Source organism: Vulpes vulpes, chromosome 7 (assembly GCF_048418805.1).
Source record: "Vulpes vulpes isolate BD-2025 chromosome 7, VulVul3, whole genome shotgun sequence".
Taxonomy (NCBI): Eukaryota; Metazoa; Chordata; class Mammalia; order Carnivora; family Canidae; genus Vulpes; species Vulpes vulpes.
In genome coordinates this window covers 20,335,359-20,907,885 of record NC_132786.1, presented here as the reverse complement: position 1 = coordinate 20,907,885, position 572,527 = coordinate 20,335,359, and the positions used below count along the sequence as shown (strand labels likewise).

General features: G+C 40.1%; 5 protein-coding genes and 1 non-coding gene across 41 annotated transcripts; 2 read left to right on the top strand and 4 right to left on the bottom strand.

Moving 5' to 3' along the window:
• Positions 1 to 146,311: 146,311 nt before the first annotated feature.
• CCT8L2 (chaperonin containing TCP1 subunit 8 like 2) lies at positions 146,312 to 148,321 on the bottom strand. The gene has a single exon (XM_025993753.2). The coding sequence runs from the start codon at positions 148,025 to 148,027 to the stop codon at positions 146,360 to 146,362; it is 1,668 nt and encodes a 555-aa protein (XP_025849538.1). The 5' UTR covers positions 148,028 to 148,321; the 3' UTR covers positions 146,312 to 146,359.
• Positions 148,322 to 156,928: 8,607 nt separating this feature from the next.
• On the top strand, positions 156,929 to 441,755 carry KMT2C (lysine methyltransferase 2C). Of its 28 annotated transcripts, none has more exons than XM_025993760.2 (61): positions 156,954 to 157,312; positions 240,909 to 240,997; positions 270,680 to 270,821; positions 277,523 to 277,723; positions 280,954 to 281,102; positions 282,438 to 282,547; positions 316,040 to 316,202; positions 324,058 to 324,229; positions 326,142 to 326,256; positions 335,502 to 335,671; positions 336,127 to 336,278; positions 337,100 to 337,213; positions 338,114 to 338,191; positions 340,320 to 341,029; positions 351,000 to 351,119; positions 353,384 to 353,500; positions 360,361 to 360,462; positions 360,642 to 360,746; positions 365,713 to 365,894; positions 366,156 to 366,320; positions 367,302 to 367,411; positions 368,114 to 368,179; positions 369,147 to 369,359; positions 372,226 to 372,354; positions 374,268 to 374,387; positions 377,351 to 377,481; positions 380,721 to 380,901; positions 384,487 to 384,591; positions 384,927 to 384,974; positions 385,938 to 386,075; positions 386,255 to 386,287; positions 386,393 to 386,500; positions 391,915 to 392,047; positions 392,297 to 392,511; positions 394,262 to 394,335; positions 395,461 to 395,643; positions 396,225 to 398,108; positions 398,578 to 398,870; positions 400,184 to 402,009; positions 403,132 to 403,243; positions 406,342 to 406,420; positions 407,965 to 408,028; positions 409,921 to 410,153; positions 412,688 to 414,397; positions 418,823 to 419,035; positions 419,736 to 419,900; positions 421,369 to 421,510; positions 421,661 to 421,808; positions 423,255 to 423,433; positions 423,570 to 423,706; positions 424,587 to 424,836; positions 425,900 to 426,039; positions 426,901 to 427,008; positions 429,008 to 430,127; positions 431,051 to 431,187; positions 432,406 to 432,548; positions 432,819 to 432,987; positions 437,284 to 437,400; positions 437,758 to 437,831; positions 438,081 to 438,189; positions 439,818 to 441,755. In XM_025993760.2, the coding sequence occupies exons 1-61, from the start codon at positions 157,152 to 157,154 to the stop codon at positions 439,908 to 439,910; spliced, it is 14,949 nt and encodes a 4,982-aa protein (XP_025849545.2). In that variant the 5' UTR covers positions 156,954 to 157,151; the 3' UTR covers positions 439,911 to 441,755. The 28 variants fall into 28 exon arrangements, with proteins under 28 accessions (XP_072619310.1, XP_072619304.1, XP_072619306.1 ...); XM_072763197.1 differs by having other exon boundaries at positions 386,393 to 386,524; positions 419,739 to 419,900; positions 421,441 to 421,510; positions 432,406 to 432,536; XM_072763192.1 differs by having other exon boundaries at positions 386,393 to 386,524; positions 419,739 to 419,900; positions 421,372 to 421,510; positions 432,406 to 432,536.
• On the top strand, positions 441,169 to 459,075 carry LOC140599532 (uncharacterized). The gene is made up of 6 exons (XM_072762687.1): positions 441,169 to 441,238; positions 442,959 to 443,652; positions 448,085 to 448,140; positions 450,134 to 450,240; positions 457,671 to 457,795; positions 458,798 to 459,075. Exons 1-4 carry the CDS (start codon positions 441,169 to 441,171, stop codon positions 450,151 to 450,153), a joined length of 840 nt encoding a protein of 279 aa, XP_072618788.1. The 3' UTR covers positions 450,154 to 450,240; positions 457,671 to 457,795; positions 458,798 to 459,075.
• GALNT11 (polypeptide N-acetylgalactosaminyltransferase 11) lies at positions 453,093 to 503,804 on the bottom strand. 9 transcript variants are annotated; one of them, XM_072763211.1, is made up of 13 exons: positions 503,572 to 503,797; positions 486,259 to 486,375; positions 482,676 to 483,008; positions 475,505 to 475,628; positions 474,001 to 474,167; positions 471,650 to 471,775; positions 467,721 to 467,970; positions 462,437 to 462,554; positions 460,759 to 460,911; positions 457,867 to 458,085; positions 456,003 to 456,107; positions 454,068 to 454,205; positions 453,093 to 453,831 (listed from the first exon to the last, which is right to left on the bottom strand). In XM_072763211.1, the coding sequence occupies exons 3-13, from the start codon at positions 482,968 to 482,970 to the stop codon at positions 453,700 to 453,702; spliced, it is 1,827 nt and encodes a 608-aa protein (XP_072619312.1). In that variant the 5' UTR covers positions 482,971 to 483,008; positions 486,259 to 486,375; positions 503,572 to 503,797; the 3' UTR covers positions 453,093 to 453,699. The 9 variants fall into 9 exon arrangements, 7 of the variants coding, with proteins under 7 accessions (XP_072619312.1, XP_072619314.1, XP_025849550.1 ...); XM_072763213.1 differs by lacking the exon at positions 503,572 to 503,797 and adding an exon at positions 503,248 to 503,481; XR_012002528.1 differs by lacking the exon at positions 486,259 to 486,375 and having other exon boundaries at positions 467,721 to 469,145.
• Positions 479,117 to 479,235, bottom strand: LOC112916336 (small nucleolar RNA SNORA15). The gene has a single exon (XR_003234284.2). It is a non-coding gene; the product is annotated as a small nucleolar RNA SNORA15 (small nucleolar RNA).
• Positions 503,805 to 506,905: 3,101 nt separating the features above from the next.
• GALNTL5 (polypeptide N-acetylgalactosaminyltransferase like 5) lies at positions 506,906 to 555,096 on the bottom strand. The gene is made up of 8 exons (XM_025993898.2): positions 554,838 to 555,096; positions 548,799 to 548,919; positions 541,242 to 541,408; positions 538,119 to 538,241; positions 526,821 to 527,070; positions 522,105 to 522,222; positions 511,071 to 511,220; positions 506,906 to 507,120 (listed from the first exon to the last, which is right to left on the bottom strand). Exons 1-8 carry the CDS (start codon positions 555,094 to 555,096, stop codon positions 506,965 to 506,967), a joined length of 1,344 nt encoding a protein of 447 aa, XP_025849683.1. The 3' UTR covers positions 506,906 to 506,964.
• Between the last annotated feature and the right edge of the window lie 17,431 nt (positions 555,097 to 572,527).

The window sequence follows — 572,527 nt, the reverse complement described above, 5'->3', positions numbered from 1 at the left end:
CTCCCTCTCCCCTGCCTCCCACCTCCCACCCACCACTCATCCCCACCCCCCCACCCCCTGTCACCCATGTGCACCTGCACCACACACTTACTCTCAAATAAATAAAATCTTTTAAAAATAGTAAGATTGAACATCTCTTGGTCTACTCTAGGTTATGTCTCTTTTCAGCTGTTGAAAAATGAAAATTCCACCACCTTCCCTGCCTAGCTTGTGTGTTACATGCATATAGGAGAAACTTACTAACTCTTAGCAGAATTCTATCCTTGTTTCCATTTCTCCTCTATATAAATGAAGTATTAACTTAATGGACTGTTATTCACAGATTTATAACTTATTCTTCAGGAACATGATTAAAAAATAATGAACTTTTATATTAACTTAAATTATCAATTATATATTAATGTGTCAGACCAAAGACTTAGTTATCTTAAAAAGATTTGTTATCTGACATGTTGGAAGGAATTAAGAGTCCTGGTTAATAAAAAATTCTTTTAAACTAAAAGTTATACCAATGGGATTTCTTGAACACTACAGAAAATTTAATGCTTATAAAAAAGAATGAAGCTTACAGGGAAAGAAAAGTAGCAAGCATATCTTAGGTTATGCGGAAAGCATATACAGGGGTGCTGGTTAGAACCAGAAGAATAATGAAGTGAGGGGTTACACATTCTAGAGTGTTCCATTTACCTGTAAAGAAGGGGGGAGGGGGGAGCTGCTTTGCGATCCTCCTGAGAACCTAGTGAAAGAAAATTGCATATGAAGGATATTCCAGACATTCATATGGTAAATGCAATACAAAATTAAGATACCACTTACCTACTGCTTCCTTTATATAGAGTTTTCAGCCTTCAACTATCAAATACTGTGTTATTTATACCATTCCAAGCAATTTTGATGTAGATACTCTGCTTTATAGATTATCTAAGAATGAGGGTGAAAGACATTTTTAGATCAACAAAAACTTAGAATTTACCACCAAAATTGCCTCACTGAAGGAACTTCTAAAAGATAAACTTGAAAGAGGAGGAATATTATCACAGAAGGGTGTAAGGAGTAGCAGTGAGTAAAGAAAATAATAAGTACTTGAATAAATCTAAAGAACTATTGATAGTGTAAACAATGTCAAATTTGTAGGAAAAGACGATATAAAGTAAAAAGTCTAAGTATCCTGTTGTTTTTTAAGCCTAATGTATATGAAGTAGATAATTGAAATTATCAATCTAAATATCTTGTATTATTATTTTTTAAGATTTTATTTTTTTATCCATGAGAGAGAGAGAGAGGCAGAGACACAGGCAGAGGGAGAAGCAGGCCCCATGCAGGGAGCTTGACTTGGGACTCATCCAGGGTCTCCAGGATCACGCCCTGGGCCAAAGGTGGTGCTAAACCGCTGAGCCACCTGGCCTGCCCCTCTTGTATTATTTTGAAGGAAAGTAAAGATGTGGACCTACTTTAGACTTAGGTATGAACTTGACAAAGTGAAGAGCTGCCCCTAGAAGAAACAAATCAATACATGCTCCACTGGTACCTGTTGAGGAGGCAAAGGAAGGTGAGAAAAACAAGAAGCAAACAAAATACACACAGGAGGAAAAGTGGATAGGACAAATAAGTGCCAAATAATTGGTAAGATAAATCCAATGGTAAATGGATTGAGCACTTCTTCAAGAAATCTTGGTCATTAGTTTTTTAACAGTCTGCAATGTGCTTTTAAAAGAAATGCATCTAGGGCAGTCCCGGTGGCCCAGCAGTTAGTGCCACTTTCGGCCCAGGGCGTGATCCTGAAGACCCGGGATCAAGTCCCATGTGAGGCTCCCTGCACGGAGCCTGCTTCTCCCTCTGTGTCTCTGCCTCTCTCTCTCTCTCTATCTCTCTCTCTCGTAAATAAATAAAAAATCTTAAAAAAATAAAAGAAATGCATCTAAAACAAAGATACTGAAATGCTGAGAGCCAAAAGATTGAAAAAAAAAAAAAAAGACCAAAGAAAGATAAAAGAAAGCTCTGTAGCTGTATAAATAGACTCTAACTATGGTAACATTTTGTTTTAATGAGGATCACTACATAAAGACAGAAGGTTTGATTTATCCCCTAAGTTTATATGTCTTCAGTAAGATAACTTCCAAAACTATATAGCAAAGAGAAATTGTCAAAGTCACCGTCATGGTAGATGTTTTAATATACCTAGGAGATCAAGCAATTAAAAAAATCAGTTGAAGGGGCACCTAGGTGGTTCATTCAGTTAAGCATCTGCCTTTAGCTCAGATCATGATCTCAGGGTCTTGGGATTGAGCCCCATGTTGGGCTCCCTCTGCCACACCCCTCTGCTTGTGCTCTCTCCTTGCTCTCAAATAAATAAAATCTTTTCTAAAAAATTGGTTGAAGATAGAATATGGACACAAAATCAAACCTGATATAGTGAACATATGTAGAACTCTGCATACTAAATCATATGTACTTTAAACAAAAAAGGGAAATTTATGTAAAGTGATCTTGTGCTATGAAAAGATACTAAATTTCAAAGAATCCATATCATGGAGATCATTTTTCTTGATTATAATGGAACTGTCAGAAGTCAGCAACAAAAGAATGACTGGGGGATCCCTGGGTGGCGCAGCGGTTTGGCGCCTGCCTTTGGCCCAGAGCGCGATCCTGGAGACCCGGGATCGAATCCCACGTCAGGCTCCCAGTGCATGAAGCCTGCTTCTCCCTCTGCCTGTGTCTCTGCCTCTCTCTCTCTCTCTGTGACTATCATAAATAAATAAAAAATTTTTAAAAAAATAAAAAAATAAAAAAATAAAACAAAAGAATGACTGGAAGTCTCCAAATAGAAGGAAAAAATGTTCAAATTTCTAAATCTCTAGGTCAAATACTATAATCATTACAAGACCTGGACTCTCCCAGTCAGTGTTACTTCCAGTAATAGCAGAATGTGTCAAAGTTAAACAAAACTGGATAAAATACACGTTTATATTTAAGGTATCAAAGAGCTAACCAGTTAATGAGGAATTATCAGATGAAGACTCAGAAGAGGAAGGACCAGGACCCTGTAGCCCTAGGATTAAGGGTGAAATTGAGGTAGACCAGCCTTGCACAGGCCACATCTTGGCCTCTCATCATCTGGATGGCTCAAAAAAATCACAAGCCTTAAAAAATAATTTTTCAAAATATATTTTACAAATTTGAAGTAGGCGGTATAACAGAAACAAGAATGGCACAGTGTTCATGACTTAAATCTGGGTGAAGGGTGGTAAGGTGGTTTCAGACTTTTGGTGTACCCATGTCCCTATCAAAACACAAGTTCTCTCTGGAGAAGGATACCATCCTGGGCTTCAAATTATTTCTAAAAGTGAATTCTCAAGAGCACTGTTCAAGACAGGCAAGCACACATACATAACTCATACAGACCTAGACGCTTAGGAAGAGCAACACGGGGTGTGGGAGTAGGGGTCAGTTGAGTTGGTGTTCAGTCAGACTCTGGAAGAAGGAAAGGGATCAGTTAACATGCAGCGATAAAGAGGATGCATCTTATGATTTCTAGAATAACCACTCAGTAGAAAAAAGGGGAATAGTGTTATAATGAATAGAGCACAAATGATGATTTTTAAAATCTAAAGAGAAAAGGAACAATACAGGAGGACAAATTGAAAAGACATAACATAATACATCTAAATCCATGTATAGGGATCCCTGGGTGGCACAGCGGTTTAGCGCCTGCCTTTGGCCCAGGGCGCGATCCTGGAGACCCGGGATCGAATCCCACGTCGGGCTCCCAGTGCATGGAGCCTGCTTCTTCCTCTGCCTGTGTCTTTGCCTCTCTCTCTCTCTCTCTCTGTGACTATCATAAATAAATAAAAATTTAAAAAAATAAAAAATAAAAATAAATAAATCCATGTATAGCAATAATTATATTTAAATGGACTAAGTAGTTTGGTTTAACATGCATTTTCAGACTGGATTTTAAAAATACATATTTGCTGTTTTAAAGAGACCTTTAGACATAAGAATTCAGGAAACTTGATATTAAGGGAATAGAAAAAAAGATTCTCTATTAAACGCAAGTCAAGGGAAGACTGATCTATGTATATTGATGGCAGACAAAAAATATTAAGCTGGAAGGTGTCTTTACTAAAGGTAAAGATTAATAACAAAATTGATAAAACTCTTGGTTCACCAGGATAATATGAAGTTTATAGAAGTGTAAAGGAATCCATTCAGAATCATGGATAGAGATTTTAACGCCTGAGTGGTGCAAGGAGCAAACAAAATCAGAAAACATACTGAAACCTGAACAGCACAGTCAATAAACTCACCAAGTGCAGAATACGTTATTTTCTAGCATGCTTATAACATTTTTTTAGTGACTCTATACTGGGCCATAAATCTGTCAACAGAGTTCACAGGATTGAAATCACAGAGTAAGTTCTCCAGTGACAATATTTAGGGGGAAATTTACAGCCTTAAACTCTTATATTAGAAAGTCTTAAAAAAGTGAGTTAAATAAGCATTTACTTGAAGGAAATGAGCAAATTAAATCCCCTTCCCTGTGTAGAAGAAATGTAATAATAAAAGTAGGAATTAATAAAATGGGGAGGGGGAATGTAATAAAGGATCAACCAAGCCAATTGTTATTTCTTTGAAAAGGCTAATAAAATTGATAACCCCCTGGCTAGGCACAAATAACCAATATCAGAAATGAAAAAGGGGACACCCCTGCAGATTCTACTGACCTTCAAAAGATGAGTTATTAGTAATTATTTCATGTTCAAGATTTCTGATAAATGGTAAGATGAGCAAATTATTTTTTTTTAATTTTATTTATTTATGATAGTCATACAGAGAGAAAGAGAGAGAGGCAGAGACACAGGCAGAGGGAGAAGCAGGCTCCATGCACCGGGAGCCCGATGTGGGATTCGACCCCGGGTCTCCAGGATCGTGCCCTGGGCCAAAGGCAGGCGCCAAACCGCTGCGCCACCCAGGGATCCCAAGATGAGCAAATTAATAGAAAAATACAGCTTATTAGAGTCTGCACAGACGACATTTTAAAAGTCTGTATAGTCTATAACTATTAAATTGGATCTGAAATTTAGGACCTAAGGAAACTCCAGGCTTTGGTGGTTTCTCCACTGAGTTTTATCAAGCATTTGAAGGGAGAATGTTATCAATTTTATGTGAACTCTTTCAGAGAAAAGAAAAAGAGGGTCAGGGTCAGATTCCAATTAATTTGTTTTTTGAAGACTTTATTTATTTGACAGAGAGAGTGTGCACAAGCAGGAGAAGTGGCAGGGAGAGGGGGAAGCAGAGTCCCTGCTTGGGAGCCTGATGTGGGGCCTGACCCCAGGTCCTTGGGGTGATGACTTGAGCCAAAGGCAGGCACTTAACCGACTGAACCACCCAGGCGCCCCAGATTCCAATTCATTTAATCAGGCTCCGAACACTGATGCCAAAACTGGACAGAGACATGAGGAGGAAATTATAAGCCCTTCTTTCTGAAGGGCATATATGCAATAATAACACAATCAACAAACAATTAACTACATCATGACCAAGTTGGATTTATCCCAGGAACATAGATTGGTTTAGCATTTGAAAACCAATCAATATAATGTACGACATAAACTGGATTAAAGGGAAAAACAATATCTGAAACAATGTAGAACAAGTATTTGATAGGACTCAGGATCTTCATGATAATACAATGTAGGGCACCTGAGTGGCTTAGTCAATTGAGTAACTCTTAGTTTCAGCTCAGCTCATGATCTTAAGGTTATGAGATCAAGCCCCATGTGGGGCTCAACACTGGGCAAGGAACCTGCTCAGGATTTTCTTTCTCCCTTTCCTCCTACCCCCTGCCATTGAGCTTGCACACTCTCAAAAACAAACAACAAAGAAAACCCTGAGTTCTAGCAGCAGAATTAGAAAAAGTTTTAAAATATATAATTTCAGCCGTAACTAGAAATATGAGATCCCTAGAAATCTCACAAAAATTAGCAAGACTCTGGGAAAATTAAAATACCGTGTTGAAAGAAGTTTTATTTATTTTTTTTTAAAGAATTTTATTTTATTTATGATAGTCACAGAGAGAGAGAGAGAGGCAGAGACACAGGCAGAGGGAGGAGAAGCAGGCTCCATGCACCGGGAGCCCAACATGGGATTCGATCCCGGGTCTCCAGGATCACGCCCTGGGCCAAAGGAAGGCGCCAAACCGCTGCGCCACCCAGGGACCCCTGAAAGAAGTTTTAAAGAAAACCTAAATAAGTGGAGAGAGATACCGTGTTCATAGATAGACTCCTTATTTTGAAGACGTCAGTTCTGCAGTGGATAAATCCAGTGTGATTCCTATAAAATCACAACAAAGTATTTTTGTTTTTGTGTTCATTTTGGAAACCAGAAATCTGATTCTTAAATTTAACAGAGCAAGGCACCAAAAATAGCCAAGACCCTTGTATCATTTTGGGTCTTCCAAGAGACAGTGGTCAAAATGTGGTTACAAGTGTAAAATGTGAAAGATAAAGAGGAAAGAGCAGGATTAGGCAGGGAAAGCCTTCAGGCTGAGATGCAGGTCTGACTCTGATGGGCAGATGGAGGAAGGAAGAAGGATTGGCAGGAGGAACCTCAGACTGGCCACACAGCTCTGAGAAAATCTTGGCTTGATCAACAGGGAGCTCCAGCACAGAGATTGTAGAGGAGCCCCACATCGTGCAGAAATGCCAGGCTTTAGTTGTCTGGGAAGAACATTAGTTCAGTTCAGATGCTGCAGCAGATCCAGAAGGTGCTTCAGATGGAGGCTGTCAACTAACTCCAGTGGTCGCATATCCCTTCTCAGGGAGGTCTGAGCAGTGCCCTTCGAAGCCTACTCTGTAGACTGAGGTAGGGAGGCTTACCCTATTATATGGAAATAGAAGTTATGTTTTTGGTACAGGAGTAAACAAGTAGACCAGAAAGAGCTCCAGAACAAACCCACCCATGAATGGGCTTGATATACTTCAAAAGGAGCAAATCATTGTGGAAAAGATGGACTATTCAAATTGTAACAAGAAGATAAGATACATATGGGGAGCAAAAAAAGAAACTGGATCCTTATAATATTTTTAAAAATCTATTTCAGTAGTTAAAGACATAAATGTAAAGGCAGAAGATTAAAAACCACAGGAGACAGAATATATTTGTAATACTCTAGGGAAGTAGTTCAGACAGACGCAAACAAAAGAATTGTTAATGGAAAAGAAGTAAATTTGACATGAACACTTTTTTTATCCATCAGAGGGTAAAATAAAGTAACATACTACAAACTGAAAGTATTTGCAATCCATGTGAACATAGTATCCAAAATAAATTGTTAGATATGTATCATATGACTATAAACATATACACTGTATATATTTTTTCTGTTAACTTTTTTTTAAAGATTTTATTTATTCATGAGAGACCAGAGAGGCAGAGACACAGGCAGAAGGAAAAGCAGGCTCCCTGAGGAAGAGCCCGATGTGGGACTCGATCCTGGACCCCGGGATCACGCCCTGAGCCGAAGGCAGACGCTCAACAACTGAGCCACCCAGGCATTCCTATCCATTAACTTTTCTAATTTGTTTTATACGTATATGATACTGTATGAACATACAGTATACACACACAATGATAAGGAAAAATTAATGAAGAGAAAAATGGGCAAAACCTATTTGAAGGCATTTCACAGAAGAAATGGGAATGATCAAAAAACATAAAATAAGGTTCAGTCTCATTGGTCATTTGGAGTACAAATTAAGATATCAGTAAGATGCCATTTCATCCACAATTGGAGGACAGAAGCTTAAGGGCCAACAGTACTCAGCAGTGAAGGTGTGTAAACGGAGGGCAGTGCTGGTGGGAACGGAGAACCGTGGCAGTGCAGCACACGAAGAAACTAATTTGTCATTATTCTATCCTGTTAAACACAGTCTTTACTCTGGTATATGTACTTGAAAAGTTCTTGTTTATATGCATCGGGAAAGGTGTATAAATATCTTAGCATTGTTTTTAAGAGCAAAAGCTGAAATCCACTAAAATATCCCTTCACTATAGTATGGGTAAACTTGATAGTATATTCATACCATGAAGCACTCAGCAGCATTAAAATTGAAAGCACTACAGTGTAGTGCATAAACATTAGGGTAAACCTTCATTTTTTTCATAAGATTTATTTTGGTGAGACACACACATACACACACACACTCCCACATGTGAGTGGGAGGAGGGGCTAGGGGAGAGAGACTTTAAGCAGACTCCCCGCTGAATATTGAGCCCGATGGAGGGCTCAATCCCTCGACCATGAGATGACAACCTGAGCTGAAACCAAGAATTGGCCACTCAGTGGACTGAGCCACCCAGCCACCCCTACATAAAAATCTTTAAACATACTGTTGAATTTTCTTAAAATACTGCCAAAGAACACATTCAATATAATGCCGATTTTTGATAGCTTTATTGAAATATGTTTCATGTACCATGAAGTTCACCCATTTAAAGAATATACTTTGGTGGTTTTTGCATATTCAGAGTTGCACAGCTATTTAATTTTAGACAATTTTCATCACCCCCCCCCAAAAAAAAACCGCCATACCCCTCTCTCCTCAGCCCCTAGCAACCACTAATCTTACTGTCTCTATGCTTTTCCCTATACTGAGCATCTCATATAAATAGAATCGCACAATACGTGGTCTTTTGTGAGGCTTCTTTCATTAAGCATCATGTTTTCAAGATTCATCCATGTTACAGCATGTATCAGTACTTTGTTACTTTGTATCACTGTGTAATATTCCATTGTGCAAATATACCACTTTTAAAAAATCCATTTATCAGACATGTGGGTTGCTTCCAATTTGGGGAAATTATGATTGATGCTGCTGTGAACACTCCTAAGTTTTAATGTGGACATTCTTTTTAAAATAAGGTTCAAAGACAAGCACAACTAAACAGTATATGCTACAATTAGGAAAGGAAGGAAACATTGAGATTTGTCAATGTTCTAGTAAGTTCATTAAGGTTCATTTTCAATATGCCTTAGGTCGTTATCATACATTATAGTAATCATAACATGTACTCAAAAATGCATTTGGAGTGGGCACTCTGTCCTGCACGTTTTGTGAAAGTAGCGGTCCAATTCTTTCCTTCACATAAATAAAGAGATACTGCTTGGTTAAAGAATGTTTACTTTTTTGAGTTCTTAGTATATTAATATGTACTGCTGAAGGTTGTGGAAAACACTAAAGCCAATAATAAAGGTGAGGCTTTGGCGGTGTCATCTGGCTTCTTCCATTATTCAGTTCTTGGACTTCTAACTTGTGTGAACTAATGAATTTACATTTTGCCTAGTATGGCAAGATTTGTTATGACATTTCAAACTCTTGCTAAGCTAAAGAGGAAGGCACTCGACCATACCTATATTAGTATTTAAGTAACACAGTTCAGATCTCAACTGTGATGAGGATAGCAAAATGCTGTGCTTCTTGTGAGTGCTAACAAATGACTCAAAATTAAAAAGTTTGCATCTGTTTTGTATTGATATGTCTAAATTAAGAGTATGGGTTAATATTTAGAGTATCCTTAGCCTGATATATTATATTACATTGCATCTAAAGTCTTGAATTGATATGAATTAACCTACACATCTTTAAATATTTGCAAAATTATATTTGATATGAGCCTGTAATAAATGACCATATTACAGTTCAGAAGCTGGAAAGTGTAGTGAGAGTTACCATGGGAACCTTAATGTGATAGCCCCTTGCTTCCATTTAAATTTCATTTTTAATATTGCATTAACATTTTTGCATTTAATGGATAGATATTTGAATTAATATTGAAGTGCTCACTAATATAAATAAAATATAAGAAATGAAAATGTGATTTTTCTTCCAATGAACAAATGAATGTATAATCCAAGATCTTGTAGAAATAACAGCACTTGAGTTTTAAATTATTAGATTCCATTAATTTATTTTGAAGTTTCTTAAAGGATCTCTTTTTAAAGATTAAGAAATATTTATGAATAGTCACATAATTCATGTCTTTACATTTCAAATATGGCCCAGAATTTCCTGAAATCTGTTTGGGGGCAGTTTTCACTGTGATTTAGTGTATTCTTTTGTCTTTTTCTGACCACTTGACCTCTGAGGTCTCTCCTACTTCTGTGAGTCCATATTAGTGTACTAATTAATTATAGGATGATATGACTCATCTCACTTAAAATTCTAACTATATTACCAAATACAAGTTTGTTCAAGTTCATTGTATAAAAAATCTAACATCCCAGGGGATCCCTGGGTGGCTCAGCGGTTTGGCGCCTGCCTTTGGCCCAGGGCACAATCCTGGAGTCCCGGGATCAAGTCCTGCGTCGGGCTCCCAGCATGGAGCCTGCTTCTTCCTCCTCCTGTGTCTCTGCATATCTCTCTCTCTCTCTCTCTCTCTCTCTCTCTACGTCTATCATAAATAATAAATAAATAAATAAATAAATAAATAAATAAATAAATCTTTAAAAAACAAAAAAATCTAACATCCCAGAGATACAGGTATTTTTTCTTAAAGAGGATTCCTGACTGTACAAGAATATTCATACCTAGGATTACATGTGAATAGTGTGTTTAGACAGTAGAATCTGTGATTGGAAGTAGCCCTTAGGTGTCAGGAGTCTTAGAATCTTTCTGATGCCCCACAGTCATGTAGATCTGTGACTGTGTGCAAATCATTTAATCTCTTATATATAAAACAGAAAGACCAAATTAGGGTCACTGGGCTTCTTTGCTACTCATGTACTCCCTACATGTAATTTGGGGATTTTTGTATCGCCTTGCACCTTTCGAATTGACATTCAAAACTTTAATTCATAAGTTTAGGTATCAGCAAAAGATTTGATTTTTGACGTTAATATTTTAAAATAAAATATGAATTCTATCCAGTGAAATCTGTATCATAGCAATTTGATATTACCTATATTTTAGAATGCAAAAGTAAAGTTGATATCAATACTGTAGGATTCCACTTATGGGGGGCTGTGTATCATAGTCAAATTTGCAAAGACGGAAAGTAGGAATTGCCTGGGCTGGAGGGAGGGAAGGATGGGGAGCTGCTGAGTGGGTACAGTTTCACTTTTAGAAGATGAAGATTTTTGTAGGTTAGTTGCACAGTAGTGTGAATGCACTTAACACTACTAAGCTGCACACTTCAAATGTAACTGTTATCTTATATGTATTTTGCCATAATTTCCTAAAATTAAAAACAGATTTTAAAAGGTAAAACTTCTATTGAATAGTCAGAATCTTTACATTGTTAATAGTTTCCTGAATTTGTATTTTCATTCCCTTCCCTTACTGAATTTTAATCTCATCTCATCTGCTTTATATTTGAAAGTCCTTTACTGACATTGTTGGCCTGATCACATGCATCTGCAACAAAAATATGAGTGTAAATTTAAGTTAGAAAGAATTTTCTCCTGTAACTTTGAAACTCTACATATTAAGTAATTGAGTAATTATTACAAAGTTATTAGAATATGATTGGTCAAAACAACCTAAGAATTTCAAATATTGGTAAATAACCCAAAGTAAAATGTGTTGGAGAACGATTTCTTAGTAAAATCTGTTAGTAAAGTCAAAATAAGTACATACTGAGACTGAATAAATGAACAGAATTAGTTGATCAATAATATCAGGAAGGAAACTTGCCTGTGTTTAAAAATAAGTATGGATTTTCAAACGCAACAAGTTAAAAATGAGTGAAACTATAAAACTGTCACTTACCTTGAATATAGTTTCTTTCATTTGAAGTGGTAAGGTTCATCGGGTCAGAAGTAAACATGAAAATTTCCATTCCTCTTCCTTGGAAATCATGCAAAATGCAACTGAGACACATTGTGTGGCCATATTAACTATGTTTTTCCCCGTTATCTGAAAATGCAGAGAAAATGCATTTTGTAACAGATTGGCATTTCCCAAAATGATATTTACAAATCTTGAATATTTTAATTATTGGATGGATAGACAGGTAGATAAATTCACTAATCTGTGCCATTTTATTGCCCAAATGAAGTAAACTTCCACTGCCTTCCGTGTTTTTTTTTAAATAAGTATTTTTTTTTTTATTTATTTACTCAGAGAGAGAGAGAGAGAGAGAGAGAGAGAGACTGAGAGGCAGAGACACAGGCAGAGGGAGAAGCAGGCTCCATGCAGGGAGCCTGACACAGGACTCGATCTTGGGTCTCCAGGATCAGTCCCCGGGCTGCAGGCAGCACTAAACCGCTGCGCCACCGGGGGTGCCCTGCCTTCCATGTTTTGAACTGATACTTCTTAACTCACATGATACTCTCCTTCAGAAGTGATACATTCTTCCAAATAATCAGAGGTGTTAGGTTCCTAAGAGAGCAGTCTTTTCTCCACTGACCCACTTTGTGAGATATCCCACCCTTAACAAATAAGAGAGGGGTAAACATGGAGCTTTAGGGTTCTTTGATTAAAGAAATCCTCACAGACACTAGGATTTATAATTGATCACCACCCCTTGCTCACACAATCTAGTTTTATGTGATTATAATTTTTAATGCCACATGATACTTCATAGGTCCGTAATTTGACCGATTTTCAATTGTTGGACGTTTCTTCCTTTGCTTTGTCCTTTTAAAGATGATTTCAGTGTTTTGAGGACATTCATATAAATGCAGTCCTCTCTCTGCTATCTATTTTTATTTTCAGATGATAGGTTCTTCAGAATGGAAATTCATTTCTAAAGGAAATGTTCATTTGACTAGTAACAGTATATAAGAGCACTCGTTCTTCACGCACTTGCTGATGCAGAGTATTATCCTCTCTCTCTAATCTTTGCTATGCTGCTGTGTACAAAATGGCATCTCATTTACTTTGCATTCCTGTTATTAACAGGATAAAATAAAGTTTCGGATGTTCATTGGCCATTTGTTTGTTTTGTGAATTGTTCACAACATGGTTTTGATTTTCTTAATATTTTTATTTCAATTTGTCACTTGCCTTTGTTTATAGTATCACATGTATTTTTCTATATATTTGGAGTAATTTTAAGAAAAAAACATTAGAGCAACTTTTCATCTATTCATAGTCATTCCTTTAGGGGATTTTCCAGTCAAATGAATGTTGAATCCCTCAAGGACCAGCTCAGATGTTGCCTTCTCCATGAAGCCCTCCCTGACTTGCAGTGACTTAGGTCCTTTCCTGGGTGCTCCCACATGTTTGCAGAGATACCTCGCCCATTATAAGTTTTTTGAAAGCTGGAACAATACCTTATTCTGTTAACTCACCTCAGCCAAATAACATATCCTACACTTTGTGTATATTCAATACAAGAGGTTGCATTGATTTCTTCTCTTTAAATAGCAATGCTTTTACATTTAGGAATATTTTTCATAGAAGTATTTTTGAATAGTATATTTGCATACTTTCTTGAGCAGAGTTTATTAAAGAACAGTTTAAGATTTTTCATGATTGACATTTATATAAATATGATTTATTGGACTTTGCTATGAGACACTAATGCCTTCAGAGGTTCCTAGTTCTGTATTCTACAACTGAATGGCCCTATGTGCTTATAGATTATGTATTCCTCTCTGATGGTGTGTCTCTGCCAATGTATGACAGCACCCAGCATTTTCCAGATGAGCAAGAGTGTGTTAGAATTTAATTTAATATTAGACTTAAGTACCCTTTAAACTTGTACCCAGATGGCACTCATCTGGGCTCCAGATCATTGAAGCTACCATGTAGATGATCTCTGTGCTCATGGCTGTTCACTGGAACTTTTTTTGTGTGCCTAACTTCCCAGAGTTTTATTGTTACTTAACTCTTATTTCCTCAAACTGTGCAGAATGAATACCTACTCTTACCAGTGTTCTTTTATAATTGGTCCAATGTCATCTGCATTGTAAAAATCTGTGTACTATTCTATTATGATGTTGGGCCTTTGCCATTACCTTTTGAGAGCCTCTCCTGAGTGTCAGAAGCATTATTCAGAATGTGCAACAGACGCAAGAGGTGTCTCTACCAGTGCACTGCTGGGCTTCCCACCTTTGACTGTCTATTAACTAGGTTACTGGACAGACAACTCTGTAGAGTCAGAGGTTAACTTATAGATTCCTGTCCTGCTAAAAGATGCAAATAATTTTTGTCCAGTGGGAAAGATAACTCCGAGGTTGTGGCTTATGGCCCTGTGGGACATTAATTAGTTTTAAATATAACCTAGTAATATTATCCTAACATTCCTGCATTAAATTGTTATCAATACGTAGCTCCTCACATTCTCATTTGAACCCAGTCTTGCCATTTTCCGCATTAACTAATGAGTTGAATAAAATCTTTGGGCATGTGTTCCTTTCACATTTGTATGAGATTGTATTTTTAACCTTTTGAAAATTATTTTTTGGCATAGTTTTAGAGGCCTCTGCCTTTTTTTTTTTTTTTTTTTTTTTTTTTGAGGCCTCCGCTTTTTTACTCTGGCCTCCAAGTAGGTTAGGTTGATTGATAAACAAAAACGTATATTACTGGTAATAAAAATAACCCAACTGGTACTCAAATCCCCTCCTTCCTTCCTTCTTCGTTCACTGTCAAGTACTTTCTCTGCCTGTAACCTAGAAAAGATGAGCTACAGAGAATTGTTCTGTTAGCTAATCCATCTGCCAACAACATTTTTAAAGCCCCGTTTGTTAAGAGTGTGTCTCTGGAGGGCACAGTGAACAGACAGTAAAAGGGGGGATGTTGCTGCATGGTTTCATGTTACTGTTTGCAGCTGCAATTCTGCTAGTCTGAAACAGGAGGGAAAAATTTGCGACGATAACGAAATGAAGCTATAATATACATTAGCATCTTGCCAGATAAACAGACAAAGCCCCATGTAGCTTAGCCAAGTAATCATCCAGAAATGATCATTTTCCTTATTGGATGGTGAGTAAGGCTAACCTAGCGAGACTAACAGATTTGGACCTTAGAATCAGATACCTGATACGAAAAAGGCCCAAGAAAATGTGTCTTTTGGGAGAAGCACCTGCGAACTGTGGGTGAAGGAGAATCTTCTACTCATCACAGTAATTGTTTCTGTCATTTTGTTAAACTTATTTTGGGCTTCAACACCCAGCTCAAATCTTACCTGCCCTGAAGTTCCCCTGATCCTTTACACCAGAGTTAATTTCTGCATGCTTGTGTGAGCCCCTGTTTGAGACGTCTGCACTATCTTGGCCATTACTCTTACCTGCATCTCTTTTTCTATGGGTCTGGATTGTAAGTCCTAGAGAAAAAATTTCGTAGCCTCTACTTTCATGTCTCAGTGTTGGTTACATAGTGGCCATTCAGTAATCAGTAACTGTTGGTTGGTTCACAGGAGAGCAGATTACTCTTGGCCTATAGAGGTAGAAGAGGTACTACAGCCTGACTCTTTTTAAAGATGATCAAGCTCATTGGCACTTGATAGAATTTACTTCTCTGGATGATCTGCAGCAGTGACTACAGCTTCTGTGTGGCATTTTTTCAGCTATCTACACCCATTATTGTTTTCCTCATACAACCCAATGCCTAAAATTTGAAGTTGTACTTATGTAGCAGAAAGCTTCTGAAACTACTCTTGAATTTTCAATGTGGCATTTAAATTTGATTCATCTAATGAAGAGCAAGATGTGCACAAGGAAAGAACAAATCTAATTCCATATAATCACATGTGTTTTACATTTGGTTGAATGAAACATTTATTAAAGCAATATGCCTATGTTTCATGACAGCTAGTTGGAGTCTAAAAAAGTCTGTAGAGTATTTGAGTCTAACAGGATGCCATTGGGATTGTTTCCTATTCCTATCTCCCTATATCTTCCGTAATACAAGTCTTGGTACCTTGCTCATAGGAGTTTATTAAATATTCCTTGACTGAATCATTAGGGTAAGCTGTGAACTAAAAAAGGACCAGCATAAATGACCACCTTATCCTGTGTGATCATGAGCCCTATTCCAAGTACTTCTAAGTACAAATACACTTTAGGGTGACCCTAATATAAGACTCCTAAATAAAGCAGGACTATTGTGGCATAGAAGAATAAAACTCTGTTTCCCAGTGCTTCTCAAACATTTATTTGCATACAAATGACTAGGAGGTGTGTGGGTTTTTTAAAAGATTTTATATATTTATTAGAAAGAGCAAGAGCACAAGCTTGTGGGTGGGACGGGCAGAGGGAGAGAGAATCTCAAGCAGACTTCCCATGGAACGTGGCACCCAATGCAGATGGGGCCAATCCTAAGACCCTGAGATCACCACTTGAGCCGAACCAAGAGTTGGATGCTCAACCGACTGAGCCACCCAGGCGCCCCAGGAGATTTTTTTTTAAATGAATGTTTGGATTCTACGAATCTGGGGTAAGGTCTTAGATGCGTATTTGTGCTTGTATTTCTAACAAGTTCCCAGGTAGTGCTTTCAATGTTGGTCTGGGATTACACTTTGATAATTGTTACCTTAGAGAATTTGGGGTTTTCAGACTATTTTGTGCTGCCCTAAAATCTGCCCTATTCCTGAAACTTTTCTTCTTCATGTTCTGTCCATTGAGCCATTGGGCCTTCTCTCTACCAGGTATCCCTGCTACTTCAACACAAAATAAGACTCAGCCCCCTTGCCTCCCAGTAATAAGCTATTTGTGGTGCAAAAAATGGACAAGACTAGCAAGTGAAGTATCAGATGCTCTCAGACATGAATTCACTGCATTTGAGATTATTCAAACCAGAAAATGTTGGATCTTTTACATTAGAGGCAAGGATTTACCTATAACCCATAGTGGAATTTAATAGCAGTTAGAGAGAGATGAAACACCAAGGCAAAATTCTATCCCATAATAAGGTTGAATTCATATGGAAAAAATGAATCCTTGGAGAATGGTAACCAGAGGACGATTTATCTGCTGATTTTTATTTCAAAAATAATTCCCAACGATACTACAAAAACATACAAGTGGAAAACCTGCCCTTTAAAATTCTGGCTCCAAATGTAAATTTCAAATATGCTTTAATGTGACATAGTGAAGAAAAACAAAAGGAGTTTTCAGCTAAATACTCTCTAGCACAGTTACAGGTTGAATTTAATGCCTCTTTATGAGCTGCTCTGGTTACCTAAGACGTAGAAAGCTTGGTGAGTAGTTTGCACTGTGCAAAGGAGTTTGCACTTCCTTTGTCTTTATTCAGGGAACAAATAAAAGGCTAATAAGAGTATACTTGTACTGACATGAGGAATAATGCATCTGAATAAGAGTTGGAAATCTCCCCTAGAAAGCCCCTTACTTGACCTCTGACTTCTTTGGTTTCCACTATTACTGTGGAACTACTAGACATGATACTGCCATACTAAACAAAATGCCCCAAAAATGCTAGTTGATAAAAGGAAATCTTTCAGCTTTGCGGGTCTTTTGGAAGGTATTCAAGTAATCATTTATCTACGTCAACTGATCCATTTATCTATTTACATCTACCCATCTGTACTGAAAATAATAGTTTCATACACTGAATCCCTCAGATCTCATTTAGATGTTTGCATTTAATTTAGGCCAGTTTTAAGAGAGATATTGGGGAAAAAGTGACTAGGTTGTTTACAAGTTCAGAAACTTCCTCATTTAAAGAAAGCTTGAAGGTTAACTACTTAAAAAGAAAAAAGTTAGGGAAGATTTGATGCTTGGCCTCAAATATTTGAAGAACTGTGTAATACAAGAAGGATTAGAGAATTTAGATGCTTTCAAAATATTACCAATTACAGGCATATTTTAGGTCCAGCAGCAAACCAGTTGCCTATGTAGGAAGTCATGAATAGGTTGTCACCAAGCAAAGATTAAAGGACTGTGAATTGAGCAGCCCTGGTGGCTCAGTGGTTTAGCACCGCCTTCAGCCCGGGGCCTGATCCTGGAGATCTGGGATCGAGTCCCATGTTAGGCACCCTGCATGGAGCCTGCTTCTCCCTCTGCCTGTGTCTCTGCCTCTCTCTGTGTGTCTCTCATGAATAAATAAATAAAATCTGAAAGAAGAAAGAAAAAAAAGAAAGAAAAGAAAGAAAAAGAAAGGACTGTGAATCAGGGATGCCTAGATATGTCTTCATTAATTGGAAATTGACCTTAGTAATATTAAGAGTCCCTTCCAAGTTTTAAGATAGAATTTGTCTTAAATAGAATATGAGATTTTTTTTAATCTAAAAATAAATAAATAAAATAAATAAAAATAAAAATCTAATCCATTGAGGTGACTTCTGGAATAGTGGTGTAGGGAATTCTGCAGATTTTCCCCTTTGTGAATTCACTGTAACTGGTAAACATGGCTTTAAAAAAAAAAAAAAAAAACTGACTAAAGTCTGGAAGTGTGTTCAAGGCATACAGCAAATGAAGAAACATTGATTCAGGAAAATCTTCTAAATCTCTTTGAGAGAATAGGGAATGTCTAAAGAAAGCATGAGCTGCTTTCTTTCCCTCCTCCTCAGCCCAGCTCAGAATGATGAAACTCTGCCCGGGGCCGACCCAGAAAAGAACATAGGGCTTTCTCTCTCCAGCTTCCCATTGTGGGATATAGTATCTTTCCAGGAAGAACAAACTACCAGCATTTCTCATTTCCTCCCAAATAGACATTGAGGAAGCTTGAGAGATCTGGGTCTTCATCACTACCCAGTACCCACTCAGGATGGAAATTCAACAAACACAACCAGCCAAGAACACAGGCCTCAAAAGCCCTCAACCCAGCTCATTTGTAGTGCAGAGGATTTATGCCAGGAGAGGAAAGCAGAGGTTACTGTCCCCACACAGCACCATGCTTTAAAAAACAGGGTGTCCCTCCAGGAGAAGCTGGCACTGCCACACTGAGAGAAACTCCAGAGCAATAGGAGAGAGGCAAGCTATAAGAATAGAGAGCTCCAAAGAGATCCGACATTATTTGGAGCAGAATAGGAGGAAGTTCAGGCTTAAAGGTGCTCCCCAAAATAATGGAAAGTTTGATGGTAAGCAATTAGGAAGAGGGTGGAGATCAGGAGAGGTGACTGTGTGCCTAGGGCTGTGCCTTCTGGTGAGCACTTTGGGAGTCTGCATGCTGCAGAGGGTAATGGATTTTAGTAACACAATACAGCCAAACCACCAAGAAAATAAGCAGAAACAACAGGCCTTGAGGGGTGGGGGAGGGGAAGCCAGCACTAGAGTTACTGTTATTGAGAATATCACTATGCAAAGAAAATTTACCAGTTATGCAAAGAAACTGGAAAATGTGACCCATACACATGAAAAAGCACAGGCAGCAGAAACTGCCTCTGAAAGGAGCCAGATGTTGGATGAGTAGGCAAAAGTCAATTACAAATATATTCAAAGAACTGAGAAAATGCTTGAAGAATTAAGGAAGTTTTAGTGACACTGTCTAATCAAATGGAGACTATTAATAAGGAAATAGAAATCATAAGAAAGTAGCCAGATTTTTAAAAAATAACCAAGTGGTTCTTTTTTTTTTTTTTTTTTTTTTTTTAAGATTTTATTTATTCATGACAGAGAGAGAGGCAGAGGGAGAAGCAGGCTCCATGTCGGGAGCCCGACTTGGGACCTGATCCCTGGTCTCCAGGATCACACCCCGGGCCAAAGGCAGCGCTAAACCGCTGGGCCCCTGGGGCTGCCCAGAAAATTGCTTTTCTTTTCTTTTCTTTTTTTTTTAATGTATTTATTCATGAGAGACACACAGAGAGAGAGAGGCAGACACAGGCACAGGGAGAAGCAGGCTCCATGCAGGGAGCCCAACGTGGGACTTGACATCAGGTCTCTAGGATCACACCCTGGGCCAAAGTATCTGTCTTTTTCAAATAATAAAATCTTTGTAAAAAAAAAAAAAAAAAAAAAGTATAGGTCAGTATCCCTGATGAAAATACATGCAAAAGTCCTCAACAAAATATTAGCAAACTGAATTTGCCATGTGTTAAAAGAATCACAAAAAAAAAAAAAAAAAAAAAAAAAGGATCACACAGCATGATCCAGTGGGGTTTGATCCAGAGATGTAAGGGTGGCCATCTGCAAATCAATCACTGTGATATCTATGCCCCATTAACAAGATGAAAGATGAAAATCATGCAGTTATCTCAACAGATACATGCAAAGCATTTGACAATATTCAACATCCATTTATAATAAACACTCTTGACAAAGCAGGTATAGAGGGAACATGCGTCAACATAATCAAGGCCACGGGATTAGCCCACAGGTAGTCTCCTCAGTGGTGAAAAGCTGAAAGCTTTTCCTCCAAGATCAGGACCGAGACCACTCTACAAAGCTGTTAAAATGTAAATAAATAAAATGTGTATGCATTTTTTAAAAAAAGATTTATTTATGTACTTATTTGAGAGAGAAGGAGTACATAAGCCTGGGGAGGGGTGGAGGTGGGGTAAAGTTTCTAATGTTTCTCCAAGGCCTCCTCACACCACAGTTTCTAGGCAGTCCAGCAACTCCTGAGAACAGGAAAAGCATGCAATTGAAAAGGGTAGAACTCAAGTAGAGAGAAGAAACGAAAAGCATCTAACCAAGAAAAGGAATAAGAAGGAAATAAAAGAAAATGAAGAATAAAGAGACTACTTTGGGGGAAAAAATAGCAAAGTCAAAGGAATGGTGGAGGGTGAACATCAGATTAGAAATTGGGGAATCCAGTTCCAGGATCCAGGACCAGCTCTGCTCTGTAAATCACAAACATCGGGCAGGTCACATTCTTTCCCTGCTCCTGCTTCCCTGGCCTTCTTCTGGGACAAAGGACAAAGTATGACTTCTGAGCTTAAAACAATGAGATTTGTTTTCCTTTTAGTTTGTAAAGCCAGTCTCTTGACTCTATCATTGGGCTTCTTACACCCTGAAACACCCTGAAAGAAAAAAAAAAAAAAAAACAAGGCAAATACCTTAAAAGAAGTGAGTTTGCCAGTGACGAGTTCTTGTCTCACGATGACTTTCTGAGTCAGGTCACTCAAATTCATCTGTCACTTTCAGGGTGACCTCATCCCAGTTCAGCAACACAGAAGAATAGTAAGGGATCCCTGGGTGGCGCAGCGGTTTGGCGCCTGCCTTTGGCCCAAGGCGTGATCCTAGAGACCCGGGATCGAATCCCATGTTGGGCTCCAGGGGCATGGAGCCTGCTTCTCCCTCTGCCTCTCTCTCTCTCTCCCTCTCTCTCTGTGTGTGACTATCATAAATAAATAAAAATTTAAAAAAAAATTTTTTTTTTTAAAAAGAATAGTAAGAATTTACCAGTCACAAGGGGACGAAGCTGTGCAGCACAATCCCAACCATCCCCACCAAGGTCTCTTCTAGTCTCTTCTGTAGCTCTCACCTGAGAGCGAGGATCTCTCTGCAATGTGATCATTCAAAGTCATCCTAAGTCTAAACAGCACTATGGTAGTACTTTGGGAAAAACTGAATCTTAGAATATTTTGACAGAAACACAGTTTAATGATTACTTTCATACATAAAATGCAGTGACTTTAATGAGCTACTGATACCTGACTTTCTTTAATAAATGGATTATTTGTCATGAAACTTGATTTTAAAGCAAATGAATGCTCTTAAGCACTTTAAAAAGTTGCTCTAGATCACGTTTGAGGAAAATACCAAGTTTGGAACACATTATTGTGGATTTTATTTTTCTATTTACAGTAGTTTTACTTTGATATCTTTCAAACTTCTTACACTTTAGTGCAAGAGGGACCAGAATATGCCCCTGTACAGAGTTACAGATAATGGTTTGGTTCTTCTCTTGTTTTCAGATGCATGTTATTTCTGGAAGAAACAAGTTCACAGGTTGAATTTAATCTAGCCGTTGTATAATCTATGGAGGTACTTTTACTTGATGTGACCCATGTCTTACTTGTGAAATTTACCTCAAGAGAGCTCACAGGGGTGCTTGGCCAGTTCAGTTGGCGGAGCTTGCAACTCTTGATCTCAGCGTTGTGAGTTCAAGACCCACATTGGATGGAGAGATTAGTTTAAACAAAATCTAAAAAAAAAAATAAAGAAAGTAAGCTCACAATGTATTCTCTCAAATAATACAATCTATACTTGATTATCAGACCGTTGAATTCCAAAATAGGTTAAAAGTGAAAACTCTGTGTGTGTGTGTGTGTGTGTGTGTGTGTGTTTCAGTCTAATGAGAAATTCAACAAAATGAGAAACGTTAATTTGGTGGTGGGAGTAGAAATCCTCCCCCTTCTGCTGTGTAAGCACTTCCAGAGGTCTTTCTGTATTCTCTTTCTGGTTTTGAATTTGCAGTGGGCCATAGGACTTCCTGAGGTAGGGACCAGGTCCTCCACATGTTTGTACACTCAGAACCTAGCATGGTTGGTTGATACGGCTCCCGTGAAAACTGCCCTCCCGTCTGCTGTCCAGTCACAAATTTCAAACTGATTTCAAGGATCTGACATTTTTTCAGTGGCTGCCAGAGAGTCTCTGAACTGAGTCTACTTAATACAGAACAAACTGCCCAAAGTCAGAAGCACAGCTGAAATCCCACACCTACACAAAGCCCATCCTGGGCTTCCCAGGCACACGTGTCCTGGCCACACTCTCATGAACCTTGTTTATAGCTCAGAGAAACCATTGTCATCATGCCATTCTTGGCAGAAACAGGCATCTTTCAGTTGTAGGCCAAAATGAGGGTCAAGAGGAAACCATAAGAGAGTTTCACGGTGTAATTTTTCCAGTAACACTGGCAAGGTGGGGTGCATCTGGGGCACTCAGGTAGGAGCAGTGAACATGTCTGCATATCCATGCACAGGCAGACTGACCAGAAGGCAGCCTCTCCCTGCCCGGCCTTTCCCTAATGGATTTCCTTTTCTATCGATTGGGGACTTAGATGCCGGCTAGCAATTAGTCCTAATCAGGCAGCAGGAGTTTCCTAAGGGGACTGCCAGCTAGCCTAATTGCTGGCAGCTGTGGGGCCCCCTGCTCTGCTGCCAGGGACAGGCTGTTAACCCATGGTGTCCCCGGCTCCACAAAGACACCTGACCTAGCAAAATTCCTGCCCCCTCCTCTAGATAGATGGTTTGTCTTTATTTTGGAAAACTGCTGAGAGGCTTGGGTCAACTCTGCCTAACTCTGTAGCAGGAAAGACTTCATAGAGGAAAAACGGAAGCAGGATTTTTTTTTTTTTTAAGTTCTATCATGGAAATTCTCAAAAATTCACAAAGGTAGGAGAATAGTATCATAAACCGCCATTACGTCCATCAACTTGTTCTCTCCATTCTGCTGTCATTTTTGATCTATCTCATACCTCCAATTCTTTTTTTTAGTGGGCAACAACTCTCAGACGTCATTTCACCTTACAGTTTTAACAGACATTAACAACCATTGCCTAGGATGATTTTCTCTTTAGGGGTTCCTAAATGGTGGTATTCTAATGCTTTCATTCTTTCGACATGTATTAGCCACGATTCTTAGAGGAGAATTTCCTCTCATGTTTGGAAAGGCAGGATAAATGCTGGAATCCTTCCCTTTACTAGATTAATGAATTGATTCCCTAAAGCCACCTCTAATGTGACTGTGAAAAAAATGTTTTCAGTATCAGTATGAATTCGTGGATTTTTGTATGTTTGCTGTGTTTTAATGCATTGCAGTTCTAGTTTTTTTGGTGTGAAAATTTTCCCCAAATCTAATCAGCAGTGCTTTTTCAGACTTGTTCTGTGCCATTTTGACTAGTCTTCATTAGTCTGAAATTTTCCTGCGTCATGCCCTTGGAATAAGAGTTTTCAAGGAGCTCTAGTTCCTTTTAGTAGAACCAGGCATACCTTGCTAATAGATTATCATGGCTTTGAGGTCAACACATCATGTTTACTTTTTTTTATAAAGATATTTTTTATTTAGTTATTCATAGAGATGCAGGGAGAGAAAGAGAGGCAGAGAAACAGGCAGAGGGAGAAGCAGGCTCCACACAGAGAGCCTGATGTGGGACTTGATCCTGGGTCTCCAGGATCACGCCGTGGGCTGCAGACGGCGCTAAACCGCTGCGCCACCGGGGCTGCCCAACACATCATGTTTAAAGAGACAAAATGAACCCGTATTGGTTCATGAACTTGATGTCGGTATCGTGCAGGTGTATATACACCTGTACTTATCTTAAACTTCTTCCTTCCTGTCCTGAAGGAACACGTATCCAAAATTGGCTTTTGAAATCCCCACTTCCAGAACAAGCTCTGTCACTTCCCTGATCATACTTGTCCATCTTTGTCCCTTCCCTGTACCCTTCCTTCTCTCTCAAGCTAGATTGAAAGCTTTTTGAGGGAAAGAATGTTTTCTACTCGCTTTGAGCCCTCCACACTGAGCACAGAGGAGGTTTTCAGTAAACTCTTACCCTAAATTGTCACAGTATGTGACACTTGCCCAATTTGTGTCACATACTCAGTGGTGACATTCTTTTTGCTGCTCTATATCAATCTCTCATCCAGGGACTTTTTTTCAACAACAAAGAAGCATCATCCCACAGCCAATTTGTAGAGATGGAATAAAATAAAACTCTTTAATTGATTGTATTCCAAAGAAGCCATGCATTAAGGAAGAAAAATCGTGCCTCCAATTCCTGTCAGCTTCATTACAGACTGTGCAGCCAGCCACCTGGGAGGGCAGGCAGAGACCTTGCAGTAAAGAGCCAGTTAATGACCCACGCCCCATCTGTAACACACTTATAGCCCCACACCTCCATGATTGTCACAGAAGCCAAGAAGGGGGGGAATCTTTACTCAGTTCTTCAGTATTTCAGAAACAATAAACCATTAATGATTTCTCATCTTTTCTAAGTACACATTGAAGGAATATTACCTCTTAAATTCATAGAGCCAAACAAGAAGTCCATATAATAAGGCAGAAATGATCCCACAATAAACTGTCTGTACTTCTAGCTGGACATTAACTATGGATGGGATGTCCTTAACTATGTAGCTCTTAGCACTGGGGAGTCCTCAGGAGGAACTGATAAAAATTGTGTGTGGTCCTCCACCAGAGAGGCTTGGCCTCGCCAGGTAAGAGTCCTAGAATTAACCCCCACTATTACTTCTTCATAGAGTTTCTAATGACATGCTTTGTCCATTGTACTACTGATTTGTCTTTTTTTCGCCTTAAGTAGTAGATGGGGTCTTTATATACTGTGGATATTGTATTCTACAGGTCAGATAACCCATCCACATTAGCTTGAGATGGAATTTACTGACTGCCATAATTCAGGCACAAGTGGATTGAGGGACCCAAACCATTAGGTCAAGACCTTTCTCCATTTACCTTTCGCCTCTGCTAATCTATTCTATGATTCCATCAGTTAAAGTTTACTTTGTTTAGACAGAAACATTGACGGCCACCGGAAACTTTATTTTTCCACCGGAAACTTTAAATCACATCCTTCAAGCTTTCTAGACCCAAAGGTCCATTCTCCTCTAGCACAAAGCCAAAAAGATTCTAGCTGACTTTGTTCACACATCCAAGGAGTGATGGGGCCAGAGAATGGATGTCTTGAACAATGCAAAGCAACAAATGCCAACGACAAATATTAACCCAGGCAGTATATATTTGACCTTTCAAAGCCTCGGTTTTCCCATCTCTAAAACAGAATAATAGTAGTAATAATAACACTTATCACTTGTAATTAAATAATTTATGTAAAATGCTTAGCATAATTCCTGACAGATTATAACACCTATATTAATGTCGGCTCTTATTATTTTTATTGTTATATGTATTTTCTAGACGGTCATTTTTAAATTTTATTTATGGTATCTCCCATTGAACAGAAGCTTACATTTTTGTCCATAGCTAAATCAAAAACCTTTTATGCGTTCTGGGTGGTGTCTTGCAAGAGAGAAGCCTTCCTCATAGAAGTAAATTACAAAAATTATAAAAATATCCTCTTAGACTTCCTTCTAGTGTTTTTGCAGTTTAATTAATTAATTTATTTAGTGTTTAAACCTTTCCTTCATGATACTAATAGGTCAATTATACCTCAACTAAAAAAAGAGCAGAGAAAAAATCTTTATTTTGCCTTCGTTTCCCCACTAATTTGAAATTTAATCTTTATCAAATGCACTATGAACCGACTTTTTCGGATTTATTCTGTTTGATTCTTTATTTCTTCCTATGCCATATTTAATTATTGTACTTTTATTATAGTAAATGTTGATATTTCAGAGGGCAGGTTTCCCCTGCCATCATTCTTCTATTAGGAAATGTATTCGGCTCAGTTGGTTAGGCATCCAGCTCTTGATCTCAACACAGGTCTTGATCTCAAGGTTGTGAGTTCAAACCCCATTTTGGGAGCCTACTTTAAAAAAACAAAAGCAAAATATTAGGGGCACCAGTGTGGCTTAGTTGGTTAAGTGGCTGACTGACCCTTGATTTGGGCTCTGGTCATGATCTCAGCGCCCTGGGATGGAGCCCCAAGTGGGGTTCCGTGCTTAATAGGGGTTCTGCTTGAGATTCTCTCTTTCTCCCTCCTTTTACCCTCTCCCCATGCACACATGTTGTCTCTCTCTCCCCCAAATAAATAAATCTTTTTAAAGAAATTATATATAAGGGTGTCTGGGTGGCTCAGTAGGCTAAGTATCTGCCTTCTGCTCAGGTCATTATCTTAGGGTCCTGGGATCAAACCCCGTGTCAGGCTTCCTGCCTAGGAAGCCTGCTTTTCCCTCTCTCCCTTAACCTTTCCCATGCTCATGCTTTCTTTGTATCTCAAATAAATAAAATCTTTAAGAATAAATAAATATTTTACATATATTTCACTGATAATAGATTTCATCATTTTATGTCTCCCTGTATACTAGACTTTTTAATTGCTTGCTGGATTTGATTTGTTCATGCATTGTTTGGCATTTTTGCATCTATGTTTACAGTTTCCTTTCTATGTCTTTGCCCAATTTGGTGATCTAGCCTTCTAGAATGAATTGAAATTCTTTCTTTTTTTTCCCCCTATACTATCTGGAACAGATGAATAACAAAAAAAAAAAAGAAGAAGAAGAAGAAGAAGAAGAAGAAGAAGAAGAAGAAGAAGAAGAAGAAGAAGAAAAAAGAATTATAGTATCCATAACTTTTGGGAAGATTTGATAAAATTTACCTATTGTGACCTGAAACTGGCTTGGAGTATTTGGGGGAGATAAATCTGTGACTACATTTTCTTTCTTTCTTTTCTCCCTATACTTACTAGTTTATTCAGATTTTCTAAAAAGACATTTTCAATCATGCTTATGTTTCCAAATTTGTTGGTATGAAGTTGCAGTAAATTCCTTTTCCTTATATACTTGATCTTTTAATTTCTTAAAATATTTAAAGTCTTTGTCAATTGCCTTATCAAATTTTAGTATTTCTTCCTTTTTTTTAAAGATTTTATCTTAAACTAATCTCTAAACTCAACATGGGGCTTAACCTCATAACCCTGAGATCAAGAGTCACATGCTCTACTGACTGAGCCAGCCAGGGGCCCCTCAAATTTTAATATTTCTAACAATATTTGCTTTACAATTTTAAATCTATGTTGCTCAGTTCACAAAGAATCATCATTATTATATCCTCTTAATGACTGTCTTATATTCATATAAATATCTGTTTCAATTCCATTAATGCTTTTTTGGCTTGCTTTTTTTTTTTTTTTTTTTTTTTTTTTGGCTTGCAAGTCTTGCTTTTTTATTTTTCATCATCTATATCCATCCCTGTGTTTTCAGCTCTCCTATGGAATTTTGTTTTGGATATACTTCTTGTAAAAAGCGTATAACTTTTCTAAATGCAATCTAAGATTCTTTGTATCTTAATAGGATTTAGTCCATTTAATTTTTTTATTTAGCTTATTTAAATTTTTAATGATCCTTAATATGGCTGGTCTGGTTTTTAATATCTTCATGTTTTCTGTTTAGATGTACATCTTATAAAAAGCTTGTAACGTTTTAAGTGAGATCTGAGATTCTTTGTATTTTAATAGAATTTAATCTATTAAAATTTTTAATGATCCTTGATATGGCTGGTCTGATTTTTAATATCTTCGTGTTTTCTATTTATCTTGCTTTTTATAGTTTTGCTTTTTTCCCTTCTGTGTTGCTGTATCGATCTAATCTTCATCATTTTCTTGCCTCCTCAATTCAGTTATTCCATTTCATTTTGCTCTCCTCCTGACTAATACTGCTTTGGCTTGTGTTTTGTAGTGAAACAGAAGAACACTATATACCAATACATGCTTAACAAATTCTCTTGAGTGAAATGAGGACTACAAAAGCAATAACAAAATGATATAAATCTAAATCCACTTCACTTCTCTGGCATCTTCTAAATGTAGAATTAAAAACTGAGCTCCTAACTTTAAAGTTCTTCAAATGGACTTTCTCCTGGTTCTCTCTCTGCCCACTCACTTGAACTCCACAGCCTCGCTTGATGCCTCTTTCCATTCATGGCCCATGATGCTGCACATTTGGGTCCTGCACTTTGAAATGAAACTCTCTCATCTACCTTATCATCTAGTCACTCCACTGCTGATACAGTCTCTATTCATGCAGACTTAAAAGTGGAAAGCATAAGTAGCTTCAAAAATGCACTCATTCAGCTAATAGTGAACTTAGTGAGCATATGATATGGCCAGATGCTGTTGTAGAAGTGTATGTACAACAGTGAACAAGTTGGGGAGGGGGGCAGTACACAGATAATAACAAATACATAAATATATAATATGAAGTCAGATGGTGAAAAGTGCTATGAAGAAAAATAAAGGAGAAGAGATAGGAATGAGGGAAGGCATCTCTGTGGAGGTGACATTTTTGCAGAGTCCAAACTGCAGTGGAGGAGAGTCTTGCAAATATCTGAGGAAAGAACATTCTAAGGAGGGGAAGTAGCAAGTGCAGAGGCCCTTCATTAGGCCATGAGCTGGCACATGAAGAACAGCAGGAGGAGTCAAGGTTAGGGCATGGAAGGTCTTGCAGGCCATCGTATGGACATTGGATTTTTTTTTTTTAAGATTTTATTTATTAGAGAGAATAAGCAAGAGAGGGAGAAGCAGACTCCCCACTGAGCAGGGACCCTGATGTGGGGCTCCATCCCAGGACTCCGGGATCATGACCTGAGCAGAAGGCAGATGCTTAGCTGACTGAGCCACCTAGGCGCCCCTAGATGTTGGATTTTATGTTAACTATCATCAGAAGTCACGGGAGAGTTTTGTTCTGGGCAATGACATGATCTGATTCACTTTTTAGAAGGTCAAGTCCAGCTTCTGAGTATATAATTGACTGCCAGAGGCATGAGTGGACATAGGAACAGTTGGGAAGCATAGTCAATAGAAAAGAGGAGTAGTGGTGGTGGCTTAGATAGGTGGTTGCAGGGGAGAAAATGAGAAGCATTATCATCCAGCAGATATAGAGCACATGCGTACAACATTTGGATATAGAATGAGGGAGAAAAAGTCAGAGATGACTCCAAAATTTTTTTTACCTGAGCAAAATGATGATGGTGTTTATTTCAGAAAAGAAGTGGTAAGAAAAAGCTGCATGAAAACCAAGTTATGATTATGGTATGCATCTGCCCAAGGAGGATAATGAAAAGAATAACAAGGAAAGGAAGCAAGAAGCATCATACATTTCCGTTAGGTACACAACTTGTAAAAGTAGGCTTAAGCCAGGTACCTGTGGAAAAGAAAGAAGAACCTGCCCGAGCCAACTCTTAATACTTCCTGAGAGAAGGGGAAGGAAGGAAGGGGGGAAGGGAGGAGGGAATGGGGGAGGGAAAGGAGGGGGAAGGGGGGAGGGAAGGGAAGAGGGAAAGGGGGAGGGAAGGGAGGAGGGAACGGGGAGGGAAGGGGGGAGGGAAGGAAGGAGGAAGGGGGGAGGGAAGGAAGGAGGAAGGGGGGAAGGAAAGGAAGGAGGAAGGGGGGAAGGAAAGGAAGGAGGAAGGGGGAAGGAAGGAGGAAGGGGGGAAGGAAAGGAGGGAAAGGAAGGAAAGGAAAGGAAGGAGGGAAGGAAGGAAAGAAAGAAGGAAAGGAAGAAAGGAAGGAAGGAAAGGAAGGAAGGAAGAAAGGAAGGAAGAAAGAAAAGAAAAAAAAGAAAAGAAGGAAGGAAAAGAAAGAAAGAAAGGAAGAAAGGAAGGAAGGAAGGAAGGAAGGAAGGAAGGAAGAAAAAGAAAGGAAGAAAGAAAGGAAGGAAGAAAGAAAAGAAGAAAAGAAAAGAAAAGAGAAAAGAAAAGAAAGAAAACCTTCCTGAGAGCTGATCAGTAAAAGGAGGTACCCATACTCAGGGCTAAGTTTGTGGTTTATCATATAGACTCTTAAAAGTTCAGCTTTAGATCTGTCGACCTTGAAAATAAAGTTTCTGGTTATTTTACCAGCAAAGTGGGTTTATTTAGGAATAGCAGAGGAATTGCAATGCAGAACAAGCAAGCCATGGTGAACCGTGGGCAGGTGTCGAGAACAAAGGAGAGGAGTTTGCTTGTATGGAGGAAAGGGCCCCATGGGAGGGCTGCTGTGGACCAGAGTCCTAGCGAGAAGACCAGGAGTGCTGGCCTCTCATTTGCTGAGTAGTGATTGTTGGGCCCAAGATCGCGAATCCCAGAAGCCGACACCAGTGCAAACACACGAGGGTTTGTTTACAAGCTCGAGCCTGGGTCCAAGTATACCCGACCCAGCGGAGCAGGGACTTGGACCCCAAGACCAAGTGGCTTAGCAACTTTATAGGGGCCAGTGGCCAATGGGATACGCAGAAAGTTGCACTGTCGTGCTGGTCCGCTGAGCCAGATTTCCGGTTAGGGTGTGCCCTGATCTTTGACTAGGGCGGGGCAGAGCCCTAAGTAATAAGCAGGTCAGCACAAGGCGGGTGCAGCCCAAAATAGAGTCAGTCCTGCTCTCCTTGTCCAGGGGTAGGGGATTTTGTTAAATTTCCTGGGTCCCACAGTGATGACTCCTCATTGGTTGCTGCTGTTGCTGAACCAGGAGAAAATCTTCTTTCTTCCTGCTGGGGTCATGAAGTGAGCTTCTTCCTCTTGGAAAATACAAGGTGTACCTCCTCCTCTTAGGTCTGCAGAGGGCTGCAACTAATGGTTCCATGTGAGAGCTCCTCCACTGGCCCCCTGATGCCATTTTTTAAATTATTAATTATTTTTAAAATTTTGTATTGAAGTATAACTGACATACAATGTTGTATTAGTTTCAGGTATACAACAGTGATTGGACAATTCTGTGCATTACTCAGTGGTCACCCTGGTGAGTGTGGTTACCATCCACATAATTACAGTATTACTGACTATATTCCCTATGCTGTACTTCTCAACTATGTGAATTATGTATTTTATAATTCAAAGTTTGTATCTCGTAATCCCCTTTACCTATTTTGCCCATACCCTTACCCCCTTCAACTCCATTTTATTTTTTTTTTAAGATTTTATTTATTTGAGAGAGAGAGCAAGCACCCATGAGCAAGGGTGGGTGGGTGGGAGGGGCAGCTCCCCTCAAACAGGGAGCTGGACATGGGGCTTGATCTTGGGACTCTGGGATAATGACCTGAGCCAAAGGCATTGCTTCAACGACAGCCACCCAGATGCCCTCAAGTCCACTTTAAATGAATTTCTTTTTTATTCAGTTCCACAAATCCTTGGAATCATTGCCTGAACAATGCATTATTCCTTCCGTTCTAAAAGTCATCTCTTTATAATCAAGATTTTTCATGAAAATTAGCACCTTCACTTATAACAAACACATCCTGTAATAAATCCGGCCTATCTCCTGCTAGAGACATTTAGGTTATTTTCAAGGGTTGTTTGTTTTCCATTTTATTTATTTTTTATTTTTTATTTTTTCCATTTTAAACAATACCGAATTTACGTGATCATTCAGTTGCCTGTTAAAGACCAAGAGACAGGGATCCCTAGGTGGCGCAGCGGTTTGGTGCCTGCCTTTGGCCCAGGGCGCGATCCTGGGGACCCGAGATCGAATCCCACGTCAGGCTCCTGGTGCATGGAACCTGCTTCTCCCTCTGCCTGTGTCTCTGCCTCTCTCTCTCTCTCTCTGTGTGTGACTATCATAAATAAATAAATAAAATAAAAAAAATAAAAAGACCAAGAGACATCTTGAAAGCAGATCCTGATCTCAGGGTGAGCCAGTGCCACCAGCTCGAGGAGAGCCCCAGCCCTACGGCCCCTGCAGGCCTGCAAGAGCATTCATTGTCACCATCATGGTCACCTCCCAGGACTTTGTGTTCTGGAGGAGATATTCATATATGCTCCCACTTGACGTCTCCACAAACACCGTTTATGTACAAATACCATCATTCACACTCTGATCACTCATAGTGTTCAGTCCAAGCTCTTACTTGCCCGACTTTTTGGTGGTTTATCACAAACCCCCCAAAAATGCCCTGTTGATGTCAAATCTGACAAAATCAAATCTACAGTATCTTTGAGACTCTCCTTTTTCAAAGGCAGCAAATCACTTACAATTCCATGGTCTAAATAAAAATAGATTTGTTATATCACTGTGTAGAAAATAAATGTATTTTATTGATTCCTTTAGATTTAACATATCAAGCCATGCAAGTGGGACACATTTTAAATAAATTATAACTTGAGTTATTCATGCTGTTTGAAATACATTCTTGTTACACACAATCTGCATGAGGTCTCTGTGCATGCACAATGTGCTAGGATTTTACTTTGGGATTAGCAGTAGAGCTCTTCGGGATAAAGCCGTGGTCATTTGCAATGAATGAGCCAAATGGTTTCCAAAGACCAGTGGGCAGGTTGGGCAGTGTGCAATAGCACAAACTGCCCTAGTTAAGACTTTATATAAATTAATAGGAAAAATAGGGGCACCTGGCTGGCCCAGTTGGTAGAGCATGTGACTCTTGATATTGGGTCTTGAGTTTAAGCTCTACATTGAGTATACAGATTTCTTAAATAAATAATCTTTTAAAAAAATTAATAGAAAAAACACTAAAACTTATGAGGAAGATGGGCCCAAATATAAACATGTAGTTCTCAGAAAGTACACAAATAACCTTAAAAAATCATTAAAAATTGTGAGTCTAACTGGTAATCAAGAAATGCAAATTAAAACAATATAAAGGAGGGCACCTGGGTGGCTCAGTGGTTGAGCATCTGCCTTTGGCTCAGGATGTGATCCTGGGGTCCTGGGATCAAGGTTCACATTGGGCTCCCTGCAGGGAGCTCTTCTTCCTCTGTCTGTGTCTCTGCTGTTCTCTGTGTCTCAAATGAATGAATGAATGAATGAATGAATGAATGAATAAATAAATAAATAAATAAATAAATAAAACAAATCAATATGAAGGGGACCCTGGGTGGCACAGTTGGTTAAGCATCTGCCTTCAGCTCAGGTCATGATCCCAGGATCCTGGGATTGAGCCCTGAGTCAGGATCCTTGCTCAGCAGGGGGGTCTGCTTCTCCCTCTTCCTCTGCCTCATGTGCTCACTCACTCCCTCTCTCTCTCTCACAAATAAATCTTAAAAACAATATAAAACATTATTTTTGGCCAATTAAAGATAATATTGAGGAGAATGGAATTAAATTTTTATGCACTGCAGAGGAGAAGTCAATGCAAACATTGTGGAAAGCACTTTGGAAATCCATATCAAGGTCCTTAAAATCCATGCCCTTTGATCTAGAAATTCCTCTTCTAGGAGTCTATCTCAGGAATCTATCTCGAGGGGAGTATTTTAAATTACAGAAAATTTTATGTTAAAATGATCATTAGGTTATTACTTGTAATAGCAGATATAACTGAAAACAACTTTACAATTTAAGAATAAGAAGTCGGATGAATAAGTCATAATACATCTGTATAACCAAGCATTACACAGCCATTCAAAATGATGTCTTTATTAAGCTGTTTTGCTTTTGAGAGTTCCGCTGGTTTCTGCCATCTGCCTAATAGCTGGACCCCCCTCTTCCAAATGTACCGTAATAAATCCAGCCTATCTCTTGTTGGCGACATTTAGGTTATTTTCAAGGGTTGTTTGTTTTCCATTTTAAATAATACTGAAGCAAGAATTTATGTGATCAGATGCCTGTTAAAGACCAAGAGACATCTTGAAAGCAGACACCCCGAGATCAGGGGTGTCCCTGAGCCATGCCACCAGCTCAAGGAGAGCCCAGCCCTATGGCCCCTGCAGGCCTGCAAGAGCACTCATTGTCACCGTCATGGTCACCTCCCAGGACTTCGTGTTCTGGAGGAGATGTTCTTGTGTGCCCCCACTGATGTCTCAACAAACAGGTCCGGCAACAGGGACACGCTTGCTTGCTCAGGGGAAGAGAAGTAAATCCCTGTGAGGTATTTGTGGGCAGCCATGTGGCAGGAGACTAGAAAACACTGACTTTTTTTTTTTTTATACCCGGAAACACTGACTCTTTGCCTTGGAACTGAGGCATGCCCCCATGTGGTTCAAGACGCAAAGGAGAACAGACAGGCAGATATGATTACCTGAGGTGGGCCCTGGGCAAGATACTATATGAATGCCCTCAGACTCCTTTATGTGGCTTTTGGTTGGTTTATTCCTTAGGACAGCCAGTGGTTCTGCCCTAGCCTCTCCTGCTGTTGCTAATCCAAAGTAGGAGGACGAGGGAAAGGGTTGGGAAGTTGAAGCTATGAGGTAGCAGGGTTTGTTGTGTTGTGTTTTGACAGAAGAACCAGAGTTACAGCAGGAGCCTGATGTGGCAGCTACATTGTTTAGGACCCCAGGTGCAAGTAATAAAAACCAGCTCCACATAGGGCTGGGCTAGAGTCTACGTACTTAGCGACCTAGAGGCAAGAATGGGGTGAGGGTCTAGCATGAGGAGGACTAACTTTCTATGGTCTGTTACAGGGTCTTCCTGCTGTATCAACGGAGAAGAGGGTGGCTTCTGTGGTGGGCTGGGGTCTCACACACAGTCTGGGCATCCAGATCTCCCCACCAGACCCCATCCCAAGTCACAGGAGCCTCCTCTTCCCCAACTCGAATCCTAACGCTCAGTGGTAGCTGTGCTTGGCTCATCATAGCCCGTGAATGATGGGATGAGGGCTGGGGCCTGTTCCGTGGCAGCTCCGAGCTGTATTGTTGACGGTTGACAGAACAATCAGAAATACCCGCTTCGTTGAAAATTCCTTAAACTAGGGGACACCTGGGTGGCTCAGCGGTTGAGCGCACCTTCAGCCCAGGGCGTGATCCTGGAGTCCAGGATCAAGTCCCACGTCGGGCTCCCTGCATGGAGCCTGCTTCTCCCTCTGCCTGTGTCTCTGCCTCTCTCTCTCTGTGTGTCTCTCATGAATAAATAAAATCTTAAAAAAAAAATCCTTAAACTAAAATTTAAGATTTGTTATTTACAATCTTCCTTTTTAAAAAAATCTACAGTCTATTTAAAAGCAACCATACGACCCCACAGAGTTTGACCTGCTCATCCCTATCATGTCATTCCGTGGGTGTGGCCACTCAGACCCCCCCCCCCCTGCACCCCACGCTTTGCCTTCAATGCATGCATGTGTCATTCCTGTTAACCAGAGTGATCCCTGGCTTAACAGTTTTGCCATTGATGCCGGGGGCTGCCCAAGCCCCACCTTTTACCAGTAAGTGTGTTCTCACTGTGTTCACACTCACTGGGATCAGAGACCAAACCTAAGATCCTTATTTTCTTAAAGGTCCATGAGCTGGCATTACTTGTGGTACCAATACTGTATGGGTCAGGGTTTTAATTACCAAAATAGAAAAATAAAACAGAATCCACGGTGGCAGGAAAGGATTTACTAGAAATGCTAGCTAACAGACTGGTTCAATGGCCAGAGGAACAGATTTGAGGCTGAGCCTCCAGAAGCAGCTCTTAAAGCCAGTCCAGAGCCACAACTTCCACTGGGAACCGAATGGTGGAAACTTGACCTTCCTTTCCCGAGTATAATTGCTTCTAGCATGGTGCCACTTCTGCATCTGGGACTCACTATCACCACCACCGCTGCCGAAGAAGCCACAAGTTGCTGCTGGCACCAGCATCAGCACAATGGAACATCCACACAGAGCCCATTTCATCAAATGGTCACTGTCAAGTCAAAGTCTAACACGGGGGCCCCTGGTGGGAGCAGCCTAGGATTAGGTCCGCATTTCCCGACATGGTGGCTAGGGATTTTAAGTCTGACTCTGGGTAGGAGAGGTAGATTTCATAGTGTAGGAATTTATCCAACTGTAGAAAGACAAAGTGTGATAAGAAGCCCCAAATATGCAAATGTCCACTGTCACGACAGAACTAGAATAGACCAGGTCGGTACTATTGGGCTCCAGGTGTGCCCAGGTCATGTTGTTCTTTAGAAGACAGTGTACTAGGGACACCTGGGTGGCTCCATCAGTTATGTATCTGCTTTTGGCTCAGGTTATGATCTCAGGGTCCTGGGATTGAGCCCCATGTTCAGCTCCCTGCTCAGTGGGGCAGCTGCTTCTTCTACTCTCTGATCGTGCTTGCTCTCCCACTCTCTCTCTTTCAAAGAGAGAAATTTTTAGAAAAAAATCTTTATACAGATGCAGTGAAATGGCAGGACACCTGCACCCCGATGTTTATAGCAGCAATGTCCACAATAGCCAAACCATGGAAGGAGCCTCGGTGTCCATTGGAAGATGAATGGATAAAGAAGATGTGGTCTATGTATACAATGGAATATTACTCAGCCATTAGAAACGACAAACACCCACCATTTGCTTTGATGTGGATGAAACTGGAGGGTATTATGCTGAGTGAAGTAAGTCAATCGGAGAAGGACAAACATTATATGGTTTCACTCATATAGGGAATATAAAAAATAGTGAAAGGGATTAAAGGAGAAAGGAGAGAAAATGAGTGGGAAAAATCAGAGAGGGTGACAGAACTTGAGAGACTCCTAACTCTGGGAAATAAACAAGGGGTAATGGAAGGGGAGGTGGGCGGGGGATGGGTGACTGGGTGATGGGCACTGAGTGGGGCAGTTGACAGGATGAGCAGTGGGGGTTATACTATATGTTGGCAAATTGAACTCCAATAAAAAAAATATGCAAAAAAAATCTTTAAGTTTCTCTCACTCTAAACACACACACACACACACACAAACCACACACATTTTATTTATTTATTTATTTATTTATTTATTTATTTATAGATTTTATTTATTTATAGATTTTATTTATTCATGAGAGACACAGAAAGAGAGGTAGAGACATAAGCAGAGAGAGAAGCAGGCTCCATGCAGGAAGCCTGATGTGAGACTCGATCCTGGAACTCCAGGATCTTGCCCTGGGCCGAAGGCAGAGGCTTAACTGCTGAGCCACCCAGGCATCCCTAAACACACACATTTTATTTTATTTTATTTTTTATTTTTTTTATTTTTTTAAATTTTTATTTATGATAGTCATACACAGAGAGAGAGAGAGAGGCAGAGACACAGGCAGAGGGAGAAGCAGGCTCCATGCACCGGGAGCCCGACGTGGGATTCGATCCTGGGTCTCCAGGATCATGCCCTGGGCCAAAGGCAGGCGCTAAACTGCTGCGCCACCCAGGGATCCCAACACACACATTTTAAAAGACAGTGTGCTGGTGGGAAGTAGCTTGGGTTCTCCTTCTCACCCAGAGTGCACTATAAGGCAGATATTTGACCTCTCTGTACATAAGAAATCTGAATTAGAGCATCTCCACAATACCAAAGCTCTTACAATGTATATGTCTTTTAATATAAACCCATGATACAGTAACTGAATGGAGGGAGAACAAAGCCTTTATTTACACTTGTCACTGTCCTTGGAACTGCAGTTCGACACAGACATGGGCCTTTCTCTCTAGAAGTTTATATTAAAGGATCAACAATATGGAACACTTGGGAAACGCATCGTGCAAAGATGTGAGGAAATAGACCAGTGCACCATTACCATCACCTTAATAGAGCATTTAGTGATTGGGAGTTGCATGTAGAGGGGAAATAAATGCTGCTTTTATTTTCCAGTTAATGGAGCATCATAAGTCATGTTAATAATGGAGGAACAATCTAGAACACTGAGCCAGGGATTTTCCTGGAGACGTCACAGCTAGAATTCTAGCTGCAGGTATGTGACAAATGCATCAAAGTAACATTACATTTTCTGGAAAGCACCAAAGGGGTTAGGAAGATGGATGCAAGAACATGCAGAGGTAAGGAGAGTTGCAGGTCAAAGGTCAGGGTCACAGAGCAGAATACTAAGGACCCTTTACCTGAAAGGTGGTGGGAAACTCTCATCTCCAAATACCAGTCAAAGCAGCATACCCTAAAATTGCCCTGGGCTATTTCAGTACACTTACAGATTACCAATGACACGAACGTTAATATTTTATGGCTCTAACTTACACTTTAAAAGTTCTAATTAATCTCACTAGATAAAAACTGGCATGCATGCTGGTACAAATGAGAATCACAGCCTCATTGCAATGTCTGTGTGCCAACTCATCTGGGATCCTGCAATGATTTGCCCTCACTGTCTCAGCACCATAAAGAGGCCAGTAATTAGCATTTGGAGGCTAAGCCACACTTCTTCACTGGATGCTGTTTGCTGATTATTAATTAATTAATTAATTGAGTAGCAGTTCCTCTAGCATTGACTAATATAGGCCTTAAGGCACTCTCCCCTTACTCCCCTTACCCGTTACACTCCCCTGGTGGGAGAAGGATTTTCATAACCTCCTTGAAAGTAGAGTTACATCCTAGTTTTGGGGGGTTTTTTTGGTAGTGTACATAGTGCCCTGCACACAGAAGATACCTGTAGCATAAATAAATTGATGGATTTTATGAATGAATGCATAGAGAGGCACATAGAAATATAAGATACAGGGGCACCTGGGTGACTCAGTGTTTGAGCATCTTCCTTCGGCTCAGGTTGTGATCTCAGAGTCCTGGGATCGAGTCTCACATTGCCTCCCTACAGGGAGCCTGCTTTTCCCTTTCCCTGTGTTTCTGCCTCTCTCTGTATGTCTCTCATGAATAAATAAAATCATTTTTAAAAGAATTATAGGCTATATTTCCTATTTTTCTTTCATATCATACAAGTTTGTTTTTTTTATGTTTAGATTGGAAGAGAACTTAATATCACTCAATTTAATTTTATCTTAAGTGTAAGAAAACAAGACAATATATACATGACCTCAGGTATTAAGAACATAAACTAGACCATAAATTCATTGTTTTATACTGGAGAAAAGTACAGAGTCTACCTATGCTGGGGCCCTGCACACTTGGATCCTGTGCCTTCCCAAGCTGGATATACCAACACCCCTAAAGGAGGTGATTGAAAACAGGCTGGAAAAAAAAAAAAAAAGAAAACAGGCTGGAATAAGGAAGGAGCTTCAGAGTATAGGAAGACCATTCTCAAGGAGTATCCTGGCTCATAGGCAGCACTGGCCATGAGGAAATGTGAGACATACAGCTTTTTGAAGAATTCTATGAACCTTTTAATTACAGCATAGAAATGAAAATGGCTCCTTCTCAGCACTGTCCATGCAACTGCCCCAGTATTTGAGAGCAGCCCTGGAGGCATTTGATGTATTTCAGAATGTCTAGTTTCAGAATTTAATATCATTCTAGATTATTTAAAGCCCATGATGAAATTAATTTAAGATGATGACTCTTCTTCAATGAAAAAAAAAAAGTTTAAGTTCAAATCAGCTCATTCAGGTTTCCTAGAAGATTACAAAGATTTCAAATTTTAAACAATTGGCCAAAATGAGAGAATGAGGCTTGGGATCATTTATCTTTGCTTTTTGTGAAGAACAGATAATAACCCTCTAGATTTATACTGCACTTTCAACATTTCAAATCTATTATCTCGTGTGATTATCTGAGATGGGTACAGAAAGTGTCACTATTCCATTTTAACAGATAATGAAACTGAACTCTGCAAATCGAAGTAAGTTCATCATGAAATCGCCAAGTCAGAGTTGGACAGTTAGAATGAGAGAGGACTTTAGAAATTATCCATCTCAATACCTCTTTTTAGAGATGAGGAAACAAACGCCAATCCTCTCATCTTAAAACAACTCTTCTCTGGAGCTCATCACCTTAGCAGGTAACCAACCTGGTAATACTTGGATTTAACAAAGCCCGTACCATGAATTCTCATCATTCCTGTCAAAAGATAATGTTAAAGGTAAAATTACTATTCTTGTGCAAGTATAAAATGAACACATGTCAAAGATTTTATTTAACTCATTAACTAATGAGGGAACCATTAGATGTTACAGCTGGTTCAAAAGATAATTCAAAGAGTATGCAATGACGTGAAATTATTTCACAGTATATGCAAAATAGGTTTGTTTTCAGGGCAATAATAAATTGCCTTTGACCAGATACAATTAACCTACATTTTTATGGACAAGACTCTTTTGCATTATTATCAGTATTCAGTTTACAGAGTTGTACACAGTTCAAAGACAAAGAAAGACTGAGATAACCTAGAAGCATGACCTAGACAAGATACACCTAGTCATCTTTTGGGTCCATTTCAGCCTTTCACAACTTTTTTTCCTACCCTTGTAAGAATTCACACTTGAATACCACCCAATATTGAGGAATACGTAATAGTAATTTTACAAAAACTCTTCCAGAGAATCCAAAAAGAACACTTCCCAATTCATCCTATAAGCCAGCATTACTGGCATTAAAATCAAAGACATACAGAAGAAAAAGTATTGACCAATATTCCTCATGAACACAGATGCAAAAATTTTAACTAGTCAAATGTACCGATATAAAAGAAAGATAATATATTGTGACCAAGTGTGGTTTATCCCTTGACTACAAGGTTGGTTTAACATTCAAGAATTGATCAGTGTAATTTACCATATTAACAGACTCAAGAAAAATAATATCACTTCAATAGATGGAGAAGCAGTTGAGAAAATTCATCATCCATTCCTAATAGAAACTCACCAAACTAGATTAGAAGGGTGCTTCTCCAGCCTGAAAAAGGGCATCTATGCAAAACAAACAACTAACATCATACTTAATGGTGAGGGATGGAATGCTTTCCCTTCTAAGCTCAGGAAGAAGGTAAGGATGTCTACTCTCATCACTTCAGCTAAGCCAGTAAGGCCCCAAAAATAAATAACATAAGATAAAGGAAGTGGTAAAGGAAAGGAAAAATAAGACTTTCTTTATAGATGTCACGATCATCTATACAGAAAAGTTGATGGGATCTACAAAAATGCTAATAGGGGATTCCTGGGTGGCTCAGTGGTTTAGTGCCTGCCTTCAGCCCAGGGCATGACCCTGGAGACCCGGGATCGAGTCCCACATTAGGCTCCCTGCATGGAGCCTGCTTCTCCCTCTGCCTATGTCTCTGCCTCTCTCTCTCTCTCTCTCTCTCTCTCTCTCTCTCTCTGTGTGTGTGTGTCTCTAATGAATAAATGAATAAAATCTTTTTTAAAAAATGCTAATAGAACTAATAAGAATTTAGCAATGGGGCGCCTAGGTTGCTCAGTCAGTTAAGCATCTGACACTTGGTTTCAGCTCAGGTCATGATCTCAGGGTGGTGGGACTGAGCCCTGCATCAGGCTCTCCATACTCTGTGCAGAGTCTGTTTACTCCTCTCCCTCCCCTGCTGCTTCTCCCCCCTCCCCAGTGGTGGTTGTGCGCTCTCTCTCAAATCAATCAATCAATGAATCTTTAAAGAAAAGGAAAAAAAGAAACACTGCTGAGAAAAATTAAAGAAGGCCCAAAAAATGAGGGGCTGGCTCAATCAGTGAAGCATGTGATTCTTGACCATAGGGTTGTGAGTTTGAGCTCCACATTAGGTGTAGATATTACTTAAAAAAAATAAAATCTTAAAAAAAAAAAGACCTAAAGAATAAAGAAATATATTTATCAGTTGGAAGACTTAATATTGTTAAAGTTAACATAATCCCAATCAAAATCACAGCAGGCTTTTTTTGTAGAAGTTGACAAGCTAATTTTAAAATTCATAGGTAAATGCAAAGGACCTAGAACAGCTGAAACAACTTCAAAAGAAGTAGTTTGAGGAATTGCATTATCTGACTCCAATACTTATTATAATGCTTCTATAATCAAGGTAATGTACATTGGCATAAAAACAGATAAAACAAAACAGAATGAAAGTCCAGAAATAGACCGTCCCCCACACACACACACATCAATGACATCAATTGATTTTCAACACACATGCAAAGGCAACTTAGAGAAAAGCTAGTCTTTTTAACACATGGTGCTAGAGCATTTGGATATCCACATGTAAAAACAATAATTAAACCCTTACCTCACACCATACAAAGATTAACTGTAAAGGTAATACCAGGGGGCACCGGGGTGGCTCAGTCAGTTGGGCACCCAACTGTTGGTTTCAGCTCAGGTCATGATCTCAAGGTCATGGGATCAAGTCCCATATCCAGCTCCAGATTCAGCAGTGAGACTGATTGCGATTCTCTCTCTCTCTTTCTGCCCTGCTTCCCTCTCTAAAACAGATAGATAAATCATAAATAAATAAATAAATAAATAAATAAATAAATAAATAAATAAAATACTGGAACTATAAAACTTCTAAAAAAAAACATAGAAAATCTACTGGCCTTGACTTAAGGATTTCTTAGAAGAAACAATCCATAATTAAGAAAAATTTCTAAATTGGACTTCATCAAAATTAATAATTTCTGTCCTTCTAAAGATATATTAAGAGAATGAAAAACCACAGACGTGAGAAAATATTTGTAAATCATATATTTAGAAAAGGACTTAAGTCCAGAAAATATGTGTGTGTATATATACAGAGCAGGGAGTCTGCTTGTCTGTCTCCTTCGCCCTCCCCCTCACCCACCCCCAGCTGTGCTTACTTGCTGTCTCTCTCTCTCTCAATAAATAAATCTTTAAAAAAAAAGAGAGAAAAGATGTTCAAATCATTAGCCATTAGGGAAATGCAAAGTAAAATCACAATGAGATACCACTGCATGCTGATTAGAATGGCTGTACCAAGTACTAGGGAAGATATGAAGAAACTAGAACTCTTATACCCTGTGTAGGAAGGTAAAATGGTGCCACTGCTTTGGAAATCCATGTGGTGGCTTTTTAAAAAGTTAAACACCCATTGACTCTATGCCATTCACTCCCCTCCTTACTCATCGACCCAAGAGAAATGAAAGTGTATGCCCATACAGAGAGTTGTACACAAAAATCATAGCCACTCTCTTCAAAATGGCAAAAATTTAGAAATAACCTAAATGTCTTTCAACAGATGACGGATATAAACTAGCACATCTGTACGAGGAAATCCAGGCAATAGCATCGATGAATCTCAGAATAATTATGTTGTGAAAGAACCCAGATATAAGAATCCATACTTGGTATGGATTACATTCATATAAATTTCTAGAAAACACAAATGTATAGGAACAGTCAGATTACCTTGAGACATGACCCAGGAATGTGTTGTAGGGTAAAGAGTGGGGAGAGGCAGGAGGGATAGGTTATAAAAGAATATACAGACACTTTCAAGGTGATGAATATGTTCATTTTCTTGATTGTGTTGACAGTTTCGTGAATGTATACATATGTCCAAACATCAAATTGTACTCTTTTGTACGTATAGTCTATTGTATGTCAATTATACCTTAATAAAGCTATTTTAAAATAAAACCTACCCTTGAAACAACAAAGCAAAAAAGCTGCCATTCCAGCCCATGGTAGTTTGGGAAACTTGCTTTGGAATTTTAACCTGAATTAAGTTCATAGCCCTATTCCCAAATCCCTATGCCATGTCCATTTACTTATCTTTTTTTTTTTTTTTAATCTTTCAGGGTTTTGTTTAGAGCAAGGCAGAGACACAGGCAGAGGGAGAAGCAGGCTCCCTGCGGGGAGCCCAATGTGGGACTCGATCCCAAGACTCTGGGATCACAACCTGAGCCAAAGGCAGATACTCAACCAGCGGGCCACCCAGGCATCCCTCCATTTCCTTATCTTTGAGACTAGATCCATGCTGCTGGACCCACCACCACCACCACCATCACCAAAAGCATGAGTATTTGGAGTCATTATCTAGGACAGCGAGTTCTTTGGCCTGAGGACGAAATCTGTTCCCACTTTGTTCTCTGGGGTATATTTAGCTGCTCTAGCTGCTGGGGCAGTGACTTCTCATAGGCACTTATATGAAGGGAACAAGCTTGCAAGACTTCCTGTACTTCCTATGCCTTTGGAAGTTAGGCAGTGGCTAATGGTACCCATTGGCAAGGCACAGGAATGAGCTCAGCTGAATATTTGTTTCTTAAACTTGAGTCTCTTTCATATCAGTTCGTAATATTTGTACCATTACCAAGATAAAAGGGTGATACCAGCCCTAGTTCCTTTACATTTACCTGTCAGGCTAAATCGCTCTGTTTAAATTGTGTCCTTTCATTTACGTTTTAGCCATGTTTCGTTAGAGAGAATCTCTAACGAAAAGTTTGGAAAATTATGTGATAATAACCATACCATCTACCCCCAAAGTTACATTTCTCCTTCTTCCCCAGTCCTCTCTTCCATTCGTGAAGGATTTGGGAAGTCAGGCAGAGTAGCCTAATCATTTGTCTGGAACCCTTCCATTTGTCTGGAACATTCATGAACAGGAACACACACATAACATATATCCAAGTACCTAAGTTGAGATTTTAAAGAAATCAGCAAGGATAAATTTCAATGTCCAAATGCTGTAAAAATGAAGAAAGAAAGTATTGTCGCTTAAGACTGAGAAATGACATCACCGGAAAAAGTGAGATTAGACTGTCAAAAAAACACTTTCCTCTTATTAGCAGCTAGTCAGTGTAAGTTCAGGCAGCTGCTTCCCAACAGGTACAGGTGCATCATGAAGCCACTGGGACCAGGGTTCTGCTAGTAGCTCCACCCAGGAATGGAGAACTTTGGGGATCTGGCCAGCTGGCTCCCACAGCAAGCAGGCTTCATATCCCAGCGATGACCAGGGTCCCTTCTATAAAACTGCAAACCCCCATGTCCAGTGCATCTCTAACCGGGGGAAAAGTCATGACACAATTGCTAGCACAGTGGATAATAAAAGGTAGCATTTACTCAGCGCTTCCTGCTTGCCAGCCATTATGATAAATGCTCCACATGCATTCTTTTATCTAATATCAACCCCCCTCCCCGTGGAGTGAGTATGGAAAGGCCGTCGCCAGCTCTTTCTACATGGAAAACAAAAAACACAAGAAGGACTGAGATCGGTTTTATAATTCCAATCCCAGAGAAGAACCTGGCCTGGGCATACAGTAATACCTTTTTTTTTTTTTTTTTTTAAAGAGATCGTCACAGGCACTTCAAAAGCAAACAAGCATCTTCTGACCCGGGACACAGTAAAGCCCAGTGAAATGAGAAGCTGGTCAATGCTGGGCTGTTTCGGCTTTTTGACCCGCTTGCTCTCTAAAATCTGTTTCTCTGCTTACCTCAATACAGAAGTGTTTACTTTGCCTTCTCTTCTCCAAACCAAAAGCCCACATAACCACAGACGTGTAATGTACACACCCCAAATTTATTCAGTCACCCAACACATATGGAAGGCCTGCTTGAATTCAAACCCTGCACCTGGCACGGACTTACAAACACAGGTAAGCATAGCTCCCTGGACTTTCAGTGACTGGAGAAGATGCAGAAGCCAGCAAAGAATCATGAAGCCATGGGTGAGTAAGCGAGGCAGGTGGGTAGAGGGAGGAGCTTTCTGAAGGTCCAGGGATCCGAGAGTGAAGATGCCTTAGCCAGGTCCTTCTTGTTTTTTAGGGGCCGGGTGGGGGATGGTGTTCAATCTCTCGAGAGAGGGGTGGTTGGGGTCAAGAGTGGAAGCAGCATTCCAGTTCTGGAGAATGACTAACGAGGGTGTTAGGAGGGGAACCTAAGACCCACTCCTGGCAAATCTTCTGGGCCTGTGAAGAGGTTCTTTATCCTTGAGGCCTGGGGAAGCTGTAAGAACTTCAAGGAACAGCCTTTGGCAGATCTTCAATTTAAAATGATCACTCAAAAAAAATAAATAAATAAATAAATAAATAAAATGATCACTCTGTGTAGAAAATTCACATGGGAAAGTCAAACTGGCAGGACCACCGGATGACACCTCAGTCCCAGGGCAGGCACCAGGCCACTGGCAGACATGTCTCATCCACATACACCCTCCACCCCCCAGGCGCATAACATGGAAGGCCTCCCTGCTTCCCCCTCTGGTTCTCCAGCAGTACGACGAAACACATGGTAAACACTCTGAAATGCTTTTGAACAGCTCGGTGAATGGAATAATTAATTGATTAATCACTCTGCTGAGTAAATTGCAACTGAACCTAAGTACTTTTTTCCCCTTTCTGCCAGAGTGGAGTGGTGCAGGGAGAGGCAGGGAGCCTGTTTCAGGTGGTAGTGACAGATCAAACATTTATGGGGTTCTCTGTGGTTGCAGAAAGAGGGTTGCCCTGGGGCTGGGCGTAGGCGGGACAGGGATTTACTCTCTGTCATCTGGAACCAGATAAACTCTCGCTTGGGGCAGCCTGTCAAGCCCCCAGAGCCAGTGAGCCCAAGCCCGAGTTTGAACCCTCCAGGACAGAGGTGAGCCTTAGCCCTAGGACTGTCCTTGGCTAAGGGTGGTGAGTAAGCATCTTAGACTGATTTGCTATTTGGCCTCAGGTTAATCACATAAGCACTGGATTTTAGATCCTCTGATAGTGTGACTCTGTTTTTGTTCTTGCTTTTTTACAGATGGGGGAAATGAGGCCCAGAGGTGGATTAGGCCCCAGGTCCCAAAGCTAGTTTAATAGTGAATGAAGCCCAGACCCCAGATTCAGCATTGCCTAAACTGATGCTAGGCCAAGCTTTCTGTATCATGAGAGCTGCTCTGGGTGATAAAAGGAGGGAGGACTTGTGTGAATTTTATTCTTTGAATCATGCAAAACCCACAACACTCTGCATTTGCAGGGAGGCAGCAAAGCCAAGACTGGGGGACTCTGAGCATAGCTGTCTCTGGGGTAGACTATCTCAGTGTTCCATGTCATTCCTGTTGGAATAGAATGTACCCTAGCTCTTGTTTCCACTGTGTAATGGGCAATCTGGACAATATGTGGAAGGATTGTACCTGATGGACAAAGTAGACCTCTTCACATCCAGAGGTGACTGGTGTTAGCATCTCAGTGTTTTTTCTCTGGCTTTTAGGTCTATGAAAGCCTGAGATAACCAGGCCGAACCCTCCACTTAGGAGCAAGGAAACTAAGGCCTAAATGAGTGAGTGACATGGCCGTGGTCCAGTTGCCACAAAGTGGCCAGCCAGGACCAACATCACAGCCTTGGAGTCAGGAGAGACCTCAGATTGGCCTCTTCCCTTGATGCAGGGATGCCCCATGATGGCAAGGACCTAGCTGGCTGCTTTTCTAGTGAGCACTGGCCGAGCAGTGCCTGTGTCAGCCGGAGCCCCAGGCAGAGGTGTCCGCATGCATCCCATCAGGGAGAACCGTCATGTTCACCCTACACGAAGGCAAAATCTTAAAATGTAAAAGATAACCCCACCCACACACCCACACACACACCAAGAAAACACCCTAAAATAGGCCCTAGCATTTATTCTCATCATAATTTTTCATCATAGTTCTTCAAAGTCTTCCTAACTATTAGCACTGGCTAATCAATACATTATTGGGAAGAGCATTTCCTGATGGAGAAAATTTCTGGGTGGAGTCATATCATAGCAAACTTACACACACTTCCTCATCCCTTCATTCAGCAGGAAGGAGACTTACAGCAAATATACTCATGGTGTGAGGTTCTCTTGACAAACCACATGCAAAGCAGCACTAAACAACTGTATGGAGAATCAGCAAAGATTTTAGTACACATACTTGGGGGGGGGAGCATTGTTTTCTTACAAGCTCTTCACTAAAATTTCCTTGGACAGACGCTAGAGTTTTTAGCAAGCAGCAGGTGGTAAAGAGAAATTGTACATTAGCCATTAGTAATTCATGATGTGAAAAATGTCACTAATATTGTCTTTTTTTTAACATGCTCTCTTTTTTAAGCTTTCCTTTTATATATTTATTTTTGGCATATAGGTGAAGTATTGAACACAGTGTTATATTAGTTTCAGGTGTGCAACATGGTGATTTGACAAGTCTACATCCTATGCTGTGCCCACCAGAAGTGTATCTCCCATCTATCACCACACAACTCTTTTGCAATCCCATCGACGATATTCCCTATGCTGTGCCTTCCATCCCTGTGATCGTTCATTCCATAAATGGAAGCCTAGATCTCTCATTCCCCACCATCTATTTTGCCCATCCCTCCAGCCTATCCCCCAAGCAAGTTTGTCCTCTGTACGTAATGAGTCTCTTTCGGCATTTATTTCTTTGTTCATTTGCTTAGTTTTTTAGACTTCACTAATCCCCGCTAGCTCCATCCATGTTGTTGCACATGATGTCATTCTTTTTTTTTTTTATGTCGTTCTTTTTTATGGCTTAGTAATATTTCACTGTATATAGACACCACATCTTTAGTCATCCATCTTGCGATGGACACTTGTGTTGCTTCCATATCTTGGCTATTATAAGTAATGCTGCAATAAAGGTGGATGTATCTTTTCAAATTAGTAGTTTTATTTTCTTTGGGCATCCAGTCATGGAATTACTGGATTGTATGGTATTTCTATTTTTAATTTTTTGAGGAACTATCATACTGTTTTCCAGAGTGGCTGCACCAGTTTGCATTCCCACCAGCAGTGTAAGAGGGTTCACCTTTCTCCACATCCTTGCCAAACTCTGTTGGTTCTTTCCTGTGTTGTTGATATTAGCCATTCTGAGAGGTGTGAGGTGCTATCTCACTGTGGTTATGATCTGCGTTTCCCTGATGATGAGTGATGTTGAGCATCTTCTCATGAGTCTCTCCGCCATCTGGATGCCCTCTTTGGAAAATTGTCTATCCTCTGACCATTTTTTATTGGATTATTTGGGTTTTTTTGGTGCTGACTTGTGTAAGCTCTTTATATATTTTGGATATCAAAATACATGTTTTTGTATATTTTGTATATAGATACATTATTTGCAAGTATCTCTTCCCATTCCATAAGTTGTCTTTTAGTTTTATTGATGGTTTCCTTCATGGTGCAGAAGCTTATTTTGGTGTGGTTTGTGCTTTTGTTACCCTTGCCTCAGGAGACATATCCAGAAGAATGTGGCTAAGGCTGATGTCAAGATTACTGCCTATGTTTTCTTCTAGGAGTTATATGGTTTCGGGTCTCACATTTAGGTCTTTAATCCATTTTGCGGTGGTTTTTGTGTATGATGTAAGAAAGTTGTCCAATTTCATTCTTTTGCATGTAGGTGTCCAGTTTTCCCAACACCATTTGTTGAAGAGACTGGTTTTTTTTTTTTCACTATATATTCTTCTCTCCTTTGTCATGATACTCTCTTTATTTAAAATACTTCCTTTGGGATCCCTGGGTGGCGCAGCGGTTTGGCGCCTGCCTTTGGCCCAGGGCGCGATCCTGGAGACCCGGGATCGAATCCCACATCGGGCTCCCGGTGCATGGAGCCTGCTTCTCCCTCTGCCTGTGTCTCTGCCTCTCTCTCTCTCTCTGTGACTATAATACATAAATAATAAATAAAAAAAAAATTAAAAAAAAAATAAAATAAAATAAAATGCTTCCAAAAAAAAAAAAATAAAAATAAAATGCTTCCTTTAAGGGCACCTGTATGGCTCATTTTGGGAAGCCTCTGCTCAGGTCATGATCCTGGGGTCCTGGGATCGAGCTCCGTGTTGGGCTCCCTGCTCAGCGGGTAGCCTATGTTTCCCTCTGCCTCTGCCCCTGCTTGTACTCTCTCTGTTTTTTTCTCTCAAGTAAGTAAATAAAATATTTTTAGAAATGCTTCCTTTTAAAAAAAAATGCTTCCTTTAATGTTTCATATTAATGAGGGTAGAAGATAGTCATAGGTTTTATATAGGTTCCTGCAAAGTGTACATCCCCCCTCCTTACTTTTGCTCCAGAGTCTAATGTTCTTGCCTGCAGGTTATAGGATCAGTAGAAGGGATGTTCTGGGTGAAATAAAGACAATTGACAGAAAAATCGCAAGTATCAGAGGGAGTTTGAACATTATCCTTTGCCTGCAGGCAACTGGGAGTATTTTAAGTAGGCAGGGAAGGGGGTAAAGCAGTAACCAGGAAGAGGTCATCTTCCTAGTCCACCAGTGGATTAAATGAGGGAAGGTACAAGACCAGATGCAGGAGCAGGATCTAGAGGCACGCATGAGTGAGGTTTATCAAGCAGACAACAGATTGTAAGGGTGAAGAGGACAGGCTTTAGAACCAAATAAGGCCTGGTCAAATCCAGTTTGTTCCCCCTCGCTAATCATGTGACCTTGAATAAACTACCTAGCCTCTGGCTTTGGCTTCCTCATTCATAAATATAGAAAATAAAACCCCAGATCTCTCCCAGACTTGCTGTGAGAACAGCATCACGTACACTAAAAGCCTGAGAGTTGTACGCAGATCGTTGTACACGTTCAGATAAACCGGAGCTTTTCATTATTGCTAGTGTGCCGCTTGTGGGATTAGGGGAAACCTTAGCAATGTTCTTAATACTGCTGACAGTAGTAAAAATATTCCTCAAACGCACCTACCTATGATCTGTGTTTTCCTGTCAGCTCCCAATCAGAAAGGAGCATGTACAGATTTGTGCTGGTCTGGTCATGGTTACTGCTAACACAGCTTCCTCTGAGGAAGCATGGACCCTTCTACTACCAATGGCTCAGTCCTCTTGACTTAGTAAATTTGTCCCAGAAGACATGGAAACAGCAGACAGAGCAGCCCCTTCGTGAAAAACAGGAGCCCAAAGCAGACCCTGGCCCTCAGCCTCCCAGGAGAAGCCTTGTGCCGTCATGCGGCTAGAAAACTCAGACAGAGACTTCTGGTTTCCAAGTCTGGGACAGAAGGATAAAAATCATTGGTTTCACTGATATTTGGGGTTTGCATGTCCATTCAGAGACAGGGATGGGGCCTTTTTTTTTTTTTTTTTTTTTTTTTTTTTCTGAAAGTAATGTGCTGGCTCTCTCAAGTAATCATTGGTGGATGCCAGGCATTTTTGGGGATGTGCCTGCAAACCAAAGCTGTGAGATCAAACCAAGCATTCTTCACTCAGCCATGGTTTATGTAGTAAACACTGTCCTTGGGAGGGGCCCAGAGGCCCCAGAGAGGGGCCCAGAGCCCTGGAGCGCACCGGTTACCATCTTCTCTCCTTCCCACGACAGTCTGTGAAAGCGGAACAGAGGGTCAGTGACAGGAGGGGTTCCCGCTCCAGTCTCGGAATTGCAGATCAGAAGCCAGGTTCCCTCTCCAGTCCCCACCCCCACCCCCTTTTATAAGCTCTGTGGTTGAACTCTTTGAGCTTCAGGTGCTTCATCTGTGAAAATGGCCATGTTACAGTAAACATTGAAATGTGTCTCAGATACGGTGGGCTCTCAAGAAATTGTGCCTGTCATCTGTGGCTTACAGTGATTCTTATGACTGTAGAGCGGCAGAGGAGGCCCTGTAGAGGGGCAGAGGAGGCCCTGTAGAGGAAGGCGTGCCTGCAGGGCCCAGAAAGGCTTAGTGGAGAAGATGACAGGTGAACTGACTCTCAGGTAAGATTTTTCAGTCTCGGGATCCCTGGGTGGCGCAGCGGTTTGGCGCCTGCCTTTGGCCCAGGGCGCGATCCTGGAGACCCGGGATCGAATCCCACATCAGGCTCCCGGTGCATGGAGCCTGCTTCTCCCTCCGCCTGTGTCTCTGCCTCTCTCTCTCTCTCTGACTATCATAAATAAATAAAAATTAAAAAAAGTAAAGATTTTTCAGTCTCAAGTTCATGGGCCCCCAGGGAGTTCAGGTTATATAGGCCTGAGAGAGGATGTGAAGCCTCTGAAATCCTATTCCACACTTTATGTCATGTGCACATGTAGTTTTGGAAGGACGAGATTTAAATAAAATCTTTAAAAAAATTATTTATTCATGAGAGACACAGAGAGAGGCAGAGACATAGGCAGAGAGAGAAGCAGGCTCCACACAGGGAGTCCGACACAGGATTCAATCCCAGGACCCGGGGATCACGCCCTGAGCCAAAGGCAAACACTCAACTGCTGAGCCACCCAGGCGTCCCTCAATTCTGGTCTTAATCTCCGGAACATGAGTTCAAGGTTCAAGCCACGTGTTAGGCTTCCCACATGGAGCCTAGTTAAAATAAATAAAATTTTGAAAACTAGAAAAAAGGCTTACTCTAGGGACTTATAGAAGATGAATTGGGGGGGTGGTTAACAATTGTAGAGTGAGGTCAATGAGGCAGCTGCCATCGTGGTCTGGGTAGGATATAGGGAGGTTTGAATAAAACAGTAACCATGGAAAAGAGGAGAGATGGGTCAGGATGTGGAGCAGTCGGACCAGAGGCCATGGGTGTGGGCCTGAGGAGGCCAGCGTGACCTTTCCAGACCCAGCTGAGGAGGAGCAGTTTGAAAGAAAGAGAATTGAATCCATTTGGGACCATGTTGGGTTATGTGTAGGTGTTCTAGGCCAGGCCATGTACTAGATAGGTGATGTTTAAGGAACAGCTGGGAGGGAGATCCAAGATGAAGATAGACAGCTTTGACTTCTGAGCAGCAGTGAGGCGCTGGCTGTGGAGAGCACTGCTCATAGAGATCCTGAGGTGTGAGAATCTAGGGACAGAGGCCAGAACACTGATAACACCAGGGGAGGTAAAGAAAGAGGCGGCCAGAGAACCTGCCAGGAAGCAACAGACTGAGGGGCTTTAGGCACGCCAGTTGTGCATGGGGTTGTGGCCGTGAGAGGAGAGAGCAGCCTACTGGTCAGAGCTGAAATGAGGTGAAGCCACAAGAAAGCACCATGGGGCCAGTTATGAGGTGGTTGCTGGCAATCATTAGCAAGCAAACGAGGCCTCAGAAATGCAACCAAGACCCAGAGAGGCAGATTCCTCTTTCAGGAGACCTGGCAGAGGGAGCCAGGGTGTGTGTGGTGAATGCTCCCTAGGAAAAGGCACAGTCCCAGGAAGTGTTGGTCACTTGATTTCAGAGAAACTTGGGTCAAGTTGAAGGAAGAAGGAAGTCAAAGAGGTAGCACCTGCAGAGGAGGATATGGGGAGGTGACACCTGCAGAGGAGAAGGTGAGGGGTGGCACCTGCAGAGGGGAAGGTAGGGGGTGGCACCTGCAGAGGTGGGGGAGGGGAGTGGCACCGCGGAGGGGGGCGTGGCACCTGCAGAGGAGAGAGAGTGTGTCACAGCCCTGAGGTGCCAGCAGGAGGAGAGTCCTAGAGTGAGAAGGAAGAGATGAGCTGCTTCTTCTGAGCCCAAAATAGGAAGTTAAAATGTGGACAAGTTTTGGGGCCGTAGGTGACAAGAGATCACTCAGTGTGGCTCCTTCTGCCGGGAGCTGCATGGGAGCCTGCAGGACAGAGTCAGCACAGTGAGCTTTAAGGACGATCCAGCTGAGAAAGTCCTCAGCAGGGACAAGGGCAACAGTGGTCACGCTCGCGGAGGACTTGGTAGAAATTGGAAATAATCCCATGATTTCCTTCAGGAGCACTCAGCAGCCTTTCTGTATCATGTGTCCCTGACACATTGAACTCAGCAGTGGCACCGTGTAAAGTTCTTACAAGCATGTACATTCAGGTATCTCTTGTGTACTGAAAGTGAACAAATGAACAGGCATGGCAGCGGGAAAACTGGGAAAACACTGCAGCCAAAATATGGTGAATCACAGAATTTTAGAATTGGAAAGACTTTCAGGCTCGTGTAGCAATGGCCTCAAAAAATTGACTGAAAACAGAGTCTCGTCCGGAAGGGTAGAATGACGTGGTCCATTCACACTGTCAGTGACAGGCCTGGTCAGATCTTCTGTCTTGCTTTTGAACTCTCGGACACTCAAAAGTTGTCTTAGAAATTAGAGGAGACACTCGGGATGTCTCTCCACTCTTTCTAAAAGATTACAGTGATCGCTTTCTGGGAAATAATGGGTGGAGTTTGCCCTGCCCTTGGCCTTATTCATCAGAGGAATGTGAGTGGGTGACTGCTTATTTTGTGCCTTACATCACAGAGCTTCTCGTCATCTGAATTAGATGGTATTTAAGTGCAGACTCTCTAGGTTCCAGGTAATTATTTCTCTAGGAAGGTTCAAGTTCAGAGTGTCAGAACTAAGGGTAGTGAGGAGATAACTGCTGCAGACTTTTGATTTATTGTGTTTTCTTTTCATGAGGCAAGAAGTAAGGGCGGCAGCCAAGGAGCTGTCTGCCTCATGTGGAATCTGGACCTGATCTAGAACACAGAGAAAGAACGTCCCAGCAGGCACCCTGCAGACAGGAAGTGTGTGCTCCCCAGACACAGGGCTGTCCTCTCCTACGCTTGCTGAGCAGCACATTATTTGTTCAGAGGTTCTTGGCCTCGGGCCTAAGGGCAGAGCTGTCAGCAGAGGCATTTTTCCCAGAAGCCCTTGGAAGGAGCACAATCCAAACTTGTCTCTAGAACAGTCAGGCAGCAAGCCCTCCCTGGCTGCCTGCATCCCATCTTATGGCTGGGGTGACCTCAGTAGGCTCATGGAGGTGCCCCATCTCACTCCATGAAGATGTTGACATTCTGGAGGGCCACAGACTGAGAGAACTGTTCATTGATCCATTCATTCATTCCTGCTGCAAGCAATCATGAAGCACCTCTGTGCCCGGCCCTGTGTGTACACTGGGGGATGGGGTCCACAGATACGTGGTTAGAAATTGGACACTGAGCCAAAGGCAGACACCCCACTGACTGAGCCACCCAGGCACCTCGTTATCTTTTGAATAACAGCTTTTAAAATAGCTTACTGTTGGGGTGCCTGTGTGGCTCCGTGAAGTGGTCGACTCTTGATTTCAGCTCAGGTAGTGGTCTCAGGGTCCTGGGTTCCAGCTCCGCATTGGGCTGTGTGCTCAGCAGGGAGTCAGCTTGAGATTCTCTCCTGCCCCTCCCCCACAACTTGTGCTCTCTCTCTCTCTCTCAAATAAATATTTAATTTAATTAATTAATTAACTTACTGTTTTTGTTTATTGGATGTGATTCCACCCTTTCACGTACTGACAGTGTTCAATGTCCTAGTTCTAAAGTCCACTTCCTACCTGTTAGCTCTGTCCCAGAACTCAAAGTCTTCTACTTATTGTGTTTATTGTTTCCCTTTCATAGTGTTGATGTCCCTCAGGAGTTTGGTGACGGTGAGGGGCCCCTTGTGTGGCAGCAGTCCTCCCACCACCTGCACCCCTGGGCATGTCCCACTGAAGCCCCCAGCAGCCTCTCCCCCTCAGCCTGGGACTGTGGCCTCCTGTCTCCTTTCCTTTTTGTAGCCACTATCAGAGTTTTCCATCACAAAATAGTCCCTTCTCTTCAAGATCAACTCTGTAACATAACCATTTTTCTCTTTTCCATCATTTCTCTGTCTCGAAGCAGATAGAAGAATGTGTGTTCACTCTACCTTTTTGAAACAAAGTCCATCAGAGTTTTTCATCGAAGAATCTTAAGCTGAGGAGGGACTAATCTGTGTTTTGAGAGAACTATCCAGCTGGTGTTGATGACAGACTCAAGATAGGCCTGAAGCCCTCAAATCGGGTTGTGAGGGTGGCCTCACTGGAGCAGGACAGTGGCCTGCACCAAGGCTGTGCTGGGGGCGCTGCACAGGAGGGAACAGACTGCAGAAATGCCAGAACTGGGAGCCTGGCTGGGAAGGCAGGGGGATCGTAGGACAAACGTCAGCTTTCAGACTTGTCCAGAAAGACAAATGGCGATGCCATTCTTTGAGAAAGATGTCAAAGCAAAAGCACTGTTGAGAGCCGAGGTCAGTTTGCAACTTACTGAGTCTGAGGTACCTGTAGGGTATCCATCTGTAGAGTTCTAACTGGCATTTGGAACTAAAGGTCTGAGCAACGTTAGGAATTTAGAAACCACTGGTACCTGGGTAGTAATCAGAGTTCTCACTATGGAGCCAGTCAACCATGGAGTCAGCAGTAAGAGACTAATGAGCAGTCAGCCCCAACTTTCACTCTCTCTGTGCAGGAGAGGCAGGGCCTCCTTGCTTCCCGTGATCTCTCCCAACCACTTCCCCTCCCTCCTTCAAAAACCTCAGCTCTTCCAAAGTTCTTTCTTTCCTCCTGTTGGATGAGATAGCCATTCCTGTTCCCAGCAAAGGTCAGCCTCTCCACTGCTGTTCCTCACTGCCGTGCAATCACTTCCTGGGGGATCACCACTCATTGCCATGGCACTAAAACAATCCAGATGTTCATGGTCATCACATCCCACTTGAGCCCTCACTGTTCCCTCATCCTCTAGACTCAACCTTTTTGCTGTCCCTCCATATGAATGTGTGGTAAATAGTCCAAACATAATATAGGCAAAACAGAATTTTTTATCTCACCCATAACCTGTTTATCCCCTGGTCATGATCCCTCACTTTCCTTCTTCCCCACATTCAGTCCATCTACAAATCCTTTTAGTGCAAGTTGAGGACATATTATTCCAAATGACCTAATCTCCATGTCTTCTAACATGTCCTTGGGCTAAGCCCTCGTCTCTTGTCTAGACTATGACAATAGTGCCCTAACTCCTCTGGACTTCCTCTCTGACCTTTCTACAACCCATGGGTCACACAGCAATAACTCACCTTGTAAAGTATGAATCAGGGGCGTCTGAGTGGCTTAGTCAGTTAAGCATCTGCCTTTGGCTCAGGTCATGATCCCAGGGTCCTGGGATCGAGTCCCACATCGGGCTCTCTGCTCTGTGGGGAGCCTGCCTCTCTCTCTCTGCCTCTCTCTCTCTTTCTCTCTCTCTCTCTCTCTGTTTAATATATGAATCAGGGGAGCCTGGTTGACTCAGTTCCTTAAGCGTCTGACTCTTGATCTCAGCTCAAGTCTTGATCTCAGGGTTGTGAGTTCAAGCCCTGCATTGGGCTCCATAATTGGCATGAAGCCTACTTAGTAAATAAATAAGTAAAGTATGAATCAAAGTTTGTCACAACCCTACTTAAAATATTCCAGTGGCCTCTTCCAGCCCAACTTGGAATAAAATCTAGACTTCGTACCTTGGATTACAAAACAACATGGCCTAGTGCCTGCCTACTTTTCCAGACTTAATCCTTACTGTTTCTCCTTACCACTCCACCTAGAATGCTCTTCCCCTGAACTATGAAGAAGCAGACCTTTTGTTCATTCAGAACTCAGATTACACATTACCTTCTCCTGGAGGCCTTTTGAGACCACCTGAGGTCAAATAGCCGCCCATCACTCTTTTTGATTATCTTCCATTATCAACTTTTTAAAAGTGTGTGTTTGCCCGTTTGCAGTCTGGCAACAGCGTCCAACAAGAATGGAAGCTTCCTAAGATCAGAAACTTTAGCCTGATGCATTACGGTAGCCATGGCCTCTGAAGCTGAATCTGGGACATCGTAGATACTTCCTAGATATTCGCTGAATGAAAAGGTCAGCTGTTTAGAGCGAGTCTGGGGGAAGGGATAGAAAAGCAGAGAAACATGAGGAGGATTTGGTTAGCATTTGAAGGTGGTCAAGGTGGGCAGTGAGCAAAGAGGGAGGTTCAAAGGAGTGAAATCATCCGGGCAGCGCTGAGGGCCCAGCTGAAGTCGGCCCTCAACTTGGCAGTGACGTCCACCTGCTTTGCAGTGTGGTTGTCTTTCACAACGCTCAGGCGTCCCAGAGTAAGAAAGAGTGAGAAAGCAGATGGTTCCTATTTCTTCGTTTGTAAAATGCAAGTGTGAAAGTAGATAACCTTCAAGGTCCCTCCAGCTTTCAGAATCTGTGACAATTCCAATATCGTCAAGAAGCTAGGCATTAAAAATATATATCTTGTTACATGAATTATCAGTAATTCCCAATGTACTGCCTTGAGGTTTTGAGTTTTACACATTTGGTTTTCTTGATGGAATATCCCTTTATGGGATGCCTGGGTGGCTCAGGGGTTGAGCATCTGCCTTTGGCTCAGGTTGTGATCATGGGGTCCTGGAATCAAGTCCTGCATTGGGCTCCCCGCAGGGAGCCTGCTTCTCCCTCTGCCTATGTCTCTGTCTCTCTCTGTGTGTCTCTCATGAATAAATAAATCAAAATTAAAAAAGAATATCCCTTTATGCTTGTGGGTACATTTTTCTCCCCAGCTTTAATGAGGTATAATTGACAATTAAAAATAGTACGCCTTTGAGATGTGCAACATGATAATTTCATGCATACATTGTAAAATAGCCACCACAAGTAAAGCTAATTAGCAAATTTTAAGCATGCAATGCAATATTTCAAACTATAGTCACATGGTTGTACATGGGTGCACATGGTTGCACATGGGGGGGTGTGGTTGCACGTAGGTGCACATAGGTGCATGTGGTTGTGCATGGGTGTGCATGGTTGCACATGGGTGTATGTGCTTGTATGTGGCTGTACATTGGTGATATGGTTGCACATGGGTGTACTTTTTAAGTGTTTTCAAAGGCATTCTAAGCATATGTAGATTATTTGTCTCTCCATGTTTTCACTTTGATTTACCATGGATACACCTTATTTTTCCCTGTATGATGTAAATTCCTGAAGGGCATAGTCTGTGTTTGAACTGTTTTCATCCACATTCCCCAAGATCACAAGAATAATGCCACTCTGATGACTGATACTCAGTGAAGAGATTGATACTCAGTTGATTATGCCAGAGTCCATTAGCAGAAGGAGTGGTAGAAGGGCCGGGGCCCAAGGGGACGCTGGGTTATACAAATGGAGGGTATCTCAAGCCAGAAGCCTTGGCACAAGAGAAGCTTAAGGTTGCAGATTAAGAGACAGTGTTTTAATGGAGCTGCTGGAGAGCAGCCTGGACCGTGCTCCAGATGCAGAGAGAGCAAGTATTCATGGCAGCAGGCAAATGGATATTATACAATTATGCAGAACTGTTCTATTTTTCAGTGTTCCTGTACATGTAGGTATGTGTGTGTGTATCATACAAAATGTACATAATACAGTCTTGTATCTTTCATTGATTCATTCACTAAATATTTATGAAATGTCTGTAATATGTAAGACACCTTGGTAAGGGCTGAGGAGAATACAAAAGAAAGAAATACAGATCCTGGGATCCCTGGGTGGCACAGCGGTTTGGCACCTGCCTTTGGCCCAGGGCGCGATCCTGGAGACCCAGGATCGAATCCCACGTCAGGCTTCCGGTGCATGGAGCCTGCTTCTCCCTCTGCCTGTGTCTCTGCCTCTCTCTCTCTGTGTGTGTGACTATCATAAATAAATAAAAATTAAAAAAAAAAAAAAAAGAAATACAGATCCTGCTTTCAAACAGCAAAAACTGACAGAGGAAGAAAGATGTACAGCCATGAGCAGAGTATGCAGCGGAATGTGATACGCTTCAGAGGTTCAAGCCAAGGGGAGTCCACCTTCGGTCAGGAAAGGACACCAGGAACTACTTCCTGGAGGCGAGGTGTTTGTGCTGAGCCCCCAAGGGTGGCACCCGGAGGACAAGGGTAGAGAGGTGGAAAAGCACTCCTGGGGCCTCAGGGGACAAAACACTTGCACAGAGGAGGGCTTGGACTCCTCATGAGCATCATCCTAGAGGGTAAAACTGGCACCCGCGATGAAAAAATGTTAAATTTCACTCTAATGCCAAACTTTTTTGGCAAATGAATATCGAGCCGTTTGTGGACCAGAAGTGCTTCTGCAGCGGATGAGACTGAACCCAACCAGACTCTCAGAGACAGGGGAGCCTCTTGCTTACAGTCCATGCAGGTCAGTTTCCCGGGACGAGGAACAGAGTGGAGAGGAGGGTGAGGGGCAAGCGGAAGCCCCCCCTGCCGCTGGTACTGTGACACATACGCCAGTCCTAATATTGTGTAGTAACACTCATTTTGAAGGTGATCATCTGATGCTTTAGAAAATCTTATTGCTTTTCTTTTCTTTTCTTTTTTTTTTTTTTTAAGATTTTATTTATTTATTCATGAGAGACACAGAAAGAGAGAGAGGCAGAGACACAAGCAGAGGGAGAAGCAGGCTCCATGCAAGGAGCCCGACACGGGACTCGATCCCAGAATCCAGGATCACGCCCTGAGCCAAAGGCAGACATTCAACCGCTGAGCCACCCAGGCGTCCCTCCTATTGCTTTTCAAAACAAAACAAAACAAAATTATAAAATTCTAATGGAGTGTTTTCAAACTCCCAGGAACATAGCCACATTCCTCCAGGAGCTTAGAGACTGTATGCGTCAAAGCTCCAAGTGCAATCCCTTGTAATTTGATCCCTTGTATCTTTCATTGTAATTTGTAAGATTCTTGGGATATCCTAGAATGTAAACTCAGTGGGAATTAGGAACAATGTCTGTTTTATTCCTCACCATATATCCACCATATTCCATGAGCTTTCAAACAAAGTCCAGCTCCTCTGGTTTTCTCAAAGGCCCATCAAATCTGGCCACTGCTTACCCCTCCTCCTTCACATAGAGCCTCTCTCCATGGCCACTTGCCCACAGCATTCTTATATACCTCTTCTTTCATTTCCCCCTAAAGGCTAACTCTTCCTTCAAATATAGCACTTCCTCTGCACAAACACTTCCTGCCTCCATTCCCACCGGGGCCAACCGAACTCCACATGATGGACCCTCCTCATATGTTAGGTCTTGACTTAAACGTCACTTCTTTATGAAGGCCATTCTCAACCGACCTTCCCAGGTAGGTGCCCCATCGCCTGCCTCAGCCATCACTCCATGTTCGCTGCCTAGCCAACCCAGAGTACAATGCGGTAGAGAATGAGAAAGAGTGGAGGGAGCCAAGTGCTAGACATTGTGGGGCAAGAGCATGGAGAACACACATAAAGGAGTGGCCATGAGCAAGAGAAGAGAGAACGGGGCAGCCTGAGTGGCTCAGCGGTTTAGCGCTGCCTTCAGCCAGGGGTGTGATCCTGGAGACCCGGGATGGAGTCCTATGTCAGGCTCCCTGCATGGAGCCTGCTTCTCCCTCTACCTGTGTCTCTGCCTCTCTCTTTCTCTCTCTCTCTGTGTGTGTGTGTGTGTGTGTGTCATGAATAAATAAATAAAATCTTAAAAAAAAAAAAAAAGGAGAGAAAGAGAAGAGAGAACAGGTGGAGATGCATGGAACTTGAGGTAGAGGAAATGTGCATAGCCCACACAAGAGTGGAGTTTGTCTACTGAGAATGACAAGGATGGAGATAAATTTGAACTCTGGAAAATTTTGTATTTTTTATTTGTTTTTAAAGATTGTATTTATTTATTCATGAGAGACACACAGAGAGAAGCAGAGACACAGGCAGAGGGAGAAGCAGGCTCCTTGTGGGGAGCCTGACGTGGGACTCTATTCTAGGACCCCAGGATCACAACCTGAGCCAAAGGCAGACACTCAAATGCTGAGCCACCCGGGCGCCCCTGGAAAATGTTTTAAAATACCAAAAAGCCATGTGCAAGCCTGCTGCTTATCTCCCCAAATTCTTTCTGTCCTCATCGAACCCCTGGTGGCTCCATAGGGCCCAGTTAGCAGAACTGGATAACTACAATCCTCAGCCTCCTTAACAGCCTGGGGTGGATGTGGACTGAGTCTTGGCTACTGACATGGAAGCAGAAATACTGTGGCTTACTCCAGGAGTCCCAACAGGGTCATGCCTACCCTCCCCCCATCTCCTCAACTCCGGTTATCTACTGCTACATAACACAGCACCCCAGAGCTTAGTGGCTTAAAAACCATATATATTATTTGTCCTGTTCTGTGGCAGGACGTCCAGGATGACCTGCTCACACAGCTGGTGAGTAGTGCTTGACTCCGCAAGGGATGTTTGCTACAGTGCTTACCTGTCACCTCTTCTCGGGGTTGAGCTTTTGACGACATGGAGATCCAACAGGGTGTATCACAAGAAGAAAGTCTTTTTCTTGGGCTCCCAAGATGAGTGTGGTAGCTCCTCCAAACCACTACAGACAAGTACAATGAGGAGGAGCACCTGCCATAATTCCAAACATCAGCAAAGCACTCCTGGTGTCTCACTGGCTTTAAGGAGTCGTGTGCCTGTCCCCGAAGCAAGCACTGTGCTGGAGCAATGGGAAGCTGTCATTGGCAGACATTGGGCCACATGACCCTCCTGGACCCCGGTGTAGAGTCAGTTCCAAATAGAGCAACATAATGTCCCACCTTGCCTGGGATGAGCCTGACTTATACCTTTGGACCTGGCAGAGTCATGAATAGAGCCCCCCTTTTATTCTTAAGTGTCCAGTTTGAGTAATGAGGTTTCTGTGGTCACCCTAGTAGTAGGATCCAAATAGGCTGAGAGCAGAGAAGTGGAGGATTCCCACATGCCAGAATCTACCATTGTACCTGGCACGTGGATACATGGATTTAAGGTAGTAAGGAAAGAGCAGATGTCAGCCACCCTGAGTGAATTCCACATCAGGTTCACAACAACTCAGCTAGGTTGTGTGTGGGGGCAGGCTGTGGCCAGAGCACAGAGAAATGACAAAGATGGGCAGTTCTGCATTCTCCACCCACTATACTCCAGGTCTCGTTTTCGTGTCCAGCTTAGTGTGAGGGGCTTTGCCAAGTAAGAGGGCAGGTGACCAGGGACCATTCTTGCACCTGGGGACTCATGCAGGGGTAGCGGCCCTAACCTCCATGAGACAACTGTGACAACATTAAGTAGGAGAATAAATATAGCTTGAAATACACGGCAAGCTTTGCAGGTCAGAGAAAGAAGTCCTGTGGGCTGGAGTATTCGGGAGAACCTCAAGGGAAATTCGGACTGGAATCTGGAACGCGGTCAGATTTCAACAGAAGGGACACCGTGTATGCACAGGGAGATTACATTGCACGTGGCCCGTGTCCAGAGCCATGAGATGATGATGACGGGGGCTGCTTAAGAGGATTGGTTGGGGAAAAGTTAGGGATACATGTCTGGCCAGTAGGTGGTGGAAGTACTTGAGGTTGACAGGTCAGTGTTAATATATTCAATCTCAAAACGTAGAGTGGATACATCAGGCATCTGTGTCCTACCACACAGCCAGCTGTGCCCTTGGCAATGCAAGGACGAGTGGGAGCAGGAGATGCAGGCAAGGGCTCCTCCAGTCATTCAGTGCTATTCATTGAGCACACCTACTGCATGCCAGGCAGTCCCAGACTCTGCTCCTTGAAATGAGCTGACGTCTTTGTTGAGAGACACAGAGAAAAAACTAACAAAGAAGTGAGAAAACAACCAGGAATGCTAAGTGCTTGTCAGAGAAATCAAGCGGGGTAATGTATAGAGAACTGGGCTATTGCAGACTGAGTGGTCATGGAGGACTTCATGGAGGAGATGGCAGCCACGCCTAATTCAGGGGGTGGGAACAGCTCTGACAAGCCTGCCTGTGTTGGGATTGGGGGTCTTTTCACATGCCCCTCTCATCCTGCGCCCCGGCCACCCCCACCAACCGTGCTTGCTTGGGTTGACGCGCTTCAGCTTCTCAGTCTAATCTGGTCTTGTGGTTCCAGGATGGTTTCTTTGGTTTCCTCTGCCCCCCTTGGCAGCTCTACACATGTTCTACCTTGAGCTCTGTCAGCCATCCACCTTCTTTCATGCTGGCCAGCCTTGTTCTTGTCTCGGGGTTCTGTTGGCCACACACTCAGCCTTGCACAGTGTCCTGCCATAGTGAGACAAATATATGTAAGCTACAAAACACATTATTTTGGCTCATTTTAAATGATGCTGTCAGATTTTGATTTATTTCCTCCTGCCGTTCACCAGTTATTACTTTATCTTCCTCAATTACTCATCTGTTTGCAAGACGGCTCTCCTTACCACCTATTTTATAATTATAGGAAGTCTCTTGCTGCCGGACACGCTACTCTGGTTAAAGACAAACTCTCTCTCATTCCAAAGATGAACTTGAGGCAGTTTCTTTGTTTTCTAAGTGGGCCCTTAAACTGATACTCTATAGGTGGATAAAACACAAGAAGAAAGCCTAAACCAGGGCAATGTCAGAGAAGGTGATGTGTCCCAAGGATGTTGGAAGCATTGTCATTGCAATGGAGGTTGGGGTGTTGAGAAGTGAGGCCAAGTCTCTAGTTTGAGGAACTGTGTGGATGATGATACCCACAGTGGAGATGGAGCATAAGTAAGGGAAACAGGACCACACCAGATGGTGAGAGGAGCAGTGGGGCACCCCAAAACCCAGGTCTCTTTCTTCTCGTGCTTATGGCAAGTCCAAACAAGAAAACCATTCATGTAATCTGCCAACAGGACAATATAGTCTACAGATTTGAGTTTCCTTCCTTGGGATATTCAGGTAATATTGATAGTCACCTGAGACTCGTAAAAAGATCGCGTCCTTTTGAAGAATACTATTGAATTACCATATTTGGGCTTAAACACATCTCTCTCTCTCTCTCTCTCTCTCTCTGTAATCTGGACTGGAATCTGGAACGTGGTCAGATTTCAACAGAAGGGAAGGGAAAACGGGGAGCACCACAGTGTTGAGGACACCGTGTACGCACAGGGAGATTACATTGCACATGGCCCGTGTCCAGAGCCACGAGATGATGATGGGGGCTGCTTAAGAGGATTGGTTAGGGGAAAAGTTAGGGATACGTGTCTCTCTCTCTAATTCTTCTCTCTCTCTCTAATTTTGATGCCCCAGGGAGGAAAAAGGAGGATGCCTAGGCAGAAAGGAGAGGGTTTAGAGCTCTGGAGAGGAGCACAACCATGGTGTGGACCCTCCAAGCCCCACAGGAAACAGATCTTTCTTCTCTGGCCAGGGAGAAAGAGCACTCCTCCCAGCAGGCCTCAGCAAAGACCTGAGTCCTGTTGCCTCAAGCTGCCCAGAACGCTGCCATCAGCGCTTCATGTTTGCTGGCAATGCCCAAGGTACACCCTGACCTGTATGTGTGTCACTGAGAGCCACTCACACCCTTAAGGCACAGAGGGTTTAGGGGATATCTGATAAAGAAAGACAACATCCCATTACAAAGTGCACTTTGCCTGGAGACCCTCAGTCCCCATGATGGGGGCTGTCCTAGGGGCGACAGGGACGTCTTAAGCTCTTGAGAAATGTTGGCTGAGACAAATAAACACATCCTTGCCCTTCTCAAGGGACTTCATACTCAGGTATGAAACTCTCCTGGACACATTTAAGGGAGAAGAAAAACTAATTCTACTTGTGATTCCCTCACCAACAGCTCTCTCCTTTACGAGAAAATTACCACGTCCTGATGGGATTTTTGTTTTAATGGCGAGACGAAACTATAATCACCATTTTTCAGAGACCCCCTATGGACATTGACATGGTACCATGGAGGATAGGAGGTCCCCATAGGATTCTTCATTCTGGAATATTCTGCTTATTCTTGTTTTCCCATTTTTAATTAAAAATAACTTATTTGCCCATTATTTTATTCTATTATTAGATTTTTATGTGTTCAACTTAGAAAGAAATGTAAATACAATAGATTCAAAGAAGAGAATTAAAATCGCCTTTACTTACAAGATAATCGTGATTTACAACCTGGCATATATCTTTACACTCATTTCTCACAGCGTATGTAAACATTCGTTTCGTGTACCAAAAAGGAGAAAATAGCAGCTTATTCTTACATGGAAACCTAGGGGTTTTTTCACTTACACCATATATAGATTGCCATGTATTAACAGTTCTTCTGCACATTTTTCTATTGGTGGCCTGGTGTCCTCCATGAACATGTCCTGCCAGGTTTAATCAGTTTTTTAGGGTTGAAAATTAGTATTTTCTCTAACTTGTCTATGTCACAGTGACTCCACCAGCACCACCCTGAATACCTTTGCAACTAGACCTTTGTATACATTCTTCTTCATTTCTTCAGGATAACTCCTTATAAATGGCCCTTCTGAATTAAAAGACACACACATCTTGGTGTGCCTGATACTAATATTTCTCTTCAGAAAGGCTGAAAACCACCAGCAGCACAGACAAGTGCTTATTTCTCTGTGGCTTTGCAAATACCAGATGTTTTAGGTCAAAGGTTCTAAGTAGATGGTATCTCAGTGCCTCACTCCACATGCCCCTAACTGCTGATGGGGCGTCTCTTTTTTCCTTATCAGCTTCTCTTCTCTTGCTACATCACTGTTCACAAGAGGCAACAGCGTGCAGTGGTCAGGGACCGCCTGGGCTCCACTTGTGTCTCACTCATCAGCTGTTTGATCTCAAGCAAGTAATTACACCTCAGTTTTTGCATCTGTAAAATGGGATAACATGTAACTCCTAGAGTCACCGTAAGAATTCAGTGAGTTTATACGTGCAAATCAACCTAGCTCATGAAGATAACTTCAGTTAGCTGTTGTTTGCCCACTAGATAAATAGATGTATAAGAGCATACTATGTAAATAGTATATCTTTGGGGGGCCTGGCTGGCTCAGTCAGTAGAGAGTGTGACTGTCGATCTCAGGGTCATGAGTTCAAGCCCCATGTCCGGCCTAGAGCCTACTTAAAAAATAATAATAATAATAATACACCTTTACCATATATTTTGCAAATACTTTTTCCTTGTCTTCCTTTTTTTTTTTTATAACTTTTCATAATCTTTACTTGAGAGGTTTGACAGGAATAAGGAAGAAAGTCTTCAAAAATGACACTATTTTCTCCAAACGTTATCACTGTTAGTTTAATATTTGTGTCTCCTAACAGATTTGGTCTGGAAAATTACTTCAGGATTTACATTTGGAATTTTTTTTCCTAGTTGAGAGTGATGGGGATGCTCCTAACCCGGAGCAGACTTGGTCAGCACTTACTTGTTTCCTATGACATACCTTTCATCTGAGCAGAGAATATTTATAGGGACTAGTGTCTATCTTCAACTCCTGGAGAGACAATGGTGTAGAAGGAAGAAGGAAGTTGACTCTTAGCACAGGGGTTAGGGGCCACCCTCCCAACCCCGCAGTCGAAAATCCATGTATAACTTTTGACTCCCCCAAAATGGAACTACTAATAGCTTACTGTTGGCTGAAAGCCTTACTGATAACATAAAGCATAAATATTTTTTATGTTATTTGTATTACGTGCTGTATTCTTACAATAAAATAAGCTAAGGGAAAAGATATTACTAAGAAAATCCTAAGGAAGAGAAAGTACAGTTCTAGCCCTGTACTTCATTTATTTATTTATTTATTTATTTATTTATTTTTAAGATTTTATTTATTTATTCATGAGAGACACAGAGAGAGAGAGAGGCAGAGACACAGGCAGAGGGAGAAGCAGGCTCCCTGCAAGGAGTCTGATGTGGGACTCGATCCTGGGTCTCCAGGATCACGTCCTGGGCTGAAGGCGGCGCTAAACCTCTGAGCCACCTGTGCTGCCCTCGTACTGTATTTATCAAAGAAAACAATCTGCACATATATAAGGTGCCCCATGCAGTTCAAACCCTTGTTCACAGTTAATTGTACTTGCTTCTATTATTCCGAAGGGTAAAAATTACTGGGATGTAAGTCTAGGCCTAATCTAAGAAGGAACTCTTTAACCACCAACATGAGCTGCCTGGAAGGCAGTGACCCCTACCAAATAGATGCATTCAAGCACGGATTGAAACCGGAGCAGAGATTACTGCATCGAGCAGATCCCTGGGTTAGATGAAAACGATGCCTCCTCATAATTTAAGATCTATTTTCCCCTAAATTCAATCTGTGTGCTAATATTCCTGGCTCTTATGATGCCTGATCAAAAGCTGTATCGGCCCTAACTGGCCTTCCCCTCTTCCTTTCACCAGACCACCAGACTCCTCACCAACTCCTCCGGCAGCGGGATTCCCAAGAGAAGAGGAGAGGGATGCATCTAGCATCCCTCTAGCCAGTTGTACCTGCCCACATTGAGCCAAGTCTGGTCTGCCTAAGCCAAAGATTTCCCCAGTATTCTAAAGAGCTTAATTCCTACCTTTGTTGAAATTCAATGATTTCAAGATTTGCCTGAAAAAAAAAAAAAAAAAAGGTCAGAAATAACAAGCCGAGTAACTTATTTCCAGAAATATTCAGAAAGATTAGTTGGAGTAGTTCCATTCTGTATAGGTATACATAGTTACATTCTATGTAGGTATTGATAAAAATCCCAGACCCTGTGGTATTCTGTATGTATCTCGAATTAGGATAACCTGAGAGTAAATGCGGAGTCACTCTGAAACCTCACCTCACTGTTGTGAGTTCCAGGGGAGGTTGTGTTACACTGTAACCCACCCTGACTTTCAGAGCATACAGGATGATGGCCGTAGCTCACTATTTCCTATATTATTTAAAGTCCCTAAAAATGAGAGCACGTGGCTGGCTCCGTCAGGTGAGCATGTGACTCTGGATCTGGGGGTTATAAGTTCGAGCCCCATGTTGGGTTCTAGAGATTACATTTAAAAAAAAAGTCTAATTTTTTTTTAAAAACTTACAAAAATTAAACCCCTAACAATGGATGCCATCTCGAGGAATGAATTGCCTTAAGTCAAGTGCTGGGATGAGTTTTTGACAGAGCTGTCCCTACTTAAGAAATGGGTGACTGAAAAAAAAAAAAAAAGAAATGGGTGACTGGATTGGAGCCCACCGTGAAGCATTCAAAGGCGAACTGGAAAGGAGCCTGTGGACAAAGAGGTGGTGGGAAATACTTGGCCCTCGTGTGCCTCCCACACATAGCCACCAAAAGGTCCTGGCCAGGCAGCCTTTCCTCCCTCTCACAGTCATATTGTCAAGGCCCTTCTGTAAGTTTCTTTTTCCTTCATTTTAATCTGATCATCTAACATTAAAATGTAGTTAGGAAGGGAGGAAGCAAACATCACTCCTCCCAGAGCTCTGGGTCCTCAAGGGAGTGCCCTACAAATGTAAATTGTCATCCTCTTAACCGCAATCAGCACTGTGGCCCAGAACCCCCAGTCCCCTAGCCAGCCCTTCCTCTGGTAAACAAGAGGATGGAAACCCAGAAACATTTCTTGACTAATCAGAAACACTCACAGAAAACAATCTCTTGGAAACGTCCACCCTCAGCCAGTGGCCTCCAGGCCTGGCCTCAGCTCCTCCTCTGCTGGCCTGTCTGTGTCACTCACACCCCCAGGTGGCCATCTTGCCAGTTGAGAATAATTAGCCTTTGATTAGTGCTGGTTGTGTTTTCATCGGCTCCATTTCCAAATTCCTGTAATTTCCATTTCATCCAATTAGTATATTTTGGCCCATTCTCTTCCAGCAGACTGAGAACAGAGACATCACCCACAGAAGTAACAGCTTTATTTCTAATAAATCAGATGATACAGCTCTTTATGGGGAGCTCCAGCCGCTTTTTTCCCCGAAGACCTTAAAAATGTAGTTCACCTGAAATGAAAGCCATCTCAAGACAGAGATTACTGTAAATCAAGTTTCTGGGAAGAATATTGTGATAGAGCTATAATAGTCTAATTCTAGTTGAGATGTTGAGCGATACATGCTTGGATAGCCTTCTGTTTTACAAGCCCCCCACCTCACCCACCAACATGCTTCCACCCTTGCTGGGGAGACAGAGGGACCTTCAGTACTTCATCGAAGTATGCACCGCGCAACACATGTCCTATGAGCTCTTCCCCCAAAACAAGGTCCCCATGGCAAGAAATTCTGCAAACCATGAGTTGTATCACATGTTAATGAGCCTGAGAAGCCTCAGTTACATTTAATCCAATATTTCCCAAACTGACTTGATGGTGGAACCTTTTCTGAAGGCAGCAGGCACAGAGTAGGCCCCCGGTAAACAAAATGTCAAATGAATAAATGAACTTTCCAAAGAATAAACACCGAGAGATGTTGCTTTAAACCAAAGGATAATGTAGTATGGGAATATTAAATTTAAAATTCAATGACCTATTTTTGAACCCTTATTATTTGCAACCATAGTCAATCCTGCATTGATACAGGCCCAATTCCAAAAGCAGGTCAACTCCTTAAGGGAAGAAATTGTGTCTTTTCATCCATTTATCCATTTCCAGCATGGAACAGAATGCCTGGTGCCCAGTGTGTGCTCTTAATACATAAATACTTGAAAGGATTAATAATTAATTAATGCTTCGGGGATGAATGAATTAACAAATAAATATCACCATTAGTATGTGACTCTTCCAGCTAAAGGAAAAGTTCTTCTAAGAAATTCTTAGAAGTCATCTTGTCCAGAGGCACCCTGGTGGATCAGTAGTTGAGTATCTGCCTTTGGCTCAGGGTGTGATCCCAAGGTCCTGTGATCCAGTCCCACATCGGGCTCCCCACAGGGAACCTGCTTCTCCCTCTGCCTGTGTCTCTGCCTCTATCTCTGTGTGTCTCTCATGAATAAGTAAATAAAATTTTTAAGAAAAAAATAGAGAATTGAATGATTTGCCTGTATTAGTCATAAATGGACGTTATGACTACTTTTTTGTGTATAATACCTAATTCTGGGGATCCCTGGGTGGCTCAGCGGTTTAGCTCCTGCCTTTGGCCCAGGGCACGATCCTGGGGTCCCGGGATGGAGTCCCGCGTCGGGCTCCCGGCATGGAGACTGCTTCTCCTTCCTCCTGTGTCTCTGCCTCTCTCTCTCTCTCTCTCTCTCTCTATGTCTATCATAAAATAAATAAATCTTTATTAAAAAAAATACCTAATGCTGTGACACTAACTCAGTCAGCTTGTGTTGTTTTAAACTATGCTGATACTACACTCCTTCTTGTAAACCAGCTTCTTCAATTAAGCAAACACTACACGCATTGTTAAATTATAATGAAAATATCAACAATTATATTACAAATATGTTTAATATTATTAGCTCCAAGAACAGAAAGGTTCAAATATCTGAGAGATTTTTAACTTTGGCACAATCACTTTAACAATCAGATTATCCAGGGAATTTTTCCCTTCAATATTTCTTACATTTTATAGAAGCTTTTCTTTTCTTTTCTTTTCTTTTTTAACTCCCCATTAAGTTCTTTGAAAGCTCAGAAGAACTCACAGCCATTCCCTTCTGTAATGGACTTATTCTCCTGGGAATGGTGGGAGGTTTGTTTTGCTAGCAGAAGGATGAATGATCCTTGACAAAGTTCTGGCCTTTTCCTGGTAAAAGCTGAAGAGGGATAATTGCTTTGGCCAGTGGAGTATTGAATTGGTCTACAGAAGGCCTAAGGGACTCTCTCTAACCTGTCCATTCCAATTTTCTTACCTTCACACTTGCCAAATCCAAATAAATAAGAGATCAAGTGATGTGATTTTAGGAGCTACAAATTGGCACTTATGTCCAAAAATATTTCCTCACTCTTTCCCTCAGTTACTAAACTCTGCAATAGGATTTTAATAATTTGGATGAAAGCTTTGGCCACGCCTTCCAGTCCATAAAATATCACGGTGTGTGGAAGCTTATAGTAGTGGTAAAGACCACAAGCTCTGAGCCAGACAGTTAAGACTTGTTACTCCAGCTTTGCCACTTATTAGGTGCAGAAGTATAGACAGATCATGTCAACCTTTATTTCGTAACTTGTAAGGAACAGGATACAATATCTATCTCAAATAAATGCCGTGAAGATTAAAATAATGCATGTAAAATGATTAACATGTGTCTGGCTGCATAAGTAGTGGCTACTATAATCCTAATCATTATCTCTTTCTGTCACCTTATTTTGCCAAATTGAGAAAGAGAAAAAGCATTCAAAACTCCCGACTCCATCCAGGACACATTATGTTCCAGACGCTTGAGTGGTCTTCCACCTTCCCGTTGAATTCATTTGTCATAGTTGCCAACCTTGAGGACAAGCAGAGAACCAGACCTTTTGATAAGGACTAAAATGTGGACAGAGTATGCAGGGTGCCTGGCTTAGTGAGAGGACCACAGAAAGCAGAGGTGGGAAGCTCTTGAGATTTCAAAAATGAAAGATAGACATCACCAACTCTGCAATTGTGCTGAGGGTCTGCCTGGGGTGCTTCTACATATGATTATTTTCTAATCACTTGAGCCTATCAAGAGTCAGTAAAAACAACATATAACTCATTATTAAAGCAAAGAATCAATAGATATATATGGCATTGAGTTTATGCCTATAGAGATTGCTTATCTTTCAGATTTCTTCAATTACTATTGATTAAACAGGACTAGACTAGAGCACATTTCCTGTATCCGCTGTGTGCCGGGCACTGTGTTGTGTTCTGGGAATACCAAATGAACAATCTGTGACCCTGCCCTCAAGGAGGATGAGACAGACTCGCCAACGAGTCACTGCAGTGTGACGGGGTGTGCCCTGTAAGGGGGGCAGGAGCAAAGAAGTGCACTGAGAGGGAAAAAGAGAAGTCCTAGCTTTTTCCCTGAGCACCTGCAGGAGACAGATGACCCCTGAGAGCATCTAGGTGACCCAGAAGCTTGTCCCGATGCAGACAGAGGAAAGCCATTATTGGAAGAGAAGGGAAAAGAGGGATCCCTGGGTGGCGCAACGGTTTGGCGCCTGCCTGCCTTTGGCCCAGGGCGCGATCCTGGAGACCCGGGATCGAATCCCACATCAGGCTCCCGGTGCATGGAGCCTGCTTATTCCTCAGCCTGTGTCTCTGCCTCTCTCTCTCTCTCTCTGTGACTATCATAAATAATAATAAAAAAAAAAAAAAAAAAAAAAAAAGAGAAGGGAAAAGAGCCATCAGCATAGGCTGGGTAGCCATGGTGAAGACCCAGACTCTGGCACCAGATTGCTTCTCTATGACCCTAACTAGTGCTATGACCTTAGGCAGATTACTTAGTGTCATCAGCCTCAGTTTCTTCATCTGCAAAATGGGAACAACAAAGTGTCTACTTCATGGGGTATTATGAGATGTAAAGTGCTCGGAATAGGGCCTCATTAAGGAAGATGCTTACAAATATAAGCCGTTATCATTTGCAAGTAAGCACATGATGCAATCTGAATTCAGTGCAGTTTAGTTTGAACAAGTCAAAGTAACAAAGTTAAATAAATAGAACAAAAAACAACTTTATTTACTTATCTAAGTAGTTTGTAAGTCTTGCTTAACCAGTCAGCACCCAACATTTGTTTTTCTTTGTTTAGGTTTTTTTTTTTTTTCAGTTTTTATTTTAATTCCAGTTAGTTAAAATAGAGTGTAATATTAGTTTCAGGTGTACAGTATAGTGATTCAACACTTCCATACATCACTCAGTGCTCATCACAAGTGCCCTCCTTAATCCCCATCACCTGTTTCAGGCATTCCCCCTCCCCCCCATCTACCTCCCCTGGGTAACCATGATTGTGTTCTCCATAGTTAAGAATCTGTTTCTTGATTTCTCTCTCTCTCTTATTTTTCCCCTTTGCTTGTTTGGGGTTTTTTTTTTTTTTCTTAAATTCCACATATGACTGGAATCATATGGTATTTGTCTTGCCCTGACTGACTTCTTTCACTTAGCATTATACTCCCTAGCTCGATCCATATCATTGCAAATGGCAAGCTTTCATTCTTTTTTATGGCTGAGTAATATTCCATTGTGTGTATGTTTGTGTGTGTGTGTACACACATATTCCTCATCCATTCATCAACCAATGGACACTTGGGCTGTTTCCATATCTTGTCTATTGTAAATAATGCTGCTATAAACATAGGGGTGCACGTATCCCTTTGAGTTAGTGTTCTTGTCATTTTTTTCTTGTTTTTTTTTTTAAGATTTTATTTATATGAGAGAGACAGAGACAGCCAGAGAGAGCACAAGCAGGGAGGAGAGGGAAAAGCAGAGCAGGGAGCCCAATGCAGGGCTCAATACCAGGACCTTGGGATCATGACCTGAGCTGAGGGCAGACACTTGACCGACTGAGCCACCCAGGTGCCTGTGTTCTTGTATTCTTTGGGTAAATACTCAGTAGTGCAATTGATAGGTCATAAGGTAGTTCTATTTTTAAACTTTTGGGAAACCTCCATACTGTTTTCCACCAGTGGCTGTACCAGTTTGCATTCCCACCAACAGAACACTAGTGTTCCTTGGTCTCCACATCCTGGGCAACACTGTTGTTTATTGTGTTTTTTATTTTAGCCATTCTGACAGGTGCGAGGTCATATCTCACTGCGGTTTCCGTTTCCGTGATGATAAGGGATGATGAGCATCTTTTTCATACATCTGCTGGCCATTTGGATGTTTTCTTTATTTATTTTTTTAAGATTTTATTTATCTTTAGATAAAGATTAGATAAAGATTTAAAGATTTTAAAATCTTCATTTAAGATTTTGACACAGAGAGAGAGAGAGAGAGAGAGAGAGAGAGCATGCACAAGCAGGGAGAGAAGCAGGCAGAGGGAGAGGGAGAAGCAAGCTCCCTGCTAACCAGGGGGTCGATCCCAAGACCCTGGGATCATGACCTGAGCCAAAGGCAGACACCCAACTGAGCCACCCAGGCACCCCATGGATGTTTTCTTTAGGGAAATGTCTGTTCATGTCTTCTGCCCATTTTTTAATTGGATTATTTAAAAATAATAGAGGGTGTAGAATTGTATAAGTTCTTTATATATGTTGAATACTAAGCCTCTATCAGATATGCGTCTGCAAATACCTTCTCCCATTCCATAAGTTGCCTTTTAGTTTTGTGGATTGTTTCCTTCATTAGCACCCAGTAACACTTAAATAATAGGTACTTATATTCAAAAACAACCTTACATTTTGTTTTGTAGTGTTGCCCATAAACGCAGTCATTCTTCTATAAGACTTAGTGTAAATGACTTCAGGAAAATTCATTTCACTTCTGTAGGTCTGTTTCTTCATCTGTAAAAATGAGAAATTTGTGCTATTTTATCTTGAATTATTTTTCGACTCTTTTTATGCTTCTATTATTACTGGCTATATCATGACTACAGAGGTAAGTTAACCCCCAAATTTATGGATTAGAGATATAATATATATCCTAAAAGAAAATAGAGAAGGAAAAAAAAAAGAAGAGAAAAAATAAATTCGGGAATGGTAAATTACTCCTTTATTTCTAAGACTTTACACACATAAGTGAACATGATACTTTCTCCATTGAGGTTTTTTTTTTTTAAGTTTATTTTTCTAGTAATCTCAACACCCGATGTGGGGCTCAAACCCATGACCCCAAGATCAAAAGTCTTATGCTCTTCTGACTGAGCCAGCCAAGTAGCTCTGGGGGATTCCCTTTAACATTGAAGGATTCAGACTAAAATTTAGGAAGTTATAATGTGATATGGTAGGTCTTTTGATTCAACTTCACAAATAACATTTCGGGGGACACCTCGGCAACTCAGTGGTTGAGTGCCTGCCTTTGGCCCAGGCCATGATCCTGGAATCCTGGGATCGAACCCCACATCAGGCTCCCTGAAGGGAGCCTGCTTCTCTCTGTGCCTGTGTCTCTACCTCTCTCTGTGTGTCTCTCATGAATAATAAATAAAATGTTTAAAAAAAAAAACAAATAACATTTTGGTTATACAGAGGATCATGTAACCCAAACCTGGGGAATTAGGCAAGTCTTCCTTAAAGAAACAACATTAAACTGAGTTCTAAAGGATAAACAGCAGTTGGTCAGACAAAAAGTCTGGCTTGGTGGGAACAATTGGAGAAGCTGGGACAGAGGTTTGGCAGAAGAGTGTCCCAGTGTTCTAGATAACTACAAATTTTAAAGGTGAGAGGCACACATTCTAAGAATCATAAATATAAAACTAATAAAAGAGACCCAAACCCTATAATTAAGTAAATAATTCAACAGAATTATCTTAGGAGATTCTGCACATCCCTCTTCAGTAATTATTAGGATTAGAAAAAAAATCAGCAAGAATGTATCTAATTTGAATGACAAGATTAGGAAACTGACCAAAGGGATATAAATAGACCACTCCGCCCCTAAATTGCAGAATATACAAACTTTTTTCAAGTGCACAGGGAATATTTACATACAGTTAATCATATTCTGCCTCATGAAGGAAGTCTCAATAATTGTCAGATGAATCAAAGTAAACAATACCTTCCCTGGCCAAAATGCAGTTATGCTAGAAATCATTAATAGAAATTTTAAATCTGTATATTGATTGAAAGTAAGAAACATAATTCTAAATAACAAATGGAGTAACAAAAAGAAAGCAGTAGAAATTATAAAATATTTCAAATAGAATGTACGTAATAAAATATTATGTACAGGGGCAGCCCAGGTGGCTCAGCAGTTTAGTGCCACCTTCAGCCCAGGGCCTGATCCTGGAGACCCGGGATTGAGTCCCACCTCAGGCTCCCTGCATGGAGCCTGCTTCTCCCTCTGCCTGTGTCTCTGCCATTCTCTCTCTCTCTCTCACTCTCTCTCTCTCTCATGAATAAATAAATAAAATCTTTTTAAAAATATATTATATACAAACCTAATGGGATGCAGGTAAAGCATTATTTAGGGGAGAAGTCTGTAGCCTTAAATGCTGTGTCAACAAAGAAGGCTGAGGGGTACCTGGCTACCTGGCTGGCTCAGTCAGTGGGGGCAGGCAACTCTTTTTTTTTTTTTTAATTTAAATTAAATTAATTAACATATAATGTATTATTGGTTTCAGAGGTAGAGGTCAGTGATTCATCAGTCTTTTTTTTTTTTTTTTTTTTTTTTTTATTTATTATAGTCAGAGAAAGAGAGAGAGAGAGAGGCAGAGGGCAGAGACACAGGCAGAGGGAGAAGCAGGCTCCATGCACCGGGAGCCCAACATGGGATTTGATCCTGGGTCTCCAGGATCACGCCCTGGGCCAAAGGCAGGCGCCAAACCGCTGCGCCACCCAGGGATCCCTCATCAGTCTTATATAACACCCAGTGCTCATTACATCAGGTGTGCTCCTCAATGTCCATAACCCCAGTTACCTGATCCCTCAACCCCCCTCCTCTCCAGCAACCTTCAGTTTGTTTCCTATGATTAAGAGGCTCTTACAGTTTGTCTCCCTCTCTGATTTTTGTCTTGTTTTATTTTTCCCTCTCTTCCCCTCTATTCCTCTGCTTTGCTTCTTAAACTCCACATATGAATGAGATCATGTGAAAATTGTCTTTCTCTAATCGACTTATTTCACTTAGTGTAATACCCTCTAGTTCCATCTATGTCATTGCAAATGGCAAGATTTCATTTTCGATAGCTGAATAATATTCCATTTTATATAATAACACATCTTCTTTATCCATTCACCTGTCAATGGACATCTAGGCTCTTTCCATGGTTTGGCTATCATGGACATTGCTACTGTAAACATTGGGGTGCAGGTGCCCCTTCAGATCACTACATTTGTATATTTGAGGGGCATGCAACTCTTGATCTTGGAGTTGTGAGTTTGATTCCACATTGGGTGTAGAGATTACTTAAAAATAGAAATATTTTTAAAACAACACAAAGATGATGTGCTTGGATGGCTCAGTTAAGTATCCAACTCTTGGATTTCAGCTCAGATAATGATCTCACAGCTGTGAGGTCTGGCCCACATCAGGCTCTGAGCTTGGTTCAGAGTGTGCTTCAGCTTCTCTCTCTCTCTCCCTCTCACACTCTCTCTCTCTCAAACAAATAAAATCTTTTTAAAAAACAACAGAGGGCTGAAAGTTAACTAGTTAACAACCATCTATCTCAAAAGTTAGAACTGAAATAGCAGGGGATCCCTGGGTGGCTCAGTGGTTTAGCACCTGCTTTTGGTCCAGGGCATGATCCTGAAGTCCCAGGATCAAGTCCCGCATCAGGCTCCCTCCATGGAGTCTGCTTCTCCCTCTGCCTGTATCTCTGCTTCTCTCTTTCTCTCTGTGTCTCTCATGAATAAATAAATAAAATCTTAAAAAAATAATTTGATGTTTTCTCCTATTTCATTTTTTTTTAAGATTTTATTTATTTATTCATGATAGACAGAGAGAGAAAGAGAGAAGTAGAGATACAGGCACAGGGAGAAGCAGGCTCCATGCAGGGAGCCTGATGCAGGACTCAATCCCAGGACTCCAGGATCACATCCTGGGCTGAAGGCAGGCACTAAACCACTGAGCCACCTAGGGATCCCCAGAAAACATCAAATTAAAAGTAGAAAGAAGAAAATAAAATAGATAAGAATATACATTAATGGAATAGAAAACTAACATAAAATACAAAAATCAATAAAGCCAAAAATTGGCTCTCCTAAAAGATTTGTTAAATTGATTAATCTCAGATAAGACTGATAAAGGGAAAAAGAGAAAAGGAAACACAAAGTAAATTTGGAATGAAAAGGGCCATCACTATAGAATTTATAGATATTCAAAAGATAATAAGAATATGGTATAAATAAGTATGTAAAAATTTGAAAATTTTGAATGAAAAACTGACACAAAAAGAAATAGAAAGTCTGGATAGTCCTATAAAATAAAGACATTGAATCTGTAATTTTAAAGCTTCCCCCAAAGAAAACTCCAAGCCCAGATGGCTTTTCCTGTGAACTCTATCAACATGTAAGAAAGAATTCAAACCAATCTCTCACAAATGTTCCCAGATACATGAAAAAGAGAGGATGTTCCTCAACTCATTATACAAGGCTATCATAACTATGTATCAAAACCTGTCAAGGATATTACATGAAACAAATTAAATTTTTCAGGCTAATATAATTTATAAACATAAATACAAAAATACCAAATATTTCCAAACTAATTCAGAAAATGTATAAAAATCTAAGGCATCATGACTAATTTGAGTATATAACATGAATGTAAAACTGTTTCACTAAAATAGACTGTAATTTAGCACACTCACTAAAAAAGGAGAAAAATCATTGTAAAGGTACATTAAAATGTTTTATAAAATTCACTGATGCAAGTATACTTAATAGAGAAATGTTGAAAGATTTCCCTTTGAAATTCAGAATGAAGATGCCTGCTCTTACCGTTTGTGTTTAACATTGCATTGGAGGCGAGTAATGATGTAAAGAAACTGGAAAGACAAGAAGTTAGAGTTTGAGAATGTTATTTCTGACAAGGGTCTGTAGCTCTAGAGATGACAAGGTTTGAGTGCACCACTGTAATAAATGGCTGAAAGAGAAAAGAAGGAGGAGACTGTGGGAGTGGGAAGTGAAGGAATGCTGGGCTGGGTTTGTTTATTTATTTGAGAGAGTGTGAGCATCTGAGGTGAGTGGCCAGAGGGAAGGAATCTCAAGCAGTTTCCCCACTGAGCATGGAGCCTGATGCATGGCTCAATCTCACAACCCTGATATCTGACCTGAGCTGAAATCAAGAGTCAGTTGCTTAACCAACTGAGCCACCCAGGCTGGTTTTATATGGATTGTCCAAATGGCCACTGAAAGCACTCGGAACATTAGGATGGAAGATTAAACCTGTGTGATAGCCTTCAGTGAGCATGAAAACATGGTCAGGATTTGAGTAGATACAACAGAGGAGGAGGGGTAAAAAAATAATACTATCAAATGGCGAATCCCCAAAGAGAATGTGGAGTTTTATACGAGGGTAGCAATGTAATGATTTGGAAATGCTGGTGGGTAACTGAGAACCAAGAGAATATTGATCTCAAGTCCTTGATACATGGGGTTTGCATGAACACACCATATCCACCTACCAAAGATTTTCCATCAGTTAAAGCAAAAAGCAACCCCCCACCCCCCACACACCCCCACACACACAGCCTGGCACATAGGAGATGGTCAGTAAGGGTTAACTCCGAGGCACCATGGAAGGGGAGGTCAAGATGCAAATGTGCAAAGGATGAGGGGGCCCTCACCAGTAGGAGAATGAGAATACAGCTGAATGGAGGCATACACGCCCTGGGTGGTAAGGAAGTCAGGGATGTGAAGCACCATGGAATTACCTTCCTAGCAGGTCCAAACTCTTCTGGGATCATGTCTGGAAAAGTGACAGTGGGATCAGAGCCCGTCTCTCTCAAGACCTCTTAAAGATGTTTAGTTGGTTGATAGGTTCTCTAGTGTCTACTTATCTCTTATACCCATTTTTTTTCCTTACTTCCATTAAGAACATCGTGATTCAGGCTCCCATGCTTCTGTCCTGGCAACAGAGTCTTTAACGTGTTTTTTCTGCCTTTGTGTCATTTCATTTTTTTTTTAAGATTTAACTTATTTATTCATGAGAGACACACACAGAGAGGCAGAGACATAGGCAGAGGGAGAAGCAGGCTCCATGCAGGGAGCCCGATGTGGAACTTGATCCCAGGACTCCAGGATCACGCCCTGGGCCAAAGGCAGATGCCTAACCACTGAGCCACCCAGGCATCCCTATTTCTTGAAAGCTAATACTCCATCACTTCCCTGCTCAAAAATCTTTGGTGCATTCCAACTAAATAAAGGTAAATCTCCTCATTTAAAAGTCAAGACCTTCTACAATATCTTTTTTTTTAAGATTTTATTTATTATTTATTTGACAGAGAGAAAGAGCAGGGGGAGGGGCAGAGGGAGAAGGAGAAGCAGACTCCCCACTGAGCAGGGAGCTTCATGAGAGACTCAATCCCAGGACCCCAGGATCATGACCTGAGCTGAAGGAAGATGCTTACCCGACTGAGCAACCCAAGTGCCCAAGACCTTCTACAATATCCTAATAACATTTTTATCCTTGTCTCCTACCGCTTGCCAGTTCCCACTTCCTGTTTTTCAAATCAGTGCCTTATTTTGTTTCTTCCCCCATTCTCATTCCTGCTGTTCTTCCTTCCTGGGATACCCTCCCTCTGATTTGCTGGTCAAAAATCTCATTCTTCTTGTCAGGGTCACTTCATACACCAGCAAGCTTATGAAGTCCCTTATGCCTCGCACACCCAGGGGTGATACTGAATGTATTTAACCACCACCACATCACAGGCACCATCTAATCACAAGGTCATAGGTAGAGGAGGGCCTCTAGTCCCTGACATAATAGGCATTGACCTTTTGTTGCTGGATTGGGGGAGGCCAGGGAGGGAGCCAAAGTGCGGGAGTGTGGGGAGTGCGGGAGTGTGCTCAGAGCAGAGGCACATCAATATTTTAACAGTGGACACAGTAGCGTATACCAGCTAAGCATGGGCTCCTTGTTCTCCCTCATGCAGCCCCTCTGCTTTGGCCACTTCCAGCATCCCTGAGCTTCCGCAGCATCTAGCCCGTTCTGCTTTGTGCACAAGCGATGCGCATTTGTCCATCCCTTCACCCCACCTGCACCAAGATTATAAATCCAGTCCTCACTGTGCTCCTCTGCTGCAGCTTTGCACATGGTGGATACTCAGCGACCTTTGAAATAAAGAAAAGGGAAATCGTTAACTTTCAAATGTCAACTAAGCAAGGTTCCTAAGGAGAAGGGAGAGAGAAACAATTTTGAATGAATGCCTGCTTTGTAAACATTATATCATTTGAATCTCCCCATCAAAGGGACAGGCTGGTCTTCCCACCCCATTTTATAAATGAATAAATCAAGGCTCAGACTTGGTCTGCTCAAGGTCACCCAGCCGGGAGTGGCAGAAATGAGGCTATCTTTCTGATGTCTCGCTCCCAGCTGTTTGTGGTCTTTCCAGAGTTTGTATGTCACAGCTGAAGGGGAATCGCTTTGTGTGTTGTATAGTTCAAATCAGAGATTATATGGAGTTTATATTATTAATGCAGTGGCTCTTTTCAAAACATGCTCACCTCAGGGGTATATTTATCCTCTTGAAGATAAGTGGCTGAGAGCATTTCTGATGTTGGACCATAACCTAAATGACACTTGATGACAGATTCAGTGCAAAGATGCCTTTTAGTTAGTGTTTTTAATTCTTTCTCCTGCCATTTTCTCTTGGACCAACTGTTCTATTTGATAGGGTAAAGAAAGAGATCTCTTTCTGAATTTTTGCAAAAGGAAAAATCTCAGCACAGCCAAAAAGTATAAAGGGAAACCATTTTAATTTTTTAATTCATGTCGTTATTAGCTGCCCTTGTATCAGCTTCTTCTAATTATGCAGAAGTGCATACATCTGACAGAGTGCCTGGCCCTGACTCATGACTTACTAATGAGATCATATTTTTCATTACAATTCCAAAATCCCATCAATCTTTTCTTAATTATTTTTAAGTGAATTTGCTGCTTTAGAAAGGAAAGGGCGTATGTGGCACTAGCAGGAACTAGGAAAGTTTCATGTGATTTCAATTTCAGAAAGTTTGTTGGCAAGATGGCCTGTAACTGTTGCCAATGTTAATAAATCAAATTTCGATGTCTAGGAACGGGTTTAATGCCATGGGCCCCCCCGCACCATGTACCAGAACTCACTCTCAGATTCAGTGAATCAGACCTTCAAGCATTGCCACAGCCAAGCTCCTTCCAGATATCTCTGCCAACACATATTATAGTCATCCGTATAGCCAGGGGTAATACTCGAAATGTTTGACAAGGGATACTAGCTCTAACACTGAAACAGGGTCCTGGCCGCCAGCTATAATGGACTTAACCCTTTAGCAGCTGGATTTTAAGAAGCTTCAGGAGGCGCTTGGGGGGGTGGTGGTGCTGGAGTAGATGGCTTTAGGGGGAGGTCTTGGGGAGCAGGGAAACAGCATCTCTTTACTGCCTGTAGAGATGCATTTGAGTGATTTATTTATTTATTTATTTATTTATTTATTTATTTATTTATATTGGAGTTCAACATAGAGCATAACACCCAGTGCTCATCCCACCAAGTGCCCCCCTCAGTGCCCATCCCCAGTCACCCCAACCCCCCACCTCCCTTTCGCATTTGAGTGTTTTATTTTTTTCTTAAGATTTTATTTATTTATGCATGAGAGACACAGAGAGAGAGGCAGAGACACAGGCAGAGGGAGAAGCAGGCTCCATGCAGGGAGCCAGACGCGGGACTCGATCCCGGGATTCCAGGATCATGCCCTGGGCCAAAGGCAGGTGCTAAACCGCTGAGCCACCCGGGGATCCCCGCAGTTGAGTGTTTTAAATGTGTAATATGGTGCAGGCATTTAGCAGCACTGCCCCTGTCTATAGCAGCCTGGGCATCTCAGCAGGTGTTGTCTGTCCCCTAATCCCAGACCAGAGTCTCCTTTCCATCAAACTTAGTTATATCCAAAACTCTGGACAGATTTCATGAACAGTATCACACCTAAAAATTTGCCCCCAGTTATCCTCCACCCCTTTACATTTTGTCAGCTGCAATATGAGTTGGGCATCTACCCCAAGTCCTCGTGCAGTACACACACAGGTAGTCACCTATCTGAGGTTGGTATAAATGATGGGGAAAACCAAGGTGGCCAAGGACCCGGGCTGAACTTTGTTCTCCCTACTAACTTTTATATTTTCCCACATGAAGCATGTGCATGTGACCTCAAAAGTGAAACTTCAGTTGTATGATCATAAGAATTAGAAGAGTTTGAGTTAAAAAGTTACTTAAATGTAAAGCAGATTATTTAATGTCAGTGTCATGTTGTGTGGGTCATAGACATTCTAGTAACCCTCTGAAACTGATTGAAGGAGGAAGTCAAATCTATGAGCAGGAACAGGGGCACGCCTGGGTGGCTCAGTGGTTGAGTGTCTGCCTTTGGCTCAGGGTGTGATCCCAGGTCTGGGGATCGAGTCCCACATTGGGCTTCCTGTGAGGAGCCTGCTTCTCCCTCTGCCTCTCTCTCTGCCTCTCTCTTTGTGTCTCTCATGATTAAGTGTGTCGACCTACCTTATACCTCATCTGGAGCTGGCAGGGAGGGCCTCACTCACCCCCCACTTCATACTCAGTACTCTCCAGAGATGTCCTAGGCCAGTGGAGGCCAGAGCCCCAACAGGGAAGCCATAACTGAGAGTCATGCCCTGACTCTGGAAGGTGGGTGCATGTGATGCACCACCCCCCAGTGAAGTCACAGCAGGGCTGAGGAGCCCCACTCCCACTCAGACTTTGGAGCCAGGCCCGCCCTCCAGGGTCTTTCGTCCCCTGCCATCCATGTACTGTAATAACTAAGTCAACTGGAAACGAAATAGTGAAGAAAGACTAAGGAAAACCACGCACAGGGCAGCCTGGCCAGGAAGGAGAGCACACAGCGAGGCATAAAGGAGCTTTGTGCCGGGTTCCTTGGCTGCAGGGTACTTGGCACCCTCAGCCCACGATGATCTGCTTTCTCTGGAGAGGGATCCTTGGGTCCCTGCTGAATAAAGAGCAGTGTGGAGGAGGGCAGAAAAAGTCCATGAAAAAGAGAGGTGGGCAGGGCTGGAGGGAAGACTGCAAATGCAGCCCCTCCTCTGTTTATTGCCCCCCACCACCCACAGTCACCCAGGTCCTACCCTCCTGACAGCTGTCTGCAGGAAGAGGGATTGCCAGATGGCTGGTCAACCAGCGCTAAACATGTGCTCTTGCAGGAAGGTGGAGAGTAGGGAAGAAGCTTGGACTCCATCTCTGTAATGTCCATCTCGGGGCCCTGATGCTTTGGCTTCACATTCCTTGTGTGAGACTGTGTGCAAGGCTGTGCTCTTGCAGAGGCTCACATGAGGAGTGGGGGAAGAGGACAGAAGGACGAAGGAGGGATTTCAGGTGTAGGGCTTTATTTACACCTTGAATAACAGCCACTCCTTTCAACTTCCTGGTTTGAGTGCCTGCTCCCTATCTTCCGCTCATTTCTGGGGAAGGCAGAATGGAGCCAGGAACTGACCTCTGAAAGTAATAGTATTTGTTCAGAGTGAAACTTACAGAGGGAGTGAAGAGAATCTCAGTGGGCTTTGAACCTGAGCCCCCCTGGCTTGTAATGGCTCCTTAGTCTCTCACCTCAGAGAGTAGTCAGCCTCCCTTCTAGGAGAAAACCCAATTCATTCTAGACCAATAGTTTGCCCCAAGAACAAGTTGAGGGTGGGGGAGACGAGATTAGCCAAGAAAAAGTGTTAAGAGGAGGAAAGAGCTGGCATTGCTAAATGGAGAAAGGTTCCAGCAGCTTAATCCATCTTGAACAGAATCATTAATCAGGTGCAAAACTCCTAAAAGGAGCAAAACCAGGACCAGCTCCTTCCAAGGGCAGCCTGCCAGTTTCCCCCACTTGCATGTTCATTTCCAAATCCTTAGTGTCTTTGTATCAGGATTGATCCAAGCCAGCCTCGGCAGGAACCACCTGTTCATGTCCCCTCCCACCTCCCTGACCTCAGAAGGGAGAGGGGAGATGATGGGAAACCCAGACAGCTGCTGCGACCCCCTCTCCCTCCCCCATGAAACAAGCTACCCAATTCTAGGAATTGGGCCAGACCCTGGCAAACGAGCTACTCTCTGTGAGAAATGCTTTTGTAAGCACATTAACTCTTTCATTCACCGACTGACTCTCTCATTTAATAAAAGATAAAGTCAGGCCCGGGAGGAGCCTCATAGATTAAGCATAGCCCTCCCCTCATTGTTCCAGCCCAGAGAGCTCTGGTGACCTGCCCAAGGTTATGATACAGACTGCTAGCACAGCCGTGGCAGCCAGCCTCCATGCTGGTCCCCAGTGACTCCCACCTCCCAGTATCCACAGCCTTAGAGTCCCCTCCCACAGTGGATAGGACTAGCCTGTGAAATACTGCAGACATGGCTGTGTATAACTTCTAGGGTAGGTCATAAAAGATAGTGCAATTCCCACCTTGCTCTCATGTCACAAGGACATTCAAACAGCGCTACTGCTTGAATGAGGTTCACAGGGTGAAAGCTGAGGGCTCCCACCCGCAGCCAGCACCTACTTGTCAGCCATGTGAGGGAGCCCCCTTGAAAGACCCTGCAGCCCCAGTCAAGCCTTCAGATGAGTGCTGCCCCTGTCTGCATCTTGAGAAACCTTGAACCAGAGCAACCCAGCTGAGGCTCTCCTGAATTCCTGGCCCTCAGAAATGGTATGAGTTAATAGGAGTTTATTGCAATGTCAGAGGGTAATAGAGCCAACCAAGATGGATTTTATTCAGACTACTGCAGTTGGGGAGAAAGATGTCAGCATAAATGGGGCTCAGCTCTAATCTGTGCAGAGAGACTGGGCTTTTCAAGGGAAAAAAGAGAGAAGGGAGGAGGAACCACTGGAGGCCCTGAGCAGAGTCAGAGACACAGAAAATGATACAGAGCAGGCTGGGGCTATTTAATGAGAACTGTTAGGCTAAGGCAGGTGTTGGGTCAGGGCAAATCTCAAACAGAAAATTCTTTGGGCAGCTTGAGCTGCCCTGGGCAGGAACTCAGAGGGGGCTGGGTCACGCCAGGGACACAAACAGTTTTATCCACCCCTCCCACCAGGAGACTTGAACAATCACTAGCTTGTTTCTGGAAGCTCAAGGGGGTGGATAAAACTGTCTGTGCCAAGATTTTGCAGGTCTCCTGGGCCAAGATTGAGACCTCATTGAGAAGAGGGCTCAGAGGAGTCTAAAGTTTGGTCAAGGAGTCTTGTCAGTAGTTTAAAGCTACTAAGGTTTGGTATAATTTGTTTTGCAGCAGTGGATAACTATATCCAGAAAAGATGTAAACGCAGATTTCCAAAGTCTGTGTCTTATGCTTTTTCTACCATCCTACTTGGCCCTCCTTCAGGAGACAAGCCAAGGATGGACTGCTTTTGGGTTGATGCCAGCATCTCATATATTACAGTAATTATAGAGCTTCAGCCAAAAATGCAAAATAGCTAGAGATCATCACCTATCCATATACTCACTCCCATGATCACTCAGGGCCAACAATCAAATATATTTCTAGACTTAACAGGCATGTCAAAGTCCTTCCTTGCAGTAAATATTTCCCCAGATGAAACCTCTCCAACTGTGTATGTAATCCATTGAATGTGGGTATCAGGCATCAAAGCCTCCTATAACCAACTTGCTGAGCACTTCCCATGTGTCAGGCCATGTCAAGGATACAGGAATGAGTGTGTTCATCTCTTCCTCCAGGAGCAGAGTTCTGGAACCCAGTGAAAACTTCTTTACGTGAACAGATATTTCTCCAAAGAAGACCTACTCGTGGCCAACAAGCATATGAAAAAATGCTCCACATCACTTATCATCACAGAAATACAAATCAAAACCACAATGAGATACCACAGCACACCAGTAAGAATGGCTAAAATTAACAAAACAGGAAACAACAATGGTGGAGAGGATGTGGAGAAAGGAGAACTCTTATACAGTTGGTTGGAATGCAAGCTGGTACAGCTACTCTGGAAAACAGTGTGGAGGTTCCTCAAGAAGTTAAAAATAGAGCTACCCTATGATCCTGCTATTGCACTACTGGGCATTTACCCCAAATATACATATGTAATGAAACAGCAGGAGCCCTGCACCCCAATGTTCACAGCAGCAATGTCCACAAAAGCCAAACTGTGGAAGGAGCCACAGTGTCCTTCAACAGACATATGGATAAAGAAGATGTGGTCTATATATGCAATGGAATATTACTCAGCCATCAGAAGAGATGAATACCCACCATTTGCATCAACATGGATGGAACTGGAGGGTATTATGCTGAGTGAAATAAGTCAATCAGAGAAGGACAATCATATGGTTTCACTCATACGTGGAATAGAAGAAATAGTGAAAGAGACCATAGGGAAAGCAGGGAAACTGAGTGGGGGGAAAATTAGAGAGGGAGACAAACCATGAGAGACTCCTAACTCTTGGAAACAAACAAAGTGCTGCAGAAGGTGAGGTGGGTGAGGAGATGGGGTAACTGGGTGATGGGCACTGAAGAGGGCACTTGAGGGGATGAGCACTGGGTATTAGCAAATTGAATCTAAATTAAAAATTTTTTTATTTAGATTAGGTTTTAGAGTAAGAGTCAAGGTTTGTCAAAATCAGCATGAATTCTTTTAGCCCTTGTTCAAACTGTTTTGTTGCAGCAGAGCTGAGGGACCCTCTGGAGGGCACTGATCACTGGAAACTTTATTTATTTATTTATTTGTTTGTTTGTTTATTTATTTATTGAATTTAGCTGTGGAGCAAAGGACAGGTGGGCACCATCTTGGTCCTGCATAGTTAAGGCAATGAGATATCCACGATACAGCCTCCTGAATGGATTTTATCCTCTTTCTCTTGAGATGTGGCAGACAGGTGTGTGCCTGCCCTTCAGGATGGACTGGACAACTGATCGACATCATCAGAACAGTAGTCTACACCGGGGTGGCCATATTTCTTCCTGTGGGATCCTAGGCCCCGCTCTAGATACCTGTTACTGTAGACTATCTAATACCCATAAACATCCTTAAACCTCCACATTCAGCTTAAAGTGACAGTGGTGGCTCCCAAGCAGCTGAGAAACCAGGGCCTCCAGTAAGACTCAGTGCAAGTACCTCTTGGAAGCTTCTCCTAGCCAATCTGAGCAGAATCCAGTGTCCATGCCTCTGAGCCCTGACATCTTGTCATACTCCTCTTGCCACATGGCTGTAACTACTGATCTCCATTACACTGAACCTCTCATTTCAGGGATGCTGTTGTCCACCTGTGGCCCTGGTGCCTAGATAGGGCTGGAAAGTGGTAAGCCCTGAACAAGTTGTATAGGAGGGAAGAGGGAAGGAAGGAAGGAAGGAAGGAAGGAAGGAAGGAAGGAAGGAAGGAAGGAAAAAAACATACAGGTGGAAGCCACAGATAGTAAAAGGGCAGTTCACAAACTGTCAGTGAGGATTTTTTTTTTTTTTCAGTGAGGATTTAAAATTTAAGTCTAGGGATCCCTGGGTGGCGCAGCAGTTTGGCGCCTGACTTTGGCCCAGGGCGCGATCCTGGAGACCCGGGATTGAATCCCACGTCGGGCTCCCGGTGCATGGAGCCTGCTTCTCCCTCTGCCTATGTCTCTGCCTCTCTCTCTGTGTGTGTGTGACTATCATAAATAAATTTTAAAAAATAATAAAAATAAAAATAAAAAAAAATAAAATTTAAGTCTAAGACCATTCTCTAAATGTGGACTGTATTTTCCCAAAGAAACAATGTAGTTAAAACGTGGAAAACAATGTTCAACCCACCCTTTCTGCTAACCCACATGTACCTTGAGAGTGTGTGCACTATTACAGCAACACATAAGCACTATTTTTAGCCCAGATTCCAAACAACAGGCTGACAAATGGACTTCATTCATCTCTTAATTAATTTAGGGGGAGGAAAAGAATGTATCAATTATTAATAAGAAACACCATTGTTTGCCTGGGATGAGTGCTAGATGGTAGAGACACAGGTGAAAAACAGAGTCTACGCCGAGGACACCCACAGTCTACTGGGGAGAAGACAAATCAGTATCAAGTGTAGCGTGCCAGGTGTGCAGGAAGTGGCTTGAGCAGAAAGGGGCACCTGGAGCTAAGTTAGGGAAAGTGTCCTTGGAGGAGACATTTGAAGCTTAAGAAAAGCAGGTAAAGGACACAACAGCTGAAAAGGCAGAGAAGTGGGGATCCCTGGGTGGCTCAGCGGTTTGGCGCCTGCCTTTGGCCCAGGGTGCGATCCTGGAGTCCCGGAATCGAGTCCTGTCGGGCTCCTGGCATGGAGCCTGCTTCTGCCTCCTCCTGTGTCTCTGCCTCTCTCTCTCTCTCTCTGTCTATCATAAGATAAATAAAATAAATCTTTAAAAAATAAATAAATAAATAAAAAGGCAGAGAAGTGAAAGAGAGCTCTGTAATTTATTTATTTATTTACTTTTTTATTTTATTTTATTTTATTTATTTTTTATTTTATTTATTTATTTTTTTTGAGAGCTCTGTAATTTAGAACAAAGCTTTAGAATCAGAGGCAGGCTCGGGGACGCCTCTCTGTGTCCGAGTTGTGCAGGCTGTGGCTCTCACGGCTCAGACGTTATGTACCCTCCTCAGATTTCTTTTCCTACCCTACAAGGGGAAACTGCAGCGTCATGGGGCTTGTGTGAGCACAAGATGACAGAGTACATGTACAATGCTTGCCCCTGTGCTGGACACGGGGTCGGCGTTTGATCCGCGGAGTGTGCGGGGCGGGGCGGGGAGTGGGGGGTGTCAGGGACAAGCACAAGGGATGTGCCCTGGGAAAATGATTGCCCCTCCAGGTAAGAATCAGGGTGGGTGTGGACCAAGGAGGTGCCCAGTGGGGTCAATATCAGGAGGAGAAAGGAGCACAGGCAAAGCGGTGAGACGGCCAACAGGAAAGGAGAGGTGGAAATTCAGCTGGAGGAACCCGGAATGCTACTGGTGAAAATAAGCAAGCGTTGCACCCAACGCCTGGGAAAGGAGTCTGGGCAAACCCAGGAGGGTTCTGTGAATTTTAGTCCAAAATCTTAACAGAAAAAAAACAAAAAAACAAAAACAAAAACAAAAACAAAACCAAGGAATTGCTATTCTAGCTGCTTCTAATTTCAACTTTCCTGCACCTTTATTTTAGGTGCAAATTACCCACATGATTGGCAGTTTTCTCACAGCCATAGATAATATGCCAGAAGTGGAGGAATTAAGCCTCAAAGACAAAAGACTTAATTAATTTTTTAAGATCCCCAAATGGGCTCTTAAAACTGAAATGGCTCAAAAATACATTTAAATCAAAGTCAGATTTCCAAAGTAATTGAATTGTGGAAGGTAACAGAGGGTACTTTTATAAGTCTGAGGCTCGCCATTTGGAGTTGGACTTAGCCTGACCATCCCAAAATGAGAAATTCATCCTTAACTGTTTTGGTCACTTTCTTAAGAATAAAAATGTCCAATTTCATTGAGGAAAAACATATACACAGGCACATATGCAGAATTTATATTAGTTAGCATCATCGAGTCACCAACGTTTCACATGTGTAAAAAGGATTCCTTCTACACAGTTGTGAAGATTAAAATATGCCTGGCATATAATAAACGCGCAGCAACTATTAGCAATAATTACAATAACATAACTAAGGACTGTCAGTATTGCCTCCTAAATATCTTCTTAACCATCACTTCTCACAGGCTGTTCAGGTCTCTTGCAGGAATGGGGTGGAGGGGGTCCCGCGTCCTTTTAGGATATCCATTGCCCCAGACTCATTACATTTAAGATGTTATTTGCCCTTTCTGTTCCCAACTGGCCCCCAAGAGCCTTCCAGAGGCTACATGGCACGAGATACTAGAACAGTTTACATGCAGAAGCAGATACAAGCCAGACCTTTACAAAATTTGGAAAAATGTAAAACAATGTCACTTGTCTCAATAGATTTTGTTTTGTTTGGGAAAACAGTTACTTCTCAAAAAAAAAATTTATCTTACTCTGTAATGGGTTTATTATTTTTCATATAATGTCAATTAATAAAGATTTTAAGATTTTCTCCACTTTAATTTATAATATGGTAAATCTTTTTTTTTTTTAATTTTTATTTATTTATGATAGTCACAGAGAGAGAGAGAGGCAGAGACACAGGCAGAGGGAGAAGCAGGCTCCATGCACCAGGAGCCTGATATGGGATTCGATCCCGGGTCTCCAGGATCGCGCCCTGGGCCAAAGGCAGGCGCCAAACCGCTGCGCCACCCAGGGATCCCTATAATATGGTAAATCTTGATAGCTATCATGCACATAAAGAAAGGTCACTGAGGTTCTCAGTAACAAAGAGTGAAAAGCATCTCAGAGCTTAAATGTTTTGAGGAAGCCTGCTTAGTTCTACTCCTCTCTGCTCTGTACCGTCAGCTACAACTGCATCAGTGTCCTTCCTGCTGGGCCTCCCTGGGTACCCACCCCGACCCCCACCACCCACTCTCTGTGCAGAAATGTACAATCAGCCACTTTGCAGCAGATACTGTAAGAGGCAAAGAAGAGCCAAGGCCGTCATGGCTCTTTCCATCAAGGGAGCTTACCTGAGGACAATTAAAAACAGGCAACATGGGACACTTGAGTGGCTCAATGATTGACTGTCTGCCTTTGGCTCAGTGCATGATCCCGGGATCCTGGAATTGAGTCCTGCATCAGGCTCCCTGCAGGGAGCCTGCTTCTCCCTCTGCTTGTGTTTCTGCCTCTCTCTCATGAATAAATAAAATCCTAAAAAAAAAACAAAAAACAGGCAACAAGTCAAGTAAATCAAATTATTGCAGTTTGTAATAAGCCCAGGGAGGAAAAGACTACAGAGGTAAGAGAATGTAGAAGAGGTGTCATCGAAGGGTGTGGCCAGGCAGGCCTCTGGGAAGAGATGGCTTTCCGGGTCAGACCTAAGGCCACCCTCCTCTGCCTTCAGCAAGTGGGGAAGAGCATCACAGGCAGAGGGACCAGCCTGGGCAGAGGTCCCAGGTGGGAAAGGGCTTGCAGGGGTAAGGCCTGCTCCTGCAACCCAGTGAGAGCATGGCCCCTGGCCTCGGCCTTGCACCCAGCCTGAGAGCCCAGCACTCAGCCTGAGAGCCCTTTCATTTGCTTACATCACATTGACTGACATCTTCACTGGCTCCCAATTGTTCTTAAAATGAAGAGAAAAATCCTTAAGTGGCCATCAGGGCCCCAGAGGTAGGATTCCTGCCTCCCTGACCTCTCACTGCCCACTGCCCGCCCCTTCTGCCCATCATGCCCTGGGAGCTCACTCTGTCACCTTCTTCCAGTTCCCAGGGTCCAAACTCTTCTCACCACAAGGACTTTGCACATGCTGTTCCCTGTACCTTGCAACTTCCCTCACATCTTCTCCCCAAGCTGCCTAATTAAAGCTTCACCCAACCTTTGGTAAGGCCAGGTGCCTTAACACCCCACACTTTTCTTTAAGAGCACTTGCCATATATTGTAATTATAATTTGTATAATCATGTCATCAGTATGTCTCTTCCACTAAACCACAAGCTTCCGGAGGAACAGATCCTATGTCTGTTTTGCTTACCATCATATTCCTGGTACCTACGTGCCTGGCACATAATCAGTGCTTAATACATATTTATTGCATGAATAAGTGAACGAAAGCCTCTTAATGCTGTCTGTAGAGATACTTTTGCAATAAATTCACTCTTGAAAGCATTTAATCAATTGAATTGTGCAGCCCACCAAGATAAGGACAATCTATTTATCTTTCGATCACCAGAGTCTAAAACTGTGCCTGGCACATAATATTCAATAAATATTTATTGAATGAATGAAACACTTTTAAATGTTTGCATAGTGCTGAGTGGAGGGTGGTGGGCACAAAGAAGTTTAAGCCACATTCAAGGTCCTCAGGGAGGGACATCTGGGTGGCTAAGCAGTTGAGCATCTGCCTTCAGCCCAGGGCATGATCCTGGAGTCCCGGGATTGAGTCCTGCATCGGGTGCCCTCCTTCTCCCTCTGCCTGTGTCTCTGCCTCTCTCTGTGTGTGTCTCATGAATAAATAAATAACATCTTTTAAAAAAAAAATGTTCTCAAGCAGATTACAGTACAGATCAGAGGAAGTATTGTGGGAAAAAAGGCCTGACAATGTAGAGAATATGCTTAAGTGTCAAGTTCACAGCGTTGGTAGTTCTGCCCTTTGGGAAATGAAGGGGAAGAATGGAGGTGATTCCATGAAGGAGGGTTCCCCATCAAGTGGTGAGCACTAGGCAAGCAGCCGCAGGTGCCGGGAGAGAACCCAGGGCCATGTTAACAGAAGGAAGACCATGCTCAGTGAAAATGCTGTGAGTGATGGGAGGGAAGAAGAGGCAGGAGCACAGTGCCACACAAACCTGGTGAAGATGCAAATTCTCACCCCGCCCCCCACCATTGATTCTGGCTCTGTGCAACCAGGGTTGGGCTCAGGAATCTGCATTTTTTATTTTTTGGTGATTTTTTTAAAATGATTTTATTTATGTATTTATTTGAGAGAGAGAGAGAGAGTAGGGGGAGGAGCAGAGGGAGAGGGACAAGCAAACTGCACTGAGCACAGAGCCCAAGGTGGGGCTTGATGTCACCACCCTGAGATCAGGACCTGAGCTGAAATCAAGGGCCAGACGCTCAACCAACTGAGCCACCCAGGCACCCCTTTTACTTGTTATTTTTATTTTAAATAGTCTCCACATCCAGTGTGGTGCTTCAACTCATGACCCTGCTATCAAGAGCCACACATTCTACTAACTGAGCCAGCCAGGAGTCCCAGGAATGTGCATTTTAAACAAGTATTCTGGTGCTTGTGAAGCAGGTCACACTCTGGGATGCATGCATAGTTTCACATCAGGCCCTCTTGGCTGAGCGAGTGGCCCAGCCCGTGAACCCCCATCCTTAGAGCCCCCACCCCATACACTGAGATGGGGATGTCAGTGCCTGTGATGCACGGAGAGCCTGTCAGGAGGGAGGGCAGGAAAGGCCAGTGGCCAGGCAGGGGCAGCATTTCTGGAAGTCTAGCTTGAGGCAAAGGGGCAGCACTTTGTACCTGGGCACCAGTCAGTGGTCCTTGGCTAGGGGTTACCCTTGGGTGGGGGGCTGCGAGACAGCAGACACTCTGGCCAACTGGCCCCCCTCCACCAAGACAACATCTCAGAAGAAGGGACAGCACCTTTGTCAGAGCAGCTGGGGCAGGTGCAGTGCCCAGGAATGGGGATGCTGCTGGGGTGCCCCAGCTTCTAGCTCACGGGCGGGGAGAATAAACTCCTAGTGAAATACGACTGGGGAATTCTGAGGACAGAGTGTGGCTAATGAATTCACACAGAGGAGGGGGTGCATAGTGCAAGGGCTCTAAACCCTTTGCTGGGCTTGAGAGTGAGGCGGAGCCTGGGTTCCCCCCAACCTCATCCAGGGCAGCACTTCTCAGGTAATTTGCATCCCCAGCCGCCTCTCTCCCTCCCAGCACCTTCAGTCTCCCAGCTGAAGCGTGGCTCTCTATCGTGCGTGGGAACTTTGTCTCTCGGAGACACGGCCACATGCCCTGTCTCTCGGACTCACAGGCCACCCCTGCTTCTTCCGTCCTCCCCAGCCTCTCTTCTCAAGGCCTGTTTCCCATCCTCGAGAGTCTGCCTCTGATTCTCTAGCCCGTGCAGGTTCTGGGCCTCCTGGTGGGATCTGAAGTCTGGAGTTAATGGGGGGCAAATCTGTGAAGCCAAAGGGGACAGGGAGCAGGAGGCGGAGGGGGCTGGGTGAGCCTCCAGAGCAGAATGCAGGTCTGACCCCTGTGGGCAGAGGAAGGTTAGGAGTCTATCCCCTGTGTCCTCCCTCCGTCCCTCTGGTAGGCAGTGAACTCTGAGTCTACCAGGTTGTTCAACCTCGCGTACATGACTTGCTCTGATCCTTACTACGACCTAGTGATGCAGGTGTAGACTCCCCCAGAGGTTCTTGGAGGTGAAGTCATCTCCCCAGGATCACAGAGCTCAGCTGGCCCCAGCGTGGGATCCAAAGCCCCGGATCCCCAGCTCAGTGTTTATTTCTGTCTTTTGTGTTCATCTGTGGATGCCCTTGCCTCTGAGCATGGTCAATAAATTCTTTGGGTTTTTAACTACAAAAAGTGGTCTACACTGTTCTTCACCCATAGCTAGTTCAACACGACCGTGTAGGAGAGAGTGGAAGGAATGAAGACTCCTGTCCTGATTAATGAATAAATCCTCGTTTTCCTGTTTAGTTTTGCTCCACCTCTGTCAGCAGTCTCTTTGCTCTGACCTATTTTCTATTCCTTGGTCCCAACAACCACCCCAACTCAGAGCACCCCAGCTTCTCTGGTGTCTTGACCTTCTATAATTGCTTTCCAAGGCAGGCTAGCCCCCTCATCTAGGGGCAGTTGCACTAAAATACAGAAAATAAGCATTCAAAAAAAGCAGTTGGCTGCATGTATGAGGAGAAATTGTGAAGGGCGTCCCGGGTGTGTACGGGGAGCTCAGAGGAAAGCTGATGGTGCTGGACCAGCATCCCTGGGGCAATGCCCACTCTCCACCGCAGAGATGTGCTTGCTGGATAGATGGGTGTGTCTATTTGGCTTTACAACTTTGGCGGAGTGGTTAGGTGGTTAGGTATCCTGCGTGAGGTTGAATCCCAGCTCCATCCTTTTCAAGCTATGTGACCTTGGCCTTAACCTCTCCTTGCTTCCACTTCTCATCTACAAAATGGAAATAACTGTAGACTCTTCCTAACTGGGTTGTTAAAGTTACATGAGTTAATAAAAGTAAAATTATTTAAGACATTGCCTGCTGTACAGTGGTGGCAACTTATTCTTAGTCATTATTATTAGAAAAATGTCCTCCCCAAACACAAAATTCTACAAGCACAGATATGTGTTTGTCTCTGAGCTCTATCCTACCTAAAACTGTAATCTGTTTATGCTTACTGGACAGATAGTCGTACGTTGGTTGTTTTCTTCAGCTCCTATCATTTCCTTTCGTGTATGTTTTAAATTTCTTTCCTTTTTATTTTGCCTTGAGTGTAGATATGTAATTATTCAAAATAGAAATAGAAAGGAGCTCTTCAAAATTTCTGATGCCCCTTATTCATGTCATTTGCTATTATATATATATATATATATGTATATATATAATGTATGCTCTGTAATTCAAGGCTTTTTTTGTTTTGGTTTAGAATTTTTAAAAATTATTTTTCTTAAGATTTATTTTTTTTATTTATTCATGAGAGACACAGGCAGAAACATAGGCAGAGGGAAAAGCGGGCTCCCTTTGGGGAGCCCGATGCCAGACTCAATCCCAGGACCCCAGGATCATGACCTGAGCTGAAGGCAATCAACCACTGAGCCACCCAGGTGCTCTTGGTTTGGATTTTTTAAATTAAAAATAATATGAATCCACACATTCTTATTATAGAAGATTCAAATATAACACAAGGCTCCAGAAAAAAATGTGACCGTCCCCTCTGCTGCCTGTGGCACTTGCACTGTCCCCACCCCCAGAGCTAATCACATTCCACACTGCAATCTCTCACAATCTACTTCCTATGCCCTGGCATGTATATACCTTCGTTTTTTGTTTTTTTTTCCTATACGTAAAACTGTATACTGATTTTTCAATTTGATTTTTTTCTACATTCTCTATCATGTACTGACTTCCATATCAGGATGTATCAATCAACACATTGAACGATTGATCAATAGATACTTCACCCTTTTTAGCAATCACTGCTTTAACCACCCTTCAATTCATAGACATTTGTTTCCAATTGTTGCTTTTGTGAACGATGCTGCAATAAACATCCTTGTGCATACATATTTGCATCATGTTTTAAATTTTATTTATTTATACCCTGCTTACTACTAAAAAGGATTTTAAGAAGCTAAAAATTATTTTCTAAGTTGAATCCAAATCTAAAAGATGCCAGTTGTAACTTTAGATAACAAGAGTGGGGGGGAATCAAGCGAATGTCAGAAAATTCATAAGTGAATTAAGCTAAAATGCTAATTTGGAGAGGGTAAAACAGATGGGGCTTTGTAATATGGGATCCAAAGGTTTCTGGAGACACTTATGTTTGAATTAGAAGATACAGCATGAGTTTTCTTGGCAGCAGAAATTGAAAGCAAAGTGATGTTAAATTGATTTTTTTTTTTTACTAAACAATTACTCCCACCAAATCATCCTTCATCATTCTATTTTTAAGTAGTAACAGAAATGTTGTACACATTTAAAATCAGTGCATGTTACTTAATGAAGTTTTTATTTATGTACATTTTATTTTTTTCATAATTTTCTATCTTTTCATTTCTAATGTGAGTAAGCTTCCTGACATTAGAAGTGTCATGAGAACTTTGCCCTGTCCCACATACTAGCCAATTTAGAAAAGGGAATGGAGTCTACCATCTGAGAGTATTCTCCAGAGGGGTAGACACAGATGAAATGTGTCCCTTTCACCCACTCCTGAACTCTAGAAAGAGATCTTTGATAGAGATGTTGCCTGATGGGACCTCCTCCCAAGAGTAAGGCCAAGGCTCTTTCATTAAACTGTGTCCTCTGTGGATGTACACAGCAGATGCTCGTAAGGATGAAGAAAGACAGTGGCAATGATGCTGAGGATGGTGGGTGATGGGAGGTAGATGCGAGAAATCCAGGTCAGCCGTCAGACAGGATTTAATACAAAGAAGGGACAAGTATGTTATTATACTTTTTCTATGACTCAATTAAATCATTTCAGTCACTTGGTTCTTTTTTACCATCCTTTCCACAGTCACTTCCCTGGACCATGCTCAGAGATGCCTGCAAGCTGTACCTGCTTCGGGAATTCCCAGCACTGCCCAAATCACCACGTAGGCATCCAGTCACTACTGTGCCTTGTTCCCAAACTCCTTCCTTCCTAAAAGACTGTGGCCCGGGACACCTGGGTGGCTCAGCGGTTGAGCGTCTGCCTCTGGCTCACGGCGTGATCCTGGGGTCCTGGGATTGAGTCCCACATCAGGCTTCCTGCATGGAGCCTGCTTCTCCCTCTGCTTGTGTCTCTGCCTCTCTCTCTCTCTCTTTGTCTCTCATGAATGAATAAATAAAATCTTAAAAAAAAAAAAAAAAGACTGTAGCCCACAGGGTGGCAAGTCTCAGTCATCTCCAAGCCACACCATCTAGCACAATTGTGGCTGGACACCATCAGTATCATTCTTGTCTGAAGTCTGGATCTTTGCTGAGAGCCCTGCAGCAAAATGTTCAAGGCTGGGATCGTCATTTGTTCAACCATAGAATAGCTATTACTATACTGTAGGTCCTTCTCCTTGTCCCCCAGGCACTGTGACATTAGGACACTCACATAGAGACTTTAGGATACCTGCTGGAGCTGGACAAGCCTGCAAGAGGAGGTGGTTCAAATTTTGGGTATTTTGCGAGCAGGTGGACAGGTGGATATCACACTGGTAGCTTCAACTTCCCCATCTGTAAGACGGAGATGACAGGAATACTTAGTTTTATAGGCTTGTGGTTGTAAGGATTAAAGAAGTAAATCCTACAAAAGGCTGGCTGCAGGGACATAGTTAGGGCAGTGACCCGGCCCCGTGTCCAAAAGGACCCAGCTCAGGACTGAATGCTCTGGAGCCATTGCCTTGCCATTCTTAATTTTACATTTTGAATTTCTAGTTTGTAAATCGAGTCCCAAGGGACTGGAGCAAGGGAGCATGAGCCAGGCTGGAAGGCTGCTCTCAGGAGTGGTCCCGCCTCCTGCCGCCCCAGAGCCGGTTCCAGGCAGCCGGGTCCCCAGCCCTGCCCTCACCTGGCTGCCCCGCCCTGTCCCCACCGCCTCCCTCCTGGCCAGGTGTGCGCGCCCCCCACCCTCCTCCACTCCCAAGGATCGGGGTCCGTGTGTACGCCTAGGCGGCCTCTCAGAGGGGGCCTGGCAGCGTGTGCCCTCCTGAGCTGGCCGTGCCCACCCGGATCTGGGCACCCAGCATGTCCCGGTGCAGAGGTAGCAATGCCCTTGGGGCCACGGGTCTGCCGCAGAGGGGGTGGTAGGCTTCCCCGCCCCCGCCATGGGGTTTGGTGGCTGGGGGGGTGGGGAATGGGGGGAGTACAGCAGCTGGGAGGCGGGAGTGTGAACAGTGACGGCCCTTGGCAGGATCTGCACTCCTCCAGGAGTGTCCCTGTGCCCTAGGGAGAGTGACATTAAATAGAAAATAAAAACACCAGGAGGAGCCCAGAGATAGACAGCAGAAGAAAGGAAAATATTTGATATTTTAGTCCTTTGAACAGCAGTTTCTCCCTGCTTTTTCATCAAGGGGCCCCATATGTTCATTTGCATTGGGCTCTGCAAATTCCGTAAGCAGTCCTGCTGGGAACAGCACATAATAGAAGCACAGCAAACGTCAGCGATCATAATTATTATATAACACATGTGGACCGCATGGAGTCATGGTTCTCACAGGCCTTTTCCACATCTTGCCATGTAGAGGTGAGAGGCCATATCTGTTTCGGGTCCTACAAGGCCTTAGGAGGCTCTCTCCTGCTTAACAGGGGCCCCCACAGATTGAATCCATATCAGAGATAACTTATCATTCTAAGGGGTTAAACTACCACTTTCTGCCAAGTAGCCAGGCACTAATTCTTTATCCAGTTTGTAAGGGCAGGGGGAGCAGACTGCCTGCATCTGGAAGGGCTTTGAACCCTTTGAAAGGAAGCTTGGTTCCAGGTGAGATGCTATGACATCCCCCACCCCGCGGGGTGGGAGTCCAGAGGTGGGAGACATCGCCATGGCCCCAGAGCTGACACTAGCTGGCTGGGGTGTGCACCTGGAGCCCCCCAAACACCAACTGCTGGGCCTATAAGCAGTTTCTGCCTGGGCCAGGGATGGGGGGACACCTGACAAGTCCCCAGTCTGATGGGATGTTGCTGCTCCTGCTCCTCCCTCTTTGAGAGATACTGGTTTAAACTGGAGCAACCTGGAAGGCTTCCCTGGAGAGAACATTGAGACAGTGAGATAACTGGGAAAGAAAGCAGTTGCAGATAGAAGGAATGACATGACCAAAGACACCAAACCAGAATGAGAGTGTGGTGTGTGTTTGCAGGAAGGTTTCAGAGAGACCAAGGGTGATGTGCCTCCTGCTAAGATCTTCCCTTCTGATGTATTAGAGCAAGTAAATTTGTAAGTTTTACTGTTTCCAAAGCCTGTCCTAAAAGGTGGGATATTGCACTGGATCCTCTGTAGAGCTGTATGTGTGGCTCCTTTTCCTGTGTCTCAGAGCAGGTCTGAGCCGGACCACAGAGAGTAAACACCCAAAGATCAGCCTCCTGGGATGCCCTTGTATTTTATATTATGCTGATACACAAAACACAGCTTTAAAATAATAGAATTTCTACATAGATAAAATAAATATTCCACTAATACCTAATGTTATTAAAATGCAGGGGAGAAAAACACTCCCTTCTACTCTCTTAGGATCTGTGGCTGGCCAAAGAATTAAGCTGATGTGAAGCAGATGAACAGGCTATCCTGTTCGGATCCCTTCAAAAGGCAAAAGAAGAAACTTCAGGTGGGATTCAGCATAATCTTGTGGATTAGGAAATAACAGTGAAGTTTTCCATTTCTCCCTAGCAAATACCATGCTGCAGGAATGGCAAACAAGAAGTGCTTGTAGGGCCCCTTCTTTTTTTTTTTTTAATATTTTATTTATTTATTCATGAGAGACACACAGAGAGAGGCAGAGACGTAGGCAGAGGGAAAAGCAGGCTCCTTTTGAGGAGCCCGATGCGGTACTTGATCCTAGGACTCGGGATCACAACCTGAGCCAAAGGCAGATGCTCCACCACTGAGCCACCCAGGTTGTAGGGCCCCTTCTCTAGACACCACTCATCACAGCACTCCCCAGACAAACCTTCAGCGCCCCCTCAGCCCAGCACTCTGCCTGGGGTCAGAGCTGTTGCACAAGATGAAGCTCACTCGCACTCTGTGCTCTTCAGCCTCAAAGGAGCCTCTGCATTCTTACGAGGGTTAATAACTGCAGATCGCACCATTAGGATAGGCGGTTTGACTTCCAGTGTAGAACCAGTCACATTGTAAGCCGCAGAAGTAAATGTTGTTTTTCCCCAATTCTCATCACTAAACTGTGCACATGAAGGGGAGGGCTGGGCTAAATCGAAGGTCACAAAGGACAAAAACACTCTAGAAATTATTCGAAGTGCTTTCTTCTGCATTCTCCGATTTAAAAAAAAATATTGTTTATGTCACTATTCCAATGTAAATATTCCCATTAAAAGCCCTGAGTCTTTAGATGTCCTTAAATATTTATTTATCTGAGCTTTAGTTAAAGCTCTTAGTGGCTATGGATATTTTGATTTTGTATCCTTTGCAAATCCTTTAATAGCATAGCTGCCATTTTTCTAAACATGAATGATAAGAGGTGTAATTTACTGAAAATAACAAGGGTTTTAGGGAAAGACAGGCTTGGTTCAAATCCAAGTTTTGCCACATATTAGGGACTTGCTTGATGTCTCAGGAGAAGTAGAGGTAATGACACCTATATGTGGTAGTGGGGGTTAGGTTCAGCTGCAAGGGAGCAGGTGCCCCAGACTATGGCTTAAGGAGATAAAAGTTGAGATGAAGTCTCAGGTAAGTGATTCCAGGCAGGCACAGTGCTCTGTGGTGTTGGGAACACTGACTCTTTCTACCAGGTTCTCCCCAAGCGTTCCCAAGTTGGCCTCAAGGGTTCAAGACACCTGCTTCCTGCTTTCTCATTTGCGTGTTGGCCGAAAGAAAGGATCAAAAAGGCCAGTTTCCAGAAGTTGCACATACTAGCTGTGAGGGGGCCGGAGCTTTATAAATTCACAGCCACATGGCTAGCAAAAAATCAGGGATTCTGTTGGTAGAAAAGAGGCACAGAGGGATGCCTGGGTGGCTCAGTGGTTGGGCATCTGCCTTCGGCTCAGGGTGTGATCCTGGGATCTGGGATTGAGTCCCACATTGGTCTCCCTGTGAGGAGCTTGCTCTCCCTCTGCCTCTCTCTCTCTGTGTTTCTGATGAATAAATAAATACAATCTTTAAAAAAAAAATTTAAAAAGAAAGAAAAGAGACACAGATACTGGGGGAGAACTCATTTAGATTAGATCTGTAAAATACTGGCTATGTGCAAAGACAGTTGCAAAGCACCAATGATTTTCATTACTCTCTCTCTATATATATATATATATATAGATAGATAGATAGATAGATAGATAGATATTGCCCTTGAAAGAATCACTGCCTAATTATTTTCCATAAGCAAAATGTTCTCCTAAATGATTGACAGAAAATGTATCATTTCTTTCCTCCTGTGCAATAGGGACAAAGAAATAAAATAAATAAATAAAATAGGTATTCTACATAATTTACCAGATTATATGCCAGAGATATATAAAATATTATTCCACCAGTTAGGATACTTTCTGCTCTTAGAAATAGAAAATCTAGCTTAAAAAAATGGTGCTCACAACTCATCATCTCATATACCAACTGTTTGACAAGAAGGCAGCTGTCATTTTTGTTCCTTTGGATAGACAGTATCATTGTCTTTCACAGCTTATACGATTGTTCTAACACTAGTTTTATGTATTATTATTATTTTTATTATAATGTGCACCAGCGTAGGGTTTTTTGGTTGTTTTGCTTGCATTTTATTGAGCTTCATGGGTCTGTGGATTTACAGTTTTCATCAAATTTAGAAAAATTTGGCCATTATTTCTTCAAATATATTTGTCCCCAACCGCCTCCCAACTTCTCCAGGGACTCCCAATTCGAAGTATATACTGGCCACTTACAGTTGCCCAGTTACTGATGTTCTTTGCATTTCTTTAAGGCTTTTTTCCCTCTGTGCTTCATTTTGGAGAGTTTCTATTGCTATGTCTTCAAGTTCACTCACCTTTTCTTCTGTAGCATCTAGTTTATTTATCCATCTAGCATGTGTTTCTTCTCAGATATTGCAGTTTTTTTCACTCTACATGTGACTCAAGTCTTTTATTCCTTTCATGTCTCTCCCTAACACACTTTTTTCTCAACCTCCTTGAACATGTAGAATACTGTTACAGGGGCACCTGAGTGTGCAGATGGTTAAGCATCTGACTTGAGCTTAGGTCATGATCCCAGGATTGTGGGATCAAGACCCACACTGGGCTCCCTGCTCAGCGAGGAGTCTGCTTCTCCCTCTCCCCCTCCTGCTCCCCCTGCTTGTGCTCTCTCTCCATCAAATAAATAAATAAAATCTTTTCTTTCTAAAAAAAGAATACTGTTACAGTAATTGTTTGAATGTGCTTGTCTAGCACAGCTGTGTCATCATTAGCAGTAAGATCACCCTATGGGCCATTTATTGTATTCTTTATATGCTTATTAATTCTTTATTACATGCTAAATATTGTGGATTTTACCTTCTTGGTGCTAGATATTTTTAAAAATATTCTTGGGGCACCTGGCTGACTCAATCATAGAGCATGTGACTCTTTATCTCAGGGTTGTGAGTTCAAGCCTCATGTTGGGCATGGAGTATAGTTAATTTTAAAAAAGTTTTATATATATATATATATATATATATATATATATATATATATATTCTTTCAGTGTCTGAGTGGCTCAGTCAGTTAAGTGTCCAACTCAATTTTATCAAACCCTGTGTCTGGCTCTGCACTGGGTGGGTAGAGTCTGCTAAGATTCTCTCTCTCACTCTCCCTCTGCTCCTCCATCCCTCTAAAAATGTATATATTCTTGAGTTTTGTTTTGGGACACAGGTAGATTATTTGGGAACAGTTTGATCCTTCTGAGGCTTTTCAGATAGAAACAGAGTAGTCTTTAGCCTTGGGCTGATTTCTCCTTTACTGAGGTAATTTCTTGGTTCTCTACCTGATTCCCCTTATATTGTGATGTTTTTATCACCGGCTGATGGGAATAACACCTCTTACCAGCCCTATGTGAGCTTGGATCTTCCTTCCTGCTCATTTCAAGTGGTTCTTCCCCAGCCATAGTTAAGTGTCTCACCTACACAACTGGTCAGCTGAGTAGACTCTCTGAGGATCCCTGGAGGTCTTACTCTGTGCAGTAATCTCCTCTTTGACACTCTGTGTTGAAGCTTTATTTTGGCTTTCTGGAATTCCAAATTTATCTTCTCAGTTCAGGGAGACCTCTGAATACTCCAGCTCCTGGTTCCAACAGCACTCATAGGAGGCTGTCTGCCCATCACACCCCCTCTGGACACCTGCCTAGGCAGCCTCAGCTGGCCTGCATCCTGGCCCTCTCCTGACATGACGCCAGGCACTCCAGGCTTCATGCTAACAGCAGCACCCGGATTCCCCATGCGTGCCCACCTGTGCACTCACCCACCAGCAGTGGCTTACCTGTGCCCCCTAGAGTTTCTTTTGCTTGTATGAGACCATGACCAGCTCTGGCTCAGGCTTCCAGGAATTCTTTGCCATCCAGTGGGCTACAACCCACCTCCTCAACAAGGTCTGAGGTCCCCTTCCAAGGTGGTTCCTTAGGATGCCCTTTAGAGTTCTCTTTCTGTCTTTCCAGTTTACTCTCCTATGATAGCTCAGTTATCCTTTACATCAAACTTTCTCTGCTTAAGTCACTATGTGGTTTCTATCTCCTGGTTGCACCTAGAATGATATAAATGCTAATACTTTTTATAAGTCGATCTTGAACCTGGCATCATTGCTGTATTTCTCATTAGTTCCAGTAGATTGTTGATTTTGTTGGCTTTTTAATAGATCTGACTCTATCGGCTTTGATACTCCTCTGCCTATTCTATTTTTTTTTAAGATTTTATTTATTTATTTGAGAGAGAGAGTGAGCATGAGAGAGAGAGAGTGAGCGTGAGCAGAAGGGGAAGGGCAGACAGAGAGGGAGAAGCAGTCCCCTGCCGAGTGGGACTTACTTGGGACTTGATCCCAGGACCTGAGCCGAAGGCAGACACCCAACCAACTGAGCCACCCAGGTGCCCCTATTCTGCCTATTCTTATATCCTTTCTGTCTAGCTCCTCTCTGTGACATCAGCCAGGGTCTCTGGTGCTGTGCCCAGCATTGGAGCTAGTGGACAACTTAGGCCCTCATTATATTCCCTTTCTTAAAGGATTTCATCTAAAATTTCTGCTACTATATCTGCTATAAATTTCTGGTGTCAGGTTTAAAAAGGTCTCTCTTTCTTCTTTCCTTTCTTTCTTTTTTTTTTTTTTTTTTAATTTAAGATTTTATGGGATCCCTGGGTGGCACAGCGGTTTGGCGCCTGCCTTTGGCCCGGGGCGCGATCCTGGAGACCCGGGATCGAATCCCACGTCGGGCTCCCGGTGCATGGAGCCTGCTTCTCCCTCTGCCTATGTCTCTGCTTCTCTCTCTCTCACTGTGTGCCTATCATAAATAAAATAAATTAAAAAAAAATTTAAAAAAAAATTAAAAAAAAAAAGATTTTATGTATTTATTAGTGAGAGACACAGAGAAAGAAGGAAGAGACACAGGCACAGCGAGAAGCAACTCCCCACGGGGAACCTGATACAAGACTTGATCCCAGGATCCCAGGATCATGACCTGAGCTAAAGGTAGACACCTCAACCACTGAGCCACCCAAGTGCCCCAAGGAAGTTCTTTCTATTCCTAATTGTCTAACAGGTTTTTTTTTTTTTTAAAGATTGTATTTATTCATGAGAGAAACACAGAGAGAAGCAGAGTCACAGGCAGAGGGAGAAGCAGGCACCACGCAGGGAGCCTGATGTGGGACTCAATCCTGGGACTCTGGGATCACACCCTGAGCCGAAGGTGGACGCTCAACTGCTGAGCCACCCAGGTGTCACTGTCTAATAGTTTTTTATTATCAATAGGTGTTTAACTTTTCCACATACCTTTTCTGAAGTTTTTGAGATAATCCTGAGGTTTTTCTCCTTTAGACTATCTTAGATTTATTGATAGAGATCCTCTAAGCAGGAGAAGTACAAGGAGTACAATAAGCTAAGGAGGAGATTATAGTTAATATTTTAAAATATTGTCTGATAATTCATAGCTGTAGAATCTACAAAGTGTTAGCCTACTCCAAGAAGAAAGAGTGTCTGCCTCATTTAGAGTCTGTACCAGCTTTACGCTCTGATTCTTGGTTGTAAAATATCAGCTGGCAATAGTTTTTATTTCATAAAAGTCTCTACCATAACAGTATAGAATAATGGCTAATGTTTTGAAGTTAAGATTATTTTTTCAAGATACTGAACAATGGGGAAATTTTTCTCTTTTAATTAAAAAGTCTTAATTACAAAAGCAAAGCATGCTTACTGCATAAAAGTAAGGCCGTTTTCAAGGTGCAAAGTAAAAATGGAAAGTCTTTAAGCTCCTCTTGCTTTCTGTTCCTGCCACTGAATGGGGTGGATTATGATCTAGAGCTTGGGAAAACATTTTCTACTCTCCCACTTTGACAATACTATCCACGTTTCTAAAAATTGAATAGGTATTTTTTTTTAAAGATCTTATTTACTTGTGCATGAGAGACATAGAGAGACAGAGGCACAGGCAGAGGGAGAAACAGGCTCCATGCAGGGAGCCCGACATGGGACCCGACATGGGACCTGATCCCGGGTCTCCAGGATCCCACCTCGGGCCGAAGGCAGCACTAAACCGCTGAGCCACCGGGGCTGCCCTGAATAGGTATTTTAGCAAAGAATGTATATCTGAAAAAAAGGTGAGGAAAGCTCCACATAGTAATCCTTTAAAAAAAAAAATCTAAAGTATGATCCTCTGTAACTGAATTCTTATTTTATGTGATAGCAGTAGCCCAGAAGAGAGAGAAGTTGGAGATTTCCTCCTCTTGAAAAAAATTCTTAATTATCTTTTTCAGCCCCAGGGATACCTGAAAGAAAGTGATTTTCAGACACACAGAGAGAGAGAGAGAAGCAGAGACACAGGCAGAGGGAGATGCAGGCTCCATGCAGGGAGCCCGACGTGGGACTCCATCCCGGGTCTCCAGGATCACGCCCTGGGCTGAAAGCAGCGCTAAACTGCTGAGCCACCTGGGCTGCCCAATACCCTCTAGCTCTATCCACATCGTTGCAAATGGCAATATTTCATTCTTTTTGACATGTATATATATATATATATACACACACATACACACCACATCTTTATCCATTCATCAGTCAATGGACACTTGGGCTCTTTCCATAGTTTGGCTATTGTGGAAATTACAACTATAAATGTTGGGGTGAAAGTGCCCCTTCAGATCACTACATCTGTATCTTTGGGGTAAGTAGTAGTGGAATTGCTGGGTCATAGGTCATTTTCAACTTTTTGAGGAATCTCCATAGTTCTCCAGAGTGGCTCCCCCAACTTGCATTCCCACCAGCAGTGTACAAGGCTTCATCTTTCTCTGCACACTTGCCAACATCTATTGTTTCCTGACTTGTTAATTTTAGCCATTCTGACCAGGAGCAAAGAGGTAAATTTGGAGAAATTCAGCAGTACTCAAAGTCCTCCTGTATTAGTTCATTATTTTATTTGAAGTATTATGATGCCCTCAAACTTTGGACAGACCCAAAATCTTGTGTAATGACAAAAAAGACAAGTCAACAAGAAATCATTGTAAGGTTAACTGACACTTTGAGTTTACTCATGCTGCTGTAAACACTATAAGATAGAAGACAAGATTTGTCAGCCAGGATTCTGAATGGTATCAACTCCATGGTACACACTAAAATAAATGTGAAACTATAGCAGCTGCTACAAACGGCAGCCCAAGGGCCTTTGCTCCATAGCCTTAGTAATGATAGTAGCTGCAAGAAGGAGCCGAGGAGGCAAAAGGTTTAGAAAACATGCTTTGTTTTGCCATTGGTCTCCATTATCCAGTTCTTGTCACGTTCAAAAAGAGGATAGCAAGGACACCTGGGTGGCTTAGCAGTTGAGCGTCTGCCTTCAGCCCAGGGCATGATCCCAGAGTTCCAGGATCAAGTCCCACATTGGGCTCCCTGTGAGGAGCCTGCTTATCCCTCTCTCTATGTCTTTGTCCTCTCTCTATGTCTCTCATGAATAAACAAAATCTTTGGGAAAAAAAAAAAAGGATAGAGGGGCACCTGGATGACTCAGTGGTTGAGCGTCTGCCCTTGGCTCAGGTCATGATCCTGGGGTCCTGAGATCCAGTCCCTCATTGGGTTCCTCACAGGGGGCCTGCTTCTCCCTCTGCCTATGTCTCTGCCTCTCTCTGCGTGTCTCTCATGAATAAATAAAATCTTTAAAAAAGAGAGAGAGAGAGAGAATAGAAAAATACTGGGAAGGGAAGCCAAAAATATAGGAGCATATTTAAAAGATTCCCAAATTGTAATGGGGAGCCACAAGATTAGTTTTAATTCCTGATGTAGTTTTTTACTAATCAGATGATCTTAAACAGGTCAGACAGTACCTCTCTCAGCCTTGGTAAAATTGGAGTGAAAATTCTTGAGTAGATCACCAAGTTGTGGTGAGATAATCAAAGAGATAATGCTTGAATATGAAGATGTTTGTAATATATAAAATGCAGTACAATTGTCGGGTAGTGTTAATAAATCATGCTGATACCTTTCTAAATAGTGCATTCCTTAAACTTGCCTCAAATTGCTCTTTCAGTGCACTGTGTTTTTCCCACCAGGACCCTGATCCACGCACAGTCTGTGTTAAAAGTTTTATTTTTATCCTAAACACAATGGGGAGCCATTGAACTGTTTAAAGTAGGGGGAATTGGTCACATTTGCATTTAGAAGAGATCATTCTGAAAAAAAAAAAATAGAAGAGATCATTCTGACTGCAGTTCAGAGAAGAGATTAGAAGAATAAATGGGGGAGGCTCATAGCAGTCAAAGGAAGAACTAGTAGCTGGGACTTTAGGGTGCAGAATATTATATTTTCCAAAGATGAGCTCAATAGTATCTTCCATCCTGTATATTCTGGTGTGTTTGTTTGGTTGGTTTTTGCTTTAAAGATTTTATTTATTTATTCATGAGAGATACAGAGAGAGAGAGACACAGGCAGAGGGAGAAGGAGGTTCCCTGTGAGGAGCCTGATGTGGGACTTGATCCCAGGACCCTGGGATCATGACCTGAGCCAAAGGCAGACACTAAACCACTGAGCCACCTAGGTGCCCCTGTTTGTTTTTTAACTGAAGTAGGGCTGCTATAAAATGTTATATTATTTTCAGGTATACAACATAATGAATTGACAATGCTACACGTTGTGTAATGCTCACCATGGTAAGTATAGCATCCTATATGTTCTTCTGTACTGTTCATTTGTCTTTATATCTCCACTCTCTTGAACCTAGATGGGCAGCGGGATTGCTTTGACCAATATGATATGGCAAGAGGGACATTGTGTCCATTAGGGGCAAAAACGTTGGCCTGGCAACTTCCACTACCTGCCTTTTAGAATACTTGTTCTTGGAACTCTGCCGCCTTACTGTAAAAAGCCCAAGTCCCACAGAGAGACAAGGGTGGGGACTCAAACCAACAGCTCCCCGCCCCCAGCCATGGGAGGGTGCCATCTTAGACCAACCCAGCCAAGCCTTCAGATAACTGTAGCCCAAGCTGCTGTGTGCTTACAACTGCATGACCAATACCAAGCAACTACTCCCCTCCTAAGCCCAGGCTATCTATGGGCCATGAGAGGTAATAATTGTATTAGTTTCCAAGGGCTGCCATCACTAACTAACAAACTTGGAGACCTATATATCAGAAATTAATTTTCTTAACAGTTCTGGGGACTGGGAATCAGAAAACAAGATGTCAGCAGGGTTGACTCCTTCTTAGGGTCACAAGGAGTCTGTTCTAGGCTTTTCTCCTGTGTAGTAGTCAGCTATCTTCTCCATTCCTCATATCATCTTCCTTCTATGCATGTCTCTGTGTCCAAATTTCCCCTTTTTAATAAGACATCATCATATTGGATTAAGGCTCACCCTAATGACCTCAGCTTAACTTACTTACATCTATTAAGATCTTATTTCCAAGGGTGCCTGGTGGCTCAGTTGGTTAAGCATCTGCCTTTGGCTCAGGTTGTGATCTCAGAGTCCTGAGATCAAGCCCTGTATTGGGCTCCCTGCTCCATCCCTGCCTCTCATTCTCTCTCTCTCTCTCTCTCTCTCTCTCTCAGGATAAATTAAATTAAATTAAATTAAATTAAAAAAACCTTATTTCCAAATAAGGTCACATTCTCAGGTACTGGTGGGTTAGGACTTCCACATATGAATTTGCAGGGGACACAACTGAACCAATAATAAGAAATAGCTACCAAGTTTTGTGGTGGTTGGTTATATTTCAAGATACCCACAACAGGTGGTAATGGAGATGGAAAGAAGTACACATCTCAGGTGACATTAATATTCCCTAAAACAGGGGCGCCTGGGTGGCTCAGTTGGTTGAGCTGGTCTGCCTTCAGCTCAGGTCATGATTCCATGACTCTGGGATTGGGCTCCCAGCTTACTGGGGAAGTCCGATTCTCCCTCTCACCCTCTGCCCCTCCCCCTGCTCGTGCTCTCTCTCTCTCTCTCTCTCTCTCTCTCAAATAAATAATCTTTAAAATAAATGGGCAGCCCAGGTGGCTCAGCGGTTTAGTGCCACCTTCAGCCCAGGGTGTGATCCTGGAGACCTGGGATCAAGTCCCACGTCAGGCTCCCTGCATGGAGCCTGCTTCTCCCTCTGCCTGTGTCTCTGCCTCTCTCTGTGTGTGTCTCTCGTGAATAAATAAATAAAATCTTAAAAAAAAAAAAAAAAAAAGCAAAAGGGACGTGAAGAGACAGTGATCCTTTTTCTTCCTCCAGAGAAGGAGTTCAAGATTTGATAGCTGGAGGAGCCAGGCCAGAAGACACCGAGGAACAATGGCATGTCCAGGTTCTCAGCATTGTTGAGTCACCGCACGGACCCCCTGCAGTCACTCTAGCTCATAGTTTCTTGTTTTAAAATTCTGGTTATTGGTTAAGCTCTTTTGATTTGTTATGTCTAGTTTATATTTGTCTGCCAAATAAATAGTTGACTATTCAGAAGCTCAGAAGAAGTTTGAGATGGAAGTAGAAGTTTTCTGGTCATTTAAATGTAAATGGATATGGGTGCTTACAGTACAGTAACTAGAAACTCCTAAGCTCCAAACATTATTGAAGAGGTACCAAGTATTACATATTTATACTCACTTAATAACTTGGCTAAAATGTGAGCCCTTGACAGTGTCTCACACTGGCGGCAGTGTGGTGAGACGGGCACTTTCATGCGCAGCTGGTGGCACTGTAGCCTCATGCAATCTTACTGAAGATCAATTGTGCAACACTCATCAGAATTCCACCAGGAATGGGGGCGCCTGGGTGGCTCAGTCCGTTAACTGTCAGACTTCGCTGGGGTCATGATCTTGGTGTCCTAGAATCAAGCCCTGAGTCAGGCTCCACCGAGCTTGGCAGAGAGTATCCTTGTCCCTCTTCCTTTCCCTCTGCCCCTCCCCCCCTCATACTTTGTCTCTCTCAAATAAATGAATAAAATCTTAAAAAAAAAAAAAGGAACTCCACCAGAATATTTACTGTAACAATAAAACCCTGGACACGCTTCTCTCTCTGCCTGTGTCTCTCTGCCTCTCTTTCTCTCTATGTCTCTCATGAATAAACAAATAAAATCTTTAAAAAGTGGGGGGGGGGGGGGGAATCCCTGGGTGGCTCAGCAGTTTAGCCCTTACCTTTGGCCCGGGGCGTGATCCTGGAGTTTGGGGGATTGAGTCCCACATTGGGCTCCCTGCATGGAGCCTGCTTCCCAACCCCCCCTCTCTCTGAGTCTCTCATGAATAAATAAATAAAATCTTTAAAAAAAAAACAAACTGGATACTAGCAAGTATCCATCAATATGGCCCCAGTTAGATAATAATTTATGTATGGTTCTGCTATACGATAAAGTGGATCTGTACGTGTTAGTTTGTTTTTTGTATATGCCAATTTGGAAATGTTTAAAGATATATTATTAAATGAATAGCACAAACTACAGAACAGTATTCTTAGCATGATATTTTCTTATTTTTGTTTTTTACTGTTTCTTTTTTTTTTTTTTTTTTAGTTTCAGAGGTAGAGCTAGTGACTCATTAGTTGCATATAACACCAGGTGCTCATTACCTCAAGTGCCCTCCTTCTTGCCCATCCCCCATTTACCCCATCCCTCTCCCCTCCATCAACCATCACTTTGTTTCCTAGAGCTAAGAGTCTCCCTCTCTCTCTTTATCTTATTTATTTTATATTTCCTTCTCTTCCCCTATGTTCATCTGTCTTGTTTCCTTTTTTTTTTTTTTAATTTTATTTATTTATTCTTGAGAGACAGAGAAAGAGAGAGGCAGATACATAGGCAGAGGGAGAAGCAGGCTCCCTGCAGGAGTCTGATGTGGGACTCAATCCTGAGACCCTGGGATCACACCCTGAGTCAAAGGCAGACACTCAACTGCTGAGCCACCCAGGTGTCCCTGTCTTGTTTCCACATGAGAAAAATTATATGATAATTGTCTTTCTCTGATTGACTTATATCGCTTAGCATAATACTCTCTTGTTCCATCCATGTCATTACAAATGGTCAGATTTGGGATACACACACATATATATATAAGAGCATGATCTCTTTTGTATAACAGTTTTTGAAACATCATAGAAATTCATATGTAATACTGTTTTTCTTTTTTTTTAATTTTTATTTATTTATGATAGTCACACAGAGAGAGAGAGAGGCAGAGACACAGGCAGAGGGAGATGCAGGCTCCATGCACCGGGAGCCCGACGCAGGACTCGATCCTGGGTCTCCAGGATCACGCCCTGGGCCAAAGGCAGGCGCTAAACCGCTGCGCCACCCAGGGATCCCAATACTGTTTTTCTTAAAGTTGTTTGGGTTTTTTTCCTAGAAGGAATCCTAATAAAATGTTATTAGTGTTTAGTCTTTAGGGAATCACATCAATTTGCTTTGTTTTCTTAATTGTAGCAGACACTGTGATTTGGTTCTCTGGTGTCATTGTAATCCTCACCCATTGTCTTCCTCTCCAGTGGAGGTAAGAAAGCAGAAAAGCTTAGGTCTTTAGAATCCCCTGCAAGTAGGTTGGCCTTGTGGTTATGGAAATGTTCTATCCTAGGACAGTCAGGAAAAGTCTCTGGGCAAGCTGTTTAGAAGGGACTCACTTGACCTCAGTGCAGGCACTCTCCTGCCTTCTCCAATTAGCCTATTTTCGAAGGGGCTGGCCCTTTGCTCCCATAGTGACTCCCCACACTAATCTGGATCACAACCACATCAGAACATCTAGGGAAGAGTGAAAAGGTGATTGGATTCTCCACTGCTACAGAGCCCATGACTCCTAGCTTTGATGGTCAGCCACAGTGGCCACCAGTGAATTTAACAGCATTTGTTCACAGAACATTGGCATGAAGATTGTGCTATGGTTTATGTGCAAGGAAACCAGCATCTCCAGGGAGACATCATTGTCACCACTAGTCATCCTTGCAAGGAAGCAAACGCTCCATTGGGTGAGGCCACTAGCCTGCTCCCCACTCCTTTCCATGAAGATTCTGAGCTTCAGAAAACCCCATGTCTACAGAACAGAGTTGAATTTTTTGAGAAAATTGGTAAAGTATTATGAAATGAGATTCCCAGCTGGGGAGTCACATTTTTTTAACAAGTCATGTATACCAGAGAGGACAGAAGGTGGTTGATCTTTCCAGGTTTTTCGGTGTGAGGGACATTTCTGGACTGCATTACCTGAAGATGGGCTCAACAAATATCCATCCAAACTGAGAGGGGTGGGATCCCTGGGTGGCGCAGCGGTTTGGCGCCTGTCTTTGGCTCAGGGCGTGATCCTGGAGACCCAGGGTCGAATCCCACGTCGGGCTCCCGGTGCATGGAGCCTGCTTCTCCCTCTGCCTGTGTCTCTGCCTCTCTCTCTCTCTCTATCATAAATAAATAAATAAATAAATAAATAAATAAATAAATAAATAAATAAAACAAAAACAAAAACAAACTGAGAGGGGTGATGGTTGCCTGCACCTGAAGCCTTTGCCCCTTGTTGCTGCCCTTCACCCTTTCTCTGCCTTGAAACATGGATGCACCGCTGTGAGGTCCAGCAGCCCAGTTACAGTCCTGAAGACGAAAGCCCATTGCTGAAGATGGCAGAGCAGGAGGGTAAAGCAGTTTGGAATTTGGTGACATCCTGAACAACCTGCACTGGACCCAGACTGCTCACCCCCAGAATCTTTCATTGCTCGAGAAATGTAGACGTCTCTCTGCTTAAGACATGTTGGTCTGGTTTTCTGTTGCTTGCAGCCAAACATGTTCTTAATAATACAAGGTCTTAAAATAATAATAATAATAATAATAATAATAATAATAATAATAATACAAGGTCTTTTCTATTTGCCTCTCCAGGTCCACGTTCCATCCTTCTCAACTGCTCAGAGCCCCAAGAGGCTGGCTTGTCTGAACTGTTTCAACAGGCTTGCCTGCCCTCTCTGGCTTCTGGTTGGACTTGGCCCAGACACTCTACTCCTATGAGCTTACAGTGTTATATATTTGCAAAAATACAGCAAGAAGCATTTACAAGGATGGTTACTGCAGTATCGTTTATAAAGGCCAAATCCTGAAAACAGCCCAAATGTCCATCAATCAAGGGGCAAACTAAATAAAATATGGTGTAGTATACATTGGAATGCCTTGAAAAAATAAAAAAGGAGTAGCTCTAGAGGTGCTGACATTATGTATATAAAAACTTTTATATATATGTATAATTTTATATACATATATACATAATTTTATATATATAAGTGTATATACTTTCAGGAAGGATAAGCAAACCTTTTTTTTTAACATTTATGAAGAACATTTTCTTACTGTGTTTGTGTTACTTTATTTTTTATTATTTTGTTATTGAAATATCAACATTTTGTTTAAGTCTTGTTTCACCCTGGGTTCCCCAGAGAGTAGAGCCTAAAGCAAAGGCTTATAGGCTCCAGCTTTAGCAGGGAATACAAGCCCAGGAAAGCAGGGGCAAGGGACAAAGGAAGGGATGGGGAAGGAAGGGAACCACTATCAATGTGTGTTATCACACTGACTGTTAAGAGTGATGGATTGTTCCATCTCACAGAACATTCTCATAAAAGCTGTATAATCTACATTTCAGGAAGATCTTTCCCTGTCAGAAAGAGGGAAGAATTTATTCATTGAGTCCCGTATTCCATTATTCAAAGGTTGGTCCTAAGAGACAGTAACTCTCCCTGCCTGGGGGCTATGTGTGCACCTGGTGGTGAGCAGGGCTACTTGGCAGCATTGACAAGGAGCCCCAAGGGCTGAAACTGGGAGGTACCTGGTGAGGGCATGCAGCTGATTGGGGCCCCCACAGACCGGGCTGCAGAAATGGAGGAGGATTCGAGGTAGTGCACAAGTGTCTACTGTACCTTCGAGAGTCTTCTTCAGTCATCTCCTCCATCCATACATGTGTTTCCTCAGGCTGCAGTAATAAATTACCACAAACCCAGTGACTTTGTTCTCTCACCATCCAGGAGGCTGGATGCCCATGATCGGGGTGTCAGCAGGGTTGGGTCCTTGTTGGGAGCTGAGAAAGAGAGTCTGTTCTGGGCCATTCTCCTAGCTTCGAGAGGCTGCCAGCACTCCGTGCCCTTCCTGAGCTCACAGTGGCACCTCTCCAACCTGTGTTCTTTTATCAGATGTCCATCCTCTGCATCTGTGCTCACGTGACTTTCTCCTCTTTGTGTGTGTCTGTCTCCAGTTCTCTCCATTTTCTATAAGGGCCTACCCTCTGAGGTTCTGGCAAGGTCATAAGTTTGGAGGTGGGGAGCACTATTTCACACAATACAGTATGTTTTTGTATGTCAAGAACTAATCAGTATTATTGTAAAACTGAAATGAAAAGAATGTTACAGAAACCCAAATTTCCCAGAAGAAAATTCTTGCTGGACATGAGTGTGATTTGATTGCATGACCTGATGCCCTAAGGCTTACCCAGACAGCTTTGATCCATCTGAAGGGAAAGAAACTTCCCCCTTCACTCACTGTACCATTTATAACCCCCATTGTCAAGGACCTATGGGTGATAGAGACTCCTACTAAAACGTCTGCTATACGTGTGTTTCTGACTAATGTTTCAGACAAGTTAGTTTACTTGATGGAGTTGGCAGAAAAATTTAGGAAAAAACTCCTGGAAACAATAACCTTGATCAGTGGCCCTCACAGGATGGGCTCTGAACCCATAATTTGAGCACCACCTGGGAATTTGTAAGAAAGGTAGAAACCCTCAGACCCACCCAAATCTAATGAATGGGGAACTCATCCTGGAACGAGTCCCCCAGCTGATTCTAACTTAGGCTCCAAGTTGAGAACAACTGGTCTAGATCAGCCATGTACCATTTAAGGATTTTATTTATTCACGAGAAACACACTCAGAGAGAGAGGCAGACACAGGCAGAGGGAGAAGCAAGCTCCCTGTGGGGAACCTGATGTGGGACTTGATCCTGGGAGCCCGGGATCATGACCTGAGCTGAAGGCAGATGTTCAACTGCTAAGCCACCCAAGCACCCCTTCATTTTACAATTTTGATTTCTTTCCATCCTATATGAAAAACATTTGCAGTTTGGTGTGTGTTTCTAATGGAGCAAAAAGTTCTCAACGACATTTTCAAGTTTTTTGGTTTCAGGTCACTTTTATGCCCTTCTAAAATTACTAAGAGCCCCAAGGAGCTCTGATGAGATAGGTTAGATTTATCAATATTTGCCATATTAGAAATTAAGGTTATGGCAACTTTAAAACATTTGCTTATTAATTCATGGGAAAAGAACAACTAACAAACCTATTGTATGCTAATTTAAGTAACACTTTATGAAAAATAATTATATTTTCTGAAATAGAAGCATTGAGAAGAGTGGTATTGTTTTATGGTTTTATAACTCTCTTTGCTATCTGGCTTAATAGAAGACAGCTGGATTCTCATATCTGCGTTCAATCTACTGCAGCATGATGTTTGGGGTTGAATTATATGAAGACAATCTGGCTTCATGCATAACCGTAGCAAGAAAGGGTCTCCAGGATTCCCGGGCTCCTCAGACCGACCACACATGGAGAACCACTGGGCTGAAGCAGGGCACATCTTAATAAAGGCCGCCATGTGGCACCTGGGTGGCTCAGTTCATTAAGCGTCTGACTCTTGGTTTCAACTCAGCTCATGATCTCAGGGCCAATCCCCCGAGTCTGGCTCCATGCTCAGCAGGGAGTCTCCTTGAGATTCTCTTCCTTTCCCCTTCTGCCCTTCTGTCCACCTCTCAAATAAATAAATAAATATTTAAAGATAAAAAATAAAATAAAGACAGCCATGATGGGGAATGAAAAGATTTACTCGTAGAACTTTGCATTAATGTGAACTAACTGTTCCACCGAGGCATAAAAGTATAAGTTAAATATCTCAAATAGGGCAGCCCCAGTGGCCCAGCGGTTTAGCACCAACTTTGGCCTGGGGTGTGATCCTGAAGACCGGGAATTGAGTCCCACTTTGGGCTCCCTGCATGGAGCCTGCTTCTCCCTCTGCCTGTGTCTCTGCCTCTCTGTCATGAATAAATAAATAAAATCTTAAAAAAAAAAAACTCAATAAAGCACAATAAAGGGCTAAATTTGTAATTTAAAATATAGTTGTTGGTCTTTTTTTTTTAAGATTTTATTTATTTATTCATAGAGACACACAGAGAGAGGGAGAGAGACAGAGGCAGAGAGAGTCAGAGAGCACCAGCAGAGGGAGAAACAGGCTCCATGCAGGGAGCCCCACATGGGACTCGATCTCGAGTCTCCAGGACCACACCCTGGACCAGAGGTGGCGCTAAACCGCTGAGTCACCGGGGCTGCCCAGTTGTTGGTCTTTAATAGAGAAAGAAACTAATTATCTCCCTGAGTATTAAAACTATGAATAAATGTACATATATATTTTTCCAGTCTCTAAATTGGTAGGTAAGGCTTATTCAGACACTTAAAAACTGTGATTCACAGTTTAAACATTTATTTTTAAAGTCTATGAATTGAGTCATAAAAATAATAAAATTATGGAACTAAACAAGATCTTAAAAATCAAATAGGGCAGCTATTTTTTAGCAGATAAGGAAACTACCTCAGCAAGGTTCAAGTACTTGATCAAATTAATCTACAAACTAGTTGAAACTCAGCTAACTTAAAAAAACTTCAGCTTGATGAGTACTGGGTGTTATACTATCTGTTGGCAAATTGAATTTAAATAAGATAAATAAATTTTTTTAAAAACCCTTGGCTTTATAAAATATCTTCTCATTGTGTGATGGTTGAGGCAGATAAAGCCAATGGGGAGAGTCTGAAGTGAGAATTTTATGAGGTTGATCTTGAACTCAGTAACAATCACAGCTAATAGTGGTGCCAGGAGTCTTCCATATAGAATATTATCCAGTTTCCATAAGAACCCAGTCACTGAGTCTTCATCAGTTCATGCTGCCGTGACAGAGTGCCCCAGCATGGGCAGTTTAGATGGTTCTGGAAGATGGAAGTCTGAGATCAGGGTGCCAGCATCAGGCTGGGGGATTCTTGTGACGGTCTTCTCCCAGGTTGTGGTCCAGAGTCTTCCAGTTGTGTCCACACTTGGCAGAAAGACCAGGCTCTCTGGGGTCCCCCTGGTAAAGGTACTGATCCCATTCACGAAGGCTCCACCCTCATGACCTAATCACCTCCCAGGGCCTCACCTCTAGTGCCCTCACATTGGAGCTAAGGTTTTCAACATATTTGCAGGGGAGTGGGGTACAAACATTCAATCCATAACCATATAGGTATATTTACATACATCTTACGCTTTGCAGATCAGAAAGGTACATTTAAATAAATTTAATATTATATAAGTTGTAGAATTCACTTAACTTTCCTGGATCTCGGTTCTTGCTTCTGTAAAGTAAGAGAGTATACCCATTTCTAAATAAATTAGTGATTTATGAAATCCAAAAATGGCCTTGTCTCTTAATGTCTATGGATTGCATTTGTCAATTAACATATGAGAAAATATTGCATGTCACTCTTGCAGCCATAATAATAATAATAATAATAATAATAAAACAAAGTATTTGCTTCTATTTATACTTCAGTTATTATTAAACTGTTGGTTTAAGTCAGGGTTGCAAAGGCTCTATGTACTGTATCAAACCTCACAGTGTTTTAAAAAAACATAATCTGGAAATATCACATCAACATCTGGATTTCTAGCTTTCTGGGAAAAATGGAAAGATCAGGCATTATTTGTTCCCCATTCTGAAATGGAAAAAAAAGGACCCAGAGGTAAAGAGCAGGGACCCTCCCTGGTCCATCATAGCTCCTGCCACTTCCTGAGACCCCGACCAGGGCACTCATTTACCCAATCTGCCCATTCTTAGAGTCATGTGAGTTTTCAATTTCTGGTGTAAAAAGAACTGTATACAGCTCTTAGGAATGTTAACAATATGCTACTATAGGCTGCCCTTGGATTTATATTACAGAATTTCAACATGTCGGTGTAGTCAGGGCTCCAACTAACATGAGCTACAAAGAACCTCCTAGCTCAGGATTTCTCAAAGTACAGCCACAGGAGCACCATTTGGAAAACACTTGCAGGGTGGTGTGTTTCTGGTCAAGCATTAGTTCTCAAATTTGAGAATCTCTGCAAAAAAGAAAAAAAAAAAGAATCTCTGGAAATTAGCCCAGGAATACGCATTTTAAACAAGTTCCCCAGATAATCCTTAGGTATACCCAATTTTGAGCACCATTGTCCTAGTTAAAGCAAATAATTAGTTTTGACGATGAAAGTAAAAGCAGAAAAAGAATTCATTAATATGTAAACTGTTTTCCCTGCGGTGGTTCTCCAACAGAACATAGAAGTTCAGAGACTATTCAGAGGAGAAAGATGTTACTCCTGGGCTGGAGAGATGAGGGGAGGCTCTTGAATACCTGGGATGGAGATATAAGCAGAATGGTAGAAAGGGAGTGGAAGCTGCGCGAGCAAAGGCACAGAGGCAGGAAACGTGGGGGCCTGTACTGGGAAGAGCAAGCTGTTTGGGTTGTCATAAGTTCTCCTAAAGGGAGTGGTAGGTGTAAGCCTGGCAGAGGGCTGTCACCGTACCCTAGGCGTGCAGTACCAGGACAGAGGCATGTGGCAGCAGGAAGGGTTTTGAAATGAGGGCTAATATGATCAGAACCATAGGTCGGGGAGAAAACAAGAGGCCAACAGGTGCTTTAATGATCGTTAAGCTAAAGGGAGAACTTTGGGGCCAGAAGGGAGGACAGAGATCCCTGAGAGACTACAGGGGTAAGTCATAGCCTGGACCTCTGAGGTGTGGCCCATGTATTTTGGGGTGAGATTTCCCCCCATGCCATTCCAGGGTGCAGCTGAGCTGAGACCCAGCTACCAAGAGCCGAGGTGGCCAGAGAGTTCACAGTCTAGGCATGGAAAGAAATAGGGCACACAAGAGAAGTTAGTTTGTGAGGAAACAGGAGGTTCTTCTGGGCCCACTGAGTCCAAGGAGTTGGTGGTACTTCCAGATGGCTGTGCGCAGGAAATAATGGAAATAGAGACTAGGAACTGTTGAGAAGGTTGAATTAGAAATGTAGATTGAAGAATTCAGCACGTAGAGGTGACAACTGAAAATGGGTGCTCTGGGGGCACCTCAGTGGCTCAGTCGGTGATGCGTTTGCCTTCAGCTCAGGTCATGATCTCAGGGTCCTGGGATGGAGCCTCTCATTAGGCTCCCTGCTCAGAGAGGAGTCTGCTTCTCCCTCTCTCTCTGTACTCTCTCTTTCTCTTGCTCTCTCTCAAATAAATAAATAATCTTTTAAAAAAAAAAAAAAGTGGGCCATTTTAACGCTTTTTGTTTTTTTCTTTTCCTTTTTCTTTTTTTTTTTTTTTTTTCATTTTAACGTTTAACACTTGAACTTCCTTAATTCTCTCTCATTTTGAGGATTTGTATATGTATGTTAGGAAAGGTAGAAAATCGGAAGTAGTCAGTTATGCACTTACATAATTAAATTCCCAGCTTGGACCTCTTTGGCCTCTATCCTGGGTTTGCTTTACCAAAACGCTATACCATCCCTTAGAAAATACTCTTTTCTGCAGAAAATGTATGGAGATTGCCAGGTAAATTGACCAGGAAAGGCTAGGACAGCTGGAATTAATTAACCTCTCAGCAAAATAGCAAAAAGAAATGCAACAGGTTCTTAGGTTTGACCCTGAAGATCAGAATCCACTTCTATTTGAGAAGACACTGGCCTATGAGTTGTCTGTTAGCTATGCAGTGGGTTCACTAGCCGCTAGCTGAATGAGCCTCCACCTGGCTCTTCTCTGAGGACTTTCCCATTGCTGTGTGGCAGGATGTGGCCAGACTTGGCTGTCATTACTCTTCCAAAGTGATTTCTTCGTGTGCAAACACCTTTATTAATTTTCTGGTAGGGGAATTTCTGAAGAGAGGAGGTTCTGGAGGGAGGTGCTGTCTTTGGCTAGGGAACAGAAGGCCTCCTTGCTACCTCTTCACCCTCCAAGGGGGTGGAGAGGCACCTCTGGCACATTGATGTACTAAGAGCCAACTCTGCCCATGTAATGATTGTGAGTGAAGCTGATCATGGCTGATGAAAGACAGGTCAGTTTTGCCAAAGGCTGACCTGGGTGCAACCATGAAAAGCACCATGAAAAATGCCAGTATCTCATCCACTTCTGTCATCCAAAGAGACATCTATGTCCTTTCTCTGGGACCCAGATCACAAAGTCAAGATTTCAGCGGTGGCCCACATTGACATAGATTTTTAATCCATCTGAATTAAAATTGTTTTGAGATATGTGTCAATTATAATAAAAAAATATTGTTGTTAAAGTGTAGATCTCATGGTAAATATTTTCAACATATACCCATGGGGAGGCACAAGGAAATTTTGGAGGTGATGGATGCCTTGATTGCGGTGATGGTTTCACAGGTGTATGCATGTGTCCAAACTCAAATATGTATGACATTTTGTATATCACATGTACCTCTTTAAATCTGTTTTTTGTTTTTTATTGTTATGAGATTTTAAAACTCTATTGTCTTGTTTTAGCATACCCAACACCACCTGAGAGAAGCGTGTAGGGCAGGCACCTTTCCAGGAGAAAATCAAAGTGTGGAGAGCGATAAGTGATTAGCCAAGGGCATGCTACTGGTTATACTAAAATCCACATTGGAGAATACATTTTCTAAATCCAAGCTCTGAACCTTTTCACAGTGAAATTGTCATACATGCAGCTTGTTTACCATCATCAGCTATTCACAAGTGGAACCTGTGACCAGACTTTGAGCAGATTCTCTTTTCTATCCAGTTTGAGCCTGTTTCTAATGAAAAAGAACCAATCCAAATTTCAAATTCGAGCCAAATCACAGTGGTATAGCCTTGGTTCCTGAATTAATAGGTCGGCAGCCCGGGTGGCTCAGAGGGTTAGCGCCACCTTCAGCCCAGGGCATGATCCTGGAGACCCGGGATCAAGTCCCACATCGGGCTCCCTGCATGGAGCCTGCTTCTCCCTCTGCCTGTGTCTCTGCCTCTCTCTGTGTGTCTAAATAAATAAATAAATAAATAGATAAATAAAATTAATAGGTTAATCGCCTAATCTATGTTACAAATACTTGTTATTGTCCTCAATAATGTCCTTCACTGTGACTAGGGAAGCAAAAAAAAAGTCCTCAGGCCCTTTTGCTCATCAACATGGACACAGCTGTAGGGAAACCACATTTACCTGTCATGCCCACCGTGTGCCAGGCTCCTGCTTTGCAATGAGGAAGTGACAGATCTGACGGCAAGGGTGTCCCTCTGTCATGCATATGTCATTCTAGTGCAAAGAAAGACCACCAAGTAGGAGCATCTGGGTGGCTCAGGGGGTTAAGCATCTGACTCTTGATTTCGACTCAGGTCATGACCTCAGGATCATAGGGTCCAGGCCTGCCTCAGGGTCCATGCTCGGCAGAGAATCTGCTTGAGATTCTCTCCTCCTTCTGCCCCTCCCCTTGATCTCTCTCTCTCTCTCTCTCTCTCTCTCTCTCTTAAATAAATAAATAAATCTTAAAAAAAAAAGTGCTCTGACACACAGAGGAGATTATTGTAGTCTGGAGGAGCTGGGTGTAATTTCTTCAGAAAATAAGATGATCAGAGGTAATGAAGACCCAGAGGATAAAAGGAGACAGGTGCTCAGAAAGGTCATTGGAACCAGTCAGTTTGGTCTCCATACCAGACATGGGGTGGCTTGAACATCAGGCATTTTCCCACATCTGGGGATCTAAGATGGAAGTGCCAGCTGATGAGGTGTCAGGCAACAGTTCACCTCCTGGCTTTCAGAGGTTGGCTGCCTTCTTGTGTCCACACGTGGCAGGGGGAGAATAGGCTGTCTTGTATCTCTTACAAAGCAGGCTAACTCTACAGGTTCAGGGCTCCACTCTATGACCTCATTCAACATTAGTTATGTCCCAAAGGCCCCAGCTCCAGACACAGTCTCATTGGAGGTTAGGCTTCAACCTATGGATTTTGGGAGGAGTGGGTACATAATTCAGTCCATAGCATCCTTGAGGCTTTCTGTATCTCAGGGCTTCTCCAAAAAAAATTCCCATGGTACCTAAGTAAAAAGAAGTACAGCGGGAAAGAATGTAAAGTTTGACTCAACGTCACTTGTTCATGCTGATTGATTTCCTTTGTGTTTATACTAACCCATATGGATGCCAAGCGGTTTTTTTATTTTTAAAGGTTTGCTTTAGTCCAACTAAGCAATTTAATATTGAAACAAGGAAGAGATTGTTGCTTGCACATGCAGGTTTTTTCTACTGAAGCAAAATATGATGATATTATTTATTCATCTTATATACCCTCACCTTCTCCAAAAGGAACTGGAGCCTGCTACAAAATGAAATAGAGTTTTCTGGCTCAAATTCAGAATTCTCCTACTGCAGAAAAAGCCAAGGGAGGTTGAGATTTGTGTTGTCGTTGTTGTTTGGTATCACTATACTTATCCCAATTTTTTATTTCACCTTCCCAAGACTACTCCACCTTCCAAAGAGATAATACAAGAAATGTCCGAGGGTGCACACTGTTTCTTTATGTTCAGGCATATGGACATTGGTTCTTCAAATGCAATTGTTGGGGCATCTGGGTGGCTCAGTGGTTAAGCATCTGCTTTTGGCTCAAGTCGTGATCCCAGGGTCCTGGGATCCAGTCACACATCAGGCTCCCCAAAGGAATCCTGCTTCTCCCTCTGCCTGTGTCTCTGCCTTTCTCTCTGTGTCTCTCATGAATAAATAAATAAAACCCTAAAAAGAAAAAGAAAAAAAAAAAAACAGAAAAATCAAACGCAATTGTTGGTGGGTAATATAAATTTCCTTTCTTATAGATCCTCTCAGGCAGGCCAGCATCAGGTAATTCATATATTAAATAAAAGAAAGTATCAAATCTCATTTAGGATATTCAACAGATCTGCTAATCTCATAATCTCCAATTCTAATAATACTTTAGGTAAATTGTCATGACACTGCTGGAAAGTCCTATCTAAAGGTAAGCCTTAAGATGGCTTCCTTTATTTTTTTATTTTTTAAATATTCTATTTATTCTTGAGAGACACAGAGAGAGAGGCAGAGACACAAGCAGAAGGAGAAGCAGGCTCCATGCAGGGAGCCGAACTCGGGACTCAATCCCAAGACTCCAGGATCAAGCTCTCAATCAAAGGCAGATGCTAACTGCTGAGTCACCCAGGTGCCCCAACACGGTTTTCTTTAATCGTGCAAAATGTAAATAGAGCCACCTAGCCAAAAGTTTCTGAAAACATAGCAAACTACATCTTTACTAGTTCTACTGTACCCAAGCCTTTGCTTCCTCCTCTTGAAAGCTGTCTGTCGGGATCCCTGGGTGGTGCAGCGGTTTGGCACCTGCCTTTAGCCCAGGGCGCGATCCTGAAGACCCGGGATCGAATCCCACATCCGGCTCCCGGTGCATGGAGCCTGCTTCTCCCTCTGCCTGTGTCTCTGCCTCTCTCTCTGTGACTATCATAAATAAATAAAGATTTAAAAAAAAAAGATCTTATTTATTTATTCATGAGAGACACAGAGAGAGAGAAAGAGGCAGAGGGAGAAGCAGGCTCCTGCAGGGAGCCGGATGTGGGACTTGATCCCAAGTCTCCAGGATCAGGCCCTGGGCTGAAGGCGGCACTAAACCGCTGAGCCACGTGGACTGCCCTCAGCCACTGGAATTTTGAGAATATAAGTTTTTGTTATTTCAGCCACTCAATCTGTGGTACTTTGTTTTGGCAGCCCTGGGAAACTAATATACCTTCTTAGATGCTCTGGATCAGATACTTATCCTTCCTCAGTGCCTGTGGGGGACTGATATGCTCTAAGTGCTACATGAGGGGAAAATAGTATATGCTATACTCCTTTGCTCAAAGTGAATATCACAGATGTGGCATCAGCATGACATGTATTCTGAGTTACTTTTCTAGCACTGGGAGTAGGTTCTGCTCAGCCATCTGTCCTCTCTTGCTCAGTCCCCTTGAGATAGTTGAAAAACATTTTTGAATCTGGAGACTGTAACATCTGTAGCTATAGTATAATTTTTTCCTTCCTTTCATAGAACGAAGACTCAGTATGTAGAGTCCCAGCTTGATTTTTAGTTTTCCCCCTGGTTCTTAATTATTTTATCTTCTTTTAATTATATAAGTACTTTATGATTAATAGAAAAATTTTGGAAATCCAGAAACACCACCATTTTGTCATATTTTCTTCTAGGCTTTTAAATATATTCATATAATGCTATATTAATTTTTTTAAGATTTTATTATTTGGGAGACAGACTGAGAGGGAGAGCACAAGCTAGGGGGCAGGCAGAGGGAGAGAGCTGGAGAGGGAGAAGCGACTCCCCACTGAGCAGGGATCCCAATGCAGGGCTTGATCCTGGGACTCTGAGATCACAACCTGAGCCGAAGGCAGATGCTTAACTGACTAAACCACCTGGGTGCCCCTCATACTTTAATCAATTAAAAACTAAAAAATATTTTAACTCCTAAATATTTTTATATTCTTTATTCTTTTTTGTTTTTTCTTCTTCTAATATGGTATTGAACCATCTTATCTTTTTTTAAGATTTTATTTATTTATTTGACAGAGCACAAGCAGGGGAAAGGGCAGAGGGAGAGGGAGAAGCAGGCTCCTCCTGGAGCAGGGAACCCAATGTGGGGCTCAATCCCAAGACCCTGGGATCATACTTGAGCCAAAGGCAGACACTTAACAGACTGAGCCACCAGGCACCACCCAGGTGCCCCTTGAGCCGTCTTACTAAAACTCTCATAGAGGCACCTGGGTTGCTTAGTCAGTTGAGTGTCTGACTCTTGGTTTCAGCTCAGGTCATAATCTTAGGATCATGAGATCAAGCCCTGCATCGGGCTCTGAACTCAGCAGGGAATCTACTTGAGATACTCTCTCCCTCAGGAAAAAATAAAACAAGACAAAACCAGAGAGGGAGACAAACCATAAGAGATTCTTTTTTTTTTTTTTTAAGATTTTATTTATTTATCTATGAGAGACAGAGAGACACAGAGACAGAGGCAGAGGGAGAAGCAGGCTCCCTGTGGGGAGCCTGATGTGGGACTCCATTCCAGGATCCTAGGATCACGACCTGAGCCAAAGGCAGATGTTCAACCACTGAGCCACCCAGGCATCCCACCATAAGAGATTCTTAATCATAGGAAACAAACGAAGCAGGGTTGGAGGGAAGGGAGGTAGGGGGACAGGGTAACTGGGTGATGGGCATTTAGGAGGGCATGTGATGTAATAATCACTAGGTATGAGACTGATGAATCAGTGACCTCCACCTCTGAAACTAATAATACACTATATGTTAATTAATGGAATCTAAAGAAAAAAGAAATTGAAAATAAGTAACAACAAAGTGTACAGTTAAAACTATTTGTGGGCTATCAATGTTTTAAATACCAGGAAAATGTATAGGGCCTATCCTCGAGGACCTTATACTTTTATCAAGCTAAAAGTTTTTGTATGAATGAATTAAAAAGTAAAATAAATGAAAAAAAAAAGAGGGAGGAAAATCCTAAGAGACTATTAACTATAGAGAACAAACTGAGCATAGCTGGAGGGGAGATGGGAAGAGGGATGGGTTAAATGAGTGATGGGCATTAAGGAAGGTACTTGTGATGAGTACTGGGTGTTGCATGTGAGTGATGAATCACTAAATTCTATTTTTTTTTAATTTTTATTTATTTATGATAGGCACACAGTGAGAGAGAGAGAGAGAGGCAGAGACACAGGCAGAGGGAGAAGCAGGCTCCATGCACTTCGATCCCGGGTCTCCAGGATTGCGCCCTGGGCCAAAGGCAGGCGCCAAACCACTGCGCCACCCAGGGATCCCACTAAATTCTATTTTTAAAACCACTATCAAACTATGTGTTAATAACTAGAATTTAAGCAAAAGTTGAAACAAAGTAAAATAAATAACATGTGATTTAGTGTCCAAATGTTCATTACCGGGCAGTCTTATCCAATGTAAGCCATATATGTAATTTTTAATTTTCCTGTAGCTACATTTTTTTTATTTTTTTTTATTTTTTTAAAGATTTTATTTATTTATTCATGAGACACACACACACACACACACACACACACACAGGCAGACACAGGCAGAGGGAAAAGCAGGCTCCATGCAGGGAGCCCGATGTGGGACTCGATCCCGGGTCTCGGGATCACACCCTGGGCTGAAGGTGGCGCTAAACCACTGAGCCATCTGGGCTGCCCATTTTTTAATTTTTAAAAAAGATTTTATTTATTTATTCATGAGAGACACAGAGGCAGAGGGAGACGCAGGCTTCCCACAGGGAGCCCTACATAAGACTCAATCCCCGAACCAAGATCACGCCCTGAGCCAAAGGCATACACCCAACTGCTGAGCCACCTAAGCACCCCCTTGTAGCTACATTTTAAAAATTAAAAAGAAACATACTAAAAAAAAAAAAAAAAAAAAAAAGCTTCTCTCTCCCTCTCCTTCTGTCTCACACACACACACTCTCTGTCAAATAAATAAATCTTAAAAAAAAAAAAAACCCTCTCATAAACACCTATTGTATGAAGGTACACATTTTATTTAAACTTCCCTCATAGATGTATGTGGAGTCCACCTGAATGTAACTGCAGAGTTGGTCTACTTCACACTCTGAAAAATCATCAAACACATAATCCATCTGGACACAAACTTGGAAACTTTTCTAGTGTGCAGCTGTTCTCATTGGGCTTTGCTGTAGATTTTGATGATGCAGTGGATAGGGAGAAGAGGGTGGGGAGGACAAGAGGTGGCTGTCTCTATGTCCATTTCCATTTCCCTGTCCTCAGTGCTACCAATCTTATTCCTCACTCTCTTTCATCTCTTTTTCTTCCTACCACATTCATTGCCTCAGTCTTGGTTGATTCTTTCTATTCTTTGCCCAGGGTTATATCTTGCTGAGGTGAGAGTTCTGATGCCAGTAGGAAGAATCACATGGACTGTGACAGGAAGAGGCCTAAGAGAGGACAAGCTTAGGGTACAGTCAGGGAAAGGCTGCAAAAAAAGAACATCCAGACACTCAGAACCAGTAGACACCAAAGGTGAGTGCCATTCTAGCAAATTACAGCACCCCTCCCTCATGCCTGAGTTTTAAAGGGTTCAAGGTAGATGCAAAAAGAAAAGTGGAATAGTAGCAAATCGTAAAGTAAAATATAACCTCAAGACATAGTTTAGATAAGGCAATTGTAACAATGTCCAGCACACAGTTATCACTCATTAATGTCAAGACACGGTCATCATCATCATTATCATCATCATCATCATCATCACCATTACTCTGTAGCCTTTTGGGCAAACGCTTCTTCTTGCACAATCTTTCACAGTTGACTACTATTCCTAGGTTCCATTAGCTAAGATTTCCAGTGATCTTAAATCACTGGATCTTGAATCAAAGCAGTGCCTTTCCCAAGTGGAAAGTACAGCGCAAAAACATTATTTCCTTTTTTAAAAAAAGTTTTTTTAGGATTTTATTTATTTATTCATGAGAGATACAGAGAGAGAGAGAGAGAGAGAGAGAGAGAGAGAGATAGGCAGAGGGAGAAGCAGGCTCTTCCCGGGGAGCCCCATGTGGGACACAATCCTGGGACCCCGGGATCAGGACCTGAGCTGAAGGCAGACACTCAACCACTGAGCCACCCAGGCGTCCCTAAAAACTTTTTTTCTCTTTGATACAATCTTACCTTGTGCCAGGAACTGATAAGAGAAGTAATGGGATATATCCATTTGCCATATATAATTCCATTTCTGAGCTCGTATTTACTTAGAAACTTAGGATCATCTCTTCTTTCTAAGCCTACCTTCTCTCTGTGATGTCTTTCACAATTTTATATAGCCGCAAGCAGGTATCTCAAACACAGATTCCTCCAGTGGTTAGATGGCTAAAATAAAGGATTCCATTGAGCCACGTATACAGAGTGTACACCCTGTCTAAAGGGGGCAGCAGCTAGTCAGCTATAGCAGCACGTAACCAGCAAGAAATGAGCCTTATCTGTCTATTTTCAAAAAAAAGCTACAATTCTGTATTTTTATCTGAAGTCTCCCATTTTTTAAATCTTGGAAACTAATTTAAAAATTTCTAAACATAGTGAGAGGCAAACACACACCCCTGCAGACCAGTGGTTTGCAACCTCTAACTCAAGGCATATTTATTTCCCATTCACAGAATTTTTTACCCCTTTTGGTCCAAGCTGAACTTCCAATTACATAACCCAGGCTGAGCTGCCATGAGGATGTCTTTATCCTCGGATAAAGCCACTCTCCCTCATCCCCCAAAGAAGTAAAGAGGTTGCCTGCTCTTTTCTTCTAGTCCAGGAAATGCAATACCATCTGAGAAATAAAAATGTGCTGAGACATTTTGGTAGAGAATTAGAAAAATCCTCCTGTAAGGAATTATACATGAAGTGTTTAGAAAAAACAGTAACTCCATTTATAAAGCTAATTAATTTCCCAAATCTATTGCAAGAGAATTTGCTAGCAAAGGATACAGCAAAAGAAATAATTAAGGCAAAATGTTTCTAATTTTCGTGTTTGAAGAGAGAAATGGCAGGAGCTAGGTTTTTTATGAGCTCAGAAGTTAAAAAAAGATGTGAAACATCATATCAAAACGCTCATTTTAAGAAACAGTTCTAAACCCTTTGTTAGAATGAAAATATACCCCAAAGTAGCAAAATGATAGTTTTAGTATTGCACTTTCTTTAAATTTTAAAATCTCCATTTTTACTTATTAATGTAATATATATATGGCTAAATTCCAACTTGCAATTTTTGTGTAAGGATATGCAATTCAATCTTATGTTTTGAGTGTTGATTTTGTGTTATTAACAGTCTTGTGGTTTATTTGTTGAAGAAAAACACTTGTGGTTTTATTGCCTTTTTAGTGAGTATTAATTGGCATTAAAAGGTAAAAAAAATATCTTTCAGTGGGAATTGATAACAAAACTTTTGCAGTTAGAAAAGATAATACTTTTTTTTATATCCCCAATAGGGGCTAAGAGCTTCTAATACTGTTGGGTTGCTAACTGGTCAAAATAGAGAACTACTCAATTTGGAAAATTGGCAGTAAGGAATTCACTACAACAAAACACATAAAAGGTCTTTTGTTGTTTTGTTCAATTTCAATTTATATAAAAAGGATGGACATCTATTCCAACCTTTTATTGATAATACTATATTAAAGCTAATTAACGAGTAAGCTCTTGTTTATGTTGAACTTGAAGAACATTTTACTTTATCCAGTTTTTTCTTGATGACCATGTTTCTCGTAAATGTAAAAAGGTTTTTATCTGTATATTCTATACGGAGATGATCTAGTATATTGTTTTCTTCTCCAAGCGGTGAGTATAATGCATTTAATTAAAAGCTAGACTTTAAAAGGAAGTAAAATTTTTTTAAAGTCAAATTATTTTATTGATGAAATATGCATTTGGCAAAGTAATAAAAATGTTTGAGCACAATGCTTTCCATATAGACACATGCAAATGTTTAAGCACAATGCTTGCATATATTTAAGAAATGCTGTACTTGTTTAAAGAAATATTTGAATGAAAATGAAATATTTTTATTCCATTTCACTGCATTACAAACACTTCAAGTAATTACTACGTCATTTAAATTTTGCATTTACATTTTAGCGTTTTTAATTTACCATTTACCCTTAGATCTCTTTGTTTTTACCATCTGGGAGTAAAAGAGGAGTTGGTCATTGTTACTTAAAACAATGCATCACCTAGTTCTGGGGGGGAAATTAACATAATATGAATGGCTAAATCGTAAAAAAAAAAAAAAAACTAAAGTATTATAGTTACTGTCCATTCAATGCAAAAGTTCTAGGCAAATGTGCATTGAGAAATAATGAAGAACAGAATCGACTCATTAACTAAGTCTCGCTAATTAGGGGCTGAGCACCAACATCCATTTTGAAGCCCTCAGGAAGGCGGATACAGCTCTATTAGGATCCATATTGAAGAGGCACGGACGTGTGGTCCAGGCAGAAGTGCAAGGGCATGAATCCCACAGGGTGACGGGGGAGCAAATTTATAATCCCCGGGACTTGCATAGTGCTGACTTCTAATTGAGGCTTTTATTTCATCTCGTTCGCCCGGAAACAATTCGAGAACTGCGTGCCGGAGCTCGAGCAGGGAGGTGTGTGAACAAGGGCCGGACAGAGGGCGAGCTTCCCCCTTCCACCCGCTTCGGCCGACACACAAAGCGCCGCCCCCGCCGCCCCGGGCCCGCTCGCCGCCTGCGGGTGCCCCCGGGGGCAGGTGACAGGCGGGCGGCGGGGGCGGCGGGGGCGGCCGGGCGTCCTGCGCGCACCTCGCCGCGGGGCCCGGGCTCCGGCTCCCGCTCCCGCTCCGGCCGCGTCCTCCCCGCCCCCCGCCGCCCCCAGGACGGCTCGGCCTGCGGCACGGGATCCCTCCGCCGCCCGCGGCTCCTTCCGCGCCAAGTAGTGCGCCGGCCGCCGGCTTCCGCAAACGCGGGCCCGCGGGGACGGACCTCGCCACTGTGCCCCGCGAGCGAGCGGCGCGGTGGGGAGTCGTCAACTCCGGGGGGCCGCTCGGCGGGCCCCGTGTGCAGCCGCGAAGCCGCGGCGGGCCCGGCTGCCTAGGGAGAGCCCGCGCGGACGAGCGCCTGGGCGCTGCGGCAGGACGAGCGGACGCTGCAGGGCCCGGGAGGCAGGTGTCCCAGCGGCCGCCCCGCCCCCACCGCGGGCAGGAAGAGGAAGCAGCCGGGCCGGGCCCGCGGGCCACCCGCCGGGCCTCGCAGGGCGGGGGCGCCCTGGCTCGGGGAGGCGCGTGACCTAGTTCGCCCCAAAGTGGATTTGACAGGTTGTCAGCCCGGCTCCCCGCCCCCACCGCCTTCCGGGTCCCTCTCCCCAGGCGTCGGTTCGGACGGCCGGCGTCCCCGGTTCAGCCTTCCATTGGCCCTCTCGCCGCCTGGCGCCCCACCCCCGCCGCATCTCGTGTTTCCATTGGCCTAGAGGCGTCCGACGCCCCGCCCCGCCTCTACTTCCCCCCAATTGGCCTCGAGCCCCCTAGCGCCCCGCCCCTACATCTGACTCCACCCACCATTGGCCTCAAGCCGCCTGGCGCCCCGCCCCACCCCTATCCGCCCCCCCATTGGCTTCGAGCCGCCCGACGCCCCGCCCTGTCCCGGCTCGCCCTCCCATTGGCCTCCCGCCCGGCGCCCCACCCCCTCTCGGCGGCCACTCCTGATGCGCTTGGCCAGGCCGTGGCGCGCGGTCCGTACGGGGTGCCCTGTGGCCGCCCTTCGCCGTCCCCCCGAGTCCTGCTCCGCGCCTCTTCCCCACTCCCAGGATTCCTCGCCTCCCCTCCGCCGCCCGGGAGCCGAGCCCGCGGCGCCTGCTCCCCTGCTCCGCCTCCTCGGGGCTCCGCGCCCCTCGCCGCCCGCTCGCTCGCCTCCTGCCCCTTCCTCCCGGAGCAGGAGGCCGAGGAGCCTTCCCCAGGTTCCCTCCCGGTGTCCATCTGGCGGGCCCGGGCCTTGGCGCGGGTCCCACCCCACCCAACTCCCCGCCGCCCCCGCCTCCGCACTCGGCCGGGGGCACGACCGCGCGGCCTTGCGGGCAGGAGGGAGGAAGGGAGGGAGCAGATGCGGTGGACGCCGGTACGAAGGTACTTAGTGCTTTGAGTTGTGCAAACGGAAAATGAGCTGGACTCCAGACCCACACAGACCCGGGATGGAGATTGAGTTCCTCTGAAGGCCCGAGTGAGGCTGCAGTGACAGCGTTCTTTATCCCGACTTTATAATCCCCTTTTCCCCGGGGAGGGGGCGTACCGCCCATGGATTGTTCTTGCTGTATTCTGCTAACAATTAGATTTTGTTGTGTGCTAGTTTTGTAAATGTCTGCTTTTTCATCTAAGGATGAGTTGATGCTGAGGTTGGGAGATAATCCCCACACAAGTCTCTTGGCTTCAAACCCTTGACTATTCAAATGGGGAAACTCAAGTAGCTTTCCCAAGGTCACCGAAGTGGGAGATCTCAAACTTCAGTCCAGGTCAGACACCCGAGATCCAGGGGGAGACTCCATAATGGCTCATTCCTATAGGCAGAAGAGTACCAGACTGGTGTTTCCAGCTGCACTGGAACCATACAAAGCCCCCACCATGTCCTCCAAGCTCACTACACTCTAGGCACACTAACCGCATTCTGCCGAGCGCTTTTTGCCACGGGGCCTTTGTACTTGCTGTTTCTTGACTTGTCTAGATCAGCTTTTCTTCAGACTCACATGGCTTAGCTCAGGTGTCATTCTAAGGCATTGCTGACAGTATCTAAAATACGACCCCTCCCACTGCGGACCCTATCATCGGGTTGTTTCCTTCAGAGCGCAAGCACAGTCTGAAATCATCTTGTTTATTTGTTTGTTTCATTTTGTTTATTTACTTGTTACGGTATGTTCCCTTTCACCTCTCCTCCACCATTAGGATGTGAACCCCTCTCTAGGACATAGGTAGGCACTTAAATTCTTGATGAATAAATGAATGCTGTGTTTTCTGGGATCAAATGGACTAACCAAACTGTCCATGTCTCCTTCTGTCAAAATTGTGCAGACAACACTTGTAAGTGTTAGAAAAATAGCTATTATGTTTGTAAATGTTTTGAGTTTTTTTTAATTTGTGTGCTTTATTTCTGGCTATTCTTTGACAAGGAGAGAGAGAGAAACAAGGCCTTCAGCCCTCTCTTTTCTATCTGTTCATAGCATGTCCTCACTGCCTTGCCCTCACCCTGACCCCAGGTAGGCAGATACTTGGCCGGCAACGCCTTCTTCCTTTGGGGCAGTCTGAGAGGCTCTTTAATTGACAGAAGGCTCGGGTGGGGGAAGGGAAAGCTTTCTGGTTCAGTGTTACCATCATGCTCAGCTGGGGCCCTGTCATCTATCTCAGGCAGGAAAACAGAATAGGAGGAAGCCTCTTCTCATTCCCCCTTCCTCTTCAATCCTAATTCTCTGGTCTGTTCAGCACCTAGAACTCTGATTTTTCTCAAGAATCTCTGCACTGGGGTGCGTTCATTCTCCACTTGCTGAGACGAGTAGAACCCTGGGTCTGTTGATGGAGAGTTGAAACCTAATCCTCATCTCCCCAAACAGGCAGTGGGAGCCTGCCAAAGTCTGGTAACTCTCTGGGTCTTAATTACCTCATCTGTCTTTGCCTATGTTGATTGTTCAGTTTTAGGGATATAGACATGTCATAGATTTTAGCTGCTAAAGACTACTGGCCCAAACAAGAATCCTGTGGCTTCCCCTTGGGGCCATAGAGAAGCTGCCAGGAGCAATAGAGACAATGCTTCCTTATTTATATCCGGTAGGAGAGAGTATACCTCCTTTCTTGCATCCAGGCCAGAATCCACCAGTTCACCCTGGTTGGACCTTTTGGGACTGGACCCAGCCCAAGGCCGGTGGCAGTCACCTGGAGAACAAAAAACGTTGATCAGTTTAAACCAACAGGAGCATATTCTTAGAGCAGGTGTGGTGTCAGCTCCTGATAAGTGTGTATGGAACTGAAATTTAAATACTTTTAGATGGGGGACCCCTGGGTGGCTCAGTGGCTGAGCCTTTGCCTTTGACTCAAGGTGTGATCCCTGGTCCCGCAGGGAGCCTGCTTCTCCTTCTGCCTGTGTCTCTGCCTCCTTCTCTGTGTCTCTCATGAATAAATAAATAAAATCTTTAAAAACAAAATATTTTTTTAAAAATAAATGCTTTTAGATGGGGAGGAGGAGGAGGATGGTGGGCAGGTATTCAACAGTGCCACTATAAGTCATTAGCACAGGGCATGGCAGGTGAGGACAGCTAATAAATGTTAGTCCTGTTCTCAGTAAAGAGAACATGGTGTGAGAGAATTAGCCCGGCACCGAAAGGCATTCATCTCATCTCCCTAACCTACCACTACACACTAGCTTTGCAATTTCAGAAAAAATATGAAAATACCATTTTCGAAGTCGAAGAGGACTCAGAGGTCATAGGATTGGACTCTTCATTGGATAGACTTGGAAATTGACACCCACAGAAATTAGTCTATGTCTCAGTCTCTTCCTCTGTGAAGTGGAGTTGATGCTACTGGTCCTATCTACAGTCACAGTTACCATGTGGAGCAAACAAGGTAATGTTTACTAGAAAAGATCTGGGAAAGTAACAGAAATGCTATTCTTATGCAAGGCATTTATTTTCATTATTATTCATTTAGTAATAAAGCCTTACTAAAAGGAGAAAGGTCTTTAGGATAAGCTTCCTTGGGGCAGCCCAGGTGGCTCAGCAGTTTGGCCACCTTCAGCCTAGGGTGTGATCCTGGAGACCGGGGATCGAATTCAGCGTCGGGCTCCCTGTACGGAGCCTGCTTCTCCCTCTGCCTGTGTGTCTGCCTCTCTCTCTCTCATGAATAAATAAATAAAATCTTAAAAAAAAAAAAAGGATAACCTTCCTTGACTCCTGGAAATGAATGACGACACTTGGAAAGAGGAAAATGTGTGTCTGCGCGCGCACTCAGGCAGACACAGTTCTTTGGTAGTTGGGAAGGTGTCAGCCTGCAGTTCAGGTGTGGCCGGAGCTATGCCAATTAGGGAGTAGTGTGGGGAGCGGCTCTTAGGTGGAGGTAGGGTGTGGTAGCTGGTTATAAATTGGAGTTCTCTCGCCTTGAGTGACTTTTGAGAAGAGGAGAGCCACTCACTTGGAAGGACAAAGCTAATGTAAGGAAGAGGCAGCGGTCTCAGAGTAATCTTGTAGTTATGTCTTACCGTCCTGTATTACTTCAGATCTTCTGCAAAGTAGATGCCATGATAGGATTGTCATGCAGGGCAACCTGGGTGGCTCAGCCTTCAGCCCAGGATGTGATCCTGGAGACCTGGGATTGAGCCCCACGTCCGGCTCCCTGCATGGAGCCTGCTTCACCTTCTGCCTCTCTCTGTGTGTCTCTCATGAATAAATAAATAAAATCTAAAAAAATAAAAAAAAGGATTGTCATGCAGGAGATTTATAGGAGGAAATATCTATAGGGGAGAATTTTGGAGAAGGCAGGGAGATCTGAGCCCTGGGGAGGGTAGGCAGGGGGTGGGCAAGGGAGTAGAAAGGTCCCTGACTGTGGTGTAGCTGGGAGATGGTTTGGGCCAGGCTGACTAGAGTGCTGGAGCCCATGTTCCCTTCCCCAGAGGGCAGTACTGGGTTCAGGACCAGCAGCTGAGGGGCTCCACCAGTTACCCTCCCTGCAGCAGGAGCTCTGAGGGGTGTTTTTACAGCCCTACACTAGCCAGGTTTGCCTGATCGAGATTCCTTGCCTGTTGACCTCACTGGAATCTTGTTTCTGGGTAGTTGTTTTTTTTTAGGCTGTGTGGTTAATGTCTTCATCCAATGTGGGGCTTGATCTTACAACCCCAAGATCAAGAGTCACATGCTCCTCTGACGCAGCCAGGTCCTCCTGGGTCATTCTCAGTACCAGGTTCGTGTTTAATAAATGTTCATATTGCAATAGTAAGTCCAACTGTGCCCCGCCAGGACCTGAAATAGTTAATTTCCTTCCAGAACTCGCCACTGTCTACTATGCACAAAGAGAAATGTTTAACCAGCAGCACTTCTAGAAACCCACTTCGGGGTGAGTCCAAAATACAAGTTTGTAATGGTTCAGCATGTAAGACAAAAGCTGGAGTCAGCTGTAGGGGGGCAGGGGGAATGAAAGGGGAGAAATGGAAATTAGTGAAAAGGAAGTCCAGATCTTGGGGACAAAATAGTGAATTAGCTTCCCGAAATGGCCGGGGGGGATAAAAAATCAATGTATCCACGACGGAAAAGAGTGACATTGAGCGGGAATTCCCAGGAGCCACAGCCGGCCAGCCACGGCGGAGCAGCAGGGCCAAGATGGCGCCCGCCACTTCCGGCGTCAGCTCCCACTCTGCGCCGTGTGGAACTGCGCGTGCGCGAGGCCGTCGGAGCGTCGGCACTTCCGCCTCCCCTTAGCGAGGCTGCTGGGAAGAGGACCCAGGACCTCGGGGTTTGAGGCCTGCCTTGTGCCGTCGGCCAGGGAGAGGACGCCTGGGCCGCGGGGCCTGGGCCGGTGAGCAGACTCTCACCGCACCCTCGAGGCCTGCCCTCCCGGGGACCCGAGGAGCTGATCCCCTCCCGTGCGCGGCCTGCGCCAGCCGGAGCCGGTCGGTTAAGGAGATGAGTGAAGGAGGGCGCGGAGCCTCAGCGGGGCCGCAGGGCTGGGTGGGCCGCATCCCGCCCACACACCCCGCCCGGGGGGGCTTGTAGGTGGGCCCTGTGTGGGTTTTCCTCACCCAGGAAAAGCAGCGGCCCTAGTTGGAATAGAAGGCAAAGAGGATGAATTACTCACTGTAATGAAAACCAATAGATGTTTTTGGAAGAGTAGAAACCACAGGCATAGAAATAAAGAAATGGGTGAGAAGTACAGGAAGTGAACCGGAAGAAAAAGCACACAAAATGGGAGGGTGGGGGGCAGGGGAGCAAAGCAAGTCTACCTAATGAATTTGTAATATAATAGAAAGTTAAGTATATTGTAACTAAAAGGAAATAGGAATATTTTCTCCGACTAAATACTTGTTACATTAAGATTTCTATATTTAAGTCATTAACAGTGTTCCCATTCTCTACTACATAGTGCTGGGGCACCTGGGCGGCTCGGTTGGTTAAGCCTAGGGCTCTTGGTTTCAGCTCAGGATCTTGGATCCTCCGTGTTGGGCTCTACTTGGGCTCTGTGCTCAGTGTGGGGTCTACTGCAGATTCTCTCCCTTCTGCTCTCTCTCTCAAAAAAAAAAAAAAAAAAATCTACATAGTGCCTAGCATATCACAGGACAAAATAAAAAATGTGTCCAAAAATCAGAAAGTTCAGCTTGTGATGCCAGCTCTAGCACATAGACCTCTATGGATGGTAACTTTATGCCGCGATGCTGGATGTCTGAATCAAGACTTTAAATTTCAGTAAGGAAGTCCTAGAACTCAATGGCCCCCAGAAAATATGTCCTATTAAAAAATAAATAGGTCTGAATAGGCATTTCTTCAAAGACATACAGATGGCCGTCAGACACTTGAAGAGATGCTTAACATCACTCATCATCAGGGAAATGCAAATCAGAGCCACAAAGACTTAGCCCCTCGCACTTATTGGAATGACTGTGATCAAAAAGACAGTTAGCAAGTGTTGACGAGGTTGTGGAAAAAAGAGAACCCTTGTGCATGTTGGCATAGCCACTATAGAAAACAGTGTGGAGGGGGCTCAAAAAAATAAAAATAAAATAAAGTAAAATAAAAATAAAAATAGAACTACCCTATGATCCTGCAATTCAATTTCTGGGTATTTATGCAAAGAAAATGAAATCACTATTGTGAAAAGCTGTCTATACCCTCATATTCACTGCAGCATTATTTATAATAGCCAAGATATGAAAACAACTTAGGCCCATTGATGGATGAATACATAAAATGTAATAACATATATAGTTATAAATAGCAATATAAGTATATAAAATGGGACACTATTCAGCCATAAAAAAGAAAATTCTACCATTTGCAACAACACTGATGTACCTTGAGAGCATTACTAAGTGAAGTAAGTCAAATACTGTATGATCTTATATATAGAATATTAAAAAAAAAAGTCATACATAGAACAGATTGGTGGTTGTCAGAGGATGGAAGGGTGGGTGAAATGGGTGAAATTGGCCAAAAGGTACAAACTTCCAGTTATAAATAAGTCCTGGGGATGTCATGTACAGCATGGTAACTACAGTTAGTAAAGCTGTATTATGTTTTTGAAAGTTGCTAAGAGAGTAATTACTTTAAAAAAGTAAGAGAGTAGATTAAAAGTTCTAGTCTAGTCATAAGAAAAAAATTGTAACTGTGAGGTGATGGATGTTAACTTATTAGGATAAACATTTCTAGCCTATGTAGATAGATATAGATTTATAATATTACGTTGTATACCTAAAATGAGTACAATGTTGTATGTCAACTACATCTCCATTAAAAAAAAACAAACCCTAAATTCCAACAACATCTAGGTATATTTTGAAATGTTTTTTTATTTAGTTTCAAGAATTTAGGCATTTGCAGATTCTTCTTAAAATCTAATGTAAAAAAAAATCACAAACATTTTTGGAAACTATTTTTTTCATGAAACAATATCGCAATAGATTATTATACCTTTTATAAACAAATCACATTAATTAAAACAGGTTTTTTTTTTTCTCAAGATTTTATTTATTCATGAGAGACACAGAGAGAGAGAGAAAGACAGAGGCATAGGCAGAGAGAGATGCAGGCTCCATGCAGGGAGCCCAAAGTGGAACTAGATCCCAGGTCTCTAGGATCACACCCTGGGCTGAAGGTGGCACTAAACCCACTGAGCCACCAGGGCTGCCCTAAAGTAGGTTTTTAATCAAAATAAATGCAGGGAAAGAAAAATGCTGGAATGAGTGGCATCTGGGTGGTTTAGTAGGTTGAGTGTCTGACTCTTGGTTTCAACTCAGGTCATGATCTCAGGGTTATGAAATCGAGCCCTGCACTGGGCTGTGCTCAGCCTGGAGTTGGCTTGAGATTCTCTCCTCTCTCTGTCCCTCCCCTCTGTGAGTGCCTGCATGTACCCTCTCAAGCTCTCATGCTCACTCAATTAAAAAAATATTTTTTTAAATATAGGAATGAAATGTGAAGCACATAACATTTTGCATCTACTCAAAAAAGACTGAGATACTGAGATTGGCTGACAGGTCTCATCTTTTCTGGAGGGGAAAACTTGTCCAGAGCTTGGTTGCCTCCCAAGAGAGTAAGTGCTGGTAAGTGCCCAGAGTAGGGCCTCTGTGAAGTTGGGTGCAGGAGTCAGAATACACAGGTGTTAAGATGTTTAAAAAGACTAATGATGGTCTGGATAGGAAAACATTTTTCACTGTGAGTTCAGTAAAGTTTAGAAAGGCTGTCTTCCCTAAACTCACTGGGATCCATTTTTCATTTCTGATGCCTTCAGTGAGTTAAAAGAGAACTTCTAGAGGGTCATTTTTTAAAAACCTGTATAATGAATAAAACTGCATCTTGAATATGTACTGTGTTATAGAAAGATAACCATTGTTTTGCTAACCAGCATCTAGTCTCCCTCACTTAGCTCTGCAGTAACCTGCATCCAGCTCCCTTGGTGATGCCTGCAGGACAGTGTCTGAATTCCTTATTCAGTCTTTATCTTTGTAGAGAGTTTGAATTTTTTCAAGCCCTGAACTCAATATATAGAAAGTATGTAAAAAAAAAAAAAAAAAAAAGTATGTGTAGATGTCTTCTTTCTATAATTAAATGATTTCAGTACTTCTTTTCCAGCTCGCTTTCTACCTAACAGTAGAATGACTAATCTAGTTAATTACAGGTAAATTTAGTCCCTTCACATTTCTTCTTGGTCAGTCCAGACCTCAACCAAGTCAGCTCTTGATTTCCCCCTTCTTGGGGCACAGGGAAACCTGACTGCTCTCAGATTCTCCTGCCCTTTCTTCCTATCACCCGCTACCTTTCTGCTCCATCCCATTGGCACATGGAACAACTCTGGGGCTCCAGGGGTTCCTGGTTAGAAGCAGAGAATCTCCTCTGTTCTCAGAACCCCCAAACTGTCCTGGAGATTCTATTGTCCTGTCTCTCATTTCAGTCCTTAGAACCCATTGGGAAGTGAGCCCTTAGACACCTTGCCAGCATTTCCCTCATTCCCACCTAGCGTCTTCCTCTCCCTCTCCAGTTAGGAAGAGGGTCTGTAGTGTGTGAAGAGGAGTTGATGTTGTGGGAGAAAAGTTAGCTATCTGTGGAATTACAGACATTCTGAGATCTGTGCCTACTGCATGTTGTGGCATTTTAGTGCTACAGGGACAGTTTTCCCTGGAGTAGTGACCTTAATCAAGTAACTGGGTATGAGGAGCACCCCCCCCCCAAGACTGCCCCATTATCACAGCAGGGAGTAGGCCATCAACTCTTTTTTTTTTTTTTTTAAGACTGTATTTGTTTATTTGACACAAAACAAAAACAGGGAGAGTGGGAGAGGGAAAAGCAGGCTTCCCACCGAGCAGGGAGCCCAATGCAGGGCTCGATCCCAGGACCCTGAGATCATGACCTGAGCTGAAGGTGGGTGCCTAACCAACAGAGCCACCCCAGGTCCCTCCTCCCCCCATCAGCTAATTCTTAACAGTGTCACTCAAAATCCTCATGTTCGTGGTGAAGCATCAACAATAGTTGGTCCATGTTTCAGAAAGGCTCAAGCAGGAATGGAATCTTCTAGGGGTGTGAACATGTGTAATTTACATCAGTCAATTTATGGTTCAAGCAAATCTCCTTAAAACTAGCTTTGCTTAGGAGCACCTCAGCGGCGCAGTCGGTCAGGCATCTGGCTCTTGGTTTTGGTTCCGGTCATGATCTTGGGGCACTGGGATTGAGCCCAAACTGGGCTCCATCCTCAGCATGGAGTCTGCTTGGGATTCTCTCACCCTCTCGCTCTGCCCCTCTCACTCATGCTCTCTCTCTCTTTTTCTCAAATGAGTAAATAAACCTTAAAAAAAAAAAAAAACTCGTTTTGAGGACAGCCCAGGTGGCTCAGTGGTTTAGCACTGTCTTCAGCCCAGGGTGTGATCCTGGTGACCTGGGATTGAGTCCTGTGTCTGGCCCCTTGCATGGAGCCCGCTTCTCCCTCTGCCTGCGTCTCTGACTCTCTCTCTCTCTCTCTCTCTCTCTCTCTCTGTCAGTCTCTCATGAATAGATAAAATCTTAATAAAAAAAAGAAACTAGTTTTGCTTACTTACAGATGAAATTATTGGGTCCTTGAGCCTCCATATTCTCCTTTCTTCCCTTCAGATGTCCCAGTTTTGGACTTTGTGGGTTTTTCTCTTTAATTTTACTTTTCTCTCTCTCCCAGCTTCTGCAGTAAAACCACCTCAGACTTGTATTCCAAGAAGGTAGGTTTCCTGTCATAAGGGGCTCTCTTCAGAAGGGATTCTTGGGCAGAGGTTCATACAGACAAAGGATTTTTTTTTAAAGATTATTTATTTATCCAGGAGTGACAGAGAGAGAAGCAGAGACACAGGCAGAGGGAGAAGCAGGCTCCCTGCAGGAGCTGGACACAAACACAGGACTCAATCCCGGGTCCCCAGGATCATGCCCTGGGCTGAAGGCAAGCTAAACTGCTGAGCCACCTAGACTGCAGACAAAGGATTAAAACAAACTGTGGACAACACTTTCCTGTTGTTTTTTGATCTTCTTTTCACAGTTTGGAATCAATGACTTTTTTTTTTTTTCTTTAGGAACCCAGTAGTTTTGTTAGGTCCCAGTCTTGGGTCTGTGCTCTCTAGTGCCCAAAAGGATGGAACATTTCTCACGACTCAGCCCCCTAGCCTCCACCACCTGAGCCAGGCACTCATGTTCCTTATTTCCCAGGACTCAGAAGTTCTCATTTTCCTTTCCTGTTTTCTCTGGATCTTGTTTCTTTGCTGCTGTTTGCCAGGTCCACCCAGAGTCCTAGAAAACAATGTTGCTAAACTGAAAGGGATTGAGAGTGGAGGAAAAGACAAGTCCACCAGCAGCAAGCTCCATAAAGAATGTGCTTCCTGAAGTGTTGTTTCTGAGATTCAGCTGCTCCTGAAGTTGAAGAAAAGCACATCTGGGAGGAGAAATATGTCACCAACTCTGTGGTCCTTTGGAGAACTTGAGACCCTTGAGTCTGTAACCTTGGAAGCAAGATTGGGATCCAGTAAAACTGAAGTCAAGTGCTGGTAAACTTCATCATCAGTAGAAAAGAAACAACTTGCTGAGTCATATATTTTAACCCTTAAACAGAACACTTAATGATATTAAGAGGATACTCTAAGCATAATCAAGCTAGAGCTAGTCGGAGTTCTTGCCTAAATCAGTGTTTCCCAGACTTTAATATGCACCCGATCATTTGGGGACCGTGTTACACTGCAGATTCTGACGTAGTAGGTCTGTGGAGTGGGGGGTAGGGCTGAGATTCCACACTAGTGATCTGCCCTGAATCACCTGAATGGCTGTGGTGCTTCAAGGTCAGGGATCATGCTTTGAGCAGCAAGAACCTAGGGGGCAAGCTGGAGAGGAGAGGTCCTCAGCTGAAGCTAAGAGGGACTCCATACCCGAGCACTTTGAGCTTATAGTGACCACCCTCCTCCTGCTCCTCTTCCCTAAGTCTGGGCTGCTAGCTGCCCCCGCGGTCACCTTCACTGTCCCATGGTGTTTCCTTCCTTTTCGGACCTGCTAATACTTTTTCAAGTACAAGGAGGCAAAGGCAGCGCTGGCTTACTCAAGGGGATGGATCTTAAGGATGCCTGGCAGTTCACAGAATTGAAAAGCTGACCAACCAGTGTTGGCGTAGGTGGGACCCAAGGCGGTTCAGGGGCCCCAGCAGCCCAAACTCCAGGACCCCTGGGCACCTCCTGAAGATGCCCAAATTTTTTCTGTCTCCTCGGGTTTCAGGTTTGGGTCAGGGGTTTTTACCTTCAAAGTTCCCAGCATATGCTAGTTCAGTTTGTGTCTGCTCTATCTTTCCTTGTCCCTTGTAAGACTATCCTATCCTCAATCATTTTAACTTGTATCTACATATATACAATTGTGTGTGTGTGTAATGTGTCTGTCTGCCTGTCTGTCCAGGGGCAAAGGAGATGTTAATGCTGCAATGATTTCTCCCCTAGATAAATCATCAAAAAAATATCCTGTATATCAAACTTAGGACTTTTAAAATACATGATCTTACATTGTCTGGACTACATATGTCTTGCATATATAACTAAAATATTCTCTGTGAGCAGAAGCCGATCATATATAATATATATATATATATAAATATATATATACACATACATACATACACACACAAGGCTTTTTGTCTGATTAAAAAAACACATTGGAGAATTTTCAAAAGGCCTTTTGAGACATACTTTCTTTGTAATCCTAGGGGTTGTATCTGTGAAAACATCACAATAGAGGAATGTATGATTGGGGCGATAAAACAACAAATAGGAGAATGGATTTTCCTCTTCTATTTACCGTATAACTTTGGCCAGTTACTTTTTTCTGAAGCTCATTTGTGTCTCCTGCAACTGAGAGTTAATCAAGCTCCTTTCTCAGGAGATGGTTTTGATGATTAAATAAAATTTATATACAGTTTGCTTAAACTTTTTAAAAAATTAGCTATTTCTAAAAAAAATTAGCTATTTCTATCATCACCTCTTATGGAATTTGAGACTATGAGAATATGGAACTTGAGGGCAGGGGAGAAATATGAAAGCACTTAGTTACATTCACTAAAATAGAATGATGGAGCCCCAACAAGGAAGGACACAACAAGGATGTCTTTTGCATCTCACATGAGAAATGAGTCTAGTTCTTTACATTCCCATTTTACATCTTTTGTTCACTAACAGCTTTTCAGGATTTTACTTCTTCCAAGTTTCAAAGGAATCTTTGCACATTTTGTTTTGTTTTGTATGCCCAGTAGAAGACATTTCTTTCTTTCTTTCTTTCTTTCTTTCTTTCTTTCTTTCTTTCTTTCTTTCTTTCTTTCTTTCTTTTCTTTCTTTCTTCTTTCTTTCTTTTTCTTTTTCTTTCTTTTTTTTTCTTTTTCTTTTTCAAGACATTTGTTTCTTGAGTCTGGATCTCTTTCCAGATGCTTACAGCACTTTTTTTAAATGATTGTAAGAGATTGCAGCTTCCATTGCCTAGATTTTGTCCCTAGGTTCTGCTTTTTTCCCAGGGGCAGAATAACTTGAATGGTTAAGGTGGAAAAGGCTGTGGGTAATGTACGCTGCTCTGCTCCCAGCTCTGCTCGAACTCCCTCTTCAATGCCCAGGGGTATCCAACCCTAATCGCAGCCCTACTGGGATACCCTGAAGCCAGATGCTCCCCAATTCTCCTCACCTACACAACAACCTTCATGCAGTTCTAAGGTGTGTGTTTTTTCATTATCTATGCCAAGAGTTTATTTTATTCTGCCTGCCGGTTCATTTCCCTTTCTCCTCCTTCTCCTCCTCCTTTTCTCCTCCCTCTTTCCCTTAAAGTAACATTTCCCTTCTTTTCCCAAAGAATCACAACAGGAATGTGCAGCCGCTCCTGTGAACTTACACTGATGTTCTCAGATTGCTAATGTGACATCTAGACAGAAATTCACATATATTAGGATATCAGGTGGGGATAACTCAAACAGTTGGGAAGAGATTCCTGTACTATTTCCTTCCTTCCTTTCCTTCCCTTCCCTTCCCTTCCTCCCTTCTTCCTTCCTCCCTCCCTCCCTCCCTTCCTTCCTTCCTTCCTTCCTTCCTCCCTCCCTCCCTCCCTGAAGCCCAGGGACTCAATTTAAAAATCTTTTATAGATGGGCAGCCCCAGTGGCTCAGCAGTTTAGCACCACCTTCAGCCCAGGGCCTGATCCTGGGGCCCGGGGAACACATAAGGGCTCCCTGCATGGAGCCTGCTTCTCCCTCTGCCTGTGTCTCTGCCTCTCTCTCTCTCTCTCTCTCTGTGTCTCTCATAAAAAAATAAAATCTTAAAAAAAAAAAAACGTTTTATAGAATTGAATCCTGCTCTTTTGAGGAAAGGAACCAAATATGATGGAGAGAAACAGGAGATGAAAAAAAAAAAAAAAGCCAGGAATCTGAAAGGAAATAAATCAAGGAAAAGGACTTTTATCTTGTGGTTCTTTTGGTTGTTTTCATCTAAAGAGACTGACTCTAATAGTATGAAACATGGAGGGAATAAATACAGCAAGCATTCGTTCTGAAGCGTTTGTGCCTTTCTGGGCAATCCCCATTTTATTGCAGATATTGCTACTTAATTGTTCCAAGGATTTGACTTTTTCACAGGAGATAGGCATTCCTTTGCCTTCTTAGGAACAGGATTCGAGTCCTGTTGACACATGGGACTTTTCTTGGCCACTACAATTTCATCTACATTCACAAGCTGTAGGGCCACATCAGCTACGGCTCGAAGTCCTTGGGCTTTGGCTACCAGGGTGTCCCACACTCCTTCCTGGGTCACGTTGATGATCCCCTCAACCCCAACGCCTACCAGCAAGTTCCCAGCTTGGTGAGCCCCCTTCATCTCTGCCATGACCTCTGAGACCACTAGGCCTGCATTCTCGGCTAAGGTTTCGGGGAGAGACTGAAGGGCCTGTGCAAATGCGAGGAAGGCAGGCCCATTAAGCCCTTCCAACCTGCTTCCTTTTTCTGAGAGTATTTTTGCCAGAGCCATCTCTGTGGCCCCAGCTCCTGGGAGCAGTCTGGGATCCTGACACAACTGGAAGTAGGCATCGATGCCGTGGTAGGCAGCCTGCTCTGCACTCTTCAGCCCCTCTGCGGTGGCCCCCCTGAGGGCTATGGTGAGGGCAGGGGTGCCCGGGCATTCCCACTCAAAGACAACGGCCACACCTTCCCCAAGGTCCTGCTGATACACCCTCTGGCACTTCCCTGGCTTCAGGGGAGGAATCAGATAAGGCATCAGAGGTGTACCCAACACCTCACTCAGGTAAACCATGTCCCTCCGGGACCTGGCCTGAATCACCATGATGCCATACTTATCGGCCAGCGTCAGCGTATTCTCATCGATGTTCCCCCACACCACCGCCACGTTAATACATGCAGTTACCAGTTGGGCCACCTGCTTTTCTATCAGCTGTTCACTGCCTTTCCTAAATTTAGTTAGGTCAGCAGAGCTCGAGAGGCGGGCCGTAGCAGGTGCATTTGGGCTGGCGGGCCCGAAGGCGCAAACGAAGAGAGCTACCCTGGCCCCGTGCAGCACGCTGATCACCTGGCCGCAGGGCTTCGCGGACAGGGCCATCCCCGGGAGCAGGCATGAGTCCTCGAGCCTGCCCCCTCGCAGGGTGCACACCCCCACACGCTCGCGGTGGAAGCTGCCGTCCAGCTCCTTGATGGCCCAGCAAGCGTGTGCCACCAGCTTGGTCAGGTAGTCCATCTGGGATGCGGAGTGGGTGTTCATCACCGAATAGAGGGCCCAGAAGGGATCTTCCAGCGGCCCCAGCGAGCGGATGGACAGGGAGGGCAGCAGGGCCAGGACCTCGGCGGTGGCCGCGGCGTAGGCCTCGCGCAGCTGGGAGCGGGGCAGGCCGGCGCGCAGCAGGTGCTCGGCCTGCTGCAGCAGGGCTTCCGCCAGCAGAACCACGAAGGCCGCGCCGTCGCCGCAGCTCTCTGCCTGCGTGTGGGCCGCCTCGCGCAGCAACCGCGCGGCGGGGTGCTCCAGCTCCAGCGCCCGGAGGATGGCCGCCGCGGAGCCCGTGAACACGGTGGTTCCTCTGGCGGTGACCAGGAGCTTCTGCCGGCCGTGGGGCCCGTAGCAAGGCCGGATGACCCTGGCCAAGGTCTGCGCCGCCGGCACGCTGCAAAGCAGGTGCTCCTCCTGCGCCCCCGGGCCCCTGGCGCGCCGTCTCGGCCCCGGCCCCAGGCGCTCGGGCAGAGGCGGCGCCGCTGTGGCTCCGCCGGCCATCGCCTCTGGAAGCGGGGGCGGGGGCGCCCGGAAGCCGACTTTGGGCGCTTCTTAGAGGGGGGTCGGCGAAGAAAGGTGCCCAAAGCCCAGCAGCTGATGTCTGGAGAAGGGGGCGCTCCCGGATGGGGCAGGGATGATGTGCCTGCAGAGAGCTCAGCCCTCAACCACTCCCCAGACTGGTCTGTAAGGAGCGGGTCTTGGGGGCCTCTGGAGCCTGGTAGCTGCACCGGGATTCCCGTGATGAAGTCACAGAGTGGCACATGGAACCAGGGGCAGGGAATGAGGTCACAGAAGGATGCTGCAAGTTTGGGAGGCCCTGCGGGCAGGCAGGGGCGGGGGGGCAGGTCTGGGCCACTGGCCCATGAGGGACCCACTCCTATGCACCAGGCCCAAGAGTTACATTTATTTTATATATTTATATATAATATACATATTTATATATATATATTATATATTAATATATTTTATATATATACATAAAATCCCGGGTCTCCAGGATCACACCCTGGGCTGAAGGTGGCACTAAACGACTGAGCCACCGGGCTGCCCCCAGAGTTTCATTTAAACCTTGGAGACGGGGGATCCCTGGGTGGCTCAGTGGTTTGGCCCAGGGAGTGATCCTGGAGTCCCGGGATCGAGTCCCACATCGGGCTCCCGGCATGGAGCCTGCTTTGCCCTCCTCCTCTGTCTCTCTCTCTCTCCTTCTCACTGTGTCTATCATAAATAAATAAATAGATCTTTTTTTTTTTTTAAATAAATAGATCTTTTAAAAATAAATAAATAAACTTTGGAGACACCGGGATCAAGTCCCATGTCAGGCTCCCTGAATAGAGCCTGCTTCTCCCTCTGCCTGTGTCTCTGCCTGTCTCTCTCTCTGTGTGTGTCTGTCATGAATAAATAAATTAAAAATAAATAAATAAATAAACTTTGGAGACAGTGGAGAGGAGAGCCAGTGGAAATACCCACCCATGTCACGTTCCCAATGAAGGGGGTAGCTCCTGCAGAGCATGTTGTAGTTGCAGGGGTTTGGTTGTACTTGCTCAGGGAGGGCTGTGTGCTGCTAGCTAGGTGTTGTTACCTGTCTACCTGGGCCTCCTTGGCCACCCCCACCATTGGTGCTGCTCATTGGGATCTCTACAGTGTTTACCGGCCTGTTTGCCTTCCCAGCTGCAGGTGTGTGATGCTCCTCCTTCCAGTGACAGAGATGTCACCGAGCTGGCAAAGGCAGGTCAAGACAAGGGAGGGAAGGATGCTGGCAACCTACAGAAAAACTATAATGTCTGCAACTGAGGGTCAGTGCCTAGCCTCCCAGTGGTGGGAAAAGTAGAAAACCGCTGGCAGTGACTTTAAGCCCGTCTCTGTCTGTCTTACACTCAGCCCCTAGAATTTCAGTTCCTCCCAGTTGCCCTCCTTCCCTGGCTCTCTCACTCCTCTTCCTCAAATGCAGCCCACTGGGGTAATAGTTTCATAAATATTTATTGAGCACCCACTATGTTCAATGGAATGGGGAATTCCAACAGACAGGAACGTGGACACGGGGAGGGGAAGAGATTTGCACCAAATGAATACAACTTCTGTAGGTGTTAGGCAGAGCACCAGCTGGAAGTGGTGAAGATTACGATTATTAAGAATAGGGGAAAGACAGAGCAATACCATTCGTTTTTCGTTTGGAAAAAACCCCTTTTTACTTTGCTTAATAGCAGCTGTCCCCAAGCAGGGGGAGCCCCAGAACTCTGAACCTGATTATACCAGTCAGGAATCATGATTGTATGTTGGGCATTGTTTTAATATTTCCTCAGACAAGATGATAGCAAGAAAGAAAAGGAAAGAAATACCTGTCAGAGTGAAATATAATTAAGGGGAAAATGGAGATAATTCTGGAAGAAAAACAAAAAAAACTTTTTCCTCCCAAAACAACTTGATTGCTTTTGTAAAAATGATAGCTATTCATTATAAAAGTTAAAAAGAAAAATGCAAAGAAAGCTGGTGTCAGGTGTCATTTGGAATTCCAGCTCGGATAATCATGGTTTGCATTTTGATGAACATTATGACCATGCACTTCTATTCTTACATAGATTGTTGTGGATTTCTGCAGTTTTCCATAAGTGGATGGTGTGATCCATGTTATATGAGTTATTCTATAATCATTTCCCTCTCAACATTATGGTGACTGGGAGAAATGTTTTTTAAGGAGATATTATGGTGTCTGAAAACTGTGGACAACTGTTTTGACCTCTTTTGATTTTGGAGACTCCTTTAGAAACAGGTGTGTGCCTCCAGGCCCAGGCTTCTGAAAGCCAGTAACCCTTGAGAAGAGTGTCATATAACAAATGTTGGGGATGGGGGCAAAGATGACTAGTCTGCTTCTTTATAGAAATGTACACAAAATATAGCAAAGTATGCATGTTTACATTGTTTATATGGATGCAGTTTCTTTTTTTTTTTTATAAATTTTTTTTTTTTAATTTTTATTTATGATAGTCACACAGAGAGAGAGAGGCAGAGTCACAGGCAGAGGGAGAAGCAGGCTCCATGCACCGGGAGCCCGATGTGGGATTCGATCCCGGGTCTCCAGGATCGCGCCCTGGGCCAAAGGCAGGCGCCAAACCGCTGCGCCACCCAGGGATCCCTGGAGGCAGTTTCTTTTTAAAAAATAAACACTCCTGGTATATGTTGGGGGAAATCACCTTAGCTCTTTTTCTTAACACTTAACATACATTTTCCCATTTATTTTACTTATTCCACAACTATTTATTGAGCAGCTGCTGAATCATAGAGATGAAAGATGAGTAAGGGCAGATAACTGCAGCCCTTTCCACTAGGGCATCGGGTATGATACAGACAGCCAGGGTGGGACGCTTTCCAGGCCCTGAGAGCTATTGGTATGGGGGAAGCATGGGGCTTGCAGAAGCATGGGTGTGTGTGTGACACATTGTCATTGGCATGGGGAGAGTGGTGGTCAGGGATGGAGGTGAGGTCTAAAGAAGCAGGAACTGGCCACGTGAGAAATGAAGGGAGCTGGGACAGCCTGATGAACCAAAGGTAATTCTGAAGTCTGGAGCTCCCTGTGGGGAGGAAGGGGGGCAGGGCAGAGGGGATGGACACTTTGGCTGGCCAGGTGGCAAGGCTCAGGGGGCCATGCTGAGGAGATGAGACTTCAAGAGTGATGGGTGGGACTTGAGTTCCATTTCCATTGTAAAGGTACATGATTTTATGTTGTGGTATCTTCATCCATTTCACTTCACAGCACAGGGGAATGTGAGGGTCTGGTCATTGTCTTTGACCTTGGAAACAGGCCCCAAACAGTACATTTTGGACCGATTTTTTTTTTTTATGATTTTATTTAGTTATTCATGAGAGACACACAGAGAAAGGCAGAGACACAGGCAGAGGGAGAAGTAGGCTCCCCCGGGGCTTGATCCCAGCACCCTGGGATCATGATCTGAGCCCAAGTCAGATGCTCAGCCACTGAGCCCCCCAGGCGTCCCTGGACCAAAATTTTTTGACTCACCTTTCCATAGCTTAAACTAACCAAGGAACGGGTAAATTGCAACTTTACTTCTCACTATGTGGACACTGTCATTGCTAAATTCACCTGGATTTTATTTATCCTATAAATAAATCGATTAGGTGTAAAAGAAATGTGAATATTTTGTGCCAAGTTTGCCTGCAGTTAACTCATTATATACATTTTCCTGCACACATTTTGACCTGCTAAGGAGAGTAGGCACCAGTATAGGCTGTTTGGTAGTTAAATTGAGTTGAATAATTAAGGTGAGGTCATACTGTACTGGGGGAATTCTTTTTTAAAGACTTTATTTACTTATTTGATAGAGAGAGTGAGCATGAGAGAGAGAGAACGAGATTACAGGCAGGGGGGAGGGGCAGAGGGAGAAGCCGACTCCCTGCTGAGCAAGGAGCCTAGATGGACTCTCATCCCAGGCCCCGGGGATCATGACCTGATGAGCTGAAGGCAGATGCTTCACCAGCTGAGCCACCGTGTGTGTGTGTGTGTGTGTGTGTGTGTGTGTGTGTGTGTGTATGTGTGTGTGTATGTGGCATCCAGAGGGTGGATCCTTATTCTGATATGCCTGGTCCTTAGAGGAGAAGAGACACATACCCAGAGAACACCACGTGAGGGCACAGAGACACAGGGGGAGGATGGCCATTGGAGGGATGCTCTACAGCCGAGGTCACCAAGGATTGTGGGCAACCACTAGGAGCCGAGGGGCATGACAGCTTCTTCCCTAGAGCCTACCACGAGGAACCAGTCCTGCCAACACCTTGATTTTGGACTTGTAGCTACCAGTACTGTGAAAGAATACACTTCTGTTGCTTTAAGCCCCCCACCTTGTGGTAGTTAGTAGCGGCAGCCCGGGAAACTAACGCAGTAGTAGTCTTGTATTATCAATAAAGGGGAACCTGTGTGTGTGTGTGGGGGGGGCGAGGGTATGGGGGGGGGAAGGGGGTAGGTTTCTAGTTGCTACCACTTGTTGGCACAATGTTTTTCTATTTGTCTCCTAAATAGACAGGGTTGTCTGCTGACTTCTCCACCTCTGCCCTTCCCCCCACATCCCCAGATGCATTTCTATTAAGACCATGGTCTTGTACACAATGGATGTAAATATTTAATCTTTCTATTTGTATGTATTCCCATGTTTATTTTTCAGTTGCCTGCTTGCCCTTTTTTGTGTTTATCTTGTTAAGTAGTGCCAGGCTTAAATCATAGACCCCTAGAGGGCAAGATTCATATCTATATGAAATGTGCTGCACAACATCTACTTATGCCTCACACTCTTACACACAAATTATTTTTGAAGGTGAATGTTCTGTTTAATTACTTCTTTGATTCTTCCTTTAATTTTTCTGTACAACAGGTACATATTACTGAAATAACTCCTGTAAGGCAATAAGAATTTTTTTTAAGAATTTTTAAAGCTAAAACACACTATGTACTAAATATGAACTAATTTTAATTAATTATTTTAAAAAAGATTTTATTTATGAGAGACACGGGGAGAGAGAGAAAGAGAGAGAGAGAGAGGCAGAGACACAGGCAGAGGGAGAAGCAGGCTTCCTCCAAGGAGCCCCACTCGATCCCGGATCCTGGGATCATGCCCTGAGCCAAAGGCAGATGCTCAACCGCTGAGCCACCCAGGTGTCCCAATATGAACTAATATTAAATGATTGACATTCTTTTAAAATTTTATTTGTTAAGTAATGTCTACACCAAACATGGGGCTCAAACTCATACAGCTGAGACCAAGAGTGATAGGCTCTACAGACTGAGCCAGCCCCAAGCCCCTGAAATTCTTTTAAAAACATTTTTTTGGGGGGGATGCCTGGGTGGCTTAGCAGTTTGGTGCCTGCCTTTGGCTCAGGGCGATGATCCTGGAGTCCCGCATCGGGCTCCTTGCGTGGAGCCTGCTTCTCCCTCTGCCTGTGTCTCTGCCTCTCTCTCTGTGTCTCTCATGAATAAATAAATCTTAAAAACAAAACTTTTTTTTGCTGAAAAAGGACAAAAATTGATATCCTACGACTGCAAAAGTGAAACTTTAACAGTAAAAACATGAACACAAAGATTAGAGGGTCTAGAATTTAAGTTTTCAGTGGTCCTTCTACAACAGTAAGTTTGCTTCCTAAAAAACCCTGAGGAGTTTAAGACTTTACAGGAATAAAGAAGAGAGAGAGAGAGGGACAATTACTAGTGAACCTACGAGAGAGGCTTATAAATATTTTACATTCACTAAAACACAGCAAAGCAGACAAACTCTAAATAAAGACCGTATCAGTGACATCTATAGGCCTCCATTAGCAAGAATGGCTATTGTACTGTGAATTTTTATTTACCATCCCTTGTTTGCCAGACTCCTTGAGGGTCTTATTCTGCTTAGTTTCATGAGATGTTGGTTTTTCATTGGTGTAGATAACAATCCTCACCTCCCAAACCACATTCTAAATATTTAATACATATCATACTGCATGTGCTCTGAAGGATTCAAACATTATAGAAAAATGTAATATAGAAAGTGAAAGTCCCTTGTAATCCAACCCTTCAGAGATGATTGCTGCTAATATTATGGTGCATATATACCTTGTTTTAAAAATACCTACATTTTTGTGTACCTATGAAAAAAGTATATATATATATATATATATATATTTTTTTTTTTTTTTTCATTTGGTGCTTCCAGACACTTTGTGCCTTTCTGATTTTATAATTTTGAGTAACCTCAGCTACATGACTCCTGGCTTTTTGCCATTGTGGTCTCAGGGCTCTGAAATTTGGATCATGGACATGGAAAAACCTTCGGAAAACTTTGTTAAACAGGTATTCTTTGAATCCTTCCTTTGCTTTCTGAGTTGTATTTTATTTGCTCTACCCATGCGAACTTCAGGCCCACAAGCCTGCTATTCTATTTAAACAGATCCCAACTGCTTGTCTGCTCACAGTAGCTGAAGGAATGGAGATTTAAGGCTGGGCTTCCTATCCCTCAACATCTTTTCTTTCCAGAAGCATCACTGCACAGACCTCTGTTTCTTAGCTTTTTGTTCATTCTACCCACTTTTCTGTTCTGTTCTCAGTTATTCCTTTTAAAACTTCTCTCCAGCAGGAGTGACTTGCAATTTGCACACACTCTTTTAAATTCTCCCAAGTGCTGAAGAAGTATATTGAAATATCCTGATGTATAATTTCGTGCATGTGAAACTCACAGTTGGAAATGACTGCTCTAATTTCAGTAATGAACACAGAAAAGCATTTGGATTCATAACCCAATGTTTGAAAAGTGTACTTTAAAATGTAATGTGCAAGAAAAGAAAATTGAAGAGAACGAGGAATGAAAAAACCTTAAATATACTGCTTCATAAATTCATCATTAGGCATATACATGTTGCACTTCTATTTATAAATCAGGCACTTTTAATTTATAGTGTGCATTTACCACGTCAGCCTCTCCCCGGTCTCAAAAATCCCGTGGCTGTAAATTTAGGAAACTTGAACAAGCCAGCAAGGATTAAGCCCTGTAGGAATTCAAATGACTATCTTCTTAGACTCCTCATTTCAGCCATTTCAAGGAACTGCTTTTGGCCAGAACAGGCTCTGGAAATGAAACTGTGTGTATTCTTCGCCCAAATAGAAAACGCAATTCAAAGTTTAAGTTCTGGCTGTTGGGAGTCATGGGAGGCGAAGAGCCTGGCTGGGAAACCGGAACCTGCAGCGGGGGCCTCGCTCGGAGCTTGCTGGGCGGACCGGGAGGACCCGCAGTCGGAAGGTCCCCGGCGGGGCGGGCCCGGAGGGCACGCTCCGCGCAGCACGGCTCATCCCCATCCTTCTGCAGATGCTGATAGGTCCTGGTACTCCCCCGGTGCTCACACGCTGGGCACGCACACTGGGGCACACACGCCGGTGCACACACGCCGGTCGGCGGTGCATGTGAAGCCAAGCCCCGAAGAGTTACCTCCCCAGCAGAAGAGAGTCCACACGCCCGCACGTGTGACGGTCCTTCCCGAGAAAGTGCCCGTTCCCCCGCTTCTGGCCCCACTTTCGCGCACCGCGAGGTGGCTCAGAAATCCTTGCATTTCTGGGCACCCCCCCCCCCCCGCCAAGATCGAGTTCTGCGGTCGTTACGGGGGGGGTGTCTTTCGGCGTTTTGGCTCAACATGTCACCCTCCTTTCTGTCTGACAGCTCTACAAACCGTCTCTGGCCCATTTTTTAAATGACGTTACAATAACGAAACTCTCCCCGGAATCGGATCGCGGCGAAGTCGCAGCGCACTCGGCGTCCGCGGGAGCTGCTGGGGCGCCGGGGGCTCGGTCCGGCCGGCCGCGGGGCGGGGTCCCGGGGATCCCGGGGTCTCCGCGGCCGCCGGCTCCCGGGCAACCCGAGCGTAGCCCCAGCGGCCCCGCCGCCCTCCTCTCCGAGAGGCGCGCGCCGCGGAGTCCCGCGACCCCGATCCCGGATCGCCTCATCCGCAGCTTGGCGCTTTCCCGAGCCGGAGCCGGAGCCGGAGCCGGAGCCGGAGCCGGAGTCGCGGCGCTGCCCCAGCGGCCGCGTCAGAGGAGCCGAGGAGCGGGGAGGAGAAGGGAGGGGAGGGGAGGGGAGGGGAGCGGGGGGAGGCGGGCGGAGGGAGCGGGGGCGGGGGAGGGGCGGTGAGGTCAGCGGCGGCGGCGCGTCCGCGGGCGGCGCATGCGCGGAGCGAGCCCTGTGAGTGGCAGCGGCGGCGCGCGGGGGGCGGCGGGGCCGAGGAGTGGGGGAGGGGGCGGGGGCGTCGCGGCGGCCGTGTGTGGGCGAGACGGCGGCGAGTTTGAGAGGTCTGTGGTGCGGGGCGCCCGGGGGAGACCCGGCGCGGCCCTCGCGCGGCGGCGACGGTCGTGTGTGTGTGTGTGTGTGCTACACGCACACCCGCAAAACTTCCTCCTCCCCGGCCCGGGAGGGCGGGCGCGGGCGCTGAGGGGCCGGCGCTCGCGCCGCCCGGAACCCACAACAACAACTGGAGCAGCTGTCAAAACTTCGCCGCCGCCGCCCGGCCCGACGCGGCCCGCGCGGGGGAGGGGCGGCCGGCGGGGCCGCGACCCCCTGCCCGCCGCCCGCCGCCCGCCGCCAGCCGCCCCCCGCGCCGCGGCCCCTGGCTCCTCCCGCCCGCGGGCGCTGGGGGAGGGGCGCGGGCGCAGCCCCGGCCGGCGCCCCCCGCGCCCCTGAGTTGCCCCGCCCCGCCCGGCGCCCGCCCGCGCCCGCCCGCGCCCGCCCGCGCCCGCCCGCACCGCCAGGCCCCCGCCCGCGCCCCGCCCGCCGCCGCCGCCGCCCGCACCTCCCGCCCGGCCGGCCGGCCCCTCCCTCCCGCCCGCGCCCCGCCCGCCGCCCCCCGCCCCCCGCCCCCCGCCCGGCCCCTGCGCGCCGAGGTGCGCGCGCCCGCGCGTATGTGTGTGAGTGCGTGTCCTGCTCGCTCCATGTTGCCGCCTCTCCCGGTACCTGCTGCTGCTCCCGGGGCTGCGGGAAATGCGAGAGGCTGAGCCGGGGAGGAGGAACCCGAGCAGCAGCGGCGGCGGCGGCCGCGGCGGCGGCGGCGGGAGGAGCCCCCCAGGAGGAGGACCGGGATCCATGTGTCTTTCCTGGTGACTAGGATGTCGTCGGAGGAGGACAAGAGCGCGGAGCAGCCGCAGCCGCCGCCACCACCCCCCGAGGAGCCCGGAGCCCCGGCCCCGAGCCCCGCAGCCGCAGACAAAAGACCTCGGGGCCGGCCTCGCAAAGATGGCGCTTCCCCTTTCCAGAGAGCCAGAAAGAAGTAAGTTGAGTGTGAGGGAGCCAGGCCGGGAGCCAGCCGCGGCGCCGGGCCGGAGCTGTCACCGGCGCGCCCGGCCCCCTGCCCCCGCGCGCCCCCGGCCGCCCCCGCGGGGTGGGGGTGGGGCCCGGCGGCCGCGCGGCTCCGGCCCGGGGCGCCCGCCCGCCCGCCTGGCTGGCCGCCCGCCTGCCCCGCGCCCCGCGCCGCGCGCCCCCCACCCGGCCCGGCCCGGCCTCCCGCGGGCGCCCGCACCTCACTCCGCGCGGCCGGGCTCCGACGGCCCGCGCCGCCGCCGCCGTCGCCGCCGCCGCCGCACTTTACTTTTTAGTTTGGCCCTTGCGCCCGGCTTTTCTTGGTGCATCTGTGTCGGGAGACGTTTCTGGGAGGTTCTCCCGGCCTAGCGTGGTCAGCGGGGAAGCCCACGGCGCCGCACACCTCGGTGGTCCCCGGACGCGCGCATTGTCAACTACAAAGCAGTCCGCCGCGGGACACTCGCGGAGCTGTCAAAGAGCCGGGCCAGGTGGTCTCCCCGCCGGCCTCGGGGGAGGGGGCGCCGGCAGGACCCGGCCGCCTCCCTTTGTCAGCTAGCTGCCCCTTGAACTTTCCTTGCTCCCGAGCCGGTGCTTTCATCTTCTAATGATAGATTAGGAAGTCCCTCGACTTCTCCGTCCCCTCCCCCCGCCGCCGCACCGCCGCACCGCCGGGGCCGGGAGCTCGGCGCCGGTGTGATCGCGCGGCCGGGGCAGAGCGTGCACAAGTTTGGGGAGCGGAGCGGGCTTCGCGCAGCAGGCCGGGCGTGCACGGCACGTCAGCTCGGACGGAATGCAGATGGAAATGTGGCCCAACTTGTGTCCAGGGAGCCCCCCCACCCCCGCCCCCCACCCCCCACCCCGAGCTGCAGCCGGGCTGGGGAGGGGCTTCCTCGGTACCCGAGCACGCAGCGGGACTTAGACTTGGGTTATTCCTTTACTGGAAACGTCTTGGACAAAGCGGTCATTCGGCAACTTTGCCTGGAGATGAAACAGCCCGTCTTAGTGCACGCAGCGAGTGGCTGGGCTCTTGCGGCTCCTGACGGTGCCATGGAAGGTCTGCGACTGTCTTCGGAAGTTGTAGAATGGCGTGTGTTGCTTACTCATTTCATTCTGGGATCCCAGCTCATTGAGCCGCCGGCGTGGAAGGGTGCAGGGGGACGCGGGGGAGAGCGGCGCGTTTACGCAGAGTCCGCTGCCGCCGCTGCTGCTGCTGCTGCTGCTGCTGCTGCTGCTGCTGCTGTGCTCGGGCGCTTTCGGTTGGTGATCTTACTGTTATGCCCGGTGGTACGTAGTAGAAGCAGCAGTGTTCACCGAGGCAGAGCCAGGCGGGGCTGTGGGAGACCCACGAAGCCCCGGCTGGATGTTCTCTTTCCTGCTTTGCTGTCCTTTTACTATGAAAATGATTCGGGCCCTTTAACTTGCCTCCATATTTTATTTCCAGCTCTTACCACCTATGACAAATCGTGAGAGAAACAAGTACAGGATATGTGTACATTATTGCATTCGCCTCTTCGGGATACAAAGTTAGGGTTTATTATGCCGCTAGCGAGCCTGGTAATGACAGGTCTTCTATAAAAATGCCATTATTATTATTATTTCTCTATTAAGTGGCATTTGGAGAAGGAAGGTGGTGTTTTAAGTGACTTTAAACTTTGTCACTTTTTTGTGTCCTTTAAAGCAACGTATATCAAGCCTTATTAGGGTTCAACTTAATTGCTTCCCATTTGACTCCTCTTGATTTCTTGCTGAATATTAATTTGATGTGATATGTTTTAGATTTGCTCTCAGATCCTTGCTGTAGGAAGAGTAGACCCATCTGTGTTGTCACGCCCCTCACCCATACACATGCAAGTGCGTGCGCGCGCGCGCACACGAGCACACAGACACAGCTCCCCTGAGATCGAAATGAGTTCATTTGTATTAGTGCAGCCTCTGGGTACACCGGAAGAAAGGTTGGATTAGGGTATTACCAGTATATTATTTTAATTTTTATCTCATTTTACGAATAAGGAAAAAGCAGTCCTTTGAGAAATTAAAAAATTTCTACAGAATGATGCTAACAGTATAAAGACATCAATACTTTGGGAAACCTTTAGCACAATTCTAAGTCTTAAGAGAGTTTTCTTTCTTGGATTTGAGAGGTGATTCAGCATTCCTTATACGAAATTTAGTGGTAACGTTGGTGATTCCAAACTTTTTAGTGCTTTTTAAAAAATTAGGTGTGTCCTTTGAAGGGAATGAATCTCCATTTGTTTTAGAAACATGTAAGTGGAAACTAATAAGTGAGCTGGAAAGCAAAGAGAAGAATTTTCAGTTGTGTGTCTCTATACAGTGTTGCAAGGACCCTACACTTGGGTAGTGAAGATCCTGAAAGTGAAACGGCACTGTAACAGATGTAAATTAGGTTTGTAAATGCTAAAATTACATGGGACTGCAAATACTTATCTAAGAAATGAAAAAAAAAAATGTATGTTTTGTGAAGTGCAATGGAGATGCAAGTTTTTAAGTTGGCCCTGTCACTTGGATGGTCACCAACTGGGTGGTTTTATGCTAGAGAAGATGTTTTCTGACAGTTGTTTTTAAAGTGGGTTTGCGTATTTGTCTTTGGATTTAGAAAAAGAGGGTAACCATGCTCTGCTAATTTTACTTTCTTTGAGTTTGAATATTTGAATTTTTAATAATTAGGTAAGTAAGCTTAGCATTTTCTTGTTTTATGCTGTTAGATAATTTTTGATTTAACGTATTTAAAAAGTATAGACTGGGGATCCCTGGGTGGCTCGGCGGTTTGGCGCCTGCCTTTGGCCCAGGACGCGATCCTGGAGACCCGGGATCGAGTCCCACATCGGGCTCCTGGCATGGAGCCTGCTTCTCTCTCCTCCTATGTCTCTGCCTGCCTCTCTCTCTCTCTCTCTCTCCCTCTCTCTCAATCTATCATAAGTAAATGAATAAATAAATCTTTAAAAAAAAAAAAAAAAGTATAGTCTATATAGTTATTAGTTTTAATGAACTATTATCTTAAAATTGTTTACTAAAATTGAGAGTTTTTTTAAACTGAAGCTATTGATCTTAGAGGCATTTTGAAAAGTAGATCTATAAGGATTTCCTGTTGCACAAATGTGAAGTGGAACAGTGAAATTTACATTTGTTTAAAAGTTCTTAACAGTAAGGACTATCTAATAATTGGTTATTTGGAATAGTTTATAATATTTATTAGAGGTACAGGTCTTTCCATTGGTGAAGAAGCTCCTGCCGCAGAGTAGGCACATACTAGAGGTGTAATTCTCTGTTAATATTTAGGAACGTTTTACCGAAGCTTTGATATTATTTTTCCTTCCTAGGAATATATATTCACATTACTAAATTGGGAAGACAACCATTCTATATATATATATATACACACATATATATATATATATATATTTTTTTAACCAAGTCAACAAAGTTAATGTTAGGGATGGGGTGGGGGTGGGGGTGGTGGAGAAGCAGGTGGTGGGGATAGGATTTCTGAGGCACTATCCTTGACTCTTTTTGAAAAAACTCTCTTTATATTCTGAACCACTTTCTTTTCAAAGGGCAATTACTGTTATTAGAAAGCCACCTAGAGCCTTATTGTTGTAGAAAATTGGGCACAACACAGTGATGTCATACAGGGGACAGCAAAAAAAAAAAAGCTCTGCTGCAGATGACTGTTGCTATTCTATATTTGTAAGTCCCTTCCCCTTTTCAAAATCTCATTTCCATAGCTGTGAACTTGAAATAAGTAATAAAAAGGTGGATTGCATTTAAATATATGCAGTTTCATAAAGCAGCAATTTGTAGTCGAAAGATACCACTGTTATTATTCATGCTTCTTGAGATAATGCAAATTTGTAATTTGTATGATAGTAATTCTTTTTATTTTTCAAGAAATTAGATACATGGAAATTTTGGCAATTACTGGTCTCTGGTACTTAATAGGCATTGGAATGTTTTAATGTACTTGAAAAGCTGGTCCAGGAATGGCAGCCTCTCATCTGTTAGGTGGTTGTTCTCCAACCTGACCTCATTGTAGTTTGCTATTGTCTTGTTGGTCTTATTCATGAAATCTCTAGTCTTTGAGAATGTTATTAGTCTAATATTCAATTTTATGTTCAGTATATTGGTTATTACTATATAAACTTGATATACATGGGTTTCCATGTGAATTAAATATCAGAATTATTTTCCCATTTTGAAAATACTGATTTAATACATTTTCCTACTAGCTCAGTTAATTCTGCCTATGCCATATTTGTAGTCAGTTTGCAGGGTCACAGAAACACTGCTCTACCCCCCACCCCCACCCCCCACTTTATTGCAAAACTTCATGGTATTCCCCAGGCCACAATCAGATAGTGCTTGTCCAACTTTGTATTGTTAAGCCACGTGTAGCTATGACTGAAGGGCTTCCCTGAAACCTCATTTCCAAAATGAAAATGGTCAGTTTTTAGTTATAGATTAGATGCTCTCTGTGATCTTGGCTGGTGGGGAGGTATAAGATACCTTGCATAGGATTTGATACAGTTTTTAATCCATGAGATGTTTGGACTGAACATAATTTTTAGCTGATATAGAATAAATTTACTAGTCTGTGTGTGTGTTTGAGAGAGATTCCCTTTCTTTTTCCTTTATTGTTTTGGCCCCCCCCCCCTTTTTTTTTTTTTTTTTTTATGATAGGCACACAGTGAGAGAGAGAGAGAGGCAGAGACACAGGCAGAGGGAGAAGCAGGCTCCATGCACCGGCAGCCCGACGTGGGATTCGATCCCGGGTTTCCAGGATCGCGCCCTGGGCCAAAGGCGGGCGCCAAACCGCTGCGCCACCCAGGGATCCCTTGGCCCATCTTTAAATTTCAACAAGCTGATTAATCCCTTCCTCCTCTTTTTAAAAATTGTCTTTATCATGTTTGTGCTACAGTGTCTATTTTCAGAACTTCTTGGCAGTATGAGTTGCAAAAGTTATGGAGTGAAATAGGGACAATTTCTTTTCTCTCTCTCTCTCTCTCTCTCTCTGGTGATGGCCTGCATATAAATGTATGCTTGTGGTTAGTGTGAAAATTTAATGGAAAGACCAATTGTGAGTTTGTGATGGGAATTGTCGGTCTCTATGCAGAATTTGAAAGGCTTAAGAACACAAGAGAAACAGATGACACAGCTCTTTTTGCCCTTTGTCTAGAAAAAATTCTCATGTAAAAGATGGGAAAGTTGTTTGACTTTGCTTTTGGTATTAATTTTGTGAAAGCAGTAACTATGTATGATACACAAGTGTTGAAATTGTTTTAAGAAGTCTGGGAAATACTGTCCTGTAACTTTTTATTTTTTGTTTGTTTTTTAAAAGATTTTATTTATTTATTCGTGAGAGAGGCAGAGACACAGGCAGAGAGACCAGCAGGCTCCATGCAGGGAGCCCGATGTGGGACTTGATCCCGGGACTCCAGGATAACACCAGGCGCTAAACAACTGAGCCACCCAGGTGTCCCTCTCCTGTAACTTTTTAGATCTTTTGTTTGGCACATGTTATTCAAGGAGCTTGTAAGCGTTAAGTGCATGTGGGGGTGGACAGTCACCTATGGAAGAAGGATCACTGTGGCCAACAGGGATCTGCAAGATTTGGAGTTAGAACTTGAAGGATTGATAGGATTTAGTCAAGTATAGTGAGAAAGTTAGAGTGTGTTGTGGGGTAGCAGTGTGAGTGAAGTTATTGAAGCAGGAAATGTAAAATGTATTTTCTTGGTGGAGTGTGACTAAAACAGAGGCTTAATGTGGGAATTGGGGTCATGCCATGATGGTCCTTGAATGCCAGGCTAATGAGTTTGGGCTTTGTAGTCCAGGGGTTATAAACTGTTTACAGGGACTAGGTAGGTAATTGAAATGATTGCATGCAGCTTGTAAGATCCTGAAAGACAGCTGACATAACTTAAGGCCTTGAGTTGGGGAAAAATTGGTGAGTAAAAACAGCCTGAAGGGTTCTAGGAATCTTATGCCTTGCTTAAGTGCAGCTGATAGACAATTCTGGCTGATGGTTGCCATGTGAGACTGTCAGATGTTGTTTTTAGATACTTTGGTTTTTCAAGAGAGACTGGGAACTTGGAATTTTATGTGAAATCTCTTCTTAAGTATCTTCAATTAAGATCTAAAACACTATTTGGGACTACATCTTGTAGGTCAGGTTTAATCTGTGGACCACTGGTGTGTTACAGGTCTTCAATCTCTGCTTTATTTTATTTTTTAAGTTAATTTTTTAAAACAGATATTTGCAGTCTTCCAGGGGACAGTCATGTTATCAAATTACTTTGTATTCCCTGTGCATTTTATACAGTTGAGTGTAGGTACTGTAATACTTGGTGATTTGATGGCAACTATTTTAGGAAAGCCACCCTAGTAATATGAAGAGAGGAGTTACCTGGAGGCAGAGATTAACAGCCTGTTGCAATAATCATGGTGTGAGGTGATCAAGGCAGACGGTATATTGTTGGTAATGTGGATGGAAAGGAAGAGAGATTTCAGTCAGTGCAGGGGAGGAAATTTGAAGTTTCTGGCATAGATGTCGAGGAGATAGAAACGTCTGGGAGTATTTGGGAGTGTAGCATTGAAGCTTAGGAGCTCCATTAGGATAAGTGATTAAAGATGTGACTTCCTTGAAATCACTGAGAATATGGAGTGTCTGTGGAATTTAGTACTTTTATTAAGTACTTTATTAAGAGTTTTTCTTAGGACATAGTGGGGGTGGGGTAGGAAGGGACCAAGAAGGCCCGTAAAAACGAGAAAGGAAATCATAATAGATTCCTACAAATGGGCAAGTATGTATGTGCAAAGATGCTCATGGCAGCAGAGAAAATTAGAAAATGAGTAAAGAAAAATTGGCTGCAGCAAAATACCCATCAGTGGACCCGCCATGCAGTTCTTATCAGGACAGAGAGATGAACCTGTGGGTACCAAAGTGGGAGAATGTCTAAAACATTTGTTGACTTGAGGAAAAACTTCTAAAGGTTGCAAAGCAGTAAGTTTAGTACTAACTCTATTTTGTAAAGGGCACACAACCCCAAATTTTATGCAGATATTTTGTGTATAGAAAATTATTTGGAAGAATACATAACATTATTAATACTTCTGGGGAGTATATACTCTTGTATGTACATCTGTGCACTTTTTATTTATGTTTGTTTATGTATTTATTTTAGAGAGCAGATGAGGGGAGGAGCAGAGGGAGAGAATCCTAAGACTCTGCTGAACATGGAGCCCAATGCGGGACTTGGTCTCACAACCCCGAGACCATGACCCAAGCCAAAACCAAGAGTTGGATACTTAGCCAGCTGAGCCACCCAGGTGCCCCTCTGTGCAATTTTTATTTTTATTTTTTAAATATTTATTTATTTATGATAGAGAGAGAGAGAGCAGAGACACAGGAGGAGGGAGAAGCAGGCTCCATGCCAGGAGCCCGATGCTGGACTTGATCCCGGGACTCCAGGATCGCGCCCTGGGCTAAAGGCAGGCGCTAAACCGCTGAGCCACCCAGGGATCCCCCTCTATGCAATTTTTAAAAAGCCAATAACGTGAAGCCATAATCATGTTTTACAAATGAGAAAACGAGGTTCTGGGGGATATCACAGGTTTAAGTACCAAGATTGCTTGAATTGAAATCCAGGTTCCAATACTTAATAACTGCTTTATTTTGGGAAGTTACTGGACTTTTTGCTGCCTTGGTTGCCTCATCTACAGAGTGCACATACTAGCACACCTAGTTTAGGATTGTTGTGAATTTGTGTATGTGTAGAATTTAGAATAGTGTCTGGCACAAACTAAGCACTATTAAGAGGTACTATTATAAGAATTTGGTAATATTTGTTATTGTCACTATCATCAGTTATCAACATTTTTTGATATCCTAGAACTTGTTAGGGACAGACATGTGATGAGATGTCAGACTCACTCTAAAAATGTCATGGCAGGGGATCCGTGGGTGGGTCAGCGGTTTGGCGCCTGCCTTCGGCCCAGGGCGTGATCCTGGAGTCCCGGGATGGAGTCCTGTGTGGGGCTCCCTGCAAGGAGCCTGCTTCTCCCTCTGCCTGTGTCTCTGCCCCTCTCTCTCTCTCTCTCTCTCTCTCTGCGTCTCTCATGAATAAATAAATAAAATCTTAAAAAAAATAAAAAAATAATAAAAACGTCATGGCATAAAATAATGTAGTAGTTATTGGGGGTGGGAGGGGACGATAAAGATTTCCTTTCTGCACAGCTGTCCCTAATAAAGACAAAAAGAAGAAAGATAAAAAAGCTAGGTCAGCAGAAATCTCTATAGAATGTTTCTTATTATGAGGAACACATGAAGAGCAAAAGCAGTTCTTGAAGCTGTATATGTAGTACTGTTACTACAGAATTATTAAAAATTTTTCATTATCCAAACTTGTGAATGTGGTCATAGTGATTTTTTCATATTACTGCCGACCCTGTTTTTATTAGTAGGTCTTCCTGAGATTTTCTTTCAGGTGGTTTAAATGATTTCTTATGTCTTTCATACTGGGTCACTTTTAATCTTTACTTCTTTGTGTAATCATTTACATTAGAAGCAGCATAGCCAGTGATTGTAGGAAGTCTGTGTGATTGTGTTGTTAATTCCGTCTTTTAGTGGAGCCTAGTAACAAATAAACAACTTCCTGATTTCCTGATCTTGGGGATCCTAGTGGCATATACCACATGTCTGGAGTAAGCACCCAGTTGCATATAAAGTAACAATATGAAACATATTAAAGAATTAATTATATTTTTTACCTTAAAGCTCTCATCATCTAATTGTTCTACCAAGGTTGAAGTATTTGGTTAGTATGGCCAAGCTTACTCATATCAGACATACATACTTAGAGTCATAGAATGTTAAAACCAGGTGAGCATTCTAAGAACATTTCATCTAAACCCTCATTTTCAGACAGCTGAGCCTCAGAGAGGTGATCACATGCTATAGATCATACATAAAGGTCTTAACCTGCACAGTAATTAAGGGGGAGAAGGTAGTCGATTATGTTGGTGACCCCCAATGAATCATGCCTGCTGGAATTTATGCTATTGTATGGTCACCTCCCCATGTATCTTGTCTTGCCCTGTGACTCACTTTAACCAGTCCAATGCAGCAAAAATGGCTCTGTGCTAGTTTGGGGCCTAAGATTGAAGGAGGCCAGGAATTTCTGCTTTTGCACACTTAGGAGCCCGAGTCACCATATAAGAAGGCAGGTCCTACCCTGCTGGAGAAACTGTGGACAGGGAGGGATTCTGGACTACACAGAAAAAAAAGCCCAGTGTCCCAGCTGAGTTCAGCCCATTGTCAAATTTCTTCATTAAATGCAGCTACAGAAGTGAGTACTGGTAAAACTAGCAGAGGAACCAGGCAGCTGAGTCTAGCCTATATTGCAAAATTATGAATAAATAAAAATGGTTGTTTTAGGGATCCCTGGGTGGCTCAGGGGTTTAGCGCCTGCCTTCAGCCCAGAGCGTGATCTTGGAGACCCAGGATCGAGTCCCACATCGGGCTCCCTGCATGGAGCCTGCTTCTCCCTTTGCCTGTGTCTCTGCCTCTCTCTTTGTGTCTCTCATGAATAAGTAAATAAAATCCTAAAAAAAAAAGGTTGTTTTAATCTATTAGATTTTGTGGTGGTTTGTTATATATCAGTATAAAATGGAAGCAGATGGTTTTGCAAATTAAGAGACTGTAAGAACAAAAACTATTTGAGATACAAATGATAAAAATCATTGCGTCTTTTGCCCCCCCCCTTTTTTAAAGATTTATTTGACAGAGTACAAGGAGGAGGGAATGGGAGTGGGAGAGGGAGAAGCAGACTCTGCAGAGCAGAGAGGGGCTCCATCCAGGACCCTGGGATTAGGATTACCACCTGAGCCCAAGGCAGACACTCAACTGACTGGGCTACCCAGCCGCCCCAAAAATCATTATTTTTCAACTTTTTTACTGAGATAAATGAGGCTGCCCCCTAACTTTTGCTTCTTATTTCACTAAGGCGTTTTGAAATAGAAGTGGATTTTTATTATTGGGGAATTTAAGATTTTATTTATTCATGAAAGACACAGAGAGAGAGGCAGAGAACATAGGCAGAGAGAGAAGCAGGTTCCATGCAGGGAGCCTGATGTGGGACTTGATCCAGGGACACCTGGATCACACCCTGGGCCGAAGGCAGGCGCTCAACAGCTGAGCCCCCAGGGGTCCCATATTATTGGAGAATTTAAATGGTCTTTAAAAATGTAGTTGTCACAATGTAGATCAGACTAGATAATATGTAATGGTAAGATAAAATAATTATGGTAATCAGCTTCTAAAAAGACACTATTGGGCAGCCCGGGTGGCTCAGCGGGTTAGCACTACCTTCGGTCCAGGGCATGATCCTGGTGTCCCTGGATCGAGTTCCACGTCGGGCTCCCTGCGTGGAGCCTGCTTCTCCCTCTGCCTGTGTCTCTGCCTCTCTCTCTTGCTCTGTCTCTCATGAATAAATAAATAAGAATCTTAAAAAAAAAAAAGACACTATTTTACTTTTGTGACTTTTACAGGTATTTTCTACATATCTGCAGATTAACAGTCTCTGTGTCAGGATCCCTGGGTTCTATTCCTGGGTCTGGATTGGGTTTATCTTTACGTGAAAGAAAACCCCTAACTAACAGTGACTGGAATAGGAATGTTTATTTCTCTCACATCAAACCTGGAGGGTAGGCGCTAGTACTGGTATGGTACCTTTGCATGGCAAAATCATCAGGGACTTGGTTCCTTTTATTTCTCTGCTCAGACATTTCTAGGATAAGGCCTTTGCCCTCAGATTTCATGATGGCTTCTAGAGGACTACTCATTACGTCCATGTCCACTGAAGTAGAATCGAGGAAGAGTAGACCAAGGGTGCAATTTCTGTCTTTAAAACACTCTTCTAAGAAGTACCATATGCTTCAGCTTGTTTGTAATTGGTTGGAGTCTAGTCATATGGCCATATGTGGCTGCAGAGGAGGCTGGGAGTGCATTGCTGCCTAGAATAGATTTAGAGCCTTGTTGCTAAGAGAGGGAGTGGACACTGCAGGAACAGCCAGTAGTCTCCACCACTGTGAGCAACCAGTTTGTCTCCAGAGGCTTAGGTTTTCTCGTGTGTGAAAATGATGATATAGAACCACTTGAGATGGCAGAGAGATTTCATACTGAGGGCCAGTCCTAGTTGATTAGTAGTGACTACTTGCAGTGTTCTGTGGAACCCCGCCTGAGTCCTAGTACTTGCCCTCAGCAGGGTGAGGCAGTAGAGGAAGGCTTTATTTTGGGTAAATAGGGGAGTGATAGCATGCTGTCATTTATATACTGTGCTACATACTTCAGCTTTTTTTATGAGTAGTTACTTCAGTTTTTAAAATCGTTTCATAGAAAATATTTGCTTGTGGGATCCCTGGGTGGCGCAGCGGTTTGGCGCCTGCCTTTGGCCCAGGGCGCGATCCTGGAGACCCGGAATCGAATCCCACGTCAGGCTCCCGGTGCATGGAGCCTGCTTCTCCCTCTGCCTGTGTCTCTGCCTCTCTCTCTCTCTCTGTGACTATCATAAATAAAAAAAAAAAAAAAAAAAAAAAAGAAAATATTTGCTTGTTTTGTTAACTTTTGGATTATCTTTTTTTCCTCTTAAAGATATCCTATTTTTTTTTGTTAAAGATTTTAAAGGTATCCTAAAATTCATTCCATATTTAAAAAGCTTGCTAATAAACTGGAGACCCAACTGTATGCAGAACATTCTCAACACTGGAGATTGGAATGATGTAGAGAAATTAATATTAAACTTCTTAATAAAGTGTATATCAGAATAGCCTGAATATGTAGGGGATAACAAACAGGCTTAAGTAAGTCTTAGCTGCCTCAGTCAACAACAGTTGATTTCTTGCTTGTGCTGTGTGTTCATCATAGGCTGGCTTGGGAGCTTTGCTCTACAACAGCTACACCCAGGCCAAGGCAGGAAAAGGAGAACATGGTAGGTTGTGCTCTCTCTTAAAGACTTAAAGCAACAGCATTATGTCAGTTCTGTTTACATTTCACTGGCCTGAGAATGTCACATGGTAGCACCTAACTTCAAGAGGGCATGGAAGCAAAATCCTTTCATATTTCTGGAGGGAGAACTAGAAGTATTGGGTGAAGAGCGCTAGTCAGCACCATATAGAGTAATATTTTCATCCAAGAATTCATATATCACTTTGGAGTATGTTTTGTTACCTATAAATGAATATGACCACCTGGTAGACTGCTATACTAGAATGTATTAATCAAGGTGATGTGTTTAATAATACTATTAAATATACAAAACATTTTCTAGAGGTAGAAATAATACAGGAGTCATAGGGCTTGGAATTTTTTTTTTTTAATTTATTCATGAGAGACCCACAGAGAGAGGCAGAGAGAGAAACACGCTCCACACAGGGAGTGGGGCTTGGATTCTTGATTCTTTACTTTGTGCTTGTTTCCTTCCTCCAACCACCTGAAATGAGGAAAGGCATCAAATGTTAAAATTGGTATGTAGGGGGGATCCCTGGGTGGCACAGCGGTTTGGCGCCTGCCTTTGGCCCAGGGCGCGATCCTGGAAACCCGGGATTGAATCCCACATCAGGCTCCCAGTGCATGGATCCTGCTTCTCCCTCTGCCTGTGTCTCTGCCTCTCTCTCTCTCTCTCTCTGTGACTATCATAAATAATAAAGAAAAAAATATTAAAAAAAATAAAATTGGTATGTAGTGTTAGAGTATAGGCAATTTAAAACCTGTCTTTTCAAAGTTTTTACAGCATATGTTTTCAGTCTGGGTTACTTTGGCTATTTGTTTTCTATTAATTACCAAAGGAAGAAGTTACTGTGAATCTACTCTGTGTGTATGCTGGAGAAACCAAATAAGATGATCCCTACCCTCAGCATCTACCAATTCAGTACGCACTGTACGGGAAGATGGCACATCCTGTGATGGAACATGGTGCACAGTGCTAGGGAGCTAGAGAAGGAGGAACTTAAGGCAGGGGTGTTAAGACACGAAAACTTTGGAGTCGAGTCCTGTAGAATGAAAACAAATTTAACTGAAGAGAGTAGAGGGGTGAGGAACAACTAGTCCATGGCCATTATGGGTTAGTTGCTTCCAGGGCTTACCAGAAGGTCATGCTTCACAGTCACATGCAGTAGACTCATTGGATCTCGTTTCACAGATGAAGGAACTGTTTCAGGAAGATCACATAGTTGGTAAGTGATGCAGTCAGGATTTGGATCCAGGTGTGTTTGACTCAGGTCTTTGTTTTTTAAGAAACACATTTTCAGCTATAAGATGAATTAAGTTTGAGGATCTAAATATAATGTGACTATAGTTGATAACTGTGTATTATAGAATTGGAATTTGCTGTGAGAATAAAACTTAAATGTTTGCACACACACGAAGAAGATAAATATGTGAGATGATAGATGTATTAGTTAACTAGATAGGTGGGAGGAATCCTTTCATGGTGTATACGTATATCAAATGATGTGCACTTGAAATATCTTACAATTTTGTCATTTATAGCTCAATAAAGTTAAGAAAAAAAAAAAGCTCACCAAACCAACCAAACAAAAAAACCCTTCTGGTTAATAATATCTGAGAAAATGAGAAAGGGAAAGTAAATTGAGAATTTTGAATTTTTACTGTAGGCAGTAGGGAGCCACTGAAGATTTTAAACAGAAGAGTAACAATGTAACTTGGTTAGAAAATAACTTTGGCAACAACAAGGAAGATGAAACAGAGAGGATATATGTTACAAGAGATCAGAATGAGAACCCAAAGTGATTTTCCATACTACTCTTTTTCATCAAGAAATAATACTTGCAAAAAAAAATAATAATACTTGCCTAACTTTTATTTTCAAATTTTCCATCCTCAGAACTAGAAAGACCTTCACTGTTATCAATTCCAGTGTCTTCATTTTATGGATTAGGAAATGAAGCGCCAACAGGCTGATTTGACATCTGAGATTACACTTTGAAATCTGGAGATGATGATCTTTTGTCAAACTGGTACTTATCCTAAGTTCCATTATGCTAGGTTCCAGTGTAGACCTATGCCTGGAAAAATATCTTGGAGGTCCATCCATGTTGTTGCATTTATTAACAGTTTATTTCTTTATGTTGACGAGTAGTATTCCACTGTATAGATGTGCCATATTTTATCAATTCATCAGTTAATGGACTTTTGGATTGTTTGCAGTATTTTGTCTACCATGAATAATGCTGCTGAACATCTGGAAAATGTTTTGGATAAATGCTTTTATTTCTCTGAGTAGGTACCTAGGTATAGAGATTGCTTGGTTATATGGTTAATGTATATTTAAATTTTTTAGAAACTTCCAGACTTTTCCAAAGTTCCTGTACCATATTACATTCTCATTAACATTGTCTGAAGGTTTGTAGCTTTGCTGATACTTGGAATTGTCAATCTTCTTGATTTTAGCTGTTGTAGTGGGTGTGTAGTGATATCTCATTGTGGTTTTAATTTGCATTTCTCTAATTCATGATGTTGAACATTTTTTCAAATACTTATTTACCATTTCTGTGGTAAAGTATCAATTCTATTGGTGAAATATAAATTTAAATCTTTTCCCTATTTTGTGTGCTTGTGCATCTTAGTTTTTAGTCACAAGAGTTCTTTATATATGTATACATATGAGACTTTTATTTATTTATTTAATTTATTTTTATTTTTATTTATTTATTCATGAGAGACAGAGAGAGAGAGAGAGAGAGAGAGAGAGAGAGAGAGAGAGAGAGAGAAGCAGGCTCCATCAAGGAGCCCGATATGGGACTTGATCCCAGGTCTCCAGGACCAGGACCAGGCCCTGGACCGAAGGCAGTGCTAAACCGCTGAGCCACCCGGGTTGCCCCCAGACTATTTTTTTTAGAGCAGTTTTAGGTTCACAACAAAGCTGAGAGGAAGATACAGCGATTTCTCATAGCCCATCCCTACTCCCACACATACATAGCTTCCCCCATTATCAACACCCTCTGTTAGAGTGGTACATTTGTTAGAGTTGATGAGCCTACCTTGACAACACCTCATTATCATCCACTGTCCATAGTTGACATTAGGGTTCATTCTTGGTGTTGTACATTCTGTGGTTTTTGAAAAATGTATGATGATGTGTATCTACGTGATGTGTATCTAACTCTGTAGAGTTAGTTTCACTTCCCAAAAAATCCTCTGTTCTGCCTTATTCATCCCATCCTTCTTACCCCTGGCAACTACTGCCATTTCTTTTTAAGCTATATCCATAGTTTGCCTTCTTTATATGTTTTTTGTACAAGTTCTTTATGAGTTAAATCATTTACAGGTATTCTAGTCTCTGACTTATTCTTACTCACTTTTTAATGATGTTTATTGAAAGGCTAAGGTTTCCATTTTGATGAAATTCAGTTTATCAGTTTTTTTCTCTTACGGAATTATGATTTTCATACCATATCTAAGAGCTCTTGGTGAAGCCTAAGATTTAAAAAATCTATGGTTCCTTCTAGAAGCTTTTATAGTGTTCCCTTTAAGGTCAGTGATATGTTTAATTTTTGTGTATGGTGTGAGGTAAGGTCTAAGTTTACTATTTTGCATATGGATATAGAGTCATTCCAGCACCATTTGTTGAAGACTGTTCTTTCCTCATTGAATTGTAAAATCACTTGATCATAAACCCCTAGGTTTATTTCTGGACTCTCTCATTGATTTGTATGTCTTTCCTTATACTAATATTACATTATCTTGATTACTATATCTTTATTATAAATTTTGAAATCAAGTAATCTAATTCCCCTAACATTGTTCTTCTCCAAAGTTGTTTTGGCTATTATAGGTCTTTTGCATTATCATACAAATTTTATGGTCAGCCTGCCAGTTTCTACCAAAAATGTATTGGGTATTTGATAGGAATTGCATTGAATCTTTAGATCCGGTATGCCTGGATGGCTCAGTGGTTGGCCGTCTGCCTTTGGCTCAGGGCGTGATCCTGGGGTCCTGGGATCGAGTCCTGCATCAGGTTTCACATGGGGAGCCTGCTTCTCCCTCTGCCTGTCTCTGCCTTCTCTCTCTCTCTCTCTCTCTCTCTCTCTCTCATGAATAAATAAATTAAATCTTAAAAAAAAATCTTTAGATCAATCTTGAGAGAATTGATATCTTACTATTTTCTTTTAAGTTGTATTATTAATCTTTACATCACAAGTGGGGCTTGAACTTCTGACCCTGAGATCAAGAGTCATAGAGATCAAGAGTCACATGCTTTTTCCAACTGAGCCAGCCAGGTGCCCTTATACTTTACTATTTCAATACACAAGATTATATTGAATCTGTAAATCAATTTTGAGAGAACTGATACCTTACTATTTCAGTACATGAGATCATGTATCTCTTTATTTTATTTTATTTTATTTAGATTTTGTTTATTCATAGACACAGAGAGAGAGAGACAGAGACACAGGCAGAGGGAGAGGGAGAAGCAGGCTCCATGCAGGGAGCCCGACGTGGGACTCGATCCTGGGTCTCCAGGATCACACCTCAGGCTGCAGGCGGCGCCAAACCGCTGCGCCACCGGGGCTGCCCATGTATCTCTTTATTTTAGTCTTTAATTTAGCAATTGTATATTTATATAAATACGTTTTCAGTGTGCAGGCTTTGTGTGTTTTTTTTTTTTTTTGTTAAAATTCTTTTTTTTTTTTTTTAATTTTTATTTATTTATGATAGTCACACACAGAGAGAGAGAGAGAGAGAGGCAGAGATACAGGCAGAGGGAGAAGCAGGCTCCATGCACCGGGAGCCTGACGTGGGATTCGATCCCGGGTCTCCAGGATCGCGCCCTGGGCCAAAGGCAGGCGCCAAACCGCTGCGCCACCCAGGGATCCCTAAAATTCTTTTTTAAAAAGATTTGAGAGAGAGGGAACACTCTAGCAGGAGCATGGGGAGGGGCAGAGGGACAAGTAGACTCATCGCTGAGCCTGGAGCTGGAGGTGGGACTCAATCCCAGGACGATGAGATCTTGACCTGAGCTGAAGTCAGATACTTAACTGAGCTACCCAGGAGCCCCTGGTTAAATTTATTTCTAAGTATTTGGTTCTTTTTGATGCTGTCATAGATGGAATTATTTTCTTAATTTCATTTATGAATTGTTACTAGTATGTAGAAATACAATTGGGTGTTGTTTGTTTGTTGTTTTGGTAATATGAGTGGACTCCTACAGTGGAGTTTGCAATAGTAGAGAGAGAAGGGCTCAACCCCTGATGTGTAATTGGCTTTGGTATATTGGTCTTATATTCTGTTATCTTGCTAAACTCTCTTAATAGTTTTGTGTTGTTTTTTGTTTGGTAGGTTTTTAAAAAATTTTTATTAATTTTTAAAAAAGATTTTATTTATTCATGAGAGACGGGGAGAGAGAGAGAGAGAGAGAGAGAGAGAGAGGGGCAGAGACACAGGCAGAGGGAGAAGCAGGCTCCCTGTAGGGAGCCCGACATGGGACTAGATCCAGGGTCTCCAGGATCAGGCTCTGGGCTGGAGGTGGCACTAAACCACTGAGCCACCTGGGCTGGTTGCCGAGGAGTCAGATTTTATTTATTTGACAGTGCCAGCATAAGCAGGGGGAGGGGCAGAGGGAGAGGGAGAAACAGGCTCCCCACCGAACAGGGAGTCCAATGTTGGACTCTATCCCAGGACCCTGGATCATGACCTGAGCCGAAGGCAGATGCTCAATTTACTGAGCTACCCAGATGCCCCCCTTTTTTTGGGTTCTTCAAGACTTTTTCTTTTTAAAAAAGATTTTATTTACTTATTCGAGAGAGAGAGAGAGAGAGAGAGAGAGAGGCAGAGACACAGGCAGAGGGAGAAGCAGGTTTCCTGCAGGGAGGAACTTGGGACTTGATTCCAGAACTCTGGGATCACACCATGAGCCAAGGGCAGATGCTCAACTGCTGAGCCACCCAGGTGTCCCTCTTCAAGACTTTCTACATCTAAACTGGTAACTTAAAACTGATCAGATGGTTAACTTTAAATTCCCAACCCAGGTTTTATCTTGGGAAAAAACGTTTTTCAAAGTTCCTCTTTCAACACTTGTGGTACTACTATATTTTATTTATTTATTTATTTTTAAAAATGTTTTATTTATTTATGATAGTCACACAGAGAGAAAGAGAGAGAGAGAGAGAGAGAGGCAGAGACACAGGCAGAGGGAGAAGCAGGCTCCATGCACTGGGAGCCCGACGTGGGATTCGATCCCGGGTCTCCAGGATCGCGCCCTGGGCCAAAGGCAGGCGCCAAACTGCTGCGCCACCCAGGGATCCCCTTGTGGTACTACTTTAAAAAAAAATTAAGGATCTGTTCATTTATTTGAGAAAGAGAGAAAGAGCAGGGGGAAAGGCAGAGGCAGAGGGAGAGAAGGACAATCCTACGCCAACTCTGCACTGAGCACAGAGCGCGATGTAGGGCTTGATCCCACAACCCTGAGATCATAACCTGAGCTGAAATCAAGAGTCAGATGCTTAAACAACTGAGCCCCGAGTGCCCCTGTTACTACTTTAAGGTCTTTCTTAAATTGAATGGTCTGTCTGTATAATTAGTAGCCTAGTAGAGATGATTATTTGACAACAAAATAGTTTCATTTTCTCTGACTCAGGTGAGGATTAAACAGAGAGACATATTAGAAAAGAAGGAAGCGTGCATGCAGCAAATAGCCATTTTTCACTTTGAGAAGTTATGCAATTTTTTTTCTTTTAGTTGTACAATTTTCAAACAACATCTCTGTGACTTTTGGCAGTTGACTTCTTAATGCATCTATGTGGGTTAATAATAGTACTTCATAAGGTTGTTGTGAAAATAAATTAATGTGTATAAAGCACTTAGAATGGTGTCTTATGTACTTTAAGAACTTTATTCAATTTGTTAATTTTATTAACATTAAATAGGAATTAAGCTGGAAGCTTAAGAGAGGAAAGCTACTAACATCAGATTATTATAGTGTGGGTTCAGTTAAACCTTGGGTGGTTCTTAATCTTTTTTGGAGTTATAGATCCCTTTGGATATATCCTCATATTCTCAGAATAAAGCATGCATGAATATAGATATACAAATTTTGTATAATTTAAGGGGGAGGTTTTAGTGGCCCTCTGAAGCTTATTCTAAAAGCTTTGTAGAAGTTCATAGCCTCTAGAATAAGAATCTGTCTTTTGGAGTGTGTGGCTGGCTCAGTTGGTAGAGCATGTAACTCTTGATTTTAGGGCGGGGAGTTCCAGCCTCATGTTGGGTGTGGAGCCTACTTAAAAAAAAAAAAAAAAAGAAAAGAAACTGTCTTCTTAAGATAGCCTAGCGTACCTTCTGAAGGAAACTGCCTTGGATGCAGAAAGAGATGGAGGTTTTCCTCTCCTCAAAACTGAGTCCTCAAAACTCAGTTGGTTAAGCATCTGACTTTTGTTTTGGCTCAGGTCATGATCTCAGGGTTGTGAGACTGAGCCCCATGTTAGGCTCTACATTGGGTGTGGAGCCTGCCTAAGATTCTCTCTTCCCTCTGCCCGTCCCTTCTAAAACAAAACAAAGAAACTCTTGAGTCCTTGGAATAGTTGAGGAAGTAAACACAGCATCAGTGTTTTTTTCTTTTCTTTTCTTTTTTTTTTTTTTAGTGTTTTTTTCTTTTAGGAAATCACTTGACACATGTGTTCAAGGAAAGGTACTCTTGTATGAGTATTAACGAATTTTTAAAAAAATATTTTATTTATTTATGAGAGAGAGAGAGAGAGGCAGAGACCTAGGCAGAGGGAGAAGAGGGAGAAGCAGGCTCCACGCAGGGAGCCCGACGTGGGACTCGATCCCCAGACCCGGGATCACACCCTGAGCCAAAGGCAGACACTCAACCGCTGAGCTACCCAGGCGTCCCAACAAATTTTGATAGACTGTGGGTAATGTGCATTTCAGAATGTGTATTACGATTATACCCAAGAAAGCATGTTGAAATACAAATGAATGAGAGTGAGTTTGTTACAGGGATAACACTACTCTATTTTTAAGTAAAATTTCACAAACTTCAGTACTTCTAATAAAGTACTTGTAACAAACCTTATGTTGCAATATTGAGACTGAGAACTGTTACTTTAAACTTCCAAGATTTTTTCAGGTAATACAGGATAAGCTGAAGATCAGACTGAGTTCTTGAAGATGGTGCCTATGATTTTCAACATTGTATCCCCAATAAACAGTGTGCAAAGTTTTTGATATCCTTATATTTACATTTTTATTGTGTTTGGTTTTTGTACAGGTGATGAAGGTTGGGAATAAACCAGAGTGTAGATTTCCCCCCCCCTCAAAGTAACTAATTTAAATCAGGAATTATTTTCCCTTTCTATTCCTGGCCTAACTTCTCTGCTTTTATTTTTCCTTTTTCTTTACCATACAGCCCACTCACTGCCCTCTTTAGTGACCCTTTATTTCTCCACCTAACCCTTGTGTAGCTCCTTCATCTTTGGTTCGTTCTTCTTGGGGCAGGGAGGAACAGTTCTATGAGAAGTAACTGGGCTGTGGCAGCATTGCAGTGGCATAGTGTTGGTGACAAGTGTCTCGAGAGTCTTGATATTTGCCAGTACTGCCATTAGAAAATGATGCTGGGTAAAGGACTTAATGATCATTTCAAATTCTAAAAATTATCTTTAGGCTGTGCTTATCAGTAGAATTCTCTATCAGATCTCCATTTCGGAGATCTGATGTCATTCTACTTCTCAGTCCTAATCTGGTTCATGGTAACTTTTAACCTACCTATGTTGTTATTAAGAGGCTGCTGTTGAATGTAGGCCTTTACTTTCCGGGTCTTTGGGAGAATAGTGATAGGTTGGCATTAATTTGAACTTTGGTTAACATAGAATTCCACTTAATTTAAGATTACCATGATTGAAATTATAATTCTGTAATAAAATTTTTGAAATATAACTAGATTATCCTTCTGTTTACTAAAACATGTCAAAACACTTGTCTTCTTAAATTTGAGTCTGAATTTCTTTTGTCATCATAGAACCTGTTGATTTCTTTTTAAATTTTTTTTAAATTTTTTAAAATTTTTATTTATTTATGATAGTCACAGAGAGAGAGAGAGAGTGGCAGAGAGACACATGCAGAGGGAGAAGCAGGCTCCACGCACCAGGACCCCGACGTGGGATTCAATCCCGGGTCTCCAGGATCGCGCCCTGGGCCAAAGGCAGGCACTAAACCGCTGCGCCACCCAGGGATCCCGAACCTGTTGATTTCTAATCATAGGAATCTGTCATTTTATTTTATTCATTTTTTTAAAAGAGTTTACTCATGAGAGACACAGAGAGAGAGGCAGAGTCATAGGCAGAGAGGGAGAAGCAGGCTCCCTGCAAGGATCCTGTGATGGGACTGGATTCTGGGACCCCAAGATCACGTCCTGAGCTGAAGGCAGATGCTCAACCGCTGAGCCACTTAGGCGTTCCCATGTTCTCTTAAATATTTTTCAGTATAAAAAATTTGGTTTCTGTTACAGAAAATGTGGAACGTGGAGAAAGAAAATAAAAATTCAGCCCTTTTCATTCTGCTCTAATAAAGACGCTGTTACTTTTATCTGTTTTCTTTCCAACATTTTTCTTTCTTTTTTTTTTTTTTTTTAAAGATTTTGTTTATTTATTCATGAGAGACAGAGACACAGGCAGAGCGAGAAGCAGGCTCCACGCAAGGAGCCCAACATGGGACTCCATCCTGGGACCCCAGGACCATGCCCTGGGCTGAAGGCGGCGCTAAACTGCTGAGCTACTCAGGGATCCCTCCAACATTTTTCATATGCATATTTTGTTTTTGTTGTATTAATGATGATATATATAGAATTTTGTAACCTATTTTCTGCTTTAACATGTGAAAGAATATTTCCATGTTGTTAATCTCCATAGCATTTTTGAAAGGTGTTTAATTTTCTACTGAGTAAACTGATGTAAACACTCCTCAGTCACCTCTGTTTCTCTGCTTAATATTATTATTATCATTTTATTGTTATGTAAAGTACTTTGGCAGACATTTTTGTAGATAAAATCTTTTTCATATTTTTGGATTATTTTTATAGGACAGATTTCCATAGACAGGATCAGTAGCTTAGAAGAAAGAGGCTTTTTATGATTCTTGATCCATAGAAGTGAGTGGCTCTAATGTTCAATTGCAGGGTCTCAGGTTCTGACTTTTTTTTTTTTTAAATAGAATTCTTTTTTTTTTAAGATTTTCTTTATTCATGAGAGACAGAGAGAGAGAGAGAGAGAGAGAGAGAGAGAGAGGCAGAGACACAGGCAGAGGGAGAAGCAGGCTAGGCTCCATGCAGGGAGCCCAATGTGGGACTTGATCCCGAGACCTCAGGATCATGCCCTGGGCCAAAGGCAGGCACCAAACCGCTGGGCCACCGGGGCTGCCCTCAGGTTCTGACTCTTGCTTTGCAGTTGTGGGACTTTGTAAAAAAATATTGAATCTCTTTGTATTTGTTTACTCACCTATAAAATGGGAATGATGGTAAAATCCCTGCCATAGGGTTATTGAGAGAACTGAAGAGGGTACGTGTTCTGAAAACTTTAGAACAGAGCCAGTTACTCAGAATGTTCCTACTGAATAACTATTTTTATTAGAATTTTAAAATGTTCCCCCAAAAGGGCTGTATCAGATTTTCTTGTCACCAGTAAGGTGTGTTAGGACCAGTTTCACTGAACCTTTGTCATGTATAGTATATTAAAAACCTTTATTGGGACACCTGGGTGTGACTCAGCGGTTTAAGCCCTGCCTTCGGCCCAGGGCGTGATCCTGGAGTCCCAGGATCCAGTCCCCACATCCGGCTCCCTGCATGGAGCCTGCTTCCCCTCTTGTGTCTCTACCTCTCTCTTTCATTCTGTGTCTCTCATGAATAAAATATTAAAAAAAAAAAGTATTGAACATTCTTGAAATTCACTACTTACATTTCTTATGAATTGCTCAGTCATGTTTTGTGCATAGTTTTATTGGTGGAGGGGAATTCTTAATGTTTTTCCTATTAATTTAAGCTCTTCATGTAACATTTTAAGACCTTTGATGTAAGTAGTTTGCCTCCTTTAGCTATATAGAAAATTACCTTTTGTGTAAGTTATTCAATTTTATTTAGTTCTTAGAAGAGAATTAAGAAAAATATTTGTAGATTAGGATAACAATGCCATGAGGATTTCTGACTTTTTGGAAAGTCAGAACATTTCATTTAATGTGCTTTTTTGTTCAGCCCCATTCTCAATTAGTAGGGCACAACAATTTTGGGAGAGAAACTCCTTTAAGTTTTAATTGTGGTATTGTTCTTTTTTTCTTTTTTAAGTAACCTATGCTTAATAATGAACCTTCTCTTTTATCAGTATTTATATTGAGAAGTTAACTTATTTCATTGTTAACGAAAAATAAACATTTTGAGAGTCACAAATAAACACGTTACATAAATTAAAGTGGTTCTATTTACCATCACACATTTCCTTTCTTTAACTCTTACTGCTTTTTTCCCTTAATATTTGTAGTGGTAGCTGCCAAAGAGCAGCCCCATTGCTTCCACAAGGTACCTGACTGCAGTGTGCTTGTATTTTTCTGTAGCTTGCTTTTATAGGTGATATTTAGTATTGTAGGGGAAGTTGTGGGGGAAGTGAGGAGAACCATGGAGTGGATGAGAGGAAGTGATAAGTTAATTAAAGCCATGGTAGTGGATTAATCTTTCAGTTGCTGACAAGATTCCATTACACAGAATAAGCCATTGTTTAGCATCTTAGTTTTTGCTTCAAAATGATTAAGTGAAGGAAGTCTGTTAATTGATGATAATAAAAATTTCTCCAAACACAGCAGTTTTCTTAAATCTTACTGAATAGTTTTCACCTGTGGCAAATTTTTGTCTATCACATACATTTCTAAAAGACTTTTGTAAATTTAATGTATTCTCATTAAAAATCTTGGAATTGAACTGGGTAGAATTCTGTTTGTTTGCAATCTATTACATTACAGTAGAAATAAAAACTAGAAACTGTTTTTGCATTGTCTCTCTAAAACAATTAAAATAATTAACAGTTCATTATAGATGATTTATTGAAATGACATTGTTTGACTTTGTTATAATAAAAGAATAGACTTATTTTTTTCAGTTGTTTGCTTCTGATAAAAAAAACTTGGGGTTTCTCTGCAGTCTGTCTATCTGTACACAAATACTGGTCATGCAGTTGGTAAGATTTTACTGGATACCAGGTCTGAAGAAGGATTTCTTGATCTGGCCTTATGTAGAAATGAACTCAAGAACTTGGCTCCCATTTACCCTGCTACAATCTTACTCCCCACCCCCATATTTGTTTATTTTAGAATAAGGATTCCTTGGTAACCAAAACCACTGTTAAATCATCATTTAAGCTAGTTTATTAGTTCATTAGAACAACAGAAGTAGACTACAGTTATATAATGTTTCTTTTTATTTGTTCAGTGCCAGGGGTAGAAAACAACTTGGCCAGTTTCTTAGAGGATTAGAAAGTTTGAGGAGGGAAAGTAGAATTGTTTGTTTATTGAGCAGGAGGGTAATTGTCCATAATTACAGATGCTTGTTTTGAGGTTTGGTAGGGTGGTTTAAAAAAAAAACAAAAACAAAACCCATGTATTTTTAAAAAATGATAAACACCTATAAATAAAAAGGAAAAATTTGGCAAAAATGGTCGCACATGTTAAGTAGTGTTTCAGGAAAAATTCTTTTGTTAAATGGGAAATAAAGGCTGAGGTTTGGGAGAGTGAGACCTGAGCAGGAAATTTCTGGCAGACATTGAAGCCCATCTTAGGTGATTAATATTTCAATTTTTTTTTTTTTTTAAAGATTTTATTTATTCATTCATGAGAGACACACAGAGAGAGAGAAGCAGAGACATAGGCAGAGAGAGAAGCAGGCTCCATGCAGGGAGCCCAATGTGGGACTCGATCCCGGGTCTCCAGGATCAGGCCCTGGGCTGAAAGCAGCGCTAAACCACTGAGCCACCAGGGCTGCCCCTAATATTTCAATTTTGACCTCATTCCAGAGATACTAGATTAGAAGGGATTTGGAGACATACTGATAGGGTTAACATAAGGTCTTAACCATTTTGATGCAAAATGATACGAAACGTGTTTATTTCCCTTTGTTTTATATTCTGGGCTCCTAGCAGAATTCGTTACATAACATAAAATAATAACATGGACTTGGCTTATTTGAAATTAATCAGCAGAGGGGAGAGTTCCTGTAAACGGTTAGCAGAGAGTTAACTTTGAGGGCTTTCCGCAGCAAGGTTCCCGATCTGGGCTTCGGAGAAATCCATCCCAGCTTTTTGAGGCGGCCGCTCCACACGGATCTACTTTCTCTAGACGCGCGTCGTCCTCCTCTTTTCCCCTCCTCCTCCCGTGAGCTCCCCTGAGTGTGTGTCTGTGTATGTGTTTGGTGGTGGGTGTGTGTGGCGGGAGATTCTCAGCCGGAGGAGAAGTTGCAGGGGAGAGTCTTCAGGCTCCTGTGCTCGGTCTGGGATGGGTGCTGCCGCGGAATGGGGTTGGCAGGACTTGGGAGCCTCGAGCTGCCGGAGGCTGGGTGCTGCAGCTGCAAGCGTTTCTACCAAGTGGCATTGGGTCTGGCAGGGTAATATGGCTGCTCCAAGCCTTGGTAGCAGTTTTTATAAGATGCTTAAGGTCCAAAAATGTAAAATGACAGTAAAGAGAACCTGACCCCCAAATGCCCTAAGAGTGAAAAGTTTTCGTTTCTTTTCAGAGGATTGTAGTTGTTTTGGCTTGGCTTGTTAAGGCTTAAAAATACACAAAGACAAAACTAAAAGAAGCCTTGTATTTCACCGTTATGTATTTAACTGTATTAAAGCATTAAATGTGATGGCACTGGTTATTAAATGTGTTTTTATCACAGAATCAAATTTAGGCTTGTAAATAAGAACACATAGTCATAAAGGCTTTATATTCTGGATTTGGAAGTTGATAGAGTAATGGTAGTATCTTTGCCTCCTTGGTTCTCAGGATTTTTCACTTAGTTTCTTAAGTAGTTTATTAGTTATTCTAGAATAATTAAGCATTTTGATTCCAATTCTGTATAAATTGTATGTATATAAGAGATATATCTAAAATTTTTAAGTGGGGATATGAATTTAATACTTTTTGAAATATATAATTTGAAAACTGAGAAAACATTTTGATTATAGGTTTGAGGATTTCCACTTCTTCATGTATGTTTAATTCTCAATTAAAAAAGGAAAAAAAAAACAGAGAAGTAAAATCTTTGGTTTCTTAACCAATCTTTTAATATCTTTCTTCTGGTAATCTACTAGAATTTAATTAGAAGAAATTTTAAAAGCCCGAAACTTTCATGCAGCTAAAGTGCTTTAGAGAACTTGTTTCAAGCTGAGAGAAAAAGCTTGGTGAATTAAATACATGTTCTCTTTTTGTTAAGTAAGACTGTGATAGTATAGGGTTAACGGCATTGTGTACACAACTAAACTATCACCTAGTCTAAGATATTTAATATTTAAATATAGTATTTAATGTGTTTAGTATATTTGACCTTAGTATTAGTAACATACCAAAAGGTATGTTCTTACATACAATGTTCTTACAGAACATTGTAGTATCTTAAGTATGATAAACTACCTCTTGTAGAATAATTTTTATTATATAGTGAAGCAGCTGTGCCTAATTCACAAGTAGAAATCTTTTTCTTAAAAAAAAAAAAAAAAAGTCTCCACACCCACAGTGGAGCTCAACACAAATGAGACCTGAGTGAGCTGAGATCAAGTGTCAGAGTCCTAACCACTGAGCTCCAATCCCCCACCCCCTCCCCAAGGGCATGAAGTCCTGCTTGGGCACTTTTCTAAAGGTTAAATAATAGTAAAGTATATGTTTTAATTTCTGTAACGATGATTGATTTGGAAACAGTGTATTTTAACAAGATAAGTTAGAGTTTTAACTTTTTGATACTGTGTAATTTAGAACAAACAGTTCTTCCAATGTAAGGTGTCCTACTTGTTAAAAAATTATTGTTCTACTTGTAGTTCTTTTGTGCTCGTTTTTAACATTTAGACCTATGCAAAATGTAAAATAAAAGACTCATGTGATATAGTGCGTTTTTTTTTTTTAAGATTATTTATTTATTCATTAGAGACACAGAAAGAGAAACGGGCAGAGGGAGAAGCAGACTCCATGTAGGGAGCCTGACGTGGGTCTCGATCCCGCGTCTCCAGGATCCAGCCCTAGGTGGAAGGCGGCGCTAAACCGCTAAGCCACTGGGGCCGCCCTGGTGTGTTCTTTCTAAGCTATTTCCTTATTTAAGAACACTGAACCATTTTTTCTTTTTTCATTTTAAGGACAAGAAAAATGTAATTCCTCTAAATGTCAAAATATGTAGTAGCTTCCTATATTTTGGTTTGAGAGGAGTTTGGTAAATTATTGTAATGAAACATAATGTGTCTTAGGCTTATGTTATGTTGCATGGATAATGGAAAAGAGGGTCTGTGACTGACTTGACTGAAGTGTGATATGTGACCTGTGCGTTTTATGGACTGCCACAGGCTTTTGGCTCCTAATGGGGAAGTGGACCTCACCTGTTCTTGGGGACAGTTCCACAAATGTATGGTTTAACTGGTGTTGATGACACACTGCAATGTTAGAGAAAAATGTTGTCACCATATGAGGTTGCCTCATAATGTAATTTGTATTTTGAGCAATAAATCCTAGTTTGTTTTTAGATGTTTTATGTAGAGGAACAACTTCTGTTTGTTGAGTATATTATAAACACCACAGACCCTAATGTTGCAGGCGTCCCCTTCATCTGCCTACTCCCTACATAAAAAAGCCACTACCATCTATATCAGCAGAAAAAAAGTCACAAACTTTTTTTTATCTGGGAAAACAAATGGCTTATGTAAGATCTTCCTATTGCCATTTTGATACCTCACTTGAATCTTCCATCATAGGGTAGAATTGGGTATATTTCTCCTAGAATTTGGTCTTATTACTAGATTTGGTCCTGCTACCAATGTATTATTCTGTAGTTTTCCACCACACTCTTTGTTTAAATTGTCTTGAACAGTAATAAATTGTTCCTTTTTGCATCTTGTGTTATATATAAACTTCTGACAGATTAAAAATAAATTTTATATTACTTAAAAATTTGTAAAAAGCACAAAGGAAAAGATGGAATGAAAATTGAAGTAAATTTAGGTTTGTTGAATTCAAAATGCTGTTGTGTATGCCACTAACAGCAATCAAATCTAAAGCAATATAGAAAAAAGATGTTAAAGACATCTTTCCATATTTTTGGTAAAAGAAAAGTACTAAAATTGAGGAACCATGGATATGAATGACTTGGTTTGAAGGTACTATGAATTAAGATTACATTTTATTTAGATAGGGAATAATGGCCCAATAATTTTGATGATAGTAATATATACGTTTTGTAACTTATTTTTCTATTATACCTATAAAGATCATTGATTGTAAAACCTCAGGAATTATTCAACCTGGTGCCTAGGAATATTAGAAAAACTAGGAAATTTTATCTATTGGGAAAATATTAGGCAAGATGTGTTACACATTGTGTTTCTCATGGGAAGATCAGTATTCTTTGAGGCTTTTTCTTAAATACATTTAAAATTCTATGAAGTAATCTATCTATATCTATATATAGTTGAAAGAAGTCAGATAGACCACAATGCTTGTTTTTTTTTTTCAGCAGTTTTTTTATTATTATTATTTTTTTTATTTATGATTGTCATACAGAGAGAAAGAGAGAGAGGCAGAGACACAGGCAGAGGGAGAAGCAGGCTCCATGCACCGGGAGCCTGACGTGGGATTCGATCCCGGGTCTCCAGGATCGTGCCTTGGGCCAAAGGCAGGCGCCAAACCGCTGCGCCACCCAGGGATCCCAACCACAATGCTTGTAATAAGGGTTAACAACCTTTCCCATCCTTAGTGCCACCCCCCAAAGTAAATTTTTAAATTGTTTCTTTGTGTGGTATTATTGTATCTAAGTAAACCTATTTTATGATACATCAATTTCAGATTGATTTTTGCTTTGATAAATGTGGATTTGGCTTCCTGTATCTATTTCCTCAATAGATGATCTGTTATCTTTACAATTTATGCAATGTAATAGACTCTTCTTGTTAATATGAATTGTCCATCTTGATTTCCTAAGTAGTAAATCTAAGGATATTAATTCTTCTACTTTTCATTTTTTTCTTCCCCTTTAAGTCCCTGTGTGGGTCATTTCTACTTTGGTGTTGTCAAGGTTGAGAATGTTTATACTCTGTCTTGTATTCCTTTCTATTTTGCCAATGACTTGGTTTTAATAGTTGAAAATCAATGAATAGTGTCTACCTTGTTGCGATGATCTAAGTATTCATAGCAGAGAATATGATTTCCTTTCTTTCTTGGTTTTTGAGTTGGTAATTGCCTTTTCTCGTGACTTTTTTCTTCTCTCTGCTGTGTTACCAGCTTTACAAGCCATTTGTTTTTAAATCACTACTATTTTATGTATTTTTTTTCCCCCTGAGGAAAGGTTCTCCTAAATCCTCTTTCTTCATTTTGGACTAGATGTTTTCTAGACCTGTTGCATACTCCTCTTAGTGTTGGACTTTGCCTCACTGCCTTTGACTCTGGTGGTTCTCTGTTAACTGAACCTTTATTCTTTCTTTAGTTACTTCCGTGTTTTAATGAAGTGCATCCCTCACATAATTTTCTAGGAAAGAATATGTGAGAGATAAATTTTTTAATCCTGGCATATCTGAAAGAGTTGTCATTAGCCCTTATAGTTGGTTGGTATTATTTATTCAAGCCACACTAAGTTGAAAATTATTTCCCCTCAGGGACCCTGGGTGGCTCAGTTGAACATCTGCCCTTGGCTCAGGGCGTGATCCGGGGTCCTGGGATTGAGTCCCACATCGGGCTCCCCCTGGGATCCTGCTTCTCCCTCTCCCCTGTGTCTCTGCCTTTCTCTCTCTGTGTCTCTCATGAATAAATAAATAAAATCTTTAAAAAAATATATTTTCCCTCAGCTTTTGAACACATTGCTCAAAGGTCTTCTAGACCTTCCATTGTTGTTCCTGAGGAGAAGTCTGATACATTGTGATTCTTGTTCCTTTGTGAATCATGTGTTTTGTCATCCTTCATGGAAGCTCTTTAGAGCCTTATTTTGTTCTTTTAAAATTGAAATTGCTCAAAGATGCCTAGCTGTGGTTCTTTGCATTATTATTAAACCAATGACTGAAGTTTTGTAGTTCTGGGAAATTCTATTATTGCTTTAATTATCTCTCCATTCTTTCTTTCTTTTTAAAAAGATTTTATTTATTTATTCATGAGAGACACAGAAAGAGAGGCAGAGACACAGAGGGAGAAGCAGGCTCTCGGAAGGGAGCCCAATGCGGAAGGGAGCCTAATGCGGGGACTTGATCCCAGGAATCCGGGATCAGGCCCTGAACCAAAGACAGACGCTCAACCACTGAGCCACCCAGGTGTCCCATCTCTCCATTCTTTCTTTCTATTACTTTTATTTTTAACTTTTATTCATTTTTTAATTTGAGTATAATTAACATACAGTGTTATTAGTTTCAGGTGTACAGCGTAATGATTAAACAATTCTGTGTATTACTAAGTGCTTATCATAATAAGGTACTCATAATCCCTTTCACTTGTTTCAGTCACATCTCCCACCTGCCTCTACTCTGGGAGTTTGTTTTCTATATTTAAGAGTCTGTTTTTTGTTTGCTCCCCCTTCTTTTTTTTTTTTTTTTTAAGATTTATTTATTCATGAGAGAGAGAGGCAGAGACACAGGCAGAGGGAGAAGCAGGTTCCCTGCAGGAAGCTTGATGTGGGACTCAATCCCGGGACTCCAGGATCACGCCCTGGGCCGCACTCAACCGCTGAGCCGCCCAGGCATCCCTGTTTGTCTCTTTTTTAATTTGTTTAGTTTTTTAAATTCCACATGTGAGTGAAAACCTGGTATTTGTCTTTCCCTGACTTCAGTTACTGTTATGCCTTCTAGATCCATCCATGTTGTTGCAAATGGCAAGATTTCATTCTTTTTTTTATTTTTAATTTTTTTTCATTCTTTTTTTTAATGCATGAGTAATAATTTTCTTGTATATATATGCCACATCTTTTTTATTCATTCACATATGGATGATGGATACTTGATTTTCTTCCATGATTTGGCTATGGTGCAATAAACTTAGGGGTACATGAATCTTTTCAAATTAGTGTTTTTGTTTTCTGTGGGTAAATATCCAGTAGTGAAATTATAGAATCTTCCGGTAATTTTGTTTTCAGTTTTTTTGAGGAACCTCCCTACTGGTTATTTTATTTTATTTTATTTTATTTTTTATTACTGTTATTTTTAAAGATTTTATTTATTTATTCATGAGAGACACAGAGAAAGAGAGGCAGAGGCACAGGCAGAGGGAGAAGCAGGCTCCATGCAGGAAGCCTGACGTGGGACTCTATCCTGGGACTCCAGGATGATGCCCTGGGCCGAAGGCAGGCAGGCACTAAACTGCTGAGCCACCCAGGCGTCCTGTTTTTTTTTTTTTTTTAAGATTTTGTTTATTTATTCATGAGAGACACACAGAGAGAAAGGCAGAGACACAGGCAGAGGGAAAAGCAGGCTCCGTGCAGGGAGCCCAACTTGGGACTTGATCCTAGGACTCCAGGATCACGCCTTGGGCTGAAGGCAGGCGCCAAACTGCTGAGCCACCCAGGGATTCCCCCCCCCCCCCCATACTGTTTTTCCACAGTGGTTGCACCAGCTTGCATTCTTCCCAGCAGTGCTTGAGGGTTCCTTTTTTCCCACATCCTCACCAACTCTTGTTGTTTTGTGTGTTTTTGATTTTAACCATTCTGACAGGTGTGGGGTGCTACTTCATTGTGGTTTTAATTTCCATTTCCCCAATGATGAGTGATGTTGAGCATCTTTTCATGTGTCTTTTGGCCTTCTGTATGTCTCCTTTGAAAAAATACCTATTCATTTATTCTGCCTATTTTTGAATTGGGTTGTTGTTGTTGTTATTGTTATTCTGGATATTATCCTGTTATCAGAGATGCCATTTGAAAATATCTTCTCCCATTTAATGGGTTGTCTTTTTGTTGTAAGCACAGTTGTAAACTGTGCAAAAGTTTTATATTTTGGTGTCATCCCAATAGTTTATTTTGCTTTGGTTTCCCTTGCTTCAGGGGATGTGTCTAGAAAAATGACTCTACAGCTAATATCAAAGGGATTACTGCTTGTTTTCTTCTAGGAATTTTAGGGATTCAGGTCTCTATCCATTTTGAGCTTACTTTTGGATATAGTATAAGAAAGTGGTCCGGTTTCATGCTTTTGCAGATAGCTGTCCAGTTTTCCCAGCTGGAGTTGTTGAAAAGACTGTCTTTTTCACATTGCGTATTCTTGCCTCCTTTGTCATAGATTAATTGACCATATAATCATGGGTTTATTTCTGGTCACTCTGTTCTGTTCCATTGATCTGTGCATCTATTTTTGTGCCAGTACCATACTGTTTTGATTACTATAGCTTTGTAATATATCTTGAAATCTGGGATTCAGAAACCTTCAGTTGTGTTCTTTTATAGTGTCATTTTGGCTCTTTGGGGTCTTTTGTGGTTCCATACAAATTTTAGAATTGTTTTAGTTCTGTGAAAACTGCTTTTGGTAGGGATTATATTAAATCTATCAGTTGCTTTGGGCAGTATAGATATTTTAACTACTTGTTCTCTCAATCTATCAGCAAAGTATTGATCTTTCTATTTGTGTCACCTTCAGTTTCTTTCATCTTTTTTTTTTTTTTTACAGTTTTTGGTGTATGGTTTTTACCTCCTTGGTTATGTTTAATGCTAGGTATTGTATTATTTTTTTATTCAATTGGGATTTTTCTTATTTTCTCTTTCTGCTGCTTCATTGCTGGTGTATAGACATGCAGCAGATTCCTATATTTTGATTTTGTATCCTGTGACTTAACTGAACTCATTGATCAGGTAGTTTTTTGGTGGCATCTTCAGGGTTTTCTGTATATAGTATCTGTGTGCAAATAGTGAAAGTTTTACTTCTTCCTACCAGTTTGAATGTTTTTATTTCTTTCTATAATTCCTTTTATTTTATTTATTAAAAGATTTTATTTATTTATTCATGATAGAGAGAGAGAGAGAGAGAGAGGCAGAGACACAGGCAAGGGAGAAGCAGGTTCCACACAGGGAGCCTGATGTGGGACTTGATCCCAGGTCTCCAGGATTGCGCCCTGGGCCAAAGGCAGGTGCCAAACCGCTGTGCCACCCAGGGATCCCCTCTATAACTCCTTTTAGTTGGTTGTTGGACTTCCTGAATTAACTCCTGTCCATCCCCTCCCCCCAATCCTTTTGTCTTTCTCTTTTCTTCTGGATATTTACTCTTGGACTCTCGTTTTAGTTTGGCAGTCATATTTTAAATTTTCAAGAATTCTCTCTTCCTGAACCCCCATGCCAGCAATTCTTTTCTCATTTTATGGGTTCATAATCTTCTTGAATTTCTTTGAAATAATGGGATGCCTGGGTGGCTCAGTGCTCAGTGATTAAGCCTCCCCCTTTGGCTCTGGGTGTGATCCTGGGGTCTTGGGATGGAGTCCTGCATCGGGTTCCCCTGGGGAGCCTGCTTTTCCCTCTGCCTGTGTCTCTGCCTCTCTCATGAATAAATAAATAAAATCTTAAATAGAAATATTTTTAAAAAATATTTTTTAAAGAAATATTTTTTTAAAAAGATTTTATTTATTCATGAGAGACACACAGAGAGAGAGAGAAGGAGAGACACAGGCAGAGGGAGAAGCAGGCTCCATGCAGGGAGCCCAACGTGGGACTCGATCCTGGGACTCCAGGATCAGGCCCTGGACTGAAGGCGGTCTAGACCACTGAACCACCCGGGCTGCCCCCCAAAAAAGAAATATTAATGAGAGTTTTCTTTAAGGTTGTCATCCTTCCCTTATCTGTTTTAGGGTAATTTTTAGTTTTATGTTGATCTCATTTATATTGTAGGCTTTTAAGCAAATAGTTGCTGATTCTTGGTATCACTCAGATTTAAGAGTTAGTGGAAGGGATGCCTCGGTGGCTCAGTGGTTGAGTACCTGCCTTTGGCTCAGGCCCTGATCCTGGAGATCCGGGATCCAGTCCCACATTGGGCTCTCCTCTCTCCGTCCGTGTCTCTGTCTCTCTTGAATAAATAAATAAAATCTTTTTTTTTTTAATTTTTTTTAAATTTTTATTTATTTTATGATAGTCACACACAGAGAGAGAGAGAGAGAGAGAGAGAGAGAGAGAGACAGGCAGAGACATAGGCAGAGGGAGAAGCAGGCTCCATGCACTGGGAGCCCGATGTGGGATTCGATCCGGGGTCTCCAGGATCACGCCCTGGGCCAAAGGCAGGCGCCAAAACGCTGCGCCACCCAGGGATCCCTAAATAAATAAAATCTTAAAAAAAAAAAAATTAGTGGAAGGGCTTACTATGAGATAGTGGCAGTTAATGATGGCAGTCTTTACTTTAGGGGGAGCTGGTAATTCCGCTTTTATATTTTGACATTTAGGAGTCCATGTTTACCCCAAAGTGCCACCCCCACATTAGATCACTAGTTCGCTCTCCCAAGTCCACTGATTTATTTTCTTTAGAAAAAACACTCCGTTTAAAAAAAAAATTAAGCAGTAATATTTCTTTTTCTTAAAGTGTGTGTGTGTGTGTTTTAAAGGTTTATTTATTCATGAGAGACACAGAGGCAGAGACATAGGCAGAGACAGAGATGCAGAGTCCCCACAGGGAGCCCGATTTGGGACTTGATCCTAGATCCTGGTATCATACCCAGAGCTGAAGGCAGACGCTCAGCCGCCGAGCCACCCAGGTATCCCTTTCTTAAAGTTTTTTAAACTACTATTTAAGTAGTTAAAAAAAAAAAAAGACTATTTATTGGGTGGGGGGAGTAGAGAGTATGTGCGAGTGAGCACATATACATGAGCAAGTGTAGGAGTAGGGAGAGGAAAAAGCAGACTGACTCCCTGTTGAGTAGGAAGCCCGGTGTGGGACTCCATCCCAGGACCCTGGGATCATGACCTTAGCCTTAACTTGACTGAGCCACCTAGGCACTGCTAAATAATTTTTTTTGTTGAGATAAATGTGTATATTTGATCTGCCATTTGAATCAGACATTGTCCTTCAGCTCTTAAACTGGACTAAATAAAAAACTAATACTCAGATATTTATACAGGGTTTTAGAGTGTTTTAGGTTGTAGAAATATAATAGGAATTTTACATGTGTGTTCTGGCTGTTTAGGAAAGAGGGTACCCACTGTGTATATTGAACTTTTTTTTTTTTTTACAACAGTTGGAGAATTAGGAAAGGTGTCACAAAAAATTATGAATGCGATACATGCTGGTAAAAATATTCAAATACCTCAGGAGAACGAGACTTAAGTGAAAGACCCATTCCCCCTCTTCTTCAGCCCTGTTTTTCAGAAATAATTACTGTTAACTTTTTATTTTGTTTCCTTGACTTCTATGCATATGCGTCCCCCCCCCACATTTCTTTTTGTACATAATGTGCTCATATTCATTTTTACATGGATCATTTTTTTGTATATTGCTTTGTGATTTGCTTCTGCCCCTTAACAGTGTACCTTGGACATTTTTCTATTTTAGCATATACACATCAATCTCTTTTTTTCGTTCAAAAACTGCATATAGGGATCCCTGGGTGGCGCAGCGGTTTGGCGCCTGCCTTTGGCCCAGGGCGCGATCCTGGAGACCCGGGATCGAATCCCACATCGGGCTCCCGGTGCATGGAGCCTGCTTCTCCCTCTGCCTATGTCTCTGCCTCTTTCTCTCTCTCTGTGACTATCATAAATAAATAAAGATTAAAAAAAAATGTTTAAAAAAAAAAAAAAGGCTGAAGCCTTAAAAAACAAACAAACAAACAAACAAACAAAAAACAAAAACTGCATATAGGGCAGCCCCGGTGTCTCAGCGGTTTAGTGCAGCCTTCAGCCCAGGGTCTGATCCTAGAGACCCAGGATCGAGTCCCACATCAGGCTCCCTGCATGGAGCCTGCTTCTCCCTCTGCCTGTGTCTCTGCCTCTCTCTGTGTGTCTCTCGTGAATAAATAAATAAAAACTTAAAACTGCATCATATTCATCAGCCAATATGAATCAAGTGCTTGCTTATGCCAAGGAGTATTCTAGGTCCAGGGGATTCAAGATTGAACAAGAGAGACCAAGCTCTTGCTTTGTGGACCAATATTTCAGTGGTGAGAAACATAATAAATGCATTCCTTGTAATTAATTTCAGACAGAGGGAAATGTTATAAAGATAATAAATTATAGTCGTGGTATAGTTAGTATCTCCTGATGGCTCCTGAAAACAATGATATATGTGGCTGGGGTGGTTAAGAAGATCTCTCTGAAGTGATGACATTGAAATAGATCTGAATGATGAAGAGGCAGTTAAGAAAATTTAGAAAGAAAATGGTTCATTGTGAAGGTTCTTCAACAAGAATGAGTGTGTCAAACTCAAGCGACCCTCCTGCCTCCTAAAATAAAAGGGTGGTGCTATTGGACAGTGAAGAGAACTTAGAGGAGATCCCATCTGATAGGTGAGCAGCTCATGTGGTGCCCTGCATGCCTTGGTTAGGGGCAAGGATTTTGTTCTTAGTGCAGTGTAAGCCATTGAAGGGTTTTCAGCTGGGGGACCAGTAAGGCTATGGAGTAATCTTGAATGCTTAGAGTCTCCTGGTGGCAGGGGGAAAGGTGATTAGATTTTATGTATGTTTTGAAAGCTATTCTGATAAGATATGCTAACGAATTTGAGAGGGTATGAGGGAAAGAATTAAAGTTGTCTTCTAGATTTTTGGCTTTGGCAGCTTCGATAGACAGTAATGGCATTTACTTAATCCTTGTGGATTGAGGCTCCTGGGTGGCTCCGTGAATGAGTGTCTGCCTTTGGCTCAGGGCATGATCTCAGGGTCCTGGGATCGAGTCCCACATTGGGCTCCCCACAGGGAGTCTGCTTCTCCCTTTGCCTGTGTCTCTGCCTCTCTGTCTCTCATGAATAAATAAATAACATTTTAAAGAAAGAGAGTGCCTTGTGGAGAAACAATTTTCAACCAGATTGGGGTACCCTAGTTTATGTAACTATTCCCTTACTGAGGGTCATTTTGTTGGTTTCTACTTGTATTGTTATTTTTGTATTTGTAGTGAACATCCTTGTATTTGTATTTTTATACATGTGGGCCCATTCTATTTTTTATTTTTATTTTTAATATTTTATTTATTTATTCATGAGAGGCAGAGAGAGAGAGAGAGAGAGAGAGAGAGAGGCAGAGACACAGGCAGAGGGAGAAGCAGGCTCCATGCAGTGAGCCCGACATGGGACTCAATCCTGGATTTCCAGGATCAGGCCCTGGGCTGAAGGTGGCGCTAAACTGCTGAGCCACCCGGGCTGCCCCATGTGGGCACATTCTAGAAGATAAATTCCTAAATGTAGAATTCTCTCATCAAAGAGTGCATATGCTTCCAGTTTTGGTAGATATTGACCAAATGCTTTCCAAAAATGAGGTATTGACTTAGAGTCCCATATCAGAGCAGGTCTTTTTCCCAAAAGCATATGGAGGGCAGGACATGCATTTCTGAAAGTGGAATTCTAATAGAATTGTTTCTTTACTAAGTCACTTAAGCATTCTATTCCCAGGATGAAAATCAGCACTTGTCCTTTTCCCTTTCAGTGGTCTGGAAGTTGTATTTCTCTCTAGCCCTAGTTTCCTCTAGCTACTAGTCTCACAACATGTGGCCAGTCCTTTCAGCTTTAGGAAGCCCTTCCATGTAATTATGGTGATAATGACAGTAAAAACTATTGATTGTTTAACACGTGCCAGGCAGTGTCTTAAGTGGCTCACATATGCTATATTAATATATTTAATCCTCATAACAATCTAAAAAATAAATACTGTTATTTTCTCTGTTTTGTTTTTTTTCTTCAATTGGGAAAACTGAGACAAAGGACTTCTACCAATCTTTGGTTGTCTTTTCATTTTATCTTCTTTTTTTTGTCAGTGTGTTTATTTCTGGTAAGTTTGGCACTGTCACTTGAATGTCTTTTGTCACTTGTAATGAGTCAGAACCCAAACAAAATACATGTCAGGAAAAAAAAGGCACTGGTAGAGTAAATGTGTTGCTCACTTTGGGAGAGTGCTCCTCATTGGCTGATGTTTGTAGACTGTTGGATTTTAGTAGAGAGCATCAGCATTCAAACTCTAGTCTTAGTAGCTGCTTAAGTTGTGGTTGATCGTTGATCTTTTTGTTGCTCAGTTTCATCAACTATAAAATGGGATAGCAGTGGTATGTATTTTGTAGGGTTGTTGTGGGCAATAGGTAATGCATGTAAAAGTGGATAGCTTGAGACTAGATGTATAGGAAATAGTTCATCAGTTAATTGTGTTTATACTGTTGGCTAGGACTGAACAGTCCTGTGTAGTGCTCAGAGTGTGGGGAAAAATACAAGCAATGGAATATCACACTCTTTTGAGTTAAATTTGTGTATACATTTTTAAAAGTATTAAATATCATTAATGCTTTAGTGACTCACGTTGGATGGGATATGTATATTTTATGTTTTTGCTGCATGACATTATTTTGTGGTTATTTAAATTTCCATGTCTTATGAATGAATTAAATTGAGTCTATTTGCCACTAGCATTTCTTCTTTTGTGACTGCCCACCTGTAATCTGTATCAATATTTTTTGGCTTCAAAAAACAAAAACCGTAATTTAAGATGGTTTATTTTTTTATTTTTATTTTTTAAGATGGTTTAAACAATGAATAAAATTTTATCTCACATGACCAGAAGTCCAGATATAATTTAAGTAGCTCAGTGAAATTTTCAGGGACCAAGATGCTTTCCCTTTTCTTGTTTTTTAATCTTCAGACTGTTATTGATAGTTGCTAGATTAATTCACTTAAATAATTATTCAGTACCTAAAGGGTAGGCAGTCGTCAATAAAGTATTCTTCCTTATGATGAGTGTTGAGCAATGTGTAAAATTGTTGAATCATTATATTGTACACTTGATGTGTTTTTTCTTTTTCTTTTTTTTTAAATTTTTATTTATTTATGATAGTCACAGAGAGAGAGAGAGAGAGAGAGAGAGAGGCAGAGACATAGGCAGAGGGAGAAGCAGGCTCCATGCACCGGGAGCCCGACGTGGGACTCGATCCTGGGTCTCCAGGATCGCGCCCTGGACCAAAGGCAGGCGCTAAACCGCTGCGCCACCCAGGGATCCCTATATTGTACACTTGAAACTCATATAAGACTGTATGTTAACTATACTGGAATTAAACTTAATAAAAAAATAAAGTATGGGAAGTGTAGCAGTGAACCAAACAGACCATGTTTATAACCCTCAGGGAGCTTACGTTTTGGTTGGCGGCAAAGGAAGGATACACAGGTAGGTAAAATGAATAGTATGTAAGAAGATGTTAAGTGTTAAGGAGAAAAACAAAGTAATAAATTAATAAAAATAAAGTAAAGTAATAAACAGACCAGGCTAAATTGGGTTATTTTAAGTGAAGTGATCAGGGAGGGCTTCAATGACGTGATGTAAATAGTCTTACAGGTAGTCAGAGCGCAAGAGCAGGGGTGTGGGGGAAGAGCACGTCAGACAGAATGGTGCGTGCACAGGCCCGAGGCAGGAGTGTGTTGGCACGTTCAAAGAACTGAGAAGAGAGCCAGCGGCAGAGCTGAGTGATGGAGGGAGAGAGAAGCAGTGAGTCAGATGGTGCAGGGCCTTGTAGACCACTGTGAGATCTCTTTGGCTTTTATTCTGCCTGAGATAAGATACCTTTACGAGTTTGGGGCAGAGGACTGACCTTATCTGACTGTGACTCTAGGAGGTTCATACTGGCTGCTGTGTTGAGAAGAGAATGCGGAGAATAAAGGTTGAAGCAGGCATGGCAGTCACGAGAGCATTGCAAGTAGACAGGTGAGAGATGATTTGGAAAACGATAGGAGACAGAGAGGTAATTCTGCATGTTTTGAAGGTAAGCTGAAAGGATTTGTTGAGTTAGATGTGAGAAGTAGAGAGGGGTCATAGTTCACATATCTAGTAGTCCCCATGACTACAGCCAGTGAAAACGAAGTCTATTTGTTCACGCATCACTCCTTTATTTAGAACAAAAACCTACCTTGAAGCCCTCAGCAGATTTTTCCTCAGATCTGATGGCTGTGATTGGTCGTGTACCCATGTCAAAGGGATGGATGAGTCTAGGAAGGCAAAAACCTTTTCCTTTCAAGGCCTGATAATGGGAGATGGACTCTGATGGCAGGAGCAGGTTGTGAGGGGAGTGCCTCTTGGTTGTGTAACCAGTAGTGACTTCTGAATGTCATTGCCCATTTTTCTGTTGGGCTGGTATGTATGTGTGTGTGTATGTATGTATGTATGTATGTATTTATTTATTTATTTATGATTTGTAATACTCTTTGGATGTTAAGAAAATAAATACTTGTTACAATACATTCTGAATATTTCTAAGCCGTGTGTGTGTTTATATATATATATATATATATATATACATATATATATACACATATATATACATATATATACATATATATATATATATATATATATTTTTTTTTAAAGACTTTATTCAGGAGAGACACAGAGCAAGAGAGAGGCAGAGACACATGCAGAGGGAGAAGCAGGCTCCACGCAAGGAGCCTGATGCGGGACTCGATCCCAGGTCTTCAGGATCACAACCTGGGCGGAAGGTGGCGCTAAACTGCTGACCCACCCAGGCTGCCCTCTAAGGCTTATATTTTATTATTATTTTTTTAAGTTATATATTTTAATGAGTGTTTTACTCTTGAGATCAGTTTTCTAATTTTGAAATAAATGAATCCTTTCAAAGTTACAAAGAGGGGCAGGTGAATGCAGAGTCTGATGCATAATTTATAGTTTTTCCTACTACAGGTGTGTCATTTTAATCAGAATGCTGGCTAGTCCTTCTTTGTAAAGGTATCATAGTGGTATTGTGAAGGGCAATAGTGGGGTGGGTGGGGAAACTCAGAGGGCCCTGACTCCTCCATACCCTTTGGATCCCTCTATTTTTTTTTTTTTTTAAGATTTTATTTATTTATTCAGGAGAGAAACAGAGACAGAGGCAGAGGGAGAAGCCGGCTCCCTGTAGGGAACCCGGTGTGGGACTCGATCCTAGGACTCCAGGATCATGCCCTGAGCCAAAGGCAGACGCCCAACCTCTGAGCCATACAGGCATCCCTGGATCCCTCTGTTGTTATACCTCCTGCTGCTGAAGATGTGCAGTTTCATCTGAGGCAAGGGTTTGCTTTTTCAGCTTTTTTTTTTTTAAATTTAAGCATTTTTTTTAAAGATATTATTTATTTATTCATGAGAGGCAGAGAGAGAGAGAGAGAGAGGCAGAGACACAGGCAGAGGGAGAAGCAGGCTCCATGCAGGGAGCCCGACGTGGGACTGGATCCCGGGTCTCCAGGATCAGGCCCTGGGCTGAAGGCGGTGCTAAGCAGCTGAGCCACCTGGGCTGCCCTGCTCTTCAGGGAGCCTGATGAGGGACTCGATCCTGGGACTCCAGGATCATGCCCTGAGCCGAAGGCAGGTGCTAAACGCTGAGCCACCCAGGGATCCTGACAACTGGGTTTTTTATAACAAGACATTTTTGTTTTGTATGATTAATTGTTCATCCTTCAATTTCAAGATGGGAGGCAGTGTGTAGCTTGACACTTGTGAGTGTGTTCTTTCTCATCCAATCTGGCAGAGATTTTCTTTTTTTTAAAGATAGATTTATTTATTTATTTATTTATTTACTTACTTAATTTATTTATGATAGACAGAAAGAGAGAGAGAGAGGCAGAGACACAGGAGGAGGGAGAAGCAGGCTCCATCCCAGGAGCCTGAAGTGGGACTTGATCCCAGGACTCTAGGATTGCGCCCTAGGCCAAAGGCAGGCACTAAACCGCTGAGCCACCCAGGGATCCCCAAATCTGGCAGAGATTTTGAGCTTTAACTCTTCCACTTATTTATTGGCTTGTGACCCAGACCAATTCTTTCATTGCAAAGCTCCATTCATGTTGTGCTGAGGATTCCATTCATATAAAATACAATGCATATGCTGCTGCTTGGGGTTGTACAATTTGGTGCTTCTGATTGACTTTAGGCAAGTTAATTAAACCTCGAGCTTTCAGTGAGATAATGCATGCTGAATGCTAAACACCGTGCCTTTAAGACATGTAAGGGGAAGCGCTTCTTTTATACCTTTGACTAAGAGTTGATCACCAATAACTACCTATATGAGTTATAAGAGGGGAAGTAGGGTCCTTATGAAGTACAGTGAGCTATTATAGAAGGTATTTTTAAAAAAAAGTTGTGTCCCCCCCCCCCCCACCGACTATACACTTTATTGTCCAAGACAAAATTGTGAGTATGTGAATTTGGGCCATTCTACAGTGATACAGGTGTTCTGAGACCTTCCCAGTCTTCAGTCATGTTGAAGATAGATTGGATTATGGGGGCACAGATAGGTGAGATACATTTATATCTTTTGCATGGTAATTTAGGCATAGCTGAGAGAATTCAGTGGAGGCTAGTACAGATATAGTCAGTTCTCTGTCTTCATAGTGTTCACTTTAATATACTTTTGGTAGGATATTGGAATAATTTCTAAATATCAAGTGCTGTACTTAAAAACAGCAGATTCTCCAAGGAAGTCACCTGGGTTTAGTTTCTGCCCCAAAATGTGAATCATTACCTCACTGTTAAAGCAGTTGTTGGGTGTCTAGAGTATCAGGGCTCAAAATAAATACATTATTCACGTACATCTTTTTCGTGAATATTTTTTATTAGAAGATTTAAGTGTAGATTTACAAGGAAAATCATTTTATTTTTTATTCTGTACAGTATATTTTGTCTGCTCAAGATTTGCCCAGAGGAATCTTTTTCCAGGAGGTGCAGACCAGAGTGTAATAATAAACAATACCATTTTCTTTTTAATGATGTTATATCTTAGACGAAGAGAAAGGTGCCTACATTATTCCTTCTATTAGCCCTGTATTGTAATTTGACTTATAAACTCATAGCTTTAGGGTTTATGGGGTAGTTACTGCCTCTCACTGTGAACATCTGGAAAGATCACATGGTAAGATGAATGGATGTTTACTGAGAAGGGTAGGAATTCTGTGTTAGTGGGTGCCCATACAGAAGAAACAACCTAAGGATGGGAGGCTCAGACGTGGGAAACTGCTAGGCTTGTTTGTAGTGTTAATAAAAATACAGTACTGTATGTCATAGTTCCTGCATGGAACTTAACCATAACCATGATACAGTTATGGCTCTAAAGCAGTTACCTCCAGCTTATATTTGAATTACTCCCCCTATTATTAAGAATTTGAATACATAACCCCAGAATTTATCTTTTTTTTTTTTTTAATTTTTGAGTAGGTGCTGTACCCAACATGGGGCTCAAACTCATGACCCTGAGATCAAGAGCTGCATGCTCCATTGACTGAACCAGCCAGGAGCCCCATCTTTCTTTCTGAAATAAGTGTGTACATCTATTATAGTCATTCCATACATTAAGTAGTAGGAGAGCTAAATTTTATATCCCTTATTATTATCAATCTTAAGTTCTAGCATTCTCAGGCCTATAATTAGGACTTGTGTTGTTTTGTGTGCATTCCACTTTGGAGACCATTACCCTAAAAGGCTACTTTATAAAGAAGCTTCAGTGTTAAGTAGTACGTCCTATAGAAAAATGGGATAGAGTAATAGGTGAGTGGAATCTTTGAATACTGAAGAGGCTATTGGAGAAATCTCAGCACTGATGAAATAGAAAATTTGAGTTCTGAGTCTGCCTGTTTGTGAAGGTTATAAATGAATATGCGTATTTCATATTTATTTAGTGTCCACTGTGTGCCAGGCACTCTTCTAAGCACTTTCATCCACAACTGTTTATTGATAAGGAATCCAATTTGTTAATTTATGTAAGTGAAAAAGCCAGAACTTTTCAGGTTTCTAACTCAAAGCCCTCTTGTTTTCCCCTTTATGTTACAGCTCTTTTACAGAGCTTTAAAACCTAGTTACAGAGGTAGAAAAAACATGCATCCCAGTAGAATGTAAAAGAGGAGATTCTAAGTCCCTGAGAATAGTTACTATATTTCTTGAATCATGGCTCTTATATACCTGGCAAAGTGCATATAGCAAGTGTTTAATAAATATTTGTTAAGTGTTCTTAATAATACTAAGGGCTCTTAGTATCAAGCAGCATGGGACTTTAAGACCTAGAGACTCAGGTTTGACTCTTAGCTCTTCTGTTTCTTAACTGTATGACTCTGGTCAGTGGCCTAATCTCTCTGTGCCCCAGTTTCCTTATCTAAAAAATGGAGGAAGTTTCATTTCTGCTGCTCTGGGTTGTTATGAGAATTAAGTGATAATGTATACAAGAGGCCTAACTCACAGGATCTGCTATGTGGCACCTGATTGTTAACAGTGACTTTTTACCTCAATACAAGGAGGATTCACTCATCAGGCTGTGCTGTACTTTATAAGTGTTGGTTCTCTCATCTCCAGGGATGTGTTTAATAATAGGTCTGTTCTCCATTGTCTACCTCACCAGTTTCTTTGGTGGAGCTGGTAAAAATTAAAAATATTTTAACAACATTGTATATTATTTTGTTTCAAATGAAAAATAGTAAGATAAAATATGGCTTTTGTGGTCAACTCTGATGTCTAAGACATTGTTATGTCATTTATTTTGGTAGCATTTATTAGGTTCTAATTATTATTTTTATTTTTTCAGATTTTATTTATTTATTCATGAGAGACATAGAGAGGCAGAGACATAGGCAGAGGGAGAAGCAGGATCCTCACAGGGAGGTCAATATGAGACTTGATCCTGGACCCCAGGGCTACGCCCTAAGCTGAAGGCAGATGTTCAACCGCTAAGCCACCCAGGTGTCCCTTTTTTATTATTTTTTAAAGATTTATTTATTTGAGAGAGAGAGAGCAAGAGTACGTGTGCACACGCACAAGTGAGAGGAGGAGTAGTAGAGTGAGAGGGAGTCCCGGGCAGACCTCACACTGAGTGTGGAGCCTGTTGTGAGTCTTAGTCCCACAAGCCAGAGATCATGACCTAAGCTGAAACCAAGTCAGATGCTTAACCCACTGTGCCGCTCAGGTGCCCTTTGTTAGGTTTTAAAATATAGACCAACAGAAAATAGAAGATGAAAATGTCCATAATCCCACTGTTCATGTAATTCTTGTTGACTTAAAAAAAATTCAATGTATGTGATCAGGGAATTAGTTAATTAAAATCCTTTTTTTTTTTCTTTAAGATTTTATTTATTTATTCATGAGAAACACACACACACAGAGAGAGAGAGAGAGAGAGAGAGAGAGAGAGGTAGAGGCACAGGCAGAGGCAGAAGCAGGCTCCATACAGGGAGCCCAATGCGGGACTCGATCCCGGGTCTCCAGGATCACGCCCTGGGCTGAAGACTGTGCTAAACCACCGAGCCACCCGGGCTGCCCTAATTAAAATCTTTTTAAAGATATTTAAACATGATAACCTAGAAGTCACCTTTCTTAGCTTTGGTGGTCATAACAAAATATCACAGACTGGGTGACTTAAATAGCAGGACCTTACTTTCTCACAGTCTGGAGGCTGGAAGGCCAAGATACAAGGTACCAGCAGGTTACTTTTTTCCTGAGGCCACTCTCCTTGGCTTGCAGATGGTTGCCTTCCCTCTGTGTCCTCCCTCTGCGTGTGCCTCTGTCCTAACCTTCTAAGGATACCGGTCATTTGGGATTATGGCTCAATTTAACAACCCCATTTAACTTCATTACCTCCTTAAAGGCCCTGTCTCCAAATATAGTCCCTTTCTAAGGTGCTAGGGATTAAGACTTAAACATAAGAATTTGGAGAAAGTGGGCAGTTCAGCCTCTTAACGCCACAAACCACGAGTAACTTTTATTTATATTTTTCCAGGAAGATTTCCTGTCCTGAATGTGTGGGTATGTTAATTTGTGGATAATTAGTTTCTTTTATCTCAGTGTGAGCAGTACACATAGCAGCAAAAAATTACTGTAGGGTTGTATTAGGTTGGGAAACTAAACTTGTTATATGGAACCAACGTGATGATCTATTTAAGGGTGGGTGTGTTTGTATATGCCGTTGTATATATACCAATTTTTAAAGCCTGTTCAGTATAAATTGACTAATTTTGTATTTGTCTTAAGTACTTGATATACAAAACTTTTTATGTGTGTGTGTCAATCTATGAATTTATTTATTTGGTAATTAGTACCAACCACTTTGTGAGGTACTGTGTTTGCTAGGCACTGGAAGCACAGATGTCCTTGACTTTGATGGTTTGACTTATGATGATTCCATTTACAATGGTTCCACTTAGGAGTTTTTAGCTTTATGGTGGTGCAAAAGCAATAAGTATTCAATAGAAAGCATACTTTGAATTTTGAATTTGAATCTTTTCCCAGTCTGGTGATATGTGGTCTGTGATACTTTCAGGTGATGCTGGGAAATGATAGCAGGCTACAGCACCGATCAGCTGTGTGATCAGGAGCATGAATAACACTGACCTCCATTTTGTATCCATATCTCCCTTCTGCTTTTCATTTTTAGTTCCATATTTAATACATTACATGAGATATTCAACACTTTATTGTTTTTTAAAAAATGTTTTATTTATTTATTCATGAGACACACAGAGAGAGGCAGAGACATAGGCAGAGGGAGAAGCAGGCTTCTCACAGGGAGCCCGATGCCGAACTCGATCCCAGGACCCCGGGATCACACTCTGAACCTAAAGCAGACATTCAGCCACTGAGCCACCCAGGCATCCCTCAGCACTTTATTGTAATAGGCTTTGTTATTAGATGATTTTGCCCAACTATAAGCTAATGTAAGTGTTTTGAGTGTGTTTAAGGTAGGTCAGGCTAAGCCATGATGTTTGGTAAGTTAGTGGTATTAAATGCATTTTTGACTTAAAATATGTTCAGCTCATGGTGTGTTTATCCAAATGTCACCCGTAAGTTAAGGAAGATTTGTATGCAGAATAAGATGAGATCCATGCCCAGAAATTAAAGAATTGAGTGAAGGGGCAGGAGTAGAAATGCATTTGGAGATGTGTCTGAGTACTGCAGGGACAAGCTTGTTGCTCCCTGAGGCTTTTGGGAAACTTTCCTGGGAGGGGTGACCCTTCAACTAAGCTTGTGAGGACTGCTCGAAATGTATTTTAGGCAGAAGGAATAATAGCACATGTGAAGTTACGGAATTTTGAGGGGGAAGTAAAAGGTTAAGTGTAACATAGAGGAGTGAAGGCAACCAAGGCTAAGTTGGGGGCAGAGGTTGCAGCATCAAGGATCTTTCCTGCTGTTGTAAGAGGTGTGTATTTCTGCCTCTGAGGCTTGGAGTATGTAACCACTGAAAGATGGAAAAAAAAGAAAAAAGGAGAGTCCAGCACATCAGCATTTTCAAAATGTCTGTGTGGCATTAGTACCGGGATAAACAGAGGGAGATTGGAAGTATTGGTATTGGCAGGTGTGAGAGGAGTGAGTACCTGAAGTAGTTTTGTGGATGAGGAAGAGACCAGATTGAGAAGAAGTTTTAGAAGTAGGATTACTAGGAGGTATTTAGGAAGAGGAGGAAACCGAAATGATTAGTTTCTCAGTTGAAAGAACAAATTGGGTCAACAGTAGATAATGACAGATTCAGTTTAGGATCTGAAGGTGGAGATGGTCACTGGGTGTTTTGATATGTGTTTGGTGGGTGTGGCCTGGAGAGTCAGGAGTCCGCGTAAAGGGGAGGCTGAGAGATCATGTGTCATGTAGTGTCAGTTCTAGAGATAGGTGTGGGGGAAGAGCAGGACAGCCTACTGAGGGTCTGATAGATTTGACAGGCTGTCTAATATCCATGAATTAGTGGGTTTGTTAACCAGATTGCAGAAAGTTTGTTGGTAAATTAATGAGGAAGTGTAGGCATAAATGACCAGTGAGACTTCGTAAAAAACCTTGGCTCTCAACGTAAAGTATATGGTGTCTAGAGAGGAAGGAAGGAATTAAGAAATTATGTACATTTATTTTTTAAAGGTTTTATTTATTTGAGAGAGAGTGTGATTGAATGAGATAGAGGACACAAACCAGAGGAGAGGCAGAGAGAGAAGCTGACTCTCCGCTGACTCTCCACTGAGCAGGGGCTCAGTCCCAGGACCCTGGGATCATGACCTGAGCCAAAGGCAGACACAACCAGCTGAGCCACTCAGGCACCCCAGGAAGTATGGACATTTAGAGATAGGTAGGTAAGCCTGTGGCTTATTTTAGATTTAGGAGAGGGGACAGTGATGTTAAAGATAAACATTGTAGGGGTGCCTGGGTGGCTCAGTGGTTTAGCACCTGCATTCAACCCAGGTCGTGATCCTGGAGTCCTGGAATCAAGTCCTACATCAGGCTCCCTGTGTGGAGCCTGCTTCTCCCTCTGCCTGTGTCTCTGCCTCTCTCTCTCTCTCTCTCTCTCTCTCTGTCTCTCATGAAGAAATAAATAAAATCTTAAAAAAAAAAAGAAAGTATTGTAGTGCTCTCCTTTTCTCTGCTGTTGTGGTGTGTGCGGTTGATTGTTCCTGGCCATGTCTTCTCACTAGACTTTTAGGATCAAGAGATTCCTGGCTAAGAAACAAAGCAGAATCATCCCATTGCCCAGTGGATTTGGATGAAAACTAGTAATAAGTTCGAGTACCACTCCAAGATGAGGCATTGGAGAAGAACCAAGCTGGGTCTATAAGGGACAGCACATCAGATGGCGCACACTTGTTTTATGCTGTCTGAAGGTCACGTGCTCATTATTCTATCGTAAACATCACTACCACCTGAATAATACACATGTTTTATTGGGGAAATTATTTTTCTCTGATAGTATTCTTCCACACTGGTAGATTTGTTCAAGTAATAAGTATGTGAGACCTTTTGTTCGGGAGGAAAAAACAAACATATAATTTGTACTTTTTGCAGAGTCATTTTTTTCTAGTGTGGCTTTATTTTTAGACATATTTAAAAAAAAAAGATTTTATTTGTTTATTCATGAGAGACAGAGAGAGGCAGAGACATAGGCAGAGAGAGAAGCAGGCTCTATGCAGGGAGTCCAATGTGGGACTTGATGCCGGGACCCCAGGATCACCCCCTGGGCCAAAGGCAGGCACTCAACTGCTGAGCCACCCAGGCGTCCCAAGACATATTTTGATTTAGAATTCTCAAACTATCAGGAAATTTCTCATTCTTAAATGAAGGGGTTAAAAAAGATATTTTAAAGCCAAATAGAATTTACTTTGAATGCTTGCTATTTTGGATTATCTTTACCATAGTCTCCCCCCTCCCCAATTCCATCAACACAGATAAAGTAATTTATTTCCTGTCTCACTATTATACAGTTGCATAAAATTCTAGATTAAAGAACAATTATCCTAACACATTTTAATTACAAGAATAATAACCCTGGGCTCTTCTTAAATACTCTTGATGAATGTGATGCAGTTTTACATTAATCTACAACAGTGCTTAGGATGCAGTGAGGTCCTTGGCAAATGAGATTTGATTCTGAATCACTCTTTTCTATTTGAAGGGTCTGAAACATTTGAAGAAAGCCTAAAGACTAAAATAATCTCCAAAACATTATCAGGACCCCAAAAGAGAACTCTTTTTAAAATTCTAACATATTGTTTTTCCTGATATAACCCCAGATACTCTTCAAGTTAGAACAAAATTTCATAAAAAGGAATATGCTTGGTTAACTGTCGTCAGAATCTCCTGATTAGAATATACTTACTTATTATTATGTGTGTGTGTGTGTGTTTGTGTATACCTAAAGGATTTAAAATAGATTTACTTGGGGTGCCTGGCTGGTTTAGTTGGTAGAGCATGCAACTCCTGATCTCAGGCTCATGAGTTCAAGCCCCACATTGGGCATAGAGCTCACTTAAAAAAAAAAAAAAAAAAAAAAAGATTTGCTTATAGATGTATATATACATGTCTACATATATATATGTCCACATAAGTGAAATTGATCAAATGATATATTCGTAATGAAGGGCTACACTTTTTTCTATTAACATGTTTTATTTTTATTTATTTTTTATTAAAATGTTTTAAAATAGATTTACTATAGATGTGTAAACACATATATCCATATATATGAGTGAAATTGAACAAATGTTATATTCATTATAAAGGGCTATAGTTTTTTCCCCCCAACCTATGTGTTTCACTACATATCATGGTGATTTGGGATTTTGGGAATTCAATAACTTTACATTACTGTAAATCATAGATATATCTTTTTTTAAAGTATTTCTTACTCTAGAAGTATATGTGTTCATCAGAAATTCAAATTCTAACAAAAGGTATAAATCATGGGCTGAGTTCTACTCCTCAGAGGTAATCGCTAGAAACTTTCTTTTATTTCTTTTTAGGTATTTTTCATTTGGAGACAAGAAATGTATGTATGTAGAAAAAAATGGATGTAGGTGAATTATGCTGTAAGCACTGTCATATAATTTCTTTTCCTCTTGTACACCTTTTGTAGACACATCTTGATTAATGATCCAGTTCAGTGATGATTGAAGTAAAGTGATTTTTCTGTTTATTAAGTCCTATTTAAAAATTAACGTTATAAAATCGTGTTACATAATTATCAGTAAGTAGGGATGGGTCAGGTAGAATCAAGTGGGAAAAGTTGGATTAAAATCTTAAAATTTGTACTATCATAGACTATTTGCAAGGATAAGAAAGTGTGGTCTCTTTAACGTACATGGTAATTTTAAAATATCTTAGTCCGATGTGTTTCTTCTCTGTTGCAAAAACCACACGTAAGCTTTTGGGAGACTATTTATGTTTTCTGCTTTAAGGTAAGGTAACAGTGTTCTGTCATTACTCTTCTAAGAGATTAATGTGAGTGTTCTAGGAATAAATAACAAAATTATGTACTAAGTGTATCTTTTGTAAATTAGAAATCCTGGTGCCACTTTCTGGTCTTAGGACAGTTAGGAGCCTGAGCTCTGTATTAAGCCAGGGCTAGTTCAAATCCTGGATGCATCACTTAATAATTGTGTGACCATGACCCTTTCCCAGCTTCACTTTTCTTGTCTGTAAAATGAAGAGTAATGCTTGTTGTGATGGGTCCATATAAAGTATGTTAATTGAAGTTATGTCAGCTGCCATAACAGATAAACTCTGAAATCTCAGGGATTTAAGACAGTAACAGTTTATTTTGCTGGGACTCTACGCTAAACTGTCCTCTGCTGTCTTCATCACTTCCCAGATTGCCCTGGGCATTGCTATCCACCTGGCAGATGGTAGAGAGATGGAGTGTGGGTAGATTCGGGGGGCAGGGCCTCGGACTGGTGAATAGGTCTCCAGTCACTTTGCCCACATTTCATTGTCTGGAAGTCAGATACATAGAAGGGAAGTTGGGAAATGGTAGTCTAGCCACAGGTCCTGCAGGAAAGGGAAATGTGTTTGGTAGCCAGCCAGCCAGTCTGCTCTAAGTGTACTTAGTCTAGGAGATGGTTGTGAGGTGGTTGTGAAGCAAGTTACTTCACCTTTTGGGGGTTTGTGTTTCCATCTGTACAGTGGGGAGGTTGGTGATGAGGCAGGGGACAGTGAACATTTACTGCAAGCTTCTGTGAAATACTGTTTTAGGACAGCTGTATTTATTCATTTTATAAAAGTCCTCAGAAGTGGAGACTGTTGTCCTTTTTTTTTTTTGTTAAGATCTGAGGAAACAGAGGCACAGACTGAGTAATGGAGCCAGAATTTGAACTCAGGCAGTGTTCACTGAGGGTCTGTGCTGTTAACGCTTGCACACACAGTTGGGTTAACCTTCTGCCCTCTACTGGGTCCTGATTCTTTCCTCTCTTGGTGTCTTTTCTTTAACAAAGAGCTTTGTGCTAAAATAATTTCTTTCAAATTGCTGTTACTTCCATCTGTGATCATTTTTTCTTTGCCTGCACTTTCCTTGTTCAGTAGACTTATGGTCACTTCTTTTCCCTTTCTACCTGTCTTTAAAAAAATTTTTTTTCAGAAAGTTTGCCCATGTACAAATATGTACAAAATGGTGTAATGAACCCCTAAGTACCCTTTAAAGATTTTTATTTATTTATTTATTTATTTGAGATCATGAACAGGAAGAGGGACAGAGGCAAAGGGTTCTCCCTTGTCCTTGCTGCTTCCCTCTGCTGTTCTCAGATTGCTATTTCTCGTGGAGTTGTAAACGAGTGAATTCCATACCCACTCTGGGGCCCATGTCAGTTTGACCGAATGTAGATGACGAACATCCACTTTTCCTTAACTGCGTGAGGCAGAATTGCCTGCTTGGCTATCTCCTGTCCTGGTGTGTGCATTTCAGTTTCGTGATCCTGCTTTTACTTTTCCCATCTGGTGTTGGTCCCCTTGCACAGCTTGAGTTTGTCCTGTTTCTTTCTTTCTTTTCTCTCTCTCTCTCTCTTTTTTTTTAAAAAGATTACTTATTTATTTATTCATAGAGATGCAGAGAGAGAGAGAGAGAGGGGCAGAGACACAGGCAGAGGGAGAAGCAGGCTCCATGCAAAGAGCCTGACGTGGGATTCGATCCCGGGTCTCCAGGATCGTGCCCTGGGCCAAAGGCAGGCGCTAAACCGCTGTGCCACCCAGGGATCCCCCAGATTTTTTTTTTAAAGAAGATTTATTTATTTATTTATTTATGATAGACATAGAGAGAGGCAGAGACACAGGAGGAGGGGAGAAGCAGGCTCCATGCTGGGAGCTTGACGTGGGACTCGATCCTGGGACTTCCGGATCGCGCCCTGGGCCAAAGGCAGGCGCTAAATCATTGAGCCACCCAGGGATCCCTAACCCCTAGATTTTTAATCTTTCTTGATTTTCATTCATCTTGTAAGCGGGACAAAGTTTACATGATAGTCCATTTGTCCTGGAATGTTGACATAAGATATGTTACATAGAAACTCCCCGCTGAGGGCAGCCCCCGTGGCGCAGCGGTTTAACACCGCCTGCAGCCTAGGGTGTGATCCTGGAGACCCGGGATTGAGTCCCATGTCGGGCTCCTGGCATGGAGCCTGCTTCTCCCTCTCCCTCTACCTGTGTCTCTGCCTCTCTCCCTCTCTCTCTCTCTCTCTCTCTCTCAATGAACAAATAAATTAATTAAAAAAAAAAAAAAAAGAAACTCCCCGCTGAGCAGGGAGCCCGATGGGATCATGACCTGAGCCAAAGAGAGACACTTACCTGACTGAGCCACCTAGGTACCCCACTTTACCTCTTTTAAACAATAACCAACACATGGACATAGGCAGAGAGAGAAGCAAGCTCCCTGCAAGGAGCCTGATGTGGGACTCGATCCCAGAACCCCAGAATCACTCTCTGGGCCGGAGGCAGACACTTAACTCTGAGCCACCCAGGTGTCCCAAGGGTGTCTTGTTACTAATGAAGGTGACTTTTGGATTCCACCCAAGGGTGGGGGCTGGTTGCTAGAAGGACCATATGAGTAGAGGGTTGGAACTTTCAGTATGTGCCCTCCCCCGCCCCCACCTCCCCCCTAAAAGGAGAGGAGGGGAGAGGCTGGAGGCTGAATCAGCCAATGGTCACTGACTTAGTCAATCATGACTATGTAATGAGGACTTCATAAAAACCCAAGACGATAACTTTTAGGCCTTTGGGCCTGCTTTGGGCAGGGGGGGCTGGGAAACTTCCATGTTTGGGGAACCAGAATGCTTCCACATGCCACCGAGCCAGGCCCCAAGCTCCATGAGGACAGAAGCTCCTTTCTCCAGGTTCTTGCCTGTGTATCTCTTAATGTGGCTGTTTATTTGTATCCTTTATTATATACTTTAATAAAGTGGTAAACATGTGTTTCCCTGAGTTCTGTGAGTTGCTTTAACAAATTAATCAAAACCTAAGGAGGAGATCATTGGAACTTTTTTTTTTTAAGATTTTATTTAAAAAAAAAATGAAGATTTTATTTATTCATGAGAGAGAGAGTGAGAGAGAGGCAGAGACACAGGCAGAGGGAGAAGCAGGCTCCATGCAGGGAGCCCAAGGTGAGACTCCATTCCAGGTCTCCAGGATCAGGCTCTGGGCTGAAGGCGGTGCTAAACCATTGAGCTACCCGGGCTGCCCTCATTGGAACTTTCAGGGTGTAGCTAATTGGCCAGAAGCATAGGTAACAGCCTGGGACTTGTTTACTGGCATCTGAAGTGAGAGAGAGAGTGTATGTGTGTGTGTAGAAATACCCTTCTAGCATCGAGAATTGCTTGGTAACCCCCCCCCCCCATTGGAATTAGGTCAAGGACCCTAAAAAGAGGTAGAGATAGTGCTCTATACATAGTGGGGGACACACAGCAGAGGCACTTAACTTGTGAAGGTCAGAAAAGGGCCCTGGAGTTGATCTTGAGCTGTTTTTTTTTTTTTTTTTTTTTTAAAGCTGTGTTTTGCAGGTGGAATAGCAGTTTGCTTCTTTTGGAGGAGGTAAAAATTACTTTCCAGGCAGAGGAAGCAGCACATGCAAAGGCTGAGAAGTGAGTTTTTAACTGAGGAAATTCAGTATGGCTAGAAGCTGAGTGTGTTTGCGGAAGGGAGTCAAGAGATGAGGGCAGCCCGGGTGGCTTAGCAGTTTAGTGCCGCCTTTGGCCCAGGGCGTGATCCTGGAGACCCGGGAGCATGGAGCCTGCTTCTCCCTCAGCCTGTGTCTTTAAATAAATAAAATCTTTAAAAAAAGAGATGAGGCTGCACAGGTAGTATGGATTTTAAGTCAGTTTAAGGAATAGTTTTGATTGAACTCCAAAGTCCATGGAGAGACAGTGAAAAATTTTTGTCCAGGTGAATGATGTAAGAAACACGTTTTATGAAGATCACTGTGGCGAGTGACTCATGAACTGCTTATATAGATTTGGTTTTCTTTCTTGATATTACTCCCTTCTCCTGCCCCTCCCCCCACTTCCCTCCTCCAACGCACATCCCCCTATCCCCCAGTCTCAGACCTCCTCCTAGAGTCCTGGCTTAGGTTCTTTTCTGAGTGTGGGCCACTGACAAGGAGAGAAAGTAGCCTAAGAAAGTGGTTGGTGGTTGAGAAGCACTGCTGCATCCTAGCACATCAGAAGAAGCACAGTGCTTCCTGTCATCCTCATGGGGGTGATGATGGTAATAGGGGCCTTAACTGCAGCAGTGGCAGGCTCTGCTTTTGGCATGCCATTGTCCCCATTGTATAGGAGAGCAAACACACAGGGGAAGTTAAGTGACTTGCTCAAGGTTACGCTTCTGGTAAGAGGCAGAGGAGACATTGAACCTAAGAATTCGGCCTCTGGAACTCATGCCTCATATTGCCTTTCTGGTCTGATGACACATTCTCATCCACGTTTGTGCTTTGGGCCCAACACACACAAACCAGTCTCCATTGGATGTGTCACTTAGTCCCTCCCTCCCAGGCTTTCCAGGCCTCTTCTCCAAGGAGAACTTGGTCTTACATCACCAGATTCTTTCCCTAGAGGTTCTGATCGATTAGCCACCTAGCCTATGTCAGAGTGAGAATGCCTAATGTAGCTGATGATACTGTGTGATTTTTGAACTGTAGGGATATATTTAATTAACCTTCTTACTGATGAAAATACTTTTCTCACAGATACATTAAACCTAGTTTTTTAGATTTTGGATTATAGTTTGACTATAGATAGGTCTTAGGGGCACCTGGGTGGCTGATTTGGTTAAGTGTCTGCTATTGGCTCAGATCATGATCCCAGCGTCCTGGGATCAAGTCCTACATTGGGCTCCCTGCTCAGTGAAGAGTCTGCTTTTCCCTCTCCCTCTGTCCCTCCTGCTTGTGCCCTCTCTCTTACTCAAATAAATAAAATCTCAAAAAAAAAAAAATGTTGTCTGTTAAAGAAAAAAAACCGTAGGGCTGCTTGGGTGGCTCAGCGGTTTAGCGCCGCTTTTAGCCCAGGGCGTGATCCTGGAGACCCGGGATCGAGTCCCATGCCAGGCTCTCTGCATGGAGCCTACTTCTCTCTCTGCCTGTGTCTCTACCTCTCTCTCTCTCTCTCTCTCCTCTGTGTATTCTCATGAATAAATAAATAAAATCTTAAAAAAACTATAAATCGGGCTTAGAAATGTTTATTGTATCCATAATTTTTCATACAGCTAAAATATAAATATTAACAAAATGAAGATATTTTGTCCTATTTTTGGGTTTACATACACTTACTAGTATATATTTTTGATGCACAAATTATGTATGTATGTGTACATATGTAGAAAAATTTAGAAAGGGCAGCCCCGGTGGCTCAGCGGTTTAGCGCCTCCTTCGACCCAGGGTGTGATCCTGGAGACCCCGGATCGAGCCCCACGTCGGGCTCCCTGCATGGAGCCTGCTTCTCCCTCTGCCTGTGTCTCTGCCTCTCTCCTCTCTCTCTCTCTCTCTCTCTCTCTCTGTGTGACTATCATAAATATTTAAAAAAAAAAAAAGGAATTAGGTTCTTGTTTGGTATGTTGTAGGCAATCTTATGGAATTTTGAGCAGGTGAAAAATGTGCTCTAGTGAGTAGGGTAGCTTGGAAGGGAGCGAGGGAGGAGGAAAGGGAGGGAGACAGATACACCAAGAGCTCTAGGGAAAACAGTAAAGTATTTGAGCTGATGGCACTGGGAATAGAAAGTTGAGATATGAGGCATTACATGGAAAGAAGTGAGGAATGTGGTGATTAACTGCTGTAGGGACACAAAAGGAAAAGGAAGAATCAAACATTACTCAGAGCTTTTAGCTTAAGTTTTTGAGAACAGTGGATGTCAGGAGAGGAAGATAATTTTATTTCTAAAAGTTAATGTAAAATAAATGTAGCTTATAAATTTTTTTAAGCCAAATCTCAAGATTCTTGGTATATTTGGTTCCACTTGCCAAATTATTAAAATGATGTTGTGCATTTCTTAAGGTATCATAAGGCCTTTATTTTAGAATAGAAATAGAAGATGGGAAGTAACGTACATTACACGGTTGTCTAGGAAGAGGGAGTGGAATGTGTTTCTCTGCAGCAGAGTTTCCTTTTCTTGACACTGTTGACATGTGGGGTGCCTAATTCCGGACTGTGGTGGGCTGTGCTGTGATTGAGGGATGTTTAGCAGCACGTAACTGCTGGACTCATTGGATGTGTCTGGACATGGCCAGTTGTCCTGGGGTAGGGAGCAGAAAACATTCTCTTCTCCCTTGCCAAGTTGAGAACCACTGTTCTAGAATATACTGCCAGGACTACTAGACAGAAGTTACTGACATGCCTAAAATAGCCCAGCGCAGGACCAGAACTCAAATATTTGTTGAATAAATGAATAACCGGATTTTAGCTCTGAATGCAAAATAGAACAAAACTTGGTGAGTGACTGTTGAAGCTACCGAAGAGCAGACGAGGTGTCCATCCAGCAGCACTTCTGTGAGATCTCATTTTCTGATCTGGATTATTAAAGTGATGAGGTTCTTTTTCCCAATGTATAATTGGTTCTGATAACTTTTTTTTTTTTTTCTGTAAAACTTGCAGAGCCTCTCTGCTGAATTTTATTCAAATGTCTTGGCTTAAAATTAAGATCCTTCACCTATCCTGGGTCTGTTTTACGTGTCCAACACTTACTTGTTCTCTTCTGAACATGGCTGAATTTCAGCCTTGCCTCTGCGATACTCACGCCGTTCTTGCTGCTTGAATCACTTTGCTCTCCTCTCCTCCCATTTTCCTTCTTTGCTGATTTCTGGTCTGAGGTCCTATGCGGCCGTCCTGGTGCAGTCTTTACTAATCATATAGTGATGTTTCTCCTCTCAACCAATCTGTTTGATTTCTTTGTACTTGTGACATCCTGTTGTTTTTTGTCCCATGTACACATTCCTTAAGTTTGATGAATGTCTCTTATTCAGACTTGTATCTCCAGCAGATAGATACAAGTTGTTGTTATGTGCTGTGTATTGATAGAAGTAAAAGCTGGATGTCTTGCCTAGGGTGTTGTAGTTCATTCGTTCATGGGGTAATATGTTGAGCAAGCTCTGTTTTTTATTTATTTATTTATTTATTTATTTATTTATTTATTCATTCATTCATTCATTCATTCATTCATTCATTCAGGCAGAGACACAGGTGGAGAGAGAGAAGTAGGCTCCCTGCAGTAGGGAGCCTGATGTGTGGGACTCAATCCCTAGACTCCAGAATCATACTCTGGGCTGAAGGCAGACACTTAACGGCCGAGCCACCCAGGTGTCCCAAGCTCTGCTTTTTAGATACACTTTCAGTCCATACAGTTATGATCAAGTAGTAAATTAGTATTTCTAAAACTTTTTATTTTGGAATTTTAAATGTATATAAAAGTAGAGAGTTTTTATTGAACCTTCGTGTTCCTATCACTTAGTTTTAATGGTTTAGCAGTTATCTCCTTTTGGTCAATCTGTCATGTTTCATCTGTGTTGTCCCTTCCCCTGGTTATTTTGAAACAAGTTGTAGATTTCAAATTATCAATAAATATTTCAGTATGTATATAGGTATTTGTTTACATGACTTCTGCAAAATGTTTTGGGAAAACTGGTTCAACTGAAAGAATGGCAAGATGGAAGTTACAAACTGCTCAAAGCTGGCCTTGAAAGAAGTCTCATTGGTGTTATGAGGGCTGGATTGGGGGTGAAGAGGAGGAAAGCAGAGTATGGATTCTTTTTTGGAAGCTAGGCTATGAAAGAGTTCAGGAGAGTTTTCTTTGAAGAGGGGAAGCTGGACAACTTTTATATATTTTATTTGATTCCTTACTAAGTTTTTAAAGGAAATAAGAACACATATCCTTATTTTACTGAAGTTGAAAATAGAGCATAGGGACTGCCTGGGTGGCTCAGTCAGTGAGGCATCTGTCTTTGGCTTAGGTCATGATCCCCGAGTCCTGGGATTCAGCCCTGCCTTGGGTTCCCTGCTCAGGAGGGAGTCTGCTTCTCCCTCTCCCTCTGCTGCTTCCCCTGCTTGTATGCTGTCATTTCTGTCTCAAATAAATAAATCTTAAAAAGAAAAAAAGAAAAAATAGGGCACAGAAAAAGTAAGATGCAGTTCCCCCCAAAACCAGGATTTCTGACTTAATATACTGAAGAAAATATTTGTTTCAGAGTGAATACTGAAACTTGAGTTTGTTAATTGTGTAGCATGATTCATAATTATTGCTTCGTATTAACTGGTTAAGGAACATGTGACTGGCAAGTAAATAGGTGAATGTGCAGATGTAAATCTAGAATTGGGTATAAAAAATGAATATCTAAATATCTACTTTATACAAAGAAAGTTTCTTGCAGTTTCTGGGCAGGGTAAAAAGCTCAAAAGAAGTATGTCTGCCTTAGAGAGCTTACAGTCCAGATACGAAACAAAAAGTAAAAAAGTTAAAAAAAAATATCTATATAAATAAATCATTGCTTGAATAGTTAATTAACAAATCGCAGTTTAAATGATAATGAAAGGCATCTATAAAAGATGTCAAGATAGGACATAATTAATGGTACTAAGTTGGATAGGGCTTGAGAGAAGAGAAGATGTGTAGGCAAGGATTTTTAAGAGCTTATTTGAGAGGGAGAGAGAGCACGTGTGCACAAGCATGTGCATATGAGAGTGCATGAGAAGCGGCATGAGGGGGGGTGGGCAGAAGGAGAGGGAGAAGCAGACTCCCTGCTGAGCAGGGAGCCCAATGTGGGGCTTGATCACTGAATTCCAGAATCATGACCTAAGTCGACGTTTAACTGACTGAACCACCCAGGTGCCCCAACTTTTTTTTTTTTTTTTAAAGATTTATTTTTTATTTTAGAGAGAATGAGTGTATGAGTCCGGGTAGGGGCAAAGAGAGAGGGAGAGAATCTCAAGCAGACTCTGCTGAGCATGGAGCCCTACATGGTCTCAATCTCACAACCCTGAGATCATGACCTGAGTCGAAACCAAGACCCTGAGGCTTAACTGACTGATCCACCTGGGCACCCCTTAAGTTAACTTTTTAAATTGTGAACTTTCATATTCCTTTCTTGCATACATAATTTTACATATAATTATATGCTGTTTAAAGAATAACATTTTTGTGTGCCTACCTTTAGTTTAAGAAATAGAATATTTTTGAAGTTCCCTAAAATGCCCTTCCATGATCACACCACTTCTTTCTCTCTAAAGTAATAACTAAAGTTTGTGTTTAACATTTTCTTGGTTCTTTTTATAGTTTCTGAAAACCATGTTTCTTTTTTTTTTTTTTAAGATTTTATTTATTTATTCGTGAGAGACAGAGAGAGAGAGAGAGAGAGAGAGAGAGAGAGAGAGAGAGAGAGGGTTTCACTTCTGCATTGAGATTCCCCCCCATATTTCATCTCATGTTCACATTTCCCCTTTGGTAGTTAGACATTCTATCTATATTGTTTTTGTGTCTACCCTAGAAATATTAGCATAAATATTTATCTAAAATGTAACATTCACCATTGTAAATGGTAATATCTATAAATGTAAATATCTATATTGTTTTTGTGTCTACCCTAGAAATATTAGCATAAATATTTATCTAAAATGTAACATTCACCAAAATTCAACAATTCACCTTACTCCTGAGCAGCAACAACTTTAAAATGGTTTACTCTGATCACCCTGCATTCTGACATACACGACATGCTCTTGTTGTCCATCATGTGAGTCCTTACTGTTACCCCATGTATCAGGCCTGATGGTCATCGTCTTTCATGAAGTCAGTTTTGTTTAGAAATAGTAACAAGTTCACTCTTTGTTCTTCACCATTCCCTCATTCATCTCTTTCCTTCTGGGAAAGTTTTTATTCTTTCTGAAACTTGAGGAAATTAGTTGGCATCTTCTGAAGGTACAAAAGTCTCATGTTTTTCTAAAAACTTGCTCTCTTCTTTGAAAGATAGTTTTACTATCTTTATAGTACTTTGTGTATATACTTGGTCACAATTTAAAATGTATTTCTTTTCTTAATTGTAGTTACAAACCATATCAGTGCATCTAAGGTATGTGAAGAGGTCAACTTTCCTGGGTGATACTGAATGCTTTTCAGAACAATTATACCAGTTCACATTCCTATTAATTAGAGTCTAACTGTCCCTGTTGCCTTAGTTTCTTTTTTCTTTTTCTTTTCTTTTCTTTTTTTCTTTTTTCTTTTTTTTAGGTTGTTGCCTTAGTTTCTTACCAGCTCTTGGTATGATTAGATGTAAAGCATTTCCAGTGCATAGATGAGAAATATCTTAATATTGTTTCAGATTTCATTTTTCTTGTTGTCTGTGAGATTCATCACCTTTTCCATCTTTTTCTCGTCTTTATTTTTCAGTTGCTCTTTGCCTTTGTTTAAGATGTTTTCATAGCTCAAAACTAATTTGCTCATAAATCTAGTTTGGTAATGTATGTCTGCTGAAGAGTTTAGTTCATTTCCATGTTTTATAATTATTAATATGTACCTGGATTTATCTTTACCATCTTATTTTATACTTATTATTTATACTTATTTTCTATCCTCTCCATGTTTTTTTTTTTTTTAATTTTTATTTATCTATGATAGTCACAGAGAGAGAGAGAGAGAGAGGCAGAGACACAGGCAGAGGGAGAAGCAGGCTCCATGCAGGGAGCCTGATGTGGGATTCGATCCCGGGTCTCCAGGATCGCGCCCTGGGCCAAAGGCAGACGCTAAACCGCTGCGCCACCTAGGGATCCCTCCATGTTTGTTTTTGAGTTGTTTTCTACTTACAGTATTTCTGTTGAGAAATTTGGTGGTTTTGATTTTTGACCCTTTGTAAATATATTTCCCCTTCCTCACAATAATTTTAGTACTTTTTTTTTATCCTGTCTTTGTATATTTCACCACAAAACATGGTTTTGAAAATAGTTTATTTGGAACACAAGAAGATATAAAAAAATGGGTTAATGAAAAAAATAAAAATCGGTTAATACTTTTTAAAAAATAGATTTAATATTTTAGGGCAGTTTTAGTGTTCTAGAATTTCACAGAAAGTACAGTTTCCATATATCCCTCACACCAAGAAGATCTCTTTAAAAGGAAATTTCAGGCAAAGTAGATGTTAATTTTAAAGTTTGTCATTTTTAATTCAAGGGCCTTCTGAAAAATTGAATTTTTCAATGGATTTCTTGTGTTTTTGTTTTTTAAATTTTTTGAACTGTCATTCTTTTTTTTTTTAAGATTTATTTATTTATTCATGAGAGACACAGAGAGAGAGAGAGAGAGAGAGAGAGAGAGAGAGAGAGATTGGCAGAGACATAGGCAGAGAGAGAAGCAGGCTCCTTGCAGGGAGCCCGATGCAGAACTTGATCCTGAATCCTAGGATTACACCCTGAGCGGAAGGCAGATACTCAGCTACCTTGCCACCCAGGTGTCCCAGGAACTGTCATTCTTAACAAATGCTCATACTACACAGTTTCTATCAATGGGAAATTTTGTATGGATTTTTCATTGTAAAATGAAACTTTTTCATTGTAAAATGGTAAAATAAACAACAGCAAAAAGTGATTATCTTTTAGGTATTCCTTAGGAAGTTTTATTTTTATTTATGATAATTATGATACATTCTTCACTCCAAATGTTCTAGTCTTTGTAAAACCAACCTAAACCCAGCTAAACAGTTACACATGTAGACACTGTTGTATGTAACTATCAGTTATAAGTATACCCGATAGAAAGATCTCACATTGATTATGTAGGAGGAGTGATGCCATTTTAACTGATTATGCTAATTTTGAGCTGCTGTGATGATTACTGGCTATTTAATGGGAATATGGTTACTCTTGATTTTTCTCTGTGTTAGCTTTAATTCCTTTTTGCTATGTAAATTTGCCTTGGTAGTTACTTGCATAGTGTTTTAGTCTTTATAATTCTCAGAAGATTTTCTCTGAAACCTTTTTGACACAAGACTAAATCAGAGGGACACCTGGGTGGCTCAGTGGTTGAGCATCTGCCTTTGGCTCACGTTGTGATCTCAGGGTTGTGGGATCGAGTTCCGCATGGGGCTCCCCTCAGGGAGTCCGCTTCTCCCTCTGCCTATATGTCTCTGTCTCTCTCTCTGTGTCTCTCATGAATAAAATAAAATCTTAAAAAAAAAAAAGACTAAATCAGAGCTGTATTCTGTGCTCTGTATTTAGGATATTTTTGGTGTGGTTGTCTAATTTACACTCCTCATTGTGTTTTCCTGCAATTGCTCAGCTGAAGGTGTTCTCTCACTCTTTGCTAATTTGGTAAGTAAAATGATATCTCCTTTAATTTCCATTTTTAAAATTGTGAGGTTGAATGTCTCATGTTTAAATACCGTTTCATTCTCTTTTTCAGTTGCTGGTCATATTCTTTTTCTATTGAGAATTTCATTTTTCTCCTATAAAAATATTACTGTATTCATAATAATTTAAGATAAATTACTTAATATCCCACATGTGACATATTTTAGGAGGCATAAAGGTCAAATTATACTTTGACCATAGAATAGTAATATTGTGACTTGATTTTTATTGTGTATGTATATGCATATACTAAGACATACGTCAAATTACTGAAGAAAATAGTCACAAGAATTTTTTTGCATCTTATACTTCAAATAATAGTGGGAACAGATTTAGTTTCAGGGTAGTTTTTTGCATTATATGGACTCAGTAATGATTAGAAGTATTAGGGATTGAAAGTTAGGCCACAGGCTTTGGTCACAGTGGCATTTCTTTTTTTTTAATATTTAAAAATATTTTATTTATTTATTCATGAAAGACACACAGAGAGAGAAGTAGAGACACAGGCAGAGGGAGAAGCAGGCTCCATGCAGGGAGCCTAACATGGGACTCGATTCCAGGACTCCAGGATCACACCCTGGGCCGAAGGCAGGCGCTAAACTGCTGAGCCACCCAGGGATCCCCCCACAGTGGCATTTCTAACTATCATTATAAACAACCCCAGACACCATAAACTGTTTCTTTATGTTTACATAGGACTCGAGAAGTATCATTAGATGAGTGCTGTCTGATTTTGGGAGGTTTGCTGTATATAGAGAGTAGGATAAGAAAATAACCCCTGAATTACTAGGCATAGAAGATAAAACACTTTCCCAGTGGTTCCCAAGAAAAAACATCTTTTAACTTCACCCCCGTTTCTTAAATTGTAGATGAAGGTCTATTCTTTATAAAAACTCATGAGGGGTAAAAAATGAAAGGTCCTTCCTTGGCTTACAGTTTTCCTCCAGGCCTCAGAGGAGATCATCGTTAGAGGGTGCATATTCTAGATACTTTGCTGGTTGTTTGTATGTGCACACACATATACAAGTGTACACACATAAAACATTCATATTTATGCATTTGTTTATACTTATAAAACACAGAATTGTATTATTCTGTTAGGTACTTTTTATTTTTATTTTTTTGTTATGTACTTTTTCTCACGAGACTGTGTCATAGAGATTTTTCTAAATTAGCACAGATAGATCTGTCTCACTGTTTTAATGACTGTTAGAGATGGAAAGCCATTTTTTTTTTTAATTTTTTATTTATTTATGATAGTCACACACACAGAGAGAGAGGCAGAGACACAGGCAGAGGGAGAAGCAGGCTCCATGCACCGGAAGCCTGATGTGGGATTCGATCCCAGGTCTCCAGGATCGCGCCCTGGGCCAAAGGCAGGCGCCAAATCGCTGCGCCACCCAGGGATCCCAGATGGAAAGCTATTGAATGGATAGAGCATATTTTGTTCCCTCTGACCAGTTTTTATGTTGTTTGTACTATAGTGAACATCCATACATGTATCTATGTGTGTTATCTCGATATACACATGAAGTAATATAGGTTTCTAGGCATGAGATCGATAAAATGGTGTGTATATTTTATATTTTAATAGATACTGCTAAATTGCCTTCCATTGTTATGCGGTTGCATTTCCATCCTTGCCAGCTGTCATGTATGAATTGTCTCTGCTGTATTCCCACTATTACTGAATATTATCGGTAGTTTTCATTTTTTGTTTCACTGTTTGATTTCTCTGATTACTTGGTCACAGATTGAACATTGTCATATTTTATAGGTCCGTTCATTTTTGTCTCTGAATTGGTTGTTTGTGTTTCTGGTCTTGTTTTCTATTAGCTTTATATTTCAATTTTGGTTTCTTTCTGGTTTTCTTTATGTTCTTGAGTAAAGTTATACTTTATGTTCTTGAGTTAAGCTTCTCATTAAAATTATTCTTAGAAACTTAATTATTGTAACTCGTTTCAGGTCATTTGTTTGCATTTAAATATATTATTGTTGCTGTTTGTTCAGCATGATGTATTATGAGAAGGTTATTGTGTTAGGTGTTCTATGTTGATCTGACAGGCTTCTAGAACTCTTAGCTTAGTTGATTAACTTGCATATTTATTCCATATTTTCTCTCTTTTTAAAATATTTATGAATTTTAGAGAGAGCATGCTGGTGGCGTCAGGGGGAGAGGGAGGAAGAGGATCCTCAAGCAGTCTCTCTGCTGAGTGCCAGTCTGGACTCAGGACTCAGTATCAAGACCCTGAGATCTTGACCTGAGCTGAAACCAAGAGTCTGATGCCCAGGTGCCCCATTCTCTCTCTCTCTCTCTCTACTATAGTTGACACACAGTGTTACATAGTTTCAGGTGTACAGTTATTAATTTGGTAAGTTTATACATCATGCTGCATTCACAAGTGTGACTACCATTTGTCCAATTACATTGCTATTATAGTATCATTGACCATGTTCCTTATGCTGTGCTGTGCCTTTTATGCCTGTGACTTATTCATCCCATAACTGGAAGCTGTGTCTCCCTCTCTCCCCTGTATCCATTTAGCTCAGTTCTTCATTTGCGTCTCCTCTGGTGACCATCAGTTTGTTCTCTGTATTTTAGGTCTCAGTCTGCTTTTTGTTTGTAATTCATATTTAAGTAGATGCTGGTGATGGTATATGCCAACAATAACAGTTTTGTTTATTCCTGAGTGATATTAAAACTTTATTTCTTGGGATTCCTGGGTGGCGCAGCGGTTTGGCGCCTGCCTTTGGCCCAGGGCGCGATCCTGGAGACCCGGGATTGAATCCCACGTCGGGCTCCCGGTGCATGAAGCCTGCTTCTCCCTCTGCCTATGTCTCTGCCTCTCTCTCTCTCTCTCTCTCTGTGACTATCATAAATAAATAAAAATAAAAAAAAAAAACTTTATTTCTTTTTATTTTTCTTGATGACACAATATTCAGTATTGTGTAATACAGCTTTCTTTTAAAGTTTGACTCCATATGAAACTTTTCTGTTCAGCAGGAGGCAGAACTATAACTTGCTTATCTTTAGAATGGTTAGGTAATTATCTCAATTCTAGTTATTAGAATTCTAAAACCTTTGTATTCACTCAACAAAACATGTATTCAGTGCCTGTATTATGTCTGGTGCTGTTAGGTGTTGGGAGTGCAGCAGTGAAAAGAACAAACTTGAGAATTGTCTGGGAAGCCTCTAGACCACCGAGAAAACAGGGAGGCCATGAATTGCAGTAGAGCCAATGGCTAAGAATGTTGGTTAAGGAGATAGGCCTCTTGAATTTGGGCATATTCCTTTTCTGAGCTTCATATGATTCGTGTGTAGAATAAAGATGGTAATAGAACAGTGCCTCTTACTAAATGCTCAGTAAAGGTTAATTTATAATTCCCAATTAAATAGTAACAAGAAAAATGATGATAACTCTAGGCTGTTAGTCTAATAGTGAAAAGATTTATATTTGAAATATATCCTTTTATTAGAGACACAAAGAGAGAGGCAGAGACACAGGCAGAGGGAGAAGCAGGCTTCCTGCGGGGAGCCTGATGGTGGGACTCTTCCCCAGACTCCAGGATCACGCCCTGGGCTGAAGGCTGTGCTAAACTGCTGAGCCACCTGGGCTATATTTGGAATATATTCTGAAGGTAGAGCTGACAGGATTTGCTGATAAAGACATATGGGAAATGAGAGAGGAACCGAAGGTATGGAACTGAGCTATGTGGATGATTGGTGCTGCTCTTTATTGAGATGGGAAAACTGGAAAAAGATCAAATTTTGGAGGTATACCAAGGTATGAAATTTGTTTTTTTTACATGTAAACTTTGATATGCTTGTTTGATTCCAAGTGGAGTTGTTGAGTAGACAAATATTAGCTGTAATTCAGTGGAGAGGTTAGGGGGATCAAGGAATTTGGGGATTGTCAGCACATATGTAAAGGGACTGGGTGAATTACTGAGGGAATGAGCCTATTGCATATAGAGAAGAGGTTCAATGACTGAGCCCTGGACACTCTATTTTTCCTGGTTCAAAGAACTAGAAAAGAAAATGAGATGAAGCAGCCAACGTGGTAGAAGAATCAGGAGAGTGTTTTGTCCAAGAAGCCAAGGAGAAAATGATCCCTTGTATCATGAGCATCTGACAGATTGAAAATTGCCCATTGGAGTTGGCGAGCTGTAAGTCCTTGGTAGAGTCATTGACCAAACCAGGAAGTCTTCAGATGTGACAGGAACACAATCATTATGCCAGATGACAGGCCTAAACTGGGACTGTCCAGGCAAACCCAGTTGTATGTCACCCTGTTCATTAGTGACCCTGATAATAGACATTGCAGTGGAATGTGGGAAAGGACATTTAGTTGGAGAGGTGTGGAGCTGAAGTGGAGAACAAGGTACAGAACTTTTTCGAGGAATTTTGTTATAAGGATGGTGCAGAGAAGTAGAATGGTAGCTAGGAGGGGATGTGGAGTCCAGAGACGGCTTTCTTTTTTTGAAAGATTATTGTTACTGCAGTAACTTTATATGCTGATGGGACTGATTTTCAGAGTAGGAAAAACTGATCAAGCAGGAGAGGAAGAGAATAGCTAGAGATGGAAAGTTTGTGAAAAGGAGAATGTTGTCCAGAACACATGTAGAGGGATAGGTGTTAGCCAGGAACATAGACAGTGTGTTTAATAGGAGAGAAGGTAGGGTATATGGAAAAAGAATTCAGGAGAATTGGAAGATTTGGTAGGAGGAGGATTCGGAACTCTTTTCTTACTACTTCTGTTTTGCCATTGAAATTCTATCAACTAAGGGTGAAGAATGGAGAGTCTTAAATGTTTGAAGACAGGGAAGGGTATGAAACAATTCTATAAGGTGATAGAGAGTAAACTGACCAAAGTAGAAAGATTGCTGGGCAGCAGTGAGTGGCTGCTTGAGGTGTGAGGTTAGAACTACACAGCTAAACTACTAGCCTCCGTTATGTTTTTGTTCCTCAGGATTGACTTTTGCCAGGCAAGTATAGCAGAAGGAAATTAAGGCAGAAATTATTGAGGATATATGTAACAGTGATTATAGTTACTGACGTGAGATCCAAGATGGAGAAGGAGGTTATAAAGATAAGGGGAACAGGAGAGGGTCATGATGATGATAGCAAACAATCAGTGTATATCAGGTAACTGGCATTGTAAATATTTTACATTAAACCATTTTTTAAAAATTACTGAATTATGGCTGACATACAATGTTTTATTAGTTTTAGGTGCACAGTGTAGTGATTTGACAATTCTACATGTTATGCAGTGCTCACTACAGTATGTGTAGTTACTGTCACCGTTCAATGTTATTACAGTGTCATTGACTGTATTTCCTGCGCTGTACTTTTCATCTGTGACTTAATCTATTTTATAACTGGAAGTCTGTGCCTCTTTTTTTTTTTTTTTTAAGATTTTGTTTATTTATTCATGAGAGACAGAGAGGCAGAGACAGACAGAGGGAGAAGCAGGCTCCCTGCAGGAAGCCTGATGCAGACCTCGATCCTAGGACCCTGAGATCACAACCTGAGCCGAAGACAGATGCTCAGCCGCTGAACCACCCAGGTGTTCTAAGTTTGTACCTCTTAATTCCCTTTACTTATTTTACCCATCCCCCTGTAAGGGCTTTACATTTAATTCTTGGAGCAGTCCTGTGGGGTTGTGTTATTATTACCATTTTAAAGATGAGGAAATTGAGGCATAGAGTTTGATCAGGTTGCACAGGGTCATATAGCTGATAGTCAGCTTTTTAATCTAGGCATTCAGGCTCCAGAGTGCATGCTTGTAACGGCTACATTACTTCTGCCTCTTAGTTGGACTGTGAGAAGCTGGTAGGGTAGATGAACTGGCAGATCCTGTAAGGTTGGAGAATTAATGGAGTGAGGTCCTAGAAGGAATAATACTAGTATGAACATGGATGTACAATTATTTGTTTAGGTCCCTGCTTTTAACTTGAGAGTGTGTGGGTTTATGTGTCCCAGGCCAGTGTAGTGAAATCCTAAAACACTTAGAGGAGAGGTGGACTCGGGACTTATAAGATCTTTTCCTTGCCCATTTGATGTGTGAAGGCCTGAGTAGTGGGCTTCTGAATTAAAACTGTGGCTTTTGGTAATAAATATAGGCATTGGCCCTAGGTAGCTAGCTACCCCCACTTGCAACAAATTGTTTTTATTTTATTTTATTTATTTATTTATTTATTTATTTATTTATTTATTTATTTATTTTTTAATTTCTTATTTATTTATGATAGTCACAGAGAGAGAGAGAGAGAGAGGCAGAGACACAGGCGGAGGGAGAAGCAGGCTCCATGCACCGGGAGCCTGATGTGGGATTCGATCCCGGGTCTCCAGGATCACGCCCTGGGCCAAAGGCAGGCGCCAAACCGCTGCGCCACCCAGGGATCCCTATTTATTTATTTTTAAAAAGATTTTATTTACTTATTTGACAGAGAGAGAGAGAGAGAGAGAGAGAGAGAGAAGCAGGCTCCATGGAGGGAGCCGGACGTGGGACTTGATCCCGGGTCTACCAGGATCACGCCCCAGGCCAAAGGCAGGTGCCAAACCACTGAGCCACGCGGGCTGCCCGCAACAAATTGTTTTTAGTTAGGTTTTGGAGGAAGCAGTAGTTTTATTGACCTCAGCAGAGGAGTTCATGGATCTCCCCAGTATGTCACCCTTACTGCTCTTTAACTTCAGCCAGTTAAGTGACTTTGAATAACTTATGTAACCATTCTTAATTTGAATTTGATTATCTGTAAAATGGGAAGAGTATACCTAGTTCAGCAGGATAGTTAAGAGGATTCAGTGAGAATAATATAGTAACATTTTGTTGTTGTTTTGTTTCTGTTTTTTAAGTAAATTTTACTTCCAACATGAGGATAGAATTCACAACAGTCCCCTTGCCCCCACCCTGAGATCAAGCATCACGTGCTCTACCAACTTAGCCAGCCTGGTGCCCCAGTAATATATGGAGGGGGTGTGTGTCCATGTATTTTGAAGTTTGGTTATTAAGTACATACACATTCAGAATCAGAATTTTTTGTTACTGGTGAATTGACCCAGTTATTAACATGTGATGTCCCTATTTATCCCTGGTATCTTAAAAAATTTTTTTTAAATTTGAGTATAGTTGACACATCTGGTAATTTTTTTGTGTGTTTTGAAGTCTGCTTTATTATAGTATTAGGATAACCACTCCTACTTAATTTAGATTAGTGTTGCATAGGTATATCTGTTTCCTTAAATATGTCATTGCATTTGAATTGAGTTTCATGTAGATAGCATATAGTTGGGTCATGTTTTATTAATCAATTCTGATAATCTCTGTATTTTTTAATTTAATTTTATTTTTAAAGATTTATTTATTCATGAGAGAGAGACAGACAGACACAGGCAGTGAGAGAAGCGGGCTCCATGCAGGGAGCCTGATGTGGGACTTGATCCCAGGTCTCCAGGATCACGCCCTGGGCCAAAGGCAGGGGCTAAACCACTGAGCCACCCAGGGATCCCTAATCTCTGTATTTTATTTTATTTTATTTTTAAAAATATTTTATTTACTTATTCATGAGGGACATAGAGAGAGAGAGAGAGAGGCAGAGGGAGAAGCAGGCTCCATACAGGGAGCCCTGATGTGGGACTCGATCCCAGGACTCCAGGACCATGCCCCGGGCCAAAGGCAGGTGCTAAACTTCTGAGCCACCCAGGGAACCCAATTTCTGTATTTTAATTGGAATAACTAGTCCACTTACATTTAGTGTAATTATTAATTTTTCTCAATTTAGTCCTGTCATTTATTTGTTTCTAATGATTTATTATTTATTTTGGTTTTTATAATTTTTATTTATAAAATTTCTACTTGGTTCTTTTTTGTATCTTTTCTTTCTTTCTGGATATCTATTCTAAATTTTGTCTTAAGAGTTTTCAAATGTTTTTCATTTGAACATTTTATAATAGCTGCCTTAAAGTGCTCATCAGATAATTCCAACCTCTGTGTCATTTTATCATTGGCGTTTAGTCATTGTATTTTTTCATGTGATTTGACATTTTTGTAGTTCTTTGTGTATCAAGTAATTTTGAATTGTTTTCTGAATGCTTTGAATCTTTAGTTATAAGACTGTGGGTTTTAAAAACACCTTATGGGGAATGTTGATATTTTTGATTTAGCAGGCACTTGGCCTGGGTACATAAGGCTACAGGTTTCAACCAGGCTTTTGTGGGCTGTGGTAAGTTCAGTTTAATTTTCACAGCTTTCCCAGTGATGTTTTTGTCTGTACTCTGTGTGCAGTGCCAAGTTGTCAGTCTGCAACTTGGCCAGGGGTCTTTAACTCAGCCCTGAAAGTCTTTGTTACACTTACTAGGATCACGTCCATCTGTGGGCCCATCTGTGGGCCGGTTGTGGGTCAGCTCAGTCAGACTCTTTCTGCATCTTAGCACTCACTTCTGGGTGTCAGTCTGTTGATCTCAGGCCAGGGGATACTGGAGAGGTGAAGAGGGTAAACTCGGTACTTTGGCAGTACTTGGAATTCTGGTGTCTGTTCTTAATCATCCTGCTGTTCTATATTTTTCAGGAAACTCAAATAGTTGTTCCATGCATTATATCCATGTTTTATAGTTGCAATCAGTGGCAGTAAAAGTTTGGCATATATTCCTCCATCTTACATAGAACTGGAATCCCTTGATAGCCTTTTGTCATTTCTTTTTTAGTGTTCCTTATTTTTGTATATTTTTTTTATTGGAATTCTATTTGCCAACATATAGCATAACACCCAGTGCTCATCCCGTCAAGTGCCCCCCTTCAGTGCCCATCACCCAGTCATCCCAACCCCTCGCCCACTTCCCCTTCCACTACCCCTTATTTGTTTCCTAGAGTTAGGAGTCTCTCATGTGCTGTCACCCTCACTGATATTTCCTGCTCATTTTCTCTCCTTTCCCCTTTATTCCCTTTCACTATTTTTTATATTACCCAAATGAATGATACCATTTAATATTTGTCCTTCTCCGATTGACTTACTTCACACTCTCCAGTTCTATATACGTTGAAGCAAATGGTGGGTATTCGTCCTTTCTAATGGCTAATATTCCATTGTATATATAGACCACATCTTCTTTATCCATCATCTTTCGATGGACACCGAGACTTCTTCCACAGTGGCTGTTGTGGACATTGCTGCCATAAAAATGGGGTGCAGGTGTCCTGCTGTCTCACTGCATCTGTATCTTTGGGGTAAATCCCCAGGAGTGCAATTGCTGGGTCGTAGGGCAGTTCTATTTTTAACTCTTTGAGGAACCTCCACACAGTTTTCCAGAGTGGCTGTACCAGTTCACATTCCCACCAACAGGGCAAGAGGGTTCCCCTTTCTCTACATCCTCTCCAACATTTGTTGTTTCCTGTCTTGTTAATTTTCACCATTCTCACTGATGTGAGGTGGTATCTCATTGTGGTTCTTTTTTTTTTTTTTTTTTTTTGGATTCTTTTTATTGGAGTTCGATTTGCCAACATATAGCATAACACCCAGTGCTCATCCCGTCAAGTGCCCCCCTCAGTGCCCGTCACCCAGTCACCCCAACCCCCTGCCCCTTTCCAGTCTTTTGTCATTTTTATATGTGTTTTTTTAAAGCAAAAGCAGGCTTTAATTTCATTTTCTTGCATTATCTTTATTTTGATTGGTATGGCAGGTATAATTTATGTAAAAAATTGATGGTAGAGTGTTCTGTTTTTTATTCTATGAAACCAGTCTTTATGATGGATATTGGATTTTGCTGTCAATGTAATGCCAACCAAAGAAAGAATTGGGAAGTGTTCCTTCCTTTATTATTTCTTGGAGGTAGTGTAGAATTAGTATTATTTCTCAAACATTTGATAGAGTCTATCATTAAAGACATTTGGGATTGGAATTTTCTTTGTGGGGAGGTTTATACTTACAAATTCAGTTTTATTTTATTTTTATTTATTTATTTATTTTTAGATTTATTTATTCAGAGAGAGAGAGAGAGAGAGAGAGAGAGAGAGAGTGAGTCAGAGACACAGGCAGACAGAGAAGCAGGCTCCATACAGGAAGCCGGACATGGGACTCGATCCCGGGTCTCCAGGATCACACCCCAGGCTGCAGGGGGCACTAAAATGCTGCGCCACCGGGGCTGCCCGGCAAATTCAGTTTTAAAAATAGACTTTGGGTTATTCAAGTTTTCCATTTTTAATCTTGAGTCTTTGGTAATTTTGGGCCTTTCAAACATTGTGACCATTTAAGTTGTTGGTTTATTGACATAAAATTATTTATAATAATTTCTCATTCTTTTTAATGGGTATTGTCTTTCTGGTGATAACCCCTCTTTCAGTTTTTCTCTTGGTAGTTTATGTATTTTCTCTCTCTTCTCCATCATTTTTGCTGGCAAAATAACTATTTTATTAACTCTTTCAAAGAACCATCTTTGGGTTTCATTGATCTTTGGGGGATATTTCATTGATTTTTAAAAATTATTTATTATTGTGTTCTTATGTCACTGCTTTTGGCTTTTAATTTTCCTTTTCTTATGGTTTAATTAGATTTTTGTTTTCTAATTTCTTAAAGTGGAGGTTTATGTTATTATTACAGTTGAGATCTTTCTTTTTTTTTTTTGTTGAGATCTTTCTTATTTTCTCATGTAACGATTTAAAACTGTAAATTCCCCTTTATTTACTGCTTACCTGAATCTAACAAATTTTGAAATGCTGTATTTTTATTGAGTTCAAGCTGTTTTCTAATTTCTTTGTCATTTCTTTCTTGACTAGTGGGTTATTTAGAATTGTGTGTATGTTTACAAGATATCTGAAGATATTGCTTATATATATTTTGTTTGTTTCTAATTTAATTCCATTAGAGAACATGTTTGGTATTATATCAGCCTTTTAAAATTAATTGAACTTCGTGTTAAGGACTACAGTTTGGCTTATTCTGGGGATTGTATTCTGTTATTAGGTATGGTATTCTATGGTCAATTTAAGTCTACGTGGTTAATAGTCTTAAGTATTCTGTGTCTTTGTTGAGTTTTCTGTCTAGTCATATCAATTATTGAGCAGTGTTGTAGTATAGAAGTATAATTGTTGATTTAAATATTTCTATTTTCAGTTATCAGTATTTTGAAGCATTGGGTGCATAGATATTTAGGATTATTATCTCCTTGATGAATTGGCTCTTTTATCATTATGTGATGTCTGTTTGTAGTTCTTATAATATTCCTTGTTTTAAGTTTATTTAGTAATATAGTTTCTGTAGCTTTCTTTTGAATAGTATTGTCGCATTATATTTTTTCATCTTTTTGTTCTTTTATCCTACAAATGTCTTTAAAGTATGTATCTTTTAGACTGCATATAATTGGGTCTCCCTTTTTAAATTTAAACTGATAATTTCTGCTTTTTAATTTAAAATTTTTTCATCATGATAAATGTAGTCTTTAATTCCAACACCTATTTTGTCCATCCCCCCATCCACCTCCCCTCTGACAACCCTCAGTTTGCCCTGTAGAGTTGAGTCTCTTTCTTGGTTTGTCTCTCTTTTTCTTTGTTCATTTATTTTGTTTCTTAAATTTCACAAGTGAGTGAGAGCATATGGGATTTGTCTTTGACTGACTTATTTTGCTTAGACTTTATACTCTCTAGCTCTATCCATGTTGTTGCAGATGGCAATATTTCTTTTTATGGCTAAATAATAGTCTATTATTAGTATACTACATGATCTTTATTCATCTATCACTGGACACTTGGGATGCGTTGATGGTTTGGTTCTTGTAAATAATGCTACTATAAGCTTAGGGGTGCATGTATCTCTTTGAATTAGTGTTTTTTGTATTTTTTGGATAATTACCCATTAGTATGGTTACTGGATCATAGGGTAGTTCCATTTTTTTTTTTTTAAGATTTTATTTATTTATTCATGAGAGACACAGAGAGAGAAAGAGGCAGAGACACAGGCAGAGGGAGAAGCAGGCTCCATGCAGGGAGCCCGACGTGGGACTGGCCCGACGTGGGACTGGATCCTGGGTCTCCAGGATCAGGCCCTGGGCTGAAGGTGGCCCTAAACCGCCCCCCTGCCCTCGTAGTATTTTTGACTTTTTGAGGAACCTCCATACTGTTTTCCACAGTGGCTGCACCAGTTTGCATTCCCACCAATAGTGTAAGAAAGTGCCTTTTTCTTTGTATCCTGGCCACTACCTGTTGTTTCTTTGTTTTTTATTTTAGCCATCTGACAAATGTGAGGTGATATCTCATTGTAGTTTTGACTAGCATTTCCCTGATGATGAGTGATGTTGAGATCTTTTCATGTGTCTGTTGGCCATCTGGATGTCTTTGGCGAAATGTCTGCAGGTGTCTCCTGCCCATTTTTAAATTGGATTATTTGTTTTTTGGGTGTTGTATAAGTTCTTTATATATTTTGGATAGTAACCCTTTATGTGATATGTCATTTGTAAATATCTTCTCCCATTCAGTAGGTTGCCTTTTAGATTTATTGATTGTTGCCTTTGATATGCAGAAGCCTTTTTATTTTGGTGTAGTCCCAGTGGTTTAATTTTGCTTTTATTTCATTTGCCTCAGGAGACATGTCTAGAAATATGTTGCTATGGCTGATATCAGAAAAATTACTGCTTGTTGCTCTTTTCTAGGATTTTTATGGTTTCAGGTCTTACAGTTAGGTCTTTATTAGTTCATTTTGACCTTATTTTGGTGTATCATGAAAGAAAGTGGTCTGGTTTCATTCTTTTGCCTGTAGCTGTACATTTTTCCCAAAACCATTTGTTGAAGAGACTTTTTCCCATTAGATCTTCTTGCCTCCTTTGTCATAGACTGCGACTGTATAATTTTGGCTTAATTTCTGGCTTTTTCTCTCCTGTTCCATGGATCTATGTGTGTCTTTATGCCAGTATCATACTGTTTTAATTACTATTGTTTTATAACAGGAAATCTGAAATTGTTATACCTCCAGTTTTGTTTTTCAAGATTGCTTTGGCTATTGAGGTCTTTTGTGGATTTTAGGATTGTTGCAATCCTAAACATGCAAATTTTAGGATTGTTTTAGTTTTGTGAAAAATACTATTGGTGTTTTGATAGGGATTATATTAAATCTGTAAATTCCTTTGGGTTGCATAGACATTTTATTTAACAAGATTGATTATTTTTACTCTAATTGTAGTGTTAAACCTATTGCTACTTAACAGAATTAGTAATGTGAATGTGCTTAAATCTACTTGTTTTGTATTCTGTCTCTGTCCCATTTGTTTTCTTTGTTCACTTTTATTCTTTTACTACCTTTTTATGGTTAATGGAGTATTTTTTTTTCGGGATTCGGTTCTATCTATATTTGACTACAACAAGCTGTGCATGTGTGTGTTTTGATAGGAGAGCTGCTCTAGGGTTTATGTCATAAATTTTTAACTTATCTGAGTCTTCCTTCAAGTAACATTTTTGCACTGCAAATGTACTATAATAAGACCTGTATACCAGTATACTTTATTTTCACTCTCCTGTGTTTTGAACTATTGTTACCATGCAGTTTAATTTTATATATATTATGTACTCTGGGATAAATTATGGATTTTGCTTTAAACAATGAGCTAACTTTTAAGGAGATTAAAAATGAGAAAAAGTTTTATATTTACTCGCATACTTACCATTTTCACCACTTTTTATTCCTTTGCATATGGATATCTTGATCCAGGTTTTTATTAAGTATCATTTTCCTTTTGTCTGAAGAATTTCCTTAACATGTTTTGTAATAAAAGTTTGGTGATGAATTTGTTTGAAAAAGCTTTTACTTTACTTTTGTTTTTGAAGGATGCTTTTTGCTGCATGTTTCATATAAGGTTTATGGGATTTTTTCCTTTAGTTTTCTTCAAGCACTTGAGTTATGTTATTTCACTGTCTTCTGGCTTACATAGTTTAACACGAGAAGTTTATAGTCACTTTTATTTTTCTTACTCTGTAAGTAATACTTCTTATCTTTGGCTGCTTTTTTTTTTTTTAACATTTTATTTATTTATTCATGAGAATACACAGAGAAGAGAGAGAGAAGCAGAGACACAGGCAGAGGGAGAAGCAGGCTCCATGCAGGAGCCTGATGTGGGACTCGACCCTGGGTCTCCAGGATCACACCCTGGGCTGCAGGCGGCGCTAAACCGCTGAGCCACAGGAGCTGCCCTCTTTGGCTGCTTTTAAGATTTTCTCTTATTACTCTATTCAGCAAATTGACGATTAAGTTACTGGTGTGCATGTTTGTATGTGTTTGGCATTTTGTTGTACTTCTTGGATCTGTGGGTTTATAATTACATATTTTGCAAGATTTACAGCTCGGATTTCACTAAATATATACTTTTTGTTTGCTTTTCTCCAACTTTAACTTCACATGTTAGATTGGTTGCTGTCATCTCACAGGACTCTGTTGCTGTGTTTGTCTTTTTTCACTTTGTCTTGTATTTTGGGTAGATGTTGTTTGCTATATCTTTAAAGTCAATCATCTTTTCCTTTGCCCTTCCTCCCTTCCTCCCTTCCTTCCTCCCTCCCTTCCTTCCTTCCTTCCTTCCTTCCTTTCTTCCTTTCTTTCCTTCCTTATTTTATTTATTTATTCATGAGAGAGACACAGAGAGAGAGAGGCAGAAACATAGGCAGAGGGAGAAGCAGGCTCCTCAGAGGGAGCCCGATGTGGGACTCGATCCCTAGACTTGGGATCATGCCCTGAGCTGAAGGCAGACACTCAACCACTGAGCCACCAAGGTGTCCCTTGGTTTGCCATTTCTGATCAGATGTTAATCAAAGTGAAAATTTTGATTTTTTTTTAATGTTACCTGTGAGTTCCATTTTAAGCATTTTTTTTTACCATCTTCCATTTCTCTCCTTTCGTTCATTTTCCATTACATAAACATATGAGGTATATTGATAATAGGGATTTAATGTTCATGCTTGTCCCTTCTATCATCTCTGTTGTTTTCTGATTCTATTCCTTGATTTTTTTCCTGGTCATTACTCACATATTTTTTACTTCTCTATATAGTTCGTAAATTTTTATTGGATGCCATATTTGTGATTTTTTTTGTTGTTGGGAACTAAATTTTGTTGTAGTACTTTGACAAATGTTCACTTGTGTGTTTATGTTTGCATGTTAAGTTAGTTGTGGAAAATTTTGATTCTCTTGAGGCTTATTTGTGAACTCTTTTAGGGATGGTCTAGAAGATAAGTTGTCATAGGCTTCATTTAGCCTACTTTTAAAGGCATGTTCTAGTCTCTACTGAATGTTATTATAGTCAGTGGGGTCTTTGCATTCTGGCTAGAGGGAACACAACTGACTCCTGGCTGGAAGCTTTGGGACTTGTTTGTATTGCACCTGGGCTGTAATTGTTCTTTCCTTGGAACTTATTCAGCCAAGTTCCAAGTTTGGGGTTTTATACCACTTTTATACAGATTGGTATTTAGATAAAAACTTGAGGGTACTCTTATGCAGATATCTGGATCTATTTCCCTGTACAACTCCCTCCCCTTGTGTGCTCTATCCCACAGTTTCTAGCCTCCTGAACCAATGATTTCTGTGTCCTCATTTTGGTACAATTGGAATTCCCCTTTCTGTGCTACAGTTTGCAAATTAACTCCATGCAGAAAGGCTTTGTGATAGTAGGGCTCACCTTGTTTATTTCCTGTTGTCCAGGGATTATAGTCCTGTCCGTGCCTTTTGTTTAATATGTAATAATGGTTGTTTCTTATATTTTGCCTGGTTTTCTAATTGTTTATGGCTGGAGGGTAATTTGAACCTCCTCCCTACTCCCATGTGGCTTTAAATAGAAGTTTACTATATTATTTTAGGAACTCCAATTAGTTTTAATTTATAATAATAATATGTAACATTGGGTTTTTGGTGGAAGATTTTCTCAAATTAAATTAGTGGTATTATTTTACTTCAGATTTCTTTGCAGGAGAATGAATCAAAACTAAAATGGAAGGCTTAAGAGATACAAAAGAAGAAAAGAAGAAAAGCCAAAGAAAGATTGAGATAAATAATTTTTATGTTGCCATTTGTAATGAGACTCCAAAGTTCTATTAAAAGTCAAAGTCTGGAACATCTGAATGCAATATGGAAATGTAAAATGTATACATCTATTTTTACAGGTTTTTGACAAAGTATGACCATTATCTCTTGCATTCGGAAAAAAAAAATGGATTCAGCAGCATTTGATTAGTCAGAACAGTCACATATCTGAAGCCAGTGAGCAGCAATAAAAAGGCATGAGTGAAATATGGGAAATTTGTTCATTTATTTATTTAAAAGGATTTTATTTATTTGGCATAGCACAAGCCAGAGGAGTGGCAGGTATAGGGAAAAGGAGAAGCAAGCTCCCTGCTGAGCAGAGAGCCCAAAGTGGGGCTGGATCCCAGTACCCTGAGATCATGCCCTGACCGAAAGGCAGATGCTTAACTGGCTGAGCCACCCAGGTGCCCCAAAATATGGGAAATTGAAAAATGACTTGATGTTGATAAGTTGGTCCATTGATCAGAAGGAGAATAATTCTGATGGATTGATGAATGTAAAAAGCATGCCTTCCTTGTTGGTGCCAAAATGAAGAATTAAGAGAAAAAAGGAAGCAAAGCAAAAACTAAAAATTTCTTTTTGAGGAATACAGACAACTGATACATATGCACACACTCCCCACTCTCCCACCTTTAGATAAATAAAACAAGTTTGAAATAAAGCCAGTTGTCAAAAAAACAATAAGTTAGCAATGGTCAGGATAGTGGAGAATAAAACATAAAATAGAGCAAAACACTGGTTTGGAAGTATAAATGACAAAGTCAGCTAAGTCATACATGTTTTGGTTTCTTTAACAATGAGTATTCATAATCATAGAGTAATCATAAAAGAAAGATTAAATTTTGAATTAATTTCTTATTCTCAATTCCATTGTAGCAGTCATGTTGGGATTACTTCAAGAATTTCTGGCCTCTCTGTATGTAGTCCTTTTATTGGTCTTTAGGTTTCTAAAAACACTGATTCCTTTAAAAAATTTTTTCTTTGGCTTCGTATCTCCTCACTGTTTGTCTCACTCACTCTGTTGCCACCACAGTGTATTTTCTCTTTTCCTTCGACACTTAGATACTCTTATTTTACTAATTTTGAATTTGCTCTTCCTTCTACTTTAGTGTTCCTTTCCCAGATATCTGCATGGCTTGGTTCCTTTTGTACTTCAGATCTCTATTGAAATGTTTCCTTACTCGTATAAAATTTTATTTTGTAAAGTTTATTTTGTAAATATCTTGTTTATTTTTTTTTTTTAAAGATTTTATTTATTCATTCATGAGAGACAGAGAGAGAGAGAGAGAGGTGGAGAAGCAGGCTCCAAGCAGGGAGCCTGATGTGGGACTTGATCCCGGGTCTCCAGGATCACACCCTGGACTGAAGGCAGCGCTAAACCACTGAGCTACCTGGGCTGCCCTATAAATACCTTGTTTGAAGTGGTAACTCCTCATTCTTTGCTTTAATTTTTCTTTCATATTGTGTGTGTCTCTTTTGTTACAAAGAGTAATGGACATTTCTTCTCACTAGAATGTAGTTTAGAGAAGGCAGAGATTTTGTTGTTTAATGCTGTATCCCATGTTTTAACAGAGCCAGGAGGATTGATTTTAACAGGAGGATTGATTGAGTTGTCTAATGATGCTTGTTAACTATGTTATCTAAGTAATTGCTTAAAATGTTACTAACTATATTTCATCTCAGCTTCTAAGAAGTGAGATGTGAAAATTTGTCATAATTGTGAATTTATCAATTCCTCGTTCTGTAAATGTTTACTTTATACAATATGAGTACTTCTAATGAATTCCTGGGAAATTAATCTTTTTATTATTAAATAATGACAGCCAAGTTTAAGCCACTTACATTTACTGTGAAAACCTGTATTTTTATTTAACTTCTTATTTTATTTTCCATGTATTATGTATTTTTTATTTTCCTTTTTGCCTGCTGTTGGATTGGACAAACTTTACTCATCCCATCTGTTCTTTCCCCTTTGATTGCTTTATAGATGTCTCTTAAATTTAAACATAACTACTTAATAAATACTAAAGATAATTACCTTCTCCATTTTTCCACGAGTAATACAATCAACCTTGGATTCTTTTAGCCCCAGTCAGTCCGTGTAGTCACTTATTCAGTTTTGTTTCCACTTCACTCATGAAATTTGAAATGATGCCATTTTCGCTGTTTGATCTAGTGTGTTATATTGACTAATTTCTAATATTAAGTCATGCTTGCATATTGGTGATATTTACTAGTATTTTACTTAGTTTTTTTTTTTTCTTTCCATAGATTTGTTTTCAACCATGGTTTTTGGATATATTAGGATTTGGGTTCAAGTGTTTTTTTTTTTTTAAGTTTTTTTGAGGGAAGGGGAGATTGCTTCAACTTTAAAAATTTCTTAGGGAGATGCCAAGTGGCTCAGCGGTTGAGTGTCTGCCTTTGGCTCAGGGCCTGAACTCGGGATTAGGGATCAGGGATCGAGTCCCACATCAGGCTCCCCTCCAGGAGCCTGCTTCTCCCTCTGCCTCTGTTTCTGCCTTCTCTTTGTGTCTCTCATGAATAAATAAATAAACTCTTAAAAAAAGTTTCTTATGTTACATCTCCTTTTTGTTTTGATTATTATCATTTTGAAAGAAAGATTTAAATAGTTTTTCTAGGGCAGCCCTGGTGGCCCAGCGGTTTAGCGCCGCCTTCAGCCCAGGGCGTGATCCCACGTCAGGCTCCATCAGCCTGCTTCTCCCTCTGCCTCTGTCTCTGCCTCTCTTCTCTCTCTCTCTCTCTCTCTCTCTCTCTCTCTCTCTGTGTCTGTCATGGATAAATAAATAAAATCTTAAAAAAAAAAGTTTTTCTATTTAAAATAGATTTGTAACTTTTTCATATTAATCCTTTATTATTTTCTGTTCTCAGTGTTTTTCAACTTAAATACTGAGTTTGTCTTTTTAAGTAATAAAATAATTTAAAGCTCTCATTGTTTGAATATTACTGTCAACTTCTAAGTTTTTTTAAATTTATTTTTTATTCGTGTTCAATTTGCCAACATATAGAATAACACCCAGTGCTCATCCCATCAAGTGCTCCCCTCAGTGCCGGTCACCCAGTCACCCCCACCCCCCGCCCACCTCCCTTTCTACCACCCCTAGTTCTTTTCCCAGAGTTAGGAGTCTCTCAGGTTCTGTCTCCCTTTCTGATATTTCCCACTCATTTTTTCTCCTTTAATTTCTAAGTTTTTAAAATACATAATATCGTGTTTTTTTCTTATGTGTTTAGGGATCTTTTTTTTTTTTTTTCTTCAACTCCTTTCTAGCCTTAATTTCTGAGATTTCCCAAAACTTAAAGGCGTTAGTGTTTCGTATTCTTTAAAAAAATTTCATTGGGTCAAAGAATCTCACTTTACCATGATTCTTATGTTTATATGACATTACTGAAGTTAATTTTAGAAATTCAGTTGTATTACTTTGTAAGATGTATGATTAAGTATATTCAGTATTTAATTTTTTTTGAGTGGTTTGCAAGTATATGCATCACTTTCATGTATGGAAGTGTCTTAAAAATATACTCATCTGGGCATCATTCCCCAATTTCACTAGATACAGAGGTATAACCCGGGGATGCCTCGGTGGCTCAGCAGTTGAATGACTGCCTTTGGCTCAGGGTGCGATCCTGGGTCTGGGAATGGAGTCTCACATCAGGCTCCCTCCGAGAAGCCTGCTTCTGTCTCTGCCTATGTCTCTGCTTGTCTTTCTGTGTCTCTGATGAATGAATGAATGAATGAATGAATAAATAAATTTTTAAAAAAAGAAGTATAACCTGGTGTTTGAATTTTGCAAATAACCCACTAGACTAGGTGATTAAAAACCACTATTGTAGCTAGGGGATCATCTCAAGATCAGCTCAAAAGAGGGAGAGAGCCTGAAATCAAGAATTAAGTGATTTATGATGACAAAATAGATTGATCTGGGACAAAATTAAAACCTAAAATTTACTAAAGAAAAATGACTCTATAATGTGGTATTTACTATTTGATACAGAAAAATGCAGTAAAATTTGCCTCAGTTATTTAATTATGTGTACCTTCAACTTCTTTAAGTGTAATTGTAAGCCTTAAAATTTAACATTAAACTCTACATATTTACTTCTGTGTAGGCCTCGGAGTAAAGGAAAAACTACCGTGGAAGATGAGGACAGCATGGATGGACTGGAGACAACAGAAACAGAAAATATTGTGGAAACAGGTATCAAAGTTAACAATTTTTTTTTTTAAAGTTAACAATTTTTAAAATGTACACAATTTGCACTATTAGCATTTGTCTATAGACTGAGATAAATTCTCATCTGCTGAAATCGTTTGATAGGTTATGATATAGTGAAAAAATTGAGGTCTCTTTTTTTCCCTACAGCCTTGATTTAGTGGGAAGTATTTAATATCTGTAGAGAAATGTTTTATTAAAGCAAAATTAAAACTGGAAGGGACAGTAATTCCAGGCTGTTATTACGATAGTGTTATTATTATTACGATAGTGTGTGGTTGATTTCTGCTTATGAGCCATCTAGTGTTTATTTGAAGCTTATTATGTTAGTATGTGTGTGGGGAAAAAAATATGTCCCATTAACAGGCAATCCTATGAAATGCTGGGTTAATGCTTTCTGATCTGCTGAACTTGCAGGTGCTCTAAGTAAGCTAATGTGTATTGTGTATCTACAGAAGGAAGATAGAGTGGGTTTCCTAAAGTAATTTCCAAAATTCATAAAGTTAATAATTTAAATTGTCAGAGGCGAGTCCCACATCAGGCTCCCTCCGAGAAGCCTGCTTCTGTCTCTGCTTATGTCTCTGCTTGTCTTTCTGTGTCTCTGATGAATGAATGAATGAATGAATGAATGAATTTTTAAAAAAAGAAGTATAACCTGGTGTTTGAATTTTGCAAATAACCCACTAGACTAGGTGATTAAAAACCACTATTGTAGCGAGAGGATCATCTCAAGATCAGCTCAAAAGAGGGAGAGAGCCTGAAATCAAGAATTAAGTGATTTATGTTGTTATTTATGTTGTTATTAGTTTCATGTTGTATTCAGAGTGTCTGTGTGAGATGGTCTCTAACAGGCAATGTTTTCTTCACAGTTGTTTGATAGAGTTTAGACATAGTGATAGGTTTTTTTGTGAAGTTGAATGTCCCCTTGTTGCTTACAGAATGTCATACAGTTGTTAGAGAAAAGTTAGAAATTGCAGTACCTCGAAATACAGTTTTCCATAAAATACTTTTAGTTGTCAGTGTGTTGCTGCTAGATGGCTGTAATTCTTGGAAAGCCTTCAGACGTCCTCCAGTTCTCGTTCCTCTTTTCAGTGGAGTCTCTGTAGGTAGAGTGATGACTGAAGCTTGGAATGCAGAATTCTATATTTTGCTCTTTTGTTGCAAATTTGTAGCCACATAGTTTTAAACTTGAATTTGTGTAAATTCCCCACCAGGTATTTTTTGATTTCTTTTCCTTAAATTGAATACTGTTCAATTCAACTGTTATATACTGTTACTTTCTAGTGAAAGGTCTTTTTGAAGTTTTAAGTGACATTTTTCACAATAATGACATTTTTTAACATGGTAATTAAACCAGTGCTACCAAACTGTACCCCAGGCCCCTTTTTGTGCACTTACCAACAGTCTTCCTGAGTACTTTCCCTTGTTTTCTGAAGATTTAGCACCTGCCTTTCTATTTTCCTCTGCTTCTCCTATTGTGATGTTAATTATTCAGCACCTAGGCCTCTTGGCTCCTTGATTTCTCAACTTTCTGATTCTCCATCCCACCCTCAGCCTGTCCTTCTTGTGGTCATACATGATCAGCCTATGTCATTGTCTCACTTGCTATAATGACTGCTGTTTTTTTATTTTAAGATTTTATTTATTTATTCATGAGAAACACACACACACACACACACACAGAGGCAGAGACACTGGCAGAGGGAGAAGCAGGCTCCATGCAGGGAGCCCGACGTGGGACTTGATCCCTGGTCTCCAGGATCACGCCCTGGGCTGAAGGTGGCGCTAAACCGCTGGGCCACCCGGGCTGCCCCACGATTGCTGTTTCATTTCCAGAATCTTAGCATTAACTGTTCTACCCTCTTGACTTCTACCTCTTCTTTTTCCAGCTCATTTTCTCCTTATATTAGCAGCATAATAATTCTTGAACTATACAGAGTCCTCCAATCCAGTAATCTTAGTGATGTGGTTATTACCCTCCTCTACTATCTCAGAGTCTGTGACCCATTATTGGAGTCTTTCTCTTACTCACCTTTGACTCCTTTACCACTCGATCTCACTGTTTTTTTTTTTTTTTTTTAATTTTATTTATTTATTCATGAGAGACACAGAGCGAGAGAGAGAGCAGAGACACATGCAGAGGGAGAAGCAGGCTCCATGCAGGGAGCCTGACATGGGACTTGATCCCAGGTCTCCAGGATCACACCCTAGGCTGAAGACGGCGCTCAACCACTGAGCCACTGTTTTGTTTTTATTACAAAATCCAAATTCTGTGTAGCAGCTGATAATGGCTGGTAAAAAACATAACCTTGCTGACTGATTTCATTTTAAATTTATGACCTCAAATCTCAAGTGGGTATGATTGCTACTCTACACTCATTCTACTTTTTTTTTTTAAATTTTTATTTATTTATGATAGTCACACAGAGAGAGAGAGAGAGGCAGAGACACAGGCAGAGGGAGAAGCAGGCTCCATGCACCGGGAGCCCGACGTGGGACTCGATTCCGGGTCTCCAGGATCTCACCCTGGGCCAAAGGCAGGTGCTAAACTGCTGCGCCACCCAGGGATCCCATACACTCATTCTACTTTTATTTTTTTAAAGATTTAATTAATTTATTTGACAGAGAGTGCGCAAGCAGGGAAGCAGCAGAAGGAGCAGGAGAAGCAGGCTCCCCAGTGAGCAGGGAGCTGGATACAGGGCTCCATCCCAGGACTCTTGAGATCATGACCTCAGCCAAAGGCAGACACTTCACCTACTGAGCCACCCAGGCACCCCACTCATTCTGCTTTTTTATGGAAATTTCCTCTTCCATTATCAGTGATCATTCTTTCACCACCTTTTCTCTTCAAACTTCCAACACCTCCTTCTGTTTTTCATTCTTCAGTTATTGGCAATCTTGCTTATTTCAATGAATAAAAGAAAAAACAGAAGCAACCAGGAAAGAAATTCTACATTCACCCACCCTCAAATCTTTCCTGCTTGGAGGTCCTCCCATATATTTTACCTTCCCTACTGTTAACATGGGATGAACAGACTCTAGTTATGAAAGGCCAGCTTTTCTGCTTGTATCCTGGATTCTTCTGTCTCTTCATCTCTTAGGGACTTTGCACCTTCAGTTTTCCTGGGTTTCCTGCATCACACATTTTCTGTCTCAGTGAATCATTTCCATTAGCATTTGAACTTAAAGTATTACATTTCTTGAACACAAACACCTCTTGACCAGACATCCCTTTTCAGCAACTGTATGCTTTATTGCTCGCTTTTATAGGGAAAATCCTTGAAAGAGTTGTCTATGCTTATGGCTACTGCTTATTTTGCCAAGATGCCACTTTCTCATGAACCTACTCCATGTCAGACTTCCTTCCTCCTCCTCTAAATCATTCTTGTTAGTATCACCTGTGATCTCATAGTGCCACAACCAGCTGCTATAGTCTTTGTTGGCCTTAACTATTCAGTATTGTTTCGCACAGCTAACCACTTTCAGTAGTGACGGTTTCCCTTTTTTTTTTTTTAACTTGATTTTCAGCACACCACATTCTCTTGATTTTTTTTCCTACATCACTGGTGTCTCTTTATTCTCTTTTGCTCATCTTTAATTGCTTTAAATATTATCTGTGTGCTGATGACTCCAAACTTATATTATCAGCTCTTTTCTTGTTTTTAGCACAATCTATAGCTTTCTTCTTAACATCTATTCGTACTGTCTAAAGAGGATCTCCAACTTGGTATGTCCTCTGTGGCACTCTTTTTTTGTTATCCTGAAACTTTTCTTCTAGTGTTTCTGCCTCATTAAATGACATCATTTTTCAGGCTGAAAATATGGAGCCTATTGGAAAATCTTTTGGGCTTTATCTTCACAATATATTCCATTTCAAACACTTTTCATCTCCTTTGCTAATGTCCTTCCACTTCTGTCCACCACCACTCCTTGTGTGGACTGCTGCGGTAGCTACCTGTTCCCTTGCTTTTGTTTATTCTAGTCTTGTTGTCTCCATAATAGCCAGGGATCTTTTCAGACCAAACTAAGAGTCTTATTTCCCTCTGTCAACTATCCAAGGCCTCCAGTGAAACTTAAAATCCAAAGTCTGTACCCTGATCTTCAAACTGTATTAATTTGACCTTGGCTACCTGTCCAACAACATCTGCTCTTCCCCCTTGCTTATTGGGCTCCAGTCATACTGGCCTTTTTGCTATTCCCAGAGTCCACATTCTTTTATAAACCTTTTGTACTTTTCTTTCCTTCTTTTTAAAAAGATTTTATTTATTCATATGAGAGAGAGAGAGAAAGAGAAAGCCCAAGTGGGGGGATGGGCACAGGGGGAGAAAGGAGCAGACTCCCACTGAGCAGGGAGCCCAATGTGGGGGCTCCATCCCAGAAACCTGAGATCGTGACCTGAACTGGAGGCAGATGCTTCTCTGAAGTAGAGCCACCCAGGCCCTGGCCTTTGCACTTTACTTATGCTTTGTTTAGAACCCCTGTTCCTAGATATTCCTACTGCTTATTCTCTCAATTCATTCAGGTCTCCACTCGTTTGCTCTCTCTCCTCAGACAGGCTTTTCTGAACCAACTTTTCTAACACTGGTTACTCTATTGTTTTTCTCTTTTCTTCCTAGTATTTAAATAGACATGACATTGTGCTATGTATTTATGATGTGCCTTCCACACCAGACTGCAAGCTTCATGAGGGTTAGGGATTTGCCTTGTTTATTGATTTATCACCAGTGCCTAGAATACTTCCAGACACTTTTTCACTAACTGAAAAGGTATTGCATTCTTATAGTTTCTTTTTTGTATTTCCCAAGCTACTGCTGTTCTTAGAGTATCACCACAAAATTAAAATTCTGACGTTAAATTTTTTTCTTATGTGATGATCACTAAGCCCCGCAAATGAACTGTCTTCTCATGTCTCTTAGCTGAGACTGAAAGGTTTAACAGGAGCAGGATAATTGTCTTCTTCTGGCTTTTTTTATTTTACTAAAGTTAAATAAATTCAAGTGAGCTAGTCTTTGCTCTTTGTCCTTGGAAAGACCTTCGTCCAGTTGTTTTAGTGAATGTAGGGCAAAGAAAATGGTAAAGAAAAGAATAGAGAACAGTTGTAGTAAGCTACAGGGGCGCCTGGCATACCCTGTCAGAGGAGCATGACTCTTGATCTCAGGGTCATGAATTCAAGTGCCACATTAGGTGCAGAGATTATTTAAATAAATGAAACTTAAAATAGGGGCAGCCCTGGTGGCACAGCGGTTTAGCGCCGCCTGCAGCCCTGGGTTTGATCCTGGGGACCCTGGATCGAGTCCCACATCAGGCTCCCTGCGTGGAGCCTGCTTCTCCCTCTGCCTGTGCCTCTGTCCCCCCCCCCCCCCCCCCCCGTCTCTATGAATAAATAAATAAAATCTTAAAAAAAAAAGAAAAAAAAGAAACTTAAAATAGAAAAACCCAAACTACTAGGCTACGAATAAACCTAAGCAAAGAAGAGTTTCATACATTTTTAGTCAGTTTAAAAAGCATACTGGAGTTGGCTGCAAGGTTTTAACATGTGCATGTCTTAAGACCCCAGGTTTATTGGACGGTCTCTTGTATCTGTAAATTTTGTTCTTTGATGTATTCATTTAATGATTTACAGTAATGGAGGAGTATTTATTAAAATGATTATAGGGGATTTGTGTGGGGTGGGGTAAGTGGTGGGAATGAATATCCTATAAGTGGCCATTGGGAAAGTCACAAGAAATTTCACAGATCAGTTTTTTATGTTTTTATGGTAAGAACATCCTATGACTTTTTTTTTTTGGAAGTGGTGGCTGTTACAACAGTTTGTTTTTTCTTATATATAAACAACTTGAATGAAGTGCAAGTTGGTTAAGAGAAATTCCACTTTACTTTGAGAATCATTTATATAATCAGGGCTTTGCAAACTTGTTTTAGTTAATTACAATTGTTAATTATGATTTAGCTAATAATTATAATTAAAAATTTCTTTTGATTGGTTAAGTTGTGGTAGTTTGGCCAGTGGATGTCCTTTTCAGTTTGCTTCTAAGTACTGTTTAATATCATCTCAAAATGTTTCAAAGCTCATTGCTCCTTGGCAACAGTATATTTCAAGAACATCTTTAATTTTCTCTGCCCCAGGATAAGAAATTGACTATTCTCTAAGGACTCCCTAGTTCTTTTTAGTGGAGAATAGTATTAGAAATAAAAATCTAGGCTCTAAGTTTACATATTATATTGTTTTTGATGAGAATTGTGTTAGTCTATTTTAGTGATTTATTAGTTACTGCATAGATGTTAGAGTGTATTCATGTTCCTATAAGTACTTGTTCACGTCAGTACTTTTGGTTACCTCTAGTATAATTTTTAAAAAATAGACTTTAGTGTTTAGAGCAGCTATAGGTTGACAGCAAAATTGAGTGGAAGGCACACATATTTCCTGTATGCCTTCTGCCCTTACATATGCATAGCTTTTCCCATTGTCAACATACCTCACAGCATGGTATATTTGTTGTAATTGATGAAACTGAACTGACACATCATTGTCACCCTAAGTTTACATTTTGGTTCACTCTTGGTATTGTATATTCTATGAGTTTGAACAAGTGTGAGATGATATGTATCCATCATTATAGTATCTCACAGTATTCTCAACTCCCCTAAAAATCCTGTGTTCCACCTATTCATCCCTCCTTCCCCTTTAATCCAAGGCAACCGCTGATCTTTTTACCATCTCCATAGTTTTGCTTTTTCCAGAATTCCTACAGTTGCAGTTATACAGTATATAACTCTTTTAGACTGACTTCTTTCACTTAGCAATATGCATTTAAATTTTCTCCATGACTTTTTTTTTAAAGATTTTTTTTTTAAAGATTTTATCTATTCATTCATGAGAGACACACACACACACACACACAGAGAGAGAGAGAGAGAGAGAGAGAGAGAGAGGCAGAGACACAGGCAGAGGGATAAGCAGGCTCTATGCTGGGAGCCCGATGTGGGACTCCATCCCGGAACTCCAGGACCATGCCCTGGGCCGAAGGCAGGCACTAAACCGCTGAGCCACTCAGGGATCCCCTTAAAGATTTTTTTTTTTCCCTTAAAGATTTTATTTATTTATTCATGAGAGACACACAGAGAGAGGCAGAGACACAGGCAGAGGGCGAAGCAGGCTTCCTGTGGGGAGCCTGATGTGGGAATTGATCCTAGGACCCTGGAATCACGACCTGAGCCAAAGACAGATGCTCAGCCACTGAGCCACCCAGGTGCCTCCTCCATGACTTTCATAACTTGAGAACTCCTCTGTTTTTTGGCACTAAATAATATTCCATTGTTGGGATGTACCACAGTTTATCCATTCATCTGCTGAAGGATATCTTGGTTGCTTCCAAGTTTTGGCAATTCTGAATAGAACTGCCATGAACATTCACATGAATATTTTGTGTGTACATAAGTTCTCAACTCCATAAGTTCAACTCCTTTGGGAAAATACTAAGGAGCATGACCGCTGGATCATAAAGTAAGAGTATGTTTAGTTTAGTTTTATCAGGAAGTTCCAAACTGTCTTCCAAAGTGGCTGTATAATTTTGCATTGCTACCGGCAGTGAGTGATAGGAGTTCCTTTAGCTCCACATCCTTACCTGCATTTGGTGTTGTTAATGTTTCTGATTTTTGCCATTCTATAAGTGTGTAGTAGTATATCATTATTTTAATTTACATTTTTCTGATAATATATCACATGGAACACCTTATTGTATGATTATTTGCTATAAAAAATATATTTGCTGAGGTGTCTGTTATATATTTATTAGCTCCTTTAAAGAAAAGATTTTATTTATTTATGAGAGAGAGAGAGAAATAGCATATGAGGAGGGGAGCAGCAAAGGAAGAGGCAGAACCAGGCTTCCCACTGAGTAGGGAACCTGATGTGGGGCTTGATCCCAGGACCATGGGATCATGACCAGAGCCGAAGGCAGACACTTAACCAACTGAGCCACCCAGGCACCTATTAACCCATTTTTATTTTTTATTTTTATTTTTATTTTTTTCTATTAACCCATTTTTATTTTTATTTATTTATATATTTTTTAAAGAATTTTATTTTATTTTAATTTATTTATGATAGTCACAGAGAGAGAGAGAGAGAGAGAGAGAGAGAGGCAGAGACACAGGCAGAGGGAGGAGAAGCAGGCTCCATGCACCGGGAGCCCGACGTGGGATTCGATCCCGGGTCTCCAGGATCATGCCCTGGGCCAAAGGAAGGCGCCAAACCGCTGCGCCCCCCAGGGATTCCACTATTAACCCATTTTTAAATCATGTCGTTAGTTTTCTTGTTACTGAGTTTTAAGAGGTTCTTTGTATATTTTGGATAACAATCTTTTACCAGATGTGTCTTTTACAAATATTTTCTTCCAGTCTTTGGTTTATGTTTTTATTCTGTTAATAATATTTTAAGCAGAGTAGAAATTTTTAATTTTAATGCAGGCCAGTTTGTCAACTGTTTCTTTTATGTATCATGACTTTGGTGTTGTATCTAAAGAGTCATTGCTGAGACCAAGGTCCTCTAGATTTTCTCCTATATTCTAAGAATTTTGTAGTTTTGCATTTCACATTTATTTTGTTAGCTTCTGTGAAGGATGTATGGTGTGTGTCTAGATTGATTTTTGGGTGTTTTAGTTCCAGCATCACTTGTTCAAAAATAATTTTTTTCTCTACTGTTTGTTTTTGTGTTTTGTTTCATTGACCCGTTAAGTATTTATTTTAGTCTGGTTCTGGCTTCTTCTTTTTTTTTTTTTCTCTCTTTAATTTTTTTTTTTTTTAATATTTATGAGAGAGACAGAGAGAGAGACAAAGAGACAGAGACACAGGCAGAGGGAGAAGCAAGGTCCATACAGGGAGCCTGATGTGGGGCTCTATCTTGGGTCTCCAGGATCAAACCCTGGGCTGAAGTTGGCGCTAAACAGCTGAGCCACCTGGGCTGCCCTGGTTCTGGCTTCTCTATACCATACTGTTGACCTATTTCTTCTTTTATCAAAATGATAGCCTTTTTTGGGGGAAAGATTTTACTTATTTATTTGAGAGAGAGAGTGCAAGTGAGAGCACAACTGGGGCCAGGGGGAGGGGGGCAGAGCGTGGGAGGGAGAGGGACAAGCAGACTCCTTGCTGAGTGTGGAGCCTGACATGGGGCTCTATCCCAGGACCCTAAGATCATGACCTGAGCTAAAGTCAGCCGTTTAACTGACTGAGCCACCCAGGTGTCCCATAATGATACAGACTTGATTACTGTAGCTGTATAATAAGTGTTGAAGTCAGTTCTCCAACTATTTCTCTTTCAATATTTTGTTGACTAGCCTGCGTGTTTTGTTTCTCCATAAAAATTTTAGAATCAGTTTGCTGATATCCACAAAAAAACTTGTGGGATTTTGGTTAGAATTGCATTGAATCTATACATAAAATTGGGAAGAACAAATGCCTTGGCAATATTGAGCCTTCCAATCCATGAAAATGAAATATATCTTCATTTATTATTCTTCTTTGATTTCCTTTATTGGAATTTTTTAGTTTTTATCATATAGATCTTATGTATATGTTGTTAGATTTATACGCAATGTTTGATTTTGGGGAAATGCTAATGTAAATGGAATTTTAAAAAATTCAAATTCTACTTGTTCATTGCTGGTATATAGGAAAATAATTACCGTTGTATATTAACCTTGTATCTTGCAAACTTGCTGTAATTGCCTGTTTGTTCCAGGAGTTGTTTTGTTTTTGTTTTTGTATATTTTTTTGGATTTTGTATATCCTTTTGGATTTTCTACATGACATCTGTGAACAGGGACAGTTTTGGTTCTTCCTTCTCAATCAGTATACCTTTAGTATACCTTTTATTTCCTCTTCTGGTCTTATTACAATAGCTGGAAGAACTTCTTTTTACAAAGTTGAAAAGGAGTGATGAGAGGGTGACATTCTTTTTTTTTTTTTTTTTTTTTTAAAGATTTTATTTATTTGTGAAAGATGCAGAGAGAGGGGGCAGAGACACAGGCAGAGGGAGAAGCAAGGCTCCATGCAGGGAGCCCAACATGGGACTCCATCCCAGATCTCCAGGATTACACCCTGGGCTGAAAGTGGCACTAATCCGCTGAGCCACCCGGGCTGCCCGAGAGGGTGACATCCTTGTCTTATTTCTGATCTTAGAGGGAAAGCTTCTAGTTTCTCACCATTAAATATATAGGCTGTAGGGTTTTTTTGTAGTTACTCTTTTTTCTTTTTTTCTTATGATTTTATTTATTTATTCATGAGAGAGACACAGAGGGAGGCAGAGACATAGGCAGAGGAAGAAGCAGGCTCTCCATGGGAAGCCTGATGGTGGGATTTAGTACCAAGACCCTGGGATCACAACCTGAGCTGAAGGCAGATGCTCAATCACTGAACCACCCAGGTGTCCCTCTTGCAGATATTCTTTATTAAGTTAAAGAAATTCAAGTTTATGGAGAATAGTTTTTATTCTATGAATGGGTGTTGGATTTTGTCCATATTTTTTTTTGCATCTATGATATGATTACGTGACTTTTCTTCTTTAGCCCATCAGTGCAATGTTAATTAACATTAAATATCAGATGTTGAGCAAGTCTTGCATACTTGGGATAAATCCTATTTGGTTGTGTTGTAATTCTTTTTATACATTTTTGGATTCATTTTGCTAATAATTTGTTGAGGATTTTTGCATTTATGTTCATGAGAGATATCCTGGTCTGTAGTTTTTGTTTTGTTATCTTGTAATGTCTTTGTTGTTTGGCATTAGGGTAATGCTGTTCTCATAGAGTGAGTTAGGAAGTATTCCCTCTGGGATCCCTGGGTGGCGCAGCGGTTCGGTGCCTGCCTTTGGCCCAGGGCGCGATCCTGGAGACCCGGGATCGAATCCCACATCGGGCTCCCGGTGCATGGAGCCTGCTTCTCCCTCTGCCTGTGTCTCTGCCTCTCTCTCTCTCTCTCTCTGTGACTATCGTAAATAAATAATAATAAAAAAAAAATTAAAAAAAAAGGAAGTATTCCCTCTGCTTCTGTCTTCCAGAAGAGATTGTTAAGAAATAGTGTAATATCTTCCTTAAGTGTTTGTTAGAATTTACCAATGATGCCATCTGGGCTTGGTGCTTTCTGTTTTAGAGGGTTATTAATTATTGATTCAACTTCTTACCAGGTATAGGTGTATTCAGATTGTATCTTTTTGTGGTTTGTTGGCAAAGTGTGTCTCTCTCTTTTTTTTTAATTAAAAAATTTTGGGGCAGCTGGGTGGCTCAGTGGTTTAGCGCCGCCTTCAGCCCGGGGCATAATCCTGGAAACCCAGGATCGAGTCCCACGTCGGGGTCCCTGCATGGAGCCTGCTTCTCCCTCTGCCGGTGTCTCTGCCTCTCTCTCTGTGTCTCATGAATAAATAAATAAAATCTAAAGAAAAAAAAAATTTGGGGGGGGGGTCCTTGGGTGGCTCAGCAGTTGAACATCTGCCTTTGGCTGGGGGCGCGATCCTGGAGTCCCAAGATCAAGTCCCACATCAGACTCCTGCATGGAGCCTGCTTCTCCCTCTGCCTGTGTCTCTGCCTCCCCCCACCCCCTGCCGTGTCTTTCATGAATAAATAAATAAAATCTTAAAAAAATTTTTTTGTTTTTTGAGAGAAAGTGAGTGTGAGTAGGGGGAGGGGCAGAAGGGGGGGAGAAAGAAACTCAAACACGCTCCATGTTCAGTACAGCTCCCAATGCAAGCTTGATCTCACAAAGAGATCTTGACCTGAGCTGAAATCAAGAGTTGGACCCTTAACCAATTGTGCCAGCCAGGAACCCCTTCATATTGTGTCTTTCAAAGAAGTTTGTCTAGGTTATCAAATTTGTGGGCATAGAATTGTTAATTGTATTCCTTTATCATCTTTTTAATGTCCATAAGACCTGTAATGACGTCCCTTCTTTAATTTCTGATATTAATAATTTGTATTCTCTCCCTTTTTTTCTTTCAGCAAGCCTGGATAGAGGCTTATTGATTTTATAGATCTTTTCAAAGAAGCAACTTTAGTTTCATTATTTTTCTCCATTGATTTCTTGTTTTATTTTTTATTTTTTTTTATTTTATTTTTTTTAAAGAATTCTTTTTTTTTTTTTTTTTTTTTTTTTTTATTTATGATAGTCACAGAGAGAGAGAGAGAGAGGCAGAGACACAGGCGGAGGGAGAAGCAGGCTCCATGCACTGGGAGCCCGATGTGGGATTTGATCCCGGGTCTCCAGGATCGCGCCCTGGGACAAAGGCAGGCGCCAAACCGCTGCGCCACCCAGGGATCCCCCATTTCTTGTTTTAAATTTCATTGATTTCTGTTTTAATTTTTATTATTTCTTTTGTTCTGCTTACTTTGGGTTTAATTAGGCTTTCTTTTTCTAGTTTGATTGACTTTAGATCTTCTAATATATACATTCAGTGGTATAAATCACTCTCAAACCACTGCTTTTGCTGTATCTCACAAATTTTGATAGGTTGTGTTTTTATTATCACTTAGTTCAAAATGTTTAAGAATTTCTCTTGAAATTTCTTAGTTGAGCCATGTGTTATTTAGAAGTGTTGTAAAAAAAAAAAAAAAAGAAAAAAGAAAGAAAAGTGTTGTTTAGAGGGTGCCTGGCTGGCTCAGTTGGTAGAATATGTGACTCTTGATCTTGGGGTTGTGAATTCAAACTGCTCGTTGGGCATGGAGCCTCCTTAATAAATAAATAAAATTTAAAAAGATTTAAGAAATGTGTTGTCTAACCTCCAAATATTTTTGGAATTTTCTAACTATCTTTCTATTACTGATTTCTAGTTTAATTCTGTTGTGGTCTAAGGCCAGATATTGTATGATTTCTATTTTATTTTTTATTTTTGTATGATTTCTATTATTTTAAATTTGTTTTATGGCCCAGAATGTGGTCTGGTGAATGTTCTATGTGATCTGGAAAAGAATGCGTATTCTGCTATTGTTGGATGAAGTAGTCTATTGATGTGCATTATATCCAGTTGGTTGATGATGGTGTTGGGTTCAACCATGTCTTTAGTGATTGCTTGCTAGATCTATATTTTTGATAGATGGGTGTTAACATCCCTATATGTAATAGTGGATTCATATATTTGTCTCTGTAATTCTATCATTTTTGCTTCATGTATTTTGACACTGTTGTTAGGTGCATATGTGTAAAGGATTATTATGTCTTCATGGAGAATTGACCTCTTTATCATTAAGTAATGATGCTCTTTGTCCCCGATAATTTTACTTGCTGTGAAGTCTGCTGTGTCTGAAATTAATATAATTTCTCCTACTTTCTTTTGATTTGCAATCTACTCTCAGTAAATTTCTAGTATTCAGCTAAGTATATTAACTATAGTCATGTTGGTATGTTGGATCTCTAGACTTATTTATCCTATATAACTGCAACTTTGTGTCTTTTGGCCAATCTCTCCTCATCACCAGTGCCTGGTAGATACCATTGTAAGTCTGCCCAATTTTACATTGTTTATTAGAAATTTGACTTGATTTGTTAGTCTCTCTAGACTATACAGACTTCAAAGTTTGATTGGAGGGAACTTTTCTCAAATTATCTCTGATACATCAGTTCCATTCTGAAGAATCTAAGGGTCAGTGATCATACACTCGATTCCTTCTTCCATATTTTAATTATGTTAAGTGACACCTTCAGACTACAGTATCAGCAATTTTATCCAGACCTTACTTCATACTAGACTTGAGGCTTGCCCAGGGGGCCTTATTTCTCACAAATGAAGAACAGATTTCAAACTGAGTGCATGCTTGTGTCTTGGCTTTCACTTTGTATAGACCAGTCCCTTCCCTCCTTTTCCCAGGTCTTTCTCTAAGAATCCCCTCTTCTTTCTGTGAATACCCACTCTACCTCCTCCTTTCAGAAATTCTGCCTTTGTCATTAGATTTCACTAAGCCTGTTTCTCTAGAGCGTTTACATAACCAGAAGTGTTTGTACTGTACTTCAATGGGGAGAGATTTTTAGTAGATATTGCATTTTACCTGTAAATCTAGACGTGATATTTAATTTTTATTTCTGAACAAGTCTAGTAGATTTGGAAGCAAAGCTTATTTAAAAGCCCTTAGCAGGGCAGCCCGGGTGGCTCAGCGGTTTAGTGCCGCCTTTGGCCTAGGGCCTGATCCTGGAGTCCCTGGATCGAGTTCCAAGTCGGGCTCCCTGCATGGAGCCTGCTTCTCCCTCTGCCTGTGTCTCTGCCCCCCCCCCCCCCCCCCCATAACTAAATAAGTAAAATCTTAAAAGAAAAAAACAAAACCCTGAGCAGTTTTTGTTTGGCTTTTTTTTTCCTTAAAGACTTTGTTTATTCATGAGAGACAGAGAGAGAGAGAGGCAGAGAAAAAGAGAAGCAGGCTCCTTGAGGGGAGCCCAATGTGGGACTCGATCCCAGGACTCCAGAACCACACTCTGAGCTGAAACCAGATGCTCAACCATTGAGCCACCGAGGCGTCCCTGTTTTGCTTTTTTTTATTACGTCTAAAACTCTGTTGTGCTATCTCTATTTTATTTTTGTTTATATTTTTATGTTTAAGATTTATTTATTTATTAGAGAGCGAGGATGGGGGAAGGGACAGGGGAGAAAGATTTTTTTACTTTAATTTTTAAAAATTCAATTAATTAACATAACGTATTATTGGTTTCAGTGGTAGAGGTCAGTGATTCATCAGTCTTATATAACACCCGGTGTTCATTATATCATGTGCCCTCCTTAATAACCATCACCCAGTTACCCCATCCCCCCACCTCTCTCCTCTCCAGTGACCCTTAGTTTGTTTCTTATGGTTTGTCTCCCTGTCTGATTTTGTGTCATTTTTTCTTCTCTTCCCCTATGATCTTCGGTATTGTTTCTTAAATTCTCCATATGAGTGAGATCATGTAATTGTCTTTCTCTCATTGACTTATTTCACTTAGCATAATACTCTCTAGTTCTATCCATGTCATTTGCAAATGGCAAGATTCCATTTTTTTTTTCATGGCTGTGTGTATATATATATACACACACACACACACCCACCCCACATTTTCTTTGTCCATTCATCTGTCAGTGGACATCTGGGCTCTTTCCATAGTTTGGCTATTGTGGACATTGCTGTTGTAAACATCAGGATGCAGGTGCCTTTTCAGATCACTACATTTGTGTCTTTGGGGTAAAGACCCAGTAGTACAATTGCTGGGTCATAGGGTAGCTCTGTTTTCTACTTTTTGAGGAATTTCCATACTGTTTTTCCAGAGTGGCTGTACCAGCTTGCATTCCCACTAACAGTGTAAGAGGGTTCCCCTTTCTCCACATCCTCATCAACATCTGTTGTTTTTGACTTGTTAATTTTTAGCCATTCCGACTGAATAGAGGTGGTATCTCATTATGGTTTTGATTTGTATTAGAGAGTTTTAAGCAGACTCCATTTTGAGTGTAGAGCCCAACATGGGACATGATTTCATGACCCTGAGTTCATGACCTGATCTGAAACCAGGAGTCAGACATTAATTGACTGTGCACCCAGGCACCCCTGTGCTGTGTCTTTAAAGTCTTACCTTGCCCTCCTCCTGCAAGCCCTGGCATCCACTGATGTTTTTCCTCCTTGAGAATGCCATATAAATGAAATTAGGGGCACCTGGTTGGTTCAGTCAGTGGAGAACACAACTCTTGATCTTGGGGTTGTGGATTCGAGCCCCATGTTGGGTATAGAGATTTCTTAAAAAGTATTAAAAAAAACTAGAAATGAACTTGGCCGTATCTCTCTATTTGGGGCTTCTGTGATTTCTTTCATTGGTGTTTTGTAATTTTTAAATATAGATCCTCTGGGCAGCTTGGGTGGCTCAGCGATTTAGTGCCTGCCTTCAGCCCAGGGCCTGATCATGGAGACCCGGGATCAAGTCCCACGTCGGGCTCCCTGCATGGAGCCTGCTTTTTCCCTCTGCCTGTGTGTCTGCCTCTCTCTTTCTGTGTCTCTCATGAATAAATATATAAAATCTTAAAAAAAATAAATATAGATCCTCTTCATGTTTTCTTTCTTTTCTTATTATTCATGAGAGACAGAGAGAGGCAGAGACACAGGCAAAGGGAGAGGTAGGCTCCCTGCAGGGAGCCCAGTGTGGACTTGATCTGGGAACCCTGGATCATGCCTTGAGCCGAAGGCAGCTGCTCAACTGCTGAGCCACCCAGGTATCTCCTCTTCATGTTTTCTTAGAGTTATACTAATTATTTCATTTTAGGAGGAGCTATTATAAATGATACATTTAAAAATGCCTTTGTACTTGTACATTGCTAATATAGAAAATATGATTTTTTTTGTATGTTTGCCTTGCACTCTGCATTTCTGCTGAATTTCACATATTTCTATCAGGTTAGGTGTGGGAGTTTTTGTGGATATCCTTTCTAACGTATGGGGTAAATGTTTACTTAATTTTCATTACCTGCTAAACAAAATATAGGGATTAAGCTGGTGTATTTTTAAACATGATTTCTAGTGTTTTCCCTAGGTTTGGACATTAATTATTTTTATTCTTCCTTATTTTCTAAATGGTTTTCAATTGTAGTTTTGATCTTCTTTTTGACTTATGAGTTGTTTGAGAATGTTTATGAAATTTCCAAGTATTTTTATGGATTTTCTCCTTATTTTAGTTACCGATTTCTAATTTTATTATATTATATTGGTTTTATACACTTTGTATATTTTGGAATTTGAAATTTCTTGAAATCTTTGTTGATTTTGGAAGATTCTCAGCTGTTACATATTCCAGTACTGCTTTTACCCCATTCTTTCTTTCTTCTAGTTAAGTGCTCATTAGACTGTATCACTGTTTGTTGCCATTTACCTTCCTTTTTGTATTTTTTAGTTGTCCCTCTGTTCTTTATTTTATTTTATTTTATTTTATTTTATTCTTTTTTTTGTGTGTTTTTTTTTTTTTTTTTTGTTGTTGTTGTTCTTTATTTTAGATCATTCTAGATAAGAGATTCCAGTTTACCTGTCCCCTTTTGGCATTGTCTGATCTGCTGTTAAACATACGAATTGAGTCCATTTATTGTATTTTAAAATTTCTTTACTATTTTTCAAATTGCAGCATTATTTTTTTATGATTTCTAGTTCCCTCCTGAAGATTTTAATGCCTGGTTTTATTACTTTCAACATAGAAATACAATTGGCTCAGAGTTTTTGTTTGATTATTCTAATGTCTGGAGCCCTCTGGCTCTGTTTTCATGGTTTCTGCTCATTGCTCATGTTGTGTTGTCTCCTCTGATAACTGATTATCTGGACAATGTATTTGATAGTTTATGTATAAAAGTAAATTGATGTTTTTTTTCTTCCAAAGATAGTTTTTCTCTGATTTTTCCCCCCTCGAGTATGTTAAAGGCACTCAGTGATCTAAGATCACTTCAGTTTGTTTCCGTGGCTATATTTTTTGTTATAAGCATGTGACACAAAGCTGTGCAGCAATCCTTGCAAGCAGTGGTTTATTTCTGGTTCTGTCTCACACTTAATGTCTGGTCCTTTGGGGCTCCTGCCGTTCTTGAGTACACATTGCCTGATGATCTTAGACTTCCAGGACCATCCACAAGTCTGTTAAAGTCAAAAGTGCAGTCTGTCAGTTGTCTCTGAGGGCTGACACCCCCATGGGAAATGCAGCCCTGTGTGCCATGCTCACCTTACTCACTGCTTCTCTCCATGAGTTTCATCTGGTAATTCTTCACTACCTTATTAGGGTTTTTTGTTGTTATTGCTTTTAAGACTTGTATATTTTAAAGTATTTTTCTCAACTTATTTGTCTTCAGTGAGAGAGTTGTTCCAAATTACCTAATCCCCTGTTAGTGGAAATAGGTGTTCTCTGGAGTTTTCTTTGAATACTAATATATGGCTTATGTCAATTTTTCTCGGCAGTGAATAGAATATAGCTGCTTTTGTCTCTTTGCATGGTATATGAAACTTGATATCCATTTATGATATTTAATCAGTATATTGTTATTAAAATCACTTAAAATAATTAAAACTACAAGAAAGAAGGAAATCTATGGGTCATACACTGTCATATTCAGAGATGAGATGGGTTTAAGTTGGCCTAAATTACGCTTGCTCTTATCACGAAGTGCCTGGTTCATTGCATCTCTCTGCCTTTTTCTTTTCCTTTCTTCTTTGTGTTTTTGTTTTCTTTCTTTCTTTCTTTCTTTCTTTCTTTCTTTCTTTCTTTCTTAAGATTTATTTATTCATAAAAACAAACAAACAAAAAAAAAAGATTTATTTATTCATGAGTGACACAGAGAGGCAGAGGCACAGGCAGAGGGAGAAGCAGGCTCCATGCAGGGAGCCTGATGTGGGGCTCAATCCCCAGACTCCAGGATCACACCCTGGGCTGAAGGCAGGCACTCAACTGCTGAGCCACCCAGGGATTCCCTCTTTGTTTCTCTTTTTCTTTTCTTTCTTTTCCTCCCTTTCCTCTCTTTCTTCCCTTTCCTCCCTTCCCTCTTCTCTTCCCTCCCTTCCCTCTTCTCTTCCCTTCCCTCTTCCCTTCCCTCTCCCCTTCCCTCTCCCCTTCCCTCTCCCCTTCCCTCTTCCCGTCCATCTGTCAGCTTCATTCTGTGGCTGGCTCTCCTTGATGGAAGATGGTTGCCTGAAGTCATGGGTGCTACATCATTTCTTGTCCATATCAAAGCAGAGAGAGCATGTATGTGTATCAGCTAAATAATTCTAGGACCAGTTTATTTCGATCATATGTCTATCTCTCACCCAGTCTGTTTAGAAAGTAAGGCAGTGTGTAGAATCCTAGTATAATAGAGCTCACTCCTAGAGATAGGAAGGGGAGCAAAAATGAGGGCTTCAAGGGCAGGGGCATAGAATGGATGTCAAAGAAGGCAACTGTGACATCCATCACATAGGTCACACTTATAAGTCACACTGTAGAGATCCTCCATCTGCTTTACTTTTTGTCTGCTGCTTCTGTGAAGGGCTGGGACAGGTGGGCAGCTAATTTTCTCTGCTGCTTTGATCAGATTAAATCCACAGGTTTGGGGATGCCTGGGTGGCTCAGCAGTTGAGCTTCTGCCTTAGGCTCAGGGAGTAATCTTGAAGTCCCCGTATGGAGTCCCATATCGGGCTCCCCATGGGGAGCCTGCTTCTCCCTCTGCCTATGTCTCTGCCTCTCTGTGTGTGTGTGTGTCTCATGAATGAATGAATGAATGAATGAATGAATGAATGAATAAATAAATAAATAAATAAATAAATCTTTAAAACAAAATAAATGCACAGGTTTGGTCCTGCCTTTGTTTCAAGAATGTTTTCTTCTTTAGAATCTTTGAATAGGGATCCCTGGGTGGCGCAGTGGTTTAGCGCCTGTCTTTGGCCCAGGGCGCGATCCTGGAGACCCGGGATCGAATCCCACATCGGGCTCCCGGTGCATGGAGCCTGCTTCTCCCTCTGCCTGTGTCTCTGCCTCTCTCTCTCTCTGTGTGACTATCATAAATAAATTAAAAAAAAAAAAATTAGAATCTTTGAATATTTTTCCATTCTATTTTTTTGTCAGGTAGTAGTAAGTATGCATGTTGTACATCTTTCTTTATCACTTCCACTGTTTTTCGATTTTTCTGTGTGTTTTCTGTGGTTTGTCTTCCACATACTAACATTGTTTTCAGAATTGTTTCTTCCTGAAGGTCCTCTTATTTACAGTTCTACAATTATTTTAATTTCTTCACTTCAACTCACACTCTTCACACACTTCAACTAAGTAGTGGTTTAGCAGTTGAAGCTCTGGAGCCAGATTGCCTGTGTTGGAATCTGGGCTCCTCTACTTACTGTATTCTTTTTAAAATTTTATTTTATTTATATGTAATTTCTATACTCAGTGTGGGGCTCAAACTTACAACTCTGAGATCAAGCGTTGCATGCTCTACTGACTGAGCCAACCAGGAGCCCCTCTACTAATGGTATTCTTGACAAAGTTCCTTAATCTCTTACCTTGTTTACTTATCTCTAACATGGAGATGTTAATAGTAGCTACTGTTGGGAGATACTCCTTCATGGGTCTCTTGCACTTGACGTACCTTGTGCATGCCAAGAATGTAAGGCCTTGACTGTTCTTAGATGGGCCATTTCTCAGGGTTGTGTTCCCGGTGGGAAGCCTTGAAGAGTGAGGCAAAAGTCTCCCTCTGGGACAAAGAGCAGGCATATTTAACTGCTTGTTATAAAAGCAGTGGGTTCCCTATGCTCTTTGTTCACAGTTCAGTGTGATACAGCCATTCATTCGGGCCCACAGTGTGGCCCCCAGGAACAGACATCAATATTCTCATGCTTGTGCTGCTTGCTGTGCTGTGAGTAATCAAGTCCTTTTTCTTTGATTCAGGAGTCTTTGTCTTCTGCCAGCATCTATGAAACAATAACAGACTAACTTATTAGCTTGTATAAAATCCCAGACTTAGAAGGTATTTTCATATAGTTGTACAGTTTAATTGAATTAACATGTGTTAATCACTTAATGCATTGCCTAGGACATAGTAAGCATTTACTGAAGGTTAGCTGTGAAGATATTTTTTTTAAGTATTCTTTTTGTATTATCTGCATTGAGTTTAGGCCTAAATAAAGATAAGGCTCAGAAGATTAAGATTGCTGTACATAACTATTACATGGTGAAGATGTATATTGTAACTTACTGGTTTTATTTTAGTTTCTTGTATGCTTTTTTAAGTGTTATTTATTTGAGAGAGAGGCAGACAGACAGACAAGTATGCATGGGGGAGAGAGGGCCAGAGAATCCCAAGCGGACTCCACGCAGAGCCAGTTGTGAGGCTTGATCCCATGATAATGACCTGAACTGAAACCAAGAGTCCATTGTTTAACCAATTGCATCACCCAGGTGCCCCTAGTTTTTTGTATTAATTGCTAACAATGCATATCCATTAAAAGTACACATTTAAAAAGTCATATAGAAAACTAAACAAAACATCCAGAAAGCAATTGAATTTTAACAACTACTATTTTAATTAACATCAGTGTGTTCTTTGGGCTTGATAATTGTTGGACTCTTATTCTTAATCTTTTTGTACTTACATTCCTAAAAATCACATTAAAATCCTAACAGTGATGAATATTTGCGAAAATCTATTGAACTTTGGATAAGTATAAAGAGGTATAAAAGTGTTAACTCCAAGAGAACCGATTTTTCACATTTTTGTGTCCTTATTTTTAGTTGCTTACGTTTTAAATCTTTACATGGTGCTGTGAAAGTAGTGGCTGTCTTCATATTTTTAAAAAACTATTTTTTTAATTTATTCATGAGAGACACAGAGAGAGGGGGATGGGGAGGCAGAGACACAGGCAGAGGGAGAAGCAGTCTCCATGAAGGGAGCCTAATTTGGGACTCGATCTCTGGACTTCAGGATCATGCCCTGTGCCAAAGGCAGGCACTAAACTGCTGAGCCACCCAGGGATCCCCCTGTCTTCATATTATTAGTTTCAATATTTTAAGTAGTTTGATGGATAAAGATAGGATAACTGTTTCTAAATATAGTGCTAATTTTTTAGCTGTACACCTCATTTTGGACCTAGTGTATACACTAGATTCAGTAAGATAGATAGAAACACAACATAAAATAGAACTGTCAGAATTGGGATGCCTGGGTGGCTCAGCAGTTGAGCGTCTGTCTTCGGCTCAGGGCATGATCTCAGGGTCAGGGATTGAGTCCCACATGGAGCTCCTTGTGGGGAGCCTACTTCTCCCTCTGTTTGTGTCTCTGCCTCTTTCTCTCTGTCTGTGTCTCTTATGAATAAGTAAATAAAATCTTAAAAAAAAGATTTGCCTTAAAAAAAATAAGCCTCGGAATGGAGGCTTATTTTGACCACTGCTTTTCAGAAGAAGGAAAGGGCGTGATTACGCTATTTCTTAGATACATTTTGTTCTGTAGTCCTAGTATAAATATAAGCATGTAAGGAAGGCATCGCCATTTTTTTTTATTTATTTATTTATTTATTTATTTATTTATTTATTTATTTATTTATTGGCATCACCATTCTGTGGGGGTAAAGGAAGTTAGGAGACATAAATGATTTTTATTCTATTTAATATTTGACTCTAAAGCATAGAAGCAGGCATGTTGTTTGGGTAAGAAGTAGATAATGAGTGCTGGTGTACACTAAAGTAATTAGTAAGTACTATCCCATTTAAAATATTTTGTATTGGGCAGCCCCGGTGGCCCAGTGGTTTAGCGCTGCCTTCAGCCTGGGATATGATCCTGGAGACCGGGGATCGAGTCCCACATGGGGCTCCCTGTGTGGAGGCTGCTTCTCCCTCTGCCTGTGTCTCTGCCTCTCTGTTTCTCTGTGTCTGTCATGAATAAATAAATAAAATCTTCAAAAAAAAAGAAAAATAAATATTTTGTATATTTTTCTCTGTGCCTTTTGTGATTCTTTATGTATACAATAAGATTTGCTTGCTTGATATTAATTATATCACATGTAGTTCATCAAATAGTTATTGAGCATCATTCAGATTTTGCACTGAGTGGCTTGCAAAACAGATACAGTGCCTGTTTCTATAGAGCATGTGGTCTAGCTTGGTGCCATGGCATCTATAGCAGGCTCTTTTCCAAGTAACACTTTTAAATGAGTAAACTACATAAGATTGCAAAGATAAGTGATTATATCAAAATATTATCAAAATAGTAAAAAAACAAATTTGTAGTTTCGTAGCGTGTTTTTAAAAATTTACACTTAAGTTATAAATCCTAATTTAATAATTATTGTGATTTTCGAGTAGTGATGATATTGTGGGTTATCTGCAACTACTGAATGTGGTAAGAAATGACCTTTCTGTTGGTGACAGAGACACAGTTGTTGGTGTATCACTCTGCTTGTGCATATATTCATAATGAAAGGAGTTTTTAGGATTCCAAATTTCAAAAGTTAGTAAAAAAAAAAAAAAGATTTAGATGAATTTTTCGCTACCAAGATCCTAGAACCCCTGATTAAATAAGTCAATTTAAAAAATTCATTCTAGATTGGGTGCTTTGAATGAACGTGTTATGTATTGGTAAGGGAGGACATTGGTAGACTCTAGAGTAGTTTTGACAACTCACAGTCAATTATACTGTGTTGGTGAGTTTTACTGAATATATTTTTAGGATATATACAAAGAATTGTCTAACCTTTGAGGAAAATAATTTCCTAATTGTCCAAAATCAAACTGTATTATTTTGAACTTGGCTATGAGGTAAATGCTTTCTTCATAATTTTACCCAGCAGTGCTTAAAAATAAAAGAAATATTCTGTATTTTCAGATTTCATTTCATACCCTTCATATTCAACAAATGATTCCTTAGTAACATAGTGCTAGTAAAATATTAACATTTCCCTTTACCATTAATGTATTCATCAAACCTCTGTGCTCAGTGAGAGACTGCTGGGCGGTTCATCACAGTGGAATTAGGCCTCGCCTTTCCCCCCCATCCTGTGGATTTATAAGCCTGACTTTGAATCCCAGCTTTGCTTCCGATTGCAAACCTTTGATCTCAGGCCGCTTGTTTAACTTTCTTTCATTTCCTTATCTTTAAAATTAGGATAATATGTCAGATATTACTATTCATTTCTTAAAAGAATTAAGTGAGAGAACTGTTAGATGCACACCTCTTTTTGTCTTTTCAGTTTTAGCTGGGCTTTTAATGCCTTTTTGAAGCCTTTCTAAGCTGTACTCCCACTTCTTCCCTTGACTCTCACCACAGCTGTGCCTCCATCATGACAGGTGTGCTATTCTATTATTATTCACTATTCCTGACTAGATCCCTTGAGGATCGAAATCCTGACTCTTTTATAAAAACTGGCTACTATTTGAATGGAATATATATATACACAGTAGTTACTCAAAATTCTGTTTGGTGAAAATTATTCTAAAGTAATGATTTATTAACTCCGTAGCAAAGAGCCAGAAGCTGCTAAATAAATGTTCTCTTTATTCTTATTACTTCCTACAGTATAATAATGTGTGACCTGACATCAAGAGTTTGGTTGGCATTTTAGTAGGTGATACCCAACTAGGTGGGAAAGTGAATAGATAGGATATAGTGTGTGAAATGTAGATATAATACCAACCATGTACCTACCCTTACTATATACTTAAGGCATTGGGCTGAGTGCTTTACATGTATTATCTTTTTTAATCCTAGATCATTTTATACTAGGTGGTATTAGCTATCTTTTAAATGATTAATGAACTGAAATTGAGATGAACTAATTTACCAGGGTCGCACTGCTTGCAGTGCAGATTCTGGACCATTTGATTCCAAACCTTTAATTTTAACTAATACAGCAAACTAAAACAGCCTTTGCTGTTCCTTCACAGAAACAACTATTTGGAACTGTAAGTAAGAGTCATGGGTGGAATGGTATTGTTTAGGGACAGGGCTTAGATCTGATTTACTATTGCATCCCCTGAGATTTGCATAGCACTTAGGCCATGCCACTGAATGAAGTTCAGGAGCCATCCAAGTTCTCTTAGGAGCTTCCTTATGCGGGATTGGGTTCTTTAGTGTAGTTACTTCTGCACATGTGCCACCTAGTGGTTCAAGATTAAACACAGGTAGGGTCTGCGGAGAATAAAATCCTCTCTGTGTGTCATCCCTGAGGTCAGACTGGATTCTTCTGACTTTAAAACATTTTGTGACTGAGTAGCATTGCCTTTATTTTAGGTCAAGTTCAAAGTAAGGAGAAAGATACGTGGAATATTTTATATTCAAGAAAAATACAATGGGGACATTTTTAAAATGTGAGAAGTGCCTGCTTAGTCCTGTTTCATAGTTTGAGTCGGTTACACATTTGAATGAATAGAATGCTATGAAAGGCAATAGCTCTGCAAAGTAGCAGAGTTGCTGAGCCTGGGCTATTTTATTGGTTGAATGGTTAGCTTTTGTGGTTTTGGCATAGCCACAGGATGGTGTTCAAGATTGCGTTTTTAGTAGTAAACTGTGGTTAAGCAAGTACTGGCACCAGAACTATCTCCTAATTTGTTACTGAGTCTACAGTCATTTCACCAGGGCACTTCTGGTTGACATCTCTGGTTGGATATTTGGATGACATCATTTTCAACCAGAGCAATCTGTTTAACATTCTGCTGTGAAACTCTGGCAATCTTTTGAAGACGGGGGCTAGGAGAAGAGGGAGATAGAAACATTTATATCTATTAAACAATTATAGTTTAATTGTCCTGACTTGACTTTGACAGATCGTAAAATTTAACTTATTCTACTAAATGAAGAGTGACAATTAAAAAAGATAGGTTCTATCTTTTTTTTTTTTTTTTAAAGATTTTATTTATTTACTCATGAGAGACACACACACAGAGAGGCAGAGACATTAGAGAAGCAGGTTCCATGCAGGGAGCCTGATGTGGGACTTGATCCTGGGACTTCAGGATCACGCCCTGAGCTGAAGGCAGAGGCCCAATCACTGAGCCACCCAGGCGTCCCACGATAGTTTTTTTTTTTTTTCTTTTGTATATTTGATTATTGGAGTTCAGTTTGCCAACATATAGTATAACACCCAGTGCTCATCCCATCCAGATAGGTTCTATCACTGTGTATAGTTTCACTTATTTAGGGGTACTTTTTTTTGTTTCTATTTTGTGGTTAGAATTGCCCCCTAGCAAGCAGTCATAAGATTCCTCTTTATTTCTCCTTATTCCTTAAAGAACAAATGACTAAAAACAAAAATCCAACTCAAACCCATCAATCCCCATTGTGTCTTTAGCAGATTCAGGGTAGGATCATAGGCAGACCCAGTGGCAGTCATACCTGGAAGCAAAAGGAGAACAGGGTGAACTCATGAAGCCTGCCTTAATATTATTCTCTTTTTGGATCAGGCCTGTTCCAGATTCCAGTAGAAAAAAAAATTCCCTGTAGTCTGAATCTGTTTTTTGCCCCTCTGAAATGCAAGGAGCCTAATTTCTAAAGCTTGAGTACCCACATTCCTACCAGCCTGCCATTTACATTTATGTTTAACCTTGCCATCTCCTTCTGATCTAATTTGAGAGAGGGAGAGAGAGAAGAGAGCAGACAATGAGAGACAGATGGTCTTCCTACTGGTTTCGCTGTAGTTATAAGCAACAAAAAAGCTCCTAAAAATACTGAAAGTGTTATGTATTTTCTTTTTGAGAGAGATCAAAATAAGGAAGTAGTTGGGATTGTGCTACAGTTTGCCTGGAGAAAAATTTTGACAAGAGGCCGTACGTGGTAGATAGCATATACAAGAGAACAGACAGGTTGCATCCTGTTTGAGGGAATGCAGTTTGGGAGTGGAAGCTAAGCAGAGCTGGCCCTGAGGAGCAAAGTGCTCCCCGGGGCAATATCATGGCACATGATCCTGGTCCATGTTGCTCAGGATCTATGAGCTGCTGAGGTGTACTCTTCTTATTACTCCTCCTATCTTGACTCTTATTCTTCCTTATTACCGGTAATAGGAATGGTACAAAAAGAGTATATCCCACATGTGCTCAGGGCATCTCTGGGTAGAAATGAAATGCTTCCTGAAAGGCATGTTTATATATGGTCATTTTATAGTGCTTTGAATATAATAGGCAGAGGGAATCTGTCTAGTGGAACCATGTTACTTTCTGTCTTTGGTCATAAAAGCACTAGAGGGCAGGCAACACAAAATAACTTTTGGCTCTTTCCAGATGCTATCCCTAGATCAATAAGTTCTTGAAGCACCTGGTGTGCTTTCCAAGTTATTGTAGATCTACTAAATATTTTGATATAGCATAAAAAAGACTAGCATAAGGCACTGTTCTCATTGCCTTATCACCAACTTGGATTTTAAATGTTTGTTATGGCAGTTCCCCCTCCTGGTTTCTTATACTGGTTTCTCTGTTAATTGGGGCAGGGGTTAAAATGCTGTAACAGAGACCCCAAAATACAGCGGTGGTGTAAATAAAACAAATTAATTTTTTTTGTGCAGTATTTCTGAAATGAGGGGTTCAGGCTCATGGGGCATCTTTGCTCCCTATGGTTGTTTATGGACCCAGGCTCCTTTCATCTTGTTTTTCTGCCCTTGGCAAGAGTGTTGTTCTCATCTGTAGCATTGCATCTGGGTTGCTGATATGTCTGTGTTCCTGTACATAGGAAAGAGGGAATATACTTTAGAGCAAATCCCTTCCTGTTTGGTGATGTAGAAGCTGCATGGTCACTTTTGGTCAGACTCTATTAGTGAGAACTTGCTCTGATAGCTACAAAGAAGGTTGAGAAATAAAGTCACTAGCTAAGAATTTGGATGTAATTCAAATTTAGTCACTTACTAAAATTTGTATGTAAAAGGGAGTGTAGATTTTATAATTCTGTCCATTTTCTATGGGGTAATGTGCCTTGTTCATCTGTGAAGTTCTTTACGTATTCTGGATTTGCGTACCTATTTATAGATACATGTTACATGTATATTCTTTCAATCTATGATATACTTTTTCATTTTGTTTGTGATATCTTTTGTTATATAGAAATTTAGTATTTTAATATAGTAGAGTTTGCAAATCTTTATAACCCTTTGATACAAATGTATTTTGTATTTGTAGGGTTGATTCTAGGTAGTCAGTCTCAGTTTTGTGTCTAGAGGTAGACAGGAGAGACAGCATGATTGATAGGCCCATAAGCACTTGACTTATGGTCAACTTTACTATTACAGTTTAAGAAAGAACAGTATTATTAAATAGGAGAATCAAAACTGTTTGATGCTCTATTTCATCATTCATTTCATGATTTGACAAGACTTCTAATTATTTGTAGCTTTTCTAACTGGACAATTAATAGCTCTCAAAGTTATTTGTCAAAACACTTACCCAAACTTTATTATGAATTTAGGAGACTTTGATCGTCACAAAAATAGGCAAGTCAGATTGAAGAGTTGATCTGAAAGGTGCAAGATCAAACTTGGTGTGGAATTTAGTGTTCCAGCTGCTAGATATGTCCAGAATGAAGTTAAAGTATGGTCTAAAACTCAGGAGAGGAACCAGGGGCTGCAGGTGTCAGTTGATGACCATGAAGTCCAGAGGAGACTGTTAAGACCTGGATAGTCATTAAGTTCTTCAAGAAGAAAGGACATCTGAAGGGTTGATTCCATGTTTAGAGCTCTAAAAGAAATCAGCTGAAGAGACAGATAGCAGATCATTTAATTTTCATTAGCAGCCTCATGAGATACATGGTCACTTTCTGGGTTTGTAGGTGAGACAGTGGAGACTTCAGGAAATGACTATATAAACTGTACAGACAGTAGTTGGTAGAACTGGTACATGAGAGCAGTCTTTATGACCCTGAACCTGTAGTAATCCATTACACCCCCTGCTTATAAAAGGTGGGAGAGCCTTTCAATAAGGAGGAGGTTTTCCTTGGTTGTCTAGATAGTTTGAAGGCATGTGAGTAGGCCCTGGATTGTTAGTTCTGTTGCTGTTGGTGGGGAGAACAGTGTTGCAGTAGGAGGATGCCCGTTAGCAAGGGGTTAGTGAGGGTAAGGTAATGGAGTACAGTTCCTCCAGAGTCTCATTTCATGGATTTTAGTGGGAAAAGGAAGGAAAGACAGAGAGGAGGAGTTTGAAGTGCTATAAGTGCTTTATATTTGTTTCTTTGGTTTGGGGTGGTGGTGCGGAAAGGTAAAAGTAAATGTCAGATTAGGCAAGGAGGATCGACTGAAGTGTGGGATTGCATCAGGATCCCTGGTGGAGGGACAGTGCCTGCTCATTGTCTGGAATACAGTCTAGGAGAGTGGATAGATCATTTCTATTTAAAGAGAAGCATGAGGTTAGCCCTGGTGGCGCAGCAGTTTGGCGCTGCCTGCAGCCCAGGGCATGATCCTGGAGACCCTGGATCGAGTCCCACGTTGGGCTCTCTGCATGGAGCCTGCTTCTCCCTCTGCCTGTGTGTCTGCCTCTCTCTCTGTGTCTCTATGAATAAATAAATAAAATCTTAAAAAAAAATAAAGAGAAGCATGATATTACAGGTAATGGTATTTGTTAACTTGCCTCCTAAGAAAGTATGTGTGAGGTGTTTGGGGTTGGTGTCTTGAGGGTAAATGAAAAAGGCAATGGAGTCAAGATGTGCTCTTTTCGACTATTTTCTTCTAGAATGGCTACTAATTAGGCTTAATAATTGTTTTAAATTAATGATAATTTTATTTATAAATTGTGAAAAACCTTATTTATTTATTATTATTTTTAAAGATTTTATTTATTTATTCATTAGAGACGGGGGGGCGGGGTCAGAGAGAGAAGCAGGCTCCATACAGGGAGGCTGATGGAGCCTGACGTGGGATCACACCCTGGGCTGAAGGCGGCGCTAAACCACTGGGCCACCGGGGCTGCCCTTAACAGTTATTACTAAGATGAAATTCACGGAGTCAGTGGCAAGGTACACAGAAAGAACAGTGTGCCATGTTTCATGAGCACAGAAAGAACAGTGTGCCATGTTTCATGTTATTTTGATGATCATGTTGCAGTAGAGAATAAATATAAACTGTGCCATTATTGACGTACACAAACTTTTCTAGTACTAACGAAATACTGCCAATGCTTTTTGAACCTTCTTCCCATGCTATGTATGCTTTACAGATAAATTAACCAAAGATTGATTTAAATGCAAAAATGACTTTTTATATTCTTTTGTTCACTATTAAGCAGAAATCAAAGAACAATCTGCAGAAGAGGATGCTGAAGCAGAAGTGGACAACAGCAAACGGCCGATCCCAGTTCTTCAGCGTTCTGTGTCTGAGGAATCTGCGAGCTCCCTGGTCTCTGTTGGTGTAGAAGCCAAAATCAGGTTAGAGAATGAATGCAGCTGGATTGGGGATTAATGACAGGCAGGGAACTGGCTATAGAGAGAATTCAGGGAGTACAAGTTTGTTATGTAAATACCCATGAAATTTTATTATTTAGTAATTTTAAATTCATGACTGATGCCTCTGTGTGTTGTTGGAGTAAAGTATGTCTGTGGGCTTTGGTGATTGTAGAACAGAGCAATAGACTAGTATGTTAGCCTCCTCTCCGCAGGCCAGCCTAGAATATCACCAGCATGCTAGTCCTAACCAAAGAAATAACTCCAAGCTTTTAGTGTAAGGATTGATTTTTTTGATAATTACCTGTAAACTTTTATACTCTTGTTCCTTACTCTTTCTTCATTCTTTAGAAAAAGAAATAAAGGACATTTTAACTTATCTTGTGTGTACTTCAACTTTGAAGTCTTGGACTTTTTTAGGCCTTGTTTGAAAGACATGAATAAAACTATGAAATCATTTATCAGTTACATACTCCCATCATCTTGAAATGTTTTCTTTCTTTGGCTTTTGGCACCCCTGACTCCTCATTTTTTGTTGGCTTTTGCAAAGACCCCTGCTTTTTTATAATGTTGGGGAAATCCGACTGAAGTCTTCAGCATGCATACTTTTATTTCTACTCCATCTCTGGCAATGCTCATTCAATGTGATGGCTACATTTTGTCTGTGTGCTGATGAACCTCATATTTATATTTCCAGGGCTGACCTTTCTCTGATCTTCAGACTTTCCTATCCGTCTGTCTGCTTGACATCTCCATTTGGAGGTATACTAGACACCTTACCCATACATGGTTGTTCCCCATTTTGAGGAAGTTTTGAAAAGTTTCAAAATAAAAGAGTAGGCTGAAAATTAAAACAGTCCCCAACACATTTTCCCCATTAATCCTCTTTTATTTTTCTTGGTAGCACTTGTTATTTCTCAGCAGTTGATTTGATTACTTAATTATCAATATCATGTGAGTTCTGTAAAGGCATTACTTCTTTCTGTTCTTTATTGGGTTGATTTTTTTTCTTTTGATCATACATTATATTTTGTTTTTAAGATCATTTCCCTTAAAACTCAAATCTTATGTCTCTTAACCCTGTTGAACTTAATTTTGAGAGAATTTAAACCAAGAATTGGTTTCTTGGTATTAACAGTGTAAGTGCTTTATCATATGTCCATATCTCTTTGCATCTCTCCTCTAGCATTTCACGCTGTAGTGACTTTATAGATATATACTTCTTATTTCTATTTCTCTTGTCTTGGCCCCTTGCTTCCCACCCCATTTTAAAAATTGAGGTTTAATTTAACATACAGTGAAATTCACCCCTTACAGTGAGTTGACAGCTGTATACAGTGACATAACCATTACTACAAGACAAAGAACAGCCCATCCTACTGAGAAAGTTCCCAATGCCTGTTTGTTGGCCAACCCTGACTCCCAGCTTCCACCCTTGGCAGCTGCTTATCTTCTTTAGGTCCCTGTAGAAATGGAATTGTAGAGTATGTGTTCTTTTGATTCTGGCCTTTTTTACTTAGCCTAATGCCTTTTTTACTCATTTTCTGGCCTTTTTGCTCATCTGTGTTATGGTATATACCAGTAGTTGCCTCCTTTTTATTGTTGAACAGGATTCTGTTTTATGGAAGCTTCTACCACAGTTCATCCATTAACTAGTTCAGGAATATTTGGGTAGTTTCCAGTTTTGGTCAGTTATGAATACAATTGGTATAAATATTCACTCATAGATTTTGGTGTGAACGTGAGGTTTTTATTTCACTTGGGTAAATACATAGGATAGGAGAAAGGTAATTTGAATAGAAAATGCCAAAGTGTGTTCCAAGTGTGACTGTACTGCTTTGCGTCCTCACTAGTGATGTATGAGAGTTGAGGGCAGAGCATGGATGCACAGAACGTTTCTTGTTCTGATTCAGCTTTACTCTTTTTTTTTTTTTTAATTTTAAATTTTTAAAATTTTTTGCTTTACTCTTATATAGGCACCATGCCCTTTGGTTTTGAGGGTTCCATGTTCTCAGTGATCTTGTCATTACACTATCTGTAGGAGCCTGGTCATGGTCTGAGTCCAGGACACAGTCTTACTTCTCCTCTAGGCTTAAAGCCCACCTTCTCCACCCCACTGTTCCTCCATCAGCACTTGGTCTTCACCATTGTAGGTGGTAGTTTTTCCTGTCCTCTCATCAGCCTAAGGCTACCTACCGTTCCCCAGGGAAAACGAGGGAGACAGATAGGAGTGGGTCTTTCTACTTTCCCCACATGGCTCCTGTTCTTGTCTCCAGGCTTTGTGCCATGACCAGCACATTCTCCAGACTTGTCGCCATGCCCCTAGTGTTGTGCATGAGCATCTGGAGTGGTATGCAGAGAGAAGATTATGAGTGGCATAGAATTTGCCCTGTGTTTTGTGAGTCACAGATATTTTGTATTGTCACACTGTTTCATACTTGCACTAGTTAAAATTTTTCACTGAATTTTTCTTATGCTGCTTATATGATATACAGTGGTTCCTTCCCCAAACTAAGCAAATGCTTGTGCCTCATTCATCTCTTTTTTGGGAGTGACTTTCATTCATTTAGAGGTGAATTGGTTGTTCTGTGACTTCTGCAATGTGATGTGTTCAAAAAAAGCGAATTTGTAGATTGGCAAGATTTTGCTATGAGGGTGGGAGCAGTGCTCTTTGCAGCTTTCTGCACCCAAAGCAGAAGACAGAAATTTCCTTTGTCCTACCCTTAAAGTTAATAAATTACGCTGTGTCTAGATGACTGTCCTTACTTCTTCCATCTCCTTAAACCTTCCCTAATTCTTCAGTAATTTGAGTACTTCTTTAAAATTATTTTCATTGTGGCTCTGTTGTGTGGCAAAATCACTGCTCTCTTACAAGCCTGGGATTACTTTTACTACACCATCACATTGGAGTGATGGTTTGGGTGTGACATTGAAGGTGAAGGTATTTTCTGTCAGTACTTTAAAAATATTGCTCCATTTTCTAATCAGTTTTGTTGTAATCAGTGCTGATAAGGCTGATGTCCATCTGATTGTTGCTCATCATGAGTGATGCTCCTAGGGAAAGAAAGAAATGAAATGGGGTATGCTGAAAGAATTGTTAGCCTTAGTAGCTTCAAGGAAGTTATAAGTAAGAAAATAATAATAATAATACTGGTGGTCATATCTTTTAGGCAAGAGGAAAAACTATATTCCTTTTCAACTTTGTTTTTTTAGGAGTAGACCGCATTTAAGTGTGTGTATGTATGTGAATGTGTGTGTCTTTCTGTCTCAGTATCAATGGGCAACACAGTTTACCATGAGATTGGAAAACATAAATAGGTAACTTTCATCAAGGTAATTAGTTGAGGGACATAATTTGAATTTAAGAGGAAAAAAAATTCCCTAAAAACATAGTTTATTTTTATCACCTGTTAATGTAAGACATTACAAAAGTTCATGAGATACATAGTATGAGGTTGTGGTGAAACATCAGTACCTGAGAAGGAAGGTTTGGATGCAGCAGCTGTAAATTTGTGGTGAAGAGAAAATATATCCAAGATGAGCAGTCCTTTTATTCTCTTTATTATAATTTAGTTTTCCCCCCATTTTTATGGTGATAAAAGTGTAAGTAATACTTTAAAGCAATTTAATTTTTAAAAGATTTTATTAATCTGGGGGTGAGGGAGGAGGGGCAGAAAGAATCTTAAGCAGACTCCCTGCTGAGTGTGGAGTTCAGTGCAGGGATCTATTCCAGGATCCTGAGATCAAGACCTGACCTCAAATCAAGAGTCCAGATGCTTAACTGACTGAACCACCCAGACACCACTAAAAAAATGTTAAAAAAAATTAAAACCAATGAAGAAAAATCCACAATAAATGAAATATTTTTTAAAGCTAAGAAATATTGTGTTTTTAAAATTCTGTTATATTTTTTAAGTTTTTTATTTAAATTCCTATTCATTAACATACAGTGTAATGTTAGTTTCAGGGGTAGAATTTAGTCATTCAGCACTTCCATACATCACCCAGTGCTCATCACAAGTGGCCTCCTTCATCCCCTTCACCTGTTACCTCCATCCCCTATTCACCTCCCCCTCCCAACCAACAGTGTGTTTTCTGTAGTTAAGAGTCTGTTTTCTGGTTTGCCGCTCTCTTTTCTCCCTTACGTCCTTCCATTTTGTTTCTTAAATTCCACATATCAGCAAAGGGAAAAGAAAAAGAGAGTGACACAAACCAAGAAAGACTCTTAGCTCTAGAGAACAAACTGAGGGTTACCCAGGGGAGGTGTGTGGGGGGAATGGATGAAGTAGGTGATGGGAATTAAGGAGGGCACTTGTCCTGATGAGCACCAGCTGTTGTATGTAAGTGATGAATCACTAGGTTCTGTACCTGAAAATAATATTGCATTGTTTGTTAAGTAACTGAATTTTAAATAAAAACTTGAATAAAATAAGATACGCTGTCATAAATAAAATAAGGGGTGAATGGATAAAATGAGAAAAACAAAATATTGCTAACAGGTAAAGCTGATTGATGGGTTCATGAGCATTTATTTATTTATTTTTTTAAATTTTTATTTATTTATGATAGTCACACAGAGAGAGAGAGAGAGAGAGAGAGAGAGAGAGAGAGGCAGAGACACAGGCAGAGGGAGAAGCAGGCTCCATGCATCGGGAGCCCGACGTGGGATTCGATCCCGGATCTCCAGGATCGCGCCCTGGGCCAAAGGCAGGCGCCAAACCGCTGCGCCACCCAGGGATCCCTTTCTTTCTTTTTTTTTTTTTTTAATTTTTTTTTTAACTTTTTATTTATTTATGATAGTCACAGAGAGAGAGAGAGAGAGAGAGAGAGGCAGAGACACAGGCAGAGGGAGAAGCAGGCTCCATGCACTGGGAGCCCGATGTGGGATTCGATCCTGGGTCTCCAGGATCGCGCCCTGGGCCAAAGGCAGGCGCCAAACTGCTGCGCCACCCAGGGATCCCCTCATGAGCATTTATTAACTGATTTTGTATCTTTGTTCAAATTTTTCCATGATAAAAAAAAGTCAAAGATGTATGTGATCTTCAGGCGAAAAACAAAAAACAAAAAACAGAAAACTATCCCCGGGGAATCCCTGGGTGGTTCAGCCTTTTGGCGTCTGCCTTTGGCCTAGGGCGTGATCCTGGAGACCTGGGATTGAGTCCCATGTCGGGCTTCCTTCATGGAGCCTGCTTCTCCCTCTGCCTGTGTCTCTGCCTCTCTCTGTCTTTCTCTGTGTCTTTCATGAATGGATAAATAAAACCTTAAAAAATAAAAAACTATCCCAAAACAACAGCATTCCACATGAGTGAAATCATATGGTATTTGTCTTTCTTTGACTTATTTTGCTTAGTTGCATCCATGTTGTTGCAAATGGCAAGATTTCATTCTTTTTTTATGGCTAATATTCCATTGTGTGTGTGTGTAAATATAAATATAAATATGAATATAAATATATAATCACATCTTATTTATCCATTCATCAATGATAGACACTTGGGCTGCATCCATATGTTTACTATTATAAATAATCCTGCAATAAACATAGGAGTGCACGTATCGCTTTGAGTTAGTGTTTTTGTATTCTTTGGGTAAATACCCAGGATTGTGATTGCTGGATCATAGGGTAGCTCTATTTTTGACTTTTTGAGGAACCTCTATACTGTTTTTCACTGTGGCTGCACCAGTTTGGATTCCCACCAACAGTGCAAGCGGGTTCCCCTTTCAAGGAGTAGTCCTTTTAATTCTGTTCTTTCTAAGATCTTTTATTAAGCATCTATTCCATAAGCATATATTGTTTTTTGTCTTTTAACCTCTTAATTTTATTGTAGTTAATAGATGTTATTGTTTAGAACAAATTTAGGTTTTTAGGAAAATTGAGCACATGGTACAGAGTTCCCATTCCCAGCCTGCCCTCCTTCTGTGAGTGTTCCCTATTATTAGGATTGTACCTAAGTGTGGTACATTTGTTACAATTGATAAACTAGTATTAATACATTATTATTAACAAAACACCATAATTTACATTAGGGTTCATTCTTTGTGTTATATGGTTTTATGATTTTTGACAAATGCCTAATGTCATACATTGCCTTTACAGTGTATCATGGGAAATAGTTTCACTTGCCCTAAGAGCTTCTTGCTCTACCTATTTATTCCTTGTTCACTCCTGTCAAACTCTTTCACACATACTCCTCATCACTAACTGCTTAACCTAGTAAGCACTTAAATCTATGTTTTTATGTCTTCATGTTTGTTCACATGTGTTTTGTATCTGTGTCCTGCATAAAGAATGGTCCATCATGTGGTTTGTCACCGCAAGTTTTACAGAGCCAGTATGTCATTGAGTGGCGATTAAACCCTGCCCTCTTTCCCACCCTTAGCTTTACCTACTTTATTCTTTTTTTGTATTACTTCCATTTTCTTGAGTTATATTAAAAAGAAAATTATTTTTCTACATCCAAACTAATATTTTTTGATTTGGTATGCCTACTATAAAAAGTCATGCTATGAATTGCAAATGTATAATTGATTGTTAAGCTTAATTGTTCTTATGGCATATACATACTCAAGCTTAGCTTGCACTAAGGTCATAATATTTAAACCACAAGTATCTGTAGTCTGTCACTTTAAAAATAGTTGAATAAAACTACTTTCCCCTCCTCTTTCTTACTTTTCATTTCTACCAGTGAACAGCTCTGCGCTTTTTGTTACTGTGGTGAAAAAAGTTCCTTAGGACAAGGAGACTTAAAACAATTTAGAGTAACGCCTGGGTTTATCTTGCCGTGGAAAAGCCAGCCTTCTAACAAGAAGGACGTTGATGACAACAGCAATGGCACCTGTGAGAGAATACAAAACTCAGCACCGCGAAAACAAAGAGGACAGAGAAAGTAAGCAACTTTGAATAAATGGTTGGAATGCAGTAAGGCTATATATAATTTATTTTCATCTCACTGAATATATATATGAGTTGTTACTGAATCATTTCTCATGTTTTTCAACATTCATAGAATGCTTTATGCCTCACCATTACCCCTAAAAAACACTCCTTTTCTCAAAATTTCTTGTGTAAAAAAAAAAAGTGTTATCTTAATTGTATATTAAAATCTGTGTGATCACAAAAGTTAACTGTTAGAAGAAAACTTTAAAGAACATAACATAAACCTAGAGGAAATTTATGAGAAGGAGGTAAAACAGATCAATGAAGTCCTTCTTTTATTCCTTTGAATAAGTTTTTAATTGTTTATAAGAATATAACCTAACAGAATGACAATACCAAGATGGGTTTCGCTACTCATGTTCTTAATTTGTCATTTAGTTACTTTCATTGTTCAGAATGTTGAGCTGTCCTATAAACTGTTATAATAAGGATTAACTTTGTTTCTGAGTAATTATATACTCAGAATGCCCTTTCTGAAGTTAAAGAAGCAGCTCTCTCTCTCTCTCTTTTTTTTTAATGAAATAAGAATTTACTAAGGTATCTGTATAACTATACATGTGTGCCTGTATTCATTAAAATTATTGTTACCTTAAACTTTTCTCTAATATGTTTAATTTTGGAGTTAAATTTTTTTTTATGTGTTGCTGAGTTTTGTTTAAAAAGGCCATCTTAATATGTGAACTTGGCTCTGGTATTTGAGGGAGTATAAGTTTCTGTAGTCGATGAGAAAGTGTAAAAATTAATTTAGCTTGGAAGGCTAACCAGCTCTGCCCCTTGAGGGTGATGATGTAATCATCCAAGTGCTTATCTGGCTTTTATCCAAATTTAAGTACTAAGGCATTGTTGTGTTGTACTTACTTGATTGGCTCCTTCTTTTGGACTGCTGCCAATGCCTTGAAGACCTGAAGTAGGAAATGAAACAATAACAAGAAAGAATCTTTTAAAAAAATTTAAGGTGGAACAGCTTAAGGAGGTTTAGAAGTACTGTGTTTAGTTTCTTGATATTTGAAAGGCCAGAGCTAGATCATATAGAAGAACTTTTTCTTTTGTATTTAATTGAGCACTCACATCCTAGTTAATATAGTAAAATATATCAAAAGTCTAGCAAACAATGTCCATGAGTAATTAGCAAATTTAATGAACTAGACTAGCTTATATCTCATATCCTTCTCTTCTGCCTTTGAATAATGGCAATCATATAAACACTTATTCTGGGAAATACAGTTGGGCTTTGTTTACTTATTTTATAAGCTAAGTTAATTTTTACTGAAAACTTTAATGGGCTAAGATAATTATGTAAAAAGGAGCCTTGGTTTAGTCTTTATATATACTAGGTGTTTACTAATGTATTAAGTAACGATAACAAGACAGTTAATGGACTTGAGGAATAAAACACGTTTATAAAATTTGAAATTCATTTAGGGGTAGACAGTTTAATTTGGTAATGATTTTAAATAGTCACAAAATGTATTACTGATGAATCGAAACCAAATAAACAAACTTGTTTTTGTTTTAAATTTGAAAAGGAGGCTTTAAAAATAATTTTATTTTTGGTGGCATTAAATTGTAAGAATATGTAATTGGGGATTCTTTTTCTCTTTCCTTTTGTTTTAGACTTAAAATTTTGAGGGTATGTATTTCAGCGGACTTCTCCTGATATTCTTTCCTAATAAGTTTGGCTGCTGTCATCCTTAGGGTTGCTATCAGCATGTTACTGACATGGTATATACATAAAAACTGGTTGCAAAACTTAAAAGTGAAATTTGATTAAGCTAGTGGTTAGGAATTGGTTAGTAATAATAGACTGATTAGTCATTTCATTGATTTTTATACCTGTCTCCCCCATCAGATACTGGTGCAAAGAAATCTTAGAACAATACATTAGTCTATATAGATGAACTGTTCGTCTTTTTTCTCCCATCCCAATAAAAGAACAATGATTAGTAATGAAGAATCTATTTGTAGGAATGGAGATTATATTTATAGGAAAGAGTTTGTTCTCATTATACTGTGGGCATTTATAAAAATGAAGATTTAAAGTTAGAATAGCATGCTAAACTATTTTTTTTTAAAGTGAGTCTATGCATTTCTAATGCTAAACATAAAAATACTGGTTACTTTTATATGGTTTGATATTTAAATGTACTTATTGAAATATGTTAATACTTTTTTTCTTTCAATGATTCCAGGTATAAAAAAGTTTAGTACCCTGGTCATTGTGCTGATTTTCTCTTAATAGGAATCATGATAAATATCCAGCATACAGAAGTGCAGTGAGTCATGATCTATATTCAATAGTGATTTAATCCAGAATTATGATCAGGTTAAATACTATGATATCAGGAGAAGATTAAAGTTTTAGTGCCAGTCGTCTGATTTCCCGTATCTAATGTTTAAACACAATAGTAATCATTGTTTACTTAATGATCTCAATTAATATCTGAAGTTTGAGGGTTTTGAAAGTCTGAAATCTCCCGTGTGTTGTATGTTCATTTTTATACTGCTGTTTTTGCTGTTACATTATCTTCTTTATTCCCCAAGCCACTGGTAGCTATTTTGTTTTTGCATTTTACTTCTGACCTGTGAGGTGAAAGTCTTACAACATCATGCCACAGACCAGCTGTCGAGATTTGTTGAGGGGACTGTAAGAAAGCTCCAGCTGACACGTTCTGCTCCCACTACCTCCCTCTTCACTTTGTAGTGGGTTTTCATTTCCCCTGGGAAATAACCTTTCTTTACATAAAATTAACTGCCAGCTCTGTTGTGGTAGTCCTCACGATAAAGCAAATTAAAATTTCTGATCGAGTTATGTTTCACAAGCATTTAAGTAAGGCTGAAGGGAATATTTATTTTATGTGATAAAATATAGTTCCTGATTATAATATTAGAGTGTCATTTAAAAAAATTATAGAATGGCAAAATAAATTTGTAACTCTAATTTTAAAAACTTCCTTATGGATTTGGATACTTTTTTTAGTTGTTGCTTACGTGATATAATATAGCAACCCAGTTTTATATTGCACTATGAATAATAACAGATGTATTCTAAAAAGTTGTTTTATGACAGTTTATGCCTAATAAATTAAAATTGATTTGGCAATTCATTATATTAAGTTGTTATAAACAAAATAATCATCTACTTGTTACCACTTTCACATCTGTTTTATTTTGTTTTTCCAGAGAACGATCTCCTCTGCAGAATATAGTCTCTTGTGTAAGTGTAAGCACTCAGACCGCTTCCGATGATCAGGCTGGCAAACTGTGGGATGAGCTCAGTCTGGTTGGCCTTCCCGATGCCATCGATGTCCAGGCCTTGTTTGATCCTACAGGTATAAATGAGCCAGGCTTCCATAAGCACTATCTCTTTACTGTAGATGCTGCGATCTTAGTGAATTTTCAACTTAATAGTAAATTCTTTTCATCTAGAAATAATCATGATTACTTTGTAAAAAATGTCATTGTTTAAGTACATTTGCTGAGGTAAGATAAATTGTTTAATTGTGTTTATCTACTGTATGTAGCATCTGCACAGGGCCAACACTGAACTGGATGCTTTCATAGATATTTGCATTTATTTTTCTGTAGACAGCAGCAGCATGGAGATCTGATAATTGAGGAAAGAAAAATTTAAAAGATCTGTGAGAAGTTGGGGAACTTGGATGTCTGGGTCTATTTAATGCAGGGTGAAGGCAGTAACTTAGTGTGTGGGCATCTTATAATAGCAGTGTAGTGACCCACACTTGTGATGTGGTGAACAGTATAGAGACCCACACTCACAATGTGGCAATGTGGTGAGTAGGTTAGTGACCCACACTCATGACGTGGTGAATGGTATAGTGACCCACACTCGTGATGCAGTGAACAGGATAGTGACCCACACTCAACGATGCGGTGAATAGTATAGTGACCCACACTCGTGATGTGGTGAGTGGGTTAGTGACCCATAATCATGATGTGGTGAATGGTCTACTGACCCACACTCATGATCCAGTGACCAGTATAGTGACCCACTCACGATGTGGTGAACAGTATAGTGATCCACACCTGTGGTGCTCTTGGGATTTGGAGTTAATTTCATTTGAGCTGCATATTGATTGAAGCGGTTCAAGTGTTGTGTGATAGAGAATTTAAATACTGAGCTACTCTTAGTGATTGATGTGCACCCTTGGTGTGGGATGAAGCGGAATAGAGGTGTATAGTAGCTTATTTGCTATTCATTCTCTTTGTCTTAAAGTATTGTGTAATGTCCTTTATATTTTATGTAAAGATACCAAATAAAATCTTACAGTAATATTTAAATTAAGTGACTAAAACCTCAATTTTTGTGGAATAAATAATCAGTTCTTCAGTGATTCTCAAACTTACGTGTATCAGAATTACCTAGAGGGCTTGTTAAAACAGATTACTGGACACCACTGCAAGAGTTTTTAATTCAGTGGGTCTTAGTTGTGATAAGATATTTTGCATTTCTTTTTTTTTTTTTGATATTTTGCATTTCTAATAAGTTCCCAGATGATGCATTTGGAAAGGGCTAACTGCTTCAGTGTGATACAGGGTGCCATTGTGTGTCTACATGTCAGAGTTGGTTTTGGGAGTTTACATCATATTAGTGTTAATACGCTTCCTGTTTATTTATCTACTTCTTTTCACTTCAACCATTTTAGGCACTTGTTGGGCTCATCATCGTTGTGTGGAGTGGTCACTAGGAGTGTGCCAGATGGAGGAACCATTGTTAGTAAACGTGGATAAAGCTGTTGTCTCAGGGAGCACAGAAGTAAGTAGATGTAACAAATATTTAATTAAGTCATAACTTTGTAATATTTACTTTAATCAATATAAAGGTTCACTTGAAAGAATTATTTATTAAATTATTACTATAACGTAAAAACACTTAAAATAGGAATTTTTAATTTTATATCCAAGAGTAGTTTGTGCAAGCCACTGTAATATATATGTTAAGCTGTGCAATAAATGTAAATCTTAGAAACAAATATTTTACATTTAAAACAAATTAAAAATTTTAGAAATGAGAATTACTATATTTACAAATTCATGTGGTTACTTTTTAAGACAGAAGGATTTGATAAGGATTTAATATGAAGAGACAACATTTGATAGGTCAGAGTCCACAGTGTGGATTAGCTCTGTTTGATATTTCAAAAATTGATCCAGATATTTCTTTATAGTCGAGTTGGCAGTTTAGTTCATCTTTTTGGCACCATCCCAAAGTAATATCATGTACACAGCCTGCTGTCTTTTAAAATTTTCACTGAGATTTTCATGTGATTTAGAAATAAGCACAGAAATAAATGCAGCATTTACTTTCCGTTTATAAAGGAAATAAACCCTGTGAAGTGAAATTGTTTTACTGCCTACAAATTCTCTTTGATTTTTGCCAATTATATTTGGGAGAAATGAAACAGCACTTCCAAAAGAAGGTTAAAAATGGTATTTTGGCCATAGAAATTATGTGGCTTTAACAGATGGAGTACAGGTAAAACTTTCAAGTGTGGTCAAGACAGGGACTTAGATTCAAGTTAATTATTCAACTAGTATAATATTAGCTTTACTCAGATTAGTAAAGTGACGTAAATTACATGGATGAGTAACTTCCACCTCAAGCTTAGTCAAATTCGAATGCTTGTTTTGGAAATGCGACATTACACTGAAATGCTTATGTCATCAAATTGTGAACAGTATAATGCATAATAGTAAAATTTTGCAGTCTGGACATACTTAGATGTCCAGATCAAGACTGTGATAGATCAGGGAATGCTCTTTCTGTCACAGACTACTTCAGAGGTAGTGTTGGGTTATTTACTGAAAGTGAAAAATATTGTAGGAAAGGCAATGAACAAAGACTAAAATGAACTTGTGGTGTTTGGAATCAGAGGAATCATTGTAGACTCATAGTTTTTAATATTTATACAAATACAGAAACACAGATGTGTGTGTACATGTCAATTAGTATGTATACATATATTTCCTAGCTCTGTTCACTAAGATGGAAGTTAAAAGCTTTCCTTGCCCTGTCCTTTTTGGATAGAAGATACCATCTTTGTGTTTTAAATACTTACTGATGAATATTTAAACGGGATTTAGAGATGAAAGTCCATGCTCTACTACTGCAGGCAGAGAAATCAAGGGCCTAAGGGACCTGCATTCCTTCTCGCTTTATGGAGACATTACAATGCAGTGGGCCAGAGCAGTGGAATGCAGATGGAGGACCAGAGTAGATGAAGTGGTGAGATCCCAAGGGGAGCTGGTGGCTCATCATCAAACCTTTACATCTTCACTAGGTTAAATCAGTCCAGACTTAATGGTGGTGTCTGTCAGTTGTCCGTTGCCATTTTCTAGTTTTTGTTTCATCTTTTGGTTTTCTCCATTATCAAATAGGCACAGAACTTAGCTAGAACTTTTTTATTTGCTTGCCCCTAAGAAAAGGAGAGTTTGTCTCACTGACAGAAATTCAAACCCCTAACAACACACTTGTTGATGAGTCTGTGGGGAAATAGGCACTCTTCCACTTTGCTGATAGAATGCAAATTGGTGTAAATCTTCTGGAGGGGAATTTGTTAATACCTAAAAACTAGTTATTTTGACCTTTCTAGGATTCTGTCCCAAAAATATGCCTCCAATAATCCAAAATCCTTTGCTATTAGAAGTTAATAATTGCAGCATTGTTTAATTTGCAAAATATTAGAAACAACCTAAGTGGTCACGCATACTAGAATGGTTGAATAAACTATGGTTTGGTTCATACAGTGAAATATTGTGTGTGTAAAAATACAGTGAGAAATAGCTCTGTGAAATGATGTGAAGTTGGTTCCAACATGTATTTTTAAATGAAAAAAGAGCGCAAAAGACCATTTGTGATGTGCATCCTTTCATGTAAGAAAATATATCTGCATATGGTCATTTTGGAAAAGAAATACAGCAAGGATAAACAAGAAACTGAAGAGATTGGTTACCTGTGGCAGGTGGGTGGGAAAGAAGTGGAAATGGGAATGGGACTGATGTAGTTTGGATGAGGTGTGATAGACACTCTCAGAGGTATCTCTCCGTATAGCTCTGACTCTTAGAATCATAGGAATGTTTCACATACCCTTTAGATAAGCAATTACAGCTATCTAGGATATGGAAGAATCCAAAAAGGAATACCAAGATTCATACTAAAGGGGATAGGGAAGAAAAGAGCTAACCTGAGTAACTGGCAAACAATATCTTGACTGGTTAGCTGGAAAGCTAAAGACAAAAAAGCATTGCACAAACATGCTGTAACCCAGTGAGTAAATGTATTTCTCACAGGGGTATGGATTCATAATACTGAAACCACTTTATGTGTTTACTGTAAATGAACAAGTAAGTAAATGTATAGTTGATAATGAGAGCTAGGTTTTTCAATGTTGGAGAAAGGAGCTACAGATAAGGAAAGGCTAAAATGAATTTTGTGGTGTTGAAATGGAATCAGAAGTATCAGTATAAAGTCACGGTTTTTAATATTTATATAGACAGATAAAGAAATACAGATGTGTGTATATGCACGAGGCAGTATGCTTAGATATAATTCCTGGTTCTGTCCTCTGTGAGGGCCTGATGTAGTGACCCCTAGTAACAGTGAGCACAGATCTTGGTGCCCAGATCTTGGTTTCTAACTACTGTTCTCCAATAAAAGGAACTAGGATTCCTTGAGATGTAGTTCATGGTATGGGGAGAATACAAACTGAGGTGCCAAAAAGTAAGGAAGTGCTCAAAAAGAGGAAGACTTGTGGAAAACACAGGATCCAACCTGAAGGAGCTCCTAAGAGCTGGACCAATTTGGACACAACAAAAAATAAAGATAGTATTGGGTTTTCATCCACAGAATAAAGTAAGTACACGAGTCCATTCTGATATGAATGGATGAATGAACAAATGAATGAATAGCTTAAGTCAGGTCATTGCTCCTCTACCTACCACACTTCAGTACTGGACTCCCATTTCATTCAGAGAAAGAAAAAAAAAAAAAACCATGCTCACTACGTGACATGGCTCTCCATGATCTTCACCACCTCCACAAGTACTTCTAAGATATCGGTCACTCACTGACTCTGCCCCTCATTTGCTTCCCCCAACCATACCAGCCTCCGTCTTCCTCAAATGCACCAGACTTATATTCCCTCTGGGCCTTGGCACTTCCAGTTCCCTCTCTCTTGAATTTCTTCTTAGATGTATGCGTGACTTTTATTCAAGACTTGCCTTAGGAGTGAGGGCTCTGCTTCACTTCTTACTGAAAATTTCAAGGGTTTTGTTCTCAAATAATGTCCCTGATCTCTGGTTTTCTCCTTTGTACTTGTTCCCATCTAACATAGTATATATATTTACTTAATAATCTTGTTAATCTTTCCTTACTCGAGTGATAGTGCCATTCTGACAAGGATCTTTGTCTGTTTTGGTCATTCCTAAATAGATTATTTGTAGCCTAGATGAATAGCACTAGAGGTTGTTCATGGAATCATTCATAGTTACAGGAAAAGTCCAAAGTGTCAGAGCGTTAACTGAGGTCACTAATATAGTTAATTTTAGGAAAGTGAATGAAATTATAATTGTCTAAAAAGAAGTCCCTAAGATAAAGTTTAACAATTCTACATAAGGATGATGACAATGAAAATGTTTGCTATCTCAAAAATGTTCTCTAGGGGCAACGTATGTAAAAGTGCTGTTGAACTTGGAATGCAGTTTTATTTTACCAAAAGACAGATGTTCTAAATTTGTTGACCTTTATTTTGATGACATGTGGCTGAATGTATTATAATACCTACCTCAAAGAAAATAAACATTTCATCTGCCTGTTCAAGGTGAAGGTGACATTTCAGCAGTGAGAATGTAATGACTTTTCAAAGAAACGTGCTGAGGGTTGAGCATCTTGAAAATGGATGTTTGGAACTATTTCTATTTGATATTTTATTGCTAGAAACAATGAAAGTTTGTAAAAAACAAAAATTTCTCAGATTTGCCAGAAAATTTTGGACACAATTTTCTGTTCTATTTAAAATATTCTGAAGAATTTTAGTATGTTTCAAACCTATTTGTTAAAAATTTTAAAAATTAATATTTCTTGCTTATGGAAGGTGAAAATTCACTAGCTAAATTTTGATAATTTTGGTAGAGATTGAAAAATAGTTTTGCAAATGATGTACTACTTCTTTTTAGATCTCCTTATTTTTGTGAGAAACATTTGTTTTTAACTTATGACAGGTAGTGAAATAAATTCAAGTTAGCATCAGGCCTTTCAACTTAAGAAGATGGAGGAGAAAAAAAAGATGGTGAAGGAGAACAAGATACAAATGTCACATGGGGGTGGTAGCGTTCTCTAAACTTTTTGATTGTGCACATCTTTTAATAAGAAACATTTGAGCCTGCGTCCTTATTATGCAGTCTCACTAGAATATGTGTTTCTCCTTTATGACACTTCACCAACATTTGTAAATTTACATTGTTGCTGTGAATCTTTTAATTTTGGTTGCCCCCATGAGGGCTGTGAACACCATGAGTGCATGGATAATATCTGTATTGGTTTATCATTTATTTATCTCTAGTGTCTAGCAAAGTACCTGGAACACAAACAAGAGAGTCACTTACCAGATAAATGTATGCATGGATGAAATATGCCAATGAAGGGTAGTTAGCTTGAATGGAGAGGGAAATGCTACTGGCACCTAGTGGCTGCTGCTAAACACCCAGCCATGTCCAGGCCAGCCTCCTACGGCAAAGAATTACGTAGCTCAGAATGTCAGTAGTGCTGAGGTTGAGAAATTCTGGTTTAATTAATATTATTCCTATTTAAAAATTAATATGTTTTATATAATTTCCTCAAGTTTAATTTTTATTTTTTTATTTCTGAATTATTTTATTTGAGAAGGTGGGAAGGACAGACGGGACTGAGTCCTGAGTCCTTATAATTTCCTCAGTTTTTAAATGGCATTCTTTATCAAATGGTTGAGTTTTTCTAGAACTTTCCTCAGATTGTTTTTAGTTTTTCCAGGAGGAACTTTATTTTGCTAGATTAAAGAATATGCTATGCTGTGAACCTATGTTTTAGAAAAAGTAATAGTGTTTTCTTTTAAATTCTTCTTTGGATCCCTGGAGATGCTGCCAACATCTTGGAGATCTGGATAATTTGGATATTACTGATGGAATAGTTTAATTCTGAATGCTACAGATGTTTGATCATTTATTTACCTAAAGCCCCCTTTCCCTGCACTGCTCATTGCCCTCCAAAAGATATTACTGGTAAACTTCCAACACATATTTCTGTTCTTTTAACTACTTCTAAGTCAGATGTTCAGTGTTTTATTCTATAAATAAAACATTAAAAATTACTTATGTTATCTCCCTACTTAGAATTGATAATTTCTTATGTTTTCTCCACCTACCTCCTGCCACAACCCCATATTGAAATTTTATTGTATTATACTGATTTTGTGCCAGGTGTCTTGTATAAAACCAACTTAGTCCTGTGAGAAGATTTGCAAGATTTTTATATTTTAGGTTCTTTTGGAGACTGTAAAAGAACAAAAATAGCTTCTTTATCATAAGGTGGATGGCAGTACACAATGTGAATGTAGATAAGCAGTGTAATGTAAGTGTAATTTTGGTAAAAAAAATTTTTTTTTTAAACAGTATATGGTGGAAGTCTCTCCACATCTGTCCTGTAAGCAATTGGGAGTAGGTTTATATAAGATCATTTAGATATTGGACTGCATATTTATGTAAGGTGATTTGCAGGTGCCTATAATGTTGTCCAATACTGTTATTTTTTATATAATCCTAGTAATGTAAGTGTAAAGAAATCAAGTTATATATTCTTCATTTTGCCTTATAGTTTTTAAAAAATATTTTATTTATTTATTCGTGAGAGAGAGAGAGAGAGGCAGAGACACAGGCAGAGGGAGAAGCAGGCTCCATGCCGGGAGACTGACGCGGGACCCTCTCCTGGGTCTCCAGGCCTGCCCGGGCTGAAGGCAGGCGCCAAATAATCTTAATGTTTGTGCTGGGGGCCCATGAAAATGCCTCCTCATTGGAGACTCACTAGAAGCACTAAAGGGATTCACCATAAAGTTGTAATTGTGGGTAAGATTTACTGCTGTGATATGTTGAGGATATATAATGTAAGGATCTCAATGGAAGAAGATATTGACAGGGTCTGGAGGAATTCATGTACAGCCTTCCTTAGGTGCTCATCCTCCTGTGGAGGAGTTACATAGGGCACCCTCTTCTCTTTGCAATGAAAATGCAACAATATATGTGTGATGCTCCTGCCCTGAGAAGCTCAAGGTCTTTGCTGGCAGCTAGTCAGATAGGCATCCTCTGCCTAGCACGTACCAGAAGGAAAGTCACATTGTTTGCACAGATAGGTCTAGGCACAGTAAACTACTCTTATCACTGCAGGAACTGTGGCAACCCTTCCAAAATTCAGGTTCCTTGGGACCAACTGTGCAAACAGGCCTTTCTACGGAGAGTAGTCTCAGGACTGCTATGTTAACCCTTTTTTGCACAATGCTAAAATTGTATTGTGTATCAACTAACATTTCTGCCATCAGGACCTTAGTAGGTACACATTATAGGGAGGCTGTGAGAGGTGCTCTAGTGGTTATATAGAACTATGTAACTTTGATCAGAGGAAAGATGCTTATAAGTATACTTTTGACTCTAACAGAAAAGTCCTGTGTTTTATTCTGAAATCTACTTTGTCTTATATTAATATATTCACTGCAGCTTTCTTTTGACTAATCTAAGCATGGTATATCTTAGACCATCCTTTTATTTTAACCTCTTTGTGTCTTTATAATTAATATGTTTTTTGCAGGCAGTGGTTTTGCGTTTTAAAATCTAACCTAATAGGGACACCTGGGTGGCTCAGTGGTTGAGCGTTTGCCTTTGGCCCAGGGCCTGATCTTGGAGACCCAGGATCCAGTCCCACATTGAGCTCCCTGCACAGAGCCTGCTTCTCCCTCTTCCTGTGTGTCTGCCTCTCTCTCTGTCTCTCATGAATAAATAAATAAAATCTTAAAAAAAAAAATCTAACCTAATAGTCTCTGCTTTTATTCTTTTATTTAATTCTTCTCTGACCTCCACTTCTTTTTTTTAAAGATTTATTTATTTATTTATTTATTTGAGAGGGAGAGGTAGAGACACAGAGGGAGAAGCAGGCTCCATGCAAGGAGCCCGATGTGGGATTCAATCCAGGGACTCCAGGATCATGCCCCAGGCCAAAGGCAGCTGCTAAACCTCTGAGCCACCCAGGGATCCCAGTCTCTGCTTTTATAATGGGAGTGTTTAGGGCATGTATATTTAATGTGATTAAGTCTTCCTTTCTTTCCCCCGTTTGTTTTTGTCTGTTCTTTGTTTCATTTTCTTACATTCTTTTGGATTGAATATTTTTTTTATTCCATTTTATCTCCTTTTTGGATTATTACCTCTAACTTTTCTGTTATTCTGTTGGTTGCTTTAGGGTTTATAGTATACATCTTTTACTTACTGATATTATAGTTTCATATATAATAAAAGTGTGCTTTTGTTTCCTCTCATGAAATTTGTGCTATTGCTGTCATGTATTTGACTTTTACATCTGTTATAAACACCGTAAGATACTGGTTTTTAAAAAAGATCTATTTATCTATCTATCTATCTATCTATCTATCTATCTATCTATCTATGAAGGAGAGAACACACGTTGTGGTGGAGAGGGAGAGGGAGAGAAAGTCTTAAGCCAACTATCCATTGAGTGAGGAGCCCAATGCCAGGCTCAGTCTCATGACCCTGAGATCACACCTTGAGCCGAAAACCTGACTGTGCCACCTAGGTGCCCCAAGATATTATTATTTATGATTAAGCTATCAGCTATTTCCTAAAGAGTCTTAGGTAATAAAAAAAAATTAAATAGAGTTACCCCTGTGGTTACCATTTCTGATGTTCTTCATTACTTTGTGTAGATCCAGATTTTCACCCGCTGTCATGTTCCTTGGGTGTGAAGACATCCTTTAACATTTCTTGCAGTACAGGTCTGCAGGTGATGGATTCTTTTAGTATTTATATACTAAAAGAATCCAGAGTGTTTTTATCTCACCTTCATTTATACTTCATATTATATACTAAAAGAATCCAGAGTGTTTTTATCTCACCTTCATTTTTGAAACCTGTTTTTGGCAGGTACTGAATTCTAGTTGACTTTTTCCATTACTTTATTATTATTTTTTTCCCATTACCTTAAAAGAGTGGTACAGTCTTCTTGCTTGCATTGTTTCTCATGAACAGTCTGGTATCCTCCTTATTTATGTTCCTCTGTATATGTTTTTTTATCTTTGTACCCTTAATAGTATGTTCTCAGTTTTAGACAATTTGATTTTGTTTTGCCTTTATGTAATTTTCTTCATGTTTCTCGTGGTTGGGGTTTGTTGAATTTCTTGAGTCTGTGAGTGTATAGTTCTCAATATGGTTAGAAAGTTTTTGCCAATTATTTCTTCAAATTTTTTCTTTGTTTTTTTTTTTTTTTTCTGTTGTCCTATCTTTCCTCTCTTTTGAGGACTCCATTTACCTTAATATTAGGCCATTTAAGTTTTCTCATTGCTTACTAAATAAAGCTTTTTTTCCATTTTTTAATATTCTTTTTTCCTCCTTGTGTTTCATTTTAGTTTTTTTGTCTCCAAATTCATTTATTTTTTTCTTCTGTAATTTCTAATCTGTTAGTCATATCCAATGTAATTTTCACATGAGATGTTGTTTTTAATTTATGAAATTTGATTTGAGTCTTTATATTTTCCGTATTTTTATTTAGCTTTTTGAACATAAGAACTATCTTAATGTCTTATCTCATAATTTTAACATCCAGATTATTTCTGGGTCAGCATTTTGATTGATTATTCTGTTTAGACTGTGATGTTTTGGTCTTTGTGTATCTGGGAATTTTTATTTGGATGTCAGGCTTTATGAATTCTACCTTGTTGGTTACTAAGTTCTTCACAGGAGGAAATCAGAGTGCATGAGCAGAGTGAGAAGTAAAGTGAGAGGGAAAAGCAGACAAGCAAGGAGCCCTCTATGTGATGCTTGATCCCAGGATTTGAGATCATGACCTGAACCAAAAGCAGATGCTTAACCGACTGACTCACCCAGGTGCTCCAAGGAAAACATTTTTAAGTGCTTTCCTCTACCCTACTAGATTTCTACTAACATGTCATTAGTTAGAATTATCTCCTATGTTTACATCTTAAACCAATAATCAGTAAAAGTGATGGGGCAACCATTTGATTAGACCATGATGGTCCTCTGGAGCCGTGGATGGTGCCTCCTTCCTCTGAAGCACATTGGTACTTAAGGGAGTGTGGATATCTGAACAAAATTGATATCCTTAGGAAGAAAGAAGGTGGAATGAATGTTTTGTAGTTAACTAACAGCGTCTATTATTGGAAATATATTTTGATTGAGGGAACTTAAAAATATTTTAAAAGGAAGAAAGATTAACATGGTGCTTAGAGGATGAGTAAGTTTACCCAGTAGGTTAACATACGGAATTTAGACAAAGGGTCATCTTGGACAGAGTTTTGGGACGTGTAAATTCTGGAAGAATGTCACATATATGAAAATGACTGGAGAATAAATAAGTAGAGTGAGGAATTAATGGGAAATGGTAATGGAAATTGTCCTTGGTTTCACATGCCACGCTGAAGAATTTCATTAATGTAGTTTTTAAAGAAGAGAGTTTGGAGAAGATTTTTTAAAGATTAGGAGATCTTAGCCCTCCTAACCTTTTGTAGTTAAATTTGAGAGGTTTCCTTAAAGACAAAAATATTTAGGATTACTGTTTTAATTTAAGGTCAGTGAAAGTTTCTGAATTTAGATACTACATGTGAAATGTAAAGACAGAATGTTGTTGATATAGAATTAATTACATTTGATGAAAGAAGAGTTGAAAATGTCTTTAGTTTCAAGCCTCATCATGAGGGAGAATCAGGAGTTTTGTTTTGGGTGGGCTGAGCCTAAAACCCCATGAAAAATCTTTGGGACTGAGTGTTGGGGTTGGAATTACAGTTTTCCTAACTAGCAGTGATAGCAAAGCAAACTGCTAAACAAGAGGAGAAAAGAAGGTGGAAGATTGACCCTCTGGTCAATATTCAAAGGAAGAAGTCCTTGAAAAGATGAATGTGACATATTATAAAAGTTATAGGAAGTTTACTAGGAATTACTGAGTCTGGATTAATATACTTCAGGATATAGGGCTGATGATTTCAAATGTGTGTGTGTTTTTTTAAAGATTTTATTTATTTATGATAGAGAGAGAGAGAGAGAGAGAGAGAGAGGCGCAGAGATACAGGCAGAGGGAGAAGCAGTCTCCATGCCGGGAACCCGACACGGGACTCGATCCCAGGACTCCAGGATCACGCCCTGGACCAAAGGCAGGCGCTAAACTGCTGAGCCACCCAGTGATCCCTGTCAAATGTTTTTGTATATTATAATGTTTTTTTCTTTTAAAGATTTTATTTATTCACGAGATACACACAGAGAGAGGCAGAGACATAGGCAGAGGGAAAAGCAGGTCCACGCAGGGATCCTGATGTGGAACTCGATCCTGGGACTTCAGGATCACGCCCTGGGCCGAAGGCAGGCGCTAAACCTCTGAGCCACCCAGGGATCCCCATACTATAATGTTTTAAAAAATACTTTCTAAATCATAATTATTATATTTAATGGGCAGGAATCAGGAATCTTGTTTTCTAAATCTGAATTCTTGATTTCTTGCTAACATTCTTAGGTAATGTCTCGTGACATCTTCACCGAATCACGCTACCTGTTATTACTCAGTTTCTTTATTTTGCATAGTAAGAAATTATCTTTTAGTCTAACATGTAAGGCTATAAGGAAGACATTAGAGATCTATTATGGGTTATTTTGTTAGAATACTAAGTAATAAAGTATGGATATAGCAAGAAAATCTAAGATTTGACCTTAGAATGCCATTAGGTATACCTATACCTGAAAATTGATGTATTTGTTTCCTTATACCTTAGCAACTTTATTCTTAATTTTTTTTTTTAACAAATTAAATTGGTTAGAGCTAAGAGGAAACTGAAAATTTCTGTTTTAGAGAATTAAGAGTTTGATATACCTCTTTGGTAAAAGATAGTTAAAATTTGGAAGGCCCATTCAGTGAAGATGTCCTGACTTTAGTTTTTTTCTCAGTAGAAGTCATAATTCTTTTTAAATCTTTTTTTAAATTAAGTTGGATTTAAAGAAATGAATTTACTTTTGTGATGAGATGAGTGGTATTCTTTGATACTATAAAGAGCCCCTTTGATTTGGGGGTGGAAAATGCCCTGAGCTTAAAAATACTAAATATGTTTTTGAAGGCTGTATAGGAAACTGGTAAAATTCTTTGGCTCTACAGAATTTCTCCTGTATGACTCTATATAGGACCACTTTCCATTTTATATCCCTTCAGAAAGTTTTGAATTTTGAACTTTGATAATACATTCATGTTAAAAATTAAAACAATCACAGTAGTTTCTTTCTTTTTTTAAAAAATTTTATTTATTGGGATCCCTGGGTGGCTCAGCCGTTCAGCACCTGCCTTTGGCCCGGGGCATGGTCCTGGGGTCCCGGGATCAAGTCCTGCGTCGCCTCCCGGCATGGAGCCTGATTCTCCTCTGCCTGTGTCTTAGCCTCTCTCTCTCTCTCTCTCTATCTCTCTCTCTCTCTCTCTCTGTGTCTATCATGAAAAAATAAAATCTTTTAAAAATTTATTATTTATTTATTTGAGAGAGAGAGAGAGAGAGAGTCTGAGATAGCTAGAGAGAGCACAAGCAGGTAGGAGAGGGAGAGGCAGACTTCCCACTGAGCAGGGAACCTGATGTAGGGCTCCATCCCAGGACCCTGGATCATGACCTGAGCTGAAGACAGACACTTCGACTGTGTATGTTGACTGTGCTCAGTCAACACACCGACTGAGCCACCCAGGCGCCCCACTTACAGTAGTTTCTAATGTGTCCTTAAAAATATATTTCAAAAGTTCATTTCTGTAATTTTCCCCTAACATTTAGGTGCTTTTGATTTTTACTTATTGTGTCATATAGGAGTCCAGTGTCCTTTTCTCACATATGAGAGCCAGTTGTTACTAAATTATCTATTGAAACCCCTTTTGTTTCTTCCATGTATTTGACAGATAACTTCTGTTATCTAGCATATGTTCAGTGTATGGGTGGATTGTTTTTTAAGATCTCTATTTGCATATTTATATATCCTAGTGACAGTATCATGCTACCATAATTACTATAACTTCTAATAAGTTTCAATATCTGTTAGGGCAAATATTTTACTTCCACCTCCATGTATAGCACAGAAACTTATATTAGATCAGCTCTCCAATTGAGAACAACTGGAAGAGTTGGATAAAATATTTTTTCAAAGAAACGTTTAAAGGCATTAGAGGACTGTCTGAGAGGTGAGGACTTGAGGGAGTGAGAGTGAAAAGGGAAGGATTAAGCCTTGAGGTCAGTCTGGTGTTAATTTCCCTTTTCCCCTTGAGGCATTTATCCAGGTTATAAAAGACTAGCTGAGAAGTTGGAAAACTGAGAAGAGATTCTGACAGTCTGTAGAGTTGGGAAGACAAAAATAGGATTTAGGTGCTGTTAATACTATAGACTTTCATTTGGGATGCCTAAAGACTGCATCAGAGATTAACAAATTGGGCAGCCCAGTGGCTCAGCGGTTTAGCGCTGTTGTCAGCTCAGGGCCTGATCCTGGAGACCTGGGATCGAGTCCCACATCGGGCTCCCTGCATAGAGCCTGCTTCTTCCTCTGCCTTAAAAATTTATTATTTATTTATTTGAGAGAGAGAGAGAGAGAGTCTGAGATAGCTAGAGAGAGCACAAGCAGGTAGGAGAGGGAGAGGCAGACTTCCCACTGAGCAGTGAACCTGATGTAGGGCTCCATCCCAGGACCCTGGATCATGAAGGGTCCACCTCTCTCTCTCTCTCTCTACCTCTCATGAATAAATAAATAAAATCTTAAAAAAAAAAAAAGATTAACAAATTATGGCCCATGGATCAGATCCAGTCCACTACCTATGTTTATAAGCCCCACAGGCCAAGATAGTTTTTACTTTTTATTTTTTAAGTAGGCTCCACATCCAATGGGAGCCCAACATAGGGCTTGAACTCATGAACCTGAGCTCAAGACCTGAGCTTTGATCAAGCTAGACACATGGAAGCCTGGGTGGCTCAGCGGTTGAGCACCTGCCTTTGGCCCAGAGTGTGATCCTGGAGTCCTGGGATTGGATCCCATGTCAGGCTCCCTGCGTGGAGCCTGCTTCTCCCTCTGCCTATATCTCTGCCTCTTTCTCTGTGTATTTCATGAATAAATTTTAAAAAATATTTTAAAAAATGAGTTAGACACAACTGACTGGGTCCTCCAAGTGCCTCAGTTTTTATATTTATGTTTTTTATTTTAATTTTAATTTTTTTAGTTTTTATATTTTTAAATAGTTAAAAAATTAAAAGAATATCTTTAAAATACATGAAGATCATCTGAAATTCAAAGTTTTGTATTTGTAAATGACGTTTTATTGGAATCAAAGCCACACATTAATTTGTATATTATCTATGGTTTCTTTGTGCTACATTGACAGAATTGAGTTGTAGGTACAGAGACCACCTGCTTTGCATTGCTGTGGTTATACTGTAAATCACAGCAACATAATTATAGTTCATCAGTGTTTGCCACATGTATTGTCCTAGCATCTTAATTTTTTTTTATTACTGGTACATACTTAGTGTGTTAAGAGAAGAGGAGAAAAGTGGGCATCATATGCTTTTGAGGCATAATGGAATAAATTCCATTGTTATCAAATTAGATGGCATAGAATTATATTTATTTACTTATTTTTGAAGATTTTATTTATTCATGAGAGAGAGAGAGGCAGACACAGGCAGAGGGAGAAGCAGACTCCCTGCAGGGGGCCTCATGTGGGACTTGATCCCAGGACCCCGGGATCATGCCCTGAGCCAAAGGCAGACGCTCAGCCATTGAGCCACCCAGGTGTCCCTAGAATTATATTTATTATGCTGGGACACTGAGCGGGGGGAAAAGAGTACAATATATATATCAACCTCACCAGATGGACCACTCATCACACTATTCCTAACTCATAAAAAGGTAATGATCAGAAAGAATAGTAAATTAAAATGGACTATCTCATCATGATAGAAATTCCTCACAAAAGTGAAAAATGAAAATGAGATTAAAACTAAAGTAAATTTCTAGGTGGCTCATTTGTTATCTAAGCACAGAAAGCCATTTATCCAAGATGAGTCAAATGTGTGCACAGAAAATAAACTTAACCTTTGAATAAGAATAGTTTTAAGGGATCCCTGGGTGGCACAGTGGTTTGGCGCCTGCCTTTGGCCCAGGGCGCGATCCTGGAGACCTGGGATCGAATCCCACGTTGGGCTCCCGGTGCATGGAGCCTGCTTCTCCCTCTGCCTGTGTCTCTGCCTCTCTCTCTCTCTCTCTCTCTCTCTCTCTCACTGTGTGCCTATCATAAATAAATAAAATAAAAAGTTAAAAAGAAAAAGAATAGTTTTAAAAATTGAGGACATTACGAGTAATACCAATAGTCATTTTAGAAATGAGTCAAATGATTTTTGAGGTTTTCCTAGGCTGCTGATGTGTCAGTAGATGTTGCAGTACTTCTCAGTTTTTTATTATAAAGGTCAATGATGAGCTTAAGTCACTGAAGATTTGGGTTTTATGAATTATCTGCATGAAACAATTACAAAATATTTTCAAAGAAGTTGAGAAAAAAACTAATCCTTTACAACCTGAAGTGGAATCTGCTAAGATGTGTTACAATTAAGAGTTGTAAAAATAAGCATAGAGCAGGAAAAGGGTTTTTTTGAACAAATTTATAAACCTGCATAATGGTATTTAAAAGTCTGTGTGTATTCATTACATTTATCCATCAGCTGATACTTTGCAGAAAACATTTATGATGTCGTGGTTTATTAAACTAATGTTGTTAATGGTGCATATCATTTGGTCTTGCAGATGTCAGTCAGTCTCTGAATTCTAGGAATTTTTCCTAGAAATAGAAGCTGAAAATACTGAAATGCCTTACTATGCAGCAATTTGATGACTTACCAATGGTAACGTTTTATTGCAAAATTTTGAATTTAAGGTTGAGATTAATTTTTTTCCAAGTCAGAAGATTACCCTCAACCTCTAGTCAAATACTTAATGGATTTGAAAGTTAACTTTTGCTGCAGAATTGATAGTATTTCCTGATTAATTGAACCTAAAATTATAAGGCAAATCACTGCTTTTATGTGAAACTTACATTGTGGTAAAGTCCTTCTACAACAGTTAGTGTTAATTTGAATCAGAAGTAATGTCAAGCTACATATTTATGCTTTTTCATGCTATCACAATTTAAAATAAGCAGCATCTCCATTCCCACATAAATTTGATACAGAAACATTTTCTAAGCTCAAACTACAGTTCAGTAGCAGTTTTTGGACCTCAAGGCAAGCACAAAGGAAATTTTCAAATTTCAAAATCCATTTAACTGTGTAATTGAGGAACTTCAACCTCTCCTTTAATTGAAAGTGATTATTCTGCAATTTAATGGCATGCTAAAAGCAAAGATCAAAAGATTTTAATAAAATTTTATAAATGCTTTTCAAAGATGAATATGCTTTGATAAAATTATATGCTTCTGTATTGATATGAGTATTTGGTAGTACCTCTGTGTGAAAAGATTTTTTTCAAAGATTGATATGTAAAATTTTATTGTATATCATAATGAACAGGTGAACATTTTACTGTCAGTTTTGATGATAGAAGAGAGTAGCTTTGAACTCCAATTACATGAAATGTTATCTTCTTTCCAAATTCCGTTCTTTTCATGAGTAGCCTGTATTGCCAAAAAAGAAAAAATCATGGTCGATTATTATCATATTTTAAAAAAAGATTTTATTTATTTATTTAGAGAGTGTGCAAGTAGGGGGTGGGACAAAAAGAGACAGAATCCCATGCAGACTATGTGCCAAGTGCAGAGCCCAACATAGAACCTGATCCCCTAGCCCTGAGATCATGACCTGAACTGAAATCAAGAGTTGGATGCCTGACTGAGACACCCAAGCGCCCCAATTGTTACCATATTTTGAATAACAGCAGTTACAAATTTTTTGTGAAAATTTGTTTTCTTTCTTGGTAGATAAGTACTCACATAATATCCTTGATTTTGCCTCTTGTCCCACAAAGATGTCCTTAAAATATTTACTGTTTGTCCCTTTTCAGAAAAAGTTTGCTGATCCTTGAATTCTACAATATCAGAATAAAGGAGAAATGGGAAAAAATTGTCTTCTCAAAGATTTGAAAACAGGCTTCAAGTCAGTTTCCGTGCAGATTGAATTAGAGTGATCTTCTCTAGCCTAAGTGCTGGTTTGAAGAAAAAAAATATATCCTCTCTGGTGGAAAATCACTTAGTGTCTCAAAATATCACCATAGTTAAAAAAAAAAATTCAACAATAAGTCAAATTGCCAGGTATACTAGAAAATAAGACCAAATCACTGAAAATCAAGAGAAGGAACAAATAATGAGAAAATGGCTTTGAGTTATTTTTTTGTCCTTTGCATTTCCACATAAAATTATAAAATTTTTAAAAGATACCACAGGAGAATATGTTTACTATGTAAGTCTTAACATACAGAAAGCATTTGCTATAACGCAACAAATATGGCCAACAAAAGGAATAATTTCTAGAATACATAAAATAACTACCATAAGAAAAAGAAAGACAACCCAATAGAGAAATCACAGAGAATTTAAACAGTCTGTTTACAAAAGACATAGTCCAAATATCCAGTAAACATATGGAAAGATGCATAATCTCATTCATAATCATGAAATGCAAATTGAAACTGCGCTAAGATAGCCTTACATTCCTATTGGATCAGCAAAAATGAAGTCTGAGTGTAGACAGCATTGGCCTGGATTCGGATGATTGGGAATTCTTACTCTACTGTGAGGGAGAGTGAAAATTGCAAGTCATTTGGGAAAAGAAGTTGTGACAACTACTAAGGCTGGAGACAGCAGTTTGACTCCCACTTATATACCTTTAGAATGTAAGGTTCTCAAACCTTTTGGTCTCAGCACACCTTTTACTCTTATTTTGAAACATTGATATCTAGCTTCTTAGAAGACAGCTGAATTCTCAAACCTGCTTCTGGATTCATGCTGAAATGTGCCATTTTGGTTAAAATATATGAAGTCCAACCACAAAAACGAGGAAAAGGGAAACTTTTTTTAATAGCCGCTTTAGATAATTATAAATATTGGTTAATATTGCATAAAAACTTGATAAGTAGTTAGATTCTTCAAGGTTTGGTCCAATATGGAATCTGAAGCCTTATCGATGAGCATTTCTTTGCTCTTTAATATTATACTCCATTATCTTGCAATTTCCTTGGCTCTTTTACTTACGTATGATTTTATAACATTATTTTGAAATATTCCAGTTAATTGAAAATAAATAACATTAATTTTGGAAAATATTGGATCATTGAATGACCCAGATGTTCTAAATATCAATGCATTTTAATAAATAACAAAATTCATATTTGTTTTTATAACCCTGATCTCATCAGAAAAGTCTAAGTATTAGGAAGCAGTCAAGCTCACTGTGGTAGATCTATGTTTGTTAAATGTTGTCATTGGCCATAAGTGTTCTCGGTTGTTTTCCTTTGAGTTTTAGGCTGTGTTCATTTTTGTAGAACCATTTTTCAAATAAGCCTGAATAATCATCGTTTGTCAGTTTACCTTCCAGGTAAAAATTATGTTTCATGAAAAAAATAGTTATTTCAGTTTATCAGCCAAATTACCACAGAAGTGTCTTTCTTTCAGAAAGCCTTCACATTTTGATACAGCATCATTACTTAATACTTTCCCAATTTGAGTCACAAATATTTAAGGGATATGTATTGGGGTACGTGGGTGGCTCAGTGGCTGAGCTCTGCCTTTGGTTCAGGTCACCATCCTGGGGTCCTGGGATCGAGTCCCGCATTGGGCTCCCTGCAGGGAGCCTGCTTCTCCCTCTGCCTGTGTTGGTTCTCTGCCTCTCTCTCTGTGTCTCTCATAAACAAACAAACAAACAAACAACACATAAATAAATAAAATCTTTATAAAAATAGGATGTGCATTTATGGACCGAGATTTTGAAATTTAATATTTTACTGCTTCATTGGTGATATTCTTAAATGGAACTAGCATTATTTATATTTACTGCAATTGTGAGCGATTTGAGAATGTGATGGCTGTTAGTACGGTTTGGTGCCACTGCCTTGGCTACTGCAAAGGCATCGTCAATTTTACCCACCATTGCTTTTACACCACATGCAAATATTAGCACAGTGAGAATAGTAAATAATGTCTTATTATGAACATGGCTTTGGCCTCATGGATCCCTTGTATAAGTCTCAGAGATGTATTCACCTCACAAGTCTGTGGACCCCTCTTTGAGAGCTCCTCCAGTGAAAAATACCTGCACATATGTGTCAGGATACATGCATGAGAATGTATAGGGTATATTTTAAAAAAATTATACTAATGATAGCTGCAAGCTGGAATCAATGTAAATTACATGGTAGTTAGGTTAGGTTATATGCATCCAAAAGAATACTGTCTAGTAATGAAAATGCATGAACGATAGCTACAGAAATCAAATGGTTGAATCCCACAAATGTACACTGAGTTGAAGTCGCAAAAGACCCCATAGTATGTTTATATTTAAATGCAGTTCAAAACAAGCAAATTATGTTGTTTAGAGATATATATGTAGCTAGTAAGATATCTAAAGAAAAGCAAAAGATTAATTTCTACAAAACCCATACTAGAGTTGTTATGTTTGGGGGGGGCATTTGGAATTATCATACGAATGATTTCACTGGCAGGATTCTTCATGTTATTTTACATGTTGATACAAAGATGCTGTCTTAATAATTCCTTAATTATAAAAGTATATGTTTCTGTATATATGATATGTTTCACAATAAAAGATGGAAGTAAAGAGAATAAAAGCACTGTATCTCCCCTAACTTAATTTATAAACTTAAAGTAATTTTTCTGAGATTTAAATTTCAGTAGGAAAAAAAAAAACAGCTGTAAGCATCTTTAAAATTAAGAAAAATGAAGGGGCAGCAGCCCTTACAGATGTTAAAAACATATTGGAAAGCTACAGTTATAACTGTGGGATTAGATTCATAAATAGATTGCTAGAACAGAATAGAAAGTCCAAATGTGGACCAAATGTATAACAAAAAGTTACTTTATGATAAAAATGTCATTGTAAATCGTTATCAGTCTGTTTTCTCACTTGTTAGTTTGGGTAGTTTCTTCATTCCATTGTTAAGCCCTTTCAGTTAGTTCCTTATTTTTGTTAGTATATTTTTCACTTCTAAAGTTGCCATTTGTTTCTTCATGAGGTCTTACATTTCTTTGCCAAGACTTTGTTTCTTTGCTGAGACTATTTTTTTAAAAATTTGCATCATGCTTATTCATAATTTCTTGGTAATGCAGTTTTATAATATATACTTTAAAATATTTGGAAAATAACATATGTCTTCATATATATGTTCACAGATATATATGTTACAGATTGCTTTTTCTTATGTTCATTGAAATTCCTTTTATTATAGATCACGTTATTTTTTATTAAACTTTTATATTTCTAGTATTGTGTTATGAAACTCTCTGTATTACTTAATGCCCCTTTCTCTCTTATCTGAAGCAGGTTTTATCTGAAACTGCTTTTGGGGTGAAAGCCAGAAGGGGCAGCACCAGTTTGTTACTGTTGGTTGTGAGGAAGTTTTGGTTCCATACTCCACCTCCATTGATGGTTGGGGAGGGTCCTCTAGTGAATGTTGCACAAGAATGAAAGTTTAGTCTTTCCTGTATGCTTTGCTGATATGGCCTTGGCTTCCTGCTCTTCAGTTGGTCTCCACTGACACTGTAGTGAGAGTGGAGGGTGGACATGTTAGCTCTGGGCAGTGGTTTAAGTTCTGATTCTCCAGTAGTTTTCCCTGCCTCTCCCCAGTGGGGAGGATAGGGTTAGGGACACCTCTTTATCCCTGTGTGGATGGTCAACTCCAGGCTTCTCACTTTCTCTCCACAGACACAGAGGAGGAAGGAGGCCTTGAACGTACTGGCTCTCAGTCTAGCCTTCTGTGATATCACCCTGTCCAGTAGGGAGAGGGGCTGTCTGGGTTCTTTCTGGCCTTTGCCGAGGGGTGTGGGATTTGGCTCCAAGAGATTGGTTGCCATCTGTTTAATCTCTTGCGAGCCTACACTTTGCAGCTTGTTTGCTTGGAGACAGCAGGCATTTCTTGGGCTCTTTTTGTTGTATACCTGTTAATGTTTCTGGATTGTTGACATCTTTAGCACCTCTTTTTCTGTATGCAAATCAGAAAGCAAACCTCAGAATTTATGCTTTTTCATTCTTCATTGCCTGAAGCTCTCGTTGGTCTGCCAACTTCTCTCCACCTTTTAATATCTTCTTATGTTTGTCTTATGTGTCGTGTTCAAGGTTTATAGCTATACGGAGTGAAAATGTAGGGAAAAGTACATCTTCTCCATTTTGTCTGGAGATAGAAGTGGGCATTCAGTTCTGAAGATTTTTTCCCTCCTGAATATATAGTTCTGGGTTGGATGTGTTTTTCTTTATTTAAAAGAGGTTCTTGCATTGTTTCCTGTCTTCCAGTGTTTCTGATGAGAAGTCAGGTGTCATTACTGTCATTATTCCTGTATGTATAATGTTTTGATTTATTCTCTGGGTGCTTTCAGGATTTTCTTTTTATCTTTGGTTTTCAGCAGTCTGACTATGATGTGCCTAGGTGTGATTTTCTTTGTATTCTTCCTGCTTGGGGTTTGCCGAGCTTCTTAAAACTGTAAGTTGATTTTTTTCACCAAGTTCGTAAAAAGTTTGACCTTTCTTTCTTATTCTTTCTCTGTCTCATTTCCTCTGCAACCAATTACATGCATGTTAGTACATTTGATACTGTCCCACAGGTTACTGAGGCTCTGTTAATTTCTTTTTCAATAATTTTAGTTTGTCAGAATGGATAAATGGATAAATTATTTTCCAGGTCACTGACTACTTTTCCTGTCATATCTAATCTCTTTTTAAACCTATCCACTGATATTTTTATTTAAATTACTTTAATTCATAGTTGCAGAATTTCCATTAGGTTTTTACTTTGTATATTTTATGTCTCTTTTATTATGCTATTGTCAGGACCAGCTTTTTCCGTATGTCGTTGAGCATGTTTCTCATAGTTGCTCTTTAGTCTTTGTGTATCTTGTCATTTTCTATTTGAATACTTTTTCCATCCTTATGGTTCCCATTCCCTTGTTTTTGGTTTTTCACATGTCCAGGAATTGTACATTGTACAGTTGTACACTGTGTATTGTACACTGAGCATTTTCGGTAAGAGGTTATAGATTCTGGATTCTCTTACCTTATTCTGTTCAATGGCAGGTTTTGTTCTGGGAGACTTTTATGAGGCTGGACTTCTCTACTCCAAACTACATCATCGCATCCTTTGGCATCAGGAATTTCTGCTGAGTCCTTCAGCAGCTCTAGTATTGCTTTTTCTAAGCTGCTCAGAGTACCTTTGTGAAGGTCCATGTTGGAGGTTATAGATCACGTTAATATAGATCACGAAAATGAGAGTTGATTCTAATCCAGGGGCTTCCTTCTCTGTGGCTCCCTCCTTACAAGGTTTCCCCACAGTTTCCAGTCTCCCTTGCATTGAGAAATTCATCTGTCTTCTCATGTCAGTATGACTGAAGCTTCTGTGAGTTCTGGTTCCAGCCTCCCCTCTTTCCATGTACATGAGGAAATGTCTGTAGCTAAACATATGTTTCAACCCAAATCTTAGCCAGTGTTGTTTTCCTCTAGGTTTCCTTCCATTCCATCTTACTTTTGGTTGTTCACAAGTGACTTCCAGTAGTTGAATAGCTTTGTATTTTACTCAGATTTTACAATTTTATTTTCAAAAAAGTTACTCTGATATTAGCCTGTTTGCCATTCATTAACCAATAAATAAATTTGGAGTTTTTTTCTGTGTGAGAGTTGTTCTTTTAAGGTATATTTTACATGCAATATGAGCCAGCCTTTCTGAAGGTATAGTTAAATATGTTTTGAGATGTATGTATAGTCGTGTATGTAACTATCATTGTAATCAATATAGAGAATATTTCCTCCATCCCAAAATGTTCCATCATGACCCTTTGTTTTCTGTTCCCTCCTACCACTCTAGTTCCTGGCAGTCACTGATTCGTTCCTCTTCATGTAGTTTTGCCTTTTCTAAATTGATATATAAATGGAATCATACAGTATCAAATCTTTTCTATCTGGTTTTTATATGTAGCATAGTGGTTTTGAGATTCATCCATTCGCCAGCTGAAAGATTTCTTCTTTGTGGCTATTATTTATAAAGCTGCTATGAACATTTATGCAATATGATGTATCTTTTCATGTTTCTTGTGGAAATAATTAGAACTGAAATTGCTGATTTCTTTGAAAGTGTGTGTTTGACTTTGGAAGACAGTTTGACAGTCTCTGCAAAAGGGTCTGTATACTTTTCCATTTCTACTGGTAAGATGTGAGAGAGTTCCATTTGCTCTTCATTTTTTCTAGGACTGGTTATTGTCAGTGTTTCTAAATTTTAACCATTCTGGCTGATGTTTAATGATATTTCATTGTGTGCTTGATTTTGTATTTCCTGATGAGTAGTGAATTGAACATCTTTATGTACTTGCCATTTTTGTCTTCTGTGAATTGTCTGCTCAGATCTTTTGCATCTGCCCTCCCCCTTTTCCAACTGGTTTTGTCTTCTCACTACTACTGAGTTAAAAGAGCCCCCTTATATATTCTACATAGAAATCATTTATTAGAGATGTATTTTGTAAGCATTTTTCCCTAGTTTGCATCTTGTTTTCATTTTTTTAGTATTTTTTGAAGACAAGGGGATTTAATTTTGATGAAATTTGTCATTCGTCAATTTACAAATATTTTCTTTTAAGGATTATTCTTGGTATGCCTTATATAAAAGTATTATTGCATATTCCAAGGTTACCTTTTGGTTGTTTATTCATTTTATAGTTAGATTATGTGTATGGTGTGAGAATAAAAGATCCAAGTTTCAAGGTTCTTTGTTTTCCATGTGGATATTCAGTTGTTCCAGCATCATTCTAAAAAATTGTTGTTTTCCTGAGTCCTGGTCAAAAAATAAACCATATAAAGAAAAGATATTTTTCAAAATCAAGAGTTCATATAGATATTTTTCAATTTAATTCAGTAGTTCTTTATATTAAAAAAATTTTTATTACCCTATCCAATCTATAATTTTTTCTTTTTTTTTTTTAATTTTTTTTTTTTTTTTTTTTTATTTATGATAGTCACAGAGAGAGAGAGAGAGAGGCAGAGACACAGGCGGAGGGAGAAGCAGGCTCCACAATCTATAATTTTTTCATTTGAAATTTACTTTTTCCTCTAACTTAAAAAGTTGGTAAAAGAAAAAGGAAAATTATTGTTTATTTTGTGCATCAATTTGAAAGAAACCCAAGTGGGGTAACTGACTGGCTCAGTTGGAACAGCATGTGATTCTTGATCTTGGGGTTGTGGGTTGGGTATACAGATTTCTAAAAATAAATTAAAAAATGAAAGAAATCCAAACAAATACCTAAAGCTAGTAGATTAATAATTTGAGATTTAATATTTTTATTACTTTTTGCTGTCATCCTTTGAGCCCAGTAGTGGCATACAATATACTTTGAGTTATTTGCTGTGGTTATGTAAATACTCTACAAACGTTTTAGTTTTACATTAATATTTTTACTGATATTTCTTATGTGATAATGTTTGCCAGTGTGCTTACTTGCTGAGTAGCATGTTGTCAGTGGATAGTAATGGAAGTCTGCTTTGTCACTTTGTGAGACAGGTGGGAAGCACAGTTTGGTCTCCAAAGTCAGGTACAAAAGTTTTATTCATCCAGAATCTGGTTCACCTGTATTGACTGTGTGTGGATATATTTACCACTTTTTATAAATATAACTTCTGTTTGGATGACCTCATTCTGTTCATAAAAATGGACGTTCTTATACTACTGTTGCAATATTTTAAGAAGATTCTTGTAGTTCTAAATGTGAGGTAGGGGAGCCTGGGTGGCTCAGTTGGTTGAGTGGCCAGCTCTTGATTTCAGTTCAGGTCATGATCTCAGCTAAGGTCCTAGGATTGAGCCCCATGTTGGGCTCTGTGCTCACTGAGGAGTCTGCTTGAGGATTCTCTCTCCCTTTTTCCCTCTCCCCTGATCTCATACGCACATATGCACGTGCTCTCTCTCTCTCTCTCTAATATAAATAAATCTTAAACAAAAATAAATGTGGGCTAAATCTAATTGACATCAAAATTTGGACCAAAGAGTATGCAAATATATGTAGTTATGTTTTTAAAGGACGTGATTTAAATGCATCCAATTAACTGTAATCATATTAGGTTTGTGTTTACTTGTACTCATATAAAAGCTTTTAAATTCTTTGTTTTAGAAGTTTTTATCTCTTTTCTATAATATGCAGTGTTATCTTACTTTAGTATCATGTCAAACAAACTTAGTTTAAATTAAAATGTTTCAGTTTTCAAATTTCCTAGTATTCAAACAATCATTGTCATAACATGATTGATAATGTGTGCTACTTTGTTTTGTGCCCTTAGTAATAACCAAGTAAGAGATGGTTTATGTGGTAGTTAGATGTACCCTTTTCCTTTTTCCTTCCTTCCTTTTTTTTTTTGCTAAGGGTAAATATATTAGGTTTACAGTGCATTCATCCATTTGATTCTCCCAGCTAATATCTTCATATACAACAGGTTACTGGAGAAGAATAAGAGATTTTGGGGATCCCTGGGTGGCTCAGCAGTTTAGCGCCTGACGTCGGCCCAGGGCGTGATCCTGTGGTCCCGGGATTGAATCCCACGTCAGGCTCCTTGTATGGAGCCTGCTTCTCCCTCTGCTTGTATCTCTGTTGCTCTCTCTGTCTCTCTCTCTCTCTCTCTCTCTCTCTCTTGAATAAATAAATAAAATCTTAAAAAAAATTTTTTAATCCACAGATAGAAACACATCACGTAGGATAGTAGTATTTATATAGAATTTTATGTGAGAAATAAAAATTTTTTCTTTAAAAGTTGTCTTCATCTAAAATTCTCTTAATTTTAAACTTTTTATTGAAGTATAATACTTACACAGCAAAATTTACTTATTATAGGTGTACATTTGTATGAACACCCCTAAATAAAATCAGTTCACATAAACTGAGATCAGTTCAAGAAACTAAAAATAAAAAAATAAATAAATAAAAATAAAAGAAACTAAAAATAGCATCCCAGGAATTCCATTCCTTTTTGGTTCCTATTTTTAACTCCCAAGGGCAAGCATTATCACTATTAACATCATAAATTAATCTTGTTTTTGTACTTTATATAATTGAATTCATACAATAAGTACTGTTTTCTTTTTCCACATACCATTATGTTGGATTGATCCCCCAAATGGTTAATTGTAAGTCATTCATTTATTCTCCTTGATAGATAGCAGTATTCTGTGGTTGGAATACTGTAATTTATCCATTTTACTGTTGGGCATTGAAGCTTCTTAATTGGAAGTCTTATGAATTGTGTTATATGAACATTCTAGTGTATTTCTTTTTTTGGTAGTCAGTAAAGATTAATATTTTATGGAATTCAAATCCCAAGTGACTACTTTCTTTACTCATAACCTAAGTGAGAATGAGGATATAAGCTAGACAAACTATTCAGTATGTTATTGTAATCACTTAATGGAATTTGCATTAATTACTCATATCTAAGTAATTATAAAGTCCTCAAGTTCAATTCTTCTTTCACTTCCTGGCTTTGTAAGGGTGAGGAAGGAATTTAATCTCTCTGTGCTTCATTTGTAAAATGAGCAGTAATGGTACCCATCTAAAATGGTGGTTGTTAGATTTGAATAGGGTCATTCTTCTAAAGTGCTTGGCCTGGTTGCTGGGAAATAATAGTATTCACTAAATCCTGCATATTAAATATGTTTTATTGGCTCACTTTATGTCTTCTCTAAATTATGTGCTTCTATAAAGTGTCATTGTCTATTTTTAAGTTGTACTCAGTTTTATAATTTATTTATATTTTTATAAGCTTTACTTTTATATATTCAAAATACTAGACATTTGTAATTCAAGTTGCAGGTTATTTAAAAAAAGTTTTTGTCATTTGATTTTCTCTGCGATATATATGATTTTTCAACATATAAAAGTTTAAAAGTTTTATGTAGTCAGATTTATTCATGTTTTCATTCATGGTTATTTTTTTTTCATTCATGGTTATGTTAAAGATTATAGCTATTATGGTTATTTGATTAGGGCTTTTGATTTATGTATGTTGCTATCAACTAGAGAATTTGCTGTTTCCTTGACCCAGTAGATAGAGGGCACATTTGTGTACTCAGAATGCTTGGCTCAGAAATGCTTATTTTAGGAGAAATATTCACCCTATTTACTTATTAGTTTTGAGTAAAGAAAACGTTGTGTAACGTAAGTATAATATAAAATTTTTCTTAAAAATGCAGGTAGCGATTTGGCAGGACCAAACCACGCAGGGCCTTGAAATGTGCTAAATGTGAGCTATTGCTATATAACAAATTATCATAGATTTAAAGGCTTAGGGGATCCCTGGGTGGCGCAGTGGTTTAGCGCCTGCCTTTGGCCCAGGGCATGATCCTGGAGACGCGGGATCGAATCCCACGTCGGGCTCCCGGTTCATGGAGCCTGCTTCTCCCTCTGCCTGTCTCTGCTTCTCTCTTTCTCTCTCTGTGTGACTATCATAAATTTAAAAAAAAAATTAAAAAAAAAAAAGGCTTAAAACAGCCCCCATTTATGAAGTGATACTTCTGTAGGTCAGAGGTTTGAGTAGACTCTACTGCTCTTTGTTTAGGGTCTTAAAGATGGGTGCTTATCCAGAGGCCCTGAGGAAGAATCCTCTTCTTCCTCATTTAGATGATAGATGAGGGTAGGGATCCCTGGGTAGTTCAGTGGTTTAGCGCCAGCCTGGGGCCTGATCCTGGAGACCCGGGATCAAGTCGGGCTCCCAGCATGAGCCTGCTTCTGCTTCTCCCTCTGCCTGTGTCTCTGCCTCTCTCTCTCTGTGTCTCTCTCATGAATAAATAAATAAAATCTTAAAAAAACATAGTTGAGGGGAGAATTCCATTTTGTGCATTTATAATACCGAAGTCACCATTTCTTTATTGACTGTTGGCCTGAGGTTGCTGTCAGCTCCTAGAGGCCACTCCTGGTTCTTGTTTGTGGCTCCTTTTGTCTTTAAAGATAGCAGTGAAATATTGAATCCTTTCCTTGCTTTGAATTTCTCTGACTTTTCCTTTCTCCTACCTGTTGGAGAAAACTTTCTGCTTTTAAAGGAATTTTGTAGGGACACATGGGTGGCTCCGTCAGTTTTAAGTGTCTGCCTTTGGCTGAGGTCATGACCCAGGGTCCTGGGATCAAGCCCAGGGTAGTCAGGCAACCTGCTCAGCAGGAAGTCTGCATCTCCCTCTGTCTCTCTCCCCTCCTTGTTCTTTCTCTTGCAAATAAATAAAATCTTCAAAAATATAAATAAAGGAATTGTGTAATTCAAATAGACTAATCTCTCCCTTGATTAATTCAGCATCATTTGATTAGCAGCCTTAATCACATCTGCAAAAATCTGTTTGCCATGTAATATAGTCTAATCTCTGGCATGATATTTCATATTTTTTATAAGTCTCTGGATTAGGGAGGGACGTGTTGGGGTGAGAGTGGGGAGTTGCAGGCATTTTAGGAGGCTACCTACCACAATGCCATATTGAGGAGATTGGACCTGATCCAGAGGTATCAGGGACTTTGTTAGAAAGACCATTGTGACAGCAGTGATTAAGACGGGTCAGAAAGGGAAGATAGTGGCGGGGAAAAAACTCTCAGAGCAGTGTCCATTTTGACTTTGTAATGTTATTTAATATTATTATTATTTTTAGCAGATGTCTCAGTCAGAAATATGTATTTGTTACTGTACAAACCAGAATGATTAACTGGGCCAGAACAGCAACAACAAATCAGTTCTCTGATACTCATGATTTAAGCCCATTTATATATAAAATATTTTGATAGATTGATTTTTATTTCAATCAATTTTGTTTTAGGCATATTTTTCTAAAGCAGACACTAATTCTTTTGATAGAGACTTAAACACCTGAATCTCAATAACATCTTCCTAAACATAACATTAGGATGGGTTTGCTTCCTGAGATGCCTAATTGCATGCAATATATGTTAGTTCTTCCTCGCTTCAGTTTTGAAATCTAGCTTCATTTATTTTTATCCTTTGGTCTTGAGTTTTGCATTTTTCAAGCTGTATTTTTTTCTTAACCAAATTTGCCACATCTCAGAGATTTTGACATGTTTCTTATTCAATCATTTCAAAAATATTTTTTCTTTTGAATTGAAAGAAATCTGCTCTAGATAAAAGGGAATTTTAAATTTTTTGTGGATACATTTTTGAGTTTATCTTGTGAATTCATAATTATTAATGTATCAGGTTTAGGAAATATCTGCTCTTTTGAATATGACCTAGGAGATATTTGATTTTTTTTGAATTTGTGGACTTTTTTAATGGTCATATGTATAATGAATTAAAAATAATTCTAAAAACAATTTAAAAAATTCTACATACCTTTGAATAGAATATATATTCTCTGGTTTTGAATTATAGAGATCTTTGTATTTGTAAGTTTGAACCAAACTTGATCATTGTTATTGTTATTTCATATCTATTTATATCTTGATTTCTAAGAGTGGTATTAAAGTTCACTTTATTCATATATATATTTCTACTCAGTTTTTTTATGTCAAGGAAATTCATACTAGGTACGCAAACTTTAATGACTTTCTTGTTCTGTTGGAAGTTTTAACATAGGACCTATTTTAATGTGAACTTTATCTTTGCCCTGTTCACTGCTTTTTCATTTGGATCCAAATTTCTTTGCTATAGCTGCTTTCTTTTTTGATAGCACTTGTTTGTGCTTTTTCCTCCAGCTCTTTAATTTGAATTTGCTGTGTCACTGTGCCTAATACACAAATATACACACATATACACACACATACATGCATATACATGTGTATATGTACACACATATACATAAATAAACTGTGTTTATACAGCATGTATGTGTGCACAAGTGTATAAAATGTATTTTGCACATTTTGAATGTTACTGTTTTTTTTTTGTTGTTGTTACTGTTTTTTAATAAGGAATTTAACCTGTTTACATTTATTCTCCATGGCCTTGAATGTTAATTTAGCAGGTATTAAGGTTTGAGTCTCAAATAATTTTTTTGTTGCTTTTGGAAGATACAGCTTTTTTTGCTTTTGCATGGAATATTGCTAGTGAAAAGTAATAACTGATTCTCCTTTTTTGGTAGCTGGACTATTTTCTTTTTTGTGAGACTACTGGAATCCTTTCTTTATCTTTGTTATCTTAAAATTTCACCAGTGTTTCTAGGTGTGAGACATTTTAATCTGAAGTAAGTATTTTCTGTTTAGGAAGGCAGCATCACAGATACTGAGAGTAGGTACTTTTGTAGTGACATGGAGATCAGTGGAACAGACATAAAGACTCTGTTAGCTCCCCAAACTGTTAAATGAAATTAACATGTTAGGTCTTATTATTAGATATTTTTATAATTTTTTTTTTCTCTCCTCCTGGTACTCTTCCTAAAGAGACACGGGATTTTGTGGATTAGTTTTCCTTGTCATTTTACTTGTTTTTCTTACTTTCTGTCTTCATTCTTTATTTTGCATTCTAGGAGAAACCCAGCTGACTGATAAGGAAAGTTTGGTAAAGGTTAAAAAGTTTGGTGTATGGAAAACCTAATAATACTTGATATTTCTTAGAGCACTTTAGCCCATTGCCATATTGATACAGAATAAATACTTCATAATTAATTGAATGAGCTTTGGAATATCCTCAAATTTATTGTTATTGTTTCATAACTCATCTTTAACCTTAGTCTCTGAAATTTTGTTGATTCTGCTTTGTTTTGTATTGCAGATTTATTTTGAGAGAGCCTTCCTTATTTTAGTTTAGTGAAATAAAGGTTTTGGAAGTTCCTCAAACTTATTCTTAACAGTTGGCAATGTGAACTCTAATTTAGAGTTTTTTCTTGGATGTGTTCTTGGACAATTGTCAAAAGATACTATAATACTTTTTCCTTTTTTTCCTCTACCTCTCCTCTTTCTTTTTTAATGATTAAAAAAGGAAAGAGAAAAAATGGTATTTAGAAGTTTTAAATACTGATTCAAATAAATTGTTTAGTTGATAAACCATTTAAGAGCTATTTATTTTACCCTTTTCTCCCCAAATGTTAATTAGCTTTGTAATTGTTACTTAGTTTATAATTTGTTTCATTTCTAATGTATGTTGTACTGGAATGCTGATATTAGAGAAGTTCCCTATGGAAATGTATTCTTTCATATTTTCTGTAATTTTACAAATGCTTTTATTTGGTTCAGAAAGATCTATTCCAGCCTACATTTAAAGTATACATTTTCTTTCAAAGCCAAATGTCTTTCATTAGCTATGTAATCATAACAGATGGGCTTGAAACGTTCACTTAAATGCAGTTAGTATTTTATTTCCCTTCCTTTATTCCCTGTATCTTTATATGTTATTGTAAATTAGTATGTTGGATACATTCCAGGGCTTCTCATAGTAGTTTAGCTAATGTCACGTAATATTTTCCATTGCAAATGTGATTAAGAGAACGTGTTGATGTTTCTAAAATGATATAGACATTGGGAAAAGGATCAATTTAAATTATTTTGTTTCCTTATTATGCACTTAAATAAGTCATTATATTTTATTCACCAAAATTATTTTTAGTGCAAAAGGCTTCTGTATAGCTTGTCATATGTTAAAAAATAATGGAGATTTTAGGTTTTAACAATTTAGCTGAAATTATTTTGTTACGTTAATGAGTTAATATGAAAACTTTTTAGCAATCATTTGGACATGTAAATGCACTTTTCTCCTTCAGCATTTTCTTGGTCTTTCCAGTATAACTCAAGGATACTCAGACTACTTAAATGTTGCATATGTTGTTAATTCTGAGTTGTGTTAATAAACTAAACATATTTAGAGACCCTGAGAGGTCATAGCATCAAAATAAATTTAGAAAAAGCTAGTTTTTAGACTTTATTAAAATACGTAAAGACTTGCTTTCTTCTGTCTTTTTAATGATGCAACACCCGTACATACAAAAAGAGAACTTAAATATTTATGAGCTTGTGAACTTGTGGACATTATGTACAATAAAAATGCCACAGATGTAACTAGTGTTTATGAGTTACTTAGAAGCTACAGCGGTCTGTTGACAGTCCTCAGAATGTGTAGAAGGCTCATCAAGAGATGCTAAACTTTCTTACATTGGTTCAGTGCCATGGACTGATGGTTACAAGGAAGAATTTGATGGCGCCTTATATAAAATATTAGAATGAATTATAATTTAAAAACTATTGCATTTGCTGCTAGAGCAACAGAATTAGAATAAGTATGTTAGCATGTGAAGAGCTGCTTGGGGCATTGGGGTGACTCAGTTGGTTGAGCATCTGCCTTTGGCTCTGGTCATGATCTCAGGGTCTTGGGATCCAGCCCCACATCTGGCTCTCCCTTTCACTCTGCCTCCGTCTCTCCCCCCTGCTTATATTCTCTTTCTTTGTCTCAAATTAATGAATAAAATCTTTAGGAAAAAATCTTCTTAGTAATGTTAGCAACTTTGTCTCTTTCAGGAGGCTCAGTTTTCCCACAGATTGTCCCATTTGGCTTCCATTATTTGAGTTACACTTAACAGAGAGTACCAAGAGTGAAGTCCATTTAGTACATATAAATTTGAACACCTGTTTATTAGGGCTTTCTGTGTCAAGCAGCATTCACAGTGCTATAGAAACAGATACAGCAAAATATGGTGTTTCTGCTCAAGGACCCAGGACTAGAAATCCAGGAAAGAAGACATCTAAATAATTCTCATGCAATGGCATGAGTGCTACAACAGAAGCCTATAGAAGATAGTGAGGTGTCTGCAGAGATTTTATACTGTACCATGCAGGCCACCTGGCAAAAGACCCACAAAAAAAGTGATAACCCAGAATGACCTTGGGAGGATGAGGGAGAGTTTATTAAATTATTCTTAGGGAAAGCTGAGTAAGTACATATTGCATTGTAGGTAATTTGTACTGACTTAACGTCTTTAGTTGCCTTACACTTCCCCTGTGTTTCTGTTGGAGCTTCCTTCTTTGCTTTTATCACTAGCAAAAGAGTGCAGGCAGGCTGAAATAGGGGAAGCAGATACTCAGATGGCTTGATTTTTCTTCCCATTCCCAATTTTTATTAAGAAACTTGAAACTAATTGCTACAAGGAAGTGTGTAGATTTGTAGGTGTACCTTTAATTCTGTGATTTTCCTCATTAGCTTATTTGATGATTGAGTGATTTATTTCATACTGATTTTTAGGTAGGGTAAAAATAGTAAGGTTTTGTAAACAATATAGATGCATTTTATTAGTTTTTTGGTGAGATTTAAACTGTTAACCCACAACTAAACACCTGCCTTTTCAACCCTATTACTAATTAAAAAATTTTTTTAAAAAGATTTATTTATTATTTATTTATTCATGATAGATAAAGAGAGAGAAAGAGAGAGGCAGAGACACAGGAGGAGGGAGAAGCAGGCTCCATGCCGGGAGCCCGACTCAGGACTCGATCCTGGGACTCCAGGACCGCACCCTGGGCCAAAGGCAGGCGCCAAACCGCTGAGCCACCCAGGGATCCCCTAATTAAAAAAATATTTTAAATTTTGACAGAAGTCAGTAGAAAAAAGTGAGATGCTCATTTTCTAAACTTGAATGGATGAACCTGTATTATACCAAGTGCTCAACTGAATACTTTAGACTTTATTATTTTTAATGGATCCTTTATTTAGTATTATGGAAGCTTAAGTCATTTTGCTAGTAATGTACACAAGACTTTTTTTAATACCTTCCTAGCCCCACATTTGAATGCTCCTTTACCAGGTTTTCTAAAGAGATTTATTTTCCATTTGCCCCCTTTCAGCGATGTGCATTTTGTAAGCACCTTGGAGCCACTATCAAATGCTGTGAAGAGAAATGCACCCAGATATACCATTATCCTTGTGCTGCTGGAGCTGGTACCTTTCAGGACTTCAGGAACTTCTTCCTTCTGTGTCCAGAGCACATTGACCAAGCTCCTGAAAGATGTAAGTTTACTATAGATACACTTTTAAAACATTTATCTGTGTATTTACTTCAAATAACGAATGTTGTAAATTCCCTAAATGTTATTTTGCTTGTATTAAAAGGTAATATTACATAATCTTGATAAACTGAGGGATCTTTGCCAGAGATCCTTGGGGAGAATTTCTTATCACTAGTATCATTGAAGTTAAATCCTAAAAGTTATTTCCTCAAAATTTCAAAGATAGTTTGCATGTTTTAAATTCTGATTAAAAAACTTTTTTTAAACCACTGTAGAAATACTGAGTATACGATATTTTAATATGTACTGTAAAGAAAGCCATTTAAAAAGTTAAACAGTATTCAGTGTCTTCTGCACCAAGTTAGAGAGTTAGAAGATAATTCACTCAGGTGTTATTTAAGGGTATGCATTAATAGGAGTAGCAAACACTTTTGAAATTCTTGGTAATTGTATAGCCCTGATAATCATTATAGAAATCTCTGTTAGTTCTTCTTCTTGATTACCTGTAATCCTCAGTTGTGCTTTTTTCCTTTCTTTTCCAAACAGTTTTTTATAATTATGTGAAAATATTTGAAATTTATTATACAGGAAATTATAATTCTTTCCTATCTTTATTGTCAAACAGAGATCTTGCCTTTTTCTTAGTATATAAGTTTCTAATGAGTTTGTGTGCTTTGGGATGTTTTCCTCTAATAAATTGAGTTTCCAGTGTCATTGTGAAATCTCTGTGATGTTTTATTTAGTCTTTTTTATGTTACCTGTTAGTTAACCTCAGTGTTAGCTTTTATCTGTGTCTTAGCAATATCTATGAAAGCTTTTAAAAAATCTTTTCCAGCTATGTGAAACATAAATTTAGCTACCTCAGGCTTACACTTAAAATAGTCTCAAATACAGTTAGATTGTATAATCGCAGAATCATAATTTCATCTTCAGTTAAAATTATTTTTGTTTACATGTATAATCATTTTGTCCTTAATCGATGTATAGACAGAAATTATAGGCAGGGCTGAAACATCAGGTTGTAATTAGGCTAATAAGGATTTAAAGTTTCAAATATATATGGGATTATATACTTAAATCTGGGAGAAAAAGAACATTCATGCACAGCAGCTGTCATGAGTGTTACTTATTTTAAGACCTCATGTAATGAATTACTTCACACAGGTGCACCAAGTGTGCTGTCGGTCATCATAGTTTATTATATTCTGGGTGGTATAGCGCACTTTGCCAATCAAATGAAACAATGGTATGTGTATTTAAGAATCTGGGGCAGCCCGGGTGGCTCAGTGGTTTAGCGCCACCTTCAGCCCAGGGCCTGATCCTGGAGACTGGGGATCAAGTCCCACATCGGGTTCCCTGCGTGGAGCCTGCTTCTTCCTCTGCCTGTGTCTGTGCCTCTCTCTCTCTCTCTCTCTCTCTCTGTGTGTGTGTGTGTGTCTCTCACGAATAAATAAAATCTTAGAAGAAAAAAGAATCTGAATTTTCTTCAGTACTTAGTCATACTTTAGACCTCAGCAAACAACATATAAACTTTTCTGTGATCAAATTTCTATTATTAGATATTTTGTTAGTTAATGGCCATTCTACTTTCTACTGCAGACTGTGTTCCTCATTTAATGTTAGAGACCATAAATATTGTGTAAAGTAATGAAATGTAAGGACTGAGGGGAGATGAGCTGCTGTCACTTATACGTACAATGAGAGGTCTCTGTTGGTACATGGAGCTAAAAGATAGACTGAAATTATTGGCACTGTGCCTTGTTCCAAAATAGAGTTATGGAGACTCATAAAAATACATGAATAGTAGAATAAAATAAAACTAAAAATATGCAAGGAAATTTGGCCATGGGAAAATAAGGATTGTATAAATATGAAGCTAATAGTGACACTGGTATTTTGGGAAATAAATGCATACTTCCTAGACCTAAGCCACAAACTTGGCTCCATAGCTCTCCAGCAATCAGCACAAAGAAGGGAATATGAACAGTGACTTGATTCATAATAATGTCCAAAGAATTCACTTAATACTGAGACTGTATATACTTTATACACTGCAGCAAAACAAATTTTACAGGGCAGTTTCTTATAACAGCCCTCAAAATAAGCCAGTGGTATGAAACTGAAGTCCATCTGAGTAAATTCTAATCCTCAAGAATCTTAACCAGTGCAGTCTATATACACAGCTTTCTTTTTTTTTTTTTTTTTTTAAGATTTTAAAATTTATTTATTAGAGACAAAGAGAGAGAGAGAGAGAGGCAGAGACACAGGCAGAGGGAGAAGCAGGCTCCATGCAGGGATCCTGACGTGGGACTTGATCCTGGGTCTCCAGGATCACACCTTGGGTCGAAGGCGGCGCTAAACTGCTAAGCCACTGGGGCTGCCCTATACACCGCTTTCTGACCATCTATTTGTTTTAATCCAAGGATATAGAGAATATTGCAGGTAGAATGTATTGTAATTTACAAGATTATGCAATAGTCTTCATAAAATCTTTCATAAATGTTTCTAGTTGTCCTAATTGTGTATCATAGCACAAGGTATTATTTTTTAAAAATGGGGCTTAAACAACAGTGTTACTATGAGGGTTAAATAACAATCAATGGAAACCATTTAGCATTTTACCTTGTATATATGAATTGCTTTACAAAATGGTAGCTATTCCAGCTCTTATCTAAGACTCAAATTATATATATAAATTGAATATATTACTTTATGCTGTTGGTTAAGAATAGAGCAATATGCTTTATAGTTAGCTGAGGTAGGAGTTGGATTGACATCTTTTTGTGAAAGTTGAAAAAAAAAAAGACTTCATTTGGGCAGCCCGGGTGGCTCAGCGGTTTAGTGCTGCCTTCAGCCCAGGGTGTGATCCTGGAGATCCGGGATCAAGTCCCATATCAGGCTCCTGCTTGGAGTCTGCTTCTCCCTCTGCCTGTGTCTCTGCCTCTCTCTCTCTCTCTCTCTCTCTCTCTCTGTCTCTCTCTGTCTCTTATGAATAAATAAATAAAATCTTAAAAAAAAAAAAAAGACTTCATTAGAAAGAAACCTCAGCAAAGAGGGAACCTGTGAGCCAGGCCAAGATTTTCATCAGAAAACAATTTTAGAATGCCTTGTCATAGATAAATGCCAGTCCTGGCTTCATCATTATTTTCATGATGATGCAAATATACAATGACCTTGTCTAGGAATTTTGCACTAAATATCCATCTCGGAGACATAGCCAGGTATACTTACTGAGTAGTATTTTGCCTCTCAGGGAAAGCTAAATGGCTAGGAGCCAACCATGCAAGATCAGAGGAAAGGACATTCCAGAAAGTGAACAGATACTGCACAAGTCTTGAGGAATGGGCCTGACATGTCGTTGTGCCTGGAACCTAGTATCTCCTAGGTGGTTGGTAGAGACAACATCAGAGCAAACAAAGACTAGACCACCTAGATCTTGTGAACAAGGCAAGGGTTTAGATATCCTGTCTGCAGTGAGAAGTTTTTGAAGCATTAAACGAGGCAGTGCTGTATCTCTTCATTCCCCTTGCCCCCAGTGTATTTACTTTCATCATTCAGTTTTGACTTCTCTTACTTCATTTTCTGGGTTGTTTTTGTATCTCTTTGTACCAAGTCCTGCTATGTTTCTATTACCCTAAATTTTGTCAGTCAAATATATATATGTATATATCCTTTCTTACCTACCTACCTGTCCTGTGAGCCCGCCTCTCTGGACAACATCCATGTTTCCTTTTTCTTGCTAGCAATTGCATTTAGTCCAGCACAGTATCCTACCAGTAATGTAAGCAGAGATGATACGTGCTGTGACGTTGATGGAAGTTACAAAAGCTGTGCGGATGAAGTCCTTCGATTGATGCTGTCTGGCAGCAATTTGACTTTTGTTCCTCTTCACCAGTGCTTTTATTCTCCTGCATAAGCAGTGGTCTCACCTTCCAGCTTGACCAAGTGTCTCTGACATGGTCCCTTCTTGTTTAGGCTCAGTGTTCTTGTCTTTTCCTCCATCCCTTCTATTGTCACAGGACATGATCTTGTCGACAGCTGTACCTGCTGTTTCTTCTGCTTTTCTTGCTCCCCCTCCATCATTTAGCCTCTCCATTCTATGCCTCTGCTGGCACTTTCCTTCTTACTTTTGTACATGCGTAGATGTTCTTCACCTTATTTGCCCTAGCAGTGGGAGTAAATTTCAGTTAGTAAAGAGCATGATCTTTGGAGCCAAACTGACCTGGATTTAATTCCTGCTTTCTCTTACATTGGCTTTAGCTTTGGTTTTTCATTCAATCTCTTCTGCTTTTTCAAGTGCTTAAAGAAAAATTTCACTTCATTGTTTGATTATTGCTTCAAACTTAATGTTTCTGCGGGACATATATGTATATATATGTCCATATGCTTATTTCTGACATGACACTTAAGCTATCCAGTATTACCATATTTTGCTTGCCCTCCAAAAGGCTTTTTTGGTATTTCTGTTATCTTCTTCCTGCTTGAGGAAATGGTTGGAACCAACCTCATTTCTTGATGAAGTGCTTTTTTTCTATTATTATTTTTACAAAATGCACAGTAAATGTTTTTAGAATGAATGTATCATGTGAATGTTTTTCTTTGTCTAATTTATTACCAGTGATCCATATTAGTGGAACAACATGACAGTATTGCCATTAAGGAATTGCTGCAAATAATCATAGAGTAAGAAGTAATCTCTGCCACAGTGATATATATATAGTTATCTTATTGTAGAATGGGCTTTGCTGTAAAAAAAAGTGATGTGCAATAGAAATATGTGAACAATATATAGTTTTCTAGTAGTCATGTTAAAAAATTTTTAAAATTATAATTAATTTAAAAATACATATTTAGCCCAGTGTGTCCAAATATTAATATTTCAACATACAAGCAGTAAAATTTTTGAGATGTTTGACATTTTTTTCCTAGTAAGTCTTTAGAATCTAGGGTGCATTTTATATGTACAGCACATGTCAATTTGGACAATCACATTTCAGTTGCCCAGTAGCCACATGTGACTAGTAGCTACCATAGCAAGTTAAGTGGCAGAAGAGGAAACTGGAAATTTTCATAGAAGCATTTAGACAGTGTTCCCTGCAAATTATAATAGAAAGATGAACTGAGTGTCATAAACAGCACAATATTTGCTTCAATTTCTATAAGTTTTGAGAGTAAGCAAAAATCAAGGATTAGTTTTTAAATGTACATAGCTCAAATGAGTAAATACTGGTACTCTTTTAGTATTAAAAAATTCGCCCTATTGTGTCATTTTTATAAAAAATGAATTAATTTGTGACTCCATTTTTTATGATGTTTCCATTTTTAAGTTAATGATTTATTTTAAATGCCAATCAGAGTCATTAAAAGTGATTTTGGAAACAAGTTCTTCATTTAAGATATATTTAATAAGACTTGATTTGTGCTAGGGATTTGAATATACAAAGTTTAAAAAGGCAGGGTCCCTTCCCTTTAAGGGGTTCATAGTATTGTGTTGTAATTACTTGACTATATATAACAGTTTATTCTCAGTATGTGAGGAAAAGGAATATTCAACAATTGGATGGATGGATCTTTCGGTGTGGTAACATTAGGTATTCCGGGCTATGTGTGAGCAGAGTTTTGAGATCCTCTTTGGAAAGAACTAGGGGCATGGCACAGCACAGCAAAGGAACAAAATCTCAAGTAGTGGGGAACAATGTATACAAGCATGCAAGCATTGAACAGCATGTTGTGTGAACCTGCATAGCAAACTGCTTGGTATCACCAGGAAGAGTGAGTGGTCATGAGATTCCATTGGAAAGGGAGGAAGGACTTTTTCTTTTTTGGTCTTCTCTGCTAGAAGATTTTGATCTTTTTTCTTTTAGAGTAAAAAGGGCGTATTGGTAAAATTTTAATTTAAGCAGAGCATAACAGATTCACAATTTAGAAAACTTACTCTTGATGGGTAGATGATGATTAGGGAAAAGGTCAGATCCATAAGGAGGGATTCTATTTAGAAGATACTGTAATTGCCAAGGCAGGGTGGACTGAACTGAACTCTATAAATATAAGGAAAAAGGCTATGTAGAAAGTTAACTCAGTAAGAATTGGTGTCTGGTTAGATATGTTGGGTCAGGGAGGAATAATAGTGATATTAAAGTCTCAGCCTTTACCCAGCTGGTTGAGAATAAGGAGAGAGGTTTAGGTTTAAAAAATATTTTATTTTAGAAGTGTTGTTTTGAGTATTTTTAGAACATCTGGCTATTGAGGTCTAGTGAGACTTGAAAGTAACATCTTGTAGTTTAGGAAGAAGTTGGTGACTGGTGATACAGATTTGGGAATCGTGGTGGTGTTTTTTTAACATGGGAATTGGTGTGATCACAAAGGGAAACCATGGGAAATTATTAAAAGAAGGAATAGGATGAAATCCCAAGATACTCCAACATATAGAGGAATTGTAGGGAGACAAAAGCTAACATAGGAGCATGAGAGGGAGGCATGGGAGACCTAAGGAGAAATCAGGAGAAAGCTGTCATCACAGAAGCCAAGGTAAGGGGAACTGTAATGTGGGAGTAGATAGTAATGGAAATGCTGCAAAGTGCAAATAAGATAAGCTTAAAGAAATAATCATTGGATTTCATAGATCATTGGTAGCCTCATGAGGGTAGCGCCAGGGTTCCAGCTGGCAGTCCAGATATATCCCAGGACTTGTTTTACTACTGCCCTCAAACCACAAATGGTTTTTTATCATTTTAAGAGGACTTTGAAATAAAAACAAAAAGTCTGTATGTCAGAGGTTTTATGGCCTATAAAACCAGTTTGCCAAGTAAAAGGAATAGATTATTACTCTATTTCAAGATGCTTGACTGGGAAAAAAATAAGGTAGAAAGTCCTCATAGCCAAAGAGGACTGACCAAACCTTCAAAAAATAAAAGAGAGAAAAAGGTTCATGTATACAATTTAAAACAATCTTTAGATAATTATTTAATCAAACCATCTAGTTGAGAACCTGAGTGTCACATATAGACATATATATCATCGAATTGGTATGATTTTGAGAACACATTATTTTTCTTATTGTGATATGCATAAGTTTAAGTGTGTACTTGGCAAGGCAGTTTATTCTTACATTTATTTTTTATTTTAGACGGTAAAAGGACCTAAAAAGTGCTATTTCTTTTAATTCATATTTAGGGATAGATGATGTCCATAATTATATAGTTTTTTATATCTTTTTACAAACTGGCAATTAATATAGATGAATATAGAATTAGTATATGAAGTTTTGTGTTTGTGTATGAATATGTAGCTTCCATCTTTAATGTTCTCCTTCATATGATGTTTTCCAGTATTAAAAATATATATTTGATCTGAATAAAAATCAGTGTGTTTATGCTTAAGAAGCATTTAATATAATCTTATCATTTCTTAAATTTGTCTCTTGACCTACCTTGTTAATTTTTAAAATATATTTAACATCCAAATAAAATGGTTATTTTTACACACCACAGGCCATTTCTCAGTTGATATTTTCCTGTTTGGTTCTTTTCAACAAGTGTATGTTGAACATTAAGTAGGTGCCCAGCATCATCACCAGTACCAGGGATATAAAATTAGAGAAGAACTGCCTATGGTCTTAGGTAGATGTAGGCACAAATATGCAAAACTTCTATGATTAATGGAATTAATTTTAGATTAAATACATTACAGTGTTTTTACTGAGACCTTCTTCTGATTGGATATCAGTTCAATGTGGATAACCTCAATTGTCTGAAAGATTTACCATGCAAATTCCCTTCAAGTGATTTTTAAATTGTAAAGTCAGAAAAATATTAAACTCTTATACAACAATTTCATTGTTTTACTGTTAATTATAGCAAAGGAAGATGCAAACTGTGCAGTGTGCGACAGCCCGGGAGACCTCTTAGATCAGTTCTTTTGTACTACTTGTGGTCAGCACTATCATGGAATGTGCCTGGATATAGCGGTTACTCCATTAAAACGGGCAGGTTGGCAATGCCCTGAGTGCAAAGTGTGCCAGAACTGCAAGTAAGTTTTAATTTCAACTCAAAGGTGTGTATTGAGATTAAGAGAGACCCTATTATTAGGTGCTAAAGGTTTGTGTAATATGATAAAGGTTGTTGGTACTGCGGCTATATTCATTCCCACTGACTTCATCATGTCTTTAAAAAATTGCTAGGTATTTATTAACATTACTTTGAAATAAGTTTAAACAAAAACTAATTTTAATAATTTTAAATTCCTCTGGTTGCTTAAAAATCTAATTTAAATTTGCCAAACATTTTAAGCAAATGATGTTAACAACTTAAAAAAGCATTAGAAAAATAAAGCAACTATTTTTGAGACAGACTGGGGTGAAGATTTAATAGGAAAATAAACCTCTAATTGCAGAAAGTAGTTATGAGAGTGAGTGAAAGAATCAGTGATATGTTTGAATTTCCATTCCAGGAAGAACAGTTTATTCTAAGACTACTTAAAAACAAAACAAAACAAAAATAAAATACCCCAAAACCTGTATCTATCTGAAAGAGGTTACCTCCAATCAATCGTAGTCACCATAATCCTGAAAAGAAGTAGTTATTATTGTATGGCATTTAAACATTTGTAATGGGGTTATCTTTTTCTATTTGTTATATTCCATCCTTTGGTTATTCCTCCAATCTTTTCTGTGATTTTTGTTTTCCTCCTGGTACTAATTAGCATGATAATTTGGGGAAGTTATCTGCATCTATAGCAGTCTTCAAATAGTTTACAAGCTGAGGACTTTCGTAACAGGAGAAATCATGCCCACCCCTGCCATGATCAGTCTTTTATTTGTAATTTAATTTGATGACAATAAGCATCAATATCTTAAAATTATGTGGAATAAATAGGACCACATGCTTTTATATTTTGGTAAAAATTAAAATATCAGTAAACATTTATTTGATATCTTGTATCTGTGCCTAGTTTCTTGGGAAGGAATAAGAAAACTTGAAGAAAGATTGCTTTCCCTCTAAGATCTTTCCATGTAGCTAAAGACATAAAACATAAAATTTTATATATAGAGTTTATTAAACTGAATAAGAAATTACTGGAGGCCAACTAACCCATCTTCCTTTTTAACTTCTAGTTGTCCCCAGGTTTTACTCAGCGCCTTCTCTCTCAGCTCTTCTTCTTTCATTCCCCAGTTTTTCTTTTCCCCTCCTCTTTAATTAAATTCTTAGTCTCTGAGAGTGGTTGATAGCCAAGAATCAAGGCAGAGCTCATGCTGTAGGGCAGGGGCCCAATCTTTGGGGCACACATATGTTCAGGAAAAGAGTTTAGGTTTTTGACTACAATTCTTAATAATTATTACAAGATGATTCTTACACCTGTTTATTTAGCACTAATGTTTACTGGATGTTCTAAGCTCTTCAACCAGAATAATTAATTCTCAGTGTCTTTATTGTTCACATTTTGTACCTGAAACCAAGAGGACTAAGCTTATTTTATTTAGGAATCACACAACTAGTAAAACAGTAGTCGGAATACAAATATAGGTCTGATGCCAAATTTGATCCACTTTTTATTATATGACAATGTCTTTCCAATTCCCAATGCCAAGATTTGTTCCTTCCCATGCAGCATCACCTATCAGAGATCCATCCCCTAGAATGTTTACTGAGATATTTAAAAAGTAAAGAGTCATTCATCTTGCCCTACTCTGCAGGAATACACACGTGACTAAAGCAGATTCACCATAGGTGAGCATTCAGTAAGGATGATCCTGTAGGGACCTCAGGAAGATGGCTGTCTCATCCTCTAGGGGGTTATCTCTATTATTATCTGAGTATAGACAAAACAGACACTGAGGAATTGATGAACTAGGCAGTTCCTAGGACTGATTCTTCTCATGATTACTTATGTTATAAACATAAGTTTAAAGATAAGGCATCATTAATGCTATCTTATTTTTTAGACAATCGGGAGAAGATAGCAAGATGCTAGTGTGTGATACGTGTGACAAAGGGTATCATACTTTTTGTCTTCAACCAGTTATGAAATCAGTACCAACCAATGGCTGGAAATGCAAAGTAAGTTGTTTATTTTTTTAAGAAAAGTATCTTCATCTGTATGCTTCTTATATAGAGCAGACAAATCGGATACCTATTCAAATATATACATTATCATCAACTTTTTAAAGAATAACTTTATTGATGTATAATTGATATTCAGTAAACTGCAAGTATTTAAAGTTTGTAATTTAATTTGACACATGTACATTTATGAAACCATCATCACCTTCAGGATAATGACCACATTCATCACTGTAAAAGTTTCATGGTGTCCCTTGGGAATCCCTCTTTTCCAACTGTTCACCCATTCCCACCTCCCCTCTTGTCTTCCAGGCAGTCTGCTTTCACTCACCATCAATTAATTTGCATTTTCTAGAGTTTTATATAAGTGACATCCTAGAGTATATACTCTTTTTTTGGGGGGGTCTCGCTTTTTAAACTCAACATGATTATTTTGAGAATCAGCCATGTTTTTGTGCATATCATTAGTGATTCCTATTTATTGCCAAGTAGTGGCCATACCACAGATTGTTTATTGACTCACTTGGTGAACATTTGGGTCATTTACAATTTTAGGCTATTATGAAAAATGCTATTATGAACATGTTAACATATGTATGGTGCTTCATGGCTTAGAAATTGTTTTGAATGATTTATCTTTAATCTTCCCAGAAACCCCAGAGATGTAGTAGCCCCATGAGGGTACCAGAACACACAGCAATAGTTTTAAAATCCGTTAACTTAAAATGCAGAGGTAAAATACACTACATTTTGGTGATAATATAGTGATTTTTTTTAATATAATGATTTTATATGTACATCACATTTTTGTGTATAAGTACACTTGTATTAAATATTTGGAATCATACTGTATATGTATACTGTCCCTTCCCTGTTGCAGCTTTAGTAAGTAATTCTTTACTTAGATATTTATTTTATAGATGCTGTTTAAAGTTTCTTTTAGGGGATCCCTGGGTGGCGCAGCGGTTTGGCGCCTGTCTTTGGCCCAGGGCGCGATCCTGGAGACCCGGGATCGAATCCCACGTCGGGCGCCCGGTGCATGGAGCCTGCTTCTCCCTCTGCCTGTGTCTCTGCCTCTCTCTCTCTCTCTCTCTGTGACTATCATAAATAAATAAAATTAAAAAAAAAAAAGTTTCTTTTAGTTTAGAGTGTTAGAGAAGGTCTGTAAGACATTTTTCCATTGCTCAAGATACCAGTCTTTCTGCTTGGTGTGACACTTTTAAGATGTATTTTCAGTTATTTTTATTTTTTTCTGGATATTCTTTTAGTCAGTGATTCTCCCTTCTTCCATCTATTTTGTTATTTGCATCTTTATGACCTTGAGGTGTTCTATGCTGGTCTCTTTATGCTTTCTGAGGAATTTACTGAGGCTCTTTGATCTGTACCTCTAAACCCTGTTAAGTTGGCCAACAATCTTACGTACTGGGCAGAGTTATTATTAGTACACTACCAGGTAAACAGTAACAAATTTAAGAAGTATTTGTCCGTGGAAGCACAAAATATTTCAACTCTTAAAGTGAAAGTAGAAGAACAAATCAAATTTATCTTTAATTCTCAAGTGATTAAATAAAACTAATCTCTTTTTCCTGTTTGGAAGATATTTATAAACAATATTCACTATGACTTTCCCTTATATATTCTCTAGAATGGATCAGTCATAAAAGGAGTACATGTGCTTCCTTTGGAATCTATATAGGTAAACTAATAAATTCTAGGTGAGGGCTGGTGCAGGCCCAGTGGTTAATCATCCAAGTTTACTTATTTGTAGAAACAGAAAAGGGACTAAAACTCAGGTTTCCTGTCTTTATAATGTTTTATCCTGTATATGATGCTCTCTCCTTATGCTTTCGTACTATACCTATGTGAGTAGCAGTGCTTTTCTCTCTAGATTAAATATTTCTTGATCTAATTTTCTTTTTGTATTAGGGTGTAGATCTCTAAAGACTAAAGACTCTAGATCCACAAGCCATCTCTATATATCCCCCAGGTTGAGGTTTTTTTTTTTTTTTTTAATTATATCTAAATTTTCTAGAACAGATGTGAAACTAGGCATAAACTTATTTTTATCTTCAATAATTACACTTAAAATAAAGCTAAATAGGATTTATAAAGTAATTACAAATTTCATCAGACATACAGTTTTGCTTTGAAACTAAATTGCCAAGATTGGATTTAATAAAAGGATATTTTCTTGTGCCCAGTTCAGTGTGTAAGCCTTTCCTTTGGCTTTAATAATGTCAGTACATAGAAAGCCTTTTGTATTTGTATAAAAATAGTATTGATAATGCCATGACCCTGTTTACTAGTTCAGAATAATCAGACCTGAAAGTGCCAGCAAACAGTATTTCAACATTAGACGTAGTGAAGTGTCATTCAGTAACCATTCAGGTTTTTATTCATGAGTGCACTATTGTGGTACAACTGAAATCTGTTCTAACTGGGAATTAATCCAATTATTTCTAAAACATGGAACATTAGTTCCTTATTTTAAGTTACTGGTATGTTGTTCGCCCTTTAGCCATTGTCTTGATGTTTATGAAGATAAGAGTCCTCTCTGCTGGCTCTGTGGATGCTGCCACGTATCCCTGTGCCATCCAAACATTTCATTTTTTCTACCATAATTTTACTGTGTAAAATCTTGCATGTTTTGTACCTCTTTGATGGCACCTGGGACTAACATGATAAATACAAATGCTAAATGCAGGTATTAAAATCTGCATTGTGGTACCCTCGAAGGTCTGTTAAACTTTAATTTTTTTTATGCTAGCATTTCTATGAAAACTGAAGTTTTCGGAAAACAGCCCTCCCAGACTGCGTCTGTGGTCTTAGCATTCTCCCACTCTTCTCCCAGTCGCATAGAAACGGGCTCCTGTTGCTCATGCACCGCCTTTCTGTGGATTTAGGGTAGGCTTCAGGGAGGTGGGGTGGAGTGAGCTGCCTGAAATGGTCCCCGGGCCCCGAGGGCCGGGGTCAGCCTCCAGGTGGAGGCTTCCTGGGCTGCTGGGATTAAGGGCTGTGAGGTGGCGCCAGCCAGAGGCTTCCTCCAGAAGCTGGAAAGGCGTTCCGGCCCCAAGGGGGGGGGGGGGGGGCGGGTGACTTGCTGTCCTAGGAAAGTCCTGGAAAGGGGGAGAGTTCGCCTGGAGGACCCCGCGGATGGGGTGCGGGTGTGGGGGTGGGAGGAGGCACGGACGGAGCCGAGCACCTGCGCCAGCGCCCCGCCGGGTCAGGGGCACCTGGAGCTCGCGGCCCCACCTGGTTCCACGGCGCTGGGCGGTGCGGCGGGTGCGGCTGCGGCCCGAGGGTGGGGCCTGGAGGGGAGGGGCCCTAGGCCCGCGGGCCCGCGCTTACCGCCCTCACGTGGGGCTCGAGGCAGGCGGGGCCTGCGGGCGGACCGGGGGCGGCTGCCCCGGGCCTCCGGCAGTTCCGGCTTCTTCCTGCCTGCGGCCGGTGCCTCCGCGCGTTCTGGGCTGCAGGTTGGTGCGTGTGTGCGTTCGTCTTCTCTACACACTTTTATTTGCCTTTCTTCTTTTTCTGAAATAGGAAGTTGAATTCGTAATTCGTTTTCTTTACTTCCCTAAGGAAAAAAGTATATTTTAAGACTATAAATTTACCTTTGATTATAGCTTTGGCTGCAACCAGATTCGTTTTAATTCTGTCTCTGCGTACATGTAGCCTAATCACTTTATCTTTTGGGTTTTAAGTTGTGCTTAAGCATGTTAATTTCTGCTTTAATTGTGTGTAACCCAGCATTAACCAGTGTGGTTTTCTTTTTCACAAATATTTTCATAATTGAAGTAGTGACTTTAAGGTGTAGTATTTCTGTTTATTTTATTTAGCTAGATGAAGTCCTTTTTATTTTTTGGCTACCTGATTCGACAGTGTATTAGGATGTAGATAGAGTTGACCACTACAGTTTTCCTCAATAATTTCTCCTTGTATTTTACTTTTTCTTTTTGTGAACTGAACTAATTTTTTGGTTGTTATTTGGCAGGTATGTCAGGGTGAGTGTTGATGTGTTGTGCATTTTTATCAATATAAAGTTACCTTATTATGTAATTCCCCCCCCCCCCCTTTTTTGGAACCAGCTATTTTTGTTTGCCCATCAATATGGCCTCCTAGGGCCTTTAGTTTTATCAGTTGAATGTAATGTTTTCACATCTTTCTATTTTGGGTCCTTGTGTGTCATTTTAAATTGTGTGTGTGTGTGTTTGTGTGTGTGTGTGAGGTTTAATAGAGTTAACTATTTAGATTAATGGTTGCAATTGAAATGCTAGGCTATTTTAAGACAGAATAGTTCTTTTGATTTCCTTTCTGTTTTTCCTTTTATTTCCTGCAGCGACTTGCAATTAAGAATTTTATTTTGTGTTATACTTGGAAATATGAATGATTTCTTCTTCCACTTGGAAGTTATACTTGGAAGTATGAATGATTTCTTCTTCCACTTAGTAAAAATGGAGAAACCAGAAATTTCCCTTTTCCTTTCTCTTCCCTCTGTTTTTGATCAACTGGGAGACTGTAAACCTTTGTCACTTTTTCCTTGCAAAAAATGTATTCTCTGTATAAGTTCCAATCTCTAACCCCCCGTCTTTTGGATTCTTGATTATGCTCCATTAAGGAATAGCAATTTTCCTGAAATCCAGCATATCTGAAAGAGACTGTTGTCTTCAGGCTACTATAAGAACTTGGTTTGGTATCGTTTTGTTTTACAACTTTTTCAGTTTTATGCTATGGAAACATTTTTTTCCCTCCAGTTTTCCCATTTGTGGTATCACAGAAGAAAAATACCTTTGTTTTGTTTTGTTTTGTTTTACATGTTCACTTAATTATAATCCTTTGTTCTACTTCAGAGCTTTAAGATCGTTATTTTTGTCAGTTCTTTGAATTTGTTTCCAGGTTGTGTCTGATTTTGGTTCTACATTAATTAGTTACCTAGAACATGTTGACCAGGATCAGTCTCTCCAGTCAGGCCCCCAAAAAAGGTCTAAAGAAGAGTTGGTTAACTTAGCCTTTTTTTTTTTTATTTGCCATCTTTGCAGTTTTCTTAAATAATGTTTAGTAACATCTAGATAATTTTGTTTCCTGCTTTCAATTCATTATCTTCTTTGTTATGTTTTTCACTATCTTGGAAAATGTCTTCAGAATTCTGGGTTTATTTCCTGAGGTTCTCTTTTATCTTTGTCTCGCTCTTTTACTAATTTGCTCTCTATCATAGTCTGCTATGCTCTTTCACAGTGACTAAATCATGTACAATATTGCTAAGAATACAACTGGATAGTTAAAAATCTGTTCTATGGAGGTATATAATGTTGTGAAAGATTCAGCTGTGGAGCCAGATCTCTACTTTTCCAGTTACTAAATACAGGAACTTTGGCAAAATATTTGACTTCCTTAAGCCAGTTTTTCCCCTGTAGAGAAGGTTATTAGAACTTACCTCATCAGGGTGTTGGATTTAGTAAGATGATGCCTATAAGGTGTCCCTTGTTAGGTCTAAATTAAATAGTCAAAGAATTATCCTAGAGTTTTTCATAGGCTTATCCACTGAAGAATAATTCTCTTCCTCTACTGTTAAATCCTCATAGATGTCTATAGTCTTTAGTCATAATTCGTTCATTTATTTAACATTTGAAGGCCTACTGTGTGCAAAGCACCGTGGTGGAGGCCAGAGATGAAAAGGCAAATAGGTCTGCCTTCATGGGGGTATCAGACTTGTGAGGCTGCTCACACTGAAGTACAGGTAATCTTTTCAGGAACTTTGTTTTAGTCCAGTCATTGTCAGGTTAGGTTTCTTTTTCCTGTTTCTCTGTCCAGAATGCTTTTGTGTTGGTATATCATGATTTTTAAAAAAACTTTATTTTGAAATAATTTCAAACTTTAGATGTTAGAAAAAATAGTACCTGTATACCATTTATACTTTTTACCTTTGTTAGATTTTAGTATCATTGTGTGACCCTTTCTTCTTCTTCCCTCCCATCTCTGTTTTTTTGCCCTGAACCATTTGAGGGTAAGTTACATAGACTGTGTCCCCTTTACCCCTAAACACTTCAGTGTGTATTTACTTTTTTTTTTTTTAAAGATTGTATTTATTTATTGATGAGAGACAAAGAGACCTAGGCAGAGGGAGAAGCAGGCTCCTTGAGGGGAGCCCAATGTGGGACTCCATCCTGGTACTCCGGGACCACACCCTGAGCCACCCAAGTGCCCCTGTATTTCCTAATAATAGGAATATCCTTACATAAGCAAAGCACTGTTATCAACTTCATACGTTTACATCAACATAAATATTTTCATCTAATCTATTATCCATATTTCAATTTTGTCACTTGATATAACATCCCATATAGCATCTCCTCCACCCCCCCACCCCATATAGGTTCCAAGATCCACTTCTAGGGTAAGGTACTCTTTTTGTTTTTGTAGTTTTTTTTTTTTTTTTTTTTAAGGTACTCTTTTTGGTTCTCACTTTGGACTCCTTTAATCTGAATTTCCTGAGTCCTTCTCTATCTTTTGGATATTGACATTTTTGGAAGGATACAGTTCTTCCCCACATACCTGTTTGATTTTTTTTTTTCCACTTTTGTCTGATACTTCTTCACAATTACATAGAGTTTTGCATTGTTGGCTGGAATACTGAAGTAGTGATGTGTTTCTGCTAGAGGCACCTGGTGCTCATCTCCTTCATAGGTGATGTGCATTCTTATAATTTGGTCAAGCTGCTGTCAAATTTCTTTTTTTTTTTTTTCCTTTTTCACATTTAATAAAAAGATTATATGAGAAGATATTTAAGATCATGTGACTATCTTGCTCCTCAAATTTTCCTCCAAGATTTTAGAAACCATTGCTTCATCATTTGTATGTGTTGGTTGTAAAATGGTGCTTTTGCAACTCTAGCATTGTTACATATGCTAGTGCTCTGCATCTCCGTTGTAAACAGGAATTCTCCCTTCTTTTACATGTCACAATTATTTGTTTATATTGTCAGTATTGACTGAGAAATTCCTACTGTCCTCAATAATTCATAATCCTTTATCTAATTTGTTCTATACTCAGATTGTCCCATATTTGCCTTTGGTAGCTTCTGTGGGCTGCCTCCTATGCTTTTGTGACATGCCCTCACCATTTATTTGAGCATTTTGTTATATTTTGGCATCACAAGATGTCCCAAGCTCATTTTCCACCTCTCTGCCCCAGCCCAGGAATCGGCCCTCTTTTCCAGAAGTAGGTCTGGTTCCTTTAGTGGAAAATGGGTCCTAGGTGTGCTCATTGCTATGGGAGTGTTTGCCTCTTTGGCTTTTCAGCAGATGGGGCAGGAAATGCATGCATGTATTTACACACACACGTACATATACAAATAAATGGGCCGATACTCACATATGTACATAACTTATAAACATTAATTCTCTGTAGAACAGTTTATACAACTGAGTTTTGAAAGCATATTAATATCCTATATAGTCAAAAAATAAAGGGGAATAAAGTCAATTACTGAGAGCAAACCCAGGTAGTTTTGTTTATTCGGTTGGACAGTTGAGTAAATGTGTTAGTGTTGTGGGGACTAGAGAATAGCTATACAAGAACGGAAGAAGGCAAGAACTGAGTGGGAGGGATCAGAATTGGAGTTACTGGTATAAATTCATTATTTATAAATTATGTACATGTGAGTATATATGTTAATTCTTACCCCTTGAGCCCCAAATTTTGTATCCTGCTACTTTGTTAAATTCTTTTATTGAATTTATGATTGATTTTCTAGGATTTTCCAAATATACTCCCTTGTCATCTACAGATAATTTTGTTCTTTTACTATTGCACTGCCTGTTTTCATTTGTTTCAATGTTTACATTGGCTTTAGAACCATGTTAATTATATATATAACCAATAGTGGAGATAGGTGGCATCCTTGCTTTGTTCCTGACTTTAGTGGGATTGCCTCTATTTAACTAGGTCCCCCCAGTTAAGTAAAATCCTGGCAATGTGTATGTATCACATTTAGAAAATACCCATCCATTTTTATTATCTGAAGAGGTAGATTTTTTAGGTACAGGTTTTGACTTTTTTCCAAAAGCTTTTCCAACATCTGTTGAATTTGGTAATTTGCCTTTTCTTTTCAGACATAATAATATGCCAATTTTTAAAAATAGATTTTCTTTCCTTTTTTGTTTTTAGAGAGAGAGAAAGCATAACTTGTGGGGGGCCTGGGAGTGGTAGAGGGAGAAGGAGAAAGAGAACCTCAGGCAGACTCTGCACTGAGGGCGGAGCCTGATGCCCAACACAGGGCTCAATCTCACCACCCTGAGATCACAGCCTGAGCTAAAATCAAGAGCTGAACACTTAACCAACTGAGCTACTCAGGCACCAGACCTTTCCTAATATTTAACCATTCTTGCATATCTTGTATAAACTGCTAATACTTTGTTCAGGACTTTGCCTTGATATTTATGTGTCCGTTTGTTTTAAATCTGTAAGACTTGAGCAATTCATGGTAGTGTTTCTATTTATTTGATAATCAAATCTTTCAAAAAACATAGAATTCCCCTTTTTCCAGTGTTTAGGTTAGAATTTGGGGTGAATAACGAGAGCTCACAATTTATCAGCTGTGTGCCCAGAATTTAGGTTGGTTGGCTAAGGGTGCAGCAGAGGGTGATGGTGGGCTTCTGGCAGGGCTTGCACTCCACAGACAGTTCTCCTTTGGTAAGGATAGTGCCGTTCTCTGTTCTGAAAATATGAGAAGATGTAATTGGATTTTGGCATGGATTTTACTATAATAGTTTCATACTCTATAAGACATTTGGAGTGGGTCATGATCATTCTTTAGTGTGAATTCTTATTTTTATTTCCTAAGCTACCTACAAACAAATGAAGTAGCTTAGAAGCACCAATTTGTTTACACAATGCAGAGTCAGATACTTATTCCACACAAGCTACTTCCTGATTCTGGAATATGTTTCTTTTTTAAAGTTTGGGTTGCTATGTTCTTGGTTTTCTTCCTTCCCTGTTTGTTTTCTTGGATGTCTCTGGGCCCTATTTACATTTTCCTGGAGCTTTTCGTGCAAATTGAATGATGTCTCATCAGATATTTAAAACACACTGCTTTTTCAGAAACGTATACCCTAAATTAGTGTCATGAAAATTAAAGCTTAATGTATAATGTGCAAATGTTTCATTGATTTCAGAAAGGTTCACACCAGAACTGCAATACAAATGCATAACAAACTGTTTTTGTTTTCATTTTTTCTGGTGTTTAGAATTGCAGAATATGTGTAGAGTGTGGCACACGATCTAGTTCTCAGTGGCACCACAATTGCTTGGTATGTGACAGTTGTTACCAACAACAGGATAACTTATGTCCTTTCTGTGGGAAGTGCTACCATCCAGAATTGCAGAAAGACATGCTTCATTGTAATATGTGCAAAAGGTAAGAAGATACAGTTCTTCCATTGAGTGATCAGTTCTCCTATCATGTGATCATTTGTGCTACCATCTCTCTTTGAGTTCCAAGCTTTTATCACTCTAATGATCCTTTGTGTACTGAGTAGTGTTAAAGATGAAATTAAATTACATATTTAACGAGTCTGAAAGGCATAAGGAATTGAATGGGTAAAAGACCAGAGACAAGCATTAGGAGGGGAATGTAAGGAGGAAATGACTTAAAAATACGGAAATAAAAATATGTGAACATCTTTAATGACCTCTGAAAATGCCAGAGGTCTTTTCTAGAGCCATTGCTAGTTGCCAGTCTCTGTAACCTCTCTTCTGTCATCCTTTTAACCCTTTCTGTATCCACCTTTTTTAGCAATTGCCTCTTTTTTCCCTAGATAGTAACTTGTCTTTGAATTAGAAAATTTTATTTAAATACATTTATCACTGCAGGTGGGTTCACTTAGAATGTGACAAACCAACAGATCATGAGCTGGATTCTCAGTTCAAAGAAGAGTATATCTGCATGTATTGTAAACACATAGCAGCTGAGATGGATCCATTACAGGCAGGTGATGAAGTGGTGATGGCTGAAGTCACTACAGGTAAACTTGAAAATTTTTTTGTGTTTTTTTGATGTGTGCCAGCCAGTCACCAATAAATTATTTTAGTAATAATGAGGTAATCCTGTGTATCAGATCCCATTTTATTCTTAATTTCTCAACCTTTAAGTATACATGTGATTCAAGTCATCTCTGAATCTGATGACTGACATCTGATATAGCTCTTTTCCAACTCTTCTAATAACATGAATTCCAGGATTGAAGTGCCTTACTCCAGTTGTGTTCTTTCAGCTGGCAACGAAAGTTGTCAGTGTTTGGCTGTAATTTGTGCTTTAAAACCTGGGTTATTTCACTCCAAACAAGTTTTAGTTTTATGATGACCTTCTTAAATGTTAACTCATATCTTTTGAGCCCAAAATTTTGTTTAGGTAATTTTAATAGTATTCTGTTGGTTGTGAACATAATCACAAGTTTTTTGGTGGTCAAGAAAACAGAGCTGCCTACAGATCAGTTTTCATTTTAATCAATGTGAATGGCAACTTTTATAAAGTCCTATGTTATCATCTGCAAGAGGTTTAAGTAAATACGTCTTAATTACTAATGTTTCATTTCCAAGATGCCATCAGTATACAGTTTTAGAATGTCCTTTTAAAATAATAAAATGTCAGTAATCCTTTAATTCATAATTTAGATGATTTTTCCATCTGCATCAAAAACGTAGATAGATATTTGGTTGAAAATTTAAAATACGAAGAAGAATTTATGCCATTCTGGGTCATAATAGCAAAGTCATAATTATTTACATAGCTAACAAACCAGAAAAACTTAACTCTAAGCTAAAGAATAAATAATATTCTGTTAAGATTATAACAATGAGATGGAGGTTGAAGGACCTGAGGACCATATGGTATTTCCAGAGCAAGCAATTAATAAAGACATCAGTGATCAGGAGTCTACACCTGGAATTGTTCCAGATGGTAAGAATGTTTTCAGTAATGGATATAGTTTATTTTCAGAAGAAAATGTGTATATACAGTGAATATATGAATATTTACTAAAAGTTTACTCTCCTAAATAAAAGTGAGCCACAAAGCATAGTCACTTTAGGAAACTGTTTAGAGAGGAGCTTTCTAGTAAAATAACATTAGAAATTACTAGGGGAAAGGGCGTGTATATATATTTGTAGTTCAGCCATAATCTAGACCTAATCATAAATATTTACTTTGGGGGCCAAGTGATTTTCATTAAAAAGCAATTTGTTATTTTCTCTTTCTTTAGTTATAATTATTGACTAGAGTTTACTGATAGTGAGATGTTTCATGCTGAGATAATGAAAAATTTATTGTTTTAGATCATCTCAGTGGTTCTATTGAGGGTATTTCAGTTATTTCAGTGATATTTCAATTAAGCTTTTTGGAATGTTGATAATAATAAATGTTACTATACTTGAGGATCTGGAATTAATGAGACAAGGTTGGGGAAAAACTAGTTATTAAACTTAATCATGGGCTCATCTGACAGTCTGGGATTTTATGTGAAATTTTATATAGATTGAGGGTATACATAAAAAGCCTCAGATTTTCTGAGATTCAGTTTTGTATTTAATAACTTTCATTAAAAGGTATTATTGAATAAGATGTAAAGAAAGATAAGACAAAGCTATCTATAATAATAAATCTTGTCAGAGTACATAATCAGATTCCTAATTTAATCTTCATACCCTACTTACAAACAAATAGTAACAGTATATTTTGTGCTTATATTGAATATTGGTATTTGGCAGTAGGATAAAAGTCTTACTCAACTTACTATTGAGAGAGCAGTGTTAGAGAAATTTTGACTCCTTGCTGGAGATTCCATAAATGTGTCATTCACAGCAGTTCACATCCTCACAGAAGAGCAGCAGCAGAATAATACACCAGAAAGTCTTGATACACATGGTCTTCTCATTTCTGGTAAGCATACTATCTAATTTGATTGAGTTACAACATAATGCTTTTATGACTGTTATGTAAATTTGAGTCATGATCTATTAAGTTAATTTTTCAATCCTTTTCTTGAAAAGACTTGGCATTGGATTTCTAAAGGATGTTAAATTCTCTGTAGAGCTGCTAAATCAGATATTCACTATTAAACAATTTAAAATCAGGGCACCTGGATGGCTCAGTTGGTAAATCAGCTGCCTTCTGCTCCGGTCATGTTTTTATGGTCCTGGGATCAAGGCTCCCTGCTCAGTGGGGAGTCTTGCTTCTCTCTCTCCCTATGCCTCCCTACCCCCACTCGTGCGTGTGCAACGCTCCCCCCCCAAATAAAGAAATAAAATCTTTAAAAAATAAAGTCTTTATAGAAGACTAGTAGTGGAGCATAATAGAACTGCTTGGGACGTAGAGCATGTTTACATGTTTTTTTTTTTTTTTAAAGATATTATTTGTTTATGAGAGAGACCTACAGAGGGAGAGACACAGGCAGAGGGAGAAGCAGGCTCCATGCAGGGAGCCTGATGTGGGACTCGATCCTGGGTCTCCAGGTTCATGCCCTGGGCCGAAGGCAGGCAGATGCTCAACTACTGAGCCACCCAGGAGCCCTATCATTCTTTTTTAATGTTAGTATTTTTGAAGCATTTTTTAGTGTAAAAAATACTTGGTACGATCAGATCTGTTATTTGATGTTTTTCCCCTTTATCCTTAACTGTAGTCTTTCAGGGAGTAGGAATGAAAAGTGGGATTTCATTTTGCTATCAGAACATAGATAAAGTGCAGTCACCACAGTAAATAGTAAATGAGAAAATTAATATCTCTTAATGTAACTTAGAAATTGCCTTGATAGTATATGAAATAAGTGCATTTTATCCAGTGATCTTACCTGATAGAGCCATGTAGGTCTTATGTAAATTGGATCTTTGACTTTGTTTTTAGGCATGTTTGGGTTAAAGGCTTATTAACACAGTAGCACCCTGACTTAAAATTTACCAGTTAGTGACTTTAGATATTTCTGATATCTAATTATGTTTATTGACTTGTTAAGCTTTGTTTAATTATCTATGATGTGGAAATACAAAGATTATATCCAAAAAAATGTGTTATGTTAGCAGGTACAGCTAATAAGTAAAGTATCTTCTACCTGTGATTGCTACTCCTCTGATTCTGCAGAAGGATTACATCTGAGTGCCTGCTATTAAAAAAATCTCTTCATGTTCTAGACTAGTCTTTACTTTTTTTTTTTTTTTTTTAAGATTTTATTTATGACAGACCGTCAGAGAGAGAGGCGGGGACAGAGAGACAGAGACACAGGCAAAGGGAGAAGCAGGCCCCATGCAGGGAGCCTGACGTGGGACTCCATCCTGGGTCCCCAGGATCAGGCCCTGAACTGAAAGCGGCACTAAATCCTGAGCCACCCGGGCTGCCCTAGTCTTTACTTTTTAACTTGGAAACCTCGTATAAGATCCCTGAGCCTCATTTTTCTAGCTGTTGAAAGAGTATAACTTGACCTACAAAATTGTAAATCTTTTTGTAAATGTTCGAATTGTAATCATATAAGTTAAATAGAATTATATTAGAAATTCTGTTTTAATATTTTACCAGAAACTACCTTAAACTCTAGGGATCCGGGGATCCCTGGGTGGTGCAGCAGTTTGGCGCCTGCCTTTGGCCCAGGGCTCGATCCTGGAGATCCGGGATTGAATCCCACATCGGGCTCCCGGTGCATGGAGCCTGCTTCTCCCTCTGCCTATGTCTCTGTCTCTGCCTCTCTCTCTCTCTCTCTCTCTCTGTGACTATCATAAGTAAATAAAAATTAAAAAAAAAAACAAAAACTCTAGGGATCCTATTAAGGTGATGTTTTTGTAGCTTTTCTGGCCTGATGTAATTCATAAGTCCTGGTGTATTTTGGCCTTTATTATCTTAATAATTGTTTTCCTTGATAAATACCTTCTGATTTTAGTCAGGGTATAACCGTAAGTTTCCATAAGTGTGGAAATCCCTTTTCTCCCTTCTATCCCCTTTCCTGCCCAAGCCTATTATTTTTAAGCCAGAAAAATTTAAATTTATAAATACATTAATATAACAAATATTCCAAATTTTGTAGAATCATCGCAAGATAAAATGAACCCTGAAGTGGAAAATCAGATTTCTCATGAAGTTGATAGTGAAAAAATGGAAATGTCTTCTAAAGTGATGCATATTTGTGAAGATCAAAATGAAAACAAAATGGAAGTGACAGAAAACATTGAAGTCCGTACACACCAGATCATTGTGCCGCACGAGGATCTGCAGTTAGAGGAATCCAAAATGCTGGCATCCATAGAAGAATCTCGGCCTCCAAAATCAGCCACTGAATCTGCCATTATTCCACCGGACACTGTGGTGTCCCCATGTGAGCAAAGTACTTCTTTATGTTCTAAGGAACAGTTGGTTATAGAAAGGGTACAAGAAGAAATGGAACAGAAAGCACGTTCTGAATCTTCCACTGCATTTACGGACTTTGGAATGGCTCCTGCAGTTGAGAATTGTGTGAAAGATGGTTTATGCCGAGAAGACAAACCTGTAAAACTACCATCTGAGACAGAGTTGTCATTTGTGTCAGCTGCAGACATAAGCAAGGCAAATGTGTCTTCCTCTCCTCTTTCTTCAGACTTGCCTTCCCAGGATATACTGCACACTTACCCTTCAACCCTCAGTGCTTCTGTTGGAAACATTATGCCAACAACATATATCTCAGTCACTCCAAAAATCGGCATGGGTAAACCAGCTATTACCAAAAGAAAATTTTCTCCTGGTAGACCTCGGTCCAAACAGGTAGGGTGATTTTAATGATATGGACAGAAAAATCTTTTGGAGCAATTATATAAAATAAGGTGTATATGGAACTTTGGTTTGGAGGCTAATTTTTCCTATTTTCAGGTAGAACTAGATGTAATATTGACCAAAATGTTTTGGCATATATATATATATATAAACTGTAATGAAGACTAATTTTTTAAACTCAAGGTAGTTTTACTCAGAATTTCAACTTAGTTGGGACATGCAAATGCAACCTATTTGATTATAGTTTCTAATACAAAACACTTAAATTTTTAATTCTATGCCACAGTAACAATAGAGCCTTAAAAAAACAGTTAAGTTTTAGGTATATTGTAACTAACATTTATTTTTCCCCTCTACGATAGTTGTTTCTTGATATTATTCTTTGTCTCTATTTTTAACTGCTCAAGCCTCAAATTTTACTAAAGGAGTTTTTCATGGTGGGGATTTCTCATTTTAACTTTTTTATTAATTGCTACCTTTTTTGTGCGGCCCCTGTCCCCCACCTTAGGACTTACTTCATTGTTTTCATGAAGAAGTCTTAGAATTGTATTGTTGATCTTTAGGACGTGAGGAGAGTTCTTCCCATGACTTAAGTAGTGTGGCTTTTATCCTTTAAGGATAAGTTCCAGTTCTTTTATAGTGGAATTTAAGTGAAAATAACTCAAGGCAAAATGAAGACACCGTAGCTAAGATAGATTTATTCTACAAAATTTCTGCTTTCTGAAGTTGTTATAAGATGGCAAGATATCAAACAATGTGGTATTTAGTCACAATGGTGATTTGAAGGGCAGCCCTGGTGGCTCAGCAATTTAGCGCCGCCTTCAGCCCAGGGCCTGATCCTGGAGATGTGGGAGTCCCAAGTCAGGCTTCCTGCATGGAACCTGCTTCTCCCTTTGCCTGTGTCTCTGCCCCATCCTCCTACCCCCCCACCCCGCCCCCTCTGTCTCTGTCTCTCATGAATAAGTAAAACCTTAAAAAAACAAACCGGTGATTTGAAGTTTCAGATTAAAATCTCATGATTTAAAATGTTTCCAGTGATTAAAGTTTGCCTTTATAGGAGTAGTATCATCTTGATCTGGATCATCCAATTTTGGAATCCTAAAATAAGTGGAAAATAGAATTTTATTCTAATGTGAGAATTAGTCTCCTCTAAATTCTAGGTATATTTTATTCTCTAAAGACAGCAAGTTACATACCAGAGGCAAAATTGCCTCATGGGATGGAACTGTTTCTGGCAAAGACATTCACAGTAAACTAAGATACTTCTCCATATATGCCTTTCTCTAAGTATTTTCCATGATATTTATTTTATGTTCTACCAAGAGATGGTTTTGTTCTCAAACCAGTTTCCTCTTCCTTACTCTTGTTTTCTTTTCTTGATAATTTTTCAATAACAATTATGTGGTTTTGGCTCTGAAAAAATCTAGCAATGGAGATTTCAATCTCAAATTTAATTTTGGTTCAAATATTTACATTCTTTAAAGATACTGCATCATAAATATTCCTGTCAAATTTTACTGTATTTCTCCTTATTTAGAGACTTCTATTCCAACTGGGAAGCCATTAGGATTATTTTTCTGTTGACTTACATTCATTCTAAGATCTATGTGCCTGTGAGTCTGTATGTTAGTATATGTGTGTGAGAGTCTTCCAGGTTTATCCTATTTTATATGACCCATGCCCTAATATTTGTTGTTGCTTCTGCTGTATTCTCTTTTAGTTCCCAATTCTGGTAGTATTCTACTTTCTGTTGAGTTGCCATTGTCTCATTACTGCTTAATAATTTGCTGTTGATCTCATAAACTGTTCATAGGCATGTTTAACCTATTAGGTTGGCATTAGTTGTGTAGCAGACAACCTTCACTTGGTAATGCATAGCTTGCTGACATACTGCTGTTTTTGTGGAGAGTATGAATTGGATAGAACAAGATAGCTCTTTTATTTTTTTATCATTGCTAAGGTACTGAGGTCATAACTTCCAGGGAATATTCCAGTGTATATTTTTATAGTGGAAACCCTGAAGTCTTACTCTATGAATTTCTTTGATGTCAAGCATTCCTGTGTTATATTTTTGGTTTTATTTATTTATTTTATATATTCTTGGTAGGGGGACTGGGTATAAAATGAGATGGATGTTCATGGCAGTGACTGTGATATAAGCAAGATTCTTTGGTGTTCAACTGTATTTGTATTATTAACATCAGTAGTGTTTCCATATTTTGTTGAAGGTCATTAGTTTTCTGGTCTTTACCAGTATAGTGAAGTCTATCCTAACCATTTCATTGCTTAAATTCTGTTTCATAGTGGTCAAATCTTTATGTTTATTTACAATTTTCTAATATGTGAGCTTTTCTAAGAATTCACTTAGAAATTAAATGAATAATTAGAAACAAAACCTGAAAGCTTTAAAATTTGATGTGATAGCTAGTGATTGGATTATGGAATGTTTTCTGGAGAAAGGAGTTAGCCAGTAGAAGGGTAAACCAGTGCCATCTAACAAATATAATGCAAACCTCATAGATCTAATTTTAAAATTTCTAGTAGTATTAAAAATAAGCAGGTGAAATAAATTTTAATGTTTAACTTCATATATTAAAAGTATGTTAGCATTTGATCTGTATAAAAATTATTAATGAGATGTTACGTTCAGTTTTCATGTTAAGTGTTCAAGATCTGGTTTCTTATCATATATATTAGAAATACTTAGTAGCCTCATAATTAGTGACTGCCTTATTGGAAATGCAAGGGCAAGCATTTTAAAAACAGGAAAATTTTAGTTCTAGGAGAACTAAATTTAAAGAGAAATACCAACTGAATTTAAGAGTGATAAATTAAGAGTGGTGCTATACTTTCACCACTTTTAAGTATTGAAGTAGAAATAGTCTACATCCTCCAGTTGCTCATAGGTCATGTTTTAAAGTGAATGATAAAAACCATTTGTTGTAGCAACAATTCACTGTGTATTTTCAGTGTCCATTAGATTTTCAGTATACAAAAAATATACTGTATACAGTATACAAAAATATGTAATAACTGAATATGAACATATATGTGTACATATATAAAAATGTGTGTAGTGATACTGGAGTATGGATGGGTATATAGATCACTATTCTGATTCTGAAACATCAGGTCACAGAACATGGAATCTATACAGGATTATTTTCCCTTTAGAAGAACTTAATCATTGAAGTTTAGTGTTTTATATTGTGCCTTTTATTTGGAAGATTTTTAGGTGCTATTTATTCTATATTCTTCATGAAATGTTTCAAGCATATCTCTGATATACGCTTCAAGACCTTACTCTAGGAACAGTAATGTAAGTTTTTCGGATGGTTATGCATAGAAAAAGTCTTTTTGTTTTTTCTTCCTCATTTCAGACACAAGATTTCACAAAGATAAGAGGAAGAATATAGGTGTGATGGATAGTAGGAAAAGGAAATTGGTGGAGCAGTAACAGGTAGCCAGCCAGCTGGACATGGTTTCATATAAATTGTCCCACTGAACCAGTGCTTTTCTTTCTTTCACCCCTTTATTGAAGTTATGCATTTATATATATTTTAGTGTTTCATTTTTCAGTATGTTTATGAGTATATCCACTTTGGACCTTAGGTTTAGAAAAGTTGTTATTGGCCAACTGCATGTTATAATCGCCTGGGGAGCTTTAAAAACATATTGGTGCAATGACTCCACCTTGCACCAATTAAAACAGCCTCTGACACTCTTCTTTCACCGTACCCTTGGTAGTAAACAGAGTCCTGAATTAGAGAAATATGCTACTCGTTGTTACTTTTATGCATGAGACTTTCTACAAGAAATGCTTCTAAAAAGCAGTGGAAAATAGGATGTAAAATTTTTTTATCTTAGCATATCAAATAACAGTGTTTTTTATTTTCTGTTTATTTCTCTCATTCCACAGCTCTACTTATCCATTTTAATTTGGAAATTCTGAGATAGTAATCTCAGTCTGTCTTCTGTTATTTATCCTTTTTGTATCACCTTGTTTTATGGAAAAGTATTCCATATAATCACATGACTATGGTCTGCTCTAGACACGTATGTGCTAAGTGCTCTCATGATAGTATTGAAATAAGTGTATTAAACCCATGAGATATGTTTCATTGAAATGTTAAATATTTCAATGAAATTTCATAAAAGTAAACATAAATACTCAACTGTATTTTGGAAACTTCCAAATTCTAAGAATTTTTTCATTTTTTATTTTACCCCTCTATAATTTTTTGTTGCTAACATCATATATATAGAAATCTTAGAAATTTCCATTAATTTCTAAGACTGATATTTATTGAGGGGTTCTCAGAGAAAGTGAAGTTTCTTCAATATAATAGGTTTCAGGGATGGTACTTCATTAAATCATAGCCACCTTTCCCATTATATTGTGAAGCGGACTTTTTATTATTTTGTTAATTTAACTAATTTTATTATGAACCATAGAATTTTATAACATAGTTGTCTACTGCAATAGCATTTTGAATGAAGTGTTTTAACAAATCAGTTTCATAATCTATTCTTGGGAGAGGAAAACAAACCTCCAGGATGGCAAACTGTAGAGGATTGTAGTTTTGTCAACAATTAATTACAAGTAAGCATTTTCTTTCTCTTTTAAAATAGTAGACACCATTTCTGGTTTGTAAACACAAATCATTTAGTAAGAACCACTGTTGATTTTTTGAGTTTTGTTTTGAAGGCTATAAATCATACTGTCCAAATGAGAGATTCAGTTCTTGTTAAATTATTTCATATCCAGCTTTTAATTAAAATCAGTTTGAATTTTGAAGCATTGCTTGATATAATTTAGACACAGTGGCATTCACTAAAAGGAAAGAAATTATCCCGTGTAGTTTTTTTATTTTTATTTCTTTTTTATTTTTCCCGTGTAGTTTTAATTGTCCATTCTTGGATACCTCTAACGTAAAACCTACATTTCTGATACTTTGTCTTAGAATCTATTAAAGGTATAATTAGTAACAGCTATGTATTCTGTATTCTTCATGGAGAATAAAAGATGCACTGTAGATACCCAGAGTGATTTTCCACTTACATTCTAGTCTAAATACTATGCTGCCTTTTAAAAAAGTGACTTTTAAGAGGTGTTTTGTATTGTTTACATCAGTTTTTACTGTAATTTGATACCAGGAAAGATTGGTTCATATGAATTCAGCACGGGCAATTCCGTCGTGCAATTACTTGGATTCAGGTCCTTCTTTTCCATTATTGTTTGTGTGACACAGGTAAGCATGTTTGTTACCTTGCCAGCTGTCTTGTTTCTTATCTATAAAACTACATCATACTGTTGATGTTGGAATTTAACAATAACACATGTATAGCACCTGACACATAGCAAGTGGCAGTGCTGCCCTGCTTGCTTTCTTGAATTGCAGAGTAATGCAGATATTCTGTGAAAATGATGACTTGAGGAGATAATCCTGTATTAAATGTAGTTCTGGAGAACCAATCAGATCGTCTGAAAATTATTTGTCCTGAAATATTCCCATGAAAATAACTGTAGGCCTTGAATGAGTCAAACATTGGTCACAATACAGTATGTACTAGGTTTCTTGAGTTCAAAGCCACGAAATGGCTGCGCAGATTTTTGGAACTGAACAGTCTATGAATTACACTATGTGATATGTGCTGCAGGAGAGGAAACCCAGGGTACTATGGAAAAGCAGAGGGGGCAAGAGGGAGAGTTCCCCTCAGGCTTGCATGCTGTGTAGGCTAAAATCCAAGAAACACTGCTCTAAGTCACTGAAAAACTGTAGTTTTAAACCTAAAAAATGTCTAGCCCTCTGGGGTGGCAAGCCACAAACACATCCCCTTTCTCTTGGTTTTCTTGTGCCTGTGGTGATATTTCCAAAGCCATTACTAGCACCGGCCAAATTCACATTCCTAAATTATTGAAGGCTTTAAGCTGGTAACAGCTGTTTTTGTACTTTTATAGCATCTTATCAAAGCACTATCAGGACTAAATTTCTTCCATTTGATGTTGAACTCAGTTTTGTATATGAGACTTATTTATGTGAAAAGAATTCTGTAAGTCATAAAAACGAGTCGTTTGCTGCTGTGGCTGTAAGGTGAATGTATATACCAAAAAGGAATTATAAATGCTTAGGTTTTCTGTTTCTCTTGCTGGTCATCCTTTCTGCTCTCTCTCCATCATTTTCAGTCTCTCTAAATCAGACTCATCGTTTCATAGCAACCTTGGTTTCGCATAGCATGTTGGGAGAGGCTGGAACTGAGTGAGGATGACTTGGAGGTGCCAAGTCTGCCCAGGACCAAACCTCTGGCTGCTCTTGAAACTTTTCCAGTAGATTAGGGTACTCTTGGGTTCTAATTATGACATTGATCATACTTAACAGCAAGCAGCAGGACTAGGCTTCTAATAATAGAAAGTTGACCATAATATCCTTTTCTCCACTTGCCATTATTGTTTTCATTTTCCTTTCCCACAGCCCTTTTAACAGCAGTATGATTTACTAGGCTGGTAAATTTACCTGAGAAATTGGCCTTGAGAAAGAAACTTAATACCAACTTTAAACAGGTTTTGGGTTCAGTAATTCTTGTTAGAATCTAATTCAATCTCAACCAAGTGGTATATATTTTTTTAAGTTACTATAGGATTTGATAGCAAGTTTCTTCTCTGTAGCTCTCTTTACATCTTAGTCTCCTGATGGCTACATTTTGAACCCTTTTGCTTTTAATTTGTTTTGTACGTAGTTTAACAGTACATTGGATGGATTGGTAATTTCTTTTTTCGGTGAGGAAAGGCAGGAATGTAGGCTTTATCTGATGGGGCAATTAGTATGTTTCATAGTACAATGCTTATTGATGCATTTTTGCATCCAAAAAAAAAAAAAAATGCTCAGTGGGAAAAAAAACCAGGCATTCAATAAGCCTTGAATAGAATGCTTAACATAGCAGTGAACAAGAATGGTCTCTTCTCAAGCTTCTAGTCCAATGGCAACAAATAAATCCAAATGTAGCAAGTATAAGTTCAAGTTTAACAATAGGGTAAACCATGTTTCAGTATTTGGGAGCTCACCTTTGAATTGTCTGTGTAAATTCTTTTTCATCAAAGCTGAGATCTGTAGGATAATTTATAACTAAAGTTGATAATTTTAGCTGTATTTTAAAGTCTAAAGAATATATTAGGTAATTTCTTCATTGTCAAAACATCTAAGTATAATCATAATTTTTCTCCAGTTCCTATAAAATTGCACACAATCTATCTTCCAATGTCTTATGATAATATACTTATTAAAATTCATAATATAATTACCCAAGCTTTTATTATATAAGTTCTTCATAGCAGTTGAATGGTTTTCTAATTATTCCTGAAGTGGCATCCAAACATTCTTGATCTATGGAGCCCTACATTTTGTTCATCAATGTTCTCCGAAGTGTAAATGTTTTTAAAATGAGACACAATTTTGGCATCAAAGCTAACTTTTAAATTATGGTGAATAACATATTATCTGAGAGTATGACTTTTTATAGTTTTTTTTTTTTTAAGAGCTGTCTACTGACATAACATTAAGTGATCCACCAAAAGGAAGTTTATGCAGTAGCCAAATATTGTCAGAGAAAAGCCAGTGGAAGTCTTGAGAGAACTGAATTGAGATATCTTTTGTCCCTATTCTGTACCAATAAATAATTAGAAACAGTAGAACACCTGACCCCAAATTTCAAATAGTGAGAAGATGCAAAACATGTTGTAAGGGAGATGATAGTTCAGCTGGAGCGCTGAAGAAAGGCATCTCTGAGGGAGAAATGTCCGAGCCCATACCTGAAGAATCAGAAGCAGCAGCCGTCCATTGGGGAGTCAGGAGGCCCCCAGCTAAAGAGAATGGCATGTTTAAAGGAAAGCAAGGTAGCTGGGTCACACCCATTTCATGAGAGAGGGCCACAGGATAAAGTGGGAGAGAGACATGGGGAAAGGATTGCAGTAAGTTAAGTGCCTTGAGAAGCTGTTGGAAGGGTTTAAAACAAGGTGGTGTCTTGCTCGATCAGATTTACATTTTTGCAAGTCCTTCTGGCTGTTGTGCAGGGAAGGGCTTAGGGAGATGTAGGGTAGGGAGAATCATGAAGAGCCCGAAGACTGTGCCGAATTTACTGATGGTTTGGATTGAAGGAGTGGCAGGGTAGAGTGATGAGGGAGAAGAACAGATCAGATGAGGGCTGGAATCCATTTCTAAAGATGGGGGAGATTGTGAGCCAGAACTGGGTAAGGGAGAGATTGTTGTAGACGTGCTAAACTGGAGAGATTTGGTGTGACAGGATGGAAGTGCTAAGAAGGAAGTTGAAAACTGTCCTGACTTCCACAGGAACATGTTGGAATTAGAAATGTAAATTTGGGAGACAACAACCTTCAAGATGGTGTTTACCGGCCTCCTTAGAGATCGGCCTCCTTAGAGATTGTACCATTTAGAAAGAGACTACACAGAGAAGAGCGTTGTCTAGGCTCAACCCCGGGAAACACTGGGCTTTGGAGGTCAGGTGGAGGAAGAACGTGCTTGGGGGACAGAAAGGTCAGCAGGGCTGGGCAGGGCCACATTCACGGGTATGTTGCCACATTGAACCCAACAGAACTGGATGTAGGTGTTGACAGTGTGAGTACAGTGAGAATAGAAAAATGACTCTGGCAGCATAGAGGTTTCCCAGAGAACCTGGATGCAGCTGGAAAGACCACTCAGGTGTAGATACAAGTTGATCTGATAGTGGTAACACGGGGTAATTCACCTGTTAGTAAAATTAGTGTAGCCATTCCCTGAGTTTGAGGGGAGGTTAATTGAAACCAGTCTCTTCCTTGTGTGGTTTTTCTCAAAAAAATGTTATTGCATTAATTATCTGATTTCCAGAGAGCAGTCAAACTCTTACTTTGGTTGATTATTTAAATTGCTGATGGTAGTTTTGTGTGATTAATAGGCTACTATTTGTTAGTGTGATAATATTCTAGAAACCTGGTAAGTACCGTGTTTTTTAAGTGTGGGTCATTTAATTGATAAAAGTTATAGCATGTGTTCTGGAATTACCTAATTCAAAATAGGCTTTTTATTGTTTGACATTTGTTTTGTGTTTTTCTTTAAAATGTTATCTTTGTGGTGTAGACATTTTTATTTATGCTGCGTAGCATCCTCATCAGATTAGTTCAAGTTATTGCTGAATGTGGTTATTAAGAAGTAAAATGTCTTACTTTCATTTTAACTACTTTAATAAGATACTATTTCGTGTATAAATAACCAAGTATCTCAGGCATTTTAATTTGCAAATTTAGGACAATTTGCTTTAATATTTTTCATTGTACAAATTAGTCCCATGGATGTAATCTAAGGATAATAGTTCCCTAAATAAAAATAAAAACCAAAATCACAACTAGTGGTCACTGGAAGGAAAAGTAGTTAAACGCTAGGATTATAGCTGATATTGTATCTTAAGATTGAACACTAACTTCCATAATTTAGAGTGAATGTTTCTATCGATTGCTCAGATTTCCTTTGTCTCCTGGTTTGGTTATTTTTAGCAATAGGTGTACCTAACATTCTTAAAGATAGAATGATAGTTGTTAGAAGACAACAACCCCCAAGTAGTTTCTTATATAAAGTGTTAATTCTTAGAATTTAATTGACTTTTATTTATATTTTGTTTCTATAATTGCCATTCATGAGTCAGTGTTGATGTCCTTATAAACCCTAATTCCTAATATGTTTCATTGTACTAATGTTTCAATCCGAATAAAATATGTAATGTAAATTGTAGCTGCAAACATTTAAGTATAAAATCATTGTAAGTGTTAAGCTTATTTTCCCTACCTTGAAGCAATTTGTCCTAAATTTCCATACGTCTGCATTTGTTTTGCTGTTCTGAAATTCCTCAGTTGCTGGCTTTGACCTTTTACGTTGCCGAGTTTTATACATCTATTTTCTCACCTGCCATATCCTAGGGGGCTTGGAGTACCCATAATACAGTGAGCCCACCTTCCTGGTCCCCAGACATTTCAGAAGGTCGGGAAATTTTTAAACCCAGGCAGCTTCCTGGCAGTGCCATTTGGAGCATCAAAGTGGTAAATAAAATTGCATTTACATTCATATATCATTTCTTTCTGGTTGGTTTTGTCCGAGTAGATGTGTTAAGAATTGAACCATTCTTTTCTAGATAAGTAGTGCAGATTCCAGAGCCACTTTTTTAATCTAAAAATTTTAGTATGAAGAATCAACATGCTTGCACTTAAAAATCTGGATTAGGAGGAAATTAAATTGCAATTTTACATGACTGATTTTAAGAGTGAATTTTTAGTAACTTCTTTTTATGGTTTTCTTTTATGTTGTAATTACCAGCGTTTCTATGGAGGAAAACCCTTGTTGCATAGGCTATAAAGTATTTTAGGACTTGCTCATTCTTGATAATCATAAAATTTTGTTGCTTAGAAAAGAACAAAAGAAAACTACATAATCTATTATATGCTAATGGAGAAGAAATACCAGAATCGCAGCAGATTTCAATGCCTGTGTTAATAACCTCACAATTATAGGGCCTCTCTCTCTCATGTCATTGATGGAGGATTCTGCTAGTTCTTGAAGTGAGTTATGTAGTCTGATGCATTTTAGAGGGTAGAAAATTAATGTGAAAAGTATTAATCATCTGAAAAATTAAAATATTTGACTACCTAGCGAAGAGAATTTTTTTCCTCTTCTATATTTAATATGATTCTGAAATAAGGCTGTTTATTTTAGGTTTATCAAGGGTTTCAAAGGAGTTCCAGATTCTACTTTCTTATTTCTATCACTATTAGAACTATTTTTCAACTCACTCTGATATCATGCAAGGTGTTGAAAATAGAGACAGTTGCTTTAAGAGCATAAAAGATGTTTTGATAAATTTGTAGCAAATACCATAACTTTTCACTTACTCTCATCTGTGTCTTTAGATGCTGGAAAAATAGATTATAGCCCTGATTTAATAATTGACTTAATTAAAAAAATTCTTTTATACTTACAACAAAACTATCCAGTTCAACCCTCCCTTACCCCTTGTTCAAAAAAGCATAGGAACTCTAAAAGAAGAGCAGTTTAAGAGAACAAGGAGAGGCAATTTGTAATTATTAACACTGAAGGGAAAAAAGATCACCCTCTTCCTTTCTGCTCATGTTCATCTGTTTTATGCTCACACTATAACCATAAATTATCAACTTGGAAACTGTTATGCTAAATAGGTAACGAGTTCAGCATTTCAAACTGCAGTAGAAATGATGTCAGTTGAAAATGTGGCATATCATTTAACTTACGGGAAAAATCAGGATTTTCCGGAGTATTTTTAATAATTTTAGATATCAGAATGTTGTCAATGTGTTGATATCAGACTTTTTCAGGAAGTAACGCGTAAGTCTGCATATAAACAAAACAACAGTAATAAATAACCCAAGTATATATTTGTTAAAGTATCAGGGAATTTAACCTGTTTTCCCAAAGAATACTTTTATACATTGGGTAAAAATTCAGATCAGTTATTTGTATTTCAAGTAATTATTATCCTGATGAGTTAAAGCAAGCTGTTTACTCTATTAGCTTTCCTGTAATCTTTAAATACATTATCCTTTAAGTACTGTGGTAGAGTGAGGTACATCTGTTCGGTTCATACAACTATTGAATAGTAAAGGAAACTGACAATTTAAATGACAGGAAAAATATTGTTACACACTATCAAAATTTAGCTTTCATGCAGTGTAGTAGCAGTGCAGAATACTGGTTGAGAATGTGGACACTGGAGCTACAGTTGCTAGCTCTAGACTTTGGACAAGTTACTTTTTATCCCTCGGCGCATTTATCTCTAAAATGGGGATAATAAAAATACTACTGGCCTTGTGAGTTGTGAGTAGTAAAAGGTGCTTAGAGTGGTGTATAGAAGTACTCAATATATGTCAGCTATTGCTACAATTACAGAGAACAGTTAGCAAGAGAGTCTTTCCTTACACTTGCTCTGTATTGAATATAAATTGGTTGGGATTGTGTCTGTTGAGCTACTTAGAATGTAGGATTAGGAAGTGGAAAAATAAGGCCAAGGTTTACTGATAGAGAGCATTCACAATATGAGTCCCAACATTTGATTCTAAGATCATAGGCATTTTATGTCTATACTTTTAAGTTGTATAATACATGTTGAAAGATAAAAATAATAAGCCTGGTCTCTTAATATTTAACCTCTAATCAAAGTAAGAAAAGCAAGTATTTGTGTGTTATAACCTTTAATAAAATGTTTTAGCTCACATTGGATTTTAATATTCCTTTGGATTTTTGTAGAATGCTGATTTTTCCCTTCTCTGTTATGTAGGGCCGTGGGTCAGGATTTCCAGGAAAGCGGAGACCTCGTGGTGCGGGGTTGTCAGGACGAGGTGGCAGAGGCAGGTCAAAATTGAAAAGTGGAATTGGAGCAGTTGTGTTACCTGGGGTAAGGCTCATGTCTCATTTGCTTTATCTTTGCTATTATAATCCATAATTTATTGAGTGATGATGATAATCTCATTTGTAAAATTACTAGATTGTAAGAGTCACATAAATAAGCCAAAATTTTTATTTTACCTTATCTCCACTCCCCCCCCCCACCCCCCTTTTTAAAAACACTTCTGGTCAAGTTTTCATTTAAATTTTCTTTAATACTTTATGTTTCCCATCTTTTTACTCTTTTCTTACCTTCCTCTTTCATCTTCCTATGCCAACCATTCTTATATATATATATTGCTTCTTTAATAACAGCAAATTCCTGTTACATTATTGCAAAATCTTAATTTGAAAACCTTAAGTTGGTGTTTTAAGTTTGTTATTGTAATATGGCTTACAGAAGAAACTAGAAATGTTGCAGATTAGTACATACTCTAAAAATGTTGAAGATTTTATGACTGTCTTTGATATATTTTAATTCAGGATTGATCAGTATTTGCTCAATGGCATGTATATGAGGCTTTATTTAAGTGTGTATTGAAAAAAATCTGTATTAGGGATCCCTGGGTGGCGCAGCGGTTTGGCGCCTGCCTTTGGCCCGGGGCACGATCCCGGAGACCTGGGATCGAATCCCACATCGGGCTCCCGGTGCATGGAGCCTGCTTCTCCCTCTGCCTGTGTCTCTGCCTCTCTCTCTCTCTCTCTCTATGTGACTATTATAAAAAAAAAAAAAAAAAAAAAAAATCTGTATTAGGCAAAGAGTGGCAAATATTTCATGTGGTAACTTTACTATTTTACCAAAATCCTGTTTTTCAAATTCTAATTGTCATTTTAAGTTCAGGAGAACAGGGATCCCTGGGTGGCGCAGTGGTTTAGCACCTGCCTTTGGCCCAGGGCGCGATCCTGGAGACCCGGGATCGAATCCCACATCGGGCTCCCAGGGCATGGAGCCTGCTTCCTCTGCCTGTGTCTCTGCCTCTCTCTCTCTGTGTGACTATCATAAATTAAAAAAAATAATAAGTAAATAAGTTCAGGAGAACAGTGAATTGTTCAGTTTGTTCCACAGTTGGTTTATCTGTTCACCTATCAGAGGATTGTATGGTTGCTTCAATTTTTTGGCTATTAAAAACAAAACTGCTAAAGAAGAAAAAAAAAAACCCTGCTGTGAACTTTTATGTTAAATCTGTATGTGGACATGGATTTTGTTGTTTTCCAGTGAGTAGGTATCTGGGAGTGGGATGGCTCGATACCTGATAGGTGTATGCTTAGCTTCTTAAGAAGAGGACGCTTTTCTACTTGGGTGTGAAAAATTGATGGTTTGCAAGAGTGCATAGGATTCCTGTTTCCTCCAAATACTTACCCTATACTTTCTATGCTTAGTTTTAATTTCAGCCTCTTTAACAGGTGTGTTAATAGTACCTCATTTGCATTTCTCTCATGACTAATGATGTTGATCATCTTTTCAGATGCTTATTTCTTTGGTAAAGTCTTCAAATCTTTAGTATATTTTAAAAATTTGAGTAGGTTTTTTTTTTTTAACTTAGTTTTGCATTTCTTAATGTATTCTAGACACAAATTCTTTGCCATGTCTTAACTGTTTGGAACAGCAAATGTTTTAATTTTGATGAAGTCCCATTTATTATTTTTTTCTTTTATGATTGTGCTTTTGGTGCCTGAGAAATAATTGCATAACTCAACTATAGAAACAGGTTCCATGATTTCTTCTAGTTTTTGGTTTTAGGTGTTGCATTTAACTACATCATCCAATGTTAATTTATATGTATGAGATGAATATGGTTCAAAGGTCATATTTTTGTATACTGAATGAATATCCAGTTGTTTAAGCACCATTTCTCTGAATTGCCTTTGTATCACTCTTAAAAATCAGTGTATTTGTGGATCTAATTTTAAAATCTTTGTGCTATACTAGTGATCCATTTCTCCATCTTTAGGCCAATGATACTGTATTGAATACTTTGTACTTTCTAACTACTATTGAAATCAGACACTGTTAGTCTTCTATTTTTTTACTTGGGGAAAGTTGAGGTTTTAATGGTGAAGAGTCTTTTAACCATGAACATTGTGTATCTCTGTTTCTTTAGGTCTTTTTAAATTTGTCACATCGATTTTTTTTTACAACATAAATGTCTTTTGCATTATTTCTCAGATTTATCTCTAAGTTTTCCACATTTTCTCTGCTATTGTAAATGGCAGTGCTGTCTCAATTCAAATTGTAGTTGTCTTTTGCTACTATCTAGAAACACTCATTTTTATGTATTGATTTTTGTATCCTATAACTTTACTAATAAACTCCTGTATGACTTCTAGTTGCTTATTTGTAGAGCCTGTTGAATTTTCTATACTTATGATCATGATATTTGCAAATAAAATTTTATATCTGTTTAATCTGGAGGGTTTTTGTTTTCTACTCTTTATTGCATTTCCTATAATCTTCAGTACAGTGTTAGAAGTGATGCGATAACCTTGTCTTCTTTCTGCTCTTGAGGAGAGAAAACATTTAATCTTATTTTTTTGTATATGTTTTTATTGGAGTTCGATTTGCCAACATATAGCATAACACCCAGTGCTCATCCCGTAATCAAGTGCCCCCCTCAGTGCCCGTCACCCAGTCACCCCACCCCCCTGCCCACTTCCCTTTCCACAACCCCTTGTTTCCCAGAGTTTAGGAGTCTCATGTTCTGTCATCCTCACTGATATTTCCCACTCACTTTCTCTCCTTTCCCCTTTATTCCCAACATTTAATCTTTTGTCATGGAATATGGTGTTAGCTCTAGTTTTATTTTTTTGAAAGATTTATTTATTTTAGAGACTGAGAGGAAGTGTGTGCACGAGTGTGTGGGGAGGAGGGCACAGGGTGATGGGGAGAGAGAATCTCTAGGATTTTTATGGTTTTAGGTCTTAAATTTATATCCATTTTGAATTTATTTTCATATATGGTATAAGAAAGTGGCCCACAATAGCCAAACTGTGGAAGGAGCCTCGGTGTCCATCGAAAGATGAATGGATAAAGAAGATGTGGTTTATGTATACAATGGAATATTACTCAGCAATTAGAAACGACAAATACCCACCATTTGCTTCAACGTGGATGGAACTGGAGGGTATTATGCTGAGTGAAATAAGTCAATCGGAGAAGGACAAACAGTGTATGTTCTCATTCATTTGGAGAATATGAATAATAGTGAAAGGGAATATAAAGGAAGGGAAAAGAAATGTTGGGAAATATCAGGAAGGGAGACAGAACATAAAGACTCCTAACTCGGGGAAACGAACTAGGGGTGGTGGAAGGGGAGGAGGGCGGGTGTTGGAGGGGAATGGGTGACGGGCACTGAGGTGGACACTTGACGGGATGAACACTGGGTGTTTTTCTGTATGTTGGTAAATTGAACACCAATAAAAATTAATTAAAAAAAAAAAAAAAAAGAAAGTGGCCCAGTTTCATTCTTTTACCTGTTGCTGTCCAGTTTTCCCAGTAAGATTTGTTGAAGAGACTTTCACTTTTCATGGGAAGATTCTTAACTATATATTCAGTTTCTCTGGTAGGTATATGCTATTTAGGTTATCTATCCTTATACAAATTTGTCTTTCAAGGAATTTGTCCATTTCATGTAAGTTGACAAATCTATTGGCCTATTATCCTTATAATATCTGTAGAATATGTAATGATGTCGCCTTCCTCATTCCCAATATTGGTGATGTGTGTCTTTTCCTGGTTGGTCTTGCTGCAGGTTTCTCAATCTTACTGATCTTGAGCCAGCTTTTGCTTTCATTTATTTTTCTCTGTTTTTTTCCTCTATTTTAGATTTCATTGATTTCCACTTTGATCTTTACTGTTTTCTTCCTCTCACTTTGAGTTCAATTTGCTCTCCTTTTTTTTCTTTATTTACTTATGTTTTTGCTTGGAAATCCCCCACTTTTGAGGTTTGGGTTAAAGCTTTCTTTTTTTCTTAGGCTTATATCTGTGGTCCAGCCAAATAAAACTTTTGTCACTTTTAGGATAAATCAGACTAATATGTATGTAGGCAATACTAGGACACTATCTCAAAGATTGCCTTCTTTACCCTTAGGGTAGGGTTTATGTATCTAGTAATTTAAAGGTCATGAAATAAAGTATAAAATGAAAACAGTGGGTCATTAAGCTACATGATAGTGTTTTCCTTACACATGCAATTGCTGTTTAAAAACCTTGATTTTTGGGGATCCCTGGGTGGCTCAGCGGTTTAGCACCTGCCTTCGGCCCAGGGAATGATCCTGGGGTCCCAGGATCGAGTCCTGCATCGGGCTCCCTGCAAGGAGCCTGCTTCTGCCTGTGTGTGTGTGTGTGTGTGTGTGTGTGTGTGTGTGTGTGTCTCATAAGTAAATAAATAAAATCTTTAAAAAAAATAAATATAAAAACCTTGATATTTTTTTTTAAGTACTTACAATTTATGCTCTTTGAATCTAGCGGATATTGCAGCTTTCTATACAGACTTTGTTTCTGCTTTATGCTGGGAATATTGTAGTCCATTCTTGTTTCTTATTTTGAATAAAACTGTTTTCTGAATTTTATTTTGAAAATAATATTTTATCATTTATTTGAGCCTATTCTGTAAGTATCATCTAATTATAGAACCTGTTTTGTTTTCTGTGTTGAACATGGGGATGTAGAAATGGATACTTTTTATTTCAGTTTACTTTTGTTAGCTGTATTTTAGCTACTGCCACAGTTTCATATTTTAATAATATTTTCAGTATATCTTTAGTCCTGTGGGCGAATTGCTGGTAACTTCACTTTTAGTAGACAGTTATTACTAATGGAATGATATTTTACTTTATGAATCATCTTGTTTGACTTGCTAAAGTCTTAAAATGCTAATTTTGAGATATACTTTTTTTTTTTTTTTAAGAGAGGGTGGAGGAGAGGGAGAAAGAACTATAAGCTGGCTCCATGCCCAGTGCAGAGCCCAAATCAGGCTTGATTTCACAACCCTGAGATCTTGGGATCCCTGGGTGGTGCAATGGTTTGGCACCTGCCTTTGGCCCAGGGCACGATCCCGGAGACCCGGGATCGAATCCCACATAGGGCTCCCGGTGCATGGAGCCTGCTTCTCCCTCTGCCTGTGTCTCTGCCTCTCTCTCTCTCTCTCTCTCTCTCTCTATCATAAATAAATAAAAAAATTAAAAAACAAAACAACCCTGAGATCTTGATCTGAGCTGAAATCAAGAGTCAAATACTTAACCAACTGAGCCACCCATGCAACTTGAGATGCACATTTTAAAATATATTTCCTCAACAAAGAATAAAAACATCCTGATCAAAAAAGCTGTCTATACTTCTGCTGCCTCTTGAGTCTTGACATTTTTTCCTTTTACCTGTTTGGTGCATTTACAATATTAGGTTGATCCATATGAAGTTGCCAACTTTGAACCATTTTTGACCTGGAAAAACAGCAACTTATGATTGAACCTATTTTATGTGCTTGTAGACTGCACATAATTGCTTTGCATATTTTTGTACCATAGTGCTCTACCTCACATATGGTTCTGTGTCTTATTTTTCTACCCAGCTCTGTGGCGTGGTGAAATTTTTTTTTTTTTTTTGATGGAAATCAAAACGAATTTCTACCACTGTTTTTTAAATGCTACATCTTTCCAGTTTGGATTTGCCATGGTTTTAGTAATTCCCTAGTGATGACTATTTAGATTGCTTACAGTTTTCTCTTGCAGTCTTTAGACTTATTATGACTGTAAATTGCTTTTATGGTTGGTTCTATAATAAAACAGTAGTGCTGTCCATTAGAACTGCTTTTAATCTTATTTGCACTGAAAAATATTCCTGTAATATATTCCTTTTTTTTTTTTCTTTCAGTCATTCCTCAAGAACAACAATACTATTACTTTTTATTTTGAACTTAACCTATTGTGTTTCATGTCTGTCCTTCCAGGCTAGATTGTAAGCTTACTTTAAGGGAAGAGAATCATATTTTTAAATTTTGGCATTGGTCTCCCTGTTCTCTTTTTTTTAGCAACAAATTTAGAGCTTTTTTCATAATAAGCATTCTGGAAATAATTATTAACAAGACAATGGGTACTTAGTTGATTTGGTGAAATTTAGCCAAGTCCAGAAATAGGTATCTATGGCTGGTAATCTTTTGGCTAAGACTGAAATTTTGATACATTATTCAAAATAATATTTCAAAGCGGTGCTGTCCAAAAGAAGTATATGTATATCACATATGCAATTTAAAACTTTATAGCTACATTAAAAAGGGGAAGAGGAACAGGTGAAATTTAACCTTAATGTATACCTACCTTTTGACTCAACATATCCAAAATATTACCATTTCAACATGTATTATATAAAATATGTAAAAATTATTTATAAGCTATATGTTTATGGGGATTTTTGGTTTGTTTGATACCTAAGTCTTTGAAGCTTGGTAGGTATTTTATACTTCTAGCACATCTCAGTTTTGACTAGCGGGATTGCAGGTTTGAGAGTTACTGGAATGGAGTGTTACAATTATATGTAGGTATATATATGTCGCGATACATACGTATACACACACAAATATAATACAGTTCCTTTTGTTTGTTTCTTCATAAAATTTATGGCTAATTAAGTCCTAATTAAGGGTGGTTTAATTTTCTCATTGGTCCTGATCTATGGGACTTGTAACTCTCTTCATTTCAGGTAACTGAAGTGTCGGACTTACACCTTTATTATATTATCTTGGCAATAATAATCTAATTTGGAGTTGTTACTCTGCGACTTGGCAGAAGTTGTATTTTACATATGAATCTTCTCATGCTTGTTAAGTGTGCTATAAGTGAAGAGTGTGACTGTGCACTCTCTTTTGCTTTCTGTAGGTGTCTGCTACAGATGTTTCATCGAATAAGGATGAAGAAGAAAACTCCATGCACAACACGGTGGTGCTGTTTTCTAGCAGTGACAAGTTCACCTTGCACCAGGTTTGAGTTCAGTTCTGCTCCTCCACTTCGAGTTCCTGTCTCCCCCTTTCTGCTGTATCCCACATGCACTGAAGTCCTCTGCTCTTTAGCTTTAGAGCTCTACGAGCTAAAAAATAAAACTAGTACATTTTTAACTGTGTCTTCGATGTCGATTACTATGTTCATGTTTTTAATTTCAGGATATGTGTGTAGTTTGTGGCAGTTTCGGCCAAGGGGCAGAGGGAAGGCTGCTTGCCTGCTCTCAGTGTGGCCAGTGTTACCATCCGTACTGTGTCAGTATTAAGGTAAATAGACATACATTTAAATCTGTTTAAAATGTATTGAAATTTGATATTTCTTATAATTAATCATTTGGTAGGATTATTAAACATGTGACAGTATTTATTTAATATTTATATATTACCTTTCAAGTGTTAACTGAAAAAATTAACTCCTATAAATCTGTGCTCTTAAATTATAGTGGATATTCTGCTGTCTTGAAAAACTAAAAATAAAAAATGCATATCTTTAAAAGATACTTCATATTTTTATTTGCTAAGGAATGAGGTTTAGTCAATCCATTCTGTCTGCTGATAATAAAAAAAGTTGACACCAACCACAGACCTTAATAAAAATCCATTCATTCACCTGTCCCTTCCCATGTTCATTCTTCTGAATCCTCACCTGTATATGAAAGGACATTTTCTGTAAGGCTTCTTGAACCACTGGGTATTTTAAAATCCATTTTGGAGCAATTTTGACCATTTCTTCATATATCTTTTTCTGTTCCCCACACCTCTTTTCTGGAATCTTAGTTGCATATGAGCGTAATTGCATGATATTGTCTCCAGATTGTTCTCACTTTGTTGATTTTTCTCTAGTTGTTTTTCTCTCTGCACCTTAATGTGTATAGTTTCTATTACATTCCCCAAACTCATTTAAAAAAAAGATTTATTTGACAAAGAGAACATGAGCAGGAAAAGCAGAAGGAGAGGGAAAGAGAATATTAAGCAGACTCTGTGCTGTGCAGAGCCTGATGTAGGGCTCAGTCTCAAGACCCTGAGTCATGACCTGAGCCAAAACCAAGAGTCAGATGCTCAACTGAGTGTGCTACCCAGGCACCCCTCCCCAAACTCACTTTTATACTAATGCAGCATCTAATCTATTTTTAGACCCATCTAGTCGATTTTTCACCAAGATGATTGTATTTTTTAATCTTGGTTTTATTTTATAGTTAAAGTTACCTTATAGTTCCAAATCATTTTCTTCATTGAGGTTTTTTTCTTTCAAGTCCTTGTAGGTATTTGTAATTGTTTGTTAATTCTACCATATATGACATTTCTCATTATTAGTATTAGCTTGCTTTCCTCCTCACCAGGATTTATGTATGCATGTATTTTCTTATTTGGTAATTTTTGATTGAATGTGGTAGTTGTACGTTTTGATATTGTTGGGAGTTTGGATGTTGTTTTTTTGAAAAGTATGGAGTTTTTGTGGCAGGCAGTTACTGTAGACATTCGAATTGTTTGAAGCTTCTCTAGGCCTTCTGGGGTGGATCTAGAGAACCTTCACTTGGTGGTAGCTATTCTCAGACTTTTGGGTCTTAGAACTGTTAACACTCTAAAAAATTCTTTTTTTTTTTTTTTACACTAAAATTCTTAAGGACCCTGTAGAGCTTTGAGGATAATAATTATTGAATATTTACTATCTTAGAAATTACTGAGAATATTTTTTTTTACTGAGAATATTTTAAAACATAAATACACAAGCATATTTGTTGTGATGTCATGCAGTGATGTTTTATATTTTATATATCATGTAGCCTCTGCAAAATAGCACTGTGATTGGATTAAAGTGAAAAAGGCAAATAACATCTTAGTTATCATCATTATGAAAATAGTTTTGACCTTATAGACCCACTAGGGTTTCCTAGATCACACTGTAGTAACTGCTTTTCTATAGCATGAGTTTAATATGTGACCTTTATGACATCTCTCCCATATCCTTCCCCGCCATGAGTTCCCCATGACCTCCTCGCCAGTGTCTTTTTACTCTGGTTGAGATTCAGATGTCTTCAGCATTGTGTGAGCTGTTAGAATTGTTCAACTTACAAATTCTCAATAGCTCTTCTTTGTCCTGCTTGTGTGTCCTTGTTTGACCTCCTATGTATGCAGCTCGATGTTTAGCCAAAGACTTGAAGGAAATTCTGTGTAGATTTCTGGAGCTCTTGCTCTTTATTTCTCCTTCCTTTCCAAGACTCTGCTCTGCTAGTTACAACTGCCTCAGCCTCCCAGAACTCTATCATGTGTCTTAAACTCAGACCATTGTACCCTGCTGGTGTTCTCCTTCTTTGGGCAGCATTCTGGAAACTGTCTATTGCAGAATATCATAGGATTCACCTCACTTGTTTCTCTCTTCTCAGAAACCACAGCCCTGTCCTGCCTTTTTGTTCAGCATCTGAAACAAGTGTTTCATGTATTCTGCCCCATTTTCTAGTATTTTATGTTGAGAGAAAGGTCTCATCCCAGATACTTCATCATTGTTGAAACAGATATTCTCAAATCTATCAACTTTAGACATGGTGCCATGAATGAAACCCTGGATCATTCCTTTCTTGAAACAGCTTTTGAAACTAAAAACTAAGCCAGTTCAGTAGAAAGAGTTGATATTAGAGCTCCACAAACTCTACTGGGAGCTGGGGATCTTTCAGTGGGGAAAGGTTGTCCAGACATGGCAGTGCTGCAGGGAGCTCAGAGAACACACGAACACAGCAGCCCAGGGTTGGGAGGGAGGAGGTGTGGACCAATTGACTGGAGCTGCTTGCTTGAATGGTGGTGGGCATAGTTAACCAGGTTGAGATGTGCTGGAGAATGAATATTGCTGAGTGACTTGGGAATTTGGCTGTAATTTGGCTGCATGTTTACTCTGTAAAGGGCCACAGAGTAGGTGTCTGTGAAATAGGAAAACTTAGGAAAGAAAATACATTACAACTTGGATGTATCTCCCACTTTATCTTCATCTTGCTGCCTCTCCAAGCCAGAGACAGGTCAGTCACATCACACAGGCCAAATCTGTTTCTATAAGTGAAATTTGATTGAAACACAACTGTATTCTTTTGTTTACATATGTCGTTGTGTGGTTTATACTGTAATGGCACAGTTGTGTAGTTCACAAACCATATGCCTCACAAAATTCAGAGTATTTACTGACTCTTTATACAAAAAAAAAAAAGAAAAAAAGTTGGCTGGTTACTCCTCTAAGCCACTCTGCTCCTCCTATCCATTTGGGTCAATAATATATGATAATTTGATAATCTGTGACTAATTTAAAAGAATCAGTTAATTAGAGTAATAAATGTTACATACTTACAAGTCAAATAGCTTTAAAAGCCTTAGGATGACTGGCCAGCCCCTACTCTGCCTCAACATTTCAGTCCTTCCAGGCAGCCATGTCTGATCCTTGCAGGTCTTTCTAGTAGTTACCTTGATAGTTCTAAATAACAGGCTGGTGTTCCTGCTGTATCTGTGTTAGATTTCATTGACTTTCTGCTAGGAATAAACATATGCTGATTTAGGTCTTCAAACATACCCCCCTGTTCCCCAGCATCCTTCCAGTGTAGTTCTAGTATGTTTAGTTAATAAACAGTGTCGGTTATGACTCAGCACATATTCACTGGAGACCTGAATAGTATACTCTGGCTTTGTCCTTTTTTTTTTTTTTTTTTTTTGGCTTTGTCTTTCATGGAATTTTTAATAAAAGAAAGTAATGATTCATGATTCTTCAGTTAGTTTTTGTTGTGTTTTGTTTTTACCTACTATAGAAGCATGATCCTATCAAATGATTCTGGCAAGTAACTTTTTACCTGGAAAAAGTCCTACCCCTTCCCGACGCTTCCATTTTCTCTCTGTGTGCTGGTAGCTTGTAGGTCTCTTGCTCAGCGCTCATTCTTCAGCTTCTCTGAGCTGAGGTCCTATGTTGGGTTCATTGTTTCCTGCATCACATGACTTTCTTGTTCTTGGTATAACCCTCATTTCCTTCCTCATGTCCTTACCTCCATTCCAAGAGGTGTTTGGGAGCTGAAGTTTGAGTCTTTGTATTCCTAAAGGAATTACACTTTTCACACTTAATTGCTTGTTTCCTTGGTTAAAAACTGTATCTTGAGAAGTTTATTCCTATACATTTGGAAACTGTTACTCTATTTTAGTATCCAGAGTTGGAAAGTTTGATGCCATTTTGATGGTTGTTCTTTACTTAGCTTTCTTATTTTTCTCTCAGGTACCTTTTAGACTTTCTTATTAATACCTCATGATCTCAATTTTTATTCTGTATTTTAATTGCTTGCTGTCTCATTATAACACAACTACATTGTGGTCTTGTCTATAAATTCTAGTGTTTTGAGAGCTTTCATTTGGTTCCAAATTTATAATCGTATGTGGTATGGCTACTTTGAGGAGTTTATCCGAAGGATACAGATTCTCAAACTTCCCTGCTAACTTAGACTCTGTGGTAGAAGAGTGATGAACTTCACAAGTCCCAGCTTCATGGCCTAAAATCCTCCAAGATCATGAAATGTCCTTGGGACATATTTTCTTGGGAATTCATGCTTTATTTTTTTTTTTTTAGATTTTTAAATACTGATTTTAATATATAAATCCTTTTGCAGTATACACAGGTTTCAGAAGTATGAACTCATGAAACATCACAGATGGAAACTAGGCCAGTACATTTTCAAAACCAAATTAACAGGGATCCCTGGGTGGCGCAGCGGTTTGGCGCCTGCCTTTGGCCCAGGGCGCGATCCTGGAGACCCGGGATCGAATCCCACGTCAGGCTCCCGGTGCATGGAGCCTGCTTCTCCCTCTGCCTGTATCTCTGCCTCTCTCTCTCTCTCTCTCTGTGACTATCATAAATAAATAAAAATTAAAAAAAAAAAAACCAAATTAACGGTAATGGGGCAATATACTTGATTTCCTCAAATCTAGTCACCACATCTATAAGGTGGATGTAAAGTGCAGAGGACACAGAGTTAACGTGGCCTAACAAAAGGCATTAAAATGTGTACCGCTCTCTTACTCTATCCGGTAGGTGGACTTGTGAGGGTCCATGGACATTCCCAGCCCAGGGGGTGGGCCCCTGTTGATGCCCAGTACATGTTACTTGCTTGCCTTTCCTCTGCTTCTAGGTCCATAAGCACCACATATTCATTTATATCATGTAAACGGAGGTGTTGGCCACTGTCTGAATCACTTGCATGGGTTGCTTCTCTTACAGATCACCAAAGTCGTTCTTAGCAAAGGTTGGAGGTGCCTGGAATGCACCGTGTGTGAAGCCTGTGGGAAGGCGAGTGACCCCGGACGGCTCCTGCTCTGTGATGACTGTGACATAAGCTATCACACCTACTGCCTCGCCCCTCCTCTGCAGACCGTGCCCAAGGGGGGCTGGAAGTGCAAATGGTATTCCGGGGCTTACCTCCCCCTCCTTAAGCCTGTCCAGTGCACAGTGTTCCCGCAGGAGTTCTTAAGCATTAGCTGCACCCACTTCACGGCATGCTACATGTTTGCTGTGACAGATATCATGCCATGACTCAGAAACATGTTAGATGTGCATTGAATAATTTCCCCCATTCTGTCCTCGTGTAGCTGCTTGAATTACAGTAAGTACATAACTACGTAAATAAACCTGAGACCTGTTGGTGGGGGGGTGTCGGGTTTCAGGTGTGTTTGGTGCCGACACTGCGGAGCCACGTCTGCAGGCCTGAGATGTGAGTGGCAGAACAATTACACACAGTGCGCTCCCTGTGCAAGCTTGTCTTCCTGCCCCGTCTGCTGTCGGAACTATCGAGAAGACGACCTCATTCTACAGTGTAGACAGTGCGATAGGTATTGTGCTACTCTGGAAATGTTTTTGTCTTCTGCAAGCTTTTCTCTTTAAATATAGCAAAAGGAAATTGGAAAATAACTTTCTTCCATCTTAAATTTAAGAAACAAGACTTTTTTGCTTTCCAGATTTTCTGTCAGCTAGAAACTTACAGAAGTTTCCAGTTTTGTATCTGTAATTCCAGACTAAGATTTTTAACTTGTGGTTTTTAAGGGTTTATGAATCCCTTGAAATTAGATGCAGGATTATTTCCTGCATATATGCATTTTTCTTTGGAGGGTTTCTGAATCTTTTATTAGATTCTACAAATGATCTCACACATTTTATTTTCTTTAAACTTCTTTTTCTTAAAGCTGTAGATACTAAATGTCTAGATACTGGGCACCAGCTCCCACCCTCTCTCAGTCCTATGTGAGCAGTTTCAAAATCAAGCATGTTTTCTTTGGTTTTAGTGGTATGTTAACTGTACTCTGTTAATAGCACTGTCCATGTAAAAGTAGTAGTAGTAGTAGTATCAGTAATACAAGATTCTCAGGACTCTACCTGTCGATTCTTTGTTCAAAGGCAAGATAAGCTCCTTTTCTCCCCCCAGTTAACATTTAGCCTCAAATACGTGAGCTATATCTACTCCACAGTAGACCCATCCCATGGAGCTAATATACAGGAAACCACTTGCAGCCTTCTGAATTCCTACATCCTTGCCCTGCTAGCTTCCTTGCTAGTCTATCTCTGATAGATTGAATATATGATCATAAAACGTTACTCCATCCTCCATGTGCTCTTGCTTCCTACCTAGTACTTGATCTCATTTCGTTTTTCCTTCCTTATTCTCAGCTCTGAGAGTTTATGGGTTAGTGGGCGTGATTAGGAGACAGGGCAACATGGGCAAGGTTGGAGGAGCATTTGAAGGGCTTTTGATGTGGCAACTGTCAGGTCCCCTGACAGTTTTATTTGTTTTAATGTATAAAATATGGTCTTTTTAGATGGATGCATGCAGTTTGTCAAAACTTAAATACAGAAGAGGAAGTGGAAAATGTAGCAGACATTGGTTTTGATTGTAGCATGTGCAGACCCTATATGCCTACGTCAAATGGTAAGAAAACAATGTGAACAGTGGGTCTGTGCTCCTGTAACTCACTTGTGCCTTGCTGTTGATAACCAGTGAGTGGGTTTGCCTCTCTTTTTCTTTTCTGTGAAACTGTTACTTGGACAAGTATTTTATGAAAACTAAGTTATTTATTTATAAAGTAACTCTTATTATCCCAACTTAATACATTAAAACCATTTGCTTACGTAAAGAAAATAAGTACGTATTTTAGATCTAAAATGTAATTTTGTGAACAGCTCTGGTGGCCCAGCGGTTTGGCGCTGCCTTCGGCCTGGGGTGTGGTCCTGGAGACCCGGGATTGGGTCCCGCATCAGGCTCCCTACATGGAGCCTGCTTCTCCCTCTTCCTGTGTCTCTGCACCCCCGCCCCCTGTGTCTCTCATGAATAAATAAAATCTTAAAAAAGAAGTAAAAATAAAATGTAATTTTGCTTTTGTGACACACAATCTTGTAGTTATTAGCAATATGTAGAAATCTAGTATGTTGGCCCTTTTTCTTTCCATAATGTGTATTTCCTTTTCTGCTTCTCCTCATTGTTTTTCAAGACAGCCTTTAGCTCTATTTAGTGTTTAAGTATTTATTTATTTATTTAAGATGGGTACAGAAATAGAAATTTTAATTCTATGTAAATCCTTTTAAATATTCCTTTTTTTGAAAAAATTACAGTTTTTTTTTTCCTCCATTTCAGTGCCTTCCTCAGACTGCTGTGAATCTTCACTTGTAGCACAGATTGTCACAAAAGTGAAAGAACTAGGTAAAATCTGAAATGGTTTGCCTGACTATTCTTTACAGAAAGCATGTAAATACTTAATTATTTATACAGCTGACTTGCCACATGTTCCACAAAACTTGCCTTTATGAGTGTTCAGCCTAAGTTTCCTAATTAAATCCTTTCTATAACTGACATATATGATGTTCATCTTATCCAGCTGTAGTGTGACACTGTTCCTATAAATCTCAGCAAAATGGTAGTGAAATAACCACTGTTGAAGTACTCACTAACTCCATACTTGCTTTGGTTTCATCAATACATTACTGTGTTTAGTAATCAATTAGCAGAAAATGAGGCCTGGTTAACAAATAGTGGTTTTGTTTTGTTTGTTTGTTTTAAAGAATTAATTCAATCTTTTACTATTTTTTTTTTCCTGTAATGGATCAGCTAGAGTGGTGACTAATAGGATAATTTTATTAAACTATTGTTCTTTTGTCTAATTCTATATGATATCAGATACAAAAACATTTGGATAGTACAGAAATTGTAATGGATAGCAATTTTGTACATTTAAAAATTTGCAAGATTTCTATTTATTATATTAATACTTGGCTCTCCAAATGGGCTTCTCTAGTATTTTTGTTTTTCTTACATAAATTCTCACCTTTTAGTCTGAAAAGATACTCCAGGAAAAAACTCATAGACAGGTAGCTGAAGCATTGCTTTTAGCTTCAGTGATTTCTTTCTGAACCCTTATGTTGATACATGAGAAAAACACGTCAGGTAGGCCATTTTTAATAAAACTTAGGACTTTCTGCTTACAATCTGAAGAAGTTCGGTCAGTATTTCTTAGTTTCAACTGAATACTCTTAATTATTCCTGCATTCCACAGATAATTGCTTTACAGTCACATTCTCTTCACAAGGCATTTTGGAACAGCAGTCAGTTTATCACTGCAAATTAACTTGAGAGTTTTAATACACATATCCTTGGGATATTATAATTTCAGATCCACCCAAGACATACACCCAGGATGGTGTGTGTTTGACTGAATCAGGGATGACTCAGTTACAAAGCCTCACAGTCACAGTTCCACGAAGAAAACGGTCAAAACCAAAGTTGAAGTTGAAGATTATAAATCAGAATAGCGTGGCTGTCCTTCAGACTCCTCCAGACATCCAGTCAGAACATTCAAGGGATGGAGAAATGGATGATAGTCGAGGTAATACTGATTTATTTTCCATTGAATATGTTCACAAGAATTAAAGCATATAAAATAGCTTTGAAATACATATGTTTTATCTCATGGCAAATTCTACTAACTTGGGTAACCCTTGATAAAACCATGGCCTTTCTAGGTGAGTTGTCTTCTTGGATGTTTTGGATTCTCTTCCTTTCACATATTCTCTAGAACAGACTTATTAATTAATATTATAGAAACTTCCAGGAACACCATATCTTTGAGGATAACGGATGGGAAGGTTCAGAGGGCTTCACTTTAGTTTGCTAGGTGGCAGCATTAACCTCAGGTGCTGTAAGCTCAGCTTCCATGGTTCTGTTAGATTAGAACTTGATCCATGCATTCCTACATGGAAAAACCATTATTAATGTTCAAGTGCAAATTTATGTTCACAGGTGTTCATCATAAACTTAGCTGTTTGTACATATTTTCTTGATCCCAGCAGATATCCAAGGATTTTTTAGCTGAATCCTTGAGATGACAAAACTACTTTAGTAGTATAAAATTCAATATTAGTTCTATTTTTGCTTATCTCTGAAGATCACTACAGGCTTGTTTCTTTTTAGGTTGATTCTTTTCAGCTGACTCAAAAATAAAGTAGTGAATACTTTTGTTCCATCACATTGTGTTATTCACCAGTATTTATTGAATGCCTACCTTGTGTGGGATGTTGGAAATTATGTCAGTGAACGACACAGATGAAATTCTCCACTCATGTAACTTATCCTTTAATGTTAGGAGAAAAGATTACTACTACTACTACTAATAATAATAACATAGTAAAGGGATTGATTATGTGTGTGACAAATGCCGTAGCAAAACTTGCATTGGAGTAAGGGGAATTGGCAGTGCGTATGGTGAAGTGAGGCATCAAATGAACCAAAAGCAGTATTTGAGTGCAGACTTGAAAGAGGTGAGTGAGTGAGGGAGCCACTTGGTCGTCTGAGGGCAGAACATCCTAGATGGCAAGAAAGCCATTGCACAGGCTGTGGGTAGCTGTGTGCCCATTGTGTTTGAGAAATGTCATGAATATCAGGGTATCCCACAGTGAACGATGGTGACAGTAGGTGATGAGATCAGAGGTTTGAGGAGAGACCAGCTGTGACCTAGTAGGTCACATAGAACCATAAGATGATGCTTAAGGAGTTTAAGTTTCCTGTGGATGGATTGGGAGGTAATTAGAAGTTTCTGAGAATAGTAGCCTAATCTTATTCATGTTATAAAAGGCACACTCAGCTATAATGTGACTAGACTTTGCCCCAGGAGTTGTGGTACATGGGTCAGATAGGGACTGTTGCAGTAGCTGGATGAGAGGTGGTTCTGGTTGAGAGTGGCTGTCTGACCAGTTAGTCCTCATGTTTCTTTCACAGGGGTGTGTGTTTGAGTCTGTGTGGTTGGGAGAAAAACTCTGGTTCTTACGTATAACTGATGTTCAAATACTGTTAAACAGAAAGTTTGATTTTAAAGTTTTAGTGATTTGAGGCTTGTGAAGAAACCGTCTGTATATCTGGGAGGAATTGAGCAGATTATCATTAACCAGAGTACAGTGAAGAATTCTAGTTTCTAAGGACAGTAGATGTCTGAAAAATCCCATATATACGTAAATCTGGGGAATGCTGCATTTCACAAAATTTGAAACATTTCATTACAGTACAGATTAATTCCCAAAGTAATGAGATTATAGAACCTTTGAAAAACATGGCAAAACAACAACAAAAAGGCTTGAGAAGATTTTCCCTTTGACTACTGTTCTGTATGACACCACCCAGGCAAACAATGGATGTTTCTTCAACTGGGCAGTTTCCAAGTTGAGGTGATCTGAAAGTGCTTCCCCATAAAAGAAAGAAGTAACGTTATACATGATATTATATGTAAATACGTCCTAGATTCCACAGGAGTCTACAAAGGCCAAATGAACTTCGGATACTCTTGAAATATTATAACAATGTCCTTTTGTTGTTGCTTTTGCTGTTGACTCTTTGAAATGTTTCTTCAGGAAAATAAGTCATAAAGAGCCACATTAGCATATTAGAAACAAATTCTTTGTGCCACAGAAGCAGGCTTTTTTCTGATTCACTTAATTAGGATCTGGGATCTGGAAACCTTATTAGTACAAAATAAAATCCAAAATGTAGAGCAAACAGAAATGCTGTATGTGTCTCGAGTGGGAACATGGTGCTTCCCCCTCTAGCCGGATGCCTGGACATGTGGGCCTACAGTTGCATTTAGACTCTAGCAGGCAAGGGTTAGGGGTAGATAGAGTGGAGCCAGGAATGACATTAAATAGTGGGAGGAGAGAGCAAGCAGCCAGGAGGATAGGTTATTAAGGCCTGTGACGTTAGCACTAATTCTCTCAAGTTCTTAAATTATGTTCACGTGGTATAAAACTGAAAAAGAATAAGGGTAAATCATGAAAAGTGCCACTTTCTCCCTGTCCTCCATTTTGGATGGAGAGGTTTTGGTAACTAGGTGCTACTCAGTTACACCTGTTGCTGGACCTCAGGAGAGGGTCCAGGCTAGAGAGACCACCTTAGGGTCCTGAGCCTGCAGATGTAATTGAAGGTATGTGAATGACTTGTAAAGTGTACGCCAATTTATGATGACTTGAGTGTTCTCTGTATTTCCTCTTTCCTCAGGCTCCTGTTTCATTTCCTGAAAACAGTGCATTAAGCAGCATGAGTTCTACAACCTTTTGGAGCCTTTCCCATCTTTTTCTCTACTTTCCCCACCTGCTGGGACATATAATTACAATGGCTCAGTGGCCTCTTTGCTTGGCATTTTCTGTTACATAGGAATTATGTATTTGATAGATTTTTCAACTTTATCTGTACATTTACTTTTTTCCCAGAAGGAGAACTTCTGGACTGTGATGGGAAATCAGAATCCAGTCCTGAACGGGAAGCGGTGGACGATGAAACTAAGGGAGTCGAAGGAACAGACGGTGTGAAAAAGAGAAAAAGGAAACCGTACAGACCAGGTATAGTCCTGAGCTAGACATTTTAATGTAATCAAAACTTAATTAAAAAAAATACAGTATTGAGGGCTTCAATTATAATTAAATAATCAAGATGAGATGTAAGATGAGATGTAGATACTTAACTCTCTGAAACTTGAATGTAGATATCAAAGGACTGAATTACTTCAGTATGCTTTTAGGTGGGAGATTCCTTAGGTCAAGTATGTGAATACTTCACAATATATCATTATTTTAATCCCTTATCCTAAATGTTGTCCATGTTATTAAATGCTTTACTACATTGGCTTTTATTTATACTTGGACTTTAAAGCCATTTATTTTTTCCTTAATGTGTACTTCTGTAATTCTTTTACTTTTCAGCATTCATTCTGACATTCTTTATGTACTTAAAACTTATTTCAGGGCAGCCCGGGTGGCTCAGTGGTTTAGTGCCGCCTTCAGCCCAGGGTGTGATCCTAGAGACCCGGGATCAAGTCCCACGTTGGGCTCTCTGCATGGAGTCTGCTTCTCCCTCCACCTGTGTCTCTGCCCCCACCCCTCTCATGAATAAATAAATAAATAAAATCTTTGAAAAAAAAAATAAAACTTATTTCAGTGTGTAGGAGCCGGTAAATGTACAACTAGAAGGTGATATGACAGGGTTATTGTGCCTTCTCAAATTTGTAGTTCAGTTAACATATGACTGATAAAATGCTCTCTTATTTCCTCCCTGCCTGAGAGGTGGAGGGAGAAGCTGTGTTGCTTGTCAAATTTTATTTGCCTTACTAGAAAAAGTTACTGAACTGGTCACAATGCAGAACTGGTAGGCTTTCTTTAGGCAGTTTATTAATATCTATTTACCAATCACTGAGACATTAAATGGAATCAGTTCAGTCTTTATTCTTACGACTGCTTATATTTTATTGCTAAGTGTGTTCTAAGTGCCTTTTGATGTACAAGGATAAACTTTCTCACTGTTGTTTGTATTCTGCAAGACCTTTAATGTAACCTTCCTAAAGATAGGCCACATCTATCACAAGGGCCTAGATTAGTTTCATCCAAGTCACTCTATGAAAATCATTTCATTTCTTCCTCATTATGAGGCTTATAACTACACAAACTTTTTTAGACACTGCAAACTCCTTCTAGGAGCTTATATTTATTGTGGCTTTTCTCTCTTTGCCTTAGTGGAGGTCATCCTTGTGACTGAGGGACTCATTAGGTCACAAAGTATGTTAGCTGTATCCTCTGACAAAAACTGTTAGTGTTGACTATATATCAGGCACTATTCTATGTCATTTAACCCTTACAATATGTGTATGAGGAGGTGAGATACTAGATGCAATGCCTGTTACAACACTGAGGGAACTGAAGCATTAAAAGTTAAGTAACTTGCCCGAAGTCAGGTAGTCACCAGAATTAGGCTTTGGCACCAGATTCTGTGCTTTTAACCACAGAGCTATATGTGTCTCATGTCCAGGACATGTTACCCCTGAAGTCATACTGATTTTGTTTGGATCATCTTGTTTCATTTATATCTTGTATATCTATTCTCCCACATCTAATGTATAAGCAATTTGAATGATAATACATGAAGTTACTTAAGATTTGTTAAACAAGTATAATTTACTGTAATATTTATTCTGACACTGTTGAGAAGAAGCAATGCAGTCATTCTTTCTGTACTATAATACAGTAATAATACAATATAATACAATAGTGATAAGGTAGGTGACAGTCAGTAGCTTTGACCTCTTTTAATTTGCTTCTTAATTTCCAGTCCCCTGTATCATGCATTAAAAAAAATGATTATTGATTTAAATTAGCCCATATTGAATTTGGGAAATGCCTCCAAACAGTTTCACCCTACTTACTGTGAAAATACAGGGAGAAATCAGTTATTTACCAAGTTACAAATGTGTTTTTTTGGATAGGTATTGGTGGATTTATGGTACGGCAAAGAAGTCGAACTGGGCAAGGGAAAACGAAAAGATCTGTCATCAGAAAAGATTCCTCAGGCTCTATTTCTGAGCAATTACCTAACAGAGATGATGGTATGGTACTGATTTTGTTTGATTTAACCCTCTTTTCTTGCTATTTGTATTGAAAAGAGCCATCCTAAATAATGCTGCAGTTATAACCTTGTTGCTTCTTATTGATCAAAGGATGTGAGTGTCTGTAGAGTTCATACCTCTAATACAGAAATTAAGTTTGATAAGGAAAGGTTTAAACCCAGTAGAGTATATTCCTCTGAGATTTTTTTAAACAACTTTGTTTTTCTTAAGTTAAATACAAACTGTGTAGGGACTGGATCACTTAGTTCTACCAGGTGCTTCCCAGTCATCTCACAAAAGGCCTTTCTTTGCCTGTCTCACCTCAGGAATAAAATTGGAGACTTTAGACTATTTTGTTGAAAGTGACAGGTACTCCCAACAGTTTTTACAAAATTATATAATGTTTTAGAAATACGTCTTACAATTAATGTTATATCATCCTTACATAGATCTTTAAAGAAAGCTAACTCATTCCTTAACTCACTGTTTGAGAATTGGTTCTATGAACACATTGTGTCGGTGTGGTCACAATCTGTATGTTTTATGTATTTTAAATGCTTTTTGTAGGATGTGAAGGAAAGAGATGTTTCCAACATGTGCTCTGATTAGAGTTCTTCCATTATTATGGGGTAGGGTTTTGACCTGTGAATTAATAAAAATTATGGATTGTGTTTTTGAAAGGAAGCACCAGATGGTTTTAAAGGAGTTTCTAATATGACTTAATGTTTGTAACCAGCCCTAAGAAATGCGATGTGTTAAATGAGACTCATTTTGTGTTTTCTGTCTTTCTCTATTTTGCCCTCTGATTTTAGTTCTGTTAGGTTAGTATTTTATCCCTTTATCCGTGGCATCCAGAGTCATCTCTTGATGGTTTATTGTATTATGCATTGTTTCCTTTTCTGAATTGCCTTTTTAGTATTTTAACACTTTCTAGTTTCTCCCAAAAGCTCATTCCTCCTAGTGTCAGTCCTGTTACTTCTTTATGAGTCTAAGTGATGCAGAGTATAAAATATGAAAGCCCAATGTGATTCTACTTTGTGTCTCTCCAGCCCCTCCTCCTAGTGCCTCGTTTCATTGTATTTATTGTGGGAGATACAGACATACACATAATACTTTTTTTTTTTTTTTTTTTTTTGGTAAATCATAAGCTCATATTCTTTAGAACGTTCTCTGAACTTTTTTTGAGGACTGAATTGAAGGTGGCTTCTTTCAGAGAAGGTCTGCATCTGTTTACTGTCAGGAATATGAGGTGCTACTACCCTGGGATTTCTTTAGCTTAAAGAATTTAGCTTAAATTCTTGCTTTGAAGTTCTTTGGTTCAACTGTGATATAAATTCACGTTTCTTACACATTAGGACAATACTGAGTTTATGAACTCTGAAGAAAGATTTTTCACTTTTTGCCTTTCTACCCAGCACCAAATTCCATGACAGGATGACAAGCAGTTTTCTTTGCTGTTGGTGGTGGGAAGGGGGAGGGGGACGGAAAGGTGAGGGAAGGTAGGGCCTGGGGGGGTGAGTTTCTTGTTAAAACACCTTTGAGGGATCCCTGGGTGGCGCAGCGGTTTAGCGCCTGCCTTTGGCCCAGGGTGCGATCCTGAAGACCCGGGATCGAATCCCACGTCAGGCTCCCTGCATGGAGCCTGCTTCTCCCTCTGCCTGTGTCTCTGCCTCTCTCTCGTGCGCGCTCTCTCTCTGTGCGACTATCATAAAAAAAAAATTAAACCACCTTTGAGCATGGAATCTCTCAGGGTCTCACCTTTTTAGAAGGCACTTCTGGGTTAATATCTCTGCCTTGCGTGGAGAGGCCTTAAACTGACTTCAAGTCCCCATTCTCACGAGGCTCTGAAAACTGGAGTTCAGGGTCACTGGATTTTAGCAGAATTTCAGAGTACTTTACTTAGTTCTTGGCTTATTTCTTTCCCTGGTTCCTGTTTTACCTTGATTTTTGATCTTTGAGGATTATTTATTTTCTGGTAGATTAGTATACATTTAAAAAGATTGTCTAAAAAAGGTTTATGTGGGGTGGGGCGGGTCCTGGGATCGAGTCCCACATTGGGCTCCCCGCAGGGGAGCTCTGCCTATGTCTCTACCTCTCTCCACGTGTCTCATAAATAGATCTTTAAAAAAAAAGTTTATGCACCATTTGTAGTTCTCAGAAGAGTCAATCCATTTACGTACTCTGGCCACAAAGTGCCCACATTGGTTTTCAGAAGGGATGTGCTGTTTGCCTTGGGAGTCTGAGCCTGTCCTTTGATTGCTCACCCATTTGCTTTGAGTAGTGTATTTAATCCTTTGCTAATTTCATAGATCAAAATTTTGTTTTCTTTCCATTCTTCTAATTGATTTTAAGATTGAGCATTCATAGCATATTTGTAAATAGTAATATATTATTACAACATACATGTACTACAAAAACCTAATTTGCAATAAATTCCTGAACTTGTAAATTGCTAATTGAAGAATACACATTTTTTAAAAAGACTTTTGTTGGATATGCCTGATAAACTCTACATAAAAGGTTGTTCCTGCTAAATAGCCCTTAATAGTATACAAGTAGCCATTTCCTCCATACTCATGAGCATTGCATATTTTCATTATTGCAATTTTTAACATGATGTCGATACTCAGATAATTTTCTGCTTTGCGAGTAAGGAAATACTTGTGAAGGGATAATAGTAAACACATATTAAATAGACCTGCAATGAATTTTTTATGATACTTAAAACTTACTAATAAACTTGCTTTGATATCTTTTTGTGAAAAAGCTTGTCAAGTCATGCTGTATGCCTTAAGCTTACACAGTATTGTATGTCAATTATATTTCAATAAACTGGAAAGAAAAAAAAAGCTTGTTTGTTTATATGGATTTGGGTATATGTTGATAAGCTATAAAGTTACTTTGGGTGGATTTGTCTGAAAATTTTAAATACTACATATTTATAAATGTGACTGTTGTTTCAGGCTGGAGTGAGCACTTACCAGATACTTTAGTTGATGAATCTGTTTCTGTTACTGAAAACACTGAAAAAATAAAGAAGAGATACCGAAAACGGAAAAATAAGCTTGAAGAAACTTTCCCTGCCTATTTACAAGTAATTTTTTGCTTTACATTTTATTATGTAGTTGATTAACCAAAAAAAAAAAAAAAAAGTAATGTATTGAGTTTTGAAAAATCGGTTTTGTTATTTTTGTTAATGTTTTACTTGTTTTTAATTCATTATTATAATTACCATTTTTACCTTTCAGAAGCCCATAAAAATTAACATTTACTTTTTTTGTGCTTTAATGCTTTTCATAACGTTCTTTTTTACCCCAGTTTTTCACTTCTAAATGTAAGACATACAAGAACATTTTGAACTGGGAAAAGCTCATTCTTCTAAATGAATGAGCAGTTGCACCTGTGTGCTCCCCAAACCCATGTCCCATGGACAGCTCCCTTTACCAGTACAGGTTAGAATAATTATATTCACTGAATAAAAATGGCTTTTTAGCTGCAAGTTATAGCTTTAGTATTTGTTTATCGCTTTTAGAAGCCAGTAATCCAAAGCTTTAAGTAGAACTGTTTTTTGCTTTCTAAAATATACCTCAAAAAAAAATCCTTCAATATGAAGAATTTGTTTAATATGTGTAGGTTGCATGAAAATAGAACTCTTTCTAGCTCATCTGTAAGTATGAAGTCACTTAAGAGTTCTAAGCCATTTGATGATGTACTGGAAAAGGCATCCTGTTACAGATAGGAATGGGGTAGTCCTCTGTCTTCAGGTGTGGAAGTGGAATTGGAAGAGACTGTCAGTGAGTGTCCATCTGGTTTATTCTTCCCATGGAACAGCCTACATTATTTAATTTACTATTTTTTTACCTTAACTTTCCAATTGACTCTTTATAGTTTAACTGGTTTTAAAATACATTTCCATTCAGCTAATATCCAGCTGCTTCAATTTTCTTTTGTTGGCAATTAGAAGTATAAGAATCAAATACTCATTTGAGTGAAAAGTCTGTGCTTAATAAAATTTTTAAGTTTTATTTTCCCCGGATTCCCTTCAGATACCCATTCATCTTAACTGTGTACCGTTTTTTTTTTTTTTTTTTTTTTGTTAAACATATAATAGTTAATTGGTTGAGAGATAGGGCCCCCCCTTGTTTAGATTATCTTTCATCACTTCCTTTTTGTTTCTTCTCATCCCCTTCCCCTTCCTTTAAATAATCCTTTCTTGAGAATATTTAATAGATAACATGCTTCTGCTCCTATTGATCTAAAGCCTTCTTTAGCTGTTTATGAACATACGATAACTGACCATTTCATACTTTGAAAAAGAGCCTTTAAAAGTAATGGGTCTGATTTCCTAATTACTGCTATAATCTTAATGTGTTGAGCTGGATTGTTTCCTCTGGTGTACATCAGTAATACCTTTCTTCAGGCAGGGGGATGTGAAGAAAACCTTTGTAATGGTGCTATTGGACATCTGGTGGTAGCAGTTGTATTGCCCCCATTGATTGAGGAAATATATAGTGATGAAAACCCACAGGAATTCAGTAGCCATTTTCCAGTTTTTATTAATCTCAACAGTGTCGAGATAAACTATAAGTAATTAATCTACCCCGTAGAAATATTTATGTGGTCTCCTAAGACCTAGTGCTGCTATGTGACCTTAGGGAACCCTGTTAGTACATTTAAAATCTCCAGTTCATTCTGGGAGTCACATTATCAAATTAGAAACCATGTGGAGCCTTTCCTTTTTATAAAGTTAATAAAAAGCCATCAAGTTAATAAGAATATTACTTTCTGATAAATAGCACTGAAGTCTTCATGAGCCATTTAAAGAAAAAAATTCTTGCTAATCATAGTCTCAGATTTATACCAAAGGCATGAAATAAATGATCCCTGAAGTTCTGGAATGCTCTGCTGTTCAGTATGTTTCCTCATGATAAAAGCATCACTCTTGTGAGAAACAGACCATCCTCTACCCAGTGCACTAACTTTCCTGGTTTTCACATTTCTTTTTTATAGTAAAACAGCTTGTTCATTTAAAAAATGTGAACATTTCAAACCTACTGGACTTCACATACCTCTTTCTCTTATCCCTTTGCAGAAGTTAGCATTGTTAACAGTTTGATATTTATCCTTTCAGAACTTGTTTAATTATTTTTGCATAGTGAGAGTAGTTTTTATTTGATGTATCTGATGTTTTGCTGGACATATCACTCAACTCGCTTTCTTTTGATGTATTTTAGAGCTTTTCTTTGACAGCATAGCTCTACATCCTTTTAAAAAATTGATGTGTTTGATAGTTTGGGTGTCAATAATTTGTTTAGTCATAATGCCTTTTGACAGACATTGAAGCTGCTTTCTCTGTTGGTATTATAAAAAATGGTGCAGCGAACCTTTTCTGTGTATGTATCTTTGATGAGAGTGTGTTAAATGTTCAGTTTCTGCAAAATTGTCCTCTATAAAGGATCCTTTTTTCCCAGACTACTGTACAGGATTGTTGGATTGAAGTGAGATTGCTGGGGGGGGGGGGGTGCTCCCAGGGGGGTGCTCCCAAGGGCTTCCTTTTGTCCTCCTAATTGATCCTTGAGAAGTTTTGGAGAGATCTTCCAGTTGTAAGGAACTCAGCTTGAAACATGGGTCTCAGGTCTCCAGGTAGAGGAAGTATATTGAAATGGAGAAATGTTAATATGAGTAAGTGAATTAAAAGCCCAAAGCCTTTAATAGTAGTAAATTTTGTGCACATAGTATGGTTCAAATGACTATAAAAACCCACTTTCAGATTTATAGCATGTAAAAATAAAAAAGATTTATAGCATGTTAAGTCTTTAATGTGGTTATGTGAATCAATATGAGGTTACTAAATCTACCTGAAGTATGTAAATATTAAAGCTGTAGATCAAACCCTTGTGCTATTCTCTGCAGGTAATCTATAAATATTAATATTCATGGAGCTTTAATTTTTCTTATAATACAAATTAAGGTGCCAAGAGTATTATAAATTAATCAATTTTTTAAATTTAATTATAGCCTAATTGCCTGGAATTACTGGATTATTGCAGTTTCTAGAAACACATTTGACATAATTGTGTGGCTTTATTTACATTATTTTATTTGTCTCTAGTAAAACTACAAAAAAAATCTTTTAAAATAAGGGGATATCTGTATAAAACAAATGACAGGTTATTTCTATATTATACATATATTTCTATATTCAATTTCTGTATTCTTGAATACCAAGTTTTTGTATTATTTCTGCCGCCTTGTCAAAAATGGCAGAATTACCTGTTAACGTTTTAGAATTTTATAACTAAATCAATCATTTTCATATGTGCTTATCTTTAGGAAGCTTTCTTTGGAAAAGATCTTCTAGATACAAGTAGACAAAACAAGCTAAGTTTAGATAATCTTTCGGAAGATACAGCTCACCTTTCATATAAAACAAACATGAACACAAATTTCTTGGATCCTTCCTTAGATCCACTACTTAGTTCATCTTCAACTCCAGCAAAACCTGGACCTCACGGTATGTGGAATAATTTACAGATGCGTTTTTTATCATAATGACATTTGTATTCCTTGTAATTAAACCTTTGATATGCTTTAGTTTGGTCTCCTATGCGTTTTAAAAATTGACCTCATTAAAGTATAATATGCATTCAGTACATTCAGTACATTCAGTAAATGCAGCTACTTGAAGTGGACAGGTAGATAAGATTTGGCAAAAAAAGATTATACCTATGTAACTATCACCAAAATCAAGAGTTGCAAAGGAGAACGTTCAGTGTTAGAATGTGCAAAGGATAATGTAAGAGGGTATAATTTCACCATAGTCGGTAAATAATAAGTGTAATAATCGATTTAAGTGAGATTTTTGTTAATTACGTAACCTAAAGAAATTCAAATGAAAGGGAAAAAGTGCTGTGCCTGAGGACTGGCTGACTATGTTAACATAATGAAATAGGTTATGTTAGATCAGTTTCTTACTACTGATAGTTTGGGCTAGGTAGATCTTTGTTGGAAAGAGGCCCTGTGGTGCAGCATATCTGTCCTTATTTTGTGATGATCATAACTGTCTCCAGATACTGGACTCCCCTGCAAAACTGCCCCTGGTTGGGAACCACTGCCCTAGATACAGTGAGTAAGGGGACGATTTAGAGGCAGGCAAAAGCATGAGAACTTCTATTTATAAAGTAACAATGTCAACAAGGCTCTCGAGTTTAACTAGTTCAGTATGTATGAGTTGTTATCACAGAGTTTCTTCCCCACTTTCTAGGTTTTAATCTCACTATAAGTTAATGTTATCTGACAAGCTTCCTTTTTGCCATTGATGACATTTTTTTTACTCTGTTAATTTTATAAACTCAGTTTGGAAAAATAGTCTTAAAGGGACCATTTACTGAGAGATAACTTTTGATGTATTACAGCTCCATTAACTTGGCATTACCCTGGATTGATATATAGGCTTTTATTTTAACTTCTTGAAATAATTGGTAGTTTTACTCCCTCTTTTACACATAGGAGATGTCCAGTCTTTCTTATTGTTAGCAATGCGGAAGTTAAAGCACTGATCTAAAGGCCATGTTTTTTTGTTTATCTGAACAGATCATTTTACTTTTACTTGCATTCTGTTGTTTTAAGTGCTTACCTGCTCTTGTCCATGTCAATATATTGTTAATATATAGCGAAAGACTTGTGGATCCTTCAAAGAGTATCTTACTGTGAAGGATATCTTACTGGGAAAATTTTGACTAGCTATTTAAAAACTTAACTAGAACTTACTTGCACTTAAGTTTTTATGAGGAAGAGAACTGAAGTTGGACAGAAGGCATATTGTGGCAGGAAAAAACATCGATAAGTTCACAAAATACTGAGAATGGTTCAGTGATAAGCTAGAATGTGGAGGACTAGAATAGCACCCGTCCTCAAACCCAGACTAAATGGGACAATGCCTGCCGCTGAAGGACCCTGGCCTTTCTTTCTTTTCTTTCTTTCTTTTTTTTTTTTTTAAGATTTTATTTATTTATTCGTGAGAGACACAGAGAGAGAGAGAGAGAGAGAGAGAGAGAGAGAGAGAGAGAGAGAGAGGCAGAAACACAGGCAGAGAGAGGAGAAGCAGACTCCATGCAGGGAGCCCGATGTGGGACTCGATCCCAGGACTCCAGGATCATGCCCTGAGCCAAAGGCAGATGCTCAACCACTGAGCCACCCAGGCATCCCAGACCCTGGCCTTTGTAATGGAGACTTAGAAGTAGGAGCTTGTTGTATGTCATTCAGTACAGTCCATCACATCAGTTCTAATGATTTGTTGGTAAGAAGATAGAAAAATCCCTTTCTTTAAGTAGGGGTGAACTTTTAAAACATGGTTTTTGAAAAAAATGTAATTTATGTTGTAGAGTTCTGTTCTTTAATACACACATACACGCAATTCCTGAAAGAATTCAGAATATTTTTCCTTCAGGTGTCAAGAGAATACACTATTGAAGTAATTTTATTTCTCTACAAACTTTACAAATATTTAGGCATTTAATTTACTTTCGTGTTTGGTTTGAAAAATTATTAGCTTCTGTATGAATTCTGTTTGAGAAGTATGTGTTTAGTGGGACAAGACTGTGTCTTACAGGGAATTTTGATCTGGGATCTTAGAAGTATTTTGTGTCCCTTCCCCCCCTTTCAAAGTAAAAACACAGTTGACATGGGTTAAAAAGTGCAGATGTTCTTAACCTAAATGACTAATATAATATATTAAAGCTAGCCTATTGTCTTATTGTAAGTCCAGAAACCAACTTTGGAGTCCTCCTTAATTCTTTATTATCTTACACTGCACACCGGGATACATCCACAAATTTGTCTCTGCCTTCAAAATGTATCCTAAAGTCAACCATGTCTTATCTCCACTCTCCCTCCTGCTGTCCCCACTTCTCACTTAGACTACAGCAGCTGCCTCTGGACCAGTCCAGCCCCCTCCCCCCTCCGCCCGCGGGGGGGCGGGGGGGGGCGTGCTGCCAACACTTCCCACACCCACCTCCCCCAGTCTTTTCTACACATGGGAGCCACTGCTTTCCCTTTAAAATATCACTCAAATCCCCTTCTAGCCATCAACCTTCTAACAAGTTCCCATTCTGCTATTTCAGAGTGAAGCTCAGTCTTCACCATGACTTATAAAACCATACGTAATCTCACTTAGTTACCTTTTATTTCCTACCACTCCTTCCCTTCATTAATATAGTCAACCACACTTGCCATACTTGGCAAAAAAACCTTTTCCATCTGCTTTTCCCTTTGCGTGGAGTGTTCTCTCCATCTTTATGCATATTACTCCCTTACTTCATTTACATTTGTCCTTGGTCACATCCTTCAAAAGATCTTCCCTGACCACTTTATCTAATACTTTATCATCTCCACATCTTATTCTTAATCCTTTGTCCTTACTGTTATCTTTATAGGCTTATACTGCTGTCATTTATTTGCTAACTCCCTCTGAAACAGTAAGCAAAGGAGGCATGCACTTTGTTTTGTTTATTCTGAATTCCTAGTGGGCTGGAACAATGCCTGTTAACATAATCCATAGACATAATTCTGTGGGTACCGAAATATTTTTTTTAATAAATAAGTGAATAATTGATATTAAGATCAAAGTTGGAAGTAGGCATCTAACTAGATAGTACCTACTATGTACTTTACAAGGAATTTCTAAATAATGCTTTTGACTTTGATATTTATCTTCTGTGTTTTATTTTCTAGATGTCACTTTTAGAGATGCCACTTTCTTAATGCATTTTTTTTTTTTTTGGTTTCTTATAGCATTCTATTTCACTTTTATTGCCTTTATTTCTCTTATTGATCTCTATTTTAAATTTATTTTATTAATAAAGTCACAAAGCAAAAAATAGTCTTAATTTTTAATGTTTAGTTTTTCAAAACATCGGTATATATTTTCTTTGAAAAATTCCTTATTTGAGAAGTAATAATCTTAATTTAGGATTCTAGCACTTAACTCAGCACCTGCTGTAGTCTGGATGTTTAGTGAATGGTTGAATGAGTGGGCGTGTTTTAGAACTTAATGTCTAGGACAATATTGAGACTTTAAAAATATACTTGCTATGCTTAGGTACGACTGATGATCCCTTAGCTGATATTTCTGAAGTCTTAAACACAGATGATGACATTCTTGGAATAATTTCAGATGACCTTGCAAAATCAGTTGATCATTCAGGTATATATGTCTATATTTGTCTGGTGTCTGTTTTTATGATGCGATGAGAGGTATATGTGTGTGTGGAACAAGTTTAGTCTTTTCTCTGAAACTGAAAGAAAGTTTGTTTTGGCTTTGTCAAAGAACTCATCATTTTATTTGATCTACCTCAGCTTTTCTGCTTTAGGAGAGGAAATAGCAAGTTAATTTCTGTTGTCTTTCTAATTGCATCAAACTTAAGGCAAGGCTTGTCACCCTGACAGTCTTGCTGTGTCTTGTTTCTTCTTTTGTTTGCATTGCCCCTCACTTCCCGCTCCTGTGGTAATCATCCATTTTATTTGGTTTGGGTCTTGTAGGTCTTGATTTATGCACTTTCCAGGTTGAGAGCTCACCTTTTCCATTTGGTAAGAAACTGAGCAATGGATGATGGCTGACTAGAAGTAGTCTTTTTTATAGTGATTTCAGCTGAAACATCCTGTAGGTGCATGCATATTGTTAGAGTGCTAATTTGTCACTAATCCATACTTGCTTTTCCCTTTGTGCGTGCAGCTAAAGCATGGTACAACTGTGCTGTGCTTTGGATGACTTTATTAGTAGTTCTCTCTCTCTTTCTTTTTTTTAATGAATGGTTTTATTCTTCTTAATATGTAATTTATAATATTACCCAAATGTTATAGAGTTAGTTCCTAATATAAGATCGTGTAAAGGCAGACTCTTACTTTTTAATAGTAATATTGAGAGAGCATGATAAAGTAGATAATAGATCACTTTTAAATGTGATTTTTGCCTAAAAACCAATTTGTATGAAATAAACCATGTTATATTATAAACGTAATCTATATCTTGTTTTGTTAATACAGAATATTTCCAAAATATGATCTGTAGTTGAAATTATTCACAGGATAATGTTTACTAAATATTGAGAATTTTAGAGCGTTTCATTAATTTATGTGGAAGTCTGTCCCTCTTGTGTCACATACTACAGAAATAGCTGAGCTATACATTTGAAACCACTATTTTCCATTATATATTGAATACTGTATATTGAATCTTATAGATTATCATATTAATGATGTAGTGCTTATTTGTTTGTGGGGGTTTAGAAGCAGGTATGTTCTATTCCTTAGGAAATGTATTTACTTGGATTAAAATATAATTTTAAGTGGCACCTAAGTTTACAAATATATTGTCCCTGATTTTTACTCATTGACTATTCAAATTGATATAAGAACCATGATTAATTTAGAATTACATACTTTTCATTGCCCTGTTTTAATCATGTTGTATATTAATGCAGGTAAATAGTGTGATACATTTTACGTAAATATTCAGAATTCACTTTTAGTCTCTTTACTTTGCTCCTATAGCTGGAATAGATATTGGTCCTGTCACCGATGATCCATCGTCTTTGCCTCAGTCAAGTGTCAATCCAAGTTCACGACCATTAAGTGAAGAGCAGCTAGATGGAATCCTCAGTCCCGAGCTAGACAAAATGGTCACAGATGGTAAAATATTTGCCCTACATCTAGGCTTTCTAAAAGACATGAGTAAATATGATTTTCAAAGATTTCTGCATGCTTCTTTATAATTTAACTTCTCTTCTGATCATTTCTGTGTCAAATGCTATTTTGTGTCAGTACGTTGAAATGGTAGTTAATACTTGTGTTTCTTTATTTTATCCTAGGAGCAATTCTTGGAAAGTTATATAAAATTCCAGGTATTTGTGTTCTATATTTCGAGTTTATGAAAATGGCATTCCATAATCTTTGGCTCTCCTAGTATTTTGTTTTATTCTTACTGTCACTGTACTTTTGCCCCACAGAGCTTGGAGGGAAGGATGTTGAAGACTTGTTCACAGCTGTGCTCAGTCCTACAGCCACACAGCCGCCCCCACCCCCAACGCCACAGCTACTGCCCATGCACAGTCAGGGTATGTCACCTCTAGAAAAGTTTCGTAAGTACGCTTGTGCAGTGTATGTGCCTTTGCTAAAGCAAGTCAGCCTTGTCCCTTAGAAACAATGTGTACAAACTGATGGGAGAAAACCCTCTTTTGTGGCAATAGAACAATCCTAATTTGATTTATCTCAGCCACTGACCTATCTCCCTGAAATTCTCCAGTCGTCTGTGATCCACTTTGTGGCCAGAGTTCTTTTGCCTCACTTCCCTGGCAGTGGAGAGAACAGTGCCTGCCCGCTACCCTTCACCAGTCTGGCTCCCTTTCACTCAGCCTTTCCTGCACACGTGTTTGGAGAATACTGCCCCCACCTAAGTGCCCAGTCTCAGCTTCACTGTCATTTCCTGAATGATTAGTAGATCACCACCTGTATACCCAGCCCCGTCTTTCCATTGTGGTGGGTGGCACAAATATAGATGTCTGTTTGGGTAGTTACAGTTTCCTCTTTAGATTGTAAGCTCCTGGATGGCTAGGTTCATATCCATCCCCATCACTGTATCCTCTGCCACTGAGTGTGTGCTCAGCACATCCTTCCAGAGTAAATCCCTGATCTTTCTCCACCATGAACTTCAAATCTCTAATTTTGTAGAAATCTGTCTACTTTGATCAGTTTTCCCCTACATGCTGGTAACTAGTTGCCAGATAAAATAATTTTAAGGCTTTAATTCTCCATGTTTCTGGAGAGCTGAAATTGGATAACCTAGATTTAAAATGTGTGGAGATAGGTGAGGAGACAGCACCGCAGGTGTGGGAATCTCCCATGGGAGGGCTGGGGGAGTGGAGTCCTGTGGGGTGGTGTAGATCTTTGGTGATTTGAGCATAGGGTCATATCTCTATATCCTGTCGTCACTGCTTCATGATGATATACTGAATTAAGTAATTTAATGATACTTTTATAAACCCTTACACTGTTTTTGTAGAAGTGCTGAAATGTGTAAATAATGTTATCTTTACTACTAATTTTGTGTATAGATGAAATATGTCATAATATCCATAATTAAAATAGTTACTGCCAGTTTAGCCTCTAAACATAAATTTACCTTAATTTTTGTTAGACTAAACATGTGATTTACATTTGGATGAAATAGACTCATCATAAGTGCTTCTTATCTTAATTGTTCTCATATGCTTTCTTAATGATTAAGAATGCAACACTTCAGTATTTTTCCTCTTAATATATTTAAAAAAAACCCATCTCCATGTTTTCTGAAATAGAAAATACGTATTTTAGAAATCATATCAGTTTAAGATGGATTGTTTTTGAGAGAGAGAGAGCACATGAGGGAGGAGCAGACAGAGAATCTTAAGCAGCCTCCACACCCAGTGTAGAACGTGGGGCTCAGTCTCACAACCCTGAGATCATGATCTGAGCTTAAGTCAAGAACTGGATGCTTAACCAACTGAGCCACTCAGGCACCCAAAGATGCATTTTTGTTTGTTTGTTTTTAAGATGCATTTTTTAAAAAGATTTATTTATTTATTTTAGAGAGTGAATAAGATGGGGAGGGGAGAGAAAGAAAGGCAGATTCCACAGCCAGTGCAGAGCCTGATGCAGGGCTCCATCTCTTGACCCTGAGATCAGGACCCTAGTTAAAATCTATAGTCAGAGATTCAACTGACTGCACCCACCAGGCACCCCAAGATGTATTTTTTAATAAATGAGCTTACTGTCATTATTTAAATCCTTTCACAGTATAGACTCATTTTTGAAAGGTTTTAAGGGGATTTTTTTTTTTAAAGGGGATCCTTTTGTTAGGTGTAATACAAAGATGAGTGAGACTGCCTACCCAGAGGAGGTTGTGATCCTAGGATTGTAGACTTCCAGGCATACAGCTAGTTATGTATCATAGTACACCATGATTCAAGTAGATCCTTAAAAGTCATTAAGATTTCAGGTCCTAATAATTCTCACTTAAGGACAAAGCATGATGTCACACATGCAGTGACACATAGATCTTCAGTTATGGCAACTTAAAACATTTTCCAGAGCAAAGGAGGAAACTAAGTGGGTAGGTTTCGGGAGCAAAAGTAGAAAATGCCCGTTGGGTCTAGTTTCTATATAGATGGTTGTGAAAATAGGCAGTGGCTGTTGGCCTTTTCTTCTGCAGGTTGCTTAGAGCCATCCAAGATCTCACACAAGTGAAATAACCTGATGGGTTACAAATTTTGGCAAGGTAGCTCTGCTGTCAGTGTTAGAAATGAATTTGAGACAACAGGGGTTGTACTAATGATGGTCCTGTGGTTGGGACTAAGTGAAATTGGGTTCCCTGTAAATAGATCTGCAATACTAGGTGGAAGAAGCAATGGCTATGAGAGACAGCAATGCCAAAAGAGGTAGAACTCTGCTACTGAATGCATGTAAGGTACAAGGAAAAGTGGGAAACAAACTGAATTAGAGTCAGGCTTGCCTACAGGTAATCAGGCTAAAAACCAGAAACACAGAACAGAAGTCTGTGTGTGTGTTAGAGGGTAGTGGAGGTATGACATTTAGTTTTAGACCATTGTTAGTTAGAAATGGGACCTGCGGGCAACCTGCGTGGCTCAGTAGTTTAGCGCCACCTTCAGCCCACGGCCTGATCCTGGACTCCTGGGATGGAGTCCCATATCGGGCTCCCTGCACGGAGCCTGCTTCTCCCTCTGCCTGTGTCTGTCTGCCTCTTTCTCATGAATAAATAAAATCTTAAAAAAAAAAAATGGGACATGCACATTGTTCTGACTTAGAGCTATAAGTCTGCCTGTGAGACTTTAGGAATATATATAGGTGAAACTTTAGGAATTGCATGTGGAGTGACACTAGTTGGAGTTATGGGAAGGGTGAGATTTCTTAAGAGAGCACAGTAATGTAGAGTACAGAATCTTGAAGAACTCTTTAATAAATGTGATGAGTTACGTGCTTCACACATTCGGTTTATATTAGGTATCCAATTATATGTTCTTTTTTCCTTTTTAAGGGTTTGGTGAAAGTGAAAAAAAGAAGTGATGGAGACTGAGTAAGACGCATAGGATCTTAGAGATGAGGATTGTTAGAGATAGGTTACAAGGTCAGGTAGGACATGTAGGACGCATGTGTGAAAGATGTTTTACTGGGCAGTAAGATTATTGGTAGTCTTTAATAGAGTGACTTCAGTAGGAGTGGTCAAGGATGGATGCCAGAATGGAACATCAGCACAGTAATACAGAGTGTCAGAAAGTGGGGATGGGACATTCTAAGAAGATTGAGATACAGTAACTTAAAGTCACTTTAGCAGAAGGTTTAAGTGGAGTAACTTTTCTGTTACTACCATGATCATGCCTTGAAAAAGATGACTTTTATAAACTGGTATCATCAGGTTGAGGTGGAATGGTAGACGAGAAAGAGACACCCCTTCTTAATTAAAATAGTAATAAGAGAAAAGTGCTTTACATTTACTTCTGTGCCCTTCCACAAATTATTTAATCCCTGAATATTTTTTTTTTCTTAAAGATTTTTTATTTATTCATGAGAGACACAGAGAGAGGCAGAGACACAGGCAGAGAGAGGGAGAAGCAGTCTCCATGCAGGGAGCCTGACGTGGGACTCGATCCCGGGTCTCCAGGATCACGCCCTGGACTGAAGGCAGCGCTAAACCGTTGAGCCAGCAGGGCTGCCCTCCTCTGAGTCTTTGATTCAAAGGAGCTACATATAATAAACCATTTCCCAGATTGTTGCAAGGATCAAAGTGTTAATATACATAAAGCTTCCAGAACAGTGGTTGGCATAAAGTGAAGTGCTTAATAAGCTATTATTATGAAAGGTTTTGATATGGTCGTGTTTGGTTAAGATAGTGCTGATATGGATCACATTGTCATTACCTGTTGGTAATGACAGCTTTTGTTTATCCTAATTACATGAAATATATTTGACATTTTTCAGTCAAATCTCATATTCCTTAATGGGCTCTACTTTTCATTGAAATTGAAAATCGAGGTAACATTCTACTTGGAATAAAAGCAGAAATGTTGCTACTTAATCTCATCCTTGAAGTGAACATAGATGTCCTGAGACACTTGTCACGGTTCGTTCTGATCCAGTGGGCCCAGCTCTTCTGTGTAGTAGAATAAGCCCTAATTTGAAATCAGATAGCTCTTAGGAAGTCCTAGAGTTAAAATCCTGCAAACCCTCAGGCTCAATATCCTCACACAGGAGCTGAAGCTCTGTATACTCAGAACTTTTCCAAAGGATCTGGCTTAGGTAATAGGACATCATGCAGTGTAAAACATGTAGGGGAGACACTGCTACTGCTCTCAGTTATTATCTTTTTCCTAATGGCATGGCAAAGTCATTGTTAGGAGATCTCTGTCATTATACCAATATGGCCTGTATCAGCCATCCTGATAACTGTATTTCCATTTGTGTAATTGTTGTTGTTCTGGGTGTTGCAACAGATGCCATGTATTTATTACATCACGTTATGTCTCTAAGTTGGAGGAGGTTTTTGAAGATACAGAAAATTGTGCAGATAAGGGGAGTTGGCTATTCCTTAGTAGTTCAGATCAGTAGGGGAATCATAATAACCAAGGTTGGACTTATGTGCTTGAGGAGAGTTAGGGGAAAACCAAGGTTGGTCTTATTATAGTTTGCCACATGGCTGTTTAGGAAGAAGACGATCAGGTATTTGAAAGCTTGTGAATAAGCTGGAATGAGAGTTAAAATGTGTTTGGGGGCTGAAATGGCAAGCACAGTAATGAAAATGAAGCCCAAAACAAAATGTATGTAGTTTTAACAATAACCGTCTATTTGATAATGATAGATGAAATATTGCTTGTTCCTAACAATTTTAGAACACATACCACAATTTTAGAACACAAAAGAATCATGGATGGTTTTTTTGTATTAACAGCAACAAGAGTAAAATATAAAGAACCATCTGTTTGTAAATTTTGAATGAAGAAGAGAAAGAATATTTGATAAAATGTACCAGCATTTGCTGTGAGAATCCTTCTTTTGGTGGAGCTAATGTACTAGGTAGCTCACTGCATGGCAGGCACTGTGCTGAGAGCTCCACATACATTGTATCAATAACATTATGGAGTATCTTCGAGTATTATGAATAGAAATAGTTTGTTCATTATGTATAGAAATAGTTTGACTCTCCTAACAAGTAGCAAAAATGAAGCTTCAAGTTCAGGGCTGTCAAACTCTAAAATGCATGCTATCTGCAATATACTATGATGAAGTAGAGAGAAGTACAGAGATCATATTGCAAAATATTATAACCAGAAGTTACACTTCATACATTATTTTAGTTTAATACTGAAATAAAAATCTTACTTTCAAATAGTGCTAGAAATTTTTTAAAAATATTATAAACAAGCTGTTTTTTTAATTATTTATGAATAATATGCAAACTGAATTGTATTCTTCTTTAAAGATGTTTTTTCCCGGATGCCACTCATGAATGGCCTTATCGGACCCAGTCCTCATCTCCCACATAATTCTTTGCCTCCTGGAAGTGGATTGGGGACTTTCTCTGCCATAGCACAATCTCCTTACACTGATGCCAGGTATTAAAAGCTTTCGTTTTCCATGGAAACTTAAGTTACGCTGATTTTTCTTATATAAATATTAATTCATCTGTTTCAAGTTGCTGTGCACTATATAACTGTATATTACATATATTGGGATCTTTGCTAAAAATTACCTAAATTTTAGCTGTTTTGTAATAAGAAGAGGTCTTAATGAAATTGTACTCAACCATAGTATTCAGAAAGTAATTTTATGCTTATGATGTAAAGTTGTTTATTATTTCCCAGGGATAAAAATCCAGCATTTAATCCAATGGCTAGTGATGCTAATAGTGCTTGGACATCCTCAGCTCCCGCTGTGGAAGGAGAGAATGATACAATGTCAAATGCCCAGAGAAGTGCACTGAAGTGGGAGAAGGAAGAGGCTCTGGGTGAAATGGCAACGGTAGCACCGGTTCTCTACACAAACATTAACTTCCCCAACCTCAAGGAAGAATTCCCTGGTAATTCACAGATATAGTGTTGCTGTGTTACCAACTTCCCTGCATGTATAATGCCTGTTTGTTATTTGTTTTTGTTAACTGCAGTAGAAAGTCCATGTATCAACGGTCACTTTGGATTCTGTAGAATACTGGAAACATCTTGTATTTTCTTAGTCTTAGACCCTGTATCCATTTGCATATTTCCTAAAAATTCATTTTGGTTAATGAAATAATCTATTTTCCAACTCTTAGCAGTCTTCCTACATGTGGAACTCTACAAAAAAAAAAAAAAGAAAAGAAAAGAAAAAAGATTTCTAGGACAGAACAGAAACTAAACACTTAGTCCAAAGTATTGTTAGGCTAAATCTGACTTCATTCTAGGCATTGTTTCCGAGTAAGCTAACTCAGTAACGTTTCCCCTTCTCCTCAACTGTCTAGCCTATTTGAAAAAGTCAGCTGGTATAATGGTACCATTTTTTAAAATTCCGTTTAAAGAAAAAAAGATTTTATTTATTCATGAGAGACACAGTGAGGCAGAGACATAGGCAGAGGGAGAAGCAGGCTCCTGAAGGGGAGCCCGATGTGTGAGACTTGATCCCAGGACCCTGGGATCACGCCCTGAGCCGAGTGCAGACACTCAACCACTGAGCCACCCAGACGTCCCCATTTTTGAAAATTCTGATTAAGCAGAGGATGAACTATTTGGATTAATGGAAGGTCATTTATAGAATATTTGCAAGCGGACATTGGTTAATTATAGCGAATTCATTTGCAAGACAGACCAGGATGGGAGACGTCATTCATACTCAGTCTTAGAGTAGTTTCACTGCTGTCAGCATGTAGCTCTTAAATTACTAGGGGGTTACCCCAAAATGGAAATTCTTACAGATGACACCTGTCTTTTCAGGTGCCTTTTTATGGAAGACTATTCATTATGTATAGAAATAAATGCTACCTTATCCAACAGTAAGAATCAATGGTTAGGTACAGGGTTGTCTGTTAGAGGAATATACATACTCTTCAAATAACTGTTTTATCACACTTTCATTTGCTGTTCACAGATGAGCATATCTGGTTCTATTAAGTCTCTGTGTCAATGTAAATTTAGAGTAGAGCTATGATTTTTTTTAAGTAATTTTCTTTAATTTTATTATATGATCTAGAACCTCATGAAATTCCATGTTAAGGCTGTTGGTATGTCACCTGATTTCCATTTTCATTGATTGTTGTTTTTATAATGACCTAAGTCATTTCTACATTTATCATTGTTGATTTTACCCATATTTCATTTTGTTTGCTGTCCTGACACTGCATTTCAAAAAATGGCTTGAAATTGTTAGTTTTCCATATCTTTGTTGTGCACAAATGCTGGTGAGATGCTTCTTTATAGTTATGATTACTTCCTTTTGGTCAGATTAATAGACTTCTCTTGAATAGAGATGTTTTATAGAACTTTTAGCTTTGATTCTGATAACATCTCACATGGTTGAGGGAAGTGAAGTTTGGGTTCACTTTTTATTGGCTACTTAGCCCCTTTTATTTAAGTTTCCCCACTCTACAAGTGAGATTGTTAATGAGGCAACACTTCATTCAGCAAGTATTTGGCTTACTGTGTGCCTGGAACTTCATGCTATACAAATAACTTAGGGCTAACTTAGGGCTATTCATTTTATGAAAACACAGCCAGACTAAGTTGAGCTGCCAGCGCCACGTGGCAATGCATCCTGACCTCAGCTCCGTAAACGGTGTGCGCCATGCTTTTCTATTGCAGACTGGACTACTAGAGTGAAGCAGATCGCCAAGCTGTGGAGAAAAGCAAGCTCACAGGAAAGAGCGCCTTACGTGGTATTTACCAAACCTCTTCTATCATATTGTTAAACTTGATACCTGAACCTTCATTTTATTGTCTTAGGTTAATAAAAAGATTGTCCATTGAAGAAAACATTAATACTTGCACAACTAATAAACAGCTTTGTTTTTAATAGTGATTTCCTAATTCATCATGTCTTAAGGTAAAATGGTGTTTTTATAAGCTAGTTAATAGAGCTGGGATATTGAAGATTGAAATCAGTTATTTTAGGAGGATGTTTAATTCATTTCACTTCAGAAATCTGTCATCTCTGTGAAAGAGTGCTAAGTTTTGAGGCTGCATTAGTGTGCCTCAGTTTCTTCCACAACAAGCTCTTTCTGTGTTAAGATTAATGAGGAATCTTACGAATCTTGAGAGAGACCTATCTGGACACCTTTAAGGAGCTTTGGAAACATGAACTTTGTGACGAATTGTCAGGATATTTTGTATAAGTCACACAGTTTAGATGGTAAATTATTTTCTCCCAAAGAGCCAAATTAAGACTGTCAGCTGGATCCAAATCCCTGTTCCCATTTTAAAGCATATTAAATGGACATTATTGTTTTGAAAGATATATGTGGTTATTTTCCAACGTGGCCTTCGGTGCACAGATTGTCAGAGATAATGATTGCTTGGGTAAAGCAAAATAATTTTTTTGATGTGTTTAATGCCTTGTTTTGTTTCAGCTTGACAGTAGTAAGGTAACGACAAGATATTTTTAGTGTTTCTCAGTTTTCTTTAATGCTCAGCTTCAAATTCCAGATTTTAGATTTGATATTTTCCTTTTCTCTGATTTAGGGGAGAGGTTAATTTTTTCATTTTTAAAGTGTCTGTAAAGATTAGGGTTGAAAATAGATTACCTCTGGGTTCTCTAGTCTGGTTCAGACAGAGAGTTGGAAACCCGTCCTCCACTTGAGGTGACATGCATCAAAAACAGGAAATGGGGTAGTGTCCAGATGCTTTCACTTGAGAGTCTGGAAGTTCTAAAGGATACTGTTTCAGCTCTTCATCTATTTAACCCAACTTTTTCTTATAAAATTTTTCATAGTTTTACTTCATTTTTGTTTCTTGAAACGTGTTAACATCTGCTGGAAGATAATTTTCTTCTCCTTTTTTCAAAGCAAAAAGCCAGGGATAACAGAGCTGCTTTACGCATTAATAAAGTACAGATGTCAAATGATCCCCTGAAGAGGCAACAACAGCAAGATAGCATCGATCCTGGTTCCCGCATTGATTCGGACCTTTTTAAAGATCCATTAAAGCAAAGAGAATCAGAACATGAACAGGAATGGAAGTTTAGACAGGTATGTGGTTGTTTTTTGGCTTTTGTTTTTTTAAATAATTTACTTTTAAATTGCATTTTTACTTATTGAGAACAGTTTATGTCATTATTTTGGAAGATAATTCTTAGGAGAATATAAAAATGAGATTAAAAATAGACTTCCTGGGCAGCCCAGGTGGCTCAGCAGTTTAGTGCTGCCTTTGGCCCAGGGCCTGATCCTGGAGACCCAGGATCAAGTCCCATGTCGGGCTCCCTGTGTGGAGCCTGCTTCTCCCTCTGCCTGTGTCTCTCTGTCTCTCATGAATAAATAAGTAAAATCTTTAAAAAACAAACAAAAAATAGGCTTCCTTTCTCAGTAAACTATATGTAAGTTGATTTGGGAAGTTCATTGAAATATTAGAGACAGTATATTGCCCCAGGCATGAATGAGGTGTGCTGTGATGGATGGTCACGTCTCCTCTTCAGGAATTTATAATCTTAATATTGGCACAAACTAGTGACTGATAACATCAAACAAATTAATTTTCCATTGCTTTTTCCCTCTCCTGACCGTCATGTTCTTTTTCTTAACTGTGTGATTGCTTTTTCTTTCTTGTTTCACAGCAAATGCGTCAGAAGAGTAAGCAGCAAGCTAAAATTGAAGCCACTCAGAAACTGGAACAGGTGAAGAATGAGCAGCAGCAGCAGCAGCAGCAGCAGTTTGGAGCCCAGCCCCTCCTGGCCCAGTCCGGCTCCGACACACCCAGCAGTGGGATGCAGAGCCCCTTGACCCCCCAGCCCGGCAATGGAAATGTGTCTCCTGCACAGTCATTCCATAAAGACCTGTTTACAAAGCAGCTACCCAGCACCCCAACTTCTGCATCATCAGATGATGTGTTTGTGAAACCACAGGCTCCTCCTCCTGCGGCAACCCCGTCCCGCGTGTCCATTCAGGAGGGGCTGCCACAGTCTCAGGCTTGTCAGCCAGCCTCCCCACAGGTGTTTTCACCGGGATCTTCTCATTCCCGACCGCCATCTCCCATGGATCCTTATGCGAAAATGGTTGGTACCCCAAGACCACCTCCTGGGGGCCATAGTTTTTCCAGAAGAAATTCTGCTGCACCGGCAGACAGCTGCACCCCTCTGCCTTCAGTGTCTAGGCCTGCTCAGATGACTGACACTACAGCAAACAGGCCATCCCCAGTCAGAGATCTGTGTTCTTCCTCCACAACAAATACTGACCCCTATGCAAAGCCTCCAGACACACCTAGACCTATGATGACAGATCAGTTTCCCAAACCCTTGGGCCTCCCCAGGTCTCCTATAGTTTCTGAACAGACTGCAAAGGGTCCTCTAACAGCTGGAACCAATGATCACTTTACTAAACCATCTCCTAGGGCAGATGTATTTCAAAGACAACGGATACCTGACCCATATGCACGACCCTTGTTGACACCTGCCCCTCTTGATAGTGGTCCTGGACCTTTTAAGACTCCAATGCAACCCCCTCCGTCTTCCCAGGATCCCTATGGATCAGTGTCACAACCACCAAGGCGATTGTCTGTTGATCCATATGAGAGGCCTGCTTTGACACCAAGACCCGTAGATAACTTTTCTCATAACCAGTCAAGTGACCCATATAGCCAGCCTCCTCTGACCCCACATCCGGCAATGAATGAATCTTTTGCCCATCCTTCAAGGGCTTTTTCCCAGCCTGGAACCATATCAAGGCCAACATCTCAGGACCCATATTCCCAACCCCCAGGAACTCCGCGACCTGTTGTAGATTCTTATTCCCAACCCTCAGGAACATCTCGCTCCAATCCAGATCCTTACTCTCAACCTCCTGGAACTCCCCGGCCCACCACCATTGATCCTTATAGTCAGCAGCCACCAACCCCAAGGCCATCTGCACAGGCAGACTTGTTTGTTACATCTGTCACTAATCAGAGGCATTCGGATCCATATGGTCATCCTCCTGGAACACCAAGACCTGGGATATCTGTTCCTTACTCTCAGCCACCAGCAACACCAAGGCCAAGGATTTCGGAGGGTTTTCCTAGGTCCTCAATGACAAGACCAGTCCTAATGCCAAATCAGGATCCTTTCCTGCAAGCAGCACAAACTCGCGGAGCAGCTCTCTCTGGCCCATTGATAAGGCCACCTGATGCGTGTTCCCAAACACCAAGGCCACCAGGACCTAGTCTTTCAGACACGTTTACCCGAGTCTCCCCATCTGCTACTCGTGATCCCTATGACCAGCCTCCAATGACTCCAAGATCTCAGTCTGACTCTTTTGGAACAAGTCAAGTTTCTCATGATATTGTTGATCAGTCAAGACCTGGATCAGAGGGGAGTTTCAGTGCACCTTCTAACTCTCCAATGAGTTCTCAAAGCCAACAGTTTTCCAGTGTCTCCCATCTTCCTGGTCCCATACCAACCTCAGGAGTCACTGATACGCAGAATACCGTAAATATGTCACAAGCAGATACAGAGAAACTGAGACAGGTAAAAAACAACAACAACAACAACACAGCGTACCTTCACAGATGTTTTAAATGTATTATTTGAGAAAGCTGTTCATCAAACTGAGTAATTTCTACACAGATGTTAAGGTTTATCCTACTCTTGAATTTGTTGTACTGCAAAGAAAAGTGAAATTGGTAAAATTAGTACAATTGAATTTGATTTATTCTGTATCTTAGTTTTGATATTCATGAATTTATATGGGATTTTTTTTTTTTTTGGTATGGGAATTCTTAAATAGGAAAGCTTTGCATTTCATGATATTTGTATGGCAAGGAAAAGGACCCAAATTGTTAGTTTTTATAACATCTTGAATTTTAAGTATAACTGGTGTTTAATCAAACTTTTTAAAATGTGATATTTTAAGCATCACACATTGGAGGTATTAGGGCTTAGAAAGCTATTAGTTTGTTGTCAGAAATCCCAGTGATTTTCATTTCTTTCATTCCAGCGGCAGAAGTTACGTGAAATCATTCTCCAGCAGCAGCAGCAGAAGAAGATGGCAGGTCGACAGGAGAAAGGGTCCCAGGATCCAGCAGCAGTACCTCATCCCGCACCCCTGCAGCACTGGCAGCCTGAGAGTATAAGCCAGGCTTTTACTAGGCCTCCACCCCCCTATCCTGGGAACATCCGATCACCTGTTGGCCCTCCTCTAGGACCTAGATATGCAGTTTTCCCAAAAGATCCACGTGGACCCTATCCTCCTGATGTTACTGGTATGGGGATGAGACCTCATGGATTTAGGTAATGCTTTTAATTTCACAGCAGATTTAAACTATTAGAAGGGAATCAAGAAATGAAGTTAACTCTTAACATGTTGTTAGTGCTTTTTAGTTTTTGATTCCCTTGAGATATAATCAATGTTATTTTCCGCTAATAAGAGGTCATGGATTTTTCTTTTTTTTAACCTCTGAGAATTCTACAGACTCTAAAACCTCCCCTCTGTTACTACATATTGACTGTATTAGGTGTACGTTAAAGCCATGGGGATGTAGGTTATCAGCCAGTCAGATCGCTAGCATGTAACCGCCATACCCTAAAAGCTTTCTGTGATGTGATGAGTGAGAACTGTCTTCTCCGCAAATTTTCCATTTTAATTTACACCATGGAGATTTCCAGATTGTTGGGGTGTTTTCTTCTAGGAACTTTTCTTGATGAGAGAGGATTGTAAAGTTAGTGGTATTTGTTTGTTGGAAGTGGCTGGTAGAAAGATCAAACCCAAACATTATAATAAAGAGAGTTCTTTAGGATATGCTTTTGATTCTGTCATGTATGTTTTTGTAGTCTAATACCTACTTCCGTGTTATAGTCTTACCCTGATTTTCCTTTTTTCTTCAATTATAACATACACCTGTTGCTCTGTTTTATATTTATTTATAAATTGCCTTTAATTCTCTCTAGAATTGAGGTACAGTGTAAATAATAAAAATAGTCCTATAATTTATTCATCTACTAAGTTTTTACAGATGATGCCTATCATTCTTTCTCTTACTGCCTCCTGTCCTCATCTCTTTTAAGCAAATAGATTAGTCTACCCAGTCATCATACCTGCATCTATGTCTTCTCAAGGACAGAAGCCTCTAAATCTCTGTAGTATAATTCATTAGACCAGCTGCCTTCTTCAAGCATCCCTCTGTATCAGCCTCCTCCTTATAGCCTCCCTAAAGAAAGAAAAGGGAACTCTTACTCAACTCCAGTAGCATTATGCTTATTTCTAAACATTTGATTTTACTTGCCTGTTGGCAATTCCTTTGTCTTTGTTTATATTGTCTTAGACCATATGCCTTCAGAGCTCAGATATGGGGAATGTTACAGGGTACTTAGCAAAAATTACTTGCATGTAGGTACTTAATGAGTGCTTTCTAATGGTGATAATTTTGTTTTGCTAAGTCATTGTATTTGGCAACATTAATTTTGTATATGAGTTCAACCTAAAATTCTTTCTTTTTCAAAAAAAAAAATTCTTTTTCAACCTAACTCAAATTCAACATGATTCGTACTATTAACATTTGCCTTTTTTTCTTTTTCTTTTTCTTTTTCTTTTTTTTTCCCCCTAGATTTGGATTTCCAGGAGCTAGTCATGGTACCCTGTCAAGTCAGGAACGCTTCCTTGTACCTCCTCAACAAATACAAGGATCTGGAGTTCCTCCACAGCTAAGAAGATCGATATCTGTAGATATGCCGAGGCCTTTAAATAACTCACAAATGAATAATCCAGTTGGCCTTCCTCAGCATTTTCCACCACAGAGCCTGCCAGTTCAGCAGCATAACATACTGGGCCAAGCATTTATTGAATTGAGACATAGGGCCCCTGATGGAAGGCCACGGCTGCCCTTCAGTGCTTCTCCCAGCAGTGTTATAGAGGCACCTTCTCATCCAAGGCATGGAAACTTCATTCCCCGGCCAGACTTTCCAGGCCCTAGACACACAGAGCCCTTGAGACGACCTTCTCAAGGTCTACCAACTCAGCTGCCTTTGCATCCAAATTTGGAACAAGTGCCACCATCTCAGCAAGACCAAGGTCATCCTGCCCATTCATCTTCTATGGTCATGAGGTCTCTAAATCATCCCGTAGGTGGTGAATTTTCCGAGGCCTCTTTGTCAACATCTACATCAGCTGAAACAACATCTGATAATTTACAGATGACCACCCAATCTTCTGAGGGTCTCGAAGAAAAACTTGATTCTGATGACCCATCTGTAAAGGAACTAGATGTTAAAGATCTTGAGGGGGTTGAAGTCAAAGACTTGGATGATGAAGATCTTGAAAATTTAAATCTAGATACGGAGGATGGCAAGGGAGATGAATTGGATACTTTGGGTAATTTGGAAACCAATGATCCCAACCTGGATGACCTCTTAAGATCAGGAGAATTTGATATCATTGCATATACAGATCCAGAACTTGACCTAGGAGATAAGAAAAGCATGTTTAATGAGGAACTAGACCTTAATGTTCCAATTGATGATAAGATAGATAATCAGTGTGTATCTATTGAACCAAAAAAAAAGGAGCAAGAGGAAAAAACTATGGTTCCTCCTGATAAACATTCTCCATGGAAAAAATCTGTGGGTACTAGTGAGATAAAAACAGAAGTACTGTCTCCAAATTCTAAAGGGGAAACTAAATGTGAAAGTGAGAAAAGTGAAGAGAGTAAAGATAATGTTGACACTCCCTGCTCACAGGCTTCTGCTCACACAGACATAAATGATGGAGAAAAGGCTCCTTTGCAGTCCTGTGATACAGATCTACTTGAGAAAAGAACTAATCGAGAAACTGCTGTCTCCAGCACAAGTGGTGTTCTTGGCTCCACTCAGCTGCCTGCTGAGGATGTAATAAACTCTTGTGGCATAACTGGAACAACTCCAGTTCTCTCAAGTTTACTTGCTAATGAAAAATCTGATAATTCAGACATTAGGCCATTGGGGTCTCCACCACCAACTTTGCCAGCCTCACCATCCAACCATGTGTCAAATTTGCCACCTCCTTTAATGACACCACCTGGTCACGTTTTGGATAATACCATAAACTCTAATGTGACAGTAGTCTCTAGAGTAAATCATACTTTTCCTCAGGGTGTGCAAGTAAATCCAGGATTCATTCAGGGGCAGTCAACAGTAAATCATGGTTTTGGGACAGGAAAGCCTACAAATCAGACTGTGCCTCTAACAAGCCAGTCTGGTACCAGTGGCATGTCTGGACCTCAGCAACTAATGATCCCTCAGACATTAGCCCAGCAGAATAGAGAGAGGCCCCTGCTTCTGGAGGAACAGCCTCTACTTCTGCAGGATCTTCTGGATCAAGAGAGACAAGAACAGCAACAGCAGAGACAGATGCAAGCCATGATTCGCCAGCGGTCAGAGCCGTTCTTCCCTAATATCGGTAGGAAATCCCTTGTGTTTCAGTAATGATTGCTGTGGGCATTAGGGTGGCAAGCAGTGGACCTCTAGGATTTCAGGATTAACATTACCTGTGGACCAGAGCAACGAGGCGGCTTGTAATTTTGTTCCTCATTCGCTTTAAAAGGAAAGCAATTAGGAAGTTTAGATTCCTCCCCTGGATCAAGAGATTCAAAGCTCTGAGTTTCAGACTTTCTCACTTCTATTACTTATGGTATTGTTTAACAGAAATAAAACTCATCATCTTTAGTTCCCTCTAACCATTATTACTACATGTTTTCAGAGTCTTTGAAAGATGAATTTAAAGAAATTATGATAGAAATAAACTTCTTGCTGTCTTTGGTGTACGATAAATGCTTGGCAAAATTTTTCATAATAGAGCTCTTTGAGGTATTTCCAGTACCTTATTACTTTGAAAAAACAAAAACAAAAACCCCATAAAATAGCAATGCAGTAAAAATACTTGAGTGCTTCCAAAGGTAAGAATTTGCAAAGTGCACATGTCAAAGGAATGCTTTCTTCTAAACAGTAAGACTGATGTTCTGTCCTATGGACATTACCTATTTAATATGAGGGGGGCCCATTTCCTTTTCATCCATATGCAGAGGTCTTTTTTTCTTTTTCTTTCAGTAGCCTATCCTTACTGCAAAGGTATATCATCAAGAAATATATTTTTCTTTTAAAGAGTGTACCAACTAGTTTGGTGGAATTCCTTAGTATTGGAAATAACTGCAATTTCTTATTCATGCTGTTGCATTACTATAGAAGCCATTCTGATTAGCATTGCAAAATTTTGGATGAAAAGGAATTGCATTGCTTTCAATAATTTGCTACCATCTCCCTTAAATGTGGCAAGCTTCTTGCTCTGATTTTTGCATGACTGAGGTATGCAAGCATTATGCAGGTATGGATTAGTGAGATGAGATTAGATTTCAGGTGAGGTTTTTACCATCTCATAATTCCTTACCTAGTAGAAAAACCTGTAACAGTGATTATTATAATGAGGAATAAGAGTCTATAAATTACATGATGTTTGTGATAGTTAAATTACCTTTTAGTAACCAAGTATTATGAAATAAGTAACTTTAAAATATTTCTTCTTTAGATTTTGATGCAATTACAGATCCGATAATGAAAGCCAAAATGGTGGCGCTTAAAGGCATAAATAAAGTAATGGCACAAAACAACATGGGCATGCCACCAATGGTTATGAACAGGTAGGTGAAGATGTTTCTCATTTTTACTGTGCACTAAGAAGTACATGAATTATTACTAGTTCCTAGAAAAAGCATATAGGAACTCAAAAACCTGTATTCTAGGATGGACAATAAATATTTAAATTGGTTGTAATCTCAGCTGGATATGATCAAATGTAAAATGCTATACAAATGTAAGGATTTAATTTCTCTTGGTTTCAGGGTAAATATAAAACATTAGGGAAAGGTTGGAAGGTTGATTCATCAGGAAATCAGGGTATTTAATTGTGTTGTTTTAAGTACTTTTAGAATGGTTCATCTGACTAAAGCCAGTTGAACTTGGTACGGAGATGTTTGGTACAGAGATGTTTCGTCCAAAATAAAGGAAGACGAGAAGATGAAACAGGAAAATAGAAACTTAACTGTTCTAGTGAGAAAAAAGATAGTTTATTTAAACCTATGAATATTTTTTTTTATTCAATCAAAGGAACAATGCAGAGAAAAAAAGTGGGACATTTCAGTAAAGATCCTCAGTGGTTAAGGCAACTGTGAATTCATTTCTAAAATAAAATGTCCCCAAACTGAATTTGAATCTGGGGGAAAAAAAAGTCAAGAGGATGGTTGAAAGTTAGCAGTTGGAGAATTTGTAGGACTGTTAGCAGAAAAATGGAAACTATGCATTAAAGAAGGCTATAAGAGTTGTTAGACTCTGTATTTCTGAAATTACAGTATTTATACTATACGAATAGTATATTAGATAACTACTGGCAGTCTTTCTTAAGTTTTGATTATGTATCAACATCAGAATTATGTGGTGATTTTTTTAAAAGTTTAGGTTCATTGTCTCACCACAGATTTCCTGAATTAATATCTGGAAATGGTGCTGGTATGTCTGTATTTTTTATGAGTACCATGAATTACTTTTATGTATGTTGCAGTTGAGAATATCTTTTTATTAATAGAGTAGGCATGAGCCTCAATTTAGCCTAATTATCTCGTTGGAGAACTTTTTTTCACCAAAAGGATTATAGATGATTATGGAATTGAATATAAAATCTACAGGAATTTAAGATAAACATGTTATTTCAGGTACATTGGGAATCCTTAAAGGTATAGTCTTTTCAGTTGTTGAGATACTTTGGAAATGGTCAAGAAGCATTGTTGAGATCAAAGTAAAGACAGTAGTTTCTAATGATCTTTGTTATTACACAGCATCTGTTACCACAGTTTCTCTATCACAAGGGTTTTTAACTTTTTTCTCATAAATTGACATTCCAGTAAGCCTTTGAACTACTTCTCCACATTTTATATGCAAAACCAAAAATGTGTATTACAAGGAAATCTATTATATTTGAAATATTTAAATTTAAAATTATGGTGTATGTGCTTCTTAATGCAATAACAAATTTAGCAATAGGTCTGATAACTATTTTCATGTAATTTCATGTAATGATGAACCTAAATGACCAGATCAGGTACATGCAGTAACTTTTGTTATAAAAGTAATGTAAATTCTATTGGTGATAAAGGTATGGTACTGCTAATAATAGTGTAGTTTCCTGCCTATACTAAAAATAGAAGAAAAAGCTAAATTTCATTCAGCACTTAGTTTAAAACAGGGACTTTGAGTTAAAAAAAAAAAAAAAAGAAAAAGAAAAAGAAAAATAGTCTCAGAATTAGACCCCTGACCTTTCAGCATTGGTACCTTACCAGTGAGAGGATGGTGTTTGCTCTTCTGCTGAGTGCCTGAAGAAGTGGTGACAGACCCTCCATCAGGCACTCCGTGTACTGTGTTGACTGAGGATGACAGTGGTATTTTGATCCAGAGATCATTCCAGATCAGAGCTGGATTGGGGACAGAAGATTGATAGATAAATTAAAAAAAAAAAAAAAAACCTGAGTAAAAAATTAAAAAGCATATGTTCTAAATTTTAATAGTACCTAAGTACTAAATGTATAATATTTGATATATAATTTGGAAATTATGCTTGTTATATTAAAACTTTTGGTTATCCTGGAGAAAGTGTTTTCATTAAAGCAGTACTGTTTCTATGAAGTTTTTTATAGCTCTAGTTAGAATAAGTCACATTTTGCCAAACATTCTTTAATATTTATTTATTTATTTAGAGCGTGTGCTCATGGGTAGGGGTGACGCAGAGGAAGAGGAGAGTATTTTAAGCAGGCTCCAGCAGGGCTCAATCTCACAACCCTGAGATCATGACCTGAGCCGAAATCAAAAGTCAGACAACTTTCAAAAAAAAAAAAAAAAGGGTCAGACAACTTAACCAACTGAGCTACCCAAGCACTACTGCCAAACATTTTTAACCATGTAGACTTGTTTTTGGTCAGTGACAAATTTTTTATTTGCTTTAACATTGGATACAGAAATGTACAAAAATGTACATGAAACTTTTAAAATGAAATACATCTTTTGCTTTGGAATATAAAATAAGCTACCAGTTCTTTTTTTAATTGAAGAGTTATTGACTTACAGTATTAAATTAGTTTTAGGTATACAACATAGTGATTTGATATTTATGTACATTATGAAATGGTCACCACAAGAAGTCTAGTTACCATCTGTCACCATAAAGAGTTGTTTACAGTGTTATTGACTATATTCCCTCTGCTTTACATTATTACCTTCCTGTTCCTTACTTATTTTATAACTGGAAGATTGTACCTCTTAATCTCCACCTATTTTGTCCATTCTTCCACTCACCAGCAATAATAATTGGAACAAGAAGTAATTTTTTAAGAATTTATGTAGTAAATGAAGACTTGAATTAATTTTATTTTAAGGCATAGTGAGGCTTATAATAGTGAAACCCCAGGGGCAGCCTAGTAGGCATCTTATCACAGCCACTTGGTGCTTGTGGTAAAAGCTAAGTGATCTCCGAATCTTCCTTTCATCATAAATGAAATGGGAGTAGGAAGAGTCCATACCTCAGACTTGCAGGGTAAAGATTAAATGTGGTTGTACACCATAAAATGGGGCTTTCGTACACATTTTTGATACCATTGCTCTTCCTCCCCTGGAAGAGAAAATTGTTAAGCATATAAAATAATTTTCATTCTAAATGCTCATCATTTTGATACTTAGTACTTCCTTTTCACAGGTTCCCCTTTATGGGCCAGTCCGTGACTGGAACGCAGACTAGTGAAGGCCAGAGTCTCCTCCCCCAGGCAATTGCGCAGGTACTGCTGCTTGTGACTAGTCACCCTAGAGGGGACACTTTCCTGTATTTCTCACCAAACCCTACTCTATATACTTGAGGCCACTTTTTGAAAGTAGTAGAAACTTTAACACATTGTCAGAATACATTCTCGGTTCAGCAGAAATAAAGATATTTTATTACCTTTTTAAGGAAACCCAAATTGAGATTTAAAAACAATTTCTGAAAAGGACATATATATTTAAAAGTTAGAAAGTCACTTGGAGGGAAACCAAATGCTTAAGGTTTGGGGTTTTACTTTTATTTACTTTTAACTCCACAAGAACATTTTCATGTCCTACATTTTGGAATTAATCCATGACACATGAAATTGCTATAAACTGTGAAATAATGATTATAATCATTCTACTTGGCTGTAGTCATGTTCTGCTATTCATTCCATAGAATAATTTAGTTTTATAAGATATTTTCCATTCATAATAATCAGTTTTAAATGTAAAATTTAAATGTTTAGTGTCAAGCAGTGTCCAGGGAAGTAGAACTGTTGATGAAGGTTTTTTTTTTTCTTTCTAATGATTTTTTTTCCCAAGTATCTGCCTAGAAGAAAAAGAGAAAGCTACCTACTATCTATTTCTTTTGAAATTTTCTTTGTCGTGACAGTTGTGCCTTAGATTTACCATGCTGATAATTATATTCTTTTCATTATTAAGAGAGAGGCACCATCTGATACAGGGGGGAAAAAAGCATAGACTTCATAGCAGAGTTTAAAAAAATCTCAGTTCCACTATGAATTTACTGTGCAACTTTGGGCAAGTTCTTTAACCCCTGTTTTCTGATATTTTAAATGTTACACCACCTGCTTTGCCATATTATAAGGATTACATGAAGTATTCTGGCTGCTAGTAACATTCACAGTTGTTATCTTATATGCACCTCATGTCTAACAGGACCTGTAACAACTGAGCAAATGTTTTTTTCAAAGTTAATTTTATTTATCAGAGTGTTGCCAGGAAATTGTTAGATTAATAATTATTTATTGAGTCTCCCTGGAAGAAACAAGAATACTTAGAAAAAATAAGATTAATATTTTTAATAAGTATTTTATTATTTGTGCATGTTAGAGAAAGTGGTTCTTGTTTATAAATAACTTTGTGTTAAAGAGTGGATTTTAGTAAATCTGAAACCCACATTTGTCTTAATTGCAGAAAAAGCCAGGTAGATTTCATCAGAAAGTAGAATTTTATGTGGATCTCTAGCTAAATACTAACAGCTTTTGACTTGCCCTAATATATTTCTGATGAATAATCCCTTCAAACATAATTGTTTTACTAAAATCTAGAAAATAAAACAGAGATAGTTTTAAATTTTCAGAAATTAGGTTGTCACCACAAAATTCATCCTACTTTTTTGTAGAAAACAAGCTTTAAAGATGTCTTAGGAAATTAAGGGGGTTTTCCTTCCATTTCTTTTTCATTATTTTTTTCTATTTCTTTTTTTTTTTTTTAAGTTTTTCCCCCTTTAACTGAAATGTGGAATAAACCTATTTGTAAATTTTACTTATTTTAGGATGGCAGTATAACACATCAGATTTCTAGGCCTAATCCTCCAAATTTTGGTCCAGGCTTTGTCAGTAAGTATAAATCTAATAAGTTATGTGTTCTCTGGGGCTTGCTTGTTTGCACTATATTTGTGTTCTTCTAAAAAAAAAAAAAAAAAAAAAATGGAGTTAGTTTAGGTGTGTGTTATTTTAAGTCTAAGTGCCCTCCTCTTTTATAGAACATCACTGCCCTATTAGACATCTCTGTTCCTGAAGGCATGTATTTTCATTGCTGTTTTTCTCTATGCATGAAGAATTCTAGTTAGAACTCAGTATTTTAATACAGAAAAACCATCTTCCCCATTCTCTTCAATATCGTTATTGCTGTTTTTATATATAGATTGGGCACTTTACAATCTGTAGAATTAAACCGCTTCTTGTTCTAATGACTGTCTGCCTGAGTGACAAGGACACTGAATGGGAACAACAAAGGGAATAGACTTAGAAATAAGTTGGGTTAGCAGCATGGTGTGAAGGTCAGGGATGCAGGATGCCATGAAATCCTTTCTAGTTATCTTCAGGGGTCCCAAGGTGGTTCAGGATAGTATTTAAAGTTCTCCCCAAACTGAACCTTTCTGAAATCTTCAGACTGTTTAGCTAACTTTTTTTTCACCATTATTTTTCATTTTGCTCACCTCTGCTCTCCTGGTTCCAGAAACCAGAAAGGCTTTCCTTGCGGTAGGTCTCATTCTACCAGAAGCAGAACTTCTGAAATCTTGTGAAAAAGCCTGTTCTTGAAAAATGCCCTTCAAATTTAGTAGACTAGATTTCAAGTTCATACATGTACTGGAACTTCTGGGTTTAGGAACAAACCCAAAGTCTGACCTTTTGAAATTACCCCTGCATTTAATCATAATTATAATTTGAGTACATATTTGCATTTAAAAACAAGTAAACTACTATAACCAACTGGCTTTTTCTGGCTTTATTGTGCCCATTGGCTTTGGTTGGATTCTTATTGTATGACAATATTCTGTTATTATTGATGTGATTTTTCAGCTAATGTCCTTCTTGGAATTGTATTTATTCATTTCTTTGTCTTATAGTGAATCAAAAAGGTATATTTTGAATTTTACTACCATAAAATGACCTTTTTTTTGTTTTTGGGATTTGGCATCAGTGACGTAAAGTGCCCTTAGAGAATAAAGAAGGAATATTGGTACAAAATGAAGAGAGATAACTTTTTGGGGAGATATTTATGACAGTCATAAAAGTAGAAAAGATTTTACCTGGTTGATAATTATTCCATACCTTTGCTTATTTATAGAAATATAAATTGCAGAATTCACAAAAGTTACCAATGTTTTTAACTAAGGGATTTCCTTTATAAAACATAGACTTCATGTTGGTCCCTAAAGAGAGTTTAGGTTCCCTTCCTCAAAAAGTTTAGGATATTTTTTCACTATTAAGAAATAGGGAAAACCTTATAAACTTAGGAAAACTAGCATGGGAAATGATACCTAATCCATGCTCTGGTACCTCAATTAATATATACCTAATTTTGTTTCTTCAAACAAAACATTTCAAAAAGGTTTAAAAAATTACATTCTGTAAAATTGCATTAATACATATAACTTAATAGATAGCTTGGTATGTGGGTTACAGAGTTTCATAATTAGTAGTGAAAAGCATTCCATTAGATAAAAGTCTTCTGTTTTTCAAAGATTGGATTTATAGCATTTCTACGTGTGAAGTTAACACGTGTACTAAGAAGATGCATTCTTTGGTTTCCTTGAATAAATATTTTTCTAAAGCCTCCTATTTGATAGTTGCATTATGGTCTAATATTTAGTATTATGTTTTCATGACACCTATTACAAGGTCATGGTGAATTTGCATTTTCTTTCAAAATGTAATTGTATAACTTTTACATTGTTGGGTTCTTTAGAAAATTAACACAGATGAATTTTTCATTTTTTCTTTAGATGATTCACAACGTAAGCAGTATGAAGAATGGCTTCAGGAGACCCAACAGCTTCTTCAGATGCAGCAGAAATATCTTGAAGAACAAATCGGTGCACACAGAAAATCTAAGAAGGCCCTTTCAGCAAAACAACGTACTGCCAAGAAAGCTGGGCGTGAGTTTCCAGAAGAGGATGCAGAACAACTGAAGCATGTTACTGAACAGCAAAGCATGGTTCAGAAACAGCTAGAACAGGTAATTTGAAGCATTCTGGTTGTTCTTTTTCACATAGGATGTTTTTATTATTCTCACTATTTTGGTTTAGAATACATTGGTATATTTTATGTAAAAGACACATTCCTAAAAAATGAAACCATTTTGCTATTACCTTCCATTATAAACCAGATGTTTCTCAAAATGCTCATTCTGAAATAACAGTTATACTTAAAAAGAAAAATTTTTAATTTTTATTTAAAATAAAATAATAGTAGTGTTCAAAATGGGTTAAGGGCTCACTTCTAACAATTACTCAAGTAAATCAAAGACTTAGTTTCACATAACAACTTGTGTACAGTACTTATAGCAGCTCTTTTCATGGTCACCAAAACCTGGAAACACACAAGTATCTTTCAGTGATGATAGTTGGACAGATTGTGGTATGTCCATACACTGAAATAGTACACAGCAATAAAAAGAACAAACTGTTGATATAGAACAACCTGGATGGATCTCAAGGAGCCTTATGCTGAGGGAAAGAAGCTAATAACTAATCCTGGAATATTATATACACATTCCACTTATATAAGTTCCTGAAATGACAAAAATTACAAGGATGGACAATGGTTTATTAGTAGTTGCCAAGGCTTAGGCATGGGGCAGGAGGGTTTGACTGTAAAACGGAGGCATGAGGGCATTTTCTGGGGTGACAGAACTCTTCTGAATCTTGATTGTGGTGATGGCTATGCAAATCTCTATGTGCAATAAAGCTCATAGAATTGTATATCAAAAATAGTTTTATCATTTTTAATTTTTTAAAGGAAATTGAAAGGTAATCCAATGTTAGTAATATAAAAGGAAGGGTCCAGAGTTGATTGACTTAATTAATAAAAATCAGGGTGCTGTCAGTGTAGTGAACACTAGTAAACATATTCATATATGTTATCTTATTTAATCTCAACTTTCTGAAGAAGCTAGTATTGTCATCATTTTACACAAGAGTCTCTTGAGTCATCACAGAGGTAGGTGACATGTTGGGTCCTAGCTGATTATCGGGGTAGGAACTTTTTGGCTCAGATGTCTCATCTCCAAGCTATAGCAACCACAGTGATGTACCAATAGTAAAGTGATTATAGTGTAATCCTGTTGTTAAAACTAGGACAGTTCTGGAATGAGACAATTCTCTCTCCATTTATTCTATGGGTCCATGTTTATTGCAAGTAAAATTCTTTTAATGATAGGTATTTCTTATAAAGTAATTTTAGCACTTTTATTGCCTTCTGATGTCTTTCTGTAAATTCCTTATGAGGAGGGCCTGGCTTTTGCATATCAAAATCCTATGGATCAAATTCTATTTAGAAGGAATACTGTACTTGGAAAATGGAAGACATCATCTGTTACTATAGAGTCGCCAACAATCCAATAAAATCTCATTAAGATAAGCAATTGATAACATGTTTGAAAGTATTTTAGAATGTCACAGGAAAGGCATGTATGACCTCCTTTCTGTATTCCAGATCCTGTTGTAGGTACTTATTGTGTGTTTTTCTAGTTTTACCAGTTCCATGGTAATTCCCCAGTTCCAGCCCAGGTCCCTGGCCAGGAAGGAAGAAAACTAAGTTAGCTCTGCAGCTACTGGAGACCCACCAAAACCATTATGTGCAGAGAACAGGCTAGTCTATCTGGGATGGAGTGGAAGAACAATTAGAAATTATGGGCTCAATGTATTAGTAAAATATGCATCCAGGGTTGGGAAGTTCGAGAGCATGTGTGTCGCACCAGCATCTCTTCCTCCCCTTCCTGAGCAAGATGCATCCTGAGGACATGGGCTTTATCTTTACTGAGATTGTTTTGTAGCATCTGGTACACTGGGGTGTAAGGGTTTTTGGAATGAATTGATGGGCACAGGTCAGTCCTTATATTAAGAGCTTGTTAGGAATTATTAAAAATATTACCTCAGAGTTTTGGATTTTTTTTAGAAATTATCATTTGAGTGTGTGAGCCCTTAAATTCAAAGAGTTTTATACTAATACAGTCTTTTTAGCCTGTAAGGGTGGGGTGGGGTGATGTACCTGCTACTATTTCATCTTGTTTTAATACCTTGTGTGATTTTGTAGACCTAAGAAATGAAATTTTAACCTGTTAAAATGGTTCAAGTTTGAATCAGATGCTGGTTATTCTTTTTGTATGAATGTTAAGGCAGGTCAATTAGCTGATTCCTGTGTAGCCTTTGTTTATTGTTTTACCTTTTTGATGTGTAGGTTAAATAGTTTATGACTTTTGTGGTAAGATTTTTTAAAATATTTATTTCAGAAAAATGTGTTTCCAACTTGTTTTTTGGTGTATCATATGTAAAGAAATTTTACAAATGACTTTAGAAAGATCCTGTTGTTAAAAGATTGGCAGTCTTTAGTGCTTATCGATCCAATTTTTTATGATTTTTGCCACTGCCTAAGCAAAATATTTTTGCCACTGCAAGATCTGCCTTATATGTAATCCCCACTGTAATCATAGCCAGTGATCTAATTTAATACCTGCAGGATAAATAAGTAAGCCTAACTTTATGATTCCAGATCCGTAAACAGCAGAAAGAGCATGCTGAGTTGATTGAAGATTATCGGATCAAGCAGCAGCAGCAGCAGCAGCAGCAGCAGCAGCAGCAGCAGCAGCAATGTGCCCTGGCCCCACCTGCCGTGATGCCAGGCGTCCAGCCCCAACCACCCCTCGTTCCAGGTGCCACTCCCCCTGCCATGAGCCAGCCCAGCTTCCCCATGGTGCCACAGCAACTGCAGCACCAGCAGCACCCAGCGGTCATTTCTGGGCATAGCAGCCCTGCTAGAATGCCCAGTTTACCTGGCTGGCAGCCTGCCAGTGCTCCTGCCCACCTGCCCCTCAACCCTGCTAGGATTCCGCCTCCAGTTGCCCAGTTACCAATAAGAACTTGCACACCAGCACCAGGGACAGTGCCCAGTGTAAATCCACAGAGCGGACCACCACCACGGGTGGAATTTGATGACAATAACCCCTTCAGCGAAAGTTTCCAGGAACGGGAACGAAAGGAACGCTTACGGGAACAGCAGGAAAGACAGCGCATCCAGCTCATGCAGGAGGTCGACAGGCAGAGGGCTCTGCAGCAGGGGGTGGGCATGCAACAGCATGGCCCACTGCGCTCCCAGATGCCGTTCTACGGTTCTGACCTGCCTTGTGACTTCACCCAGCCTCCCAGGCCCCTTCAGCAATCTCCACAGCCCCAACAGCAAATGGGGCAGGGCTCACAGCAGCAGAGTATACAACAAGGATCTATGAATTCCCCTCCCACTCAGACCTTCCTGCAAACCAACGAGCGAAGGCAGATAGGACCTCCCTCATTCCTTTCTGACTCGCCATCGATTCCTGGTGGAAGCCCAAATTTCCATTCTGTGAAGCAGGTGCATGGAGGGCTTTCTGGGACCAGCTTCCAGCAATCCCCAGTGAGGCCTCCGTTCACACCTGCTTTACCTGCAGCACCTGTAGCAGCCAATAGCAGTCTCCCTTGTGGCCAAGACCCTGCAGCAACCCACGGACAGAGTTATCCGGGATCAGCCCAGTCTCTCATCCAGTTGTATTCCGACATAATCCCAGAAGAAAAAGGGAAAAAGAAAAGAACAAGAAAGAAGAAGAAAGATGAGGATGTGGAGTCCACCAGGGCTCCATCCACCCCCCACTCAGATATAACTGCTCCACCCACCCCGAGCATCTCAGAAACTACCTCCACACCAACAGTGAACACACCCGGCGAGCTGCCCCCACAAGTCGAACCTGAGTCAATGGAGCCTGTCTGCCCATCAACTCCTAACACGGCAGCCGGCCAACTGGGTACAGAATTAGAAAACAAGCTGCCCCAAACTGATTTATCACAGGGAACTCCAAATCCACAGACTTATGCAAACCCGGAGGTGGATAAGCTCTCCATGGAAACCCCTGCTGCAGCTGAAGAGGTAAAAGTAGAGACCGCTGAACCGCAGCAGTGCCCTGGCCAAGATGGGCCTGACCGGGAGGAACAGACGGGGAACGAGGCTGAAGGAAGAGCTGTGGCTGGTCCTGTCTCCTCAGCACAGAGTCCTCCTCATTCTGCTGGGGCCCCTGCTGCTAAGGGAGACTCAGGCAATGAACTTCTGAAGCATCTGCTGAAAAATAAAAAATCATCTTCCCTTTTAAGTCAAAAACCAGAAGGCAGCTTTTCAGAAGATGACTGTACAAAGGATAACAAACTAGTTGAGAGGCAGAACCCAGTCGAAGGATTGGTAAGTGTGCTCCCTGAAATCTGTAACTTCCTCATTTCCCCTTTGTTTTAAATTAGTTACAGCAGATTAGTGCCAACCATGTTATTAATTTCAACATTACTTTGAAACTTTTTACTCTAAAGAACAAATTTTAATTTTTTTTACCTCTGAGGAGCCCATGTTTTGACTCACACCCATAAACCATATTAAGGAATAATTTGTTTACTTTTTTCTTCAAAAATCAAAGACATGTACTAATGCATTTCATGTGTAACACGTGCCTGTCAGCTGAGTACTACCACAATGAGTTGATTTAACTAAAGCAAAAAGTGTATCTTTATTGCAAGTAAGTATGTAATTTCCGTATAGATCATAGCTCCTGCACCTATTAATACTGGTGGAGACTCTCAGGGCTCCCAGAGGTAACACATTGGGAATCCATTGTGTTGCAGTGTATTAATACTTGATTTAGTACAAATGAAATCTTATACTTTTTATAGCTTTCCATATATCAGTATTCTGCCCTTTTTAAGGTACAAAACATTGAGTTTGTCCTTTTTGTTTGGCTTTTGTTTTTGTTTTTGTTTTTTGGTATAAAGAGGTTCTTTGTAAATATACCTTTACAAGATTCCATCCCATGTATTTCAGTGAAATTCTTGAGCTATTTCCTAAACTGGGTTTTTGGGTTGTAAGAGTTGGTCTGCTTGAATACTGTTGCTTTCTTGTCTTTCAGAAGCTACAGTGCCATTACTGGTGTATTCATAAAGCTTTCCCTATAGTGCTTCTTGATTGGGATTTTACAGTTTTCATTTTTTAGTTGGATGGGGTGAAGTGGTATATTTCGTTGAGATTTTCAGTTTTAAGGTTGTATTTAATTAAGCCGTTCTTTTAGCAAGTGTTGTTACTCTTTGTTTTCTTAATTGTGTGACCATTTTGTAGAGATTGAGTGCTGGCTTGAATAGATTCAGGTAACTTTAATAAACTTCAGTGGTAATGTTTTTTCAGTCCAATTTGTCACCACCAAATATGCCCAGTCTCTAACCACTTTCTCACTGCATTCTGTGCCCCTAGGAATACTGAATTCTTTCAATCTCCTCAGGGTCTTTCTGATTCCACCTTTCCATGTATGGTCATATGCTGCTGTTTCTGCCTATTGCTCTCCTTTCTTTTTTACATCTGGCCAATGTCTTCTTTTAAAACTCAGTTCTAGAATCATCTTCTCCAGATCTTTCTCAGCTCAGCCATTCTCAAATGTGTTGATGCCCATGTGCTCACATAGCAGTTTTTATAATACCACTTAAATAGCTTCTTGAAGGACATAGATTGCATCTTGAGGACCTTTATATTCACAGTACTTAATACAGTATTAGCACATAGTAAGTACTCAGTGTGTGGAATTGAAGTTAAGTCTTAAAACTGATAATTATATGTTACATAGAGAGGATGTTATGATAGAAAAAGGAAGGAGATCAATTTGCATATGTATAAATGTTTGGACTGTGTCACATTGGTCTCATGTCCATTTGGGAGGGTGACAAGGGGCCAAGTGACTTATTACTAGCAGTAATGATGCTTTGCCATATCCTGGGTAGGTCTCTTATGCTGAGCACTTGCTTGAAGATATCATTTAGTCATGTGGCACTTATTATCCTCAGTTTACAAATTATGAAATCCCATTTACTTTCTAGTCACGCAAAAGGCAAAAGTACTGTGGCAGTAGTTGAATAGACAAAATTTTCCTCCATGCTGAGTTTGACTGTGTCTTCACACACAAGTTGGGGTTAGGAGAAGAGCAGCTTCCTGGTTGCTGTGCAGTGGTAGAGCCTTCTTGGAAAGTTTATGAGGTTACTACTCAGCCTGCTTTAATTCCCTGTGTTACCACTTAACAAGAGGATGGTCTGGGTGGGTTCAGCCCTTCTGTACCTTGATGTCCTCATCTGTACACAGCAGAAGTAACACTATTCCTTATTATGTAGGGTTGCTCCAAGGATTAACAGAGTTAAAAACATTTTGCTGGTAATGTCTGTGAAAGGTGCATACCTTTGACTTACCTATTATATATTGAGAAATTTGGCATAAGGGCTATAAAACTCTAAAGTGTGCAAAGATGTAACCACATGAATAGCTAATGTCCTGTTTACTAAAAGAGAAAAAAAGTGAGAGAAGGAATTTAAGAAGATAAGTTTAGTACAGTATTTATTGATTAAATTATTTCTATAAACTATCTGAGTTTTGTGGGTTTTTTTTTTTTTTTTTGCAGCCACTAAAATTTATGCTGCATAAGAATGTTTGATATTATGGAAAATAATATGTCAATCCACTAAAAAGAATACTAAGTGTGTCCATTGTATTTTAGCACAATATATGTAGGCATAGGTAAAAAACCAAACATATATTAACATGTTAACTTTTTATCTCAGGCACACATTTGGATGATTTTTAACCTTTGTGTTCCCCTATAATTAGAAGTATTCTTTGAAATGTAGTAATACCTGCTTTTTAGGGTAATTCTGAGAATTAGAGATAATGTCTGCAAAACACTTAAAGTGCTTTAACCCAAACGCACTTAATAAGCAACTTACATTATTAACCTCTTAGAAGCCAATAAGACATTCTTAGGTCCGTGGTACTCAAAGTGCGATCCTTGGGTATATCAGTAGCATTGACCTTACTTACCAGGGAACTTTTAAAGAAATACACAATCTTATTCTCCAGCACAGACTTACAAATCAGGATGTGTTTTTAAATAAGAGCCCACACGATTCATATGCATATGAATATGGAGAGGCACACAGTTCTAGGCCTTTGGTTCTCAAAGCTTTAATATGTAAAGGGCTTGTTGAAACACAGGGTGCTGGGCCTCACTCCAGAGTTTCTGATTTAGTAAGTGGAAGGTAGGACAAGGGAGTTGCATATTTAAAACCAGCCTCAGGTGGTACTCCATTTGCTGCTCTGGGGACTACTTTTTGAGAACCATTGATCTTACCCTGGAATTGGTAGTCTGAGTCTGCTTAGACCTTTTACCCTTTCTTTTTTAAGATTAGAATGGTTTTTACATCTTCAAATGGTTGAAAAACACTCTAAAGAAGAGTAATATTTCACAACATGTGAACATTATATGAAATTCAAGTTCAGTGTCCATGAATTTAAAAAGTTTTATTGGAACACAGTCGCACTTGTTCATTTATGAATGCTCTGTGACTGCTTTGGCAGTACTGGGGCAGAGAGCTGAGTAGTTATGGTAGGTACTGTGTGGACTGCAGAGCCTCAAATATTATTATTTGGCTTTTTATAGAAAAATGTTGCCATGCATGCTCTAAGCCATTTAAAATAAAACTGGAAACTATAATCTTCAAACCCTCGAAGATTTAGTGCAGAATACATCAAAATAAGTCTAGCAATTGTAGTTACCCATCTAGCAAAGTTATAACTATAATGTTTAGAAATAATGGCCCCTAAAAGAATACCCCCCTCCCCCGCAAAAAAAAAAAAAAAAAGAATTCCTATATTTTTTAGGTATTGATAACACTACCTTTAAGAAACCTCTTCAAGGGGATCCCTGGGTGGCACAGCGGTTTGGCGCCTGCCTTTGGCCCAGGGCGCGATCCTGGAGACCCGGGATCGAATCCCACATCAGGCTCCCGGTGCATGGAGCCTGCTTCTCCCTCTGCCTGTGTCTCTGCCTGTTTCTCTCTCTCTGTGACTATCATAAATAAATAAATAAAAATTAAAAAAAAAAAAAAAAAAGAAACCTCTTCAAGGACTGGTTATTCTCACTTTTTCTTAGCCATTAAGTAAAGACAAAGGTTAAAAGAAAAAAAAGGTTTATGTGCTAGCATATACATAGGCCTTCTCATTGACTTTAAGTATATAGCAGTTGTTACTCAGTCACATATAGAATCATGAGCTAATTTGGATGACCAGTGTTGTTTGTTTTTATTGGTCTGAGGCTAGCTGTTCCTCTCAGCAAAGGTGCACGGGCTGTGGAGTTTATCTGTGGTTTCTACAGACCTTGTATTTCACCCATTCCTGAGGAGATCCCAAAATAACTCATCAAGACCGCTGTGCAGAGGCTACCACAGCCTCTGGCTAAGAGCATGCCTTCCTCCACAGCTTCCAGAGAGCAGGAACAAGGAGCTCTGGTCTGCCCTGGCATCCGTGCGCTCCGCCTGAGGAGTAATGCTTGCTCTGAAAGGGAAAGTAGCCACACTTCAGAATTCTGCTCTTTCCTCAAACTTCGCAGCTTACCAATTTCTGTACTCAAGAATAATGTTTGAAAAGGGGATGATATTTCAGAAAACAGCCCATTTGAGGCCACTGCCTTTCCTCAACTTTTAGTATGCCTGGTAGGAATATGTATCATAGGATGGAACTGAATTAGCATGAGCTACAAAAATCCAACATGTGAATAGTTCACTTATCTCTTAACCTTTCCAATTACATTAGCAAACTTTGGGGGCTCAGATGCAAGGTGGTTTTGGATGTGGCAACAACCAATTGCCAAAAACAGATGGAGGAAGTGAAACCAAGAAACCTCGAAGCAAACGGACTCAAAGGACAGGGGAGAAGGCCGCACCTCGCTCCAAGAAAAGGAAGAAGGATGAAGAGGAGAAACAAGCTATGTACTCCACCACTGACACCTTTACCCACCTGAAGCAGGTGAGTCCCTCGGAGCAGCTCCTTTAAAAAGTCAAGGAATTGAGGCATCAAGTGCTTTTTCAACCCTATTAAACTGAAATTTTCTCTTTATCACCATATTTCCTAATTAAAGTAGTCACAGGGATAAATGGTGTCTCAACAAGGAGTCTAGTAGATTTCTAAATGCAAGCAAAACTGCACCATATCCTATTGGCACCCGAAAATGGCAGTTAGATGGATTGGTAGGTGATGGTCAAGATTTACTTGTGTTCAAAAGGAGCAGCCTCAGCACCAAGAAAGACTGTGTTACTTGTGACTCTGGATGCAAGGAAATGCAGCTGCTGGTCTCCCCACAGTAAACTCTATTCTTACACCTGTGTAGTTGTTACAGAAGGTGGGAGACAGCCAATAAGAGTGCCACTGGGGGTTACCTGGCCTCCCTTCATGCCCCGATTCTTGCTGAGCAAAGATAAGGAACGTGTTTTTCTTGTTAGATGCCTGGCAGCATCCCTTTAAGACATATAAGAATAAAACTCATTTTTAAATATATCTCAGAGATTCTGTGGTCTCTCTCACTTATTCTAGCATTTTGATACTCAAAATTTTTAAGTCTTGTTTTTCTCAAGCCTTATTGGACTAAGTTGCCTTGGGTCTTAGAAAAGTTGCGAAACGCTCTGTTTTGTTGACCGTGTACATTACTCTTCAATGTGTTTTTTAATAGCAGCTCTCTCTGCTCCCTCTAATGGAACCAATCATTGGAGTGAACTTTGCGCACTTTCTTCCTTATGGCAGTGGCCAATTTAATAGTGGGAGCCGACTTCTAGGAACTTTTGGCAGTGCTACCCTTGAAGGGGTTTCGGATTACTATTCTCAGTTGATCTACAAGGTATGTTTCTTCGCCAAGGTCTTACCTTGCTTCCTCTTTGGATACCATGCCAGAATTGGTAGAGCTTATCTTGTTTTTCCATCTAATCTTCCAAGTTTCATTTAAACTTTATTAGTTCAGCTAAAAGGTTAAAATTTCACTGGATGAAGAGTTTCTAACATAAACATTTGAAATTTTTATAGGTAAGAATACAAATAGTGAAGAGCATCCATCATGTATTTCTATGGTAGAGAAAATACCTGTTTTCCTATAACCTTTATTAACTCTTAAAATCAATCCAAATTCATAGTAAATAGAATTAAAAAATGTAGTTAGTAATTTTCCCTGAAAAGTAAAATGAAAAAATTGAAAAATGTATTTTGTTTAATGATTTAGGTACTAATTACAACTAGACATTAATTCTTAAACTAAAAAATCAAACTAAAATTTATCTTTTGGTATTATTATTTTAGCATTTTATAACAGCCTCATTAGACTTTCTTTACTTCACATCTGACTTTTGTAAAATGATCTTTTTTGCAAAAATATTTGAGAGTATCATCAGTTTCCTGGAAGGCTTCTCTTCTTATGTTAGTATTAAAGTCATTCTCTTGTGATGCTCCATTTATTATCATTGTCGGCTTTTCTCTTCAGTTAGAACCTGTCCTAACTCTTGTAAACACCTTCTCTTCTGATGCAAGCTATTCTCCAACACAACTTCATTACCTTCATGAAATCCTAGATCTTTGCAAGATTTGTAATTTCACCTTGCACTTGATTTTCATGGTATTACTGGTAGATTCCAACAATGCCTGAGAGACTGATCAATCAACAAATGACAAATTGATGACTAAGCAGAGAAAAATGCTAAGCAGAGAAAAATATTTGGAGGGGACTCCCATTTGTTAATGATTTAGGCATTTCAGTGTTATTGCTGTGACTTTTGCTTCTTATAGAGCTTTTGGACAATCCAGATTCTAATATTGAGGATAGGAGTATGTAATTAGAGGATTAGGACCACAAATTCTCAAGTTTTAGTTTTAGTTGTTTTTTTTGTTTTGTTTTGTTTTGTTTTATAGAACTGGGGCATATCTTAATGAGAATTTAATAATTGAACTTTTGAGAACTCTTTGCAATTTATTGATTGAATTTTAAAGCTGTCTTTCACTGGCTATAACAATGAGATTTAAAAAGACATGTATAGAATAGAATAATGTAACTTTGCTTCTTAATGCAAGTGCTCAAGCTAGGCAGAGTAAGCAAATGGCTAATTTGTCCATACAAGCATGAGTATTTCTTCCACCAAAAAACCTCCTTGCCTTGGACCTTTATTTTTCTTCTTGGTATGCATTTAGGAATGAAGATGCATCTTGATGACATTTCTGTAGCCTTGCTTCCATGTGCTAAAAATTCACAGAACTAAGTTTTAGCAAGGTCATGGCATATTTGCTCTGTAGCATATAATTTAAAATTTTTTGGTCTCCTGCAGCAGAATAATTTAAGTAATCCTCCAACACCCCCTGCCTCTCTTCCTCCTACACCACCTCCTATGGCTTGTCAGAAGATGGCAAATGGTTTTGCGACAACTGAAGAACTTGCTGGAAGAGCCGGCGTATTAATGAGCCATGAAGGTATGATGTTACATCTCTGAGTTGTACACCTTTAAGGAGTGTTCCCTTTGCCAACTGTATATGTTAGAAAAGCAGTCAGGCTGCAAAGTTCTACCCATGTATCTGTTTTGATGAAATCTATTTTTTGTTTATGTGTTTTTGCTTTTCCAGTTACCAAAAGCCTAGGACCTAAACCATTTCAGCTGCCATTCAGACCACAGGATGACTTGTTAGCCAGAGCTATTGCTCAAGGCCCAAAGACAGTTGATGTTCCAGCCTCATTGCCAACACCACCTCATAATAATCAGGAAGAATTAAGGTAGAGTTCCTTTTCTCTCACATATTTTTTAGTTACTTCATATTTTTAAAAATATGTGTATATTTAGCAGAATGCCTATAGGGATCACATGTAAAAACATTTAAGGGGTAAACATTTGATGAATAGTTTTCTTTAGAACCTTATTTTTAAAATATTCTTACTGTTAAATGTAATTAGTTTGTACATTTTTAAGTTCCTGAATGGTATAGAAAGTTCAACAAATAATCAAACAGGCACTAAGGCAAGGGGAGTCTCTACACAAAATATTTCAAAGATCATTGTCATTTATTGATGTTTGCAGATATCTAAAATAAAAGGGCGGCAGTCACAGATCTCAGAGAATGCTTGCATGGAAGGAAATTTAAGGACTATCCCATCCAGAGCTTTGTACTTCTTTGTGTCAGCTCTTTAGACCCAAGATTCTGAGGGGAGAATCTGCTTCCCTTAGTAGATAATCTCAACCCACCTACCTAGATGTAGGAAAGGTTCTTAATGAACTTCATCAGAGGATTCTCTTTTTCTTGGATAATCTGATAACTACCCTCTATTTGATGAGACATCAATTAGATTAAGTCCCTTACTTTATACTAACATGAAAACTGGACCAAAGAGAAGTTACTCGTCCAGATTTAGAATCCGGGTCTCGTTGCTCTCTTCTGCATCTAACTGCTAGAAATTGCTAGACTGGTGAATTGAGAGTAGTTGTAGGAGGCAGTCTCCTAGATATGTATGGGTGGGGATCCGCTCCACTCCTGGATTTCACAGGGGCCTGTCTGGAAGCCACTCTTGAGTCTCCTCATAATTTTGCTGCTCAAATTCTCTTTCATAACAGTGTCTCCTCAGGGGTGGGGGAAGTAAGAGACCCCAGGTTTGGGAATATCCTGCAGCATCAGCTTGAGACCACACTTGCCCTCTGACCTCAGTCACCCTCGTTAACCTCTGGCTTCTTGGGTTAGACCATTCTCCTCTTCTTTTCACCATATTTAATCAGTTAAGAAAAATAAAGGCCTATGGAGCCCTACTGACCAAGTGTTCCCTTGCGTTGCCACTATGCGGGTGTGTGACTTGGCTTCTTCCCTTTCTGGCTGCACGCTGTTCCCATAGTCTCAGGGATCTGGCACTTGGCAGAGGTCTGAGTATTCATCCTTTCTCTTCTGTGTTATAATCTGATCATCATCTTTCTTTGGCCGGTCTTAAAACTTTGATGCTGAAGTTTAGTCAGGAGGAAACCTATTGTTCAAATTGCTTAATAGTTGAAATGTGTTTCTTAGGTCTTTTTCTGAGAGATTTATTCTTTGGCCCTGAACCTGCTCTTTGACTTCTTACATTATTGCCATTGTCCAAGGGAACCTTGTAGTCATGCTCACAGAGAGAGCGCGGTGGGTGAAGGAAGCCCCCAGGCATGGATCTGCACCTGTTGATGTGTTCTGTTTGTTCTTCCCTCAGGATACAGGATCATGGTGGTGACCGGGATACTCCTGACAGCTTTGTTCCCTCCTCCTCTCCTGAGAGCGTGGTCGGGATGGAAGTCAGCAGGTACCCAGATTTGTCGTTGGTCAAAGAGGAGCCTCCAGAGCCTGTGCCATCCCCTATTATTCCTATTCTTCCTAGCAGTGCTGGGAAAGGTAGGGAAAGTACTCAGCCACATTCTTTCTCTTTACAGTGTGCCAGTTTACTAATGTTTGTATATTGATTTTGAGAAGCCATTAACACTCAGTCCATCTTTCCTTCTTTCTCCCCCCCCCCCCCCCCCCATTTAAGGTTTGGAATCTAGAAGGAATGACATCAAAACTGAGCCAGGCACTTTATTTTTCACACCACCTTTTGGTTCATCCCCAAATGGTCCCAGATCAGGTCTTATATCTGTGGCAATTACTCTGCATCCTACAGCTGCTGAGGTAAAGACAAAATACTTTTTAACATTATAAACTGTGTCCCCCGTTCTTAAAGGTGTGTTAGGTGGCTTACAGCAAGATGTGCACAGCAGGGTAATGGCAGACAGAAACTCCCGGTGAGAGGTAGGATTAGCAGTCATTCAGATGTCTGGGTTGCTTCTGAGCACTCTGAATAAGCATCACATTGGTCTCAGCTGAAGCTGGGACAGAATAAAGTTTGTGTTCTCGTGTTTTTATTAAAGGATGTGGAGAGAAACTTTTCAATAACTGCACATAGAAAATGAAGCAGCAAGAAAGAACTTTGTTGACAGTAGAAGTTTTACAGAAGCAGTGTAAGTGTTGAGGTAGCAGCTGCTTATATCAAACACTAGTAAATTGAGAATTTTTTTCTCTCTCAATTCTGTGAGGATATTGGCAACCTTACTATTGGTATAGTGATAGGACGTTTTGGTCATCCACATAACTTAGCAGTTGGTAGGACAGTGAATGTTCTTGTGGGCTGTCGCAGACGTCTGCCCAGACCTGGACAGAGTCCACTTGGAGGGAGTTTCTGCCCAACTATGAAACCTGATGAGGCTTAGTGCCCTCCTTGTGGCTGTGTCCTTTTCACCCGTCAGATAGTCAGATAGCTAACAGTTGCACAAATACTTAACATGAATTGGATCCCTGTATGAGGATTTCTGTTTAGGAAAGCTTGATAGGAGTACTGGTCCATTAAAAAAATTTTTTTTTCCTGAGACTCTTAAGTCCAAATGAAACTTTTGTTGGATTTGTTTGCATTGTATGTGTCCTGCAGATAGCAGTGACCTGAAGAGCAAAGTTTGCTTCTGTGGCTCACTGTTGCCTTAGGCAGGGTAACACAGTGTTTACACTTTTGTTCTAGAACATTAGCAGTGTGGTGGCTGCATTTTCCGACCTTCTTCACGTCCGAATCCCTAATAGCTATGAGGTTAGTAATGCTCCAGATGTTCCATCCATGGGTTTGGTCAGTAGCCACAGAGTAAACCCAGGTTTGGAGTGTCGACAGCATTTATTTCTTCGTGGGCCTCCGCCAGGACCTGCAAACCCTCCCAGATTAGCAAGCTCTTACCGGCTGAAGCAGCCTGATGGGCCATTCCCTCCAACAAGCAATGGTGAGCTAGTTTACTTTTTGTTAACCTCACATTCATTCTCCATTCACAAGTTAAGCTTATTCTCTTTAAAATCCTACTTAGTTTTGAATAAGTAACAGGTAGCAGGTTGGTGTGTAGTCCTGGGTAATTTATCCTTCTCTGTCATCTGTGGTATGATTTGCCATTAGTGGGTTGGGATGTCACCCGGGGAGTACTGGGCTGCTGACCTTCCCACAGCTTTGGCATCTGTGTGAGGGCCGGCCACACCAACCGCCTCTCTTCCAGGTGCACACGGGGCTGGTGCCTGTGTTTCTGTTCCCTCTTCCTTTTGGACCTTGCACCCTCACTTCCATCTTGTTGGGCCTGTGCTTCCCAGGGGCATGCTGGTGCCCTAGTCCCCAAGGGCAGAGCCGTCTCATCCTCACCTCTGCCTCTGCGCCTCATCCCCTCAGAATCTTGTTTTGGCCCTTGCCCGCCTCTCAGGACCTGGCCGCTTCTCACTTCTCATCTGAATTCTTACCAAGAGCTGCCTGTGCTGGGTTTCGGCCTCCAGCTGCTTCTGCCTTACTGATTTTTCCGTTTTCCTTTCTGCTTCCACGCCTCTCATGAATGATGTGCTCAGACTTTCTGACCACATTTTTATTTTGGCCCTAGAGCTCTCCTCAGCCATCTGTGACTTTCCAAATCACACTTATTTAAGACTCTTGTACATGTACCTCTTCGTTTTTCATAAAACATCTTGTATCGTCTTAACTCTCAAACAAATGTAGTATTCCCCACCCCACTTGCTTTGTACTTATGGGGAATATTTTAATCTATCGTGGTGGATCAGTTTTCTCTCATGCTCCTCACATACGAGCATCATTTCCCCAGCTGCTTGAGAGTAGATGTGTCTCTCTATTTATGCTCCAGTGCCATGCATGTAACCACTGCTTAGAAGAAAATATTTTTATTAATAAAGAATAATTAATATAAGGTAAGTTAAATGAGCTGTGTTATAAGTTGATTTAGTGCAGTTTTATACCTTGTACTACATTGTGTTATCAATTAACTTTAATCACTAATGAAAGTCTTCTGCATTTAGGTTTTTCTGGATATAAGGATCCTAGTCATGGTATTGCAGAAAGCACGGCACTCAGACCACAGTGGTGCTGTCACTGCAAAGTGGTTATTCTGGGAAGTGGTGTGAGGAAATCTTTCAGAGATCTGGCCTTTGTGAGCAAGGTACTTTGGTATTCCTTCTCCAACCCACCATCTACCTCCGCTGAAAACGTCCTGTAAAGTGCTTTTCTCCTGTATCGCAAGAATCCATTTATGGTGGCTCCATGGGACACATGTTCCAGGAAGTAGCCTCAGCATATATTTGATATGTTTAGCTTTAAACCAAACAGCAGGGGGATCCCTGGGTGGCGCAGCGGTTTGGCGCCTGCCTTTGGCCCAGGGCGCGATCCTGGATACCCGGGATCGAATCCCACGTCGGGCTCCCGGTGCATGGAGCCTGCTTCTCCCTCTGCCTGTGTCTCTGGCTCTATCTCTCCTTCTATCTCTCAAGAATAAATAAATAAAATCTTTTAAAAATAAATAAATAAATAAAATAAAATAAACCAAACAGCAGGGATCCCTGGGTGTCGCAGTGGATTAGCGCCTGCCTTTGGCCCAGGGCGCGATCCTGGAGACCCGGGATCAAATCCCACGTCGGACTCCCGGTGCATGGAGCCTGCTTCTCCCTCTGCCTATGTCTCTGTCTCTCTCTCTCTCTGTGACTATCATAAATAAATAAATAAATCTAAAAAAAAAATAAAATAAAAATAAACCAAACAGCAACAACAGATTGGTAAATTGGATATTACGAGAACCACATATGTTTAAGTAGAGTGAAATATGGATAATAAAGTTTATTTTTATAAATTTATTTTCTCTTTGGCTAAATTATATGCTAAATATTGGCATGTAGTTACTTTTTTACTTTTGAGGTAGAGAGCTACTTTCACTTTTAACATAGCATAAAAGCCAACAGTGGATAGATCTTGTTTTTATGAAATTTTGACTTGTTGAGAACCCCATACATTTCTCTTTGCTTTTCAGGATTCCCGAGAAAGCTCTAATAGAATGGAGAAGGACATCGTCTTTTGTAGTAATAACTGCTTCGTTCTTTATGCATCAACCACACAAGCAAAAAACTCAGAAAGCAAGGTAAACTTAGGATAGTCACAATTAGTAAACAGTGTATAATGAGTGACTTCCGTGATTTGGGGTTACATTAATGGATAGAACAGGCGCATATCAATCACTCTGTGTGCAGGAAGTCTCAGCAGAGGCTCTGTGGGCTGGGGAAGGACAGCCCGTGCTGCTATTTCAGATAAATTCAGCTCATTTGGGATGCCTGGGTGGCTCAGCAGTTAAGCATCTGCCTTCAGCTCAGGGCAGATCCTGGAGTCCCGGGATCAAGTCCCACATCAGGCTCCCTGCGTGGAGCCTGCTTCTCCCTCTGCCTCTCTTTCTCTGTGTCTCTCATGGATAAATAAATAAAATCTTTTAAAAATAAATAAATAATCAGCTCATCTGACAAGAGGGGAGTAGGCTTGAATTATATCTTCACATTTCAGAATTGAATAAAATACTAATACTAATAACATCTTTAATTTTACTTAAGTGATTACTAATCTCTTAATTACAACGAGACTTAAAACTTCTATTGATCTTATCCTGATGGGAAAAGCTTTTCACACATTTTAAGTCTACTTCTGTATTTCGGAGTGAAAGCATTTTGCTCATTGCCTTGGTGGAAATGGTCTACTGTACCTGATTCTGTGTGATTTAAGTGTATTGTGGTGGTTGATGCAGATAGACATTTTAAACCATTCGTATCAAAGGAAGCCGCCTCATGCAGTGATGTTGCCAGTCATTCTTCCTGGCAGATCACTGCTCTGCTGTCTGCTGGGAGAATGTTCTGGAGACTTATTTTTATAATATGCAGTAGTTTCCATTATAATGAAATCAAATTATGTGCCAGATAGGTTTAGACTTTAAAGTATGTTGAGGCGCATCAGTGGCTCAGTTGGTTAAGCTTCTGCCCTTGGCTTAGGTCTTGATCCCGGGGTCCTGGGATCGAATCCTGTGTCAGGCTCTCTGCTCAACAGGGAGTCTGCTTGTCCCTCTGCCCACACTCCCCAGTCCCCGCCCCCAACTCATTCCCTCTCTCTCAAAATAAATAAATTGTTAATAAAAATAAGTTAAAATATGTCAACCTTGGGACATGTACATGTGGGTGGCTCAGCAGTTTAGAGCCTGCCTTCAGCCTAGGGCGTGATCCTGGAGTCCTGGGATCCAGTCCCGCATCAGTCTCCCTACATGGAGCCTGCTTCTCCCTCTGCTTGTGTCTCTGCCTCTCTCTGCCTCCCTCCCTCCCTCCTTCTCTCTCTCATGAATAAATAAATAATATTTTTTAAAAAATATGTCAACCTTTGTAAGAGAAGGAATTGCTTTTTTAGTGGGTAATTTTTAAATTTGTACTGCAGTTCCTAGATTTATATGAAGTGTGTCTCCTCAGATACCCAGGTGGAGGGGGTATGTGAGAACAGCAAAGCCCATGGTACCCAGAAAGTCCTGGGGTTCTCTCTGAGCTTACTTCTTCTGGCAGCTGGATCAGAGCTGGCCAGCTTCAGGGAAGAGTTACGTAAGATGTATGCTGGTAGGGGACTACTGTACTGCCCCTTCTTTCACATTTATGCCAATCAATTCAGCCTAAGATTAATAGATGTAAATTTCAGAGAGTGGGGATAAGCTCAGAGAAGATTATGTTCCGAATTTCTTAGTTGGTTTAACAGAAAATATCATCCCATTGTAGAAATTAGCTAGCACCTCTCTTCAGCATTGATTTTTTTCCTGGCTTTATTATGGCTAGAGAGGAGTGTCCAAGAAAGTTCAGGAGCAGAATTCTCTCTAGAGATACAGCCTTGTTGAGAAGGCCTGGGGAGGGATTCCTGACACTGCCCTGCCCCCATTAGCCCATGGATGTTCGCCAGCATCTTAGCATTTGGCATCTGCTTCTGCACATGACCCCTCACGCTCCCCCGGAGACCCCCCCCCCACCCCCACCCCCACCCTGGCACAGGCCTGTGACACCCTTCTCCTTGGCTTCCTGCCCTGAGAAGAGCTGCTCTTCCTACTTCTCTTCCCTTTTCCTGTGCAGGAATCCGCCCCTCCGATGATGCAGTCTCCGGTGAAAGAGATGCCTTCCAAAGCCTTTCACCAGTACAGCAACAACATATCCACTCTTGATGTTCACTGCCTCCCGCAGCTTCAAGAGGAAGTGTCTCCCCCGGCATCACCCCCCATCACATTCCCTCCGGCGTTTGAAGCAGCCAAAGTAGAGGCAAAGCCAGACGAGCTCAAGGTAACAGTCAAGTTAAAGCCTCGGCTCAGGACTGTCCACGGCGGGTTTGAAGATTGTAGGCCGATCAATAAAAAGTGGAGAGGGATGAAGTGGAAAAAGTGGAGCATTCACATCGTAATCCCCAAGGGGAGCTTCAAACCCCCGTGTGAGGATGAAATAGATGAGTTTCTGAAGAAGTTGGGCACTTCCCTTAAACCTGACCCCGTGCCTAAAGACTACCGGAAGTGTTGCTTTTGTCACGAGGAAGGTGATGGATTGACAGACGGGCCAGCGAGACTGCTCAACCTTGACTTAGACCTGTGGGTCCACTTGAATTGTGCGCTGTGGTCCACGGAGGTCTATGAGACCCAAGCTGGGGCCCTGATAAACGTGGAGCTGGCGCTAAGGAGGGGTCTGCAGATGAAATGTGTCTTCTGCCATAAAATGGGTGCCACCAGCGGATGTCACCGATTTCGGTGTACCAACATCTATCACTTTACTTGCGCCATTAAAGCACAATGCATGTTTTTTAAGGATAAAACTATGCTTTGTCCCATGCACAAACCAAAGGGGATTCATGAGCAGGAATTAAGTTACTTTGCAGTCTTCAGGCGGGTCTATGTTCAACGTGATGAGGTGCGACAAATCGCCAGCATCGTGCAGCGTGGGGAGCGTGACCACACCTTCCGTGTTGGAAGCCTCATCTTCCATACAATTGGTCAGCTGCTGCCACAGCAGATGCAAGCGTTCCATTCCCCTAAAGCACTCTTTCCTGTTGGTTATGAAGCCAGCCGCTTGTACTGGAGCACCCGCTACGCCAACAGGCGCTGCCGCTACCTGTGCTCCATTGAGGAGAAAGATGGGCGCCCAGTGTTCGTGATCAGAATTGTAGAGCAAGGCCATGAAGATCTTGTCTTAAGTGATTCCTCTCCTAAAGGTAAGATCTACATGTGTGTGCCCTGCACAGCACGTTACCAAATGTTTTATATCCGTATTTCCTTGTTTTCTCTTGTTTGTTTCATATTGTATGAAAACAGATACAGATTTTTCATTTACAGACACAACTCATAGCTTCTATGTGTTACTATACCTGCTCTTTGCCTGTCATCTTCTCAGCACCTGCTAGACTCCCTCTAAATCAGAGTATGTGTGCATACATCAAACAGTGATTTGTAGATGAACATTGCCTGCTGTTTGCATTGGGTACCCTCCTAATGTCAGAAGGCAGGGACCATATGTAAAGCAGATTCTATACATTGTCTTTTATGAGGATTTCCAGGTATTAAACAGATTTGGAGCTAGAAATTGGACATTTAATTCTGATGATAAGCTGTCATTTTATTGATGCAGAAAGTACAGGGGAATTGCTTTTTTTTTTTTTTTTTTAAGTCTGGCAGTTTTAAAAAAAAAAAAAATGTGTGTGAAAATGCCCTGAAGATAATTCTAATGAAATATCAATTTAATATTTTAATGTAAATCCAAGAGGAGAGAAACTTACTTTTAGGTACTGCTAATTGGACTAAATCAGTCAAAAATGTAAAGTTATATGCCTAGTACGAAAATGAATTAAGTTCTTGTGTGAATTTGTTACATTAAACTTTCTTTTCCACTTTCACTGTTTAATTTCCTTAACATAACACATTTTTCTCCTCAAAATAAACTGCCATTTGATAAGTAGGTAATACCGGGCTTGTTAGATACCCACCTCCAAGGCTTTCCTTGGAAACTGGTAAGTCTCCAAGTGGTTGGTCAGTTTTTATTTTGCTCTTGTTTAATCCTGCTTCCTGTTTTCCCCTCTGTTTAGCAGAGGGCAGGTTTGTTCTAAATTGTTTTGTTTTTGTTTGTTTCGGCCGTATGTAGGCGTTTGGGATAAAATTTTGGAGCCCGTGGCATGTGTGAGGAAACAGTCTGAAATGCTCCAGCTTTTTCCGGCCTATCTAAAGGGAGAAGATCTGTTTGGGCTAACAGTGTCTGCAGTGGCACGGATCGCGGAGTCAGTGAGTGCCTCAGCGAGCTGTGGCGTCGGGATTGCCTTTCTGATTGCATTTGGTGGTTCCCAGTGTGACTGTTTTAATATGGGCTGTGACAGTCAGGATGCTGAGGAGGCACTCTGCCTGTGCATTGGCTCCTGGCTCTCTTCGTGTCTCTTAAGGCACCTCTGATTCACCACAGTAAATGATAACATTCCCTTAGTGAGTGGCTCACAAGTTCCAGCTTCTCTTCAAGGGTGAAGACAAGGCAGACAGAAAGACAGAAACGCTGTTTGGCCTTCAAGCAGTGCTGGATGGGTGGGGGGATGCTGGTGTACCTGCTCCCTGACACCCACTTTCCTGCCACCGCCCCCCCACCCCCCCCCGGGGACGGTCACCACAGAGCAGTTGGATTGCAGGAGGAGTACCAGGCCTTATCTGTATTTTAAGATTATAAGCAAGTTCACCAATAGGTCTATACACATTTCTTTTGGGAAATTGTATGATTTTAAGGCATTATTTTGAACAAGAAAAAGTCATCGATAGTTGGTGGGTTTTGTTTTATTTACTTATTTATTTGGAGAAGCAGAGGACACCTCAAAAGCCACGAGTTATATGTCTACTTGCTTCTTTTGGTAGAGTCCTGCCTAAATGATCTTTTAAGTCTATAGTGAAGTATGTCCACAAGAAGTATATTCTAGGAAAGGCCCGTAACATGAAATTACTGTACAAGTAAATCTCAGTTACCACCTACACTCTTGGGACATTGAATGTGATAACTTCATCTTAGTCAAATTGAAGAAGTGAGAAATCAAGACAGTAAACTATATTCAATGATTTTTAACTGTATTTAATTTTTAAATTCCAAATAAAGATATAAAAATTGAAAGCACTAAGTTGTAAGTCCGTACACACTGGATTGGAATAATCAGATCTTAAGGTCACACAGCAATGTATGTTGGTTGGCCTGTGGTGGTTCTGTGGGTTAATATTTTTCTTCAAGGAGCATTTGTCAGCGTTTACAGAGTTTCACTTTGAAAGTGAAATCTCTGTATTAATATTGAAATAAATCTGAGTGCAGGCCAATTATGTTAACATAAGTTAAAAGACCATTTTGTGCCAAGGGAATACATTGGCTAGTTATTTCCACAAAGGTTCCAGGTGGGCCATCCTTTGGCCAGCATTAAGGTCGTCCGCAGTCCTCATCACATGAACTAACCTTCTGTCTGTTTTACTCCTTTGCAGCTCCCTGGGGTTGAGGCGTGTGAGAACTACACCTTTCGGTATGGCCGCAACCCTCTCATGGAACTCCCTCTTGCCGTTAACCCCACAGGCTGTGCCCGTTCTGAGCCTAAAATGAGTGCCCATGTCAAGAGGTTTGTGTTAAGGTATTTTGTTTTAACTTCACATAGTACAGCCCAGGGTTTCTAGGCGTATTAGTGGTTTTTGTGCTTGATTTGTCTGCTGCTTACAAACCCTGCTGTCTCTGGCTGTGTCCGTGCCGACCACATTAGAGAACTCGCCGTGTGGCTCTGCTAGGCGGCTTTCCATGTATGTTCCTGTCAGTAAGAATTTGAATCATCTTGGCTTTGGGCATTATTCGGAGATATCTTCAGTTTTCCTTTTATTTTTTCCTGTTGACATGCCATTGTGTGCAGGCCTCACACCCTGAACAGCACCAGCACATCCAAGTCCTTTCAGAGCACGGTCACGGGGGAGCTGAACGCACCATACAGTAAGCAGTTTGTCCACTCCAAGTCCTCGCAGTACCGGAAGATGAAGACCGAGTGGAAATCCAATGTCTATCTGGCCCGGTCTCGTATCCAGGTGAGGAAATAGTCTGTCTTTGGGAAGAGGAGAGCAACAGGATGGGGTCTAGCCATCAGAAGGTACTGACATCCGGTAGGTGAAGAAGGATTTTGTTCAGCTGCAGGATTAGAATCGCATTTTAAAAATCCTGTCATTTCTTGCTAGTTTGCAAACACTGATTAGTGACCGAATATGGCTCTTGGAGCATGGATGCTTTTCTTCCTCAAATGGGACTACCTCCAGAATCTGCATCTTTGCATCTTGATGAGGGCTCATGGGAAGCAGGTACCACTGTATTTGGCACACACTGGATTTGTGGAGAGTTCACTAGAGCTGTTTCAAATACTTCTGAAAAATAGAAATGAAAATAGTTTCAAAAGATATTCCAATGTGAGGAGTTCTTTTGGAAGCCTTTTTTCATGAAAGCACTGTATTTTCTGGTATGTAGATTGTAGAATACCTTAGAGAAAGAGCCATCTGTAGGCTAAGCATTTACTTTACATCTGTGATCCAGACTTGCTGAGCTGCAGACCTAAGGAACCCCAGGCCTATTCAGCATCTCCCCTTGGATGTCCCAGGATGGAAGTATAAAGCTCGCTTTGCCAAACCTCTCGGTCCCTAAGCCCAGTCATCCTGCCAGTGGTCCCCATCCACAAATTGTGTACCTTGGCCTCAGGATGCCCAGATCTAGAGCATCCTCGAGTTCTGTTGCCTTTCCCCCTCAGAAGAGCTCTCAAGTCCACTGTTGGGCTCTGCCTCCCTGTTTTCTCTGCCATGGCACCTCTGCGCTCCATCCACCTAGCCCCACTCACACCCAGTGTGATCCCTTACAATGAAAGTCTGATCTACATTCCGTCGCCTCTGCTCATGGGGATTCTCGTTCCTTTGTAGGAAAATTTTCCCTCCTGGGAAGATTGTAGGATCATCTTCTTGTTTGTGATGTTTGGATATTTTACAAAAAATGTGCCTTAGGTTCAGTCATTTTCTGCCCCCCCCCCCCCCCCCCCCCCCTTGCATCCTTCTGTCCATCCTTCTTTGATGATCTTTTCCAACCTGGAGCATTGTGACCTTTGGTCTCAGGAATGTTTCTGTATTAATTCTTCTGTAGTTTCCTATCTGTTTCTTTCTGTTTGAACCTATAGATAAATATCAGACCTGTGAGATCTCACAGGGTGGACCCGATACCAGCAGTAGCAGCACCTGGGACCTGCCTTCTGGCCTGGCCCCCACAGTGGGGCCCCCAGATGACTAGTGGGAGGACAGGAAGGAACTTCTGTCTCCACCCACAGCCCTCCTTTCCCCCTCTGTGTCTGCTTCCCTTGTCCTTGTTTTGTGATTTCTACTTCATCTGCTAATCTTTCTTTTGTGCTTAAAAAAAAAAAAAAATCAACTAAGAGCCCTTTGTGCTCTTGATCTTTTTGTCTGATGCTACATTTTTAAATTACAAATACAATATCTTTCTTTTCTTTTCTGCTGTTGCATCAAGAATGGAACCTCTTCAGTTCCTGGGGAATCCAGTGGTCTGCTCTGGTGTGTCTTTCTTCTGGGCTACGTCTGTTACTTTTCCATTTTAAATGTTCCCAAATGGCTCATTCACTCTTTTACCATTCCTGTTTCTTGACATCTGTTTTATTCCCTATCATTTCAGTGATTTCTTTTTTTTTTTTTTTTAAGATTTTATTTATTTATTCATGAGAGATAGCAGCAGAGACACAGGCAGAAGGAGGGAGAAGCAGGCTCCCTGCAGGAAGTCTGATGTGGGACTCGATCTCAGGACTCTGGGATCACGCCCTGAAGGCAGACGCTCAACCGCTGAGCCACTCAGGCATCCCCATTTCAGTGATTTCTTAACCCCTGAGCTCAGTGGGGTCCCTGTGACTGTCCTGACGGTGCACACACATCTGTGCACTGATGTATCAGCGGAGTCATTCCCATATGCTTTTCTGCAGCATCCTTTTCTTGCAAATCCTCAGTGAATCCTCTAGGACAACTGAGGTGGCTCTGTTTGATTCTCCCTAATGGCTCTGTGATGTTCCGTGATGTTGATGAACTGTAATTAATTAAACTGTTCCACAACTGGTGAACATTTGTTTTGTTTCGTTTCCCCCAAAATAGCATCAGTATCTTGTACAAATATCCCCGTGTATTGTGACAGACTCACTCCTTTGGAGACTATTCCCACATGTGAAATTACTGTGTAAAAGTATGTACTTTTCATCTTAGCAGACCTTGTTAGTTTTCTGAAAAGGCTACAGTTGCACATTTCTTCCTGCATTTAGGAGACTGTCTCTCTCCTTTTCCTATTTGTAGTGCTATTGCCCTTTTATGTTTCTGCCAGACTGATACTGCTTCCATCTCTGCAGTTTTTAACTGCTGATGAATGAACGACTTTTCATATGTGCCATTTGGATTTGCTCTTCTATGAATCACCTATTCATCCTTTGTCCATATTCCAAATCATAAGAACTTGTGCTAATAGATGTGCTCCCCTACCAAACACCCTTTGGTTATTAAGCTACTTATAAAAGTTTTAATTTTTATATAGTCAAATATACATAATTTTCTATAGCTTCTAGTCTTGGTTAAGACAGTAGATTTTAGGGACGCCTGGGTGGCTCAGTGGTTGAGTGTCTGCCTTTGGCTCAGGGCATGGTCCTGGAGTCCAGGGATCAAGTCCCACATCGGTTCCCTACATGGTGCCTGCTTCTCCTTCTGCCTGTATCTCTGCCTCTCTCTCTGTGTCTCATGAATAAATAAATAAAATCTTAAAAAAAAAAAAACAAACAGTAGATGTTATTGTATATGTAGTTTCTTGGATTTCTGTATTTCAGAAATTTTAAATGTTGAAGACTATTTTCCAGTGAATAACTAGTTGAAGCACCATTTAGTTAATAACTCTCCCATATTACACTGAATTAGGACACCATATAGTAGTATGGTGATACTACTATACAACTATTACACATTAGATTTTCACATATGCGTGGATTTACTTGGATTCTCTATTCTCCTTCATTGATCTTCTTGTCTATACTTATACCAAACTATATTGATCTCTAGACATACTCCTTTTTCTGTGTTCTGATTCTTTCACCTCAGTTATGTTGGAATTGAACAGATAAGTTGCATAAAACTTTTTTCCCCCAGAAGATAATAGTTGACACCAGAGTCTCTAAGATCAGCCCTTGGTACTATGTGCCCCGCGGCGGTACTTGACAGGGGCTGTTCCCCAGGGGACTCCCCAGTTAGCACACGCTCTTCCCTGCTTGGTTACTGTGGTGGTCTTCTAGGCAGTTTGAGTTGAGAAGGCAAACACATCCACACCTTGACAAGAAAATATCAAATATTCATGGAAATCAACCATATTTTTTTTCAGTATGTTATTTTTCCAGAATCCGCAAGGCTAAAAACTTGTAAAGGTACACACAGTGTGTGATTTATTAGACCACTAGCATATACAGTAGGAGCTGCCAAATGAGAGACCTGCTGCAGTGTTTTTAGCCAGTGCAGTGTTTTCTCTGTGGCCTTAAAACTTTAGGGGAGAAGGTTGCCTTCCTGAAGAACTTCCATTTCTTTCCAACTTTTCTGGTAATTAGAGCAGAATAACTTAACCTGCTTCTCCTTTTGCCCCGGCTTCAATCTGAAACATGACTATAGTATTAATAATCCCTTATGGTTTGCCCTATTTCTGATATTTTAAGTTGTTGTCCTGTTACATCCTTTTAGAGATAGTAATGGGTTAAAGTAAATACCAGAAGCTATTAAGCCTGTTTAGTTGGTGGGGTCTCAGCATGAATTACATGGAAGATAGGATAACCCAGCGGAATGTGGCAGCCAGTCAGTAACGCACTGTTTTGTAAATATACCTTCAGAATTTAGAAAAGCAAGATAGTAATGGCATTACTTTTAAGTGGCAAGATTGTTTCAGATATTATATTTTTTTTCCTTTAAGATTTTATTTATTCATTCATAGAGACACAGAGAGAGAGAGAGAGAGAGGCAGAGACACAGGCAGAGGGAGGAGCAGGCTCCATGCAGAGAGCCTGACACAGGACTCGATCCAGGGTCTCCAGGATCATGCCCTGGGCTGCAGGCGGCGCTAAACTGCTACGCCACCGGGGCTGCCCTCAGATATTATATTTAATTAAAAAAACAGTTCAGGTGAAATCTTCACTATAGCTTTTGCTGTGGTCTTTGTATAAAGGGGAATCAGGTTTGTAGTCAAAGAAATTGAAGTGATTTTTGAGGAACATATACACAAGCTACTTACCCCTACCCCCACCCCGTGCCATTTTTAATTTATTTCTTCTGCAGGGGCTGGGTCTGTATGCTGCTAGAGACATCGAAAAGCACACCATGGTCATTGAGTACATCGGGACTATCATTCGAAACGAAGTTGCAAACAGAAAAGAGAAGCTGTATGAGTCTCAGGTAAGTGGCAGTCCCCCTCAGTCCCCATGTCGTCTAAGAGCTGCATACGGGAGCCAGATCAGACTGTCTACGAGATTCAGTTTTGAACAAAAGCGACATCCAGATATTCTTGTGTTTTCCTTGTTTTTTCCATCAGCCTCACCCTATCTAGTCAGTGTTACTATTTGCATAGATACAGCTGTAGATTAGTGAGCCTTACGAGCAACCTTCCAATGTGCTGCTCTCTGTTCACACCGCGTGACCACGGTTGTGTGACATGCACAGTGAGCACAATTGGGCTGTGTTTCCATTCACTTCCAGCTAAGTGTTCCTGCTCTGAACATGCACGTGGAGGAATTTCTGACTTTTCTCTTTCAGAATCGTGGCGTGTACATGTTCCGCATGGATAATGATCATGTGATTGATGCGACACTCACCGGAGGGCCTGCCAGGTGAGACCGAGGGAATCTGGTCAAGGAAGTTGTGCCCAGTGGGTCCATGCACTCATGACAGCCTCCAGGATTGAAAATTCAGAGCAGATGAGCTTTGAAAAGAATTTTCATTTAAAATTGTGTATTCTTGTTCTACGAACGGTCAGGTAGAAATGTAATTAGGAAAGAGTTTTCCGTATGAACTGAAGGTTTTTAAAACTTCTTCCAGCTGTTTCATAATAAATTGTTTTCTGAAACGGTGGCTTACAGATATATCAACCATTCGTGTGCACCTAACTGTGTGGCTGAAGTGGTGACTTTTGAGAGAGGACACAAAATTATCATCAGCTCCAACCGGAGGATCCAGAAAGGAGAAGAGGTAAGAGTCTTGGGATCACGTCTGCTCTCTCATATCCCTGCTTGTAGGTCGCTGCTTGCCAGGTAATCTTGCCCAGGCATTCTCCGGGTCTTTACTGCTAGAAAACTCTCTGTGTGGTGAGTCCAAGGTTGCCATGCCCTCACGGCATCCTGGACATCAAGTGCTCCGTCCTCTTCATGGCAGACTTGCAAGATTCAGTACCGGCTCCCTGGTTCCCTCGTTCTGTGCTCCGTGAGCCCTACGTCCCCACCTTACCCACGTGGCAGTGTTTTCCCATGTCTTAGGGCTCCTGCTTTACCCCCGGGGTCACAGTTTGGCAGTATCCCTCTCCTTAGAGTCTACTTGTCATCCAGTGGATATCTGGGGAATGTCAAGGTATTGTGGCCTCTGTGATGTCTGGGAACATTACGACTCATGTGACCACTGAGAGGCTGGGGGCAGCCAGTCTGGGGGCAGCATGTGGGTCCAGATCACCTGTATTCACACTTAGGATCAATACAAGGTGACAGATTTTTCTCAACAGATTTTCAAACAGTTTGGCTCTTTTACTATTTTTTCTCTCCTTGAAAATGCTGGAAGCTGAACTTGACATTTGTTTCTTTGGTCTCATGGTTGCCTTTCACCTGTTAAGGTTATTACCTGTCTAGACCACATACTTATGTTTCCCCAAATCTATCTCCCACGAATGCAATTCGCACACATTTTGAGATGCTCTGGATGCCACTGAGCAGTGTGGGTCTCTGTGTAGGACCCTCCCAAGGGGCAGGGGTGGGGATGGGGCTGAGTGTCTTTATGCTGTTGGGACCCCCCCCCCCCCCCACTTCGGAACACAGCTACGTGATGATTTCTTGTATTTTTGTGGTCATCTTTTTGGAATTCCCTTTTTTAAATCAAGAATTTACCCAAGGCCCATGGTACGTTTTGAAATATCTCAAGTAAATCAGAGAACCTGTGTGGCACCAGCATTGTCCCAGCCACCAGGAGGGGCCTTGGGCAGGTGGGGTCCTCTGAGCTCCTGGTCCTCCTTCCCCTTCCTGCCCATGTCCTCTTGAGTAGATCTCTTAACTTCTGCAAGCTTCTGCTTCATTTCTATGAAGTGGCGAGAATCTCCTTGAAGAACTCTGCAAGTAATAGAGAGAAGCTACCCGGTACATGGTGGTGTCTTCCCTTCCAGTGTAAAAAGTCTTTGCAGACAGGGCCTGCATAGGACATGTGGTCAGAAGGACCCTGGAGAGCGGCAGTCCTCGCTGTGGGCCAGGGGCTTAGGCTTGGGGTCGGGCCAGCTGGGCGGGCTCCCCCTGGCCACCCCAGCAGGGCTGGTCTGAGGCAGAAGGAGTAACTGGCTCACCCTGCATAGACCTCTTGGAAGTGAGAGATGTCATTTGGCAGGGCAACTGGCCCACCCCGGATGTACTGCCCCCAGCCACAGGCCCGGAGGTGGGGGCAGCCCCTCCCCAGGGCACACGGTACCCCAGGGGGCAGAGGCATCCGGCCTCCCCTCCCTTGGGGACCCCAGGGGTCTGGGATCCAGGGTCAGGGCTGGGCCAGCCAGCGGCTGGCATTGAGGCTGAGGCACAGAGGCAGCGCCATCCCTCCGGGCCTCTCAGTCTGTGTCTTTGCTGCGGCAGCTCTGCTACGATTACAAGTTCGACTTTGAGGATGACCAGCACAAGATCCCGTGTCACTGCGGAGCTGTGAACTGCCGGAAGTGGATGAACTGAATGCATTCCTTGTGGCGCAGCGGGCGGCTTGTCCCTGGGAAGAAGCGATTCTACACACCATTTGAATTTTGCAGACGGAAAGAGATTTTTGTTTCCTGTTTTATGACTTTCTGAAAACTAGCTCCTGGGAGTCCGGGTCGCCCCAGCACTTCGGGCCGGAGGGCGGCCGGGACACCGGAGCAGCCCAGCACTTTTGTTTTCTTCTTCTTTCTTTCCTCCTTCTTTCTGTGGGTGGGTTTTGTTTTGTGTTGTGTTTTTGCGTCTCACTGAGGAGACACGTCGGGGTGAGGAGCCACTGGCTGCCCGGCCCCGGGGCGGGGTCTTCCTATGAATGTACAGACAGATCACCAGCGAAAGGGAGATGGGACGTCCGAAGTGCTGGCCACGGCCTTATCTGAACAAGGGGCAGGCCCTCTGACTTAAAAGATTTTTTAAAATAAAGTAGACACCACTGAACAAGGAATGTACTGAAATGACTTCCTTAGGGATAGAGCTAAGGGGTAATAACTTGCACTAAAATACATTTAAATACTTGATTCCATGAGTCAGTTTATTGTAGTTTTTGATTTCTGTAAAATAAGAGAAACTTTTTGTATTTATTATTGAATAAGTGAATGAAGCTATTTTTAAATAAAAGTTAGAAGAAAGCCAAGCTGCTGCTGTTACCTGCAGAACTAACAGACCCTGTTACTTTGTACAAATATGTAAATATTTTGAGAAAAAAATACAGTATAAAAAATAGTATTGACCAAATGCTACCAGGCTCCGCAGCAGCTCGGGTGCTTATAAAATGTTCATAGGGATGTCACAATATAATTTTGTGTTATTAAATATGCCATTATAATTATGTAATAACCAAAATTTCAACCTAGAGCATTTGGGGTTTTTTGCAAACTACGGTCTATTAGTACTTAATTGTTTTATACACCTTCTGATAGAACCGAGTGTAGGCTAAGACTACAACTTTTATAGCTGTTTTGGTAACTTAAACTAACTTTTTCATATTATATTGTTGCATCCCTACTTCTTCAGTCAGGTTTTTTTGTGCTTACAATTTGTGATAACTGTGAATAACTGCTTAAAAATACACCCAAATGGAGGCTGAACTTTTCTTCAGCGGATGTAGTTTTGATTAGAACTTTGTTTCAAGCCACAGAGAATCATGTAAACATACCAGATCGTGTAGCAGGACTCCAACCTAATTCTAGCCTTCTATTTAACACAAAAATCTGAAAAGGAAAAAAAAAAAATGAGAGCGATGTGGTCACGCTTGCAGCTGCAGGACCCCGACAATAGGGTTTTGGAAGATGTAATTTTAAAATGTGTTTGTATGAACTGTTTGTTTACATTTCTTTAATAAAAAAAACACACACTGTTTTGTGTTTGCTTGTAGAAACTTAATCAGCATTTTGAACCAGGTTAGCTTTTTATTTTGTACTTAAAATTCTGGTACTGACACTTCACAGGCTAAGTATAAATGAAGTTTTTGTGTGCACAATTCAAGTGGGCTGTAAACTGTTGGTATATCAGTGACGCAGTTCTGAACTTGTAATGTATATGGCATGATGTATTTTTATCTTACAGAATAAATCAATTGTATATATTTTTCTCTTGATAAATAGCTGTATGAAATTTGTTTCTTGAATATTTTTCTTCTCTTGTACAATATTCTGACATCCTACCAGTATTTGTCCTACCGGGTTTTTGTTTTCTGTTCTGTATAATAGTATCTAATGTTGGCAAAAATTGAATTTTTTGAAGTATACAGAGTGTTATGGGTTTTGGAATTTGTGGACACAGATTTAGAAGATCACCATTTACAAATAAAATATTTTACATCTATAAGAGTGCCTGTGTGTATGTGTCTGCCCGGCCGGCGATGTGCCAGGCTCGGTTCTCTTCCTTCCCAGGTGACTGGTTCGCAGCTCGTTCCAGATGGAGAACACAGTGTGTTCCCTGAAGCCGAATCAAGACGGGAACTTTGGTGTCTCCCTTGGGGTGTTTGCCAAGGCCGAATTAAAAAATATCCATGGTGCCTGTTGCCTTGTTCCAAGTCTATTTTTGTTTGTTCCATTTAGTCTTTTGGGATTTTTTTTTTTTTTTGAGGCAGCTTTTAAATTTATTCTGTGATATATTTTTTTAAAAAGATTTTATTTATTTATTCATGAGAGACACAGAGAGAGGGAGGCAGAGACACAGGCAGAGGGACAAGCAGGCTCCATGCAGGGACCCCAATGTGGGATTCGATCCCAGGACTCCAGGATCACGCCCTGGGCCGAAGGCAGGCGCTAAACCGCTGAGCCACCCAGGGATCCCTATTCTGTGATAGAGACGGGATTTCTATGGTACTGAATGTATTTAGCATGGGAGGGGATTGCAAGGAGTTAAAATAGCTCAGAGTCCCTAAAACCAGTTTTTAGCTTGTGCTTCATGAACACCCCAAAATAAGCTTTTATACTGTGTGGTTTTATAGAAATTCTCAAAAGCCCTTCTCTGACAAAAAGGTTTTTAAAATCCCCCTAAGTGGCTCCCACTTATGAAACAGCGGGCCTGGGGGGGCTGGAGGTTCGGAGGCTGGAGGCTGGAGGCTTCGGGGCTGCTGCTCCTGCAGCCTCTTCTCTGACCTCCTGCTGGGAGAGACAGCAGGCCTGACAGAGCCCTGCTCCTCACCGAGTGGGGGCAGGCTCCCTTCTGGAGTGGGACCGACCCGCCCTCCGGCGGGACCACCAGGTGGAGGCAGGGGGAGGCCGTCCCAGGGGGGACCCACGCAGCCCCACGGGGGCCACGGGGGCCTCGCCCTCCCCTCGGAGCAGCCGCCTTGCAGGGGCGGGAGGGCCGACCGCCAGCGCCCCCCCTCGGGGCCGGCCGGCCTCACGGAACCCCGGGTCTTGGGGGGCACCCGCCGCCTTGGTGAAAAGCCTGAGAAGCCCCGGGCCTGACGCGACGGCCTCGCTCCCGGCATCGCCAGCTCGGGTCCCCACGGGGAGCCTGGTGGACGCGGGTGGGGGCCCGGCGGGGGGCGGAGGTCCGGGGGCGGAGGCAGGTGAGCGCGAAGGGAGGCGGCCGGGACCTGGGGGCTTGTGCCGAGCGGGGCAGGGGGCCGCGGAAGGCCCGGGCTGTCCGAGCGGGCCCTGCGTCCCGCCCCCGCCCTCCGTCTCGCCCTCCCCCTCCCTTTCCGTCTCCCCCTCCCCCTCCCCCTCTCCCTCCGTCTCGCCCTCGCCCGGCGCGGGCTGGGGCCGGCAGGGGTCGCCGGGGGTCGGGGCCCTCGGCGCCCCGCTGCGGTCTCTCCCGGCGAACGCTCTGCCCCGCGGTTCGCGTCTGACAAGGGCCGAGTCCCCCCCCTGGAAAGCCGCTTCGGGAAGGTCTCGGCCGACGCGCTCGGCCTCCCGCGGTGGCGCCCGGACGGAGGGGCGCAGAGGGCCGAGCCACCGCGCCCGAGGGTGCGGCGAGCGACGCGGGCGGCCGGGGCGGCGCTGCTCGCGGCCAGACCCGCGTGGCTCCTCCGCGCGGCCCGGGGTCACGGCCGCGGTGACGTGGGCCGTGGTGACGCGGGCCGGGGTGACGCGCGGTGCGTGCGCCGCCGCCGTGGCCCGGTCCGCGGCACCGAGGCCCCCAGGGTCCTGCCGCGCGAAGGGGACGGCGGAGGCGTGGGCGTCCCTCCTCCCGGCCTCCCCCGAGGCCCGCGGCCCGGACCCCCGGGACAGACGGACGCTTGGCGCCTCAGCGTGACTACAACAGCTGTGTGAGTGTTTGAACGAAAATAGCCACGTTAATCCCGGAGGGGGGGAAGACAGGCCCTGGAGGGTGTGTGGGGAGGAGCGAGGCCGGGAGGCCGTGCCCGCTCGAGCCCCCGCCGCGGCCCCGCCTGTGGTGACAGGAGCTCAGGTCCGCCCTGTGTGCGTGGCCTTGGCAACTTTGGTTTGACAGCTTCGTTCCTCGTGACGCTACAGTTTTCCTAGAAATTTCAGTCAGCACACCGAGCTTCCAGTATCGCCACCTGCTACTCCTGTCACCTACTTCTGGGCCCACTTCACTGATGGATCTTTACTCCTGGTGACAGGTCACATCTTCTGCCTTTTCCATGTCTGGCAATTTTTCTCGGATTCCAGAATTTGTGCTTCTGTGCTGTTGAGCGCTGAATTGTGTTGCGTTCCTTTCAGGCGTTTGGCAGACTTTATTCTGGCGGCACTGAGGATCAGTTTCTTCTTTTCAAAGCTTGTTCTTTACACATTTTTAGGACGAACTGTATTCATTTATTTATTTATTTAAAGGTCTTATTTTGGCAGGGAGCACGCGTGGGGGGGGCAGGGAGTGACTCCCAAGCACACTCCCTGCTGAGCGCGGAGCCTGCCCCCGGGTTCGCGACCTGAGCCAAAATCCAGAGTCGCCGCTCAACTGAATGAGGGCGGCGCGGGCCCGCGGCCTGGCGCCTGCCACCTGCTCCCGGGGCGCCGCTCCCAGTCGGGGACACAAGAGGGTGGAAGCGACAGGGGGACGACGGAGTGAAAGTCCGCCCCGCGGAGCACACACAACGGGCACGCGCCGGGGAGAGGCCGGTTGGGCCGGTGGCTGGGCTACGGCCTTGGGGGACCCCGCGGTGCCGGCCCGTGTGATCCTCCCTGGAACCTGCTGTCGCCGCGGCCTTGTTCCCGCGGGTCTCAGGGCGTCAGCTGTGTCTGAGGACGAGCCCCGAGCAGCGGCCTCCGCCGCGGCCTCCCTCCCCGGCTCCTCCGCAGCGTTTCCCGGGAAGCCGCCCTGCGGCCCCTGCCAGCCTGGGGCTGGCCAAGCCCAGATCCTGCCACTCCCTCCTGGACGGGAGAACTTTTCTCATGTCCTTTTGACTTAGAATTTTCCTTCCTGTCAAACTCTTTTTCCTTTCAAGGCATTATGGGTCATGTTTCTTCACCCTGTTTTTTTTTTATTATTATTATTATTATTCCTGAGAGACACAGAGAGAGAGGCCGAGACACCAGCGGAGGGAGCAGCAGGCTCCACGCAGGGAGCCCGACGCGGGACTCGGTCCGGGACCCCGGGGTCGCGCCCTGGCTGAAGGCGGCGCTGAACCGCCGAGCCCCCCGGGCTGCCCTTCACCCTGTGTTTCATTCCTAATTTCTCAAGCGTATTTTTAAAATTTCTAATGCCTGCCTGAGCCCTGCCACACTTCTGAGTCAAATTCGGCTTTAAATGGTCACTCCCTGTTACTCAGCGTCCCCCGGCTCGTGCCCGCCGCGCGACCGTCGTGTGGCTCCGCGGGGCGGACTCCGCCCTCCTGCGGCTTCCGCCCCCGTCTGCCCCCGACTGGGAGCGGCGCCCGCGGCCCCGGGCCCCCGCGCCCCGCGGTCACCGCGCCTGCCGCCCCTTGCCCGAGCCGGGCAGCCTGGCCGTAAGCGGAGGGCAGGAGAAGCGCCGCCCAGAGTGGGGGAGCGAGCGGCTTGGCCCGAGGGCGCCCGGGGACACGCGCGGGCCAGGTCCCGGGAGGCGGAGCCCGGGGCTGCCCTGGGACCCCGAGCGGGGGGAGCGGGGGGAGCGGGGCCTGCGGGCGCGAGGGCCTCGGCCCGGGAGACGTGTTCATCCGACGGGCTGAGCACCCAGTGGGGCCCGGCGCTTGGGGCTCCCTGCGTGCGCCCCCGACTTGCGCGGCGCTCTGCGCTTAGGGGTCGACGGCCACCCTGAGGCTGTCGTAAGCGGTGGACATTTGGTCTTTATCCCCATTTCGGGCCCGGAGCCCCCGACGCGCCGGGCCCCTCCAGCGACCGCAGCGCTAGAGGCGTTTCGGTCCCGACGGGCCCCGTCGGGAGGGGCCGCGGGGAGCGCAGGCGCGAGGGCGGGGCGGGGCGGGGCGGGCTCCCGGGGCGCTCCCCTCCCCTGCGACCCGCGCGGCGCGCCTTCCCGGCCTGGGCCCCTCGCTGTGGGTCCGCGGCCGCCGCCGCCCGCTCGGGGCTCCTCCTCCGGGACACCGGCCTCACAGGGCGCGCTCCCCTTCGCCGTGTCAGGGACGGAAGCTACCTTGTGGCTTCATGACCTTGAAACCGCCACCGCGGCTGGGTCCGGCTGTCGGCTCCGCTCGGCTCCGCTCGGCTCCGCGGCGGCAGGTGCCAGGGCGCCGCTGCGCTTCGGGCTGCGTTTCCCTCCTGACGACGACCCTGAAACGCCTTTTCTTTTTTTTTCCTTTTTCTTTTTCTTTCTCTCTTTCTTTCTTCTTTCTTTCTTTCTTTCTTTCTTTCTTTCTTTCTTTCTTTCTTTCTTTCTCTTTCTTTATTTTCTTTCTTTCCTTTCTTTTCTTCTTTCCTTTCTTTCCTTTTTCTTTCATTTCTTTCCTCTTTCTTTCTTTCTCTTTCTTTCTTTTCCTTCTCTTCTTCTTTCTTTTTCTTTCTTTCTCTTTCTTCTTTCTTTTCCTTCTTTTCTTCTTTCTTTCTTTTTTCTTTCTTTCCTTCCTTCTTCTTTCTTTCTATTTCTTTTCTTCTCTTTCTTTTTCTTTCTTTCTTTTTGAACATTTATTCATGAGAGACAGAGGCAGAGACACAGGCTGAGGGAGGCTCCTTGTGGGGAGCCCGATGCAGGTCTCCATCCCGGGACCCCGAGGTCACGTCCTGAGCTGAAGGCCGATGCTCAACCCGAGCCCCCCGGACGTCCCTCAACTCTTACACTTTCATGTTTTTTATGCTATTGTAAATTGCAATTACGATAACCATCTTTTTCCCATTTTAAACTGTTCATTTGTATAGAAGTACAATCGTATGTTTACCTTTTATTTTGTGGTCCTGATAAACTCCCTGTGTTTAGTAGTATTTTTGAAAACTCCCTATGACTTTCTAATGTTGATTATGGTCTGCAAATACACTTTTATCTTTCAGTGAATACACTATTTAATTGCCTGCTGCACTGGCTAACACCTTCACTAAAAATGTTGAATGGAAGTCGTAAAGACAGGCATCCTTGGTTTGTTCCAAATCCAGGTTTCTTTTTAAGATTTATTTATGATAGTGAGGCAGCATGAGTGGGGGGAGGGGCAAGCAGACACCCCCACCCCCCAATCTCCCCCATCCTCGCAGGAAGCCTGATGTGGGGCTCAGTCCCAGAACCCGGGGATGGTGACCTAAGCTAAAGGCATATATTTAACCCAATGAGCCACCCAGGCACTTGTTTTTTAATATGAGCCCACCTAGTTTTTTTCATAGATGCCTTTTATAAGGTTGAAGATTTTTCCTAGTTTGCTAAGTTCTTTTTGTAAATAGGTGTTGATTCCTGTCAAATGTTCTTCTGCAAGATCATATGCCTTTTCTCCTGTATTAACATCATAAACTACATTGATTTTCTTATGTGAAAGGAACCTTGTGTTCCTGGGATAAAACCCACTGGTTCATAATGTATAATCCTTTTTACATACTACTGGGTTTGACTTGCTAGTATTTTATAAGGAAATTTTGCTTCTATATTTATGAAGGATATTGCTCTTAAGTTTTCTCGTGTATTCATTGCTAAATGAATAGTTAAGTCTTGCTCATAATATCAAAAATTTATACAAGTTTTCTAGAAGTGGTGGTATAACATTGGTATAATTTTTTCTCCACTGTTTGATCAAATTCATTCGTGAAACCATCTGTGCCTGGAGTTCTCTTGTGGAAAGGTTTTTATTTATTTATTTATTTATTTATTTATTTATTTATTTATTTGTGGAAAGGTTTTTAAACTACAAATTGAATTTATTTAATAGCTGTAAGGCTATTCAGGTTGTCTATTTCTTCAGAGAAGCTGGTTAATATATTTCCAGTATCTGCCCGTTTTATTTAAACCATCAAATTTACTGGCATAAACTTGGTCATAGTTATCCCCTGGCTGCAAAACTGAGCATCTTCCACGTCAGAGTGATACTTTTGTTAAAACTGATAAATCTAAAAAAAAAAAATTTGATAAACCTGTATCCTATCATCACCCAAAGTCCAGAGTTTACATTAAGGTTTACTCTTGGCTTTTTTTTTTTTTAATTTTTTTTTCACTCTTGGTTTTGTATAGTCAATGGCTTTTGACTGACGTATGACTTATACCCACCATTATAGTGTCATACATAATAGTTGTATTGCCCTAAAAATCCTCTCTGCTCTATTCCCCTCTCCCTCCCCTGACCCGTGGCAACCACTGATCTTTTACTGTCTCCATGGTTTTCCCTTTTCCAGAATGTCACAGAGGTGGAATCATACAGTACGCAGAAACTCAGTTGCTGGACCATCAGGTAAGTGTAGGTTTGGTTTCATAAGAAACTGCCAAAGTCCTTCAGAAGTGGCTGTACCATTTTACATTCCCACCAGCAACGAATGATAGTTTCCATTGCTTTTTCATCCAATCCTTTTTAACATCTGTAGAATCTCTAGTGATGTTACCACTCTCATTCCTGATGTAGATAATTCATGTCTGTTTTTGGTTGGTTTTTGATGAGGTTTGTCAGTTTGTTTTTTAAAGATTCTATTTATTTATTCATGAGGGACACAGAAAGAGAGAGGCAGAGACACAGGTAGAGGGAGAAGCAGGCTCCATGCAGGGAGCCCGATGTGGGACTCGATCCCAGGACCCCGGGATCACGACCTGAGCTGAAGGCAGATGCCCAACCACTGAGCCACTCAGGCATCCAGAGGTTTGTCAGTTTTATAGTTACTTTTCTTTTTTTTAAATTTTTATTTATTTATGATAGTCACAGAGAGAGAGAGAGAGAGAGAGGCAGAGACACAGGTGGAGGGAGAAGCAGGCTCCATGCACCGGGAGCCCGATGTGGGATTCGATCCCGGGTCTCCAGGATCGCGCCCTGGGCCAAAGGCAGGCGCCAAACCGCTGCGCCACCCAGGGATTCCGTTACTTTTTTTTTTTTTTTTTTTGATTCCGTTACTTTTATTTCTTAAAATGAGGTATAGTTGACACACAATGTTACATTACAGGTGTGTAACACAGCGACTTGGACAAGTCTGTACATTAGACTATGCTCACCACAGGCAGAGTCCTATCTGTCACCATAAAAGGCCGTGACAAGACCACTGGCTATGTTCCCTACGCTGTACCTTTCATCCTCATGACTCACTCATTCCGTAACTGAAAGCCTGTACCTCCCACACTCCACCCATTTTGCCCATCCCCTACAACCTCCCTCTTCTCTGGAAACTATTAGTTCTATTTTCTTTTTTTTATGGGTCTGTTTCTGCTTTGTTTCTTCATTGTTTTAGATTCCATATAAAAGTGAAATCGTGGTATTTCTCGGATTTCACAGCATAGTATCCTCTAGGACTATTCTTGTTCTCACAAATGGAAAGATCTCATTCTTTTTTTTTTATGGCTGAGTAATATTCTATTGTATATACATGCACATCTTTATCCATTCATCTATTGATGGACACTTGGGCTGCTTCCATATCCTGGCTATTGTAAATAATATTGCAATAAACATAGAGGAGAATATACCTTTTTGAATTAGTGGTTTTGTTTTCTTTGGGTGAATACCCAGTAGTGGAATTACTAGATTCTAATTTGGTATTTCTAATTTTATATGGTATTTCTAATTTTAATTTTTTAAAAGATTTTATTTATTTATGAGAGACACAGAGAGAGGCAGAGACCCAGGCAGAGGGAGAAGCAAGCTCCATGCAAGGAGTCCGATGTGGGACTTGATCCCAGGATCCCGGGACCACGACCTGAACCAAAGGCAGATGCTCAGCCGCTGAGCCACCCATGTGCCCCTTAATAATATTCTTCATGGGTATCTTTACATTTGTTTCACTTCGGTGATGTTCTGATCCAGCTTTGATTTTTTTCTATTTTTGTTTTCTATTTCATCCATTTCTATTCTGACATTTAATTGTTTCTTTGCTCTTCTTGTTTCCTTTTTCTATTTTAAGGTGGAAGCTTAAGTCATTGACTTTAATTAAGCTTTTATCCTTTTCTGCTAGCTGCACCCTTCAGTCTTTGGTCGGTTATATTTTCATTTTCAGTCAGTTCAAACAGCTTTATAACTCCTTTGACCTGCAGGATATTAGAAAATGTGTTACTGGTAGATTTTTCAAATATTTGAAGATTTTCCAGGTATGTTATTGACTTCCATTACTGTTGGTTTCTAATATAATTTGCACAAGTTGGATTTGTATGAATTTATTGAGAACATCTCAGAACATGACCTATCTTGTGACCTATCTACGTTTCATGTGTAATTGAAAAGAAGGCATTATTCCATCTGGTCTTGTCAGGTAGAATGTTCCATGATTGATAACCATGTCAAGTTGGAGGACAGTATCATCAAGCCTTCTATATCCTACCTGATTTTTTTCTACTTTATTTCATCAATTATTGAGAGGTATGTTGAAATTTTACTACAGTTGTAAATTATGTTTTTCTATGCAGTTCTATTGGGTTTTGTAGCAGGTACTTTGAAGTTCTGTTATTCAGTATTATAATGTTGGGATTATTTCCTCTAATGGACCCTTTCCATCCCTAGTAATGTTCTTTGCTTCAAAATCTTTGTAATATTAATAGAGCTACTTCAGATGTCTCTCAATTAGTGTCCCACGTGCATATATTTCACCATATTTGTGTCTTCATATTTAAAGTGAGTTTCATGGGGCACTTGCACAGCTTAGTTGGTGAAGTGTCTGCCTGTAGCTCAGGTCAGGGTCCCAGGATCCTGGGATCGAGCCCCACTTCGGGCTCCCGGATCAGCAGGTAGTCTGCTTCTCCTTCTCTGTTCACCCCTTTCGCCACCCCCCGCTTGTGCACACACTCTCTCAAATAGATAAAATCTTAAAAAAAAAAAAAAGTTTCTTGTATGCAGCATGCAGTTTAATCTGCCATCTTGCTGCTTTCTGTATGGACCATCTGGTCTTCGAAGTTGAATTACAAAAGATAAAATATAGAATATATTATTCTCCAACATTTTTCTAATATGGTGCTTTGCAGTTTAAGATAAAATAACTGAGTACCCTTTAAGACTGTATCTCCTCTGAGATGCAATTTTGGCAGGAAAAACCCTTCCCATTATATTTGGACATCTTCAGTATGCAAAGGTGACTCCTAAATTTGTATTTTTGTTTTTTCATTATGAAAAATCATGTTCTCTGTATTAAGAGTCTGTTTCTTGGTTTGGCTTTTTTCCTTTGCTCATTTGTTTTTAAATTCCATATAAGTGAGATCATATCACATATCTTTCTCTGGACTTTTAAAGATTTATTCATGAGAGACAGAGAGAGGGGGTGGGGGGCAGAGACATAGGCAGCGGGAGAAGCAGGCTCCCTGCAAGGAGCCCGATGCAGAACTCGATTCTAGATCCCAGGATCAGGACCTGAGCCGAAGGTAGATGCTCAACCACTAAGCCATCCAGGTATCCCTCTGGACTTTCTTCACTTAGCATTATATTCTCTAGCTCTACATGTTGTTGTAAATGGCAAGATTTCATTTTCTTAATGGCTGAATAATATTTCATTGTATGTGTGTGTATAAACTTTGTTATATATACACACACACATCTTTTTAATTCATCTATTAGTGGACACTTGGGCTGCTTCCATAGTTTGGCAATTATAAATAATGCAGTAAACATAGGGGTACATATATCTCTGAATTGTTTTTATATTTTTGGGTAAATACCCAGTAGTGTGATTACTGGATCACAGGGTAGTTTAATTTTCCGAGGAACCTCCATACTATTTTCCACAGTGGCTGCACCAGTTTGCATTCCAATCAATAGTGCAAGAGCACATCCTCACAAACATTTGTCGTTTCTTGTTATTTTTGGTATTAGCAATACTGACAGGTGTGAAGTGATAGCTCGTGTTTTTTTTTTTGTTTGTTTGTTTTTTTCTCATTGCGGTTTTGATTTGCATTTCCTTGATGAGTGATGTTGAGCTTCTTTTCATGTGTCCATTGGCTGGCTGGATGTCTTCTTTGGAAGAATGTGTCTTCTGCCCATTTTTAATTGCATTGTTTCTTGATGTTAAGTTCTTTATATATTCTGAGTACTAATGCTTTATCGGATATGTTATTTGCAAATATCTTCTCCTATTCTGTAACTTGCCTTTTATTTCTTTTGCTGTGCAGAAACCTTTTATTTTGATGTAGTCACAATTTTTTACTTTAATTCCTTGGCCTCAGCAGACTGTAGCTATAAAAATATTATGACCAATGTCAGAGAAATTACTGCCTATGCTCTCTTCAAGGATTTTTATGGTTCTAGACCTAGACCTATAGCTGTAAAATGATTATATACTTAAGTCTTTAATCTACTTTGACTTTATTTTTGTATATTATGAAAGAAAGTGGTCCAGTTGCATTCTTTTGCCTGTAGCTGACCAGTTTCCCCAACACCATTTGAGGAAAAGACTTTTTCCCATTATTATATTTATTCCTACTTTGTTGAAGATTAATTTCCCATATAATTGTAGGTTTACTTCTGAGTTTTCTTTTCTCTTCCATTGATCTATGTGTCTATTTTTATGCCAGTACCATATTGTTTTAATTACTACCACTTGTAATAGAACTTAAAATCTAGAATTGTGATGCCTTTCGATTTTTTCAAGAGTGTTTTGGTTATATGTGGTCTTTTATAGTTCCATACAAATTTTAGGATTGTTTTTTCTAGTTCTGTGACAAATGCTTTGGTTTTTTTGATAAAAAAGATTGCATTAAATCTGTAGATTGCTTGAGGCAGTATGGATATTTTAATATTTGTTCTTCCAATCCATGAGCATGGGATGTCTTTCCACTTCTTTGGATCATTTTGAACTTTGTGTTTTATAATTTTCAGAGTACAGGTCTTTTATCTCTTTGGTTAAGTTTATTGTTTTGGGTGCAATTGTAAATGGGATTTTCTTAATTTCACTTTTTGTCGCTTCATTATTAGTGTATAGGAATGCAACAGACTTCTATACATTGACTTTGTATCTTGTGACTTTACTGAATTAATTTATCAGTACTAGTGGGTTTTTTGGTGGTCTGAGATCTATCTTCTGCGATCCTGACCTCTATACCTAAATGCCAGCTTTAGTGAATTTACAGACATTCAGTGTCAAATTCACACAGTTCAAGCTAAAGAATGGTGCTGTGCCCTCGCTTATTGGTTCATTAGCCGAACCAAGTATCCTGGTCACCATATGACACACAGCACAACGCAGATCAGAAACCCCAACACAAGAAAAGCAGACAAAAAGTCCCATGTAAATCATCAAAAGGATCCTTTATTTTAAATGTCGATAGTACCATATTTCACCAAAATAATTTATAATAGTTAACTGCCTCTTAAATATATAATCTTATAAATGAGGCCTTCTGAAGTTAAAAGTAATGTGGATTCAGTTTGTTTGAAATTATTTTGGACATGATAATTGAAGTAAAAAAATTTGTTTCCTATGAAGTCCTTCTAAAAAAGGAAACCATGACAAGTTCCTGATCAGACAAATGCCATTCTATTATTAAAGGGATTAAAAAGCATAAATAAGTGTGAACAGAAATGTCAATCTCCTGGGTTTGTCTTGTCCAACCCTGACCCTTTATAGAGTTAAAATTGTAGTCTACTTTCTTACCATAAGCAAGAAATTCCTTAGCAGCTCAGAAATGATGTTAATGTCTTGGTAAATCAGATTTCCTCATTTTCTGATGATCACTCTGTGCTCCAGTCTCTAGTATATCTGTCATCTCATCCGCTCAAAAATGGTTCTATTTAAGCAGTTTCCTGGGATTTTCTTGTACCAGCAACTTCTCAAGCCTCACAGCTCACAGATGAGGCGAACACTGAGGAATTGCCATGCTAGTCATAGCGTCCACTTTAGCTTTCCAGATGCCACTGTTGTGATGAGGAGCCATCACAGATTGCCATCGCAACGTAGCCTTTGTGACTCAGTGGATCGACCACTTTCAGGCACTGTCCAACGGACACCTGGTATAGCCGATTACTCTTCTGAAAAAAGGTAGCAAGAAAAATATACCAGTTAATTGCTTTAACTTAAAAAAAACTTACTGCCATAATGTAGTAGAGAAGAAATGCAGGTGAGCTGTGGACTATTTCAGATGTTTTGCTTGCTTAAGGGATACTACAAACTCAGAATGAACTTCTACAAGGGGGACCAGGACTGCACTTGCCACACTTAGCTCTGTCTGCTTCCTCACTCCCATCCTCACTAGCAAGCTCCTCACCCCAAAGGTCCACTGCTGGGATCCTCCTGACCCGTGGCACTTCATGAGTCGTGGTGGGTCTGACGAGCGAGTTTCTGACATATCCAGGCAAAGGAGGTTATTTAAAACCAACTCGTGCTCTTCGTTATAAATCCAAATCTAAGGAAGAAAATCAAAGATCAAAATCAAAGATCCAGGTTCTGCTTTAGATTTTGAAATTCAGACGTAGCACAGGTCACGTATCTGTGGAAGAAGAATGGGGTTATTCTACATGGTTGCATAAAGCAGGGAAAGATCAACGAACCTGAGTTACATGCTTATCTGAAAATGGAAGGAATGAACAAACACAGGAAAAAGAAGTGCAGTCCCAGGAAGAAACCAAAACAATGGTTAACTTGTTCTTTGAACTTAATGTAACTGACTGAATTAACTGAGCACACAATTGTAGACATTTTCTAATTCTAGGATTTCACAATCCTACAGTGGTCTGCATCCCTAGATGGGCCTGCGGGCTTGGCCTTCTGCAGACAGGAACTCACAGGCATCCCTGTCAGACGTCCCTCATCTGCTGGGCAGCGCTGCTGTGCAGGAGCCGGTATATCACATTGTCCTAGGGGACGTTATACTCTAATCCCAGATCATCCCCCACAGCATTTGGGCTGGGATCATTTCCTCTGTGGGCCCAGAAGCAGGTTTTCTCTAGATGCACAGATCTTGCAGGATAGTCTTCTCTGTGGCCTAAAATCGGCTGAGCAGGACAAGTGCAATGAAGAGCTTACTCTCCAATTGGTACCATCACTAAATTTTGTTTCTGAATTATTTTACTCATTAGTATTTTTACCTCCAGGCCCAAAATGTATGTGTGCTGTCTCCATTAACATGAAGAGTTCTATGAATAGAATTTTCTACAATGATGCTAATGTTTTATAACCTGTGTTGTCCAACATGGGAGCCACATGTGGCTACCACCATCAGGACAAATCTGCATGATCCCAACACAGTAGAAACAGGAGAATGTAATTCCATCTCCTCAAATCTCTTCCATTTTCTGGAAGAAATCTCAGTGACCTCATCCCATTGTAACATAAGCCACTGAAGCATCATTACAATTGAACACCCCAGTGCCCAAGACCCTCCAGACACCTGGGTATGACACCCCTCATACCCAGACACAGCACAAGACCCCTTTTAAATCCTATTTTCCAGTGTGGACAACACCTTCCATACTGTGCAAGCTCTGCTAGAAATAAAAAGTCTTCTATGAAATTTCAGAGGACACAGGCTACCCATCCTTTTTATAGTCTTGAGTGACACAATCTCCACCACTCAAATGGAAATGAAAATCACCTCCCTGTGATGTACTTAGCACTGAGGTTCTACAGGCTTGAGGTTCTATATCTAGGAGGTTAGACTACTGTTATCAGATACAAGTAGTCTCAAATTACAGTTCCAAACTCATGCAAGTTTTTGGCTTATTTTTAGGTCTACTTTAACACCACTGAAAAGGTTATGAGAATACAAACATTATGCGAATGAAATGAACCGATTATTTTGTTGTAGTTTCTTCTGATGGACTAAGACTCAGAGAAATTTGATTTTAGAGAAAATTCTACAAAAGATAACTTATCTACTGTAGCATTAATATTCTTGCCCAGAGGGACACTAAACTTCCTTTGCCACTCCTAACCTTCAATGAGCTTTTGATTCATTGTTAGGAGCATTATTTGTACTTCGCAGTTACAAACATTGAGCAAAGGTAGGAAAAAATATACAAAGGAGACAAAAATAGTTGTATTACATGAGCTCTAAAGTCTTTTCCAACTTAACCCATATCATCTAAGGAAAGTGCGATTAAAATCTTCAGTCTTCTCTGCCCTTCTCCTTCAGGACTGCCAGCAAGTTCCCTTCACTGAAGGACACTTTCCAGGACTGGCTGAGCCCAGAGGCATCACTCACCTGAGTTGGGTCACTGTAGTCACACGCTTTAAGCACCACCAGGCCTCCTTTCTGACTTGGGCGGCCCTGGGCCACCAGACACTTGTTAGTCTGGAGGTGATAGAGCTGTAAAATGAGAGAATGCTCTTCTCAGAAGACATCTTAGAATGTTAGATAAAGTGGTTTTAGATGAAATGTGAAAATACTATTCCAAGCTCTGAATATCAAAGGTCATAAAAATATAAGCATTTTATTCCTAAATTCTAGCTTCAGTACATAAGGGTATCACAATAGACTACAAGGTTACAGGCAATTTTAACAATATATGCAAGCAATGTCAAGTAGAAATTCTACCTAAAGATATAGGTTTACTAATCTGCTACAGAGCAGGAAAGAAACTAAAACATCTCTGGCCTAAAGAGCCTTAAAAGGAAATTGAGGAAATAAAAAAAAAGGTACAAACCAGACAGTGCATAACCAAATGTGATGCACATGCTAAACTGAGATAAACACAGATTAGAAATTGCAAAGGTGGGCAGCTCGGGTGGCTCAGCGTAAACCGTTTAGCACCACCTTCAGCCCAGGGCCTGATCCTGGAGACCCAGGATTGAGTCCCATGTCAGGTCAGGCTCCCTGCAGGAGCCTGCTTCTTCTCCCTCTGCCTGTGTCTCTGCCTCTCTCTCTGTGTCCCTCATAATTAAATAAAAATCTTTATTTTTTATAAACTTTTAAAAATTTATTTATTCATGATAGACATAGAGAGAGAGAGAGAGGCAGAGACACAGGAGGAGGGAGAAGCAGGCTCTATGCCGGGAGCCTGACATGGGACTCGATCCCGGGACTCCAGGATCACGCCCTGGGCCAAAGGCAGGCACTAAACCGCTGAGCCACCCAGGGATCCCAATAAATAAAAATCTTAAAAAAAAAAAAAAAAAAAGAAAGAAAGAAAGAAAGAAAAAGAAATTGCAAAGGTGAGACCCAGAAATGCAACAGAGTATCTAGTTTGGGTAAAATATTAATGTTAGTGTTAAAGGAGCTTAGACATGCGAGGCAAGAATAATGTAAAGGGCTTCAACTATATGGACAAACCCTGGTACGCATTTTTACTTAAAAAGAAAACACTCTGACTTTGTTTTAATCTCATCAAGAGGACAAGAAGGGGAAAGTTCTAGGCTTGCTTTAGCCACTGAGGGAACACTTAGCATCATGAAAGATCCTAAGGAGCACCACCTTCTTAGTACAGAAAACAGCATCAATCAGAACATCTATACTTTCAGAAAGCAAATTCTAAGAAGTGATTCAGGAAAAAGGTATAGTTTTTATGGCTAGACCCCTAAGATTTATAGAACTGTGAAGAAATTCCTTCAGAAACAAAAGGGAACATCTACAGAAACGTGGCTGGTCATGGGTTTTCTGTGCAGCTCAGATCTTTCACTTGCTCTCTGGAGTTGTTCCCAGAGCTTTGGCCTCAACAGCAGAAAGCACCCCCATTTCTCTTTCTGTCTTCCTTTTGGAACTGGCCTTTTTTTTTCCTTTTAATTTTTAAAAAAAATTTTTGGGGGGACTGGTCTTTTAAAATGAGTTTCATACTCACTTATAGTACCTTTATTGTTCTATTCACATTTACATCCACCTTCTTGAAACCCAGCACGTAACTTACAGAAGTCATGTGCTGTTTACTGCTGGCAGGTGAAGAATGTTAATATTAACAGTGAAGATACTAACATTTCGAAGGTCTTACTACCTGAGTGGAGGAAGTTCCCACCAAAAGAATATAATGGAAGCAAGCTAAAGTCTATCACTAAAAGGATACTGTGAGTCTAAAACGTCATTTATTATATCATACAACTTTTAATGAAGCACTTGGATGAGTTTACTTTCTTACCCTTCCACGCTGAAGGATTTTGGGGCGTTTTGGCCCTCTATTGATAAAAATGGGCTGCTGGGGTTTGGCGTTGGGCCCAGATATCTGCATCTCTGGGTAGATATTATCCAGGTACCATTTAAATGATTTACAACCCAACTTCTTCCTCAATTCAACACGCTCACTGATATTTCCATAGCTTTTGGTCCTCAGATCAGGTCTTAAAGAAAAATACTGCTCCTGAATTTTAAAAAGAGAAATGAAAAACAAGAGCATAGCTTTTTAAAAATGAGGATTATCAATTATAACCTAAGACTTAACTGAAAAAAATGGATCAGCAAAAATATTTTTCATGCCAGTGTTGTCTTGATGTTGCCAAAAAACATCAAATTAAAGTTTTCACGCAATTAGGTCCATCACTGACACTAAGACATCTTAAATACATCGCAATTTCAAAAATGGCAAAATGTAAAAACATCTCAGAATTAATGAAGCAGGCTACACATGAGGGTAGCAGTTCTCTGACTCCATCAGGACTCTCTAATCTTAAAGATTACCGAAGACTCCAAGAAGCGTCTGTTCCTGTGAGTTGTATCCACTGGTACATACCATATGAAAAGTTAAAACTTTGTTAATTCATTAAAAATAACTCATTACCTATTAACATAAACATGCTTTGAACAATAAAAAATTTAGTGAGGACATGATATGCTTTACAATTTTACAAATCTTTTCAATGTCTGGCTACAAAGAAGTCAGCTGAATTCTCATTTCTGCATTCAACCTGTTACTATACGTTGTTTGGTTAAATATATTCTTAAAAATAAGAGTGTGAAAAAATATAGTTTAAAATGGAAGGAATACTTTTGGAAGGAATACTTTAATAGCAGTTTCAGAGAATTATGGCTATTTTTTTATTTTTTAAAAAAAGATTTTGTTATTTATTTGATAGGAGAGCAAGTGAGCAAGCACAAGGAGGGGGAACAGCAGAGGAAGAAGGAGAAGCAGACTCCTTCCCTGGTGAGCAGGGAGCCCAATGTCGGGCTCAATTCCAGGACCCTGAGATCATGACCTGAGCTGAAGATAGATGCTTAACCAACTGAGGAACCTAGGCGCCCCCCTTTTTTGGTATTTTACCAAAACAGTAAAATTTCATATTCCACATTGTAGCAAACCCTTAAATCATATGATTGAGCTTTTTGTACCGTTGCATTAAACTCTACTGCTCTATCTTGCTCTTTGAATGGATCTTTTACCTATCCACGATTTGAATACCACCCATGATTAGTCATTTGGAAAATACTGCTCCACTGGGTTGTGAAGTTCCAAATATTGACAAATTTCACTCTATAATATCAAAAATTATATTCATAAATATTCCTAATCTCATCAGAAAAGCCCGTAAGTACTGGAAGTCATCAAACTCAAAGGGATGGATACAAGTTTTCCACCTGAAACAAATGTTATCAGTTGAAGAGAGAGGGCTCAGTTGGTTCACTTCTGAGAATATCTGCCAAATATCCAAATATAAATAACCATGCTTTGTGAGTCATTCTTTTACATAAAAAGTGTTCTTTGGAGAAAAGTGACCAGTTTATCTCACAACTGCGCACGTTTTCTCCTAAAACAAGCACTGTATTTCTTTCAGTGTAAGTGAAAAGTGCTTTTGGTAGACTGATTCAAGCGTTTCACAGCATTCTGAGCACACTGAGATTTAACGCAACTATTTCTATTACTCAAAGTGCTTTTGCAGCATCAGTGCAAAGTCAACATGGTGAAAATGGCTAATACTGTATTAACTGGACTGTGAAAACAGCTTTGACCTGGCAAACCTCCTAAAAGGGGAGCCAGGATTTACATGGACCTATGAACCACTTTTTGAGAGCTGCTGTGAGATAATGTGACTCAAAGCTGAGGAACATGGAGAGCAAGGGAAGAGACATACAGTGTGGCAGAAGCATGACCATGAGCCCCTACTTCTACTCCCCAAGCAGTGATCTGCTCTGTTCTCGTTATGCCCACAGCACATGGCACATACCTCAACTCCCATTTACTGCATTGGGGCGGGGGGGTTATCACTGTGCATCTGCATCTCCCAAAACTTCAGAGCTTGGTATACAGTACACACTCAAATGTTCATTTAAAAAAATTAATTGTACACAAATTAATTGTACACAAATTAATTGTACACAAATGTTCACAGCAGCATTTTCATAACTCATGAATGGTTAAAATGTGCAATTCACACAATGGAATATTATTTGGCAATAAAAAAGAAAGAAATAATACTAAATGGCACAATATGGATGAACCCGAAAACATCATGCTTATTTATTACTAAGATGGTAACAAAAGACCATGTGTTATAGGACTCCATTTGTAGGAAATGTCCAGAATAGGCAAATCTAGAGAGTCAGGAAGTAGATCAGTGGTTGTCTAGGACTGCGGGAGATGAGGGGGTGATAGTTGAAGGATATAGAGTTTCTTTTTGCGGCTGATAAAATGCTTTGTGAATTAGACCTCAATAAAGATGTTGCAAAGGAAATACCAAAAGTTGTGTGCAGCAGAAGAGAAAATGGGAAGGAATACTACATACACAGAGGCAAACAGTGGAAGTAGTGGGACTGGGACCCAGCAAAGCCCAAGGAGCAAAGAAAAGGAGCCACGTTCTCTGGGAGTCAGAGGAACAAAGACACTGAAGGGAGAAAGAATGTCTTCTGATATTGGCTGTATTTCCTTTTATAGAGTAACCACTTGGAAAACTCAAAGAAGGGTCACAACAAAAACGACAGGAAAAAGAAACATAGAAAGAGACGGCCTGAAGTATACGTCATCCCAACAGAAGTGTGCCAGAGCCATCCACAAAGGAGCAACAGCCTAGCTAACCCTTCCAACAGAGTAACTTACTCTCACCTTATATTCATCCAACCAAACATGTGCCAGCCTCAAGGAGTTGTGTGTCATGGTGTCCTGGCCTTCAGGAGAACCATATGGTCGTCTTTTTCGGAAAATGTGTCCAACTCTAGAGCAAGGGATGATGAAGAGTTTACCTCCACACATCCAAATCTGGTCAGGAGCAAAAATATGTATTAATAGTTACCTTGCATTGCTATGAAATCAATGCATACATTTTCATGAAATTAATCTTCTTAAATAGGTATTTATGAGACTTTGCAAGATGTTTTATATAACTAGCAAATACAAAGTCAAGAAAGTCAAGAAAGTCAAAGGGTACATTAAAAAAACAGATCTCTACGATTAAAAAGAAATTAAATTCTATAACAATAGAATATTCTTTTTACCTCATGTCTAAAATCACACTTACTATGTACTTTGCTGTTTTAACAGACTTAGGGAAAAGGACTTTACTCAGGACTTAGGGACAAAGAATGTTTACTGGCTGGTCCTTAAATTTCAGTTTACTGGTACTTTCTTTAAAAAAAAAAAATTTATTTATTCATGAGAGAGAGAGAGAGAGAGGCAGAGACATAGGCAGAGGGAGAAGCAGGCTCCCTGGGGAAGCCCAATGTGGGACTCGATCTTAGGAGCCTGGGATCATGACCTGACCCAAAGGCAGACACTCAACTACTGAGCCACCCAGATGCCCTGGTACTTTCTTGTAACATTTTTATATACAGAAATAATGAAATATACAGAGTAACTCTAGATTAAGAGTCAAATGATCTTTGTTCTGGTCTAAATTTTTGCCTTTGGCCATTTGGGTTACTTTATATGGTTATTTTAGTTTTTGTGGGACTCCATTACCTTATGTTCAAAATAAGACTGAACTAATGATATTATTTCTTTCAACTTTAAAATTCTAAAGGTTATGTAGGAAAAATTACCTTTTTAAAAACATTTTGGTCAATACATTGCAAAAATACAGAACAACACATGCACAGTGGTACAGTGGTACTGGTGGATGGAGTTCCACTGTGAAGCCCAGGAGCTGGGGGATGGCTAGTGAGGACATCTGCTACTGTGGAGAAGTCTGAGTTCTCTCCCTTGGTCTCGTTCTGCCCTTTACAAAGACTGTCTTCCACCCCATAGTTGCGAGTCCCAGACCCCACCCATACCACTGGCTTTCCAACTTTAGCAGCTGGAGAGGAGGATGGATTATGAGAGATTAATTTCTTCCTAAGGTTGAGGGACTTGTGTATATTAAAGGATTCTGCTAGCTACTTCTGAAAGTGGAATGGGTAGCTATTAATAATTTTCCTGGGAGAACAGGTATGAACAAGGATGGTCTTGAGCAATCAAGGAAATCCGATCACCCTAAATATATGTCTAGGGTTAGCAAATAAGATTAATAAACTGACAAAGAACCAAACTCTAGTTTAAATGTATATTTAGACATCTGAAATTATAACCAACCGTTCACTACAACCTCCCCTTTTTAAAATTCTTATAAAATAAGCCTGCTTAAATATTTTCCACACTTTGATGGATAATTATCCACATCACAGATCACGATGAAGTAGCATCCATTAAGGACAATTTAACAAAAATAAAGAGAATTTATAGAAAATATGAGATTGTAGATGAAAATTATATTCTACTACACAGAACTAATTAAACATGAAAAAATTACCCGAAATGATATTTCTAAATTTTCTCCTCCCCAGATATCCATGCCACTGTCATACTGTCCAAGTTCATTGAAATAATGTCTGTTCATGGCAAACAATCCTCCAGCCATTGTAGGTGACCTAGAAAAGGAAACAATTACTGTATCAATTCTATACAGCCAGTTATCTACTGTCTTTGTTTGAAAAAAAATTCAGTGCACCTTTGGAACATCACTAATAAAAACCAGATTAACTGTTATGAAATATATTTTACCTAATATCAGGGAATGAGCTGGGCCACATAACTGAATTTTCTAGACTGCCAATGACATACTAGACATCTGCCAAATGAAGGCTACTTTTATAAGCATCAAAAGTACTTCTTAAATTATAACACTGTTATTAGACATACACCTGATATGAATTAATAATACCTTTTGACAGTCTCACAGACCAACTGGGATAAAAACTTGGATTCTACAGCCTGCCAAGGGGAGACCAGACAAATTCTGACCTAAAACCAGTAGCTCTCAAATATGATGATTTTTGTCCCCAAATATTTAATTCATGTTCGGAAACATTTTTAGCTGTCACAGCAATTGGGTGGGGGGGGGGGGAGCAGGGGCAGGGTTCTACTAGCAACTGATGGGCTGAAGCCAGGCATGCTACTACATATTCTAAAATGCACAAGAGAGCACACAAAACAGAGAAGTATCTGGCTCAAAAATGTCAATATTGCCAAGACTGAGAAACTGTTAGTGAGAAAATATGAAGACTGGCCCTCAAAGAGACACAAGCTCAGCTTCCATGAAACTGTCTCACTTCCTGAAACTGAGTTAAGGTGATGGTGGATTCTAGCGTCCCAAGCTGTCTGCTAGAAGTGAAGCAAAACCTCTCTGTAGGAAGAAAACACCATCTCAGGTAAGAATATATTTCCCTAATTTTTCATGACAGTGTCTGCCACCAAACAAAAGTAAATAAACAAACAATCAGGCAATCAGGAAGATAAATCACATGAAAAAAACAAACAAGAGGTTTACATAATATAGTTATTGGGCAGAGACTTTAATTTTTTTTTATATTTATTTATTTATGATAGTCACAGAGAGAGAGAGAGAGGCAGAGACACAGGCAGAGGGAGAAGCAGGCTCCATGCACTGGGAGCCTGACGTGGGATTCGATCCCGGGTCTCCAGGATCGCGCCCTGGGCCAAAGGCAGGCGCCAAACCGCTGCGCCACCCAGGGATCCGTGGGCAGAGACTTTAAAATAACTGCTCAATATATGCAAGGATAAAAGACAAGATGCAGAATTTGGCAGGTAAATAGATATGATCAAAAAAGAAACCAAACTTACGCGTATCTGAAAAAAACCTCTGACAAAGAAGGAATTAAAGAAGCCAATGAGAGAGGCTGCCTTCAAAAATAAGACTTGTTGGCTTCTCACCACAAAGAGTAGAGCCCAATGGTTCTCGAATAACCTTCAAAGTCCTGAGAATCTACCTACCAACCCAGAAACGGGTACCAAGTAAAATTATACTTCAAAGTAATAGTGAAATTTTACAATTTTACAAAAAGCCAGAGAGAAGTAATCACTGGAAGGTCCAGCCAAAGGAAATACATTTAAAATGTCTTCTTCAGTTAGAATGAAAATAATCCTAGATGGAAGTTTGCAGATATGGAGAAAATAAAAAAGTAACATAAAAGGGAAAACATGTGGGTAAACCTAAATAAATAATAATTAGGCCACATAAAAAACTGTCTACAGTAGAGTTACCACACATACACCTCAATATAATCTGAGGGGAGATGGACTGGAGAATGAACATCTTCAGATCCCTGCATTCTCTGGAGTACCAAATTATGTTGCACTTTGGTAAGTCAAGGATGCAATGTTGTATTCTGTAGGGAAATCACTACAAGAACAGTCATAAGAATGCAAAACATCTAATAATGGGCTGGCAGTTGGGAACAGAAAAATAAAAAAATCCGAACTCAAGAGCAAAAGAAAGCAAGAGAGGAGGGGGAAAAAAGAACAAAGGACAGAATGCAAATAGTACCACTGTTATCATAAGCACAAAATACAATATTCAATGTAATTAACTAAATTAAAAGGAAATTTTTCACACTGGTTAACAACAAATCATAATACAAAAGCAAGTACACACTCCTTGCTAGGGACACAGCTAAATATAAGAGGCTGACAACAAAAGGAAAGCTATACAATGAAAATATTAAGACAAAGCTAGACAGCCATAGTAATGTCACTATAATGCAAAAGTTTTACTATTCTGAAAATCTAGAATGATTTAATTCACCACAAGATTTAATAATTTAGTAATTCCAAATTTTCATATATCTATGATGACAGAGGACAGCCTCAAAACGTACAAAGAAAATATATAAAGAACTACAAGGAGAAACAAATACACAATTGTAGTGGGAAACTTTAATATACCATATTTAATAAGTGATAGAACGTGGAAATTAAAAAATAATAAAAGTGTAACTACAACCATCACGGTATATATTGTGTAATGTACAGAACTGAATTGCTATGCTGTGCGCTTGAAACTAATATAATACCATATGTCAACTACACTTCCACAAATTTTGTTAAAGCATTAATAAAAGTATGGAGTATCTGAATAATACAATAAACCTGACTGAATTGAAATGGAATCCCATTTTTAACAACCATAGAAAATACAGATTTTTTCAGGCACACAGGAACACTTAAAAAAATTATTCTGTGCTTGACCATAAAGCAAATCTCACCAATTTTCAAAGATTTAAAATCATACAGAATATTTTTTGACCACAAAAAATTAAGCTAGGAATATGTAATTGTAAAATCCTCAGATGTCTGAAAAATAATAAATGTACTGCTAAATAACTTATGGGTCAGACAGAGAAGCTGTCACTATGAAAATATTTTAAAATAAATAATAAAACATAATGTAATTTATGGCATGCAGCTAAAGGCATGATTAGAAGAAAGTTTATCACCTTAAATACATTATTATTATTATATACATATATTAGGAAAGGAAAAAGGATGAAAAATTTAAAAATCTAAACATCCAATTTAAGTTAGCAACCCTGATATCATAAAATCAGAGAGCTCACAGAAAAACTAGAGGAAAGTGAGGAAAAGCATCAGAAGGGGCAACATAAGGAGGAGTGTCCCACGGCATCCCACGGCGCTGTCACAGCCCAAGGGAAGCTTTCTCCAAGTGCCGAAGGGAGGTGATACTGTAACACAAACACCAGCACTACCCCGCCAGGCCAGAGAGCAGGAGGCAGTGACATAAAGGAGCAAAATCTTCACTTTTCCCACAGAAAGGACCTAAAGTCAGTTTGACATTGAGAAGAGGAATATGTTCGTCATCTAGAGTGAAAGGAATGAACATAAGACCCAAAGTAAAAAGTGATAAGAATTAACCTCTGGGGAGAAGGACTGAGAACAGGGAGCAGAGTGTCAGCCACTCCTCATCCAAAGTTTTGTTTATTAAAAGTATTAAACAAAGAAACCAATGCCCAGCAAGAGCACTAACACTAAGAATGAGCAGCAGCCTGGGTACCGTCTTTACCTTCCCACAAAGAGCACCAGGGACAGTCCAAGAGGACGAAATGGAGTGGCTGCTGTCTGCCTCCTATCACAGGATGTGTGGCTGCAGAGACCAGAAGCATAGAGAGACAGTCCTCCAGATGCAGCCCGGCTTTCCTGAGAGAGGGAAGGGTGGGTTGTGATCTACTCAGCTTCACATACTGAACTTAGCAGGAACTGCAACAGACTCACACAAAGCCCAAGCGTGCGGAAGATGGCCTCGCTCCCAGCAGACCACATCAGGCCCCTGGAACTTGTCCCCTCCAAGTGTGGGTCAGATGAGAGGGAGCTGGCAAGTCCCCGCAGGTCAGCTGTGGAGCCACCTCAGGTGCTGGGAAAACCAATCTCCTAAAGGTAAAGAGAGGCACGCCCTACAACTGGGCAGTCCCTCTTGTAAAGCTGTGGATAACAGTGCTGCTAACAGCACCATCTGTGCAACAGTAAAGAGAGACAACCGAAAACCACCCAACCTCCCCACCAACAGTAAGCTAGATAAGTAAGTTCTGATTTAGTAATAGAACATGATCCTCTTTCATTGCTGTATGAAGCAGAGCCATACACTGTAACATAGATGAATTTTTTTAAGCAATGTTGAGTAAAAGAAGACAAAATGATAATGAGTCCCATAGCTTCATTTTATATCAAGTCCAAGAACAGGCAAAAACTAAAACTATATTGTTTAGATACACATAGAGGGTGAAACTATAAGAAGGTGAGGAAACGACCACTGGGTCAAGGGTAACGATAGCTCTAGGGGGAGGGGCTGTGACCAGAACAGGCATATAGAGGGCATCTAGGTGCTGTGTCTTGACTGGGGTGGTAGCTGCACAGGTGTTCATATTATAACCATTACTTAAATTGTGTGCATAATACATATATATGTAAGTGCACTTTTTATGTTATTTTTTTCACAAGTTAAAAAAAAAAACAAACTGTAGGTCCAAGAATGTTAAAAAAGAGGAAATACAAAGCTCTCTGAAATCCACATGAAAAATTAAAAAAAAACATATAAACAGATTTGTAATAGTGAGAATACGAATGAGAGTAACTCCTACACTGTGACTTGTAACTGTACTAGCAGAAATCCATCCTAAAAATCCTAATCATAGAAAAGGCTTATTTAGCAAATATTCTTCAGGCATCACTCATACTAGCAAAGGTCTGAAGGCAAGTAAATGGCAAATCCAATAAACCATGATAATCAACATAAAAAAAAACAAAAACCCACAGCGCATGGGGCACTCCTACCATATCCTACACAACAATTATCCCAGGATACTGTTTGTATCTGCCTGCCTTCCTAAGTGATAAATCCTTGAGAACATGAATAATTCCTAATTCACAAATCTTTCCTTAGGAGTTGGCACAACATATAAAATTCAATAAGCACTCAAGGGACGCCTGGCTGGCTCAGCAGTTTAGCGCCTGCCTTCAGTGTGGGGCGCGATCCTGGAGACCCAGGATCGAGTTCCACATCGGGCTCCCTTCATGGAGCCTGCTTCTCCCTCTGCCTGTGTCTCTGCCTCCCTCTCTGTGTGTCTCTCATGAATAAATAAATATTATTTTTTAAAAAAGCATTCAAGAATTTCTAATGGACAAATTAAGCCAATACTTCTTGCAAAGAAGGGATTCTCTTTAAATATTTTTTCTCTTTTGCAAGTACTTCGATAGGAATTTTTCAAATCAAGGAGAAATCTCACTTTATTGGTGCAGTAGCTCCTTCTGGTCCTCCCAGCTCAGAAAGGGGAACGAGATCCCACTTGAAGTGTAGCCCCCAGTTGAAACCTCCCCGCACAACAGGGGACGAGCTGTACGCGAGCGTGTCTGCACTGATGATATCAATGACGGGGCACACCACGGTCTGCTGATCCTCCTGGATGGCGGCCAGCAAGGGCTGCAGCCACATCACATTTACTTCACAGTGGCTGTCCAGGAACACGAGGACTTCTCCTGAGGAGGCAAACAACAGAGGACCTGAGAGCGTCACAGCACTCAATTGAGGTACGGCTGCCAGTTCAATCAGATGATGTGTTTACATCTGCCACCCTTCCAACCCAACAATTAAACCACTACTCCAATCACCAGTCAGGAAAAGAGGTTATTTAGCCAGGAATTCTGCTTCAAGCATACTGCTACGATTGAGGAACATGTGCAAATAAATTCTGATTCTCCTCAGTGAAAAGATTAAAAGTCTCACAGGAATAATTCTGTTCTTTGGACAGAAAGGTATGGAGTATGGTACAAAGACAGCCAGCAGCGACTTGTACAGAGATATTTTTATTACATTTACTGCAATCATAACATTTCTAAATTTAGGGGCACCTGGGTAGTGCATCAAATTGTGTGTGACTCTTGGTTTCAGCTCAGGTCATGATCTCAGGGTTGGGAATCGAGCTCTGAGTCAGGCTCTGTGCTCAGCAGGGAGTTGGCTCGAGAGTCTCATCTTCTCCCTCTGCCCCTCCCTCCTCACTTAAAAAAAAAAATCTAAACTTAGGATAGATTTCCTTGCCTTGTAAACAGAGGCTAGAGAACATAATTGTTTTCACTGGTGACTCAGAAACATGACCATATTATTGATCATTGCCACAACACAGTAATTCTTTCAGGAGTGAGAGAAGCATGTACTGCTTTTACCATGTCTGTGACATGGGTTCCCTTCTCTTCTGAAATCGCTATTCAACTGTGACATTGCTCATTTCTTCTTGTATCTTCCACTTTTCCTTCCTAATTCTCCAACCCGGTTGGCTATAGCAGTTCTCATGAGCCAATGGGATATCTTTTCTTCTAGCCAGTAAAATAAAAATCATTAATGATTTTATCTTGCATTTTTAATCCCTTTTGATAAATGTGAGGAGCAGTGCAGGTTTCTTTGACAATTCCAAATTTCTTTAATAACTTCATGGCTATTCTTAGTAACTGAGAAACTTAGAATCTTATCATCAAGTAGCATTATTATTATTCTAAAGGTTTATCCATAAAATGCATCATTATAGATTTTATATGAATTCCTTAAAAGCACCTACTTTAATAAGAAGCATCCTACTTCAACAGGATAGCAGAAATACATCAGGCAAGAAAGTTCTCCATGATGACAATTAGGTAAGCTCAATGCCCGTAAATGACCTCTGAGGATGTAAAAAGCATACAGCTTACCAGCTGTCCTTTATAACAGAAAGGCAAAATGCCCAGCCTGTAACTAGTCAATGTGAAGCCAATTAAATCAAAGTTCCTTTGAAGAGAAAATATATTCATAGCTTTTCTTAATTCTAAAAATGTTACTTTTTCTGACTTAACTAAATGAAGTAAGATTACGCCTGGTTATGCTGAGCCTGAGACTGACTTTCCCAAAACCGGCTTACTTCTGACAGACTCTAAACTATATCTGAACAAGGACCAACAGACCATAAAGAAAAAAACTAAATAACTGTTGTTATCTGAAAAACATAAACTTTCAGTAATAATGTATTGTAATGGCATAATCTTGCCATTTCCCACAATTTTATCTCAAATCAGCCAAATCATTAAGTACTTATTTGACTAGAATTTTAAAGAAAAAAATCATAAGCCTTGAATTCCTTCTACATATGACTATAAACTGGATGCTTGTGAATTACTTCAGTTCACTGTGGCTTTAAGAGAAAGTCTAAAAAATAAAGTCTCAACTATACTCAGCAAGAAGGATAACAGGTATACAGGAGGGGTAGTAGAGAGAGCAGTGCCAGCCACCATAAACCCTTGTGTTGGTCATCTTGATGCAAGGGGCACACGGGAAGGTGGGAAATGTCACTCTGAGCCCCTGCCCCAACTTCTAGAATTCTCAAATTACCTTCAAAATTGTTTTTGCTGTATTCATACACTACCTGCAATATTATATACCTAATATTTTAAAACTGACTCATTTAACTTAAATAAATTTATTTTATTTTATTTTTTTAATTTTTTTTTATTATTATTTATTTATGATAGTCACAGAGAGAGAGAGAGAGAGAGAGAAAGGCAGAGACACAGGCAGAGGGAGAAGCAGGCTCCATGCACCAGGAGCCCGATGTGGGATTCGATCCCGGGTCTCCAGGATCGCGCCCTGGGCCAAAGGCAGGCGCCGAACCGCTGCACCACCCAGGGATCCCAATAAATTTATTTTAAAAGGAAAATTTTATCAAGATCATAAGTGAAAATCAGGATCACTAACCTTACAGAAGTAACCATAAAAAAGAAATACAGGCAGCCCGGGTGGCTCAGTGGTTTAGTGCCGCCTACAGCTCAGGGCCTGATCTTGGAGACCTGGGATCAAGCCCCACGTCAGGCTCCCTACATGGAGCCTGCTTCTCCCTCTGCCCATCTGTCTGTCTGTCTGTCTGTCTCTGTGTCTCATGAATAAACAAATAAAATCTTAAAAGAAAATACAGTGGATTCAATGTAATGTAACTGAGGACTGATCAGATATTTTTTCTGCAGAAGACTAAATTTGGTATCTACTCTTTCTTTTTAAAATGGGAGATGAGTACATGCTGAAAATGTTTTTTTTTTTAATTTAATTTAATTTTTTATTATTTTTTATTTTATTTTATTTTTTATGATAGTCACAGAGAGAGAGAGAGGCAGAGACACAGGCAGAGGGAGAAGCAGGCTCCATGCACCGGGAGCCTGACGTGGGATTTGATCCCGGGTCTCCAGCATGCTGAAAATGTTTTAAAGATATATTAGTAATGGAGACTTTACCTTTCATGGACTCCAAAGGATTGGGAGAGAATTTTAAAGAAAATACCTTTATAGTTTTATATATCAATTTTAATTTTTAATTTTATTTATTTTTAAAGATTTTTGAAGTAATCTCCACACCCAGTGTGGGGCTTGAACTTACAACCCCAGAGATCAAGAGTCACTACTCACTGAGCCAGGTGCACCTGTAAATCAAATTTCAATATGATGTCCATTTATCCAACAAAACTCATGATGCATTATCACCAGGTAGGGGTATGTATCTGTCCTTAAGAATTATTTGCATAATTCAAATCAAAGAGTTTAGGTACACATATTTTAGATTTTGTATTAAAAAAATTATAGGGGCATCTGTATAGCTGAGCACCTGGCTCAGCTGTTTGAGGGTCCATCTGACTCTTGATTTCAGCTCAGGTCATGATCCCAGAGTTGTGGAATTGAGCCCTGCGCGTCAGGCTCCATGCTCAGTGTGAAGTCTGCTGATTTTCTATCTCCCTTCTCCCTCTGTCCCTTCCCCTTGCACACTAGTTAGCACACTCTCAAATAAATAAATCTTTTAGAAAATTTTAATTAAAAACTTTAAAAATTACAGAAGTTCAGTTACATTGTGTTTTTCTCATCTCCTTACATAAGTAAACAAGATACAAACCTATGTAGTAATTCGCAGTAAGGGCCACTATGAAAACAGATCAGCTTGGACTCTAAAGCTCACCTTTTTGGGAGTCTGTGTTTTGGGGCAACAGGGTTAGAGTTTTGAAGAAACTTCCCAAAGTGAACAAGCCTCATCTCTCCTGCTGACAATGCCTATTTAAGACATCACTTTTCACAAATCGCTGTACAATCAGGAAAGGCTCCAAGGACAAAGCCTTCATCACTCAACACCCACTGAGAAGGGTAGTAGAAGTTATACCTGTTGCGTGGGCTGCTCCAATCATCCTTCCTCGAATCAGTCCCTCACGCTTTGTGTTTCTTATTACTTTAATTTTTCCAGGGAGGTATTTTTGGACATACTCCTCTAGTTCTCCTTTCAAATCATCTGAAAACAAAGAGTCCCATAATAAAACCACAGGAGATATATACAAAGACTTTTTTTTATAGCTACTCCAAGATTCTATCTGGTACTTGCAACAACAAATTATCAAGTAAATATTATAGAATCTTCTGTTTTATTATTTTTTTAAAAATATTGTAGCTTATCTTGAAGGAAGAAAAAGCAAAGAAATCAAGAGTAAGAGTTGAAACACTAGCCAAGAAAAATACTAACCTTACAGACTTACTCATATTTCCACAGCAACTAGCACAATGCTTTTGCATAAAGTATGTTTGAAATGAGTATCTTCAGTGAATGTTCAGTTGACTGCATATAAAATCAGATTTAAAACCAAAAAAATGAAGTTTGTCTTTTGTTTCAAAGTAATTTATTATGACTCTGTTTCAGAGTAATTGAAACAACTTCTATTGCCCCTACCAAGAATTATACAGTAACAACAGTAAATATGTCCTTTTATAATGTAGCACCTTCCAAGGGCACTAAATTATTTTTTTATAAATTCTAGTTTAGCTTTAAATTTCATAACTACAAAGAGGATATAATTCTTTTCATTGTTAGTAAATAAACCATGGTTAAGTTATTGTGAATTTTCAATTTTAAACAGCTACAAACTGAAAAACAAATACAGATTAAAAGAATTTCAACACCATAAATTCTACAAGTTAGTACTTGGTCAATCTTTTACTTTATCCAGACTCACAATCTTGGTTTTTTAATCATTCATTTTTGAAATTAAGCTTTGTTTTCTATTAACCCTTCTAAATTTTCTCTTGTGTTATTTCAGTACCTGCCAAGATTTAAGCATTCTGTTCCCATTGAGCTCAGGGTACATTTTCTTGCTTTATATATTTAACTGGTAGACTAATTCTGTTGTTGATAAGAGATGCTAATAAAGTCTTGAGTAATGGAAAATATGTAACTGGCAATGTATCATGCATACAATTCATTAATGTACTTCTGCACCTTGCCTTAATGAAAAGAGCAGAAGGCTTAGAGCTATGTGGACCAGGGGACTAATTTCAACTCTACCACTTAACAGCTATGAGACCTCAAGCAAATTATTTAATATTTCCTCCTTCATAAAATGAGGATACCACCTATCATTCAAGGTAGCTGCGAGCTGAATAAGTAGCATAAATAAAGAGCCTTCTGTCCTGTGTGTACGTGAAACTGTTCTCAGGAATTCCATGCTGAATCGAAGAAAGTACAAATTTCCAGTTATAAAACAAATCACAGAGATGAAAAAGTATAGCAGACGGTATATAGTTCAATAAAATCGTGGTAACACGGTATGGTGACAGATGTGGTAAGCACTAAGTAACATACAGAACTGCTGAAACAATATGCCGTACAACTAAAACAAATATAATGCTGTATGTCGATTATACTTCAATAATAAATTTTTAAAAAGTGTATAACATATGTACTGAATCATAAAACACTGGCATTCAGAGATCATGTAAGGGCTATCACAATGCAATCCACTTTTATCTGGAGATAGTCGGTATAACAGACCTATCAGAGAAATATAAGCCCAAGGCACTACACTGAGAAAAAGCTAGTATCGAAAGGTCACATATTATGATTCTATTTATGTAACCATTCTTAAAATAACAAAATCACAGAGAAAGAAACAAAATCACAGAGACAGAATTTGCAGGGGATCAGGGAGCGAGTGGGTCAGGGAGGTAGATGTGAATATGAAAAGGTAGCACGAGTCAGATTTGTGTGGTTACAGGAATGTACACACAGGATAACATGACACAGAACTGTACACAAAGACTGTACTGATGTCAAGTTCCTGGCTTTGATGTTGCATTGTAACTATGTTAGATATACCAATGGAGGAAACTGGTTGAAGGGATCGCGGGACCTCTTTTGTAACTCACTGTTACTAATCTATAGTTGTTTTGAAATAAAAGAATTTTTTAAAAAAGGTAAGCCAGAGGAAAAATTTCAGGGGCCAAATTTAAATAGCAGTCTATCAAAAGATTACAAAGATAATGCTGTTTCCTTTTTTTTTTTTTTTTTTTCTGTTTCCTTAAACCTATCTCTAATCAACAAACAGGTAAGTACTTGCCGCCGACTCCACTGCAACTGTGTGGACCAGCGTCCTACCCACCATACATGTGAATAGTCAGCTCTGTTGATACTAATTCTACCGTGATCAACAGTCCAGATCCCACAATATCAACTATGACATCCCTTACCAAAGTCACTGTCATCATCCACAAGGATGATTTCATGAAGGAGCTGGGCTGGCGTGCGGTCTAGAACACTGTGCACAGTACGGAGCAAGGCAGACAAGGCTTCGTTGTAGAAACAGATAACAACACTAGCAACTGGCAGGTCTGCAGGGTAAGACTTGTCTCTACATCTGTGAAGACACATATGGCAAAATGCAACATCTTAAAAGGCTCAAATGTTTTAGATCATCATTCACTAAACATTTAAACTGCCTCTTGTTCAGCCTCTACTACATTATAACAAAAATTTCTTAAAAAGCATTTAAGAATACACTGTGGTGTCATACTCAAGAATTTTACAATAATTTCTCTCTCCAATACCTGCTATCTGCTTATTTTTAGATCAACATTTAAAAAATGACTTTTTAAAATTTTTTGGTAGAGGTTACATAAACCTGTGTTATTTGTATGAAACCACTAATAGCTTTTAATGCAGTATTCATAAGCCAATGTTCAGCTTCACCTTTCAACGAACATTCAAAAGGAACTAACAGAGATATAAAACTTTGTATTTGAAAATGTCATTTCTTGCCCAATAGAAAAATATTTGAGTAAACTAGGACATAAATCAATATCATGGAAGAGCAACTATGTGATGAAAAACAATAAAAAATCACTAACTTAAAGAATAAAACCCAGAGTTCCATGTTCTTTTGCATGGCATACAGAGCATTCCAACATCTGGGCCTCCAGTCTCCTGGTGTTCCTCCATTACAGCCACAGTGAATGGTTTCCACACCTTTCCATGCCTTGATCTGTTCCCTATGCACAGGAGATGTCCCTTGCGCACTGTTCCACCATCACCCTCTAGGAGGACTTCCCTGACCACTCCACTTTCAGGATCCCCACTTCACAGTTCCTACCACAGCCGTCATGCTTGTGCTACTGCAATTACCTATTCCCTTATCTATCCCCCCTGCTACACCTTAAGTCCCGTGATCCCAGGGAATATGTCTTACTCCACTTATTTCCAAGACCTAATACAATGTTCTAGAAAATAAAGGCGCTCAAAAAGGTCTGTGGAATGACTGAATAACCAACCATGAGTGAAAAGCCTTTGAAACAACAAAAATGATGCAGACAAAAGTGAGTTAAGTAAAATTCTTCACGGATTTTTCATTCCTTTGTCACAAATACAATAAACATTTAAAACAAATTTATCAAAAATAAATAAATAAATAAAAAACAAATTTATACTGAGAAAGTTATCTAACTACATGCCATTAATACCTCTTGCCTTTCACTACGATTTTAAATTTCAAAAGAAACAGAGCAAGCTCTAGAACTTTGCTAGTATAATCTCAAGCCTTAAGTCGTTATAACGGGAGTGGAAAATCTGTCTTAGGTTTTCTAGTATCCTGAATAATGAAGCCCACTGCAAAAATATTAACGCCATCAAGACTTATATACTGCTACTAAAAGTGCTGTGTCATTAAAACGCAGTAGCATAAACTAATGAGAAACGTACGCAGCATTCCTTGTGTCCGGGACATCTCTGTGGTAGCCCAAGCGGTTACTGATAAGCATATTGAAGGCATGTTTCTGATAGCCCAAGTCTCTCAACTCCTGATCACGTTCATTAAAAATCATACCTGCAAACAATTGGTGTTAGTCAGTATGTTAAATCTGGAAAGGATTACTACAGTTATTATTGATATTATAATCCTAAGAAAATCCTGACTTTAACCTCTTATAACCAAATAGCCATGTGTCTCAAATCTAGCTTGTCTCCATTTTCAAAAAAGTAAACTGAAGAGAATCAAATTGTTCTCAGTCTAGCTCAAAAATTAGGTACACCTTAACCATAAATGATACCTGCTCATTCTTACATATAACCAGAGAAAAAAGACTTGATGATTTTTCCATAAAAGCAACAAATCATAAAACCCATGGGGATCTCAACAGGTCCCAATAACAGGCAAGTTTTTACAGGAACCTTTCTCCTAAAAAGACTATTGATAAGCCTTTCTATAAAAAGTCTCTGATTCCGGGATCCCTGGGTGGCGTAGCGGTTTGGCGCCTGCCTTTGGCCCAGGGCGCGATCCTGGAGACCCGGGATCGAATCCCACGTCGGGCTTCCGGTGCATGGAGCCTGCTTCTCCCTCTGCCTGTGTCTCTGCCTCTCTCTCTCTCAATCTCTCTCTGTGACTATCATAAATAAATAAAAACTTAAAAAAATAAAAATAAAAAGTCTCTGATTCCAGACTTTAATCAGCTTCACAGTCAAGAAATTCCCTCAGAGATCCCACCAAAATCACTGTAACATCCTGCTCTAACATTCAGAAACCTTACCTTTACATAGAGGACAAGATCTCTTTTTCGCTCTTTCTCGTATCAAACCTTTAACCTCTCCTCACAGAATGATTCCCTTGTACCAGCATTTCCCAAAGTCTAGTCACAGAAATCTAATTCCACCGGACAGTAACACATGTTAAAAAGAAAAAAGGATTTCAAAGTCAAACAATTCAGGGAAACAATGAATTTTGAAAGTCAAACAGGTTGTTTGTTTTGAATGGCAGGACAATCCTAATCCTCTAATAATGTTGACTGCTTTATAGATACCCAGGTGTGAGGAGATGGGATGGGATACAGGATGCACTGCTTCCACAATTTGACCACAGATGACTAGAGAGTCCCAAGATCCACTTTGGGAAACGCTACCTTTTAATATGCTTTTTCTATGAGCTTTTAAAGTTGGAGTACATCTTTTTTTTTTTTAATGAAATATTTTTATTATTAATAGACCTCTACAAACTTTTTTTTTTAAGAGTTTATTTATTTATTCATGAGAGACACACACAGAGAGAGGCAGAGACACAGGCAGAGGGAGAAGCAGGCTCCATGCAGGGAGCCCAGGATCACGCCCTGGGCTGAAGGCAGGTGGGAAGCTGCCAAAGCCACCCAGGGATCCCTACAAACTTTAAAGTATTTGGTGGCCCTGCATACTCTGTTCTTACTGGCTAAAAACGAACACAGAATTACATGTTTTGCTTCTATTACACAGTGTTTTCCATATATTTAGGTACCCTAAACAGTGATTCTCAATTACCTGAAGATTACTTTCAATCTTTGTCTATAATTGACAGAATCGTGCTTACATTTTAACTGTCACTAGTTAACATGTTAATTCTATGCCATATGCAGTGCTCATCATAATAATATACTCTTCATCCCCTATACCTATTTCACCCATCCCCCACCCACCTCCTGACAACTCCAGTTTGTTCTCATTAAGAGTGTTTCTTGTTGTCTCTTTTTTGCTTCTTAAATTCCACAAATGAAATCATATGGTATTCATCTTTCTCTGACTTATTTCATTTAGCATTATACCCTCTAGATCCATCTATTTGTTGCAAATGGCAAGATTTTATTCTTTTTTATTATGGCTGAGTAATATTCCAGTGTGTGTGTGTGTGTCTCTATACACACACACTTCTTTATTCATTCATCTATCAATGAACACTCAGGTTGCTTCTATAATTCAGCTATTGTAATAATACTGCAATAAACATGGGTACACATATCTTTTCAATTTAGTGTTTTTGTAATACAGTGACTGAATCATGGTAATTCTTATTATTTATTTTCAAAAAGATTGTATTTATTTATTTATTTATTTATTCATGAGAGACACAGAAAGAGAGAGGCAGAGACATAGGCAGAGGGAGAAGTAGGCTCCATGTAGGAAGCCCAATGTGGGACTCAATCCTGGCACTCGGGGATTATGCCGAGCCAAAGGCAGATATTCAACTGTTGAGCCACCCAGGTGTCCCGGTAATTCTACTTTTAATTTTTTGAGAAACTTCCATATTGTTTTCCAGAGTGACTGCACCAGTATGTATTCTCACCAACAGTGCATGAGAGTTCCTTTTCTCCACATGCTCACCAACACTTGTTTCTTGTGTTGTTTTTAGCCATTTTGACAGGTGTGAGGTGCTAGCTCATTGTGGTTTTGATTTGCATTTCCCTGATGATGAGTGATATTGAGCATCTTTTTATGTGTCTTTATGGTCATCTGGAGGTCTTCTTTGGAGAAATATCTGTTCATACCTTCTGCCCATTCTTAATTTGGATTATCTGGGTTTTTTGGTGTGTGAATACATCCTTTTTTAAATATGAAAGAAAAAAGCTCTACTAGCATTTTATAAGAGGATGCAAACTCGATGAAAGCAGAAACTTTGTGAGCATGTAAAAAACATAAAATAAAAATTACTTGATACCCAACACCTAAGACAGTGCCTTGCACAAACAGATTTTCAATAAATACTTACTCCTTGATTCAGTAAATCAAAGGACTAGTGCATACTGATACTGTAAGGATTATTTTCTAATACATATCTCTTGTTGAAAAATTATTCCATATTAAAACATCACTTTATGTCCATCTATAGGGGAGTAAATAAATAAATGTGGTACACACACACCACCCATTAAAGAAGGGAAATCCGGCATTTGTGACAACAGATGGGCATATCTTGAGGGCATTATGCTAAGTGAAATAGAGAAAGACAAATACTGTAATGCTGTATGATTTTTTAAAAAATGTGGAATCTAAAAAAAGGGAACTCCTAGAGACAGAGAACAGACATGGTTGCCAGAGGTGAGGTGGGGTGGAGGTACAGACTGGGTAAAGATTGGTTAAAAGATACAACTTCTAGTTATTTGAAAATGGCTACTCTCAGATCTTAAAAGTTCTCATCACAAGAAAAAAACATTTTTAACTATGTGAAGTGATTGACGTTGACTAAACTTAGTGTAGTAATCATTTTGCAATATATACTTACATGAAGTCAGTATGATGTATACCTTAAACCAATACAATGTCAATTTTATCTCAATACAACTGGGGGGAAAATCACTTTAGCTTACTTTTGTCCCTCCCCTGCTCATATAAAAAAATCACAGCCAATTAACTAGCATGCCAGAGGATCTAGTTTTTTAATTTAAAAAGTATTTTTACAGTATGACCACAGCAATTTTAATACTGCATTTGAATACAATATAAGAAACAGAATCAAAAAGCAAAGTGATCCAATTAACTAGTACTTGGAAAGCTCTTGCCAGCTTCATGTAAAAGTTTATTTGTACCTACTTTAGAAAATGATAAGCTATGAAAGAACTCCCCATACCAGCACAGGCATTTGCCTGTTGTTTGGCTGTGTAAACTACGGATAAGAAAAACACAGTACTCAGGCATGCCTCAAAGGAGCTATTTCAAGTTCTTTTATAATTAACTATGGATTAAATTAGAAAACCTATTTTTAATTTTAAATTTATTGTTGATCATCTTTCTAAAATGTACTTTATAGATTCTTTTCCCTATTTAATGATAATGCCCTATTCAGCAATAACCATACTTTTAACTATTACTATATTGATTTATATTAATTCCTTCTAAATTAAGTTCTCATCATAGAAGTTGAGTAGGTTTTTCGTCTTTTATCACTGTGGTAAAAATGGATATAACATAGAGTTCACCCTCAGTGACACTGACTACACTTGCAATGTGGCGCAGCCAGCACACATAGTTGCAGGTATTCACACCACCCCAAAATGAAACCCTGTACCTGTTAAAGCAAGCCTCCCGCCCTCCTCCCACCCCAGCCCCCTAACCGCTAATCTGCTTCTTATTCTCCATACATCTGCCTACATTTCATATAAATGAAATCACACTGTATTTGACCTTTTATGTCTTGCTTCTTTCACTTATCGTAATGTTTTCAAGGCTTCTCCTTGTGTCAGACTTCATTCCTTTCTGTACCTGAATAAACATTTTGTCTGTCCTTTTCATCAACTGGACAGTTGGGTTCTCGCCACCTCTGTTCATTGAGAATAGTGCTATGAACATCTGTGTATAAATTTTTGTTTGAACATCTGACTGCAATTCTTTTGGGTATAAATCCAGGACTGGAATTGCTGGGCCATATGGTAATTCTAAGTTTAACTTATTGAGGAACCACCAAACCGTTTTCCATAGTTGCTACATCATTTTACATACATACCCGCAATGTACGAAGTTTCCAATTTCTCTGTATCCTGGCCAACACTTGTGATTTTCCTTTTTAAAAATTATAACCATCCTAGCAAGTATGAAATAGCATCTCATTGTGGTTCTGATTTACATTTCTGTAATAACTATGTTGAACATCTTATGTGCTTATTTGTATTTGGAGAAATGTCTATCAAATTCTTTGCCCATTTTTATTTTATTTTTAAATTTTTTTTTAAGATTTATTTATTTATTTATGATAGACACAGAGAGAGAGAGAGAGAGAGAGAGAGAGACAGGAGGAGGGAGAAGCAGGCTCCATGCCGGGAGCCTGATGCGGGACTCGATCCCGGAACTCCAGGATTGCACCCTGGGCCAAAGGCAGGCGCCAAACCGCTGAGCCACCCAGGGATCCCCTTTGCCCATTTTTAAATTGGGCTATTTGTCTTTTTATTGTTGAGCTGTAAGAGTTCTTTATATATTCTGGGTAACGGATCCCCATGAGAGACAGGATATGCAAACATTTTCTCCCATCCTGTGGCTTGTCGTTTTCACTTTGATTGTCTTCTTTGACGTACAATGTACAAAAGTTTTTAATTTCAATGATGTCCAATTTATTTTTTTTTCTCATTACTTATACTTTTGGTGTCATGTAAGAAATTACTGCCAAACCCAAGGTCATGAAGATTGATCTCTGGGATTCATTCAAGGCTTTTATGGTCTTAGCGCTTATATTTAGGTCTTTAATTCATTCTGAGTTAATTTTTACATATGATATAGGGTTCCAACTTCATTTCTCTGCATGTAGCTATCTAATTTGTCCCAACAGCATTTGAAGAGACTATTTTCCTCCATTAAAATAGGCTTGGCACATTGTTTTAAAATCAAGTGGCCAGAAATGTTGTGGGGTTATTTCCAGACTCTCAGTTTACCCACTGATCTATATATCTGTCTTTAGGCAATATCACACTGTTTTGATTATTGCAGCTTTGTAGAAAGTTTTGAAACCAGGAAGTGTGAGCCCTCCAACTTTGTATTTTTCCGAGATTGCTTTGGTTATTCAGTGCCCCTTGAAATTTCACATTAATTTTAGAATCAGGCTTTGTACAATTTCACATTAATTTTAGAATCAGGCTTTGTATCTTTTCAACAAAGGCCACTGGGATTTTGATAAGGTTTGCCCTGAATCTATGGATTGCTTTGGGTAGTACTGACACCCTAACAGTATTTAGTATTCCAATCCATGAACCTAACATGTTGTTCCATTTATTTAGGTCTACTTCTACTTCTTTCAGCAGTTTTGTAGTTTCCAGTATTCAAGCCTCACATCTTTGTTTATTCCTAAGTATTTTATTCCTTTTGATACTACTGTAAATGGAACTGTTCTTAGCTTTATTTTCAGACTGTTGCTAATGTACAGAAATACAACTGGTTTTTGTGTGATCTTGTGCCCTACAACTTAGCTGAATTCATTTATTAGCTATAATAGGTTTGTGTATCTGTTATAAAGCATTTAGTTTTTCAACTCAGCAATTGGAGCTTGTCACACTTTGAACATCTACAATTTTCTATTTCTTTCAAAGGCAAATACAAGGTTCAATCAAAACAGTAAACTCAATGTTATTCTTTATAGAAGTTTTTTACCAAACTATGAATAAAAAGCCAGAAATTTTCCTATTAATGCTTTTAAAATGTCTAAATCGCAGTTTGAAAAAAGATTAGAAGGTATATCTTATAAATACTGAGGTGTTAGTTTCTATTTCCTCAAATAATTTTAAATATTTTCAACTCCATGTATTAGAAAATCAATAAGTTCTAGAAACTGATTTTATTTCTTTGAAACTATGATCAAATGAAAAAAGTTTTACCATTTCCTTTATATTCTGTGGATATTTCAGTGTCTTAAAATCCCTTACTTTTACTCCTAAATTACTTATTATTTGAGATTTCTAGCACCAGATTAAAGTTCTTCCTTTTTTTTTTTAAGTTTTAAAGATAACCAAAATGGCTCATTTATCCCTTAAAATAAAATTTGCTAAAACCAAGATTCTAGAATTATAGCATGCAAAAATCATATACAGTAGATTCTTGCTTCCAAATTGAACAGAATATAATTTTTGAAGAAGTTTCCCTTTTATACAAGATTATATAAACTCCTATATATAATGTACTCCAGCATTTTAACGATTCTTATAAGTAGAAATCTTATGAGATACAATTTCAGCTTACCTCTAAACCTAATAGTTCATGTTGTTTTAATTAACTCTGCCTTTCAAAATATGTTGTATATAGTCAAGTTACCCTTTGACCATTTCTTTCCCTTATTAAATAATGCTAACAAAATCCTCCTCCATAGCTTGCATTTTCTTTCTTTCTTCCCCGCCCCCCCCCCCCCCCATTCTGGACCTTATTACTTTCTCTTAAGTCCCCATAAAATATTAAAGTCAGAAGTGGATAAATGAGAATATATCCCCCTACTGAGTCTGCAAAATCCTAGAACCTTAGTTCATTAACAATAAAATAAATTAGAGGGGGAAAATGATCCATTTCTAATCCCCTGAGCAACATGTGAGTTAAAGAATAACTGAATTTAAACTTCCAATGATTAAATAAATACTCTGACATGCTGCCAGAAGTCTAATACACTTACCCAATTCAGAAGAGAATTTTATGTTGCCTTTTTCTGGATCTTCAACATGATTATCTATCATATCATCAATTCTGTTTACTTTGAACTGTGACTCTAATACTCGACTTGGGCCTCGAGTGAAACGGGGATAGAATTTTTTGGGAAATGGTCCATGGGGTCCGGACCCCTTGACGGGCACATTCTTAAGTGGCTGAGTCACTTCACTGAAGTTGAAATAAATAAAAAGCAAAACGGTCCAGGTTGCAGATGTAAAAAGGCATCCATAACAGAAATATCGAACTGTGACACTTCCCATTATAGACCTAGCATAGCTGAAGGGCCATCTTCAATCTCCTGAAAGAAAAGGACATCTGTTAGACCCTTCAGGATACTGGTAAATCATCCACCAAGTTCATAGTCACTGTTTTCCAAACAACCATGTAGAACTTCTCAACTATTTATTTAGGACCCCTAGGCATACCATTAATGAAGACTCAAATATATGAAGATATATAGATAGAGATGAATTAAAAAAAAAAAAAAAAAAGAAAAGGACCAACAATTAAAAGCACAAGCCAACGTGTTAGTGCTCGGAAAACCAAAGGCACCAAAACAGCTGACTTCTTCATGTGCCCGCGTTAATGGATATTTACCTTTGCTCTGGATTGCTATCAGTGCAGTAATTTTTTTTTCAGATTTTGGCTTTTCATGAAGTAAATACAAGGACCTCATGCATCATGACAGTCTATCTAAAGTCCCTTTCCACTGTAAAATTATAGGACTCTTTCAACCCAAGTACCTTAAAATCTGTTATTAAGAATAAGCAACCTGCTCTTCCCCCAAGCGGCCTGAGGTGACCTCCGAAAATGGTTCGCTACTCGCTGGACCCAGAAAACCCTACAGAATCATGCAAGTCGAGAGGCTCAAATCTTTGTGTTCACTTTAAGAACACACGTGAAACTGCCAAGCCATCAAGGATATGCATATCTGAAAAGCCACCAACTATCTGAAAAATGTCACTTTGCAGAAGCAGTTTGTGCCATTCTGTCACTACAATGGTGGAGTTGGTAGGTGTGCACAGGCCAAACAGTGGGGCTGGAAACAGGGTCGGTGGCCCAAGAACAGTGCTGAATTTTTACTGCACATGCTTAAAAGTGCAGAGAGTAATGCTGAACTTAAGGGTTTAGATATAGATTCTCTGGTCATTGAGCACATCCAGGTGAACAAAGCCCCCAAGATGCGATGTAGAACTTACTCATGGCCGGATTAACCCATACATGAGCTCTCCAGCTCTCCCTGCCACATGAAGATGATTCTTACTGAAAAAGTACAGATTGTTCCTAAACCAGAAGAGGAGGTTGCACAGAAGAAAAAGATATCCCAGAAGAAACTGAAGAAACAAAAACTTACGGCCTGGGAGTAAATTCTGCATAGAATAAATGCAAATAAAAATAAAAAGAATAAGCAACCTGAAGAAAATAGTTCTACTTTCCAATCAAAGACTAAACTGCCCTAATGCCTACTTTCTAGATTCAACAGTTACAGTTAGTTCAAATTAGTAACTGAGAGCAGAGGCAAAGTTAAGCAATCTATAGCTTTGATAACAAGGTTCCCAGTGAACTCTGATACACAGCCAGATTTGGGAACCAATAGTATAATGAAAGACAAGATTAAATTCTAATCCCATTCTGTCACACACTGGCTATGTAACTTTAGACAAATTACCAAATTTCCTTAGCCTCATTTTCATCAAATGTATTCCAAGTTAATAATACTATCTTGCTAGATACTTAGAATCAAATGAAATACTCAGATTATATAAGATATGTAAAGTATCAGGTACAATGATTAACACACAAAGCACAGTAATTTGCACAGGACCAAGAGATCCTCCACAAACACTGTGGCTAGTTTTTGTTTCATTTGTTCACCGTATTCCCTCACTTATTAGCACAATGAATGGCACACAGAACCACAGAATGAAAGAATACAGCACAAATTTAACAGCATTAATATTTTCCTTCTGAGATCTAAATTTAATGTGTAATATGAATGGTATACGTGAACATCTTTTCCTTACAATGACCCATAAATCCCTACCTAATCCAGAATAACCTCTCTGACCATCTCTTCTGTTACTTCCTTCCTCATTCATTCCATTCTAGACACAGGTCTCCTCACAGGACACCAAATACCTCAAACATACTCCCAATGGGGGATTATGAATCAGTTCTCCCCTCTGCCTAGAATACTTTTCATCCCAGCTAACTTCACCTCTGTTGAATCTTTGCTTGGATATCACCTCAGTAAGTTTTTACACTACCATATTTAAAGCTGCAACTCAACCACCAAACATTAGCACTTCTGATCTTCCCCACTCTGTGCAACTTCCACCTTCCTACATAGTACATAATTACTAATTATTTATTGTCCATCCCCCCACTAGAATGTAAGCTTCATTAGAGCAAGAGCAAATTTTGTGTTCACTTCCTATAGCATTCCGAGTTTACAACAATGCCTGACATGTAGCAAACATTTAATAAATATACATGGAAATTAATGAATCAATTACTGTAATACAGTTATCAATATGTTTGCTGGGTATTTATAAGCAAATATATTACTGTCATGTTCAAGCCAAGCAGTACCTTAACGCTATACAAAAAAATCATGACCACCTAATTTCAACAGTATGAAACTAGGCAGAACAAGTCAGAGTTATTATTAGAAAAGGTACAAAAAAAAAAAAAAAGCTCTCATTGTCCAATTTCACAAATTAAATAAAGGTCTTTGTGATAAAAACAGGAGACTACTTTCCATTTTGTCCACTGCATGATCTTAGGTTCCCTCTTGGCTACCAGGAACTATGGGTGAAATGGAAAAGTTTTCTTAAGACCTCACCCACAGGATTTGGCCAATTCTCTCCAGATTTTCCCCAGAATACCTACCCCAATCCTAACCACAACATCAAGAGTCCTTGCTTCCTGAACTGTAAAATGTATTAACTCTTAACAATTCTATCACGTAGATATTATTTTCCTCAAGCTATTATGATAATTCTCTAGAATATTTTTACATAGTCAATGCTTATAATAAATTAAATAACTTGTAAAAATGCGAGAAATTTTTAAAATCAGATCATTTATTTTATTTAATTAAACAAAACAGTCTTCAGAAACAACAGAGACACCATCAGTTTTCAGATAGGTCAGGAAGTTAACACTCAAATATGAATAAAGTACAAAGCAATTAGATACCTGTTATTTAATAAAAATAATATGCTCTTAACTACTTTAGTTAAAACATCCAAACAAAAACCAAAAGATGAAATTTTAATCTAACCTATGCTAACAAATAACAATAATGTTTTTCTCCTTTGCACTGTCTGCTATTCCTTCTATAGGCAATTACCCATGGCCTCAATATCCAAGCCTGAAAGCCTTTAATAGGAGGGTCAAAGCAAACATTTAAGGTTAGTTAATACAAAACAACTAGTGAACAAATTCTTTCAATCATAAACTTGAGCAGTTAATAAAGCCAAAATTTCAGAAGTTAGATGTCAACATAATACATTTTTCAAAAGTTAAATGAATAAAAGGCTAACCAGCTGTGTACAGGACTTTCCAGTGAGACCAGGCAGTCATGGTCTGGTAGCTGCTAAGGGACAAGTGCCTTGTAAGCAGAGGGTCAGGGTTTCACCAGGAGGTACAGAGGCAGCAGTCTGGGGAGAAGTACATACAATGTGCTGATTAGAAATGACAGACCACAGACATAAGCCAGGCAAGGAGAAATGTAAGGATGTGGAAGAATGAATGCAGCAGGATAAAAACCTGTGCGGGGCCGAAGGACCTGAGGTCGGTCCTTGTAGGGCTGAATAATTGTTGGAGTTATACTAAAGAGAGTAACATGGAAAGACTGACTGAGTGAGGTGGCTGGAAAATGAGATACCAACACTCACATTTTGGAGAGGTACAGTTAATGACAGAGGAATCCTTTCCAGATACATGAACTGGAGATGTCCCAATAAACAATGTGCCTATTGTATAAGAGATACTATATATACCATAATCAACCTGCCCAGAAGATAGGGGTCGTTTCTGTCTTTTCAAACCCATTATTTTACCAAGCATAGTGTCAAGTACTAAAAATTACCAAGATTTATTTGTGTAATTCAAAATTACTCAGTGTATTTCTGTTCCAGAAGAGGTTACAGGATCTTGATTCTGTGCAATGTAAAATCTTAAGAGATGAGGATGATATATAAGATGAGCACAGCCTGGGGAACAAAGGTCCACTGTCAAGAGGAGGGGAAGGAGGAAAAGACAGCTAACCACCTTAAATAGTTTCATTAGACCTTGTCATTATTAAGCAAAATGTTCAGTATGCCAGCAAAAGCCCCAAATCTTCCATTCTTAGTCTAAGATTTCTTAATGATAAATTTGAAATCACTGCAAATTTTATAAATCAAGAGACAGTTCCATATAATTCCATGCATATCCATTTGAAAGCCTAGAAGAGTAAGTTTTAAGAAAATATAACTTACTCAAATTAACTCCAGTCCCAACAGAAACGCAAACTAACCAATTATCACAGAAGAACATCATAAGAGGTCCTCAAAACAACAACAAATCAAGCCAGAGTTTCACTAGTCCTTTAAAGATCTTGGTATTAGTTATCTACTGCTATAAAACAAATTACCACAAAAACAACACACATTTATTATCTCCTAATTCCTGAATGGCAAGAACCTGAGCACAGCTTAACAGGATCCTCTGCTCAGGGTCTGGCAAGACTTCAAATTAACTGTCAGCCAAACTCCATTCTCACCTGGAGATCGGATTTCGGAAGAACTGCTCCCAAACTCATCAAGTTCGTGGTAGAATTCATTTCCTTGTTGCTCTATGACAAACGGGCCCTGTCAGTTGGAGGCCACCCTCACACCCTAGCAATTATTGGCAATTCCTTGCCATGGGGGCATCACGACACAGTCCCGTCCCTAACTCCATCAAGTCAACAATGAGGAGTCTCTTCCAATCTGAAGATGGAGTCAGTCAGTAAGTCTATTTAGAGAGCGAGAAAGCCCAGGCTTGTGCACATGCACACAAGTAGGGGAGGGGCAAGGGAAGAGGGAGAATGCATCTCAAGCAGACTTTGCACTGAGCTCTGAGCCCAATGAGGAGCTTGATCCCACAATCCTAAAATCATGACCTGAGCCAAAATCCAGAGTCGCACGGTCAACCAAATGAGCCACCCAGGCACCCCAAGATGGAGTCTTATATAATATAATCACAAGAGTGACATCCCATTATCTTTGCTATCTAACCTAAGCTAACAAGAAATTGACCTTCTATCATCTCTGCCATATATGCTGTTGGTTAAAAGCAAGGCCTAGGTCCCATTTTCACTTATGTGGAGAGAATTACACAAAGTGAGGACAGAAGGTGGCTGGAAATCTGGGGATCACCTTCCAATCTTATTAGCCATAATGAAAAAGGACCAACAACCCTACAGACCATTCACAGAAACAGAAATACAACTGGTTCTTAACCCTGTGGGAAAAAATGCTGAACCTTGCTCATAATAAGGGAAAATAAGCAAAATAAGCCTTCACTGAGATACCATTTCCCACCTGTTGGATTTATTAAAATCCAAAAGTTTGACAACATAGTCTGATATTGAGGCTGTGGACAAACTCTTATATGTCTCTACCCAGGGCAATTTGGCAACATCTACTAGAATTATGCATGCATTTACCCTTTGACCTAGCAATATCACTCCTCAGAATTTATATACCATGTAAAAATAGGAAACAATGTATACACAAGGCTACTCACTACAGGATTATTTATAATAAGCAAAAGGCTGGATTCAATCCAATTGTCCATTAATGAAGGACTGGTTGAACAAATTAGGAAACATCCACACAATAAAATATGCAGCTGTAAAAAGGAAAGAAAAATGTCTCTACCTATTACTATGGTTTTATCACTACATATGTTGCCAGGTGAAAAAAGTAACATGGAGAAGAGTGTACATAGAATGCTATGTATCCATATTCATACACATAACTGCTTATAAACCAAAGGATGGATGAAGCAAAGGAAGGACAAAGCATAATACTGAGTTGGTTTCTAGCATTCTGCCATAAACCAGAAAATATATATATATAATTAGAAGAGGGAGGAAATACAATGGAAGGGCAGGACTAAAAAGCAGACTTCACATTCAGAGGTAAAGACCAGGGCTGGTCTTTACCTACACAATCCAGAAAACTATAAAGATATGCATATAAAATATGCAAGAACAATTTAAACACATATATGCTTTTTAGTCCACTCAAAAACCAACTGATCATTGCTACCACTAGCATCTAGTGTTGTTTTATCAAAAATGCTTTCTGGCAAACTACAGAGGACACAAAGGTCCAAAATCTCATGAGATCTCACTCAATTTAAACTCCATTGGGGGGTCTGGGGAGCTCAGTTGGTTCAGCATCTAACTCTTGGTTTCGGCTCAGGTTATAATCTCAGGGTCATGAGACTGAGCTCTGTATTTGACCCTGCACTCAGGGGCAGTTTGCTTACAAGTCCCTCCTTCTCCTTCTCCCTCTCCCTGCCCCTCCTACCACTCACGTGCACATACATTCTAATAAATAAATAAAATCAAAACAAAATTAAAAACTCTAGCATCATTATCAATTACAGTGAGGAGTATTTCTCAATAGCACAATTGTCTGAGCTAAGAAAACCCATTTTGAGATGTTTTCCATAGTCCTCTTCTATTAACAAAGAACGCGATACACACCAGCTACTAAACTATGTTCCATAAAGTAGTTAAATTACTGTAAGGTTCACTAAGACAATGCCTGTTACACAATATCACTTAACATGATACTTTAAACCATTCCATTAATCTTTAGTCATAGCCTATTAGATGCACTAAACAGTACATTTTGCTTCTGAAAATCATTAAATAATCCTCAAGAAAAGACTAACCCTGGGAACACATTAAAACTCTGTATTTTAGACATCATGCAATGTAGTGGGAATTAATATTTTTAGCTCTGCTACTATCCTAAAAGAAAAAAAATCAGAAAACATAGATAAACAAAAAGTTAAAGGAAAAAAAAAAGCCTACCTGAAATCTCACCGCTGCTAATGTTTTTTTTTTATATATTCTACTACTTATTTTGAATCTTTCATACCATCTAAAATGTTACGCTGTTATCAGCAATTGCAGAAAAATAAACAACAGAATTGGCTTAGTGGCATCATCGATAATTTTCTGTTGACTTTCCTTTATTTAAAACATTTTCCATGGGGATGCCTGGGTGGCTCAGTGGTTAAGCGCATCTGCCTCTGGCTCAGGGCATGATCCCGGAGTCCCAGGATTGAGTCCCATATCGAGCTCCCTTCAGGAAGCCTGCTTCTCCCTCTGCCTATGTCTCTCTCTGTATCTCTCATGAATAAATAAATAAAATTTTTAAAAATAATAATAATGTTAAGGCTTTGAATGAAATATGGCCTTTCCTTTTAACCTCAGATGCAAAAGGGGATATTTTAGCACATTAAAAGGAAAGCTATTTTAATTCCATTAATTTGTCAAAAACTTGAGAATAGGGGATCCCTGGGTGGCGCAACGGTTTGGCGCCTGCCTTTTGGCCCAGGGCGCGATCCTGGAGACCCGGGATCGAATCCCACATCAGGCTCCCGGTGCATGGAGCCTGCTTCTCCCTCCGCCTGTGTCTCTGCCTCTCTCTCTCTCTCTGTGACTATCATAAATGAATAAAAAATTAAAAAAAAATTAAAAAAAAAAAAACTTGAGAATAAAATTTAAACAATAAACAAGTATTCTAGGAGCACAATTGGAAAAACTTTTTCCTTTGCCAATCTCTAACTAGTCTGAATTCATCTGCCCAAGGTCCAACTTCTGTTATGACAGGAGTAATGAGATCATAGTACCTAACTCACATACAACGCAGCTTTCGTTTGCCTTCAACAAAAAATAATTTTTATAACGTTTAAGATTTGAGAGCGAGTGAGTATGTGAGCATGCCCCGCATGAGCAGGGGGAGGCACAGGGGGACAAGTAGACTCCCTGCTGAGTGCAGCACCTGACTCAGCTCAATCTCAGCACCCTAAGATCATGACCTGAGCCAAAGTCAAATTCTCTAACAACTGAGCCACCCAGGTGCCCCTAAAATGTCTATTTTTGTATGGCAAGTATTTACCTTTCCATAGTTTCTGGTTATTTTCTTGTTGGTCTGTTCTATATTCCAAGTTGTCAAACAGCAAACATCTATTAGCTTTTTCCATAAGAGACACATTCATATGTTAAGTGAGCTCAGTCATGTGAGTACAAATGTTGATTTACAACAGTGCCCTTCCCACTGTGATTTTCCTGTGAAATTACCAGGTGATGACAACACAGAAAACATTTCTCATTCCTTATCTACCTGAAAGAAGATTATTGAAATAGGAAAAGGTTCAGAGCAAATTCTAGACATTATATGCTTTCCCAGGAATAACCCTGACATCCCTCAGGCATTTATGAATCTCCTCTCAATAATAAAATCAAAGAGAACATAAACAAACATAGTGTTTATTGTCTACATACTATACTTCAAATGCAGAGGAAAACCACATGGTAATGTTAATGGGAGAAAGCACCAAATTTAATTAAACACTGAAGGAAAAGAAACTAAATGGACAGCTAATATGACAAAGCATATAAACCAATCTTGGAACACCTGCTTGGTCAGAGGCTGACCATTATGCTTTAATATCCTCTCTGATGAAATGCCCAAGTAGAAAGTAGCAGCTCTCCCTGGTTAAGGCTTGGGGAAGACAATGGGGAGAAAATGCCCATAGCCTCATGAGGGGCCTGCACAACATACATATATGTCAGGGCATCATGAAAGTCGAGATCTAACTACATACTCTACTGTATATAGTTATAGTTTATACTGATCTCTCATATTTTAATGAATTCATTTCTGGCCCCATGTATCTGATCAAGATCAGCAGATGCAATCAGCAAATGCCCTGACAGCAGCTTTTCCTCAATCCCAACAGAGTCGGTATCACATTAATGCAGGAGTCATAAAATCAAATGCAGTCAGAAACTAGGCAGATAAATAGATGTATCAGCCAGGGAGGAAACAAAAGTGTGGCAAGGTATGTTCCCCCCCACCCCCCAAAGAAAGTCAAATTTAAAAACTGCAGAAGTTCAGCTGATTAGCCTCTAGACTGCAACTCCTCAGGGGTGTATAGAATGAATACGCAGTAACCATTTACAGCCCCCACAATTATGAAAACTGTTATTTCTTGTTCCCGTTATGCCCATAAAAAGAATTAAACCCAAAGTACATCAGATGAAAATGAAATAAATGAACAGGAAAAAGGATGGTTACTAGAAGGTAAGTGTTCTGAGACATCCAAGTAACTAAGGAACTAAATGGCTTTAAACATACCCGCTATAAAGAGGCATCCGTGTACCCACGATCCACATGGCCTTCTACAGCCAGCTTCGTTTCTGGACCAAGGGAATATGAGGAGAGTTGACTCCCCTTAAACCACGGCTAGTGAGTGTGTTACTCTGCTAGTGTGTCGGGAGTCTCCTGGAGTGGACAGTGCTGACAAAGTAGCTTACGTAGACAAGTATGCAAATCAAAACCAACAAAAACAGAACAAAATACTAGTCCTGAGTGTAAAACAGAGAGAGAAAAAACAAATCTTTTTTTCCTTTTTATCTAAGAGAAATTAATAACTAGCTTTAAGAACACGCAGCTAGGAAGGGGAGTAACTGAGATCTGAATCCAGGTCATCTGAGGTCAGACCCATGTCCTTAAGCATTTTGTTATACCACCTGTAAGGAAGAGGCCAGTGATCTCCTGGTTGGCATCCTTTAAAAAATAGAAGTCATCCAGTAACTTACTTAAACATAAATTTATGTTTCCCACAAGATTAAAGATATGGGTACCCCCTGCCCTTGGAGTTACCTAAAACAATCGTATGTCCAGGTGTCTGTGAGTAGTACTAGTCCCCCCTTGTTCTCCAAAAAGAGCCCTCGCTGGCACCCCAAGCACACTTCTGTTCCTGAGGTGAGCATGCCCTTCACCCGGGAGAGGCTTTCAGATAAGGGGTCCAGGGCAAATAGGGGAGGAACTACCTGTGACCTTAACACAGAAGGGCTGGGGAGAGGCTCTTGTTCCCACCTGAAATTCCTGTCTGAATTTCCTGCATTACAGAATCATTTCTTTAAGCCTGGAAAGCTTATCTTGTTGATCATATTTTCTTATCTCAATGAATTTCAATCCAAATAGCAGTTGTATCTTTTCTTCTAATCAAAATCTTTGGAACCCCAGAATAAATTAAATAAAAGTAATAAAAGACCATGTAATTCTTCATGTGAGAGAAACATTTATCCTCAGCAGAATGCTGAAAACTACTGCTAAAGTTGGAAAGGGAGAAAGGGAGGAAGGACAGCAGGCAGGCAGCAAGCAAGCAAACTTACTCTAAGGAAAATGAATCCTAGACTATGACCTACAAGCAGAAAACTTTTTTAAAAACACCTTATCTCCCACTTGGGGATCTGTTTACTCCATGAACTGGTATCTTGCCAGTTTTCAAAGTTTTCAGCCATCTTCTCTTCAAATATTCCCCTACTCTATTCTCCTCTGCTAGGATTCCAAACACACGTTGCACTTTCTCACTACATATTTCTTATAATCTTCAGTTTTCCAGAATCTTCCTCTCATACTTCATTCAAGGAAGTTTCTTCTGATCTTTCAGTTCATTACTTTTCTAATCTATTAATCCACTGAATCCTCAATTTGAGTTTTTGTATTTAGATCTAGTATTCAGTCATGTCTTTTTCAAATCTGTTCTGTCCCTTTGCTGATTCCTTACGGAGATGTTCAAGTTTAGCTTTTATCTCCATAAACATCCTAAACAATATTTTATAGTCTGTCTGCTAATTCCAGCATCTAATAACGTGGCTGTTTCTATTGCCTGTTGCTTGTGTTTTGGTTCTTGTTCAGGTTGTCTTCTGGTGCACCTGGTTATGCTGATTTGATTTTGTGGGGGCTCTATTTGAAAAATCATCCCAGAAACAACCTGAGACTTAAGATGTTATCTTCCTCTGGAGAGCGTCTTCATTTGCTTCTGTTAAGTGTCTACCATCACCAGCAATCTGAGAAAGGAGGTATACTAAACTCCCCACACGACACAGCAGAATTTCATTTCAAGCAAGCATGGTATACACTCAGTCCATCTGAATTTCAGCCTACAGCCTTTCAAGATTCACCAGGATCCTCACTCTGGACTCCAACTTCTCTTCCCCTACTGTGTGTGTCAATACACTGCTCGGCCTTTCCATAGTATAGCAAATACCAAGGACAAGAGCAGCCCCAAGCAAGGTGTTCATCTCTCTGGATTTCTATTATCTCCCAATCTCAATCCAGTAATTCTTTACTATCTTGTGAATTCTCTGATGCTTTTCAGCATTGACTGGTTTGGACTAGGATCCCCCATCTGCCATTACCAGAAGCACAAGGCCAGGGTCTAAGCTACTGCTATTCTATTTCAAAGTGAACAAGGCTAGGTATCACCAAAAAGAGAATATGAAAAAATCATGTGACAGAATCTTGAGCATTTTTTCAGAGAACTCATTTCTGAGTGCAATCTGCCACCTCAAGGGGTTTAGAAAGCTGACAAACCAACTAATCAATGGGGCAAATGGCCAATTTATACCACAGCTCATCCTGTTGGATCAAGCTGTGGGAAATCACTACAGCAGACACTGTCATTTGCACATCATCCCAAGTCTTACCATCCTGCACAGGTCTGACTTCCAACTACCAGCATCTGCATCTCTGGCCCCTGGAACCAACCTGCCCATATGCAGGGCAGACCCAAAAGTATATGGGAACATGTACCTTCCTTCGGGCAGCCTTCAACAACGGTGGGGAAAAATATCTCAGCTCCCTTACATGCTTGCCCTGGAGGTAACTCTGACATTTGGATTCTACACCGGCTCTCAGAGTTCTCCAGTATGAGTCAGCTTTAGTTGCCCACAGTAGAAAATAGCTTGAAATCTGTACCTTTTTCTAACTTACTCTCCTATCTCTCTCACTTCCTCTTCTGCTACTGGTGTGTCCTGAGATTACCTCACAAATAAAATAAGGTGAATTTAAATTTTTATCTCAGGATCTGTTTCTGGAGAAACCCATACTAATAAAATCAAGTTTCAGGATAAAAGAAACAGCTTGACAAATTCTTATATATACTAATTTTTTATTTCTAGGTAGAAAATTTAATAAAGACAGGGCCTGCATAGCTTTCACTGCCTATAAAATGCAAAATAGTGCATATGAAAAGTTTTCCTGAAAAGCTGCAAGATATTTTTTATAGTTGCAAGAAAAGAACATTTGAAAATGATAAGCTTTTCTAAGGAGAGCAAAAGCTCTTGGGCAGTATAGCTTGAAATCATTATTAACTAAGTGATAAATATGAAATATCAAATGTAGTCTGTATAATCAAATCTAAATATAATACCAGAGTCCTGGATCTATGCATATAGTTCACTTAAGATGATAACAAGTCATAAATCCGAAGTTAAAAAGAGTAACTTCTGCTTCCAGTTCCAACATGAAAACTTATAAGCCATCACTCCCATTCTTACAAGAAAAAGCTGGACAAACTGAAAATCAATGACACTTCTGACCATCAAAGAACTGCAGTTACAGGGTAAACTGCCACCCCAAACCTAGAGACACACAGCTAATACCTTCTTACCTGGAACAGAAGCTGCTAGAGCCACAAACTGGTACTGCAGACTGTGTGACCTGGCATGAGAGTGAGAAACTCTGGGGAAGCAGTTGAGGCGGAGGCCCACACACTTCGTGGGCTTCACCTCCAGGAACCCTACCAGGTCCTCGCAGTGAAGGTGGAGATACAGAAAGATCCCTTCTGACTCTGACAGGGGAGGGGAAGAGTAATCATTGTGAAACGCCTTGGAGCTGTCTCCAAGGCAAAGGCATTGGCTCCAGGGGAAGACAACTGTCAGAGCTTTCTTAGAGTTGGGAAAGCACATTCTCCCACTCCAGACCTTGCTAGCCTTCCAGGAAACAGGCTGGGAACTCCCACAGCTAGGGGAGGGAGTAGGCTGCAGGGGGAGAAAGCTACACCACTGGCAAACACTTGTCAAGGATGTATCTGCATATTATAGAACTCTCACCCTCCCTAAAACGTGACCACCACACCAACAGGCTCCAAATATAATCAAGGTAGGTTACAGCTGAAAGAGCTGCAAGATGCAGACTCTCGGGATAAGGGTACTCAGAAAATCCCAAAGTCAAAAGGGCAGATAAAAACAAGGACATTACGGGATGCCTCGGTGGCTTAGCAGTTGAGCATCTGCCTTTGGCCCAGGGCTTGATCCTGGAGTCCCGGGATCGAGTCCCACATCGGGCTCCCTGCATTGAGCCTGCTTCTTCCTCTGCCTCTCTGTCATGAACAAATTAAAAAAAAAAAAAAAAGAAAGAAAGAAAAGAAAAGAAAAGAAAAGAAACTTGGATCTACATAAAGAACTTAGGAGAAGAAAACAATGAGACTTTTTTAAAAATTATTTTTTATTCATGAGAGAGACACACAAAGAGAGAGAGAGGCAGAGACACAGGCAGAGGGAGAAGCAGGCTCCATGCAGAGAGCCTGATGTGGGACTCGATCCAGGATCTCCAGGATCACACCCTGGGCTGCAGGTGGCGCTAAACCACTGCGCCACCAGGGCTGCCCAGGTTTTTCTTATTTTTAATTGAGCTAAAAGAAACTGTTCAAAGTAACATATGTCACAATACACGGAGTGATCCTAGCATACTGGTAAGTGAATGAATGACAACAATGTCACAGGGATGGGAGGGAAAAACTGAATGGTCAGTATTAATGAGGTACCTGTACAACACTGTCAGCAATACACTGTTACATGAAGGCAGATTCAAACTAACTAGTTTAAAAAACACATCGTAAACCACCAAAAATTTCTTTACAAGTATGACTGATTTGTTATGTGGAGGTAAAATAATGGTCCCCCAGTGATATCCATATCCCTGGAATTAAAAGTTGCTAATCACCTGACCTTAAAATAGACTGTCTTGGATTATCTGGATGGACCCAGTGTAACCTCAGGGTCCTTAAATGCGGAAGGAGGAGACAAATGAGATCAGAATGATGCAATGTAAGAGGAGGAACTCAACCGGCTATTCTGGCTTTCAAAAACCTGGAAGAGGGCCAAAAGCCAAGGACTGCATGGTGTGCTGAGAAGTGGAGCTGGAGTACAGAATTAGGAATGAGGGGGCAGGGCAGCAGATCACTTCCTCAGCACCAGAGCTCTCATTTCAGGGATGTGAAACCCCCAGCATCCTTTGGAATGAAGGTGCAGGTTTTTGTTTTTTTTTTTTAAGATTTTATTTATTTATCTGAGAAAGAGAGAGCAAGCACAAGTGGAGAGCAATGAGCTGGGGAAACGGCAGTCCTACATCTCAGGTTACCAGGGAGCAGAAGAAAGTGGGATAGCAAGCAGCTATTATTTATAAGGTGGTTGTGGCAGAGGTCGCTTACTTCTCCCAGGTTCACTTGAAGTGGTTATTTTAAATCATGCTCCGGGAAACACAAAGCAGGAACTTGTGGTGGACATCCTCAACTCAAGGCCTTACTTAAATGTCCAGACTCTGGGTATGAGTAGGGTTATCCTAAATGTAAAATGCCTAGGCAGCACCTCAGAAACACAAAAAACAATTTTCCCTAAAAGGTGCTTTTCTCAAAAGTTGTTTTTCTCATCACAGTTGACCCCGTGATGCCCAGGAATCAATCTTTAGAGAAAATCACAGGCACTGTTTGGACAGTGGAGATAGTAAAAGCCACTGAATGGTTAAAAGGTCACCCAGTGCATGAAACATCTGTGCGAAGCAAAAATACCAATCAGCAATATCAACAGACAAAAGTTAAAATCCTGTCTGTAACCATTCTCTCCAATTGCTGGGGTTCAGCGGAGAAAATGAAAACCCTTGGATAAAGGTTAAATTAATACCTCATTAACAACCATGAGTGACTTCAGTATTTTCATGGATATGAATGTAAGAAATATAAATATACAAACCTGTGGCTTTAACAACTGTAATACGACCCTCTGAATTAGTTACATGTATAGATAATTAAATTCTTCATGTAAAAGTTAAAAAAAAAAAAAAAGCCCTGAGTGAGATCATGGACTACTTGTACCTGTTCAGCCTTACTGATTTGTTGTTGTACATCCAATGCAGTGGCAACTAGCTTAGTCCATCTGAGGGGTAGCGGCAGACTCCTAACATGGTGAGGATGAATACCACCATACATTTCTGACATGAGGCAGATCGGAGGTCCTGTTCAGCAATTTTTAAGGGTGGTCCCAGGGAGATTAAAGTACATTGGTATGAACAGACAGGACTACCTGGGGGCTGGCATGTGTTAGGGGTTGACAGAAAGAGAAGTGCACAGACGTGTGAAGGCTCCAAGGCACTGGGCCCACAGTGGACACCAAATGCTTGATCAAGGAAGCTGAAATCAGTTGGGGATCCCCCTGGATGGCTAGATCACCTGGCCCAAGACTGGGGATTATGTTCACTGGGATGAGGTGAGGGTCATATTCATCTGTGTAGTGCTGCTGCCGGGCCAGATACGGAGGATTATAAAGGGCACATGGGGGTTTCTAGCCAGATGCCACAAACTGCATTGCAAAGTATCCTGCATGGGAGCCACTAAACATCACAGAGTGGCCATGTAAGCTGCAGGGACATGTGAGGTACCTTCTGTTGAGCAAATGGGACAGGGTCAATAAATCAGCCACTAGGCCACTAACTCTAGAAACATGCCCAGGAATTACGGTGGCCCAAGAAATGAGCTTCAATTTCAGCCTACTATATAAAAATATTAAGTCTATGGGAGGGCGTGAACAGCAGGATTGTAGAGCCCTGAGTGGTGATCATGGGGAAGGGCCCCGTTGAGGTGGCACAGGGAAGTGCTCCTGCAGCTGTGGTTCTGGAGGGCATAGAGGGGGATGCTGTGGATGCTGTGGTAGTGACAGCACCTGTATTTGGTAAGGGGGCCTCCCAAAAGAAATTAAATTCACTAATTCTCAGTAGGATCCAACATGGGCCAGTCCAATGGGTACAAAAAAGGCAAACAACTAAGCAAAGAGTTTAAAGGCGTCCTCTAAAAGTTGTGAGACTCAGCACACATCTTGGCCTTCAAAGCTTACAGGTGCATGCAGAGCAGCATGGCAATCCAAGTACCATCTCACATTTGAGCAGCAAGCACTGCAGTAGTGAAAGCGTCCTGTGGTACACATATAGCGCTGCAAAATGTCATTCAATGGGACTGTCATAAGCAGTCAGTTCAGCATCCAAATCCTAGAAAGTGCTTGCCATCAACAGCCACTATGTCTCCTTGGTGTCATCTCTCCTTACTGGAAGGCTGTGGAGGCAGTACTCAATATAAGGTTGTGTCCTGTGATGTTGTGGGCTAGGATGTTGCCATCTCCAGTGTTGTCACAGGTGGAGGGAGCTCCCTCAGTGATGGCTCTCCCAAGTAGGGGAATTGAGAGGCAGGGGATCTAACAGGGTCACGTAGATTTGGGATGCCCTGATTAAGGTTTGTTTGCACCACTGGGAGCATTAACAAGTACCACAAATTTTCAATAAATTTGGGGGGGTCCCCAGAGGCACACCTCACAAATGACTGAGTGGTGCTGTCCTCTGTGGCATAGGAGGTCTCTACCAGTGAAGAGTAAAGGTTAGACACACACATGAAGCCTTGTTTTAAAGAAAATTTATGGATCCCTGGGTGGCTCAGCGGTTTAGCGCCTGCCTTTGGCCCAGGGCATGATCCTGGAGTCCTGGGATTGAGTCCCATGTTGGGCTCCCTGAATGGAGCCTGCTTCTCCCTCTGCCTCTGTCTCTGCCTCTCTCTCTCTCTCTTTGTGTCTCTCGTAAGTCTGAGAAACTGTCACAGCCAAGAAGAGCCTAAGAAGACAGGATCACTGAATGCAGGGTAGTATCCTGGATGGGACCCTTAATTTTTTACCTAGTGTCCTTAAACAGATAAAAAAAAAAAGAAACAAACAAACAAAGGAAATCTGAATAAATTCTGGATGTTAGTTAATAACAACATATCAGTACTGGTTCATTAATTGTGATAATTGTACCATACTAATGTAGATTGTTAATAACAGAAGAAAATGGGCATGGGACATAAAGGAATTCTCAGTACTACTTTGCAATTTTCTATAACACTATTATAAAACAAAGTTTATTTTAAAAAGATCAGAGAGGGGGGTATCCCTGGGTGGCTGAGCAGTTTAGCACCTGCCTTTGGCCCAGGGCGTGATCCTGGAGACCCGGGATTGGGTCCCACATCGGGCTCCCTGCTTGGAGCCTGCTTCCTCCCTCTGCCTGTGTCTCTGCCCCTCTCTCTCTCTCTCTCATGAATAAATAAATAAAATCTTAAAAAAAAGAAAAAAGGAAAAAAAGACCAGAGAGGGCTGCCTGGGTGGCTCAATCAGTTAAGCATCTGCCTTCCACTTAGGTCATGATCCCAGGGAACCTGCTCCTCCCTCTCCCACTCCCTGTGCTTGTGCGTGCTGCCAAATAAATAAATAAAATCTTTAAGAATAAACAAATAAATGAAGATAAGAGATTAGCGGAGCACCTGGGTGGCTCAGTTGGTTAAGTGTCCGACCCTTGGTTTCAGGCAGGTCATGATCTCAGGGTCATGAGATTGAGCCCCATGTTGAGTTCCACGCTCAGCAGGAAGTCCGCTTGGGATTCTCCCTCTCCCTCTCTAGTCACTCTCCCCTCATGCCCATGCACACACATGTACTCTCTCTCTAGAATAGAATAAATAAAATCTTTAAAAATGAGAAAGACTAGAAGTCAGAATGAGTTTTTTTATACAGCTAAAATAATCTAATCCTATGACACCTGAGATTTGCTTCAAATCAACCAACAGGAGATAAGACAAGTGGGGTCACACATGAAAAAAAGACTATGAAAAACTTGGAAGAAAATTTCTTTTAGAAGCTGATGTTTAAGCTTGGCTTTAAAAAATTAGCTTTCAATGGCCAAATGCTGAAAAATTTCAAGGAGAAAGTTCAAGTCTTGGAAAATTGCAACACGTATTTGTTTTTAGTTTTCCAAATAGAAGAGCAAGTAGAACTGACTGTAACGAATAGATTGGCTGGTTAAGACTGCTGAAAGGCAATTACTTCTATGAAGACAGGCTGGGGCTCTGACTCTGAGGATGAGAATTAACTTGTTCTGCATGCAAAATAAAGCTAACTAGCGTCTTTAAGCAAGTGTATCTTAAGAAAATTCTAGCAGTAGTGTATAAAATGGTTTGGGACAGAGGGAAAAAAAAAACTAGAACCAGTAAGTCCAGTTAGAAAAATTCTAGTAAGGGAAGCCTGGGTGGCTCAGTGGTTTAGAGCGTGCCATTGGCCCAGGGCATGATCCTGGAGTCCCGGGATCAAGTCCCACATTGGGAACCTGTTTCTCCCTCTGCCTGTGTCTCTGCCTCTCTCTCTCATATGAATAAATAAATAATATCTTTAAAAAAAGAAAAATTCGGGCAGCCCCAGTGGCACAGCAGTTTAGCGCCGCCTGCAGCCCGGGATCGAGTCCCACGTCGAGCTCCTTGCATGGAGCCTCCTTCTCTCTCTGTGTGTGTGCCTCTATGAATAAATAAATAAAATCTTAAAAAAAAAAAAAGGAAAGAAAAATTCCAATAAGAGGCAATCATGGGGAGCTCCCCTCTGCTGGATGAGATGCTGCCCAATTCATGACTCGTTTAACAAAGCCAATTAGGGAAAAAAAAAAAGAAAAAAGAGGCAATCATGGCTCCATCCAGAGCTGTGGAAGTGAGTGGCAGGGAGGGTCAGAGACAGAACCGTTTGCACTTGTCACTTCGACAGGACATGAGTCCCTAAGGGAGAAAGGGAACAAAACAACTCCCAGCTTTCAAGTCTTGGTGACAGGGAGCAGGGGGAGACCACGCTTGAGAGGATTAGCAGAAGAGGAATTTTGTTTTGGATATGCTGCACTGTAAAGAAATTCAAAAGAAAGAAATTGAAAAAACTTGAAATTCAAATCTAAGTAAAGTAAAAATGAACACCAAAATTTTAGTTCAAGTTCCACAGAAATAATAGAAGAGGGCTTAAGTAATGGATTGGGGGGCAAGAACCAAATCTCTGGGGACATGTATGTTTTAAAAAACCCGTGGAAAAGGAAGTGCTTATAAAGGACGTGAGAAAGATCACAAAATTGAGACCTTATAAGAGGGTGTACTGACCAACAACATAAGGTGTCACAAAGATTTAGAGGTCAAGCCAGCAGGAGTTGAGGTGGGGCCATCAGATTTAGCCACTGCAAGGCATGAAGGTCTTAAGAAAGAAGTTTTTAAAAATGTGAAAGGTTAGAGGCTCACCATGTATTAAATTTGAAAACACTACGTGAAAAAAGCTCAACACAGAAGGACAAATATTGTATGAATCCACATGCATGAGATATCTAGAGCAGTCAAATTCAGAGAGACAGGGCCTGGGAGAAGGGGGAAATGGGAAGTTACTGCTTATTGGTTCCAGAGCTTTTGCTTGGAGTGACTAAATCGTTTTGGAAGTAGTGGGGTGATGACACAATACTGTGAAAGTACTTAATGTAGCTGAATCGTGCACTAAAAAACGGTTAAAATGATAAATTTCATGTTGTGTAGAGTTTACTGCACACACACATACACACACACACACACAAAAGTAAAAGAACATTAAACTAAAAAAACTAAGTAGAACCCCAATTGCAAGGAACAAACAGGACTGAAATTGTCAACAGATGGGAAAATTGTGGATTCCTCTTTCACCACCTTGAACTTGTAAAGCTCAACTGATACATACTGAGGGTGGAGAGGGTTTTTTTCCTACTTTTCTTAAGGCAGAGTAGATTCCGACACCCAAATTTCTAGATAAACGGGAAGAAGCTGAGTGGAGTCAAACACACTGAAAAGTCAGGTCCAAACCTGTGATTTGGGAGAGGAGAGTGCATAGTAGTACCACGAAAAACATATTCCAAGTTATAATTTCATTTTATATTAGGAAAACCAACAAACCACACAACTGCTTTCTAAGTAAATAAATAAAAATGCTGACCCAAATTTTCTTTGATGGTGAAAATAAGGGACTAGTCTATCACGAGTATATTTGTATTCCTCAATGAAGTCTTTCCGAACTGGAGGACAGGGACTTGCTATTTTTAGATTTATCCAAACGGCACAGAATTTAAGAACGTGGGACATTGTACAAGACAAATAACCCAATTTCTCCAACAGAAAGAGAAAAGGACCTGGCGGCACATTAACCAAATGCCGTGTGTGGACCCGGTCAACAAGCATAAATATAAGTTGTTGATCCTTCCCGAGAAATACGAGCTGCCTGGGTGGGGGGAGGGAGGAGGGAGGGCCGGCACGGTGCATCCTCCACTCCTCTCCTCTTGGCGTTTGAGCGCGTCCGTTACCATTGCTGCCGCACCACTTCCTTCTGGAAGACCGAGCCGCGGGGCTCCGGCCCTCGTTAGGGGAAACAGCGGCGGGAGCCCCGGGCCCACGGCTCCGCGACCTCCGCCGCCGCCCACAGGAGCTCGCCGGGCCCCGGGGCGGTCACTGCGTCAACACCCAGTCCCCGGGGGCAGTGCTCGCGCTGTCGGACTCTGCAGCCGGGCACCGCCGTCAGCTCTCGGGGTCTCGGGGCCGCGCGCCGGAGCCGCTCGCCTGAGGCGCTGAGGGGACGACGGAGGCCGCGCGGGCTCAGACCCCGCCGCGCCGGGCCGCGCGCTACTCACCCCGACGCCGGCAGCGCAGGACTCCGGCCTTCTGGGACTCGGGCCGTGGCATTTTCCCTCCCGCCACAGCCCGGGTCCGAGCCGCATGAGCCACGGCGAGCGGAGCAGCCCGGGAAGAACCGCTGCACCGCGCGCAGTGGCGGCCACGGGCTCACCCAGTGCCCGCGCCGCAGTCCCGGACCGAGCGCGCGTGCCCTTGGGGCCACGTGACGGAAGGCCCCGCCCCGCGCACTGGGGTGACGTCACCGTCCGCGCCTGGCTGGGGCGCCCCGCGGCGTCGACCTGCCCCAGAGAGCTGCGGGCTTCCCGGCTTGGTGGCGGCGCTGAGGGTGTGGGACCGGCACGTGGGGGGGGGGGGGGGGGGTTGTCCTCGTAGAAAAAGGCCTTGTGAAGGACAAGTGGGCTTGCACATGTTAAAGATGTTCAACTTCAGCTTTACATGAGAGAGAGGCAGAGACATAGGCCGAGGGAGGAGGCTCCCTACGGGGATCCTGATGCGGGACTCGATCCCAGGACCTCGCGGTCACCCCTAAGCCAAAGGCAGACTCTCAATCGCTGAGCCACCCGGGGGGCCGCCCTAGCTTCAGATATGCAAATGTTTACCATTCTGATGGGCTGGAATAGAATTATTTTCCTAGCTGTTATTTTTAACGGGTTTATATGCCATTCCATCAAATTAATGTATAATGGTATAACTCTAGCAATTGAAGTTTTGGGTTCGCTCCAGTTTTACTGTTACGAAGAATGACACTACAGGCTTTTTGCAGCCTGACGTTGTGGTTAAGCCCACAGCCTTTGAGACTGGGCTGGTTCTGCTACTCTGTGGTCTGTACTGGTTTGTCCCTAAAGTTACCAGATGAAATACAGGATGGCCTGAAACTTGAATTTCAGAGAAACAACGATTTTGTAGCATAGGTATGTTCCAGGGAATATATGAAATATACTTCTAATAAAATATTGCTTATTCAAATTTTAAAAACAGTGCCCTGTATTTTTTGTTTGCTAAAACTGGCAACCTCAACCCTAGACAAATTCTAACTTTGGTTTTCTCATCTATGAAATGTCAATAACAATAGGGCCTATCTTATGTGTGGATGAAATGAGATAATCAAGACAGAGTACTTATTATGGTGTGTGAAACATAATGGGAGCACAATGGCATAATTTCAAGCCATTGTGTCTTAGGCTACATTCCTAGAAGTATGCTTTAATTAGAGAATTCCCAGGCTTACTGTAAAGGCATGTCTCAGCATTTGATCATACCAAAAACTGTGTTTTGAGAAAAGCTTTGAATGGGTTAGCAGATACTTCTCAACTAGCTCCAAAATAGAAATCAGGTTTTTACGTTTCCACATGAAACAGAAAATTGCCACCTATAGGCTAATACGGATTTCCTTTCAATCACAGCTATACTTGGATGTTCCTTGGATTTCTATTCTAGAGTCAATATACAAAAGAAGTTGTTTAAGCAACATACTACAATATTTCTAAGACTTATCCACATTATTATCTGGTAACTGAACCAACACTTACATTAAAAAACTAAGACTTTAGGGGCACCTGGGTGGCTCAGTCTGTTGAGCACCTGACTCTTGGATTCAGCTCAGGTCACGATCTCAGGGTTGAGATTGACCTGGGGCTCCCCACTGGGCAGGGAGTCTGCTTGGGATTTTCTCCCTCTCCCTCTCTTTCCCTGCATGCCTGTACTCGTGCCGCACCCCCCCCCACCCAAGGAGAAAAAAAAGAAAACTAAGACCTAACATTACATTCATGACTTTAACAACATTTGTTTTTTTTCTTTTGGCAAAGTTGATATTTACAACATCCTCCTTTATGCTTACCAAAAAAAAAAAAAGTTATTCTCAAATTTCAAAACTAGAAAAAGTTATTTCAAAATGATACTTTATACCAGAATTTTTTTCCTTCTGCTACAGATTTCAATTTTGTATTTTGCACTAATTTTAATAGATTCATGGGTTAATCATAATCATTTTTCATTACTTTCTAGAAGCAGGTAAGGTATGGGCCAAGAACATAATCATAATGTGGTGCTTATTTTGTGTTGTCAGATTGACTTTTTAGAGGCTCAATCAGGTTACCCTGGCCACCTATTAATAGATGAGCCTGGGTTTTCCCATGTTGTTCTAACAATAGATTCTATAGAGTATTTTGCTAAGTACATATGTATAAAGAGATTATATAAACTGGTCCTTTTTTCATTACATGGATGTTATATGTATTATCTCAATACAAGCTCCATGAAGGGAGGGATGTTTTCCTGTTCCCTTGTCTGCTGCATCCCAGCACCTAGAAGGATATTTGGCCCTGGATCACCACTCAGTTGTTGACTGAGTGAGCATGATAGATAAGTCGTTTCCTGCTGTAAAAACTAGTTTATATTTTCTCCAGCATAGGCTAGGTCTGGTGGTCCTACCCTAAGTATCCCCCATTCCTTTTATTCCTTTCCATGTGTTCTTTTCCCTTGTGTTCTCATTATCTCTGTGAATTAAATATATTTTCCCTTTCTAGCTACCTTCACCAGGATGAACACAACAGCCATCCCTCTAACCCAAAAGAAGTACTTTAGACATTTGGGAGTGTGTTCACACAGGGTAGATAGAGATTTAGTTCCTTCTTCCCTGGTCCCAGCTAAACAGTTCTTACAACATACATTATCAACAAAGCACACAATCCAAGAAGTGTCAGGAGAGCTGTAGGCCAGAGCCATAGGAGAAGAGGGACATGAACAAGGCAAAATCAGGAGCAAGGAGGAGGGCCTGTCTCCAAGTGACAAAAGAACTGATTGGCACAAACCAGAAGGCTGGCCTAGAGAACTGGACTGCACCACCGTGGCAAGTGGACTGGACATCAGAAACTCAGGAACCCAACCAAGCGAGGTAGCAGCACCAAAATTTATGCTGTCAGCAAGAGAGAAGTTCTATACAATTGGGCCAAAGCTGGGATGTACCAACCAAGGCTCTCTGTGAATGTCTTCCCGACAAAGCCACTGTCTGGAGTAGGAAGGGAGTTGACAAAGGCTCCAAGAGTGGAGCATTCCCTATGGTTTAATGGGACCAAATGAGTTTGGCAAATAACAAAGGGAATACATTTTACCTTGTTCAATTGTATGATAGTCTTAACTGTGTGATAGGGTATATTTCTAATGTTCAAGGTTTTGCCACCCCAGAAATGTAGTGGCATATGCAACAGCGTTATGAACTAGCATTAAAGGAAGACAGAAAGGCACTCTTGTTCTAGAGCTCTCTGGTTGTATTTCTTACTCATGTTACTCATGTCACACAATTTCATGATGTTCCAAACTTGTACTCTTCTCTCTGTTGACGACCTTGGGGACTTCTAGTCCTTCATTAATGAAAATGATTTGTTTCCTTTTCATAGGCTGCCCTTAGATGTCTCCAATTCTGGGAAGACATTATCCAGATACCACTGAAATGATTTGCAACCCAATCGTTTCCTTAGTTCAACACGCTCACTAATGTTTCCATAGGGAACAGATTTCAGACCAGGCTGTTGTAAAAAAAACTGCTCCTAAATGGAAATAGAGAGTCATTTTGTTAAACCAAACATAGCAGTATATCGAACATACCAGTATATATTTCCATCACCTGAATTACAACAACAAACAAAAAACCTTCCTATTAAAACAAAACAAAAAGCCTTCCTATTTCATTCATATAGTGAAGGCAGAGACACGTGGTACCTGGGATTCATTCACCCCACACATATTCACACACACTGTGTGCTTGCATGGTTCATACCATGATAGAGGTGGTATAGAAGGATCCAGGAAGTTTGGATCCTGCTTCTTAGGAGCCCAACAACAATCACAGCCACCTATTGTGATATATCCCCTTTCTCCTGCTCTCTCAATATTCCAGGACAAAACCTTCATTCCCTGATCCCAGTCCACATGTCCATGATTTCAGAAATGGGATGGTGTAGTGGGTTCAGGGCAAATTAATTCTGGGGGAAGACAGCCTGGGGTCACATTCTTGCTTTGTTATTATGTGACCCTACCCTCATGAAGTTGTGAGGACTGAATAATCGTGCAGAGTACTGGGGAAACCAAGGCTGGCATGGAGTGTCAGTGTCATGTCAGTACTGGTCATTATCATTACCACACCTCATTTCTCTGTTATACCCTCTGATTTAAGAGGGTATTAAGTATGAATGTTTGATGGATTCAATCTGCTCCATATTAAAAGAGATATACCAGGAGCGCCTGGATGGATCAGTAGGTTGGGCATCTGACTTTTAGTTTTGGCTCAGGTCATGATCTTGGGATTGTGGGGTCCAGCCCCATGTTGGCTTTCAAGTTCAACGGGGAGTCTGCTTGGGATTCTCTCTGTCCCTCTCCCTCTGCCCTACCCCCACTTGCTCATCTCTCTCTCTCTCTCTCTCTCTCTCTCTCCGATAAGTAAATATTTTTTTTAAAATAAGAGATATTCTAAATAGACCAAAACCTCAAAAGAACCCTTGTATTTTCACCTGTGTTTCCTAGTGCCCAGACTATAGTACAATATTGTCGAACAAGAGAAGAACTTGCTTATCCAGGTTAGTGTATTATGGGCACACCATGTTGGATTCTCCCTGGGACCCTTGACCATTGTAGGTCTTTGCCATCATGTCTTGCCAATCCTAGTCAGGGCAGATTGGTACAGGGGATGGGCCTGAGGGTGGTAGAGAGATGTTGTCATTTGGAAGCAAAGGCAGAGAAGACCTTGGACAACATTTTGTGCAAAGCCCTCTCTGGTCTAATGTCACTCATTACATTTCCCAGTGTGCCAGGTCATACAATCCATTGATTTAATGCCAAACGTTATGCGCTCTTTAAGTTAGATGGACCTTTTTGTCACTATATCCTCTGTGAAATTCAGAAACTACCCAGTCCAAGCTGTGTTCAAGTCAACTATTTAAATCTGTGGCCAGAGTTCACAGAAAAAAAAAATTAATATAAAAAAAAGCTCAAGATCTCTCATTAATTAATGCAATATAAAATAATAATTTTTAACCTATGAAATTAGAATACAAAATAATTAAAACCAGAGTTGGAAAAGTTGTGGGGAGACAGGCATTTTCACATATATTTGCTGATGGTAGTTTGGACATTAACCATCAGGATTTAAAACATACGTCTCATGGCCCAGCAAGTCCATGTTTTGAGATTTATTCCAGATATATATTTGTACAAATGTACAAAAAGATAATGTAAAGGATGTTCATTTTATCAATGTTAAGGATTATCAAAAAGCTGAGATAATCAGAATGTTTATCACTGGGGGGCTATTTATCAATGGGATTGATTTTAGGATATCCATTCAAAGGAAATATTTAAAAGAATATTTATGTTCTTTTACTATGTATGTTTATATGTTTGGATTTTTAAAACTTTGAAAGTATATTTTAAAAAATATTCTAACAGGTAGGGGCGCCTGGGTGGTTCAGTCAGTTAAGTGTCTGCCTTCGGCTCAGGTCATGATCTCAAGGTCCTAGGATCTCAAAGTTCTGGGAGCAAGCCCCATGTGAGGTTCCTTGCTCAACGGGGAGTCTGCTTCTCCCTCTCCCTCTGCCCCTCCCTATCATTCATGGACCCTCTCACTCTCTCTCTCTAATAAATAAAGTAAATAAAATCTTTAAAAATAAATAAAATATACTAACAGGTATAAAAATTGCAGAACAAAATATTATGTGAATCTAGTTATGTAAAAGGATATATATTTGTTTTTAAATGGGTATTAACAAGAAACTATTAATTTTAGTGATTTAAATTTATTGATTGATTTTTAGTGATTAAATTTAATGATTGCTAATTTAATGTTACTTCTGAGGGGTCGAACTATGGGCTGAGCAAGCTTGCTTTTCATTTAATACTCTTTCAACACTGTATGACTTCTATTTTTTTTAAACCCTATGTATTTATTCATGAGAGACACACAGAGGCAGAGACACAGGCAGAGGGAATAGCAGGCTCCATGCAGGGAGCCCAATGTGATCCCAGGAGTCCAGGACCACACTCTGGGCCAAAGGGAGGCACTAAACTGCTGAGCCACCCAGGGATCCCAATCAATACTGTATGACTTTTAACCTTGAGTGTGTTTTACCTTTTAAAAAAATGTTTTAATTAGGAAACATAATAAGCATATAAAAAGTATGTAATATTAAATGTACAACTTAATGAATTATTGAAAACTCAATCCCTGTAATGCTGACTAGGTCAAGAAATAGAACATAAACAGCATTTCCAAGGCCCCCTGCCTTTCCCATCCTGAGCATAGCCTTTCCCTTGGTTTTAAATGTTATCTTATGTATTCATGTCTTCACTTTATTATCTAATTTGTGCACACATAGATTATATGGCTTAAGTTTGCCCATTTTTAACTTATAGAAATTGAATAAATCAGTATATATTCTACTGTGCTTGGCTGCTTTTGTTCACCATTATGTCTTTAAGATTTACTGTACTGTTTATTTACATGGTGTCCGAAAATTCCTGTGCTTGCCAATGATTGGTCCTATCAGACTCTAAACGTTTTTGACAATCTAAGTGACTATATAGAAATATCTCCCTGTGGTTTTAATTCACATTGCCCTGATTACTAAAGAATGAGTAGTATTACTTTTGTGATTTTAAATAATATATATAAGATTAAGACCAGAACATATACTATCACAGAGAGATTCTTACGTATTTCTCCCCATATATCTAAAATGAGGTCTTATTGGGGTTCCTGCCATATTTGTTTGTGCCTGGATCCTGGAGGGACAAGTTTCAAGTTAAAATGGGGTGACAAAAAATGGGGCCACAGCTACATGTCTTCTGTATGTGCACCCTTTTAGGACCTGGCTAGGAACTGAAGCCTGAGGGAGGTGAACAGGTGAAGGGGGATGGCTTTGATAGAGAAATCTTTGACTGTTGGTGGAAAGAGGCAGTGGAGGTTCTTGTGCGGTCTTCAAGATCACAGCAGCTTCCACCACTTGAAGATGAGCAAGTGGGGGGTGGTGGAAGGGGAGGAGGGCGGGGGGGGGTGAATGGGTGACGGGCACTGAGGGGGGCACTTGACAGGATGAGCACTGGGTGTTATTCTGTATGTTGGTAAATTGAACACCAATAAAAAATAAATTTATTATAAAAAAATAAAAATAAATAAAGAGTTGCCTGTGAGGATGGGAACAGGGAAAGGTATATGCTTCAGAGGGGGCAAAACAAACAAAACAAATTTCCTGTGTTGGTTGACTTACTTCTTGAGTTTCCTTAGAAATTAAAAGTAATGTTCAAGTGTCATAGATTAGAATAAACTAGTTGAGACTAGGGTCTGGGGCAGGTGGATGAGTGGCTGACAGCACGCCACTAATTTAAGGAAAAGAGAGAAAAAAAAAAACCCAAACTTGTTATCTGGAAAGGCAGGAGCAGGTTTCTTTAAAGCAAGTCTCATTCTGTGCTCTTGCTCATCATTCCAAATCACAGACATTTCCTTCACCTTATATTCATCCAGCCAGACGTGCACCAATCTGAGATTATTATATGTCATGGCTTTTACAAGCTCAGGTTGGTTTGAAAAGCGCTGCTTACTGATGTGTCCCACTCGGGAGCAGGGGATTATAAAGAGTTGGCCTCCGCACATCCAGATCTAGACAAAAACAGAAAACATTAATGTATGTTTGCTAGTACTGGGCAATTGCTGACTTTTTTTTTTTTTTTTTTTTTTTTACAAACACAGCAATATGTAACATTTCTTAAGTTGTTTATTCAGTCCTCACAAGGTAAATAACCGTGATTAGCCCCACCTTATGGATAAAAAAACTAGTACATATGTTTGTTAAGAAGCTTGCCCAGTGATAACAAATTTCAGGGTTTAAATTCAGGAAGTTTGGCCCCAGGGCCAGCACTCTGAATACTAAGTGATTCTGTCTCCCTCATACTTGGCCAATTCTGATGCTGATTATGTAATGAAATGTGGCAAGGTATTTTCTCTTCAAATGTTCTCAAATAGTATTCTGAGAGTAAGTATTGCTGGACGTCAGCAGGTAACCAGGAAAATACTGATCATGGCTAAATTCAATGATTGTCTTTTTTGTACTTAAAACACTTTATAATACTTATTTTTAACAATTTTTTTACTACACAAAATATGACCATTGAAAAACAAAAAAAAAATGTAGAAAAGTACACAGAGAATAAAAAATCACTACTTGTCCTAAAACTTTGTTCCTCAATATAAATTCAAGTCCATGCATATACACGCATCTATACACAACACTGAGATAAGTTGTGGTTTTTTTTTCATTTAATGGTATATGAAGTTATTTTGAAAGTTTTGTAGTTTCCAATTTTTAGTATTATAATAATAGCACAAAGAATGTGCTTATAGTATAAATCTGGTACACACCACTTACATATCTCATAGCACACTTGCCATGATCTTTTTGTTGAGTCTAACTAAGGGATTCTTGCATAGTCCCCAAACTAGCAGCATCAGATCGCTCAGGAGCTTCAAAATGCAAAAGCCTTGGACCCACCCAGACTTACTAAACCAACAACTGTAGGGCTGGGCCCAGGAATATGTATTTTAATTTGTTCTTCAGGTGATTCTGATGCACACCAAAATGAGAATCCCTGTTCTGACTGATCAAGACCCTATATCCCAGTTCTCTAGACACTTTCTTATAAAATCCATCTAATCATTTAGGAAACAGTAATAGGAAATAAGGCTTTCACTGAGCACAATACTCAGATTGTTTATAAGAACAATACTTAGGGTGAAGTATATCACTCGGGTAGTTAGAAGGGATTATGTTTCAGAAAATACATCTTCTGACATGAGACCTAAAGACTCATGCAACTAACCTCTAGAATTCTTTAGAAATAGCCCTTTGGAATATCTAGAAAGAATATCTATGGAATTCCGTTTCCCTTAGAAAAACGCTTAAATCAGAACCCCAAAGCATTAGTTTTTTTAATCAGATCTGCCACATCCTTATGATCAGACACATCCTCTTTGGATCTCATTTTTTTTAAAAGATCTTATTTATTTATTTATTAAGAGAGAGAGAGAGAGAGAGAGTGCACGAATTGGGGGGAGGGGCAGAGGGCGAGGGAGAAGCAGGCTCCCCGCTGAGCAGGGAGCCCAACATAGGGCTGGATCTCAGGACCCTGGGATCATGACCTGAGCCAAAGGTAGATGCTTAACTGACTGAGCCCCCCAGGTGCCCCAGGTGTTCATTTTCATCTGAAATTGAGAAATACATAGTTGTTCACTTAAGCTACTATTTGGGGGGTGCTTTGTTATATAGCAAAAGCTAACTGGTACTAGCTATTTAAAATGTTTTATTCTCTTTTTCTGTGAGAACTTAAGGAATTTTGGAAGATGGTTAATATTTGTTTAATAATTAGACTGGAGACAGTCTATGTTTGAAATGGTTTTTTTTAAAGATTTTATTTATTTATTCATGAGAGACACAGAGGGAGAAGCAGGCTCTATGCAGGGAGCCCAACGTGGGAATCGATCCCGGGACTCCAAGATCATGCCCTGGGACAAAGGCAGGTGCCAAACCACTGAGCAACCCAGAGATCTCTGAAATGTTTCTTGATTAAAAAAGAAATATGGCTATGAGTACAGAATAGAAAACAAAAGTAAAGTGATAAAAGAGGTAAAAGAGTAAAAATTTTTATAAAAATACTTGCTCAAAAAAAAAAATACTTGCTCAAAACTCATGGGGCACCTGGGTGGTGCAGTTGGTTAAGCGGCCAACTCTTGGTTTTGGCTTAGGTCATGATCTCGAGGTTGTCAGATTGAGCCCCACATTTGGCTCCACACTGAGCATGGAGTCTGCTTAAGACTCTTTCTCTCCCTCTCCCTCTGGTCCTCCCCACCTCTGGAATAAATAAATAAATCTTTAAAAAAAATCAAATTGAAGGAAGCTATGGCAATTTAGCCTAATCTTCACAGAGCTCATGTGCTTGTTACTACTCTTGATTCATTCTCAAGAGGGACATGATCTACCTGCACATGCCTTTGGCTGTGCTCATTGTCCATGTAGGAGATGATCAGTTTGCTTCCTCTGATATTCTGCTGGAAGTCATCCATACAGCTCCCAGTTTCTACTTGTAGTACTAATAGTAGTAGTAGTAGTAGTAGTAATAGTAATAGCACCCCATTGAAAGTCAGGCTAATGCCGTGGGTAAGAGCACAGACTCTGAGGCCATTCAGTGTGGTTCGAGTTCTCCAACCGTTTTATGAACTAAGGCAAGTTACTGCAGTTACTCAACCTTTTTGTGCCTCAGTTTCCTCATCTGTAAAGTGAGAATAGCATTACCCACCTCGTGGGATGGTTAGGAGCATTAGACAAGTTGATACTTGTAAAACACTTAGAGTTTGTTTTGTAAATAAGAGTGTATCTCTGCTGTAGTTAAGTGTAGTAGGTTGCAAGAATGGCCACGGATTCTCTTCATTCCTATATGCACGCTTCTGTGCAATGTAATTTTGTACCTCACTCCTTCAAGATGCAAAGCTTATTTCTCCAATCTCTTAAATCTGGCCTTGGCCTCATGATTTGCTTTGGCCAACCAGACATCAACATATGTGACAGAGTCTTGGAAAGTGTTGGCTGCCTGTTGGGGCTTGCCTTCTCTTGCTTGCTCATGGGAACACTGGCAACCACTTCACTGTGAATGAGCCTGAGGTAGGAGACGAACAGCCAGGCCATCTCCATGATGATGCACATGATGGCCCCGCTATCACTGGGTGATGTCCAGGTATGCAAATAATGCATCCCTAAACTCGCCAGCACCAGCTGAGCCTCCAATGAACACTGATGTATAGGCACCACCAGCAGAAATCAGCTATCCTGTCTATGACCAGAAAAGCCACTTTAGCAACACAGTGAATTAGAAGAAATAACAATTGTTTGCTGTTTTAAGCCACTGTGTTTTGGAATAGTTTGCATAAGCAAAAGCTAACTGATGCCCAAGGAACATTTTTCTCTTAACTGCAATTTTTTTTAACTGCAATTTTACTTAAGTAAAAAAGACCTCCATTCACTTAGTTGCTCATTCCAGAAACTTGGTGTGATAGGTGGAAATATTGTTCAGCAAATATTAGCTAACTCCCCCATCCCTCACTTTGGGGCAAAGTTTATTTTTCTGACATCCTGACTCTGAGCTTCTCCATCTGTTGCTTTGGCCAACAGAACATGAGCAGACAAGATGTGTGCTGAGCCTTTAAATATGCTATGCAGTTTGGCTTCACTTTTGCATCCTTGCCCTTCTAAATGAGAAGAATATGCTGAGTTGCTACTAGTTAACCACTCATATACTAGTACTACAAATACTCACAGAATACTAGTAGAATACTCTTAGAATGATGAATAGACCTGAGCCAAACTCAGAGACTAGAGCCAAGCCCAAACAATCTAAATTAGAGGCAGAGCCACCACCCTGGCCAGCCCATGAACATATGAAAGAAAAAAAAGCAAATGCATATTGGTCTAAGCCATTCAGTTTTGAGCTGACTTGTAACATAGCAGAGTCATCATGGCATTAACCAACTGATAATTGGGTTATCTGTGACACCACTTCCTCTTAACATGTCTTCCCTGCTCAGTCTCTAAGTGCCATGCTACTTGTAAGGTATGCCTGTCCAGTCTTTTCATCTCCATTACCACTTCTCTAGTCCCATCTATGGTCACCCTCTGTCCAGATCATCATAAGAAGCTCCCAATCTCCCTGCTTATCCTCTACTTTGTTCATCTCCATCACTATCCTACTTAAAACCCACCTACAGCATTCCACCGTGCATAAGATACAATCTACATATCTAAATCTTGGGCAACCTCAATGGCTCAGCAGTTTAGTGCTGCCTTCAGCCCAGGGCCTGATCCTGGAGACCGGGGATTGAGTCCCATGTCAGGCTCCCTTCATGGAGCCTGCTTCTCCCTCTGCCTGTGTCTCTGCCCCTTTCTGTCTCTCTGTCTCTCTCATGAATAAATTTTAAAAAATCTTTAAAAAAATCTAAATCCTATGGTGTCTTATCCCTGTGCCCTGTCCAGCCTTCTCTTGCTCTCCTCTCCTTGCATCATGGTCCAGCCTCACTAGCCCTTCTCCATGGACACATGGTTGGAAGGCTATTTCAGGCCTACAGCCTGAATCTGTAGGCAGAAATCAGGGCATTTCTAAGAGTGTCCTTATTTATTCTGTAATCTGGATTTGTTTTTGTGAGGTGAAGTAGGGGCATCTCATGTGACAAAACCAGGGTACGATTTTGTCAGGCTGTTCTATTGGCCTCCCAGTTATGGAGCTGCCTTCCAGATTCAGGCTAGGCTGTCCATCAGATTTATTTTCTAGTGGGATCCCATCTTCTCCAGTCTTAATAAACATCTTAGCAGAAAGTTAGGAGAGGTTGCTAGCCAGATACCATTTTAAATGAGAACTCTGGGACAGCTGTAGCATAAAAAGAAGGGAACAAACATTGGCTACAGGCATATTAGGTGGCAGACAGTGTTTTAAATGCTTAATGTGCATTGCCTCAGTGGATGCACATGACAGTTATTCTGATCATTTATACATGAGGCTTCTTAGATTCCAATGGGTTCAACTATTTACAAATATCTCCCAGCCACTTTTTTACATGGTCAACATACCAGGTGCTGAGGGACCCCCTTGTGAACAAGTCAGACCATGTCCCCAACCCTCATGGGGCTCACAGCCTGGTGAGTACACACACTGATGGGGCCCAGCACAAAATAAAAATGGAGTCTCTGATTCAAAAACTATTTAAAAATTTCAAGAAGGCAACAGCAGAGAATGGAGGTCAACTAGGTGTGGAGTCCCTCCAAACATGGCCCCATGTGGAACCACACAGGTTGTATGCCCATGGAGTCTGCTGAATACACACACAAGTGACAACTAGGGGATAGCACAAAAAGTACTATAATGGGCAAAGCACACACTGTAATGTGTGAGCACACACAGGATAAGGGGGTGGGGAGTGTGTATGTGTGTGCATGCAGGTGCATGGCGGATAGGGCAGTGAGGATATGGTCAAGAAAGTCTTCCCCCCCCCCCCAAAAAAAAAAAGTCTTCCCAAAGAAATTACATCAAGGCTGTAACTATGGACTGTGGTGATGGGAAAGAGCAAAATGGACAGAAGTGAGTGAAGACTTAAACCTAGATCTAACCACACATGGTGGTGGAAAGTGGGGCATGAAAAGGAGAGGGGAGATCAAGAAGGCACTCTGCGGGGTTGGGGATGGATGGTTGCAGGTAGGTGGAGGGCAGCACGTCATCCACACAAAGAGGAAGGGAACATGGCAGGAGGGATGGGTTCAAGGAGATAGAAAGAGCTATTTTTCAAATGTTGGGTGTAGGGTACCCATGGGATATTCATCCTATAGAAGAGTAACCTGTAGGCAACTAGATGCACAAGCTTATGGCTCAGAAAGACCTGGGAAGGAGCTAGAACTATGTCATCAGCATGTAGTCATTGAAGCGTGGTGTGGATAAGGTTACTAAGAGGGTGGAGGGAGAAGAGAAAGAGGGCCTTGAAGAAACCCATGAGAAATGGAAATTCTGAGCACACTGAATTAACCCAGTGAAGACCTGGCGAGCTGTGGTCCGAGAGCAGGGGGCTGCCAAAGAGCATGCCCAATCCTGGGGAGCATGCCCAATCCTAAGGAGCAAGCCCAATTCCCCCTTATGTAGACTGTAAGAATTTGGTCCACCCTTTCCCTATTGCCAGCATGTGGTTTGCGTTCACATCACAGCATCCAAGGAGGTTCGGCCACTTTGGGCTGAATCCAAGCTGGATTCAATGTCTAAGAGGTCCTGTCCCACAGTGAGGCAGGAGATCCTCAGAGTCTATGGCAGGGCTCTAGGTCGAGAGCAGTGCACCTGGTCTCTATCTGGGGCCATCAGGATCTAGCCCCAAGCCACGCAGGCCAGCTTCCACCCCACCAGGAGTGTGGATGTTAAGCCTGGTTAGGAGAGCCATCCTGAGGCTGGGGGTGAAGCTGCAGCTCTGTGGGCACCTAGCCAATCCCCACTTTCCAGAGTGATCGTTAACACTGAGCTCAGGGCAGCTAACGTGAATTCAGAGCTCTGGAGGCTTCCAGAGATAAATGACTTAGAATAGAACTGAGCTGGCAAGATCTCCAGATCTGAAGCTGAGTAGATAGTACAAAGCAGGACCCAATAGATTTGGATCATGTACCTATAGGTTCTGTGAATTGAAGAAAGTTACTCGAACACTCTGTGCCCCAGTTTCTCCACTATAAGTAGGAGATCATGCACCTCGCTCACAGGCTTATCAGAAGGATTAAATAAGTTAATATCTGTAAGATTCCAGAGTAGTGCATGCCACACACACAAGACCTTGTTAAATAAATGAAATACATTTTTATCCTTTATCCCATAACTTAAAAATGCCATTTCTGGGGTGCCTGGGTGGTTCAGTCAGTTAAGCATCTGTCTTCAGCTCAGGTCATGATCTCAGGGTCCTGGGATGGAGCCCTACATCGGGCTCCCAGGTCAGCAGGGAGTGTGCTTCAACCTCTCCCGCTGCAGCTCCCTGCTTGTGCTCTTTTTCTGTCTCTCTCTCTGTCAAATAAATAAATTAAATCTTAAAAAAAAAAAAAAGCCGTTTCTGCAGGGAAGCCATCTGAGACACACACTTCCCCCAACACAAGGTTAATTCCCCTTTTATCTGATCTTATCTGATTCTGTGTTCCTCTTCATTACATTTATCAAAAATAATCACCTCTCTCCACTCCAGCAGAATGGAGGTTCATGCCATCAGAAGCCACATTTGCACTGTGTGCCACTGTATCTAGCACTAGCACAGCACTTTGCACATAGCAGGTTCTCAGCATTGTTGAATGAGTGAGTGAGTGAGAGAAAGGAAGGATGAGGGCTGTGTCTTCTTCTGAGTGCCCAGCGTGTAGCATAGCCCAACATAGCAGGTGCTCCTAAATGACAGCTACATTGGACCTAACTAGAACTCTTGAGAGAGTCCTATAAAAACATGTAGCCTTGAGTACTGTTACCACACAGCTGTTAGTTACAGCCATGGGAGCTAATGCAGGGATGCTGTGAAAAATAACAAGTTATGACACAGCGCGACAACACCTCTGGTGCCCCTGCCCTGCCAGCTGCTGTCCCTTTAGTTGTTGGATAGTGGAAAGCCTGCTGATCGATCCACAGGGTGGGTGGGCTGCCTGTGGGAGGTATTCAGCGGACTCAGACTTGAGGTTCTTTCGAACCAGGTAAGGAAACATTGCACTATATTAACAACCAATGTGGCTTCACAGGTACAAAATAGCTGATGTCAGCCCTGAGCCCCAAGCAGCATGCTGGGCAAGAAGGGACAGCTAACAACAACAATGGTCTTAGGAATACCTGTGCTTCAGGGATGCACAGAAGATACTCATGCGAGGACTTCAAGAACAACAGAGCTATGGAAGAGGGACCAGCAGCATTGTTCTAAACTCCAAGAAAACTGCTGGAAGAAAATTGGTCTACAGGGTCAAATGTTGCAGTAACCTCCAGGTTACAGAATAGCAAAAGCCATACACTAGGGACATCAGTATTAAACTGGTGACAGTTCCAGGAATGCTGTCCTAGAGTGCTGAGGGCCACCAGGATGTTGATTTATTGGAGTGAGGAGCAATGGAAACCTATGTACAGGTGTCAATGATCTTCTCTCTGGAAAGACAGGGTTATTTACCTTGGTTAGAGACTGCTGCTAGGGTCAAGAGAGTACTCAAGCTATTTATTAATTTACACATTTATAAAAGGAGAGACCCACAACATACTTAAAAAAATATGAAGGGATCATTAGGAATGGAGTAGTTGAAAATACTGAAGCAGGGATAAATAATACATTTGAAAGATAAGTTAGCTGTTATTTGCTATCTGGAGGTAATATAGAGCCAGAAAAAGGAATACACTCCCTCTTCAAATATGCATGTGTTGTTCACAAAATTGATTTTATTCTGAGATACAAGAATGTGCTCATTAAGGTATTAGGTCTTGAGAGGCAGATAATATATACCATATACCATATTCACAGACAGCCAAAAGCCAAAGCAAGTAATCATCTACCAAACAATGAAAAGTGCCCAAAACATGAATGTTATAAAATAATGTCTGCATCAGAAGGGAACACATGATGGGGGGTGGGGAGAAGCCATGAATACAACAAGCTTACAACGTACTGTCAAATAGGGCCTTAAGAGGAAAAATACATTGCTCCAGATATTTTTATGTTCACAATAAAGTATCTGAAGCATCATGAAAGGAGTCTGTGCTTAAAAGAACTTTAAGCAAGTGAACCAAGTAACAAGCCAAAAGAAGGAAGAGGGAGATAAAATCCAAAACGGAAAAAAAATCACAAAAATAAAACAAAAAGCAAATATAGCAAATGTTTTAATACATGCTAATATATGAAATTCAGAGTTTGAGCTCTGCAGATGATTGCAGAGCCTAAAGAACAGATGGCAACAATTTAAGAGTAATTACAGCTGTCACTTATTAAGCAGCTTCTATAAGGTATCTGTCTTCACAGCACTGTAAGAGGGAATCTCTGTTTTTTTCTTTTTACCTGCAAGGAAGCTAAAGCTTAGTTGAGATTAGACCTTAGTCATTGATTAAACTGTTTTCTCTGCACCAGATTGTCTCTGCTGGGGAGAGACAAACAGGCAGAGAAAAGAGAGAAAAAAATTAAGAATAATTATGGTGAATTCACAGCCCAGATTTACATGCACAGTTCAAAGTGACTGCTTTTTTTTAAGTTTTATTAAAAATTTTTTTAATTTAAAACACCTCTACACCCAACGTGGGGCTTGAACTCACAACCCTGAGATCAAGAGTCGCAGGCTCTTCCAACAGAGCTAGCTAGGAGCTCCAAAATGACCATGAAAAAAGTCTATTAGAATTTAGTGAAAAACCAAAACTTATCTGTGATAAGCATACAATAAACATCTGAATTGTACCTTCATACTTTCTTCAGACTCTCTTGCCAGGAATATGTTTTGTACTTTATTCTCTACTCCAATTATGTCATCAAATCTTCACAAAATTGCAATTTAAGAAACATAAGAAATGAGCAAAGGAAGAAAGAGAGAGAAAGAGAAACCAAGAAACAGTCTCTTAACTGTAGGGACTACACTGATTCAGGTCACCAGAAGGGAGAGGGTGGGCGATGGGGAAACAGGTGATGGGGATTAAGGAGGGCACTTGTTCTGATGACCACCAGGTGATGCATAGAATTGCTGAATCATTTATTGTACATCTGAAACTAATATAAACACCGTGTTAACTATCCTGGAATTTAAACAAAATTAAAAATCCACAAAAACACAAAAATCTTCACGAAATTCTGACAATGGCATTTATATTTATTCCTATTTGCCAGGTGAGGAAATGGGGAAGTAGAAAGATTAATGGCTGACCAAGGATCCTACAAGAAAGTTAGCAACAGAGCTGATGCCTAATGTCTAATGATCTAATATCACGGGAATATTTAAAAGTCAAATCTACTTTTAGATTTGAGATGCAGGGGATCCCTGGGTGGCTCAGCGGTTTGGCATCTGCCTTTGGCCCAGGGCATGATCCTGGAGACCTGGGATCAAGTCCCACATCGGGCTCCCTGCATGGAGCCTGCTTCTCCTTCTGCCCATGTCTCTGCCTCTCTCTCTCTCTATCATGAATAAATAAATAAAATCTTTAAAAAAAAGATTTGAGATGTAATTCACAGTCTATAAGAAATTCGCCCTTTCACAGTATATATGATTCAGTGACTCAGAGTATTTTCATGAGGTTGTCCAACCAGCTCCACTATCTCATTCTGGAACATTCTTACCACACCAGAAAGAGCCCTGGGACCCATCAGTACTCACTGTCCTTCCTTAAACCCCTGGCAACCACTAATCTACCTTCTGTTTCTATGGATTTGCTTTGTCTGCACATTCCTAGGGGTGGACTCATTCATATAAATATGTGGCCTTTTGTGTCTGGCTTCTTTCACTCACCATAATATTTTCAAGTTCCACTAATGTGATAGCAGGTAACCCTGGATTCAAGAGTGGAGAGACAACCCAGACATCTCCTACTGAGTCTTCCCAATTTGCAGATGGTGAAACTGAGGTCGGAGATCACCCATAGAGTTAGTGGCACCCAAGTCCCACACTGCCTAACACTATTATTTCCACTGCACCACAACTGTCCAGACCATTGGTATAATAAAGACGAGCTTTCACAAATAATTAAAAGCGTTACATTAATTCGATAAACCATAGCTTAGAAATAATGAAATATATGGTAATAAGAGCTGGTATTTTACTAACTATTGTCACATTTTGCAAGAAGTCCCATAGATATTTATTTCATGTGATGTGGGAATGGTATCAGATGCTCTGGCAGGAAAACTGGGTGTAAGCACCAGGACTTGTCTCGTGACTTGAAGTCAGCATTCCCTCTCTCTGCACAAAGGTAACTATTTAAAAAGCCAAATAGGAATTACCCTCAGTGAAAGTTCCAAATTTTCTGCTCCCCAGAGATCCATGCCTTTGTCGTATTGTCCAATCTCATTAAAATAATGCCTGTTTATAGCAAAAATTCCTCCAGCCATTGCAGGTGACCTAAAAGGGACACATAAATATGAAATCACAGATTCAGCCATTATAGATTTTTGCCAAAATTATATTGAATATTAGCAATAAAATAGCTAGTAAACAGGAATATTACCACCAAAATTGTTAACTTAATATATATTTAGGTATGTAAAATTAGTAAATCGGAACCAAAACTACCTAAAATTTGTACACAGTAACTTTTCTTTCTTATGATTTATTTCTTTATTTGAGAGAGAGAAAAAGCACATGCATGAACAGGAAGAGCAGAAGAAGAGGAAGAGAGAAACTCAAGCAGACTCTGCATGGAGCCAGAGCCCATGGTGGGGCTCGATCTCACAACCCCAAGATCACAATCTGAGGTGAAACCAAGAGTCTGACACTGAACCAACTGTGCCACCCAGGTTCCCTCTGCAGTAACTTTTACTTAACTCTCACAGAGTTGTATGATGGTATCTTCTAAATGCTTTTTCTTGAGAGGGAACATTATCTTTAGAATGTGCATTTCCCTTTGGGATAACTATTGGGTATTAGAGTTTACAGATCTCCCTTTCTAAGCACATGAAGTGAATTATAATATTTACTTTTGGGAAAACCATAATGTTACAAAGCATCTTTTTCTTGTTCACCAATAGCAGGGCCTGATAACACTAAGGTAAGTAGTTTGAAAATAATTACATGTTCATGCCTTCATTTATTTTTTATTTTTTATTTTTATTTTTTTTTATTTTTTTATTTTTTGCCTTCATTTATTTTTTTAAAAGAATGTCTTAAACACCTATGAAGTGTTGGAGATAAATTAGTGAATCAATAGGGCAAGATCCCAGCTCAAGTAGGGGCAAAGGTAGAAACAGGGACACCAGTTGCTGTAGTGGTTCCAGAGAAAGAGGATGGGATCGTGGATAAAGTATAACAATGAAGGTAGTGAGATGTGGTCCAATCTCTGATGTATTTTGAAGATAGAACCAGGTTTGCTTATGAGTGGGATGTGGTGTGCATAGAAGGAAGAGGAGGGTAAGGACCGTATCCAGCGTTTTGGCCTGAGTACCTGGAAGGTGATATTGCCAAGCACTGAGATGGGGATGCTGGTGTGTGTGTGTGTGTGGGGGGGGGGGTACGTTTTGGTTGGAAAATTCAGCTGGGGACATGTCTGAGATGTTGAGTCAGCATTCAAGTGGAGATGCCAGTAGGCAGTTGGATGGAGGAGTCTGGCACTTGAGAGCAGCCAGGGCTGGAGGCAGAACTTTGGGAGTCCTCAGTATAAGATGGATAGGAAGCCCTCTCTGGGTGAGGGGAGGTAGAGAAGAGGAACAAGAACTGAGGTCAGAGGGGATCCCTGGGTGGCTCAGCGGTTTAGCGCCTGCCTTCGGCCCAGGGCGTGATTCTGGAGTCCCGGCATCGAGTCCCACGTCGGGCTCCCTGCATGGAGCCTACTTCTCCCTCTGCCTGTGTCTCTGCCTCTCTCTGTGTGTGTCTCTCGTGAATAAATAAATAAATAAATAAACCTTAAAAAACAAAAATGGGATTGTTTAAAAAAAAAACTGAGGTCGGAGAGAAGAGGAGGAATCGGCAAAGGAGATGAGAAGGTGCAAACAGGGGGCCAGGGTGGGGGGCAGGTGGTAGAAGGAAGATCTGGAAACTGTGCTAATTTGGAGGCAAGGGGAGGAAATACAGTATATAACGCATAAGGCATATAAAATATGTGTTAATCAACTGTCTACCTTATCGGTAAGGCTTTCAGTAAACAGTGGGTTCTTAGTTAAGTTTTTGGAGGAGTCAAAAGCTACATTTAGAGTTTTGACTGCACCCCTGTGTGGTCAGTGTGTATAATTCCCGTATTGTTCAAGGTGAACAGTACATTATAACATGTGTAATATGTATTCTATAAGTAATTGGTATCATACTAAGTTTTTTATGGCTTGATTTTTTTAACAGCATATTGTGAGAACTTTCCTTTTATATTAATTAGCTTTCAAAAATGTTATATAATATTCTACAAAATATTAATACAGTTTTTAGCCATCTCATGTTGTTTTTATTTTCTAACTAATATAAATGTTGCTACAATAGATGTCTCTGTACTTACTTCTCATTAACTCCTTAGGGAAATATTTCAAGAAGTGGAATTATTGCATTAAAGAATAACATTTGTATGATTTTTAGGGTATATTGTCAAATTGTTTTCAAATAGCATGTGTGACTATATATATAGATACTAACAGGGTATTAGAATTCCAAAAATGTTGCTACTCAGCAAATATGAGGAATACAGTTTCCCTATTGAAATTTTTAGAGCCTAAAGCATGCCTTATATGTGACACATGAAATGTTACAAAATTATGTCAATTTTTTGTAAATGTAATACTGTAACTACTTCTTGCTAAAAGTAACTATTTTAAATTAAATAAGTTTATTTTGAGATGAACTTCAAAGATTGATGCTTTATTTTTTATTTTTGGGTAAATCAAGATTTTTACATATTAAATTTTTATTTATATTAAGGATATCTTTATTCTTTTTCATTCTTAAGTCTATAGCAAAATAGCAACCATTTATACTGATCACTTCCTCTGAGTCAGGCTATGTTCTTTACAAGTACTGGCTCATGTAAACTCCTTGATAATCCAGAGAGGTATGTATTTTATTGTCATCACCATTTTATAGGTGAAGATAGTGAAGCTGAGAGAGGTAATTGGCCTGGAAGAAGGCTACCTTATTGCATAATTCCAGGGATGCCAGTCACCTATGATCTTTATGAACAGTGCCTCCTGAAGATGTGCAGTATGCAGCCTATACAACTGTATGAAACAGTCCTAAATAACTAATAAATGATGGCTGGAGCAGAGCAAAGATCAGAGTTATGCACAGTGCAAGGTGCATGAAGGGATCTATTTATCCTAAAAGCAAAAGAAAGACATTTGGTGACATGTGCAAAGTAGGGTTTTAAGAAAATTAATGTAGCAACAGAGAGATTGGCATGAGGGAGGGGGGCCCGCAGGCCAGATTGTCCCTAAGAGTGTAGAGTCTAAGCCTGGAACAGTGAGGACCCAGACCATGTGGACAGGCAGAGAGATGGACAGATGTCATGTGAGAGTCATCACAAAAGATGATCCTAGAGCTGGCTAATCACTGGATTAAGGTAGGCAGTGGGAGGCTGCAGGTGTAGTCATGCTTCGCAGCAATAGTTTTCCATCGTGGCTCTAGCATAAAGCACTAAATAATTTTCCAGTTATTCCTACTGATTCTTAGTCTTTATTTCATCCTTGGATTAGGAGGCCAGATTGCATATCAGAAGTAAGGGGCTCAGAGCAGGGGCAGGTACTGGGACCAAGGGAAGTGATAAAGGTTTGGAATATCCAGGTGGGGGAATGAGTGATTGCAGACCAGCATGAGGCTGGAGACCATCAATGTGTAGAAGCATCAGTTCACATCTCTTAGAGGAACAAAGAAAACAGATGGTGGAATTGGCCCAGAGTTGGAGATTCGCAGGGCTACTGTGGTACAAGTGTAGCAGGATGTGACAGCCGAAGGTATTGGCAAGAAGAGCAGTGAATTTATAGGTCAGAAAGTCTAGGCCACAGAAGAAAAAAGAAGCCATGAGAGGTTAAAAACAGAAATCAAAGAAGTGGAGATCCCGATGATGTCCAGGGGGTAGGTGTGGGTGGAGCATAGCAGGAAAATATTAGGAACATCCTAGGCTATGGACAAGGAGACAGATATCTGGTAATTTAGAAGATGAGGGGTCCAGGATATGGCTACAGGAATAATACTGGCTAACAATTATAGATGAGCTAACATTTATGTATACTTACCATGGTCAGATACTGTTCTAAGCTTTGATATATACTGACCAATTCTCATAACAACTCTGTGAAGTATTACTACCCTCCAGACTTACTTCACAGATAATAAAATAAGGTGCAGAGAGATTAGGTAAGTTGCACAAGGTCACACAGCTCTAACTAAATTAAAATAGAGACAAAGATCAAGGATGTGCTAGGTTTCAGTGTTAGAAAATTTATTTGTGTGATTTATAAAACAAAGAGGTTAGTAATAAAAGAAGAGAAGGAGCCTGGCATCTGTTATCAGTAAATGTGGGGAGTGACCTGGAGCAAGTCTCTTCAGAAATAGCCTCATAGATGTAATTAAAAGCCACAACATCATATTGTTCTCACACTTAAAAATATCTTTTCCAAGACTAATATCAAGGAAAATTGTATTCATCTTTACACAATTACAGATGAAAGCACTTAGATAAATGTTTTCTATATGAATTTAGCAAAGCCATGTCCTTTTTCTGGGCTGACCACAGTGCTAGCATTTTATTCATTGACCACATACAATTTGTTCCCAAGAACCAAGTCTGCATTCCAAAAACAGACACCTGGAACCAGAGGGACACTATCCATGGTGGTATTATTAACTGGGCTGAGATGCTAAAAACCCACCAAATTCTATTATTATGGACTTTCAGAAACAAGATAAATAACAAAATATTTCTCTTTATTAGGCCCAAGAAATTGAAGGAATCATCTCCAAAAGCTTCTTTTTTTCCCCCAGGTCCCAATACATATATGATATTTTCCCATAACCTGAAGAAATCTCACCGGATGGGTCTAGTGGGTCCTTCTGGTCCATCCATCTCATAAGAATAAACACTATCCCACTTAAAATCTAGACGCCAGTTGAAAGCACCCCTTACAACAGGAGAGGACTGGTATTCAAGGGTCATATAGTCAATGACATCTATCAGAGGACACACCACCATTTTGGAGTCCTTGGCAATGGCATGCAGCAAGGGCTGCAGCCATGCAGTATTCACCTCGCAGTGGCTATCCAGGAACACCAGAACATCCCCTGGAAAGGCAAAAATAGGCTGGTGTTAGTGCATATGGATAAAACAGCTGACAACCCAAATCGAAGTTCAATGCAAGGAGTATTTCTTAAGTGTTTGCTTTCCATTTCACTGGGGGGTGGGGGGGTGGGGACCAGAAACATATATCTGTGGCCATGATGAGCCAAAGATGTTTAGAAGAAGCTGGTGAACTGTGGGCTAGAGAGTGGTTTGGGGAAGATTCTAAAGAAGCAGGTGGAACTGACTTGGCCTTTAATTTAAAAAAATTTTTTTAGCTTGGCCTTCATCAACTGACTCAACTTAGCCAATGTTTACTGCAAGGATGGCTTGTTGGTGTCTTTTGGTGCTTGGGCTGCAAAAATACATAATTATTTTTGCTCTTGAGTTCAAGCTTTAATTAAGTGTCTGCTTAGAGAACATGGGGGAAATTGGCATGGCCAAAATGAAGACTATGTGTTGTTAAAGTACCTTAGATGGGCTCAAATTGGAAGGAACCTCAAAATTCAGGTGCATAATTTAGAATTTTTCTTGTAGACAACACAAAATCATAGGGGGTTATGAGAAACATTCCATGGCGGATCAGAAGACTCAGTATTGTTAAAGTGGTAATAATCTTCAAATTGAGCTATCCGTGCAGTATAATTCTTATCAAAACCACACCTGGTTCTTTTGTAGAAACTGATCCTAAAATCCATATGGAAAGGCAAGGGACCCACATTAGCTAAAGCAATCTTGAAAAAGAACAAAGTTGAAGGACTTCTGGATTTCAAAACTTACTACAAAGCTATAATAATAAAACAATAGGATACTGGCACAAGGATAGACATATAGACCAAAGGGATAGAATTGAGAGTATAGAAATAAATTAAATATCTGTGGTCAGCTGATTTTTGACAATGGTTCCCAGCCAATTCAATGGGAGATAGAATAGTCTCTTCAATGAATGGTCCTGACACAACTTTCTTTACAAGTTCTGGCTCATTTAAACTCCTTGATAATCCAGAGAGGTATGTATTTTATTGTCATCACCATTTTAGAGGTGAAGACAGTGAAGCTGAGAGAGATAACTGGTCTGGAAGAAGGATATACACATGAAAAAGAGGGATGCCCAGGTGGCTCTGTCAGTTAAGAGTCTGATTCTTGATTTCAGCTCAGGTTTTGATCTCAGGGTCACGAGTTCAATCCCTGCATTGGACTCCATAATGGGTGTGGAGCCTACTTAAGAATACATGAATGAATGAATGAATGAATGAATGAATGAATGAATAAGAATTAAATTGAACCCCCTCACAGCAAACACAAAAACTTAAAAAGGTCATAACTAAAACTGTAAAACTCCTAGAAGAAAACAGAGGCATACATTTCTGACCGCAGGTTAAATGATTTCTTAGCCATGACACCAAAGATAGAAGTGACAAAAGAAAAAATAAATAGGATTTCATCAAAATTAAAAATGTGCTTAAACAGACACCACAAAGAAAGTTGAAAAAAATCCACAAAATGGGAGAAATTATTTGAAAATCATATATTTGATGTAGGATTTGTATCTAGAATATATAAGGAACTCTTACAACTCAATAATAAAAAAGACAGCTTAATTAAAAAATGGACCTGGGTGGCTGAGTCAGTTAAGTGTCCGAATCTTGATCTTGATCTCAGGGTTGTGAGTTCATGCCCTATGTTGGGCTCCATGCTCAACTTAAAAAAAAAAAATGGGCAAAGGATTTGAATAGGCATTTCTCCAAAAAAGAAACTAGGTTATGATGATGGTTGCATAACCCCATGAACATACTAAAAAACACTGTGCTGTGTATGTTAATGGGTGAATTGCATGCGAATTATATCTCAATAAAACTACTAACATCATTAGGAAAGAAAGTACATCTTCTAAATCTTAATTAAAGTGCCATTATTGTTATGTGGGATTCACACAGAATTTTATATCATTTTTAAAAAGTGATAGAACCTTGATCCCTCAGCTCAGCTTACTGGTTTCTTATCTACTCTTCCAAAAGAGCATCTACATGTTCATGTATATTCTACTGATGTCTTGAATAAGCAGGACTCTTCAGAAGAGCCACTTTATTTTGTTCCTTTCAATCCACAGGGAGGAATGGTCCTTTCCTGCCCTTGGTTACAAACCAGAGCAGGTCCAAGACTTCCCTTCTTACTTTTTGGTTAACTGGAGGTCTCATAGTTACATTAAGTTGGAAACATTATCTCAGTTCGGCAGTTAGGATGGATCCCTAGTCCTATGCTACAACCCAAATTTCCCAGACTGCATGTGGAACTGCTCATTGTCCCCCCACCCTTGCTAGATCATTTGGCAGGAAGTCACTTGCTTTTGGATTAAATCTTATCTCTTATTTTCTCCCTCCCCAACTTGCTACCATATTTTCTCACCTCACTGAAGGTCAAAGTGGGGTGAGAGGAGACGTGAATGAGGCAGGAAAGTTCTTTCTCGGTAAGATAGCAGGACGCTCTCTGAGCTGATTCCTCTTATGGTATGGCTAGCATGGTAATTTTGAGGACCCGCTTCCCATCCCTGGGGATCTCTCACCTGCAGTTCCCACAAACTGGGAAAATCTATTCTATGTAGATCCAGACTCTCTCCTCAGCAACTTAAGATCAGTGTTCTACCCCAAGCTTCTCCTCTGCTGGGATCCATTCACCCTTCTAGATAGTCCCAGTGACATGACCTAAGATGATCGTTGTTGTCTTGCTCAAACACCCATCACCTGAGCCGACTTTGCCATCAGTGCAGTTACTAACACAGAAGTCAGTGTCCCCAGTTCTATAGCTAGCCATGGTCCTTCTTTTGTCCTTTGATTCCCAGGCAAGAAGCCAACATCAGCTCATTTCTCCTCACCCCCAATAGATTTCTAATTTGGTTGTGTCTGAGGACACGCTGAATCTCCACTCCAGAAATTCATATCAAGTCCCCCTCACAGGCTTCCACGAGCTGCTTTCCTCAAACACCACCACTAATTCCAACAATCTGACAAACGTGGTTACCTTACTGGTTTTCTCAGATGTATATTTTGAAATTTCTTTATGATAGTATGTCTGACAACCTACTTTGGAATATAATTTCTCTTGTCTTCATTGTTTGACCAAAATAGGGCTAGAAAGAATCTCATTTTCCACACCATTATGAACATTCCGCACTGTGTTCAACACTTTGCATTTTGCACTTAAAATAGCTTCTCTAATATTATACAACATTAACAACTTCAAATCACGTCTGCTAATTCAATAGGTGAAAAATTAACATCTGTCCAGAGAAGACCTGCAAATGGCCAGCATGCCCACAAAGAGATGCTCAACATCATTAGTCATTAAGGAAATGCAAATCGAAACCACAGTGAGATACCAACTCATAACTGCTAGGATGGTTAGAATTTTTTTTTAAAAGACAGAAAATAACAAGTGCTGGCAAGGATGTGGAAAATTTGAAACTCTTACACCCCCCTGGTGAGAATATAAATGGTACAGCTGCTGTGGAAAAGTTTGGTAGTTCATCAAAAAGTTAAATAGAATAATCGTATGACTTAGTTATTCCATGCTTAAGTACACACTCAAAAGAATTCAAACAACAACACATGTGCACGTGTTCGTAGAAGTCCACTTTACAATAGGGAAAAGGTAAAAACAGCCTATATAACCAGCAACAGATGAATGGAGAAACAAAAGTAGCATTTATACAATGGAATATGTATAATTCCATATTCCATTAAAGTAATGATATGCCGATCCCTGCTACCTGTAGAATAATCTAAAAAATATTGTTAGGTGAAAGAGCCAGATGCAAAAAGTATGACTGACTCTATTTACATGAAGTATCCAGAATAAGTAGATCCAGACACAGCAGATTAGTGGTTGTCAGGGGCTGGGAGAAGGAAAAATGAGGAGAATCTGCTCAACGGGCATGGGGATTTCTTTTGGGGTGATGCAAATGTTTTGGAACCGGAGAGAGGTGGTGTTTGCCCAACATTGTGAATGTACTAAATGCCACTGAACTGTTCACTTAAACATGGTTAATTTTTTTTTTTTTTTATGATAGTCACAGAGAGAGAGAGAGAGGCAGAGACACAGGCAGAGGGAGAAGCAGGCTCCCTGCACCGGGAGCCCGACGTGGGACTCGATCCCGAGTCTCCAGGATCGCGCCCTGGGCCAAAGGCAGGCGCCAAACCGCTGCGCCACCCAGGGATCCCCATGGTTAATTTTATGTTATGTAAATATCACAATAATTTTTAAAAACCTGCCAAAGAAGACATGCAAATGACCAATAGACACATGAAAAACTGTTCAACATCATTTATCATCAGGGAGACGCAAATCAAAACCACAAGAAGATATTACTTCACACTTGTCAGAATGTCCATTATTAAAAGGACAAGAACTAAGCAGTGTCGGGGAAGATATGGAGAAAAGGCAATCCTTGTGCTCTGGTTGTGGGGATATGAATTGGTGCAGCCACTGCAGAAAACAGTATGGAGTTCCCTCAAAAAATTATAAAATACAAGTACCACATAATCCAGCAATTGCACTTCTGGGTATGTATCAGGAGGAAATGAAATCTATATCTTGAAGAGTTACCCACACTCCCGTGTTCATTGCAGCATTATTTACAATAGCCAAGACACAGAAACAACCTAAACATCCATCAACAGATGAAGGGATAAAGAAGTTGTAGTATGTATACAATGGGATATTATTATCATATCAGCTATAGAAAACAGAAGGAAATCCTGCCATTTGTGACATGGATGGACCTTGAAGGTATTATACTAAGTGAAATCAGTCAAACAGAGAAACATAAAATATCGTATGATCTTCCTTATATGTGGAATCTAAAAAAGACCCTGAACTCTGAGATTTGGAGAACAGACTGGTGGTTGCCAGAGGTAGGGGGAGGGTGAGATGGGTGGAGGTGGTCGACAGGTACAAATTTCCAGTTATAAGATAGAGAAGTCCTGGGATGTGATGTACAGCATGGTGAGTATAGTTAAGCATACTGTATTGCATATCTGAAAATTGCTAAGAAAGCAAATCTTAAAAGTTTGTACATCACAAGAAAAAGAAGTGTAACTATGTGAGGTAATAGATATTAACTAGATTTATCCAGGTGATCATTTCACAATATATACATGTATCACATCATTATGTTGTACACCTAAAATGAATACAATGTTATATGTCAATTGTATCTCAATTAAAAAATAAAACATTAAAAAATTATAACTAGTAAATTTGAACTTTTTTCAGATGATTAGCCATTTGTGAATGAAATGTTTATATCCTTTGCCTATTCAGGTGTTGGAGTCCTGGGTTTTTTTTTTTTTTCTTTTTTTTTTTTTTTTAAGATTTCATTTATTTATTCATGGGAGACACACAGAGAGAGGCAGAGACAAAGGCAGAGGGAGAAGCAGGCTCCCTGTGGGGAGCCCGATGCAAGACTCAATCCCAGGACCTCAGGATCACAACCTGAGCCAAAGATAGATGCTCAACCACTGAGCCACTCAGGTGCCCCTGTTTTTTTTTCCTTTTTTAAAAAAATGGCTTTGTAGATACATTTTACATACTGAAAATATTAGGTTTTTTCTATGGAAGTTGTACTAATTCTCCTAGTCTTCTTTTATTTAACTTTATTATTTTTTGTTCACAATAGGTTTATTGTTTTGCTAGTCAGCTCTGTCCTTTCGCTAGGTTTAAGCTTTGAAATGTTGTCTTTATTCATTGAGCAGGTGAGTATTGATCTAGGTTTTCTTTTCATAATTTTAAAATTCTTATGATAATTTAGCGATTTGGGTTTTTGTATTTTATTATTTTTTTTTAGTGATTTGGCTTTAAAAACTAATGATACAGTTAGAATTTATTCAGATTATGGTATGAGATGAAGATAAGTTTTTTTCCCAAATAACTGAACAAGCACTAAGCCAGCAATTACAAAGAGGCCCTTCTTCCCACACTGACTTGTGGTGTCTTGTTTATCATATGTAGTGTATATACCCTTAGCATTTAAAGATTCTAATATTTTGGGGCACCTGGGTGGCTCAGTGGTTGAGCATCTGCCTTGGGTTCAGGTTGTAATCCCAGGGTCCTGGGATTGAGTCTGGCATCAGGCTCTCCACAGGGAGCCTGCCTCTCCCTCTGCCTGTGTCTCTCATTGAATAAATAAATAAAATATTTTAAAAAAGATTTTAATATTTCAACTTTTGGCAATTGTAATGACCCAGAAATGTAGTATCTGAAGTTGCAAAATAATTTAAAATTATTCTATGTGCAATATCAAGCTTTTCCTAATTCTAATTTAAACCATGAAGCCTATGGGAACAGCCACCTGGCACCTACATGCACTGTACTGTTTTTACACTCATCATAAAGCATTTTATGGGTAATTTATAATGAGAGCAAAGCAGCATGGAATTTCTCTTGGCTGAGTCCTACACTCACAAGAATATTCTGTGGGAATCTCAAGTTTCTTGCCAGGAAATGGAGCATTTGTTCTGCTTCTGTTGGCCTTGGTTATAGGAAAGATAATGCTCTTTCGTGTTCACAGAAATAGTCTGTTAGACATTCATCTGGATGCCATCTAATCCCAGATTGGCATCTTCCCAGATTAAGCCAACTTCTCCATAGGGTCTAGAGTGAGTGAGTGAGGGTGTGAGGTCAAATCCACCTGCTAAGGACCCTTCCCAGCGTTTGTAACGTGTGTGTGTATGGGATGCACTAAGGACCCTAGACTGCTCACTCCATCTCCCCAGAAGAGAGGCTTTCTCTGCTGCCTGCAACCCAGGGGCTCTCTCTCTCTCTCTCTTTCTCTCTCTCTCTCTCTCTCTCTCTCTCTCTCTCTCAGGGTGTGGCTGGTTTTAGAAAGCAAAAAATGCCTGGTCAGCCTCAGGCAGGCTCCTCCTCCTCTTTCATTTCCTTTTCTGCCTGTCTTTAATTATTTCCCATATTTTTTGACTTTTAAACATTCCTCATTATATTTAGTTTATTTTAAATAATTTATTGAAATATTTTTGATTTGGTCTCTGAAGCAATCATTCTTAAGGTGTTAAAATGTTTTCTTTTTTTCTTGGGTTGGGGGACAGAGGGAGAGGGAGAGAGAGAGAATATTAAGCAGTTAAGCAGTCTCCACGACCACTGCAGAGCCTGTGCAGGGCTTGATGTCAAGACCCTGAGATTGAGACCTGAGCCGAAATCAAGAGTCAGATGCTTAACGACTGAGCCACCCAGGCGCCCCTAAAATGTTTTCATTTTTATTAGCCTACACATTGTGGCAGGCTAATAAATTTTATGCATCCATAAAATTTTGTAGTTTAGTCTTGCTGATTTTCCAACTTTATTCTTTTGCATTAGCTTCTTTTGCTCCCTCAAAATGATATGTATTCGTCTGTGCAGTTGGGTACGGTGCAGGCCATTCACCGTTATTAAAGTATTCTATCATTTGATCGTCACTAGTCTGTCATCACCTAGTAAATCAGGACATACGCATACTCCATAACCAAGCAATTCCACTTCTAGATATATGCTCCATAGAAATGCTGTTCATATCTGCCAAGAGACGGGGACTCAAGGATTGGTATATTTGGTAAGAGCCCCAAATAGAAATAACCTAAATGTGACTCAGCAGTAGAATGGAAGATTAATTTGGCACAATCAAATAATAGAATACTTCAAGGCCTTTACTCTTTTTTTTTTTTTTTTAGGCCTTTACTCTTAATCATAGGTGCCACATACGGTATATGAGCAGGCTCTAGGGATTAGGACGTCGTGTTTGGCAGAGGGCATTATTTTGTTTACCATCTCAGACAACAGAGGTCTCTCATCCTGTATGAATGTCAAGCAACAGTGCATGCTCTCAACACTACACGAGGTTTTAACCTTCTGCGTTCAGGACGTCACCTGGAGCCCACACCTCATCCCTGCCTGCTTGGCGGCTTGCTGACCATCTAGACCAGCTCAGTGCCAGATCCTCTTCTATGACCTCATCCCCAAGACTGCCCTGTATTTAACCCCCAAAACCCTTTCTCCCACAGTGGACCTCCCTCTTACCCTCTACAAAGGTCCCTCATTTAAAGTACGTTTCTCAAAAATAAAAAAAATAAAGTTTCACATTAATTTTTTTCACAAATTCTCCTACAGCCTTCTTGCCTCATGGAAACCCTGACCCTCCCTAGAAGATGCTGCTTCTCCATCAACGTTCCTCATAGGAAGCTCCTCCTTCTCCTCCCAAACTGCATGAGTCCTTGGGTCCAGGGCAATGCTGCCATTTCCTACTCACCCATGGCTGCCACCAAACCTTCCTCTGCTCCCATGCAAAACAGACAGACAAACAAACACAACCCTTCTCTTTAGATCCACACCCTCTGATGATGGCTCTCTCCTCATTTGCAAAACACCTGCCTTCTGATTCTCCAGATGAAGTGCTCTCCCCAGCCCTGCTCCATTCCCTTCATTCCTGGGGGCACAACACAGAGGTCATGGTGCTCTGTCTCGGCTCCTGCAGTTCACAGGCCATTCTGTCATCCTGTGGGCAGCACTGCCACGCCAGACAAGTGACAGGTAGCAACGAATATCATGAAGGAAAACCACTCAGTAAGGCTGACGGAGAGAGGTGGGGTGTGCGGCTTCACACAGGGTGGTCTGGAAAGGCCTCCCTGACAAAGCGGCGTCTGAACGGAGACCTGAACACAGTGACCTAGCAGGTCATGAAGACACGTGAAGGGGATTCCAGGGGCAGGACATGACATGCCAAGGCTCTGAGCTACGAGTGTGCCTGAGCGTCTGAGGAGCAGCAAGAAGGCCAGTGCGGGGGCAGTGTGAGGGGAGAGGAGTCAGTGACCGTGTGAGGGGCAGCCAGCCGGGGGACAGATCTGCAGGCCCCCACTGCGGACGCAGTCACCTCATGATGACACAAATATTAACTGGTCTGGAAGCTAACGGTTCTCAACATGCACACACGTTAACGTCACATGAAAACCCATATCCGTGTTCAGTGGGGACAATTTACACAAACGCATCTTAGCAGAGTTGGTACAAATGAAGAAAAAAGAATAAATGAGGGGGATCCCCGGGTGGCTCAGTGGTTTAGCGCCTGCCTTTGGCCCAGGGATCCTGGAGTCCCGGGATCCAGTCCCGCGTTGGGCTCCTGGCATGGAGCCTGCTTCTCCCTCTGCCTGTGTCTTGGCCTCTCTCTCTCTCTCTCTCTCTCTCTCTCTATGTCTATCATAAACAAATAAATAAATCTTTAAAAAAAAAGAATAAATGAGCACGGAGAGCACATCATAGGTGCTGGATAAATCCTTGACTGGATGAATGAACAGGTGAATAAATTAACTAGGGGTCACGAGCTGCTGCCTCACCTGCCTTGACACCACAGCACCCCATCGCTTCTCCTTTTTTAAAAAAATATTTTATTTATTTATTCATGAGAGACACAGAGGGAGAGGCAGAAACACAGGCAGAGGGAGAAGCAGGCTCCATGCACCGGGAGCCCAACGTGGGATTCAATCCCAGGTCTCCAGGATCGCGCCCTGGGCCAAAGGCAGGCACTAAACCGCTGCACCACCCAGGGATCCCACAGCTGAAGATTCTAATTTAACTCTACCAGATGTTTACAGATCCAGTCAAATTAGATGGATAGGAATATAGAATATTTGAAAACAACATTAGACATACATGGAACCTACAACCAAAAAAGATAAAATTTATTCCTTTTAAAAACACGTAGAAGTTTTGAAAAACAGACCCAGCTTTAAAGCATGTAGGATATCTCAACAGAATGACAGGCCATAATTGCCAACCACCGTAGGAATTAAACCAGTAGCTAAGAGACAATTTTTTAAAATCCCTTTGTTTGAAAACTTTAAAATTCACTCCTTAAAAAATACCTAGATGAAAGAGGAGACCAATGAGATACCAGTGCCTTGACAGTGTATAGGACAATTTTATGTAATTTTTCCAAACACAGATAATAATCTGTTTTATGTAGGTATTCAGCCAAAAAAAAAAAAAAAAAAGGATAAAAGAGGAAAAAAACCCATCCAATTCATTTGATAAGTCTAGTAAAGTGAAGTATAAGAAAACAGTTTTAAAAAAAGAAAAATATAAGCCAATCTAACTTTTCGAAATGTGTGCCGTGTGTGTGTGTGTGTGGTGGGTATTGTAAGATATTAACATCTAGTGAATCTAGGGGAAGGTTTATGTTCTGTGGGTTTGAAAATTTTCAAAATAAAACATGAGTAAGACTTAATCCAAGGGGAATGTGGACACAGACAGACACAGCGAGGAGGCCACGTGACCACAGAGACAGGGATGGGAGTGATGATTCTCAGCTCAGACCCCCTTCAGGGGAACCTGCTGTGTGCACCAGCTGGACAGCTTCCCAGTCTTTGGGATCTGCTGCAGAGGTCACACCAAGCCTCCCTGCCCCAGCCTCTCAGGGGATTTGCAGCCAATGCCTAAGCATATGGTGTTGGAGGTGCAGAGCCCGAGCTGGACTCTTCATGGGTAACCCTGCTCTGAGGCTCCCCACTCACCCACCCGACCTCAGAGAGCCACACGGCCCACTGGAGCCCCTTTGGCCCAGATCCCTCTTCTTCCCTCTCCCCCATCACAAAAATTTCTGGTCCACACTTTCCTCCCCTCTGTCTGTCCTTTTTCCAGGACCCTCTTCTTCTTCTCATTTCATCTTGGCCTCTGCTCCCCAGCCTAGCTTCAGGGTTTCCTGAGGGATGGGCAGCTGTATGGCAGCCCCACTGTCCCCATCAAGTCTCGCTCTCCTGGCCGCCTCATCCTGCAATGGGGCCTGACACGATGGCCCCTGCAAAAAAAGTACCTTCCATTTGAAATAAAAAAATTGACATTTTGAAGCAGGATATGTACTTTCAGAGTCCAAAGACTCATGTGGCTGAAATGCATTTCCACTCTTCTGTTTATGCCAGTGGAGACTTGGAGGGGCCCCACGAGGACCACTTCTGCACAGGCAGGAAGGTCTCTGGGACATAGGTATTGGGTTAAGTCCTGAATGAAAGGCTCATACCTGAAGCACGAGAGGCTCCAATCAGCCTTGATCGGACCAGTCCTTCTCTCTTTTTGTTTCTTATTACTTTAATCTTTCCCCGAAAAATTTCCAGGTGATGGTCTAGTTTTTCTTTCAAATCATCTGCGGGGAGGGGGGAAAAACCACCCAACATTTGTCAATGTATAAACTAGAACTACAGAAAATAAAACAATTTATCACAATTTTGACTGATTCCTAAAAACCATGTGCTTCCACAAAAGTTCTAACTTTACAAATATTATCTTATGTGAGGAAGAGAAAGAAATGTGATTCAGTATTTGAGATCAGCTGCAAATATTCTCCTGTGTTTCTGGTGAAAAACCTCTATGTTGACAAATCACTGTTGAAATTTCAATAGAAAAAGCATGAGCTGTGGGAGCCTGGAGCAATCTGACTTTCTCGCTGACAGCTGTGCTTCTGATAGGGCAAGAACTCAGGCAAAGTGTCTGACCTCTGGAGTCTTGGCTCCCTCCTCAATGAGGAAGGCTACCCACCACATGCCCCACATGTGGAGAGAGGGGCAGATACACCACGCAGACAGGGCCTGGTACTCAGTGGTCACTCGGCGTTTGGAGGGTGATAGGATGATGGTCAAGGAGGCTGGGCTTGGACGCTGCAGGGGTCTTAGGAATCTGCATGAAGAGGTAGAGGGTCAACAGAAGCAGGCTTCTTGTAATCTTGGCAGAAGCAGGGATCTCCTTCTTGTCTTTAAAAAGAGCTCTTGGGCAGCCTGGGTGGCTCAGCAGTTTAGTGCTGCCTTCAGCTCAGGTCATGATCCTGGGGTCCTGGGATTGAGTCCTGTGTCAGGCTCCCTGCATGAAGCCTGCTTCTCCCTCTGCCTGTGTCTCTGCCTCTCTCTCTCTCTCTGTCTCTTATGAATAAATAAATAAAATCTTAAAAAAATAAAAAGAGCTCTAGGGGTCCACACAGAGGCAGACTGCAGGCTGCAGAGCTGAGCTTGCAATGGGAGGGTGGGGTGTGGGGGTGAGGGGGCATCTCAGCCCAGAAGTCTGCAAATACTTCTCTCTAACATGCAGGACACAGAAGAACTCTGTGAGCTACACCTTGGGGGAAATAAAGGTGGTCCTGGCAGCAGTGATTGCTGACGTGACATGGAAGGCTTGGGTTCTTCAGAAGATGGTCATGTTGTTGGCTTGTGGTCCAGAGGGCCCAGGACTATGAGAAAGATGGGTGGCAACTGGTCAGCTCTGGACATGACTCTCCTGTAACTCAATGGGTTGAGGAAGTCCACTGCTCCCTGGGCTGAGGAAGTCCATTGGCAGTGCCTACTGGTATCAACTGGGAAAGACAAGTTGAAGTTCAAATGGTTCTCCTAGAGCCCATGTGAAACCATTGTGAGTTAAATCAGGAATGTGTGTAACCTGAGCCCCATCAGAATATAGAACACCTCATTTCCTCTGTGTGTGAGCTTCCATGTGGGTCAAACACTAAGCTCCTTGGTGAAGCAGGTGAAATCACCACAAACCAGGTGAACTTGGATTGAGAAGGAGAGTAAAGGTATCTGGTCTGGCAGCACACCCAGACCTTGGGTGTCAGCAGTTGATTCCCCTGGTGTCTTAAGAACTTAGAAGTGGTCACCAGGTGCACCTCTGAACTCATGGTGTGGTTCTGGAAGACTTGGGGGAGGTGTCCCATGGCCATCCTGGAACTGTAGATCCATAGCAAGACCCTTGTCCTTCTAAGGTGAGCAGTTAGACCTCTACAGCCTAGCAGAAGATCCCCTTTACGCCATCCTCTGCCCAACATGTGGCCAAATGTGCTGCTCAGTGTTACTGAGGAGATAAGGAATCTGACCATTTCTACACATCCCCTCCTGTGCACAACAGTAGAAACAGGTAGTGGCTCCTGTGGAAATGATATCATATACAGTCATGCCAGGCCAATGTGTGCAATTCCTAAATGTACCTGACATTTGTGTGAATTACAGGCCACCTTCAATTTGACACATCGGAGTCACTCACGCACAGGTGACTCTCCTGTGATGCCCTCTTTTCAACCCCCGCCTGTCCATCTTCCTTCTGTCTCTCCTCTTTCTTTCCCAGCCCGCAGTGAGTCCGATTCACAGGGGATTAGGTTAACTTCTAGGCAGGAAATCTATCCAATACTGAGATATCACTTCCATGCAGAATGGACCCCACAGGGACCTGCAGACTCCAAGCAACTTTTCACTACTCTGGGTCATCTTGGTTTATAATTCAGTTGTAAAACAGACAACTCATTTCAAATGCCAAGTGCATTTAATCAGATTTTGTACTGGTATCCCAACTCTGTCAAACCAATGAGGAAGTAGGGACATGCACTTGATTGCAGTTGATCTGATTAGAATTCTCTCCCGGGGGCACCTGGGTGGCACAGTTGATTGAGTTTCATACCCTTGGTTTCAGCTTAGGCCTGATCTTAGGGCTCCGCACTCCTTGAACAGTCTGCTTGGGTTTCTCTCTCCCTCTCCCTTGCCCCTCCTCACCTCTCTCTCTCTTTCTCTCTTTCTATAAATTTCTATAAACAAATCTTTTAAAAGATTTTCTTAAAAGAATTCTTTCACAAGAAGGACTTGGGTCATGCCACCCCCCTGCATTAAGCCTGTACTAGCACTCCATTCTCCAGAAAAAATTCAAATGGTGCCCTTCACAAGCGGGGTGGCGTTGGTATAGCTCTGGTTTTGTGTTATGCTGTGCTCCTCCATAAACTACATGAACTACAGAACTATTCCCCACTTACCTCCTTACCTCTGGCCTCTGAGCCTCTAGGTGCTATTGCCTCTGCCTAAAACTCCCCTCCCCTCTTCTCCATCTGGATAACTCTGACCTCAGTTTACATGTCACTTCTTTCTGAGTGTCATTCATCATCCCTGAAGGCCAGGCTGGTGCCTGAACCTTTAGTCACCTCAGGGAAGTGCTAACACCTGCGAGCCCACCACCGCTGGATGGGGACCAGCACTTCCATCCCCACCAGTGGACCAGCGGCACCTACTCGATACCCACCAGATGTAAAATGTATGAAACGTGTAAAACCATTCAAGCGCCATCAGAGATCACAGCGCCTTCCGAGCGGATGCCAGAGGTGGATGGCATTCCGTCTTACCGAAGTCGCTCATGTCATCCACCAAAATAATTTCTTCAAGGATGTAGTGTGGAGTGAGGTTTCCGACACTGGACAGGGTCCGAAATAAGGCATTAAATTCCTCATTGTGGAAGCAAATGATCACGCTGGCGGTCGGTAGCTTGGCTGGGTAACGTTTTTGAAGACACCTGCAGGCACAAATAAAAGGAAAACAAAAGGATTAGGGGTCCCACTGAAGCACCTTTCTTTACTTGCATTTTTCCTCTATTCCCTTAATTGATCATTCTGATAAGGTGACAGTACATTTAGAAATACCAAAATTAAAATACAAAAACGTCTCTCACTTGTTATGTTATTTAATTTTTTTAAAGATTTTTTTAAAAAAAACTTATTTATTCATGAGAGACACACAGAAGAGAGGCAGAGACACAGGCAGAGAGAGAAGCAGGCTCCCCGCAGGGACCCCAGTGCAGTACTCGATCCCAGGACCCCAGGATCACGACCTGAGCCAAAGGTAGACGCTAAACCACTGAGCTACCCAGGTGTCCCACTTCTTATGCTATTTTAATATTTTCTAAATCATTGCCCTCGTTTTAATGTCAGCAATAATTGCTCTTCCCTGGAGACTCTGTTTTGGCCATCTTAATTCTATGTTGAACATAGTATAAACATGAGTTATATTTTGGTTTCTATTATAAAAGTGTATTAATGCACTTACACACATTGAAAGGTTTGAATTAACTGCATTGTACTATCTTCAAGAAAATCTTATGGTTTAGTTTGTTGCCTCAAAGAAATGCAGTGGATATGGTGTAATTGGATTTCTTCCAAGGATTATTATTATTATTATTATGCATGTGAGAGAACAATAGAAGCTGAATTCTAGTAATATTAGTTATTAGCTGTTCATTACTTTTTGAATTGCTACATTATTTGGTTGTATTTTGAAATATTTTGGTTGCAAATGACAGAACCAACTGGTGCTAGCTAGCTTAAGCAAAAGAAAGTATATTGGAAGGGGACCCAAATGACCCACAAGACCTCAGGACAGGTGTGCAGCTGGAGCCTTCAAGAATGACTGGAGCTAGAGGCTTGAAAGCCACCTGGACACTCCATCCATTTTTGCTCTTGCCTTTACATCTGGGAATGATAGTAACTATAATAACATCAGCCTACTTCACAGGTTGGAAAGGTTCAATGAATTAATATGTCAAATGCTCAGAACAGTGCCAGGCAGATACTAAGTAGTACATCAAGATCATTATACAATTCTCATTCTTTCTCTGCAGCCTGGCTTTTTTCTACTTCTTTATTCCACAGACTGGGAAATGTGGCCACCACCAGCATATCTCACAGTCCAGCACTTCTCAAAAAGTCACAGGTAAGGATTCATTGTCCCAGCCTGGCTCAGATGCCTATCCCTAGGCTAATGGACTGTGACCAGCGAGAGGGGTCAAAATAGAAGGTCACCATTCCCACTGCAATTTTGTGGAAAGGGGGATAGGGCAGGAAATGTCAATAAATGTCAATAAATGCCCCCACCCAGCAAGGAGTCTTGCTGGGTGGGGGCAAGACTACAGTATCCTGCACAGACTCTCAGCATATTCATGGGCAGATGTCACCATGGAAGAAAAGGGCCTGGTCTAGTGAACATTTTTACCCAAGACTAGATGAAGATGTGCCTTCCAGGTAGAAGCTGGCATCATGCTCCAGGGAGTGGGACCAGGGAAAGGGCTGAGCAGCTGGGAAGTGGGGTAGGGTGGGTATGTCCTGCACATGGCTTTGCAGAGACAAGTAGGAGAATGACCTACAGGCTTAAATTCCAGGAAGATTGTGGAGTTTTCAAAGAGGAAGCAGATGAGACAGACGGGGTGGGAGGATGGAAGGATAATACAAGAATGAGGGACATGATGGTCCAGGGTGAAGTCATGCTACTTAGGTCACATCTCTAGCATTATATTCAGTCCTGGGCATGTCATTTAAAGAAAACTGTAGATAAACGGAGTCCCTTCAGAGGAGTGAGACAGTGATAGTGAAGGGGCCTCAGAGTATGTCGCACCAGGACTCCTTAGGCCCCTGTGTGTATGAGTTTCTCCAAACTTAATTGGTAAATGGTGCTGTGGTCTTTTCTGACCTAAACTTCTCTCACCTAAGTAAGCAGTTTTTCAGAGTGTAAGTAATTTGGACGAGGCCTGAGTTTGGTTGTCCTTCGTCAGCTGCTCTATTCTTTGCTGATCGTATAGAGTGCCAAGAGTACAAAATAAAGCAGAACTATTGTGGGTTGGATTGTGTCTCCCCCAAATTCATATGTTGAAATATGAACCCCCAGTATGTCAGGATGTGGCCCTATTTGGAAATGGGGTTGTTGCAGAAGCAACGAGGGAGATGTCATTAAGGTGTCCCTAGTCCGATAAGACTGGTGTTCTTTCAAAAAATGGAAAATTAGGGCCACATCCTGAGTTGGCTTACTTACCTTGTGCCCTAAGTCAGCTAGGGGTATGTTGACTTGCCCTCTTTTGCATTTTTAAAAAAATATTTTCCAGGTTTTCTGTGATTAACATTTATTTACTTATTTTTAAAGATTTTATTTATTTATTCCTGAGAGACACACAGAGAGAAAGGCAGAGACACAGGCAGAGGGAGAAGCAGGCTCCATGCAGGAAACCTGGTGAGGGACTCGATTCCGGGTCTCCAGGATCATGCCTTGGGCTGAAGGCGGCATTAAACCCCTGAGCTACCAGGGCTGCCCTGTGATTAACATTTAAAAAAATCTGCACACTTGCTAATTACAAAAGGATAAATAGTCTTTTTACAGGGCAGAAATAATTGAAAGTAATTTCACCCCCAGTCACTTCACAAGTAATGGGACAAATGGACATCGAGTGCCTCCTGATAGGATGCTCTGAGGATGACACACAACCACTTCTATGGAATTCATGCCAAAAAGCACGACCTGGATTTGATCACAAGGAAATATCAATCTCACACTGTGGAACCAGTTATTTTAGAAAACAACTGGTTAGATCTCTTAAAAAGAGTTATAGTCATGAAAGATAAAGACTTAGGAACAGTTTCAGATGAAAGAAAACCAAGGGCATGGATAGATGCAAGATACATGCAATCTGTGGTCTTGGGTTGGATTCTTCCAGAAAAAGGACGTCAATGGGCAACTGTAAACTTCTAATCATGTCTGTAGATTAGCAAATGGTAATGTATTAATGTTAATTTCCTGGTTTTGTTCATTGTTCTGGTTCTGAGGGTATGGAAGATGTTAACATTTGGGCAATCTACAGAAAAAGCTATACAGGAATTCCCTGAGATATTTTTGCAATCATTTTGTATGTCTGAAATTATTTCAAAATTGAAAAGTTAGGGGCACTTGGGTGGCTCAGTCAGTTAAGTGCCTGCCTTTGCCTCGGGTCATGATCCCAGGGTCCTGGAGCTGAGCCCTAAGTCAGGCTCCCTGCTACTTCCCCTGCTTGTGCTCTCTCTCTCTCTCTTCCTCTCTGTCAAATAGATAAACTCTTGTTTTTTAAAAAGTTAAGAGATAAAAAATTAAATCAGAAGACTAAGCAACATAAAAATGTACTCTTCAAAGATCTGTATCAAATGTTTCCACAGCTAGTTAAAAAAATCGTGAACTATAAGGCACAGTTGAAATAGAAACCCCATTTAATAGAATAATAAGATTAGTATGAGAATGGCTGAAAATATACTTGGACTCCAATAGTACTAGTTTTTCCCTGTAGTTAAAATTTATTTGAAACACAAGTGTACTTTGTAAATAAATGAATTTCCTATTAAATAAGTTAATATTCTGAATACTAAAACTTCAAAGTTCACTTCTCTCTTTGGAGAGAAGTATCTCTCTAAAGTTTCCATTTTTCCTCACAATCATGTGATAAGAGAAAGGAAACAACACTATTTCAGGAGATGAGATTTAGGGAGAAGAGTTGATGGTGTGGTGAGAAATTCATAGCTTACAGGCATTCAAAAATATTGGGGAAAAAAAAGAAAAAGAAAAAAAAGAAGAAAAAACCCCCAAAATATTGGTCTTCCTTTGTGGTAGCACACTATCCAGTTAAGAAAAAAATTGTCCCCTGGGGTGCCTGGGTGGTACAGTTGGTTAAACTTTCAACCCTTGATTTTTGGGCTCAGGTCGTGATCTCAGGATGACAAGATCAAGCCCTGCATCAGGTTCTGCACTCAGCAGGATATCTGCTTAGGATTCTCTCTCCTTTTACGTCTCCCCCTCCCTCCTCTCTAAAATAAACAAATAAATCTTAAAAACAAAGTTGTCCTCTAAATTAAATTCATATCATGTTATATGGTTTGAATAAATTTAAATTCTTTTTTTTTTATTATGACCCAGATAGATTGTGTCATCACATGTAAACACTACATCTTTTGAGTGTGCCTCATCTTAGGTGATATTTAGCTACCTAGAGGCTTTATTGATTCATTATTTGTGGTTTCAAATGTTCGTGTTACACACACGTTGCACCAAGACACAGTGGGCCCATTCTCCCATTTCCTGGAGCTTGGATTTTGTCTTTGTGTTACTGGAAGATGCTATATGCCATAAGTACTTCTTATTTAGTTAAGGAAGAATATCAATCTTCTTTAGATAGGAGCCATCAGAATCATCAACGCACAATGCAACATGAGTGAATCTTGGAGACGCTATACTAAGTAGAATAAATCAGGTAAATATTGTATGATTCCATTTTTATGAGGTGCCTAGAGTAGTTAAAATACACAGAGACAGAAAGTACAATGGTGGTTGCAGGGGGACCAGAAGGAAGGAAGAAAGGAGAGTGAATGTTTAATGAAAAATGTTCTGGAGGTGGATGGTGATGATGGTTATAAAACAATGTGAATGTACTCAATGCCACTGAATTATACAGTTCTAAATAGTGAAAATGGTACATTTTATGTTATGTCTGTTTACAAGTTAAAAAAAAAAGGCACCAACACAAATGATTGAAGAAACACCGAGAAAAAGCAGATTTTGAAGAAAACATAAGTGGCTGTCTGAAGGTATTTGGCCAAATGTCCTTACTGATAATTCAATAAAAAGATCTTGTGGGCAATGCAATTCCTTTAAATCTCTAGAACACATTCGGTACAACTGGGGAAGGTATTCTCTACCCTATAAACTGAGAATTTTAAAATAGGCTCTTGAATTATTGGACTTTACGTACTAAAAATAGGAAGACTTCTAATATGTCAAAATTAAAATCTGGTTAGTAACTATTTATTTAAAAAATTAAGATTTTTTTTTTAGATGTTTTCATTTATGCATTTGTACACTGTTAAACTATAAGACATTAGTGAAATAAATAAAAGAAGACACAAATAAATAGAAAGATATTCTGTGTTCATGGATTGGAAGAATTTGACATTGTTAAAATGTCTATACTACCCAAAGCAATCTATAGATTCAGTGCAATCCATATCAGAATTCCAATGGCATTTTTCATAGAAATAAAACAAAGAATCCCAAAATTTGTATTAAATTACAGAAGATGCTGAAGAGGCAAAGCAATTTCAAAAAATAAGAACAAAGCTAGAGGCATCAAGCTCTCTGATTTCAAACTCTATTACAAAGCTTTGGTAATTAAAACAGTTTGGGGGACGCCTGGGTGTCTCAGTGGTTGAGCGTCTGCCTTTGGCTCAGGGTGTGATCCGGGAGATATTATCTCACACCTGTTAGGATGGCATTATCAAAAGAAATAACAAGTGTTGAAGAGGATATGGAGAAGAGTGAACCTCGTTTGTGGGAATGCAAACTGGTACAGCCACTGTGGGAAACAGTGTGGAGTTTCCTCAAAAATAAAAAGAGTGCTAACATAAGATCCAACAATTTCACTTCCTGGTATTTATTTGAAGAAAATGAAGACACTAAATCAAAAAGATACATGCACCCCTATGTTAACTGCAGCATTATGTACAACAGCCAAGACATGGAAGCAATCTAACTGTCCACCAGAGGATAAATTGATATAGAAAATGTGGTATTATATACACAATGGAATACTATTCAGCATAAAAAGGAATGAAATCTTGCTATTTGCAAGAACATAAATGGACTGTGAAGGCATTACACTAAATGATATAAGTCAGAGAAAGATAAATACCATATGATCTCATCTACTTGTGGAATCTAAAGAACAAATTAACAAACAACCAAACCTCTAAAACCCAGCCTCATAAATAAAGAGAACAGACTGGTGGTTGCCAGAGGAAGGGGGTGGGCAAAACAAAGCTCCATTATAAAATAAATAAATATGGGAGAAGATATTTGCAAAGGACGTATCAGATAAAGGGCTAGTTTCCAAGATCTATAAAGAACTTCTTAAACTCAACACCAAAGACACAAACAATCCAATCATGAAATGGGCAAAAGACATGAACAGAAATCTCACAGAGGAAGACATAGACATGGCCAACATGCACATGAGAAAATGCTCTGCATCACTTGCCATCAGGGAAATACAAATCAAAACCACAATGAGATACCACCTCACACCAGTGAGAATGGGGAAAATTAACAAGGCGGGAAACCACAAATGTTGGAGAGGATGCGGAGAAAAGGGAACCCTCTTACTCTGTTGGTGGGAATGTGACCTGGTGCAGCCACTCTGGAAACCTGTGTGGAGGTTCCTCAAAGAGTTAAAAATAGACCTGCCCTACGACCCAGCAATTGCACTGTTGGGGATTTACCCCAAAGATTCAGATGCAATGAAACGCGGGGACACCTGCACCCCGATGTTTATAGCAGCAATGTCCACAATAGCCAAACTGTGGAAGGAGCCTCGGTGTCCATCGAAAGATGAATGGATAAAGAAGATGTGGTTTATGTATACAATGGAATATTACTCAGCCATTAGAAATGACAAATACCCACCATTTGCTTCGACGTGGATGGAACTGGAGGGTATTATGCTGAGTGAAGTAAGTCAATCGGAGAAGGACAAACATTATATGGTCTCATTCATTTGGGGAATATAAATAATAGTGAAAGGGAATATAAGGGAAGGGAGAAGAAATGTGTGGGAAATATCAGAAAGGGAGACAGAACATAAAGACTCCTAACTCTGGGAAATGAACTAGGGGTGGTGGAAGGGGAGGAGGGCGGGGGGTGGGGGTGAATGGGTGACGGGCACTGAGGGGGGCACTTGATGGGATGAGCACTGGGTGTTATTCTGTATGTTGGCAAATTGAACACCAATAAAAATAAATTTATTATTAAAAAATAAAATAAAATAATAAAATAAAATAAAATAAAAATTATATAAAATAAATAAATAAGTCATGGAGATGTAATGTCCACTTGGTAAATGTAGTTAATAATACTATACTACTTATTTGAAAGTAGCAAAGAGAGTAGATCTTAAAAGTTCTCATTACACACACACAAATATTTTTTTGTAATGGTAAGCCAATGTTATCTAGACTTATTGTGGTAATTACTTGGCAATATATACAAATATCAAATCATTATGTTGTACATCTGAAACTAATATAGTCTTATATGTCAATTATACCTCAGTAAAAAAATGAGGAGAAACATACATTTTATCCCTGGTATCTGGCACCTCGCTGTCACTGCCCAAGCTTTTACTGAGAATGGTATTAAATCCATATTTTAAAAGTCCATCGATAAATTCTGGGTTTGAATAGTTAAAATCCTTACCTGCAAGAAAGGGTAATTACAGTCACATAAGTATAGGTTTACTGCCATCACTTTGATAAAGGACAATAAGGACAACTATATCCTGAATTCACTCCTTTTATAATGAGCCAGAGTCATTTCCTGGAACCTACACTAACCCCAGATGATAGGCTAAAGTCAGGCAGATTCCTTGGCAAAGTATGAACAAAAAGCTAGTCTTTGGTCACTCAATCTCTCTAGGGACAGAAGTGCCCGACCTCCTTGGTCCCATCATGATTCACAAATGTTGTGTGAAATTATTCTGAGGGATTTAGGAAAGGTGGGAAAGGGGAGCTAGAACCCCTCTCCCAAAATTCCATTGCAAATAGAACAAGATGCCAGAGGCCAACCCAAACATATCAGTCATAACAATAAATGAAGATGGAATAAATTTCCTATTAAAAATAAAAACTCTTAGATGTCAATGAAGAAACAAAATGTAATCATAAAAGATAAACAGCACAAACGAAAATGGTTAAAAGTAAAAGAATGGTCTAAGAATACAGGAGTCAGAATATCATTTAGGAAAGTACAGAATTCCTTGGAAGGAGCATCCAGAAAGTCATTTTATACTCACAGTAAGAATAAGTCACAATAAAGACTAAATAGGAACAAGCCTGTAGACATCACATACTGCTGCAGCAAAATATGTTAAAATCATTAGAGATACCAGTACATAATGCCACAAATAAGCAGTAATGGAATATTTTAAGAATAACTCCAACTGGGGTCCCTGGGTGACGCAGCGGTTTAGCGCCTGCCTTTGGCCCAGGGCGCGATCCTGGAGACCCGGGATCGAATCCCACGTCGGGCTCCCAGTGCATGGAGCCTGCTTCTCCCTCTGCCTGTGTCTCTGCCTCTCTCTCTCTCTCTCTCTCTCTCTCTGTGACTATCATAAATAAAAATTAAAAAAAAAGAATAACTCCAACTCAGAGAAAGAGAAGTTGATTAATATAACTAGTTACATTTCCTTAGTGGATTTATATTTTTCTTTGTTTTTGAAGAATAAACTTTCTTTTCCAATGGCTACCAAGTGCTCTCTCTTTTTTTTAAAGATCTTATTGGGATCCCTGGGTGGCGCGGCGGTTTGGCGCCTGCCTTTGGCCCAGGGCGTGATCCTGGAGACCCGGAATCGAGTCCCACGTTGGGCTCCCGGTGCATGGAGCCTGCTTCTCCCTCTGCCTGTGTCTCTGCCTCTCTCTCTGTGTGTGTGTGTGACTATCATAAATTAAAAAAAAAGAAAAAAAATTTAAACGTTAAAAAAAAAAGATTTTATTTATTCATGAGACACACACACACACACACACACACACACACACAGAAGCACAGACACAGGGAGAGGGAGAAGCAGGCTCCCTGCAGGGAGCCAGTTGCCAGAGTCTATCCAGGACTCCAGGATCACTCCCTGAGCCAAAGGCAGATGCTCAATCACTGAGCCACGCAGGCGTCCCTACCAAGTGCTTTCGAAAAGGGATATAAAAGGCTGTATTATATACAAAATGGATTTTCTTCAAGATGCAGTAACCCCATTTTCATGAGGCCCTCTTTCTTACACCTCTAAAATCCTGGACAGGACACAATAGATAAGCATAGGAAGTTCTCTGAAAGGTCGAAAGGAGGAGGCAGATACCTGAGGCTGATCTCCAGAATGGAGGAAGGATATGATGAGCTCCTGATTTCCCCGCTGCTTCCCATAAATCCCAGACAGAGGTCTATAGAAGTCTTCAAGTAAAATCACCAATAGGGGGGCATCTGGGTGGCTGAGTGTTTGAACATCTGCCTTGGGTTCAGGTCGTGATCCCTGGGTTCTGGGATCGAGTCCCACATCGAGCTCCCTGCATGGAGCCTGCTTCTCCCTCTGCCTGTGTCTCTGCCTCCCTCTCTATGTCTCTCATGAATGAAAGAAAGAAAGAAAGAAGAAAGAAAGAAAGAAAGAAAGAAAAAAACACCGATAGGCAAAGAAAAAAAAAGAAAAACCGAAAAGAAAAAAAACGCCAAGATCAGCCAGTTCCCTCTAGCCAAAGGGCCAGGGAGGCCTGAGCACAGAAAACCTGTGTCCCAACAACAAAAGAGCTGATCTTTGTATTATCAGAGCCCTGGAAGGAAAGGAATCAGAGTGAGACTGGAAAGTATTCTCAGAAATAAGGCTGAGAACTCCCCAAGTTCAGCAAGGCTGGACATCTATAGATTCAGGAGGCTGAGCAAACCCCCAAACAGGGTAAACCAAAGAAATCCATGTCAGGATGCCTCATAATTAAACTTCTAAAAACTGAAGACACACTTCTGAAAACTCCTGAAAGCAGCCAGGGAGAAAAGACCCAGGACTCACAGAGGAACAATCTGAATGACTGTGGATTTCTCATTTGAAATCATGGAGGAGAGAAGGAGGTGACAAAACATCGTCAAATGCTGAAAGAGATGAACTGTCAACAGCAAATTCTACATCCTGCAAAAATATCCTTTGGGAATTATGAGAAAATCAAAATACTCCTAAGTGAAGAAAAACTAAGAATTTGTGACTAGCAAATTCACCCTTAAAGAGCAACAAAAAGAGGTTCTCTAAAGAGAGAAATGATAACAGAAGGAGGTTTGGAACTTCAGAAAAGAAAAAAAGAACATCAAAACATCAATATGGATAAAAGTACAAATAAATATGGAAGACTCATTAAGAAACTCTTATGAGTTTCTTAAGTCATATATGGTGTTTGAAGCAACAGTTATAACCATCTGATGTGGGGCTCAATACGAAGACAATTATATTTTTTAATTGACAAGGCTAAGAAACTGTTTACACTTTACTTGAAGTGTCAAAACGTCAATGCAAAGGGACTGTGATAAATTATAGATGTATCACATAATGCCTACAGCCACCACTAATGAAGCCATACAAAGTAATCTTTTAAAAAAGTACTTTAAATAAATCAAGATAGATTTGGAAAATGTTCAAGTAACCCACAGAAAGATAAGAGAAACAGAAGATTGAGAAACAGGAAACACACAAAAAACAAAATGCCTGAGAAACTCTGACATCAATAATTGTTTTAAATGCAAATGATCTAAATATACCAATTAAAAGCATAGATGAACAGAGTGGATTTAAAAAATGTTCCAACAATATGCTAGCTATAAGAAACTTACTTCAGTGAAACATAGGTAGATTGATAATAAAAAAAAAACAGAAAAGGATTTACTTGCAAATGTTACTCAAAAAAGCAGTTGGGATGCCTGGCTGGCTCAATTGGTAGAGCATGAGGCTCTTGAGCTCAGTGCCATTGAGTTCAAGCCCTGAATTGGGTATGGAGCCTACTTAAGGAAATAAAGTAGGGGTGGCTATGTTAATATTAGATAAAATAGATTTCAGGGCAGAGAGAATTTCTAGAAACAGAGACATTACCTTATGATAAAAGTTTCAGTGAGCCAGTATGACAAAATGATTTTAAATAGAAACACATCAAAAAACAGTCTCAAGATACACATACACGAAGCAAAAACTGATAGAGTTAAAGTAGAACCTGACAAATCCACAATTATAGTTGGGGTCTTCAACACCCACTCAACAATTGACAGAACTATCAGCCAAAAACTCAGCAAGGACATAGAGGATTGAACGATATAACTAACCAATAGGATCTAGTTGATGTGTACGTGAAGACCACAACCCCCAACAATAACAAATACACTGTATTTTCAAGTGTGCGTGGAGCACTCACCAGAGATGGACCATATTCTGGATCATAAAACAAAACTCAAAAAACCTAAAAGAATTGAAATCATACAGAGTATACTTTCCGACTATAATGGCATCAAACTGGATGTCAGTAGTAGACAGTAGAAACTTATTCAAAGACTCTAAAATTAATCTATTTCCAAATAAGCCAAAGAGAAGGTCTCAAAGGGAATATAAAAATATATAGAACTGAATGAAAATGGAAATTCAATGTATCAAAATATGTGTGATACTGCTAAAGCCATATTATTAAGATGCCAATTCTCCCCAAATTGATTTTAGAGCCAATACAATTAAAAATACCAGCAGGCTTTTTTTTTTTTAAGAAATTGACAAACTATTCCTAAAATCTATATGAACAAGCTAAAGGCCTAGAATAAATAAAACAATTTTTGAAAAGAATGAGAATCGAGTTCTGAAAGAGACTCAACAAAAATAGTCAATTGATTTTTGAAAGGTTGCAAGATGGAAAAAGGGAAGTTTTTCAATAAATGGATACTGGGCGAAATGGATATCCACATAGAGAAAATGAACATTGATCCTTACCTCCCACCATCACAGAAATTCACTCAAAATGGATCGTGGCCCTAATGTAAAATGTAACGTTTAACCTAAAACCTAAAATTTCTAAAAGACAACACAGAAGGGGATCTTTGTGAACTTGAGGCAAGCAAAGATTACTTCAATAAAACATAAAAGACATGAACCATACAAAAAAATAAGGTGAACCGAATATCAAAATTAAAAATATTGCTTCCTAAATGACACCATTTTAAAGAGAATAAAAAATGTAGGGTATGGTGACTACAGTTAACAATGCTATATTGTATATCGAAAGTTGCCAAGGCAGATCTCATCACAGGAAAAAAAAATATGTAACTGTGTGTGATGGATGTTAACTACACTGTGGTGATCATTTTGCAATACACACATGGATCAAATCATTATGCTGGACTTCTAACAGTGGTTTAGGTCAATTATTTCTCAATTTAAAAAGAGAATGAAGAGACAAGGTATGGACTTGTACAAAATATTTGCAACTCACATATCAAAGGACTTGAATCCAAAATACATTTTAAAAAAATCTTAAACATCAGAAGACAAGTATCCTGATTTAAAAGTGGACAAAGGAAAAAAAATGGATAAAGGATTTGAAGAGACACTTTACAAAAGAAGATAGATGGGTGGCAAGTAAGCACACAACAAGGTGCTCAAAACGGGGCAGCCCAGGTGGCTCAGTGGTTTAGCACCGCCTTCAGATGAGGGCCTGATCCTGGAGACCTGGGATCAAGTCCCATGTCGGGCTCCCTGCATGAAGCCTGTTTCTCCCTCTGCCTGTGTCTCTGCCTCTCTCTCTCTCTCTCTCTCTCTCTCTCTCTGTGTGTGTGTGTGTGTGTGTCTCATGAATAAAAAAATAAAATCTTAAAAAAAAAATAGAAAAGGTGCTCAAAACCATTAGTCATCAGGGAAATGCAAATTAAGACCACAATGGTACCATTACTTACCCATTAGAATAGCTAAAATCTAAAAAGCTTACCCTGTCAAATGTTAGTGAAGATTTGGAGCATACATTGCCGGAGAAGATATTAAATGACACACCTGTCTTGGAAACAATCTCCCTTAAAGTTAAGCATATACCTACCATATATCCTGTCTGCACCAAACCTAGGTATTTACCTAAGAGAAACAGAATATGTCCATACAAAGATTTATAATCCATATTCACAGCAGCATTGCAATTCACTCCGGAGTATCTATAAACTCATTAAAAATATAAAATATTGTATTTTGCTAGAGATCATACATAAAGGAAGTGAAGAGAGATATCCATCAACTCAGGTTAACTACCACCTCTGAGGTGGGAAGGAGAGGAGGAGGTAGCAAGGAGGTAAAGGGAGGAGGAGGAAGGAGGTAAAGTCTTTGATGGTACCTATTAACATTTATTTCTGTGAAAAAACAGAACACTATCTGAAACAAATATAGCAAACTATATAAAACATTGTTAAATGTAGGTGATGCATGCCTATTTGTTATTTTCTGTATATATGTGAAATATTTTATCATTTAAAAAATTGAATTGCTCTAAGAGAGACATTCTTTGCCTCTTCCAAATATTACATTTATGGCAAATGTTTCCCTTAAAATGGCTAACAGAAAAATAAAAAATACTTACCCAATTTAAAAAATAATTTTCCTGCAGTTTCATCTTCATCAGGCTTTTCAAATCTCATATGCAGTCTTGGGATTTGCTGGGGTCCGTGGGTAATTTGCTGTTGCAATTTTTTTCCAAGGGACCAAATTAATTCAGCCTCCTGGGTTTTCGTCTCCAAGTTGCTCACATGATTATGGTAAATATATATATATGACAGAGTTGTCCAGATCCCAAATATCAAGGATGCATAGAATAAACATTGAACTGTGACACCTCTCATTGTAAACCTAGCATTTTTGAAGGTCTGTTTTTTAATTTCCTAAGTCAGAAGGATTTAAAAGAAACTATATTAGATATCTCAATGATTTGTAGATCATCTACTTGGCTTAAACTCCATTTCCAGTGTTTTAAGAACAGGATCGTTTTGATATGTATTTATCATATACTTGGATAAGATAAGTATATCTTGTTTTCTACTAGTGAACACTACTAAAACTAATATTCAGAAGATCACTTAACATCAAAATGTATAACATGGTTATAAAACATACACTCCCATTTAAAGTAATTGGCCCACACTCCTGAGCCTACGGCTAAAGAAAATACAGCAAAAGCAATTTTTTTTAATCTCTGAAGTAAATGTGGCAAAATTAAAAGGTTTGATAAAGCTTAATGATGTGTCCACAGAGCATTCATGGTATTTTTCTCTATATTTCCCTTTTGTTGGAAATATTTCATAATTTATCAGAAAAGTCTTGAGAGACTTCCTTTAGAGATGATGGATTGAATATGTGTGTCTGTGCCCTGTCCATCTTGACTCAGCTGTGAATAAAAACAAATCTAAAAACTCTCTTGGGAAAAGAGAGGTAGGGGGAAGGTCAGGGCACATGAGATTTCAACATAGGTTTGGAAGACCGGAAGCTGCTTGGATGAGAGGTAACAGCATGTAAACAGAGGAAGCCAGGACCCCACGTGCACAGCAAGAGGACTCTGAGGTGGGACCCTAGAGTGGCTGGGGACTGGTCAGGTGCAGAGTGGGGAGGCTTCCATAAAGGCCACTTGTGTATATGCACAGCAGTCAGCTCTCTTCAGCCCATGCTGCACAGAAAAGTCAAGATGGGAGCCTGGCAATTTCTTCTCTGGTGACACTGGACTGAGGAGGCTCAGCCTCTGCAGAGGGGAAGGGCTGAAGTCAAGGGGATCCCTTGGATCCAGAAGGTTTGATCACTCTGCCCATTTCCCCATCTCTCTCTCTCTCTCTCTCTCTCTCTCTCTCTCTCTCTCTCTCTCTCTCACACACACACACCACACACACACACACACACAGGCTCCCCACAGCCAGGTTGCTACACCTGAGGTAGGAGACGAGAGAATTGTTCTATGGTGAGAAAACAGGTCTCACATGCTGAAATTCGGGAGTGCCCAACAAAGCAGCCTACTACGTGTGACCTTGTCTGTGGTCAGGGTCAGATTCCCATCAGTGGGTTAGGGGTTAGGGTCTCATTTTTCAATAGGAACAGAATGCTGTTATGCACTGAGTTGTGTCCTCCCTAAAATTCTATGTTGACGTACAGGCTCCCAACGGAACTGTATTTGGAGATGGGGTCTTTAAAGTGGTAACTGAGTTTAAATGAGGCCATGTGGGTGGGCTGTAATCCAATTGTACCAGTGTCCTTGTAAGAAGAGGAAGAGACACCAGGGTGCATGCACAGAGGAAAGCCCATGTGAGGACACAAGGAGAAACAGGCCATCTGCAAGCCAAAGAGAGAGGCCTCAGAGGAAACCAACACTGCTGACACCTTGATCTTGAACTTCCAGCTTCCAGAATGGAGGGAAATAAATGTCTGTTGCTTCAGCACACCCAGTCTGTGGTATTTTGTTGTAGCAGCACTAGTAAACTGATACATGTGCCAAGGTTTGACCTAGGTGTTTGAAGAAAGCCTCCAGAAAGAGAGAAAATACACATAGAACCAGAAAATGGGAACAAATTAATGAGCACTTTCAAAAACTCAAAACATCACTTTTGATTGCTCACAGAGAGCCAAGAAGATGCTACATTTATAAAACCAGAGACGCAGGCTTGAAAAAGAAAACATTACAGAACAAAAAAAGGTTGTCAAAACCTAAAACATGATTGGGAAAATCAAAAAATTATTAAAAGGTTGGAAAATAGTGTGAAAGGAATATTCTGGAAGGCATAACAAAATGACATAAGGGAAAACATAAGAAAAACTGGAGGGAGGTGGTATTTCATTAATGGAGGTATAACATCTAAATAGTAGAAACATTTCCAAAAGATAATCAGAGAAAGGTGGAGGACAGGAAAATGTTAAATAAATAATACAAATATTTTCCCCAGAAGTAAAAGGGGGTCACAGAATGCCCAATGCAATGAATGTAAAAATATCCCTAAAAACTTCCAGGTGCATCAGAAATGGTCAACATATAGAAGGAGAATCAGAAGGATATCAAACTTCTCAACAGCAGCACTGGGTTCCTTTTTTCTTTTCTTTTCTTTTAAAGATTTATTTATTTTAGAGAGAGAAAGAGAGAGCCCCAGCAGGTGGGGCAGAGGGAGAGGGAGGGAGAGTCTCAAGCAGACTTCATTCTAAGTGAGCACAGAACCCAATGTGGGGTTCAACCTTATAACCCTTAGATCATGACCCAGGCCAACCCTGAGATCATGACCTGAGCCAAAACCTAGAGTCAGAGGCTTAACCAACTGAGCTACCCCGGCACCCCAATGCTGGTTTAAGACTATAAAGAAATGGCTTTACAATTCTAAGTTAAATGGTATTTCACCTAGAATTCTTTACTTAGTCAAAATTTAATTTAGCTTGAAAGAGGAATAAAGATATTTTCAGATCTGTAAAGGAGTCAGAAAGAATTACATTTCACGTATCCCTTTTTAGAGACTACATGTGGATTGCAAATGCCAACAAAACAAAGAAGACATGGTCCAGAGTGGTGGATCCAAACCAGGGGAGAGGCAGAGATGGTCTCAGAGGGTGGCTGTGCAGGAGGGGTGGGGGTTTGGGGGTGACTGTCCACATTGGAGCAGAGGCTGTAGTGAGCTCTGGCACTCCATTCCTCCCCCAAAAAGGAGATGGGTCAAAAGAATATCAAATTTGATTGGGTGAGGAAATGCAAGTAGATGACCTATCTAATGATAAAAATTAAGGAATGGTATTTGTAGAGTAATAAAGATGTAAACACTGATTTTTAAAAATGGAAGTCGTGCAAAAAAATGCAATTGATGTCTAAAATAAGCCAAGAAACAGAAGCCTAAGGATATTAGTTAAAATATGAAGGCAACTGTCATAAGATATATATTATAGGAGTTGAAAGTCATTGCTTTTGGGGAGTTGTATTGGGGATTGGGGTGGGAACTGGGGAGGGGTTTGCTGACTCTTTTTATTTCAATTTTTAATGTATGCATTACTTTGATAAAAAATTTTCAGAATAAAGATTACATGTGTTGCCTATCAAAGGGCATCATGGCTTGTCAACACTTACATACAGCAGCCACTTCTCTCCCTGACTCATGTGACAGCCTGGCCCCAAGGAGAGGGAATCAAACATAGGAGCCTTGAGCTCTCCAGCAACACCCTCTCTCTAGGACTCTCTGGGGTGGGTCCTCCTCATATTCTGATTCTTCCAAGTGTCTTCCTGGCATCTGACCATGTTGTATTGTCTCCTATTTTTATCCCATTTTTCTTACTGGAGGAGAGTCTGGCTTCCACATTTTTGACCTTAGGGTTGTACTAGGAACAAGTTTGCATACATGATCTAGCTCTCTCTGCTCTTGTCCACAGTAGAGACACAGCCTACCCCACAGAACCCAATACTCTCAACAATTCCATGGTATCAAACCACCTGGGCAACACCTTGCCCCCTAAACACACCTGAACACACCTGGATACAACGTCATATGCAGTGGTGCTGTGTGGTGCCACCAGATCAGCCCCCGGGGCTGGGGCCCCCATTCTCCCTACTGCCTGGAGTACTGGCACATGGCCACATCCCTTCATCAGAGTTACCCTTGGTGGGGCAAGCTGCTTTGCCCAAAGTTCCTCCTTCCCAAGGGAACTCATGTTTAAAGACTGGCTGATGAGCCCAACTGCCTTGTTTCAACTTGGGATGACTCTGAAGGCCTACCCAGCTCAGAGCTGCCCATGGGACAGATAGAGGTCCCTCTTGCAATCACATTGCAGTCTAGCCCCTTTCTCTTAGGAAGACAAATAAAAGGAAATCTCCTTTAGAAGGGAGTCAGGAGGGGCGGGGGTGGGGGGCTCTCATGTTCTCATGTCTCCTTGTAGACTGCAGACCCAACAGAAACAGAGGCATCTATTATTATCATTTTACTATCCCAGCAAGAGGAAGGATAGTTTCCTCCTCCTCCAGCAACAGCCCAGCCAACGAGGGACAGTCACAGCCCAAACAATGAGGGAAAGTCACAGCTCAACCAATGAGGGACAGTCACAGCCCAGCCACTATACTTGGAACTCCAGTTGACTCCAATGGACTTTTTGTTTACTACCACCTGCCTTCCTTCCCCACTTCTCCTTTATTCCGTAAAAAACATTCTTCTGTTTGTTCTGTAGACTGGCCTTAGGTTTTGCTGTAGCTTCCTTGTCCTGGGTTGCAGTTCTCTGCCTTTCCTCAAATAAGCTCATTTTTTTTCCCGGTACAATAACTGGTTGTTTTGTTTTTAAGGTTGACACTACCCATTCCCTTCACTCGCAGGTATCCTCCCCCAAACCCATGCCAATCAAGTATCTGCAGGCCAACCTCAGAATCCGAGTCTGCTTCCTAAGGAACTGGAGTGACAACAGTTGGCAGTGGGAGTAGTCCTGGGGCACAGACACCGATATGGGGTTTGAGGCTGAGTCACCTCTATCAGCTGGCCCTGAGGACCCCACTGCTGGTGGGAAGGCGGTGCTCTGGTGGCCACCAGCTGGCTGCAGCGATGTGCCTGGTACAACTTCACTGGAGGGGAAGTGGGATGGAATACTGGTGGAGAGGAACATTCTGGACAGCACATTTGAGAGATGGGGGTAGGTAGAAGCAAATATAAAAACTGTGGAATTGAAATGGTTGCTGTCGGATGCTATGGATGCATTTGAGAAAGGCCACGAAAGGCTGAGGGTGACTAGTCACCCTTTGATGGCAACATGTCAACCTGGCCTCCTTAGCGACACCTAAAGAGACTCATCTCCTATGTGGGAAGGGCAGTGAAAGCTAAGAGCTGTGTGCAGGGCCTGGTGGTGAGGGCAGCTGTACTCCAGGGAAGGTGACTTCTCAGTTCTGGCTTATCTCCTGTCCAGGGAATGAGGAGGCGTGAAAACTCGGGATGGGGGGGTGTGGGTCCAGCCTCTGGACCTATAGAAATGGCCTATAGACCAGGGGACCCAGCCTCTGGACCTATAGAAATGGCCCATTCACCCTGTTAAAGCCCAGCTCTGCTCCTCTGCTTGAGGATGCTTCACAGGCAAACACATGCCCTCCTGCTGGATTGCCCCTCACCCCCACCCCAGTCCTCTCCTGGCCACGAGATCAATAAGTAGGGTCAAGTTACAGCATAGCCTGGCTGGAAAGATGCTGGGCCCTGCCCAGGAAGGAAAGAGACTGTTCCCAAGGAATTGCAGAACCCCCCCAAGACATCACGATCCAGTGGAATCAGGGGCCTTTGCATGGGCTGCATCCTGAGGATTTTAGATGAAGGGTGGAGGTATAAAACTGGATTGGGCATTTATTCCTACTGGAATATTCGATTCCCCAAGACATAGGCTTTAACATCCTGACAAAGATCTTCATTGCACAGTGAAGGCTCCTTGATTGGACACTTTAAAGACAGAATCTTTTGGGGCACCTGGGTGGCTCAGTCGGTTAGGCATCTGCCTTCAGTTCAGCTCACGATCTCAGGGTCCTGGGATCATGCTCTAGGTGAGGCTCCCTGCTCAGTGAGGAGTTTGCTTCGCCCTCTCCCTTTGCCTCTCCCCTTGCTCATGCTCTCTTTCTCTCTTTCAAATAAATAACGTCTTAAAACAAACACACAAAAATCTTTGTGTATGCAAAGACAGTGTCAAATGTGTAGAGGAGAAGGTGGCCTCTAACTGGGGGAAATGCTTGGATTGAAAGGAGTGGGAAGAGAATGGAGCTGGCTAACTTCTTACTGCGGCTTCCTCTGATTCAATGTCACATGCTGAGACTGTTTTAATTTCCACCAAATACCAAAAGCAATTAGAAACTAAGGAAGAAAGTAAGCAAAGGGAGTCCCCCAAATTGAATAGATAACATACGCATGTGGGTTCATTATAGGGTTACTGCTGCAGAAGGAAATACATCCCTATTCTCTAGGAGGATTCTACTATATTCAGAAAATTTGGAGGAAATTCTTTACATGTGGACACTTAGGAAAATGACCCTTGCCCAATTTTTTTTTTTTTTAATTTTACTGATGGCAGTTTTCTTACACTACAGCTTTTTAAACCAGAGCTCTTCCTGGTAGTCTGGAATGTGCACCTCATCTCTCCCCCTGTCCCCACCCCCACTCCCACCAAATGAACACACACACATACACACTGAAAAACTGAAACCCTAAACTAAATTTGGATTCAGCCATTGAATTTGTTTTAAAATGTGAGTTTTCAGAGCCAGGCAAACAGGCTATGCTTTAGATGATGTCACAACTAAATTATAAATAATCAGATTTTCAAGAACTGACATCATTATAATGCCCATTATAATACCTCCAGATTAACATAGTCCAGCCTGGTAGCCATAATCTCTTCTTAAAAAAATCAGGTCCTCTTAATCCTAATCCCCAGAGCCAGCATTCCTTTCAAGATTCAGTACTTTGATGTGCTATTTCCATTGATTCCGGGTGGAAGGACCGCTCCACCCCACCCACGTTGTTCCCACTTTTCAGCACACCCAGCTCCCCCCACCTACCATTAAGACATTGGCTGTTCTGTAGTTGATAACTTGCTTAAACTGAGTCACAGGTGAAATTAGGCAGGACTCTAGGTTGAATGATGTGAAAAGACGAGTTTTCTTTCTGGATGGTTGATTTGTGGTGCCTGGATTCTGAGCAAGTACTTGATTGTGCTGGGCTGCCCTGCCTGTGTGGTATTATATAAGACACAACATCAAGGGTGTCACAAAGCCCTGTGACATCACACAGGGCATTGCCAGCAGCCAGAGCCCCCTGCCTGGAAACTCTAAGCAGCAGGTGGAATCCAGGACTTCTAGAGTTCACTGAGTCCTTTCAGAAAGCCTTAGAATCCTCATTCTCATTCCTCAGCCAAGGAAATAGGAAAAGCCTCATCTTGGGCAAAATCTAAGCTAGGTCTCATTTTTAGCTTTTTTGAAATCAAGGTGAGAAAAAGAAGCTTTCAGAACACCTCAAGGGACTCAAAGATGAGCCAAAGTGTTGTTTGGCTGCCTTTTAAGTGTTTACTCTATATTACCCATATTTAGACATTAGTACATGAGTTCACCCAAATGCTTGTGAAATGTCTTTTGAACGTGTCTGAGCAGATGTGACCTTCCTCCCCACTGAGGAGACTGACTCTGTTTTGCCTGGGATCAGACATTTGCTTCAAAGTGTGTGTGTGGGGGCGGGTAAGTTGGGTTCTTCCTGGAGGGCCAGGAATGAGGGAACAGAGAACATGTTAGACTTCCAGCATTTCTTCTATAGGCACAAAGGACATAGAAGTCATGGTGCTACCCAGGAGTTGCTTAAGGGAGACAGAATAATCATATGAGAAATTAGGGGGAGATACAAGATAAAAAGTGTATTGCGTTGCTATAGCCTGGTATCCTGAACCAAGAGTCAGGAGGCACATTTGCCAGAACCCATTCATAAGGGGAAAGGATAATGCAACAGAACAAAACAAAAGGCATAGAACAAAGTCATGACTCTAGGCAGATAGCTGGTAGATGCTGAAGAGAGGAGGTTTAGAGGAGGAAGATAAAAATTTGCAGAGGGGAAGCAATGTTGGGGGGGCGGAGGGAGAGCGAGGTGCATTTGTGACAGTGGAGGTCAGTTCCATGGGAGTACCCAGAAAGCCTGGAACCTTCCCTACGGATAAAAAGAAATTTGGAGGCTGAAACAGTGCAAGTTTTCTTTCACATTAGCAGACAAGTTTTATCCGTGTTCATTTTAATGAAACAATTACAAGGAGAAACAAAGCAGCCCTGAGTTTTAGTTTGAGAAAGGAAAGGGAAACGTCTCTTACCTTTCTTATGATAGGTTAAAACTTCAAACTGAGAGCCAGGAGGACCATCTTCTTTCTGGGCCCGTGTCTTCTGAGGGATAAAAACCATGTTTAAAACAAAGGGCAGGAAAAAAACCAAAACCAAACAAAACAAAAAGCAAAGGGCAGAGAAACAGAAACAGGAAATGCAAATCGAAAGATAATAGGAAAAATATTTGAGTGTAAAATTTGCCAATTTATTGCATATCATCCCAAGTATTTTTGAGGATTGTAAGCACTTGGAGGAGAGGGTCCCAGACTAGTTTGTCTCTCTGCTCCATGATGCTGGACCTAACGTGATAGGAGCTGGTAGACACTACTCCCACCCCCAAATAAATCCTCAGATAATCCTGAGCTCCTAAGACAAAGAAATTGGTAAGTAATGCCAAAATGTGAATATCTTTGGGGGTAAAAAGGAAACAGAAGGAAGGAGGAAGGAAAAGGAGAATTAAAAATTAATGAAGTAACCTTAGTCTCAGCCCTGCCTGGCTTCCTCCCATCAGCCCAATTGGGCTCATTCATCTAAAACCTCTCTTCTGACTGCTTCTTTGCTCCAGTGACAAAGGCATACAAACCTCCCCTATATATTCCTCTTACCTTGAAATTCCTCCCTATACTATTGATCAAATTTGCCAACCTGTGCTCTTCGTTGTCCTAAGATCCCTTCAGGAGAACCCGGTCCCTATCCACTGTGGTTCCCAACCATTCAAAGCATCCACTGCAACCATCTTTTGGGTTTGCCCATCTCAGGGTCCAAATAGCATTTCCCTCAGTAGCCAGTAGTAAGCTTCTCTCATGGAAATGGACAGTTATCTTAGGAAACTTACAAGTGGGTTGTGATTTGAGAGGTTCCGTCTAGAAATTAATGATGTGCTGTCTTAGAGTGTGGGGAATTAACGTGGGTCCAGGGCTAAGGATGTAGAGTTGGCAAGGAGGGAAAATCTGGTAATAAATGTCAGGCAGAGACCTTCTTTTGGCTAATATCCAATATGTGCAAGCAATGACGAAATGTGAATATTTGGCTTTGGGGGAAGATTTTATTTTATCTTTAGGTACCTACCCCCCAGTTACAGAACCTAAAGGCACTGTGTCCTGAGACCCTGGTAGGCTACATGGGGATACAGAAAAATAATCTGTAGTCTCTATCCTAGAGTGGGTCATAGCTCCAACAGGAAAGAAGACATTGTTCGAAGCATTGGTTCAAATTCTATTAATAGGTTTGGCCAAACAAGACCAGCTCTCCTGGAAAAATAATACCAAAACTGCTTTTGGTAGTTAATCAGTGGCCTCTTGAGTGAACAACCAGTTTTATCTTCAGTTAATTAAAGACAAAACAAAACAAAATAATAATCTTTGGTTCTGAGATGCCAAGAACATCTGCCAAAGATGCTCTAAAGATGATAATCACATACATTCTAGGGCCCTAGGTTAGTTATTCAGAATATTAATAATTTAATGAGAAATAGCTTATTTGGACACTTTTGATGTTGGTAGCTTGGTTCACATGGCAAACAAGAATCTTTTTATACAGCATTATTCAAAGTAGCTTAAACGTGGAAGTAATCCAAGTGTCCATCAACGGATGAATGAATAAGCAAAAGGCACTGTCCACACACGGTGGAATCTTATTCAACCTTAGAAAGAAAGGACATTCTGACATTGCTACGACATGGCTGAATCTTGAGGATGTTATGCTAAATGAAATAAGCCAGACATAGGGGCACCTGGGTGGCTCAGTGGTTGAGCATCTACCTTCAGCTCAGGTCCTGATCCCGGAGTCCTGGGATCAAGTCCTGCATTGGGCTTCCCGCAGGGAGCCTACTTCTCCCTCTGCCTGTGTCTCTGTCTCTCTCTCTCTGTGTCTCTCATGTATAAATAAATAAATAAAATCTTTTTTTAAAAAAAGAAAGAAGACAGACATAAAAAGACAAGTACTGCATGATTCCACTTACATGTGTAGAGTAGTCAAAATCATAAAGAAAGTAGAATGGTGCTTGCCAGAGGCTGGGGGAGGGACAGGTACAGTTTTACAAAATGAGAGTTCTGGAGATGGATGGAGGAGATGGTGATTTATAATGTATTTTATATCCCTGAGCTTTATACCCAAAATGACCAATATGATAAATTTCATGTCATATGTATTTTACCACACAAAAAAAAATTAGGGGAAAAGTACACAAAGTGATTTATATTCTTTGACTTGTGCTAAGAAAACTAACTACCTCACCTGCTATGTCCTTGATGTGCTTTTTGAAAAGTTTTTCACTTCCATACCCACACGTCTGGCTTCCTGTCGACTTCCTGTAACACTCATTAACATTCACTTCTGGTTTGCTCTGGCTGTTGTGTTTCGGGTGTCATTTTCTTTTCACATCAAGTAGACATTAAACACTCGGATCTACAGTGAACATATTTTTATAAACTATATAGGCTAAACCCCAAACAAAAGCAGACAAGCATCCTAGCATTTTTCTCCTGGAAGTAGATGTCCGAACTTGGATGAAATATCAGGCTCTGCTGATGCTGGAATACCTAAGTCCTTCTCTTACTTAAAATAAAAGGGGGAAGTTTCTTTAGAAAGCGTGCAAAGCCAAGAGACAAGACATGATGTGCAGCTCTTCCGGGGGCTGAGCCAGAGAGCAGCTGTAGAGTAGAGAATACGTTTCCCTTGTCTCCTCTTATTTTATCTGACTCTCATTTTTGTTTTGTTTTGTTTTTTTTTCTCTTTGCTTCCAGTCGGCCACCCAGGCTGTCACATCTAGTAATAGGCTCCTCTGCACCTCCAAGGAATATATTGTATTCATACGATCCCCAGGATTGAAGTCAGCTACACTAAGTTTAGGGAAAGCAGGTTTCCATCATGAAATGATAGCTGATTCCGAGTAATTAAAAGGAAAGCTAATGCGTAATTTGAAAAATAAAGTTTTCCAATATAATTTTCTAACAGTGACATGTTTTTCCTCCCTTAGGTATCTAGGTTCATGTTATCGTTTCTCCTTACTTATACATTAATGTTAAATATGCCCTTGTGTATGTATGCTGACTTTCATAATTACAAAAATTAGATAGCGTATCCTTCCTTCTCTCAGCTATCAGCAGCCCTGCAGACAGGCTGCCTTGGGAGGGGAGATCGTGTCCGTGTCCCCCCCCCCCCCATCCCTCTCTACCCCCCAGGCTGAATCTTTACAGGCCTTTGCAGCACTGCTCTGGGGCAGGTTTAGTGTTGCTCTACTGCTTGTTATCTTTGTGGCCTCAGGCGGATTCCTGGACCCCTCTGGTTTCTTGTAAACATGCTAATGCCTGCCTCAGAAGATTGTTGTCCTTACCTAAAAGAGTAAATTCATGCCAAGGCTCAGTTAATGGTGGGAATTGCTCCTTCCACCTGACTGCTGCTGGCAGATGAGAGGGAGGAAATTGCGGGGGGAAGTACCTAGTGCAGCAATCTTTCCAAGAGCTCTTTGGCAAGAGAGAAAAGTTGCACGTATGCCCCAAGCACAATGACCCAGCAATCCGTCCTTAGGACGTACTCTAGAGAAATGCATATTTGTGTTCCAGGAATACTGGGTACGGCACTGTTTGTTGTGGGGAAAATTCAAAACAACCTAATTATCCCAGAATAAAAGAACTGGTAAATAAATCTATTGTGGTATTCTTGGATCAAAAATATTCAGGAGAGGGACGCCTGGGTGGCTCAGTCGGTGAAGCATCTGCCTTTGACTCAGGTCATGATCCTGGGGTCCTAGGATCAAATCCCACATTGTGCTCTCTGCTCAGCGGGGAGTCTGCCTCTCCCTCTACCCCTCCCTCCACCCTGTTCATGCTCCCTCTCTCTCAAATAAAAAAAAATTTTTTTTGAACTATACAGGAGAGGAAAATGAGACAATTGGAGCCACAAGGATAAACTTCAACCGTAAAGCACTGAGAGAGAAGAACAGATTGTAAAAGAACACACCCAGTGTAAGAGCATCCTCATAAAGTTGAGAAAGTGGAAAACAAAGGTTTGTATTGTATTGACACACATATATGTAGAGAAATAAAAAATATGTGTGGGAGTCATAAATACCATATCAAAGTAACAGGTGTCTGGGGGAGGAGGTGTGTGCAGGATGGGAGGTCTACAGGGGCCCTCAACATTTCTATTTTATTTTATTATTTTTTTATTTTTTTTAAGATTTATTTATTTTTAATAGACAGACAGAGAGAGAGAGAGAGAGGCAGAGACACAGGAGGAGGGAGAAGCTGGCTCCATGCCCGGAGCCCCCCGCGGGACTTGATCCTGGGACTCCAGGATCACGCCCTGGGCCAAAGGCAGGCGCCAAACTGCTGAGCCACCCAGGGATCCCCTCTATTTTATTTTTTGAAAAGATTTACAGTAAATATACAAGACAATGTTAAGATTTCATAAAGCTGGTGTGGGGGTGCATGGGTATTTTCATATTATTCTCTACGTGCATTTTATGGGTTTGCAGCATTTCATAATAAAAGCAAAGGTCCTATTCAACTCATAGGTTTCACAGAAATTGATTCCTTGTAATCTGCAAGATTCTTCATCACACCTATGAGAAATAATTGATGTGTTTTATTTCATAGATGGCCCACAAGAGGGGGATCTAGAACAATTCAGCAACCAAAAGTGTAAATGTATAAAACTATATAAGGATACACAGCATCTCGGGAAGCTTTGCTGGAGCTCCATCCTCACCAGGGGTTCTTGCAGGCTCCTGCCTGCCCTCTGTCTAAGGCAGGGCACTTTTCACACATTCAGAAATCCGCAGAGCAACCATCCATGGTAAAGAAGACACATCACAGGGTATGGTGGCAAACAGAACAGAACATGTTTAAAATGTGCAGTTTAATGAGATGGTTGCAAAGTAAAAACACACAGCAGCAGCAAGAGGAAAATAGATGAGTGGGGTGCAGAAGCACAAGGGAAACACAGTGTCCTTGGAAACCTGTGGCCAGGTGCTCGAGGTCTGCTACCTGGAACAGCACAGGAAACCAGAAACTCCTGCCATGTATTCATGGAACACTGAGAAATAATGACATAGCTATTCTTGTCACTGTAGCTACGAAGTACAACTAGTGATAAGCACAACCATCTTATAGCTGTGATTTAAACTTACTGTTGGGAGCAACCTCTCAAAGATTTAAACTGCATACAATGATTTGCAAGCTTTTCTATTAATATTTCTACTTATTCACTTTTTTAAAAAAAGATTTATTTATTTTAGAGAGGGGGAGGGGCAGAGGGAGGGAGAGAGAGAATCCTAAGTAGATTCCTTGCTGTGTGTGGAGCCTGACTCAGGGGCTCAATCTCAGGACCCTGAGATCAGGACATGAGCCGAAATCAAGAGTTGGAAGCTTAATCCCCTGAGCCACCCAGGTGCCCCTCTGCTACTCATTTTTTAAATGAGGTGCCAAAGGTGGTATTAAAATTTGTGGACAATACATAAATTGGGAATAGCCAATGGTGTGTCTATGAACTTGAAAGAAACTGCCATTACTTTTGGCCATTATTATTAAGTGCTTCTTCACCTCTGGGCGGGGACCTCCTCATCTACTTCAATAACAATCTTATCTCCAGGAGCAAACATCATGCCTGATACATCATTGGTGCTCAGAAAATGTTTGTTAAAGCTATAGCCAAGTATCCCTCAGTAGACAGAGAAGTAAAATGCATTTTCTATATGTACATGGAATATTATTCAGCCTTCAAAAGGAAGGTAATCCTGTCATGTGCCGTAACATGGCTGAAGCTTGAGGACATTCTGCTATGTGAAATAAGCCAGTCACAGATGCTGTGTGATTCCGCTCATATGAGGTACCTAGGGACAGAAAGATCATAGAGACAGAGAGTTATGAGGGTGGCTGCCAGGGGCTGGGGAGGGGAAGTGGGGAGTCAGTGTTCAGTGGGGACAGAATTATCATTTAGGAAGATGAAAAGTTCTGGAGAAGGATGGTGGTGATGGCTGCACAACCACGTGAATGTCCTTCACATCACTGAACTGCACGCTTACAAGTGGCTAAAATGGTATTTTCAGGTATGTTTATTACAATTTAAAAAATAAATATGGGGGCAGCCCTGGTGGCACAGTGGTTTAGTGCCACCTGCAGCCCAAGGTGTGATCCTGGAGACCCAGGATCGAGACCCACGTCGGGCTCCCTGAATGGAGCCTGCTTCTCCTGCTGCCTGTGTCTCTGCCTCTCTCTCTCTCTCTCTCTGTCTCTCATGAATAAATAAAAATAAAATTTTTAAAAATAAATAAATACGAAAATAAATAAATACGGAAAGACATGAATGTTACAGAGAAAACAACATTACCTCTGCCCAGGTAAAACACACATTGTTCCATCCAAGAAAGGCTCTGGATGGTTCTAAACTAGGTAAGTGGGTCATCCTGGCCTGTACAAGTGCAGCTGCAAAGCATGTGGTGGCACCTTCTCAGTGGGTCCTTCCCGAGGGAGGTGGAGACAGGCTGAAGCTCCCCTACCCTCCAAACTCGGGAAGCTGAGTCTGGCTCTGGGTCCAATCACCTCTGGTCCTGCCTGCACCAAACATGGCCCTTTGAGGCTTATCACCAAAAGGAGCTGTGACCAACAGAAACCAAGGAGGAAACATGAGAAACCACCTTGTGAGTCGACGTGTCCCGGGTAAGCGGGGTCACAGGCGCAGTGAGGGAGGAACAGTGCGGTCTTTGTACTGAGGTCACAGCAGAGCTTCCTTCCTTGCCACCCAAACCCAGCAGGGCACAGATTACCAGGTGCACAGAGGCATTGGTCATACCTGAGAAACAACAGATGGAAGGGAAGATAAAAAAAAAACCACCATAGGAAGAGGGAACACCTAGCACCTCTTAACCTGCAAAAACAGAAGGTAGGTTCTGCAGCCTGGAAATTGGTGACTTGGATGTGGGTCCCAAACAAGCTCCTAGATTCTAGGTTCTAGGACACTAAACAAAGAGCTTCTTCAATGGAAGATTTATCACAGGGTGAAATCCTGCTCTTCCAGAATTTCTCAGAAGAAGTCTCCCAACCACCCAATTTATTGGTAAAGGGTTTTTGTTAAACAATCATATAATAACTATGACCTGAGAGCTGACTTTTGTCCCATAAGTCGGGCTAACGCCCTATGAGATAACCGAATATATATATATCTGCCTCTAGTTCCTGGAGCAGAGCTGCTAAAACCCTTGTAATTTCCTAAGTGATAAGAGCACCAGCAGCATCTTTTGTTCTGATAGTCTTTGGCCCTGGTTCCTGACACTGACCTGCTAAATCCCTTGCTATTCCCTGGGTGATGGCAGTGATTGGAAGCTGGGGATATTCAGCTCTGCCTCCCTCCAGACTGGAAATGGACTTAATTAATGATCTGTCATGAAACATCCATAAAACCCCCCAAAGTATGGGGTTCAGAGAGCTGAACAAGTGCAGATCTGGGGAGAGGGTGTGCTTGGAGAGCGTTCAGAAAGCTAAAATGTTTCTAAAACACACCCAGACGGAGAAGAGGGACAGTATCTGGCGGCCCTTAGAGGATGGGCTTCCTACTGGGGTCGGGCATCTCCACCAAGACATCAGCGACCAAAAAGTAGGAGTGAGCCTCAGAGAGCAGTCAGCCCATCCCTCTCTGCACCTAGCTGGCTCGCTCCCTGCAATGCAGTTCACGATACAGAAAGAAAGCACAGACTCTCAACTAAAACAGGCCTTGCCTGTGAATTCTGGTTCCACCACTTATTCGTTACATGGCCTTGAGAAAGTTAATTACCCCCAGGAAGCCTCCGTCCCCTTCCTTTGTAAAGCTGGGGTAATGTTACTTTTATCATGTGGCTGTGGCTCTAAGAGTGAAGCAGGTCCTAGTAGAGTGTTTTCATGCACTGATTCGTGTTTAAGAACCCACAGTGTACCAGGTCAGCGACTGGCTTCGTAGATGTTTCTTTTCCTCTTCGTCTAAGCAAGGGAAAAAGGGATTTGTTTACCACTATCCTGTAGAAGGATGATAAAAATCTTTTGCATTGATATTGGTGCCCAGAACATTAAAATTATTTGAGGAAAGATTTTTTAAGCATTTTATTTTCTTTTTTTAATTTTTATTTATTTATGATAGTCACAGAGAGAGAGAGAGAGGCAGAGACACAGGCAGAGGGAGAAGCAGGCTCCATGCACCGGGAGCCCGACGTGGGATCCGATCCCGGGTCTCCAGGATCGCACCCTGGGCCAAAGGCAGGCCCTAAACCGCTGCGCCACCCAGGGATCCCGAGGAAAGATTATTTATATGTCTATTATGTATATGCATAACTACATATACCAGTATATGTGTGTTATATATGCACATATACACTTATTTATCATATGGTATTATGCTATGATATGGTTTCCCTAAAGAATTTATATCAATTTCAGATAAAACAACAGCAGGATAGTAAAAAATGGTGCATTCATTTAAATACCCTTATACTGGGATCCCTGGGTGGCGCAGCGGTTTGGCGCCTGCCTTTGGCCAGGGGCGTGATCCTGGAGACCAGGGATCGAATCCCACGTCGGGCTCCCGGTGCATGGAGCCTGCTTCTCTCTCTCTGCCTCTCTCTCTCTCTCTCTCTGTGTGTGACTATTATTAAAAAAAAAAAATACCCTTATACTCTGCTGGTGGCAGTGCCAATTAGTAAAATGGTCCTGAAATGCACTTTATTGTATCAGGAGTCTAAAAATCTTTAAGTATTTTGGCCACTTCTAGAAATCGATCTTAAGGAAATATTAAAAATTTTAAAAAGATTATGTTTTAAAAAATTTCTAAAATTTTTTAAAAAAGATTTTAGTTATTTACTTGAGAGAGAGAGAGAGAGAGCGGGCATGAGCAGGGGTGCTGCAGAGGGAGAGAAGTAGACTCCCCGCTGAGAGCAGAACTGGATCAGAGGACCTGAGATTGTGACTTGAACTTTATGAAGGTGGATGCTTAACTGACTGAGCCAACGAAGCCATTATTTATAATGGCAAAATCTGGAAAATGCCTCCATGTTTAACCAACAAAGAGAGAAGATAAGGAAATAATTGGAAATGATATTAAGTGAAAACTCAGGACACAAATTGTTTGTATAGTATGATTGCAAATATGTAATGATATAGCCGTCCTTGTGTAGAAAAAGAAGATTGGAAATACATGCATCAAAGTATTACCAGTTATGGTGAAATTATAGGTGACTATTATTTTCAAATTCTACAAGTTTACTTTTATCAAAGAAAACATAAACACAACTCTAAGTCAACAGTAAATAGTTTCTATAAGAGGTAAGGAGCTTCCAATGCCTTCCTGAATGTCGACCCAGCAGGCTTTTTTTTTTTTTTTTTTTTTTGTCTATAGCCTATTTGATCTTATCGTGTGAGCTTTGGACCCTGTTGAGCAGCCTATCCTCTAGAAATCCCTTTCCTTTGACTTTTGCAGCATTGGGCTCTGCAAGA

What these genes read in the sequence shown, in the direction of transcription:
- CCT8L2 (XM_025993753.2), bottom strand. Translation starts at nt 148,027, where the DNA reads ATGGCCGGCGGAGCCACAGCGGCGCCGCCTCTGCCCGAGCGCCTGGGG.
- KMT2C (XM_025993756.2), top strand. Translation starts at nt 157,152, where the DNA reads ATGTCGTCGGAGGAGGACAAGAGCGCGGAGCAGCCGCAGCCGCCGCCA. An exon ending in CTATATGCCTACGTCAAATG is followed by an intron (nt 367,412 to 368,113) that starts GTAAGAAAACAA and finishes CCTCCATTTCAG; the next exon opens with TGCCTTCCTCAGACTGCTGT. An exon ending in ATTCCCTCCAACAAGCAATG is followed by an intron (nt 424,837 to 425,899) that starts GTGAGCTAGTTT and finishes TTCTGCATTTAG; the next exon opens with GTTTTTCTGGATATAAGGAT.
- LOC140599532 (XM_072762687.1), top strand. Translation starts at nt 441,169, where the DNA reads ATGTGGTCACGCTTGCAGCTGCAGGACCCCGACAATAGGGTTTTGGAA. An exon ending in TGTAATTTTAAAATGTGTTT is followed by an intron (nt 441,239 to 442,958) that starts GTATGAACTGTT and finishes GAGGCAGGTGAG; the next exon opens with CGCGAAGGGAGGCGGCCGGG. An exon ending in CTCAGTTGCTGGACCATCAG is followed by an intron (nt 448,141 to 450,133) that starts GTAAGTGTAGGT and finishes TGGTCTTGTCAG; the next exon opens with GTAGAATGTTCCATGATTGA.
- GALNT11 (XM_025993765.2), bottom strand. Translation starts at nt 482,970, where the DNA reads ATGGGAAGTGTCACAGTTCGATATTTCTGTTATGGATGCCTTTTTACA. An exon ending in GGAGCTACTGCACCAATAAA is followed by an intron (nt 462,555 to 467,720) that starts GTGAGATTTCTC and finishes TTCCTTTTCTAG; the next exon opens with GTCACCTACAATGGCTGGAG. An exon ending in CCCAGCAGTGGACCTTTGGG is followed by an intron (nt 453,832 to 454,067) that starts GTGAGGAGCTTG and finishes ACCTTTTTTCAG; the next exon opens with AAGAGTAATCGGCTATACCA.
- GALNTL5 (XM_025993898.2), bottom strand. Translation starts at nt 555,096, where the DNA reads ATGAGAGGTGTCACAGTTCAATGTTTATTCTATGCATCCTTGATATTT. An exon ending in GGATGACATGAGCGACTTCG is followed by an intron (nt 538,242 to 541,241) that starts GTAAGACGGAAT and finishes CCCTCCCCGCAG; the next exon opens with ATGATTTGAAAGAAAAACTA. An exon ending in ATTTGGAACTTTCACTGAGG is followed by an intron (nt 511,221 to 522,104) that starts GTAATTCCTATT and finishes GTTTTTGTCTAG; the next exon opens with ATCTGGATGTGCGGAGGCCA.